Genomic DNA, 569,968 nt, shown 5'->3' on the forward strand with positions numbered 1-569,968 from the left:
TAGCAGCTGCTGGAGCCAAAGTCATCAGTCCTGCTAGGAAAAGCAGAAATTATTTTTTCCTACACAGCAGTTGCAGTTCAGTCCCTTAGCAGATGCTGCCGACAGGCCCCGCGGTAATTTTTGCATGAGGAATAATGTAAACTTTTTATACATCCTTCTGGTGCCACATAAAAACCTCCATGATAGATTGGTGTGATTTTTAAACAAGAGTGTTGCAGTTCTTCTGGAGAGCATACTAGTAGCTAAATAACTAATTTCTTATGCACATTGTTCTTAATCGTCTTAGCTTCTATCAGAATAGCTACTTCTGTTTATCTGTATTTTAATGACAGGATCAACTACTCTCTGGCCAGCAGGGAAGAAAGTTTTGATATTTTTAGCATGTTTAGCAATGCAAATTAGCTTGCTATAATCATGTTTGTGAGAAAACACACAGTACAATCAGGACCTTAATAATGACTGATATTAGCTATGCTCTATACATCAATGAGCTTGGCTCAGAGTTACAAACTCCTTTTTTTCTTGGTCATTTTTAATTGGGAAGGAGGAATATATCTAAGCAATTAAACCAATTTTTACAAAATAGCCAAACAGTCCTCATGAGTCCTCCCAGGGACTCAAAATCATAATGTAGGGCACAAAGCTTTGTTGTTCGGTGTTTGGGATTTTCCTTAAGTCCCTTATAAACGATAAAGTAAGCATATCAAAACCTCTGTTGCTTTCAATGCCCATTAAGAGAAATACAACTGAGAACAATCCTAAAATGCAAGTCCTTCTAAAATGTATGCCCATGAATACAGAATTATGTAAAATCAGTGTCCTTTGAATGGAATTAGATTTAGTCATAGACACTTTCATGGGCAAAAATATGTCAGAACTAGTGCTCTGGAGAATTTTTTGCATCTTACCTTTTCACTGTTTTGATGTATGCTATATTACATCCTTGGAATTTTCCCAAAGTGATTATTTTGTACTTGAAAAGTCCCCCTTGGAAGAGTACTATACAATTTAATTAGTAGTTATAATTTTTCTATACAATTCTATCGTGAGGATAATATTCTCCAGTCAATGTGCTAAGATATTGAGGCAATTTTGGTGTGGTTAATTAGTAATGAGAGAATGCTTTAAGTCTTGAGCCCTATCATGATAAATACTATATCCACACATTAAGGTAAGTAAGCCAGAGACTACCGCAAGGAATTTACAGTTTGAACTAGCTTTACAAGATATAACTTGAAGCCAGAGATAAACTGGAGAAAGTGTTCAGGGAAGCAGGTAATGGTGAAATCAGCTTATTAAATGTAATGAGCAACCATATAATACAGATTTATAGATTTTTTTCTGCATTAATTTATATGCAACATCTCCTTTAAGGCCATAAATTTCCCACTTATATTTGAAAGCTCAGGCTATATAATCTTGGAGAGTAGGGAAAGAGCCGAGGGAGTGGAGCGGCGGCAGAGCTGGCTGCAGTGGCACCGGTAGCTGTCATCGGTGCCTTGTCCTCTGCCCAGCTTAGGCCAGCTAGAGCACAAGAGTTTGCTAGTTTCACTGAGCAGGGGATCTCTGCAATTGCAGAATTAGGCCAAAGAGAGCTGGGAAGAGTTGAAATGGAGAAGTATGCAAAGAGGGTGAGAGCTGCCATCAGAGCCAGCTTGTTGCTTCTGCACCCCGTCATGAGAACCAGCACGGTTCCCTATAAATCCTGCCTTTCCCATGGTCTGGCAGGGACATTTGCTCCACCAGGCTGTGGAGTGCAAACATCCATGTGCAAACAGTGCAGCACAGATATCGATCCCTGCTGAACACGTTTCGATCAATCACTGCCCTCCCAAAGTCCTGCCGAACCCCACTCACAGACATACACCCCCACCGCCTTCTCTCACCAGCGGACCTGTCAGACAAAAGACCCAGTTTTCCACCTATACTCCTACTGTTAGACGAGTCACAAACTCCAGGAATCAAAGGTCTTGGAAATGCTCAGAGCCTACTGAAACCTCACCAAGTCCACTGGTCAGAGTGTTTCAGAGGGTTTTCTTGTAGACAGCATTCCTCTTCCTGCAGTACCAGGCTTAATTTTACATTTTTCAGAGAGGCACCCATTAATACTGAACAGCTAACAAAAAAGAAAAAAAACTAAATAGAGCAAGACAACCAGCAAAGCGAGATGTATTTTAAAGAGATTTCAGAAACTTGTTTTTGCCATTTTATAGGCAGTTATTTGAATAAGCAACATAGCTTTTTTTGCAAATGAGAGGCATAATCGCTCAATCTGGGTGGACAAATGCCCCTAAATGTACATAATAGATAGTGTGCTCTCATATTATAGCAGTAACTTTCATCACCTTCTTCCCATTATTTTCTTCAAGATAAAGTATCTACTAAAGCTTGTAGTAGTGACATTGAATCCTACAGGTCAAACTATGTGAACTGTATTTAAAAAAATAATACCATTTCATATTATCAGTCTTTTATTTTATTCCACTTCTTTTTTTTCTGTTTTGAAAATGAATAGGACCGCACAACTAGCCTTTTCTGGATCCTTCATTGCTTCATATTACCCTCACTGTTATTCATCTCCTTTTTAAATACACAAACATTTCCCTGGCAACACAAGACAAACACCCTCCTGTGTTTTCCCCTCACCGGGTTTTCAATCTTTCTACACAAATGGAGCTCTCTGTGTCTCTAAGACATCGTGCTGTCCTGCTCTGGAAAAACTTCTCTGTGAACTGCGCTGCTTGTTTACAATTGCCCCACCAGGACTGGAAGTTATTCATATGAGGCTGCATTATCATTTTTAAGATTCATGAACTTGCTAGTATTTCATACTATCATGTTTCATACTACTGTAGGGTCTTAGGAAAAGGTTTTTTTAAGGAGTTAAAGATTTTTTTTTTTTAATTTTTTTTTTTTTTTTGAGTATCGGTATGCCTTGAGCAGCTACGTACACAACAAAGCGCTGGGCTATTTTATTGCATAGTTTTAGCATATTTGTATTACAGCAATGCATACAACTCCCTGAGCTTGCCCCTTCCAACCTTGACTTGTGTCAATACTGATTTTCACTTTCCACCCTGTTGTACCGCCATCTCTCATTGATAGGACCAAGACAATTGGTTTACTGAGCCAGTATCTATACCAGGGATATACGCCTGCTTTTCTTGAAGAGCATACATATGTATGAACAGATTAATTGTATTTTTCTCCTTGATGAAAAAGGAGTACTTACTTTATTTGTACTAGCGGAGAATAACAAATTAAAGCTTTTCCATTTAGCACACTTCAAATAAAAACTTTTCTCACTTCCCATGAACTGTTTAAGTCAGTTCACAAATGAACATTATAAGATTTAAAATGTATTACCTGCTGAAAATACACTTGTATTTTTCTTGAAGATATTTATTCCAAAACTCTTTCCATAGAAATAATGCAGCCATCCCTGTGATCTTTTACACTGTGATATGCTCATTATGTGGCATATACATATTAATCTATAATTAAAAGGATTGGCTGCGAGAGATACTTCTTAGTTCAGCTGCCTCATGTTCACCAACAGCTTTGGAATGTACACCCCTTTACAAGTGACAAGTCAAAACATGGATAGGAAAACATGCATAGGAAAACATTTGTAGCATAAAAAGCAGTTTTTTCCTGTCAATGGGTGGCAGAAGCCTCAATCTGCAAGCTAAATAATGCTCTTAAATATAATGAGATATAGTGCAGCCACATCTGCAAGTGTGCTCAAAAATAAAATCTTTCTTGCTTTCTCTCCGGAGATTTGAGATCTGCAGATTTCCTGCCAGAAAAGACAGAAATGTATTTAGAATAGGCTGGAGAGAAGGGAGTGCTTCTAGCAGACGGAAAAACACTCTGGCCCAATATTTGGAACCTGATAGAGTTTTGTTTTTAAATCCCCTGTCTTCCTACAATAAGCCTTCCTGGGCCCAGGCTTAGCTGGATCTTCTGGATCCAGAGTTATGAGGTAGCTCTAATAAGGGACTTGAGTGGCTAAAATGTTCAAGTGTTGTAAATTTAGATGCCTGAACCACAGAGCCCAGGGGAATCCAGAACCATGTGCTTAGAGCCTACTCTTTTCTTTTACTTCACAGAGAGACCTCAGGGTACTTCAGAGGGAGACCTCACAAGCACCTCAGGGACCCGAGCAGCTGTGTCAGACATACAGAGCTCACCAGTAAAATGTCCTAAGCACTGACATATGTCTAAAAGTCATTACCTTTCTTGAGGCGATGGGGCCTCCATCTAGCTCAGACCTACAGCTGTCCTACAGATAATATACTCCTAGACCAGCAATACCTGTGACAACTTAACACTGAGAAAATTCATCCAGAAATGAATTTGTGTTTGAAACTTTCCAAAGCTTAAAATACGTCCTTCTAGGACAGCAGCCAGAAAGTAGAAATAAACACGGCTTTCTTTTTCCCCAGTCTCTGAACAATTCAAGATTAACATGACCATCTTACAAATCTTCAGCTGGGGGGGGAAGCTATGAAAGAAAACAAGATACCATTATATAGAGGACTGTAAAGTAGACCACAATGCAAGTAGTACACTCAACATAAAATTAAAAAAAGTTATAAATACATGCTGTTCAAGTTCCACATCTATGTTACTTGCTCTCAAGATCAGCTACAGGACAAAAAGTTATTGCTCTCTAATCAGTATTCATATGAAAGTGTTCAAACTGTAATTCAGGATCCTGAGAGACTGGAACACTTCTCAGTTCCATCTTTTTAAAATGAGAATGAATTCCATTTCAGTGTTAGCTTTGATGTATTTCTGGCATTTTTTTCCACATTCGTTGGAAGAAAATTATTTGCTCCAACAAATCTTAATGTCTGTATGTTTTGGTATTTGCCTTTCACTATACTGTTTCTTAGATGGCAAACATTTTCTATAGGAAAGTCCAACCATTTTATGAAAGCACATTTAAAAAAATCTATCTCCTGGTTTTAAGACATACCGGAAATGAAGCTTGCTTTTGAATTTACATTATTCAAAACACAGTTACATTGAATGATCCCTTTTGTTGCGTGAAGAATTTGGCATAGTGGGTGGGGTGAGAGGGGAAATGTTTTTTTTAACACAACATGCAATTGGCAAGAGCTCTTCACTAACACTCAGGCAGAATTTAACTTGCCAAAAGGACAGAAGTGTGTATCACAGGGGAAGATGAGGCACATAAGGCTAAGAAAATTCATTCCATTTGCTGCAAAACCAAACTGGCAAGTGAACACCATTCAGCCAGCCTGTAAGGTAGTGCATCAACAACAAAATGTAGGGGAAAGAGAGGAATGTGGAGGGGGCCCAAAGTAAGGAGCACTATGTCCCTGGTTCTTTTATCAAGAAATCATGTTACCTGAAAAGGTCTCTTCGATGTAAAGGATGCAAGGGAAGCTACTAGTGCTATTATAGATCCATTTCCATCAGAAAATCAAAGCAGCAACATAAAAGCAAGTGTCAGCTGAAGCATTTTCTCTTACTTTCAAGGTAAAAGGTAACAACTGCTGAACAGAAATCTGTCAAAATGTTTTCTTCTGACATGTTGATGGTAATTATCATGACTGATATTAACCTTGTTAAATAGCCATCAGTGCCTGCTAGAAAAGTGCAGAATGGAGTCCCTCCCAACAATACGTCTAAAGGAAAGACGGCCAATAATGAAAATCTCAAGTCTTTTGCTTATTACTGAACACAAACAGATGCATAGACAAACATCATTTATATTGGAAATCGGTTTTGGTCCCTTGCCTACCACTTCGTATTTTCCATAGCTTAATTCTTTCTCTAATTTTAACCACTCACTGATTAATATTCTTTCCAAGTCTGGTATATGGCTCAAGCTGATTAATTTTTTAAGAAAATTTTAGTTTTCTCCATTCCCCCCCTTTCTGAGAATGAAGATGGAGAACTATATTTTGCTTTACTCACCTTTAAAGAATTTGCCTTCACAGCTGCAAGCTGATGCAAGGAAATCATCAAAGCCCAAAGTCTGGGCTTCTCTGCAAAGGCACAGTCCAAACACACACGGCACCTGAGCATGATCCCAAGTTCACGGTGTCTAAAGTATCAGGTAAAATCAAAGCCAAGTGCTCTACAGCCTCAGCCACAAGCAGCTCTCAGGATCCCAGTTTAATCTATTCCTGTGATAGATTTTGTACCCAATTAAAACCGTTACTGCCCGTATCCTGGGCAGAATGGACACAGGTCGCAGAGTGCTTGGTCCTCTCTGTGGTAACAAGACCCATTAGTGTGTTGCATCAAATTCAGTAAAATGCTAAGAAACTTAAAACCAAAATGGTGTATGATATCAAAACCTTCTTTGGCATCTGGTTGACTCAATGCTGCCATGTTGTGTTTGTGAACCAAGAGAGCTGGACCAGTACCTGTGGAGGAGAAGGAGCAAAGGTAGTGGTGGTGAAGCAGAAGAAGGACTGAAAATGCCCGGGCAGAAAAGCTGTCTGGGAAAAAGAGAAAGAGAAAACCAAGGAAGCAGGCTACAGTCTGAGATTACACGAGGAGACTGAGCTGGAGATTCGGGTTGGGACACGGCCAAGAGACTGGCAAGACTGGGAGCCTGGGACTGCTGGCAGAGCTCAGGCAGGGAGAGGCAGCACAGATGAAGGAGCCCAGGGATGAGTAAGTGAGAAGTAGAGGAAATTCACAAGGAGCAAGGGCAGGGAGAGACCTGGGATGAAAGTGGGTCTGACAGGGCAGGGCAAAGCAGATTCTTGAGGAGTGGATGGAAGAGTTGGTGCCCAGTGGGTCATACTCCCTTTCAGAGACCAGACTTCTCAATGTCCCTCTGGTGTTAGAAATGCTGTGAATCCTCCAGCAAAGTACATCTCATCCCTCTCTAGTTCCCATGGAGAAATAAAGGGAAATAAGGAGAAATACAGCTACTGGGAACAGAGGTCTGTGCAACAGAACCAATGCTCCCAGGCTTGCTGAGGAAACATATGAATGCGAATGAGGTACTGTATGATTAGAGCTCACCAGCTCCCAGGAAGATATTTTTCCAAAAACATCATTTTGGGACCAGAAGGTGCATTTGTTCACTGCAAAGCAATCAAAGCACTCTCACAGCAGGGGCTTTTGGTGCCTCCAAAACAGGAGGGCAGGAATTCTGACACCTATGGACTGCCAGGACTCAGGGAGATGGGGAACAGGCTGGCAGGAAAGGGTCCCCTCGGCATCTCATGGAAACTGAGATATTCCCTTGGAAACTGCGGATTTCTGCTAATCTTCATTATCTGAGAGAACATGCTCTCTTGAAAAATTTCTACCAGCGCAAACCAAAAAGGAAATCCTGGATTTCTGGCTTCTTGACCAAGCTAGTGATTTACACACAAAAATATTATTGAGAGATGGTTCTGGAAAACCAGGGAAAAGTTAGAGAGTGCCAAAAAAAAAAAAGGAGGATTGGTACAAGAGCCCACAAAGCCCAAATTGAAAGTCCAAAGGCAATTTAGCAAACTCAGTGGAAAACTTCTGATTTTCTTTTTTTATTTAAAAACCAGCAGTATTTTTCAGAAAGTTTTTGTCCCTTCTACAGGGAATTGTTTAATAGCTAGCAATTACGGTCAGTGTTTCTATTACCCAAGTAATGAGAAAAGCAGCATACCAGATTTATAGCAGCAAAGATTTTCAGATCCTCGGTAAGATTTAGAGGGAAGCAGGATGTGGTAAAGTCCCTTTCCACTGTCAGCATCCTCTTTTCTCATTCGCTCAGCAGCATCGGGGCTTCAGTAAGAGTCCTATCAAATGCACCCACAGAGAAAACTTTCCTCTGTCTATGGTTAACGGCCTTTCCTTTAATCCTGGATTAGATTGTCCTCAGGCAGAGGAGAGCACCAAACAAATATTTCTGCCCACATTGTGCGAGTTCCCCAATCACTGAGTTGTTGAAAGGGAAGAACCACCTTTATCTTGGAAGAAAGGTTTTAAAAGGAAAGGTCTCACCTGCACGGTAGGAAGACCTGCCTTTGCCTACTTGCAGTCCACTGCTACAGACCCTGAATGAAAAGCACACATCCCTGGGGTCTTGAGGCAATCGAAGCCTGCAAGAAGCCTGTTGAGGGTACTCATTGCTCAGGTTACACATTGTGAATGGATTACTTCAGAAATCCCATGGGTGTGCATTAATTTTGAATTTAAAAAAGCAGAAAAGAAATGGGGCTTGCTCATCTTTGATTCCATTTTCTGTGAAGGCTGAATGTTCCCAGTTTTTCTTTTATTTGGTTAGAATCATCTATTCTTTCAATAGTCAGCATCTGGTCTCAAAAAGCCCAAGAGAAACCATTTACAAAAGCCAGCAATTCCCAGACAGCAAATGCCATGGGACTTGGGTACTCTGCAACAGAAAAACATTCCAGCTCATTAAAATATACTGATGGGAAAGGGAAACCGCAGGCAAGAGCAGAGCCCTGGGTCCCTCCCAAGGCAGAAGATGTAACAACAAAACCACACTTGCAAAACCCCACAAACGTACTGCGCGATGAGGTACGACAGTCCTGTGTCTTGTGAAAATGAACAGTTGATAGATAGCGATTTGGAACAATTTTCCTGTGAGTAATCGGCAGGTGCTTAACCATATGGCAGGGCTGCTGCTGTGCCTGCTGCTCAGGGAGAAGCGGCTGCTCAGGCAGCTCAGGGAAGGGACCAGGCACCCAGCTTTGGTCTAATGGGAAACGAGCACTGTGCTGGCTGATGCTATCAGGCCCCAAGTAAAGCAGGAGCGTGGGATTTTTCGGTCTCATACTCATTTAATCAATGTCTGGATTCAGCAGGAAGTAGTGAAGTGAAAGAAATCCCAATTTTCTAATCTTCCTTCATGGTGATTTCATGAGGTTTAATGGATAAGTATTGATAGCCTTTTAAGTATATCCATGTTAAGATTAACTTCCTACAGTCTTGTATTTTATGCAAGTATTCAGCACCCATCTTTCTCTAATTTTGATTCCTTTTCTGAAGAGCTATTGCACCTTTTCATCTTGCTTTATTATACAGTTTTATCAAAGCTGAGATATGCACACTGAAAGTAATCCACAAGGAGGAAAGATTCCTGGGCACTGCCCAGGGCCCCAGTGGACACTGAAGGTTCAAGCGCATGACCAGATCATTTTAATGTCTTATTTAGGATTCTGACTTGTGCTTCAGGAGCAAGCATTAAAGATCCTTGTTTCTGAACACAATACAGTAACAGGAATCCCACCAGCAAGCACCCAAACACGTCTAGCAGTATGCAGCAGACTTTGCACATAAATGTTTAGAGGCAGACGATAAGGAAAAGCTGAGGGTAGGAATAAAACCAAACCCCTTCACTTATAGCTGGAGAAATCACCAATTCCTTTTACGCAACAGCACTGTATGAAATGAGACGTGGAGCGTGCCCCCATTTTACCTCCTCCAGCAGTCTGGTGGTGAGAGCTCACTCTCCTGAGGCATGAAAATGCGTGTGCCTCAGCCTAAGGGAGGTGTTGAACTTAGCGGGTGAATGCTATTTAACGAAAGGTAAGACGCGTCTTCTTCTCAGGCTGTGGTTTGAAATAAAAACATGAGACGATTCTTCATAAAAAACAATGACAGTGCAAGGACCACAGCCCAGGAGAGCAAGGGAACCAAAGCCCAGAAGAGATAACAGGGTTTCCGAGCTCCTCCTCTCCCATGTGGGCTGATGCTGGTCCCCACCAACACACATGCTGGCTGGGCTGGAGGACACTCCTTCCCCAACCCCTGCTCCCCCACGCTGCCCAGGGAATCGGGGAGAATGCCTCTGCAAAGCCAGGCATCCTGGATCTGACCACTAATGTTTTATTCTGACATTACACTGTCACTGAAAGCCAATATTAAGAATACTTTCTTAACTGTGTGCCTGATAATGAATTGTTCTAATTTCCCGAGTTACCTTGCATTCATTCTTGTCCTGTGTTCAGTTACATTAAGTGTCACTTTGAAATTCAGCTGCGAAGAAATTTTGAAGCTCTTTGGAAAAAGGTTAATGACTGGGGAGTAGTTTTCTATTTTTAATATTCTGCTGGGATCAGCATTTAAGACAGCAAAAATTGCTTTGTCTGAATCGCACATTTCTGCTAAGCTCCACAAAGGAAACCGATGGAGTATTGAACTCTCAGATATATAGGCTTTTAGTGCACATGGACGCAACTCTCATGTCCTTCCATGTACTCTTAAGTCTGTCAGACTTGCCTAGATTAGACAGTATTTCCAGTCTTTGTCTTTCATCTAAGGTGCATAAATGGAAGCTGAAAACTAATGATGAAAAATATTTTATTCTCCTGTAGTGTTAATGTCAAGTCATTGTGCTTACTGCTTTTGAGTCTCCCTTTTAAAATCTTACCCTTTTCATATTATCGTTTTTGTTGTATATCCTCATGGTTTTTTACAGGTTTTTTATGTTTTTCTTCTCCTGCATGCTAGTTGTAGCCATATGTTGCAGTCATATGACAGTTCTCAGAAACACTAATATGGGGATTTTGACTCTGACATAAGCTAGGCATAATGGACAATTTTCTCTCTTGAATTACATTAGACAATGAGAACAGCTTTGCTCCTTGACTCCTTCCAAGCAATACAGCTGCGATGCTCTTGACTTCTTCTCCTAGCTTATTAGGGTCAACAGGAACCTGACAGGTTCTACTGGTACCGTACCTTTTAGGGAGAATTAAAATTCAGCTGTCATGGAAGATCTTTTGGTATTTACAGCAAAGAAGGTCTCATAAAGCTGTGGAGAAAACGGTAATCCTTTTGAAATCAATGCAAGTTTTACCACTGATTCCCCAGGGACCAGGATTTCATCCTCCCTATTGTAGAAATTGTATTCTGTCCTGGTAATCTTCCCCCTGGTGTTAAAAGCCTCGGGGGAGTTACGATATCCCCTAGGAACGTATGATCTACAGTGTCTAACTAGAAGTTGGAAATGGGTAAGGAAACAATACTAACCTGGAGATCTCACATATAAGAAGCGAGAGGCCGTGCAGAACTCAGTTCTAGCAGTACAAACTCCTTTGATGCTACAGGTCCAGCTACTGGTTGCCAAAGAGAAAGAGGCAACATACACAGGAGAGTCTTTAACAGAGTCTCCATTTGATCACACCACAAAAATCCAGTTTAAACACCACTTGTGAACTTCCATTGGATGTAATTTGAAATTACTCACTTCCAATGAGATAGATAAGGAGACTTTTTAATTTTATCAGCAATAACATTCCTCCTATAGTAGTCTAGTGTCTAGGTAATACTCACATTTTATTCATGTTCCATAAGAGTTCTGTGGTAGATGGGGAAAATACTGATGAGTCAGTTTATATACAGCATGAAACTCAAGCAGAACCAAGAGTCAATATCACCACTGGGCTAGTTTGTTCTGGGGGTGGACTCCCTCAGAGGGTAACTTTACTTTTTTAGTATTTCTCGCAGCTTCTATAAAGACTTCTTGGAACAGAGTTGTCTAGTTAGCACACTCGTTCTTGAAATTTAAATAAATGTGCCATATTCTAATAATATTCATCCTTACACAGGTTTTACTGGAATTAATTCTGTATTAATCTTTTATTTCCTAGAAATAAAATTAGCAATCTTTTTTTCACTATAAATAGAGATAAAAAGGTGGGGGTGAAAACCAGCTACAGAAATTTGCAGTAGCCTATGGCAGATATAATGGTCCTGAATTAAATCTCTGCATTTCGGTGGAAATTCTAAGTATACTACTGCTTAGAGTGTTTCTAGAAGAATACACAGGTTTAGAAACCAAACCTTCTCAGAAAATAAGTTAGATTACACTTTTTTTAAAAGACAACTTTCATATTTCTTTATTCTCTTTGACAAAGGAAAAATTTGTGTTTTGAAAAATCAATATTTTTTGCAAGGTATTTAGAAATTCAGGACAAAAAGTAATTGAAATACAAGAATATCCCATAGAATGTAAACTATGGTTAGAAAATTTTATAACTAGTTCCACTGTGTAATCTCAACAGTTACAAAACTCCAACTCTTTTAAAATTATTTTACCTATTTAGCATGCTGAGATTCAATTGCTTGGTTTATTGCTTAGCAATGTTAACAATGGTTCACAGGTTCCATAAGCACCTGCACTTTTGAAAAAATAGGCTCATTCTCTGCATTTCACTCCTTCTCAGCTAGCTGATTACTGTAATAACTTGGCGCCGTGTTATAGCAAATTTGCCCTCAGGCTAGTCCCATTAAATTACAATTTTGGGACCTGTGTTACACAAGAGCCTACAACAAACATGGGGAAAAGGTCTAGTATTAGATCGAGTCATCAGCTAAACAATTTATTTAGAATATGCATGGGAGTAGCTCAACAGCACTTCAAGTTTTTTTGGCATACCTTTTTTTTTTTCTTTTTTTTTTTTTTTTTAATCTGTGAAAGAAAACTAGAATGTAATAAAAGGAAGGTTAGAAATAGTGTTCTTATCCCCCAAAGCCTTATCAGTTATTTATACACCAAAAGCTGGTATTTGTATTGTGTTTTGTATTCTGCAAAGTATCTGCTCGAGACACCACCCAAATCTGCCGCTCTGTTGACCTTAGTTAGATGAATGTAGCCTCAGCCCAAGCTGACCTGACAGAGAACGGAACTCCTGTTATCAACATATTAAAGTGCTAAGGGGGAATATTTAGGATGCCAACATTTGCATTTGGGGGCCTGTTCATCTGCAAGTTTGTCACTGTTCGCATTTGATCCTCTGAGAATGGCTTGCTGTTAAACACCACTCCATTTCAGCCATGACCTATTTTATGGGGACCTTAGAATAAGAGAAGAAAAAGAATTAGCTTCTAGTGGCAGAGAAAATCAGAAAATTGCTTGATTGTTCAGCCCAGGAACCTAAGCCTATATGGAATAAACAGAAAGATAATGTGTGCATGACTTAATCTTAGTAGTCTATGTCAAAGCTAAATGAGACTTACAGCTAAGAGAAGTTTTGGATTTGGGGACCTGGAAGAAGTAAAGAATGACAGAAATAAAAAATATGGACCTGGAGATTCAGTCCTTGGATCAGTGTTTTGAAATAAGCCTAAACCCATTGCATTAGCCACTTAAATGGACTGAAATACTGAAATGAACTTCCTCCTGTAGTAGATTTTGTAATAGTTTCATCTGAACAATTTATTTGCTCTGTTTGAAGCTTTTATGCAGTTGATTGATTAGGGAACAGTTTTGCAGTTAATAGTAAATATCTGTAGTGGCCTACATGATTTAATGGCCAAAGAATCAAGCACTAATTTACTATGAGACCAAAAAAGACAGAAAACCATTGTGTCTCAGTTGTTGGCAGTTGCTATGGCTGAGTTCTATAAATACAGGGGCAAGCATCTCTCCCAGAACAGTGGCAGCAGTTAGGAGACCTAGCCGTGCCAGGCACTTCAGACTGGCTGACAAAATATGTTTCGAAAAGATAACTGATTCTCTAAATTGAATGAAAAGCATCCCAATGTCATTAGGAAATCCCGAATCACGGTCTTTGTCTCACTATTAAATTTCAGGCAGTGGTTGTGGTCTATCACATTTCAGAGGGCAGTAATTCTTGGTAAACATTGATTTTTCTCATTAGGGCCGTTTTTGTTCAGGATTCACTCTGGCTAGATTTTAGTGGAGCCAACTAGTAGTTGGCCAAAAATACAGTTCTGGTTAAATTAGTTCTGTCCTACTCTTCTACTTGTTTGCAAATACATGGGTAGTATAATCTAAATCTACAGTAACATTTAACAGCAAGGACTGCTCTACTGAGAATTATGATCTCTCTTTCTGTGATTGCTATTGTTGCTAGCAATTTCTGAGTATTTCTTATGATTGTTTTAGCAATATTCATCCAGGAATCCATCATCCTTGCTCATATCCCACATCATTTGCTCTCCTCTGGAACTGTTTCCAATTTTTAAAAGGAATTCAGAAAAGAGTCTGTGCTACTAAACATTTTTTCACTGAATATAAATACAGTAATGCAGTTATTCAATTGAATCAGGAAAAAAAAAAAATCACAGTAGTGTTGTAGGCTATTTTGGGGGAAAGTCATGACACTTTAAAACTGACACCTCATTCAGTATCCTAGAAAAAATAAATCGGTTGCCCTGCAGAGAAAATAAACCAAAAGAAGAGCTTTGAGAATATAGCTTTCTCTGTTGTTTGCAAAATCAAAGTAAGAGTTAAAATAAGAGTGAGACGACAACTACTATGTGACATTGCTTGGTCACATATAAAACTCAATTTTACACGGTCTGTTGCCAGAGAAAACAAATTATTAGAGGATTATTTATCACTGGAGAAAACCTTTAACAAACTTAGGATGTATAAGTGGTAGCAAAATACAGTAGCTTACCCTACTAGACCTACTTCAAGAAAAGAAATAAGAGTCTGAGGTTGCCAATGCTTTAGATCTCCAGAGAAAATTAAATTTCGTCAATATTCCTTTACTCACTGGTCTATCATTTTGGAAAGCATTAAGCAGAAAATACATGACAGGTGCCAAAATATTTTAATAATAAATCCTCTTAGAGACGCAGATGAATGAGTGAATTCTGACAAGTGAAAACACTCAATAAAATGGAAAGATAATAAAAAGAGGGAGAAAATGATCCAGAGGTTCAAGTACTGAGCTATTACTCTGTTCTCAGTTCTGCCACAGACTTCTGGATTGACCTTTTGCAAACAGGTTCATCACCAGCTTTCCTGGGTGCTAGACCAGACCTTGAATGCCTCAGCTCTCTCTCCATAAAAAAAAGATAATCCTTCTCTAGAGAGCAATTGTGATGATGCATTGTAAGAGCATTAGACACTGTGGTGATAAGCACCATACAAAAACAAACTACGGTGAGATAAAACTTGGACTCAGTCACCAAACTGCTAGGAGGTACTTTTCAAAGTGACATTTTTCATATTATTTATTATAAAGAAGGGAAATTTATACTTCTCTCTTCAAGTAGCCTAGACAGCTATAGTACAGTAAGCACAGACAGCTTAGAAATAAGACAGCTGAGAGTAAACCTGTAAACTCCGAGTGATGCCATGTGGTGCTAAGATTCATATTAGACCTCTTCCTTTGGCACCCACGTGTGCTGAGGAGGAACATGGCCCCAAGAGAGAAGCTCTTGCCAGAGCTGGAGATGAAGACGGACAGACTGCAGAGAAGACTTGCTTTGAAGGGACTTGGCACACTGTTATTTATGTTGTATGCCAACCCTTATTTACACAAAACAAACAAAATGATGTGCTGCTTAGCAAAAAGACCTGTGTTGCCAAAGGATACTGTGAGTGCTAAAGTTACATGGGTACAAGGGTGGAGAAATAAATGAAAGAGAAACCCACTGAAAACTTAGAAAACACATCCAAATGTCAGAGCGCTAAAACAGTTGCAAGCGGGGACAGGATGACACCTGCTTGCTCAGTTCTTGTTTTCCCCTTGGCCCCAACTTATGGTACCACTGGGGACACGGCACTAACTTTAGAAGACTTTTGGATGGAGCAGTTAAAGCCTTTCTTAAGGCATTTCAGAATAAACTTTCCAGGACACACACACTTTCTTGTTGCCAAGACCTAAACTACAGCTGGCTCCAAGGAAAGCATTCAAAGTGATATGCTTAGGCTGCACCACCAAGGCCAGGAGCTTCAGCAGAGACCTTCATTCCCACTTACTGATGTTCTACCCTTTCTCCTCTAATACAGCCAGCCCACACTTCTGCAGTCATCCTCTCCTTAGAAATAAGGACACTTTTTTCAATTTCTTTTTTTTATCAGCAGGAAGCAGACTTTGTTTTGGAACAACTATGATTATTCAGTGACAAAAATTTCCATGTCATAGAGAAAAATGCTGCCACATTAAATCAGAACAACTGCACATCTCTCACAATACCTGTTGAGTTGGAATTCTCCAGGGTATCAGATTTACCTAGGGAAGGATAACAAATATACAACCTAAACTCACTGATGGTACTTACTAAACAAATGACAGATACTGCCATCAGCTCACAAAGGGAGGAACAGTAGAGAACTAGAAGGAAAAAGATGTATAGTCATCACAAACACAAGCTCTTGCAGTTCACTGTGTGTGTGTTCACTCATCTATTAGTGTAGTCCGGCACATCCTACAGAAAAAATAGCACCCTTTGACCAGAAAAAGTAGCACCTTTGGACTGAAACGTGCTTCAACTCCAGGATGAATATTTTAATAGAAGTGCTACAGATAAATGATAGACTGCGGTTTAATTACAGAATATTTCATAGTGGACTTCTCTCTTTTAATTCCGCTAGAGGACGATAATGCTAATTCGAGCCCTGACCTGATGGTGTGTTCGGAAAAGCTATCAGTCTTATGTTATGTCTTTGGGAGAAGCTGAGCGCCATGGTGTGTGCGCAGGCAACTGGTGTGTGCAAGGGCAGGAGAGAGTTTGGACAGAGAGGCATCTCCAGGGGGAAAGGCCACCTGTGTCACCAACGGAGCTCAGCAGCACGGCCAGGTCCTCAGCGTAAAGGCTGGGCTTGGAGCTCAGCCTCTCGCCCCTGGTCGGGGCTTAGGTGCAAGGTGAGTGAAGGGCTGTGAACTCCTTAGACCTTCTCTGCTCTGTGTCCAGAGGAAGGACTGGAGACCATCTGATCTTTTAGACCTAAATGCCTGTGTGCAGACATCACAAAAAATTAAATCAGTGTTAAAAAAAATAGATGACCAGTAACATTAGAGCAGGGATCTATGGCACAGATCAGATTCACACTGTGTTAGTTTTTTCTTTTTTTTTTTTCCCCCTAAAAGGCTCCAGTGATGATGTCATTCAGGAACACCTCTTTGTGATGTCAGCTGGCAAGGACTACCCAATTGGTTGTAAAGTTTCATAAAGCTATTAAAAATACCAAAGTAATTTGTCCCCTGATTTGCAAACATTGACAGTATAGCATCTCTCATGTCTGTCTCTGCACATGCACATTCTGAGTCTATGAAAATACCTGAGAAGTGTTTAAAAAAAGGCCTGCAGATCTTTCTTTCACGTTGCATTTATTCTGCATCTTCTCAAAGCAAAACCAAGAACACATTCTTTACCAGGTGGGGTGCACTGTCTCAGTTTTGATAGAGCAAATAGATCCAGGCAGACAAAGCTGTAAACATGTACAAGCACTAACCAAGGTTCAGAGGAACGAATGCAGACACCTTGGTATGAGCACCATAGCAACAACCTCCATTAAGTGTTTTTAACCCTATCTTAGAGATATAAAGAAGGACAGGAAAACTGTTAAAGCATTTGAAAAGCAAAAGACAAAGTGAAATTCAGTTTAACAATGCTGTTTACCTCTTTCCCTGCTCCTGTAGAAAAGAATTCTGTTAAATGAAAAATACATTTATTTGTCAGTCTTTTTAATGGCATTAAAGTATTTAGCTGTCTCTTCAGGGAAAAAGAGGAACATGAATTGTTGCTGCCCTTTGAGGTTGTTTTTGCTTCCTAAGAGGCAAAATGGGAGCAGACAAAAGAATAACAGAGATGCTCAGTTCTTGTCCAGATCTGATAAATCTCAGACTAGGGGAGTACTACATACAAGAACTTCTCCCTTTGTTTTCCTTCTTCTCTTTTTATCTCCTATTTTTCCTTCTCCTTCCTTCCTGCCTCCTTCTCTTTCTCTTTCTTTTCTATTTCTCTTTCCTTCTCTTTCTCTCTCTCTTCCCCCCCCCCCCCCCCCGCGCCCTTTTCCCTAGCAGAAATCAAAAGGAGATGGATGCTGCACCCAGGGAACAGCACAGGGAAGGGACAGGACGTCAAAAAGAGGTGATACAGGTGAGCAGAGTCCTGGGGGGCCCAGGACACAGGCCATGGCAGGCACAGCGTCAGATGCCCTCTCCCCGATTCAATCTTCACAGAGGAGCAGAGTGACAATGTGGGGATGTAGCACAGTGGGGATCCCCAAACAGCCCCCAGAGATGGGCTCACTCCTGTCAGTCCACCTGCCTTCCTCACACCACCTGAAAAATTATGGATCAAGGGAAGGAACCGAGACAGGGAACAACCTGTTTTCTCAATTTGTCTGCCAGTGCAAATCAAAGCTTGATTTCTTTTTAATGTAGTCTTCCAGGTAACTTTTGATCTTGGTAGTAGCAGTAGGCCTTTTGTTTTGTTCAGAGTTCAGAATTTTATACTGCTTGCAAAAACATTTATATAAGGACTCATACTTTGGCCAGCTTGGGTTTTAAGCCTCTGTAATTCTCCTCAGTAATCCCTTGTACCTCCTTTTGGTAATATGCGCACCCTGAAAGTCATGGTCCGAAAGGCAATGGAAATAACTCAAGTACGCGCCTTCCCCTACTGCCTGGTTAGTGAGCCCTGCCCAAGGCACAGGACGAGGAATACAGCCCTGAATGGCAATCCCAGGGGAGCAAGGAGACCTATTTTTAAACAAAACACTTGAAGTTTGAGCAAAATGCTACTTTTGTGATCGTTGTGGAAACAAATACAAATTTTAGTCAAGAAAAAGCAGCCAGAATAGTTATGATTAATGTAATGTAAACATCATTATTTCACGCTATTAACAACATCAGCACCTCAGACAAAACACAAAGTGACTAATCCGAGACAATGTAAGCGATAGCTCTGAACCCAGTGTTTACTCCTGACTCTGCTAGACCAGGAAATTCATTGGTATTCGAGAACGGCCACCTGAAACAGAGCTTCAGGAGGGCTGTATCCAGACACGCCTTTTTAAAACTTTTATAGTCTCTGCATGCCGATTGCAACCCTTCCTGATGAGTCTGTCCATACTCATGAATTTTAGATCTGACGTTATATTCATTTAACTTCGTGACAGCGTGAACAGGTTTCTATTCTCTGAAAAGAACGAAACTTGCATCCTTTCCCTCTCTCTTTCTCCACACACATTTCTCTGAAATAGCAGTGGTAGAATTGGCTTGATAGCCCTTAATTCCACACTAACTTCTTTGCAATCACCTTTTTTTTTAAGTGATTAGCTTCACAATGGCATAGAAACTAAAGCACTTTTGAAATGTATGGTATTCTCATAGAATAGCTGAAATTATGTCAGTAATGATGATGTTCTTCTTAATGACCAGTCTGCATTATCTGAAGTGAAAGGCTTTCAGTCCTTCATTCAAATCATTGCATGCTCAAGAAGTGCTTCTCTTATTGACTTCTTTTTCCCTCAACTGCTCTCACAGGCCTTCGTGTTTAGGGCACTTGTGAAATAGCGTCAGCTTTCTTCACACCTCATTGGGAAGGGATGGCATCGTCTACTCATAACCAAGGCTCGTGGGATAAATGCTACATGACAGCATCTGCTGGAAAGACCGCTGCCTCTTTCCTTGAATCTGTTTATTCTGTGTTTCATTCTCCCCTCTGTTAAATGGTAGCGATACTTCTTTACCATGTTTATTCAAAACAAATACTGGAGGAATGGAAGTAATGTGAAGTCCATATTACTGGAACACAAAGAATTGCTTCTTAAAAGAATAAAAATCACTCAAAGTCAGTAAAAGGAAGAGATGTAAATTACGCTTTGACGTACATGCTCAGAGTGTGCAGTATCAAACAGGTAATTGTCATTTCATCTGCAACTGTCTATACCCTGCAAAGCTGCTCAGTATTACCACACAGTCTGAACGCAGAGTGGTTAGAATTATTAACTGTGCTGGGAATCAAACAAAATAAAAATTCCCTGGTCAATGGGAGGGTACACAAGGATGAATAGAGCAGAAGTGGATTTTGGGTCTAAGGATTTTTTTCCAGTTACAATACAGAAATTATGCACAGATGTATTTGTTTCTTGTGTTTATATGTTTATGCTAAAGCAAAAAGATATATTAAAAAAACCAAACAGTGGAGCAGAAACATGAATCATCAACAGAGCTTCAGCGAGTATCAATTAGGATACATCTGTTAACATCAATGGATCTGGGCTCAAGATTTGGCTCCAAGTGAAATTTTCAAAGACGTGTAATATAACACCACTGTTTCATAAAGTACATACACATACTTAGCTTGCTGGTTATTTAATTCAAGCCTCAGGAGGAACTAAGAGAAAAAAACAAACCATAAAATTTCCTCTTGGGACTGATGGAAAGATATGATCAACACTTTTAATTTCTACAACACAACTGCACGGCACATGAGTAATTGCTTGCGTTTCAGCCCACTGCAGCAGCCGTTCCTGGGCACAATGGCATCATCTTCAACAAGAATTAGCAGATTTCTTATGTCAGCAATACAGCCACGCACTCCCAGGCAAATATGTCTCCAAGATAGCCTTTTAGGCTCTGTAGATATTAACTGTCGTGAAAGGAGGCTAAAGATTTGTTGCTGTTCATTTTGATTAACACAATCTACAGTGATAAAACCAAGACTCTCTCCCACAGCACAGCGACTTACAGCTGAGCACAGCAACGTCCTGAGCATGCTGGCCTCATAATATCCTTTGGTCTCCTATAAAGGGTCCGTACTTAACTCCCCCCAAGGCTCAGTCCCAGTCCCTGCTCACAGAAGCTGGAAAAGGAGCAAGAGCTGTGGGCATGAAAACTGGCAGCAATTGCTCAATGCAGCAAGTGAATTGCTTTCAGCAAAGACGTATTCCTCAGTGTGATGGTGCCAGAATTTAACTGTTTGCCAGAAATCTTTCGTTCATTTAAAAATCTTATAATGTTAAAATCTTAAATAAAATCTTCAAGTGATAGTCTAACCCATTACTTAACATCAACAGGTAAAGAGCAAAGGGGTTACTCAGCTTCCCGTCAGACTGACTGCACCAAGGGTCCTGAACAAGGCAAGCGTGGAGCCCAGATGGCTTTGTTGCCACGATTCTTCACCCACTATTTCACGGTGGCACTTTTAGGCCCTGAAATTAAGACACTTGAATGACAGGATTTTCAGACTTCAGACAAGTATATTAAGGATTTTGGAGAATTCAGACTGTGTAAAGGCTACATCTACGGCAACAACAGTATCATAACTCAGCCTGGTTCGAGGGAATACCTCTGCTTTCAAGCTTATGGTGCCTCCATTCATACCGGCAGGGGAGGGCTCTCAAGTTGCATCTTCACGTGATTTCTAGGGCTGTTTTTTATACATTGGACTGTTTCCTGAGGATGAAACATTAAAACATCTTTTTTAAAAAACCACTCTTATCTTCTAAAGCCCTTCTGACTCATTAGGAAGGCATTAGAAAGAAAAAAAACCCTCTTAAATAAAAAAGCACCTATATGTCTTGATCCCGCTAGCAAGTGTGATCCATGTCAGTCAGCTGCCCCCACGTCAGCCCAGCCTCACAACTGACCACGTACGATATGCTGGTCTGGGAGCAGCACACAGCTGTAAAGCCTCAAATTTCAAGACGATAAACGTGTTTCAGGATAAATAAGACACCAAGATACGCAGTCCCATTGAGACAGGACTACTTCAGGACCATTGGCACATAATTACTAATAAAAATTTAGGTAACTGTGGAAAATAAAGGTTCAAGGCTTCTGCAGTGTAGGCCTCTTTACAGTTGGACTGCAGTGAAGAATTAATTGACAGTCACATTCTGGATCTTGGATACTTAAATACATACCCTTTAATTATCACTAATACAAGCTCCCAAGATTGTGGATTTCGACCTAAAGGACCAGTTTAAAATGACCAACTCTTTCATCCAAGTATTTTGTAATATGTTTTGCCTCTATTAAAAAAAGGCTTATTTTCATAAATTCAAGAAACAGGGAAAAAATAAGATTTTTCAGCCATTTAAAAGAATTCAGCAAAAGAGGAAAAAGGAAAGTGGAAACAAACCAGACTGTTTTTATTTCTAGTTTTGTTCAGTATGTGTTAAACAAGTTTGTTTCTGAAACAAAAGCCATTCCTTCACTAAAAATATTGACCAGCTCTAACGTAGTTGTTTGAAATTGCTCCCATGGCAACTGTAGCCAGGAGCTGAAAAGTTCTTCTGGTGTTGTTTGAAGAAAGACTTAAATGCTGAAAAACTCTTCTGCTTTGCCCAAGTATACTCATTAGTCTAATAAAATATAGTTCTTCTCCCTCCTAACCATCATGTCTGGTACTCAGTGCCTTTCCTGTAAAGAGGTTCTGAGACCCACAATGAAAATGTACCTCTGCTTTGCAGGAGTCACACACAGCAGAAAAGTCCAAGAGAAGGAGAAATAGCTTTTTATCTGAGTATTTCTTCCTGCTCGGTATATGGAGTCAATTTTCCCAGTTCCTCTTCTTCTCTACTTTCATTTAGTAACAAAGCAGTAAGAGAGAATTATTCAAAACACGAATTATACTGCCTGTTGTAGGTGTTAGATGAGCCATCCTAAGGTACTGCCTGTACCTGTCTCTCAGTTACAGGGAAAGCCACGACATTTAGCTTCTATTAGACACTGTGACATTTAGATGGTCAAAATAAAGCAAAACAAATTGCAGCACGTACCCTGTCCACAGAGCGTGCTTTGACAGCCAGAACACGCTAGCAGGAGTTTGTGCCACACTGAATTACTCTCTAGTCTGATATGACACTGAATCACAGTGTACAGGGTTGTATTAACCAAACCCTGACATCTTTATTCATGTAAATAGTATTATTGCATTTAAGGAACTATTCATATGCATAAAAACTGGAGGAGCCAGGAAGATGCTCAGTCATTTCTGCAGGGCTTTTTTCTCCCCAAATTTACAGAGCTTTTCTTATCATAATTTTCTTATCACATGTTCTTGGTAAATATTGTTCCTAAATGCTAGAAGTAGAAGTGCTCTCTTCATATGCTTCAGTTAGGAAGAAAACCTCTCAAACACACACACAAATGCAGCAATAAAATTATTCTCAGAATAAAGTTATTACTTAATTTCGTTTTATTCATTCCACAGTCTAGGCTTGGTATCAGAAATTAACTTCACTCTTGACAGCAACATGCGCAAGATGCATTTAAAGATCTTTGTCAGCATATAGCGGAGGTAGTGTTACAGCTTCCTGCTTTGCATCAAAAGCCTACAGGAAATTTGCTGAACCCACAGCTTTTTTGTGCCTGGTTTGGAGCGGACGGGCGGCTCATGAATCTTCTCTCCCCCACTGCACTGCTACTCAGGAGCCAATTCCCTCAAGAGACCATGTTGCATATTCAACAGTTGGCTGCAAACTGCCTTATTCCAGTGTTGGTATATTTTTCACTTGTTTTATTCACAAGTGAAATGCAGTCCACTGGGGCCTTGGTTCCCAGATCTTTATTCATCCACCACCGGGATTCACACAGGCTTCTTGGTTTAACTCACTCACAACAGAGCACCAAATCTGGATGAATGGAGTTGATAATAAAGCTCAGAGCTTTCCTTAGGTGTTTGGCTCCCAAGTGCCTGTGACAAATTGTCACATTTCTGTGCAACAAGGCAGAGACTGTGGAGGGTAAGGTAGGAGCAGACCTGTAAGGAATCAGTTCATCCCTGGTGCTTCCTGAGGGTGTTTAGCAGAGATGGAAGAAGAAAAGGGATCGGACAACTGACGTCCTCACTGGACACAGAATAATTATCTGGGCTTGGAGACTGAAGATACAGACCCAATGCTGTAAGCAGCTGCTTAGCGCTGATGTAATCGGGACTACATGCAGAAGGAAGAATGAGATTGTGAAGTAAGCCTATATTGATGTATTTAATAACTCTAGTAGACCTCATTTAAAAAAAACAAAAGTGACGTGCCCCAAGGATTATCTTCCTCAACTGGGAACACAAGGAGTTTCTAGGACACTGCAGCCATCACTAGCTGTTGCACAGAGGCACTCTGCAACACCAGGAGAGCCCCACAATTTCAGCTCTGCTGCCCCTGGCTGGGTGGAGTGGAGCTTTCTGAGATCAGCACCGTACTGTTGGTGTCGACAGGTTTTAACTGCAGAAACAGCTCTTCACCACCATCACTGACTGAGCTGGTCCTCCATGGAACCCAGGACCTCATTTGTTCCGGTATCTCTGCAACCAAGAACATTTTCTACAAAAAGTACTATATCCCTTCAAAGAGACAATCATGTTAACAGCATGCTGGCTTGTTATACAAATAAGGTCAAAAATTAGTAAACAGAATTGCGAATTTGATATTTATATCAATTGAATTGGTTAGATGTGGCTTTTCCTCTTCTCTACTATGAAAGGAAAAGTTGCATTATTCCAGAACTTGCCTGAAGGCTTGTAACTCTCTATAAAGCCACATAAGTTATACTGATAGTTTCTGTAGTAATCCTGGTTTGTTTAGGGTTTTTTTGTTGTTTTTTTTTTTTTTTAAACATGGCATACTAAGTATTTTATACAGTACTTGAAAGCAAAAAACACTTTTCCCTTCCCTCCTTGCCAAACACCATGACTTGATTTACACTTAGTATCCTTGCAACAAAACGCATCATCACATACTCTTTAGGACGAAGGTATGACAGCCTCTGCCTAGAACCTGCCCCTCTGCAGGTGTCAGCTGAAGATGTGAGTCCAGGTCTTGGATTACTTCTGACCTCCCTTCTACTTTATTATGATGGCTAACAACTATGATTCTTTTATTGAAACTTGGAAGATGTTCCATTTCTTTTTACTAATGACCTGAAAGATGAAATAAAGAGTATTCTTATTAAATTTGTGAACACTAACAAACTGGAAAGGCAACAAGCACACTGGAGGACAAGATCAAAATTTAAAGGGGTTTTAACCAGCCAAAGGAATGGTCTGAAGAGAACAGATCGTGATACCATTGAGAATACATGGAGAGCATGGTCCTGAGAATGGCACAGATGGTGAATCAGAGACATGGTTAGCAATGTCACCCTGCTGTAAAAAGCAATGGGCAAGGGGGAAATACTGTACATGATTTATATGAAGTTGATGAAATCTGTCAGTATAGGAAAGACTCTTCTGAACACCTCAAATCTCCTGTACTTCTCTACAGGTGGTTGGACTGTGCGTTAGCTGGCCAGGAGCATAAGGGGGGCTTGGGTGGTATTTTTCTTGAAAGGTGTGTGCAGAAAAGCAGTGTGCAGTATCCCACCAAGACAGACTCGGCCACTGGCAGCTCACCAGCTAACCACAAAGCTACTCAGTGTTCATCAAACCATCATCTAACCATACAACTAAAGGGAAAACAAAAATAATAATAATAATAAAAAGGTAGGTATTCACTGGGTTTGAGTCAGTCAGGGAGCATCACAATCTCTAACATATTCATTCTCCTGAAAAAAGAGAGAGGTTTAGGAAGGAAACCTGGAACAAAGCAAGGTCTTGAGCCCAATCTCCCAGCTTTCAGGATAGAAATACGGCTTTTTCTCTGTTCCTTGGTGAAAAGCAGACATCGGAGAGACAAATCTTTTCATAGGGAAACAAGTAAATTTTTCTGTGTGAAAAACATATACTGCTGGAAAAAAATACTGTGAAAAGAACTATTTTTACTAAAACTGTCATTGAATTTACTCTGTTCCTTCTCATTTGAGAAACTGAGAGCATGGGAGCATTTAATCATTATATAGGAGTTGTAAAAAATAAGATCTTGTATATTGCATATTTTGACAACTTTTGCTCATTAGCAGAGCAGTTAATTGGTTAAAAATATGACAAAATGAATATGGGGCACTCCTAGTATTTTAGACCTAAAATACTCAAGTCTCAAGACCTAAACCAGTAAACTTTCAAACACAGCTTCTAATTCCTGGTATCTCCTTGATATTCTCCAAGACATAAGGATGGGAAAGAAGAGATCCCTTTGAAAGACATCACTTTCAATAACACAACTCTAAATTACCCAGTTTTACAGTATACAAAGAGCAACGACAACGTACTCCTGTGTATGCAATATGCATAAAGGCCAATTCACAGATTCAGCCAAGATGGTAATTTTAGAACGATGAATTACAGTGATCAATACCAAATGAATAAAAATCTGCTGGCAGACATGACCAGATTTAATTACTAGTGATGGTCAAGCCATAAGCAGAACAAAAATACATCGGAAAGATCTGACAAACAATTATACATTTATTCAAATTAATTCAGACATTGCACATCTATCCACTCAAAATATTTTCTTATGGCCTTTCAATTTATACTCCTGGAAGTAATTTTTTACTCCTGAAACACTCTGCATAGGGATATTTTTGTTCAGCTGAGTAACTACAAAACCATTCACATATTATAACCACATGTCATTCTCAGTTACACAAAATGAAGGACGAAAGCCTAACACCAACGCTCAAACTTACCAAGTTCTGCCCTCATATTCTGAGTGCTATTTTGGCTTGGAACATTACCTGCCACTTCCAGGTTTTAATTTATTTTCTTATTCAGCTATCTCCCTTCAAACAAAAGTGGCTGAAAATACACAGTCTCTTTTCTGCAGGTAGCTTCTCTGGCATAATTGAAGAAGATGCTCCAAAGAAGTTGACGTTTTCAAAATATAACTCACGTCCCTGCATATATAACCAAATGTGTGTGCCCTGCTCTCCAGAGGAATGTCTGAACCTTGGGGAAACCAAATTGCTTTCAGTCAACACGGCTCTCAAGCTTCTTGATACAGCTGAGGTGGGAAAAATAACTAGTGGGTTTATATACCAACAAGCACAGACTGCTCAAATACAGAGATGGGCATTATCAGTTCTCGTTAAACAGACGATTTATATCACAGCTCGACTGCAACACAAAGGCAAACGGTGAGCACACTGTATAGTCTTTCACAGGTGTTGAGCCTGACCTTCCCTGCCTTGCTCCCTGTGAATGACAAGAAAACAAATGGCAAGAGAGCACTGAAGACCTGAGCTGGTGGCCGTTACCAGTCATTTTGCAGAAGAGGACTTGAGTGGAGAAGCAGAAGGTGGCAAAGGCTGGATCCTACCTGGAGCACTTGGCTAGGAGGATAATGTTCATCACTTGCACAATACTGCTTGGCTGCTATAAGTGGTCGTATGAACTCTCACACAGCTCTCAACAGCCTGTGACAATATAGCTTTCATAATTCAGTAAAGAAAAGAAACTTTTTGCTGGTACAACTATGTCTGCACCACTTACATCAGCACAGCAGCAAACCATTTTGGCATAGGGCAGAGGGGGAACTGGGTCAGCTGAGTGAGTGGACTTGGCGTTTGGTGCTTTGAAAATTCTGCTGTCAGTCTCTCGGGAAGCGAGAGCTGTTGATGAAAGGCAGTGCAATTATTGGCGCTGGATTGTATTAAGATAACAGCATAAAAACTTAACATTCCCCAGAAGAAATAAAGGTGTTAAAATAGCAACTGGGTAAATACAAGATAATGGAAGAAAGCAGCATGATTTCCCTAGCTTCAAACAAAGCAAACCAGTATTTTGCAGAATTGACCTTATTAAGGAGACAGTCACTTTAAAAATTAATCTGAAAACAGAACTACTCTAGCAATAAGTGAAGATAAAGTTATCTGTTAAACATAACAATTAATTCCACAAAAATGTCAATCTTTTTACTTCTGTTTTTACATTTTCCTGAAGTGCCAGGTCCATATATGTTTTTTCGCTTTTATTTACAATTGATTGACTTTTTGACACAATGTTGAAAGTCTCTACCAGAATATTCAGTCATCCATTCTTGGTATTAATTACTCTTCATTAGGTTTAGCATGTGTATCCTACTTTATAATAAATTAATACATAATACTGAGGACAGGGAAATGAAACAGAAACTTAGTGTCGGAAATCTCAACTCACTTGTTGCATGGAAACATTTTCAGCTCAATCGTCACAGAACAACATTTTGTGTACATCTTCCCCAAGACATTTTTCACCATGTGGGATCTTTTTTATTAAAAAAAACCTTTTAAATGAAATCTTTTAAATAAAAGCTTGATCTTAGCGTTAAACTAAATAACTGAGTGAGCAACATGTCTTGCATGCTAATCCACTATCTGTATCTCTGACATGCCAAGCCAGAAATATGGCAAGGAGAATAAACAATCTTTTGAAGCCTCATCCTTTCTCAAGGAGACTATGCAGGCTTCATGCTATTATCTATGACCCTGTGATTTTTGTTTCAACCTCGATTAAGAGATATAGCAAAGAACTTCATTACTCAAATTAATTAGACTTCAGTAAATGCATTCATGAGGAAACTACAGCACACAACATGAACAACAGGATCATAATATGACACAGCAGAAAATCTGGTGAATAATTACTTACCCCACTGCAAACAGTTGCACAGGTCCAAAAGCATGTGGATACCGATTCCGCTTAAATGTATGGACACTGAGGACCTTGACAATTTTAAATGTTCCAGTAAGTGTCAATTTAATCTTAAAAGGAGCAAAGGATCTTAACATCATTTTCTTTGAGTCTTTATATAGCGCTAGCATTTTGTCCCCTACCGATGCATACCTCTGCTTTGACAAACACTACGTGGTCCTTCATAAGGGATCACACCATGAGCAGAAAGCTGGGCTAATGATAATGCTCAGGAGCCTATGCACATCTAATAAGCCTCCTGAAAATCCTGAACTGGGAGCCAGGTTGTGCCCAGGCAGTGCCCTGGGCACAAGGCATGTGGTGTTGTCGTGGTTTAACCCCAGCCAGCAACCAAGCACCACGCAGCCACTCACTCACTTCCCCCCACCCAGTGGGATGGGGGAGAGAATCGGGAAAAGAAGTAAAACTCGTGGGTTGAGATAAGAACGGTTTAACAGAACAGAAAAGAAGAAACTAATAATGATAACACTAATGAAATGACAATAGTAACAATAAAAGGATTGGAATACACAAGTGATGCACAATGCAGTTGCTCACCACCTGCTGACCGATGCCCAGTTAGTCCCCGAGCAGCGATCTCCCACCCCCACTCCCCCCAGTTTATATACTGGGTGTGATGTCACATGGTATGGAATACCCCTTTGGCCAGTTTGGGTCAGGTGCCCTGGCTGTGTCCTGTGCCAACTTCTTGTGCCCCTCCAGCTCTCTCGCTGGCTGGGCATGAGAAGCTGAAAAATCCTTGACTTTAGTCTAAACACTACTGAGCAACAACTGAAAACATCAGCGTGTTATCAACATTCTTCTCATACTGAACTCAAAAACCATAGCACTGCACCAGCTACTAGGAAGACAGTTAACTCTATCCCAGCTGAAACCAGGACAGCTGTGCAGTGGGTGCAGACTGCAAGCTAACAGTACTTAAGTGCATGTTGAAGAAATGCTAACAAAAAGCTGCAGTTTACTAGTTCAGCGGGGAGAGTAATTTCTTCAATAATTATACCATTGACAGAAAGTCAGTTTGTACTGCATGGATTAAAGCATCACTGCCCAAGGACAGTTACTTTTGCCTGTTCTTTGCACGTTTTAGAATCATAGAATCATTTTGGCTCCTTGGTCAATGGCTTCAGGTTGAGGGGAGACAACAGCCACAATGGAGATGAGTATATCATCAACGGTCAGGGACAAGATGAGAACTAATGAACTTCCAGGGGAACACAATTAATAGTGGGATTAATTAGAGGGTCCTTCATTTCCAGTACTTTCAATCTCAGTAAAATGCATTATATAGCCAGGTAGAAACCAATGGGAAGAGTTGCTAAACAAGTGAGGCATTTCTTTAAGTCCCAATTCTACAATGAGCATGATATTAGCACCCTTACCAGATACTTTTATCCTTTTAATTTGCCTACATCTGTTTAAAGTAAGAGGTTCAGCCAGACTGTAAGGCATACCTTTCTGATGTTAATTTACTTAGAATGAAGAACAATTTGCCCCATGTGGATAATGTTCAAAATCCTGAAGACTTTGGCCTTTTATATTACTTATTTTACTGATGACTATGAAGCCACATGGATTTAATTTGAATGGCTTGTCCAGCACACATTCCTTGGAAGACTTCAGCTGTGAAATATGGATGCTAATACCTATGGTACACACACAGAACTGCACACACAACAGCTGGCCCTCCTCTGTCCTCCAAGTGACTCAAAGCTGAAAGTAAGTCAACTCTTTATTGAAGTGGGCTATTACCTGGGTAGTACTCTCATAAGGCACAAGAGATGTTAAGATCTGGTAATTTCATTGAATATGTATTGCATGAAATGAAACTGATTCATAGCAGGGATGACTTTCCCTGCTAGAATAGTTACAATCACTGAGCTGCTTCCAGTTTGTGATGAGATGTGTGAGAGTTACAAATCAGCTTTCTATTATTAGACATACAGGTTATCTGTTAAGGATAATAAATTGATATTGCAATCAATATTCAGATGTTGCATTGTATTATTATTTTAACTGATTAAAGCTATTGGCCCCACTGTCTTATCTGTGATCAGTACTGTCATTTTCCTTTTATATTATAACAGCCTAGAGACTGGGCTTGTGAAGAAACCTTGGAAAAGACTCACATTCAAGAGAGGGTACTTCAGCTTTCAAGTGCTCCTTGCAGCCCCAAGCACAGCTCAGGTTTTCCTATTGGCTTTTCTTGCATAGGGCCAAACCCCTTTCTGAAACACCTGAGCCTCCTCCCATACAGCTCTGACCTACCTCCAAGATAGGACAGACCCTACCTTTACCTACCCACGCCTTGGGGATGCATTAAAACATAGCGACTCTGAACTCCACAACCCTGATAGATTCCTCTTTCTGTGACAGCGATGACTTCTATGAAAAGACTGAAGAATGCAATCAAAAAATAATTAGGATTATCAGGCTAATTGCTGCATACATTTTCTAATGCTAATAGCGATATGAAACACTAATTGTTGTTTACTGTGGGATGAATATTTAAACTTGTCAAGCAAGAGAAGCAGAGAAAAAAAAATAATGTTTTTTTCCACTTGGAAGAGATGCCAACTGCAGACACACGTACATTGCAACATTTTAATTTTTAAAATTAAATTGGCACCCTATTAATACAAAGAAACAGAAACTCCATAAAATATATTGCAAAATATATGTTCACAGTACCCTCAGAGCATAGCATTCAAACACAGCTCAAACCCCCTCAAAACAGGCTTGAATACCATGAAATATTAACAAATACATGTGTTTCTTTTATTTAGCCTTTTCCTGTTCGTGTTTTTAGGGTTCATATTTACAGGCTTCTTTCTGTCAACTAGAAAGGTTTAAAAATTAACTCTTTTTCAAATGTAAAATGATATTCTCATCAATTTAGAGAAATCCAGGAATAAGAAATTCAAAAATACCAACCTAAAATTGTGAGAGTTGGCAGCACTGCAATCAAAAAAACTTCTGAAGGTATTACATGCCCATTCACATTTTTCCCTTTTCTACTGAGCAACGGTGATGATATTCGTTTACCAAAAAAATGATTGCAACAGGTTGCAACTATTTAACACAGTTTTGAGCTGTAGCCACATTCATAGTTCAGCTGAAGTAAGTTTAGAATCAATAGCAAAAAGCTGAAGTTACTCCAGGATGTAATGCTAAGTACATATGTATATGCTGAAGATCTGGACTACCAGCTATCACTGCAGAACACAGACTGCAGAAGTAACATTCAAAGCCTATTAAGAACATGACATTAAACAGTAAATTAGCTAGAGTAACAGAAAATCAGAGAACAGAGGACTTATGGGTTGTCCACTTCACCTCTTCATGCCATCTGCTATACTGCAGCTTATTACAAGAATATATAAATACAAGAAATGTAAATCAGTACTTACTTTATATAATAAATAACCTTTCTGCATAAATTATGAAAATACAGCTACAGTAAAATCAGTGCAAAAATTATCAAAATGTACTGAAGGAACACTGAATCCTGCCTGCCAGAATGTGCATCATAGAACACCCATATTTCATCTACTGCATCATATGCTTCCAAGAATTAAAAAATGCACAATGCACATTGCTAACTGCGCCATTCTGAAATTACAGCTATTTACAATGTCAGACAAATGAGATTAAAGCTATGCGCATGTTATTTAAACTGCACACTTCATTCTTTCTCATTATTTTACTGAATTTTAAAAAACTTCCTCTTCCCTAATTGATACTTTGAATGGAACTTGCCCTCACAAGTCCATATTTGCACGAGCAGTCTTTTTGGAATTAAGAAAGTTCTTTTTCTTTTTCCTTGGAGAATTATGCAAAGAAACTATTGGATCACTTGGCTCACGGAACAAAAATACCTTCTCCCCTGTGTCTAACAGCTCTATGGCTTCAGCAGTTGCAGTGTCCAAAGGAACAGGTAGATCAGACTGTTCCATAGGAGGATGTGTAGGCGAACATCCAAGATGGATGAATGATGCTTTTTCCAAGAGGGCAAGCTGCTTCTTCTTTATCAAGCTACATTAATGAAAAAAATTGAATTGAAACAAACAAAATTTGGGGAAAAAAAAGCATAGTTTCCTATATCATATCCTGACATAGAAGTGGTGACTTTGGAAGCTAAAGAAGATCATATTTCAAAAGACAGAATTGTAATTTCCATTCCAATCCCCAACAATTTACATATCATTTTATGAGATACAAAATTGCATAAGGAAAGATAACTTTATAATAAATAACCATAGGGAATATGGGCAATATCTATGAAAAATGGGTCAATTTTGTGGATATGTATGGAAAAGTCTTTTTAGGCATTTACTATTATTGCTTACTATGTGACAATATGTTGTAGGAAACACAAGCACTGAACAGCAGAACAGTGTCAGAAAAGGTGTATATATGAACTTATTTTCTGATTTCTAATGTATATAAGAGGAACCTTTGGAGATGAAATGAAGTATAAAAAAAAAATCATATGTTTCTTCCTGTTTTCTCCTCACCTGTCTTTTCTCTTGTTTAGAGAAGGCATCTTTTCCAAACTTCTGTTTATCAGATCTTGCCTTACTTTGTTCTCCAGTGCTTGCCACAACTCTTGGTTCTTCCTGAAGGAGCAGGAAAGAAAAAAATTCCCAGCAGCAAATCCCCAAATATACACACTTCCCTCCCCTTTCTGATTTTAGCTACCAAACCCATGACAGTAATACCATTAAGACAGTCAGTAAGAGCGGTCAAGTATTTTTGCTGCCCTGCCACAAATCATTTAAATCAGCTAAGATCACACCTCAGGGCATGGTCCCAAGGACACTTATCTGTTCCTTGACAACTCACATCTGACAACTAGAGGGCCCAGTGCCCAGCTGCTTTTCTCCCCTTCCCATGTCATGGCAGGGAGTTGGGAGCGAGGGTCCCAGAGCACCTCTCGGTATTAGGTGCACAGCTATTCAGCTGGTCTTAACAGGGATAAACTGGAGGGATGAAGGCTCTTGGGAGACTACCTGTCTCTGTGAGTGTAGGGAAAAAACAGTGGCCACTTGGGACTTTAGTAATGAACTACAAAGGGACAGGCATCTGCAGGTTGAAACTTCCACTATTAGAAAGGAGGACCTCCTTTATATCTTTAGGAGCTATAGACACCTGAAATCTGGTGTGCTATGAATATTACAAATACAAAAAGCTGGAATGAAAATAATTTGAGTAAGTTTCAATAAACTCCAATTAAATTCAATAGAAAGAAAATCATCAGAACAAGACTTATAAATCTAGAAAATAACAGTTTGATTCATAAAGTTATAAAATTTATTAACTTTTCATCAATCAATTTATTATAGTTAAAATATTTCACTTACCCCACAAAAATATTTCAAAAGGAAACTTATGCACCTGTGAATTTTTCTATTGCTGTCAGTTTGCTTGTCCAGCAAATAAATACATATACATGTAAAGCAATAATCTTCTCTTGCAATCGTCTACCAAAATGTATCACACTTACTTTTTCTTACAGCTGCCAGAGTCATCTGCATTACTGCCAACTTCAGCAACACCATCTGAATATTTACTGATGGAATTGAGGACAGAAAGAACCTCACTTTGTGAGCTGGAGGGCAGCAACAAGTTCAGGATCCTGTGCAACATCCCCATTGGTACCCTTGTCAGTTTAGCTAAATAACCTGCCAGTCGGAGCTCCTAGAGGATTAATGAGTAGAAAAGAGATAAATTTAGCATTGAAAATAAAAAAAGTGTTAGCAAATTTTAATTACTATCATTAAAGAATTATTCATTATAGAAACAAGAAGTATTACTGAAAATCATGTTAGTGGTGACAGTTTTGGTGTCAAGTGGTCATAGTCCCAGTCTCACTGCTTCTACCCAGACTGGCCCGTATCATATACTAGTTGAAATAGTTGTCTATTTCATTCTGGATACAGGCAATGTAAATCTTAAACAACCAGTTGACCTTGGCATATGTGCTTAGGGCATGCACTCGATGCCCTTCCGTTGGAAAAAATCACAATGCAACCATATTCTAGCATGTCAGGTTTAGTTACTTTATGGATTGTACTATTATAAATAAATGCTTTCAAGATAGTAATGAAGCAATATGGCATTTCTTGGTCTGTAAAATTAGGGGAAAACAAATAGCCTCTGAAACCTAATGACAACATTTACATGTTGCCATGGTTGAGCATTTCATTGTTCAGCCTCTCGTAACACCAGATTCTCAGAGAACAGCTTGTAACATTTGTTAAGAGGTGAAGGAAACATCTGGTTTTGTTTTGGTGGGGGTTTTTTCCCCCATACATCCTCTCTTTTCTGGCCCAAAAGTCAGTGGTAAAGCATACTCACATAGTGTTCAAATAGACTAAGTTCAAATTTAGTTGTTCCCTAGACAATCACCCAGCCCCATTTCCTGCCCCCCTCCAAACACCAAAACCCCGTTGTTATTTTCTGCTCTGCTGTCAAAACTACTGTGTCCCCAGGGCTGTTTCTGGGGATTTCTCATGCGTATCAAATATCAAAACTCTACAATATATTGAGAACTACATGGAAGGAAAAAAGTAGAGGAAATTAAAGCAAGTTAAATGCCTCAAAGAATGCCAGAAAAATGCTGTTGTAGTCTCTTCAAACAAAACACATATCTCAGGTAACCGAAGTTAGGTAAAATGTGCCAAACATTCAAGATGACTCCTGACAGCTGAGTCACCTCCACTCTGTAGACCCTCCTGTTAGTATTGATGGGGCAGAGGGCTACAAAGCCCATGTCACATAAAAACCCCACAAAGTCCCACCATGCAGGAAGACAGCTGATTTCTTTGTCCACAGTGGATTCAAAATGTCACAGCAAATATTCAACCTCTCCCTCTTTTTTGCATGACAAATTTTCAGAGAAGCGAATACACCTAGGAAATCCTTGTATTAAGTGAATCTTTGTCCTTGAAAGAAGCCATTTCACCAAAAGGATGCTCTGTAAAGGACAATTCTTTCTGCTACATCCATGTAAAACCAAACCAAGCAACCACCCCCAAAGCAGCCCTAACCCAAATTCAGCCAGCCACCCAAAATAAGGAAATCGATCAACCTCCTCTTCCCGTAACTTTTCTCCAAGCAGAGAACTCCCCTCCAAAAGGCAGGAAAACTAGCCACTTCCTAAAGTTTCCTGGGCTCTTCAGTGTTGTTACAGGATTTCCATGGAAACCACTGAGATACTAGAATGAACACGACAAAATCCTAAGATTGATGAGAAATTAGTAAGTTGACATGGCATCTAGAACATCCAATATTTTCACCCTAAACAGGCACCAAAGTTAGGCAAAAGAGATGTCTGTTCAGGCTACTTAGGGCAAGAAATTATTTGTTTCTTCTCTGGAGAGGAATGTAAATAAGAGCTTAAATCTTAATACGCACACTTTAATTTCTATAGTTGTATACAGACTGTATTGGACTTTTGGTCTTTAAAAACTGTTCTAGAAACTTACAAAAAACAACATTAAGTGAGAGTAAAAAGGACACATCTGTGATCTATTCTGCCCTTTTCAGATAAATTGTCTCAGGACCTTTAACTCAGTAATTTATATCTGGATGGTCAAAACATCATGACTTCAGTACTGCTTTCCTCTGTAATAGTTTCCTCTTTTACATGTTCTTTTCTCCTCTCTGACCCCTACCTTTCTGCATCAAGTATAAATTGGACTGAGAGGCAACCCTTAAAGCTTTTCTAACAGAGTAGAATTCACGATTAAGTAATCCTGCAAGGTGCCACAATGCTGTCAGCAGCACCAAAAGTGGCACAGGCACCCACCAGCCAGGTGCATTTCGGATATGTGTGGCAAAGGGAGTGCTGATGTGTGAACATGCACTTTCAGATGCTCACAGGTACCTAGACCAGCTTGCAGAAGCAGGAAGGAGAAGTGAATGTGCATGCAAACACAAGAATGGTCTCACTAGTCAGACCAAAAGCCCTCTGGCCTGGAATGAGTTTGATTCTTCACGTATATTATATGGTAAGGTACCACAAAGATTAGGAATTCACTTTTTTCATAACATCTAATGGATACAAATGCTACTTGCACCACCAATAACCTCATCTGTATTCTCTGAATTTGGTCAAAATAAAACCAGGAATTAATTGTAGTTTAGAAACAGCAGAATTACTTTTAAGCATTTGGACTGAGCGGTGTGTATTTAAACAACTAATGTAAGAATCAATGAACTCAATCCATGCTGTGTTTCAAACTTACTTTGCTGTTTCCACATGACAGTCTGCCTGCATCATCTGTTGTCTCTAAAATGCAACCAGTGTACCTGGGGCTATAGCTATGAGCTGATTTAAAAGTAACTTCTCAGCCAGAGGCTTATGATCCGGAACTCACTATCATTCAAGCAAATCTCTTACTGACTTAGATATGCCTCCATAAGGATGTAGGAAATAAAGGAAAGTAAAACTTAACTGGTTTTCCAGAGAGGGCTGCATCCACAGTTCTGGAAACTAGTCTGAAAGGGAAAATCTTCTTTAAAGTAAAGAATGAGTGTAAGCTACAGAGGTACAATAGCTATAGTTTGCTAATACTTGCCAATAGAATGTGTTCTCTAAAGTGTAAGAAAACAGAAGGAAAAAAGATTTAAAAAAATATTCCCATATCAGCTCACAGGATACGCACATCTGAAAGTAGGAACATGTTAGTTACACTGTGAGCCTTAATAAATTAATAAATTACTTTTCTACTAAGCACATCTTTACAGTTGAATTAAGAGTACTCAGGTTTGGAATTATAATTGGAGTTAAGTTATTATACTTGCTAAGAACAGAAATTTTGTTTTGTATTATCTGCAGGGTAAATATGTATAGGTTTTATGGAATTTCAATAAGGTATGTCCCAGAATATCTCTGGGCTACACTTTATATAAATAAATATAAACAGAAAAACCCCAATGGTATATCTAATGCATATTTACATAAATTAAGTATTTCTTCAGGGGATCTTATGAACTAAACATAGAGCACAGTCCCCCAAGTATACACTGAACAGTGTGTCCAGTTTTTCAAGTGCAGTGAGGTGACAGTGATGCTCTTGAATCTCTGTCTTCAAGATGTCAAAATCTGTAATTTTCAAGGGTCATTATTCACCTGCTAGTGTGCTAAGAGGACTGGGTACTGTGAAAATATGACATACTCTGTTTTCATGTATCTGTAATCTACAAAACATGATTTTAACCTCTCAACTTGCAGATTACATGCCATGCTTTTCAGATGCTCTTTCACAATATATCTGTGCCAAAAAAAGCCAACAACCATCACAGGAAGACAATTAAGTTGTCGACAAGTTGAGCAACATTTCTACCTATGCTGTAGAAAAGCAATCTGTAGCTTCCCCCCAGTTAAGTGGTATGATCTTTGGGAATGCAGGACAAGGAGTGTCAGTATTATCAAACTTGCTAGGACAGAAACAAGCTACAATAACATGCAAAACCAGCACTCTCCTGGTTAGTCCCATGCAGTCTGATGATAAATACGATTAACACTTCCAAACAAAAGAGAGCAATGCCTTTGAACTGAAACGCTAAGAAAAGAGCCAAGGTCTCTTGGGAAAGGGTTCCCTTCGAAATGATTCACAGCCAGCAGCAGCAGCACTCAGCCACCAGGTTTGACTCTTTTCGCTTCCACCAAGTCCTACACACCTGCTTCAGCATTCATCTTAACATGCCACACATCTTGAACTCATGCCTTCATGAAAGAGGTAGACGCTGAGGCTCTATCAGAGACAACCAAACTCAAGGGCAGCAGAAAAACAATTCACAACATCCTTTGCAAAGTAAGAACTCTTCTGCTGAGCAGCTGGCTTGTTACATGCACCTTCTTCCTACCCTTCTATGCCCAGGAGCATGGCAAGCTAAGAACCACAACATGAGATTAATGCACTATTCATGCTCTCTTTTAACAGTTCCCACTTAGTGATTGTTTTTGCCAGCTCATGAAATTGCTAAATAAACACTGAACAAGGTCCCAGCCATTCCTTCAATTAGTCCAAGTTTGCAAGGCTAGAGCAGATTTAAAAGCACTGAAATTAAACTATGAAAATAGTCTTGGTAGTGCTAATCTGGAGGAGTTGGTCTGTGCTGTCTCAAGCCTCTATACTGGCCAGCATTTCTGGATGCAGAATATTTTGTCAGATAAATATATAATGAACTAGGGGGTTAAAAAAAAAAGTATAAAAAGAATTCCCAAGATTATGGTCCACCAAGACTAATGACTTGAACCACAGTAGTACAGAGAAAGATCAGCAAAACCCGAAGGACCTTCAAAGCATTTTCAATTTTTACATCTGTTCTGATGTGTATTTACCACTGATGTTGAATGGAGTTTATTTTATGTAAGACTTATATTTATCATATTCAAAAGGTATCTGAAGCACTGTATGCTTCAGCAAAATAATTCACACAAGCCTGTTAACTCCTTACCTGTATTACAAAAAAAACCAGGAATGCTGAACAGGACAAAAAAATTATCTTTTCTCCTAGCAAAGTGTTCTGAAATCTTGAATTATTAGGCAAACTGCAACTACAAATGGGCAAATAAAGCATCAAATTTAATATCACCTGTGAAAAGAGTTATAGCTGTCACTGCTCATGTCACTGTTCCACAACTGACCGAATAACTGAAAATAGCAACTGCCTCATCAGCACTATGCAACTAATTTTAAAGGAGTATAAATGAATACATATAAAGTTTAAAGTTATAAAGAAATAATCAGATTAAAACTGGCCATCATCTCAATATTTATGTCATAAGTACCCTACAAAAGCCTGCAGCAGAAATTTTTAGCAGTGTCAGCAGGATGCTACTTCTGTGAAGTCCCCATAAAATGTTAGGAGCTCTATGTGCAGTAGGCCATGGGGGCAGAAAACACACTGAGAAGGAGGTGAAGGCTGGAACGGAATTCAGGAGTTCCTGATAGCCATATCCACTTACAATACACCAAACTGTCAAGGCCAACATGGTGGCAAGATGGTTTGAAAAAAAGCCGTTGCAACAGGAAAAAAACCTCCACCACCCCCACCAACAAACAAACAAAAAAAGCACAAAGAGGAAAATAACAACAACAACAACAATAACAATAACCAAAACTAAGGGAAAAAATAGCTTAGACTTAAAATGAGAAGGCTAGTAACAATGGTCATGACCTCCTCAGCCAACACCTTCAAATGTTACACTGCAAGACACACCAGAATGGGGTTTTGGTGTTCATATTATTATGCCCAGAGGATAGGATGCTCTTGGAAAGTGTAAGACAAGGTTTGAATTCCCACTCTTCCTGATTTAATTCAGTAGCACAAAGGGAGATCTTCCATTCCAGGACAGCAGCTCAGCTATCAGGCTGCCAGATATTCAGAAGCAAGTCTCTTCCAGCAAGCCTCGTGGAAGGACCCTGCTCTGAATGGAGCCCACGAGAGGCAGAAACTGAAGTGATTATCACAATCCTGTCAGCTGTAGCAGTTCCTGATGCAAATTCCTTACCCAAATCAGAGTAAGGAACTGAAAACATGTGCTACCTTTCAGGTGAATCTCCCAACACAGTTGTAATATACAGGAGTCTCACTCCAATTCTTCATGAGAGCAGCTGACCTCAAATAGCAATCTAACTCAGGAGAGGATAAAGAGTTCAGAAAACTGAGCAGAAACAAGCTGAGAGACATGAAGAGCTGAGACACCCTTAGTCTAAGTGGTCCCTCCTTGGCTTGCTGGCCTCTGAAGCTCCCAATTTATGCTACAGGTGACTGCAACAACTCCTGTCCCTGACAGGCAAGATACTTGGATGTGAAAAGCTGCAACAGCAAGTCTCTTTTCTGATGCTAGCTATATATCTCAACCAAGGGCTGCAGATAAAATTTGGGGACAACGGCGATTCATTTTTAATGCCTTTTGTGGCACTGACAGGCAGCCAACAGACAGCAAATTACCTGAAGAGGTGATACTCTTTTTGGAAACAATATGTGCAATGATACTAGAAAATTTAACTCGCAGTCCTTCTATCATCTAGTTTTGTAACACGATCAGTGCAAATTCTTTCTAACACTGATTAAAGCCTAAACAAAACTCTTGTCTCATTACATGGATATCAAACTGTAAATCTGTCTGTAAACCAGAAACTCAGGCAATTTAGTTTCCTCCACAGAATGAAATGCAACAGGACAACCCCTGGAAAGGATTTGTAAGTGAACAGAAAGAAGTATAACTCAATAAAATTCAATAGGCTCAAAGTAGGTCAGAATTAACTGAAGTGAATGATAATACACGCTACGAACACCAGAACTGGTAGTGACTATTAGCAGAACTGGATCCAAATACATCTGTAATAGTTCCCAAAAAAGCAAGAAAAGCTGATTTCCGGATACAGCTGTAATTTAAACTTGGAAGCTTTGTTCAATTTCATGCTTACCTGACTATAAAGTGCCAAAAATGCATCCATTTCTATATTTTCCAGGAGATCTTCAAGCACTGCACAATTCCATTGCTCATCTCTCAAGCTGAGGTGAAAGACAGAATTAACATTGAAATCTTCCCAGGCGCAATGACTGTATTATAGGAAACAATATCTGAAAGTCATCCATTCAGGAAACATATCTTTCTGTCAGCCAAGTTGGGTGAGCAGCGTAACTTCTAAAATAAGCCAACTTCTCCTTTTTCCCCATGAACCACCAAGCAAACATTAGAGCAGAATCTAAGGCTATGGTCTTGCACACAATTCAAATCTGGAATTGCTGCAAGGCAACATGATTCAACCTGTCCCCATCCTCTTCTTTAAATTTAATCACCACACTTTATGGCTAGTTGTGGATCTTTTTGTTTCTGGAATGTAACAGTAAACAGTTAACTTCCTCACTACTGGTGGTCTATTTTGTTTCTGGACCAAATCATGAAGCCATCCTTATGTCACCTGGGAGAAGTACAAAATTTGTTTCCTTCCATTATGTTTTCAGGTAAAGACTAGTTGCAGTGTCTTTGAAGGCTTCACTGATATATCTCTACAGTAGTATCCAGAAACCAGTAACCTACCTGCTCTTCTAGTGACTCTCTACTTCTGCAACAGGAGAGTCATTAATCTACATCGAGTAGAGCTCCAGCCCTTTCAGAATTAAAACAGACATAAGCCTGCAATAACTCCACTCAAACCCTATCAAAGCCTTTTTTAATATATCAGCTATTTCACAGAAAACCCTCTTTGTAATGGAAAGCACCCTCTCAGGATCTTACATGAACCTTGAAACGTAGTAGGCTTTTAATACTGTGCAATACACATGGAAATGTAATTTTTAACTCCTGTAACCCTAATGTAATACAATACTTTGCAATTTTGAAAATTATCACCCATTTTCGCTAGGCAACCTTCACGACAAGAAAGATATTTCTACATACCTCCCAAGAGGCTTTTTTTTTTGTCACTGATATCTTTACTTAAAAACTGTCCAGGGAAAAGTGAAATTGAGCCTGTCTCTGAGAAGAATTTATATATCCCATCAAAAATGATTGTGCGACAGGGAATTCAGTCTACAGTGTGACAGTGGAGATGGAAATTCAATTTAAATTGTCTCAGCTACTTTCTCTGACCCCAGCAGATCAGGTTTCATTGAAGTCCCTACCTATCTTCCTGGGAGACAAAGGAACAGGATTAAAACTCTTTTTCTCCTTGCTGCTAAGGAATATTGCTATTTTGCCACTGTCCCTGTCAAGAAATGGTGACTGCCTGCAACACATCGCAATCTGTATGTAACTACGTTGTTATTATTTCCTGTTTCTTATTTCAATATTCCAAAGACTCCTCAGGTATACTCTGGGCCACATCACAAAAATGCACTGTTCATAGATGTATAGTCCCTCCCCAACACAGCAGAACTGTGAATGGCTGCTGTTTCTCCATGATATCTTATGGTCTAAAAGGACCGCAGTAACTTAGTAAAACCGAAGATCAAAGCACTTACCTTTGCTGGTGCAGATTTATGAGTTGCCTACATTTATTCATGGCCTGTCTTAGCAGAACTGTCACCTGTCTGTCTGCATTCATTTCCACAGCTTCACTTGAAAGTCCCAATCCATCCGGAGTCCACCTCTGCCTACTCATTAGATGCTGCTGCTGCTGCTGCTGAGTTGACTCCTTATGAAACATCTCGTACTCCAGCTTCCTGTCAAGTTCTTCAATCTCCTAGAGGTTGAAAACACATAATGATGAAAAGTCATAATTTAACTTGGAAGAACAAATTTCATTTGGAGTGAAGAAAAAAGATGGTATCAGGATTTCTGATATTGGTTTATTCATTTCTCATTCTACTCAGCCACTTGCAGTCATTACCCTTTCCAATCCATTGCATGGCTTCACTAAACATGACTTGCACGCTATGAATATCAGAACAATGCTGAAAGATATGAGTCAATTTTCATTGTGTTAAAGGTTGATGCTCTCTGGAACCTTCCACTGTAGAGGACATCTAGAAAGTACACTACCAGCACGGCTGAGATCCAAACAAAAGAATGGCACCATTAGAATTCATCTATAAGCTGCATAAAGCCACTGAAACAGCTTGAGAAACTCTGACTAGTTTTAGTTATACTGAATCAACAGCTAATATCAAAGAGGTTTGAAGTTAAAAATAATTCACATTTAGTGTGATAAAATTAGGGTTAAAATACAATGCTCTAAAAATCAAAGGATTGAAACCTGAAGTCTTAAGTGGACTGGATCCCTCAATGCCAAAGATCTCTCTTTGGCCAAAGAGTCAAACTAGACATCACAAAGAAGGCTTCATATGCCAGTTTTCCAATGTCGTTGTCTGACCTCAAGTTTTAAGTTGCTTAGTATCTCAGTGCCCTACTTCCTCACCTGTACCTTGGAGAAAATGCTGAATTTCCATCTATTCCTCCACCTCATCAGCTGTATTCAGACTACAGATTCATTGGAGCATGGTGTCTCCAAGTAAGTGTCTGCTCCCTGGTCAGCAAGGTTTGACTTTGGAGCTTAGATTCACTTTCCTAACACCAAAACTGAGTATTAAGTTGTTATCTCTAAGGGGATGAAGCAAATTCACATATAGCCAGATATGTTTGTTTCACTGACTGGCAAAACTATCACTGATGTCATCAGCATTAAGGAATCCTGTGTAATCTGATACATTTGTTTTAACGTAACAGGTGTTAAAATTTGCCAGCTAGTGAGACAAAGGAGTTGGACAGAAACACAGCAAGAGAGAGAGGTTTGATCACCAGGAAACAGTCCCTGTAAACCAAGCCTAACAGGCACTTTAAACAATGCCTAAAATATTTTTTTTCCCCAAAATAGGGCTCAACTCAGTTCTTGCACATTGAATAAAGAATCCAGTGTTAGCTACTCTAGGTCTCTCTTCTGCCTCTCCTTCAATTCTTTTTCTTCATCTGTTCAAGGACAGAGAAGCTAAAAGCAATTTCTTTGCAGGGCCCCCTTACACTTAGCACCTAAAAGGCAATAATTCCAGATTAAATTAGTTTTAATACTCTATCTACATACAACTTTCACTACTTCCTACAGACCCAATACAGATTTAAGCAAAACTGGAAGCGTTTAAGCATTCTAACTGCCATTCTCAAAGAAACTGTAGAGATGACAGCATTAAAATTTAACCAGGAGTTTTCACAGCAATAGCTGTCTAATGATGCCCTCTAGCAAAGAGGTTTTGCTCTTAAAAACCCATTTTGTTTGTTCTACTCCAGTGCTCTCCCAAGCCTCACTTGGATAGTTCCAAATAGCAGATGTAACAAAAAATAATCCTTATGAATACAGAGCACTGAAGTATTAAAAAAGGATTAGAAAACTGGCACATACCAAGTATGTAATAAATATGATGAAGGGAAGAGGCCTTTCCAAAGTTTCTACTATTTAAACTGCATGAGTGTGCTTGGAGGGAGATAAGACAGGTAGGAGGCTGTATAAATATAATCTCTGATTGAAGTATATCATGTGGCTGTGTATTTTGCTATATGGATAGCACTATAACATGAACAGTTTTGTAACAGAGTCACGACTACTTACACACTATCCCAGTCGTGACTCACAATCACTTCCCAACTGTCTTCCTTGCAATCATTAAAAATTTAATATTAATTAGCCACAAAAAATACTGCTCTTTCTGCCTGTAGATCTCTGGATCCTACTATAATAAAAATAAATAATAATACACAATCTTCCCTGGCTCTAATACTTTCCTTCTCTTTACTTTTACTGAGTGCATTAAAGTGCACGTAACCACAGAAATTAAAGGCTGGACCACCAGGAACTGCAAACCAGCACAGCTAAATCAAAGTCAAATAAGCTACTGTGATAGTTGCTGTCTCCTAACATGAATTTTTCCTTTTCACAACTTCATTACTTACAGGATTATGTGCTTCTAAAATCTGAATACATTCCAATTTTGACAGGGTTTTTGACATGCTCAGTTGTTCAAAGAGCAAAGCTTGAATGCTTATGATAGCAGTATACAGTTCCAGCGTTTTGGACTTTTTAACAGCCTTCTGAAAGGCTAAAGAAGCAATATACTCTCCAAGTTTATTTTCCAGATCACGCAGCTGACACTCTTTCTCAAGCAGCAACTCATACTTAACCTAAAAAATACCAAAACACAAAAGATAACAAGATTAACAGAAAACGTGACATGCATGCTTATGATTTTACTACTCTGGAACTAACAAACAGGATTAAAGTAGCAAAGAAATCAATGCTGTTATGTTATAATGTAATACATTGTTTTAGAAAGTGCTTTTAACATTAAATTCCAAGCTTTTACTGTGTTTAACTAATCAAAAAAAATTACTACAGTAAGGTCAGATATTTCAAAGAGATCAGGCTTTGTTTTAGGGTAGTCATAACTAATATTAAATACTAACCTAAAATTGAGGGTCTATATAATTTTTAATATCAATAAAAACTAAAAATATAAATAAACCTATGCTTACCCATGTGATTGGAAAAATGGGAAGATAAAATACATCCTTCTGTTTAGCAAAAATACAAAATTTATAGAAAGACTGTATTTAGTTTCAAATCAGCAACTGACTGTTAATATTGACCAATGAAATTCAACCTACTATTCTTTAAGCAAATAACCAAAAATCTTCTTATATAAAACAAAGTTAAACTGTAAATCAAGAGTCTACTGGTAATGGATATCAAACAAGATTAAAACTGGATTGAATGGACATCAAACAGGATTAAATTAAAATGATTTAACTCAACAACTATGTTGCTGCCACACATCTGATGGAACATTCACAGAAAGTATCCAAGGGTGAAAGCCAAGCATGGCGCGTGCAAGCACATGACCAAATGCAACGTGACTGATGAGCTCTCCATGCTATACCACTGACATTCACTGCCGGTGATATTGCCACTGTGACCATTTTTCTGCAGGTCAGTGTGGATAGTAGCCAGCTGTAACTACCCTCCTTAGATGCTTCCATCTGAGCTTGTCACTCTACGCTCCCTTTATAGAGAAAGAAAAGGAAAAGGCACTTCTCGGTACGTTTTGTATCCTGACAAATGTTTCTCCACTGACGTGTAAGTGTGGATGTCTAGGTTAGACATTGATGGCTACGCTGCATATCTAACATTTGGATAGCTGAATCCTCAAAGACGCTAAATAATTATCAGTTTGGTTTTATTCTCTCTCCCTGTATTACCCACACGGGCCCAGAAGTTGGATTGTAAGAGAGAAAAGACAGAGAGAGAGAAAGTACATGCAACCACAAGAGCTCCAACTCCACTGCTTGGTGTTGGTATCAACTGCTGCCCTACACACTGGATTTAGAATAAAGCTAAGCACAGAAACAGCCCATCTCTACACTGCTGGGTATCAGAGTGCAGGGTTTTTCCTCACTCCATCTCTAATTTCTCTTTTGGTCCTGACAAATCTAATCTGATAGGTTTCACACCGTACCAAAAAAAAACGTTTTCAGAAATCAGCATTTTCAGATGTTTCCAGTATTACGTATTTTAACAGCAATGCTCAAGTAACTCCTGCCTGTGACAGAATGGAAGAACCACAGCCATCAAAGGAGGCATCTCAAAAACTTTTAAATAGCTTTGGTTGAGTTTACTATCACTGTGTCACCTGAGACCAAGTACTCACGTTTGCATTTTATGGAAAAGTATTCATCCCATCAAGTCTGGCCTCTACCTTAAAGAGCAGGAAGAGATGAACATCCCTATTTAATTGAGATGCGTACATAGTTAGTATCTTAGCACGGCAGGCATCCTGTGGTATGCCTTTATATATGCAGTCTTTATTTCTCTACAGTTTTACCAGTCTATAAAATAAGAATAATGAAGACCAACAGTTTTTGTCCTGCAAGTGTGAACTGCAACGCTATAAAGGTCAACTGTAGTTTTTAGACACTGTACGACTTCCCATTGGCACAACACCTGATTTTGCCCCTCAGATTACCTTTGCAAATAGAGATGGTATGTACTCAAGACATTAAAACCTTATGAGCTTTCTATTCATGCTTATCAGAATTACACATTATTGACTCTATTCAGGATTAGCTTTAAAGGAGCAGTTAAGGAGACTTCACCAAGTTTTTAGATCCCTGAGATGATAAATATTTAACATAATGCCCAGGAATTTTCTCTGGAAATTTTATTGATGAGGGACCTGCTAAGAGTGATTGTGTATCATCAAATTCTATTATCCAGTAGATAAAACTAAATTTAAAATGTGATTTGGAACCACATATGCTTGTGATATTCTCATTCATGCTCATGTGATATTCTCCAAAGTCTCCATTACATCATCTAGAATGTCCTTGAATGCAAGAGATGGAAAGTTACCTTCAGAAAGTATTTCCTACTAACATGAATTAAGCTAATTACAACACGAGTAAGAAATCATCCTACAGACACAAAGTAGAGGCAAGATTCTTTTCTTGATATCTTTAACAAATCTCCACCTTAAAAGACAGTGTCTCTCAACATTACTGTTAATCTAACAAATTGATCTTGAATAATGTAGGAGTGTGACACTACATAATAAGTAAGCATATAAGTTGCAAATAAACATAGAGGATATTTGAGTTAGGAGGAGAATTCAACTCAGATATTATACTCAAAATATGGTAACGAAAATGATAAAACCCAAGCTGTTATTTTTGAACATGGGAGGCAGAAATCTCCAGTGAAAAGCAAAAGAGACGGCCAAAATTGGAGTTTATGGAAAAAGAGCTGAGCTGCCTTCCAGTACCTGTTCAAAAAAAGCAGCTAACATTTACCTTAGGATAGATCCAGAAATACCCATTGCTTGTTTCTACGTTTCAGTTTTCAGTAGGAAAAAATTCAATAATAATAACAGTAATAGTTTTTTATACCTATCTTCTATGTTCCTTGCAGGCAGGCAAGAAACCTATTAAATTGAATTTGAGGCCTTTTGTTTTCTGTAGAATGCTTTTTACTGAAAAGCAAGTAACTTTAGCATCTCCCATTTAAGCTCACAGTCCAGCAATTCACAGGCATTCAAAGCTGTACACTGTACTCTAGCAGCACTGATCGGAAATCAGAGATAAAAACTTCCACAGAACATCCTGCCAATCATGACTTTGATACAGATTGCACAAAACAGCCAATCCCACCCTAATTCAGCTTTTTGGGGGAGTTTGTTTGTTTGTTTTGGTTTATTTATTTTGTCAAAGCAAATTTATTTTCAAAATCCAAAGTGTTACTTCAAGATATTCTTATGAGCCAGTGACATAAGACTAAGGCCTAGAAGCAAGACTATTCTACACTTCAATGCCAAGGCAAATATTTAAAACAAAAAAAAATTTAAAAAAAAATAAAAAATCTTTCTTCAAAAGCCTGTGCACAAGACTAATTTCTCAAATAAGACTCAAGGATTTTTTTCTGAATTGTTATACTACTGATCACTGTGACACAAGACAATGTTCTCAAAAGCAATTAGCAATTTTCAGAGCCATACTGTCTGACTGTCCAATTTTTTAAGGTCTCAGTTGTTAAGTTTCCATTGACTTGCCCTCACCCCTCTTTTTGGCAGTGAAAGTTGTTGCACTCTGAGGTGATTCTTAGAAAATGGAATGGAAGTGAGTCCTCAAAAGTAAAACACATGTGTTGACAAATACCAGAAGAGATAGCTTCTAAAGGAAGGCAATGAATTTATATCCGATTCAGCCAGCCACTTAATACTTCACCAACAACAGCTGCTATCTAGCAAGGTGTTCAGGGAGATGCATCACTACAGCAGACACCACTTTAAGGGGCAATTCATGTTAGAAATGAACCAGGTTGGACCACTAATGCCACAAGTCACCTTACAAAACTTTGGCAACGTTGAATTTTGAGTTTACTTAGAAGCAGGAAAATGGAGATGGATGAGAACGACCAATGTTTTTGTCGCAAAAGACTAAATTATTTATATTATGATTTTCATTACAACAGCACCCATTCAAGGAAGGGAAAAAAAAATTCAAGCAGACCTACCTGACTAGAAGCAAACAGGTCCATTTTCAAAAGAACTAATGCTTTAGAGTCTACATGATGCTCCCTATTCAAGGTAATAGGGCAGCTTCTTAACTAATAGAAATTATTACAACACTACAAGCTTGAATGAGTTATGACAACATACACACACTGAAGAGCTGGTCCTTCTTTTCTTCCATCTTTTATTTATATGTCTAAGATACTTCCTGCGAGAATACACATATTTTTACAATATCTCAAAAAAGGGGAAAATATATGCTTGAGGTATGATTTGTTTTTATATAACACAAAATGAATAAGTAAAATCTGAAGGCTGCCTTTGTGGTTGAGGAACAGGATGTGCTATAAATCTTTAAAAATGCAGATAAAAAAATTACACAGCAATGTTTTGACAGGTGTGTTCACACAACTGAATTTAAAGTTTGCTTCTTTCTTCACAGGAGGATCAGTTTCAGACACAAGGATTTTAAATGAATTATACATATATGAAATCTGGGGATAGATGAATGAATAATGAATAGATGAATGAGTAAATGAGTGATCACCTTTAGTGTAAGTTTGAACCCATTAAAATGAATAATGAATAAGGATGGAAAGGCAGTCTGACAACTCAAGTTCACTTATAAGGAGACACAAGAATGTATATTTTAATTTCTGACAACTCAAGTTCACTTATAAGGAGACACAAGAATGTATATTTTAATTTCAGCTGAATTCAAAGGCAAAAGACATGACATTGATGACCGAAACACTTACACTTTTGTCAACCAGTTCAAATAACAGGAGGTTTATAGGATATGTTCAGTATATTCCATGACTCATAAGATTTATGGTCCAAACTGCAAAACTAGATACTATTTGCATATTACTAAGTAAGAAGCCATATGTTAAGCATGCCCAAATACATGGGAATGATGTTCAGCTTTATCATTCATCATCTGTTCAACATCATACAGTAAATTAACTGCTGTTAAGCAAACAAAATGTTGCATTACCTAACTGGTACTAGTATCTACCCCTAGCCACCTTGAGTTTCTTTCTGCCTCTTGTCAGGTCTGAAATCACAGCTCTGCAAACAAAGAAACACACTTGTGAAAATCAAAGCTTGCAAGTAGATCTGACTTCAGTATGACATAGAAAGTGACTTCAGTAGAAGCCGGATCAAATATTGATTAGAAACTAAATTATAAACTAGTTATAAACTAATATAACCTGGCCATTCTTGAAGACTTTTCTCATACCAAACAGAAGACTGTAAAATAACGCTTGACATTGTACTGTTTGACACAATATTATTAGTGTCAAACTACTTTGGTTATGATGAATCAGCTCCCATCGGTCTGAACATTTGCTGCTGATTCCACCTGAAACATCCAAACTACACAAAAAATTGCCAATGCTGTAAATGCACTATGATTAGTCCATTGCTTGAAAGCACTGACTTCTAAATTCCACATTTAGTTCAGACTAATGGCTAACTAGTGTTGTCTCAGTCCTAAATATCACAAATAAAGGGAATAACCCGAAAATGTACTTGATTATCTGCAACCCCAAAGCCATTTCTCATTCAAGTCTTATTACTGGTTTTTTTAAGCCCAGCAAGGAAAATAGACTAAAGAATGCCAGTATTTTTACCACTGTGTTTCTTCCAAGATAGGTAACTGCTATTTCAGAAAGGAACAGCTACTTCCTCATGCACAAGACAGCTTAAAACAGCTATGAAACACAAAAGTAGAAGATACAGCCTGCTTTTGAAGATTTTCACAGCAAGATCAACGATACTCTCAGGTGCTCCAAGACTAGGCTTCAAACTTCTTCCCATGGCCTCCCACCCCACAGCCTCCTGTCTATGAGTTGTTCTTCTCTGTCATGCCTGTTTTACAGTACTGCAAAACACATCCTGCTGCTGCTTTCATAAGCGTTAGCTGGAAACCATTTTACAGCCATCCTGTAGTGAGACAGAACCCACAACACCATGAGAAGTCTGCAGGAGAATAGCAGCAGTGAAGGCAGAAATACAGCAGAGCTGTATTGCTCTATCATCCAATTGGTTGTGCCACTTCAGATGGTTAATTTTGAGTTAGATGATAAAAGTGTTCACATTAATGCAAAATTTAGAGGTGTAAGATTCTAAATGAGGAACAAGGTAACAGATTGCAACAGCCAAAAGAAAAAAACTCTACTTCTGTGATCAGCATAAGGCTAACGATAATATGACAACTAACATTTTTACTTAACAATAGTTTAGCTTCCTTATTGGGAAAAGCCCAAAGCATTGGCTTTTTATAACTAATGTGCAGCCATACAATTAGAACAACAACAGGTATGCCAGATGGTGCATATAAAACTGAAACAATGAGGCTAAGAGAAGCTAACTTTCCAATTTTAAAAAAAGATTCTAACAAAAATGGAAGGCAATATTCATACCAAACAAGTATTGAGTACTTTTTTGAACATAAGATCTTAGCCCATACTCCATTGTACTTTCAAGTTAACAGTACAAAAAAAAAAAAAAAAAAAAAAAAATCTAAATTTTCAAGGTCAGGGCATTAGGTATTGAAGCCAAAAGCTTAAATGCCCCCACAAAAGGATTAGGACATTCTTGGACCAGACTTATTAAAGCATTAAAGAGTGCTGCATTCTTGCCTAAGCACCTGTTCTCACTTTTGAAGACTGTGTGCTGGACTAGATAAACATCTGCTTTTATCATCTGCAACCAATACTAACAATGTGTTGCTCTCACATAAAAGTGAAATTATTTCTGAATAGACATGTTGACCCAGTATTTTTTATTCCTCAGGATACAAGTATAAAAAACACAGGAAAGAGGTGTAAAAATAGAATTTTGTCCAAATTGGTACTAAAATTGATATTGCAATCATCTGTGAAACTGTTTTTATCTACCAATGACACCTGCTTGTTCTGCATAGTTCTTACAGCTGTGCACCACCTATGTCTAACACAGTTATCACTGTAACATTCCTCTGATACCTAAAGTAATATTACCCACATTTTACAAGTGGGAAAGAGAAAGAGAGAAAGGTTAAGGAACATGAAAAAGACCTCATTGACCACTTGCTGGCAGAGAAGGAAAAAGCCTCCAATAACCTGTATTGGCATGGGCCCCACTCGTTCCTTAAGGATTAACTTTAGACTGGGGCTGTGAGACTTTTAAAAGATAGCCACCAGAATCAAGGCTCCCTTTCAATAAGCTCTGTATGAATAAACTCAGTCCCTACCCACAAAGTCTTCAGATCTAAGAACCCATTTCTGGGTTTTCAGTAGCGTTAGGAGAGGTCCAAGAAATAAATCTTGCTCAGCTGAAGTATGTAGTGAAGCACCTTCCAACAAGGTACACTCACAGCCCAGAAAGCCAACTGTGTCCTGGGCTGCACCAGAAGAAGTGTGGCCAGCAGGGCAAGGGAGGTGATTCTGCCCCTCTACTGTGCTCTCATGAGACCCCACCTGCAGTACTGCGTTCAGCTCTGGGGCCCCCAGCAGAAGAAGGACATGGGCCTGTTGGAGCGAGCTCAGAGGAGGGCCACGAAGATGATCAGAGGGCTGGAGCACCTCTCCTGTGAAGACAGGCTGAGAGAGTTGGGGTTGTTCAGCCTGGAGAAGAGAAGGCTCCGGGGAGACCTTAGTGTGGCCTTTCAATACTTAAAGGGGACTTCTAAGAAAGATGGGGACAGACTTTTTAGTAGAGCCTGTTATGAGAGGACAGGGGGTAATGGTTTTAAACTGAAAGAGGCTAGATCTAGATTGGACATAAGGAAGCAATTTTTTATGATGAGGATGGTGAAACACTGGAACAGGCTGCCCAGAGGGGTGGTGGATGCCCCGTCCCTGGAAACATTCAAGGTCAGGTTGGACGGGGCTCTGAGCAACCTGATCTAGTTGAAGATGTCCCTGCTTACTGCAGGGGGCTTGGACTAGATGACCTTTAAAGCTCCCTTCCAACCCAAACTGTTCTATGATTCTGTGTTTTGAAAGCCTTACTAAGAAAACCACAGGATCTAGGGGAGTCTTGCAATCATGCATAAGCCAAGCCCCAGAACCACGGGAAGAAAAAAGGGCAAGACATGAACTATTCTGTAACTAAATTCTGTAACTAGGGTGCAAAAATTAAAACAAAGCCAAAAATATTAAGCTTGAAATACAACATCTTGACAAAGGCAGGCAAGAATAGAGAGATGCATCATACCACTACACCATAGACCTTTTTTATCTGGTTCTTATTCACATAGATAGAAAACTGCCATTCCTTAATTACCGAAGACGTAGGTTTTGACTTCATGTCGTGGTTTGACCCCAGCCAGCAACTAAGCACCATGCAGCTGTTCACTCACTCCTCTCCCCTCCCAGTGGGATGGGGAGGAGAATCAGAAAAAAAAAAAAAAGTAAAACTCGTGGGTTGAGATAAGAACAATTTAATAACTAAAGTAAAATAAATTATAACAACAATAATAATAATGAAATATAATAATAATAATAACAACAACAGTAATGAAAAGGAATATAATAAAAAAAATAAAACCCAAGAAAAGACAAGTGATGTACAATGCAATTGCTCACCACCTGCTGATCAATGCCCGAGCAGCAATCCACCCCTCCCAGCCAGCTCCCCCCAGTTTATATACTGAGCATGACGTTCTATGCCATGGAAAACGCCTTTGGCTAGTTCGGGTCAGCTGTCCTGGCCGTGCTCCCTCCCAGCTTCTTGTGCATCTGCTTGCTGGCAGAGCGTGGGAAACTGAGAAATCCTTAACTTTGGATAAGCACTACTTAGCAACAACCAACATATCAGTGTGTTATCAACATTATTCTCACACTAAATCCAAAACACACTGTACCAGCTACTAAGAAGAAAATTAACACTATCCTAGCTGAAACCAGGACACCTCAGTACAGAAAAAGTTTGCACTTACCTTATTCAAATTTTCATCTTTCACCAAGTCTTCATAAATGAAAATTTTGTCCTGTAAAGATTTCTTCAGAATACCTATCTTATTTCTATTTCTGGATGCTGTTGTTTTCGTTTTAGAATGCTGCTGTAAGAAGATGAGCACAAAGTGCTTTATTTGTAAGAGGTATATGAGGATGCTAATATTAAGATTATTACTTTCTATTATTGGCAGATCCACCAATTAATGACACTTGGCAAGGATAACTTTCACTGAGAAAGTATTTCTGAAATGAAGGTGCTGCCTATTGATTCAGACATTCCTTTCAGACATTCAGAAAAAGCTGGAAATTTCATTTTTAATTTCTTTCAAGCAGAATTATATATTCACCCTTTCCATGACAACTGCTAGCACATAAATTTGATTTTCAACAACCTTTAGCAGTGATAATAATAGAAGATTTTAACTGGTAAGTTGTCCCCTCAGTATGGTTAAAAATGAACAAAGAATATTAATTTAAGAACTACATTGTTTTCAATACACAGTATATGAACCACAAAAGAACCATGATAGTATTAAGGGGCACCGTTCCATGTAATCAAATTATTCTTGACCTTTATATTTCTTTACAAGAATATCAACTAAGTATAATGTACTCTTGGGGAAATGATAACATCTGTTCCACTTTAAGGCTTTGCAAAGTCATTTTCCTTATTTAGTACTTTAGAAATTATTAAGGTTTTAAACTAGGTTAATTCCTAGTACAATTATCCCAAGTTAGTTTACATATTTAGAAAACATAACAGAACACAAACAAAGGAATGGAAAGTCATCCTTTTTACGATGGTATCAGATACAATTCATACAGGAAACACTTTTTTTCCTCCTATTTAAGAACTGAAAATAATTTATGATTCCACAGGTTTTACACTTTACTGAAGGAAGTAACACCCCTCACCCCTTTCCTACACAGACAAGACAGTGTAGGACATTCCCCTAAAAAACCTCCCTAAATCTTTCCTTGATTTAGTGACAAACTTAATACTGTGTAGGGGCTGCCAGAGAAACCTCAGTTTGGACTTTAAAGGACCCAACTTGTCCCTGACATTCAGAGCCAGGCTCAGCACTGCTCCAATTTTTGGCATTTCAGTTGACTCTCCTCAGAGGTGCAGCCCCTTTTGGCCACTCATCTGCTTCTTCATACATATGCCTTCTTCTTGGGAAAGCTGGAGGACATGCAAGCAGCAGAAATACACAGGTGTATGTGGAAAAAATATTTATCCAACTGCTACTCAACAATTATCTTTAAGGTCCACTGATCCACACAGACAGAAGTGGCATCGCTGTCACATCTATGGACAAGCTATGGAACCGTATCTGCAGCCGAGGCCAACAACATGTGGATACACCCATGATCCCCTTGCACATCCCCACGCTGCTCCCACATTGTTCCCACCTGTTTATTGGTCATGGCTAAATTCTGATCCACTTTCAGCAGTTCTGTGTCCCTCCACTCCACCTCAAAAGCCTGAAGCAAGGTTCTTGCTCTTATCTTGGGCCAAGCCAAGGTGCTGTCCACCTGACAGAAGCAGCAGTGCAGCTCTTGCCTCATTCTAAGCAATTCCTCTTCTGATAGTGAGAGGGGTAAACTTAGAAGGTGCCTGTTAAAAAAAACAAAAGCCATTTGCTCTTCAGGGATATAGGCATTTTTACATAAAATGTAAGAGACATGCACACAAATACTTTACATGACAATGATCATCCTTTTTTGTCTTATTCATACAGTTAATGATTCCACACATAGGACTGAGCTTTTCAGCATGTTCAAAATATCCTTGAGGATACTTCAAATTCTGCATACAGAACTTCCTGGACTGTAAAATTTCATTTGCAAGAGGAAACAGTTTTTGACTATTTAAAAAACAAATAAACAATTTTTAGCACATTTCCTATGCACAGAAACCTTCCATCTCTTAAGACAGTACAAACCCTGAACTTAGGGCTGAAATAGAGATAAAAGCTTCCTGTAAAGTCTCCCTGCGCTGTTTCCCAGCACTTAGCAGTCACAGCTACTGAGAGGGGAAAAAAATAAAATAAGTATCTCTTTATAATAAACTCATTTATGCCATCCCTCCCGTCACCAAGTCACAAGGGTTCCAGCTGTTCTTTGTAAAAAAGCCTTTAGTAGTCTGAACAACACGGAATGTATTTTAGCAGCAATTTGAATCACTCAAAGTTCCCGTTTTGTAGAAGGAAGGTTCTCAACACAGAAGTCTGGGGAGCTGATCCTCAGGTCAAGCTGAAGTTGACTTAAAAATAAAGCATGCTAAAGCCTAAATTAATCTTCCGGCTGTGACCAACCTTAGACTACATTTATCATCTTACCTTGTGACTGAAATATTTCCTTAGGAGTATTTCATAAAAAATAGCATAATGTTTTGTTTGGAAATTTTCTCTATTTCCCAAAAAATGTATGTATATTTAAAGCATGAACAGTATATATTTTAAAACATAGTTTTCTTTTAAAAACATATTATACTGTATGTTCCACTAGGACTGATGCTTTTATTCAGTATATCACAGGCCTATATCACCTCATTGTTTCACCAAAATATTTCTGAGTTTAGAAATTCTTATTTCCGTTTACTAATTCAGCAAAGTACAGCTAAATTAAAACAATTTTAACTTATGAAGTTTTTCTCTAGAAAAATTGCTTACTTTAAGGCAATATTACTCCAAGCAAGCATTTACAGTATACTTAACCATTTCTCATGTTGTCCTGGACTTTTAGAAGAAAATCACAGATATATAGACAGAGATATAAAAGAAAATACAGCAAATCACAGTTTTGTCATGCCCATGTTTAAAAAGGACTTCAAGCATAAATGATCTTCATAAATATTTTGGACTAACTCATGGTCTCTTTGATAAGCAACAAAAATGAAAAGCTATCATTCAAAATAATTATTTGTGAAAAGTAGATAGCAGATGAGAACATAAACATGAGAGCTGTCATCTGTCATCAAAATATCAAAATTGACAGACAGTGTACTGAACATAAAGACAGTGACAGATTTTAAGGGACTTTTGATAGAACAGTTGTGCAAATGCTGCATTTTTTGTATATATTTTCCAGCATTTTACCAGAAAAAACAAACAGCTTACTGTTGCTGTGAATAAAGATAGCATTTAACAAATACAACAGCCAACACTGCAGGCTGGAACACAATTATCATGGAATCGTAAGTTAGAAATAGGAAAGACCTGCTGGGTCATACAATCTACTTCCCTGCTCGTGCAGGTCTGCTTGCAGCAATATAAATAAGAGGTAATAAGACAAGCTAGAAAATACATTGAAATGGCTTATAGAAAAGTATTTAAAATTCTGAATAAAATACAAAAGTCTTGAAATTAGAATGAAAACAAGACAAATGGATTTATTTTTTTCTTTAACAAAGCAAGCACACATGGGCAAGGGTTTTTTCATATTTCTTTTAGATGCTTTGACACTATGCAGCAGGCAAACTTACAAAGATGCTGTCTGGACAAAACTGCCCAAGCTAATCTGTTTTGCTTCAAAGAAGAGGTATGAAGGAGAAACCTTAACTAATGCTTCACACACACACCCCACACCCACCCCCCCCGTTCAATTTCTCATGCTCAGTACATTTGCTCTAGGGGCAGACAGCCTAATATAGGTTTGCCTATTCCAGTGGCCTCCCCTCAAGCTGCAATTTTGACAGAAGACTATTTTTTCATGTTCCCAGGTCTCTGACAATGTCTGTTACTAAATGGACATTGTATAGGAAATGTAGTAGTGTAAATATTCAGGTAATACAACAACTAGTCATAAATGCACTTGAAGGCCAAGCAGAATTGCTAATGAACGGTGCAAATCTCTCAGGGACCCTGCTGCCCAGCCTGAGAGGCACCACGGACGCCGATACTCAGCTGCGGCTGCAGCCGCGGTCTCTCCCCGAGCAAGGTGTCCCAATGGTGGCAAGGCCACCACTCGCTTTCCCACCTCCCCGGAGTCACATCGTAGCAGACAGCAATGGCCAAAACGTGTGCCTGGGGCCAGCAAACCTCTTTGCAAAATCACCCGTCCCATGACACCTCTCTGGCTGGGGGTTCAGTGCCAGGGGCACTTTGTCAGCAGGCCAGATCGGCCAAGTCCAATGCGTGCAGCCCACCAGTTGGAGAGGTATGCTACTGTGCTGTGTATTTATGAAATATGGGAAAATACTGTGGCAGAGCTTAAAATGAGCACCCGATGAGTAAGGTTTGGCTTGTGGCTGGAAGGAATATATTGAAATTCAACGCAGGGCTAATTAGGCCTGACATACGAAATGACATTTCCAAAGTGCTGGACCTCTGAGAGCACACTGAGAATAATAATGAAAGATGCACAAGTGAAACCTGACATGGAGTGAACAGAAGTATAAAAATACTCCACCTTTTTGATTTCAAACCTGCCATTTTCTGAAATTTCTACTGCAGTGCTAGGAGTGCCAGCTCACCTGCCAGCGCCGCAGGGGATAAGCACTTGTGAAAAATCAATTCCCAGGTGTGCAACAGAGAACTTATCATTAGGAATTATACCAGACAGGTGTGAAAACTCCTAGTTCATGACTATTTGCAAGAATAACTAAGAAAAGGGTACAGAGAGATACTTGCATGAGGACTGATTGTTCCCAGCTCCTTAATTTTTTTTGTTCCGAAAGGCTTGTTTCCAGTTCTTGGCTCAGCTTCTGCCTGGTGAGCTGAAGCAGCTCCTCAGCGGCTGTGCTCTTGTCACGCTCTTCCCTTTCAAGCTGTTCATGTTTAACAACCATCTCTTTTTTATGCTCCTCCACAGCTTCCAGCAGGAACATCTTTGGCACACTGAGCTTCACCAGTTCCTGCACAAATACTCCATACTGAACACGTTTAAGCTCTTCAACAGTTTTCTCTGTTAGACTAAATAGAAGCTCTTTCAGCTCTTCACTGGCCTCATTGTCAAGCTTTTCAGTAAGCTCTTCAAATTCAGCGGTGTGATCACTCAGAAGATTTTTCCAGTGGCTCAGGTAGTGAGTGACCTCCTTAGTAGTTTTGAAGGGGTCTCCAAGTGACAGCTGCTCCTTCCAATGCTCTTTCTGCTGATTCGTTTGCCAAAATGAGGAACAAGGTTAAGAGAAGGAACTTCTCAAATTCTAGCTCTTTAAATATGTAATTCATAGCAACACAAAATTTCATACTGTTTTTCAGTGTTCTCAAAACTGCTTTTCAGAAACCTACCTAGCCCTCACCATGATGGCTGTGTGTGCAACTAGCAGGCCTGTGATAATTCAGATTATTGTTAGATAGAAGGGCTATCATGGGCCTGTGATAACTTGGATTGTTGCTAGAAAGAAGGGCTAACACCTAAAAAAATGCATGATCTTCTGGTTTGACATAATCTCAGCTGCCTGAACTGTAATGATCTGGCATCATTCCAGAAGTGAATCTGGATCAAATACCAAGGAAGAAAAAGAAGAAAAAACAAAGAGAGAGGAAAAAAAAGGCTGGGTTATTTTTTACTTTATTTTCCCCATCTTACAGCATGCAGCAATTTCACTGGAAAGCTAAACTAAAGCTACCTATACTGAGAGTAAATACAACAAATGAAGTCTCCATCATTATACCTGCCGTCTCTTCTTGCACTGATATCTGTTAAAGACCAGAAAACATTGAAACATATGTCCCACAAAAGGTAAAATTAATCTCACCTAACTTTGGTGACCTAAAGAAATATTAACTAATCCAAGACAGCTTTTTCTACATCCTTTAGGAAAAGAAAGATAGACACCTTTGGATAACAACTCCCTTCCATTTATCTCAAATCACCTGCAAGCCATCTTCCATTATGAGATGACTTGGAGCTCTTGGAGTTAGCCTTGATTTTTAGATGGCTGATGTTAGGTGACCCGAGTCCTACCAGAAGCAGCCACAGGTACAGCATCTTTTAAATAATTTTGTTTTGTAGTTGAACTTTAACTATGCTGTAGGAGTCATTCAAGAAAACAAAGAAAAACAACAACTGTCACATCTGTGACACCTCTCTCACCAACTTCAGAACTTCAGTTGGCTTTTGCCTGTCTACACATTACAGAGGCTTGTCATAACCCCCTTGGACAGGTTAGACTAAGTGGAGGGGCTTCACAAGTTTCTCCAGTTATATTACTTTCCTGCAGGTTTTTCTAAAAGAACAGCTATTAATTACTACGTAATTAATACAGCACATGGCGGTACACAGCTAAAAACAATGGACACTTATTTCCATCCATCCTCCTGGCTGTGTTGACCCCTGTCCTAAGCACTACACTTTATTTTTCAATTCATTCCATTTTTAATTCATGATAACCCCTGTGAAAATAAATATACTGAAAATAATTACCTTTTGTAGCATTTCCCGCCTTCGCTTGGTAATGAGTTTCTGGTGAAGCTTTTGCTTTTCTTGTTTCAAATCATGATCGAATTTCTGTTTAACAGAATTAATTTCAGCCTCAGCTCGGTCCAGCAGCACTCCCAAATGACTTTCAGGTAAATGACCTGCTCTGTAATAACAGTGTTTGAAACCTGTTATCCCAAATTCTTAGGAGTAAAAGGGTATTTGAGGCAATTAGTACCATAATAAGGCTCCACAAAGTAGACACACAGAATAATCTTTGTTTCTTTAGCAGTGATACCTGAGGGGATCAAACAAGCAAGTGGATAACAGAAAGATAATCTCAGGGATGAGTGTAGAATTGAGGCAGTTTGTGAAGGCAGAGTGAAGGTGTATGAAGACGGAATGGGAAGAAGGAAGGAAGGGAAGGCAAATGCAAAACCAATTACATATCAGTTAGTAATGCAAGCGATATTCAAATGAGACATTTCAAACCTTATATATTATTCATAATATTTACATTTTTCATTTAATGCCCCTGGAATGCAATTCTAGATGTCTTTTATAACTCCTTCTCCTCATTAGAAACAATTTTCTCTTTAAAGGATGTAATCTAATCAAGTAAAAACTATTAAAAATTATTTTAAAGATACAAAGCAATCATATCCATGAAAAGATTTATATTCAGATTTCCTATTACATTTACATCATCAGAAAAATTATAAAAGATTTCAAATTAATAGTGAAATACAATAATCTAACAGGGCAAATTCTCAGTCTTAAGCACACAGTGCTTTCAAACGGAAGTTTAAGACTATGGTTTACCTCCAGTTGCTACAGTATTTAATTTCAAAGAGTAAGCAAGATCCCAACCATGCCTGCAACAGTTAGAAAAATCTTCCTCTCCACAAACTCAAATTGAATTAAAAAAATTACCTGCTATTATGCTTACACCAGAAATTCCCCAAATATTTCTCAGACAACAGAAGAATTAATTCAGAACCAGCTGTTGGACATTTGTGAGTTATAATTTCTAATGCTAAACACAGAGGACTTCCAAAATGTGGGGTTGAAAAGGTCAACATGGAACTTTGAGTAGAAAGCACCAGTTCCTGACCTGAACCTGGATGTTGTCCAAACACTTTCTGGTTTATTTTTCAAATCCCCATTTTTCAGAAGACATGAACATTACACACAGAGCCTGGATTCAGATCAATCCAGGGCTTTCAAGTCTTTGTTCCAAGATGTTACCTGACCCAATTCATAAACTAGAGTAGCAGCTAAATGTCACAAGCCCTTCTCCAGAAAGGACAGTCTCTCATTCTGGTTTATTAGGATTTGTTGATACTGTAACAGCTTAATTCCAACTGAAATCCTCAAAATAAAAGCTGAAAGAAATAAAACAGAAGATTGATGTATTAGCTTGTTTGCAGCCACTGCACTGTAACCGTGGTGGCCAGATTCCACAGTTCACACCTCTCCATCTACTGCTCAAGCATCCACAAGTATATGAGCAAGCCATGAAACATCATCCCCTACATAATGAATGCGCTGGATAGAAACTCAGATCTGCTTTATCACACCGTTATGTCAACCAGAGAGCGCCTTCCTTTGCAGAGCTTTTCAAATGCCTATTTTGTATTTCTTTAATCTCCTGCAAAGAGGATTAAAATACCTCTCGGTATCTTAAAAGCAATTCAGGAAGCATCATTCTTGGATCTTTTGCCCAAATCATTTTTGCCTTGAAAGCAATCAATGTTAAATTTCAGTGTTATATTAACTGCCCCCCCCCGCACTAAATTTCCTACCCAGCACTAAATTTCCTACCCATATTTGGTAACTAAGTCTTGCCCCCCTTTCTGATAAAACCCAAGGCAAAAGATTAGTGAATGAAAGGCTGATTTATTACGGTGAGGAAGTGAGGCATGATAATAACCAAGATATTATTTTTAACACCTTCATCCTGTCTTGTAGTGAGGAAATAAACCCAGGCTTGCTGCATCCAATTAAAATCCCTGTCCAGAGCAGCGAAAAGGGGCTGCAATAGAGAAAGATAGATGTGCTGGAACCATCCAGCAAATGAAAGATACAGAAAAAGCCATACAACACAGAATGACTGGAAGATGATATATACCAACCTATTCTTAGGTAGGAAAAAGAAGAAAAAAAAAAGTCTACATTATTTCAGTTTCAGGTTGTTGATTTATTTAGAAATCCAGGTCCACAGCTCAAACTGAAGGTGATGCAGTACTGTAAACCCCATCTATTTATTTTTTTGGAATCTACTTATTTAGAAATCCCAAATAACAAAAATAACGGGCAAAATGCCTACCACCAGAGAAGGTTATGGGAGTTTATGTGGCAACTTACTTACATTAATCAGTATTATGGTAATTCCTAGAAGGCTCAATCCTGGCAAGAGACCTTAACAGTATAAAAACAATTACAGTATTAGAATTAAAAGATGTCCTGTTCCCAAAGGACTCCGAACTGAAACACAAAATAGAAGGAGAGGAGAAAGATAATGACAGTATAGACTGTATGATAAACTGCCTGGTCTCAGCATACCAGACATCTAATCACTGAAGAAATGTGCAGGCACATGTTTTATGTCTTTGAACAAGGAGAATTTTAATGAAGGAGAATACTGCAGTAATGACAAGGATGTTTACAGGGAGATCCTCCCGAACGCAACGAGTGCCATGGAAGGAACACAGATGAAGTGTGTGGCCAACAGCAGGAGTATCACAGGCCAATCAGAGGCAGACCTTGACTTCTCTGTACTGAAGTACTGAATGAAAAGCCAGGAAAATTAGGAGAAAATGTGAAGTGAGGGCACTAAAACTATAAAGTAGTAGTTTGTATCTGATGCTATGGAGAACTAAGTGATGCTGGACCCAGCAAAGGAAGATTTGTTTTATGAAAGGTCGAGAAGGCATGGGAGTGTCACTGAAAGATAAGGGAGATAGATAATGAAGCTGAAAAGTTGCACCAGCCTGAATGTACATGTAGGCTGAAATGCAACACTATACAGAGACTATACAGAAAGACGGTGCCGATGTTAGTCTGCTTCAGCTACTTCAGGATTTTACCTGCTGAACTGGCATCTTGCTGATACCCAGATCAAAATTGAGGTAAATAATTCAAAGCAGTAAATACTCTACATAGCAAAGTGCTATGAGCAGAAAAAGTTTTAAAAGATTATTAGAAAACTTTATACTAATGTATTACAGCTAGAGGCATTCACTTTCCAATACCAACTCACTGAAAGGTCCAGCAGGACACTGTTCAGAAAATTACTTTGCTTATAACAAGGTCCATATAAATAGACACTATTCAGAAGAGTAAGAGACCAATAAGAGATGTTTTGCTTTGAACTTTTATGTCAAAGATTATCAATTGCCTACTTTAAAAACACAGTTCACAAGAAATGCTTGAGGCCTTATAAAAACTAAAATTTGGGGAGAAATTTATAAAGGGACTCAAGTTGTTCATACCTAGAGAGTCAGCAGAACTGGATTCAGTTTTTAAGAGGCCAAAGAAGGAAGAAAACTTCTTATGAACAAGCAGATACTGGCAAAAGAACAATGCAACATATTACAGCTGCTGTAGTTCAAAAACATGAAGAATCTCGTGCCTCTGGGGATTGCCAGAACAACCCAGGATAAATACTGCTTCAAGAATCACCCTCCTGTCCATTTAGTCTTTAAAGGAAAACACAAAAAGCCTAGCTAGACACCCCTGAAATCTATTATTACGGGTTATATTTTAAACGTTGCTTTCCTGCCTTTTGGCACTGCAGTCCATGGACTTGATTTCCAAAGGCACTGAGTACCCATAGCCAGTCCTGACAAATGGAACATTTTATTTAAATACTATCTTTAGAAAGCCCAGCTTGAAAACTGGTTGCTCTGTTTCATTTAAAATGTTCACAACACTTCCTAGAATTGGTTTGGTTTTATTTTGCTTTTTATAACCTTTGTTTCTGACCACATAAGAAGATTTTTCATGTTAATTTGAAATTGCCTTGCTAGCTGATAAATTTTAAACATCCTATTAAGCTCCATTTTTAAAAGACGTCTCCCCTCATCATTTATCTGCTGGTTTATGTATCCCTGAATCTGTTTATCTGTGGTATATCTAGTCTACATATTTTCTCAGTTTCCCTTCTCCATACAAACCGTTCTGCATTTTAAAATTCCATTTATAACAGAAAGTTTAGGGCACGCTATTAAAGCTGGACACAATAGATTACGACAGACCTGCGTCTATATTTAGACAAGCAGATTCAATGCTAAAGTGAAAAATAAGAGGATATTATGGATGCAATTTAAAGTACCAGCCATTCAGACCAGAATTCTCTTGCTGCTCAAATTTTAATGTTCCAATTTGTAAATATCCCCCAAATCACTTTATAATTAGAAACTGAAATACAAGCCTCCCTAGCATGGATTATGATTTCCTCAAGGTTTATACTAGGATATTTCAACTTGCCTGTAGGGAAAAAAAGACTACCGAATAATCTGAAATACTACATTCTGGAGCTTTATAAATTCAACAGCTAAAGAATGAATAACAACATAACAGTTTGGCCAACATTTGCCTGAAAGGAATTCCTGCCACAGCAGGTGTGGGAAGTTACAGGAAAATAACTATTTCTTGTCCCAGAAAGCGAGATGGGATTGCTTCTCTACAATGCTGTCTCCAAGTAAGGACACGTTTCCTTTGTCCGCAGAGTATTACGACCACTGCATACTTTGAGAATTTTAATAGGGTACTGCTAGAAAAATTAATTTTTCATCTAGGTAATGATGCTTGTTGGTTTCAGAAGTTTTTGGGGTTTTGGGGGCTTTTTTTGGTACATTTTTGGGATGAGATCCACAGTCTTGGACTACTAACACTACACATTTCCTCTCTGTTTTGTAGTTGATCTGTTTCATGACTGTTAGGTGCAATAACAGGTAATAAAAAGTGAGTGGAACCTATTTTTCCAGCTTGAGAAACCACAGCGACTGCGTGGTGCTTAGTTGCTGGCTGGGGTTAAACCACAACAATGACTCTGGTTCTCACTGAAGTCAGAATTACAAACAGGTACTGTACATGTTCCCAGCAATTACCCTCTGTGTTGTACAGAGTGGACACAGACAACAAAGCCTCACTCTTGTGGTTTCACCCCAGCCAGCAACTAAGCATCATGCAGCTGCTCACTCGTTCCCTGCCACCCAGTGAGATGGGGGAGAGAATCAGGAAAAAAAGTGAAACTCGTGGGTTGAGATAAAGACAGTTTAACAGAACAGAATGAAAGAAAATACTACTGATAATAATAAAATGACAATAATAATAAAAGAATTGGAATATAGAAAACAAGTGATGCACAGTGCAGTTGCTCACCACTCAACGACTGATACCCAGTTAGTTCCCAAGCAGCGATCCCCCCAGGCCAACTCCCCCCAGTTTATATACTGGGCATGATGACACATGGTATGGAATACCCCTTTGGCCAGTTTGGGTCAGCTGTCCTGGCTGTGTCTCCTCCCAACTTCTTGTGCCCCTCCAGCCTTCTTGCTGGCTGGGCATGAGAAGCTGAAAAATCCTTGACTTAGTCTAAACACTACTTAGGAACAACTGAAACAGTCAGTGTGTTATCAACATTATTGTCATACTGAATCCAAGGCATAACACTGTATCAGTTACTAGAAAGAAAATTAACTCTAACCCAGCCAAAACCAGGACACTCACCTTAGTGTCTGCTGGGATATTAAGTAACAAAGTCATCAGTTACAAAATATTTTCTTAGAATTAACTTAAAAGATAACATTTTTGTGCACCTTTCCTGCTAGGCAACACAGACAAAAAGACTTTTGAAGACTATTCTATTGTCTTTGAGATAATGTAGTCAAATGGCTGCCAGCAAAACAATTGAGATATTTACCTTTCCATCTTATTAATGAGACTTGATATCTGGGCTGCTGCTGCATTTATAAGAGCACAGGCTTGAGAATCCCTTAACTGTGTCTTACTTATAAGATACTCTCTGTAAGCAAATCTTCTATTCAGATGATATTTCTTGCTAGCTTGCAAAAAATCCATTAGCTCTTCAATGTCTCCCTACAGGAAAGAATGTGAACAAATATACTTAATTAGATGTAATGTTAATTTCAGCTAACACCTGTGGGTATCAGACCAGATTTTTTCATTAACAGGTTAAAGTTAAAAAGCTCTTACAAGTGAAAGACAATTAGCTTCTATCAACTTAACTCAAATGTTCACATCAAATTATTACTGTTATTTCAACAAAACAAAACAAATGATGTGCTGAGCTTTAGGCCTGAATACCTCAATATTTTTTGTGTGTACTCTCCCAAATAGTTAGCGCACCTCCCTAGAGCCCTGAGTTAACAGGTCATTTGATCATGTACCCATGATGAAATACACATGCAACCCTACCAGTGTTTGTAGAACTGTTCCTGCTTAAAGCTATACACAGGCTGAAAGTTCTTCTTCAATTGGGAGCTGAAAACAGCATGTGTTCAGTAACAGCAGTAAGTGGCATCATGCCCTTCTTTCTTTTTTATTTTTTCCTTTCTTTTTTCTTTACAATGTATTGTATGATTAAATGGATAAAGGGTAACATTTTCAAATTGACTTCAAAGCCAAGGATAAGTCTTCCACGTGTGTCCAGTACAGCGTGGGGAAAGCCAAGCCCGCTGCACACAGGCTGGCTTAGAAGTTCCTGCTTCCAGCAGTGGGGAACAGGAGGGGTTTAGGTACCTACGAATGGGTCTGGTAGAGATCAGAGGCAGGTGCACAGTGGTCTATAGCAGACATTTTGCTAGCATCAGATAGCCAAGACAAGGTCTAATACTTAGGTGACCCATGTCTGAGCAGCCAAAACATTGTCAAAACTTCTTTCACTTGCTCTATCTTCTGCTAGCTGCTCAACTGCCTTTTGCACAAGTGCTTGCTGCATCTATATCTGACAGTGGCCCATGGCTGGCTTTTCTGTCGTGAGATCTGACAGTGCATCTGGTTTTAGGAGTGGGCCTTCCATGTTTTGACACCTACTTTCCAGATGCTGCTTTTTAACCTCCAGACCTTCAACCTCTAGGACCACAACAATCATATTCTTCTTCAAGAAGCAGCCAGAAGAACATTTCCCAGAATTTTTGGAATCTAGAACACTAACTTTCAACACAAATAGAGTAAAAAAAAACCCTTGAGGAAACAACTCAAGCTATTCTGTTGCAAGAGTCTTAAAATGTAACTGAAACCAAAACTGAAGTCCTGAACATAGTCTTCATCAGCATCCCCAACTGCGTAAGCTAGAGATATTCAACCTCTCAAAGTACAAAACCATAGCACTTCAGACATACCACAATTTCAGTAGTCTACATATTTGGACTGGGGGGATCAGAACATCTTCTCAAGTATAGGAAAGCATGTGTTGCCTAGGGGGTTTTGAAAATGCCTATACAGACAGGCCTCCAAACGTACTTACCATTCATCAGACAGCATCTGATTCTGTTTCAGAAAATGCCATTCATAAAATAGATTTAGGTACCTAAGTGTTCTCTTAGTTGCCTAAGTCCCTTTATTTGGGCTGAAATTACTTTTGAAAATGGCACTCTGGCATTTCTGTACTATGCTGAGGGCCCCATTAACACCAGCGAGGGTAGACCTGGAACGAGAAGTTTGCTGCACAAGCACAAATCTGCTCTTGGAACATCCTGTAGGGGCAGGCTTAGGGGCAGACCTGCACCAACAGAGCTTTCAGGAGCTAAGCAGAGCCCCAAGTTATGCAGATATATCAATATATTCACTGCAAAACTGGGGATTTATATTACACAATTTCCCACTGCATGGTGTAGACATGTTTTCAAACTTCTTTCTTCTGCATGATACAGGTAAGCTACTAGTCTTATTTTCCCTGAGCAGTAAAGACAAGCTTTCAGCACTTGGGTGCTTTGGAAATATTACACATGAAAACAAAAGTCAGCAGTCAGCACATAAAGCTATGGCAAATATATCTAACTCAGTATTGTAGAAAAAAGCTGTGCATATGCACCAATACACAGTTGTGTATATGTCTAGATGTACATAATGATTGCATTATACTTTTTTAAATTCCTGCTAAGAAAATGTTATAAAAGTGATAACATTTATCCTGAAACATTTCTCAAGAGTCACTGTGGATTTGTATTCTGTCATTAGGTTAGGAATGGAGTTATCATCCTATTACCTGTATTTTAGAGTAACCTTCCACTAATGTTTTAGCTGCTTCCAACTTCAGTTCTCCCTTGAAAGTAGCATTTGTTATCTGTGTAAAAAAGATATTATGGAGCTCCTTTCTCTGGGTAACAGCCAGCTGTCTATAAGCCTTTGCAAAATACTCCTCCTGCTTTACCAGAAGGAACCTCTTCAGGCGGTCCTGCTCCAGTCTGTGAAGTCTATCCAGAAGACTTTTGTATTCTACAGCAGGCTGCAGAGAAGAAAGAAATAAATAAATCTGAAGTGATTTTCGGTATTCAACATCTTTTAAAGTATCAGTGCTACTAGCTCATACATGTATTACGCATACTCTGATTACTCTCATTTCAGGTTTGAATGAAGGCTAATGCTAAATCAGTGCACACTTTCCATGGTTTTCACCTGTTTGGAATGACAGGGCTTGTACAGCTGTCAATCTCTAATCCAGATAACACTTCCAAGGCATAAAGTCTTTTTAGAATTTAGAAGCATTATTTAAGATAAATTATACAAAACAGCATGAAATTCAACACAAAAACTATACATGAAATCAATTTCTTAGGTTTCATCAATCCTGAAATCCTATTAAAATTTAATAGACTCATATAAGTCAGAACAATGAAATAACAATAAGCATACATTTTAAAAACAATATAAATTAGAAAACACTATTCTACTACAAATCTCTAAAAGTCTGTATTATTGGTGACCCACTTTATCGATTGGTTTCTACAAATTAATCCAAGAGCATCATTTTAGAGTTACAACAATGGAGTAGAATTAAATGGCAATTAATTTAAAAGCTTCTTTGTAAGAAATACTTTCTCATAGCTCTCCAGTTAAGACTTGCATATTCATAGCTTTAATCTCAGATGGCATAAACTCCTTAGAGAATCAAAACATACATGTCCAACAGAGCAAAGAATGCTTCTTACGCCAGCAAAGCTACCTAACAGTAGTTATGTTGACCTTGTCCTAAATTTCATACTATTTATCTGGGGAGAACTGTCCTCTGAACCTCACCCCTCATTCCCAAGTGACACGCTGCAGACAGCTAACAATCAAAAAGGCAGGGAATATACATTCTGTGTTTTGGCTGAGAAGGGGAGAAGGTTATTGCTCCACCTGTTTTTCACTGCCGCCTCTTGTATGTTAGTACACCTGCTGCCAGGAGCACAAATGTGGGCCAACCCTAGAGCTCCGGTATGTCCTTTTGGACCAGGTTCCATGGCAAGTACAAAAACAGGTCCTTTCACAAACAGCGAAGCGAACAGCAAGGCGTTAGTATATGATAAATGGGTCAGGACAAGTATTGGACTGGCCTTAATTCTTTGTTTGATTCCCACCATTCAGGATTTCCAATATAAACCAGATTGAACCAATACCAATGTATTTTGTGCAAAGAAAAGCTGCTTTGCTGAAAGCATATTTAGTGTGAGTTCGCATACTGAGTTTCAGTCAGGCCCCTCTTTCTGCAAAGGTAGGATTTATCCCAGTGAGGTCTATCTAAGTGGTAACGACATCTAGTCTAGGCTCCTTCTATAACCAACAGAAGGAAAAAGACTTCTGCAGAGTACAATTCACCTGATCCTTAAAAAGATGTTCACAAGTATCCCTTCCTTGCGGTCTCCTTTGACTTTCTAGCACCTCTAGTTCAGAGTGTTCATATCCTACAGATATCTGAAAGCTCCCTTGAGTCACAATTTAAAATTCACCTGGAAACATCAAAGAAATTCAACTGGCTCACTAGCTTTGTGCCATCCATTTTCTCCACACAACAGCCTGATAAACCTAAGTTCTTCCTGAGAGCCTCAACATACTGTAGTACCTTTGATGGGTCATGCTCAGCAAAAAACTTCTTTTGTTGAAACTGCAAATATGAATTGTCATAAAATTCCTTAACAATTATAGGTATACGATATACAAATAAAAATGCTCTCTTTAAAAAACAAAACAAAACAAAAACAAAACAGAAGGCCAAAAACTTAAGTATTGTCTAAAAAGACAACATACACAAGTAAGTAATATACTGGTCTAAGTGATTATACTTATAACATAACTTATTTTGTCTCTATAATCGAACAGACAGCTGGAAAATCATCAGCATCACATTCAATACCCATGTACCCATTTGTGCTCCAGAAGAAAAACCCCACTTGTAAGTAACGAACTGCACTATTCATTCCCACCAAGTCATCCTCTTAATGGGAGTTACATTAGACAAGCATGAATCAATAACTTGGGTATTTTAGCATTTTAAGCTTACAGAGGTGAAATACTCAAAACTTAACAGACTCCTCTCCAGACACATAAAGTAAAAAAAAAAAAAACGAAAAAAAGAAAAGGGGGGGGGGGGGCAGGGGGACTCAGTTTTATTGTAAACACTCAATATACTTGAAAAAAGACATGGAAGACTGCAGCATAATCTTGTACATGGGATGTTGGACTGGTGTTCAACATGTTGAACATGTTGATGTTGGACTGGGCTCTATTTCCAGCTAGTGACTACCTATGAAATCCTGGGTAATGATACTTACCCCCTTGCACAGAGATCTTTCAATGAAAGTGACACACATAAGCACTAAACTTTTACTTAAAAAAAGACTCTAAACTTGTAAAGCATCATACTCTGCATTAAATTATTTATCTCACTATTATCCACAGGCTATTTTGAAGAGAAGTCGACTCCCTGCTCTGCCTAAAATACAGATTGTTCCACTTGCCTTCACTGAGTTTAGAGGAACTCAGCCTTTGGTTGCATTTATATTCTCATTTTCTTCAAAATAAGAATATCAATATTGGAGGCTTTTTACCTAGATTGTAAGGTTTATGATGCAGAGTTTGCTCTGCTCTGAATGTGCAAAATACTCTACACAGTGTCTGACTGGAGTTCTTAGGAACTGCTGCAGTGAAATATAGTAAATAAAAATACACCACTTCGCAAGGTATTAAGTGAATATAAAAAAAAATCTGACAACCTTTTGTTTCCATGTGTGACAGAATCTCTTGAGATAAGTTCATTTTCTGGTGAAGTAAAACCCAGTTTCTTAATAACAACTACCCTAATTACAACATCTGAATTTTTTAATACACATATAAATTGTACAGCTTTTCTCTTTACTATTCTAAGAGGACAACTCGGCCATTCTAGTCTAAAAGAGAAACCATCTATATAAAACCACATATCATGCAAAATATCTTGATTTTATACCAGATTTACCTTTTCATTCATTTTCTTCATTAATTCCTCAGCCTCTTCATTTGAAGCTCTTGCTTTTTGGCATTGAGCCTCCATTTTCTTCCTAGTTTCCAGATTACACTCAGCTGTTAAAGCCACCATCTTCCTTTCATACTCCTCTTGAATCTCCTTCTCCATTGCAAGAAACTGCTTTTTGAAAATTGAATTCATCCTCTTCTCCACATGAGGAAAGAGGCTGTGACTTAAGACCATGTTCTTCATCATCATAGCAATCACTTCTTTACATATCTGCGTTCGATATGCCTCCAGATCAGCATCTGCCCGCGTCAGGCTGGCAACCTCCAAGCTGTAGAAAGGTCATCAGGACTGTTTGAAATTGCAGATTATAGGAAATTTCTATCAGAAAACAAGGATATCTAGATTCATTCAATACTGGGTAACCAAATGGCAGTCAGAGAAGTGCAGGAATATCACAGCGTATGAGTTTACTAAACATGATAGTAATCGTTCATTAAAAAGCAGGGTGAGTCAAATTCTACTACAGCAACTTCAATGAAGTATGTCCATTCTTGCATTTCCATTTCAGACAGAAAAAGGAAAAGCTTTTCTTTAAAATCCCAAACATTCCCTAAGCTTAAAAGCAAACAAAACCCTCCCACAAAAAAACCCAAAACCAACCACCTTTGTTGGGAAGCAGATGAAGTGAGTATCAGAATAGACTATAAATTTCACTGACTTTGTAAAATAGTTCTAAACTCACTGACCCATCTACATTGATACATCACTGCTTTGTGTTCTGTGCTGGTGTATTCCCTTCTCTGCAGGGAAGAGGGGACAGTGTTCCGATTACGTACCGATACAAGTAAATTAAAATAGCCATTATCTCTTTCTCATGAGCGTTAATAGAGTTCTAGAAAAGGGATTAAAACCAGAGGGAAATACCAGGTTTTTTACAAAATGCAATAAATACAATGATGCATGTGAATACATTCTCATTTATCTTTAATTAAATTTGAATTATAATTATTCTCATTTCATATACTATGTAACTGTAATTCTATAGCTTTGCCTATTCTGCACTAAACTCAGGATTGGAAAATTAGGTGGGTTTTGCCCCTGCATGTCAATTTACATGAACACACAGCACTGTATGTTTCTGTGTGTGGATTAAGTATATATTAATTTCTTTGTGACCTACAAAATACACTTTTAAGAGCTTAAATCCATTCTTTTTTCAGTTAGGCTAAATTATTGGCTTGATCTGTTCCATACTCAAATCTTAGAATAAATTTCAAACCCATAGCAAAGATCTTTGCAAGATTTGCAAGACAGCAGAATGATACTAATTCGGAATGGTATATATCAATGCATGCAAATCTATAAACACTTCACCTTTTTGTCAAACTTTCCTTATGTAAGCAAATAAAGTTTAACTAAAAGTAAACCAGTGGTATATTATTATCACTGCCCCTCTGTTAAACACAAGAGATGCATTTTCCCCATTTAGAAATCAATGGGATAGAATTAAGTTGTTTTCTAACAATGACTCAAATACCTGAAGTATTTAGGGGACATTAGCTTAAGCTATGATAAGCTATCACAAAGAGGCAGAGAGATTTTTCTGTTGCAGTCTCTCAAAACCCCAGGAATGCACTGGCAATGGTCATGGTCTTTGCAATCTGCTGCAGAGCTGGCTGGTTGCAGCTGCAAAACCTCCTCCATTTCCCCCCTCTTCCTCCCATACAGGAGCAGGAATCACTGCTGTGCAGGGCCAGATCCCTGCGATCGAAACATTGTGTGCCTGAAATGTTCTTCACGGTAATTTGAAGATTCTGGAAGAGCTAGTATTTTCTGTAATGTCCCCATGACAACACAACAATCCAGCTCCCCTGTGCTGTGTACAGACGGACACTTGGAGGATAGCACCTGCAGGTACACAGCCTTCTTGGGTGGCGTTCAGCTACATTCATGGTCAAGCCCCCCAGGGCGCCGATCTGCTCCCTCTGCCTGGGGAGAGTCCTTCTCCCCCCAAGGACAGCCCCCGTGGGGCAGCCACAAAGGATGGGTGACGGCAGGATCAGGGGAACAGGATGCTGAAGCAGCACAGCAAGCACTTCAAATGGGCAGCGCAGGTGCACGTTTGCTGACATAGCCAGCTGTTTACTTATGACAACTCAAAAAAAAAAAAAAAAAGTGTTTCAGTTAAGTGCAAATGCACTTAAATAAAAACAAGGATCCAGAAAATACGAGCTTTATGCTATAACATTTCCCTAGTGACTATCAGGCAGTGGTAGGAGGCTCCCCTTCATAGATTCACCAATTCATTATTAGCCTGTAAAATCCAAGCCACCAAATTTATTTTTCTGTTTTAATTCCTGCTTCAAGTCCAGTAGCTCTGATTTAATTGAAGTGAATCGGTCTTTTGTGAGAAACATCTCACCTTGGTTTTCAAGCATCCCCTAACAGAGAACTAAACAACATTTTAATTAATTGTTCCACTTGATAATTCCTTTAAGACCTAAAAATGGTCACCTTATCCTCAGTTTGAATTTGATTAGTTTCAACATCCAACTCTCTTTGTTTGCTGGAATAACAAGTTCCTTTGTCATTATTTTTCTGTTCTTCATGCCTGCACTGATAGATGATGGTCACAGCACCTACTAACCCTTTCTTACTGAGGTGTGAAACACTGAATTCCTTGTCTCTCTCCCTGGAAGGCAACACTTCACAGCTCCACCAGTCGGTACATAGCTCATAACACAACATTTGTTTCTCATCACAGATGCAGGATTTTTTTTCAGCATTCTTTGAAAAAAGATTAAGCCATTCCTCACCCAACTCTTTACTTGTTACTTTTCCAGCCTTCCTCAGCAGGGATCCCAACAATGAAAGCCAAAACCAAACACCATCAGACCATTTCTTATTGTTACCTTTCCCACAATCTTCCCACAGCATTTCTTCCTATTTACTGCAAGTCACTACAGAGTAGATCTGATTTCAATTTGAGCAAGATTCCCATGCTCCATCTTGCCCACAAAGAGAACTAGGGTACCCAATTAACTCCACTCCTCAAGATCATGATGCCAAATGCAGAAGAAGCAACAGGTGTACTTCACCTGACACTCCTGTGTCAGTCAGCGAGTGATGAGGCTGTTAAGATCTCAGGCTGTTAAGATCTCAGGGGTATTTAATCTGAAACTATCACCCTCCATTTTCCTGACAGCACATCTGTGAAGCAGGCAAAGAAACAGAAGAGCATGTGAACTGTTCCACCAGTCCAAAGGTAATAGCATGGAGAAAAAGTAATTACAAGCCACAGCCCTTCCAGGTCACATCCTGGAAGACAACAGCCACACCATTACCTTTTTTCAGTGGCAGCTGAAGAAAGGTTGCATTTGTAAAAATTTTAAATCTACCTTCCATGTGATGTGCTCTTCTTCTCGTCTGCCTCCTCCACCCAGCAGCCAGTGGGAGTGAGACAAGCTCATCACATGTACCAGAAACCTGACTTCAAGCTCTTACTCCAAATGAGAGGTTGAAGGCAGCCTTAATAAGCTGCATCAATATCGTCTTGATTGCACACCAACAGTCAGTACAGGACAGGAATCCCGTACATATAATAGACCAAATGCTTTCAGACACAAGTCCATCAGAAGAACAATGTTTACAATCATCCAGATTAAATATGCAATGTTTTGTGACACCCAGAAAAAAAAAATCCTAACCTGACACTGTGCCTCCTGGAACCAAGGTAGATTTAGTAAGTTGCTTTAAATGCTCTGCACTCTGCTTGTTACAGCAATTCATGTTTAAAAGGTCTCGCACCTCTTCCTGACCATATTCAGCACAATAGAAACATGAAAGCCAATGAAGTACAGGTAGCAGATGGCAACCTATTGATGTAAAAGATCAAAGCTTCTGTTGGACAAAGCATGCAGAGAAAGGATGAGGACAGTACAGAAGGCAGGTGGCACAAAAGTGTGGGGGGAGGAAAGCTGAACAGACATGTAGAAAATAAAACTGTAAACAGCAAGCGTAAAGATTTTTCACTCACTTGAAGAGGAAGAGGATTTAAAGATCTGTCAGAGAAGATCTGGGAGAGAAGAATCCTAGACGCCAAACATACAGAAGCAGAGAGAGTACCTGAGCATCTGATGTCCTCCACACACCTAATAAAAGAATAGAGGAAAGCAGCTAGGGTCAGGAAAGAAATAACTATAGTTAATTTTAAAAAAACAAAACCACAGCACACCACACCACAAAAAGGAAACCTCTCATTAACTATAAAATAATTGTGTCTTTAAGTCGTCTTATTCAAATTAGAGGCCCGCAGAGGGAATTTTTGAACAGGAGAATTAATAGCTGCTGACTTTAACAGTCCTAAAATGAACTAATGGCTTTCTGACACATTTTTTAAATTAATTCAGAGTTCCCAAAGATAAGAAACTACTGTGACACAACTTTCTGAAGTCTAAAGGGGAGAGAAACATCAAGCAAACTCCCCTTCGGTGACCTTTTCTCACCAAAACAGAAAACCCCATCATTTTCAGAAGACTCATCTCTCACCTGCAAATGGTAGCCAATTAGTAGCATACGTATTACAACAGCAACCAGAGGAGACTGGAGTCCTGTGGTAGCAGTTTCTGCAAAAGCATCCCTTTGTGATACACAACACTCCCGAAAAGCATGTAATTTAGAATCATAGAATCATTTAGGTTGGAAAAGACCTTCAAGATCATTTGAGTCCAACCATCATTGGGCCATTTGTGGACGGTTTGTCTCCACTGTCCTGGATGCCCCGCTGCAGCCGTGGAGCACCACGGCACAGCAGCTGCACCAACTCCTGCTGGAGAGAGGAACGCAGCCGGGGAAGGACAGACAGACACATGACCAGCCCCAGCCCGGTGGCACCCGCTGCTAGCGCCTGAGCCACAGCAGCATGTCTCCTGCGCCCACAGGCACAGTGCCAACGGGACAGCTCCAGTGACGAAGGGAAAAGGAGAACAAAAAAGTATTATGGTCCGTGTTGCCTTGTCACACTTCAGAGAAGTGAAGATGGGAGAGAGGGTCAGATGGGGAGAGTCACACAGACGGAAAACAGTACCTGCAGTGCTGGCTTTAGTAACAGTAAGCAAAGAAAGCCAATTCAAGTATAATGGGCATCAAAGGTCTTCAGCTGCAGATGTGGTCTGTCTCCTAAATCATCCATTTATTGAGGGGTTACTAATACAGTATCCGCAAGTTAGACCGTGTTTTGGTTTAGTTTTTTGGGTTTTTTTTGTCGTTGTTGGGTTTTCAGGGTTTTTTTTAAACTACCCTGTCAATGTGGACCCTGTGTGCAGTACCGTAGCTTCCTCCCTTCAGCATCTTGCTCCTTTTTTCCCTCCTCTGTTTCCCATGCTCTCCAGCTGGGTCGTCACAACAGAGACTTCAAACGCTTTGGGGCAGGGATTTACACAGGCTGCAGCACAACAAGGCACAAACCTTTGCAGGAGACCAAAACTGTACTAAAGTAGAAGCAGCGGTAATGGCATGAGGTCTGAAAGGCCACCAACAGCTACCAAACCCAAATTCTTCAGACCCCCTGTGCCGCAGTGGAGCACGTTGCCTTTCTGTGGTCTCTGCCCGCTGCCAGGCTGGGCACAGCCCACCTGTGTTAGAGAAGGTCTGATGATGCTCTGTGCTACACCAGTAGCTGTACTGGCCTACAGCCAGCTCTGAACTGGGGGAGTTCATCCATCAGTCCTATGACACACAGCTAAGTGTAAACTTGGCACAGCTCAAATACAAGCCTACAGAGAATACAGGACGTCTCGTCAGTAAATAAAATTGCTAAGAAAGGTACGTGACGATTATCTAAGGATGCTTTCACATGGATGAATCACAGGTTAAGTTTAGCTTTCCAGAAAAAGCCAGAATGCTGACAAAACCAGAAATAGGATTCTCATGATATATAGCCCCCCCTCCCCCAAAAAATCCCCAAATTGAGATAGATGATAAATTGAGCTAAGAGACCAGTAGCTCTTCAGAAAAAAAATGATTCATGAAAACCTGCCAAAAGTCTCAGCACTAGATTTGGCAACAGTTTCACTATCAAATTCCTTTAACTATCTACAGCAATATAAAGAGAGCGAAGGTACTTCAATTCTTAAGTTAACATGTTTAAAAAACATTTGAACAATCCTTCATTTAAGAGACTGAAAACCTCTGCTTTGATTGCAGAAAGTACGAAAACTGATAAATCAGTGATTTTCAGCAAACCAATTAAAAAAATACAGCTACAATACAGCTACAATACAGCTGTTGCAACAGAGCTCAGAAAATGGTCTTTCACTGAAAAACTACTATGCAAAAACAGCGTAAAAAAGACTCCAGTCCTGCTTCCAGTGAAGTCATCATGCATTTTACCATTGATTTTAAACACACCAACTTCAGCCTGGATACTAACAAAAGCATAAACAAATGTTATGGCTACATGCATTATGCATCAATGCCTAAGGAAGTTCCAACTTTGCTGTTATCTACACAGATTTTCCTGATCTACTCAGACAGGGTGAGTATTCAGATGACAGAAATAGTAGGAGATATCAATCTTTCAAGATGATATGGAATAAAGCATTACTAACAGCACTACTCTCAAAAGCAGACTGTTTTCTGGACGAGATAAATTGTTCTGAGTGGACAGCAGAAATGACCCATATAATTCTGAACACGATTTCATCATAGTTAGCCAACATCAAAGAAAAGTGCCATTTTTTAGATTAAAAAAGATATGTGTTCATTCATTTCAAATTACTTGTTTTCTTCAGTTCCCCTGTCTTATGGACTCCTCTCACCTATTAAGCATTTCAGCTTCTCTGATGGAAAAAAATGTATAGTTTACACAGTTGTCAAGTTTATAACAGCATTCATAACACAAAACTACAGATGCAGGGTTTGGGGTTCATTCCATGGGTATTCACTGTATCCTACCTTTATATCCATGTGGTTATTATTTACTGTTGTATTCCTGCATTGTACACACTGCACAAAAACAGAGCAATGAACATGCTTCCCTTCAAAAATTCTATAATTTTCATTACACTTTTAAAAAGTTACGAAATACAGAAATTGAGCACCTCAATTTTTTTTTGTACTAACAATGTAATTATTTCTCACCATTTTCTATGTAGGAATATTCAAGTCTAGCTGCTATGACAATGTGATCTTTTAGTCTTACTTTCAATTTGAATTCAGGATTAAAAAAAAACCCAACACATTTGCTACATAGCAAATTAAATAGAGATATACAGCAAGAAATTTACATTTAGAAAGAAAAAGTGAACTTCTAATATGGTAGTAAATTGTTTTTGACTTTTCTGTCCAGGCTCTCTGGAGCCAGTTTGATCCTGTTCTCTAGTACATTGGCCTCAATGCCCTCTACCATAAGAAAAAACAAAATCAGCTGCAATGCATACATATTACTTAGTGATTTCCCAAAATAATTGGCAGTACGTATTGTGTATCAGCAAGCAAGTTCAAGTTCAGCTAGAGCTTTGACAAATTCAGGGAAGCATAGCTGTACAAAATGAAGATGAAAAAGAGAAAGTTGTACTAGTGGAAAGCCATTTAAAGAAATTAAGTTGCCTTTAACATATTTGTATCTTCTGAGACTATGAGCACAGTCAGACTTCATCAAATTGGACACAACCCCAAACTGCTCAGTTCTCTTCATATTCTGTTCTAGACATACAGAAAAAGAGACCCACAGTGCTTTGGAACATGATCTTCTAGTGCACACATCAAATATTCAAATCATATAGCTTCTTCTCATTAGTATTCATTGCCAATGGGCCAGTATTCAGGAATATACACAGTAAGGAACCTACTGAGAATAAAAGCTAAGCTATTTTGCTGCATAATGTACGTCAAGGATATGACTTATTAAGACAAAACTCACAAAATAAGTAACTAAGAAGCTTCCTTATGAAATATTAAAATTATGTTTTGTTCTCTAGCCAATCCTCCTGACAATGCAAACTGTCTACACTACAAAGACGCCCCTGTCCATAAATATTGAACACATGCTCCTAATGTATTTGCTAAACAATTTGGCACTATCGCTTCCTAAAAGACATTAACTATTAACACAGCTTTACGTCATAAAGAGCAGAAAAAAAAAATCCTGTGGGTCTTCCTTTTCTGAGTAATCTTCTCATTTGTGTCTGGACAAAAGAACAAAGCACCAGAATAATTCCAACCACGTTTACTATCACAGTACAATTTAAAAAGAATATATCAATTATGTTGGCAAGCTTGTATGTATACCATGTAGAGAAAATGACACATAGCTGCACCAATACATGCAGAAGGAATTATCAAACCAGCATACAAGCAGTATGTCGTTGGTTGGTTGAAAATGTCTGAAGTATCAAAAGCTCTCTACAAAAGCTCCTACACTTTTGCCTCCCCAAATAATAAAACCCAAGATTATGATGCTAAAGTTCATACTGGTATACATATGACATGAAAAAATTGCACTCAAAATACAAGCCCAGTTCTTAACCTCAGCATACTGCCACTCCTGTAAGACAATACAAACCTCATTCCTCAGCTCCTTACAGAACACCCAACTATTCTACTGGGTGACACTAAATGTAATAAAACAAAATGCAATATTGTTGAAAAACTGATTGTGACCATGATTAGTAAAATTACATTTCATTCAAGCACACAGAATCCATTCAAATTGACTGCAATTATCCATTAATAAATTACAAATGCACAATCCTTCTTTTTCCCATTACGTTTTGGAAATTACTATCCTTAAAGCAGGTAATTCAGTAAAGAGAATGATTACTCCATTCTGGTTTCAGCCTAGATCACTGTCATAGAAGCTCCTAAGGCAATAGTACAGTATTTTATCTTTGTCTTTGGAATCAGCTAAAAACCTGGATAATGTAAAAGAGTTTATGAAGAACAAGACTAAAATGAAACCTTTAAGGAATATAGATCGGAAATTAAAGGACTGCTTTGGCCCAACTCGCCAAATAAGGAATCAACTTTAAGAGATGAGGAAGCATCCCAAGCTAAATAATCATATAAAAGTGTTAACAATGAGAGATAAAACCAGTGGTGTATTATACCTACTGAAGAAAGCAGAAAGAATATTGCATGTGTCTAACATACGTGTTAAAGTAATGCTGTAGCCTTTTTTACCAACCAGCCTGAAAGATTGGGGTTCATCTCACTCACCTCCAGACCCCTACAGCTAAACTAATCAGCCCAGGCTCCAGGGTCAGTGGGCACAGCAGCCACATGACTTTTTTTTTGTAGGTCTACTTTAGGATGAGAATAATTGTACCCTAGAAGTGCCCTTTTTCACAACGGAGTGAAAAAGCGAACTCAGGGAAACTTGGTGTAGGAGTTCACACTGCAGAGATCCTCACTCAGACAGAAAAACTGCGCCACCATTAAGAGAGAAGAGGAACAGGTATGTAGTAAGTGAATACACATATTCAGTTAAGTGCCAATAAAAAGAGGGAAAGAATAGAAAAAACTACTGTTAAGTGCATCTGTGTGTCACCTCCTAACAGTAAATGAATCAGAAGGTCCAGTTTAAAACTACTACAAGAAATGAGAATTGGGATAATCTAAATAGGGATTAGCAAGCACCCATTGCTAACAATTAGAGGCTGATTTGAGCCCTTCACAGTAACATCTATCACCCTTTCAATCATCATTTGTAGCAGGAATCACTGTAACTCTGGATGCCTTTGTGGTCCATCTACCATCCTCATCCCGGAAGATGGAAAAGATTAACTCAGAAGGTGAAGAAGGTTAATGACTGCTAATGGGCACCTATTTTATTCACCCCAATGCTCTACCTCCTTAGAGGTAGCGAAAACAGAAACTGTGAGGAAAGAAGTGGAAACATGAGAGACATTTGTGCTAACTGCCTAAGAATATTAAAAAACTTAAAGCCTTTGGATACATACTTAAACTAAGAAATGAATCCTGTTTTATGGGTTTAGAAATAATCCAGTTATAAATATAAACCTATCCACAGGTTTACCAGAATATTTACCTTTCTAAACCATAATGCATCTGAAAATAGCCCAGCTTTTTTTTTTTTTAAACTAGATAGATATTCACTATCCCTGAAATAAATTAATACTAAAGCGAGTTAAAAAGAATTTGATCATGTTCTTCTTAATATCCACGGAATAATTTTCATGGTAAGTGTTCTCAAAGCCTCAGTTGCTATATAGTTATAAAAGAAAGGACCAATGTGCAAATTACAGAGATAAGTATCCCAATTATCAAGGAAATGTGGGAGATAATAATGCTGTTAGTTACCCTTTAAGAAAGAACAGTACTTCCATGGTCCTGTAACTTTTCCTTTTCGGCTTCTACAGATTTTATAGTTGTGTTATACTGCCTGTAACCTGACTTGCCAGGAGCTAACGGTAAGACTGAACAAACAAAACCTGCTCTGTCCTCACATCAGATCTTTTTATCAAATTCAGCTGAAGAACAGATGACCTTTAACAACGGCATATTTCTGTCAAACAGCCCTCACTGGCCTTTCAACATCATCAGGAGAGTTTCTTTGCTCTACCCAGTGGTCCCTCCAATTACAGCTACGTGATATCTTTCTGGCAGCACTATGAATTGTCACCCCTTACACTCTGATCCAGGTGTTTTCAAAATATGCTGCTAAACAGCAATGCTGGCACACAGCAGGGGCTCTCTTTTCTAGGAGAAAAGCCACCCTTTTGAAAGCAGAATGTATTCAGCATTAGTAGAATATACCCTTTCAACATTTCCTTGTACGCAGAAGTGTTTCCCTTTACTAAGTGAACCTCAGAGTGGCAAAACTGATGTTCATTTGGATTGGAAAACTTGCAGGCCTAAATGGAGCTGTGACTTCTATGGGTGAAACAATATGAAATACAATTTTCAGTTCCCAAAGATGACTACTTAATACAGTTCAAAAACCTAAGGTAGTGCAGTCATATGTGTAAACAGACACTGTGAAAAAAAAAATTAAAGGGCAGATACTCAAAACATATTCAAAGGTTCAGTTGATGATAAATGTAATAAATGTGATGTAATAGCAGTGAATTCTTACTCTTCTAAAGCCTGAAGCATGTTTCCAGATTCTTCAAAGGACAGAATATCGATGATTTGGTCGTTCATAATTGTATCTTCACTAAAGAAATCACCTGAATTAAACTGAGAATGCTCCAGCTTGTGATTTTGGCTGAGTTCATGCCGTATCTCCTAAAAAGAAAAAAACCACAAAACCATAGAATTATAGTGTGGCTTAGGTTGGAAGGGACCTTAAAGATCATGTAGTTCCAACCCCCCTGCCATGGGCAGGGACACCTTCCACTAGACCAGGTTGCTCAAAGCCCCATCCAACCTGGCCCTGAACACTTCCAGGGATGGGGCTTCCACAACTTCTCTGGGCAACCTCTTCCAGTGCCTCACCACCCTCACAGTGAAGAACTTCTTCCTTCCATCTAATCTGAATCTGCCCTCTTTCAGTTTAAAGCCATTACTCCTTGTCCTATCACTACATGCCCTTGTGAAAAGTCCCTCCGCAGCTTTCCTGTAGGCCCCCTTTAAGTACTGAAAGGCCACACTAAGGTCTCCCCGGAGCCTTCTCTTCTCCAGGCTGAACAACCCCAACTCTCTCAGCCTGTCTTCACAGGAGAGGTGCTCCAGCCCTCTGATCATCTTCGTGACCCTCCTCTGGGCTCGCTCCAACAGGCCCATGTCCTTCTTCTGCTGGGGGCCCCAGAGCTGAACGCAGTACTGCAGGTGGGGTCTCATGAGAGCACAGTAGAGGGGCAGAATCACCTCCCTTGCCCTGCTGGCCACACTTCTTTTGGTGCAGCCCAGGACACGGTTGGCTTTGTGGGCTGCAAGCACACATTGCTGGGTCATGTTGAGCTTCTCGTCAACCAACATGCCCAAGTCCTTCTCTGCAGAGCTGCTCTCAATCCACTCATTGCCCAGCCTGTATTTATGCTTGGGATTGCCCCGACCCATGTGCAGGACCTTGCACTTGGCCTTCTTGAACTAAGTAAGCCTCAGATTATACAAAAAAACTTATTCGAGTGAGCATCTGATCTAATTCTATTGCAGGTAACTCTGGGTGAGAATGTTCCTACTTATCATAAAACTGTACAGCTGGAAAGGGTATAAAGAGATAGTGCAATTCAGGTGTGTACCTGAAATCAAATATACTACTTTTTTTTCAGGCTGAACTCTTTGTATATAACTGATCTGGAATACAAATGAAGAAATGAATGGAGAAGACAGAAGACTCTACATCGACTTCAGTAGGCTTGTGAAAGCCTTCTAGGAAGTTATCTTCCACTATAAACTTTCTAGGCCAATTTTTTAAAAATTACCATGGTATACAAATTATATATGGCAAGATTACAGTATTACATGGTGAACAACATGAAAAACTAATCCTATGTATGACGGAAATTACTATACAAAAACCCCACTATAAATATCTGATGCTAGGACGAAACTGGCCCTTTTTTATGATTTTATCACAGCTTTTTCAGTAAAAAGAAACAAGGCACGCCCTTTTCATTTAAAAGGATTAATTTTTCAGACCTAAAAGAAATAAAAATTGTTGATGGAGTAATTTTCAACTGGAGAAAATAAGTCTGGAAGTGATTTGTGAGCTCCTCTGGTCAGTCCAGAGGGATGGGAGATCCACCACCATCTGAGCAGAAGAGGGATTCAAACCTCTGAGCACATGACTCTTAAAGGACTGCTCCAATCACTGTAATATTCTGACTGAGGTCTCTAGCTCCCTCCTATTGAAGTTGCTCCACTTTACATAAATACATAAATAATTAATAGAAGCAAGGGCTGGAACTTGGGCCAACTTCATGAATATTTATCAGAGTCTGTATTTTCTCTCTCCATCCCAGCATGTACTGAAATACTTTCTCCAAAATAGCACAACTTGGATAAAGAACACTGAAAATGCTCCATCCCCAAACCCAACTGTTTTGCTTAATCACTCAAGAGATTAAGACACATCCAAGGAACTAAGAGACCTAAATTCAAATCCCCATTCCTAATAATCAGAAATACAATTTGCACCCAAGTCTGCTGTGCTGTAGGTGAGTGGTCTACTCCCTGGGCAACTGCTTATAACCCACAGACATCCTGCCTCTCATTTTGAGGGATGAAGAGGAGAGGAGGAAGGGAGGAATTTGAAAAGAAACTGATAGCCAAAGGGTGATCTTCCTCCAGTCCAAAGCTAACATCCAGGTACTGACAGCAGTTCTTCTGATCAGATTATCATTCTTACACTCCCCTCTGAATCTGATTGTGCTAAAGTTTAGAGGCTGTAGAGGTTACCTTACCTGCGAATCCAATCCATCACTTGGTGGCTTTTTATTTATCTTCAAAAACTCTTTAGACAATCTGTATTAGTCAGGAAGTTATATCATCAGATATGATCAATGAAAAAATTTAAATAAAGTACTGTTACAGACAGTCTGACTCACCTGGTTTTTACTAAGGAAACTCCATTTTAGTATTTGGGTTCGGTAAACAATGAAAAAAACAGCACACGTCAATACAAGAGAAACAAAAAAAGCAATGAAGAACCCTGAAGCATGGATGGCATGGCTGTACAAAATCTGAAATTAAAAGACCATGTTATTAGAAGTACATTTTAAATATATAAAACATCAGACTCAAAGATTATAACTGTAAACAATCTAGTAAATTATTTTTAAATGGCTTCACACAACTTCAGGGTTTCTCAGCATTAAGTTATAATTACTACATTTTTATTAATATTTTCAAAAAAGTGTCTATTTTCCATAGGTTTTCAAGTCAGCATGGTTCATTATGTTAATCTAGTCCAAATTCCTGTCTAACTCCAAGCAACAGAACTCACATAGACTGAATTTTAGGTGCTGTGACTTTTGCGTGTCCTATACTTAGTAGCATCGTTTCCAGTGTTGCCAAACTCTCCTAAGTCTCATTGATATTGGTGGCATTTGATGTTGCTCAAAGGCTCTGAAAAATCAGTCTAATGTTGGTTACCTTTAATTAATGGCCATTTCTCGATTCAATAAAACTGAGTAATCGCCATAGGGAAATAGCACCAATATGAGTTCAGAATAAACATGTAACTGACAGTTGACAAAACCACCCAATTTGTGTGCACCCTTGTGGTTTCTGCATGAGCCAGAGTCAGAAAAGAATAGCAGGAGCACCGGAACCATGAGCCAGCTAACAACTTTGTAAGCCTTTCACTTTAGCTCTTAATTTAATCTTTAAATTGAATTTCATTAAAATTTAATTTTTACTTCATGCTCCATGTAGCAAAACTTAATTCAGTGTTTGTTTAGTTCTTTGAGATCTTTGGAGGAAAAACATAGCACAGCTATTAGTATAATGTTTCACTACAAACTGATCACTCTGTTGGGGCTAGAAAGTGTAAATAATTAACATCCTGCTTGCAATCTGGGCTTGGTCATCTCTTGGAGCAGAAACCTGAGAGCATTCCATGGAGTCAACAGTAATTCTGCATAGGAAGCGATAATCAAGCATGGTCCACAATTTGAAAAGGATTTATTCCAATTTAACAGCACAACTGTATCCTTTTACTGCCTAGTTTTTTTCTCTCTGATACATTTTTGTACACTGAAAATCTGTCATATCTCTAACTGAAAGGAACTGTATCACATCAGACTTTGTTGTTTTGAAGGCTCAGCTCCTACAAAAGAAATTAGACAAATGTGAATTAGCTTTGGCTGCTGGAGATGCTCAGCACTCATTGATTTCAACATCATTTCAGTGGAATTGGGTAATGATGTCAGTATCAAGGATATCATCAAGACGTTAATACAGGCTACTATTGGCACTTGCACAGTTCCAGGAAGAAGATCCAAGGTTTACTTGGATCGTACACGTACACAGTACCGTACATGTAGAAACAACAATTGCTCTGATAGATGTATGCTTGGTGGTTTTTTTTTGTTTTGTTTTTTTTTAATGCGCTTAGTCTAAAGTAAAGAAACCCTTGAAGCACTTTGACGTTCACTAAAATTTTTTGGGACTAAGTACATATGCGAGTAAACCAGCCATGTGCTGAATTCCTTCTAATACCGTTCAATATCTTTAAGTTCTAAACAGAAATGAGAAAGAAAAGAAAAAGAGGAGCAACACATTAATTTCATGGTTCCATGTGTAATTACCAACACATTGTCTGAATGTTTTTTCTTGATGTAGCTTCCTACTACTTTGGGCAATTGCTTCCATTACGCTCTCCTCTACCAGGGCTGGCCACTAAGGACACCCAACACAGCTACATCAGTGTCAGTACCAGCTCTCTCCTACTCTGACTCTGCACTGCCCCCAGCTCCTTGCCATGAGCTTAGTTAAAGCTGCATCTCTTTGCATGAAAATATCTCCATCTTTAAATTTATCTGAAAGATGATTATGTGAATATTAACTCCCTTCCATAACCCAGTGTTTACTCCCTTCACAGATCAAACGGGTTTCGCCCATACCACTTAAACAGTCACTGAGCCAACAAACATCTGCGTGTGACTTGGAAAAAATGCAATTTCTCTTAAGACAATCTGCTGTCCCCGGGTTCTCCAATTGCACTAGGTGGCCAAGAGGGAATCACAGAAGGGTTCTCACTGGCCTCTGCCACACCACGGCTCTGCCTGAGGTCCCACCACTTTCAAGGAACAGGAGATGCTGTAGATAATACTTAGGAAAAAAATGCTGCTTTGGAACCACTTCATCCTTTGGCTGAATTCACTCACATTTGTCTAATTTCCAAGCACTCTGTGAAATTTAGGGGTCTCTCTAGGCTTCTGGGGAAAGCAGGAATCTGGTGAGGCTATGGGTTCAGTGAAGCTGAAATGAAGCTGGTTAAGTTTTGATGGAGAAAAAAGCACTGGCTTGGGAATGATCCTGTTGCTTTCTAAGTAAAAGGCGAGACCTATGGCAGGGCAATCAGTGTGCATCAGGGCAGGTCGTTCTGTCAGATGTTATGCTCCAATGGAGAAAAACAGACAGGGAATTACCTGTGCTTTTATACTAAAAAGAAAATGGGTTCTGGAATGACAGCCCATGTCATTGGGGGCTGTAAACCCAAGCAGGACGACACAGCGGGCACCTAATGGCATCTGAAAGGATCGCAGCGGATGGTGCAGGGCAGGTGCCAGAGCCCCTGCACAAGCCACAGCATAGGACCAGAGTTGGCACTGCAGGCCAACCTTCAAACTAATGACACAACAGTAACCCTCAAAAGCCGTATCCTAAGCTAACTGCTTAAGCCATCCCAAAAGTGAGAAGAAGCATCGCAGGCCAGAGTTTCTTTCAAAAACTGCTGTGCTCCCAAAGATTTGAAGGATGCCAAGGGAACAAGCCTGGTAAAAATCAGATCAAAATAATTATTATCATTCATCCCATGCAGTGTGCTTAGATGGGAGAATCTCCTTTTGTCCTTTTCACTACAGTTTCCCATTCAGCACCAAAACCACCCAAAGGCAGAGGCACATAGTAGTGACTGCCCCTGAAGTGCTGCGGGAAGACATCTGGCACGGACACTCAGATGAGCAACACTCATATTTTTTCATAACCCACAAAATTACCTTGTCAAATGGAACCAAGCACTTTCTTCCAGCAGCGCAGAAAAGAAAATCCACAGGGTTTGTAAAACTTTAAAGAACAGCACAGCAGCCAAGTGTGCAAGCAAACGATGTGCAAGCTGATGGGACCAATTTAGCATGGCACTGCCATGACTACATAATTAATTCTTCTCTTTTCTGTCCCCAAAGTCAACATTTAGTATCCATTTAGCCACATGTGTTAGCTTTATCACACCCATGAACAGGTATAAATAATGATTTTCAATAAATAAAATCTGAGATTGAGAGCATTTATGACAGCTGAAGATATGGATGGAATACATCGCACCTCTTTCAGCTGATCATAATTTCCTTGCACAAACTGGTTTCCTTCTGAAGCACCTTATGCTTGGTCACAGCCCAAAGGCCAATACTACGCATGTGAAACATGAAGGGTTCCACAATTTCTAAGCTTTATTTTTTAAAATTAACAGTAGTCTCCACACACCTTTACCACACATTTTAATTACAAACCTTGTTCATTTAGTAAGTTCAAATGCAGCTGAGCCAATTTTACCTAACTATGGAATAGTCCCCAAGAACTTGTTGAGGTCTAACTGTCAAGTTCAAGTTGGAAAAAACCCCACACTATAAAGGTTTTAACTATAGTAATAGACTGCAGGAATTTTCATGGTGGGCCAAGACCAATGTAGCTGACAGTCTTAGCTTAGACATCGCCAACTGCTGCAGATCAATTCACACTGAACTCTACAGAAAAGCAGCATTCATGAAGCTATTTTTCTAACCCAGTCAGCTACTGCATGTTTTACACATTCAAGAGTAAGAGTTTCCAAAAACTACATTTATGGTAATCCCAAGCATAATACTTAGCTATACAAATGTCCAATCCTTTTAAATTTTACTAATTGTTATCCAGGAACAATGACTTCTGTAGCTCATGTAGTTTTACTTTATATCACGTTTAATTTTGGCTTTCATTTTAACAGAATGGGCACTTGATCTTGAATTATGAGAAAGCCAAGTCTGGACCTACATCTGTTACACTAATAGAAGGTAAGAGGGCAAAAGATCCCCAGCAAAAGAGAATACAGGAACAAGAGGCCCCTGTGCCCAATCTCCAGATAGACTACTGATTTTAAAGGTGGAGAGGAGCTCATGGGACAGGCCCATAGAAGGAATGAGCAGCCTAGTCCTCAGGACCTCTTCAGGCAAGCCCCATCCACATGAACTTTAGATTTCAAATGATACAACCACGGCAAAAATGTTCTGGGGTGAAACAAACTATTTTCTTCTGCCTGAACACAAATAATCACATTGTTCTTGCCAACCAAGACACAGCTCCTTAAAAAAAGACCCCTTGCAACACAGCAGCCTGTCAAGGTAATGAGGGGTTAGGGGAGAAAAACTAGTTTGAAGAGATTACTCTAGCAATGAAACTGTATACAGTGGGGAGTTCTCTAATAAAAAATTATCTAGAAGAGAAACGCTGCTGCAATCAATGTAATTTTGAAGGTTTATCTGGCCTCTTAGAAACCATGTTAATTCAGAAGCCAAGAACAGAAAGTCATATTGGAAGGATGACTAGTTAAAAAATGAAAGGCAAACATAAACTACATCTCTTTTACTGCAGTTCTATTTCTCAGGCTCCCCACACAGCTATTTTCTGGTTTGTGTATCAGCATGATACACAAACCTTTTCTCAATAGCTGGAGATAACTCAACCCTTTTGGAAAGGCAAAAAGCTCTCTCATGGTGGCTAGGCACAGGAGCAGGTGAGCATTCCTCATTACAGTTCTCTGTGCCTGGACACTTCTTCAAATGAAAAAACATGGCTAGGAATATAATGGAAGTTTTATTTCCATACTAAATATTGCTGCTTTAAGACAACAAAGACCCCTTATCTTGACTCCTGCTTTCTTCCTCTTATAATCAGAGAACGCAGAACTTGTGTATGATTAACAGTCAGTAGCTGAGTGATGAGATATAAGTGCATAAGCACATCCTTAGCTTCTAAGATTTAGTTTAGATTGTCCATAAGTTTAAGCAGGAGAGTCAATAGCAAATCATAGAATTTACCTTGGTCTTTTCTTCTTCAGTTATGGTGAATGATGCCGTCAATGATACAAGATGTGTTTTATTCTGAGATATAAAAATATTACATGTATTAAAAAACAACGAGCAGAATCCACTGGCAAACAGCCCAGAGTCTCTAGGAAAGCCTCTCCTTGGAAGATAAGCTATACTTCTCATTAAGCTTAAAGCTGCAATAATTCTGATAGGAAAATGCAGTGTACTTGGTGGTAACAGACATGGAGGCAGCTGCTCTGTGGGATACTCTCCCCTTATAATCACACAGAGGCATAATCCAGTGCTCACAGAATTACATTATTCTGTGCCTATAAAATCTGGGTTGACTAAAAATGCACAGAACAGGAGCCACAGTCAGTGCATATGTCTTTACTCTTAGAATTCCCTGGTTTTTGAAGCCTTGATCTCTACCACTCTAGTACCACTCTCATGCACATTGTACATTTTTTCCTCTAAAATAAAGGAGATACAGCAGTTGAACTGAAAATACATCTGCACATTCTAATTACACACAATTATGAAAACCATAGAAAAAATACCAAGCCATATTTAAGGATTGAAAAATTTTACTTTGGAAGAAACCACTTGTCCTGCCTCCTAGTCAAAGCTGGGCCAACTCCAGCATTAGACCGGTTGTCTTAGAGCCTGGTGCAACCAAGTTCTCAAAAATCAGTAAGGATGGAGACTCCTCAGCTTCTCTGAAAAATCTCTTTCAGATCTTCACAACTCTCCTACTAAAAAAGTGACTTCCTTATGAGTAAGGAGGTTTTCCTTTGCTGCAACTTTTTTTTTGGTTAAAAGAAATTATTTTCTGATAAAAATATGGCAAAACTTCCACTTTTTCACACACTACAGGAATACACACATAAGTATGTGGAACACCGTTATTTCCAGGATACATAGATAAACTAGAGAGAAATACAAAAAGTAGAGAGAGAAGCTACAGGACAACACACAAACATACTTCACCTATTTATGGAGGTCTAGGACTTCCCAAGCTATGAAGAATACCTCATGTACTTATAAATTCATGGTAAACAATCAGAGAGCCTAAGAACCTCATTACATGCAGGCCTCATTGCTTAGGCAGACAAGAACCACCTTGGAGACTTTTTTTTTTTTTTTTTTACAAAAATTGTGAAGAGCAAAATAAAATTGTAAAGGACATACCTGTGATGAACTCCTGAAAGTTAGCTTTGCAGGCAGTGTCAAGACCCTGCCATCCCACATTTCTTTTGCATCAAGAAGTGCAGAGTAGTTGATTGCAAAGTGTTCTCCACCTGTTAAAACAGAGGAAAAAAAACCCAGGCTGTGTAGATTAAGCAGGTGAGGTACATCTGCCAGTGCAATAGCAGCCTCTAAGTAATCGTGTCTGCATTTTCTTAAACAGTAGCTACATAGGCTCAAAAACAACTCAGTACAGTTGCACATCTTTTTTTACACAAGAAGACTGAGTGTGAATCTCTTCACAGCTGAGCACCCAGCTAAGCTCAGCTGCAGTTACAGATGTTTGCAAAATTTGAAAAGCAAGTTCAATATGAAAAAAACATCCAAGGAGCTTTTTAGGTTCCCCTTTAGACTGTGCTTCCTCACCAGCAAAAATGCTCTCCTAGGAACCAAGCTGCAGTAAGCTCACAACACTGACTTCAAGCGAATTCAGCAGAAGAGGTAACCAGAGCCTACCAGCATAGTCCAGAGAGGAAGGATATGGACAGCTTTGCTCTGTCCCAGGAAAATTTCTCAAAGATCCCTGGGGAAGGCTTGGGACAGCACAGAAGCTTTTCCTTTCTGACACACAGATGCCTCACATCCAGGGTAGATAGTTCCTGGCCACATGAGTCCAGCAACATCCTTTGTATCTGCTGCCTCTAAGAACACAAGCAAATTTGGCCCAGGATCTGGAAACTGCATTAAATGATGTATCAAGCTACTGAAAAGCATCATGTTTTGACTGACAGTAAAACATCAACATGAGATATTTAAAAATAATTTATTTTTTTTTAATAAAATGGACAGCCTACATTATAACCACTAACTAGTTGGTTCTCCTCACGTTGAAACCAAAGAGAAATCTGACTGACATTGCAGCTGAATTTTGATTCACAGTGTACTCTAGCACTGAAAAATTATCATGGCTAACATGCAGCATGACAGTACATAGGCCAGTGTAGGTAGCAAGGTATGGGCTGAGTCCAGGACTTACATAGTAATGACACAATTTTAAACTATGCAGAAATTTGTTCTGCCGGATTTTCTTCCAGTTCAGTATTCTTCATGCTGATTCGTGCAGTGTATATGGGCTAGAAAAGCTAGCTTCAGTTCCAGATTCGGTAATGATAAATAAATAAAGTAACTGCTCCAACTCAGTTTACTAGATCAGCTCTGCAAACCATTTTTCTATTCTTTCTCAGGGATCATTCTTTCTTAAGAACCTCTGTTGACAGCCAGCAATTCCTTGACATTAAAAAAAACCCCACCCCTCTTATCAGTACCACTACTCACACTGCTGTTATTGGAAATGGAGTCTGGCTATGCATTTGCAATCAGACAGCAGTGCCAGGTCTACTTATTTCCCTTTCCTATTTGGAAAACTTTCACCAGTAAAACACTATCATAACCCTAAATACTTCAACCATAAACAGGTATCACTGAACACTTCTGAAGATCCAAGAGAAATATCATGACTCTCACATGCAAGCCACTAATCTTCTTTGTGCTTAGGAAAAAGGAGATGAAGAAATCAAGAAAGGTAAAATTTTATGAATGTGCAGTGATCCAACTGCTACCAAAGGAATAGACTCACTCCAAGAATGGATAGGTATCTCTTGATTACTTGGTTTTATAATTTGCTCAGTTTGGGGAAAACGGATACTGAGAGGAGCTGCCCTATTTCTGATGAATCTTCTTGCCTGCTTGCATGGCCTTTTGCAATTCCAACGCACCTCAATACCTGTCCTGGTTTCAGCTGGGATAGAGTTAACTCTCTTCCTAGTAGCTGGTGCAGTGCTATGTTTTGAGTTCAGTATGAGAAGAATGTTGATAACGCTGATGTTTTCAGTTGTTGCTCAGTAGTGTTTAGACTATAGTCAAGGATTTTTCAGCTTCTCATGCTCAGCCAGGGCACAAGAAGTTGGCACAGGACACAGCCAGGGCACCTGACCCAAACTGGCCAACGGTGTATTCCATACCATGGGACGTCCCATCTAGTATAGGAACCTGGAAGTGGGGGGGCAGGCAATCGCCGCTCAGGGACTGGTGGGGTGTCGGTCGGCGGGTGGTGAGCAATTGCCCTGCACATCATTTGTACATTCCAATCCTTTTATTACTACTGTTGTCATTTTATTAGTGTTACCATTATCATTGTTAGTTTCTTCTTTTCTGTTCTATTAAACCGTTCTTATCTCAACCCATGAGTTTTACTTCTTTTCCTGATTTTCTCCCCCATCCAACTGGGGGGAGGTGGAGTGAGTGAGCGGCTGCGTGGTGCTTAGTTGCTGGCTGGGGTTAAACCACAACAATACCTCAGCAAGCCAATCTGCCATGCTTTGCTAAAGAAGGAATACTCATCAGATATGATTAAAATGGCTTGTGCAGCAGCTTTTAAAAATACCCCAAATGAACAAATACTATCATGAAAGATTCTCTTTCATTTTAATGGCAGCGACCTTTACAGAGTACAGGGGCTCACTTCTGTGCCTGGGAGATCAGAAGCAGTTCAAAGGTGGGAGGGAAAATGTGCATTAGTAGAATTGTAAACTGCAGCATGAAACCCTTCCCAGAGTTCTTCACCTGTATTAACTGATAATCAGAGAATTTATACCAACAAAAATACATAAATAAATAAATATTGTGAACAGATGCTCTTCCACATGTGTTATCAGGGGTACTTCTTTGCAGATTTTGTTACCTTGCAAGAATCTTTTCCTGTAAATCTGTATGCCATCTGTGGTCTTATTAACGGTGTTCTTTTGAACATGTAGACCAGTGATATTGTCCAGGAGGATAAGATCTGTAATGTTTGCTGAGAGCAGCGTGTTAGTGTTATTAATCAGAAGTGTAATGTATGCAGTTTGAGGGTCATGTTCAACATCCACCTGAAAACAGAAATATTAGCATTAACGGTGCAAAATGGTTGTATGTGCATCTTACCAGCAAAATTCATAGTACTGATTACTAACAGAAGTTCATTATAAGTGTAAACTTATTTTCTGAAGGCATTCTGAGTGACCTCCAAATGGCACTACACTCAGTTTGATCTCAGACTCCCAAGAAGATTTTTATCTTTGGTATATCAAGCTGTTGTTTGGAGACAAAGGGACAGAAAGCCAGAAGTTGGAAACCCAGCTTGTGCAGAGCCAGAAGTGAAAATAAGAATCTGAATATCCCCACAATACCTCATACAACACAGAACTGGATCATAACTTTATAACCAGAGTCTGGAAAATTCTTAACTTTGAACTTCTGTACCAGGAGGATGTTTCTTTTGCAAGCTACCCTCATTGCAAGTTCATTCTCTCCATGCAGTTTTGGTCTCTACTTCCCTTTTTTCAGAGCAACCACACTCTCCGAAGGATGCCAGCTGCCTCGATGCGCCCTTCCCATGGGAGGGCTGATGGAGCCACCAGTGGACGTGGAGTTCACAGCTCTGCTTCCAGTTAGTGGTGAAGTTCATAAGCTAATCGCCAATCTCTAGCAACACACGCTCATGTGATTTTAGTTATTTATTCCATTAGGCCGTTAACTCTTACTGAGAAATTACACCCTCTAAATGAAATTACTCTGAGCACAGAGTTGCTTACTGACCTCTCACCTTCCAAACTGCCTTCCCCTATAACTCATATTAAACCAGAATTGTTGAAAACTTTATCAGGTCTATAATATGCCGGCCTATAGTATAGTGTGCTGGTTTTGGCTGTTTGTCTTAACAACAAAATTCATAGTGTTGATTACTAATAAACATAGCCCCATACTAGCTACTATGAAGAAAATTAACTCTACCCCAGCCAAAACGAGCACACATAGCCATGATGGTATATCAGGCTTCTAATAATGACACCAAATTAACACTTATTTAGCTGACCAAAGTATGATTCAGGCTGAGCCTCTCTCTTTTTTTTCTCCTCGTTTTTAGGAAATGTCTACTCTGTATCTGGACATCAGCAAATGTAAATAATAAAGCAGCCCCCACAGAAATGAGTTCTAAAAATATGAATTGTGATAGACTTCAGAAATCACACCAGAGCTCATGGCAGCCACAGGGTTTGACATATGTAGTTATGATTTCATTGTGCACCATTGAAACAGATTACAGTTTTAGCATATCTTATGAATCAAGGAGAAGAAACAGTTTATTGAAATTATTATTGGTTAGTTTGTATTTTTCTATTCAAGTGACAGTAATTAAAGTACCTTTGAATAAATCTGTTTACATAACAAACTCTCCTTGGTATACCACACTAAATTTTCCAAACTCATTACAGCAAGTTCAACCTCAACTGCATTAAACAAAACTTATGGAGGAAAAAACCCAACTATTTATTGCACTAGATTCTGCAAATAATTGTCAGCACATATAAAAACAGGCTTAATCATATTTGTGACGAAAGCATTATCAATTTCATATGAGAACATTTATGAGACTTAAAATCACCAAATATTAAAAATGTGATTATTTTGGGCAGATTTCCTCTCTTCTGGTTTCTGATCCAGCATGACGCAGTCAATATGCCCTTCAACCTTTCCTGTGCAGTCACAAAGGCTAGGAATTTGCTTTAAAAAGCACAAACAAAAAGAAACAGGAAAAAAGGCCTCAAAGCCACATAAAGAAAATTGAAAGCCACAAAGCAGAGACCCTGACCCAGTCACCAAAACAAGAAAATACACCTTGAAAGATTAAAGGTTCAAACTGCATGAGTTGTTAATACCGTATTATGCTCCACGGTAAATGTGGATGGGCCTGTGCAGACAAACATGTATGCATCAGCAAAAGAGGGAGCTGTGGAAACAGGGGGAAATAGCACAATTTTTTCCTCCCTTCATTTTCCCACACCTTTCCCTTGCTGTTCTGTGAGATGAAGACAAAAAATGAGGAATTCAAGGTCTCTTCCTGTGCTTCTAACCAGGCACAAATATATTCCTTTACATTTGGGGACAGGGGATATAAACAATAATTTAGATAAATTCCTATAATAAAATAGGCAGAGAAAGTAGCGTGTATAGTTCACAGGTACGTGGGGGAATATGGCAGCATTAGTCCTCTCCTTCCCCTAGACAAGTTTAATGCGCTCCCACACACTGTTCATTCTCTTTCTCCAACCAATTTTGCATTTTCTCTTCATTTTGTCTCATTTAATAAAATTCTTAATTCAGTGACTAAACAAAGCAACCCTTTAGAAGTATCCCAACTGTACTGCCTATCTGCTACCACAATCTTCCTCAGGTGGCCAAAAGGCCACATTTGTTACATTTCTGATTAATATTAAAAACATGTTTTGGATTCTTTAATTTTGACTCGCAGTCAGTTTTAACCTAAACTGCAAAGGGGTTGAAAGAATTTGGATTTTTTTTTTTCCTGATAGCACTGGAGAAAGCAGCAGATGAGAATCAAGCAGGAGGGAAGCTCTTGGGTTTGAACACTACTAGAAAGAAACTCGTCCATATGCTGCTGCCATTGGGATCAGCAGCCACTGGATATCTCCTTTAAGCTGCTCCTCTAATTTGCCTGAAGATGTTTTTTCTTGCTTTTGGAGCAGATGATTATGCTGCAAACCATCTACAGGAACTGAACCCAACGGCAGCCACTCATGATGCATAAGTGCACGCTCCGTTTTCTCTCTGCTGCTCAAGCACACTGTATGTGTCACCAACCCCTGCAAGCCATGTCACTTCGGGTACCTGGGAGAGTGGAGTGAAAGAACCATGGCAAGGAGAAAAGAAAGGAGTAAGGAATTGCCATGGAAGCAAAAGGAACAGAGGATCTTTTGGAATAAGTTAGAATAACTAGAAACAGGAAAGGTGGAAAAAAAATGAAGGATCATAGATTCATAGATGATCTGCAATGCAAGAATACTTAGGAGACTGAGAAACAAGACAGGTAAATGTGTTAAAAGCTAGTCAAATTTAAAGATTTACTTCAGCTCTGCTAAAGATTATTGTCAATATGAAGTACTATTACAGAAAAATTCATGTCATACTATGGAATGAAGCTCTTAAAGGAGCACATTTTTGGAAGGAAGGAAGGGAGTGGGTGCCGGAAGCATAGGTAAAATTTAAACACCCCAGTTTCAATAAGGGTATTTCTTCGACAAGGTGTTGGAAAAATCCTGACTCGAAGAAGTAAACATATGTCATCTCCATGCTCTGAAGAGCCACTCGTGGTAAGAGGAGGAAAATGTGCAAAATTCACTTTTTTTCCATTTAAACCAGCTAAAGACTACCATATGGCCAGTCCATCTCTTAGCAGGAAAGCATCTGCTCAGACAAATTAGGATTGAAGTAGATGACAAGGTAAACAAAGGAAAATAAAATGTGAACTGCATTTGAAGGTGGAAGATGATCACACACAATCGCGTAGTTTTGAATAATTTACAACTAATAGTACTACATACAACTGCAAAATTATTTTCTGATAATCCTAGCATCTACAACAGATTAACTTTGATCTTGTACAGCAGGATTTCACAATTTTAAATGAGAATGCATAAGGCTGTGCTATGAATAGCAGAAAAAACCCAACATGTAACTGTCTCAAACTCTCCTTCTGAGAGGCTCTGATATAAAAATTTGGAATCTACAGCTGGGAAAGGAGAATATTCTGTGTTACTGCTTCTTATGCCTGATATGCTCACTATTCAGCCTCATTAATTATGATATGCCACCATTTCAGTAACAACATTGTATGTAATTAGTGCCATGAGATGTGACGCATATTCATTTTTCTCTATGCAAATGATCTGGTGCAGGTTATAATATCACCTTTTCTGTACTGGTTACTGAACCCTCTATCCTCATACACAGAATTTCAGCAGCTGAATTCAGATTTGTCTTAAAGTTGGATGCACTTTCTCTCTCCAAGGGACAGGTAAAATGAACTATCTCTAATTATAAAAATTCAGACTTCACCAAGTGTGGAAAAAAAAAACGGGGGAAAAAAAAGAGAAAGGAAAAATAACAGTCTATGGAAGGTTTAAAATTTCCTTATAGTAGGGAGGTCTTTGCTCCTCATAAGCATTTTACACGAGTCAAATGAAACCTTTTTTTTTATTAAAGACTGTGCTGTAGCTGAGTCCCACTGAATATGCAGACTATGACACAGTGGCTCTTCCATGGCTGTATGATAGGATGCCCAAAGATACAATGGGCATCATGGGGCTCAGTGCCCCATCCTTCAAAAGGAGTCCATACTTGACACAGGTAGGGCATGCATGGTTGAGCCAGAAAAGTATCTCAGTAGGCTTATCTCATCCTCTAAAGAAGTCGATCTCTATCTCTACCCAGCCTTGTGGCTGATTTCTAGAGTTCACTGGGCTTTGCCCATTTATAGTTTTACAAATTCACGCCGAGGTATTTACTTTGACCACAATCTAAAATCCCCTGAAGTCTGAGAGGAGATTTCACTGATGTCCTTCAGTTTTAAATTGACACTGCAAAACTGTGCCTCTTACAGAGGGTGTTACTATCTTAACATCAAAATGGATGTTCTCCCAAATACTCAGCACGGGTACAATTCTGTTCCCACTTTTTAAAGGACATTTGGGTACAAACTTCCTACCAAATTAACAAGACAAATGTAAGAAAACTTACCACACCACATTTCTGAAGGGTTATTCCAAATCCAGAAGACACTGATATATTGGACACATCTTCAGGCTGTGGAGGAAGAGGAAAAGCCTACATAGTATATGAAGATATCACAATTCACAAACTGCAGCGCAAGTTAAATTATGTAAATAATGACATTAAAAAAAAAATTTAGAGGTATTAATCACTTTCAAATTTAAGAGCTTTGTTATCCCAATAGTTAAACTGTTTTTCTAGTCCAAATTTGCATGACCTACTTATTCCCACAAGTAATTACTAGTATCTTAATTGATATATTCATCTTTTGGCTATCACAATTCCCTAAGTGCACAAAGTTTATCAGACTATACAGATCTGTTTCATTACTAAGCATCTATCAGAATTTATGCAGCAATCACATAGCTGTATCTGTCACAATAATTCTTTGGAAGTCTCACAACTAGTTAGCGCTGCTGAAGCCATCTCAAGTGAACATAATCACCAGAGACAGAAGCATACTAATGGAGTAGTAAATTTCCAGCAATGTTTACTTTTGATATAATTGCTACAATCCTTACAAATATTAAAAGTGGCAAACCATCTTTTACTGACCAGCTGGTGGTTAACAGAAGACTCTCGTTTGAACAAAATCTTCTTTGTCCATGAGGGTATCAAAGCAAACAGCGAATGGCTCCACTGATCGTCCGAGGCTGCAGAACTCAAGAGCTGGTGAGGGGCTTCGCTTGCTTCAATGACCAGAGGCAAGGGCATTGCTGAAAACCAAGGCAAGACTCTGCATTAGAGCTAAAGCTGGCTCCTGTGCGGCAGCTGCTTGGTGCAGATGCCAGCAACCAGCACGCTCTCCCTCAAAGCACTTAAAATCAATATAGATAACATGAGGCCAGACAGAAAAGAGATGGGATTTGACCCACAAAACCCAGCAGGACTTAGAACAAAACTGTTCCCTACCTAGGGAACTCACATATAACCCACAGAAAACTTCTTGCCATTTAAATGTAAAGTGTCTAATGCATGAATTAAAAATTTGTTGCAGCCTTAAATCAACTGTTATTATTTTCAACACGAAGAAATTTTCAGCAAAGAATAAATAATGGAAACACTCCACAATGTGGGTGGTCTCAGTACTAATGGTGTTCTGCTTCAAAGATATAGTCTGCCAATTAACCATTAACCCTATCAATACATATTCAGAGCAAAAATACTCCTCAGTTAAGGGTCTTGGTTACATTTCAGCTGAACTGGAGTGCCATCAAACCAAATGCTCCTCAATTTAGTAATTAGCAACATAAATGCTAGCTTATACTATTACATTTTTGTGAAAGATTAGTCCATGATATCACACAAAATTACAAGAACAGTTTTGAAATGATATCACTTCCATCTACTAAAGTAAAACCACCTATGACATTAATAAAAGGACCTTATACTAAACATCAATAATTTAATATACTAAATTGTCAAAAGGTAAAGCTGCCAAATGAAGAGAAAAAAAAGTCATGAAAATTTCAAAATGATAGTTGGCTGTCTATGTTTAAAGATACTTTTTTTCATTCTTTGCATAATAGTTCTCATTTATTTCTTATTTTTAAATCCCATGTTTTAATCATTAGCAATATATATTCATATGAATAAAAACTCTCATTGAAAAGCAAAGATTTTTGGCAAATGACATTTTTCTATAAAGTTTTCATTTTTAAAAAACCTATTATATGTTAATGAAATATGAAAAGCTGAAGATACTAAAATCTCATTAATATGAGAAGCACCATTTTTTTTGAAAAGACACTGCTTTGTTGGAAGAACAGTATAAAGAAATACTGTTAGCGGTAAATAGAAAAGGCATACACAGGGCATTCAGAATTGGACCCTTAAAAGGAAGTCCTATAAAGGGCCTTGAAGCATTGATGCACATGAATCACCAAAAAGATTTCTGTTAACATAATGAATGAGATGCAGTCCTGCTGCTTCCAGAACCCAGATGGACACGTGCACCTTGGGAAGCTTCACTGTCTTTCCATGCTGGAATAGCATGCTTTTTATTTGGGAGGGAGTGGTTTATATTGGACAAAATTGTGGATATATGAGCCAGGAAAAGCTAGTTGTTTATATTTTATGATCAGTTTTAATTCACTTTTCTAAGTTTTACTTAAATACTTAAACCATTGTTAAACAATACAACAGACTCAGACTAATTTAGGGACTGTTAAAATATCAAGGTAAACTTGGAAAGAACAGTAATATGTATAATAACAATAACGGATGTCTGCGTATCTTTGGGATTGAATTTTTTCAGGGTAGTCATGCATGGTGCATTTCTGTTTCAAGACTAAGCAACAGCCCAAATCATTCAGAATGACACCAGTGCTAAACTCTGAGTGCAGTACAGACGTACTAGCTACCAGTCTGAGCCCACCTGGCCATGGCACTCCCCAGCAGATCCAAGTACCATACTACATACCACCTCCAATGGCTCTAAACCTATGTTCTGACTACTGAGCCAAGCCTCTTCGCAGTTTTGTATAGATATATCCAAACATTGAAAAAGATTCATTTTATATTTGCTATATGTGGTTTTGGCTGGAACAGAGTTAATTTTCTGTCTAGTAGCTATTATGGGTCTGTGTTTTGGATTTGTGCTGGAAACAGTGTTGATAATCCAGAGATGTTTTCGTTACTGCTGAGCTGTGCTTACCCAGAGCCAAGGGCTTTCCTGCTTCTCACCCCACCCCACCAGCGAGGAGGCTGGGGGAGCACAAGGAGTTGGGAGGTGACACAGCCGGGACAGCTGACCCCGACTGACCCAAGGGATATTCCAGACCATAGGACGTCATCCTCAGCATGTAAAGCTAGGGTAAGAAGAAGGAAGGGGGGGACATTCAGAGTAATGGCATTTGTCTTCCCAAGTCACTGTTAGGTGTGATGGAGCCCTGCTTTCCTGGAGATGGCTGGACACCTGCCTGCCCATGGGAAGCGGGGAATGAATTCCTTGGTTTGCTTTGCTTGTGCACATGGCTTTTGCTTTACCCATTAAACTCTCTTTATCTCAGCCCATGAGTTTTCTCACTTTTACCCTTCTGATTCTCTCCCCCATCCCACTGGGGGGGAGTGAGCGAGCGGCTGCGTGGTCCCTAGTTGCCGGCTTGGGTTAAACCATGATAATGCATCTCTCCTATATTAATGCAACTGTCACCGCATTCCTATGGAGGTGGAGCACCAATTCTTTTCATTTTCTTGACAGACTACAAGAGATATACTTTCCTTTATAGTAAGCAGAAACCGTGATTGAAGCCATGGAGCTTCTTTCTAGGGCTTCATAAGAATCAGAAGTTAAAATGGCAAAATGTACGGGCTGGGTTGAGCAACTACTGCCTTCAAAGTGCATCTTATTTAGCAGATAATTTCCTTCTGTATTTTGGATGAGGGAGGTCAGCCAACAAGAAGGGGGTTAATTTAATCTTAAAATATATTTTGTTATTGTGCCCTATGCAGCATGACATCTCCATCAGCACACCCAACTGCACTTCTCATGTGACAGCAAATCCTGATAGTCCCCTCTGGAGGGTATCAAGTCCACAGTAACCATTTAATTAACTGATCATGTTCTTTGACTCTGAATAAATCTCTGGATTACTAATTACACAGATGAGTCTGTTTTCGAGTTGTGCTTTGTCATCACTTACAATCCCAAGATAATGTGCCCAGCTCCAAGCAGAAGTCTCCAGGCATGTTATTTGGCTGCTCCATCATCAGTAATTGGAGGCTGGGGATTTTGCAGGCTCTTGACATTATGTTAAGCAGCCTCAATGCTGATGATGATTACAAGGATACTTCTACAAATTCACTTCTGTCTTCCCAGCACTCATTGGAAGGTTTTGCTTAAATAGATTCCATCAGTGTGACACATGTCCGTACAGCAACATGTGCCACTGCCTTCCTCCAAATTTTTTCTCATCCTTCCTACTAATTTTTAACAATATAGGCTGTTGTATAATACCCTGGTTTCCCTTGCCAGTAAAGCAGCACTTTTCTATCTCATTATTTTTTGTAGTATCAACTGTCAGTTAAATAACTTTTTCCTGATACACATATATTTAACTGTCACAAGAACATTACAAACTTCAGTCCAGATGACCTAGAAGAACATAACTGCTTTTCCACGTAACTTGCTGCATACTCTTAACATCAAGACAACATAATTGTATTTATCAATTCACCTGCTGCCTCTTTTCAGATAAGGTCCTAGATGGATTATAGATGGCTGATGATTGCTTGAAAAGCTGGACGTTGACTATCTGAGAAAGGATGGTATAGGCATAACATATTCTGTGGTTTTCACGTCTATTCTAGATTTTTGTTCTGAAATTGTTTTTGTTTTTTAACAAATAGATTCACCTGAGGTTGGAAAATACTAATACTTGACTCCTGAGGCCTTTCACTAACAAGCATCGAGTTTTCTTTTGGATACCCTGCTGCTCCGAAGTGCAAGCGCCCCACTGTCAGTGCCCCTTCAGAGATGCATCCCAATTCTGACACCGACTGCAGTCTCATTGTTCCTTCCAGTCTCTTTTCTTCTTACAGCTTCAATCTTTGCCATTTTTCTGGTTGTTTTCAGAAAAGCCATTATCAGAGCTCCATGGTCTTCACTTCCACTAGTTTCTAAATGGAAACCATTCCCACTCCTTTTCAAAAGGGAAACTGCAAAGCAGGGGAACAGTTTCAGCTTTATACACAGCCCAAACAGCCCCCTCTCATCTGGGCTTCCCAGGCTGCCACCAGGCACTCCTGAAGTACGGTGCCTCAGGCCAAAACATTTCCCAGTAAGCAAACTAGCAGAGCATGAGGCTTAATCTGGGGCTTTCCTGTAAATATGTCCAAAGATGCCAAGTGAAGCAGTTCATCAAAGAAAGGCTGTAATTTCACTTTGTTTGAGATGTGAGACAATATTGTAATAAACTTTGCATAACCAATTTGTTAATCAAACCTGTTGGTTGTTAAAATATATTGATCTCTACAACTTAGTAATTAAGCTGCTTTTAACCACACTAACTTATTAAACAATAAGCACAGCAACAATTGATGAAACTAGATATTGAGCTAAGTAAGCAGGATGTGCCTGTCTTGATTTCGTCGTAACTTATAACAATATCACGATCTTTAAGAGGAAATTTTGTTTTGTTTTCCTTAAACCTTCCACATTTTTACAATGTAGTATCAAGTTGTTAAATGTTATCTTACTTTTAATTAGCAAGTTACGAAAATGTTTTTCCATTATTTAATCCTCCATAAACCCAATATAAACAGATATGCCAGAACCCTGTCTTAAACTGCCTGTTCCTAGCTAATTACCAGTGCTGGTAGGTCGACTTTGTATTGAGTTACAAAATGAAAACATGAAAATAAATATTAATATAGCTGAAACAGCTCAAAGACTGGTGTAACATTTTACCACTCCTGTTACTATAGCATTCACTCAGTCCCACGTATGCGCAGTGCCACAACAATATTAAATGACAAATGCACAGTTGATCAGAACAGTCTCAGCTATTTAATACTGTTCAATTTTCTTTGCTATTCTCCCCAGGTAGTCATTCACCACTCCTCAGCTTTGTGCGCTATTGCTTTGGGTGGTGATCTTTTGCTCTTTTGGACCTCCAGCAGCCACACTTGAGGCACACACAATACACTGAGGAAGGAGAGCTCCCCACTCCCAGTTCTGACTGCATTCGCTTGCTGCTCAGGGTGTGCAAACACAGAGGATCCAACCTGGCACAAAATGCACCTATCATGTGGAGACTGTGGCAAGAGTGGGTCTGTGTTCACATGGGCTGGGGGTGGAAGGATGGGTATCTAAGAAAAGAAACTTCCATTTCTTTCTTGTCCTCTCTTTGTGCTCAGCATACTGTCCTTTGCTAAGATATTAGTTTTGTGTAACGACAGGGACCTTCAGTGCTAAAGCACAAGCCTTTACCACTGGACTAAACAGGCTGAGTCCTAAATATATTAGTGCACAGATGGACTACCATTAGAAGGGTAGGTATAACACTATAGTGCTCCACTTGTGCTTGATGGAAGTTAAGGTGAAGGTTATTCTTGGCCATGACAATTAAATAGGATGATACAAAATTAAAATAGTGTTAGAACAGGTTTGCAGCAAAGACTCCAGTATGTCCTTAAGGCTCCCGTACCTTTACAACACATCCTGACCTGCCAAATTACTGTAGGAAAGTGAAGACTGACAAGTTTGCGAAATGTCAAGTTCAGAATTAAAAATTACCTGACACTAAAAGGAAAAAAAAAGCAATTTAACTAAGACCGTCATTCTAATTCTTAGCTCTCGAGGGCTGCGTATTTCAAGTCCCACATCTGCAGTCTCATTTGCTTTCCCCCAGAATCTACCAGCAAAGCTTTGAATAATCTTGTGTTATTTCAGTGGGGAAAAAAAGAGTTAAATATACTTGCTTACTATATTTTTGTTATTGTTGTTCTGAACTATTCCCTGTCCTGAAAACCATCCAGGACACGAGATCCAATTTGAAGTCCTTTCAATTACACACAACAATGAACAGGCAAAGGTAGCAATTTACTGTATTTCAGTTTTGAACATTGCCATTAGCTCTTCTTGTTACTAAGTCAAAGAAACTATGGGCATCAACACGACAACACAAATCTACTTTCCAGGCCTGTTTTGAGTAAGTAAGAACAGACTCGAACATAACTCTCAAAAAAGCCATTGTGTTCTCCAATCACAGGGCTATTCTGAAATTGCCATTTCTCATCTAATCCAGAAACAACCAAAAAAAGCTTCCAACAGAAACCCTGAGATCAGTGCGCTGCCACAAACTGTTTCACTTCAGCACACTGCCATTTTCAATGACAAAAGTTTTATGCAGAATTTCCCATCTCGCTGCTTTCATTAAGAAATTCTTCAGTAAGAAATAAAGTCTAGTAACTTGATTAAGCAAAGCACTAAAAACTTAGCTTTAAATATGTTAAAAATTCATGTTTATTAGAATGGACAATGTTCAGTTATAGAATCATGCATACAATTCAGTAGCCCCTCACTTAACACATATATTTACCTACTAACAAAATGGCAGTTTCATAGAATCATAGAATCACGTAGGTTGGAAAAGACCTTTAAGATCATTGAGTCCAACCACTAACCTAACACTGCCAAGTCCACCACTAAACCATGTCCCTAAGTGCCAAGTCTACGTGTCTTTTAAATACCTCCAGGGATGGTGACTCAACCAATTCCCTGGGCAGCCTGGTCCAGTACCTGACAACCTTTTCAGTGAAGAAATTTTTCCTAATATCCAATCTAAATCTCCCCTGGCGCAACTTGAGGCAGTTTCCTCTGGTTCTATTGCTTGTTACTTGGGAAAAGAGATTGACGCCCATCTTGCTACAACCTCCTTTCAGGTAGTTGTAGAGAGCGATAAGGTCTCCCCTCAGCCTCCTTTTCTCCAGGCTAAACAACCCCAGTTCCCTCAGCCACTCCTTGTAAGACTCGTGCTCCAGGCCCTTGACCAGCTTTGTCACTCTTCTTTGGACATGCTCCAGCACCTCAATGTCTTTCTCTAGTGAGGGGCCCAAAACTGAACACAGTATTCACGGTGTCGTCTCACCAGTGCCAAGTTCAAAGGGACAATCACATCCTCAGTCCTGCTGGCCACACTATTTTTAACCACTAACAAAAAGATATTGCATGTCAAAATCCTCCAATTGCCCCACTTTTTCTAACGCTAGAAGGTTCTTCTGAACTACAAAATCACATGCATTTCCTCTCTCAGTGGATGGTACATTAATAATTTGCAACCCATCAGAAAGCAAGATGCGAGCAGCAAAGATGACATTGAATAAATACAGGAAAAAAACAAGGAAGCTCAGCAAATCTGAATTACTTGCTTTCATATTAAAATTAATAAACTCATTTGTGAATTAGCCATGCCACAGGGCAAAGAAATTAAGAGGCATCTCACTAGATGACTGCTTCAGAGTGTGTAATTTCTTGGCAAATGCATGTCACGAAATAATCTCTTGGGGAACTGCAGCCATGGCGGGGTCTATTTCAGGCATTCTACTGCCCCTGTTAATGCGCTGTATGAGGATGTCATAACCTTCCAGGGTACTCATCTCCACTACACTTAGGTGAGGTAGCACACTATTTGTTATACACATATGATGAAAATTAAGACCAGAGACTCAGAAAAACTAAGTGGTTTGTTCAAATGTATACAGAGAGCCTTGTGGCAGTCAGCCCTCAGATGCAGCTCCTCCAAGCTGTAAGGGACTTCTCTAAGTATCGGGGTACTCTATTTCGATCAGATTAGGCAACTATCACTGGATATACTCGGTGTATCTGAAAGCAGTGACAAGTATGCTTGATAACCGCTGTAAAGAGCATCAGCATCCCAGCAACACTTCCAGACACTATATGTCTATGAGTCTTTAACACCCTGGTCCAGGACAAAGTATACCAGTTATTGTAATTGCAGAGGTCTTTGAAAATAGCTTCAAGAGTAGGTATTGCAACAGTGTTAGTAAATGCAAGCTGTTAGTAAAGTTAACAGGTTAAGTTAGCCTCTGGAAAGGAACAAGGTCTTGATCAGGTGTAAGTAATACGGGTTTTCCACAACACTGGGAACGCTGGGCATCGGAGGGTATTCCCCTACGTCATTACGCTTAATGAGGAAGAAGAGCTCCTCCTGAAAATGATTCAGAGCAGGATATGAAATAAGGTCTTCTCACAGGGGCTCCATTCTAGATGAGCTGTTTAGGGAGCCTAGAGCACCCTTGTTCCTAATTTCTGAGCAAACACTCCCCTGCAGCCCAGGATCAAGAGTCCCACTGATGATAGTGGGTCACCAGGGCACGGCTCCAGTCCCCTGCCCACCTTCACACCCACGCCCTGGGAGTCCTGGGACTCCCACAGCACTGAAAAGAAAGAGAAGACAGTTACATACCTGTCATGCCCAGACACCCCATCTCTTTTTGAAGAAACAGATTATCTTCAATAACCTAAAGTTAACACAGAAGAGAGCAATTATAAAAAAGAACTTTTCATATTGAACTCTTACGCTGAATTTATGCTTCAGAATTAGAAAGAACCCTGTTCCACAAAGCCTCGAGTTTCCCAAAATTACCAGAAGAGACACAACACGGCTCTAGAGGTCTCCCACAGCTTGTTAAGCAGTGCGAGGCTCTGCTGTCTCCCAGTATGGCTATGCACACTTGGGGCTCAAACTGCACTTACGCTTCATATTATCAAGGTGAGCCTCTGTGCAATAGTGGAGCAGAAGGGTCTGCTATTAGTTTGATCTTACAAAATAATTTTTCTTTGCCATTTTCAAAGGCAAATTTGAGGACACAGGAAAATCCAATCCCTACAAGTCAGCAGGAATATGTCCATATTGGATGATCAAGTCTGCTGACATTATGCTCATTTTTCCTTTAGAGCATTACATGGACCCTTTCAAAGGGACCACAGGCTAAAAACTGCAGCTTACAAAGCAATCTGTGACAGCCTCCCGCCTGTGCCCAGACCACAGAGATTGCTACAAAAATCACAGCTCTAAAACGTCAGTAAAAAAAACCAGTGTTTTTAAGGATTGTTAATGCCCAGCATTTTGATCAAGATGTAGTAGTCATACAAGCAAGATTTCATTTAATAAAAATGCTTCCTTGCAGGAGATAATACAGAGTTAGGAATGTTGGCTGATTAACAGCAATCTTCTAAGACCACTGAGTGACGTGACCCGCACTTGCTGCTTCTGTTTGCTCCAAAGCACTGCATGTCAGTAATGTTAAGTACTGGCTTATGTCAACACCACTGTTACACTGGAGCAAGTTAGGGGCAATTTTCTTCTTTGGCTGCTCGGGGAAGCCATCACTTCAATTATTGCTAGAGCTGTAACTTCAAGCTTGTGTAAAAATAGTTCTCACTTCAGATAGGGCACTTGCGCTCAAAAAAACAGGAAATGCAAGACATCTCACAAATTTGGATGCACCAGGAGCCCTGGGTTTGAAGTGGACACTGCTCTGGAAAACAAGTATATATGGGATTGGAGGCAGCTCTTGTGGAGGAGAAAGGACAGAGAAACAGACACGAGTGGGAATATGCGGCACACTGAGCAGCCCTGGGACACAGCTCTGGGAGACCCCAGGCACCAAGCTCTTCACTAGGGGCTATCTGCACATCTCCCAATACCTTGCTATACAGCTCTCCCTGCTCTCCAGAATTCTTGTACACAAACTGAGTTATGCAAAAGTTATTTAATGCCATTGTTAATTTCTTCTCATTAATTAAACAATATGACCCTGAATTTTGAGAAGCCAAGCATCTCAATAACACAGAAAGATAGGAACAGGCAACTCCAGCGGCAAACTTAACCAAAAATTGGCTGGTGGATAGAGATATATATGTACTTATTTCTATACATGCCTATGCAGCAATAGAAATCACATGTTAAAAGGGAATTAACCATTGCCAGATATTTCTAGAGCAGTCTAGAGCCCTATCTGCATTAAGTAAAAGGGTGCCAGTACACTAAATGGATGTAATGACACCAGTGTAAAACACTGATTTTATATTTATATTTTTATATTTTATTTTATATTTTTTATATTTTATAAACTGCCAATACGACGGTCTATTACGTTAAATGTTAAAACAAATCTTGTCTGTAAATCCCCCAAATTATGCTCATGCATTATATCAGCATATATATGAATGTGAATGTTAAATGTCAACAGTTCCTTTGTAAATGAGACTGTAACAAAAGCAGACAGACAGTGGTCTATAAGGATGCATAAAGGTATGCAGAAAATGTGGCTTGCTAGCTAACAAGCTTTATTTCCTACATCCTAGGAAAACAGTGTATAAATGGCTCTGGATTTCCACAGGCTCCAGGCATTCATCCATTTGTGGTTTTACAACAGCTCGCGCACAAAACTCTATGTTTGTATGTCCACGTGCGTCAACTACAAATGACATTACAGCATTCCTCGTTTTTTCTTCAGCTTTACCTGACATTCAGTTCTCAGTAGTCTGCACTGGAAAATGTAGCCTGGATATTCAGCACAATTCTTCCACTCTGCTACAGTGCGTCCATATTACCAGAGGGCATCACAAGGGGCTCTGCATCAGCCAATAGTGCCAATTCTACGGGCCAGCACTCCCATCATGCTTCTAAAGTAATTAATTTCATGCAGTAATATTGCCAGCAGACATTTTCCCAAGTTTTACATTAATTTATTTTTCTGGTGGAAAAATAAGGTGTGCTGCCTTTTTTGGTTTTGGGGTTTTTTTTTCCCATTTTCTTGCAATACTGTTTCATGATGATTAGCTTTCTTGTCATCACACCACAAACTAATGGTCCGTATCCCACTCTATCCCCTACCGCAGTCCCAGGTATTCTCCACATGGGCAAGAGAAAACTACGTTGGCACACTTTGAGACAGCCTGACAGATAAAGAATGAAAAACAGAGGCTGCATCCTAAACCGCTGGCGGCATTCCCAACAGCAGGCTGACTCCAGCGGGCCTGGGTGCTGTGCCCAGACAAAAAAAAAAAAAAAAAAAGGCACCAAACGCCTCCGCCGAGGACGAACAGCCAAGCGGAGCCACCGTCGGCATGTGGCACGCCGCAGCGGCCCCACCGCGCCGACCCTCGGCAGCTCTTCGGGCGGCGCCCCCCAGCCCAAGGGCCCGGGAAGCCCCCGCAGCTCTGCCGGGCCACCGCTCCTCCGGCAAACCCCGCCGTGGGGGGCTCGCCGCGCCCTCAGTCAGGGCCTCTCCTCCGCCCGCCACCAGCCGCCCCGGGCCCACGGATCCGCCCGGCTGAGGGGGCTGACCCGCCACCCGCGCAGCGCCCCCCGGGCGCACCGCCTTACCCCAGCCGCCGTCCGACCGCGGGGCTCCCGGGGCGGGCCCGGCGCCCCGGACCCCTCCGCGGGGCTCGGCGGGGGACGGTCCCCGGCCCGGGCCCGCCAGGCGGCCGCTGCGAGGGGCTGGGCGGGCGCGGAGGACCGGGCGGGGAGCAGCGCCAGCAGCAGGCCGGCCAGCAGCCCCCGCATGGCGGCGGGCGGCCCCTCCGCGGGCGCGCAGGACGCCGCGGAGACTTTCCAGGCGCTGCCCCCGAGCCAGGCCGGGCCTCAGCCGCCGCATCCATCCGCCATGGGTCTCCTCCCACCGCGGCGAGGGCGGGGGGCGGGCGTTGGAGGGTCCCCAGGCGGCGGGACCTCCCTTCCCTTCCCTTCCCTTCCCTTCCCTTCCCCTCGCCTCTCCTCTCCTCACCGCGGGCCGGGCCCGATGGCGGCGGCGGGCTGCCTGCGGGCGGTGGGTCTGCAGTTCTGGGCCCGCTCGCTGCAGGCGCTGCCCGCCCTGCTGGCCCCCGCCGTCCTGCTGGGGCTGCTGCTGGGCGCCGCCGCCGCCGCCCTGCTCTGCCGCTGCGCGCTCGGGCCGCGCCGGCGGGGAGAGGTACGCGGGGCCGGCGGGCGGAGGGCTGGCAGCCGGCCTTCCGCCGCGGGGAAGCTCGGGCCTGGCTCGGAGGGGTCAGGGCTGGTTTGCGAGGGGCGGCGGGCCCGGGAGGTGCCGCCGGCTCGGATCGGCTGTGCCCGCGGCGTGGGACAGCCGGGGCTGCCCGAGCTGGGCCGGGACCCCCGGGCCGACCCCGGGGGCTCGGGGTGCTGCGCGGACGTCGGGGGGGGGGAAGCTCGGTGGCACTGTACACGCCTCTGCTGGAAAGGACTTTTCTGCTCTCTCCGTTTAAAAATGTACTGAAACGAACGGGCTGACTCCAAAAAGAGGCCGGTGTGAGTTTTTACGTGTTCCGAGTACTGCCCTGCTGGCCTGCATCTTTAACACAGGTGGCCCACCGGTTGCCCCTCGCAGCCATCACTTCTTGTGCGAGGCAGCGCTGCTTTTGGGGGATAACGGAAGATGTACCTGGCTTGCAGAAACATCGTGAGATAATTGGAAATAAACACCAATTTCCATCCTAAACCAGTAAGGACAATCCGATTTCCAAAGCGTTTTACGAACTTTTCCAAAGTTCGTTTTACAAACGGCCCAAGCAGAGTATTGGTACTAACCCACAGCAATAACTTTGCACTGAGAGTACACACATACATACCTGAGAAATAAAGGAGGCAGAACTCATCTGAGAGTTTGCTTGATGCAAAACTAACAGGGTTTTCTAAAGCGTGTGATTTTGTTAATAACCTACCTGCCTTGCTGTTTTAAGGACAGTGATGGATGGTTCGTATCTCTTGATTACGTAAAGTGTTTGTTTGAACTCGAGGACTGCAGAGGTAGCACATACCCACTACCGGGCAGATATATTTTCTGAGAATTGTTATTGACTTATGCTTCCTTCTCCCATCGCATTTAGTCCCGAGTCAAGCTGGATTGACTGGATGTAGCAATGCTTGGTGCTGGTGCAGCTGGGAAATTTGGAGCCCTGCGGAGCGTTCTGCCAGCCTGCAGTGGGGGGTCTGGTTTGGCTTGGTTTTCATCTGCACCTTTTTTCAGCTATAACAGCTCTGCTGCGTGTGCATATCTGCTAGCGTTGATCGTCATTAAACATGACATAAGAGAAGAATCCTCTTGCTCCCAACTGCTTTTAAGTAGGAGGTTTGAAACTCTGTTTGAAGCCATGCTTTAGCTTAGTAATGGAGGCACTTCAAATGCTGGATCAATGCATCCTGTGCGAGTGCAAGCCTCTCTGATTCAGTTGCTCATTTTCCCTGCCTTAATAGGTGGTATCTTTATTGTGCTGCCACTACCAACTCAAATATAGCCATGTACAATTTTATCCTTTATGTCATTTATGTCAATAGGGAGTAGAAGCTGTCAGTTCTCTCTGGCCCAGATCTTCAGATGCATTTAGGTGCTTAAATGCCATTGAAATCAATGCTGCTGCTGTGAAAGAGTTGTTTATTTTGAAAGAAAAATAAACTGCCTGCTGGCGCATATAGAGCACATTGCAGGATGGGCAGGTCTTATCCTATGGGTCTGATTTCCCAAATCGAACAGGGCTACCTTAGGCAGTCTGTGCCTGTTCCTTCTTCATACTGTCTGCCCCACTGATGCTATGGAGCAAGCCTGTTGTGTGCATAGCAGGTACTGAACTGCGCGTATTACGGCCTTCTGTATCCAAAGTGAAAGCAGGGATAGTTTACATAAGTATGCCATGTTCCTTCCCAAGCAGCTGAGTTATCCTTGCAACAGCAGCAGGGCAAGTACCTGGAGTCCGAAGCAGCCGTAGGCACCACAATAAGCTACCGGTGTTTGTCACTCAGCCCCAATTAATCACTATTCTATAGATCTTAGCGTGAATCTGTGGGACTCGGATGCATGCAGTTAAGTGCCTTATTGGTTTGATGATCTGTGCATAGGACACACTGGGATACTTTTAAGAAGAAACCTCCACCATAGTAACTTCAGACCATATAGCGTACTGTAATACATTTCTATCGATAATATTCTCCTGTTAGAGTACGGCATTGCCTGGAGGCTCTTGTGGCCCTTTGGGTTGGAGCTTGTCTCATTATGGTATTCTGGTAGATTAGCTTGGTGAAGCATTGCAGTAATTACAGTTAGACTTAGTTTTATTCAACTTCTTAATGCTCTAAAAGGGGAGCTCAGTAGCACTTCAGTTGCAAAAATAACAGGGCAGAAATGAATGGAGAGAAAGGCAAAGAGATCAGAAATGTTAGCAGGAAAGAAATGAATCCTGGAAAAATTCAGATAATTTTAAAATGATAGTGTTGGAGATATAAAGGAGTGAAAATGAATACTGGATGAATATGAACAATTGGAGAAGCAAGTTGAGAAAAGGAAATTCTTATTTTGGAGTGGCTGTGGTGTGAGGTACAGAGGTGAACGCAGTATGACTACTTCCACAAGTCCCAGTCACTCAACCTAAATTTTGTGAACTTCTGGCTTGGGACAAATAAGTGACAAGATGGCTGAGGGAGACTTGTAGCTGTTCTTTTGTCATAAGTAGATTTTTAGGAACCAGCATCTGCAATTCACCGCATCTTGGAGGCTAACCCGAGAATATGATCTGTATTATTGAGCATTTAAGTTCCAGAAAGGTGACAGAGGCAAGTCAAAAGGAATGAAATGTATTCAAAGGCTGGGCAATTCTCTATATTTTGGGAAAATGGACTATTTTATGTACCAAGTGGCCAAATAATTCAAGGAGAATCTTTCCATAAGACAATTACATGCATAGTGGCTGCAGCCATATCGTTAGACTACATCAAAAAGCAGTCAGTGGATTGAAAACCTGAAGAATAATTTAAAAACTAGTCAAGGTAGGGTGGCTGCCATCTTTTCCTTCACTAAAAAAATTCCTTGCAATGCTGTGTTTGGATGCATTGGCCAACATTAGCATTACTTTTTGGTCTATCTAGTGCACAGGGAAGAGTGTGTGCAGCAGGAGGTTTTACTCCTGCACAGTCTGGGTCTGTACCAGCATCTCTGTGTGTTTGTTAGGGAAGTAAAGGCCAATGGTATGGGCTGCTGTTGGGACGGAAGATAGTGAGCGTTTTCTGATGATTATTTCTTCCTGACAGGAACTTTCCCACACATAAAACTTCATTTTGGAAGTTTTTCTCGTAGCAAGGGAGCAAAAATACAGGGCATTCTCTTCATTGCAGGAAATTACAGACAACTTTAGTTAACTGGCTTTATATGAGAAGTTTGAACTCGGGCTGTGAGCTGGACTCCATAATTTGTAGTAAGAAGATTTGAGACCAGATGGAGTGATTTGACAAGTTTACAGCCTCTTACAACTTTTCAGATTAAAATTCTACTTCCGGACTGAAAAATCAAATTCATAAAGTTCATTAATTTTAATTATTCCTTCCTGAATATGTAAAATTCTCATTCATTTTCAGATTGTATTTTTCCAAACTTTTCAGTTGATACTGAAATAATTTTCAGGATGGAGACATGAATGTATCCAGGCTGCTGTCAAAGAGGTTTCCAGTGAATCTGCATGATCTCAGTGTTATATTTCATCTGCTTTCTCTCGGAATTTCAGAAGGATGATTCCCAGAGACTTCTGGAAAGCTTCAACTCTGATGAAAAAGAGCACACGCTCACGAAAAGTAAAGCAGAACCCTATACATCAAAAGAGGAAATGGTGCTGGAGGTAAAGCTCTGCTGTTGTTGTTGGACATCCATTTAGCTGCATGTAGCAATGAGCATGTTCAGGGCCTGGTCCAAACAGTCTTAATTTTACTGGGTTTGGTAACTGAGCCCTTGAAAAGTGTTCAGAAAAAGCTTAAGAAGGAAAGTGGGAGTTGATGGCTGCTTATGAATGCAACCATTTCAGGCATTAATTCCCCTTATGAATTCCATTTCCCTTGGGGGACTCTTTTTGGATATTTTAATCAAGATCCTGAGTTCTTTTCATTCAGGGGCTTCTTTGGTTTTGTCTCTACATTGTCCTTAATTTCAAAAGGCTGATGGGAAAAGTTAACACCATTGACAAGAAAAAGTTCTTAAGTGCTGAAATCAGTGCTGATAGTTCATAGTGGATTCTTTCCTGGAGAAGGAGATTTATTAGAAAAATTTTGACAGTAATAGAATTCCCTCATCAGGTCCAACCTGGGACAAATATTTTTTTTCTAGAGCCTCTTTAGAGCTCGCAACTCTCAGTTGGACTGAGCAGATCCACAGAGGGAGAAAGAATAAATGAAGAAAAATTATTATGTGTGTGAACAGCAGCATCTTCAGTGGTTTTCTCATATAGGAAGTTCTCCCATCGGGTGCCAGCTGAAGATACAGTGTAGAGTTCAAATGACCACAAGTACTAAAACACCACTGTGGTGAGCTGGGATTCAAGGACAATTAGAGAAACAATTTGGAAAGAAAAGTAGGAGAAGGTATAAACTTAACCCACTCTCAATCAAAAACTCACAGATAACTGTTTTTTGGTGGTAATCTCAAAATAACTTGAGAACCAGCCATACCATGTGGTTGTTAGATCGCTGCCTTTCACCCAAAGTTGATTTGACTACTCTTGGTGAAGCTAGAGGTTGTGAGTTAAACAGTACGTTTAAAACAATGTGCAGTTCAGCTAACTCATTCAGTCTATCATCCATAAATTAAATACATGCAGAAAGTGTAGGTTAAAGCCAGCCAGTCTGGTGCTTACCTTGTAATGAGAACTGGTTTCAAGACAAAGAGAAGATAGAGATTATTGTAAACATTTTACTGTTGGTTTAAATCCTGACAGGTAATTAATCTTCATTTCAGTTTTGCGATCAGGAATGGTGACAAAGCATGGTTGGTCATTTTGCTTGAGCTAAAGTACAGCATAATAAGTGAGCATGGATTAGATTCTCTTTTGGAGTGTAAATCCTGTGGGAGAATTTATGCAGTGATAGCACTTTATGCGTATTACCAGTCCTTTTGAAATGGGAACACGGTTTTTTAAAAGTGATCATTCACAACTATATCCATTTCCCAAACATTTTAGCTTATTTATAACACACTAAGCAATAACCTTGGTATTTGGAGGGACTTTCTCCCACCTATTTGTGTAACCACTGAAGTTTTTTTGCTTTTTTTTTTTTTTCTATTCATTTGTTCCAGTTCCCAGAGGCTTTTGCTGTTACTAGCATCAAATTGACAGTTCATGAAGAAGCATAGACGGAAAAACGCTTTTAGTTAGGTTAGAGCATTTCAGAAAAAACAGGTATTTTCATTCCGAGACCTTCCACATTGCAAGAATACCATAATTACTGTATTAATAATAACTGTGTATTACTCATGCCTGCTGAGAAGCAGGGTGTGTTAGTTCTAGCACACTGTGATATGGCTTTACAGCTTTGGACTGGAGCTGCTCTGCCTCCAAGCCATTGCAGAGCGATAGCTCTGTCAGCTTCTGTCCCTGAATATGTACTGCAGCAGTGGGACTGCTCAGTATGAGCAAGTGTTTTACACGCTGACCCTGTGCTTTTAACTTTTATCAGTAAATCAAAAAATGACTTCTGGAAATAAATGAAATGGAAATAAAAATGTGCAGTGATAAAAGAGTCTAATGAATGACGTAGTTTGCTTTTCTCTTCCCATTTCTATTTTTAGACTCTTATTAGTGCTTTGATATTTCCTAGAAAAATCTATTCAAAGAAAACTGTGTTTTGACAAATCAGATTCTTTGATTTCATATGACAAAACCAAAAAAGTTAGAATAGGAAATATCCTAAAGTTTGGACTTAAACGTTCTATCTGTTGATTATAGCCAACCTTTTATTAAGCCATACATAACCTCACAAAACAAAGCTGATTATCCCATTGTGCCAGTGCATAAAGCAGTGGCTAGAAAAGAGGAGGAGCAGAAAGTCAGATTACATGATACAGCAGATTGTATGAAAAGAATGCATTATCTATAAGAAGTTCTTTGGAAGAACACTGGTATTTTCTCTAGATTATAGGTAAGGGTTGTACTATAAAAGTTCTTTCTGGAAAAAATGATGACTAGTTTTGTTTAATCTATTGTTTCTTTATTTAAATTTAAAGACAGAATTTGTAGCCATGATGATACCTGTGGACCTTATCCTTTAGTAGTTTCTATTATTAAGATAATTTCAGGCTCTCATGTGAAATCTTCAGTTGCTGCTAAAGGAGAGAAGAAAAATGCGAAATGGAAATAACTTGTGAATACCAGCTTTTGCCTGTTTTCCCTTGCAGGAGTAAAAAACATTTTGGACCAGTGGTAATGACAGAGTTCCCTTTTCTGGGTTTCATACTCTGAACGAGTCTTGTGAGAAGACTTCTTGTGCCAAAGCAGAAATAGTCAATAAATAGTTACCAATAGGAATTTCTTAGCTGTGTAACCAAAAGAGGAATGTGATACTTACAGTGAACAACCATCAGATCTAGTGCTGTTCCCAAATGGTTTTCTGTTCTTTTCCATACAGGAAAGTGAGTCTCCTCTGAACAGTAACGTCACGGCATTTGCATTGAAGGCAAAAGTGATCTATCCCATCAACCAGAAATTTAGGGTAAGGTTTTAGATTCTGCTTGTAAAAATTAATGATAATCATTCCGTGTCAGAGTAAATTGCAGAGTCTAGTAATGGAAGAAAACTTACTGCCAATCAGCTTAACAGGTATCTTTCTTTGTTTGTAGTCCATTGATTCAGGGCTTATTCTGTAAGGCATCAGCTGCTTTCAGCTCCCCCTGAAACCTGCAGTGCTTTACATGGTATCTGGTCAATTTTCACTGTAGTCGAGAGATTTTCTCCCCATTAATGTTAATAGAAGTTGGGTCTGTCCAAGGAGCCATAAGAAAAACCCCACAAGGATCTGCCCTTCAGTAAGAAAACAGGTAGCAAGCAGATAACTACAACAGAAGAATGATTTTCTGGGCAATGCACAAACCTGTCAGTATGATGAATCTTAATTTATGTGGAAACACTTTTGCTGTGTCTATTGTTTCATTTTTGCTCGAAAGCAAACACTGCAAATTGATGAGATGTTTATGTCCTTACTGTGTTGTATTAATTGACCTTGTGAATTTTCTTTGACTAGCCTTTGGCAGATGGCTCATCCAATCCATCTTTGCATGAGAATCCAAAGCAGGCCGTTCTGCCTAATCAGGTCATGGAGACATCTACGTCAGGCAGCCTGGGATCCTTGAGCCAGGGAGACAAAGAGGACTGCAGTTCCTCCACAACAATACATTCCACAACAAGTGATGATAGATTTCAGGCTCGAGCCTTCCTTAAGGTGTCCAGCTTCCCTGAAGTGCTAATGTGTGAGAGGTAAGCAGTAAACCTGCCCCTGTGTTTGGTCATTTCCTAGCATGCCCCAGTGGTTTTCAGGACAATCAGTAGAGGTCTAGTATAAACCAGAAGCTGGCTTGAATGCATACAATCACCACAGCAAGACAGAGTTATCTGCTTATAACCCTAAAAAAGTGGTTGGAGAGATTGAAGTAATACATCATGCTGCATACTGGAAGTCAGTTTGTTCTTTATGAAATTCTGGGAATCAGAACTTCAGCAAAAGCTGTCTCGTAAAAGGTATGTCACTGTTAGAATAAGGAGATCCCTTTGTTTTGGCTTGTATGCTAAGTTTACGCATGCAGTGGTATGCTTGACTGGGGATGAAGTCCTCTGCACTGCACAAGGTAAAGACACAGCAGGTGCCTTGAGAACAGCAAGTGCCAGTGGTCTGTTCTGTCCGTTTTAATGAGAACTACTCATGTCTTATTGGGAAAACAGTTCCTTCGTCACATGCGCCACTGATGAGCAGGTAGAGCTAATCAAAATGGACTGTCAGCTCTGATTTTCTTTCAGCTGCACCGTGGCAAGGTACCCCTAGATGGATACATATGTCTCTGTATTGTCATTAGCAAGAATAAAGAAAATTATATTTATGTCACTATGGGGACTGGGGAAGGTACTAGCAATGAAGAATATTTTCAAAATATCCACTCTTAGAGCTGTTCTAATTTAAAGCCTTGTTTTCGCTTTGTTGTAGCCACTCGTGCCTATATTTACCTTGCCTTTTTTTAAAGGAAATAAAGGAAACTGAAACTCCAACTTTATTAAAAGCACTATTTGTTTTGCTTACTTCTGTGTAGAAATATTCTATCTGAAAGAGAAGGCAATGTGGAAATGAAGTGTCTTGACTGCTGCCTTTAGGAGAATTTAGTAGTTAAATGAGCCTATTATATGGTGTTGCCCTTTTGTGTAACCTTGACTTAGATTGATATTAACACTTTTTAAATCTTTGTTTTAGTTTTGATGTTAAGCTCTGCCTTTGCAGTCTTATTTTAAAAGATCTCATGCTTCTTGATAATGAACTCAGAAAAGAAAAACATGTGGTAGGTATTCATTCATGTCTTATTTATAGCTATTTGGTTTGAACATCTTAGTTGAGTATCAGTTTAGGAAATAACATAAACAACTGGCTAGCTGGGAAGTAGTGTAGCAGAGTTGCATTTCTACAGTATTGTCTTTATTTTTTCTCCCGTTCTGCATACATATGAGCTTCATAAAGTGATAAAATATAATGAAATATATTGGGCTATGAAATACAGGGGGTCAGACTAGATAATATAAAAATCGGGTTTTAAACATTACTCCAGAGAATAACATAGAGCACTTGAGGTTCATAAAAAGAGGGAAAAAAATATTTAATAGATGAGTTTATGTCTTAAGGACAGTGCTTATGCATTGCAACTCCAAGGACTCCAAGCTCTTTGAATAAAATTGAAAATTCAGTTCAGCTGAATCAGTACCATTGTGATAAATACAATAGTCATGATTTTGTAGGACAGAGGAATTGAAGTACCCATTTAAACCGCAGATAGCTACCTACATCAAGTCACAGCATCCAAAGCTGACAGGGAAAAAAAAAAAAACAACCAACAGAACAAAAGAAAAATGGATGTATACAATTAAAGAAACAGGATACTCAGTTAGGAGAATTGTTTATAGTGACTAGTTATGATCAAGTACAGAATCATTACCATTACTGAGTTTTAGATCAGTTAATATAAATCTGGACATAAAGTATATAGCTTTCTCCTTCCCTTCTTTCCCGACCTCTGTTTAAACACGTTGGTCATTTCTGATGTAATTTATTAAATGCACTGAGAATATTTCAAGGGGTGCGATTTTCTGAAAAAATTTCTACACAGCCCAAAGGAGGAAGCATGCAAGTAAACCTGGAAAGCAGCTTCTCTTCTGATGGGTTATTCCCGTCTAAGTAGATGAGAAAGGGAACTTGAGATCAGATTCCAGAAGGAAGTTTAGCTTGACTAGGGAAGGTTGAACTTGATCTCAAAGTTAATCATCAATTTGTAAGTGAAATTAACATAACAACATGGTGATGTAATCACAGAAACACTGAGAAAATGAGCATTTAACGTACTTTGTGGCCCACCAGAAATTACCACAAAAGGCAGATGACTGACCTTTAGCTGAAGCTTTAAATAGCTTTATATTTTTGCTGGCAGGGAAAAAGGGAAAAAAATTTCAGTCTAGAGAATAGTTTCTTCCTTTTCCACTCTGCTTTCTCTGATTTCAGTCAGTCTTTCTTAGCATCAGGTCTAGGAAAAGGAAACATACCCTCTTCCTTCAGGGTTTTCCTGAATTCTTTTTTTTCCTTGTTACAGTATGTGGTGTCTTGGTGGTGTATGTTCAAAACTTGCCAAACTTCTATCAAAAACATTAGCAAGTGAGATCCAAAATATGGCTGCTTTATGGTTTTCTCTTCTACTGAGCTCTAATTATAACATATTTTCCAGATTTTTCTCAGCTGAAATGTTGGCTTCGATAACTGTTTTTAATATGTAAATATGATTTTTTTTAATATGTTTAAAATAGGCAACTTCTGCATCATCTGTTTTCAAGTACATGAGTAACAGGCAGGTGGCTGTTAAATTTCTCATATTTTTATCTTCACATTGGAAAATGCTGCAGCAGTTAGTAATGAAGTGAATTCTCTTTATACTGACACTAACCGAGGCAAGAGGGGAGGAGGTTAAGCAAAAATTATCCCGGTGTTCAAAAAGATCTTTTTGAAGACATTAGTATTACAATCTTAAAAAAAAAAAAAAAAAAAAAAAAAGGCACACAACTGGAAAACAGGTGTAGTTTTTGTAAGAGAAGGTAGCTAGAACTTGAGATGGTTACTTTTGGGTTGTATATAAAAATTTTTGACGCTTCATTTGGCTGACTACAGTTGAAATCATAGTAATGAATATGTTGGTATCTTTCAGTTTAGAAGTTCATTAAACTTTAGAAAAATGGGCTTTATATTAGGGGATCTGCATTTTCTCCAGTAAAGGACAGTTTCAAATGTGTCAATCTGGTAACAAGGCTATAGGAGATTATGTCCTTGTCCTTGTTAGAATGTAACGCCGTCTTCCAGTATCTTACTGAAGCCAAAGCCAGAGAATTTTTCACAGTGGAAGTACTGCAGAGTTGCTGATGATGTTTCTGTTATTTTGCTTATGATTCACTATAGTCTCACTGACTGATTTAAATCAACAAAAGTTATCACAACGATGTCCTTACAATGTTGAACAGGCACTTACCCTGCATTTTGTTTCCTTCCTTTTAAATAGATGTTTAGTCAGGTTCTCAAAATACACCTCACAGACTTTTATCATAAAAAGAAGATTACTGACGATTTGTTCAAGAAGATCCTTTCAATTCAGGAAAATGTAAGTGGTTTTGTTGGTTAATATTTAAGACCATAGAAAATAAGAGTTAATCCCACCTGTTGGTGAAAGCTGCCACAGCAAGCTAGCTCACCTACTCCTTTTAAACAGCAATGTCATTTGTAATCTGTTTCAGAAGAAATGCAAATAAACACTCTTGTTAGTTGATTCTCTCCATTACCTTGTATGCATTTCCTCTTTGTTACTGTGTGAGGTGATTAGGACAGTGATGTGTGTAATCTGTTAAGGATAAAAGTATTTTGTAGTTGAATCCATTCAGGCAAACAAAATATTGTGAACCTTATTCACTCAGATGTAATAATTTCTAATGATCAGGTCTTTGTCTGGTCTCATGAATCATTACTAATAATAAAATAGCAGGAAATAAAGTAGCAGAAGGAAACTCAAGGCTTTCAACAAAGGAAAATATTTTCTTCATTGCCCTTTTTTCTTCCATATACTTGTATGAAAATCCATATGCTACTTCTGAACTGGAAGACATACATTGACAGTCAGTATGCATTTCAGGTGGAGTCACAGTACTATTTTTAAGATTATTAGAAGGAAAAAAGGCTTTACAAAACTAAACAATAGGAGAGCTACTAGTTCCACTTTCCGTTTTCCACATTAGAGTCATAGAAAAGTCTGGGTTGAGAGGCACATTTGGAGATCGTCTGGTCCAACATTCTGTAGGAAGCAGGGCCTCAAGTAAGGTTATCCAGTGCCCTGCCAATCCAAGTCCTGAATATTTGCACTGAGACTCCACCATCTGAGCAGCCTAGTCCAATATTTAATTTTCTCACAGTAATGATTATTGCTTGTCAGCTCTAGTTGTTGAGATTTATTTTGTTTGTGCAGTCTCACAATCTGTGAATTAATATCAGGAATCTCTGTAGCTGTACCCTATAATTTATATCAGAATGCATTTTGCCTTAAAAACAGTCTTCTGCCTTAAATCCTCAGGTTTAGTATTAAAGTTGATTGTATTTACTAAAAGAAAAGTGAGATTTGGTGTGCAAATCCCTTTTACTGATGGACTTCTGGTAATGACTTCAAATTATACACACAGAGGTAATATATATATGAGGCACGTTTCCCAGTATAGCCTAACCTGCAATGAGGCTTGACAGCATCGTTGTCTTCATACACCTAACTGAGCTGCTGCAAGACAAAGGCTAAATCTTGTTTATTAGATGCAGTAATTGCCGGAATAGTCCGGTTGTTTAAGTGTCAATATGGGATTCCTGTGTCCTATATTATGGAAAGAAAGGTCTTGGAAACGTGACAGCTGTAGAGTTGGGATATCCCGTAAGGGATGAGGCTGGTTATGAATACCATGTAAAACAGACATTGGTAAGCAGCAAAAGTATTAGCACTGGAAACTATTTACTGTAGTACTGCATTGGCAAGATGGAAGATTATATGATTTGTTGCAGAAAGCACTTTCCTCTTTTAATTCTGCATTGTAAGAAAAATCCATGGGATTTTGATGAAATTGTTGGTGAAGCTTGTCAAAATCTGGTTACATTCTTTAAGGCATAAGGGTATCAAGTTAATGCATTGATACCCAAAATTGGGTGGTATTATAAGTAAATGCTTGTTATGTAAGGCATGTTTCAGCAACTGAAGAGTCATCCATTTCAGTACCAACCTACTAAGTAACAGCAGAAGACTTGTATTTGTCGGTATCATTAGCTTTCAGAAAAAAACATCCTGGTTTCAAAGGATTGAAAAACTTAAAAAACCCGTATAATGACATAGCCTGTAATTTGTCCCTTATGAGCGTTACAGGTGTGTTCATCTGTGTGTGCTAGCACTCTGCAGGAAACACTATCTGATTGTCATATCTGGATACTTATATGTTTTTAAACAAGCTTGTACACTCATAGCTGCCATTTAAGATGGGGCACGTGCATTAAAATAAAAATATTTGTGGATAGATTCAAAGGATTATTACTATGAAAGCTCATGGAGCAGTGTTTACTAAAACTTGAATTCAGTGGAGATGGACAACAGTCTTGATTGTAGTCACACACTACTGGAAATATATGTATTTATATTAAGTGTAGTTCAGAGCTGCCACATACCTTTGAGTTTTCTTTGCTTGCTGCAGAAGGTACATTACTCACAGACAGAACTTTCTGAACGCTCTTGTTCAGCTTCCTTAGCCATGAGCCAGAACTGACATACAAATTCACTCCCAAATTTAGAAATTATGTCTTGTTTTCTGTTTAACAAATCCCTTGCTTTTTTTTCCCTAGGATTTTGAAGAATTACAGAAACAACTTGACTGTAGACTCCAGAATACTGAGATGTCAGGAGCCCATAATTCAGAGTACCAGACTCTAGAAGACTTAGAAAGGAAAGAAAGGGAATATTCTGAGCACGTAATTGATAATGTAACTTCTAATTTTTTCTAAAATTTTATTTTAATGTTATTCTTTTGATGGGGAATGCTTTTTTTTTTTTTTTTTTTTTTAACTGTTGTGTTGACTAGTCCACAGTCAGTAGTTTAGATGTGTATGAGTCCTGAAAACATTTTTATGTTGCTCCAGCAAAGTATTTCCAATTCCCTTTGGGAACCAACATGCTTTTTATACAAACACTGTCTTATCACACTGGGTTTAGAGCTGAGAAATGCCTGTTGCTTGTCAGATGGTAAGACTTATTTCAAGCCTATGAATAGCCTGACTTTTAGCAATTTTATCCTAGCGCCTTGTTGTCTTCAATCCTCCATAACTGAATAAAAGAGTAATAAGAAACTAAAAGTTTTTCAGCTGAAATAAGTACTAAGAAAATAATTACAGTACAATCTTTTAGTATGCTTTGCACATTTACTTTAGCAAAACATTTTTCTTTACCAACTTTCCACATTAGAATACATTTACATGGATTTTGATGCAAAAATTTAGTTTGATAGCAGGCGTTTGATTCTCACAGTAAAGTGGGGTTTTTTTCTCTTCAGTAGTGTCACTGTGTCCAAATAGCTTGCAGGCTAGAAAACTGGAGGTTAAGAATAGTCTGTATATTATTTTTCCAGTAAACTGAGTAATCTGGAAGATATTCTCCTTCCCAGTCCTGTTTTTGAGGTTTGAGCAAATTCACTGCTGATGAAAATGAGAGACTGACTAGTCAGACTGATGGCTCTGTGAGCTGCCTGCACTGATTGACCGTGGCACTTCAGCCCTGAACTAAGCAGCCCATCATCTCAGCCTTCAGCCTTTTTCATAGAGGAGTTAACATTTTTTAATGTCTGGTGGTTAAGTGCTTCACTGGGAGTTTTCGCAGCTTTCTCTTGATTCTCTGTGCCTTCCACTTTATAGCGGAAGCCCTGGTAACGATGGTACATCCGTATCAAGTTTCTTTTGCAATTTAACTTTGCTCGGTGAAAAATTGATTGTTTAGAGTTCTCCAGAGTTAGTCACATAAAAAAATCGCTGGCAGCCTCACTGAGCAACATGAGGCAGTTATTCACCAGCAGCAGTCATCCTTCAGTGGGTCTGTCACTCTTATGCCAACAGATGCTTTTCATCTATATTGAAAATTATTTCCCTGTACGCAGATTCGTACAGATCAGGACCCTGAACTAATCCAGTCTTCTCTCAGTAATATAAAGGGTTTTTTTGCTATACTCACAGATGCCATAGTCACAGTTTTTTTCAAAACTCACAGATACTTAATACAAATCTTGGCAATGGATACATTTTCTTACCTTTGTGGTACTAGTAATCCCATTGAAGACCACAGAATATTCACAGCTGTGCACAGTCATCCGTGTTTGTGGGGTCGGAGCCTAAAACTAGTGATTATGCATACGATGATTTATCAGAATGCACACATACACTGTGCTGATACTGCATAAAGTACTTAATTCCAACACAATTAATAAAGTGCTTATGTAGTATGTGGTTGTGAAAGGTTTGATGGTGAAAAACAGGGACAATTTTCAGTTTACCTTCTTTAGCAAAAATCTTGTTTGATTGGAATATCTGCTCCTACAGCTAAATAAACTTCCCAGAAAAAAGGGCTGCAGTTCGTTATCTCTTTTAGTTTTCCCATTAATGCTAACAACATAATAGGCTTTTATAAATGCAATATGTGGGGAACTAACAACAAATTCTTAGCAAGTTATACAGAACGACTGCGGTTTAAAAGGTCAGGATTGACCTACTGGTTATGTGCCACCAACACATATATCATCATATAGTAAACAGGCTCTTTAGTTTTGCAAAATGTTTACTAAAACTAATACTGAATGAAATATGTCTGTAATCTCAGTGACTTATATCTCAGTAGACTTATATGCCTCTCGTGGTAGTGAAATACTAGATGATTAATGAGGGAACATGGACTGTTTTTTGATTCTTATTCCACAGATGGAAGCTTTCTGGAAGCAGACTGACAAAGCCCAGCAGGCTTTTTTGGACCAATCAAAATGCTCAAGTGCCAAAGCAACAAAGATAATGATGGATCTGACCGAGAAGATGATTGCAGTAGAAAGCTTATTAAGTGAATCTCAAGATTTGCAGGCAATGGTAAAGTACAAAAAAAAAAAAAAAAAAATTTGAGAGAGATTTAGTCACTCTGAACACAAAGAATGACGCAAGTGTACAGAGTCTGTCAGTCCTGCCTCAGCAATGATGTAGACTGCTTACTCCAGTTGTCTCTTTCAGCTTTGTTGCAAAAAGCTCAACTTCCATTGCAGTTTATGAAGACTCACAGGAGGGTGAACTCTCTGCACTGGAGTTCTAATTCTCAAAATACCATTTAGGCAGACCTGTTAGGAAAAAGTGATATTAATGCAGCCAGTGAGCCAGGAGCAAGACCACTAGATCTAATGATGAAGGAGAATCGTTACCCTGGGCATTAGGACATTTCTTTTTCTTTCAGAGTATTTATTCCACTTTGACTGAGAAATCGTAATTTAAATTTGATGGTGATTCTGTGTGTCCAGTGACTTGAACTGGAATTGAAAACCCTTAACATCTCTTAGTGATATGATCTTAAGATGGAAAAATGTGTTTATAAATGCATCAGCACTATGCTTTATGTTGTGTTAAATCTAACAGATCCTTGTTTGCTTTGCACAGGACATACTTAAAGAATGACTTGGAATTCATAGATTAACAATACAATTAGAATCTGGCCCACTGCATTTATTAGTAATGTGGAGAATAAATAGATAGCTAGCTTTATTTGGCTTACTAGAAAACAGATACAGTAATTATTAGCTTGTTAGTTTTTCATTGGAGCAGCTAAGTAAACTGAGCTGGCCAGGTATGAAAATAGTCTTTGCAGCTGATCACACTTGACCCATACCAGCCTATTGTACAGCAAGTTCCTTCAGATGGGCAGACTTTGAATGAGGTGTTTGGATACAGATACAGGAAATATTCCTACCTGAAATCACTACTGTGATGCTTGCATCTCATTGCAAAGGTCATTGTCTGCGTGTCTCCATTAACTACGGTAGTTGTCACACTCACCTTGCAGAATTGTCGAAAGCAGTTGCAGTTTCACCCAGGAAATCTTGCTCCCTACTGTAATCCTGAGCTTCTTCTCTAATAGTGCAATGAAAACCACTAGGCCAAAGATAATTATACTAATTTTTATTTACTGTATATTTACTGAATTCCAGCTGATCACATATTTGAAGGAATCCCAGCAGTATCAAAATCAGATATGTGTCCTCATTTCAAAATGAAGGCCCATACTGGTGTGCCATATAGTATCTTGAAAAAAGGTCCAGGACTTCCACGTTGCCCTTCTGTCCATCATTCCCCCTTGACTATTTAAGTTTGTTCTGCAAGCTTCTTGTTGTCTTTTCCTGCCTTAATGTCTTCTTGACAGTTATAAATAATGAAAAACACTGGTGGTTTTACATTAGCTCTTGCAACTGAACATGCAATAAACTCACTGCTATCCTACACCAGTCAAGATTTTCAGAAGTATTTAAGTGTATGAACATTGTTATTCACATGGTCTTGAGAAGCCTCCTCGGTTTTCTCTGTAGTTTGGGAATGAGTAATTCAATGAAAGGACAAGCACAACCAAAGTCCTGTTCTTGGTTTCTAAACAGGACTTTTTTATGTTTGTTTTAGGACATTCAGGAAAGGTTATTCAATTGGGAGCTTGTGGTGAAAATGATCGATTCACTGAAGTCCTATATACCAGAAGAGTGCAAGTGTAGATTAAATATTGTATCAAATATTCTGGACAATTTAACTGTAAAGAATAATCTCTCAGTCCGACAAAAGGAAGAACTTTTAACAGATCTGCACAAGGCCTTCTGGGAACAACTGGCACACTTCAGTAATGGTGAGTACTTAGACCGGAGCTCATGACTTAACAAATGTGGGTATGCATTCTCATTATTGTATTAAATAGTAAAAAAATTATTGCTTTGGCCCTACACTGCTCTGTTTTAAAAAGGTATCGATGAATTGGCCAAGAACACTATTATTGTGAAGGGTGGACGCTTAATGTGGGAACTTTGGCTTTAAGCATTTTCCAGGCATTACTACGAACTTACTCTACAGTTAACATAATCTATACCTTCTTTCATTATTTGAAGATTGAAGAAGAGTCACATTTGTTACAAGTCTTTGTGTGATTTCTCCATTTACTGTTCACGCTTGACATTGTTGGTGATACTGGCTAATGTTAGGGACAGTAATAGCTGTATATGTGCAGAATACTGTCTTATGATCTCCTGCTAGCATGTGGAGCCAGAAGACACATGAAACGTAGTTGTGCTCTTGCTCTTGTGAAAAGATAATTTAAGGCTTATGATCTTTAGATAAACTTCTCTTTTATTATGTCAGACAAAAATACTTTAAAAACAAAGTTTTTGCCTCTTCCTCTTACCCTCCTTCATGTTGCCTATCTGTAAAGTACACAATTACAACAAAGTCTAAGCTGACTGACCCACTGATGTAAGGTTCTCCCTGTGTCACTTTGCATGTTACCTAATGCCCAACATGTTCGGAAACATACTCCCACCTTCTCTGATAGGTGCTGGATCAAGGTCTCAGTGATTCCCATCAGTATCTGTGGAAAATTATAGTACACATTCAGGCAAAAGGAAAACAGTGAGAAGTATTTTACTCTCACACATTTTGCAGAACCATTTCTGCTACTCATGGGCATATTTAAAGAAAATTGTGCTAGCAAAGTGGCATTAGGGTTAGAGTTCAGTGAACTGAATGGTCAGAATGAATGTAATCCTGTTGCAGTATATTCTTGCTGCAGTGCTGCTCATTCACTTTCAGGCTTTGTGTCGATAAATTGTGCCGTATCTCGTGGTCAGCAATTCACAGAATTACAGAACAGTTGAGGTTGGAAGGAACTTCTGGAGGTCATATGGTCCACCCCCCTGCTCAAGCAGGATCAGCTACAGTGGGTTGCCCAGGACCATGTCCAGATGGCTTTTGAGTAAATCCAAGGATGGAGACTCCACAATCTACCTGGGCCAACTGTGCTAGTGCTCAGTCACCCTCACAGTAAAAAATTGTTTCCTGATGTTCAGAGGGAACCTCCTGTGTTTCAGTTTGTGCCCCTCGCCTCTGGTCCTGTCTCTGCGCACCACAGAAAACAGCCTAGCTCTGTCTTTGGACCCTCCCTCCAGGTATTTATATACATTGATAAGATCCCCCTGAGCCTTCTCTTCTCCAGGCTTAACAGCCCCAGCTCTCTCAGCATTTCCTCATAGGAGAGATGTTCCCGTCCATCATTCCAGTTCCATCTTCATGGCCTTTCATTGGGCTGTCTCCAGTATCTCCATGTCTCTTGTACTGGGGAGCCCAGCACTGGACCCAGCACTCCAGATGAGGCCTCACCAGTGCTGACCAGAGGGGAAGGATCATCTCCCTCCAACTGCTGCCAATGCTTTGTCTAATGCAGCCCAGGATACCACTACCCTTCTTTGCAACAAGGGCACATTGCTGGGTCATGTTCAACCTGGTGTCTACCAGAACCCCCAGGTCCTTTTCTGCCAAGCTGCTTTCCAGCTGGGTGGCACCCAGCATGTGCTGGTGCTTGGGGTTGTTCCTCCCCAGGTGCAGGACTTTGCACTTCCTGATGTTGAATTTCATGAGATTTATGTCAGCCCATTTCTCTAGCTTGTCAAGGGCCCTACAGATGGCAGCATGACCCTCTGTTGTATCAGCCACTCCTCCCAGTTTTTGTGACCTCTGCAAACTTGCTGAAGGTGCACTCTGCCCCATCATCCAGGTTATTAATGAACATACTGAGCAAGATTGGACTCCTGGGGTATACCACTCATTACTGGCTTCCAGGTGGACTTTGTGAAAGTTTTCAATCCATCTCACTGTCTGCTCATCCAGCTTGTACTTCATCCTCTTCTCTATGAGGATCTGACGGGAGCCTGTGTCAAAAACCTTGTTGAAGTCAAGGTAGATAATAACCACTGCTCTCCCCTCATCTACCAAGCCAGTCATTTCATCATAGAAGGTGATCGGAATTCCCATGCTGCAGACTTGCTCCACTTTAAAATCCAATTAACCATATGAACAGTTTGCTGAATTCAAGAATTCATTTGTAGCGTGATACAGATTATTTCATGGATGTTTACTCCTTAAACTGGCATGCGTACTTCATAGTCTTTGCATAGGTTCAGGCACTAACATTCCTTAAGCATTAACATCCATCTGTGGGTGGTTTTTCCCCCCTTTTTTTCAAGTTTGTCTTGTTCCAAAACAAAAATACCTCTGTCAAGGCCTTGATTTTATGCAAAGTAGATGTTTATATATAGCTATATATGATAGTTAGTACAGCCTGTGCAGAAGGGCATTATCGACCTCCTAGTTTTAGATAGAAATGAAATGTGCTTCAAAAAAAATAAATCTGGAGTGCAGCATTTTCACAGGAGAGTCCATGTTGACCTTGCATATGAGCTCCTAAATACATAACTTAAACTGTACCTATAATTCAGAAGCAGAACACAAAGCCAGCAAGACTGTGCTCCCAGGAAACAAACAAGAAAATAGTAAAGAATTAAGTAGTGTTTAAAAATAACAGTTGCTACATTTGTTCAAATGACATTTTTATTACGGGCTTTCCTATACTTTCAGTGCACTTTCAAGTGTTTTGTCAGTGCATCATCAGCCTGTTGATAAGCACAGTAAATTAGCATGGAGAATAAGTAACATGCTCAGTGCTACAGTATTGTTCTTTATTTCTCCACAAAATAATTTCTCACAGTTAAAGCAGCTTGATGTAGTGGCAGAACAGCAGGCACAGATGTCTATTCCTTTGCATTCCCCTTTAGCTGCCTGTGTCAGGAGTGAAGTACTGGTCTGGGGCAGGGCAAGTTGGGGAAATGAATAGAGTGCTTAGGTGGACAGGCAATGAGACATGAAGTAGTCACAGAACACCGAAAGCACCAATTCCACTCTGCAGCACAGGGTCCAGATAGAATCATGAATTTATAAATCACTTACAGCTATAGGGGGGGGGGAGCGGATAAAGGGGGGAAGAACTCAGTCTCAAATATTTCACAGTACTAGCACAAAATCAGAGGGACCTTGACAACTTTTGCTGCAGGTTCCTGGATGTGTCACTTTGGAAGCCTGGTATGGCTGCATGCCAGTTCAAGCTAATCCGAACTAGCACTGCTCTAGACCTTTTCTCCCCACCGTATGTTACTGCACCTGTCCTTGCAGCAGCATTTGCTTATCTGCAATTAGGTAATGAGCCGCTTCTGGGCCTTCCAGAAGCAGAAGGGGGAGGTTTGGGGTGCTGCAGGTGGGAATCTTTCTTGAATTAACACACTGCCTTTGCATAAGCAGCAGCACCAGTGAACGGGAGGGTGCGGGATGGTAGTGATCCAAAAACCTGATAGATTTAAGTGCTATGTAACAACCCAAAAGTTCGTGTCCAAGACAACCATCAGGGTAAGAATCAAATTTGAAAATGCATGGCAATTGCTTGCCTATTTCACTCACTAACAGATTTCTGAAAGCTTATGTTGTGTGACAGTAGCAGATGCTACTTTCTCCCTGTGGAGTTATGGTATCTAATCGTGAGTGGTTTATGTTCCAGAATGTATCCAGCAAAGTAAAGATCTGATCTTGAAACAACTGGAGTGCCGTGCAAAGAAGAGAGAAGAGTTCAAACAAAGACAGAAAGCTGAACAAGGGAGTATCCTCAGTAAAACTTTTCATAATGAAGATGTTCATGATTTTCTTAAGGTGAGCATGTAAAAGCTTATTTTCAGTGTTCCATTAGTTTTTAAGGCAAAATATATTGCATATTTCTTCCAGTTCCCTAAAATTGGGATTTTTGAGTCCTCCTGAGAATCATGTACACTAGCACAGGTAGGATAGGATCAGACTCCCTATTGCCTAGGCTTGCCTAGAGACTTTTCCTGCAGCGTTGGTCTTGTCACATTGGAACAAAATGCCAAAGGGTGTTAATGTTAGATTATGCAGGTTTTGTAGAAAATACCTTTTACTTAGATATTATGTGTTTGGTTCAATATGGGGAATGTCTGGAGGAAAGTATCTGGCCTGCATTACAGAAGAATGCAGACTGCACTGATCTGATTGCCTTTCTGAGTGAGATTGCTGAGGCTCAGAAGACTATCAAATTCCATGTAAGCAGAGGCAAAACTCATTATGATCACTGGCAGGATACCTTAGAGAAAGTTTGCAATAGATAATTTAATGTGCTATACAATGGCCAGTGTAATGTTTTCTTGGCCATATATTCTGCAGAGCTTTATTGTTATTGTTCAGAATGTATATATGAAATCAGAGTTCTTAGCTGTAAATGCTGAGAGCTGCAGACCCAAGTTATTAAGAAATAAAAAAAAATAAAAAATCAATCCTCAATTTTCATGAAAAGAAATAATTTAAGACTAAAGTGGTTACATTCAGCAGCATTAAACTTCTGAAGAAATCTAATAACTTAGATAAATTACTGTATGAGAAGACCCAGATTCCAGCTGTAGCAAACTGTCAAAATTTACTGGTCTCAGCACTGCCATTTGGTACTGTAGGGCCAAGTTCTTTAATTATATTGTACGAACTGGATAATGCAGTTACTGTTCTTGTATGCAACACCTGTCTGGCAACACCTCACTTCTAAACAAAAGGTTTCAGGCACTTTAAAACAGTAGAGCACATTTGACCGTTTTGGCTTTTCGTAGCTTGAGACAAATAATTCTATCACATTCAAAACTCTTGGACACATCTCAAATTCATTAAACAAAGCTTAACAATTTTGTATTAAGACCTCTCCCCTATGAAGGTAGAGCCATGCAACTTTGTGCAAGAGATGCTCTATTCTGTGCACCTTAGAAAGCTAACAAATACACTTAGTTAAACTGTAGACTGACAATCTGCTTATGACAGGCTGAGCAAAAGTGAGCAACTTGCACTTCACGCTGCAGGACAGAACACAACTGAGTCTTAGTATTGAAATGCCTGTGTGCAAATACTAAAAAAAATATGAAATTTAAGCCTTTCTACTGCCTTTCTGTTTGTCCCGGAGCAGATGGGGTCTTGAGTCCAGCGACTCTTTGAAAAATAAGAAAAATACGTATATATCTGCAGCTCCCATGATTTGACTTAGATAGTTCAGTAATTATTTTGTGCAAACAATCCCCTCAGCGTTGAGGAGCTATTTTCACGTTGAGGAGCTGGTTTCACAGCCAGCCCAGCAGGGAAGGAGTTGGTCCTGAATCCTCATCAACCAAGAGTTGTAGCCATCAAAAGCACTTTTCTTCTGTGCCTTCCCCCCCCTCCACCTCATTGTGCCACCATGGTAACAGCCTTGGCAGTAACTGACCTTTCTGCTGAATTTTAAGTGGTTGCCAATTAAGAAGGTGGATTTTGCAATGAACTTTCTTCACATCAATTTCTTCTGAACACAAGTTGGATGGTAATGATTTAGTTGCTGCAGCTCTGATTTTTTTTATATGACAGAATGACTTAGATGTTAAAGGTTAGAGTCCCTGTATCATTCTGTTTCCTTCATCTATGTTTCCACTGCAAAAGGAGCTTTTTGTGGGGGTGGGTTGTTTTTTTTTGTTGTTGTTGCTGGCAGAGAATACAGGAATGATCAGGTGAAGCACACAAGCCAAAAAGTGCCAGTTACAGTAAGCCAGTCTTGCTCAGCCCTAGCCCCGGTGGACACGCAAGTTACAGCAATTAACTTGTCAAATTCTGTGGTAAACTACAGTTTCATCAGAAGTATAAATTTTAAAGCCCACCCCTGCAAGAGTGACCTGTACATGAAGAATTTATGAGCACTTTGGTGCTCTTTGGAAGAGCCCTATTGACATACCTAACAAAGAAAGCCATACTTACCATGGGAATGTAAGAGGGTACGTGGCAGTTTAAATCAAAATATGGAATATTTATGTATAAGACCACTCATTAGTCTATAGAATGAGATGGGTTTTGTCTGTGAAATTCAGTCTTCTATTACAGCACATGAGCCTGCCAACACATCACAGCCGTAGCTTGAAGAAAAAAAATTGCATCCCTCTTAAATCTGTTACCAAGGTCCAAATTGGGACGAAGACATAGATCAGCCTTTTAGGGACCACTGTGGGACATGGTGACCAACCTCAGTGGAAAAGCCCTATACAGTGTGATACATCTGATAATGATGTCTGATGGCTGTTCTGCACCTCATAGTACTGGCTACGAGGAAGTGGTATTCATACACAGGAAAGCAGTTTGCAACTCAGATCATTTCATGTGTTTTCCAGTATTGGGTACATATTATTTAACCCCAAATTGCTGAGGCTATGGTGTTTCATACTCAAGACTGGATATGCTCAAATTAAGGTGGTAAGGAAAGTTTCATTTCCATCTGAGTCATGGTTCCACATAAGTACTTACTGTTGTGATGGTAAATGGGAAGGGGATCAGGGAAGGGGAGGATCATAAGAAGCTATCAAAACCTTCTCATCTATTTAAATCTACCTATTATGTTTCTTTTAGGCTTACCATGAGCTGTTAGAGAAACATCGGCAAGCACAGTGGGAACTGGAGGAGGAGGATGACTGTGAGAGCACAGAGGCTGTTGCAGATCTCTACAAGGTGCCACCTCTAGTAATATATGTCATTTACTAAAATAATTCTGAAGATCCTCCAAACCCACTACACAATGTCAGGCCTCTGGGAGGATTGGGGAATTGCAGGACATATCATGGCAGCTCCAGGAAGCTAGACTGGCAAACCGGGAGATGGAGACAGGACAGTCTTCCATGTTAGCTTGCCTTTTCCATTACCTTCCCAACACATTATGTTTCCTAACCTTGTATTAGTCAGAAAATGCCTTTGTGGTCTGCCAAAATGTGCTGCCTGGGTGGCTGACAAGGCTGCAATAACATTGAGAACATACAACGTCTGACGTTACTATGAGGAGAGAGACTTCATTTATGTAGCATAATTATCTCCTCTGCACCATGGTAGGATGATACTATTCTTAGTTAACTTCACTACATCTCCAAAAATAGTTTTCTCATCTCTTTTCCTCTCAGAGAAATTGTTTTGACACTAGTTAGTTCCCTGAAATAAGTTCAGATCTTTGATGTAAGTAGTATTTTTACATTTCTTTATGTTACTGGTTTGGAAAATATGTAGATACTTCATGCTTTTGCATCATCTTTAATTATTTTCTGTCTGCACTGAAAAAATAAGATAACATGATCTACCTGATGAAGCCTAAAACTGTAGCCAGCAGTGACCTTTAATTAGGCTGGAACTAATCGCTTTCGGCTCAACAGGATCCTTGTCATGATTAATTATGACCAGATCAGGGTGTTACGGAAACTCGTAGTCCCTATCACATTAGGGTAAGATACCCACACAATCTTAATTAGCACTAGTCCACATGCACTTTTTCCAATTCAATTGATAAAGAAAATAAAGCCACTGTATTTAGAACGAATAGTTTTGCCATTGGTTTATGTAATAGTGCAAGCAACAGGATATTTGAGAAGAGCTACTGCTTTGGAGAAAGGAAGAGTTTCCTTGGAGGGCTGTGCCAGTGCATCAAAGTAGATTAATTGTACAAAGCTATTTAATTTAAGAAAAATCAATGTCTGCTGATATTATTGCGCACAGTCCATTCTCCAGAGCTACTATCTTCTCTACCCCCTTCCTCAATTCACATGAACTCTCTGGAGATCAAACAGTTTTTTTTACCCTGCATAGTTCCACCTCATTTGTGAAATTATATTGCTTTCCTTTATTGTGTACTTTGCTTTGGCGACACTAAGATCAGACTGAAAATCCTATTTCTTTCAGCACTGTTAGCTAAGTCTTCTTTTCCATTAAAGAAAAATTGGTTTGGGTGAATTAAGTGTTTCTAGAATTGCCAAGTTGCCAGGAGAGCTGCACAAACTTGAACTGTGCCAATTCACTCAGCTCTAAGCCATTATATTCCATATTACAGCTGCTGTCTTCTTCCTAGACCCAAACAAATGCTGCCAGACATGAAAAAGTGCAAGTACCATGATCCAACTGGCATCTGTTGCATGGGGATCCACAAATCTTAATTTCCACTTTCTTTCTATACTAAAACATTCTTATTGTGACATTTAACATAATGAACAACTGCACTTTCTCCCCTTAACCCTAAATACAGATATTACAGACTGTTTTAAGAGAGCAGACTGCTTCTGAATATACCTTGTAAGCAGCATAAGCTAGAAAGAAGAGAAAATACAAATGAGCATAGCCCCAATGTAGGTAAATGGAGACGTTCTGACTTCTACAGACGAGGGAAGTGCAGTAGTTACACGCTGTCCATTACCTGGTGCATAAAAGCAAAAGTAGCTTTGCCATTAAGGGAAGGAGTTGCATCTCACAACCACAATGCCTTTGCTTCTCTGTCTGCTCCACCATACTTTCAGAGCAGAAGTGCACCTTGGACAAGCAGAAGCCTTTCCCCTGGCAGCAGGGCCTTGCCCCTTCACTTAGTTTCTCTGGGTTTCTGCTAGGGAGAAGCTGCTGCTACCAGTGGGGAAGGCAAGATACCCATGGGAAGGCGACAGGGATTTGGGATACTCCACAATGGAGTGGTGTGATGGCAGCTCAGGTAGACCTAAGCAAGCAAACGTTAAACTAACCAGCTATGTACCAGCAACCCTCACGTGGCAATAGTCAGCGCTGCGCTACAAGACCTGTGTCCTACTCGGGTTTGAACCAGCTAGTTTGTAGAACCGGCTGGTTTGGGCACATCTGCGAACACTGTGAAGCTTCATGTTGTCATTCCAGAAGGTCTGTACTCCATGAAGCTTAACTGATACTCATTTGCCTTGCACTCATTTGGAAGGTTTGGACTCTGCTGTTTCTGTTCTACCATGAGCGAGGAAAAGGTTGAATTAAAGATTTGGTTAAACATTCTATTGTTCACTTAATCTCCATATTTCCATACCTACAGGCATGTGTTATTAAGTAGGTTAGAAGGCAAGAAAAGAAGTTCACCAGTGGAGAGTTCTGTTCTGTTGCTTTTTATCATTCCAGTAAAAATGGAAGCCTAGCAATTACTGAAAAAACTGAGTGAAACTCTCTAAAGTCAACCTGGCATGCTCCACAGATAGTTGGATGAATATTCCTCAGCCTGTGGTCCGCAAGACATCCGAAGATAGACAGCAAGACATTTAAAATAGATGCATTCATACATTTGTAAACACAGTCAGAGTGGAAAGAACTAGAAGTAATTAAATATTTAAGAATTCAGCCCAGTTTTTATTTTGTTGCAAGTGAAAATAAGCCTTGCAAAACTGCACAAAGTAGATATACTTTCCCACACACACAAGTTAAATAGGTGTTGCATTTAAGGGAAATAAAACTGAGATGTCTTACTACAAGCTAATTACCTAAATCCAAGAGGAGGCAAAGTGTTACCTAAATCACAATTTCTCCAGAACCAAGATTTAGCAATGGCATCCTATATGCCCCCTCTTCCAAGTAGCTCATACTCTCTACTGGCTCAGGATTAAAGAAATACCATGTATTTCTTCTGGGCTGAACAATCTAATGTCGTCCAGTACTCACAGGATTTAGGGTTCCAGACAAGTTCCTGCCTGTGTACCCATTGCCATCTTGACTTTGGTTGGAAACCCCCAGAATTGGAATTTCCAGATTAATGGCAGCAGAACCCAATCATGGTGGGATTTTTCTGCCACATCCAAGACCTCTATTTTCTTAAGTTGCTTTCAAGGTCTTTGGGGCATCATCAATATTGCAATTTATCAGATAAACACCAATATCCTGGTAAAGAACAGCCATGTTTCATACAAACGACCATTTGGAATAACATCCGTTAAGTTCATGTACTGTAACACCACCAGTGTTAGGTCCCATTCTCAGGCATACCTTCAGCTAAGAGCAGTTACTAGCAGCTTTCAAAGCAACTGTCTTAGAGCATACAGGTGCCTCTGTCTATATCAACTTTCTAAACCATCCACCCCCATTTAAGTACTGTATCAAAACTTCCACTGTGGATGACAAACCAGAATAAATCCTCAAAGAAGACAGCCAGTACAAAGTTCCCAGGGGTTGCACTCCGACAAATTCACTCAACCAAGCCCAGAAGTCCAAGTGCCCAGCTCTTGCCCTAAGTTCATGGTCCTTAGCTGCTATATTTGAAGGCCATTACACCTTTTTTTTCAAGGGAAAAGGACCTAGGAAGGTCTTTTATGTGATAAAGGCTTATATGTGATAAAAAGTTTAGGCCCTCTGTTCCTCCGTCTGTTGTGCTCTAGAATGACTTATTTCAACAGTTACCTTGGTTTCTCCTAGTATGAGCAAGCAGGGCAGCAAGCCTGACAGACTTAGTTTCATGAATAAGTAGAAATGTAACTTCAATGCAAGAGGTGATTTTAAAATAGAAGGAAAAGCTCACCATGTGACCAAATAGGGAACCAATGAATGTCCTGGGGACAGAAGAAAAGATGTCACTTACCTGTAAGTGCCACTCGGTTGTTGTTGAAGAGCCTTACCTTGTTCTCACAATATTCTTCTAAGCACTTCTCAAATTTCTATGCCTTTTTTATTTTTTCATTTTTTCCCCTTTTGAACAATTTGTGAGTTCATCAAGATAGATTTATATAACCCTCTAGCACTACTGTAGCCTGTAGTGCTATAGTACATCAAAGAATTATCCAAATTGGTGAATAAATATGTAAAAATGCAGTGATCTGGAAGCTGACTGTGTTTGCATAGAATAATTGAGTACGTTTGTTTTGTGTACACATGAATAAATCAATTAAAATGATTTAACCAAGGTCAATGGAATCTGTTGATGCCTGAAGTGAATGAAGGAGTTATATTTGGAGGATCGTGTAGGACTTTTCAGCCATACTAGTGGATTAAAATAGTGCGCTGTAAGTGAATAGTCTGTGTCTAGACACAGGCTCCATAACTAATTTTTGAAGTGCGAGTTGAGGAATGGGGGCAAGTGATTTTGGTTATCACATTATATCATAACTGAAGGAGGAATTGTGTCAGAGGTAATTGAGTGGCTCAGCCTAATATTTTCACGAACACAGTCTGCAGAGTTATCCCATACGCAAGGGATATTGTCCTGCAGTAACAGTTTTGTATTGGCTTAGGTAGCTTTTCAGTTGCAAAGTTCTTACAGTAATTTTCTCTTACATGGCAGCAAAAGCACACACACCCCACCCCAATATATCCTGTCCTGTTTCTTGTTTCTTTTGATTTCTTGAAAAGATTAATGGCTACCTCCTTGCAAGTTGGTCTCAAGTTCAGCATATCAGATGTTCACCAATCTTTAATCTTTTCTTTCTCCTTCTTTTTTGTGAACTACCTACTTTTTTCAGTAGGGAAATGAAAAGTGAAAAGAGGTTGGTGGTTAATAGTTCATTATTAAGAAAAGACATGCAGATTGCACAAAGGAAATCAATTAACAGCTAGGAATTACATAGTCCATGGTAAGATAATTTTTTTTTCCTCAGCCTTAACATCAAAACCATAAAAACACATAATTTACTGTCATTTATAATTCCCCTTTGCTGACAGCAGTTCACCAGAATGTTATTTCATTTGACTTGACAACATAGAAGTGCACAGGAATTTAGACTAAAAGCTATTAAGTAATGAGTATTATCAACAGGCAAGGCAATAAACATTTTACGAATGGGTAAATATGAATGTGAGATTGAAGCAAAGTGTTTGATTTTTTTTACTTTGTTAATAAAAGGGGAAAAATTATTTCTGTCAAAATAAAAAGTACAGACTCTCAGAGACCTACTCTTTTATTACTTTCCTTATGTAATTTCATTAATAGGAGATATGGTTAGGGGTGCTTTTCATGGAGAGGACTGTACTTTTGGATACCAAGAGCTAGCTTCTTTTCAAGGTGAATTACCCACAGTTTCTCTCTGATGGAAATCCATTTCAAGAGACATCCACTTCAAATGCTCACTTTGAAAATTTTGCCCTGTGATTTACCCCAAAAAGGCTGAAAGACAGTGTGATCTAATAGATTAAAACTGTAACTCTTACCATGTGAGCTCAGTCTAGTTCTGGGTTTGGGCACTGATTACATTTGATCTGGTAATTTCAGTCAAAGCTGATACAAGATGCCTCATATGGATAGCCTTCATTGTGAAGTTTGCTTCTTGCCTTACTGCATAAGAAATTGTATTTTACCTCTATATGGATTCACAATTTGTTAATAGTTAGATCTAGTAAAGGACATAACCTTATTTACAAAGGCACATTTCTAAAAAGGGAGTACAGAAAGAGAAGATTGAAACTGCCTCCTGAATAAATCAAGGACCAGTGAGGGAACAAGACTGAAATTTCAATGAACCTCCATTTTAAATGTGTGGATTTTTTTTTATTTTTTTTTATTAGCTTGTGCTAAGAAGCTAATGACTTCAATGTCATTGTGTTTTATTGGTGTTAGGATGCTTAAAAGCAGGGTACTGTTTTCATTTTCCAATTAGCATTCCAGATTTATTCACATGGAAGAGAGAAAGAAGTACATGCAATCAGCTTTTCCCCATTTAGTGTGAGTTTATAATGTGAAGTATCTTCTAGTGGCCAGTGGTGTCCAAGAACGTTTGGAGTATTTATGGGATGCATGATCCGAGTATTGGATCTCTGTCCTTAATAAGATACAATATGTGTTGGGAGATGAATCTCTTACTTCCTAAACAAGTGTCCTAACCATTCAGCTTCTAGAGATACGTGCAAGAGTGTTCTACAGCTTTGACCAGAAATTATAATTATTTTAATGAAATGCTGTTGTATCCTAAGTTAACAAATAGCTATCACAAGTTAACAAATAGCTGTGCAGTTGCCTCTTGGAGGTAATATATACTAGTCAGTGGCTGGCATGTAAAATACAGTACAACCTGCCTTTCTAAATACATTTTCCTGCTTTACAATTTCACTATTCACTTTATTCTCACCTGCATGTAGGAACCTTTTAATCATTTGGGTTTGGGAGTGAGCATTAATATTGTTCTTTGGTTTTGTAGTGAAATCTGATAAGCTGTGTATTTCCCCTGGCTTTTGACAAAATTATATATTTATTGCCTTGTTTGAAATTCAGATGCGCTCAGCATTTTAATCTGAGCCCCCATTTTATTTCTGCATATACCCCATGGTATTTCTTTATGCTTGATGAATTTCTCTGGAGGTTTTTTGAAAAGGTTTGAGATTGACTGCCAGGTACTACAAACAGGTTCATTCAACACTGCAATCAGCTATTCTATTAATGGAATCAATTTGAATAAGTTTCATTAAGTGAAAGTTCTAAAACCAAGAGGTGGCATATCAGGAAGCTTGTAAGAACTATTTTGTACGGGTTCTAGTCCAAAAATAAGATCCTGGAAGCAGTAGGATTTCTTAACAGTTTTCTTTTTTCCCTGTGGAAAATAAGCTTTGTAATATGTAGTACACCATCCCTGTTCACAGACAGACTTTATTGCCGTTTCAGATCAAGTACATTCCTTAGAGTACAAATAGTTTTGAACTATTTTGTTAGCTTGAGTCGCTTCGGTAGAATTCAATCACATCTGCAGTCTTTCCTAAATGTAGACTTCCCATTCCCCCTACCAAATTTTAAAAGGCCTTTCCACTGCGTTCTTTGAAGTGCTGCATTAAACACAGTGCCCGTCATATTGTACCTGCGGTATGTCTTCTGGGTAGAGCATGCTGTCATGGTAGGGTCTGGGCTGCAAGGACTGCCTGGGGTCTAATGGCCATACAGTCAAGTGTTCAGATTAAAGAAGCCAGCGGCTAGTGGTTCCTTGAACACTGCAGAGAAGTTAGTATTCCTGTGTATTTAACTAGTATTTAGTTAGATAGTCATTTAGTTAGTTAATAAACTAGTATTTAGTTAGATAGTCATCACTGACAGCGGTTTATTTTGTGATACTGGACCACAGATGAGACCACTAAGTGCTGGATTTGTATCCTGCACAGAGAATTTCTAACAGAACTTCAAGGGAAAGTCCTGTTAAAAATCACTGTCCGGGGACTTACAGCACCTGACGAGGCTTCCTGTTGCTTTGCGTGCCAGTTTGCACATTCATGGGATGTAAAGTACATACTGCTTAGTCCTGCTTCCCTTCCATGTATTCCCCCAGTGTTTTCATTTTTAAAGGGACTGTGGTTGTGAAAAACTGCTCCTGGAATTCTAATCCCACTTTCTTGTCCTTTCATACACCAGTATCAGCAGAGGGCCATGAATTATTTTGCAAAGAGTTAAGGACCTTTGATCTAAAGATAACTTGGCCCATCACATTAACGAGGTGATGTAGCTTTTTAATTTTGTGGGAACAGGACCTAGTCACATTTTTCCTGGGTAACTATGTACCCACTCTGGTAGTGCCAAAGGTAAGTATACAGTAAAATTTGAAGTGCAAGCAGAATTCTGTTCACTTGGTCTTTAAACAAAACGGCAGGAAAGCAAGTAACAAAATACCTTCTTTATGTTCTGTGCAAAAGATTTCCTAGTAAATAATAACACAAAGCTGTCAGTGTGCCGGGGAAATGCTATCAGTTCTGCAGCAAAATGTGTCGCAAAGTGATTTAGCTGCCATAGGTGGAACTCTGTTTGTTTAAGAGTAGAGTTCCTTAACACCCTGCCTGAGATCTTTTGAGGTTGCAGTAGAAGTGCCACAGTCTCCTCTGGACTGCGTCTGAACTATTTCAGACCCAGGAGAAATTCTTATATCCCTAAACTGAACTTGTCCTGAAAGGCTAGCAAAGCTCAGAGAAGAGATGGTATACAGAGATAGAGTGATTGTTCTTTAAATGTTGTATGGGATACAGAGCTTAGAAACATAGGATCTTTGAGCTTTTGTTAAACCCCAGAATTTGAGACTTGAATTTTAAAATAAATAGCAGAAGAAGAGAGAATTCAAACAAACCATTTTGCAATAGTGTTGGCAAGCTAAGCCAGGCCCACAACTACACAGATGATCAAGGTAGGAAAAATCCTGCCTCTTGTAACACAAACTAGTAACTATAATAATTAGGGAGTAGGGGAGATCCATCCTTCAGCGTAGGATGCACCTGTGTAGCAAATGTTACCCTAATGATACCATCATGTTCAGATTGAGAGCAATCACTAGAAATAGAAGAAGTGTTACAGAAATGAGGTATCCAATTGTTGGGTCTTTGACTACTAATTCTCATACTTATGCCCAGTACCCAGTTTCAGAAACCTGAAGCCTAATTTACATGAATTCAGAACACTTTGAGATTAAACAAAGATAGTGGGAGCTAGATTCTGAAAATCCTGCATGCTTTAAACATGGTTAAAAAAGGTAAGAGGGTGGAAAAAATCAAGACGGCTCATCTCAAAGGTGTAGTGAACACTTTTAATAGTGTTGTGCCTTGATTTTATCCATAAGAAGAGGTTACTGCAGGGACCTGTTAAGATAAGCTGTTTATTGTTTGTGAAACAGCTAATTAATATGGTGATTAGCATCCTAGAGAGATCCTAGGAGGAAAATAATAATTTAGTATTCGGTGCACAGTTTGGATACTTTACAGTAAATGAGAAATACAAAATAAAGATTTTTAAGAAATCTATCCATTCAATGGGTATTGATAAACCTAAACACGGAACAGATAAAGGTCCTGTGGAAACAGTACGTGAGCCCCAAATTTATCATTATGGTGGCACAGAATGAGATTTCACATGAAACCTAAGTTCTGGTCATTCTTTATTTCTGAGTTCTTGACTTTGTAATTTAACATCCTCTTTTGTTTTGGGGTTTTTTTGTGTGTTCTTACTTTCTTTTTTATGGTACCACATCTAGAAGATGGAATGGGTTCTTATACAATACTACATTATACCAGTGTATCTTCCCAAAAAAGACAAGTCAGCTACAACTTTTCATGTCTATGAGCTGCAGACAAATGTTTTTGACATATCTCTGTGTTTCTATTGAGAGGTTCTAGATTTTGATCACTTAAGAGCTTGTAATTATACCTATATTTAAATGAAGGCAACAGCTAGAAGACTTGACTTGCTCTTGCAACAGGAATGCTGAAAGGAGTTGTAAAAATATTAGCTGTATTTTAAGGAAAGAAATACAACTGTTTTCAAGAGTGCTAACACTGATTTACAATGAAAGCAAAACCAAGTAGGCGATAAAGCTTTTTGGACTGGTAAGATCATGTGGAACTCACACAAAAATAGCTCTTCATACTGCTGGTGTACCGCAGTGTCCCTGCGACCTTTCCAATTTGATTTTTTTTTTTCTCTTCCACTGGGGAAAGCTACCTGCCCTCACTCCTTCTCCTCAGGGGTTATCTCAAATTGTACCAAGTTTGCAAACACAGTTCGTATCATCACTGTGTAGTTGACATCACTGTGTAGTGAAATTATGTGTTTTGAACAGACTTTTTAGCTTGGATGCCATCTGACTAAATCACCCAAACTCTTCTTGTGAGTGAAACAGCCTTAGCAATTGAAAACCACTCATATGGGACTACTTTTAATAAAACTGCCGGAAGATGTTTGTTTACCTAGGCTTGAACCGCTTCTGCATCAGAAGGAATTTGAATTAATTCTGTCCTTCAGGCATTGAAGAGTATCATATTTTGGAGCACCAACTATTAACATAAGTAATGTCAATTTTGCCTAACTAAAAGCCATGCTGTCCCTTTTAACTCGTCCTTCTTTTTTGCCTTCATTCATTTCATATCAGCACCTTTGAAAATGTGCCTATGAGGTGTTGTGCTACACCGGATTGTTTCCACAGCAACTTTCAAAATAACTGGTTTTGTAACGCATTGCCATAGCCAGTAAAACAAGATATTCTTTGTACTGCAGTTGCATATGGGCAACAGTTAGCATTCAGGGTCTCGTGTGCTCATGCCACTATTGGTTTTAAATGCCCTTGTGTGCCTTGAACCAAAACATTTCAGTTGTTCCATGTAGAAAACCTGGTCTTTTTAACTCAAGCATTAGTGGCATTGGTTTTTAGCTGTAGGGGTCAGTCGCTGGCCCGGTGTCTTCACTGGGACATGGTTCCCTCACTGGCATCATGGAGACATGTAACGAAATAGCTCCAAAGGGCCGGGGGGTTCACCTTCTCACCGGGCTCTCCTTGTCCCTCTGTTAGGAGCTGTACTCCAAAGCTTCCCTTGCTTTAGCGGAGCTGGTGATGGAGCTGTTTCTTCAGACCCTGCCTGTTGTGACCGGCCTCTCTGTAAGAGAATGTGAGCTTCTGAAAGAGGAATGGCAGGAGAATTTGGTCCCTCAGCTGGAGAAATGGGAGGCCCACCGCCAGAGACGCTGGAAGCTTTTCCAGGAACAGCTATTGCAAGAAAAAAAAGTAAGACCCGTATTACATTCTGGGATGCCAGGGTCTAAAAACCAGGACATGGAAAAAAAATATCAAGATACTTGTCTGTGCAGAGTATTTTGTCTATAAATATACAGCCCAGGTCCAGACACAGGTCCAGACTCGGGGCGGGCTGTTTGACCTGAAGTATGGAGTGAATATATGCTGTGCATGTAGGCATAGAGGAGTCGGAGAATAATTACTGAACATCTGTCCTCAGTGTTTGACAGCTTTGTCAGCACATAAACATTTTTTGTCAAGGCTGCTGTGTGATGTCCTCAGCATTTACAGAAGCAGTTCAAAAAAACCTTCATCTGGTCTGTTTGGAGAGGGTACCTATGAGTACAGGAGGCCTTACAATAATAAGTATTTCTTAATAATTTTTATGTATTAATTCTGTAATAATTGGAAACATATGATACACACTTTATATAAAACTTATTTGTTATTCCGAGAAGGTGAAGAAACACGCATCCAGCTTTCCTGCTCTGTTTGTGCTCAACATAGGGGGCATTGACACCAGAGGAGAAAAGCAACAACAGTGAATGTGGAGGCAGGTATCTTCAGAATTAGGCTAGAACTCAAATAGACCTTCCATTTATTCATGCAATGCCATGTCTCTGTTAACACTGCTTTGAAATCTAACACAGTTTAGTCAAAGAAAGACCTTCTCTATACAAAGGTGTGCCCCTTCCCAAGTGTTAAGTGTGTGCTGCAACATATAGAGTAATTGGAGCTTCTTAAATAAAAGGTTGGCAGAGTTCTTTAACACGGGCAAAATCATACTTTTCCCTACCCTCATTCTTCAGAGTGCCTGGACAATCCAGTACATGGTTAATAACGTACTGACTGAGTCCCTAATTATTATACACTGCTATAAGGTGTTTAACTCTTCCACCCACTTGCATTTAGGGTTCTTCCATGAAACCCTGTGATTCAGGAAACTGGGCTTCCTACTAAATCTGGTAGAGTGGTTTGCTGACCAGTGGTCACTGGTCAGAACACACTTGGGAACACAAAAGTAAAATTACTCATTGGAAATTCTTAGCCATTTAGGTTTTTTCTTCTCTGTTTTCCTTAATCTGGAGTTACACAACATGCACCTCCCTGATCATTTTATATTTACTTTATTGTAACTCACCTGTTATGTCAACTAATTTGAAAAACAATTCTGCTTGCCTCTGCTGTTTCTGTGTCACAGGGATATCTAGCAAACTAAACTAGAATATGCTTGAGATGACCACTGATGCCAGTGAGTCTGCTCACATGCTTTAAATTAAGAGTGGGCATTTGTGTTTTCTAGGACTGCTGGCTCACATTTAGTGTTTGAATTTGGCATACCTATACCTTCAGTGTTTAATGAAACAATGTCTGACCTCAACGTTTTTTATTTTGCCTCTTTTTGTCAAGGATTAGATTCAATACCTGACGTGGCAAGCTTAAACCTCTAGGTTGCTGTTCGTTTTCACATTCACCGAGGGTTCACAAATTGCCTGTCCTTGTATGTGATTGACCTGAGCAGTCTGATCTAGTAGGTGAACTACAAGTACGTCCCGTAGTGCATGGAGCCCAGAGCACTGTGGTGGTACCTGCTGTCGTTAAGAAAGAACCACAGTCAGAGAAGGAGGAGGTACTGGTGTGCAATTTAGGATTAGTGCCAGAAGTCTGAGTGCATGTTAAGGCACCTCTGCTCTGGTCTTCCCACTGTCCCATTGAACCTCAGCCATTGTTCAGGGCTGGAAAGGATGGATTTTAACAGCCAGGAGGCTCTCCACAGAGGGGGAGATCTCAGGTCTGAAGTTTTGTTCCAAAAATGCTGTTTATGCATTCCTCTGTTACTATCACTGGGCGCAGTATTGAGTGGAGAAACCACTCCCTGGGATTTTTTCTCAAGGGATTAGTTCATCTCCAGCGCTCAGTTGCTGGATAATAGCTCTTCGGGCAGCACTGTATGATGGATTCATTGTATGTAAATTCAGATGCTGCAGTCATGCCCAAGCATAGGTTATTTAAATTAGAAAGTTAACTTTTCATCACTTTCAATGTACCATAGCATTCATAATATAAAGCAGATGACTTCCTAGCTGAAAAAAAAAAAAAAGAATAAAGCATTTGCTGACATCATTAACAGTAATTACTGAGCTATAGAGGAACTCACTTAGCAATGACAGAGCTCTCACATTGGTCTCTGGGTCACCAGCACTGCAGTTAGGCCTTATTCAATAGAAAAATTCCCTGCGCGGCAGACAGAGCTGTCCTAAGGACAGGTGATTCTGTGGGATAAATTGCTAGAAGAGACAAGGGTTTCTCCTAGTGGGAAAATGTGTGATTCCTCAAGACAATATTCTTTGCAGGAGCTTAAGTAGCTTTTTTAACTTAATGTGTGTGGCTTTTTGGAAGTGGTTTGAACTAAACTGGAAAAAAGTCTGCTATATCTCCCAAGAGAGCATGCACGGAGATAGCTATTCCACCAAAGCTAGGCTTGCAGATTTTCCTGTATAAACGAGTCTGAAAAAAATCACACAACTCACGATATTACGTTCAAATCCAAAGTGCATTTCTTGGCCCTTTCCAAGCATAAATGCAGCAGCATGCACATTTAAGCAATAACCTGACACTTGCATCCTACAAAAAGGAGCACTTCGTTTCTACCTTAAGAAAAGAAGAAGAGAGATCAGACACTTGTGGGAGGTGATTGTGTCATTTAGGGGGTCCCATAGATGTTACAGTGCTGAATATGACAGAAGATCCATAAATCAACATTCATATTGACAGGCCTTTTAATTTATCAGGCATTTTCCAGCAGGAGATAGGTCTTTTATTTGCCTCTTCTTAAATGTACTATACTAAGAGTTACGTAGTCACCTGCTTTAAAGAGTTACATAGTCACCTGCTTTACAGACTTGGGAAGTCTAACGCCAGAAGGCTTTTCACCGGGTGCTTTTCAAGGTGGCTCAAAAAGACATTTTTCCCATTTACTTGAACCATTTTTTTTTTTTTTTGTAATTCTCTTTCCTAGCATTTATACATATCTGGAATATGGCATCCTTTGGGGGAACAGAATCTCTTTTACAGATGAAAAGAAAAAGTCAGTTTCATATTTAACTTTGCCTTACAGACTTGAGGATGTAAGAGAGGCAAATGGGAATAAATGACTAATGAAAATAAATTTTGAGCATTTTCCCACATAGCCGCTACCTCCTGATTTCTGTAGACAAGCTCTCGTGTCTGGGCAGCAGTTATGGGGAAGAGACTGCTGCGCCAGGCTGAGGTACTTGCTTGGCATTCAGCGTGCATCGCACCCCATCTACAGGCTGTTAGGGAGAAATTGCTTTCCTTCTATTTCCTGAATAATCTGTGCTAAAAATGTCGAACTGAGAGCTGCAGCAAAAAGAGTGAGCTTACTTGGGTCTAATTTGCTGTTGTATCTGAGGTCTAACTCAAAATATTTTATGGGTTTCATTGCCTACAAAAGGCATATTCCTCACCTTTATTGCCGGAGAGTAATACTTAACCTTAGCAGTGCTCCAGAAGGTCTTGTAATGGACTTGTTGCCAGGAAGCAAAACACTGAGAAGCTTACAGAGTGACAATGGGGTGAGGAGATTTCTGTCCATTCCCACATCATTGCTGGACACCCAGAAAGCCGAAGCAGCATCCGCTTACCAGTTTGCACATGGTGTGCCTTTTATTGCTTTCTCTTTGGTTTATACTCATTTTTTCGTAGCGATTGCAATGAGCCTTCAAGAAGCCAGGCATTCCTCAGAGCTTTACTCCCCCATTTACCATGCTTTTGACAGTGGTTTTACTGGTTAAATACAGAAATCAGAGAGCCTGAGCTCTGTTCCAGCCACTGAATCTGTGAAGCAGCATGATTTTCTCCACTCTGTACTGACCTGTCTCTGAGCAAAGTAAGGCTATTCCCAAGAACAGGAAAGCTTGGAGAGACACCTGGCAACTTAACCCAGCACTGGAAAATCAGTGCAGCACAAAGTCTGACCTTTCCACCTGGCTTGATGAAATAGTTGTCTCTGTTTTGCTGGTTTTCAGCCATATGCCAGCAGCCTCAAATTAAGGTTCCTAGAGGATCTCTGCTGCTGCATTTGTGCCTGTATGTGTGAGTTCTTCTAGTATTTCAGAGATGGAAAATACCCATCCCATCCCAGTCAGCTGCTGAAGTGTTGCTTCCAATAAAACACACAATATTCTGTTTATTCCCAGCTGATCCATCCCTTCTTCATCATATTCCTAATGGCCTTTTTGAGACAAAACACTGGTTTAGTATTTGGTCCAAATCTCAATCTTCTTTATCATCCCATCTTAAACGTGTAGTAATCCCCCTCCTTTCCTCTTTGTTCTCTTACTACTTACGTGGCTGATGTACTTCTACTGTTCAGTTTAATAACTGTGCATCGGGGGCATTTTCTGCTGTATCTCAGCTTTCCATTGGTCTCAGGGAGGCGAAGAGACCTTTTATAAATTGTGCATACAGCTTACCTTAAATGCACTTGCAATGGAAAAGGTGACTCATTCTTTTGCTTTAAAAGAAGCTCAGATCACTACTACAGAACTAGGCTATTTCTTCATAAACAGCAGTAAACAACTACTACAATCCCTCTCTTTGTTTTAATTCTGAGTGCCTTTTTGGATAGGGTATACTGATAGCAGCAGAGGTGCTAGGTTTTGGGTTCTTGGCTGCAATATTATATCATTTACCATTGCAGTTCAGAAAAACATCTCCTGTCTTCTGTGTCATGGTGATCTATATGCCCTGATGCTGTTTGACAGTAAGTGTGCAGACAGGCCCTTCAAGAGCAACGTCTCAGTCAATAACCAGGTCTCCAAAAATGAAGGGAAGCCACATCTGAGCCACAGCCAGCATCTCGTTGAAAATGAAAATACTTCTGGAAAGTAAAAGGTAGTTTTCAGCCTTTCTTTTAACTGCTGAAAGAGACATTAAAATACACAATGCAATGGATCTACAAGGCGTATGCAGAGAGTTGTGAAACACTGGGAAGCCATATCCACAGAGCTGCTAAAGGGAAGTACTGATACCGGTATTACTGCAAGCTTTTGCCGTCTGTCATGATGATACCTGGAGGCCCGATAAACCTTAATTTGACACTTGCAGCATGCAGTCAGAGAAGGCACTGTGCTCAGCTGTGCTCTGTGATTTTGAGAATCGTCCAGACTCAAATCAGTTGAGGTCTGGCTACACAGGTACGTCTTGCGGCTCTTGCCGAGAGCAGCCTGGTGCCCTCCCCGGCACCACACAGACTTTTGGGCTGTGCTCCTCATGCTCCGCTGCACTCTTCCCATCTGTCACCTGTTGTTGACCGCCTGTCTGTCCTTCGCAAGCATCCTGCTCAAGAGCATATGTTTTGGTAAGGCTTTCTGCATGGAGAGGGGTCAACTAGGTGTGTTGCTGTGTATACTACAGAGAAGGCGCTATCCAAGAAAGAAATACACTTCTATTTTAAAGCCAGAGATGGTGTGGTTTCTTCTGTTCTGCACTTCCCAGCGGAGTTCATTCTGTGCTCACAGAGAAAGCCTCTCCTGCACAGATCGCTGCTTCCCAAGGAAAAGACTATCAAAGCCAGTAGGAAGGCCCAGTACCACTCCTAATTCCTAACACTAACAATTGTGCAATTACGCATCTAATGTTTTGCTAGACATACTGATCTAGTGAAACCTTGCTGTCTGCAGTAATAGAAAATTTAGTCGCTCATGTTCTGAATGAGGCTAGAACATGAAGTGAAGCTGACAGAGCACCTGAGTATTATATTTAATTTAGGGCTCTGCATACATCTGCGGGCAACCTGCATTTATCCAGCTGCCAGTGTTGCTTAAAATATACTCTTCATCTCACAGTAACAGAGTTTGGGCCTTGCGACCATTTCCTCTTATGGCTTATTATTCCTTAAATTCTGGCAGTACACTAAACAAAATCTTAAGTCCGTATCTCCAAAAGTTTACAGTCTAATGACAAATCCATCAAAACATTTAAAGATTAAATTCTTTGATCTAAATATCACATTGAAGGAACTGTAAACTTGCAGTCCATAAACCTAATCACGCAATCTCCATTTCTAACTATTAGCATTGGGTACTATACACAGAAGCGTGATGGAAGATGATAACTTCATTTTGTTCAGTGAAAATAAAAATTACATTTTCTACTAGTGAATAAAACCCAAAGAAAAAGCCCACTGCTACCTGCTGATAAGAGGTGATACAATATTTTGTGCCATATTGTTCTTTTTCTCTTGTTCCTCTGTTGCTGAAACCGGAAAATCTGTGGGACACACAGCTCAGGACTGATCCAAACCAGTGCAAAGCCTCCCTTTCTTTTCAGTGAGCTTTGTTTAAGACTTTGATCGTTGAGAAAAAAATATTCCTAAGTAGAATAATTTTAATTCAGCATGAGTTTCTTTCTTGAAAGAGGGGTATCATTGTTTTTAGCAAAATAACATCAAATAAACCCCTGTTTCTTAATGTGGTGACTAGCATGACTGAAATCAGATTATTTTACAACTGTAATTATTTTCCCCTGCTTTTAGCTATGGATAAAGGAATATGCTCTGTCTGCTGTGATGCAAATGCACCTGTCTGAGAAACAAGAGAAGATAATTCAAGGTGTCGTAAGCAGACTAGGATGCCTCAGTGATGAGTAAGCATGGTTGTATCAGTAAACGGGGGTGGAAGTACACTGCTGCATGCACAGATAAAATCTTATGTACATTATGTTATGGAAAGCAGTTTTGAGGGATTATGAGCATCTTCAAACAGAGAGGCAGTTACTCTAGTTTTTGGTCTGAGTATCAAAAACAAATTTAAAAAAACCCAGAGAATCTGTGACTCCTGGTAAGTAGAAAAAATAGTCTCTTCTGTGATTTGTCAAGTTGTGTGCTTTCTGTGTATCTGCTTCTGTGTTTGTGAGTGATTTCTAATCTTGAATCAGCCTGTCTTTGCACTCTGTATGTCACATTGGATTTGGGTGTTCTTCAAGATAAAATGTTCAGTCCAGCACCATCCAGCTCTACCTTTGCTTTCTGCTGTTTCAATACCACTGACCATCAGTTTGCATGACAATGACTCCTCTCTTGCATTCTGTCTGTATTGACCAAGGAAACTTTCAGTTTTATCTCATCTTTGTACAGCTAAACATCTCTTTGATAGAGATAATTCTCAAAACCCCCACAATTCTGTGTTATCTGCTTTGTTTAAGTTAAGATGAATGACTGCATTTACCATGGTCAAAGATCAAAGTATTTGAAGACTTGTCTATTTGGAATACTGGTATTATTGCCATTGCACTCCTTTATTTTGGCTCTACTTTTCAGTTCAATCTTCCCACATTCTCTGACTTCAGTGTTTCCCAAAATTTGGTATCTAGAGAGCTCATGATGCCTTACACATAACACACAAGTTAGATACAGGCACAAACAATGTCATCCCAAATGTGCATACAGATTTCACTCATGTGGTCCAGAATCAACTTCAAAATTTGCTCTCCCCTTTAAAATTCACCACAAACTTGCTTCAGCCGTGTCTGCCCTGCCAGCTAACACTAGCTTCTTCAATGCCTTTTCAGAGTGTACCTTCTTGTTAATCCACAATACGCTGTCCTGCATTTTCTTGAAATAACTTTCCTGCAGTTCTGATTACATTCTCTTTTCATCTTACTTCAAGTCTCCTGTTAAAGAAACTTTTATTATGTAATTAGATGATTATTTATTTGTTTTCTTCCTATTTGTGTTTTAATTTAACTTCAGTGTGACAGAACTAGACATCTATCACAGCAATACCTGTTCTATACACCTGAGCACCTTCCCAAGGCATGCTTTGTATGAGAAGACATTACATAGAGTTAATAGTAACTCTTGTCATCTTTGAGCAATGACTTTGCTGAACACAAGGGGTGCGAAATCAGCCAGCAGCTTAGCTGATTGATTTTTAATGGTCCTTTTTACAGGTCTGTAAACTATATATTGCAAAAACACCGACTTCTGCTGTGTTCAGTACTCAGAAGGTTAACCCTCCGAAGAGTTGGAATGGCAGTCCTGGCCCGCATGAGACTGTCCAGAAAGAAGAGCTTGCTTCAGGAACTGAGGGAGCAACATACCCTGCAGGAGGGGTCCTCCCCCTGCCAAGATGAGGACCAGTGGCAGTTACAGAAGGCAGTGGTAGGTACAGTGTCGGGGTCGTTTTTCTCCAGAGGTCTTATATGCTATGATGTCTGGCATTAGAAGTAGCTGTAGAAGATCTCAAAATATAAAAATGATCCAGTTCCAAATAGAAAGGAAAATATTCTCTGTCAAAAATGCACCCACTGCTGGCATAGGAGGTCCGAGTGTACCTGTTTTAGTTTGAGCAGACATTTTAAATTCCCTAATACGTTATCTACTGGCTAGATATCTATGATATGTGTTATCATAGCAAGCTTATTTAACTATTTATTTTATACAAAAATACTAATGAAAGAAGGCATGCCAACATGTATACAGGACTTCTACACAACGTACTGCTTCAGGGTAAGATAGACTCCTACTAATTCTGCTAGGGATCGTAATATGCACTTGAAAAGTTCTTACTTGAGCATCAGAAGAAATTCTTTCCTCCACCAGACCTAGAAAGTTCTTCTATACTGTCATTGTTTTTCATTCTTTCTCCTCTGTCCATGAGATGCTCAGCATCCATTCCCCTGACATCCTTCCAAATAATCTGGCTCCTGTAGGTCAAGGAGATGGGAGAAAGTTTAAGGGATTTTTAAACTTGGTATTCCCACAAGTCACTTGCAGATCTGTTTGTGACTGTGTTTTTTAGGGTTAATCCATTAAGTGTTGTTGGTTATTTACTTATCTGCATTGGATATTTACCTAGAACAACACTGAATTTCAGATTTCAACCTCAGAGGACCCTACTAGCAGGTGTCAGTGATAGCCCCTGCCCAACGCACGGCTGCTGTACATGTGGGTTGAACCCGTCCAACACTTTGCAGTTCTGTGCTCCATGCTGTCACTGTGTAATTAGCTGAGAGATAACATTTTGCACGCCTCTAATTCTGATTTGCATAATACAAACCCTAATTCTCCACTTGGAAGAGGAATAAGAAAATTCTGTCTACTGCCATTTCCATAGTTGATACTTCTGTTGAAGTAGTTCCTGTTAAGTGTGAAAATCTCAACATCTCATTAACCTTCAGAAGAAATAAAGTATAAAATAATAAAATACAAATGCATATGACTGCATTCCTCTTGTTACGTGCTTTCCACTGCTCCCTCTCACTTAGCTCCCACAGGGACATTAATTGATGCAATCACTGTGTTCCCTAACAAAAATGAAATATCCCCAGGTATTACTTTTCCTTTGGCCTCTCTCCATTACAGCCTCTTTCCAAGGCTAGCTAAAACCCATCTCACAAGGAAGTGCCTCAAATAACATATATAAGATCTGTGCTGCCAAAGAAGTAGGGCCTCGGTGTGGAATTCTGAAAAGTCAGAGAGAAAAAAATGTTACGAACAACCTCCAAAACTAGAACCAATGTATAAGAAGTTAAGGAAGAGGTTAATCTACAGACACTCAACCAGAATTTTAGACATACTGTGTTATTTGAACTAAACTTAACTTTATCTTGTGCCAGTTTTAGACTGGTAGACAGTGTCATGTCTATCTGTTGATTTCATATAAAATGTAAAACAACACTAACAAATCCTAGCTTGGACATGATAACATGACATTGGCTCTCTTAAATAAAAGAGAAACCGTTTAATGACATTCTGACTGTCTAAAAAAAACCATCAAAAACATATGCCTGAGCTATAAATAAAGACATGTCAGAATAACCCAGCATTAATAGGAAGATCATTATTTTCCACAGAAGAATGTGGGCAGAGCAGGTTCTTCTTGCATTTCGTATCTCCAAGAGGGCATCCAATATGTACTGTTGAATCCCCCAGAATTATTTAATGTCATTCAGCCTTAAATGAGAATATTAATATGAGTCACATCAGCAACTCAATAGAAGGCAATCTGTGGAAGACTAATACATGTAAGGAAGACAGAACAGGTCATGCTAGTAAGTATATATTGTTGTGTGCTAAAGAGAGTTTAGAGAGAAAGTGGATTTAAAAAGAAGCATAGAATATGGTGGCAAGGACAATCTAAAGACCTCAAGAGACTAGAACTCTTCAGCCTAAAAAAGAGGTGTCTTCCAGAATATCATAGGTTTTAAAACGGGCATAAAATATGTAAATAGGGAAAAAAATTTCACTTGTTTCTCGTAAAAGAAGAGAGCGCTGAGCAAAGCTATTAGATGGCAGGTTCAAAATTAAGAAATGTGTGGATAAGCTGTAGAACTCACCACCAACGGATGCTGTAGATGCCAAGACTTCAGATGTTTTCCAAGTGCTATTAAACATGTTCATGACCTCTCTTGAGGGCTGTAAGTACCAATATACCAACTTTTACTCAGGTAAACCCCACAAACTGTACAAGGATTCCAGGGGCATAACTGTATCCTTACCTTGTTCCTGTGCACTTTATTGAGGCATCCACAGTTATCCCTTACTGGAATCAGGTTATTTGGCCTAGGTTGTTCATATTTTTAATAGAAATAAGACCAAATTCAACAGTACAGAATACAAAATGGGAATACATCACTTGGAAATGACTAATGGGACAGGATGCAGCTGTTACTGTACATATCATGACAGATGCAATAGTTTTGTTGCAAAGACAGATGTGTTAAATGACTGTACATAAACTTCCGCTGGAAATTAGATTATTCTAAGGATTAAAACAGTAACATTCTGAATGGGTGTAAGACTTTCTTTTAGAGTGAAGCTGATCAAGTTTGTCAGCATATTTAAATGGCAGTGCTATCTTTTTGTCTGATAACCAGGAGTCCCACATTCTGGAAGAGGAGGAGAAGCTCAAGGAAGAAATGCAGCAAACCCATCTAGAATTTCACCAGCAGCTAGTCACAGAAATCCAAGAAGCTCTTCAGTTTCTTCAGCAGCACATGGAACAGGTGATTGGGCAGACATTGCTGCAGCACGCCCGACGGGAAGCTGGAAAAAAGAGTTCAGATGATGGACAGGACTTCAAGGTATGGAAATGTTCAATAGCAATTTTCCAAACAAAATGAGTGCTACTCTGCTAAAATGGAAGGCAATTTCATTTATGCATTACGCTATGCCTAGAAATATCAGCAGTAGACCATTACAACCTCTGTTAAAATTGAAGATACCTTGCCAAGTATTTAGAAACTAACAGATATGTAGAAGTACAGTATTTTCTGGTGACTTGCTATAGCAACCAAAACAGGTTTTATTAAGCCAAACCCTGGGACATAAAAAAAATTGGAAAGTGTTCTTCATGACAGAGCATAGCAAAAATGAGGAAGAAATGGAGATGGTTATTTACTGATGAACGTTTTATGGTTAACTAGTAGTATTTGTATATTAGCAGCTTAATATTAATTCATAGATAAGTAAGTAAATAAAAATAAAACTTGCTTCATAGGTTAATAAAATTGTTCCAAAGTAATTATTTGGATTTTCTGTATAATGGAAAGTTGTAGTAGACCTACACAAATATTTATTTACTTTGCTGACAGTCGAGTTGACAGGTAAAATGGGCTATAGAGATTGAACAGACAGGGGAATGGCCCCTTCCCAGATGGAGGTGAGGCACATTAGAAAGATTTTACTGTAATTTTTCATGTTGAAATGTTCATCGATGAATAGAAATACCTGTTCTCTAGCATCTCAGTCTGCCACAGTTTTAAAGCACAAAATTCACAATTTTATGTGCACACAGATTAGGTCTTCAGTTTTAGACAGATCAAAACACTTCAGTTTTTGACTTAGAAAATGAATTGTGACTTGTACTGTGTAATACAGGAGAGACTGGTAGAAGCTGCTGTAGAAAGTGTGTATGGGACCAGCAATAATATCAACAGACTGGTGCAAAACTACTATCAGCAATTGGGAAAAATCACAGAAGACTATGAAGGGAAAAAGCTTCAACAATTGAAATCCTTACAAGGTACATATGATCTTGACAACTATAAGACGGTTCTAGGGTTTTAACAGATAAATTAATTTTCTTATCACTGTAAAGATCGCTTTTAAAGATAACAGACATCTTTAAAGTAAGCAACAAAGCAAAATGAACATGTAGGTCCTTTTCCATCTTTGAAGGAGAAGTGGTAGAATTATTACTATTAATAATTACTTGAATTGCAGTCATAGATGCAGGACCCTGTTACTCAAAGTTTGGTACAGACAGACACAGAATGATGACCCAGTGTTGGAGATTATAGTTTAACCACGAACTCTGGTTCACCAAGCTAAGATCAGAGATACCACCATAGTCACAACCAGCAGCAGTTGATTTTCTGGTGCTCTAAACCTCAACACAAGGCAGAAGAATTTAGAAAGCAAAGAGCTGTACAAGTGTTAGGTTATACAGCCAAGGTCTACCATAAACATTGTTCAACTTTGCATATTAATATATGCGAATAAAAGGAATCAATGAATCGAATGTTCATAGGGGGAGAGAGAGGGTATATGACAGGTGCCTACAAGCTGAATCTTTTCCCTAGAAGGGAGAAGATTGGGGTTTGCAATCCCTGCTCCCAAACTAAAAAACATAAACATCATTGGCAGACAGTCTGCTTCCTCTGAGGTGACTGCCCTCAGCTTTGGGGAGCAGATTCTTATATTCATTCCTTTATTTTTGGCTCAGTGAAATGTTGTGTCTGAAGTTCAGGAAATGCATTAGAAGGAGACACCAAACAGCCAAGCGTGCCCATCCTGGAACGTTCTCTGAGCTACTGCATTGTTTCTTAGCTGTCAACCATGACACTCTCACAGGTTGTGAAACTGTTGAAGAGGTTTATGAACTGCTGAATCTCACATAAATACAGGCAGTTTCTCCTGGAATTATTTTTAATTGCTCAGTTCCTTCAGGACAGGAGAACAAAAGCAAGCTGTGATTATTCTTTTCTTTTTCAAATACTTTCCCCTCCCCTGGATGAAGGCTGTTGGCGTTAAATGAAGTTAGCAAGTTAGCAAAATGGCAGTAGCATCAGAGGCTAAGTATTTGAGACATGGGGAATGGATTTTTTTTCTAAAAATGGAGTTAGCAATTTTAAATAGAAAAGATTCTTTAATCACAGAAGAGAGTTTTTGAAGAGGAACGGGCGTATCCACCCAAGGCAGAGATCCAGAGATGAGTTGGTAGGAAAGGTTTGTGAGCCCCAGTAGTAGCTAGATATGCTCACTGGTTATAAGACAGAACCAATCTATTCCACACTGCCCTGTTGTGAACCCTGAAGACTTTAATATTGGAAGCTGAAGTGCAAAATCTGTGCGGGAAGTTTTGACAATCTGTATTTTAGACATTGGCAGCTAGCAAGGCGGTTACTTAAGTTCTCACAAAGTCCCTCTAAAGACCTCTTTGGCCCCAACTCAGCCAACTACAGTGTCTAAAATCCCTTTGATTTGAGTTTCTTTAAGCAGGAATTAAAACTGAGGCTTGTTCCAGAATACTTGTCTGATCTGGGCTGAGATGGATGTCATTACACACTTAAACATTCTGCTTCATCAGCATTTTGATACTGCTCTCAACTGGTCTCCCAGTTAGGTTGTGAGACCTAGAATACCAGTCACTAGAATCACAGTCAGCCTTCTGGTGGTTGCTCATTTAGATTATTTTTTCTCCTAGAGTTTTTGTGGGTATATTATTGTTTCAGTGCATTGGTGTTCCATGAACTACAAGGAAGAAAATTAAATGTGTAAGCAGAGCAGATCTTCCTCTCAACTGAAGAAAAAGAAAATCCTTCTGCTGCAGTGTAAGCCTACAGGCATGAGAGAGGATGAGAGTATGTTGCTAATAAAAGCAGGAGTGTTTTAGATTTGGGTTGCCAGAGAGAAACCTAGCTGAAATTCACAGATCAAATGAACTACTACAGTGAAAAAATACTGCAAACCTACATGTGCATGCTGCAGCCCAGCTGAGACTTTTGGTATCAACAGATAGCTACTTCAGCTTTGTTGGTGCTTTTTACATTAGGAGGGAGCACTACCATCTAATAAGGGACTTTGATGCTTCAGTACATGTAATTACTTCTTTAACCTAAGTCCAAATTTGTGATGCAGAACCCCACTGCCTTCTCGTTTCTGCTTCTGTATTGGCCCCAGAAGCACTTAAATTTCTCTCTGTGATTCTTAATAGCCTGAAGCTCTCCTGACACATCCAGGACACCCTAAGGCCTGCTAGCCAGCCAACTATTTTCCATCCAAGCTCAGCCAGGAGACAGACCATCCATGTTTCTTCCTTTTCAGAAGGGGCTGATCTGTTAGGTGATCTCCAAGCACGATTACCACACTGAGATGGTGATCCTGCTCACCAACCACTCTTATAACTTCTCTCTCTAAAGCACAAGGTGGAAAAAAAAGTGTTGGCAACAGAGCCACCTACTGTGTGATAGCCCTGGGGTTAGAATGGCCACATAGGAAATTTCTTATGTACTTCATTCAGTGATAGCTAAATGGGAGTAAGGACCATAACGCCGGGCTTCTCTCTCCCAGAGTCTGTGCCTAATGTCAGGCTAGAGGATTTTGCTTGTTTGGGCATCCCTTGGCCTAGTAAATCTGAATTTACAGTCTGTCTGGCACAGCCACAGGAAAAAAGGAGGAGAGTACCTCTACTCGCCCAGCCAGCCCAGCCCAGCCTAGAGTACAGCCAGTAACTGCTCCCCGACGGTGCCATTGGTAGGAGAGGTGCCTGTCAGCCTCTCCGAGCATTCGGAAAAGGTCGGATCCTACCCAATTGAATGTTACGTACCCTAGTCTGTTACAAACCCATCCATCTCCCTCTTTCCGCGTTTTATTTAAAAGCAGTGGTGCAAGGAAACCGGCCCTGTCTGTCAGACGTGCCCCAAGCCTTGCTGCCAGGCAGGACTTCAGGGGCAGGAGTGAGGAGCCTGATCAGCAGATAAACGTCAAGTCACCCGCAGAGTGTGAGCGTACACAAAAGTACCCACAATACTTCGCCATCGAGTGAGGGCATGTCTAGTGAAGTTAGGCATTCATTCCCAGGACTAAGTGGCCTCTGAGTGGAGGTTTTCTTTATATTGCATTTTTTGTTTAGGTATTACAGTTCTTGCTTAAGACATCAAGGTCTTTTCATAAAATTTCTGCACTGATTAACCCTGTTAATCAGTTAGCCAAGTGGGAAAAGTAGCTAAGAATAGGAATTCGGTGACATTACCATCTCAGCTAAATGATGTACAGGCTATTGTCTGTGCAATAGATCACAGCGGCAGAGCAAGAGTGTGTAAGGAGTACTGGATATCCCTAAGGAGCAGTAACTTTGGAAAGACTGCCTGGAAAAGGGATTAATTTGTGCTGATGCAAAACATAAATTGTAAGGTTGCCACAGCTCAGAGTTTGTTATTGTGAACAGAAGATTTTACAAAAACATTATTTCAGCAGAAAGAGGTGAAAGGAACAGACTTAGGAAGAAGCAAGAGAATGAACTGGCACTGAAAGAAAAACAGACCAAAGGCCTCCTGAACGTATCATCCGCAGTCCATCAAAGGTAAGAGCAGGCAGCAGCACTGGTGGCTCTATTTAAATGTTGTGTTTGCAGATCTAAATAAATGTCTAGCTGATGGAAAAGAAATATCTGTTGCCAAATTACATCTACCCTTTGATCTCAGAGAATTACTTTATTATTAAATAAACTTTTTGATGCTCATTAATTACAGACTGAAGAACTATACATAGACAGTTTGAAAAGAGATAATGAAAAACAATGCCAAAACATATGCCAAATTTTAAAAGAAATTTAACATAAGTGCAGGATGGGAACCAATGCTGTCTAATTCATTACATTCCGTGTTTTCTGCTTTGAACATCAAAAGTGTTTGTTAGTTTGCTGTTGAGTAAACATATATCATAATGAAGAGAGAATGTTTGAAGCGTAAATAGTACTCAAAATGGCAAGGAGATTTCAGTGAATGCCTTGGACAATCAAGATTACTTGCACTAAATTTAGAGCGGAATCCCTCAAATGTTAATTAAATAAAAATCATATTTAATTCATTACTGATTTTATTAAACTGAAGAGTCCAGAAAAAAAGCACTGCAATTTCAAAGGAGTAAGTTGTCATAAAAAGCTGTATGACTTGGCATGCACTTGGTACATTTTTGTAATCATTTTATTTCTTTACTTTTCGTTTATTATCCAGAACAATGGAGCATCTGCAGTTTTGAGATTGTAAAGAGGTTAATTATTTTTTTAGACCTTCTGTTACTTCTAAATTGAAAGAAATCATTGCCCACTTTGTGTTTTTCATCCTTGTTTGAATTAGTATAGAAATGGATTCATGTAATAAAGGGCTTCATAAAAGATCTGCTAGTTATTATCAAGTTTATCATTTATTCCGACATGTCTGTTTTTTCTCCCATAACCTATTCTAGTGTCTTAAAACAAAATACAATCAAATTCGCCTTCATGCAGGCAGAAATATGGTATTGAAGGATGTAACTATTCACTGTCTAAGCTGGTCTCATAACCATCAGTAATCAAAGCCTTTTTCCTATTGTCATTATGGTTTCTTTTACGGTCAAATCCCAGTCTTGTGTAAATTAATGACAGATTTTCCATTAATTTGTCTAACTCCTATAAAACTCAACATTGATTTTTTTATTTCCTTTTGCCCTGCATGAGTGTGAGTTCAAAAAGCAAATTTTGAAAGCTAACCTTCTGTAAGCAGTGACCATTACAATAGCAATTTCATTATGTGTAGATGTCGGAAACAATTTGTGTTATCTCCTTCCCTGAGGAATGTGATGGGTGATTGACAGCATTGCTTCAAGGTAGATCAGGCAAGAAAACAGAAGAAATAAAGATTCAGCAAAGTTGCAGCCATTCAGGTTCTACTGTATTGATATTAATCTTTAACCAGCAAAATAAAACAAGCAAAGAATATAGTTGTCAGTGCTCCCAATTGCCAAGTTTTGAATTACCATGTTTCTGGGTCAGTCTCAGCCTGGTATTGAAGAGCCCTGAATTAAAGGCCTAGTGCTTAATCCCTTATCCTCACACCTGATCTTCTAACAGCTTGTCTCTTTGGCAAGCAGACAGTAAAGCTGCCTTTAGAAACACACAGTGGTTTTGAAAGCAGACTTCATCCCAAAGTCCAGGCATGGACAACCCAAACTCCTGCTGCGATTCCTGCCTCCAAAAGGAGCTTGTATCCCATGGAAAGCCAAGGCAGGTTATTAAAACAACTAAATCTGTCTAAAGATCTACCGCAAAATTTTTTGTCCCAGCAGAAGCTGGATGGGCCAATACTGTTAATAAGCCTTTCTCTCTACAAAATCTTCTAAATACCCTTTGCCAGGATTGTATTCCTCCCTTGAACTGAACAACATTGGTGCTTTTAAATTTCTCTTGACCAGGATGGTGCTGCAGCAAAAGAAGGTTCTGGCTCAGTTTGAACTGCAGCAGCAAATTCGTCTGGAGTCTCTGAAACAGAAACTGCTGGGATTACATCACCTAGAAACTGAGTTGGAGAATCAGCTAAGGGTAAATTGGGGTAAAATGACTCACGGATCTGAAGCAGTCCATGGCAAAACATCGGACAGCTTGTAAGGGTCTCTTTGCTGTCCTCATTGAAATCCCTGCTAAGATTCACCACTGTCTTGTAGGAAATGTTTCCCTGATGCTAGCCATATTGTGTGCTCTGTTTCTGCAGTGACATACGCCTTTTCCATCACGCCACATGTAGAATAACATAACCCATAATTGAGCTGTGTTGTGTTAACTGACTTACGGTTTATCCTTGGGTGCAGGAAGCAGAGCAGGACTTTGTGAGCGAGTTGGCTGCACTGGCCCGAGTTCCAGTGGCTGTGAAGAAGCCTTCCAAAAGGAGCAAGCCAGCGGGTTGGTACAATCCTGTATTGTTTAAAAAAACCCACATATTTCCACATATCAGTGCATATTTTGCAATATAACACAATGGAGTTTTGGGAGAGATTTTTTGTCAGTGCCATTTCCCTAATCGAGATGCAGAAAAATAAGGCAACCTTCCAAGGTCACCCAGCTTGCCAGTAGCACAGCCACAAGTGTCACCATTCCTCACTCCAGAGCAGTCCTTTATCCAATAGATCATATTGTGTCCACTGAGATAAGGCTTTGCCTTGCTCAAACCAAAATTATTTGTCATATGTTTTTATCATGTTCTTTAGAAATTACTCTGTTCACCTCAATCACTAAGTCTTTGGGAGGACAGCAGAGCTGAATCACCCAGCTTTAAACCTCCTGGTAGAATGGAAGAATCACCTTCCCACAAACATGCTCAAAATAAAATCTTACTGAATCAGGAAACTTGAAATATTTACATGAATTTACTGCAGTTTTAACAAATTAAACTAATTCATTATTCAAGAGATACTTAGGGACAAATTGTCAGAATAGCAGTTGTGTTTCCTGATCCACATTTGGGGTGGAGCGTGCAAATCCTCATCCTTTGAGCCATGCAATCCTTCTGTCATTATCAGAATGAAACGTTTGGCATTACATTTGAAAGATGCTGAAAGGTGAGGTGGGTGCCCAAAAGGGAGAAGCAGCTCACTCACCTGGACAATTTTGAAGTCTCTCCCCAGCTGGTTGTTTCTCAAGTGTGCAGAGCTGTTTGCCCTGGTACGCACTGTGACCCCAGGGACACGTGTAAGCTTAGCTCAGGGCCCTAAACCCAGTGACCTTTTAACATCAGATTTTTCTGATTCAAATCACATAAAATTATAAATTGCCTTTTCTTCTGTTTGCTGGTAGTAAAAAGTCATTTTCAATTACTTGTTAAGAAAATTTATGGTGGGGCTTTCAACTTCTGTACCTCATGGAAGCTTACTTCAGTGTTCAGTAAGTATGAAGGTCCAAGGCCTGCTCTGTGAGAACTAACTGACAGTAAAAAACCCAATATTCTAGACTAATGTAAAGTGGAATGCTTTCCTTGGAATAATAATGTGTATGTATGAAGTGTTGGAGTGTATTTTTTTGCTTAGGTTAATCAAAACCAAACAAGCTCTACTATATGTGATTCTTTTTTTTTTAATCCACATGCATTTGGCAATTCAGGGGAAAAAACAAACTCAAAAAGAAAGACCTTTCAGTTACCAGAATCAGCAGACAAAGATGATTGTCAAGAAAATATTCACGAGCCCCCTGGACTGTCTTCTGGCTTATGCAGGTACCGTAGAGGCTAAAAAACTGGTATGTGAAAAACTATTTATAAAAAACAGTACAAAATCTACTTCATAAGCAGGTATGTCAATCAAACCCAAAATATCATGCCTATACTAGCTGAGTTTCTTCCTTAATAGTTACTTCTCATGTGTACTTGACCTTTTTTTTCCCCCATATTCTTTTTTAAATTTAGGGAAATAATCTGATTTTGTTTGTCTGTGCTGCTGTGTATTTTATAAATAACTTTGATTTTAGGTAGAGAAATGAGAATACTGTTTCCAAATTTCCTTTAATTAGGTTTTTTAAAACCTGAGTCACAGACAGCATAAATCAGCAGAGACAAGTGAATCCAATGGAACTAGGCTGACATGTAGCAACCAAAATATGGTCTGTGGTATTTAGGCTTTCAACTTCCACCTTTATTTCAGGAACAAAGGCAAGCGCCAGTCTTTGGCTGATGAGGGTAGCAGCTCTAACAATGATTTTCTTGATAGATGTTTCAGTTGGCTTATGCTGGAGTGCTAACTAGAGGAGAAGAAATGGCTACAAACCTGAAAGATGCCAGCTGATTACTACGGGCAGATCAAACCAGCCAGCTGGTTGCTGGGGCTTGATATATTGAGCAGAGAAAATCCTGTTGACAGGCAAAGCAAACAGTTGGTTCTCAGGAGCCACAAGCCTTTGGGGAAAAGTATTTATCCCCTGAGTGACCTCAGCCTGGGACTGACTTCAGGAGATGGCTCCTTTTCCTGATGGCATCAACCCTTTTCACACACTCCTTTCCCACAGCCAACAAGGGATACATGTGTAGGGAACAGGAACCCAACAAAGGAACATTTATCTTTATGCAACTTTGTTTTGGCAGCCTCAACAGAGGCAGCTGAAACCAGTGAGTGCAGAAGTTATAATTCTATAGCAAAGGTCTTTCTTCTCTTATCAAAATTAATTTAGTGTAAGAGAGGATTGTAGCATTTTAAAAACTCTGTCTACAATTTAATTTTTCTTGTTTATTTCTTTCAGAGAGAGGTTACAGAGTCCACAGGAAGGGGAGACTGAACCAAGGAAAAACTCAAAGTTGCTAAAAAAAAGAGGCAACAGGTAGTAAAAGCATTTATATGAGCTGTCTGAACAAAGGGTACCAAAGCATTCTTCTGGGAAATCTCAGCAGCAGTGAGTAAACACTTACTGAGCTGCTTTACCGAGGAACAACGAAGAGCATCAATAATAACCGAGAAATCTTCTTTAGCTACAGACCAAGAATCAATCCCGGCTTTCTTTAGCTGTTAATAAAACATTCCCACTTGGTTTTGGTAAGGGGGAACAAGGAATTCTTTAATATAAGCTCTTCCGGAACACTTGGGGAATGTGGAGGGGAGATAATTTTAGATTAGGAATATACCTGAGGGAAGTGTGCTTGTAGGAGAACAGATCCACACCAGGCTGGTTGCCCAGGTCGGTGTATCTCAATAAGGTTTCTTTTCAATAGTGACGTACCATTTGCTTTTGAGCCCTGAACGTGGTAGGTCAGGTCTTAATATTTTGTGGTTGCTGCTTTGGACTAACAAAAATAGATAGAAATGTAAAGAATACATAAACAGACTTCAGATGGTATTGGTACATCAAAGGATTACATTTGGTCTCTCTTTTGTTGTAACTTAGCGCTTCCAAGGCTAGGTGTGCTTTTTTAAATTTGTACAAAGATTTTTATAAATGTATTTCTCTGCATTTGTCTTAGATTTCCAATTATTGTTTTTAGGAAGAATGAGACAAAAACAGTTACTGTTTTGTTTTTTTACTTCAGTTTCTAGTCTTCTTCCTTCAGTACACTCTTTTGTTTCCAACATACTTTGTTAGGCTCATTATGTTTCCTGTGGGAATTCTTCTTGTTATGCAAAGCAGCTAGTTCTTACTGGCTGTACAGAGCACCTGTATTGTGTAATAAATCGCCCCCACTTAAGCAATCTTACAGCTTTCATGAAATGAACATTTTCTGCCTTTTTAAAATGAACATACATTTTGCAAACGAAAAGGCTGTCCTTTGGGGCACGACGGAAAATACCTACATCAGTTACGCAGTTTACCTCAGGCAAAGTGCCGCCACACCAATGACTTTACCAGGCGTGTTGCGCACAATTGTTTTAACAATTGGTTAATTTTCACCTCGATCGTTGTAAATTTTTTTTTTTCCTCTAAATTGTACCACTTCAAGCATTCGATTCTGGTGTTTCAGCAGTTGGGCTCTAGGGTGTCTCTGCTTTCCCGATCTGGCCATTTTAGTTGCTGCTTGTTGTGGTTGTTTTTGAGCGGATGCAGCCCATTTACCTCCGTTTGGACATCTTGGTTCTGCAGTGCGCTCTGTAGAGATGGCGAGGAGGAAGCTTTTACTATTAGACCTGATGATGTTTTAAACCACGCAGCGCAGCAGCGGCTCCCGTCACAGTTGGGATGCAGCATAATCACCCGAGCCGGGTCTCTAATCACCGAGCGGGGTCTCCTCTAATCACCCGAGCGGGGTCTCCCCGGATGCCCTGGGCCTCTGTGGCCGGGCAGGCCCGAGGTGGCTTTCCACCTCCGTCCGAAGGCGGCGGCGAGGGTCCGATTCCCCCAAAAGCAGGGCAGCAGTGCCCTCTGGCGGGCAGCGAGCGGGGTTGTGGCGTTCCCCGGCTGCCGGGGGACCCCCGCGGGTGCCGGCCCCATCCCGCTGCCCGCCGGCCCGGCCTCCCTGGGCTGGCGTTGGTACGCAGGGACGCGTGGTCTCTCCTCCCACAGCCCCATCAGCTCTTCCTTGGAAAGCCCCCGCGGCTCTTGACCCTGTTACGGACTCCTCGAGTTACCCCACGGATCGGCCGAGCCGTTGAGATTCAGGCACTCGCCACCGCTCCCCGGCAGCGATGCAGATGCGGAACACGACGGCGTGTCATTTAGACCAAGACACAAGCAAATGCCAAGCTGAGCTCGCGAGAGTTGCTCTTCAGCAAAGCGCTGTTCAACTTCTATGTTATAGAATCATGGACTCGTGTAGGTTGGAAAAGACCCTTAAGATCATCGAGTCCAACCGTAAACCTAACACTGCCAAGTCCACCCCTGAACCGTGTCCCTAAGCACCACGTCTACACGTCTTTTCAATGCCTCCAGGGATGGTGACTCCACCACTTCCCTGGGCAGCCTGTTCCAGTGCTTGACAGCCCTTTTGGTGAAGAAATTTTACCTAATATCCAATCTAAACCTCCCCTGGCATTATGTTATGTTACATTTTACGTTATGTTGCATTATGTTGTGTTACGTTATTCAACTTTAACCATAGTAACGGTATCCTGGTGCTGAAGATCTCCCTCCCATCTCCTGACATAGTCATTACAGAGGGATTTGTTGGGGGGTTTTTAACCTCTGCCCCCTCAGTTCCATTTAAATCCATGTGACTGCTTATTTCTGAGCCAACACAGAACAGTACAGAGACCGAGATTTCTTCTTCATCCTGTGAAATACTTTATCACCAGCCAAATGGGCACAGCTTATTGCAATAGTCACAAGTTGCAGCACAGACATTCCAGTTTCTCATCAGGAAGAAAAAATTATTTGCGATGAAATGGGTGAATCACTGGAACAGGTAATTCAGAGAGGGTGCAGAACATCTATCCCTGAAGACTTTCAACTCTCAGCTGGACAACATCCTGATCAATCTAACTCTGACGTTAGCCCTGCTTTGAGTAGGAGGCTGGACTCCAGCTGATACCTTTTCCAACCTAAATCTTTCCATGATTCTGATATTCCTTCCTACTGATGTGTTACCAAAACGTTTGGCACTTCCCTCCTACCCCCACTTTGTATCTTCTCTGTGCTTTAAGGGGTGGTTGCTTGCAAGCCAGGGATTGTGCCTAGAGAATCCCTGGGAGAGAAACTGCTGAGCAGTTTTGCCAGCTGAGAGCAGTCTCCAGCAGAGTAGCTGTCATATGGGGGGAAAAATAGGATACCTAGGTGCCAGTCACAGCTCAAAACACTTGCTTTATGGTGCAACTCTATAAACCACTCTCTCTTTAGTTTATTCTGGAGATGCTAACAAGGAGCTTTGATCATGCTTTAACACTTGCTGCAGAAATTTTGGGGAAAAATGTCGTGCCTTTTTTCTCCTTTTTTTAACATCAAGGGTAACAATTATTACAACAGTTTGGTTGTACTCAGCCTCATGCACAGCTTTATGACAAGGCTGCCTCTCAGACAAATTCTAGGCATGGTGCTAGAGTCGTTCAGTGCGTTGCATATCATGCAAGAATCAAAATAGCCCACAACAGTCCCTCTACTGTAGGAAAATACGGAAAGCCTCATCGTGCAGAATTCCTGCAGAAAGGCAGCCTGGACCACACTGAAGAGGTGTGCAACATAAAAAACTTGAACTTGGGACATTCAGTCTGGTGCCAGCTCCTGTGCAATGTGGGCAGTTTTATTTCTGACATAAACAAGCACTCCTAAGTCACATAAAGGTCCTTTGATCTTGCCTGTGCACACAGTAACCCAGCACCTTCACTCTCCCTCGTGGCATCTACAACAGTCTTTGGGAGCCTTTCTAACACCCAGAGATCATTACGTACAACAGGTTTTTTGGGTGTGTTTCCTCCATCTGAACAAATGCTACTTCCATGTGTTCAGCAGAGACTATGAAGGGCTTAGCATGCGGCCGCCCAGCCTGCGCCGCGCTGTCTGGGAACTGCCTCTGCGCTGCGAGGGCTCCCGTTCTCGGCACCTGCGGCCGCTGCTGCACTCCAGAGCGTCGGGAGAGGGGACAAGGGTGCGGACCCTGCCAGCCGAAGACTTTGAGAAGCAGCGTTGCGGTCACTGATGTCTTCACACGTTGGATTACTTCCAGTTGTGAGGAAGAAGCTGCTAAGCTTAAAGCTTTTTAAAGCAGTATATATGACTATATATTTAAAGGTAGCCTTGCACGTACAGTTCACTGTGCTAGAAAATTACAGAATGTGCAGTCAGGGAGGGGGGCTGAGACCTAACTACTTTATCCGTATCACTGCAAATACTTCATGAGTTACATGATGCTCATAGAACCGTATCCCAAACTCTGTATTTTTACTATATTGTAAGACACTATTCCCTCTCCCATACACAATTGATTTTCAGTTGAATACCCCTCACTGTCATCACTGAAATATATCTGGAAAGCTTGTGCAAAGTTCACCCCAATCAAGATGAAAAACTATCCTCAGATCAGTTTGTTTAGGTCACTGGGATTTAATACTGGCCCGGTCTAAATGGCAAGAATTAGCTGGTGCCAAGTAGACTAGCTTGACACTTTGTCATCGTGCAATTCCTTGTTCCAGGAAGCCATACATGCCAATATTTTACCTGGGTTTAAAAGCATCTTGGCAAATTCGTGGCAGAAAAATTCACCGACAGCTACAAAGATGCTGCTGCTTCTCAAGAAATGACAAGGCACTAGAAATGAGGAAAACACTCAGAGGAATATTAGCATTATATGTTTGCTCTTTTCTTCTGGCCTCCCTTAAGCTTATGTTGTTGGCTATTGGAACCCGGAGCAGATGGTCATCTGACCTGGTCCAGTCTGCGTTTTTAGTTTGTAAGGATGAAGGTCAGTGTATTGCTAAGAGAAGCATTTAATAGCTGGGACAGCTGTTGGTACAGTCTTAGCATGATAACTAACAGGCTTTGCTACAAACTCTAAAATTCAAACACGTAACTGCATTGCTCTGGTCGCAGACAAACTGTAACCCAAGACAAACTAGTCCAAACTATCACTCAGGAAACAACCCCATGCATCCAGCCTTCTCTTCCACATCCCTCGATTGACGAAGATAGTCCTCAGACTGGTCATAGGGACTAATTTCAAGGGGTCTCCAAACAGCAGTAGGGAAGAGCCAGTTTAACATCATTAGGACCATATCAGGTATTAAAAGGGCATAGCCCTGCTGCAAATTTTTAGAAGCTTGACGATTCAAAAAGTGTGAAAGCTTTGCACTGCTTTCTTCTTGCAGTTAACAGCAGCTCCCCACCCACAAGTTCACAAATTGAACATCTCCCAGCAAACTCAAGTACAGTTGCCTATTCTGCAGATGCGTTCAGGATCACCAGCTAAGCCACGTTTTATTTACTGTTTGTTTTTTTTTTTTAAGAACAGGTTAGTGATGTAGGGGCAGGGGCATTGCTGTGAAATAGGCCTCCGGGTGGTAGGAGAAGCACCACTTCCATTGCTTTGTTTAACCCCCGCCATGAGCAATTGCACGTGCCATCTCTCTGATGGTATATCACAGTAACCGTCCTTCACCTCACCTGGTGACCATGCAGTAAGGCACCTGTGCTCCACAAAAATGCTGCTTAAATCACATCCACGTAGTATTGCGTGTCCAGAATGGAGAGAACCAGGCACAGCACAGGATCCACGGGCTTCCCGCAGGCAGGCGGCGGCACGGCAGCAGCCATCAGGCTGCGGGGGCTTATGAACATCCTGGGCACGCTAGCGTACTTCTCCTGGGAGAATTCATAGGAGTTACATTGACCTGACAAGCACAGTCTTGTTCACACAGAAGCACTGAACCATGAAGTGCCTCACAAACACCCACTCCTGTATTTCTTCACAGACACTTCACTGTGAAAAAATAAATGCACGTTAACAACAGTGGATCTTGAGTATCTTGTAGGCAAAGGGTTCTTTGGTTTAGGATGCTGTTTAGCATGTAGGAAAAGTGTAATCTGTCAGCACTAGTTACATGATGATCATTTCTGTCACCTCAGGCGTGACAAGCGTCGTAGATCGAGTACAAGTTTTACTCACAGGTGAGCAACCATTGCTACTTGCACAAATACGTGCAAGAAAATCATTAAGGAAATTGTAACCAGCAGTTCCAAAATTTTCACACGATGTCAAATTTGCCGCATAGTTTCACAAACCAGCTTTGTTTCTGTTGTCAGGGTTAGTTTACCAGAACTGTTGCTGGCTCTGCCAACACTCATAGCAAATGGGTTGGAATAGGACAGTGGAGATGGAGACTTGGCATTTCAGGATTGCCTTATCTGCTAGGCTGTGGGTTATTCCAGGGCAGGTTGTCCTCAGGCTTCTCTGCTACAGTTATTTTACTTCACATAAAAAACCTGAACCACGAAGTGACCAGGTTATTTTACTTCCTATCATATAAAATAGCTGAACCACCAAGTGAGCAAGCAAGCCTAGGAATGAGGGCACTCTCCAGGCAATAAAACATGAATTTCAATCCTTACCAGAAGGGATCATTCATGAAAAGCTTCATTTTTCTCTTTATTTTAAGAGCAATCAATTCAGTGGAGGCTGAATTGCGGTGTTTCTTCACTGGTTCAGGTCAAAGCCAAAGCAAAAAGAAAAGCTAGCTATTCAGACCAGCTCTGCTGCAAGGTTTTCAGACCAAGCTGACCAAAATGGAATTTTCCAGGGGAGTGGTTCCTTTCCTGGGCAAGCTGGAGGTGATGACAGCACACTGGCTTCAGAATAAGATGACAGGCTTCAGGTAGGCTACTTTCCAAAACTTTTAGGTCCCACATGTACCTGGCGTGCACCACATGCCCTACGCCAACACAATTTATTGCTACATGGAATGGCTGGTCAAGCACCACAGCTAGATACAACCATTCCCCTGGTACCCCGCTGCTACAAGACTTTTCCTGGGGCAGCTTTGCAGTGTAGACAAGGGCAAAGTGGCACAGGGCCAAGGGGAGGTGTTTTGCTGACCTGTTTAATTTCATAGCAGCCCACCCTCCACCGTAGCCCACGCCTCCCACATCTGCAACACAGACAAGTAAAAAGCGATTGAAAAAGTTTCTTTACGTAGTCTGTGAGAGAGTCAGAAAGACAAGGAGAAAGCATTTCCTTTGCTCTTATTGAAAGAGAGAATTGAAATCCACTGTCTTCACCTTACCTGCAGCATGTCTTGTTCGCGTCATGCCTAAACACTGGCCCAGTTCAGTTAGCAGAGAAAACCAGTACTAAGTCAAATATAGCTTAGGTCAAACTGGAGCACTGCATACTGGTTCTGTACTACAGATGAAGATGACGGCAAGCAATTACCATGTCACGCAAATCAGATGCAGACCTGAAGGTCTTGGGAGAAAGTTCATTTAGGTCTCATTTGGCCAAAACTGAGGCAGCTGCAATGTCAACAGCAAGTACATTTTCACTCTGAGCTCTATTTAATTAAGACAGATTATGGCATGCTATAGTATGCATATGCAGACCTCTATACATTTAACATTCCTTGTGATCCAAGAAGGCTCCTTCTTTCACATGATGTCAACCTAAAAGACAATTTCTCTTGAGTTTCTCCCTTCTAAATTTGCAATCATTGAGCAACAGCACTGGAAAGCAGAGGAGGAAGACGCTTACCCATCAATTAATTTCCTTTATTTCACAAGCTTTGAATTCAGAAATTGAACCACGACTAGTAGATCTTGATACGGTAGAGTAAGTAAAAATGCATGTGATTACAAAGGAAAAACTTTATACAAAAAACTTTAAAAATCCGACGGCAACTTGGATTATCTGTAAGTACCAAAAATCTCATGCAGAAGGAGAGCACTACTGCCCAGGTGGAGAAATCCCTGCAGGGGTGGCAATGGCATTGGTATGTATAAATTATGGCTCTGTCTAAAATGGAAACAAGAAGGACACAGACTTGGAACGTACTGAGTGGGAACAGACAGGTGCTACAGAGACCATTTGTCATTACGTGTCCCAGTGATTTTCTGTGTCTGAGAAGTGCTTCTTGGGTTTATAATAAATTAAAGATGAAACAGAAGCTGCCTATACTACTCTACTCCATACTTTCAAGATGGCCATTTTCTTCCTTCATAAGTGTTTTTGGTGGTGTTTTTCAAATACGGACATTAATCTTGGCATTGTGTCTAGTCAATTGTTGGCAACGTGTTCTAAAGGGACTCACTCACAGAATGCAACTTGCATAAATAACTCAGTAACATGCATTAACTACTCTAATACAGCGAAAGGGTGCAAAGGAACCATCATTCAGTTACGAGACGAAGCTAAAACCTGTAGTCACTAAAGGGGCAATGGAAGCACCATGCTTTAAGGTGACTATGGCATGAAAGCACAATTGTGAGGCAAGTAGTTCCAAGCAAACACACCACACTATTATCACCTCTTCCTATACAAAAAAAAGAAAGACATTTCGGTTTTTATTTCCATTAGTACCAAATAAAACTGTGGGTTCGATAACACAGATATTGAAGGGAACAGGCATTATTCCCACGATCCTTCTTCATCCTCGTGTTTCTGTCCATCATGGTTTTTCAGCCAAGACTGGTAATATTAGAGCGACCACCAGGAGGGGCCACAATGCGGTGCCCAGTACGGCGGGGGTTGTTGTCATCTATCTGAGCTCCTGCAACAACAGAAAATCAGGAAACAAAGCTATAAAAAGGAATAAACCATCGGCAGGGAGACTTTACCTGCCTGGTTCCAGCTATGCTTCCCTCACACCACCATCAGCTGGTGGTTTCTCTTGAGCCTGGCCCCTGACTGAAGTGCTAAACAGACCTTCAAGGCACATTTCTGTGCCTAGCTCCAGTTGTCTTCTATGAGAGTTGTAGGATTAAATGTAGGATTAATCGGGTGATTGATGCTCCCCCTACATGGGGAATTGCTTTCCACTGACTTGAAGAAGAGCCCATGCAGGGATGACAGACTACAGAGTTCCCTTAGTGAGATCAGACCCTGACAGAAAATATTACTGTTATAATTAAAAAAACCCACAACCCAAACCATCTATGTGCGGAGTGGATTTTTCAAACCTGCCTCACTGTGTTTTACAATGTTGAAAGGTTAAGCTTAAGGTGACAGCAAGCTTCCTGCCAGGCTAAATATTGTCTGATCACACTCAGCTTCCTAATGGCAATGTGAGACCACCATAAAAGCGTAGGATCATTTTAAATGCTGTCATAGTCTCTGGTTCTGCCTAATTTCATAAGAACAGAGTAATGTGCGTTTGATTCAGATCAAATTCGTACCAGTAGATGCCTTGGTAGTACCCAGATCCAGGAGTGGACTGTGAAACCACAGCTTCAGATGCTTATGAAAATCCCACTTACTGGTTGTTATTATTATTATTATTATTATTAAAGTCAAATTTCTAAGCACTTTTTTTGCTTTATATAGCTTTACATATCTGTATATGCTCACCATGGCCCCAGGTATACAGGCAAAAATATACTTCAGCTCACTAGAAGGGTTTTTAAAATATTTGCTCTCTTTGGGCTTTCTTCCAGAAGTTTCATTTAGTTTCTAAAGACAGGATCTGTCAGGGAGGAAAACTCCACCATCGGCTGCCACAGGGGAGAAAAGCCAGTGACTTTTCTAAGATCATAAGGAGCCACTTATATACCAGTTGGGCTGTAGACATTTCAATAAGGATTTGACACACTTGTAATTGTCTTCAGATGACAAGAATTACTTCCAACAACCCCAAAGGATGATTTTTCCAGCCTGTTTCTTATGTACCATGTAAAATGTTTTAGGCACCAAGAGCAAAGAGGACAAGGAATACACTAATCTGCATATGAATTAGCTTCTGCACATGGTTTGCCAGCCATGGACAAGGACAGTTGAGGATTCCATGTCTAGCAGTTTCTGGTGATGCAGCAAGAAAGAAACCTGAAACGTCTGAGCCACGTTGGTTGCACCAAGTCCCATCAGCTGTACATACATACCACCAAGGGGCCTCAGTCACATCAACCAGAGACCTCAGCTAACTGTAATGAGCCAGGTAAATAATATTAGAAGACTGCATGCAGAGAAAAATTTTAGATTGCAAACATTTTGAATATTTGGCAATTTCTAAGATTTTCCTAGGGAAAGAATGTATAAAAACATACATATACATACATAAATACATACGTAAGCATATGCAGGTATGTGAGTATATATAATCCTTTCATATTTGATTAAAGAAGTAATTATAATTGTAATTTATCACCGATAATCCATACTCATTGCTTTAAAACATTTCTGATGAGTCAGGCTGACTTACCTGATAAGCTAAAATTGGATTGATGGAGGTTTCTGATTGGTGGGGGCTGGTTTTTGGCAGGAGAGGATTTAGTTGAGGGTGCAGGAGTTGCATATTTTGGCGTAGCTGGGATTTCATACACAGGCCCATCATACATTCCTCTGGAGACTCCTTGCAGTCCTCCCACCTAGACCAAGAGGAGAATAAAAATCCAGACATTGAATGCTCTGATAATGCTCCTTAATGATATCCTGTCCGTATGTAGAGACCACTGAGCACAGAGCTATATTCTGCACTAGCTGAATTAAAAACACATCTATAGTCTTATTAAAGCTACAGTCTCCTTTATATATAAAAGAAATTACAAAGCTTCCTCCCTCCTTTTATATATATATAAAAATTGTAAAAGAGAGATCCTTATTAGGCTTCCTTCACAGTCAATGGGGAGAAATGGGATTCAAAACAACAGGTCTGACCTAAGGTGTTTATTTTAGGTAAGATCAGTCACAATCACCTCTTCTCTCCCCATTCAGAGGCTGTTCAGCAGGGTTGGTTCAGCTGCTTAATCCCACTTGGGTTGTTTCAAGACTGATACCCACTATACTGATTGCAGCCATTTCACTCCTACCTGTGTTTTCTCTGTTCCTCCCCTTCAGATATCTCATTATCTTTATTAGAACTCATTGAAAAGTGATGGCAATTTTTAAATAAAATTTCAGAATTTTCCACTTCTTGTCATCAACTAGAAAAGCAATTATACATTAGACTGTGGCATGGGACCCATCTTTCATTATTTGTCAACAGAGTATCTGTCATTTGAGCTCTGATTCCAGTTTGAGGTCTCTAGATTTTATCCCTGTACAGTTCCTATAAGGAATATGAGAAAAGACAATCAAAACAGCCTCATTGGCCCTAAAATCACAGGAATCTAGGAAATCATATTTTTTAAAAAGGAGTTCCAATTTTCAGGAAGAGCCTGAAGCCATTGAATCACAGAATCCAAAGCTCGTCAAAAAGATCAGAAATCTGTGGCTTACAAGATTATTATTTCAGAGCCATTTCCCCAACAGGTTAACAGTGAAATTAAAATACCGTAGAGGAAGGGCACTATTCACAGGGGTTCGATCCAGCTCTTACAGAAATCAATGCATTTTCCTTGCTTTTAGTGACAGGGACATCATGCTCACAAGAGCCACCATCTCGCAAGCTGAGCCAAAACTAATGCCCAGAAGAGAGCAGCTGCCAATCACAACAACGAATCCATCTTCCAGGGAACCACAAAGGCAGGAATTGATACCACCATCCCTGCTCCAGGGATAAATTTATACTGCTATCCTGTGCCAGTTACAGCTTTGCAGGCCCTTGTTTGACATGTTTCTTCTAGACCGCTTTGTCGTGCACTGATATATTCATATGGTGGCTGATACCACGGGGTCTTTCTAAATATTTCCAATCGATAAAATTCAATAGTGGGAAAAGAAACACAGACATGAACCTGCTGTCCCTTCTCCTCAGTAGGCAGCAGAGGGAGCTGCAAGAGCAAAAATATCAGTCTCTTTCTTCGTCCTTTTGCAGACCTTTCCTAAGTATCAAAGGTCTTTCCCAAAATCCAGGCCTGCTTGCAAGACACAGGTTACTTAGCCCAGTTACTTTTGTGCCAACTCTTGGTATAAGACACCACTCTCTGATACGTCTTGTCTTCAGCATTTAAATGACATTGTCACTAATTTCTATATAAATCCCATTGCTAAACCCTTGAGAGGTGAGTGTGAAGAGAAGGCCCGTGTCATCTAAGTGGATAATGTAAAAAAAAAGTGCAATACTGATTGGTATTTTGCAAAACTTTTGCAGGTGCATTTGATTTTTACAGTGCCTTTTCTTATTAGAAGTGCAGGCCTTTTGTATCCCACAGCTTGACAGAATTTGTATAACAAATGATGAAAGATAAAAACTATCAACCTGCTTGTAGACTTGATTTCATCTGCCGTCCTCACAGGCTATGATATATGCTTGGTTGAAGAAAATATGAGCTTTAGCCAATTTGTCTTGTTACCTGTCCTCACACAGTGACTTTCTTGCTCAGTGGCAAGAAGCAATTTCCAAATAACCCCAAACTAGTGCCAAACCAATTGGTTTTCAACAGAGGAGCACTGATATAATTCAAAACCAGAAGTGACCCAGTCTTAATCTTGGTCATTTCCCAAGCTTTATATTAAACACAAGAGAAAAGTTTTCTGAGCTGTGAATGCTGCTAATACTCAGATCAGCAAATGCACCAACAGTTCAGAGACGCCAAATATAATGATCTGGCTTACATGGTTTTCTTCTCTGCAGTGTGGCAGTTCAGTATGCAAAGCTCAAATTTCAAATTCTGTTTTTCTTCTGGCTAACCCTCCTCCCAAAGAAGCTTTATCTTTTTCCTGAATTATAACTAAAAGTAAATTCTACCACTATTCCACCTCCCTTCAAAAGCCTGCACAGCTGGACATAAGGCAATTATGCCCACCTGGCAATTATATGCTTTACCCACTGAAGCTCATGGCGCTAATTAAGTTACATCAGTTCTCACTTGCAGAGGAACCAGTTTTGTGGCTGTTTTTTGAACAAGTAATATATAGTCCGTCTGATATGGACTCATTAGCACAATAATAATAAAAACCATGTGCTATCGTGGTTCCAAAAAGGTATGGCTAGAAAGAAGAATAAATAATATCTGACATTACCTTATTCCTGATTTTGATGCGCTGGTAAAGATATTCAGGGAAAGGTTTGCGAGGGATGAAGCGGCCCATTCCCTTATTTACGTGCAGATTTCCATCTTCAAACACAATCTTCCCTTGGCTTATGACCACGAGTGGGGCACCATGGCATTCCATTCCTTCAAAGATGTTGTACTCAACGGCCTGAGGATCAACCAACATATTCACTTCAAGTTCAGCACAAGATCTCTTTCACTTAGTAACTTACGATCTGTATTTGTAGTCATAGTTTTAGACAACTGCCATTAGGAGGTGTATAAAATTGTTTTGTCTGAAGGAAAGGCGATGCATTTTGATACGAAATGATTTTAAAGAATCTCTCTGATCCGAGTTTCCTTGATGAGACTTTTCCTTTCCATTTCTCACTTTTCATCAAGGCTTTCTTTCATTTGTTTTTGAGGACTTTCCATATTTATCCAGAGCCTCTAGAAGTACAATAGCCTTAATAAGAAGGAAAATTGTGACTCAGCTGCCGGATACCCAGAGGACATAGTCCCAACATGGATGTGCTGTGACTATGTAAGGGAATTTCAAAGGGGCCAGCACACATGTTTCTGTCTGAAAAAGCCCAGAAAGGACCAGGAAAGCCTGAATCTAAATGGGAATGCCTGTCAAAGGGCAGGTGATTATTACTTTCTTGAAAACACAGACAGATCCCAAGACAGAGAAATAGAAACTGAATCACCTAAGCTTACTTTCTAAAGTTTCTAAAGGTTTTTTGCCTTTTTAATATAAACCCCGTTACTGGATTTCCAGTAAAACTTTGGGAAGAATTCCCCAATATAAAAGACTAAAGCACTGAACAATAAGAAAATAACTCTGAGATAGACAACACATAAGATAAAACCTGCTACAATCAAAATCAAAGCAACTGTGAGTCAATGGTACTCTGCACTAAGGGCAGAGAAGCATGCGGCAAAGCTTTGGAATTAAATAGAAAATCCCAGCCATGAAGCTGATCAGAGCTGTATTATCAAAATATTTAACCATCTCTCATAGTTTAGAATATTGTTCTAATATGTGCAATTTATAATATCAGGTGCTTTTCAGGTAAGCAAAAACAAGTGAGCTGGTTTTAAATTTATCATCACAGCTCTACTAATGACAGCTGCAGAGCTGCTGATTCAAACCTACTTACACATCTGCCACAGGCATGCAAAAAGTAGTGCAATGGTATATGCAGAGAGAGAAGAAATCCCTCCTGATCTCAGTGCTTCCAATGCAAGATTTCAATACTTTCATCTCCTGAAACATTTACTCATTTCAGAACAGGAGTAGGCAGTTACCCCACTCCTCTATATCCTTTGCATTTACTGTTCACATGAATTAGCTCAACAGTTGAAAAGCAACAGTGACATTTCTTTTTTCTTATCTCCTTACCGATTTATGACTTTTAGCTGTTATAGTCTTCACCTTATCAGGGTCCCAAATAACAACATCAGCATCCGACCCTACAGCAATCCGGCCTTTTCTTGGATACAGATTAAAGATTTTGGCAGCATTGGTGCTGGTGACAGCTACAAACTGGCTCTCATCCATCTTGCCTGTGGCCTAAAAACAACGTGATTTGAGCAAAACACACTTATAAAATGGGGATTTACTGTTCAGAGTACTGAACGGTCAGGGAGATATTGGAAAGCATGTAGTTCACTGTTGCATGAAACATTTTACCAAGCAGGACTTCATAGAAGGCACATTACTTGAGAGTTTCAAATAAATTAATGTATTACTCCTGGTATCCCAAAGAACAGCCCATAAAACCTTAATGCAGATGATACTATCAAGTTACTCAGTTATCTACAGTCCCTTTCTCTACACACTGATGCCTAAGTGTGTTTTGTTGCTAGTCCTAGTAATTTCCATTTAAATGTTTTCATGATTTTAAAACAGAGAATCTTATACAGGTATTATGAGATTAAACAAAAGATCAAGATTCAGGCTCTTTTAGAAATATTTCTTGCAACTTAAGTCCGTTCTACTATTAGTATTACCAAACCTATACATCTAAGTAATACAACCCCAATTATAAAGTCCTTGCCTGGAGAAATGTCACCACCAATTGAACTTTTTATACAGTCAGTGATGGCTTAATAGGAGCCGTACACAACAGCTATTTGATTTCTCAGTAGAGTATTTTGGGGTCTTCCCTGGCAATAAGCAAGAACAATATTCCAAGGAAGAACAGTGCCAAACTTTTTAGTATTAAATAAACACTTATTTCCTGCTTGGTAACACTTGAGATTTGCAAAATCTAAGCTACTCAGTGGTGCAGGACTGAACGTTACCACCTGTAAATCCCATGTTGCAGCCCTTGCTGCAGCTCCTTCCCTTTGTGGGAGTAACAAAAGAGAAATATTACTGGCTGGCTGCACTTTGCTTGCTTCCCTGCTTTCCTCCTATATGGCAGGTATCTGAAGCTTCTTCTGTGCTTGGAATGTCAACAGCGGTCCCTGAAGAAAGTGGTTATTAAACACAGTCTGGGAGAAGTGCTCATGAGAGCATTGTAAAGACTACCACTTCCCAGTTTGCAATATGCATTCGAGCACAATGCAATGTAAGGTAATGAGTGTGTGTGTGAGTGTGTGTGCATGGGTGTGTATGTGAAGGCGGACAATGGAGGGAGAATATCGTTATATATTAGGATCCATGGAACCATCAAAAAATTGCTAACTTATACCAGCAACCCACCACAAAACATGCCAGTATGAATTACATGCAGCGTTCTCCTTCAAAGCATTTTATCGTCTAGCCTCAGGCTCAGCTGCCATCCATTTGTCATTTCTCAAAAATGACGAGACGCTTTCCAAATTCAAACAATCCATTCATCACATTTATATGGGGTCCACTTCAAAATCATTAAACTGCTCCAGATCCTACATCTCTGAGAAGCATCCACTCCGACACAACCAGAAAATTGAGCTCTGGAGTCTGTGAAGCCTCAGGTCTAATAAAACACAATGGTGTTGCAGTGTCAAAAGTGAAACACAGCCCTGAGTTTATAGAAATGGAGAAGGTTTTTGAAATAAACAAGTGACCTCGTAGTAGACCTCTCTCAGGGAGTTCTCAGAAATATATTAGAAAGTCACTTAAGTACTGGCCAAGAGTCTCTTGGCTTTCATTATTCAGCCAACGCTCAATTTCTTTTTAGTCCATAAAAGTAAGTAATTACTTACTACAGCCTTGTCCCAGACAACAGTCATTCTTTCCTCAATTCCGTTGACCCCTTCAGGAATCATAGTGAAGTTGTCCTTTCCAATGGCTTTCTGGGCAGTGCTATACGGGCAATGGCCACTTCCCGTCACCTGCAGGTCCCCGCTGTGGAGGCAACGCAGAGAAGCTTTGGACCAGCCATCACCAAGGTTACCTTCGTCTCAGACTAGCTGGTGAATGGACCTTTCAAGCCTACGCACCAGAGGCGTAGGCTGTAAATCATGTCAGCAGCCTTTACATGTTGGCTACAGATCACTGGAGAGTGACAATGTAATTGGAGATCTCCGCTTTCCCCCAGGAGCACCCTGAACTCCCAGATTACAGCCCCCTCGGGTTTCAGGCTGCTTATCGACAGAGATCAGGCACAAGCCCACTACCGGGGACAAAGGATTGCTCTAGGATTAAGGAAATGATCGGAAGTTTGTATGAGAAGTCTGCCACTCTTGAGATAAGTTAATTCACAACCATGTTGAAAAATAACGGCAGATTTTACAATGCAAAGTCATGAGCATCGAGCTTGTTTCCTTGCATTTCTCCCCTCCACATATATTTTTCTTGCAATACTTCCACAAGTATTTCCTGCCTGAACTTTCAAAACAGAACCATGAAAATAAAAAAAGGAAGGAAAGTTTTTGATCAGGTAGTCTTCTAATTAAACAAAGAAAGGCATAGGGCAAGTCAAACATGTACTCTGCGTTTATCTAACTTAAAGGTCTTACACAGAAAAAAGGCATGGAGTAAAATACAAAAATAGCTACCAAATAATAATGCTTTTCTTTGAGAAGTTGTTTTTTCAGCCTAGAGAAAATTTTTTTTGCGGAGGGCAGAACTGGATCACAGCTGCTCTCAGGAATAAGGAGGAAGAACATAACCAATATGCAGAATCTTGCAAAAACAGAAAGATAAAAAAGAAGATAGGTTCTTCAATATCCACAGGAAACAGGTGATATTTTTAGGTCTTGATGAAGCTTACAGGAGTCAAGCATTTTAAAACACACTATGATTTCTCTTCTGTCACTCCAGAAGGACGATGTCCCCAAGAGCCTGTCATCCTTTTCTTTAACTGATTATGTAAGTTCCAGCTCTGAAACATCTGAATTATTCTCATCCACAAATTTAGATTCCAGCAAGCTAACAAATAGCCAAGTACAGAGGAGAAAAGTGTCACACATCAGTAATTCTAATGTAATTTTCTGGGCTGCCAGCCCTGATGATTGCTGACAGCCAGAGAAGAACTTTTGGCATCTCTTCTGCTTCTTCACCATGCTCACATCCATCCATCCATTTTTTAGCTGAAGCCAAACCCACGTATTTAATAGTGAAAAGGCAGCTATGTTTTAGCTATTCCTGATTATTAATGACTGCCTGCTGTTACTCCATAGGATTAAACCATCAGTTAAACATTCATTTATTCTAACACAACAATAAAGTCAGAAGATTGCAACGCCATTTCTTCCTTTTTGTTGCTCTTCTGTCAGCTAAGCTTCTTGTGGCTTACCCCCTTCTCTCTTTTCTGCACTCCAATGAATACAACCGTGAAAACATGAATGCCACAGCCAGGCCCTGTATCACTGCCCACTCCCCCTGAGGTTATGCTGTGTTTCTTACACCATGCTATTAATTCCTGCACCTGAAAGATAAAAAGGAGCTGCTTTCTCTGAACTCCCACTTTCCCTCTCCTCTGACATCTAATGACATGCACAGCACTTCCCAGTCTAATCCGAAGAAGGTTTCTGAGGCTGAAGCATGTCACTTGAGAGCTGCCCAACACCTCCTGGTTAACCACACGGGCGCTCCTACAGTCTAGACGTACTCTACTGTCAAATGGGGGATGAGCATCAGATCAACTAAAAAACTGAGAAACAAGAAGGGATCACCACGGGAAATATCTCCAAAAGAGGGACTGGTGAGAATTAACAGTGGTCACGTGTGTATCTTTAAATGCCACATCAATACCTCGTCATCTTATTCTTCGCCGTAAACAAGGCTTCCATGGCAGGTTACACCTTCCATGAAGCACCAAGATCTCACATCTCTAGTTCAGAAGAGATGGCAGATCACGGCGGCAATAATGCAGCAGTACACCACGGAAGGTGAAGGCTACCTCAGGTGCATGGCCCACAGGTGAAACAAGGACCAAATCTCATGAGGCAAATCCAATGTGGAAACCCCATGAGACACGCTGGATTTTTACGCATTCAGCTTTTCAGTGAAAAATCAACACTTTCTGTGGAATAGAGCACAAGCTGTATGCTGCATGCTTGCAGAGGAAGAATGTTGTAAGGATTTTTTAATGAATGTAAAATATTGGTCTCCTAGTGAACAGTGCAATAGAAAAGTGAAATACTGTCTTTACCATCATCCTTGCATAAAATTCCCCACAAATGCATAGCAGACTGATAAAATATACAGTTCTTTTTTTAGTTTCAAAGTATAGATTTAAAGCATTAAAACTGAAAGCAGGCTAAGCTGCTGTCATTTAAGATCTAGGACTTTAAGCCACTAGGAAAAAAAAGCCGTTTTTGCATGCGTGGAGGATAATGAAAACTTCTGTGCCCCCTCAGTTTGTCTTTCTGATGTTAGTGTTAAAAAAAGTCATTATTTGGATTCCAGTTCTAAAAATTCTCTTGCTATTTTGGCTAATCTGTTTTGACCCACATACTATTATTTTGGGACTCTCTTCTAGAAGACATACAGCCGTGTCTGATAGAGTAAAGAGCCAAAGATTTTGTTACACATTTACATGTGCTAAGAGCCTTACCCTCACACAATGAGCTTCACTCTTTACAGTGCTGATAGAAACGGATCAGACCAGAAAAATCATTTTTCTTCCTTGTCCTTATTTTAAGGAACAGAAAGCTCAATTATGGAAAATCATTTCTGCCATAAGACTGTCACAACAGAACGAATTCCTGCATATTCTTACCAGAACTGCATGTAACTCAGAGCTCCACTGTGCATTCATTAACAGCGCTGCCCATGCAGCATCATTAGGGCAGCTGAGTTAAAACCTGAGTTTGGTGGACTGCACAGCCTGACCCAGCGTGTGCGAGGAGAGATGGGTGCATACTGCAGCAGTGGCATTGATTGACAGCAGCTTCCCATCACCCGTACGTGCCCATCCCCCTAAAGGGCAGCTCTGCCCAAGCCTGAATTACGCACGCGGGGGCCTTGTATTACCAGGCACGCTGGCACTGCCGGCCGCACAGCCCGCCAGCTAGTCATGTGGAAAACTAACCTCAGGGGGGAAATGTTTCCTGAAGACCAATGGGTCACTTGTAGCGTTCAAATTCCACTGCTCTGTCTAGAGCACTGGAAACCCTAGAAAGGGGAGGCGGCAGGTGAGATCAGTGCCACCACATGGCATTAAATAGCATTTTGAATGGTAAGTTGAGTTCCTCACTCCAGCACTAGCAATCTGTCCCGGTGGGACTTCAGCTGTGAATTTCCGTACCATTTCAAAGCAGATGGTCTTTTACTTAAGCTGAAGAAGACCCACAGTTGGCTACAGGCAGGAAATACTTTCAGGCATGAGTTTACGGTCTGGGCTGCTGGCAAGGCATTGCTGATGTCCTCTTTTCTATATGAGGAAGACACTTCTCCCTCTGCTGTCCACATTCCTTTCATCTCTCTAGGGATAACCCTCTCCCTGCCAACCTGAAGACAGTCAGCCCATACCCCTATCCTGTCAAGTGACGGTCTCCAGTCACTAGCCTGTCTACACCTAAGTCCCTACAAAGTCTCCTTTGTAATCCACTCTGGCCTCTTTCTCCTGCCTGACAAACCTTCTCTAGATAGGTAGATCTCTAGATCTCTTCTCTAGATACCACTTATCTTTGCTGGCTTCCAGCTTGAGGACCCTGGAACCTATAAAGACACAAGGCAACCTAAAAGTAAAAACAATGCTGCAAGAACTGAAAACAAGTAAACTTGCATGATTTTGGTCCTTCCCAGATGAAGACATACCAAGTCAGAAGTTTGCAATACACAGGAGCTAAAACCACTGAATTCTGTTACAAACACTTTAAAGTTAGTTTAGGACAGCCTAATTATCAAAAGTGCTTACAGTCCTGCACCAGCTTTGGCAAAAATTGAACCAGGCAAGTTTTCTCCATTCCAGAGATCTCTGCATTCAGGGAGAACGCTGATTTCAGGAGCTGTGCTTGCCAGATATGACCAGGGGCTTAAATTGAGTCTATTCTCACAGATGGGGACCTATCCACCAGGCTGTTGCTTAACGCTGGACGGTAAGGATGCCATCCGATCATATATTAGCAATTTGGCTGGACAAAACAGAGAACTAGGGAGAAAACCAGTTTGAAGTCCTGGGCTAAAGACAATCTAGCTGTACGACTAAGAATCACTTGAAAAGCAGAAAGAAAAAGAATTAATTCCTGAATAACTAGCAGTTACCTCTCTAACATGCTAACCAGGAGCTAGAAAGTCCATGTCTGCTCACCTGACCGACTGCCTAAACACAGGGATATATCAGCATCCCTAGTTTTCCATGCTCCCTTCTCTCCTGTTTTCAGGTATGAGACTGGTCTACACGAAACTGAGCGGATCGCTAGATGCTTCATCCCATGCGGCTCTTGCACTTGCCTGACCATCATCCTGCAAAAAAACGAAGGTCTTACCATGCTAAGAGCGAATTTAAGTGATCTGGAGTGGTAGGATCAGGGCTCAGAGGTGGCGAGGTCACAAAAGCTGCAGCCTTGGCCCAGTTTTTGCTCCAGTAATGTGTCCCATCTGTCCCCAAGCTGGCAGTGATCGGCTCTCCAAAAACAAGGGGACCTTGGGGAAAGCAAAGATATACAGGAACTGATTACAATCCACTCTCTCCTCAGCACATTATACTGCTTACAGCGTGCAGCCATGTATAATTTACGCATTGCTACAAGGCCAGTGTAGCTCCCAGAAAATTAAGCAGCCCTGGCTTTGTCTGTATGATAAAAAATTAATCAGGAGGCTCTCTGAGCTACACATGCTTTTGATCAGCATATTTACAAAGCTCCCTTTCTAATCCAGAAGGAGATGGTTCAGATCTGGTTTTAATTTGTACTGGTTTAATCACAGCCATGTTCTCTACGTTGCTCTGCTTCAGAGTGTGTTTAGGTGGAGGATGGGCTCCAGCAGACAAATGCCTTTTTACTACTCCCAGGTTGGGCACAGCACCAGCAGATAGCAGCATATGGTCCTCACTCAGCACCATACTCCAAGTCTCCAAGAATACAAATATCAAGACGCTATTTTGCTCTTTGGCTTTTCCATATTGCTCACGCACTTTGTAGCACCAACCAGGAGAACAGTCCTGACTCACAAACGCAGCTTCGAAAGCAGCTGCCTCCAGGCTCACAAGTCCCTTTTGGGTGCTTTGTAACCTGGATCCCTCCACAGCCTCAGCAAGCACTGTCGACCCGCAGATGTTCCCCGGATGCATCTGATGGCGTCAGCCTCCAGCAGCAAGCCCAGGAGCGAGCTCCAGGCATCTCCAACAGTAGGTTCACTGCCCAAACTGCTCCTGAGAGGGTAATAGCCTGAAAAACCCCCAAAAGGCACAGAGGATGTGCTAGGCCCTGATAGGAAGATAATATCTCCCTCCCACGAACAGAGATACTGCAGTCTAAGGGAAAAGTAAAAGGGAAGACAGGATAAAGAAGGGTTACAACACAATCTTCAAGGGGACAGTTTGTGGGGAGAGTTTCTCAACTGAAAAATGTAGAAGGATTTCCCTTCATCTTTCTCAGCTATAAATATTTAGGGTCTGCGATGGTTATTCTCCGATAACCTCTCCCTATATCTTGTGATTTGGGTCAAGATGTACAGGTTTTTCTACTGAGCTTCTATTCAACCAAGAAAAAACAAGTTTGGGGGAGAAAAGGAAGTCTCTTACCTTTCTTTCTGGCCAGGGCAATGATATCAGCCGCACTCTTGCTCATCACCTTGGTGATGTACACTGGGCAGTTTATTCGACTGGCAATGGTGATGGCACGGAAAACTGCTTCTGCTTCAAGCTGAGGAAAACAAGGAGGAAAAAGTTAACTGCAAAAGCAGACTGAAGAGAAAATGAACTGGAGGACTGACCCATGTTTCTCACTGTTTAGCAACAACTCTTCAGGGGTTGGTTCTGCTTTTTCCATAGAGAGAGATGCAGTGCTGGGAAAGAGGGCACTAACCCAACCTGAGACACTTTGTGTTAGGAGTAACCACAGCCAGGCTGTACTTGCTAATGGGGTGCAGCTGCCCCAGCACAAATACAGCTCCCTGGCTCCTTGCACCCCAGGAAAGGTCACATCCAAGCAGCTGATGGGGCTTCTCCTTACCTCCCTCCCAGCTTTCTGCTTCAGACTTCCACCCTGCAGTCGGAAGGAGAATGAAGCAAGGGAACATTGACCGAGGTCAGAGACAACCTCTGAGCTCTCCCTAGCAGCTTACCCTATGCAATCTGTACATAAGGATAAGATGACAATGAATGTAAAGTATTCTCAAACAGCAACTTCAGCACTATGGACTGAATTTAGCCCGTAATCCATAAAAGCCTTTGAAGCATCGCCCAGAAGTCCCCTCTGTCAGCAAGCATAAAGGCAATCTCCTCCGAGGGAACCATCTGGGACGTAGGCACACAAAGCAGTCATCTTCAAACAGAGAAGCAGTGTTTCCCAGCGGCTCTGGAGACTCCTTTCTCCACTCATGAGTTTTATACCTCCTTCCCCGAGGGACTCACAGTATTGGCATTTTAATACCTAAAACTCTGTTGTGACTGAAAATACTGACTCGACAGTACAGAAATTTCTCTCCAAGAATTGTGCTAGAAAAGTTGAGCAACTTAGCCCTTCCAAAACCACATGGCTTAATTCAGACTGTCACTTCAGGTTGTCCTAGGACTTTATCACAACACGTGCTCTGGAAGCCCCAAACACACCCACAGAAGACCAGGGAAGGAGGCAGGACCTCCATACCTCAGCCCTGGGGCTGAGGTGGTCAGACGCATGGTCAGAAAAATGCAAAATTCCTTTCTGGAAACTGCAAATGCAGATTTTCCTTAGGTCCTTGTTCTCATTAAAAGGAAACAACTCCCATTCTTTTAGAATTATTAAGGTGGAAAATGAAAAAGTACATGAACAGTTCAATAGAAGAATGCAACCAATTAAGCTCATTCTTTTTGCCTTGGGGAGAGGTTATATAAAGAGCTGCAAACCACAATAATCTCTTCAAATTTAACCTCAAATCCCCAGGACCTTGTCTCTTTAGTCTTCAAGGAAAGCAGTCACTTCCCACTACCGCCCTCCATCATCCCATTAACAGTCTGAACTGTGTACATTAAGGGACATCCACATGTCTCCACCTTTTCCTTCTCATTAAAGAAACCCTTTCCAGATGCCTGAGATGATCCATGCCAGAGCCTGGTTTTTATTATAAGAGAGTTGCATAAAATGAGCTGCCTTGCAGCATCTTTCCATTCTCACATATTTGCATTTCTACAGCCTGCATTTCTACTACATAGATTATTTGTAGGTGTATGCATATGCATGGTATATATGTACACATGCATCTTATAGGATGCTTTCAGCCAAAGCATTTTAATGAATGCAGTTACTCCAAAGCCTATCCCACAAGCTGCACTGATTTTTACCCTGATAAGCTCACTTTTTTGTCATCACAAATCAAATCACAAGGGTCATACTCAAAAAATACATGCATGACCATGCCTTGGGCAGCAGGAGCTCTGACTCCTGAGTGTACAAGGACACGCTCATCCCCAGACCGAGGGAACGCACATGCTGCACTAGCAAAAGGGCATTTCAGGCAAACAAAGAAGCTGAAGGGGACCTGGACTTTTCAAGGCTTTGAATAATACTGGAAGAGGCAGTGGGAGAAGCAGACTGTTGCCTTCCCCCCCACACCCATCTATCATCTGCCCATACAGAAGCCAAGCTCCAATACTACATGCTCCACAAAATATTTCCATGAACGACAAAATGAGTGAAGTCTCTCACCTCCTCGGGTCTGCTCAGGGCATGTCCCTCAGGTCCAGTGATTCCCATCTCCAGGATACGCTTTTGTTCCTGCAACATTAAGAGATAAATGCTGACAACTGCTCCAGGATGAGACGCTTGCACCAGGCCTCCCACGGCGGATTAATAGCCATATTGTCTGACTGCCCCTTTTTTCTCTGTGTAAATGCAGCTGCATAAGCCTGCTGCCGGGGAAGGAGGACTGAAAACACTGGCTCTAAACTGGCCTCATGCCACCCTGGTGTCTGCTCCATGCAGCCAGCACGGTTTCGGGGGAAGATTTGTCTCTGCAGTGCCTTGAGCCATTGGGCTGCACCATCGGAAATCTCCTCTTACCTCCAAGAAGTCTTATTTGGCACCAAGACACCAACCAGGGAACAGGCTTCAATCAACGTATTAAATAGCAATTACAGATATTTCCAGCCTGAGATTCTTTCTTTACTCGCACAAGTTCCTCTCCGGCTGCAATCCATGAAGCACTGCTACCTTCCTTAAAATTTTAGCATTGCTGACACTCCATCAAATAAAGTCTTGCCTTTGTCATCCAGTTTTCTGTAACGCATTTTTCCTACAGAGTGAATCACTATATATTTCCACGAAAACAAAACAGTGCCCTCTGGTTGTGAGGGCACTGTGTCCACACCAAAAAGCCCACTTTAGGACTAATGGGGGTTTGTCAGAAAAAATCTGTGCTATCCAGCTTCACAGCAGTGAGATAAATTTTTAAAATAGAGAAAAAGCTTCACCTATCTTTTAATTTAAGGTCAAGCAGTGGCATTGGAATAAATTTCCATTTTTTGCAGAAAATGGTGGTCAACGACTTCTGATCTGAGGTTGGTCCAGGAGAGCAGAAGTGGGACCAGAGCTGTTGGTGTGCCTCTGACCCTGGCCTGCCCTGCTCACAGGTCTCTAATGAGCCGAGTTCAACAAATGTAATGACTCTGTGACACAGACAAATGTCCCCTAGAGACCAGGATGAAGTTCCCAAGCATACTTTACTGTGTCATCTAATAAATATTTGATCCCAGGTCCCCGAGGGTGAAAAGTTCATACATTACCAGCATACTGCAGCAAAACCTGAGCAAGTTAATATTCACATATACTTTTGCCTTTGTTGTAATCAATCAAGGCTGAAGAGCCATTAATAGGAATGTATTAATCTGACGGTGTAATTAAGAATATTTTGGTTAGAAAATCATAATATTTCATAGGTATTCTTAAAAATAGCTGTTCTAAGTCATTAATGCAATAGCTCTGAACAGTGTCAGTTAAAGACTTCAGATAATTAAAATACAACAAAAGATAAAGTTACAAACATAAAAAATCCCTCCACCAAGATGGCAAAGAGTGGCTACACAAAGTAGGATAGATTTGCATCTTGAAGTCATAAAATACAATAAAATTACCCACTGTAAGAGGATTTGATAGTGCTAATAAGATAGAATATTTGTTTGATAAGATCAGATTTGTATTTTCACAGAGGATAGTCCTGAAAAACCTCCCTGCAGGCAGCTTTCTTTTCACTATCCAATTAATCCTTCTAAGTAAAAGCATAGGGAAAGACTGATTTTATGAGACATGGCAATGGTGAAGAAATATGTTTGATGTATAACATAATTCACGTTTCTTTACTACTTCCTCTTTTCCTCTGTTCTGTATGTTCATATTCCACGGCTGTATATTAAAGCTGATCAAAGAAAAATGTAACTGAAACAGATTTCTATCGGAAATGCAATTCCACAAGTGCGCCTTGATTTTAATGGGGAACATATCAAAACGTCATGGGTGCCATTTGATTTGTTTCATTTTGCATTCATACAGTAATATTGACTTACTATGTTTCTCCTTATTCATTTTCATTCTACTGGATATTTTAGGTTGTATTAAAACTATAAATTATACATTTTGGTAGTTTTAAATGATGCTAAACTTCATGGGAAATCAGCTTTTTTTTCCCCCCCCTTGAATCCAGGTAAGGGTTTTCACCTGGGTTCAGTGGGGAGAGCATACAACTGCGCTGTGTGTGCCTGTTGACTCCTCACTAGGAACTTTTGAGCCCAGTGGTTAACTTCAGCCAAACTTGAAGGGAAAAGGGAAAGAAGGCTCTCAAAGGGGGTAGATTCTTACCAGGCAGGTAAAGGACAGAATCCCACATGAGGGAAAAAACAAAATAAACCCATGTGGGCGAGAGCCCTTACACACTGCCCAGCCACTCAAACATTCACTTGAGGTTCTCCCTTAACCATGAGACAAGGTGGCTTCCCTAGTCCAGCTCTCAAAGACAACTTGTTTTTAGCCATCGTAATTTCCCTGTCAGCTCTGCTGCCTAGTCCTTAGCGGATAAGCCAGCAGATAAAGAGCTCAGCAGATAAATCAGTCCGCTCACTCGGAGCCTCGCGGACCTCAGAGGAGCTCTATGCACGTACAAGGGATCAAAGGAGGGAGGCGTCTCTGCAACAGCCTGTCGGGGGGTCGACTGCACCCATCGCGCAGCCTTGAAAGATTCATCTGCCACAGACGTAGAGAGTCATAACAACACCCACCCAAACCCACCCATTCCGTGTTATAGGGGAATCCTGGCCTCTGAAAGACCAGCGGAAGGTTTACTATCGCCTGCTGTCCTTGGGATACCTCTTTCGATGTGCTGTGGCACAGATCAGAGCTCCGGCACGCGCCAGTGTGAGGACAGTACCTGCGCAGGGGACCTGACCTCCACAGACCGCACTGGGCATCCGGGACATTTTCATGGAACACAGCGAATTTGAGCCCAGTTTCCTGGTTCTGAGAGGCATCTTCAAAGAGCATGACTTACACTTTCATGCACATTTTTTAAATGTTTAGAAGATCACAGTGGTTTCTTATTCTCAAGCTTTACTTATAAGAATATTCTCAAAAATAAATAAGTCTGAGAGCTTTACCACCCACTCCAAACTCACTATGCTGCTCATGCTGATAGCTGCAGCAAGAGGCATTACCATAAAGCTTCCCAGCTCCACGTTTTGTCCCCAAAATCTGTGAGCAAGGCTTTACACTGTTCTGCTTCGCTCGTCTCTGCTGGATTCAGAAGAGATCTTCTTGCTTCCTTCTGCCCCCCTCATCCATCCAGTCCTCATCTGCTGCCAAGGCGAGGACCTGTCTGGTAGCTGCTCTACCTCACGGATGCTCTGCCACGGCATGCAAAAGGGCCTCCATCCTCTCATGCCAGGCTTTATACCAGCAGTGTGTAGGGCATCAGGCTCAATTAAGGCACCTACCGGGTAGTTCCTTCCTTCCTACCCACACTCTGACTGGAGGGTTTTACTTCTCCTCTCTTGTGTCTACTCACAAAACCAAGCAAAAATGACAGTTCACTCACCTGAGCTATCAAGTCTCCATTTTCAGCATGGACCAGGATAACAGCCCCAAGACTTTTTAGAAAGGTAAAGGCTTCATAAAGCTGCAGATAGGACAAAGAAGGAAACACTGCTGAGTAAGGAAAACACATTACTTAACACTCAGACCTCTCTGCTCACCTCAGGTTTGCACCTTCTGTACTGGAAATTGTCTAGGTGAATAGCAAAAGATCTCCCTTTTCCACCGTCTGCTTTCTACACAGAGCCTGAGCTTCACTGCTTGGTGTTGACTTACCCACCAGTCAGCCCCAGGACAAGCTTCTGCCCTTCTGCACCAAGACAGGGTCAAAATTCTCAAGCGGGGTTGCATCTCCCTCGGACATAGTGCCTCCCCCAGCCCCTTGTACTGCAGGGCTACCTCTTCACACCCTTCCACACAGGCCTAAGTTTAGTGAGCTGTCTCTTTTCCATAGTTTTAGCAAATGTAAAATGGAATTATTCCCATGGACTACGGACACTTTTAATACAGCTAGAACACCTCTTTCCTGAAGTGCAAGCATTTTGCACCATCTTCTTAGAGCAGATAGTGTCAAGCTCTCACCAACTTCTTTAATTCTGCAATTAAAAGTTGCAATACTTTCTCTAGAGCATCCTTTTTTTTCTCCTTGCTTTCTAAGATTCAAAACCCACCCATACAGAAAGGAAGTAGATCCTATTGCTTTCACTGAGAATTTCTGAGCACAGATCTACTGAAATTCAGTTCCCTTTCCAAAAGTTATTCAGCTGATGTGTTCCCTGTTTAAACCAGACTTCAGTAATGTGGGAGCCCAGTTTTCAAACACAGATCAAATACTGAAGACATGGTTTCTTCCGTGTCCACTTTTGCACTAGGGCGCCTCAGCTAGCATTGAATGGGTTGGAATACACAGCTTGCATCATGCGCATTTAAACAAGGTAATAGGCATTAGTCTAGCCACACATTAAACTTTTTGATGTATTTCTCTTGGCAATTCCAACAGGGAGTTGAATTTAACAGGCACTGCCTCTCAGAGAATATTTATATATTACTATGTCTAAAATTCCAATTAAAACCACATGTATTGGAGGTGTAACAACAGTTATTTAAGAGACCGAGAGCTATAGCTCTGGGAATAAGTAAGAAAGAAACATTTTCTCAACTGAATAAGCAATCATTATTATTACTAACAGATGCCATTGTCCATTTACAATGACCTGATACTTATGAATGGGAAAGCTGAAGAGTCTGGAATCTGTAATGAGCTCTGGACAAACAAGCTCATTGTTATCTCCAGCCCTAATGAGAAAAGGCCACGTCTCCTAAAGAGCAACTTCATTTAGCTGTTTGCAGCAAACGAAAAACTCTTGAAACCTCAAAACTGCCACTGCCTCGAGTGCTTCATCTTTTCTTCCCTCTCTGACCTAGAGTTCTTGAAAGGTAACAGCAAAATAAAGTGAGGGCAAAATCCTGAGCAGTGCCGAGTGGTTGCAATGTTGGGATACACCAGAAAATCTTTGCAGAAAGTGAATGCCACATAATTGAAGGAACACATGCAGATGTTCAACACTGCTCGGCACTGACCCTCTGGAGAGAACTCCCCCAATGCACGTTTCCCCCAGTGCCACTCAGGTCAGTGGGAACGTTTCTCTGGGATTCAACCTTAGCAACTCCTCAAGTGTTGGGAGATCATAGAAGAGAGAACAGATCACAGCAGTGAAAAGCATTCAGAGCAATACCTGGCTGTCGGACATTTGGTAGAGATCTTTGTAGGCCATGTAGACTTGAAAAGAGTTCACACCTGTTCCAAGACAAAATTCAAAGGTGTTACCATGTAAGTGGATTCTTAAATAGTATTTTACTGAGAACTTCAGGAAAACAAGTCATAGAATATGTCTGGACTAGGCTTTTCACCAGTGATTGGCAGAAATAAAGCATGGCCCCACAGCTGTGTTACAACAGGACTAGAAGCCTCTAGAATTCTCTGGGGGAATTTGTTGGACTCTGTGGCTTGGCTGTGTTCAGCCCTGGAGCAACCCAGCCACCACCGCAAACGAGATTGCTTGTAACCAAACCACAGACAAGCAATGATGGCTAAAACAAGCATGTAAAGTTTGTGAAGTTTAAAAAAAACTTGTGTACGTTTCTGTGAATCGCTGGTTTTCTTTTTAGCTTTCTTTAGCTAATCAGGAAAACATTTCAGCTTGACCTGAAGCTGTGCTTTTTAATAGATAAATTTCTAGTTAAGTTTCCCCAAAGTGCTGACAAGCTCTAGGAACTGCGTATTTGAATTTGCATACAGACTTGCTTTTTTCTTGACCCTACTGCCCAAAGCGCCCAGCTTAGCTGATGGCAGACACTGGGAAGGAGTGGAAGCAAAGCCTGAACCCAATTACAAGGGCAGCTCGCCATACCTCTTCTTCCACCTTCCAAAGATGGAAGGATTTATGTTGGCAGTCATACAAAACCATGAGAGATGACAGCTCCAATATTAGAAATCAGTAAGAAAACCTAGTGTTGAGTGTCGGTTGCCAAGACCCAACTGTATTCAAACCCCTACAAGTTTTGCTACTGGTTTCAAAGATTTTATTATTTACACAGCTTCATATTCTAATGGAATGGGAATTCCAAACATCTTCTTTTCATATTTTCTGCACATATGAATTCGTATTAGTTTACAAATTTGCGTTACTCTTTAGTCTACTGACAATATCCCAAGTTTGGTACAGGGACTGATCTCAGAGTTTTCTGGCTTAAAAGAAAAGTAAATTCTAAGCTATCTAAGCTGCATATGCTGCATTTCAAAATAGCTGTCATGAAAACTGTGCCTCCTGGGGTGAAAGAACAAGAAAGAGATCTGTTCATGTTATTCTTGTTGGCTATACCGAATGAATAAGGGTTTCTGATGAAGATATAACTCCTTCATGAGACTGGAAAGCGCAGATATATCCTCAGGCAGAGGATATGGCTGTTCACACTCACACAGAGAATTTGTTTATTCACAATTACAAGACTCAAATACCCCGGGACACATGCAGGATAAAACCTTGAAATGACTCCTGGTATTATGTCTTTCTGCTAAGTCCAGGCAGCTCAGGGGGCGATACGAGGCAGGAGCCGGCCCCTCCTTGCTGACTTACACGCTGAGCAAATCCAGCGTGGACCACGGAGCCCCATCAGCCCGCGAGCCCATCCTTTCTTGCTCTTTTACTATTTCTCAGTTTCCTAGAAAACATGCATGGGCTTTACCAACTGTAATCCCTCAGCCTATTCCTCATTACACAGTTTCAAAGTACTTAGTACGTCCCTGCTTTAAAACGTTAAGCTTGACTACGCCTTTCCTTGGGCCAATGCTTCCAGTCTCATGCCTGCAGCATCATCTCCCCTCTGCCTGATCAGAGCTGCCCACCCTGCCTTGGAGAAAAGCTCTGTTTCTCTTCACACACACACCCCCCAGTGTCTCAGATGCCAGCTGCACCTGGGAGCCACCTTTCTGCATGGGTGACCATGCGCACATGAAGCAATGAGAGATGTGTCAAGGCTGGTCCAAGCCATGCCAACTAGCCTCAGTGATGGCACGTGACTGAATCCCCTTGTAGACATCTCTCTGTAAGCAAAATGCTCTCCCTATTGCTCTCCCTTACCCACTGGGATCTAGCCAAAGGTAATTCATTTAACCACAAACCTGCAGGAGGTAAGGCAGCTTTCTCTGGGTACTGTGGTTGGAAGACACACCTTGACCCAGGTGACATAAATTCTCTTCCTTTTTTCTTTTATTGCCTTTGTATCTTCTTAGGCCCTTTTCTGACATTCTAAAATGACTATGAGTTTTGCTCCCGCTCAGATTAATGTTCTCTCTGAAGTCAATGAGAGTAGAAGGGATCCCAGCAAGGATCCTGCCGTGGCATCTTGAGCCCTGTCCCTTACCGACAGCTCCCACAGCGCAGAAGCAGAGTTCTCCCATACAAATGCACATCTGTGCCGTCGGCTACCACAGCAGATACGCAAGAAGTGAAAGGGCATCTCCTGGGCTGCCTTTACAGCTAACAGGAGAGACTGTTTGAACCATCCTGCTTTGCAAAGAAGAGTACCTTTACAAGATACCAAGATAAAATAATGCCAATTTACATATACAGATATCCAAGATTAGACTTTTTGCCTAATGCCGTGGTCTGGTGTCTTGATCTACTCATTAGAAATATGTGGCTTTTCAAAAGACCTGGTCCGTGGTCTATCGACCTTAATGCTTAACATTTGTTACGTACTATGTTCTTCTTAATGTCCTGCTTGCTCTCGCAGCAGGAGTACCCAACAGGATCCTCTCCAAACTTCAGACAGTGCTGCAGCTTTTTTTGAACAGTGACAAAGTGCAGTAGTTAAAGGAACAAGCGAGGCGTCTGCCAACACATTTCAGGCTGTTGTTCCTTTGCATATACCGGAGAAGCCCAGTCCCAAATTAGCTGCTGAAACGCTACAAGCCTGAGCCTTTATAACCGACATTTGGTTCTACAAGATCTCCAGGCCCTTCCAAAGCCTATGCCTCCTTAAATTAGCTTTGATTTAAAACTGATTAATTATTCAATTATACCTCATGACAAGGCACCTCAACAGCAGCTCTGTGAGCTCCCCTGTTATTCCTGCCGAGATTGTGTTAGGCACGCACAGCACTGAAACGCGATTAGCTGAGCCCCGTTACTCAGCTAACTCACCCACCAGACGATCGGCCGAGAACAAATTCAAGCCAGATTTCCAGCTGATGAAAACCAGTGTCACCCCACTGACATCAAGTCTATTTGCACCAGCGGGCTCAAATGTTTCCAGTTATCAGCAGATATTACCCATTAATTTGAAAGCCCTTGCCACGCTGAAATATTTCCCCTTGTGCTTGTGCTTTCATACTCGCCCTTACCTTGTGTCTGCTAACACATGAGAGTAATTCACACTCACTGCCTGAGACGTAGTCCAGCATCGGTGAGAACACAGGTGACCTCCTAATGCTATCACCACCAAAGAGGCCACCGAGGGCCCCACCACACATCCCGGTTCAGGAACCGATGAACAGATTCCTGCTTCCCCTGAAGACTGAAAGGCAAGTCAGATTTATATTGAAAACTCACATTTCAATAGCTGGAGAAAACTATTAACCTAACTGTCTGCACGAGGCTTTTAATGTAAGCCCTCAGGCAAATTGGGAGTGCTGAGCCATCTGTGATCCGGGAGCTCTGGAAAATAGTATCTAACCTTCGGAACAAGGCACAGCATACTTGTCTGAGAGTACAGTCAGCTAACGCACAGCAGCATACCCACGTTAACGCTGACAGCAGGGAAACACCACAGATTTGGCACCATCAGTGTTGACAGATGTCATCACCTTGTAAAAATCACCTAGATTATAAAGACCTATGTAAGATCAGCTACAGTTTCTCTAAATTATGTGTAATCTTGGTGACTGAAAGGTTTTGTTGCCTAAAATCTGGCTACACAGCACATGTACTGCTAGCATGCTGTGATACAGAATAAATTCCCGTAGGTGACTGCACCTCCATAGCATTTCAGCGAACAACCGCTCACTCAAAAATAGTATTTTGCTTTGGTTTTCTACTTTGATAGTACATTTTTCTATACAGAGAATCTTTCAAATCTAAGTCATCACTAGCACTACACCTTACAAAGGATGCTGCGTACACATATCACTTAGACTTCCCAACACAAGGGTCATCCTGATTTACCCATGGTAACTAAACCATTTCAGAAAATATTTCCTAATTAATATCCATACATTTTCAAGAAAAGTATCTTGTGAAAAATATCTGAAAAAATATGTTTCTAGAAAGAAAATCCACGCTGTTAGGCAGAATTTTAAGGAACTAGATCTAAACTAGGATTTTCTGAAGGCTGGATTCAATTGCCCACTTGCCCTCCATATATGAGACTGCCACGCTGAGCTGGCGTGTATGGAAAAGGATTTATGAGAGGTTTTATCTGCGCTATTCTGGAGTCCAGGCAGGGTAACCTACAGCATCTCACATGATAGTCGACCTGTTAATTGAACTGAATCAAGCCCATAAGTGTCTTAAATAGATTCCTAAGTAAGTGACCTGGTTTTTCTAAGTCCTGAAACAAAGCATCTTCTAGTAACTTCAGGGAAAGCCACTGGAGACCAATCACTTGAGAAAATCAGGACATTTTTTCAATATTATGTACCTAACTTTAACATCTCTTTTTTCAAATAACTTGAACCTATTTTAAAAATACAGGCATGTTTTATAAAAAAAATCTAGGCTATGCAAGTAAATTATCCTAAGCCATTGCTGAGAAATAAGATCTAGCCTGCGATGGCGATTTCTCAGACACACGTGCCGTTCATATTTGGGCTTAATTTGAGGCAGCTAAATGGGCACATTCCAGTCTAGTTAAAATCTGAACCACTACCTTTAAATGTCTCATTCTCCCCATTCATGAAATAGAGGATCGAAGGTGACTGGGCTGATTACCCTAAATGCTGATTCTGAGTTTTACCTTAAAATAAAACCTGACCATGCAATGTCTGAGCCTATTTCCACATGTACAAGCAAGCATAAAGTGATACATTTGTACCTGACAACATACACATCTTAATTTTCCTTGCTTATATTGGGATAAACCTACTCCCTCCATTGCCCTTGCTGCTGACTAGCACTAGTGCACAAAGTTTTAGGTCCATTTTACACAGCAGCAAGTGAATGCAAAAGTCCAAAGTAGTGCAGAACCTTGGGCAGCACAACCAGCACCTGTGCATTTCTGTTCTGGATGATGCAGTCATTAAAATACTTCAAAATTTCACCTCCGTATGATATTTCAACAAAACCAAAGAATGCTACTAATTTTCACTCACTAACCTTTGTCTTGCACCAGTATTTCCAGCTCTTCTCGAATCCCATCATACCAGCTAGTGATGTCCACATGGAGAGAGTAATCACAACAGGATTTGGTGTCAGCTGCCTCATGCCACTTCTCAAAGGAGGTCAGTAAACTCGATCCAGGTTCTGGAAACACGTGGTCAACTGAAAAAGAGATTCAGTGTCTGTTATTCAGCCGGCACACTGTTCAGATTTCTTCAGTGCCTGTGAGTAAGTAGCCTTCCAGCATCTCGGCCAAAACAGCAGCCTTGGAGGCAGTTTGTGTGCAGACCGTAACTCTGGGATGTCAGCCAGGTCCTGCTGTCTCAGGTATAGCAGACTTTGTGTCTGGCAACCTGCTTGGTGCAGCATCAACAGACACACAGTGAGAGATCCAAACATCTCAAAGTTTAGGGAACATTTGGTTTTCCCTTTACTGTTTTGTAAGAGACCACAAGTTCTCGACTCACCTGTATTTATTGTCTGATGTGACCATTTCTACGTATTTCATAGTAAGCGTTATTATTAACCAGTGCCTCATAGTCACTGAATTGGCCTACTCTGCCTTACCAATACATCAATGGAGATGTCGAATGCTTTCTCAGCAGCCAGAATTGGGAATACAGCCAAAGGTCTGAACAGAGATGATGTAGAGCACAAACACTCAGCTACACTATATGGCAGATCAAGCGCGCTCCGACTATGCATCTTCACTGTCTCAAGGCTTTCTGCATCTGATGATGACACAATGTTTACTGACATAAAATAAAGGCATGACTACTTCTGCGTACATACTTATCTTTGCAGGGCTAGGTCAAAAGTAAGTATGGAAACAAAGCAAGATGGGCTTACCAGTGGCAGTTGCAAACCTAACGCTGCACAGGAAGCCTCAACTGAAGAGCATACACTGAAAAAAATTACTAACAAAAGTAATGAACAGCAGTGTATTTTGTGCTTATTGCCAGAGATCCTTTCAGCTGACACTTGCTGCTGAACATAGGTAACAGGTAACATCACTCAGCAAAAAAACCCACATTCCAATTCAGCAGGAGTAAAACCCCACTGGGCAGCTCCTCTGCCCAAGGAAGTTAAGATAATTTATGTCATACGAACAACTGCCTCACAAAGTCTAACGAAGGGCCAAGCCACTGCTAGTAGGAAAGAGCTAAATCTTGTCCTGCCACCTGGTAGACAGAAGAAGGGTCTTTAACAACTAGAAACACTTCTCCCTTCCACCAAGAGAGATTTTCCTCCAGGATATCTCTGGTAAGGACTTCCTCGATTCCTAGTGCCAAATCCAAGTTCATAAATAAGCATCTTGTTACTCCCAAAGCCCCTGAAATGTCACTAGGTGGGAACAGCAGATCTTTGTCAGATTTTTCTGTGCCATATATTTGCAGCACTAATTACATTGCTTTTCAAAAATCCCAAGAGTAGGTATATTATCCCTCAGTGCTTGTTCTGTATTTCAGAGGGAAAGCCAAGAGACAATTTCCCATGCCGCTATTTCTTTCTGAGGGTAGGTTCATTTTCAGGCCAGTCCTGGGTGACAATGATGAATGGATCTCCAACAGAGTGCCCAGAAATTTGAAGATTCATTGCAGAAGATCTCAGAAAATTGGTATGGAGCCTCCTGTAGCTATCCCCACCTATGGTACATGAGCTTCAGCCTGGGATGGGAAGAGTTAGTATTCCTAGTACTCACTGATCATGGTGGTGCCCCCTGCTAGTGCTGCTTTTGTGCCTTGATAGAAGTCATCGACAGCAGTCATTCCTTGGTAGGGCTTTTGTAGGTAAGTGTTGACATCTATTCCCCCAGGAATAACCATGCGCCCGTTAGCCTCTATGGTCTTGACTCCTCCAGGAACAATCAGATTCTCTCCTATTTGCCTAGGCAGCAAGGAAAGCCAATATTATTTTACTTAAACAAAGAAGCACAGGGGACAAAACAGGGGACAGAAGCTATCTGAGGCACATAGAGGAAAGGAACGTAGGGGTCATACAGAAAGAACTGGGACCCCAAAGGGAAGGCGAGGCTCAAGCACCTGCTCTGCACAGCACTGGCAGAACAAAGCATCGGCGAGCCTGCACAGCTGGGCCACGTGCTTGGGTTGCTTTGCCTTGCTCTAGTGGCCAATAAAGAAGCCTTAACGCACCAGCATTAAAAACTGATTATTTTTTTTAATAGGATTCAGGGTGAGACTTCAGTGTCCTATCTTTAAACAATTACAAATCTCTGGAGTTAATGCTCTCTTGGGGACTCTGGGTTTGTATATTAAGTTCTTCAATGAAAACAGAAAAACATAGATCAAATATGACAGCAAGCTGGAATTGTAAATAAATGGCAGAAGCACAAAGCACATCAGAAAGGAGTTATAATTACTCTGCAACTAAGCAATGCAAATTTATCCTTAAAAGAAATCTAAATATGCTGAGACCCAAACACCTCTAATCCAACATGTCACATATTCTTCATACCCCTCTTACAGTTAAAACTTAGTGAAACATTCTGCATAACTGTGTATAAAAAATGTTAATTAACTGTTGCCATCTTTTCCCCTTCAGTTCTTCAAAAAGAGATATTTTTTTTCACTATTGAAGATACTAATCTGTCCCCCATGCTGATATCAAATAACCTCCAGATACCTACAATCAAAATACTTTTCTTGTTCGTGGACACAACTATAAGTAAATTAACCTTTAACTTTTAAAGCCACATTACATTTTTATTGTCTATTTTGCATGGTGCCAAACAGGAAAAGGTATGCGTCTGCGTGGAAGCCATGTCTCTGCGTTGTTACACCACAATATATTTGGGCTTAGAGATATCTATAAGGTCTTTAAGTTCGCTTAGTTTATCTCCTATTACAGACACACAGTCCTTGTCTTAATTTCCTTTTGTCTGGGATAAAATAACATTTATCCACAGCTAAACAAATACCCCAGACATCTGAGCTGCTGAATCTGTTGCTCCTATATTAAAATGCAACTCCCACCTACGGAGCAAAACACAGCAACTGATTAGCAGCCAATCGCAACAAGCTAGAACAGAAAATGAATATAACCGTTAATTAAAACCAGTGAAAAAAACAGGGATAATTATTCACATTGGAAGTGGGCCAAACTGCCAGAGTTAATAAATAGCCCCAAGAGGTCAAGAATTTGTTTCATATGCTATGCAAAAATGTCACCTCCAGCAGCTTGGCTCCCCCGGTGCTCCGGGTTTTGGCCAGAGGGAAGCACAGCCATTCGGTTAGCAAACTCCCCGCCAGCATCCCGAGCTGGGGTCTCAGCTGCTCAGCACTGAACAAACCCAAAAGGGCTTACTTGGGAGAGCTGATAATATCACGGCTTCAAGCCGTACAACTCCATGTCTGGCATCTAATATTCATCTACACGTATAGCACCGGGAGCATGTCATAACCTGTTTACAGCTGTGAGAAGTGCTAATGATACCATGACAAACAGGGAATTGATACATCTGCCAAAGCCAGCAGCAGCCCAGCACATCCGATTGCGCAGACAAGTTGCAAGAAGCTCTTCTGCTGTTAAAATCTGACTCGCAAAGGCGTACCACAAGGCACTCCAACCCAAGAGCAGATCGAACGCTTGTATACAGTTAGGTAGCCCCACGTATAATAATGGTGTTGCACTAATTTTTGTTAGTTGAATCCAATCCCAAGATTTGAATCAGAACAATCCTAAACCTTTGTACAGCGTTTCTGTGGCTAAAAAACTGAGCTGGGGAAAAAAATTTTACTATGACCAATCTCCTCTAAATATCTCTAAGGTGGAATTGCACTCCAAAGACTACCACACCTTCTGAAAATAATATTAAAGAAAACTTACACAAAAATATAAAAGCAATTCATTTTTATTTTCTTCCACAATCAGTATCTACCAGTTCCCTATTCAAGAAGACCCATACCCTAATGAAGTGAAAGAGTCCTAATTATGTACTGAACTTTTTTGATAACTCACTGATCATTATTTGCAGTGTACTGTTGAGTAACAGCTTATTTGGCAACGGCTGAAGTCGTCCCTGCTGAAGTGACGTGGGACCAAATGGCCTTTGTGGATGCTGCTGCGCTATTACCTGTCAGGAGCCTGCCTCGTCTCTTGCCCTGGCATCAAGATTAAGGCTGGGAGAAGGCTGATCTTCACCGGCATTCAAGGTTATTTTTATTCTGACTGACTAGAACACGGAGTAAGAGATAATGTGACAGGATTCCTGAATTGCTCACTCATTAATGCTAGGTGTATGTTAATAAGAATGGGGTTCAGTTACCCGTGGGTGAAAAAACACAATAGCGCAGATAACTGTATTCTACACACTGTACACAAATGATTGGGCTGGTTTTCTGATGCACCAGCAACTAGAAAACTCAGACTCACAGAAAAGTTGACGCTGTCTACCGTCTTCAGTTGAACAATTTGGTAAATTCTATCATACTGATTAAAGCACAATGGAAACAGCAGGCTTCGACCCTTCGTAAGCTTAACCTGAGAAAGCTGAAAACCTCTCCAGAACTCCGTGGTGTTATTTCTGTCGTTATCAAGCCCAGATCTCTTTTAGGCATCTGAGGCTCCCTCTACCTTGGCTTGTCGCTTGCCCAGCTCTGAGACCCTGTCCCCCGCCACCCACCCTGCACACTCCTTAGTCCCCCGCAGCCCGGTGGGACCCAACCTTTCCCCTTGGCAGGGACGGAGCAGAGGACAGCAAGCACCAGACCGTGACCGGCCGCTTGGCACGGAGACCAGGGCTCGTTTCCTCGTGTGGATAACAGAGACAGGATAGATGCGGGCAAAAGATATTATTTACGTGCCAACGGCAATTTAAATTACTAAATATCTGAATTACTATTTAGATACCGGAGAACTGCCTCTCAGCTGCCATTTGAGTGTGCAGGGCTTAAGTTTCAGCTAGGAAAAATCCACATGCACCACTTCTCCCTTGTATCTAAGGAGCCAGTTTGAGCATTGACAGATAGGAAAAAGCATCTACCACCCTCCAAACAACAGCTAATCTTCAAACACATTCAAGGTTATATCTACATTCCTCTCCACTGGACAATCTGCAGGGACATAAGCATTAAAAGATCTTATTCATTTCATTAGTCTGCAAGAGAAACCCAACCTTCTATTTTCCAATCAGTTTCCACTGCAGAATAAGAAAATTAACCCAGATCTTTTATATCCTAGCAAAACCAGGACACTATTGCCTATTCTGGGCTGAGTGGTTTGGTGCCTGCTCCATTCTGTGAAAAGAATTCTGTATTATCAGCAGGATCTGCAGCTGGAGAGTTAGGGCATCAACTGAAACGCGGATGCCTGAGGTTCAAGGTCCAAAGGATCTTGAGCAACATTTAACAACGATGCTAAATATCCAGACACAATGGGCAGTTCCAGCTGGAGAAACTAAAAGAGACCAATATCAGAAAATATAGTGCTTTCCTAGCCTGCAGAATTTATCATCTGAACACAGTTAGGACCCAAGCCCACCTCACACCAGGCTGCCCTCACAAATTCCCTGCTTCTTCAGAGCAGGACTTCTTGCACAGTTTACAAAGAAAAATCTAAGGGCATCTAAATCCAGGAAACCAGGCACGACTCGGGCTTTTGAATAGTGAACTTGCCTCCTTAGGCAAAGATAAAGGCATTTTAAAAATTAAGATGTTGCCTGTCTACACATTATTAAACCTGGCTGTCTCAAGCAGCTGAGATACTTTCTGGAGGTATGGACTCACGCATGGATTTCAGAGAGAGTCTATGCACTTAACGAGGGCAGCTGAAAGCTTGGCATTGCTAACCTGCCTACTGAGTACCATTGCATTTCTGGAATCAAGGCCAAAAATGCACAGCAGTTTCAGATTCTCAGCATCTCATGCACTTAATTGTTAAATCAGTTCTGATGCTTTTACGTGTTACTACGAAATTTGCATCTGAACAAACAAAAGCACAGAAAAACTCAACTAAAATACCTATCAGAGAAAGCACAAGTTGGTTGATTGTTGCTATTTTTAAAAAGATAACATTTTCAAAATTTTGTGCCTTCTCCACTTAAAAAAATATGGTCCTTTTGCCACTTCTGCAATGCGAGTAACACTACAATTGGAAAGGCAGAGTGAAATATTAAAAAGAAAACCACACAGTCCATGGATAAAAGTGTTCAGAATTTTTTCTGTTATAATAACCTGAATTATGAATAATATAAGTAGCCACAGATATATAAAGAATCGGCCTTCTAATCTGATGATAGCTTCTCACAAAAAAGGAGCTCTGAAAACAAGTAGGCAATGAATTATTTACCAGATATCCATAATTATGTTTCTGTGCATTAAATTGTAGCCTCTGGAGACCAAATTTGTTAGGTCACTGGTGAAAATGTTTAGCAGTCAGGAAAAAGGCTTTGATCCTTGTGTATATCAGAGTGCTTGTACACACTACATAACTTTGCAAAACTAGAGACCCCCACCTCCACTAAGTCAAGGTAGGAGCTACGCAAATAGACATCTCTGTTACTGTTTCCCAGGCTATCAGTAACATGCATTTCACGTCTTTCACCCAAGGAATACTTTCCCAGCTGCTGTATTTTATATTCTGATAAATCAGTAGGATTCTCCTTCTAACTGTGTGAAGATTTAAGATCATATCCCTTTTCTAAGCAACAAAAGGGATATATGAGCAATGCATAACAATGTTGGCCAACAGAACATGCTATGCTTCAGCATTAACCAACAGGGCGACTGAGAAGGAGTAGGTCCACATTAGCACTGTGTACCACGGGGCGTATTTCTGTACCGTACAATCCTTTAGAGCACGGCTGCATTCACCCTGATTACATGTGGGGAAAAAGCTTTAATGAGCCTTCTGTCATACATGGACTCAAAAAATATCCATTGTCCTTACCATTACTTCTCGTGTTGAGAGAGCCTACTTGCCTTAACTATTTTGGAAGAAACTAGGATTGAACTGTTGGAAAAGCAAATACCTTCAACTTACAGTAAAGAAATTTTCTATTTATCTAATCTTAGTAAAGATAAAATGGCAGAATTTCATAATTAAACACTCTTCTACTATGGCCCCACATCTAGAGGTAACTGAGATTCTGGCTGCAAGATTTCAGGTCAGCACCATCAAGAAATCACAATAGTCTATACTAACAAGCATGCAAAAAAAAGTTCAGTATTTTAAAAAACCAACTTTATAAGTCCATCTTCAAGGTATATGTCTGCATAGAAGGAGTGGTCATCATTGATAATTCTTCCACCTTTAATGAGTAGTCGGTCACTCTGGGGGAAAAAAAAAGGAAGAAAAGTGTGTTTGTTGAAATAAATAAACATAATAACATATTGATGGTACCAAATAGGCTTGTATTATATAGAAAGCCATTAATATCAAAGACTTACTTACACTATATAACAGTCTATGCCATAGGTTCAGGCGGGTACATAGACAGTGGAGAGGAAAACCAGTTTCACCTAGTGTTTATTTCTGATTTTTGGGGCATAAGGCCTCATGGTCGTCAGACTCCTTTTTCCTTAAAGCAGAACTCCTTGCACATGGTAACACCTGAAATCCTGCTACATCCCTTCTTTACCACCACTTTACTGTACAAAGGCCGAAAAGGGAAGGGAAGCCACCAGAATAAACTGCCCAACATGGGAATGGCCAAGCTGAGCTCATCTGGGTCTCTCGGCACCCCTGGAAGAGTAAGAGTTTGAAATGGGAAGGGACCTGCCCAGGAAAGCTCCTTTAAGCAACATCAGCTCAGCATGGTCAACTGAGCCACAACACTGAGGCGGCCAAGGGACACGGCCCACAGCTTGCACCTCCCGTACTGTGTTACAGACCAACAGCAGAAAATCTAGTTTCCAGCGGGCGTGAAGAATGGATTGGTGTCTAATTTGTGATTCCTGCAGGTCAAAGGCTGCTGATTAGTCGGGGGCACTCCGTACTGAGGCTCCCCACGCCGTACTTCCCTCACTCTGAATGAGGACAGGAGTGCAGCCTCCAAAGTTCAGTTTACCTGAAATATCACACAAACGGCAGAGCGAGCTACTGCCTCCTGGTATTTTCTGAAGTGCCAGAAAGCAAACATTTTCTTCCCATGAAGAACTCTTCAGATACCATGTCTGCTGGGGCACTGTTCACAACAATCATCTGTTTCCATTTTTCTCTATTCAAATGGTTACACTCTGTTCTCAAAAAATACATTTTACAGAAACCAAATTTTACCACTACATACTCCTGAGAACCAGTATTTTAACCCCCTCATTGAAGAAGTCATACTGGAAATGCCGCCACCCTACCACCTACACAGAGACAAGGAAAGTCTGTAACTTTGGTACTGTGCTGGTTTTTGCTGGGATAGAGTTATTTTTCTTCATGTTAGCTACTATGGGGCTATGTTTTGGATTTGTGCTGAAAACAGTGTTGCCAATTCAGGGATGTTTTCATTATTGCCGAGCAGTGCTCACACAGAGTCCAGGCCTTTTCTGCTTCTCACAGCTCCCCACCGTGGAGCTGGCTGGGGGGGCACAAGAAGTTGGGAGGGGACACAGCCGGGACAGCTGACCCCGACTGACCAAAGGGATATTCCAGACTATAGGACATCATGCTCAGCAGATAAACTAGGGGGGAGGTTGGCCAGGGACTGCTGCTCGGGGACTGGCTGGGCATCGGTCAGTTGGTGGGGAGCAATTGTTTCCATTTGCATCACTTGCCTTTCTTGGGTTTTATTTCTCTTTGTTATTTTCCTTTTCCTTACAGTATATTTTTTTTTTTTCCAATTATTAAACCCACAAGTTTTCTTACTTTTACCCTTCCAATTCTCTCCCCATATCCAGCTGCAGGGGAGTGAGCGAGCGGCTGTGTGGTGCTTCATTGCTGGCTGGGGTTAAACCACGACAAGGACATAACGCTTTTGGAAAGACTTTTGCCAAGTAACTGTGAATGCTGGAAAACTGTAAAGCAGTCAGAACCTTCTTTACCCATTCATATATAAAAAAGCCATTTATTGTAAATTATTTCCTTGGCTCACTAAACAATAACTCAGACTCTCCATTTTGTCCATGTTCTATACTCCTCACTCCAGACTCAATTCTTTGTTTAATTACAGGGTGACTCACGCATATAAACCATGCATGTCCCAAGCTCCCAGTTTAGAAAACAATTAAACAAGTTGCTATGTTTCCTCATCTATAAAACCAGGATAACGATCCAGACCTTCTAAAAATGTATTGATTAAAAAGCACCGAGTCAGAGTTAAGGGTGTTACAACAACCTTTTTTCAATGTCACTTCTCAGTTATACCTAGCATATTTACCTTTTAGCTTGTATTTGAACATTTTGCGGGTTCAAAGAATCTATAGCCCTCTAAATCATTCTAGAAAAGCAAAAGGGAGAAACAGACATTTTAAGGGGAGAAAGAAGGGGGAAAAAGACATATTAAATACAGTCTGTGACAAAGAGTATGTGCATAGAAGAGTTGAAGCTTTTCTCCATGTGCTGCAGCAGCGAGATGACCTGGGCGGGGGGACCAAGGCACAGAACTACAACGAAATATGTCCCTGGGACCTGCCTCAGATGTCGGTACCCTCTCATTAAAGGACGGAGACGAATGCAAGTCCTCAGTCTGGAATTTGCCAGAACAGGCTCCTTGTTTTCTCCCCAGCCTCTCTACTGTCACTTGCAATTGCAGGACTTGTGAATCAGCAGCCTGAAGGGTAATAAGTTATTTTGCCAGGTGCTGGCAGTTGCATCTCCTCACCATGACGATTTATTATACTGCCTGCTGACCTGCAGAGACCACCATCTTGTGAGCTCTTTTTAAGCTCATTCAGTTGCCTTCCTAAACATTAATACAGTCCAATTACAAAAGGCAAGAGCTTATTGATAAGGGCAGGGAACGTTACCAGAGCACTGCATCTGTCACTGCAAATGAGTCAAAAAATCTGCACGCTCATCAAGATGTTCTACATTTTATTTCTTTTAAAACAGGAGAAGATGCATAATAAATAGAAACAAATGTAACCGGCTGGGAAAATAAGACAGACTAAAATAAAGCAGAACTACAACCCCAGAAAAATAACTGTAGACATAAGGTTTTCATACAGTTTTATATATAAATATACATATGTAAGTAGCAAAACTAGGTATTAGTATAATCTCCAACTAAAAAGAGGTATAAATGCAGTTTCAAGAAAGCACTCAGTTATGCGAGTCATCCATTAAATTAAGCCTCACTTACAGTTTATAAAGGATTACTGAATGTTTAGCTACAAAGTCTCGCCTTCATCAGAATTTTGGAGGGTTTAAGAAATTCCGGTGAAGAAAGAAAACTGCACTTTATGGAGACTTCCAACATTTTAATTCTTGACACCTTCCTGCTCAGAAGAAAATACGAACTGTTCAAAATTGTTGCAAAAGGGAGCAGGTGCTGCACCTGAGCTGGCCTGCGGCTAAGGTTGCCCCCAGCCAGGAATGGGAAGCCACGGGAGATGAGGCTGACAAAGAAAACGCAAACCTTGACGCTCCCCGCTGCTCCCCAGGTAGTCTGCCACGCCAGCGGGGAGGGTGCCATGGTGCCTTGCTCAGCTTTCATCAGGACCCGATAGATGCGGAAACATCTCTGACACACATTTCCATTCCAGCAAATGGGCAAATTCAGAAGAAAAAGGGGTTTGCTGGAACTTTTCCCAACCAGGTCGAGCTGTCGGCACGTCTGCAGGACACGCTACAGATTGCTGCAAGGCAGGAGCAGGAGCAAAGCGGGGTACCTTTACACGGGTGGTGCTGATGGCCACAAGGACCCCGGGGGGGTTCAGTGCTGTGTGGACACCCCAGCAGCACGCTGTGCCCAAGCAAACAGGCACGGCCTCCTACATACACCCTGCTCCGACCAGGGGAGGCTTGTCCTCAGCCAAAGCAGCGGCACCAAACGCCTGTGGGCACCTAACCGTATAGATGCATTTCCATGAACACGCTGGGAAAATTACACAAACTTAACTGACCAGCAGGGAGGCGTGGGTTAATGCTGACAAGCGATCTGCTATATTCTTCATGAAATAAACTTTCCTACAAACCCTTGGTCAGCCTGTGAGTATTCATTCCTCGCCACAGCCTAAGCACAGGCTTCAGGGACGGGCACAGCCCTGGCCTCGAGGCAAAGGGACGCTGCCACCCTGCAACCCTGCCACGGCCACCCGCGCCTGGGCACTCCTGCACTGCCTGAGGTCACCGGTACTTGCTGCAGTGAAACCCTGGCCAGAAATCAGGGCACACACACGGTCTGTGAAGTAGGTTAGTCTCCTCGGGCACGTAGCCCAGCTGGGCACGGTCAGGGGCCATTCCTTATTTACCAGGCAGGCTGCTTGAGGTTTTCTTACCAAGTGACAAATGTCCAGAAAAACTAGGGACCAAAGTCCTCTTCTACCTGGACAATGTTCCAGGCTGGAGGACAGCGCCACACTCTGTAGCACCCTGGGGAAAGTGGGGGGGGGGGGGGGGGGGGGGGGAGGTGTGGAGGGACAAGGGGCCCGAAGCTCATGAATTAATCACGCAGCAGCTCTAGCCCCTATTTCCCCTTGCCAGCTGCAAACCCCTGCAGGCAGGACACTTTTGTTTGCCTAGCTCTCAGATGGACCTCAGCCACTGGGTGACCTTCGGGTGCTGTCGCAATGCAAACAACAACTCGCTCATTACTCAGCTCAGGAGGTGACAATAATGTCAGCCTTTATAGGGTGGCTGCCACCTTTCTGTTCAGCTAACAGATGTCTCAGGCACTGGTGCCCTGCCTGCCGGGCCCTAAGGGCTCCATACCGAGTTTTCAGTGCACTGCCTGGCACAAGAAGATGCCAGCTCAGCTCTTCCCGGTGCAAACCAAGGGAAGCTGCCGGGACCCTCTCCTCCCTCCAGCTTGCCAAGGACAGACAGCGGGAACACGGCGAAACAGAGAGGGGGTATTTCATCGAACATATAAACTAAGCAATTCATTAGGTGCCAAGACTGAAGGGGGAAAAAAAACCCTGCTTTCATTGCCATGCGAGGTGCGGAAAGCACCACTGTAAATCCACCACTGTAAATCCACGCCATTGCTCAGCATTCCCTGCCGGGTGCGGGAGCCGAGGTGTTTCTCCTGCAGCCGTCGCTGCTGCAATGATGCGACCGCATCGATGCAATGCTCTTGGCTGCCGCGTTTTGTGCCTGGCTATGACACAGCAGCAGCACGGCGAGGATGCTTCTCTCCTGTCTCCCTGCAGCTCCATTTTACAAGCGCTCGCTGCTGAGGATGATACGTGTTATTCACAGCTCTTCACTTTCAAACCCTGCACACCGCTTTCCTGGTGATTTTTTGCTAATTGCGGTCCAGCTTCTCCCGCTTAATCCGGCAGCAAAGCCACGGAGCTTAGTCTGTGACATGACAGCAATTTTCGTGGCAGCAGACGGAGATGCCACAAACTCAGCATCGTTTGCTGCAGGAGGAGGGGCCGGCTGCTCAGACATGAGGCGTTGGCTTTCGCTCCCTTACAACTATTGTTTGCATTACGGTAAGAGCAACACGCAACATCTGTAAGCTGGTGACTGGCAGAATTTGTACAAATTGCCTGCTTTGCTGAGTTTTTTAAATCAGCTTGGCTCAGCTCTTGTGAAGCGTGTCCATATTTTCCTACGCTGCCAATGGTACAAGGCCAGCAGAGACAAGCAGCATCTGCATCAACCTGCCAGATGATGAGCCTGAGCCCTGCTGCGGTCCCGAAATCTGCAGCGGGCTCTGCAGAACTACAAGTTAAGTCAAATGCCTTTGGTCAGAAAATCACTCGACTCTGGGTTATTTGCAAATATTGTCCAAATGTTAGGCTCAAATGTTAGAGCAGGAACAATTGCAAAGAAATTTAAAATTAGCCTTTTTTCATTCGCCTACTCCACTCGGAGCTAGAGATATTTAAAAATATTACACACAACAAAATGCAAATACATTTTTTACACATGCCATTCTCAGTCTGCTTCTGGAACTACTGAAAAACATAGTAACAGAAACTGCCATCTTCTGACATCAGATTTACTAAATAAATATTATCTCAAATTGGTGCAGCATGTCAAAGTACAATGCGGCACAAGTTATAGCCAACCACCCATTTCTCTTCAGTATCAATACCCATGGTACTGCACCTGCAGGCACCTTTCACAGAAAACCACATCTCTGTCATACAAGATGAAGTATAAAAAAAAAGAAAAAGAATGAATCTGCCATTATGTATTTTAACCATACAAAAAGATTCAAAGAGATTTCAAGAGCAGTGTTTTCATCAAATAGCAGCATCTGTCCAGACAGCAATTCTGATATATGCTGTTACATTCTTGCTTTTCTTCCACAAATACAATGTCTACCTGTTACATCTTCATCTCTAAATCAAAAAAAAAAAAAAACCAAACCCATGTCTTTTTAACTATTTAGTTTGCTTTACAATTTAACTACAACGAACTTCATATAGCATACCCAGTATATGGGTCTAAGCACTGCTACATTCTTGCATTTAGACTTTTACCATTGCTGCATTGCAGCCATTGCCAGCTGAAAAAGTCTTTGCAACACTCTTAGCCCCAGACTTTCCAGGCCTAAAGGAGGAAACACTCAGCAGTGATTTCATGCTTTGCATAATTCTAACGACTTACTAGAATATACCATTGTCCTTAGATCTCCAGAGCAACAATGGCTGTATTCTCTAAAATCCAGATTAGTCAATGGCTCTGAAGATGACTAAAGAACCAATTGAAAACAGTTTAAATTTCAAATCCACCTGTATTTCCAGTTCTCTGCCTATAAATGCATGTGGTTTAAAAGGCATCAGATTAAAAGCAATAGACATAAGAAGGCATTAGGCTACGTTACCACACTTGCAGCCAAGACATTAATCTTCACTTTTTTAGCATTTGAGAGGCAAAATCCTTTGTTGCTAAGGCTTTAAAAAGGCCACTGAGAGTTGGAAAAGACACAACCCCAATTTAGAAGGCAGGTTCAAAAGTCACAGGCTGAAGTTTGTGTTTTTCTTGATTATCCAAATCTCCACAAGAAAACTATGTGCAAGGGAGTGGTCTCTCAAAGGCAAAAGTCCCACTGGCAGACAATGGAGGGAGACACTCGGAGCTCCTCTGTGCTTTCTTTCTTGCAGAGTTATTTCCCATAATATACAAGAGATTTAATGCTTCTTTTTTTTTTTTTTGTGGCTATACTTGGTTGTCTACTGTCAGAGCTGGTCAGATTCAGACCCAGTTGTGATACTATACTGTTAAGTTACCTTGCTTTTAGCTAAGTACTTACAAATAAGGAACATTTTTAAACTTAATGGCAAAGGAAGAAAGATATCCTCCCAACAGGAATGCTTGCTTAAAATCCTTTCATAAGGATCAAAGAGCTGTAAATGGGATTTCATGAAGTACTGTCTGCTTATAGAAGATCTGCCTTTAATCAGCACTATCCTTCCTTTTGAATTTCACGTCTAGGTTACCCTCCATAGGAAGCTAAGGTGATCCCTGAATCAAGTCAGGGAATTGCCTGTAAAACATTGTATCCTTGAGGCATCATTTCCGATAGGCCACTAATGGAGAATCCTACTTTTAAGGTCCTTTTCTTAACAAATGCACCCCAGTGTATGGCAATTCATTTAGGAAGGATTACGTTGATTGTAGTAACGCTGTATCTTGGTCTGTAGCCAATATATTCATTCATCTTTATTCATTTAAAAGATCTGATGTTCTTTTGTTTCCCCTTTGGAGACCTGACTTTCTATTCAGCTAGCAATTTCAGTCCTTAATCACACAGTCTAAAAGGGGTACTCCTATAGCTACTAACTCCATGGGGACTTCTTCACTGTAAATGTCATCTTTGCTTTGCTGTTAGAAAGGAAGCACAACAAACATCTTACTGATGACAATATTCATTGGCATCAGCAGGGGTTTCACCTAAGCATGCACTGTTGTTACAGCCATCTCTTGGGTTACACACAGGTTATGTCAATTAGAGCTGACCTTGAAATCTCAGCAAGCCATTCACAGGAAAGGTTAAACTCGGGAAAAAGTAACAGCAATTTACACACAACTGGCTGCTGTGTGCCACTGAACCGAAGATAAGTTTTATCGAAGTTCCAGTCAGAAACCTGCATCAGGTTACTGGGACACATCAGCCTTGGCACCACTCACAGTCAAAATCCAGCTAAGACTGTAAGGAATCCCTTCTCTAGACCCAGGAGGTGGATGCAAGGGAAGCAGAACAGTAGAAAAAGCACTTTAATATGATGTTAACAATAGTAAATCATGATTGACTAAATACAGTGGATATAGATGTGCGTTGTTTGCACTTACGACACTTTTTGCTGTCATGTTGCCTAATGTACCTACTTCCCCTGCCAGTCATCGCAATTTGCAACACTTGCTGCTCCACTCCCATGGTACCCACACCGGTCCACGAGCAACCTTTCCACAGTCTCTTAGCTGTGCGCACTGCATACTCCTTTAGCCAGCCACATGCAAAGGTGGGCAAGGGTGATCAGCTTTAGAGAGCTTTTACACAGAGTGTAGATTTTACTGAAATCAGTGGGGACATTTATTATTCACCTAAGCAAGAGCTGAGACCTTACACCTCATCAGGATATACACTACGGATCAAAACTTTGTCTTGTGACAAGTGCATCAAGCAAAAGTAATCCCAAAGTATCTCTGTCCCAAGGAACGATGCCATCATCTTTACATGTAGCAAGATTAGAAACCTGCAAACTGCTCATCTCTGTTCCATTTTTCTCATACCTACAAAAGCAGCAAGAAATTCATTCCAACTAACTCTCACAGTGCTCCAGAGCTTCACAAGCCAGTGGGCTCTCCTGGATCCCGCAAAGGAAAATGAAGCTTCCCCCTTTTACCGCCATGTATAAACTTGCTTAGGAAAGAAATGGCAGCAAAGCAGAAAACAGACCCTGACTCCTTGTCAGGAAAGTGGTTCATTGGCAGTGGTCGCTCTCGGCACTTGTAAGAAGGAGATTCAGACTTGCTGAACAACTACCTCACCGCGTCAGTTGTCTTCCCAGACAGCCACTTTCCTCTCCCCAAACCTGCCTGGCTTCCAGCAAAACGCAGCTCAGCTCCCCGCGGTGGCGGGAGCTATGATGCTGAGAACGCTGATGCGGGCACCGACTGACAAACTTGCTGTGGCAGTTAAAGGAATCGCCGCCCCAAACCCTTCCTTCTGTCCCTCTGCCAAAGGTTTCAATCTCCACAGCAACGTCCCCGGAAGGACCTACTCTGAATGTAATTTAAGACATCAGACGGAAGTAGCTTAAACACTATGGCCACTTCTTCTCCTGTAGAAAAAGGAAAGGAAAAGACTTAACACAGAATCATAGAAATGGTGTTTGGAAGTCCAACAACTTCTACTGAAGCAGCTGAAGCATCTCCAGAGCTGTCAAGTCCAAGTCCAGTGCAATATGGAATCTGATTTCACAAATGTTCATCAGCAGACAGGTAAACTGAGAGGGGCCAAGTCTATTCAACAGCCACAGATGGAAAAATGTAACTTTGAGTATTAAGCAAATACTCAAGAGTAAGAGGGGATTCAGAAGTCCCAGGCCTTGGTGTTTTAAAGCATGACAAAAAGTGCTGTCTACATCAGTCCAAATCTCGTGCCAAAAGCAGAATAATTATGTGAGACATTGTTCCCATGCCCAGCACTCAGTAGGCTTTTCAAACACTTTTGGCACATCACGCACCAACCTTTGGGTAGCTTCATGTTGTTAAGCAAAGGTGGGTAGAAAAAAAGCATGGCCAGGGGAGATGTGGAATAGATCCAACCTAGATGAGGACTTTGGTTCCCCGTTCCAGATACTCACCTCGCCTTGCTTCTGTAGGACATGTCCCGCCTGGTGTCCAAAGTGAATTAGCTGGTGGCTGGCAGCTCTCGCACTGCTGTCGTCTCACACCAGAACACCTCACGTTACCCCCGCACTTTGCTCAAGCCAAACAGAAAGTTCCTGTCTTGACCCTCAATAGTTAGCTTGAGACCAAAGGCTCACCCAGCAACAGTCCAGATGAATGCATTTTTTCTCTCTCAAAAGTATTCTGCCATGTTCAACTGAAGCCTACTTATTTCTCAGCTCTCTCCACGTCAATCAACTCAAAAGGCTACAACTAAAATTATTCTCTGTGCCCACTCTTCCGAATTCCTCCAGCCTCTCTTCATTTTTCCGCAACTGCTGCTTCTTCTCATCTTGTGCCAGTTCTTCTCTTTACTTGCTAAGCTCAGTGATGAGATCCTCCCTCTGTAACACCACATTTTTGAGCTCTCTGTCTCCCCGTGCCTTATATTCTGCCAGCTCAGGACCAGCAGCTCCTTCCCCCATTCATATGCCAACCCTTGAACTATTCCCAGGAGTATTATACCCTTTTCTGAGAGATTTGTGCACCATTCGCCTCTCCCATGTCCCTCCTTGCATTTGCTTTGGTGACTAGCTATTCTCCCTTCGCTCAGTACAGTTGTCTTCACACCTCCTCTTCATTGAGCTCACGCCGATTATGTTTTAATGGTTGCAATCGCTACTGCAACAAACAAGTCCTCTAACAAACATTTTACATGCCACATGCTTTTTTTTAAATTGTGCTCTGTATATACTGTAATGTTGAGTTCATCTGGGCTGAGGCTTTGCTTGAAAAGTGCCAAGCACTACCAAAACACACAAGTCAAAATAATTTGTAACAGATCTTTCAGTGCCATCATCCCCATTGATTCCCTGTAACATGCTGCACAAGAGGAGTAGAATAGCAACGTTAAAAGCAACGGGCGAGGGGGTGTATCCTGGAAAATCTGGTCTGCATAAGAGCATGCCTGCACAACTGAAGCACAAAAGATTGCCACCTCATGAAGAAAAACACCTCAGCAATGGATGTGGTGGCTGACTGTACTACACAGCCTGAGAAATATGCTCCTGCAGATGCATTCTTGGCCACCCTTACATCATGCACACCCTGCTCCATCCCCAGCTAATACTCCTGAACCAGGGGAGTGAGACGCCCCCAAGGACCTCAACACAGTGCAGAGGACGTGACCAAGGTGCTTACACTTACTGGTTTAGTGCATCTCTATTTTACGTCACCCAGAGACTGGTCTGGTGCTTTGAGTACAGAGGTCCTTCCCACAGCAGTTACAGTGAAAGGGGCCCAGTTTCTCCAGTCTGACACAACTAAACGGCACCTTACACTGGAGCAGTGCTGGTGGTGCTCATCTAACAAGAGCAAGCCTGAATGCTGCATGGGATGCATCAAGGGCAGCAGGAGAGTCACAAAGAGGATAAATTGCAAGAAGCATGAATTTTCGGGGGCCGAAATGAAAAAAACAAAAGGCAGGTGAAATGAAATGAAAAAAAGCAGGTGCAGACTTGGTAAATGAGAGCAGAGAGATGCTCAGTGCTAAAAGGGGGCCTGTCTGCAACACAATGTCTCTGCTGTCCTAGATACTTCCAGGAGAAAGAGGAGAAGGGAAGGCAGGAATAAAGCTGCTTCAGGGGAAAGGGGTGAGAACAAGGTATCAGTCAGACACTGCTAATAGTCTGAAGGAGTCAGGAGGCGAGGCACAGCCAGACAAAGCACAAGGAGGCAGTTATGCCCACGTGCACCAAGAGGAATAACCCAGAAAGGACACCACAGGGTTATCTTCCCAAGAGGGGTACCTGCTCCCACGCTGATCAGAGCTGAAACCAGCCTCTGCCTCTTCCTTCACAAAATTCCTGATGCGCAGACCTGACCCACAGCAAGGTCCCGGAGGGATGTTTTGGCCAGGCACTGATGGCAGGTAGCGCCTGTGGCTGGACGCTGTGGCAGGATTGTTCCTGTTCTTGTGCTCTCAGGACGGCTCCTGGCCCCATGCAAGGAACACAGGCTTGGTACAGGAAAATCCACAGCAAAGGATCAGCACACAGGACACTGTCAGAAATTAGTTTCTCACTATTCCAGTGAATCCAGGAGCTGGTGTAGCTCCAAAAAGCAGGAGTGTAGGGGGTAACAAATGACATTTTTTTATGATTTCATCATCGCTGATGTTGTTGCATAATTTTACAGAGCTATCACATTTCCTCAGAGCCCAGAAGGCTTGAAGTTCCAAGCTGTATTTCCTTAGCGCCAGGATGAAATATCTAATTTACCATACTGGCATGGGGCTTTCAGAAGATACACACAGACAAATCCGGTGGGCTCTTGTGGGATGGGCAGCACGTACAAGGTACAACACAGAGCGTCTGATTTGCTTTTGCTGGAGGAGAAGAAAGGCCAGAAGTGTAAAACATTAAAATAGAAAAAGGCAGTCCAAGTCTGATGCCTGCCAACTTGACTAATGTTAATTTATGCCTTTGATTTGGTCACAAAACTCACTAGTGTTAATGAATATTCATTTATAGCAGCTTCAACACATCCCATTTCAAAGAGACCAGGCTGAGGTTTGGGCTTTCTTCTTCCCAGCAATCCTCTCACCAGCGCAGAGAAGGAAATTTGTGAGAAGTGAAGAAATTAAAACTAACTGTTGATTCCAAGGCAAGCACTTGCAGTTCTTCCAGTGTCTTCTCTTACTCCGAATTGGAGAGCAAGCAACCAGCTATGGGTAGGAACCTGTTACGCTCCAGCTGCAAATGAAGGTCAAGCCGCTCACAAAGCACCCGCCACTCACCCAGAGGGCAGCCAGGGCCTCCCCGAGTCCAGAGGTGCCCTGACTGACCCCAAGTGACACGACGCGCTGAGGACCGAGGCGAGAGGAGCCAGCACCCAAAGAGCCGCCGCAACACCCAGGCTCAGCCTTGGCCACCAGGCACCGCTGCCTGTTGATAGGGGAAACCTGTATAAATGCAGCACTCCGATATCATAAAACTCTGCTTTTAGAAGGAGGCCCTTCCCCTCCCGACCAAATATTTCGGCTAAAGGATTTCTTTCTTTTCGACATTGAGAAAACCTCGAGGTGCTTACAAGCCTTGTAACACCGGCTCAGATAATGCCTTTAACCATCAGGTTTGCTCAGGAAGGTGCCACACCCACCAGTCAGCCCTCTCGTCAGCCACCGAAACTTGCCCCGACGGTGCCAGCTTTCCTGGGAAAGCTCCACGAACCCAAGCCCCTCTGAGCTCCCCCCGCTCACCTCTGCCCCGGGTGCCACAGCAGCAGTGACCCCCTCACCCACTGACCCAGCCCCCCAAGAGGAAAGCAGGCGCTCGCCTGGAGACCGACACGGGTGCCGGGGAAAATCTCTGCCTGACCAAACTCTGGGGGAGAGGCTCCCTGAAACCCTCTCCCCACCAGCTCTGCCTATTCTTTATCCCCAGCCCCCGTCGATCCGGTGTATCTATGGGAAACAATATGCGGAATCAAAGGACCCAGATCCTTTCTTTCTGGGACGGAAAGCATGCTCTATTGTAGTCCTGCTCGGGGATAAAAGCATCTAGCGGGAGACAGGCACAGCTAGCAAGAGGATGGTTACGATTAACTCTTTGACTTCTGATCCCCACCACGTCTGGTGTATTAATAGCGCGCAGAGGTGTCGGTGCCGGCATCATGGCGCTCTTTGATTTTCCACGCTTCCCCCCAGCCCACCCCCACCCCGTTTGCCCACCTCCCCGCACCCCCAGCCCACCCTGCCCCACCGCCCCCTGCCCCCGCCGGAGGGCTGCGCTGCCCCTGCCCGCTGCCGAGGAGGGGGGGGGGCGGCGGCGGGGGCACGTTGTGCTGCGGCTCGTCCCCTCCCTCTTTTGTTCTGCCTCGCCCGGCGGCCGAGCCTCCCCGGGCCCTGCTCCTCGGGAGGGCGGCACCGCCGCCCCCGGCCCCCCGACCCCCGGCCCCGCCAGCGCCGGGGCCAAGCTTCCCCCCCCCCCCCCCCCCCCCCCACCTCCGCCGGCCCTTCCCTTCCCTTCCCTTCCCCGCCCCGACCCACCGCCGCCGGCCCCAGGCTGGTGAGAGAGCCCGCAGCGCCGAGCCCCGGCTGCGCGGAGGGCGAGGAAAGGGGGAAAAAAAAAAAAAAAAATAAAAAAATGGGGAAAAAAAAATGTAAAATAGAAAATAAAATTCGGATTTAAAATGAAAGAATATCGCCGCCAGCCCGGAGCTCCGGCAGGAGGAGGGCAGGGCACCGGCGCCCGCACCCGCCCAGCCCCGGGGAAGCTCGGCCGCGGCCCCGCAGCCCGGCGGGCTCCCCGCCGCCATCCGCGGGGCACTGCGCGGCCGCGGCGCCCCCGCCTGCCGCCCTTCCCCGCCCCGCTAACAAAGGAGCGAGGGGATCCGCTTACCGTTATGTGGGGGATGCTCTTCTTGCCCTGGTAAGACATGTCGGCTCTCGCTAGCGCCGGGCGCACGCAACACACCCCGAGGAGCGAGCCGAGCCCGACGCAAAAATCTCGGCGGTAGTAAGAGGAATAATAATTCGGAGCCCGGTGGGGTGATGGGGCGGGGCGGGGGCGACCCGGCAGAGCTGCGTAATGGAGGCAAAGTTTCCTCGCCCAGAGGAAGGGGAGCCCGGCGAGCCCGGCACCTTTTTTTTTCCGGCTGCAATAAAACAGGGACGCGGCTCCCGGGGGGGTCGGCGAGCGCTGCCTCTCCCGGCGGCAGCAGCGCCCTCCCGGCTGCAGGTCGGAGCGGGATTCGCTCAGCTCAACCCAGGAAGCGTTTCCTTTCCTCCTGTCCCCCACCCCTACCCCCTCGGCCCCCCTTCCCAGCCCATCAATCCAGCCGGAGCCTCCCTCCCGCCCGCACCGGCGCTGGGAAACGCCGCCCTCCCGGCTCCGCCACCGCCCCGCTCGCAGGCTGAGGTCACCGGCGGGGTCCCACGCGTGGGCTCCCGCAGGGCGGGGACCGGGGCCGGGGTGGGGGGGTGACCCCCGGGCGGGGGTCCTACCGCGCAGCACGTGGCGATGGCGCTGCCCTGCTCTGTCCCCGATGGCGCTGCCCTGCTCTGTCCCCGTAGCTCTGCCCTGCTCTGTCCCCGTAGCTCTGCCCTGCTCTGTCCCCACGGCCCTGCCCCCGATGGCCCTGCCAGCTCTGTCCCACCGATGGCTCTGACCCCAACAGCTCTACCCTCCTTGTCACTGTCCCAGTGGCACTCCCCGCTCTGCCTAGTCCCCAGGGAGGGCCTGCGGGCTGGCACGGCACAGCACAGCACAGCCCAGCCCGGCCAGGCCAGGTAGGTGCTATGCCAGCAGCTGCTGGAGAGGAAAAGCGGCTAATTGAAACCTTTCCGTCTGTTTTTGACTCCCGGAGTGCCGCCCTCCACCCGCAGCGCTTGATCAAGGCTCCGTGAACAACTGCAGGAAGGGTAAAAGGCGCTGCAATGCTGCGCCCAAGTTAATCCCCCCCCCGAGGAGCAGCCAGGGGCTCTTAGCGCGCACACCCCTGCAACACACGCACAAATACAAGGCATTTCCCACCCAGGCCGCGTCCCTGACACATCTGCCCCGAAATCGCCATCTGGAGCTTGCAAAAAGCTCTGGCCACTGCTGCGCAGGGGTCAAGCACGTGGCTGCTGCGTACAGTGCACCTTCCTAAGCCAGTGACCAAATACTTTACCCCCAACCTCCTCCTCACCCCCCCAAGTCCAACCCAGAGCCGGACAACTTTGGAAGCACGGGGAGATGCGGGGAGGTAGCATGAAATGCGTTCACTACCCAAAGTCCCAGGCTGAACTGGGAAGCAGGGAAGATGGAGAGGAGGCACCAGGGATGTCCCAGAAGATGGGGGCTGTTCGGGGTGTGCCGTACCCTCCCGACCGCCCCGGGGTCCTGATGGAAAAGACATAGGGGTTCAGGTGAGCTGGGGAAGGGAAGACTGCACTGCAGCTGGCAGCCTCTGAAGGCAACCCCGAGGTCATTGCAGTGAAGCGGCACCGTCGCAGCCTCAGTGTCCCACCAAGCCCTGCCTGCTCGCTCCAGTGTCCCACTGCAGCGGGCACCCACCGGGCTGCACAGGAGCCTACGTGGCACCTGCGCGCAGCCCCCTGCCCGGAGAGGACCTGTGCCCCGTTCATGCTCGAATTGAAGAGAGGCAGAGAAGAGCGGAAACTCTCAGCTTAGCCTGTGGAAAGAGCGGAGAGCATGGACAGGCCATACAGCCTCCAGGCTGGGTGCTAAGGGACGGGGTGCATCTTATGCAGGGACGTGACTGCGAGGCCGCATTTCTTTCTACGAGGAAATCAGTGACAGCCCGGGTTCCCAGGAGAGCCAGCCCCCCCGGGTCTGCCTCCAGCCTGCGTGCCACACGCAGGGGTAGGATGGAGGAGCGCAGCTGGCAGCGGCTAGCCAGCCCCGCCGGCCTCACTTTTTTTCCCAAAGTCTAGAATATGAGTGCAGGTTGCAGCCCCAGAGGTGGAGGACCCCCCGGGCAAAGGTTCCGGCTGATCCTCCCGCCGTACGCGCTCCCTGCCGGGGAGACAATGAAGGCGCATGGGGAGCCCGGGGGGAGCCAGGGGCAGAGCCGGGGCCGGGGCAGAGCCGGGGGCTGGGCCCGGGACGGGCTCCCGGGAGTTTTTCCCGGCCAGCCCAGAAGTGCAGCGGGGGCTGCTTTGTTCCGGGGGGCGGCGGGGAGGCGCCGAGGGGGCCCGGGTCGCCCTCCAGCCCACCCGGCCCGGGCAGCGTTTTACCGGCAGGGAGGGAAACTCGTGGCCATCACTTACAAAGGGAAACGATTTCGGGGGTCGCCCCCCCGCCCCCGCTAAGCTCAGGCAAGTGAGATAGTTTTAGGGGCCAGCCGGGCTCTTCCGATAGCATCACCGTGCCGGGGAGGAGGGGTCCGCGCCTCCCCGACCTTCCGTGCCGAAACTCCCCCGCGTCCCCCCCGCGCCGGCGAGCGGGGCTCTGCGGCACGGCTCGGCACGGCACGGCTCGGCTGGGCTCGGCTCGGTTCGGCTCGGCACGGCACAGCTCGGCACGGCTCACCCCGGCACGGCTCACCCGGCGAGCGGGGGCGGCGGCTCCCGCCCCCCCCCCCCCCCCCCGGGCCCGGGGCCCCGCTCACCTGCCCATTGTCCTGGCCCTGCAGCAGCTCTTTCCCCACGGGGTATCTGATCTCCACGCCAGGGGTCTTGTCCTCCCGGTCTCCCGGGGAGCTGATGACGGAGCCGGAGACCTCGCTGATGTCGCTGGCGGTCTCGCTGTAGTTGTCCCCTCCGTCCAGCATGTCGTGCCGACTGCCGCTCCGCGGGGTCCGGGACCCCTTCTTCCCCACGCTGTAGGCGTCGAAGTCGATGGTTTTGTTCTCGTAGGCCCCCTCCACGGAGGCGAACATCCCCCCGTATTTCTGCCGCGGCGTCTGGGCTGTCGTACCCGGCCTAGCTAGATACACAGGCAGGTCATCTTCTTTATTCCAGTTCCTCTTTCTCTCGGCCATTCTCGCTGTCCGGATCTCTCCCTCCCTCCCTCTCTCTCTGCCTCCCACTTCTCTGCACCTTCTACTACCGGGATAGGCTGCTAGTGACCATAAAAATGAATGGATGGATGCAGCAGTGGCGGAGCTGGGTTGGCTGGTGGGATCTTTCCCTTAGGGAGATGCAAGCGTTAACTTCCCTCCCCCCACCCACCCCCCGGAAAAAAAAAAAAAAAAAAAAAAAAAAAAAAAAAAACGGGGGGAAAAAAAAAGAAAAATAAGAGAGAAAGAGAGAGAAAGAAATAAATCCAAGCGGGATTTAAAAATAGCCGTGTTAGTAAAGAGCACGTGAAAATAAAGTACAAAGAGCGGAGAGGAGAGGGTGGCAGAGGCAGGTGATTGGAAAGCCCTTGACGAATAGGAAGAGCAGCAGCAATTCCCAGAGCAAGGACCGCAGTGCACACGCTCCCCCGGTATAAAGAATGATCCGGAGGGCGGGAGGCAGGGGGAGGAGGGAGCCCGCTGCCTGCACACACAGCCGGGGCAAACGGGGTCCTTCCCGGCGGGCGGACGCCAGTCACCTGCTGCTACGTGGCTTCGAGAAGGAGGGGGGGGGGGGGGGAGGGGGGGGAAGAGGGGGAAAAAAAAAAAAAAAGCCCCAAATCTCTCCGAGCGAGCCGGAGGGAGTTTCTCCCACTTTGCACACTCGCATTCCCCCCGCCTCCCTCCGCAGGAGGAGGCTGCGGCGGTGCCCGGGCGGGGGGCGCGGCCGCGGCAGCCCGCGGTGCGGGGTGGGGGCGGGCCGGTTCCGCGCTGCCCCCCCCCCCCCCCCCCCCCGCCGCTCGGGGTAGGTCGGCGGCCGCAGGGGGAGGGGTGGTCGGGGTTGGGGTGGGGTGGGGGGGAAGGAAGCACAACCAGCCCCAGGCCCCCGGGGCTGGGGGGCGGGGGGGGGGGGGGGGCTGGGCTGGCGCTGCCCTCTCCCTGCCGCAGCAGCTGGTGGCCGGGGCGGGGGGGGCGGGGGGGGAATGTGCCTGCGGCCCCGCTCCGCCCCGCCCCGCCCCGCCGCCCCCGGCCGCCGCCCTCCCGCCCGAGAGGGCGTCCGACCCCGCGGCGCGCCGCGCAGGCAGCGGGCACGGCGGCGGCGGCCGGCCCTGACACGGAAGTGATCGCGCCGAGCGCTTGCCTGCGCCGCCGGCTCCGCCACCGGGGATGGGGCGCCGGGCGGGGGGACGGGGCCGGCGGGTCGGCGGGAGTCTGCAGCCGGCGGAGCAGGGGGTGCCCGGCCCGCCGAGCCCCGCGGAAGGCCGGCGGAACCCCCCGCGGAGCCGAGCGGAGCGCGGAGCGCGGCCCGCCCCCGCGGAGCTGTCCCTTCAGCACCCCGGGCCGCGTCCCCCGGCGGGCAGCCCCGGCCGGCTCTTGCCGGGCTTTCGCTTGGGCAGAGGAGAGGCGACCCGGAGCTACCCTGCGGCGGAGGGCTTCCGTTCGCGGGGAGGGATGCGGGGTCCCACAGTCGAGGAGGGTGTTTGCTTAAAGCCGGAGGGGTGCAGAACGCGTTACCCTCAACTCTCCACACAGCCCACTTCTGAAAGCCCGTCTTTACGCCTCCACCTGCCCTATAACGCCGGAGGAGATCCTCCACCGAAACCCCACTTGTGACCTTGGTCACTCCCCTCCCGCACACGCAGCCGGCCTCAGACAATTCTGACGGGCTCTGAATTACATAAGGGACATTTTCTATTGCTCTCAAGTAACACATTGGAACAAACTGGCCTGAGATTGATTAAATGACTAAGCGCATTTGAAGCAGTGGATCAATCACAAGACCCGTTTTCTTCTCACGTGCAACATGGTTATGGCATTTGAATACAAGCCCAGCCACACAGAACTATCCTCTATGGCCCACAGGCATGCCCGCTGGTCCCAGCACGAGAAAAATCACAAGCTATAAGTTAATCAGGAAAAGTGGGGGGTTGAAGACAGATGCCCCTGGGATCTCATCACAAGCAAGTCCAGATAACCGTCTTTCTCATTAACAACTACCCATGGACCAAAACCGTGTGAAAAAGCGGTGATGTAACATACCTGAGCATTGCCAAAACACATCAAAGGAAAACATCTTTCTTTTCTGCACTTGTTATCATGCGGCGGTACCTGCTGTCTTGAATGCCCTGTGTGTGCATTCAACGCTGTGTGTGTTGTTTGCACGAGGGCAGTTAGGAAATTAGTCAAAAGTTCACCGATCTTTGGTTACTAACACACTGATTTTAGTAGTTGCAGCATCCTGACTGACATTTCTGAGCATATATTGCCCAGGATTCCACAGCTCACTTAATGAACCGTGCTACCACATTAACACATTAATATCCTATGGAGGTTTCGGTGGTGTGTGAAAAAAATTAGGTATAGCTTGTAGGACAGTGCTCTGTTGCTTCCTTAAATTCTTCTCTTGTATGTGGGCAAATATTGATTTTTTGCTCCTGATGGTAACACTGAGATTTATTGATCATGTTGGGGGAAAAAAAAAAGTCAATTTGTTACTCCACAGGACACCAAACCTTGACAGTTAGTGAAATATGCAGGTGGTACATGGACCGTGACGTGTGACCTGCCTGTCTTCGTAAGTATTGGAAAAATTATTCATTTTATGAGATATTTCTTCGCAATCAAGAGATAATTTGAACCTCCAGAAAAAAATCTTCTGCTGGTCCCGTAGTAGGTCCAGCGTGTTGTACATAGTGCATGCGTCTGCTAAATGAAGAGCGTCTTTTATCTAACATCCATAAGGCTAAAAAAGATGGACTCTGTTTACACGTGGGATCTAGTTAGATAATATTGTTCAGGTTTCCAGAACTGCTCAGGTTTTTTTGAAATAACAAATATTAATGCTATTTGTTTCAGTATGAAGCTAGGACATTAATCTTAATGGTGATACATAAGGAGACCACAAGACTCAGACAACATGTCAAATCAGTGCTTTGGAAAACAGCATTAAACTTTCAAGTTAGAAATGAGCATAAAATCATATCAGAGTCTTTGCTTTAAAATGGATTTTTTTCATATTGTAACCCTCAGTTTATTAAAAACTGTGTTCTAAGTCAACAGATGCATACTGTTCTTCTGCTCACTAAGAGATAAAACTGCAGTTTTAGGTGCTAGAGAAGCAGACCCAGTTACAGCCTGGTACCCTGTCACTCTGCAACTTTACCTAAAAACATGTATGCAGCTTTGGAGGAAAGTATTGCTTTGGTATATTCTCTTGCAGACACTGCATCTCATCCTGTTTTGACATAGCTTGATGAAAAGAGGACAGAACTTGATTGAAAGTTCACCATCTTCCTACGGGACCTTTATTCCGAATAGACTAGACAGAGAGTGCAGAAAACCTAGAGACATGCTTCCTTCACACAATAAAAACCTTCAACAGAAGTCCAACAAGAAAGATATCGTTTACCAGCCTGGGTCCAGTTGTAGCTGGAACTCTTCTTGAAACAGTGTGAACATCATGAGCTAGAACAGGACTTTCCTGGTATAGGGGCTCAGAGAATAAGCAATGTACATTTTGCACCTACTTTTGCTATTGTGCATTTTACAACAGAATCATCAGACAAAAAAGGCACGAACAGCCCAAACGGAGTGAGTGTGAAAGAGACCCAAGTTTTCTTTCTCCCAGAGGAGTGACTTGAGTCGCTAAGTCACTGAGGCAGTCTCCCTCTCCCTGCTCTACATGGCTCTTGTTTCTCTGGCTGCAGTGTCCTCCTCCCCCCCCCCCGCAAAGCCCCATCCTATGGCCTGGTGATTTGGACGGTCTCCTGACACGTAGGAACCATGGATCCAAAACCCTACAAGCTGGGGAAGGCTCCAGTGTCCCGCTTCCTAAGCAGTGATCCAGCCCGCAGTATTCTGCTAATTCATATTAATTCTGCTAAATCAGCAAAAGCTGAATGGCAGCTCCTCCACGAAGAGGAGCGAGAGCTCAGGCCTAACACTTTCCTTACCCTGTTAGAAGACCAGGTGGCCCCTTCTTCAAAATGGAGACTGCCTGGGTTGCTATCCACGGGTACAGTTGTATTTACAACCATATTTCAGAAGCTCCGCTACTATTTTAGAGTTAAAATAATTGAAATTATAAAGGTTTTAATTTAAAATATGCATACATTTATTATACAAAATTATACAAATTATACATTTAACTAACATAGAAAAATACATCTTGTTAACAAGATAAAATGTCAACATATCTTACATAATTTAAGTGAGAGTTACAAATCTGTGATAATCATCAAGTAGACTTTGTGACTTCATTACAATTCTGTGTCCTCCTTAGTTACACTGAAAATTAATACATATATACAGTTGATATCCATGACAAATGTCTGAGAGTGGAAATCTTAGCTGAAAAAAAGTTATCCAGAAGGTTTTAATGGAACAGATTAAAACAAGAATGGCTTTTCTCATACTATTGAAGCTTCTCACTTAGCCGAGACCAATTTGACACCCAGTTACAGGGTGGTCATGGGTTGGAGTTTACATTTTTTTGCATTTATTTACAAACACCCCTCCCTCCCCAGTCTCACTGGTACATGTGCTTAATAAGTATCACACCATAAACCCCAGTCTTTTTGTGCATTCTTTGGCACCTCTTTAAATGGATCCCAATTTGTGGCCCTAAACAACTGCTCTTCACGACTGCTGGTCACCATCGCACTGTTGGCTGTGCAAAAGAGTTAAATAGCTGCACAGCGCTAGAACTCAAAAGGCAAGATCTCCATACATTGTTGATCCCAGATTACTCATTAATACCTCAGGAGGTGGGGAAATATCTTTGTTTCAGTCAAACAAATATGTGCAGTAAGTCTTTGCTCCTTATTTAATTTACACGTTTTCTTTTTCCAAGTTTCAAACAAAAGACAGAAGTGTAATTGATAAAGAAGCTATAAAAATCTGTTCCATGCTGGGTCTTGTCTTACATACTGCGAGCCATGTAATGATTTTAACTATTTACATATTCTTTAAAACTTGCTTGTCATCACGGGGAGCAAAACAGAAGACCACCACCACTCTGATTTTCAGGCCTTCATTTCCCCCCCACCCCTCCTTTTTTTTTTTTTTTTTTTTTTTTTTTTTTGTAGCTCTCTACCAACAAATTGCTCTTAATTCCTAAAAGATAAAATTTACTCATGAACTCAAACCTTATTCAACTTTTCCTAAGATCTGCTTAGGACCATCAGTGACTACATAAATTGCCTCACACAGGCCTTTTTTGCACAGGAGTGGTTTTCACCTGTTAACTACATTTTCCCTCTTTTTGAAAAAGACCGCAATTCAAAGTGTAGAGAAATGTAGGTTTTGGTCATCGGTTAGTGCACACTGTGCAGTAACCTCTCACATTGGAATTTACATTTGCATATTCATATTCCCATAGCAAGAGTCTATGTTACATAGAGAAACAATAGTGACCAGAGATTTATACCACAGATCCCATCAACTCCACATCAAGGCAGGTCTCCCCAACTACTAATCTCTCTTTTCCTCTTCTGTGTGCATAGACAATATTAAAGAGAGCACAGTACCTAAGTATCTATCATATGTGAGCATTTCTTAAGTAGAAGCAAGCATGAAATCTTGGTCCCAGGGAAGCCAGTGAAAATTTGCCAGTCACTTCAGTGGTACAAGCGTTTCATCCACTACATTTAAACTTTCTCCTTTTTACTTTTCTTTTTTTTTTTTTTTTTTTTTTGGCTTTACCTGCAACTTGCAACTTTCCTAGTATGCATGGATCCCAATGGTAGAACTTAAGTTAGCTATATTTTTAATTCACATCCTATATAAGAAACAGTATACTCTCTTTCCTAACATTTGTGCGGGGACAAAAATTCCTGTCCATAATCCCATGGCTACTGATTTCTAATGCAAGTATGTTTGGAGCCAAAGGCACAATATATTTTAAAGGAATTCTGCTAAAGCAGGAAAGAGGTTTGAACAAGTTTCTGTAATCCTAAGGTCTGTTCCCCCTCTGCCTCCTTAAGGCACTAAAGGATTTCCAAAGGATTAGTGGCAAAACCCAGCATGCACATGCCCCTCCCTCCCTCCCTCCCTCCACCCCACAACCACAGTAAATCCAAATAATAAAATCCTTCATCTGCAAGTGAGAAATACAGGTAGATTTATGAAACACAGATCAGGGTTTCCACTTGTTAAAAGGCCACGAGGACAAACATCAGCCATGCCTTAGCAGGAGGTTTATCCTGGGAACTCTGCTGTGTATGTGAAATATTTCCTGGCAATTGTATTATTCTGAATGTAACGTGATTATCATGCCGGAGTCAATCATTGTACTTCCAGCATCTGCCATCCGTAGTGGTGTGAAGAACAGAATTCAGGATTTAAAGGTTGCGTAAGGGGCTGTGGAAATACTGTAAGCTATATTTTCAAGATCCTGCGATGCTCTATACAGTAGAGTATACATAAATAAGTGAACTGTCAAAGAAATCGTATTTTCCATGTAACACTGCCCATTTTGTCTATTTAGGGTGACAGAAGAAGATTGTATTTACTTATGCAGAACTTAGCAGCATCTCAATTTTGACTGTAAGGAATTTGGTCAAAGCAATATTGTGCATATAAAGCAATCAGAACAAAGTGCCCTATTTTGCATTCTGAGAAAGTTTAACACAAAACAAAGATACATGTAAAGCATCCCCTGGCACATTTACCACAGATAGCACATTAAACAAGTTAACTTCTGCTTAGTGAAAGAAAGCCAAACAGACTCTGTAACGACTAGACAACACTTTTCTCTTCACCGTAAGGCAACTAGAAAATAATAGCTAGGCTCTCTGTCTCAGCTACTAATCTCACATTAAAAATTTTACTGCTTTCTTAAAATAATTTGAGGTAAAGTTGGGATTTTAATTCCCAATCCTCAGCCACATGAAATGCGCCCACTGATCTATCAATTTAATTAATAAACAGACTTTTCCAATATCAGTGAAACAATTTTCATATTAGGAGGTGGCAGAATTTAAAGGAGATCAATCTGGTACAAAACACAAAGAATGAAGCATGTCCTACATTCCTTATGCTAATTGTTTTAAAATGAAACCAAAAGACAGAAAGCCTAAGATGTTATAAAATGGACAGGTCCATTATCAACATTTATAATTTACGGTTGGAGATGATGCATAAAAACTGGGAAAGAGGGATGATGTTTTAGTTCAACACTTAATTCAAAAGTAAGAAGGAAGGTTAAATTGCCTGACTGTTGTGGAAATGATGTATGTTTTCAGGTGGAGAGTATGCAAATGGATAGAAACCTATACATATGTCTTTGCTTTATTTTAAGAACTTGCAGTTAAGCTTCAAGTGTTACCATGCCAACGTGTCATCTTGTTACTAATCATAATCTAGAAATGCACATTACATTAATCTGATCTGGGATTCCACAGTTTATTATCCTTCTGCATCTTTTCAAAGGATATCTGGAATTACTGGGCGAGTAAGCATTGTAAAGACAGTACGTTCTAGCAGTTAGTTCAATGTTAAAAAAAAAAAAAAAAAAATGCAAGTCATAAAACAGTTATCAAAACTGAAAGTGCATTACACTATAAGGGATAGTTTGAGAGAGCAGTACCCACGGCTGCTCTCGTTCAGGTCAACACAAGTATTGCCATTGACTTCAACAGTGCTGCGTGCTTTTAGTTAAAGAAGGAATGGATGGAACCATATGTTCCCTTATGCACAAATCTCATGCCTGCATTCATATCTCCCTGCCTTCACAAATGGGTACTCAGACATGAATAGTAGGGGTTATGGGTGGATAAATCTGTATTGTGCAGTGTGGTTGCAAAATGTGTTCGCGTCACGTGTACTGTTACTAACCAGTGTGCACAAAACCACCTATTTCAGGAAAAGCATGTATGCATGCGAATGCCTTATCTGAAAGTTAAATTCAGTGTGGCCTATTCATGTGGTTGAAATAATCCATCTAGAGTATTAGGACACGGCGCTTTGATGTGCCAAGTGCCTCTCAGTGCACATGAAGTACATTCCCAATTCCTACTTACCCCTGTAAAAATGCAGTTCTGTCTCATTTCCTAAACAGTTTGTACCCTCAAGTACCATGTCCTCAGAAATCCTAACCATCCTAACTCAGATCAAAGGATTTTTCAGGAATGCTCAAAGCCATATGAGGCTGAAGATATATTACATGCCCACACAAGCAGACCCATGAAGACTGAGATCTGTGCTTAACGTGGTAATTTCCTTAAAATGAAAACGCTGAGATCCCAAGAAAACAAAACAGAATGAAAACTCAAACCACACACTGGGTTGGTCCGCGTGGCCAGCTTCCACTAGAGGAGGTGGCTAAAACGTATTAGATGGTAACTCAGGACAACTTCTCAGTTTTTCCCATAATGAAGCAGCTGCAGTCACCACCAGGTCAAAGCACCTTTCATCATTCCTTCAGAGCAGTACTGCTTCTTCTGTGTGACTGATACATTCTTCCCTGGATAAGAGGAAGGAGGAAAAAAAAGGGGGGGGAGGAGAAAAAAAAAGGACAAAAACATAAGATAAATATCTGGATTTTCACAATTTAAGGAATCATTTGTTATTCATTCAAGGTCAAAATTAAACATTTGGGAAGCAGTGTGCCTAGGTGCTTCCACACAAAGATAACATAATGGCAGTGTTAAGTGAACACATTGTAGAAACTGAACTGTTCAAAACACATTGAGACATTCTCCCATGATTTACTGATTTTAAGATGAAAAGCACATCCCATAATCTTCCCTTTTGCTACTCCTTCTTGTAAACAAGTTCTTGTCATCTCTTTATATGGGAATAAGCACTCCCTGCCATCTTCCCAGCACCGTTTCATAATCCCCTTGGCAGGGATCTACAGAAGTAGTCTCATGGATAAAGTTCATCCCAGGGATGACAGCCATCACAAATCCGACCTTCCAAGTAAGTCCTATTTCTATGCCTCTTCTCAGAGCAATATTCATTATTTGAATTCTTCCTCAGATATTAAGTTTCAAAGCCTGAAAAATACTATATCTGGCTTTGCAATTTCCACTGAGGCTGTCATTATTACTGTTAAATATCACCAGTGATGCACTGCCTGCATACTTAACACTGGCTAAAACTTGATGCCTACTGGAGAAACATACATCTTAGTACATCAGGAATATAGGAAATGATAATAACACACAGAATTTTAAAAAATGATATATTGTAATTATTATTATGATAACTGACTGGTGAGAGTAATTAACTGTCATTAGTAACACACGTCCCATTCACCAACATGCCCTCCCAAAAGAGAAAAAGTAAAAACTGAGAAAGAAGAGGGCCTTTATGGCTTGTACTTTAGGATGGAAAGGTTCTTCCAAGTATGAAGAACAGCACAGAAAAAAATGCTGCAGAGTGAGGCAGAGCAATAAAGCAGAGGCCATTCTTTCTGGAGAAGCAGCTGGATGGGATATTGTAGGGCACAAAAGCAGTGAGGTATGCAAAAGTCAGTAACTGAGCCAGGAGAGTGCCAGGTGGACAGGAGCACATGTAGGAGTCCTAGCAATGAGAGGCTTTTAGAGCCCTTGCATACGCCGTAGCTCAGATCTCCATCTTGGATCAGAAGGTGGCAAATGTTCAGACTTGCTTCTGATTCAAAACAATGCCAGAAGCTTTCTGCAGCCTTCTTAAGACGTTATACATTATCTCTGTCTCTGCTGTAGGTGGATCCAAACAAAACCATTTTTTGGAATTTCTTCTCTTTCCATGGTCTAACAGAGCTCCAGACTGTGCTGCAAACAAAGAAGTCCGTTGCAGTTCACTCTTGTCTCCAGGCAAAGAAAGGGAACACTACTGGGGTCTCCATGGAGCATCTTCTCTTTTGATTAATGTCTCTGTAGTCTAAGTGCAATCAAAAGAAGACCCAGCAGAACACACTTAACAGCCTTTGCTATCCAGAGCTTCCAAGGATTTTTCAGGACATCAAGCACTTTCCCTTTTGTAATTAATGTTACAAAGAGAAATATGACTTGGTAACAGCAGAGTTGGTCTCATATTCAGGGATGGTCTGAAATACATTCCTGCCTCTCCCCTTCTACTCATACACAAAGTCTCTTCTCTGTGATCCCATCCCTGTGCACAGGAGTTGGGAAGGATCAGAAGGATGAGTCCCTAGGTCCTTCTAAAACTTAGCCTTATTTTATTCAATGATCATGTATTTTTTTTGCACTTTAGTGATCACATCTTTTGTTATTGTCCTGGTTTCAGCTGGGATAGAGTTAATTGAGAAGAATGTTGATAACACACTGATGTTTTCAGTTGTTGCTCAGTAGTGTTTAGTCTAAAGTCAAGGATTTTTCAGCTTCTCATGCCCAGTCAGTGAGAAAGCTGGAGGGACTCAAGAGGTTGGGAGGGAACACAGCCAGGACAGCTGATCCAAACTGGCCAACGTGGTATTCCATACCATGTGATGTCACATCTAGTATAGGAACTGGGGGGAGTGGGGGTGGGGGGAATCACCGCTCGGGGACTAGCTGGGTGTCGATCGGCGGGTGGTGAGCAATTGCCCTGTGCATCATTTGTATATTCCAACCCTTTTATTATTACTATTGTAATTTTATTAGTGTTATCATTATCATTATTAGTTTCTTCCATTCTACTCTATTAAACTGTCTTTATCTCAACCCACGAGTTTTCTTCTTTTCCTGATTTTCTCCCCCATCCCACTGGGTGGGGGGAAGTAAGTGAGTGGCTGCATGGTGCTTAGTTGCTGGCTGGGGTTAAACCACAACAGTTATCCACTGATTTAAATTTAAACCAAGTTCTCCAGTTTTCCAAAGTCAGAGATAAAGAATATTTGCCAAACATACACTGCTAGACTAGGGAGCATTTACAAATGTAAAAGTCATTATTTGCACAATATTTCCTTCCATATTTATTATTTTTTCTTGAAATGTTAACTGCCAGTTATATTTCTTTTCTTGTTTTTGTCACACTCTTCATTTTCTCTTTCACATTCCTTTCATCCTCTTTGTCCTTGCTCCTTCCTATGTGACGTTATTTATCTCTCCTTTTATTCTCTACTCCAAGTCTTTTTGAAACCTTGTGCTCCTTGCAGTCTTATTTCCTTGGCATATTTGTCCTTCACCCTTCTCTTATTCTTTTTCTTCATACCACTTTTCTAATTAAGCATTATGGCAACATAAACCACTATTGAACTAGTTTGTAATTACTCTGGTCAGGGAGGAAGTCTGTTTTGTGAAATGATTGAGGAAAATAAAAAAGGTCTTCATGATGTCACTTCACCAAAGAAAACTATCAACCAAGCATTTCCAGTGCTTAAGCCCAAACGTGCAGTTTCCAGCCATGCATCACAGTGATTAAAAACCAGCTGAGTCTTTATCAATAGTGGACCTAAGAGTTTCAGCAAGGGCATTTCTGGTTCTCAGAAATTTGCTGGCCTCCCATTCTTTGTTAGAGCTAAAGCACATGCTTGAGCAACGATGCAGAGGCTGGGCTCATGTTCCTTCACATCACAAGCAAAATCAATTTCAGCCACCAACGAAAAGAACTGCTAATGCAGAAGGTCATTAAACAAAACTGATTTCTTCATGACATTGGAGCCTTAAAGGCAACCTTGCAACATAGAAGTGGTAAGACTGTGCACTGTTCTCTAAGCCAGGACTGAATAATTTCCAACATAACAAAGATCAGCGATCCATTTTCATGCACTCACTTGATGTTCTCCAACCTTTTACCACCTCTGTGAGCTGCCGGCATTTTTTTATTCTAGCTGCTCCCAGTTCTCCTCATCTATTCTTGTTCATCACGTGCTAAGTATCAGGAAACTATAAATCATAGGAAGGAACCTCAGATGGTCATTTAGATCAACCTACTCAAAGCAGAGTCAGTTCCAAAGTCAGAGCAGTTTGCTCAGGGCTTACTTAGTCAAATCTTGAAAACCTCCCAGGATGGAGAATGCACAACCTTCCCAGGCAGCCTGTCCCACTGCTGGGTTGTCCTCATGAGGGAAACGCTTTTCCTATATCCAGTATGAACCCCTCTTGTTTCAACTTATGCCCACCGTCGTGTCTCATCCTCTCCAGAGGATGAAGAGCCCAGCTCCTTCTGCCATCTCAGTTACTTCCTCACAGGTTCAGGAAGGCTGTTGTGAGGTCCCTCCAAAGCTGCCTCTTCTCCGGGGTGAACAAGCCTAGATCCCTTGGCCTCTCCTCACAGAACAAGCGCGCTACTCCCTCAAGTATCTAAACTAACATACTTAAGGAAGCTCAGAGAGCACCAGTACTGCCAGCCAAGGCTGTTGCTGTCCTCTGGCCAGCTCAGCTTGTTCGGAGACAGACAATACAAAGAATACAATGATCTGGTCTGCGCAAGCTCATCCACCTCAGCTCATACTGGTGGAACAGAACTAGTGCTGACCAACCGCACCTCCTCCTAAAGAGGGCTGTCCTGTTTAACTCCTCCACTCCAACTAGTTCCTCGGAGAGAAGAGCTCTGTGTCCACTGGCAGGGTCCGAGGTCTCTGTCCCTTGCAAAGCACAGGGTGGAAGCCACCCTCCTCCCCTGAAGAAGGTAGTACAGCAGTAAAAGCTTTGCAAAAAGTTTCAGAGTGTGCATCGAAGTCGGAGAGCAACAAGCCAATATAAAGACTTTAAAAACAAACAGCAGCAGGGGTGGAAGGGAAAAAAACACCAAACCAAAAACAGCTGCAGGAGTGTATACAAATTCCTAAAACCCTTACGGCATCTTCAGAGAGTCCCTATTCTTTTTTTTAATTAATCAAAGAATCATTTAGTTTGGAAAAGACCTTTAAGATTATCAAGTCCAACCGTAATGAATGCACACACAAGATTTTAAGTTAAACAGTTCCTTCCGTTGAGAAGATGAAGACAGAAAAAGGTGGGTGCTATTTTATTCTGATCATCTGAAAGAAGACATGAAATATGGTGATACCAGCGTAAAAACACATCGAAATAATGTCTGCTAACCTTCCAGTTTTCTGAGGTGGGTTTAGGTGGTGGACCATCATGCAGTCCCAACTGCTTCAGTCTGGCTTCTGAATAATATCAGTCAATGCATACTGAGAACATTTCCTCAGTATATAACACAGAGCATCAAAGGTCTGAAGTCACCAGTACACAGTGGGTACTCTGTACCTCAGCCCTGATGTGCGGGGTGGGCACACCATATATCCATTGTTTCATATATAAAGTGAAGAAAGTGCAAAATTCAAGGAATTAATAAAATTTCTTTATAGCCAGCAAGGAAATACCTATTTTTTTTCTGTTATGAACAAATATTTGAAGAAGGTGCTATGCAACACGGGAAAAGAGTTTCTGCTGTAAAATATGAAAGAATCACTCTGCTGTGTCTCTGCCCTTATCAAGGGTCACATATTATCCTCTTGTTAGTATCACTGAAGCATCACTGGCTTCTACCACTGTTCTGGAGCTACAGTAGCATAAATGAAAGAAAATGCCAGGCATGAAAGCTCGTGCTGTTCTTTAATACTTGATAATGAAATTACAGATATTTTACTTGGTCTAACTAATATAATCATGAGCATCCAGAACAATCTAAGGGTCTTAATTAGGATTGGGTAACCACAGTGAACAGGAGTTGCAAATGTGAATCTTACAAATGTGCACGGACAGTTGAATTCACTGCTGTGCTGAGCACCATTCTGGAAGTTAATTTCTTCTGTTAAGGGCCTATCAATATATATAGAAATAATATACTTGCTTTCAAAAAATATCTCCTAGAATAATATCCTTGCAATCCTTTGCATCTTTGAGATGCAAATGCTTCCAGAAGAATCCCGATGTCTAACCTCCTGCTCATCAAATTTTCCACAACTTTGCAGGCAGGCAGCAGTAACATACACACTTATGAGCTCGATTGCTAACCCAAAATCTTGAAAATGCATCCAAAGCAAGCCAGCTTGCCAAGAAGCTTAGGGTGAAACACGTTGATGTGAAGCAGTCCAACAATTTAAAATGACAAACTAGGAAACCTCAAAGTCTGATCACAGATTGTTGAGAACACACAAAAAAAGGAAAAACCAGCTGGAATCTTTTTTTTTTTTTTTTTTTATGATAGAGTTCACCCAGTGCTAGTCCTAATTAAACAGTGGCCCTATTCCAATTTAAAATAAGAAACAAGTAAAACACCCTTGTATTCAAAGCATCTTCCACAGGACCCCCTTTATTTTACCGATTCAGTTTTCCTGTACAGGCACCACCTCATTAATATATCCCAGAGCTTTTACTAGCCTTGAAAATCTAACAGCATTTATTAAATATAGGCTCTTTTTTGTGCTAAGGTAAATTGAGGACATGAATTTAGCGTTATTTACATCTCTCCCATTAAGACAGTTATAATGGATTTAAAGGCTAATACAAATGAGTTAACCTCACACTATAGAGACAATAACAGCACGACATGTCCAAATACAACGGCAGAGTGGTACCTTAGCAAGCATATTGTTTTTGAGAAGCATCTCAAAACAATAATGCAACTCAGCACAATGAAAAAGCAAATCCCAGAAGGATTATCTTGTCAACTCAAAAATGGAGATAATCCCTATCATGTGCGTATTTTACTGAGGTTAGTTAAAGAAGTGAGCATTATCAATTAATTACCAAGAGTAACAGACAGTAGCAACAACCATAACAAATACTTCACATCTAATGTACTTCACTGTGTGCTTTAGCACTATAATACATCTGGTTACAACTGGGACATACAGTGTTTCTTCTGGCAACAGCCATGTTGACCCACAATAGTCCCGCAGTCCCCCCCAGCCTCCCACCCCCCTAAAATATGCAATAGAAGCACATTCAACTTCATGACTTCCAAATCTTTTGGGCTGCTGTGCCACTCCTTTCCCTTACAGTTTCTCAGAGAGGCATTCTTAATATCGAAATCTTACTGATAAGGTTCTGCTGGTAATGTGTAACACCAGTTTCACAGACCAGTTGCAGAACGTCACTGGAACAGATATATTTGCAACAGGTAACAGCCATGAATCTTGTGAAAACTTGCTTAATTTGCTGAGTTGGATTCAACCTCCTTGCAGCAAAGCATTGCAAACTGGATCAACACACTACGAGGGGAAAGCCTGTGCCTCAGAGCAGCACCCTGGTCTGTGGGGGATGCTGGGCAAGCCAAGGAGGTAAATAAAACCATGAAAGACCTGTTGGGATTGAAAAGCACAAATTGTGAGCAGGACGACACAAGGTCCTTGGAATTAGAGGCCATTTGAGCCCTTCAGTCTCTGGAGCATGCTATCTCTTTACCAGATGATCTTCCCAGGCAGTCCTATTCACATTTGCATGGGTAAAGGCTGGCCCAGAAGACTAAGGGTTGCATTCATCCAAGGCACAGCAACCTTTGGGCCAGAGGGGCTTTGTCCTGGGGACAGCAGTGATGCCTGCAAATGCAGACCTGCCCATTGTCTGTCAGGAATTTTAATGATCTGAAAAGCACTACAAATGTCCTACAGAAAACCATTCATTTAAATTATTTGATTTAGGGGGAGTCACAGTCTCTTTTTTTTTTTTAAGTCAAGGTCATTAAGAATGGCTCACTCAATAGAGACAAGATTTTATGACTCACGGGAGACTGGGAAAATCAGCAGCAACACTGCATATTTAGACTATAATGTTTAGTCACCAAAGACACTTTCAGAGTTATTGCCTCCTCCTTAGACACATTTTTTTTAATTGCTGCAACAGAGCTGCAGCAGTAACAAAGAAATTTCTTCCTCTAAAATGCACAGTCAGACAAGTAACTGATGAGCAGGTTTGCCTTGCTGCTGTCAGCCTAAGAAAAATGGGCAAGTGAATTCACATTTCAGCAAAGCATTTTTGTATCCCACTACCTCTCCAACCACACAGGGAAAAATGATGTATGCGCATCCAGAACAGATTAAGTAGCATCTGAGGAAGAGGATTGCTAGATGCTCTGCACCCCACAGCAAAAGCTTAGGAAGACACAAGCACACAAATATTTGAGTTTTTTTCTGTTCTGCTTTGTTTTCCTTGCCTGATCTTTAGAGAGGCGTGTTACAAGCCAGAATAACTGCTAGAGTAGGTTGGATTTTTTTTATTATTTTTTTTTTTTACAATGGCAATCAAAGCAGTGTCATTACAAGTCTGTGAGCAAATCGTAGACTCTCTGTGGTTACTTCCTCACCCTGTTCCCAGATCAACCTACAGCAGATTTGTGCGTCAGCCTTCACAGCCTTGTCTGCCAGAGACAGCGGATGCTCAGCTGTGGTTACAGGAGCACTGAGGCGATGGTACCTTTGAACACCCCATGGCAGAGCCAGGCAGCCCACTCGTCACCCGGAAAGCCTCCAGAGCAACAGTAGATTTTGCTCAGAGGCAGCATACTGAAGACTGCAGAATTTAATAACTGCAACACATTGTTACGTAGTTATTTAATGCACCACCACCAGTAAAAGTCTAAATGGTTTTATCCTAAATCTAACGAGTTGAAAATTATTAATAAAAGAAAAACATTTGCTATTCCCATCAATATTTACACAGGCAAAGGTCCAGCTTTACCCCTGTGGTGGAGGATTCAGCACGCAGCATGTGACCTACATAGCAGGAAGTCAAACTTTGATATAATCCTGTCCCCCTGAGCACTGAAAAATTTGGAAATCAGACAAGATGAACACAGTGGCCCAGATTCTCTCTGTCATTTGGGCAATTTTGCATTGCATCATTAGTCCTAATTCACCCTGCAGGGGCCATGGTCATCACAGTAAGCCACAAGGCCTGTTGTATTATCATCCTCCTGCTCTATGGCTAGAAAAAGCGAGAGCATGCTCACCTTCTAGGGCTGCCCAGCTGCTGAAACGTCACTCTGTAGCTGTAGATTACAAGTATAAATTACAATAACCTTTAGGCTGCTGTAACTTACATTGGAAATACCTGTATTGAATTTTAAGTACATGCTTGGGGCAAGTGTGCCCGGACAACTCTCCTGTCCCCACTGTTCGGACCGATATCTCTACTCAGACACGGACCTCAAGGTCAATCATAAAGCAAGCATGGGAAAAAGCGCAGGTGCCAACAAGTATTTCATCTGCCTTCCCAGTACAATTATATTAGCCACTACACCAGTCAAGAGTCTTCCTAGAATAACCGTGTCCTCCAATACCAGTAGGGACTTGTAGGCCACCTGACTACAGGCAGTCTAGTGCTGCGTGAAGAGCTGCAGCTGACTGGCATCCCAACTACAGAGGTACTAGGATGGTGTAAATATCTCCTCATCCTCCCTTCTGTCTCTTTGAGCTTTGCACCCATTATACCTAAAGCAAGGGGATGCAGGACCTGCAGGATCAGGTGCTGACATGTAGAGTTTCTGCACGGGGTTACTAAAAGTGGCCAGAAACATTTTGAATGGAACATTTGATTTTGATGAGGCTGCAGGAATCACGCCTGATTTCCTGCCAGGTCCCCTTCCCTGTTCTTCAACAGTGCTCCTGGCAGGTTGACAGAGAGTGGGAGTTTGAAAGAAGTTATTGCTCCAGGATTGTCTCAGAGATTGCAGAGCTCCTCAGCTGCTGGCTTCTCTACAGATCTCATTAGGCAGGATGCCAAGAAACTCAGAGCAGAGTATCCCTGCTCATAAACTCCAAGGCTGCCAGCTCTCTGTTAGCCCACCAGGCAGAAAGAAAAGAAGCAAAAGTCTGGAAGCTCTAGAAATGTGCAACTCCTTGGCATTCCAGGCAGCCAGAGGATCCCAACAGAATCCCTCGAGCTGGGGACCCCAGAGCTTCTGATGCCTCCAGTTCTAGGTGTCATTAACTTTGGACCCGGTGATCATTGTAGGTCCCTTCCAACTGAAAATATCCTATTCTATTCATTAAGAATTGAAAAAATACTCCTTCTCACTTCAAATCAGAATAAAATCAAATTAAACAAATTATCAAAATCCTCTGCAAAATGGCACGATCTTTTTCCATGTTACGCCACTTAAATAACGGGCTGTTACAGACAGTGTACAACGCATCTTGCAGTCCCATTCCCTAAACATACAGATTGTACCATTACTCAGCAGACTGAGCTTTTATCACACTCATTGCCTCCTCACCCTTCCTCTTTATCCCAGGTATTCATACTCTCCCAATTTTATTTTCAAAACCAAGCCCTTTAGGGAATAACATGTTTTGTGAGGTTTTCCCCTTTAAACATACCTGCATAGCCATACAACTCCAGAGAAAGCAAGTAGAAAGCAACAGAACTTAAAAGACACTAGTTTTGTATCTTCATGTTGGCTAAGTTGAACAGGATTTATTTTTCTGAAACTCTATTACCACAAAGCTCTATATGCAGGTCAGCAGGCTTATGTAACAACGATGCATCTGGCTCTCTGTCCCAAATAAGTAAAACAGAATACGCTGTGACTGCTACATAACCTTGTGCATTGTTCATCAAAGACTCATATCCATCTTTTTTTTCCTATTAAAGGAGAACCACTGAAATCTCAGTCTTCAATTTTCCAAAGGCCTGTAATTGTTACATGTTCTCAGCCTCGTGCTTACAATGAGACGCACTGGATCATTTTCATGAGGGGCTTTTTTTGGGGGGTTTGTTTTTTTGTTGTTGTTGTTTTTTTTAATTCATTAGTGCCCATCCATTCAAGTGCAGTTTTGTTCTGGAAAGAAAAGATTTTGAGTTAATTCATGTTAGTTTTATTTTAATATACTGTTTTAAGTTCAGTTGTTAACTTGTGAGTTCACTCCATCACATTTTCTTACTGCTGCTTCTTGCTCTGCCTTTTCACTTGACCTTTTCCATTTTGTCACACATCTACCAGTCACCCCTGTGAAATGGTCATGGCAATGGTCAGGGACTTCATGTATGTGCACAGGACACAGTGTGGAGGAGAGTCTATCCAGACTTGCATGTCATAAAAATCTTCTGTCCATTAAAACTAGCTCAAGGTATGGTGAAGGGAAGAGGACAAAAGTCAACAGCGGGTGCCCAGCTCTCACGCTGAAATGAAGTGTGCATAGATGCATCACACGTACTCAGACTTGAGAACAACAGATTTGACCTACTACAGTAGGCACCACGATGCGTTTAATTCCGGTATCAAATACATGTAGACATCTATGCAAAATCCCAGTTCTAGAGAAAGAAGGTAACTCTAACTTGTAACTCCAGCCTCCAGCTAGTGTGGAGATGAAATCACTGATTTTCTATAAATATTCTAATATGGTTAAATACAAGGTGATGCACTAGGAACAAGGCATGCAGTCCATGCCTGCAGAATGGTAGACCGTGTCCAGAACAACACCAAAGAAAGATCGGAGGCTGTTCTAGCAGACAAGTCAGCATGACCAACAAGCACAAACCAGAAAGACCAAACAGGACTTAGCATGTAAACTAGCAGGCTGATTGACAGACAAGCTTTTGACATCTCTCAGGGGTACCTACACTAAGTAGCCTATGTGAATAAGGATTTCCCTAGCATTACTCCTGAGTTTGAGATGTTTCAGAATAAACAGCCCATTCTGTAGGTATGGCTTCACATCTTATTTTTTTTTGCATTTGATTCCATTTTTACCACAAATTAAAATATTGACACTAGGTCAGGACAATAATTCGATAACAACTTTACCAAAACCAATGGTTTTATCTGCGGAAGTATAGCTCTAAAACTTCCTCAATTTGCATCTGTAATAACATCCAGAGCACGGCCTGTTAAGTTCATCCACAGAGCAGGCTCATCCACTGAGAAATTTTATGCTCAGTTAATATATGCAGTGCTATACTAAGCCCAGTTAATCAACACTGTCTATTCTGAAAGCAGGAAAAAAATTCTGTATGTCTATCACACTCTATCAGCTTTCCCCACTCACTTTAAGCAATTAGTTTCAAAGACTTCCTGACTAAATTTACATAAAATACATCCTTCCCTCCTACACCTTGTTAATGCATAGACTATAATTTTATAAGAAGTTCTTGGAGATCACTAGTGGCAGACAGGTATCAGAGACGACACTATGCCTTGAGCACACAGTCCCAGGAATTTATGAGGGCAGCAGTTTCCTGGATGACCTCATCACCTTCAACGGACTTACACGCCTGGGGAGCAAGGATGCTATTTACTGCCAGAGATCTTCTGGGTCTGTCTGCAGAGAGGCGGCTATGGATGCAGATAACCTCTGCATTTTTAGGCTCTGCTTTGAATATGTGGGTGAGAAAAGAACAGCTATCAGTGGACATAAGGCTGCAGTTGAAAGATCAGCGAGACTCACTGGATAACCTCTGGAAGAGGGAACTTCAATCATTTGCAAGGCGAGAAGCAGGTGGAATGATCTGTCTGGGTAAGATTGGAAGGGCTGGCTTCTTATGGCCAAAATGTTTGGTTCCTAGGGTTTTTTAGCCAGGACTTCAGCTGGCATAACTTCCTGAGCTAGCTCAGTTCTAGACTGATGGCTTAAGCAGGTGGTGATGTATTTGTGGCTTTCAGTTAACGACTTGGTCTTGCAAACCCTCCTCACGCAGATCTGTTCGAGTGTTGGAATGAGAACAGCGTATTCAGGAGACTCATAAGATTAAGCCCAAAGTACTAGGACACAACAGTTCTGTTGGCAATAAGCTACTGCAAACAGTTGCATAAGCTGAAGAAAAGCAACAGCAATAGTTCCAAGAGTCTGCTTTTAGCATTATATTTACAGCTTTTCCCTGACTGTGCATATATTAAGCAGATTGCAAACTTATAGTGAGTGGAGGGAACAATCTGGGTATTTATAAGGCAGTTAACCTTTAGGAATGACCTTTGTTTTAACATTAAACTGGCCTGCTTCATGTTCAGAGGACCAGCATTTTCATCACTTGGAAAAAAGAGAAAATATTCCATAACTGCCTGTGAAGACAGCCAGAAAGAAGATTTCAGCCTTGCGCTCTTAAAGATCTTGGCTGATACAGACTCTGTAAAGATGGAGTCAACGCAATCCTGAGACTGCGACGAAGCACAGACCGTGGCAGAGTGAAGCGACTCCAGAGCATGTGCCAGGCTGGGGAGAAAAACATTTTTTAGAAATGTTTTTCTGACATGATAACTTTTCACTGTGGATTAATCCCATTGACTTCCTTCTAATCAAAATAAACATACCACACCTACCTTTGTTCAGAAGTTGCCTGCCAGTATCAGCTAACAGTTGGACTGATACTATGGACTGATACAGCTGATACTATGGACTCCTTAGCCATATAATTTATCTAGTATTAAGCTGGGACCAGAAAACTAGAAACAATTGTTGGCATGACACCATTTTTCTGACCTTACTTCAGTGTTTTCTTGTTTCCAGGGCAACTCACAAAATCCCTGTAAGGAAATCCCTGTCATAATTGAAAAAAATAGATTTTTATTTTTAGATTTGGTTAATCCATCCATTAAGAAAATGAAATGAAATCAAATGAAATTGAGAGCTGCAGTAACACTGCCATAGGACAAATACAATGTTATCATTGGCTACCTCTGTGGAAACAATTAACTGAAAGTACAAGACACCTGTTTATGAAGGTCCTGGGCTGATTTACTCAGGTTACTATTATCTTAGCAAGCCGTTTCATAAAAATATTGCAAACATATTGTGAGTAGTATGTCCTTATTATGCCTTCTTTAATTTGCTTGGCTGATTCAAAATTAACTTTCTGATAAGGACTGTAGGACCCAGAACCTGCTTTCCATTTACTCTCAAAGACACAAAACCAGTGAAGCAACCTTTGGTTTTCTCCAGGGAGAATGTATGATGGTTCCAAATTGCAAACTAATACCATGAATTATGCAAAATCACAGCAGGTAACAACAAACATTTTGATAGACATAATGATACAGCTTAAACATGAAAAACCATAGGAGTATACTTAACAACTGGAAAAACAGAGTTAAATTAAATAGCAATTCCACTGTTGCTTATGCACTTCATTGGTGGATGGTTCATGACACTAACCCCAGTCTTCAGCAGTGCAGAACTGTTCTAGCCCCAGAAGACACAAAGCTTCACAGATTCCCTCTTGCTCCATGGGAAGACAAACCCAGAGGTTTATAAGGAGACCAACTACAACCAGTCCCACTTCACGTCAGAAAACAGGAGAGAGGAGACAAGTCTCCATCTGCCTCCAGTTTGCTTGTTCTAATTGGGAATATTTGGAGAGGAATTTGAGGCAGGCCACACTCCTCTCCCTCCAGCACATTTGTCCGGTAGAATCTTGCCCCAACTAACTAGGATTCACTACATTATGCACTATTACCATCAATAACTCCAGCCCTATTTTCTAAATGTGAAAAATGAGGTCTGCAGTTTAAGAAACATGCCCTCTGTCATTCAGCAAAGCACGAAGGATACTTCACGAGACTAATTAGTATCTCCTCTACACTGCTGTCTGACTCAGCACAATGTAAGTTGTAATGATGTATCTGGAAGAAACGAAAAAATTCAATTCCAACAAAGGAACATAGATTATTGGAACTGAGGCTTAAAGTTTTCATGGTCTGAATTGTTCACACAACAATTGTATAAAGGGAGATTTTTCAGAAAAGAAAGTAAAGGGAAAAATTACACATTTCCAGAAAACTGGTGAAGATCAGTCGTTCAGTGGAGATCCCCTGCTTCCTCTCTCTCATAACTGATATCACAAAATAATATAATTTAGGAAGTCTAAGAAGAAGTCATGGCACATGTCTCCTCAGAAAAGTGTTGCACTGTTTAAGAAGAGAAAATTCAATACCTGCTGCAGTACTGTTTAAAGATAACAGATGACCTTCTCTTTTGACTGAAGGCCTCAGGTTGGAGATAATGCATCTAACGTATTACCAGCTATATCTCATTCATTTCCAATTTACATTTTGTATCTCCCCAGGTAATCATTATTTAGTGATACTGAAAAGACAATTCAAATCTTCCTTACACCCAGAAGTCATTTTATTCTAAGTGATATGAATTAAGGGATGCTGGCAAGCTCACAGGGAAAAATAGATCTTCACTGAAAGCATGAACTAATTTTTAAATAAAATGGTTCATTCACCCTTATTTCTTTCCACCCTTCCTCACTCCATTAGAAGTAGATTTTCATGTGATGTCTTCAGAAGATTCATCAACAGCACTGGGATGAGCCAGTGCAACTGGCATGCTCCTCTGATGGAGAGCAGCTCCACAGACCGCAGCTTCTTCTCTGGCTCACATCTGTGTGCAGGCAGCTATGAGGAAGGGAATGGCTGTGCTTTCTCCCCATTCAAACCCCAAGCCAGCATTTAACGCGCAGTACCAAACACCAGAGACAAAGGTCAGTTCTCCAAGTCATTTTTAGCCAAAAAAGCTGGAAGGAGATTGTCACGGCTAATTACCCAGACATTCTGTATCCCATACTTTTTGCTTGAACATACAAAGCTGCTGAGGATTATGCGACTGACTTTCCCGCAAATTCCACAGCCTTGAGCCTGAGAAAGGGCACCAAACTCATAAAGAACGACACCAGACAACTTCGTTAACATTTCTTCTGGAGCCATTACATTTTCTTTCTTTGCTTCAAAATATATAAACCACTGTCTTTTGCAGAAGCAAAAGAAAATCCACACATTCCTCCAAACTCTCTCCATCACTGCCCAAGGGATTTAAGCACAGAGTTGGGCATTCAGTTATCTGTCTGATTTTGGTGCCCAACTGCCCTGGGTATATGGGCCATGCCTATCCTCTTATCACTGCAGTCTAAATCTTGAAATGCGCTCAGCAGTGCTTTACCTGTGGCTATCTTTTCATAAGACTCATACACACAAGAGACTCCCCTATATACAATATATCTACCTCATCTCTGACAGGAAGAAGAACAATGTGGATACTTCTCTGATCCTGCAAATCCTTGGTTACACAAAGAACAAGCAATATGAATAAGAGCTTTTCAGGGACAGAGCCTATTTTATTAGCAGAGACTACACACCAGTGAAAACTCTTGGGAGAATTTTATTTCAATGAGCGTAATATTATTCAGTCTGCTCAAGTAATGACCATCTTGAGATGCCTAGGTGGATGTTGGCTGCAAGGGTTAACTGCTCTACCTCTCTCCCACCTTTCTGACAGCACCAAAGATTCTGAACTGAAACAAATACCAATGTGAGCGCATTACAAATCCCCAACCGTATCCTGTGTCCCACCAATGAGGAGGAAGCACCTTTCCTTTCATTTATCTCCTATCTAATTACACCACAAAATTAGAATAGAATATTCCAATTTGCTAAATTACTTCTGTCAAAGATTCAAACCCAGCAAATGCTGTCTCATTAGCTGCTCTGCAGCTGTGTAAAACAACACAACAACGAGGTAATGCAAAAGCCAACTCTTGCCCGTGACCTGGAGGGGAGAGCGGGTAGAAATTTGTGTCTGGCAGTTGTATGCTACATCTTCTACCCCTTCCCTTTTCTCCAGAGGAGAGCTCATTTCACAGCCAAACTTTTTAGTTGGTTCTTGAGCACAAACAAAACCACCTTTGTGCTGGGAAGGAGGGAAGGAAAGCAATACGAATGGAATTGCTGATGCAGAATCTTTCTTTCCCTTTCCCCCCCTGCAGAAAGCTGCCGGGACAGCAGCAGCCTCTCGCAGGGAGCGGGCTGACAGTCTCAACAAAGCAAGTCACAAAACTGATCTGGCTTTTCAGGGTCAGACAAAAAGGAAAAGGGCTGGTAGCCTTCTAAAGCAATGAGAGGTTTCCTTTGTAGGACTGAAGGCTGAACGAAGGCCCATGAGAGACTACAGCTTTAGCTCTCTCTTTTATTTCCCTGGTTTAGGCTTGAGTGTTATTTCACAGGCTTAGCCAGCAACTTCAATTGGTAGCACAGCTGAGCTGTGGCTACAGGGGTATTTTTAGGCTTGGTTTCCAATGGAAACGGAGCATTCATCACTACTGTGCCTCTCTGTACCTGCATTCCTGCATTCCTTTTCAACCCAGTGGCCATATTTAACGAAAACCAACTTAGGGGAAGAGCCTCACACTTCCTACAAGTTTCCAAGAACCAGAGGCTTGATAAAAGAAAGCAACTTCCACAATAAGCTTCCTCACTATAGAAAAAACTACTCAATTTAGGATTTTTCCCCCTGAGAATTCACGTGGGTCCTCTGCTTACCAAAATACTACAAAGCTCCAGCTGGGGCTCAGGCCCCTGGCGTAACTGTCAGAAATATTCAACTCATGGGCAAATCCGATTCAGAAATTTGCTGCTTCCTCCCACTTACAACTTCTCATTCCTTTATCATCAGCACAGGTCCACATGAAAGGCTGGCACTAGCATTTAATGATGCCTGTTACTCAACTGCTGCGTAATCCAGCCTTTTCTTCCATAAGATGATGTGCCCAGTCCCCACTAGCACTGGGTCGTGTGGTTCAACAAGCATATTCAACAACATGGACTTACCTCAGCTTTACAGAAACCACGTTTTCTTGGTTTTCAAAATACCCAAACAATATCTGCATCCCTGAAAGCAGGTTCACACATGGGATCCATACTAGACTGTCTTTTGACAGTGTGATTGCAGACTGCAACGAATGAACATCATATATGGCATAATCCATGGGCTTTCCCAGTGAATAGCATCTCTCTTAACTGCTAACTTGTTCCACACAAAACTGGCTTCAAGTGCCAGCCTTTCTCATAATCCACAAGTCAAGGGCCTAATCCATGTGGAACTAAGCACTCTTTCAATAGACCTAGGCATTACATTAATCAGGGTGCTGGTTGCAAGCACTTCTCGATTATTTTATTTATCTAGATAGCCAGATCCTTCACTGTCTTTACATTGGTAATGCAAGGTTACTATAGCAACCTCTGTGACCTGCATAATCAAGATAGGAGAGAAGAGCTGATAGATGAATTAATGTATTTATAGCCTTGAATAGCAAACTTTAAAGATTAAAGATTAATGGTCTGTGAAATTCATATATACTCTACTCATGATGTTACATTTATACCATTTCATCTCCTTTACCAAAGACATTTATCTTTAAATGCTAAACTAGAGTATGTGATAACGATATATTAAGACGACACTATTTAAACTTGCTGTTTATTTTCTATTTTCAGTTTAGCACACAATTAAACTACTTTATAAACTCTGAAGACTAATGTACATTTTGCAGTAAGGTTGACCAATTTGTTAGCATCTTGTAGAAGCTAGAGTTCTTAACCAGATTACAGATTATATACTTTTCTGCAATATTTAAAGTAAGCAAATTCAGAACTGGTTAGCCAGCTTGTGGAATATTAAGCACAGAGATCACATTCTTCTTCAATTTGCTTTTCTTTTCCTGTACTCAACAGGTTCTTTTTAAGAAATTACTAACTTTCATTCAACTAGAGACTTGCTTGCCAGCAGTCTACAAGTTCATAACAGATCAACATAAATCTGAAAGTTTGCTTGGCAGCTCTTCAGCAGACAAAAGACAATATTGGTCCTGAAACCAGGGCTGCAGGAAAGTTGCTCACACAACTAGGATGGTGACATGGAGATGTATGTGGAGGGAGATACTGGGAAACTGAAGTAATTTTTTTTCTTTTCTTTTGCTGGACTGTCATTAAAATAGAGGTTTAGCTACTGTAAGAATGTCATGCAGCAAGCATAGTTTTAGCCTATGTTTCCTTCATTACTACTACACAAACTGCCTGAGTGTGCACACATGATCATATATCAGAAAGGCGTGGGTAGCTCTATCTGTCTTTTAACTACTTCAAGTCCAGGACAGGCAAGAAATTCTCATTCTGAGTAATCACTAAGCAAAAGAGATAAAACAGTGGGCCTTCAAGTGAGACTTAAGTAGCATATAAGTCATATGGTGACCTTCCATGCCATCACAAAATTCTGTCTCCACGAGACAATAAATAAAGGTTCATTATTCTCTCTCCGGCAAGTTCCTTTTTTTTTTTTTTTTTTTTTTTTTTTTTAATATAAGTCATGCTAATATAATTCTTCTCTGAGCCAACTCCTTCTCCCCAAAGCAACAGGATTATTTTTCTATTTGCAGGAAGGAGGGAAATTGAGCCTCAAAACGCAGTGCCTCAAAGCCTTACGCAATAAAAAAACCCACAACTATCAGTGGAGGAACTGATGGGGAGGAACTAAATCCACCGTAGGAATTTTCTATCACTGCAGTCATGACACAAAATGCAGAAGCTTTTTTGCCCTTCAAGTCTCATAAAGCAGACAGTGGCTTAAGGGATTCTTGGACTGAACAGTTCTGTCATCAGATGGACAGCTGGATTTGGGGGGGAGGGGTTGGTTGTTTTTTTACCTTTGATTTCTTACTGTGGGTGATTTAGCTAACGAAGAACTTTAGTATCTTCTGCATTTGGCTTTTTTTCTCATTACTTCTACTGCAATCTGCAGGCAGGAAGGATAGGACCTCACAAGTCCAGCAAAAATTTGATTTTTAGTCCACAGCCATTCTCCAACAAACCCACTAATTTCAAAGATATCCAGTTAAGACTGGAGAGGAAAGAAACTGATTAAATTGGGTCCATCCACCTGCCTTCCCAGTATTGATAGAGTTCTACTTAATTCCAGTCAACTTGCATTATTGACACCAACCCCAAAACCATCACACCATATGTCTAACTTCACGCTTGTAACATTTAGACTTCTTTCTCTTTGATATTTTAAGGTTTTTGGCTAAGATTTTTAAAACTTTCCTTCCTTAGCCTCCCAGCTATATTTAAATGGCCTGTTTTTTTAAAAGTGCTGAGTATGTCATACTGTCACAGAGGTCTGAATGGTGCTTAGCTTTTCTTGGTTGTGGTCTCACATGTCATGAGTTAATCTTCAGAAAGGCTTAGACCACACTTTTTACAACACTCCTATCAACCACCAAGGAAAAATCTTCCTATGCTCCTAGCATAACAGAAGGATGAGAAGAGGTTTTTTCAGCTCATCACCATTGCATTCACTTGTGCCTTTGAAAAAGAACATCACATCTCTCCAGCTAATATGACCGTACATCAGTTTTTATCACCTCTTTGCACCCTCCTGTGTTCTAAGCCTTTTATTTTAATTGACTTAAGAAAAGGTTTCATTAGAAAGGACAGCATGCTGGCTAGCAATTAAAATATATCAACATCATTTCTGCAACCCTCCTTTGAATCCTAGCCCATCTCTCTCATCTTTTACAGAAAAGGGTAAAATAGTCTCTAAAAACAACACAAAGACAAGGAAAAATATCCACAGATGTATCAAAGTGTTACCTAAAACTTTTATAAATTATTTTTGTGTCAAAAGTTTCGCTCACTTTTGTTGATAAAACTAGCCTAAAGTATCTTACCTAAAATATCTTTCTAAAAACATGTCTAGTAAAAGCCCCTAGTGGTGGAAAGACTGGGGTTTTTTCCACCCCACCAGGATTTGCATTGACAAATAGCAATGCTGACACCATCTGTATTTTAAGGGTGACTTTGTAGGTCACTCTTGAGTCTAACCTAAGCATCTAAAGCACAAGAAAATTCGGTTCAGCTTCTTTCTCCTCCCCAGACTTAGGAAATGTTGGGAAGTCACTCGGCCTCTCTGTGTCTTAATTGCCTCCTTGTAAAAATGACGATGTAAGAGCTGCTCCAATGTTCAAACACCTGCTTAACCCCTCAGTTTATCTATACCTTTAGTTCAGTGTCTTTTGCTATTGAAGTTCATGAAATTTCATTTTAAGTTTAAACATACACTTAAGCGGGTTTGCTCATATGGCACTGCAGTGTACAGAATATTTGCATCTCTGTGGTGATATTAAAAATACTTTAAGCTATATAAGAATGTATTTTAAGCTCATGAACCAAGTCAATATTTTCTTTCTTAAATCCCAGGTAAGCACGTCCATTCTGCCTTTGTTAAAGAAACAATGTGGTACTTGGCTGCATGTGTCCGAACTGAAGCCATTAATCTCTGCTGTTTGTCACCTCCAGAGTAAAGTGGTTTTGCAACCAGAGATAGTGTAGCATACTCCTGAGGTTGAAACAAAGCTCTCTCTCAGGAGGCTCTACTTATATGTAAAGGGTAAAAATTGAATGCTTTATGAAGAACACCACAAGTAAGAAGGAAATTATTTGTGTATTCATTCAAGCTTTGATCTTACCTTACTGAAGTGAACTGTATTTTAGTATTGACTTTAAAAGGAGCTATTTTATTGCTACTAAAAGCATGCAAGTAAGTATTTAATATACCATTAACAGCAAATAACCTTTCGGTCCCAAGTTACCAAACCTTTATCAAGACTGTATGATTATAAGAACAAAGACCATATGTTTGCAACTGTCTGAAAAGTACCTGGTTACAAAGGGGTTTTTTTGTTTGTTTTTTTAGCAAAGACCTGCTTGTAAAGGCATTTCCTATTTTGTGAAACATATTTAGGAGAAAGGAAATATATTTTTATTTAGACAGTTTTTTAATATTTTGGTACAGAGCACTGAAAACAAGTTTGTTGTCATAGAGCCTGACCTACTGAGGTGTTTGAAGGTACCTTTAGTGGTTCACAAAAACATCTAAAACACAGTTAAAATGTTAAATTCCCACGAATATTTTTGGCTTTGTCTAACTTAGCAAGTAATAAAGTGCAATAGGAGCAGATAGAGCAGAAATCTGGTGCTAAGGACCCAGTATTCATACTGTACAAATTCTGGGGGCTTGATTTTGGAATAGCTTTAGTCTGGTCCGATGGACTGAAAGCCATCAGCAGCTGGAGAGCATTTTCCAGTTTAGATCCACTTAGAAGAAATCCATTTTGCCTACTCCCCTATGTTATTTATAGCACAGCAAAGAGGGGAGGAACAGGAGATTTATTTCAAAAGTGCAGACTAAACACTGAGGCCAACACATCCAATGTGAATGCAAGTAAGAGATTTACACCAACTAGACATCTACCTCTGTATCTCTGCAAATTTGGCACTGCAGGCATTACTCCTCATGTAACTCCTGAAAATCAGTGAAGCCCAGTTTGGGAAGAAGGGAATCCCCAGCATATGGTGCACTGCACAAATGGTGCTATATAAATTAACATACAACTTAAGGAGACACCTTCACAAAAGAAAGTTACTTTTCCATCTGAAAAATATTCCATCTACTATAGTTAAAAGCAAAACCTATTTTGTAACAATTAATGTAAGTATATATTTCTTAGCTAAAGTTTAAATAACAATTTCCATCTTTTGCTGAGCATGAAGCTCAAGAAAGCTGACAGACTATCCCATGCAGCCCAAGAGAAGTGTTACTTCACTTCTTGCATTTTTCTCTCATTGCTCACTTTGCATCTCCCCCCAGATGAACTCTCTAAAGAACAGAAAAAGAGATTGGGGCAAAGATGATCAAAAGCATGCCTTTGAGTGTCCAGCTGGGGACACAGTGTACAGAACATTAGTTCTTCACTTCTGGAGACCCCTTCTACAACCCAACTCAATATGAATGTGCCAGATCAACTTGTCCCTGTTACAATGTAAGTCAATCATTCCTTATAAAAACTATGAAATAAAAAAAGTATTTCTCACCAGCACTCAGAATTTTTGCTTTTACCCAAGACAACTAGTTTTCTTCATCATTAGCTTTCTATTCACTTCCTCACTACAATCTGGTATGTTATTTGCCGAGACAGTTTTCAGTTTTATCTGGCATAGGTCAAATGAGATCTACATTAAAAAAAAAAAGAGGGGTCTTAAACTATATTAAAGAACTTTAAAAAAAAATTTAAATCTGCATCTGTTGAATAAGTTATTCAATATCAACAGAGACTTTAAAGATTTTGTGTGAAGGGTTTCAATTAAAGATTTACAAGCATTAATTACAAATAAACCACCGAACTTGCAGAATCTACTGTATGGCAATAAACACCTAAGAATCACTGCTTTCTCATTTAGATGGGTAAAATCATTTTGCCTTGACTACCATACAGCATAAACAAGGAAGATCTTTCTCTCATATTTGTCTGGATAAAGATAATGTCCTTTTATTTTTTCAGATTTGTCACCAAGACTAAAGCTGCCTGCAGTTGTGCGAAATTAATGGTTTTCCCATTTTGATTTCAAAGGTAAAACCAAAAAATAAAAAATCCCAAAGCAAACAAGATTCTGTTTCAAATTATTCAATTTGTGTTGTGTTTGTAATCTAACAGGCTGACTGATTTAATTTTTGTGGCAATGTACAGCATGGACTATGGACACGGACTATGCAAGGACACTTAACGTGGAAGGCTTGTCTAGGAGTCATGAATCGGAGGATCTCCTCTCTGGAGACAGAACAGCGGCAAGAAGGGAACATTACAAATCATGTTCACACCTGAACATTAGTGACTCTGATCTGGGTAAAAAAAAAATCACCTTTAGACCTAAGTACCTATTCATACATAAAAGTTACAATGTCATATATATTCTTTTAGGGTAAAGGGACCTGCCACAGCTCCCTGCTGGAGGGCTGGCTTGATGGCTTTTCAATAGCACTACAAAGCATTTCAAAACCTGAACCAATAAAACATTTAAACAACGACCTTTACTTACTGATGTCAGCCTGTGCATGCAGGGGCATGTCACAGCAGGCATATATTATTTCCATTTGCATTCTAGGATGTGTGTAATGCAGAATTACTCAGGTCAGGGGGAAATCTCTGGGTAGCCAGCCAGCACCGGGTAATGTTCTCCCAGCCAAACCCAAAGTCAAACTCAGATGTCACATCTTACAGACCAGGCATTCTTGGTGAGGAGATCTGACCTCCTCACTCTTTTCCTTCACGCACTGCAGGAACCTGACTTTTAAAGACATTTGAATAACCATGGAAGGACTTGACTAAAATCTTTTTACCGGAGACACTCTCTACCTAGCCGTTATTTTTCTCCACTCTTCACCAAGACATGCTGTCTGCCTCCTACTTTTTTCAGTAAAAGAAATCTAAACTTTCTAACCAAGCTTTAGAAGGTAGTCCAAACTTTCAACTCCCTGTATTTCTAACCCACAAGTCTTTACATGTTAATTTTCTTAAATTCTGAAAGCAAACTTTGCCATAGCTAAGTAGTCTTTTATTGTGCTCTTACTAACAGTTTTTCCACGTTACAGTGAATAAAACCAGGTCCTAATAAGGTGATCTGAGGTTGCTCTTTATCTCCCTGCTCTGGTTATCTCCTTATCAATCTGTATCAAATCCACATATCTCAGTGTTAACCAGGGCAGGAGGTTTGATTCTTAAAACTGAAACCAAACACCCTCAGCTCTCACTTCCCTTACAATTAATCCTAGCTCCAACTCCATCTGCTGTCACTTGGAACTTGCCTTTAATGAGGCACTGCTTCCCCCAGATACGTGATATCTAGTCAGGAATCACAAACAGATGCTTCAGTTAGTTCAAAAAAAAAAAAAAAAAAAAAAAAAAAAAAAGTAAAACTAAAGCACTTTGTGCATTTCTGCTGAATTACCTTAATGTACCACTGACCCTTTACAGGTTCTTTGGCGTAAAAGTGTCTCCTTATTAGAACAGGCCTATATTTAAATTAAAGACACTTTTGCAAAGAAGTCAATAGCATGGATTCGCAGAGATGCTCTGAGGGTAAACATTGGCATTAACTTTCACATGAAGAGTACAACTGCTACCTTACAAGAGCTGGCAACAGGCCGTTGCTTTTCCGAGCAAGGCTGAGCTTCAAATCATGAGACTTGTCTCCTACAACTGCACTGGACACTTGTCTTCTCAGAAACCAAGCCAAAAACACCAGCAGTTTGAACACTGATTTGAAATGTACACAGAGAACATGAGTTTTCTGAGACAGTCTGGAAAAAGAAGAAATATTAATTGCAAAATAAGTGAGTATCCTATAGCCTTTTTAGCAACACTTCTCACTAGGCAACGTTTTCTGACACAATAGTAGACCAAGCTAGTAAATGAGTACTAATCCTTTGACCTGAAAGGAGTTTTACCTGATTGCAGCAGCAGAGATTGCAGTACTTTGTGTACTACGTAATATGTATATGTAATATGGGGTGCATGAAAAGAGATACAGAGGAGAAATAACATTGAGTTTTATTTTATTCTAGAACACTTAGGTTACACAGGAATGTCAGACCACTTGTAAGTAATGCAGGTCTCCTTAAATCCTTACCATTTAAAGGCTTTATTCTCTACTTGTCATTCTTTAGAAATTTGTAAAATATATTTTTGGCAAAGTACTTCATGGCTTCACTGCTCTAGGTTTTAGCATCCGGACTGTTGCTGTAAACATATCGCCAAAGGTCATAAAATTGTTTATAAATTAAATTAGTTCTTTCATGCTAAAAATTATTATGGCTTCAAGTCTATGATCTCAATCTTTTAGGGAACTAAAAGTGTTAAATCACACTGAAAAAAAGTTCTCCCTTTCCTGTGGGAGAGAATGCAATAACATCCTGGACTTTAACAATTAATGTAAAAATGCTTGTATTTAACAGCCCTTGAGGGAGTCTTACCCCCTTCACAGGACCTGCAAAGGATCAGTTTGTATCTGTGAGAATTTCACAAGACATAGAAAAAAAATGGTCTTGCCTGTTGTATTTTTTAATGCCAGCTCCTAGCTCAGTGGCATGGAGTGCTGGAAGAGCCCCCTGGAGCAGAGATCAGGTGGAGGGGGCCAAAGGGACGAGATAAACTAATTTGTCATAGGGCCGTATGGTTTACGGCATTGCCATATTCGTTATCATACTCCTATCACCTGCACATACAGCTGACACATAGGTAGGAAGACAGGAAAAGGAACTACTACTACTGAATTTCTAAGGACAGATGCAGGGCATTGACATGAGAAACAAAGGGTCAAATGAGCATTTTCAGATCACAGACCAACTTAAATAATGACAGATGATTAAGACATCTTGGAAAAACGACATACAGGCAAAGCACCATGGATGATGATTTCACAGCATTTGTTTTGGATAATATTCAGGGTGAACTCTAAGTAGCTCAGAGAAAGAAACCCAATCTCAGTGTACTTACAGTAACAGCTGCAAATGATGCTGTTTAAAGAGCTGCCATAACAGAGTCAGAAGCTCCCTTGGCGGTCAGAGCCAACAACGAGCATGGAGAAGGCTAAGCAGGAGTAATGCTACCAAGAGCCAACTGACCTAGTCTCACCCTACTGCTTACAACGACTAACTTGATGTCTGCTGGGGCTCACTGGGGGAGGAACCACAAATCCCAAGAGAAACTAATGTGTGTCTGAGAAGACACATCACGTATTGCGTGCTGGGAACCAACCCCTGTGTGCCCATAAAACCCCTGAGCAACCAACTGGCTAAGAGACACTGCTGAGCCCCCAAGAGAGTTTCAGAAAAACTGCCAGGAAAATATACATGCAATACCAAGTACTATTAGCTTGTTTCACGCTTTTTTCCAGAACACACCATTTGGTGTTTATTCTCCTGCATTGCTTCTAAAAAGTGAAGCAAGCATGAGAGCATTAGAGGTATTCAGGGAACAGCACACCCTTGTCTATCAAATTATGCAGTTCAGTGGTTGCTCCGCATTAAATATTGATCGAATAAATAATGTCTTTCAACAAAGACTTGGGTTACCTTGGTACTTGCTGAACTCGTGGCAGACTTATGCAATTTCTCATCTGCGTATAACCATGGCAGAAAACAAAAATAGGTTAAAATGTTGACGTGAAAAGCACATATTTAAATGATTTAATATAGGATAGATATTTGCCTTTGCGGGTCATAAGTTTTAGGTGGATATTAAAGGGTGATCTATGTTTCATAGCATCTAGTTTATCATGATCTGATTAGATGGACTCAAATGGCAAGTAGATGCTTTGTCAGACTTGGACACAACGAACATAAAAGCCTCTCTGACCCTATCCCAGCTGTGGTACTCACATGGTTGACTAGAAATTGTCCTATTAAAGATTTCTAATATCTGGTTCCAAACCCATCTCCACATTCACACCCACCAATGACTGCAGAAAGGCAACCAGAGACAGTAATGTGTATGTAAAAATGTAAAGACCAGCTTAACTATATTAGGCCAAATCCTATAGTCACTACTCTTCCCCTCCTCCCCACATCCATATTTAGGTAACTGACTTGCTCAAGCATCTTTAAATAATTAAGCATCTTTAGCATTCAGGCAAATCTGATGCTATTTTCAAGCAAAAGGTACATTTCCAGGCTTTCATAGGAAGCTACCAGCTTGGTCTGCCTGTGCCTGTGTTACAGAAAGCTGTCAGAATGCCTCCAACTTGACCCAGTGTTTCTTGCATAAATGAAGTGGTACGTGTTCCTGCTCGGGGCTGCACAGATATATTCAAATTCTCTTTTAAGTCAGTGTCTACATCTTCAGTCCATTCAGTTCAATTTGGGCCATTTGGATTCAATTTCAGCTTTGCATGGCAAGGAGCAACTTAATCGTTAGGAAGCAATGGATTTTGAGAAGACTGCTCAAAGCATCAGCTCTTAGTGTAACGCTGAGCAAGGGCTTCAGCCGTGAAACTATAATTTCTGCTTGCAAAAAATTCTCCTGAGTACCACAGTATACACACTGACGGAAAAAACCAGACACAAACATACAGCAACCATGAGCAATAATAATTCTTCAACTACTGTCCTAGTATGATGAAACACAAATAATTTAAACAGCCTGAAGAGCTGTTCCTGAATGTGTGTGTATAGAGAGAGATCTTAAACCACAAGTTACAGAAGTTATTGTATTATGGAAATTGTACTTAATAAAGAAAAATAGGGCTACTATCGTCTTTAATAAGGCCGGATCAAGCCCTTAAGATGATGGAAACAACATCCCTTTGAAAGTTCATAAGTCATTTCAGATAATAACGTGCATAAAACCAAATGACAGGATGACTGGGAGTAGTGATGTTACACTCTTTGGGATTATGTTTAGACAACTGGAAAGGGCAGCAAAGACATCTATTTAAAATTAATTATGCATAGGAAGATGTGGAAGAATTGCAAAGAGTACATAATTTCAAGCTACAGATAACAGTGGCAGAATACCCTGTGTACATTTAATATTGCATCTATACCAAAGTAGTATAAAGAAGAGAATGTACTAAATTTATATGTTGATAATAGAACACATTTTCAATACTTAACTGGAAAGGGATTTCAGTTTCCACACGAAAAAAAGGGGCAAGTGATCCTGAATCAGTCGGCACATACGTGCTTGTTAAAATGAGCACATACCTAGACCCAGGTGAGCTGCAGCAAGCACTGCCTCCTGCCTAGCCAGTTGTCAGGAGCTATGAGAAATGGTTAACAGTATTGTAGAGCCTCTGGAGGGAATGACATGGGGAAAGGCCATAATGGGGCAGACAGAGGAAACATCGAATTTACTGTGAAAGTGCAGAAACTCTGATTTGTGATAGGGGAAGATGGAGCAGCGGGTAGCAAAGAAGTACTCAGCCTCTCATAACAAATCCAATAGCATGTGTCCTCCATTGATAGTAATGCAAGCATTCAGGCAACTGAAGGATCAAAGTACAGATCAAACTCTCATTTTTGTAGAAAAGTATTTCATTCAAGCCTATTGAAGTTTTCAATAGCTATATCAATGTAAATTATTATATCTATTGATGAATACAGGATTCCCACATCTGCTGGGTAATCAGTCTGGCCCCTTTCACAAGCATTAAATCTATTTAGAATCATTGAATTGTTTAGGTTGGAAAAGATCTTTAAGGTCATCAAGTCCAACCATTAACCTAGCACTGCTGTATTTTAAAGGCACGGTGAGAGTGGAACTAGGTTTAAGAGTGTGGGGATCTTGAATGTGATCAAAGCAAGCATTACATAGTTCATGAGAGGCAGAGAAATAGTTGATACAAATTGGACAACTCAGCAACAGCGTACAATCCAAGTCCTGTCAAAGTCCAAGTGATGGACCAGAACCAATGAAGAGTGAGAAATCTAACCTTCTAGTGTGAAGAGGAAATATAATTAAAGTTAGTATCTCAGCTAAAAATTCAATAATTATATTAAGACCAATTTAAAAGAGTTGATTGTAAAACTATCCTGATGACATATATTTCTATTTAGTTTGCTGGCTTAGGGTTGGGTTGGTTGGGGTTTTTTTTGGTAAGGCAACAGAATAGATTATATGTCAGTGACCATTGTGCAAAAACTGTCAGATCTGCATTTGTCATCAGAAATGGTTATATTGATTTTATTGAGTGTTTCAAGATCAATGTTCTGTATTTGAAAATTAACACTCCTAAAAATTAGCATACAGGGTTTTCTCTATCTAAATGAAAATATACAAAAAAACCAGTATCAAAATTAAATAAAACTAATTTAATGTCTTTTGAGATAAAACATGAAATAATCATTTATATTGAACCTACCTTGTATTCTGTGATGAAAGTCATATTGCAACATCTTAATTCATCACCATCTCTCTGAACCAACCATCAGGCTGCCTCTCCCCACTGTTTAACAATGTAGACCAAACCAACTGGCAAAATCATCCCTGGAGAGAAAACAAAAAAAATATATACAGCAAGGATACTATTTTCATTAGCTTTTCAAATCACTGACACAGCATAAATGCAGGCACTAAAGCTTTTATCTTTTGCAGTGAGGAAAGTCAATTTAACAGTGTCCCCTGTTCAGCACAACATTTCATCTGAGTTTTTACTATTAAGTCAATTGTTAACCCCCTGGCCAATATAGCATTCAAGTTACAATGCAATTTCAGCACATACTTTAAATGCTTTGGTTCAACAGGCACACAGCTTTCTATTATCAACACTTCTTTATCAATACTGTGAACTTCCCTTTTAATTTTATATTTTGGAGATTAACAAAACATTAACAGTTACTCATCTCTGTCACTACTAGGCTTAGGTAGGCAGTTTAATAAAATTTTCATTAAAATATTGGATCACATGGTAGTAAAATTACTTTAATGAAAGGGGACTTTTATTTAACAGGCAAAATAGTGAATGAAAAGAAGCAGGTGTAGCATGGAACAAAAGACAACATTTGAAAAAATAGCTGTGAAATTCTCAAGGCAGGAATCTGAGGAAAAACAGCACATCAAATAGAAAAGGCTGGAATAGAAGAGAAATGGTATTTATTTCCTAACTTAGTGTACCTTCCCACTACCTATCATTGCCTGATTTATCTTACAAGCTCTGATAAAGAACACAGCTTTCAATATTAGTTGTACCTCTGAAAATTTTGTCTGTGTGCTGGAATTGGCCCAGTGAGTATTTTCTCTCACTTAAAAAGAAAGAAAAAATAGTAAGTGGCCATTTACACTGAAGTCTACAATTTTGGAGAAGAACGATTTTAGGACTTATCAAAAATGTTTACTCTGTATATGGCCTGAAATGGCTTTGGAAATTTGAGTCCAAAAGCTAACACTACGTAAAGCTGCTGTTTGCTAGACAGATTCTTGTGCAAACCTTACACTCTGCAGTGAAGACTGATTCTCGGGTAAAAGTACATCTCAGTGGAGAAGGAAACCAGGAATGACAAGAGCCAGGCTGCACTAACTGGTAACAGGTTCATAACAAAGTGGTTCTTAACATGTAATTAAGTAGTGGACCCTGTTTCCATGGTATGCTACAAATACAAAAAGTTTATGTGGCTTCAAGGGAGACTTGACAACCTAATAGAAGAAAAATCCATTGAGGTTCAGTGAATGAATAGAAACCAGCTCTGCTTCAGGAAGTCCTTTAGCAGCAAATGATGGAAGCTCTGGAGAGCATCAAATCTGCCCTCTTCCCCAGGGTATCTGCCTTCAGCTGCTGGCTCATTTTTTTATGGATATTCCTTTTCTGTCCACAAGCACATTTCTATCCTTCTATCTACAAGCAGGTTTCCATTCTCTAAGCATGAGAAACAACAGAACAATTGGACAATTTGCCTTCACTAGGTGTGTTCTAGTATATGCCTGCAGAATACATGAGGATGTAACTTTACAAGTAAGAATAATGACACTTTTAAAGGAAATTATGCCTAACATAACTGCGTCAATAATTTGAATGCTATAACTTAATTGCTCAAAGGATGTCCACACCACAATGTCAACACATGTGGGTGTACCACACAGGCACAACTTGCACAATCCTTGTACTGCCATGACTCTGAAGCAGCAAAGACCCTTTTGCCAGCCGTAGCCACTGTTGCCTCATAACAAAAAGGTCTGAAAAAAGGCTTCAAGACAGAAAATAAATTCTTAATGATGCTGTCCACTTTAATAACTCATTAAGGGCATAAATATTAGCCAGATCCAACTGTCACATACCACCAGGATTGAAAAAGCCACGATCTGTCTGGATAAAATCTTAAAGAGCACAAAGAGAGCTCTAAGGGCTCTGGCAAAGGAAGGAAATCTCAGCTGGCTGTTTAATTTGTGTTAGCTAACCAGATACTACTTCTGTCTCATTTAAAGCTATTTTTAGAGGAAGAGAAAAAGAAAATCCACAACTGCAACTGAAGTGACACAGCAGTAACAAACATCAGCTCTCTCCATGGGAACATTTGTCACAGCTAATCTTATGAAAAGGCTGTCAGCTGAAAACATATGTTGTCACAGGGTTTCCTCAACAGCCAGGTGAATAAACAAAATGAATGGGAATTCCTGCCTAGACAACATCTGTTTCTTCATTTTGACCCATTCCCTCTCCCCCCCCCAAGAGGTCCTTCAGCACCTGGGCTCCATGCAACTGGGCACACGTGCTTCGCCATGTAGGTCAACCCACCTGAAGATTGCTAATCCTGGCCGTGTGCTGTGGAGGTACAAAGGCCTCCAGCACAGTAAGACTGAATTTCGCATGACAAATGTGTGCATTAACTGGCTTAGCCATGAGTTCTTGAAACTCTGGGGAACAGAAGGAGACTCCACGCATCCTCCTTTTTTTCCTATTTTAAAGAATAGCCTAATGCATCATATGACACTTGCTTCTTAAAATGCACCCATAAGAAAACTGATAAAAAAATGTTTTTTCTCTCTTTATAATCACTATGTAATCAACATACACATAAGGCAATACAGAATATTTCTGGTGCTTTGCTTCTTCAACAACCTGAAAATGCTCCATGGAAACACCAATGTGGAGAAAGACAAGTAATTAGACTACTTACATTATTTGTTTGCAATATGGGTAATTTAGCAGCATAAAAAGTCTTCCATCGCTGGAGGAAGCTGTTTGTACCCTCACCACAAATCATAATGTTTCTGGCTTTAACTATACTTTACTGAAGAATCAAATATGTGCTAAAGACTTAAGAATATATACGGATTTATAAAACATGATCATCAGAACTGAAAAGCAGGGATTCAAGTTCAAATCTTTGTCCTGCCTGACACACGTTTGCCTGTTTTCTTTCTAGTCCTTCCCCCTCAACACAACTTCATCTCTTCTTCCACCAGCCTCTGCTTCTGCTCCTGGACAGATTCTTGTTTCCACCATTTCTTCCCTTACATCTTTACCCTCTTCTTCCTCACCTCCTTTAAAGCGAGTATGAAAGAACACCTTTAGCCAAGTCACCTGCTAAGCTTAAATCCTTAGTAATTTCACTGTTGCTTCTCAACTTCACGAATAATGAGAACCCTTGTCACCAGAAACCTGCCCAACACTCTTTCTCATCACCACGAGAGTTTAGGAGCACTCCTGAAGGAGACAGCCAGCCAAGCCAGCCTGGAATTAAGGCTAAATCCTTTATTTCCCACCACAGAAAATCTCAGAGCTTCTCAGTAGAGAGAAGAACTGGTTCACTGTGCCAGGAAAACCTCTTGTTTGGGGAGCTGGCAGGTGAGGTCTCGTGGGAAACCCCTTCCCACGGGGGAGGCACAAAAAATGCGGGCTGCGAAAGAGCTGAGTGCCTTCTTACCAGCTGCCTGCAACATGGCTCTGTTCACCGGTGCAGATTGTTAAAGGTCAGAACAAGAAAACAAAAGTCCTTTCTGGAAGTTAGGAATTGTGCTTGTCTTTCGGATTGCACATCCCAAACAGGAGTGTTATGGCCTAGACTCACTTTAAACCCACCACGTAAGCAGTCAGAGCTTGCTCTCTCTCAGGTTATTTGTGTCCAGTCTGAACATTACCAACAAGTTGCAAGGACAATGGACAAAAAATTAAGCATTGAAATCCCAAATTCATAACTCACTGCTGAAATATGTGATTCCCAAGGCACTGACATCCTCTGAGAACCAGGCCCTAACTGAACTTCAACTGAATCAGTGTAAGCCTCCACTGAAATTGGAGTGTAATCATCCTTCACGGACTTCTTTAGATCATGCAAGTATTTGCAAGCTAGAGGTCTCAATTTACAGCTATTTGATAAATACGAAAATGAATAACAATTCCAGGTACAAAATGCTAAGGAGCAATTGCTGCTAAAATCACAGCTCTGGTGCTGAACTAGTACGTTTGGAAGCTGTCCATGCTCTCATGGATCTGATATAGTGGTGGCAACTTTTGCTGATAGAGCAAATGATGATCAGTAGCAGCAACAAAAGGCTGGTTTAAGTTGGAACTGTTCTGTGGATGAACTTCCAGTCGAGCTGCCTGGGCCCATCTACAACAGCAGCATCCACTGGGTTTGCTGGGTGTGGTAAAGCAAAACTCGAACTCACTGCTAAAAGAGCCCAGCAAGTCACACCAAACCAAGTAAGAGAGAACAAGCAGTATCTAAGGGCTATTAGTAAGAAGAGGATGAAGGAGGTGTGGCCCTAAACCACCAGGCACTGAGTCATATCCTTTTCTTAATTTTTGCCCCTTTCCTTGGCTCCATGCAGTCACACAGTACTCCATTTCTGCAGGACCACATCACATGGGTTTGCCAAAGGAAAAAATTCCAAGCTTGTTTTTCATAAAGAAAGTAGGGTTGTCGTCTTAAACTACAACCAGCAAAGCAGCAATTCCTACTGCTCCTTCCTGCTTTTATGCACAGGGGTATTAGGAAGAGATTTCAGTACTTTTTCAGAAGTTTTAGACACTAGCACTTCCAAAAAAATTATGACACAGAGGACAGAATTGCTTTTCAAATACAAGTATCCAAGGGCAAAGGACCAGTGCCTATGTACACTATTATTGCACTCAGGTACCTCAGGACATTTTGGGCAACAGGTATTCACACTGGAATGACTGGGCTCAGCAAGGGGAGCAGGGTCCAGACCTGGCTGCCCACCCAGGGTGCCAGTGGAGCAGCTCTGACATATCCCCCTCTGATACATGAGTCTTCTTGAAAACTAATCAAAGGGCCCAGGCTGCCACAGCCAATAAAACCCCACAAATAGGAAAACCCTGCTAACAATGCACAAGATCCAGAAGTCCCAGGGCAGTGGCAAAAATGCAGCATTAACCAGTGTCACCCCATTGTACTAAGAAAACATCGGTGTACTTGGGTTAGCCAAGACGACATTACAATTAGAATGATTCTTTTAATGTTTAGAATACTTTACTGTTCTACAAGGGGAATCCTGAGGTAGAACTTGCTTAATTTATGACAGAGATTGCATGACTTGGATCCCATGATAGCAGGGAGCCACTCTTGCAGACCTGTATTTGCTCCAGCATTGTCAGGCCCAGAGAAACAATGATTATTCTGATATCCTTACAGCCATCTTGCTTTCTGCTCCCTTAAGCAAAGTTTATTTTGTTTTAGTAAATTAACTAGCACATCTCTATACAGAATAATGGGGATCTTTCCTCTCCCTTATTGATTTCTGGAGCCGGGGGGAAGAGGATATTCAGTGCCCATCCCAACCCACCCAGGAATTAAGACTTCTTAGAGGGTCTAAATAAAATGAAAGATGAACAACATGTTTGTTAGATGTAGTAATGTATGCCCATATGGAAGGAATAGCTAAACTGTCCTTTTCCATGAAAGAAACTGAACAGATTGCCTAGAAATAGACAACTCCTGTTCCCTTTACCGAGGGAAGCAAATGCCATCCAGATGGAAATTATCAAATGGATCAAACAGCTACATTTTATTCCCAAATGATCTTTGTTCTACTTACGACTCATTATACCAGAAAAACTCGTTTTCTTATAGCCCAAATGGAGTCAAGAGAATATTATTTATCATATACTCATTGAAAACATTCTGTATTGAAGGTTTCCCTGATGAGATATTGATCTTGTCACACCAAATGGGGGAGAAGAAAAGTGTCCTTCCTAATGTGAAGTTCATTTAAGATCTCTGGAATCTGTTAATTCCCATTAAGTCCAACACGTGACTGAAGATTACACTGTCCTTGTAGTGCAGCAGTCAACTCTGCAGCTGCTTTCTGATGTCCAGGGTGACAAAAAGCCTTTTCAACAGTCCTATTGCTTGCCAGCTTTTACAAAGGTGAATGTTATCAAGTCCCAGTGAAAACACCTAGAGGTTCTTCAGCTACTTTTATTTGTTCTCTCCCATGGGTAAATATTTCAATTAGAAATTTGCACTGATTAAAAATGAAATTTAAAAATCACAAAGAATCCTCATCCTTAGCCCTGTATGATTATATATGGTGTGTATAATCAAATTCAATAATTTAGGGGACATTTTCAAAGACAAAAGAGAAGTTCATTACCAACTAAAAGGGAAAGGCAATGAAATCCAGATACCCAATTCTTTCTTCTGACTTCGAAAAATCTCCATAACATTTTATGTGGTAAAAAACATATTAGTTTAAGCATATCCTCCTATAAATCTCTGATTATGTGTATGGATGTTTATAACCTATCCTATTGAGTTATAAATGCTCTGGCTATATTTTTTGTTATAATATGATTTTCTTTTAGCCTGAAAACCTAGAGCAGCACAGGTACAGTCTTGTATGAGGACATAAAATTGTTAACAGCTGTGGCTGAATGACAGGATTAGATCAAGAGCATCTAATTTAACTGGGCCATGTAACACTACCTTTTATTTCATGACAGCTTGTGTCATAGGTCTATCAGATGGTCCTATATATTAAGCAATAAATTAGAAGTTGCTTTTTCAATTGTGTGGTCATTAACAGATAACACAGAGTTCAGCTGCAGCAATCCCAAAATACCAAGGATCCCACAGCTTCACGTGCACAAGGCAGCAGTGCAGCTCCCAGGGCCTGAGGTCTGTGTGACTGTTGTTTTATTTTGTTGGGTGTCGATGGATGGGTGTCAGTTTTGTGATGGCTGGGGATGTAATAACTTTTCTGCCAAGGGAAAACACACTGGGCGCACAGACCGTGGGAGCAGTATAAACTCTCCGCCAAGGGACAGAAGGGAGGCGAGACCCCCTAAGCATCGGGGTGCCAATGGAAAGCACTCAGATAGAAATGCAGTTCCTTCTACTGATAATCAATGAGGAGATTGATAAGCAGAATCAGACATTTTGTACAACACTGTGACTTGGTAATCAGTCCCAAAATAATCATTGCGGAGCAGGAAGGAGCCCCCGATGTTAAGCTTCCAGAGTATCCAGTTGAGATGCACAAACCAAATATATTGCTACGACCTCTGTTCAACTGAGAGCTCAAAAGTGGTAATTCACAGTAGGACATATATCATGACATTTCAAATAAGTCTTACAGACAGGACAACCTCTTCTGAGGGAAAAGGTAGGCTAGGAAATAAAATACGAATGTTTTTACATTCAAAAAGGGTCAGACTTATCCACAACAGAAGTTATTACTCCTAATAATACTGCTAAGGCAATTGTCTTATTCATACCCCATTTGTCTATAAAAGGCTTAATTATAATGTACCCCAGTACTGCAGAAGAATGTAGGTTTATTTCAAAATAGAAAAGGAGTGTTTATTTTCATGATAAAGTTTAGAATTTTTACTTCAAGGACTATTATTAAACTGAGGCAGAGCCTTCTTCTCAAAATGGTTTATTAAACTGAAAGATGTGTCTTGACAACCACATTATTCTCTCCCCAGCATCTGGTTTGCCAGTGCAAAGGGCAGCACTCATGCTTAGCAGACACATCATCTTCCGGAGACTTGCAGGAATTTTGAGCGATTGCTTTTAATTGAGGAGCAGCAGAAACTGCTTCCCACCTTTACACTCTGTAAAGCTCCCAAGGAAGCATACCAACAAGGATTTGTTTTAATATCACCTCACTTAGGACACAGAAATTAAGAACACAAAAGAGGTCAGAAGCCCTCTAAAGGAAACACATGTGCTTACGTGGTTTCCCATGAGAATGGCAGCACTGCAGGTACTAATCCACTGAAGAAAACTCTCCACAGCTCGGGCTGAATCCATGTGTTTGAAAACACTATTTTATAAGTTGTTGCCCTCTTCTGCATTGTCCTATTTTACACTATTCAAAGGGAAGCAGGCACAACTAAAGAGGAGCACACAGTTCACAGATAAAGAACAGTGAATCCAGCTTATTTTTATGCAAAAGCTCCAGAGTATTAGGACTAGACCCAGCATATGCTCAATGCCTCATTTGATGAATGCTGTCTCTGATCTCCCAGGGCCTCAGGAGAATTTGTCAGGTCAACAAGGCTTCAGATCTACACACACATTTTATTTCCTATTTAATGTATTTATGAACTGGTACCTAAACGTCTTACAGTGAATCCAACAGAGTTGGTGACTATAAATTAAGACAAAACTATACAGTTAAGGAAATGTCTTCAGGCAGAACTTTCAAGAAAGAGCTAGAACAACACAGAAGAGAGGTTCCCAAGTGTTAATGCCCGTTATCTCCTATGAGAAAGCTAGTCCAGTGTTCAGAGCAGTCATCTAGGACACAGGAGGAAGATTTCAAGTCTTTGTCCTATTGGCACTACCAGATCACCACAACCAGGTCCCATATGGCGTTGGTCACATTTACTGCTAAACTAATCTGAGTGAGAATCACCTTCTCTTTATTCTGCAGTGTAGACTTGACATCTGAGGCAGTCCCCCTCCACTCATCTTTATAGTCGGTGAGTTGAAAAGGCACCTCTAGAGTGCAGCTCATCTTGCCTGTTTTAGACCTACATTACGATGAGATGAATCCTGTCCTCTCGATCAAGTGCTGATTTCTCTTCATGACTGTCAGGGACCCCAGGAGACTAACTCAGACTTATACATGTTCCAAGGAATCTCACTCCCTAGAGCATGAATTAAGCTTAGTTCCTAAACACACAATAACAAATTCCCTGCCTGGGAGACAGACATCTGACAGTCACTGCTGTAAAGGTCTGCAGTGTTGGCTGAGCTGTAAGCAATAAAGAGCTTAATTCTGTAGCCTACTAAAGATGTCGTGTCACTCGAGAAGAGCCAGGAAACGTTGAGTCAATTGTCTGTCCATGTGCAAAAGTCAGTGCAAATCCCAGCCTTACAGAGACATCTAAAAGGGGGACTACAGGAATGTGCTGTTCTCGGAAAGATGCAGATGTCAGATATAACAAGCACTGATTTTTTCTGGCTCTCCTAAGCATCATCACACAATGTACTTTCTGTTCTGAACCTAATTCAGACCACCTAACACTGGAATACTTGTCCACACCAGTTGCAGCTTCATTTCTTAGGTTTCAAATACCTAAAGAGGTTATTTGTCCCCAATACCCTCTCCAACACTGTCCTGGTTTCAGCTGGGATAGAGTTAATTTTCTTCCTTGTAGCTGGGATAGTGTTATGTTTTGGATTTAGTATGAGAATAATGTTGGTAACACACTGATGTTTTAATTGTTGCTAAGTAGTGCTTACACTAAGTCAAGGATTTTTCAGCTTCTCATGCCCAGCCAGTGAGAAAGCTGGAGGGGCACAAGAAATTGGCACAGGACACAGCCATGACAGCTGACCCAAACTGGCCAAAGGGGTGTTCTATACCATGTGATGTCATGCCCAGTATATAAACTGGGGGGCAGTTGGCTGGGGGCAGCGATCACTGCTCGGGGATGGGATGGGCATCAGTCAGCAGATGGTAAGCAATTGGGTTGTGCATCCCTTGTTTTGTATATTCTTTTATCATTATTATTATTATTATTATTATTATTATTATTTTCTCTTCATTTGCTGTCCTATTAACTTGTCTTTATCTCAACCCACAAGTTTTCTCACTTTTACTCTCTTGATTGCCTCTTCCACCCCACTGTGGGAAGGGGACTGAGTGAGTGGCTGTGTGATGCTTAGTTGCCGGCTGGCGTTGAACCACAACAAACACTCAGGGCCATCCACCTGCCACGCACCACCAGAACTTTTTGCAGAGCTCCTTCTGTGGTCATCTGCTCTTTAGCAGGTTCATTTTGACAGAAATGATTTCAGGGATTTATCATTTGAGCAGCCACACTGACAGGTTTGAGGAGACGGCAATTTCTATCTGTGGACAGGAGGCAATGGGGCCATGATGAGCTACGAGAGGTAAATTAGGGGATGAAAACCTCTGCAGCCATCATAAAAAAATACATGACCAAGACCTCTACCTTGCAGCTCAGTCTTAGGAATTGTCCTCCATGAGACAATGCCTTAATTTACTGTTGATAATGCTCAGTGTGCTCTTAATTAAAGCTCTTTAGTTGGACCTCGGCTTCTCTACACTTCCGCTCACCAGCTATAGGGTACTCACAGTATATTTCTGCCTTGCAAAATGATGAGGTATCCAGACCATATAGGAGCCATATAAAGTCGATTTGTTATTTATTTCTGCCCGGCTCATGTACATCAGACAACCTGCCTGCTCATCCATAAACCGCCATTTGCAAAAGATCCATCATCCACAAAAGGTCTCTAATTAACTGTTCATTCAGAAGCCACATCATCTCGGTAATCACATCCAGCACAGAAAAGGCACGTAAAATTGTAAGGGTGGCAGAGATGAGCAGCCCCCAGCCCCCCCGCTATCCACACAGCAGCTACATGATGGAGTGCCGTTTCCCCCACAAACCAGCCCCTCTGAGAGACGAGAACAGCCTTGTGCCCCCCAAGCAAAGCTCCCTGCGCAAACAGGCACAAACCATCGGTACCCTCCGGCTAGGCAGCCTCACCCTTAGGTTTTAAAGCCCATTCACCAGAAGGGACTGTCTGCAGCCAGCTGGAAACAAAGATGTGGCTGCTGAGAGACAGTCCCCAGCCCACAGATGGGAAAGCAGAGAGGCAGCACCCAGCAGATGGTGGGGGCAAGGGAGGGCACTAAGAGGCGGCCATGTCCTCCTTTTCTAGCTGCGGCTTTCACTAAGGGTGAGAAAGAATCGCTCGTGACTTTTGGCCTCGGAGCCGCGTTACAAAAATCGACAATGTGCTCCAGGAGCTTCCCACTTAAAGAAGGCTTTGCCAGACAGCCATATGCTGAGGCCATGGCACTGCAAAGCTTCTCACTCTTGTCCAAATACAATTAATACAAGTCCAACCCAAGCGAACTCAAGGAATCCTTTACCGAAATTCCCCTTTACTCTGCTTCATGTTCTCACACCGTGACCAAAAATGCAGTGACTAGGCAGAACAGATAACATCTTAATTTCTGAGTAACTGTTGATTAAATGTTGCCGTAACCCACCAAAAAAAGAACTCTCCACCCTTAGATATTTGACCTGATTCGCTAATGGCTTGAACATAAACACAGTTTCAGTGCCTGAGAAACCAGGCTTACAGCTGCTCGGGATCACCAGACTGAAACCGAGCTGCTGTGGCACCCTGATGAACCTGACCCATCATCTGTAATAAGATCCTCTAGCTCTTTTCTTCCTTTTTATTTTTTCTCTTCTTTTTAAGAGCTGCTTACTTCACAAGTCATAACTTTTTTTCTCAAGAACTTGCCACACTACATTAAGCTTTCCACAGGCAGATATGTTATATTGCATCAAATATGACAGTGGCTACAGTTCAAGAGGTCTTTAACAAGGGTGCAAGTCAGTCTCACTTCCACTGTGGGAGCCTGATATTTTTCCCAGCGGTGCCTAACTCCTACCCAGTAAAAGTTCAGTAGTTCGTGCATATAAAACCAAGACAAAAATGAACAGAGAATATGTTATACAACCACTGATCTTTTTTCTTCCCCTTTTTCAGCAGCAAAAGAGACAACGGGGAACTAAACTGCTATAGGGCAAATGTCCCCCATTGGCCTGATCCCACTTACTAAGAAGATACTAGTGCTTTTGTAAATCAGAATTGCTACCCAAAAAATGTAATCGGGACTTATTAAGGACTACAGAAAATTTAATCATGGGCAACTTGGTTTTGTTCTGACTCGTACAAATAATCAGTCCTGAGCATGGAACTGAGTTACCACGGGCTGAGCATCAGATCTGATCCCCAAATCTCCTACCCGCACAAAAGCTGGTCATAGCACAAGATAAGCAATAGATGGGGAGTGGCAGGCTTCCAAAGTAATCCCTCTGCATTTTCTACAAATGTTTAATCTCCGGGAGAACCTAGAGTGGAGACTGGCGTAATTTACTTTAAAGACACTGAGTTTTGTCATCCATAGTTCCCAGTGCCTTCCAGGCCTTCTCCAGCAGACCAGTTGTCAAAAAGGGATGCAGGCCACGTTCCTTCCACTGATTCTGTCTAAACCATATCTGGTTTAGATGTTCCTAAAATGTAACTGGCAGCTGACCTTATCTTTTGAACTGGCATAATGAACTACTGGTAGTTAAGTGAGACTGCATGCACAGGTAAGTGTAGACAAAATACAGGGCAACTTATTATTTTTTTAAATATTATGAATGCTATTTTCCTGAAAAATAAGAGGAATAGAAGGAGTAGTCTAATACAAGAATTGCATTGACTAAAGAGAACTTTCTTAAAATATGCATGATCTGTCATTGCAGGTGTTCTGTTTCTTTTCATCTGAACGTAAAAACTGGCATTACATTTTATGTTTATGACCTCTCCTACCCGAGAAGAGCAAAACAGAGAAAGCACCAGTGCAGGAGAATTATTAGTTTTCTTTGATTACATAAACCTGCTTGTTTAGTGTTGGAAGAAAGTGATGGATTTTTTTTTTTCTTTTTTATTTACAGCTGACATAGAAGAATGGCTATTCCTTCCAGTGATTTTTGATTTTCCGATTCCAATTTGTCCCCCAGAGGGGCTACAGTGCATTTGTAGCCTCAGGTACACCATAAATTTCCTTTTTAAGTTTATCTTTCACATGGCCTTTAAAAAGCAGCATGCACCATTTCAGGTTACTACTTCCACGTATTGCATTTATATTCTATTTCTAAGTAATACTTCTGTTAAAACTAGAGAGTAAAGAGATGACTGCTGCTAAAATGAGATATTTTTACTTTAGTACTGGGGAGTTCAAGTCTAGGAAAAAAAAAAGAACTGGGCAAATATTACCTGAATATGTTAGTAAACACCCATTTGATGTGAACTACTGATCCAAGCAAATAGTTTTCTGTGCTGTTTCAAACAAGGTATTTGTAAGTGGAAGAGTCTGAATAGGAAGCAGGCTCAGTGAGTGTCTGCTGGTAGGAAGCACATTGTCCTCCAGCTTCCCTCCCAGTGTCCTGATCATCCATCAAGTACAGACAGTGCCATTTGACTCGGGAGGGTCCATGGATGACAAAAAGCAGATCACAGGTGATTCAACACAAGTCAACTGTTCAGATGTTTTCTGTAAGCACATTGCTACTGATCACTCTCAATTTTAAAAAATACCAAATCATTTACAGAATAAGGGGCAATATTAGTTATTCTGAATGAGTCACTCAGCAAGATCAGACTCCCAAAGGACCTCAGCTTGGCAGGACACCAATATACAAACCATCTGGCCTGCCACTGTACATCTTGGAGCTGGTTTCTATAAATGACTGTGTTTAAGGAATTTGAGGGACCTTGTCTGATGATGCAATACTTCATCTAATCTCCCTGTACATCAGTTAGTGCATAATTTTTTGGCATAATCTGACTATCACTTCTCATTTGTCCATTCAGTAGTGGAAAAAAATGGAGTGGGACAGAGGTTCAAAAAAGAAAACCTTTAGCTGGCCCACCTTTTCTAAGGCTGTTGCGCGCAACACTCCAAATGGATTGCTGTTAATGTGTTAGTATTCCTCCAGTGTAGTGTCTAAAATCTTGCATTTTTATTTAAGAGAACTGAAAAGCAGCTGAAACAGCTGGCCAAATAATAACTGTGGTATCTGCACATATTTAAACAAGGCTTTGTAGTAGGAAAAAAGGATGTCTTAAAAAAATTAAAAACACAAGGGGCTACAGGATTTTAACTGAAATCTGTGACTTGTGAAGCAAAGGTACAAAGTGCCAGTACAGAATCCATTTGCCTGAGGAATTGCTTGAGTCCATTTTGCATTACAGTACTTCAGTGCAGGTACTATGCTTGCAAGTGTCTGCTCCCCCATCTACACCTGTGTGTGTCTGCAACTCTTATTCAGAAAATTATTAATTCCAGCAGGAGGAAGAATGGGGCCAAATAACCTAATTAGCTTAAAGTGAAGCCTGATAGTTTAAAATAAACCACACCGGTCTTTGATAGAAAGGGACTGGACTGAGAAAGGCTTAATTTCTTGGTAAGTTACTATGGTCCCAATCACAAAGTAGATAGATACACTAGGATAACAAAGACTTATTATCTTATTATCACAGGGTATTATTATTAATACCCTTATTATTAGCACACTTCATGCATTACAATCTGGTCTCCAGCCTGAACTACCAGGCCCTGTATTTTACTGTCAGCAAGATAAAGCTCCAAAAAAGTTCTCACAAGTGCTAATAATTAAAGCATAATTTTAGCAATATAAATGTTACCATGTTAAATATTTACATGTTGTTTTGCACATCAAAATATCTTAACATTTGACAAGGCAGCTGGTGGCTGGATATCAGGTAGATATCTTCAGGTAGATGTCTTCAGAAGTGCTAGCCAGGCATTAGGAAGAAGAGAAAGACATGAAAGCAGAAGCCCAGATTTTGGAACCTCACTGGTGTCTCCTCTGCTTAGACAGCGCTCCAAGACATCTCTTCCAGAGGCTATTTCCCTTGGCATCTGGTGTGTATTTTCTAAAGATATGTTGGACAAAGACCAATTCAGTTACTGCTGTAAGCAATTGCACTGCTGTCTTACTGAGCAAATGAAGATTTTTTTTCCCCCACAATAAAGTGTGAGTGTGTGCATTAATATTTCTTCAAAACCAGTCAAACAAAGTAGTAACATACTGTGAACCAACTGGGGTAATCAGTGGAGGCAGAGGAAAAGCAGAGGAACGGTGCCACGTATTACTGTGTGCTAAAAATGCCCTTTTTCTGATAAAAGTGACTACAAATAAAGATCGCTGGGAGATGTGAATAATGGAGGTTTTCCAAAAGTATTAACTCTGGTGGGATGCCCATACAAATCAGCGTTTTGGGGAATTCACAACCACGATCAGTTAAACTGTCCAGAGTCAATCGGCATCAGTGCACACATGCACCTGCACAGACACACTTTTCCCTCCTCCCTCCCATAACCAGGATCCATCAATGGTTCACGCAGCCCAGACCACAACTATTTCTGAGCCAGACTACGAGGAAGCACTGTCACAGCTGTGCCAGCGCAGGTGGTCTGGCACCGCATCCACTTCTCCCTGTTGTAGGCGTAGGGGTTTGGCCGCACAGGGTGACGTCTGAATCATCCATCCCCGGAATGCAGATCTTACTGTACTGATGATGCCCAAGTGGTCACCTAAGGAAAGTGGTCGGGAACACGTCGAGTAAAACTACTCAAATTAAGCTGCAATTTGTTACTTAAAGGTAACAAGTGAAGGATGCTATTTTACTGATACTACCACCTGCAGGAATACATTGAGTATCCTGCTGTAGGTCAACTTATTAAAAAAAAAGATAGAAAAACAAAAAAATATAATCCCAGGACACTAAAGAAACACTAACAGCCAAAGTACCCCCAGTTTCTGTAAAATGGGTTTCTAGGAAGTCCATGACACCACATATACTTAAGTTCCAGAGGAAACAGTCATGCAAGGCAGACATTCTTTCAGAACTTGCCGCTGCATGCTGAAGAAATGGGTTATACATAAAAGTGATTTAACAGATTGTTTCACAGTCTCAGTTAAAAGAAAAGCATGTCATAAACAAATTGTGAAAAAAAAATGGGGAGGCAGCCTGGCTACTGAAAAATCCGTAGGTTTCAGTGACCTCAAATGTTCTAAGAAATTTTGATCATAAAAAGTATTACATCTCTTTTTCATGTAAATTTTCCAGTCAACCATGCTAACTAGTAAAATACCTTTGTTTTAAAAAATGATTAGTACTTTTGTAAAGATGGGAAAATCACATTCCTCAGATGCTTTACCTTGTTTTATTTTTGCAGGTTTTATTCTTTCCCGTGCAGCTGATTTCTCCCCACAGGATTTCGACCTTTATTACTTGCTGACAACACGTCTGACAAATGGCTTTTTGCTGTGGTAGCTGAGGTTGAGCCATCTGTTTTTTCTCTAGAGAGCCATGCCTTATTCATAATGGCATTTTTCTGTTTCATTCCCTGGGGAATAGCACCTGCATGCTGATTTCCTATTTGACCCCAAAATACATCATCACATTTCGACAACTGATCCCTCCCCTTCGTGGCCCAGAAAGCACTGCGCTCCGGGGGCACCACTGCATCCTTCACCCTTGACAGCAGAGGCCAAGGGGCTTCCTCGTGCATCATCGGCAGGTTGCAGTCAGCCTTTGGATTTGAGTCGGAGGAGACAACTGAAGGTATCTGAGGAGGAAAGAAGAAAAGAAAACATAACCTTGGATGTCCCGGTGTGTGATAGAGAAAATGACCGGGAAACTGCAATTGAAGTGTCACATATATCCCCTGGACTAAACAACATGTTGTCAGAATTCTGAGTCACCATTTCATTGTATAATAAATTTCTTAACTAAAGGGAGATTTCAGTATCTTGCGTGATTTTTTTCATCTATTAATGCCAAAAGCAGAAACTATGCTTTAATTTGTTTTATTACACTTATTTTAATCCAAGATTAGGAAGGAAATTCAGTAGAGTAATATTTGTCACTACTTTAGCTAACTGGCTCCAGTAATTGCATACTTGAATTTTGTTTCCATACAATTATGGAGAGGTTACGTTGTCTCAGAGAGGGTGAAATCTCCTGCGTGTTTAGTTTAGCAGCAGACTGTCACAAATGCAATTGCAATTGATCAGCTCTGTTCTTAACAGGATTCCTGCAGTTAATGGAAATTACTATAAAGAGCTTCAGGGCACAGGAATAATTGGATCACAAAAAAAAGAAAAAAAAAAAAAAAAGAATTGGAGGAAAAAAAAGGTAGGACAAGATCAACATAACAACTTTTTTTTTTTTTAAGCATCCAACAATTTTCAAAGATGGTCTTACCAGAGAGTACACCATGATGAAAACAAAACTTTTAATTATTTTTACAAGCCTCAAGCCATTCCTAAACAATTAGGAAGAAAATGCATAATGAAAAACATTAAGCACTTATTATCCTCAGCTTGTTTAAACTAACAATCAACTGTGCATCTCTGGAAGCAATCATTCAAATATCTATGTGATCTATAAAATGACTGCCAAGAATAATAGATCACTAAACTAAAACCGAGAAAATTTTTACTGACCTGGCGATTTTTACGATGGTCTTGCCTTAGTTCTCGATGCAAGGCTATGATCCTCTCTGGGCTTGTTAATTTTACAGGAGAACCAGCAAACACATTTGGAGTGATGCAAGAACTGTGGATGCTATCCACCTTTTGCTGAGAGTTTGCAGGTATTGACCCAGTCATCCCATTCACTTTGACATATATCTCATGATCCTCTGGCTGTCCATTGGCCTGTGAAATATCTGTGGAAGAAGGCAGCATCTGCAAGAGAAAATACCATTTTAAGACATTCAAGCTAGATCAAGTTTTCCTATTCTGTTTATTTTGGATTAGTGGAAGTCACTTGGATGAATTCATTATGATAAATGTTCACAGAAGTTAAATATAAATAAATGACATTCATCCAAATAAGAAAAAAGATAATATACCAGTTATTTTAAATGTGAAGTATTCCTGCATCTGGCTAAAAAAGAATCCTGTATTCATCAACTCTTTCCTGAAACAAAAAAAATCTCAAGCTTTAACTACACCCAAAATTTGCATCTGGATATTAAGAAAACCTGGATAAAAAGTAGAAAAAAGTACCATTTTTAAAAATTACCTATGTTAGGTCTCCTTTTGAAGAATCTCAAAATTTCCAACATGATTCTTTCACACACATATTCTCTCACTCCACACTACACAACAAATTCAGGTTTGTCTGCCTACGAATGCTCGAGAAAGTTAAGCTGAATGGACTTCAAAAGTGTATTAGTTCAACTGCATGAACTCTTATGCAGACCCTTCTATTCTGAATCAAAATAATATTAATTCAGTTGATCTTATTTCACCTCCACATCAACTTTAACACCACAACAAACATTATCCTTCTTGAATACCCTCACTGAACTGAAGCCAAATTTAGAGAGAAACGGCAGTTGTTTAATTATGCACCTTTTCATAACAGTTGCAAACAGGAGAAGATCTCCCTGAACAAAAATGACTATCACAGAGCAGTAGCATTTTATCATCCAAATACATATTGATTAAAGCTATGGGATCAATGTTACATTTTTTCTTGCAATTGCACAGAAAAACAAATTGAAGATTGTTAATGACATTTTCAGCCTTTGGGTTTTTAAGAAGAGTTATTTATTTGTTTCCAGAATTAATACATCTGATTACAAGTTATCACCTCATTGCCATTAGCCCTCTTGCAAAAGCTCCAGAAATGCAAATACTATAAATATGAGAGGTCAGGAATGGTTACATAATATAAAACACATTTTACTTAAAATAATATATTGGGTTTGGTCTGTACATCTTTAATGAATGTTAGGTACATCACTTGTGTCCATTAAAAAAAAATAAAAAAATCAAAGGATTCTGAAATGCCATAGTGGTGTAAGTTTGCTCTGGAGTGTCCCCCCAAAAAGATGAGCATTTATTGGCAAGCTCATGCATTAAAATTTAATTCTATTATGGCATGAAGAAGAATATACGGTGCGTAAGCTGTTGCCATTGCCAAGAGAAGTTTCACCGTCTTGCAGGAGTGATCACTGTGGTGCTTTATGAGAAACATGTTGCTTGCAAGCAGTTCAAGAGCAGCTCTGATGCCAGGGTTAAAGCACGGGGGTATCAGGGGTGCTGTACTGTCCCATAGCTTTTGAAGTGACACTGAATCCCAGCTGTTGATGTGTACAAGCTAGCCAGACGTGAAAAAGCTCATTGCTCTCATCTCCTGTTTGCAGTGACCCTCAAAGCTCATGGGCTCCCTGAAGCATGTGTCTTATGATTCTTAAGTGCACCAACACACTGGTATTCCGCTCGTAGGGCAGGAGGGTGGGCTGTGCCTGTCCACCTCTAGACCCCCTGTGCTGCAGGACAGACCCTTCCCCAGGATACACCCCGTAAGAAAACATGAGTGGTAAACACAAGCAATGAACCCTACCTTTGTTCCCATTTCACCTTCTGTTCTTGGCTCCCCACCATGAGAGGAGGGAACCAATGCTGCCGAGTTCTGGCCATTGGTCCCGTTAAAGTGCCAAACACAAGCGTGTTTGGCCAGCTGAGACACTCCCCAGGAGGAGCTACCACCTGGGTCATTTACTTTGGGCTGAACAAGAGGCCAGGGAACAAGAGGGTGACATCCAGGAACTGAAGGACCAGTCATATTGACCAACTTTGGGCACATAATTCAGATTGCTGCTCTTCCCTACAAGACTTACGTTCTCTACACCGATTACAGAGGGAGTCTGTGACACTATCTGGACACAGCATTTGTTTAGGTAGGGCGGCACAAATACCCCATCATATCCTAGCATCACAGGCATCGATCAGTTGGAAAGTGAAAGCCATACATTTGGATGTTCCCCTATAAACACAGAAGCCAAAGGCAGCTTCAGAAGTCCTTGGCTTCTAACCAAGGTTATGAGTGCAGTATCTCTCCCCAGCACTCACAAAAAATGCTGGCTGGCTGAAAGCGATGGAGGGGTTACAAAGGGCAGCCCAGAAATGTTTTGAGGCATGAAGAGACTGGATCTAAAATTATTTGATGAGAGTTTCCTCACTACAGGAAGCACAGTTAGAGGCATCCCTGGTGATGGATGAGAGTCAGCGGGAGCAGAACAAGTTGTGGAGCGCAATGACCCGTGCAAAGGCAAAGTGCTGTCACCCTCGTAGGCAGGAGAGCTGGCTCACACCAGGAAAAAACACTGCACCAAAAGCAAAACCGTGACACTGGCACATTTCATTTCTAGAAAAATAACCTCCTTGCAGGGTCCTTCCTTTCCTTCAACTGTTCAATGCACAAAGTCTCTTGCCTCTCGGGATTACCAAATTCTGCTGCAGACAAAGTAGTGAAACTCATTAGAAGGGTGGGTTAAAGCAAACCCTGATGAGTGAAGCTGCTACTACACTGACGAAGTTTTCACCATACGGACTGCGCTGTATTTGAAAGTTGGTATGATTCTCTCAAAAAGGCTCATCTTCAGTGTTTCATAAGACTCTGTGAAACACTAAAGATAATATTTTCTATAGCACTGTGGATGTATCGAAGAAAAATTCTGCATTTTGTCTAAATGCCCAGACATTAAGTTTGTTTGGGGTTTTGTTGGGTTTTTTTACAATATTGATTCTGTTTTTCTTTGATAGCTTTTGCTTTCCTCTCAAGTTTCCACAAACTACTCCACCTAGGAAGAAATGAAAATACTGTGATATTCCGCCAAACTTAAAAGAAGTGTAAACTTGCATAATGCCAAGTTCTAGACAGGATTGACATTAAAAACAAAACCCATCACTTTCCCCCAACATTACAAAACTAAAAAGACAATGGTGTCAGAGATAAGAATAAAATGTTTTAATTCATCGGGGTATTTTTAATTGCACATTTTATTTTAATCTAAATTCTAACATATATCAGAAAATAAAGGAAGGTTAGGTTTTAAAGCCTTTCTTTTTTTAAGCATGGCTGTTACTCGCATTTTCTGTTCTAGACAAATGCACGCTGTTGCCCATGAATTAGAGCAAAAAACACTGCTAAAATGTCTGTGTTATGTACGCAGTCAGGAAACAGATCTAAATCTTTGTCAATCAAACCCAATTTTACTTTAAAATGACACTAACCTTGAGTATGTACCATCTCCTCAGCCATCACAAATTCTTGAGATACCTTCTGCAGAAACAGCTGTTTACATAATTATTGAACAGCTTTATCAGTTATTTCACTGGAAAGGCCAGGCTGCCCTTAACTATTTTTAATCTGTATTTTATACCCTTCAGTTGTGCTGGTTTTGGCTGGGATAGAGTTAATTTTCTTCCTACTAGCTGGTACAGTGTTTTTTGGATTTAGTGTGAGAATAATGTTCATAACACGCTGAAGTTTTAATTGTTGCTAAGTAGTGCTTCTCCTAAGTTAAGGGTTTCTCAGTTTCCCACGCTCTGCCAGCAAGCAGATGCACAAGAAGCTGGGAGGGAGCACGGCCAGGACAGCTGACCTGAACTAGCCAAAGGCATATTCCATACTATAGAATGTCATGCTCAGTATATAAACTGGGGGGGAGCTGGCTGGGAGGGGCGGATCGCTGCTTAGGCATCGGTCAGCAGACAGTGAGCAATTGCATTGTGCATCACTTGACTATTCTTGGGTCTAATTTCTCTCTTTGTTATATTCCTTTTCATTGCAATTATTATTAATGTTATTATATTTTATTATTATTATTGCTATTATTATACTTTATTTTGTTTTAGTTATTAAACTGTTCTTATCTGAACTCATGAGTTTTCCTTTTTTTTTCTGATTTTCCTCCCTATCCCACTGGGAGGGGGGCGGAGGGAGTGAGCTTCTCCATGGTGCTTGGTTGCTGGCTGGGGTTTAACCATGACACAGTATTTTTGTCAATCTTTCTGAAGATCAAAAATAACATAACTTTCAGCAATGGATTTTACCCTTCTTTAAAAAAATTACTAAATAGGAACCACCATCTCCTCTCTATCATTCCCTTGTAATTCCAATGATCCAAGTCACATTTTCTGTAATGTCAGAAAAAGAAGCTTCTTCCTGCGAAAAACTTTGTCTTGAAAGGTCCCTTGGTCTTGATCAGCATTGTCCCCGAAAGACCGAAAGCCCAAAGTTAAATTCATTCTCCCCTCTGAGGGTAGGACTCATCTGACCGAAGCATATCTCCTCCTGGCCCCCTTCACAACCAATGAAATCCAACTTATATGATTCTTCCCACATTATCTAAAGCAGATATGTAAAATGGGCAGGATACCTCATTGTAAGTATCTCTTTTTCTCTACAAACTATGAAAAGAAATAGATAAACTACCATGGAAGTGATTGTCTGAATTACAGACATCAAACATGAAATGTATCTCACCCCCAGTGTCAGAAAAGCTTCTGATCTCACCAGCCATGCACAAATCAATTTAAGGAGAGTATCAGAGAATGTTATTTCAGGCCTGTTTCCTTCAAATATGATTCACAGGAAAGCAGTAAGTGGTTTCTTGCAAAGAAATGAGTTGAAATAGAAAAAAAGAAAAAGCATTGTTCTACCGAAAAGTATCTCAGACGAAATCCCCTGATATAAAGGAGGATTAAGCTATACTGTTCTGCACATTTATTCCCTATTCTGTAAAACAGATAATTCAGTACACTGGACACATTCTTTGCCTGAAGCTTTCCATCCATAAGGTTTAAGATGACTCCATGAAAAGCAATAAAAAGCACTACCATTTATCCCTATATTCCTTGCACAAATTCCCTCTCAGCCCTGAGAAATGAGGGCAAATAGCCACAATGGCTTCAGATCCACTATGGAAAGAATATATAAAATATATCATCAAGTCAAAGCCTTCCAGCGTGAGAGAAATTGAAGTGAATGGGTACAGCAGCATTATCCATTACAGCCATCAGTCCTCTGGACAGAGGCTGTTGGCTCAGTCATTTGAGGGAAAGAGTTGAACATACTCCTGTTTCTCCACACACATCCCAAAAGAGAGAGAAAAGGCTCCAAAACACTGCACAGCGGCACTGGCTGGGATGAGCCTATGTGAAAGGCAAGCCAAGCTCACTTGCTCCTCTCTGTGGTCTCTAACATATCAAAAGCAGATGGACATAGCTTCATGTGCAAGCTAGTCAAACTGGGTAAAGCCTGTTTCTTAAACTGCAAGTAGACACCAAAATTCAGAAAAACGTGGAGCCTCCTCTTTCACATTTCCTATTAGTTATCGGGAGCATTTTCTCTTGCTTCCCACTATTATCAACCCAAGTAGAGTAGCTGTTGCAAAGCCCAGTCCCAGTCCTTTTTGTTAGCTGGTTAGTGAACATGAATGTCTAGCATCAGTTGATGAATGCTGTCCTGTGTCCTTTCCACTGGGAAAGGCAGAAAAACAATAACTGTTAATAAAGTCTATGAATTAATTCTACAACAGCAAGAAAAGGAAGATGAGGCCAAGGCCTTTCCAATTAAAAAAACCACAAACAACATTTAAAAGAAGATGATGAAAATGGGACGTGACAAAAAGCCAAAAATGGCCCCATATTCTGTGTCTGACATTGGGTGTGTGAATCCCAGCTATGGCACTGTGCCGAGTGCCCCATGCACCCGCTGGAGGCAGCCCTTGTCCCTGGGCTGTGTCCTCTTCAAACACATGCTTTTCATTTTCCAAACACAAAATAAGAGAAGGGTTTAATTATTTCAGTTGCCCAAATTTATTATCGCACCACTACAAGGGACTCCAATGGTTTCTCAGTTTAGGTCTTTTAAAAGGAAAACTTATCACAAAGGCTTAGAAATTAAATTCGTTGTGCCTTCAAAAATTCCAAGTCCATATTAGACACACACTGTCATCCTTATGGCTCCCCAAAAGGCTATTCTTTTCAAAACTGAGAGGCAGTTTTTCTTCACTACCCTGCACACAATTTTTACTTTCACTCCAGTGACATAGGTGTTTCCTCTGGATGAAAAATGAATTTAAATAAACCCACTTCTGTGCAATTGTACATGTTTATTATGATAAAGCAAAGTAAAACTAAACTAAATTGCACTAAATTACTAAATCAAACTAAATTACAAATAAAGAGCTTCATGGTGTACAGTTTTATGGTGAGGAAAAGTCATTCAAAATCTAGTCCTCTTTACAGGGACTTGAAAAGAATATTAAGTGAAGGAAAATTTACTTTCTTTTTCTAAACATATTACTCTAGTGTATATCTGGCCTCAGTGAAAAGTACACTGCTGGAACCAAATCATGAGATACTACATGATTCAAGCAAATTTTATTTCTCACTCAAAAATCTTTGAATGTAACACTGGGTTGTGAACATAATCAAGAATGGCAAAATTTAAAATGCGTGCTGCTCTGCAGAACTGAACTGATTTGAAGTCTTGAGTTAGTGCAAATCAGCAAAATAAAGCCATTGGGACAACAGTGATTTATCATGTCTGAAAACAGTCTCGAATGCTGAACGTGAAGTTTGAAGAGAAGCTCCAAAATGATTGGTTTAGCATCACGCTGTCTTCGTGATTTAGTATTTTAATTGGGAATAGCATTAGGAAGAAAATACTTCTGGCAATCAGAAGGGAATGACCAACCATCCGTTGTGTCCTGAATAAGCAAAGAACTGAAGTTCACTTTTGTCTTTAAGCACGAGTAACTTGTTGATGCCTATAAGCCCTCCACTGAAGCCAGAGCTTCCTAGCACACAGCTAGGGCAGATCTATCTAATCTACATGTAATTCCATGTAGACATGGCAAAAAAAGAGTTCTTAAAAGAATTTTAAAACATATTTTCTTTGGAGAACCAGACACAAAGTTTTTTCCTAAACTACAAAAGGCCAGGCATTGAAATGAATACAGAACCCCTTTTCCCTTCAAAGGTCTCTGGATCAGCCCTTCATGCATCACTGCAAACTTTTGGTGGAAATACATCTGTAAGCTAAAGCAGGCAGGTCTGCTGCCATTGTGTGATAGGCTTCCATTTCTCACTGGGTCCAGAAATGAATAAAGCCAATTGCAAATCTTTAATTTAAGAAGGGAAAAAAAAAAAAAAAAAGAAAAAAAAAAATCCCCAACATCAATCCACCAGGCTTTCTCTAGAAGCGTTCAAATGTTAGGAATGATTTAGAAGTGAAAATCTGAGGGGAAAGAAAGGAATGAGCTTTCAAAGGAGTTTTATGTAAGTAAAAGCTGGGCATAGCCCTGGAATCTTAGTTGTGAATTGCAGTGAGAATGAGAGTTGAAATGCAAAAAAATGAATCCTCAAACATGAAAAGTCAGTTCAGTTTAACATATGTCTACAGAATTCAGTACAGGATTTTTTAAAACCAAAGGAATGTATCACATGAATATGAAACCATCTCTCTCCTTTTTGATTGTAACCATTATTTATTAAATTAGGAGTAGTGACACTTGGACATTTTCTCACTGAATTGTTTTCCATTGGAAAATTGATCCATAGAAACCTAAATTTTTCACAGGAACATACAGATCAGGAAAGGTTTCCCCTGTTACACATGGAATTACTTATCACAGTACTTATCACAGACCAGAATGGTCCGAAGATCAGTGTCAAGGTGCCCACCAAGAGCTAGTCAATTCTCTGCATGATCAAAAAAACTGGGCTTGAATCCCAGTGTGCCTGAGCCTAAGTGAGACCTTTGGCCACGACAGTGCTGGATCCTGTGGGAAGGGGTTTGTGCTCCACTTAGTATGAATAGCTAAATATCTATCGAAGCAGGGAATTGAATATGGGGCTCCTATGCTGCAAATGAACTCACTGGCCATTAGAATATAGATTCAATCTAATTCTCTCCTGTTGGAGCTGCTAAGTTTTGTGATAATTAGACATTCAGGGAGACAGTGTGAGCGTGCACAGTATTTTGGTATTTATTTTGTTGGGAAGCTTTACACTAATGCTCATTTATCACGACAATGTCTGAGCAAATGTCTGAAGGCAGTGAAGTATTACCTCCCTTCTGACAGATGAGTTACTAACTACTGTCACATAAAACATCCATTCTCAGTGTGAGCTTGAGCGAGACAGTGGTGGACCCAGACTTGACATACTCAAAAGAGCCATAGCCAGACATGGAATCCTGTCCTGTCCTGCAACCTGGAACCAATCTGCCTTTTCCGTAACATGCAGTTAAATTACTTTTTGCCACAGAAACAAGTATGACTGAGTGACAGCTTGCAACACTTAATAACACTAGAATAAGCTTCTTCAGGGTGATACAGAATACCACTCTGTGTGTAAAAATGTAAAATAATCAGAAAAATAATCCTGTGGATTTAGTATACTATATGCCCATTGTGAGCATCTTTACTTCTGTTGATGAAAAACAGATGTCAGTGCTATTAAAAAGTAAATTATTTATATGTACCCATTTTGCAGTGCATTGTGTTAGCTGAAGTACAAACCAGTATGAAACCATGTTCTGTGTCCTGCTGTGGTAGGCAGCTGCTTTCCCAATGTTTTACAAATGTGTAACACAAAATATCTCACCCTGCCCCTTTAACTAGCAAGATTCTAGTTGACTATACTGGACACAAACATTATCAAATATTGTTTAGGGGTTTTTTACCGGTTTTGCTTAAAATAATAAGAGAGAGAAAATCAAAGGGAAAAAAGGAGCTTGTTTGAAGGTTACTGAAGTACTGCAAGGGAATTCCTGTTTCTCCAGGCTGCCAGATTCAGACTCCTGTCTTTAAGAATGTCTTCAAGTAGGTGCCACTCCCAAAATACGAAGTATTCCCAGCATCCAAGCTATTAATGATAATGTTCAACAGAATCAGGTGTGAAGCAGAGTGTATCCTGCTGGAATCACTTTCATCTTGCCAGCAAAACACAAGTAACTAACCCCCTTTTGAATGCAAATGTCTACTGAGTTGACTTAAATCTTGAAATGATTCATTGCAGACCTTTTGTTTCTGATTTCTTCAGAAATCCGAGACGATGCATTGTGCAGGAAGAAAATGCAAAATTCATATTTAAAGTGAAATTGAATAATATGTGCTGCATTATCCACTAGGATACTTTGTCAAAATATCAGAGAAGTATTTTTTGCATGGAGCACTGATGTATTTTGTGATGAGCTCAAAAAGATTTAAACCCTGACCAAAACAGCAGTAAAACAGCCAACTCCACTGACTTGTCTGAAGCAATATTTATATTAAGTGCTGAAATATATTTTATAACTACACTTTGGGTCTCACTAAACACTTTAAAATAAAGAAATCACTGACAATACAATAGGAGAAATGGGAGGATCCTACAAAGAAGTACAAACACTTACCTCTTGATCACACATCGGTGTAAAAGTGACTGTGTACTCTGCCAGGACCAGGTCATTCACCAAGTTTTTCACCTCTTCATCAAATGCAGAGTTAACAATTCCTCGCCTGTGAAATTCACCATGCATCCTCATAATGAAGCTGTTCCTTTCCTGGCACTTTCGGGTAAGGCAAGCCAGCTTAGCCTATGTGGCATGAACACACATACATTGATTTCACTCCCCACTGAGACTGCAAGATTACAATTTGTGTCTGATGTAATTTCACATGTTTTGAACCAAAGCTATAGATTGCGTTCCCATGTTTCTAGGCCATTAGGTGCCTCTGCACCTTGCAACAGCAATACGTGCTAAACAGGATAAAATGGAGAGAGACATTCCCTTTCCATGTGTGAGGTCCCACTTTTGACAGGCCAAAGAGTACCCATGGCAATAATGTCAGCGAGCCCTTGCCTAAAGCCTAAAGCCCAGTAGCAAACAGCTAAGTCAGGGGCAGCGGCAGAAGGCAGGCACATGGACAGAAGCCCGTAAGCAAAAGGGTAGGTCCTGCTTCAGCTTTCAGGAAAATACAGTACCTTCAGAGGAGCTAGCAACAACTTCGCTTCAGACTTTCTCTTCTGAAGTTCTTTTTCCTGAGAGGTTGAAAAACATTCTGCATTAAGTTATTCATGACTCACTTGAAAATACTGTAGCAGTTTTTTGATATTTGTTTTAGACCTGACTTACAAGGCGTGCACTTGGCATATTTGTGTGACCCTGTATGACAAACAAGGTGAAGCAGTGTAAGGAGCTGGTTGTACGCGGATAGGCCCTGCCAGGCAAACACTGCCCTACTAGCATTAACGTTGGTCTTATGGATTACCAAAGGCTTTTGGATGTTTTTAGATGGAGCTTTATATCAGTGAGGTTATTTCATCAAAGCAGCATCACATTAAAGACTTGGTACCCTTCATTATGCACTCATGTTCCCATTTACTCTGTGAATCTTCCAAAAGACTCTTTTGGGGAAAGTTTTCCCTTTTCTTATCTACAATATGTTGTAGAATGAGAGAAACGGGAAGGGATTCTCTGGATGTGTATTCCACCGCAGGCTCTGAAAAGTGAACATCAACAACTTTCTGCTCTGACACAATCGATGCATCTCCTGTATTAGGAGGTGAGCCAGGGTGACCCAGATGATCTAGTCTGTACCTTATGATTAAAGTGTTTATTATTAATGGGAAACCTCCTTTCTGATTATGGAGAAAAAAACCCCCAATATCCTGCCAGGTAAAATCCATTTCTGTTATGAATCAGTACAGTATTATTTGGCAATAAAGTACAGATGCCTTCGCATTCATTTTGCTTGACAATTTGTATTTCTTAAAGCCCATAGTAAATACACTATATGCATCAGAAAAAGATTCCCTTTACAAGAATTCAGTTATGCTGAAAGAGGTCGTATGGTCCTCAGCTAATAAATTGTGGGCTTGGGAAGAAACAAAGTAGTTAGGACAGGAGAGACATCTTTACATTGTGCTATCACTGAGGGAACAAAGAAAAAGCTGGCAGTAGGTCCCTGCACTGGTGACATTCAATTCTTGATGAGGCATGGAGCAAAACATTTTGGTGATGCAATAGAACAATTAGGAGTTGTGCATTCATATGGATAGCACGTCTCACCCTTTATTCATCTACCATCTGATATGCACCATCCATCACTACAGACACCAGACACCACAAAACAATTTCATATTACCACCACTGTTCTGCTAAGAGGCATCCTAATCAATGCCTGAGAGAAGCCACTAACCCTCTGTACAGACTAGTTTAGAGCAAATCACAGCACATGACAAGGCTCAGACCCCCCCCCCCCCCCGACACAAAAACAAAACCAGCAAACAAACAAACAAACACCACCACCACCACCCCCAAAAAAAACCCCCAATGAACCCCAAACTGTAAAACAGGTGGATTTACTATGAAGGAAGTAGGATGAAACTTGCACCCAGTAGGGAGAAGAAAATAATCTCTTGTATTTCAGAGGAAAGACAGAGGAGAAGCATGTTCTACACATTGTAATAGGATATGAAGAATACTACTGAGAAAATGCCATTTACTAGTTGCTTCAGAGTATGATGGGCAATTCCAATTTGGCTCACATTGTAACTATCATTGCTTTTCAAAAAATAGTTTCCAAAGAAATAGGAAACAAAATGTAAGGGAAAAAAGCCCTAGCAGAAATTTGTTTCCACCTGAGTTCAGTAGTTGTAGTCACACTGACAGCAGTAGCTTTGCTGTTACACTATGAGGCAGTAGCTTTGCAAATGTTAATGTCTGTACTTGCTTTGGTTTGCCAGGTGAAATATAATGCACAAATGTAAAAACTGCTCATGTAAGTGTACTTTTGTGTACATGGGGTTTCTCACCAGAATAACTATGTCAATGAATAAAAATACAAACCACATGGCTAACTGAAAATGTGTTAATGAAACTCTTAATGTGTAACCCTAGCAGGTGGATCAAAAAAAGTTAGAAAAAACTCTATCAAAATTCTATCACTAGCTCACTGTGTTTCCTAATCTGATATAGTGCAACAAAAGAGTTGGGAATGTTAAAAATCCTGACAATTTAAGCCAAGGAGGTGGCTCTGTAAAGAATTCCAGCACCACTTTGCTTGCATTACACTATGGGGATTATAGCAGAGTCTGGCGGCAACTTTTATTATAGTCTATCATCTTTCCATAACATTGACCACCCAGGCAGTTTACACCTTTTCCTTATTTCTCTGAAGTCAGGTGTACTTTTATATGCCTGGAAACCATTTAATTATCCTCAGACTCATTCCCAGGAAACCAGACTATTTTGGTTCTCTCCTCTGAGAAGAAAGAAGTAGAATCTGAAGTAAATGTTCATATTTGTCCACCCACTTAAGCACACAGAAAACAGCTTTATTATACCTTTTCACATAGCTGAGCCTGAAGGACTTCCACTTCATTCTGCAAGTCATGCAACTGATTTTGCAATGCAGCCTGGTCCCTGAGCTGGGCTTTCAAGGTCAGCACGTGCTGCTGTAATCTCTTATTGTCTATTTTATTCTCCTCTATTTCCTGGGCATCTTTCACAGTGTACAGAGGCTAGAGAGAAAATACACATGATAATGAAAATATTCTCAATCATGGTTTAGAGCACAAAACTTCTCAATCAATATATGTACCTACCTTGCATATCAAAAAAAGATTAAGCTGATATAAAACATATGACTTCAAACCTTCATAAACATATTAGCACTAATATCTTGCACTAATCTTGAAATTGTTTATGAGCAAGAAGTTCTTGATCCCCTGTGACAGCAGGTATAGGACTGGGATTTCACAACACTCCTTCAAGGTAAGTATTGTATTATAATCATTTCATATCTGGGGAAACTGGGTCACAGTCAGATTAAGTGGCCAACCTATGGCCACTTAAGTAAGTGAGTAAGAACAGAACTCAAAAGTCCCCAGTGTCCTGCTCCAACTGCTATATAATATACCCCTTGTTCTTCTATGTATGTTTATCTCAGAGAGGAAATTCAACTCTCCCAGTTATATTTTTGTTTTGGAAGATTATTAATAAAACTAGTCAGATTTTAAGTATAAATTTAAAAAATATTTTAAAGGAAAATATTTATTACATTAAAATGTAGTAGTCATGGTACAGAACAAGTGGAAGGAAGAGCTTCTGAATTTAACTCCTCCTTCCCCCCTCTCTGATTTGGGTTTTTTTTTTTTTTTTTCAATTTCATGCACTTAGATTGAAAGGATTAGTGAGAGCTTTAGATTGATGGTCAGCATCATAAGGTCAGATGCTAGAAATGACACTGTCAGATTACACATATAGATTAAGACTGAGGAAAATCTGAGGGTGAAGAAAGACGTGAAAAACTTTTATGCTATTGTGAACTTATATTAGAAAAATATTCAGTTGATACACACAGCTGCTCGAGATTTGTGATAACATGTTACCTAAGCAAGTCTAAAATAGTAAGCATTTTAGTGATTAAGCTAAAAATCCTTGTCAGACCTATGTTATACTGTGGTAAAACCATATAACCTTCTGACAAAATATGCAGGAGGGTGGTTTGATTTTCATGGTTCTTCACAGTGATACAACCAAGACAAGAGCTAATATTCAGCCACGATGCACAACAGCACAGTTAAATTTTCCTTTGCTATCTGCCAGGCTTTCCAACTTTGACACCCTTGCTGAAGGCACAGTTTCATGGCAAACAGCAAGCTGAAGTGATAGATCACATCACTCTGCCTTCAACACATCATTGCAGCACGGATAAAAAGAGAAATATGACATTTTCATACTGTTCTTCCTAATGAAGCAAGTCCTCTATGCACAGCATTCAAGTCGTGCATGCTTTGTACCAAACTTTTTGGCTCCCTCTTGCGTTAAGAAAAAAGAACAATAGCAAATGTTGGACACATCAAGATTGATTAGACCAGGGCTGCAGTGACAGAAGTCTGAGGATGAGTCTGAGACATGGTATTTTCCTCATCTTCTTCTTTCCCACAAAAAAAAGTATGTTAAATAAAAAATGGAAACACTCCCTAACTAAAGATGCTTAATGGAAAAAGAGGTGGGGAACTAAAAAATTTGCTTGAAGGTAAAAGACAGAGAGAAGTACCCCCTTTCCTTTTGCATTTTGCTGACCTGCTAGCAGTTTTCTGCAGTTTCAAAGCACAAATGAGGCATACAAGGTTTGTTTATGATCAGTCTATCAGATGTCCCAGTTAACAGTAACCATGGATTGTGTGGTCAAGCTCCAGAAGGGTGTAGGACCCAGCAGCTGGAACTGGGAAATAGCCAAAGGATAACTAAGCCCAAAATGTAGCATTTAACACATTGCATTCCTGTAAAGCCTGGCAAGATCTCTCGTATTTGAAGTTGGTGCCTAAACATTGAAAATAAAAATAAAATCTTCCTCTTCTTGTCTGCGCAGTGCTTATCTGAAAACTCAGTGAGAAAATGAGAAGGAATATGACTTTTTTGGCTACAGGCCATGACAGGAATCGGGGGTTCACCAGGGAAGCCTGGCACTTTATTTACTGTGTGCACTTCATGCCAAATTCATGTATTCATTTTCAAAGCCGTAAATAGTACCCTGCTCCCTATATTTCTCCTAACTTCTACCACAGCACCACAGTTCAGAAGGCCACCTCAACATCCTAGAAAATTTCCCCAAATACTCTTATGCAAATGGTATTTCCTCTGCTAGCAACACCACTGAAACAAAGAGTCCTAGCAGTAAACTTGGAGTATATTATCTTTGCTCTCTTTTACTTGCAATGAAGAATATCATGACAGCCTTTTGAAGTCTCAGCGGAGAACTAGGATCCCTGGCCATACATAAGATATGTACAAAGTCCCAAAAGACATGCTCAAAACATGTCATTTCTCAAAGACCTCCCACCCTTGGGTTCTAGGTCCAGACTGCTCTTCTTTCTGCACTTCTTTCAAGTATCACAAACAGAGGTCTTCCAGAAAATTAAGTTTAGAACAGGAAAAAGCATATATTATTGAGATTTGCTGTATCAGAGTTTATTAATAACTTTGTGGGATGAAAAGCACTTTTGGACAAGGGTGGCAACTAACTGAAAATAAGAACAGGATCACCGGTCTACAAAACAGCCCTCAGGAAATAAAATTATGCTAGAAAGGTAGGTCATGATAATCATTGTGCCAAACAGTTTTTTTTTCTTTTATCTAGAAAAATTTAGGTCATATTTTAACAATTTCACAAAACCCTACTATTGACAGCTTGGTGTACATTAAAAAGTTTATTTTTAAAAGGCAATTATTGAAATAAAGTCACAACCTTTGTTAAAATATATCTAGTCTATCTTCTATCTGTACTATTTGCTTAATTGTGCCAATAAAATCAATACCCTTTGGTTCAGACATAATGGACTTGAGTCATGCAGATAATTAGTTGTGCCATCAAACAGTGTAACTAAAGGATAAACCCAGTTCTGTGATGTACATGTACTGCATCTTTGATCCTGGAATGAGACACGTATATTCAACAATTTGACATTAACCCTACAACAAATAATTAAATTGGATGAAGAAGTCAGATCCAAATCAAACAACTTCGCAGTATTGCATAAATATATACTACTGATTAATAAAGACTAACATGAAAAGTTTAGTTATTGGAGGGATTTAAAAGTGGGAGTTTTTTTGGTTGGGGTTTGTTGGGGTTTTTTCCAGAAGAAAGGCTGACCTGCACTTTTTCCAGTGTAAAAACATTCTATCAAGGTTGATGAATTTTATTCCCATGTGAGTCATAGAAATAATTAACATCTCAATTCAGTGACCAATAAAATAAGCAATAATTGCCCCAGACTGTCCCCAAACAAAACGGTTAAAGCTCCATTGCCCAAAAATGCCCCCAAAAGCTTAAGCGTTAGCTTAAACAAAACACCATGACACACTTCTGTTTATTCTCAAACAGTTTGGGAGTTTCTTATTACTTGAAATAGATTTCATTGTTTTAAAATGTTACATGCCAATACATCATAATGGTATGAAAAATCTGTGCTTCATTTTCAAGAGTCAGAATTCTATTGTCAAAACATCAGCGCATAGTGCCGTGTGGGGTGTACAAGCTAATATGAAATAACTGCATAGGACTTGCAGGTGGCCAACTACACCCTCAGCCCTGAACCCAGAATCTTTACATTTTCCAGCATTTGTTTTTATTTTCTCCCGAAGCCATATCTATCTAACCCCAGCCAGCAACTAACCACCACGCAGCTTCTCACTCACTACCCCCCCCACCTCAGTGGGATGGGGGAGAGAATCGGAAGGAAAAAGGTAAAACTCGTGGGCTGAGATAACAACAGGTTAATAGAACAGAAAAGAAGAAACTAATAATGATAATAATGATAATAATAACAATAATAAAATGGCAATAATAATAATAAAAGGATTGGAATATACAAAAGAAGTGATGCACAGTGTAGTTGCTCACCATTTGCTGACCAATGCCCAGTTAGTGCCCAAGCAGCGATCCCCCTCTGGCCAACTCCCCCCAGTTTATATACTGGGCATGACGTCACATGGTATGGAATACCCCTTTGGCCAGTCTGGGTCAGGTGCCCTGGCTGTGTCCCCTCCCAACTTCTTGTGCCCCTCCAGCCTTTTGCTGGCTGGGCATGAGAAGCTGAAAAATCCTTGACTTAGTCTAAACACTACTGAGCAACAACTGAAAACATCAGTGTGTTATCAACATTATTGTCATATGAAATCTGAAACATAACACTATACCAGCTACTAGAAAGAAAGTTAACTCTATCCCAGCTGAAACCAGGACACCTGTTCAAACTGAATTTGCAAATATCGTAGGTTGCTACAAAATTGCTGTTGCAGCTGATGAAAGGTGCATATTACTTCTTTGCAGTTTTCCTGTTAAGGAGCACAGAAATAATTTCAGAGCTAGCTGAAAAGTCTTTAAGAAAGCTGCTTCCAGGCCATTATTCAATAATTAAAAATCTTTCCATAAAACACTTAATTTTGGTGAAAAACTTAAAAACTTTATCAAGACACAGAACCACCTGAAAATTCAAAAAGGTTTCATTTACAGCAAAAACAGAATTCCTGTGATATAGATGCATTCCAATGAGACTTTCTCTCCCCCATGTGATAGAACAATTTCCCAGATTTTGGGGATACACACTTGGGCCACATGCATTAGTTACAGACTTTGACTCCCCATTAATCCACACCACCTGCTCACTGGCAGTGGAAGTTGCTCTACAAAGTGCCCGGCATCACAGCGTTGTTTTGCCTGTCCAAATCTAGTAATTGGGGCTAGAAGGCAAAAAGGCCAAATACTGGAAACACTGGAGACTCCTCCAACAGCTTTCATTAAGGCCACCTGAAAATCCATGCCTCAGAAAATGACTCTGCCTAAAGAGAGCAGGACAAGAGTCGTAAAAAATGGAGGTGCCTGTAAAGCCCACGCAGAGCCCGGAGTTTGGACTATCCTGTAGACAGACGGTCTACCTTGCATAATATCTGCTCACTTCCAAGTTTGTAGTTCCAGTGGCTCTAGGTGCTCTATACTCGCTTTAAATCTATTGCCAGTTACAACAATGGGTGTCTCTGCATTCAAAACACTCCCTCCCAAGGAATATGCTTTTCTCCATTCCATTTACATACTTACCATTAATTTGCAGTACTGCTTTCCAAGCATTTTGTCCCCAACTTCTTGTTTAAGATGGTCTAATTCTGAGAGAGCCTGTGTCAAACGAGTTTTGATTTCTTCGTATCTTGTTTCAGCAAAGCCAAGTTCTCTGTACCACTTCTGAGCCTAACAGGAAGAATAAAAAAGCAACATTACTGTGTATAATTAGTCTAGCAGTGGTATCACTTTTCAATAGCAGCTTACAACCACGGACTTGAGTCTGATCTCCACATCACAAATTTTAAACGGTTGTAAATTGATTAAAATAAATGGAATTACACAATACACTAGAATCTTCTTATAAGAAATGAGTAAGACTCTTACAGTAAGTCTTACAGAAACATATCTAACTAAACCTGTGCAGAAAAACAGATTAATTTTTAAATTGATTTCTAAATTTGAACTTACCTTGAGTATTCCAAATAAAGCTAAAAAAAGCAGTGGTGAAGGTACTCAGAATTTCAGAGATTATGTCTTTGAAAGCCCTCAGAGCAAACGGAAACTAAGATTTTATCAGTTAGGAGGAAAAAAATCTTCCTGAGAAATGTCAGAAATGAAAAATGCAAGGGAGGAAAAAAACCCCTCCATATGTTCACCTTTATATTTTTCTAGGATGCATTTTCTCCACTTACACACATTAAATGTAGTTTTGAAAAAAACCAACACCGAAACACAAACAAACCACTCAGCAGATCAGCTCGTTGCCTGACAGCAGACTCCTTCCCCCATATGATAGATCATTTCTTTTCCCTTCTGAAAGCAAAGGCTTCACATTCTTTAAAGTAAACTGAGGAAGGTGTTGTAACACACAATTTCCTTTTAACACACAAAAGTATTAGAAGGACTCCAGTTAAGCAGATTTAAAAAAAAAAAAAAAAATAATCAAATGATCTCTTCATATTCAAATTACAAGGTCAGAAGTCCTTACTTAACCATCCATCAGTCATCCAAACCCTCCCCTTCATTCCAGTTGCCTCACCTGAAATCTGGGAAGTCTTATAAAGCAGCTGTCAAAGGACAACCATTTTATACACCACCATGTCTAATCCTACTGCTCTTTTACATACTCCACACTTGTTACTACCAGTGGTTTTTCCGCAGGGAGTCTGAGCAATGCCTTTTACTGCATGAAACAGTCCCATAAATATACACTTGCCATAAAAGCAATACATTCTGCTTAGATAAGCATAGAGTGGAGATGGTTCAATAAAAAATAGGAATGTGAAAGCTAATGCATTCCGAAAGGCGCAGCACTGAAAGCTTCCTCTGTTGGTATTAAAACTGCAGATTTACTTTACACAAGCGCAGAACTACCCATCCAAACAAGCCTCCATGAAGGTGATGTTGGACTTTGTGTTTACGACATAGATGTTGAGAAAAGGGGCAGCGTGCATGCTTTGCGCCATCACTGGATGCAGTGAGACGCCCTGACACTGTCAGTTTTTAAATCACTTTGCCTCTCATTCAAAAATGACTTTGAATTCAGGTTTGCCATAATCCTCAGTGCTTCTACTGCCTTCTACTCCTCCTTACTCCTAGTGAGGGGAGGGAAGCAGCCTGCCCAGAGATGGCCACAGCAGATAGTTTGTTTTGTGTGTCTTTGTCAAGCACTCAGCTTCTGTCAAAGTGTGCTGGAGGAATGCAGCTTCTCTTGAAGATCTGGCCAACCACAAATGACTGTGGAATTCACCACTTAACTGAAAGATCAAAGGTACATTTTGGTTCTGCAGATCAGAGGCTTCCCTGTTTTGTAAAAGTGTTAAATCCTGGCAGAAAGAAGAACAGCCATGTAAGAAAAGAAGAAAGAAAACAAATTTGGTCCTCAGAATTACATCAGAGTAGGAGGTTACCTCTTTTTTTGTTTTTTCTAATTCCTTTTGCTGTATTTTTTGTTCCTCTTTTGCCTTTTCGACTTGCTCTTTCATCACACTGTAGCTTTCAGACGTGCTGCCCTGGATACACAACAGAAAGATGTAACTCCTCTCACCCATAAAAAATGGCACACAGGTTTTTACAGAACAATATCTGGTTTCCTTCTGAATCACTAAAAACACTTGCATAAAATCAAGATATTAGAGATAAATCTTTCCTGTTGATTATTCTCAACTGAAGTAATAATTCTGCTTTTACAAGAACATAGTAATCTCCACAGAAATTCGCTGTGGTGTAACTCATGATTACAGAGGAGAAACATGGGCAAGAAATACACTACAAGTAAAGATCCTTACTTTAGGCATATGTTTCATGAAAATCAAAACAGTAAAAAAAATAGACCCTATCAGAATAAAAGTTAGTAAGTGAACATGTGCATACATTTCAATAAGACACGATTGTTTCACAACCCTGAATACTTCACCATCGTAACAGAATTTTGTGGAAACTAATTTGCTCTACCAGAAGCTTTTATTCTTGCAATAAAATAAATACTTTTTTAAATGCCTGAACAATGCATTCTTATTTTTAACTTTGTAGCTTGCTCTATCACTTCAAAATTCTCTAATACAACATTCAGAAGAAAACTCTCTGGTATTTTGCCTTCTATTTCAAAGTTAACTTTAGCACCTCAGATCTCCAGCACATGGGAAATTACAGCATTTTCTATATTACAAAGTTCATATAGCTTTGTCCTCCAAGTGACATTTCTATGTCCCCCTTTCTGTAGAAGATCATGCTTGATAACATTCCTCATTCTTATTATTTACCTCTTTTCCAGGGAAACAGTTCGAGGGGTCTATAACCAGAGCTCCTTCTTCTTCAGTCTGAGTTACACTACATGCTGTTTCAACTTTCTTTGGCTTAAGACCATGTTGTTGACCTTTTTCTTTTAGTTTTACTACTATCTTTTCCTTTGTTCCCAAACTTTTATCTTTTGTCAACTCTTCATAGGTGAAACCCAAAGAAGACATTAATTCTTTTAATTTGTTATTTTCTAAAATAAACTTTGCATTTGCTTTCTGAAATTCGTCAAGCTGTTCTGAAGTTTCTTTCTTGATTCTCTCTATTTCTCTTTCCAGTGCACATTGTTCCTCCTGTAAATCAGAAATAATTTGATAACAGCTGGTTTTGCACTCTTGAAGTTCTGAAACCAAGGTCCTGTATTTGTCTTGTTCACACTTTACCTGTGCCAAACATCCCAATAAAGTTTCTTTTTCACCTTCTAAAAGAGATATTCTTTCTAAATTTCTCTCTCTCTCTTGTATTAATTCATTGTATTTCGCTACATAGTTCTCCTTGTCTTGTAATAATTTAGCTATTTCTTTGAAGCATCTGCTTCTTTCTTCTTTCAGGTCAGAAAGCAGCTGGAAATATTTCATTTTCCTTCCATCCAGGGATAAAACACTCCTGGGAAGTTTATTTGATGCAATTGTCAATGAGCCTTTTTCAGAATACCAATTTTTCTTTTCAACACATGAGAGGTTCTTAGAGAAGTTTTCAACAAAAAGTGTTCCTGGGCTCATGATGTTTTCTTCTGATAAGTTATTATAACATCCACCAGCAACTTCTTTCTCATTAAGTAAGTTTTGGAATGAAACAGCGTTAGCTTCATCTATCGCTAAAATGTATTGCAAATATGAATCCATCTCCTCTTCCAGTGCACACATCATCTGAGCATATCTCTCATTCTCCTGTTGTAACATACAGACTTTTTTTGAGTAATTCTCATTCTCTTGCATCAGTAGAAATATCTTCTGAGAACACACTGCCACCACTTTTTCCAGCGCATGTATCTTCACATTACATTCATTACCAGTTTCCAGTGGTGACAGATGACAGAAACTCTCATAAAAATTGCTACCTGGCAAGAACAGTTTGTTTAAGCACACAGCCCTCTCCTGCATAGGAGACAATATGTTTACCAGATACCTCTCTTCCTCTGACCAAAAAAATTTCTGAGAGTATGCATGTTGCATGTCTTCAGCAGCTATTTTTTGACATGAGAAATTCTTATTTGGTTCACATAGTCTCAGGGTCTGGTCTTTCCTTTCTTTCAGGCCAGCGTTGCTGGAAGGGTTTGTTTGGTGAGTTGGTTTCTGAGGTTGCTCTCCTTTCTCCTCCATTTTGATTATGTCTTCTCCATTGTATACCCTATTCACATCAGAGGTGCAGATTTCTGAGAGGTTTCCTTGTTTCTCCATTAGTTCAGGGCTCCCTTTAAAATGCTTCTTTAAGTCTTTAAAATCAACAGGTAATATTGGGACATCCTGTGGGCTACTGAGGCTGTCTTTTGCTTCCATTCCTTGCTTCCCAGGCCTGATCAATTCATGTTTAAATAAAACTTTAGAACTTTCCTCAGGAACACAGGTCACCTGTTGTGGTTGGACTTTCTCATTCTGTATTTCTTCTCCTTTAGCTCTCCCTCTACAGATTTTTTGATGATACTTTCCATCATCAACAGTTTTATCCAGACATTTGTTTTCATTTATGCTTTCTGGCAGAATTTGCTTGTTTTCCCAATGTTTTTCCATGTTGTATTTTTCCGGAGATAATGTGAAAATTTCAGTCACAGTGCAAGGCATCTTTCCATGAAGAAGTGCAGAAGCTTTGTCAGAAAATCCTCCTTCTGCAACAAGGCAGAGGGCATCAGAGCAAAGATTGATATTTGCCTCACAGAAATCAAAACCTCTCACTTTTTTCACAGTGGTGACAGCTGATATGTGGTAGCTTTCAGGTTCTAACAAGGTAAGTTGGAGCTTCTTCCTCATCACAGCTTCAACCACAGGAACAGGGAATATCTTTGCTGGTAGATTTATAGCTTGTTCCTTCAAGAGAGAAAAGTTTTCTTCATCTTTGGTTCCCTTACTTGTCCCATTGTTAGTTAACTTCTCAGAGCAAGGGGGAAGCAGTCTTGCTGCACGATAACTTGGGGTACATCTGAACAATGTGAAACTATCTTCTCGAGTCCCTGCTGTCTTTGTTCCAAGGGTAACCTGGTAACAGCAAAAAAGAAATGTTTCAAACTGAAAAATATAAGCTAAGAGATATCATTCTATGTTGCTAATCATAATTTATTTTTCACTTCTTCCATAAAATACTTGATTATAGACAGATGAGAAAAAATATTTCCATATAAAGGGTTTTCAAATTATTTAAAGATTTGCATTGACAGAAATGATACAAATAAGGTATAAATAAGTCAATCATTTTCTTAATGCACACCTATATTCATTTTGAATAACATCTTTAGTAGCTATGAATTAAAGCTACTTTTATATTCATCTTTAAATACACCAACTCTTCATTTTATCTCAAAATTCACAGACCCACTGTGCACAAAGACAGCAAGTATAGTGGTAACCTTTCTTCTCACCTGCTCAATCTCAGCTAGACCAGCAACTTTTTCAAAAGCACTGGAATTGTGTTCCAAAACTGGTAGAAGTTCTGCTTGCTCCTCCATCTGCTTTAGCCCGTCACAGCTACATCCCAGTGTTTCTGTTATGGTAAAGCACTGTACAAGTGTAATGCCGCTCCCAGACAGTTACATGAAAAACAACCCCCAAAACATCTGACCAGGTGTTTTTAACAGAAAAGTATTTTAGTGAGAGTATGCTCAAAACTACCTTCTCTACCAGAAAAATAGATCACCAATGAAGCAGAGACATTAAATGAAAACAAACTCCACCAGAAAAAGATTAAGCTCTAAAATAAGGTATATTTGGGGTTCCCCCCTAGTTCTCAAAGCATTTAAAAATGGAAAATATATCTCATTACAGTGGGTAGATTAAAACTTATGGGTTAAACTTGCAGGTTAAAATTACTCAGTGCAGATCTGCATTTGCATAACACTGAAATTTGCTACAAAATTTCCATTAATTTATGTTGGAAGAATTTACCTGATACAAATTGCCAAGATCAGAGCTTTCACATTATTTGGTCTGAAAAATGAATCTGACTGCTGCACAGCATTCCCAAACACGATACTTCAGCCAGGACATGGGAAGTATCTCCTAATTCCTCATCTCTGTAGCTTCTTGAAAGTTCTAGGATTTCTTCAGAAAGCTCATATCTAAACGCTAGTATCATACTGGCAAATAGTTGTTGTTTCACCTTCCCAAAATACGTTTTCCAGCTTAGGAGGTTTTTAGAAGGTCTTATACCTTCTAAGTCATGCACACCACATGAATAAATCATCTTCACTTTTATTGCACAGAAATGAAAGCAAAATTTCTCATTTATTTTCATACCAGACTCTTTAGCATGTAGCAGCACAACTGGAGTTTCAGTAGCTCTGTTTCTGAGTGAATCCAAGACTGCTCCCCATTTCAGATTTTGAACGTCTTCCTGGGTTAGATCTCCATTCTTAATGGGAAAAGGAGGAGGAAAAGAAAAAAAACCGGATTATAAATATACAGTGTTTGTGATATGAAAAACAGGCACATAAATTTCCTTTGCTATTTTACATTCAAAAGACCAATTATTTCATTATAATTGCTATTATTTCATACAATTTTCTCATGCCAACATTTTCCAGTAAATGTCATGGGTTTAAATTTTCCCCTAATGTTTCCTTCATACTTTACAATGAGTTAAGGAAGAAACGCTGTCAGAACAGAGACTAAATTGTATGCTCATGAACAAAGAGAAAAGAAAGTCTAATCAAGTAGGGAATGAGACTAATAGTTCATTGCCCAGCTACAAAGACAACTGTTCCTAGGTTGGAAGAACTCAAAGTAGCATAATTGTTCCAAACACAATTTTCTTTTCTATTGATAATTTAATTGTAAATTTCATATTCTGTTCTTGACATTTATCTTGACTCCCTGATTGAATTTGGAAATTGTGACAATTTCTGGTACAAAGCAGATACCCTCATTGCTTAATACAGAGCAAGTCACATTTCACATGCACTGTTCTTATTTTTAGTGAACAGAAGACTCAGGTTTGATTTTCTCAACAAAACACATATTGGAGGTGGTAGCCAACACAGCTACAGTGCAGAAAACAAGCCAACACAGTCACTTTTGTCTTCCTGCACTGCAGTGCATCAAATGCCAGCAGAAAACGAACTTGGTCCCTTTGGGCTGAGCTGCAGCTTTAAAATTACATACAGATGGGAAAGGCAATGACTTCAAAGTCTTCAGTCTATAGTGAGTCAGAAAAAGCCACTTTGATTTTCTACAGGATCACCAGTGAGAATAATATTGATTTCAACCCAAGTCAGCTGCCACATTATAGTGCTCTATTATGAGATCTTGACTGGGAGTCATGACTTAAGTGGAAACCACAACACTTCCAAGATTTCTTCCTTCATTTTCTCAGTAATATTGAAGCTAGTGTTAATTCCTTGAAACATGCTCATTCCTTTCCTGCAAGTTCGCCTTTATTTCTTCCCAGATACCATTTCTTTATTGATTTGTGGGTTCTGTCAAAGAAAGTTACACAAAATGATGTAAAAGATACAATGCTTGGATGCCAGGAGCAACATACTGTGAAATCAAGACCTCAGCTGTCACCTGAAAGCGGTAGAAAGGTGCATCGCTTGGTGTTTCATACTTTTCCATCACCAACACCTTCAACAGACCCCTAACAATCACATCTAGAAACTGTCTGATAAATCAAGACACAGCCACATGGAACCACCTGCTTTTCGTGCATTTTTCTTTCAGGCATAGGTTGCAATTGGAATATTGCAGACAGGATCCTGATACCAAGTTTGGAAATTCAAATTTCCGACAAGAATTATGTGACTACACCCCTCTGTGAGATGCAGTTCACCTCTACAATACCAAAACAAAACAGCTGATTAGATCCAATATTATTGCATGAAGATGCAATAACGACTAAGGCTAGTTTTCAAGAATAACTGATGTGCTTAGCATTTAAATGACATGATATTTACTGACGAATCTCATATCATGTGTATTTCATAGGAGTCTGATAAGCCTGTCTTCAGAAACTACTTTTTTCCTGGCTGTGAAATAGGCAAATGATCCCATTTGCCCTTTCACTGAAAAATTATATACAAGCAGCTTTCCAGAAAAGTAACAGCCTGAAAACCTTTCTTGTGCTGCACACAATTTCTCACTTTTATTTCTGTTGATGGAGTATAATGAGCTCAGGTAGGATTTTTCTTGTAACTAGTTTGGCTTGAGTACTACAAGATCAAGGTAATGAGATTAGGAAATTGTAATTTAACAGGTGCTAGTAAAACACAAGATAAGGGGGAAAAGCCGTCTTCAGTTTTACAGTACAACACCAGATGTCTCCCTCCTCCTTTTATCATAGATCTTGAATTATTTTACCTGCTATCTCAAGCCATTTTCTACTAGAAAAATCCAAGTGAATTAGTAGCAGTACCAAAAGAGGAGGAAAAGAAAACCAGAAATGCAGAAGGCACAAGATTTGATGCTGGTGATGCTATACACAGCATTTAAGGAACACAACCTACTGTGCAACAGACCAAAGTAAACCAGCTTAATGCAAATTATGGTGTGTTCATTTATACCAAAGACTGGGTAACTGACACTCAGTACCCTCCTACAACAACACAGCTGTAAATTAATACTTAGAAAAGAAATGGTTAGAAAACTTTGTGTAGAGGAAAAAATAACCTTTTATTAGGGTACAGCATAGAATGAAAGAGATTTAGCCCTGTTTCTTGAAGACTTTTTGGATTAGTCTCCGGCAATTAGTTGATATATCTTGCTTTCACACCTTCGAATAACTCAACATTTACTTTCTCCTTTTCTCAATTTTCTCAAACCAATAGTAATTCTCCAGTATTTCTTCCTTGGCTCTGAAAGCCCTCACTCCTCCTCATTTTAGCTGTGTGGTCTCCTCATAGTGCACTTGGTTGTTGTACCTCTTTACAAGACAGTGCAAGTCCCCCTAGAAATTTCTTAAAATATTTTCAAACCTTATTCTTCATTCCCAAGAAAAAGTGAACTCACTAGTTAAAGTACCGTAGCAGTGGCTCAGGTTAAGTATAAAAATAAGCAACAGCAGTCAGTCTTTCTGCCACCTCAGGGCAGCTATGGGGACACATGCTGTGAGGCACAGCTTCTGAGCTCTCCGCAGAAGTCACTCATGTGTGATGGTTACTGCAGGATGATCTTACCACTCTTTCTCTCTCACACAAAGACAACATCCTTGGAGTTCACTTCTTTGGGAGTGTAGAGTCACTAATGGTACAAAATAACCATGTCTGCAAAGGTGCATTCAACTACCAGGTTAAAAACTTTGTCTTTATTTCTTCTAGCTTTTACGGACAAAAGATCCTCTCTACCTTCTCCCAGTTCTGATTGCCCTCCTATACTACAGGGGTTTTGTTCATGCCCATTACCTCTTGGTTAACTGCAGTTAAAACCAGGAGAGTTCTTGGGATATCAGGTCACCATTTCAATGGAGTGGCCGAGTGTGAGGCTTAGCTGATTTCACTGTATTTAACAAATCCTCTACCCTCCACCTTAGTGCATAAAGAACAAAACTTTGTTTGAGTCCCCTCTGTGAAAAGAATTGTTCTTTGTCAGCAAAATGAATTGGCAGAAGCTGAATGCCATATTACAGCATATGCAGAGCTTTCCCATGCAATGCTGGAGTGAAGTGCTTGAAGCAAACAAGTCCTATTCAGTGTATTCAGGGCGTATCACAACGCTACAGAGCTGCAAACCATTGAATATCTCAACTCACTCCCAGTCATGAATACTATATCCATCTGCCCTTGTTTACCATTATCCAGAAAATCCATAGACAAGATTTATTGTCAGCTGTGCTTTTTTCTTCAGCATTTGGGCATGAATAACACGTGAAAACTCACCCAACCATATGTGTATTCCTCCACTGAATGGTGTCCACAAGACAGAGGTCTCCGAAGGTCTTCTAGGCTCTAGTTCTAGTGCCAACTGAGTGAGACCTTTTGCCTTGGGCACGTCACTTAAAAACTTAAGGAAAGAAGATTTGTGAAGTGCCCTCAATGTGCACCTAATAAAAGCACTGATGCAATGAAGCTCCAACTACTGATGCCAGTGAGTGTGAATTAGACACTGTGAAGTACTAACGCATCAACAGAAATAAAGGAAAGAAATGCAGGAAAGAAAAAGCCTCACACTTGCATCTTGATTGCACACCTAATGACAAGTGTAATCCAGGGTGATAGAAAGATAAAAGCTAATTATATTTTGCCTTATTTTTACTTACCAGGTCAACACTGTCATCTCCATTCTCCAATCCTGTAAGTTGTGAGTCCTTCTCTTTCTTATTTTTCAGTGTCACCCTACCTTGATCTTTTAAAGCCCTATTTTCATCCAAAAGCTCTTCCATTTTTTCCTGTAGTTTGATTTCAGATAATTTCAGACTATAAACTTGATGGCAAGATTCTTCCAATTTTCTTCTGAGAAAGTCTTCAGTGTCCTGAGAGCACTGGAGTTCAGTCAGCAGGTCTGCCTGTTCTCTTCTGTTGTCCTCCTCTTTTTCTCTTAAGAACTTCAGATTTTGCTGAAAGGCCTTGAGGTGGCTTTTCATGTCACACTCCACATTTTCAATGCAAGTTTTCAATTCCATTACTTCCACATCAGAGTGTTTATAGCCTTGAGTCCCAATGGATGCTGATTCCAGCTTCTGCTGGAAATACTGCACCATTCCCTCTTCTAACTTGGATGTCAAAAGAGCAATATGGGCACTAAGATCAAGGACTTGCTTTTCCAGCCGAGATACCTCAATCCGAAGGTAACATTCCCTTTCTCTCAGCACTGCTGTTTGTTGTCTCTGCCTTTGTTTGTAGTGCTCAAAATACCCTGACTGGCTTTTTATTTCATCTTCTTTTGTCTTTAGCTGCTCCTGAAGCCAATGCAATTTTTCCTTTTGCTTCTTCTCTGACTTTTCTTGGGTTTCAACCTGTAATTTCAGTGAGTTGTATGGTTAACATCTTAATACCAAATCTCTTCTTCCCTTATCATTTTTCTTAATTTTGCAATAATTTTGCCCTTGTTTTCTGAAAACTCAGGAATGACATAAGTATAAATTTTTTAAAGCCAGTAAAAACCTGCATTTAGAGCAAAACTGACCTACTGTTTTGTCATTTCAGCCATCACTGAAACATCTCAGTAGGAAACAAACAAACAAAACACAAACTCACCCACATCATCTACTACTATATAAAATACAGGAAGTTTTAAAACACTTTCTTTTGCACGTTCTACAGTACATATTAAATCAAAAGAAATCTTTGAACTGGAATTCATACAGCTGGCGCTGAACTACACAGTAACAGATCCTTAACACTGACAGTAGTGTAGCACTGAGATGTTACAGGCAGAGAAGCTGTGGTTCTACTATAGAAAACAGAACATGCACTTTCCAGGGACCAAGGTTTTGCCCTTTGCCTTCAGCATACCCATCATCTGTCAGCTCCTTGCAAGAACCCCCTGAAAAAGGAGAAAGGAACAGATGCCTTTTGAATCAGTTTGAGAAAGACTTTGGTATTTTCATTTGCACCAAAGTGTGTTTGAACACAGAGACACACAGAGGTGAAAGATGTCATTGAAAGCCAAAGGAGACTTTCATGCTGCCCATGCTGCCCTTGTTTTGAGCAGAGTAAGAGCCACCAGTATCACAGGGCCATTGTGGCAACTTTGAAGCAAGACTGAAGGCAGTGAGACATTACTGTATTTCTTCGAGGACTTCTTTAGGTTAGTCTTTTTGTTCTTCGGTACTTTCCCGTCTGAGGGGTTCACTGACAAGGACAGTACAGGAGGAACACTAGGCTGAAATGTTATGCAAAGTCAGGTGGGTGTGGGATAATACTTTGTTTGGTTAACTGTTGATGGGAATATATGTCTGTCTAAGCTTTCTGAGTCTTGAAAAATATATGTCACTTTTAATTAAAAAAGCGAAGACTATTGTTCATTCTTATGAGTCTTGCCGCATGGTACTAGTGTCCTGTCAGAGTATTCAACTTTGACCTAAAATGCTGAGAAAATGAAAGTGTGTCTTATGATAAATAGAATCAAAAGGCATTGTTTCACTGTAGACTGTCCCTGAAAAACTTTCCTTCTTTCTCCACTGCCATGGATCCATCCAATGAGCTGTGCAAACTAGGTAAAAATGCCTGTTGTATATGTGATCAGCCGACAGCTGACCTTCCTGATACAAAACATTTCTGTGAAGAAGTGCTAGCACTCGGGAGAACTGAAGGCTCTCCATGCAGAGCTGACAATTTCAGAACAGGCACGGGGGAGAGGGAGTTGCGAGGGCATATGCAATCAGCAGAGGGATGTTCTTGGCTATGAGGGAGCAGGTCAGCTTGCTCCAGCAAAGGGCACTCTGCGGAGGAGGCTCTCACCGGCGGGGGTTTGCAGAGTGGTGGCCCACATGACAATGCATGACAGGAAAGAAGGTAAGACCCAAACCAGTCTGGGAAAGCTGGAAGAGGACACAAAGCTAAGCAGGAAGCTTAGAGTGGATGCAACAGCAGGTGGGGCCCAGCTTGAAAATGCATGAGCAAATTCAAGACTCATCTGACGGGCTGAGCAGCTGCATTTTATACAGAAAACAGGCCGTGTTAGCCCTGTTGTGCTGTTTTATCACATGGGGTAGGGAATAAAAAAAAAAGCTTCATTATGGGGCTGCAAAGATAAAGTCTGACTTAGGGAGAAGGAGTACACTGAGTGGGTTCTGGGGAGAAAGAGGGAAGTGGGAGCATATATCAGAGATCAAGGGCCTGAGTGAGAGGAATAATGGTGATACTGTCAAAAGTATTAGAGAAATAGAAAGTGGGGCAAAAAAGACCAAAAAGTTCTTCTGATTCCTCTGGTTGCAGGAAAAGAGAAAGGCTGAGATGATTTACTGCTTAAAACCAGAGAGGTCACTGGATATGAGATGATTGACTTATAAATTATTACCACAAAGAGAAGCTAAACTAGGTCATTTGAAACAATATCCTCCTCACCAAGTTGATCAGGTCCTCCTGAATGTCTCGCAGTTTCCCTTTAACACGCACATTTGCATTTTCAACCCGGTGCAACTTCAAGTTTAGTTGATCAATCGTCACAAGAAGTGTTTTGTGTGACAGCTCCAGCTCTTTCATCCTGTGATAGTGAGAATGAAGATCTTTGCCAAGTAAATACCACACAGTACAGTTCTAGATGGATAAGCAGTCATCAGCAATCCATTAATTTATCTTTATTTTTCCGTTTTTCTCCCAACAATAAAATAGTAACAAATTGTTGATCACTAATAATAAACACTTAATTCTTAACAAGTCTACTGGGGTTTGCACATTACACTGGAGACTCTCAAAAATGTAAAAGACAACGTCTATGTTCATTCTCTCTCTGCTGGCTTAATATGAAAACCATAAGCAAACACATTTACAAGATTCATGTTCACTGAAGCTTGGCATGCTATATGACGTAACATCTTACCATAAACACAACCACAACACGTTGGTCTCTATGTATCTGATCATAGGATTTTGCTACGTTCACAGTTAGCAAATTCAAATTTTATGATGACAGTAAACGCTTCCCATCAAAATTACGATTACAGGTAACCCACAAGTAACTGTGTGTTTTACTGACTAAAGGGAAAACATCTTAATTGTAACATACCTCACAGTGGGTACTGAAACCTATAGTGCATAACTGTATTGACTTTGTCCACAAAGCTGGATTTTGATAAAATATAGGTTCACTTCGCCTGTTGCTATTAAAATGGTAGTGTAACATGATATGGTGTGATGTGATGGGATTCCTCTACACAGGAGGAATACCTAAGATAATTTTATGAGAGCAAGCTTCATGTTTTCCTTAAGGTTTTCTGTCCGTTTTCAGCCTACACATCAAAATTTTCTCAATGCTTTAAACAGTTGTTAATTCTAAAAGAACTTTTTCTTGTTCCTGAGAATTTTCTTCCAGCCTCTTATCTCCTGTGGCAGGTACTAGAGCCTCCTCTTCTCATCTCAGAGATGCACACATTACCCCCTATGCCCCTCAGGACTGTGCTGTACCATATCTTCTTCCTTGAATTTCTTCATTCAACCTTCAACAGTCTTCCACTCGGCTCCCCTGCTCATTTCTCTCTTCTACCTTTGTTTTACTGCCCCTACCTGCCAAGTTTCCAGCTGCCTCCGTCCCAGCATAACAACACTACCTTTATTCAAAAATCTCACATAAAAACATATTTCTGAAGCAACAGGATTCAGATAGAAAACGCATCATTAAATAAGTACCTATTCATGTATCAAAGTAAACCTGATAAGGTCCTCCCCACCACAGGCACTGCATAATCTAACACTGGTATCAAAGGAAACGGGGCCACATCAGCCCAAAACTCTGCCCTGGCTAGTTTCAACTACTGACTCTGCTTCTCTTTTTTTTTCCAACAGTTCTGCCTTCTACATCATTCCTTGTCTCATCTGTCTGTGCTTCAGCCACAAGAACTTCAGGCACAGGTTTTCTTTTCTTTCTACTGGCCACCCAAGATCCCTGAAAATGGGCTTCCTATACCCTGGGCAAGTTTCAGCTCGTCATTTGCTCTCCTTGAACTGTTCTCTCATACTTTCTTTGTTTTGGTATTAAAGAAGTTTCTTCCCATCTTCCCCTCCCCTAAATCTTTGTTAAAATAGGCCTATTCCTATGAAAGCTTCCATTTCAAAAAAGATTCATTATTATTTTGACAAAAGGCCATTATTAAAACACTTCTGGCCAAATCCCTTGATGAATCAAAGCAATTAAGAAATCATACAAGTAATTATTTTGAATGCAACTTATATTTTCTATCCTTTAAACTATTTGGCTTTGTTTAGAACAGTGCAGTTGCTGACTATTAAAACCTTGATCTTATTATTCTAGTCAACTACATAATTAATGCTTAATGGCACAGTTAGCTACTGTAATGATTAGCATCAACATACTAAACTAGATGAAGCTTTCTGAAACAACGGAATTTTTTGCAACACAAAATTCCAAATTAATTCTTAAAAGGAAAGGGATATATTTTACAAACAGAATTTACACTTTAGAAGTATTTAAGAATTAGACATCCTGAGAAAGCTGTCTGGTTATTTGCAACAAGATCTTAGATCATGCTGTAAATCCGATTAAAACAATAAAAACAAAAGATTGAATACTGCATTTCTATTCTGACAGCTACACAAAACACATACATGCATCTTATCAGGCACCCTAAAAACACATAAAGTCTTTCTTTTTGCTAGTTTTGCATGTATCATTTGACAGCCAGTATATGGGGCACAAAGGGAAGAGTACATTTGTCATATCACATTAATTTTGAGTGCAAAACCCCCTTTTATTTACCTATTTCTTAGGACAGAATCTGACTCCACGTAGTCCTCTAGAACACCTTTCAGTTTTTGCTCTGACTTTTCCAGCTGTTTTACTCTGAGGTTCAAATTCTCTTCTCCAGCACTGTTTACTTTTTCATCAGGTATGCTTGCATCTTCTAATTCCTGGAAAATCCATGAAGTATCAATTTTAACATTGAAATTCTGGATATCAAATCCTTCATTACTGGGCATTTTAATACAGTAATAAATTTCTTGTTCTCTTCCAGATGAAGGATCCATGATGAAAGAAACACAAATTATTAGGTTCTCAATGTACTGCAGTCTAAGCACGCAATAAGAGTCTAAGCCTCTAATGACAAAATGAACAGTCCTTCTTGAACAAATTTATTATTTATGAGAGAGTCTCATTTCATTAGCCCCAAAGTAATTCAGCATGTATGAAAGGAGTTGCAGTTCACAACATGAGATCCCCATAAAAGATTCAATTAGACTAATTCATGAAAGAATTAGGCATCAAAGTTTTGAAAAGAGGATGATTTTCTACTAAATAGAGGAGTTGATAAAATTGAGTATGTTTATCACCAAAAAAATCTTATTTATTTTGGATAAACGTTTGATGTTTTTATTGTTTCAAGACAGAAGATTAAAAAAAGATATTTCCCATTCAAAAGGCAATCTATGACCATTTCAGTATATTTAACCGGTATTTTGGAATTCTGCATTCAGTATTTTAATTAAAAGTCTACTTCACCTCTGAGAGGTTATGAAACCATGCCTAAAATGAGTTCTTACACTTGGGCTTGGGGAGGCAGCTAAGTTTGGGGTTTTTTTCTTTTCCCTCTTTTAGCAATAGCTGTAAAAGTCCTTCAGCCTGCAGTTCGCCTTCATTTACAGAACTCTCTTCATTAAGTTGTATTGTGTTTTTGTGGCAAGGTTTTGGTAGCAGGGGAGGGGGCTGCAGGGTTGGCTTCTGTAAGAAGCTTCTAGAAGCTTCCCCTGTGTCTGACAGAGCCAATGCCAACCAGCTCCAAGACGGACCCGCTGCCGGCCAAGGCCGAGTCCATCAGCAATGGTGGTAGTGCCTCTGGGGTAACAGATTTAAGAAGGAGAAACCTGCAGCAGAGAAGGGAGTGGAATGTGAGAGAAAACCTTCTGCAGATACTGAGATTGGTGAAGAAGGAGGGGAGGAGGAGCCGGGGAGGAGGGGCTGCCCCTACAGCCCGTGGTGAGACAGCAGGCTGTCCCCCCCCAGCCCATGGAGGGGAGCCGGGGACAAGATGCCCACCTGCAGCCTGGGGAGGACCCCACGGCGGAGCAGGGGGATGGATGCCCCCAAAGATGGCCAAGACTCCATGGGAAAGCCCGCGCTGGAGCAGTCTGTCCCTGAAGGACTGCAGCCCACAGAAAGGACTCACGCCAGGGAAGTTTGTGAAGAACTGCAGCCCGTGGGAAGGACTAACGTTGGAGAAGTTCGTGGAGGACTGTCTCCTGTGGGAGGGACCCCACGGTGGAGCAGGGGAAGAGTGAGGAGTCCTGCCCCTGAGGAGGAAGGAGCGGCAGAGACAACGTGTGATGAACTGACCCCAACACCCTTTCCCCATCGCCCTGCACCGCTGGTGGGGAGGAGTAGAGAAAATCAGGAGTGGAGTTGGGCCCGGGAAGAAGGGAGGGGTGGGGGAAAGTGTTTTAAGATTTGGTTTTATTTCTTGTTATCCTGCTCTGATTTGATTGGTTACAAATTAAATTGATTTTGCTTTTTTTCCCCGAGTTGAGTCTGGTTTTTGCCCGTGACCATAACTGCTGAGTGTCCTGTTCTTATCTCAACCCACAAGCCTTTCATTATATTTTCTCCTGCCCATCCCACTGAGGAGAAGGATTGAGCGAGTGGCCACGTGGTGCTTTGTTGCCGGCAGAGCTTAAACCATGGCATAAGTATAGTCCTATAACTCACATCTGTGAAATGCCTTTGCTTTTGCTACATTTGTATTGATTTGGAATTGGATCTGTAATTGGAATTCAACCACTGAGTTTGGGCCTATTCTCCAGAAAATAATGCAATTACTTTTTTCTTTTTTTTTCTAAACAGGTGCTGAATCTACAGAGCAAAGAAAAAGAAGAAAAAAAGTAACGTTTATTTTTGCCACTGAAGACCAGAAAATAGCACAAAATCAATGCAAAAAGAATAAACAAATAGTTCTTCTCTTATTGTCCCATGTTTTGATATGTGCTATTCACACATATAGTGAACTACATAGAATTTTATTCTTTTGGCCCATTATATCACTCACTGGCCTTATGTCAACCACACAAGGACCAAGAGCTGAAAAGATTCATCCACTCCTCGGTCCCTTGAGAAGCCATACTTAAAAGCTACAAGTGTGGAAAGACAAACGAAGTATAAATCCACATGGACAACACAGTTCAAACCACTTTGTGATCTTCTCTAGACTTAGCAAGCCTCGCTTCTCAGAGACCGTGCATTCCTGAGACCTGTAGACAAAATCATGGCTCTCCCCTGACCTGTATAATTTCCTAAATGGAACAGTATCTTTGATTTTGAGCTCCTTGAGACACTAATATTTTATCTGTATTTATTATTTGTAAAGTGAACAGACATCCTGCTCCCTGACAATGGGCATCCCTGAACACTAATGCAAAAGTGTTCAGTGAAAATAACAGTGAACATTGTTACTCTGCTCATTAGCAATTTACAATGGAAGCCAAATTAATGTAACTTTCATTAGGCTGTGCCCCAGCCAACTCATAAGCTGTAAACCCAAAAATTCTTTGTGGTATATTTTGCAGAAAATAGCCAACAGATAAAAGCAGTGAGGCTGGACCAGGCAGGAAATAAACTGACACTTAAAATCATTACACTGATTTCTACTCACATATTTCTAATACATGTTCTTGTTTGTAAGTGCACTTTTATTCACTGATATAATGAAAGTTAATACAACAATTTCTAAAGTAGATTGCAAACCTCATGAACCATTAAGCTCTACACTTCTGATGCTTCATCCTGAAAACTACTGAGTACTTCGTCATAAAACCAGGAAAGCTGTTATAACTCATATCAGAAATGAAAAACTTATTGTTTCCTTCTTCGCTTATACAGCTGGGACATGTGATTTAAAAGCTGTATCACAGAAAGTGAAAATCAGGCCCAGCATCTTGCATGGACTGAATCTAGTCAGTTAACACACCGACACAGTTAACACACATCATAGAGCTGTTCACAGCTCTATAATAAATACCAATGGATAGTAAGACTGGAATGATATACTTAGTTTTCCAAAACTACAAATCCTGCTAGCTCAGAGCAGAATAAAAACATCCTGAATGTCATGGAAAATGTCACCCAAATCAGCCAGTTCCTTTGAGAAAACTGCCACGTGTGAATTACAATGTAATAAAACACACACACACACACAAGAAAACAAAACTGCTCATACCTTTTCTACTTTGTGAGAAGACCATCTCCTGTCCCTGCAGTGCGCTTACCGTTGCAGCCACATGCTCTGACTATCCCATGTTTGTGCTTATAGTTTCATTTCCAAAGCAGTGATGACCAAAACTATGTCTATGAGAAGAAAGAGTGTTTCTTTGCCAAGTGAATCACACTTCCCAATTTCTGTTCCTTCACCAGCACCTGGTTTGGTTATCTCAAGCTCTGTGGTCCTTCTCTTCCGAGTAATGCCAAAACTCTTCCTTTTGCAGTGAAGACCTCATTTTTCCACATTCTGTCATCACACTGCTAAAAGCTTTAACTAAAACATGAAAAATCTCTATCTGAAAACACATTCGCTAAATGCTTGTTCCTTTCGAACAACGCATTGTGAGCAATACGTTCTTTTGGGGATCAAGTTTCCAAAGTCCTGCATGATCCTTGTTTCCAATTTGAATTGTGCTTTGTACCAGGAAACGGGGTTATCCAGTCCCTCACACAAGCCACAGTTTGCTGCATCTGACTGAATTAATCTTGTGGAGTGCCTCAGCTCCTTCAGCAGGTAAATGATCTTGTTTGGTGATTCTTTGTGAAGAGTACATCTCTGGTCTTACTTCAGAGCCTAAAAATTATCTGAGAAGACTGGCTTCTTTTGAGGCTGATTCCTGCACCTTCAACAGTGAGATATTCAGTTGCTATGAGAAATCTTTTCCTCAGTTTTCTTTGTGCTGCCTTGATTGTTCTTTGCATTACCTCATTTTTTTCAATCATGATTTCCACTTTATGTGATGTATTATCGTAACCATCTTATTCCACTCTATGTTCATGTTGGAGTTCAGTGTGTCCATGGGAGCAGACTTGTTTCTCTGTAGCTTTCTATGTAGCCCTTTTAAGGCAAAGATGATTTTCAAGAAAATGTGAGAGAGGAGAAAGTTATCTTTTAATATTGTGCTCTTAATATTTTCAGCGTGCCTCAACATTCCAGAAATAATTAAAATTATCTATTTCTTCATATTGCTTTTCCACCTCTGACACAATGATTTGCTTTTCCCTCTTTGAAAGAAAAGCCTAAACTTTCTGAGTTTTCTAACCATTCTCCATCTTAAATGACTCTTTTCAAGTTTCATTTTTTCACTCTGTGCTTCACCCAAAATTTTTCTTTCAGTTCAGGTGGTCAATGTCCTTGACTGTTTATCTACCTCTGCTGCTTGAGGTTGTGCCATTTTTGCTTCCTGGTAGCTAATGTCAACATTTTTTTATTTCACCTGGGAGGATGCTATGATTTCCAAATATTTATTTCCAACTATTTCTCTGCTTATCACATGTGTCTACACACCCTTTTCTTCAAGCCCCTCTTTCTTCTTGAAGAGATAACTGAGCACAGCGCATCATGGATTCTCTTTTCTTGACCTCTCAGGCCACCTCAGGATCTTCCATTCTTCTAGTGCTATCTATAGAAGTTATTGCCTTAATTTTCAAGAAACATTCAAAAAATCATTTCTCCTATGCAGTTTTTACCCACTTCAAAGTTTTCTTAGTTCAATCTACTATCTTGCCTTTCTCCAAACCCCATCTTTTCTCCATCTGTGGATTTCCAACTTATGAATTTAATATGAATTTTACCACTGCAGGGTTGTAAATCTCTATTTGTTTCCAACGTTGAACAGTTTTTTTCCTGTCAGCTATTTACTATAGAGAACTTATTGTCAAACACTTAGCTTTTTTATATAGATATTAAAAAGGAGATTCTGTGTTTCCTGGGTGAAATGCAAACCACGTTTGTTGAAAGCATGCAGTATGGAGACAAAGATCTCAGTACTGTAAGAAAACCATTTGGTAGATAACAGTTCACATAGCAGCCAGTAATTGCACTTGTATTTTTTCCAGTGTTTGATTGGTGTGAGAGTGTAAATTCTGTTTAGATTTTTTTCAGTGTTTATGATGTGCTGGTCCTTATTTGATTATCAAATCATTCCAGCTTGAAGCTATATCTTAAAAAAAATCTCTAATTTTAAATTCAAATATTTTGCAGCTTCAAGTATTATGCAAACTGTTTTATGAAAAAAAATGCACCAATTTAAAGCTGCTCGATAAATATTTTCTGTATTTTTGCACGTGGACTCAGCTGTTCACTCCATAGGTTCTTTTAATAGCCTGTATACAAAACAAAAACAAACAAACAAAAAAACCAGAAAACAAAAACAAGAAAAAAGTCTGTTGAGTTTTAGACAGATAACATTAATTTAGAAATAAGTGTTGGCATCCAGCCCTAAATACACAGACACCACAATCCCTTTCTGAGAGTTTTATATTAGCTTCAAAATAACAAGAACTACAATTACTACCAGTAAATCACCTGGTTTGTCTTGAAATAATGAACAATGTTCAAGAGTCCAACTGCAGTTAAGTCTCTTAAAATAGGTTTTGCTGTGTTACATTAATCAGAGACAGATTCACCTCTGGCAAGACAAATTAAAGGAAATTGCCCTCCACACTAGCACCACAATATGACATGCACTCCTAGAAATGTGAGTTGAGTAGCGATGTGTCTACACAGCCATTATCCCTGTGTTATCCCCTCAAAATACTTGTCACCAACCTTGAATTTAACTACTTAAATAGTTGCTGTTAACAGGAAGAATAGCAGGTTATATCAGCACAATGTATTTTCTGGAGATTATACTGGTAATTTTTTTTTCTCTTTTTTTCTTCTTTTTTTTTTTTTTTCCCCCAAAGGGGACCCATAATACTTTCAGCTGTGTCAACACAGAAGCGTATAGAACAGGCCTAAGCCTTGAACTCATAACAATTTTGGAAGCAACATTATCTCAAAATATTTTAAATGGAATTTTAAAAATGCTGGTGTCTCACTAAGTTTACAGAATATTTATAAAGTGTCTCTAAACGTGGCCAGTATACTTCTCACAGTATTTAAAAACAAATATGTATTAGATGGTACCTCTAAGCAGGACCAGAGCAAAAAACTGGATGAAACTCCAGACTATAGCTTGGTGACTTCCTTTAACATTGCTCTTTCAGACTTACATTAACCAAAGCAGTGTCTGTCATTTTCAATCTCCACAGAACAGAAAATTCAACTCAAACTGTGGTAAGGTGAATAGTGTACCACAAGGGTCCTCCTTTCTTCAAACACATCTTTATAAGCGTATGCTCAATTTTTGAAAAAATAAAGGAAATTTCAAAAAGAATGTTCAAAATGCTGTAAAAATATTGCTCAATTTCAACTAATTTTCAACACCCATCTAGCAACCAAAAGAAAGGTACTGCACTTGTAACAAATCAACAGTACCCTTGGATTACATTCCATCTATATCCATCTATCATCATTTTATTGCAAAATATAAAACATATGCAGCAACACTAGTAATGGAAGACCAGAGCCAGTTCGCAAGAGCATCAACAGAAAGATGATAATTGAATGTATTGGGAGCTGAATAAACCCCCAAAAGAACGCAGGATAATACAGGTCTGATTTCTCAAAAGTACTTGTGAACTGGGCAGAAGAAAATACTGTTTCAAGCTTAATATAAGGTAAATATAATAGCTTTTTTTCGTAACTATTGTCATCACATGCAGTTTCAAATGAGTTGATTAACTGCATTTCCTACTATAAGGAGATTCCATGAATATAATTCACAACAGATTCCAAAGAAGAAAAAACTTGGAAAAATTGTAAAGGTAAAAACATTGTGTATATTCTGTTAAAAACCCAAACAAACAAACAAAAACAAACAAACAAACAAAACAACAACAAAAATGCTGTCTAAATATTCAATAGTTTTAAACCATCGCTTAATCCTCCAACCATTAGGTTGTTGAGTTACCACCCTTCCTGAAAGGCAGGGTGCAACTTGCATTGCTCCAGGGAAGAGGGCTAAGACTCATTTTCTAAATTGTATTTCCCTCTTGTTCTATGTGAAAGGTGAGCACTGCCACTATAGCTCCTGCTATAGCTGAAGAAATTCACTCTGTCTTTTGCATTGAGCTGAACGGATCAGGACACTGTGGAAAGGATAGTGGGAATGATGGTAGTGTCTCAAGGGAGAGACATGGAGGTTTCTCATCCTCGCCCTCTCCATGTTGCATGAGCACATGGAGGGCCAGTCACATTGCAACTTTCACATCATTTCAGAAAAGGGAAATTAGGTTATTATTTCCTATGTATTTCATGGCTTCAAGGATCTTGAGGAAGTAAAATTAATGCCTTTTTTGCATGGGTGGTGATGCTTACAGGGCTTTGTAGAAAACAAAACTGAAAACCGAACAGTGTTTGCCACCTCTCCATCCGGCGTGACAGAAGGTAGGATCCTGCAGCAATAGCCGAAATTTTAGACAAAATGTACCTGCTCTGCAGAATTGAAAAGTACCCACTGCAGTTAGGGCAGTCAGTGTCTTAGAATGCAAATGCATTTCTCGTTGAACACCCAACGACTTTCTGCAGAAGTCTAGGAAGGTAACTGAAGGCATCCAAATCAGATTTTATAGGTGACTCTTCCTCTCTGTGCAAGCAAAACCAGTATACCCTCCCCCACAGTTTCAGGTTCTTACGAAGACAATTCTCAAAGCATGGCAAAATCTAAGAGTTAAAAACTGAGTACAAAGAAATATAAAGAATACCAACCACATGTCTTGGCTCAGTTGTGTCATCAAGGCCACAGAATGAATGCTAGTGAAAAAAACAAAAAAAGGAACAAAAACTATAACATAAGATCAAAAGAAAATGAGGAAAAAAGAAAAGAAAAAAGATGTAAGATATGTAATATGAAATCCAATGACATTATATCAGTTACTCTTACATCAATACTAATTGAGTTGATCTGAAAGAGAGATATAGTATACCAACCTTACTGTAAAAAGAGATAACAGGGTACAAAATTCAGTATTTGAGGGCAGCTTTACAAACGATAAAACTTGTAGATTATGTAACTTCAGAAATATTAGGCTTGGCTTTGTGACTCAGTTAAGCAAGTACTTACAATTACACACCTGAAAGCTTTCCTGAACCAAGACTTACCAAGCCAAGGGCACAAACTAAATGCAACTTAAATGGTAGAGAATCAGTTATGAGAAAAGCTTGATGTATTTGAACAGCACGTGTTCATCATGCATCAACTGAGATTTTACATTATTCTTTTGTATAGCCTTTAGAAGCAGGACAGTTTGCTGAAAAATCTATAGGGCAAAAATGCTGTCATCCTTATGTTCTGATTTGACAGAATTTTACGTAAAACTTAAAAACTGAATCCATTCTTAAAGGAAATTAAAAAGCCATACTCGTGACACAGTACATATAAGTGGTGCATTGCCTTTAGCTACAGCCAGCAACGAGGCTTAGCTATAAATACTGCTGTTCCTTCAAAAGCATAAGACTTCCCTCCACAAGCAATTATTGTGCTCAGTATCAGCAGCATGTAGGTGTCAGTCTGCACCCACTGACATATTAAACCCTCAGAAGAACAATGAAGTAGAAGTATATCATTCATTGATTCTCTGACAACACAATCTTCCTTCCAGCAGTCAAATTCAGAATGGGATTTAATCTCAAGGAAAAAAATCAAATGCAGGTAGAAGGAAGCCCTCCACCCATCCAGGAGTTGAAGGTTGTTAATAGAAAATGATGAAGCTTTTTTGAGATCTCCTGCTAATGTAACATTAAGGCAAAGAGAACATTAATCATTTTAACTCATTACCAGCTTTCTGCTAAGCTTGTGATTAAGCTGTTCCTTTTCCAATACTTTTCCCCATCCATTCAACTGATGAACTAGCACAAATAATGCTAACTTCCATTTTCAAAATTAGCAGTCTGTCTAATCCAATACGTACTCTGTAAACTGTAATGGCAATGCCTTACAGGCTTACATTTTGGCAATAGCAACATCTAGAGGTTTTGATGTTTTAGAATAGGTGGATAAACACTAATAGTTGCAATAATCAACATGTAGAGGTATCACCTTTTCTCCTGGTTTTGGCTGGGACAGAGTTAATTTTCTTCCTAGCAGCTGGTACAGTGCTGTATTTTGGATTTAGTATGAGAATAAAGTTGATAGCACATTGATGTTTTAGTTGTTGCTAAGTAGTGCTTATCTTAAGTCAAAGGTTGTTTTCAGCTTCCCATGCTCTGCCAGCAAGCAGGTGCACAAGAAGCTGGGAGGAGACACAGCCAGGAGAGCTGACCCGAACTATCCAAAGGGATATTCCATACCATAGGACGTCATGCTCAATATATACACTGGGTGGAGTTGCCTGGGAGGGGCTGATCACTGCTTGGGAACTGGCTGAGCGAGTGGTGAGCAATTGCATTGTGCATCACTTGTTTTTCTTCAGTTTTATTTCTCTCTCTTTTTGTTACCTTCCTTTTCATTACTATTATTATTAATTATTATTATTGTATTATTTTATTTCAATTATTAAACTGTTCTTATCCCAACCCATGAGTTTTACTTTTTTTTTTCCCAATTCTCCTCCCCATCCTACGGGGAGGGGAGGAGTGAGCGAGTGGCTGCGTGGTACTTAATTGCCAGCTGGGGTTAAACCATGACACATGGTTTTCTGTTTTGAGGAATTAACTGTAGCATCTTAGACATCACTGGCTGTTAGGCAGGAACAGCTTCAGGTATAGAAGTGGTCTGGGGCAGAAGAGGGCAAAGGCAGCAAAAGAGCCCTTTAAGAGGAGGATACTGCCTGTGTTTCTCTGCTAGTGGAAATGGGGACCACTGCCTTCCCGATGGATGCAGACAGACTAGCCCCTGATGAAGGGACAGTGACATTAGTGAATGGTGAGGAGGTGAAGAAGAAAGCTTCCCACATCCAGCAAGCTGTTCCCCAAAGCCTCTCTCAGTTCTGCAAACACCACTGACCCCTTCCAACTCCCATTCAGAGTCCTCCGAAAGCCTTCCTTTTGCTCTTTCACCCCATTCTGATCCCAAAAGAAGAAAACAATGACTGAAAACTCCACTAACTTCTCCATTCAGCCCAGCAGCAGGTCTATGTAGGATTAGGTACCCATATATACCAGAGAAAACAAACCTGAGATGATGTGACTCATCTTGGGATCTAGGCACTGGTTTAGCAAAAGCAACGTAACTAAAACACTTTGCTAGGGCTTAGAGAAAGCCCCGTTGTCAGCCCGTGCCCTGCAGAACAGCCTAAACTCCACAGACCTGGGAAACACTTGAGCCCACAGTCCAGGAACCTCGTGCCCTCTCTTGTTTGGGACCACAGTGATGCAAATATACTTGCTGTCTTAAGCCTCAATCAGAGCTTCCTCAAAAGAGGAGAAATTTTGGATCCAGGATATTGATTTGGAACTTGTTTCTATCTTAAAGCAAGAAATATTTGTTTGTAGTGTTTGTCCCATGCACATCATTAACTTTGTTTTAATTTTCAGTACTTGCAGGTTTTGCAAAGCAATGTTATCTGAAGAACAGGGCCGAGCTAACAAAGTCTGTCAGAGACAAATCTTTGTTTCTTGATATGAACCACAGCAAATCCTCCCCCTTCTGGTCTAGTGTCTTTCCAGACCCCTTGATTCATTTCTGTACTTGACAGAAAACCCAGATAGCAAATAATTTTGAGCAAACTAGGGACAGAGCTTCATTTCATGCAGTAATAGCTTGAATTCAAATTTTATCTAGTTTTAAAATAGATTTTGTGACATTAGGTTAAGTACTATTAACATCAATGCAACAGAGGAAAATAAATTAGTATGGAAAAAAAATCCATTGGCATTGTTCAGGCATTTATTTACCTTTTCCTCAATTTCTTTGAGTTGCCTCTTTTGAAGTTCTATTTTATCTTCTAGTTCTCGAATTCGCTGGAACAGAAAAAGCAAAGTAGACATTATTATATCTAATTTGAAAAGTATATGAATCAAAAAGATAAGAAATAGATTAAAAATTAAGAGAACAAATGCCCATTACTAATGTAACACTTCCTTTACGTTTATATTAGGCATGTCCATGGCAGGATTGCTCCCTGTTTCCATAAAACCATGGCATTTTAAACAAGCTGCACATTCAGAACATCATGTTTACTACCAGGAAGTCTACTCATCACCACTCATTAACCATAATTTTAACATATACACACAGACAATTCCAATTAGCACCAAAATTTTTAGAAGTACAACACTACTTTCTCTGCAACTGGCAGAAGTTTTTCTACTTACCTAGACAGTCAGCAGACTATACTATTACATTTAATTTTAACTCTCTATTTTACTTTCCTATAAAACATAACTGTGCTTCTGGCATAGTCACACTATACTGGAAAAACAGAGCACACAGTTTTTCAGTTCATCACCAAGACACCATCCAGAGATTCAGCTCCATCCTATTACCACAGCCACCTCCCACCAGTCAGAGGGAATGTCTCCTTCACCATAGCTCTCTGTATTTTTAAGGATTTTCCTTGTTCAGTTCCACAAAGGTTCTCCAAAAATACAACTGTTGTTGGGTCCACATATCCTATCTTACTTCTGTCCCCTTGTTTTCTTTCTATAAGTTATGCCTTTTTTTAATTATTATTATTTTTATTTTTCTGGGCTTCTACATTAAGAAGATGCATTTTATTACATGTCCAGTATATTGTGCTTGTTACAGATAAAGTAGATTCATAAATATTTTTTTATAGGCAAAAACCTGGAATCTCCTACTAACAGCCACAGGGAATCAAGGAGCAACTTTGTATTATCAGTTTTTTCTGGATTAAGTACCTGACCTCTGTCTGGCCTACAACAAGTAAAGTTATTAACAGTTCCTGAACTTCGAAAGAGAAATTATCATCTACTCTGATTTCTATGCATAGGCCAACAAAATTAATATAGCAGCTGCTGCACCACTCCCAAATTATTTTATTACTCCCAAATTGATTTGAACAAGAGTATCTCTTTCAAAACAACATCCAATCATTACTTATAAGCCTGTGTGATCAGCTGATGTTGACAGTTCATTACCTGCATTCAATTCAAAGACCTCAGATAGTGGGAAATGCTCCACACTCATGGTAGCCCAGGACATTTGCAGCAAGGCAGCACCTGATCCAGTGACCATGTTGATTTTGAGAACCACAGAGTTTGGCTTGAAAATTGCAAATCTAACCTGGAGCTACCCCAAAGATGAGGTACATCCAACCCTGCAGTTCACTTTGGCTAGGGCACACTACTCTCCACGCAAATATTGCAGACAGGTCACAAGCAATAGCTTTGTTATTGTTGCTGCTGTTTTAAAATAAAAGATTTTGCTTAAATGACTGTTTTGAATATTATACAGGCAGAATAAGTCAATTAAAACCTCCACTGTATCATGCTGCAATGCTCAGAGTTTTCCCCAGATAATATAAAAGCACAAACCAGATTACCCTCCTGTGACACAAGCGCCTGCAGCTTTGCTGACGGTAACAAATGCCCCAAGCACAGCTGTATTAATTTCACTTTTCCTCTATTACATTTGAATTGATTCATACTTCATCTACGCTGCTCAAGGCAAGTCTATCTCTCAGGCTATCATCTTCATATACTGTATGTACCAGGAATATTACAATCACTGTAAAAAGCCATGGGATGAGAAGCAGGCAGATGTAATCACCTCTGAGATCTCTGGTCCATCAGGTTACACTCCTGTTTCTCCCCCACTCATTTCAGTTTTGCTAATTCCTACTTACAACCACATCCCAGATCTGAGTGACAGACTTCAATTCTCTGGAGGTCCTGCTATACTCTGTGATAAAATTTGACCATGGTGAGGTAAGTGGAAAAAAAGCAATATTTTTAATTTTCACCTTCAAGATTTATCATGTGAGATATTTTTTTCAATATCTGCTGAGAACTTGTCTCCAGAAACAAAGGAAAATAAAAAAGCCCCCAAACATCTGGTGGCTTTCTCACCTCAGGGTTTACAGCAAGTGTTCTTTTATAAAAGAACATGTTAATTAGGATAAGGTGGCATTTTTCAGATTTGGGAATTCTGTTAATTAAGTAAAAATTGAGATGTTATTATTCCCTTATGAATTTGCAATCTTTTCAAAAGATTACAGCTATTCAGCTATTCTCTCTAGCTATTCAGAATAGTTCTAAAAAAAAAAAGGGCCGAGGCTTCTGTTTTCCAATTCCCACCCATAACTCATCATAACTGTTAAACTTTGTGAGATAAAAGATAATTTTAAGGTGAAGAAATACACTTTCCTAAAAATCAGTTTAAATACAAAGACAACGTAGCAATTGAAAGGGAATACAAATAAGGTTGAATTTCTTAGCAGTGAAATCTACAAAAAATCCTCAAAAGAACTAGATTTATGTCAGTAAGGCAGATATATACAGGGTGGATGTAATCAGTAGGGGAGATATTTACATGTATACATGTGTATATCCGGACTTGCCACCCAAGGATAATATGCTGAAGACAGGTGACTAGTGTTTAAATAGCTAGTATTCCCCTTATCTGAGTGGAAATCACAATGGCAGAAGACTTACGCTGCAAATGAGTAAGATTTCGTAACCAGCTTCTTTACTACAGAATTAAGAGTTCAGACCTGGACAGACCAGAATTTATTCTAAAACACAACCGTGGGCTGGAGTTTTCTATCAGGTATCAAAGCTTGGGGTTGTTTACTTCTAGTTGTTTACTTGCTTTCCCCTGGAGTATCGTAGGGAGGATTATCCAGCAGGATGAAGTGGGCGTAGCTATTCCCATTAATATCCTCTGATTGCACAGGGTCAGCACTGGAAGATAACCAGCCTAGCTCAGCTATTTATATATCCTGAAAAAACGGATTTAACTCATTTATTTCCATTTAACTGCAGAGCCGGCCTTAAAAACATATACAGGTATATGCGATATATTGGCTGGAAAAAACAGATTTACATCCGCATACAGTATTTAACACATAAAAATAATTGTTTTCCGCTATTGTACCTATCTGCGTTTACAGCATTATCTTGATCACACAAAGATAACAATTTCCAAAATATGACTTTAAAACATACATGTAAGCTACATGCAATAATCCTAGCTTTAACAAAAAAAGTATCTTCTAGAAGTAGCAAGAGATGTTCCTCAGTCAAAAGTTATATTGAACTACTGAGAAGGAAATTACACAAAAATCACACATACTACTTAAGACCAAAGGGAGGACTTCTTGAGATTCAGTATAAGCACTTACGTCTTTATCTACTGTTCCTTTTATTTGCAAGAATTAGCAATCAAGGAGCAGTGGACTCACTTTCATATTTTCAACACTTGATTAGGTGCTTTCAGTGAACTCTGATTTGTTTATGTTTGCAAAAGCATAACTGTGACAACAAATCACACAGAACTATTTTATTGTTATCAAGAAATTCTACCTGCTTTCATGCTTCAGGGCATAAATTGATCAGTAAGTCAAGTTTTTCCTACTATGTCATATACAGCTATAACAGTTGTACTATAGAGGATGCATTTGGCTCTATCCTTGACAAGGCTCACAGGAATCTTGCAGGGTAAATCCAGCGCATTTTCAACTGCACAAAAAACTACGCGAGGAAGCAACAAAATCTACTATATCTTGCCCTCAAAACATTGAGAAGTCTCGGTTGAAAAGAAAGCCACAGGCTGTTTTGTTTATTTTCTTTTTTAAAAAAAGGGAGGGATAGAAGATATGGACAGGCAACCTAAAACCAGCGCGGTGTTAGTTTTTCCTTTAAAGCCCCTGCAGTGGTCACAGCGCGAGCGAGGATTAGGGACACAGTGGAGTGGGGTTCTGCTGGGTTCTAGCAATGCCTGTGTTCCTGTGGTTAATAGCTGCCTCTCTGTCACATCAGTGCACCTTTTCGGGACTGACAGGATTCATGAGAATAACACTGTGTTGTCAAACCATGGGGCCATACAAAGGACTTACTACAGGCAAAGAAAGAGCTACAGTCAGGCAAAAATAGTGCAACGAGAAGGCGACCATGAGAAAGAAGAGCGCAAACGTTAGGGATGTGGATTCTTAACACTGCCCACCTCGCCCGCGTTCAAAACAAACCTGCCAAAATAAGGAATACTAATTAATCATTGATTTTATTACAATAGCAAATAAAACCTCACAAAACTTCCGGATGATGGATGGGTAGATTTGTGAATACTCCCTACCTTCACCCACACAGAGCTCTCCTGAGTTTTGGAAAGAGGGGTGGACGAGCACCCATTTCAGTAGGGCTGGCGCCTCCGTGAGAAATCATCCTTTCCCTAACGATGAAGTTTGCTGCCACTTCGAAGTGCCTGCAAGCAGCCAGAAAGCAGCCGGGGCCGAAAGGGCCGTACTGGTGTGTGGAGGGAACAGCAGATGGCTCTGCCGGCCGGGCTACGGCCCCAACACCCGCTCCAGCTCCGGCAGGAACGGGGCTCAGCTGTGAAACACATTTGCACTTCCAGACGGCCACAGAACAAAGATGCTAAAGATGCACGACATATGCCTTACTTGTTCCTTACCTGCAATTTGAACAGACTTTGAAGTTCCATTATAAAATTTTTCTTAATAGTTGTTCCATGTACATTATATGTACAAAGGTAGGTGGCACAACTATAACCCTGATGGACAGCCTAAAAATGCTAACAATTGGGTAAGAGAGAGAACATCCAGAAGGTTCAGACAGCTAAACCATACATTTCCCTTGGAAGTCTACGGTGCGAAGACAGGCATATGACTGAAAGTCTGCTAAAGCACCCCTAATGTGGCACCAAATATGACATTACTTTACTGAACAGAGTAAAAGGGAAGTTTACCATTAGTCATTTCCAATTGTATAAATTATATGTTCACTGACTGCAGTGATCGTATACTGTCCCTCTTCTTCAACTCAATGCTTGGAGAGGTCCCAAACACAAATGGCTGTCAAATTGCCCAAAAGCAGGAAATTAAACAGTTTTCTCAGCAGAAGATTCCTAATGTGCAGAAGATTCCTCCTAAATGCTCATAATCCTCATTTCCTTTCACCTCATGATGGGAAATTTGTCTTTCTGGGAAACAGGATACACTTCTTGAAGTGCAATTATTCACTTAAGCAATTACTTGTCTTTGGTAAACTTGGATGGCAAGTGCATTTAGTGTGTATTTTCTAATGCTGGTAGGGAAATTAAGACAATCAGCTCTTCCTTTCTGAAGTAACAGAGAGCTGAGACACCAAGATGGGACTACACATTATTACTCCCAGCACTTCTGACCTTCCTCCGGAAGGAGAGTCTCTAAATTTGCATGAAGGATTGCTTTATAGGTAGTATGCTGCCTGAGCTGGCCCATGCAGGACCAGTTCAGGTGTCTCTGCACCTACAGCTCAGTTTTCCTGACAGCTGGAAAATTTCCCTAGAGATTTTTGTTTTCAAAATACATCCAAACTCAGCAAAAAGCTAGATAAACCTAGATACAAATTAATTACTGTCATGCCTCCCTTGTACAAAGGTGCAAAAAAAGGGATAATACCCTTTTAAAAATTGAATTAAAGGCAATGGGTTCCTTGCAGACCATTCAAACCAGAGGTCAGGTCCAATGGAATGATATTAATGCATTGCCAGTGAAGAACCAGCTAGATGCTGATTTCAAAAGGGAAACTTCTGTAATTTTTAGCATGGTCTGGCTCCTGTGGCTATACTGCAACCTCAAGGTCACAAGGCACATCTCTGGGATGTCTGAGGAATCAAGGTTTAGGTGAAATGCAAGCAGCCTGATGCTGGATGTGTGCCTAGAAATATTACTCTACTTTCACTAACAGAGAAATTCCAATAACACAGGCTTAGAAAACTCAGCTTGCATTATGGAGCAAAGGAATACAAATAGTGAAGCTGACAGTGGAAACAGTAGTATTGCACTTCAATTACTTAACATCATTGAATGGTTTAGCCGAAACAAAAATATTGCTCCATTTAAAAAAAAAAAGTTAATTGCATTCCCACACAGTATACATGAAGTACGCATGCCAACTTGTGTTATAATAGCAATCCATCTACATTAAGTACTGTTTCCATTAATGTAGTGCCCATTGTAAAGGAGCACTGAAATAAATGGAAATCCTTCTGCTGAGCTCAGTGATCCCTGGATTGCAGTCTCAGAGCTATCATTTTTCTGCTGGAGGCAATAAATCAGCCCAATAATGATTTGTCATCATTTTGAGAGTTTGTCATGGGAGGAACTTCAGCATTACAAAGAAAGAAAATTAGTCTGAGATGTAATGAAGTGCCATACTACTCTAAGAAGCTAGGTCCAAATTTCCTCCACCAAGTAACCAAAATGTGTGTATTTCCTCATTTGTTTTAGTTTTTCTTTCACAATAACTCAAATTCTGATGAGAAATGGACTGTCTCTCTCTACAATTACATGGTCACGTACACACATGCTGGTTTTTGACCTGATCTCCCAACTACCTTTTTAGTAGCAAACACAGATTCTGACAATTTTGGTGTTTTCTGTTTATTGGATAGTGATGCAGGCTAGATGAAGCGGACTTCTTCATCCAAGCCTTTTGTCCTCTCCAATTCACTCATAGCCAGTCATTCACAGTCCTGAACCAACATCTTGGATAGCTTCAGATCCTCGGGGAGCTTTGCCAAATGGGGAAAATGCTACCAGGAAAGGAACTTCTGCGACAAACTTCATCTTCCAGACAACTATGACCACATCGTCCTTCACATAGGTGTCAAGATGCAGAACTGATGTTCTTGTTTCCTAGATAAATGTGTAAGTAAAGACCCCACCCAAACAAACATACTGTTTTACTGACAGCAACACTGAGAAGATCAATTTATCTGGCTGCAAAATATGCTCCTTGCCACGCTACTACAGTTGTGAAAACACAAGAACGTACTAATCAGGGGGTTTAGAAATCACCTTAATAGTTCCTGTGACACACTCTGATTGGATTTACATTCATCAGCAAATCCAAGAAAACAATTTGATAATTTTAGCACAAAGCAGACAAAGAAGGATTTGCTAAGCTGCTTAGAGCCTTGGCTCTGAAATGTTGGAAAGGTTCAGGTTGATGTACATTCACAGGATAGGCACCATGGATGGACTATATCAGACATGAATAGTGTTTTGAATCTTTGAAGCCAGCTTATGATCAAGAATGTATCTCATTCTGCAGCAAAATTTAGCAAGGGAAATATTTTCTCAATCTGACAAAGGGAAGCATCAATATTGTTTCATTATATCACCATTTTAAGCAGCTTCTCAACACTATTAAGACACAGGTATGTAAGATCTTTAATAATGTCAACAGCATGACTATGTTACGTGTATAAATTTAAACAAAGATGAATATAAACTGACTTGCCTTTAGCTATTATTCAAATCACTAAGCTGATGGATAAAATTCCTTAATGAAAATAAATATATTATTTTCTTGTTTTTTTAGAAAATCTAATGCATTTTAACAGATGTTTAAAAGCCTCTACTGTGTTTCAATACAATTTACATAGGTAATTGCCACATGCATTTACTCAAGCTGTTGGATCTGCTACTGTAAGGGGGGTGGATTCAAGAACCCAGATGTTCCCTTTAGTCCCATATTCCTAGAATGTGATTTTGCATAATGGTCATAGGGAAACAAGTGAGCACACTATAACAGCATTAGCTTAAGCTATTTTTGTTGCCATTTTGTTTTACTTTATGAATGAGAACTTAATATAAATTTCAGCCAGTTGAATATGATAATAATAGATCATTTTGGATATACTGTACCTCTCTGATTCTCACTAAGGTCTTTCTTTACATAGCAGGTAAAAAATTCATTCCTTTCTGTGCTCTGCAGTCTCAACCATGATAATCCAATTAATAGTCACTGAAGTAGGAGAATTGTTCTTGTTAATCTTTATTATGCATCTGTAGTTTCTTTATTTGCCTTCCTGAGGAGAATGAACCTTTTAGCAGCTGCACTGATGCATTTCTCAGCATAAGTATCCAATCACATTGGTCTTAGTAGTAAATCAGTTAATTTTATAAATGCATTTAGCTTAAAATAACTATTTGTTATAAGCTGACACTGAATGACTCTATGTACATGAAAATACAGTTTAATATTTCCTAGTAAACTTGATTAATTTTTTAACACTGAGAGGTTTTTCAATTTATGCTATAGTAAAACTATATTGTACATTGATATTTAACAGAAGAATATCAACAGTCCTATTGCTTTTCATTAGGGAAAAGCAATAGTTAAAGCCATATTAGACATATCTGCACAGAATGGCTATTCTAAGTCTATGTGAGGTCAGAAGACAAAACACATTCATCATCTTAAAACTGATTCCTTGAAGGCCTAGATTCATTATCAGGCAAGCAAAAAAAAAAGAAAAAAAAAAAAAGCATCATGAAATATTTATTTAGCATTACATTTAGATTATTTTACATTCTGATATTTAAATAGCAAATTTCCCTGTAAGTAATTATCATTATATATATATGAATTGTGCATATGAATACACATTTAATCTTCACTTCTATAACAAACTTCACAACAGTTTCTTTTTTGGACTTGCCTTTGCTCAGCTCCCACTGGCCTTTCCTAAGAAACACAGGGTATTCAGGATTTCAGATGAGAGGATTTCAGCATTCAAACTTCATGATTCTATCACCTTAAGGCATACAGTTGCTCTTAATAGTGTATGACCTCAATCACACCTTGTTTAGGACAAAGGGAGCAGACCTTTCAGATGTATTTTGTAGGTATTAAACCAGTCCTGCTATCAACACGTATTCAGACCAGTAGCATTACTAAGGCAGTTAGCAAAGCAGGCATGGTTTGATCTGAAGCCTAAATATGCAGAAAACATACATAAGGAAATGCTGTAAGATAAACGTATAGAAATGACTACAGTGAACTCTCATCTGCCATGCATGTCATCTGTGGGAAATTACAGAAGTTTATTGTGATTTTGTCATTATAGCAGCAACGATGCCTTGAAAGACTCAACATTCACTCCTGCATGACAAATCAATACCACAGGTCAACTATGATTAACCTAGTCATGATGGGCTTGATGAATACAGATGACAGACAGCTATGATATCAGATGCCTTTAAGAGCAATTCATGAATATAAAAATGCATTATCAACAGTAATGTATTATATGTTGAACAGCAAAGCACAGAACATTTCTCAATGGCAAGCATTAGTGACTGCAAAAAAAAATAAAATCACTGGTTGCCCTATGTATTTCTCTTCAAGTATAGTTGTACGCAAATAGCTGGGAATGAACTTTGCTAGCACCTTAATACTTCAGATTTAAAAACAAAACTTTAAAACAGGTCATATCTGTGTAGATTTGGATGTAAAATGATCTGAAATTTTCCCCAATTATTATTAAGTAACCTTAGTAGTAATACTTCTACCTACTTTCAAAACAGTGTGACAAAGCTGTGATTTTTTGACCAAGCCAGTCTCTCTGTCAGAAGGCAACATGCCAGAGCAAGTGTTGTCTTTAATGTGTCCTCTCTGACACAAGGCAATGTGCCAAAGAGGATGAATTTAAGACAACGCCTCCTCATGCCTATCAATGAAGTACGCTGAGCAAAGCATCCTCCCTCCCTCTCTCCCTCCCCCAGGAGCCTTCCCAGTCAAACATTAAACCTTAATAATTCTCCTTGGGTGAAAAACAGATAGTCTATCACCCGTAACAGATTACACAGCAAAGGGGAGCAGAACAACGGCTGGATTTATCCAACCTTTACCTGAACATCCATCGTATATCAAGTGGCAAATCTCAGGTTCCTATTTCACACTGGCAATTACTGTTTTAACAATATTTTTTTTTAATTAAGATTTTCAGAAAAAAACCCAAACAACAGAACCCCAAATATGTATTCCAAATGGCTGAGCCAATATGATCTTATAGAGATGGTGAAATCTAACCCTGTGGATCTGTAAACAAACTACTCTCCCAGTGTGAAAAAGGTGTGCTACCTACAAGAGAGCAGGGAGAACTCCTGGAGGAATGGCATCCACTATTGCTTTGTTTGACCTTTAAGCAGTAAGAACTTGGCTCTTCAGGTCAGAAAAAAAAGGAATGAAGAAACTTAGTGATGGAAATTAGTTTAGTGTTTCCCCATTTCAAGCTCTATTTATATTTGGACATTTCAGGATGAAAAAAGACATCACTGCTTCTGACTTTTCCTTGACGTCCATGAAAAAAAGTGCCTGAGGCACCGCATTTGCAGTGAATCCTTCTCTATGGCAGTGACATACAGAGGTTAGTTTTGAGTTATACCCATTTTGTCCTAAAGGATTGTCCTATGCCTTCTTCTAGTAAAACGTGCAAGTTAAGTGGTAATTTTTGCTTTTATTACTGATGAATAATCCAACCTGGTCATAGGATTAAATGCTATAGTTTAAAGAAAACATAGTTAAAATATTTACAACTATATTCCAAATATTTGCAGTTGGAATTTGGATGCCTTCAGCACTCCATAGATGTATTATACTCAGGTCTAGAACTGAAGCGATGGTTTCTTTTACTCTGTAAAACTGAGCTCCACCCAAGAATACTCTAACCCAAGTTAGAATAAAACACCCCCAACTTAATACTGTACTACACTGCAACTCAGAGAAAAAAAAAGTTTCACACTTTTTGATGACACAATGAAGTAACACATCTTTTGTATTTATTTTTTCTTACAATTTTATACAAAGATAAGACTGCTCTGGGAAATTATTGGAGTACATTAATAAAACCTGTCTCTTATACCCTTTCTGATTGGCAGCAACCATTTTTGGAACTGAGTGTGTGTCAATCTGCTGTCCTTCAAGGATTTTCTAGCTTCTCTTTGTATTTAAAATAACTTAAAGTGAAATCAGAATAAAATCTATTTCTATTATAAATTTTATTCATGTTTGAATACTGCCAACAGTGCAATTTGAATTAATCTATCCTAATTTAAAGCCTGCTTCTGATGACTTTCCACAGTTTCTTACTCCAGAAGCAGCCATAGTCAAATCAACAGGAATATATTTCAATTTAGATCCCATTTAATTTATATAAAGCATAATTTGTCCTTTAAATATTTTTTAATTTCAGCAGATAACACAATCACAATATATTTTTAAGGTGATCTAACCATGATGCTGTATGGAATTTTTGTGTTGGTTGGTTGGTTTGGGATTTTTTTGGTGGTGTTTGGTTTTGGTTTTTTTTAGTTTGCTTAGTTAAGAAGATGATATCACTACTTCAGAAACACATTGTATGGCTCTGTTTGAAATATTTTTTTCTCAGAGGTGGTTTTTATAGCTACACCAACACATTTTTCTCTCTCTAGAAATGGCTCAGCATATTGTATATATATGAAAAATTACCCTTCTTAACAGAATCTGCTAATAATGATCTTCATGTTTTCCAAAATGCAAAAAAAAGTCATGCCACTGCACTGACTAGAGCACAAATGTTACTTTTAAATGAAGTCCTGCTAAAAATAAACCAGACACTGATTTACAAAAGCTTGTAATAACAGTGTAGCACAATGAGACACTTAATGGCAATATATGCAGGAACAGCAGTTGAACTGCACATACCCTATGGCTAGAAGCAAATATCACAAGCTGCTCATGATGGATTTTTAATTAACATATTTTGCCTCCTCCAAATAGAGAGGATGGTGTAAATCAAAGCATCTTCTCTGATTTAAAGGGAGTACTGTCAATATGCTTCAGCTGAGGATCTGTCCCCCAGACCTGCATGTTGCACTTTGGGTTTAACAAAAGCATTGTATGCCTTAGCAAGCAGATCTAATCACAGAGTCTGTCTAATTTGGCTCCACAGAGGCCTGATTTCCTTAATACACCATGGGTATACATGAATGGTCCCATTTATACACTAATAAACAGTAATAATGTGGGGCTATATATGCCCAAGATGAACAGCCCTACCAATGTAAAACAGGGCCTAACAACCTAAAATATATTTATTTCACTGGAGCAAAGTCAATACTCAGTGGCTAAGAACTAAGGCTTTATACCTGGACAAAGAAGCACACATAAAGCAGCACAGGCTCACATCTGGACAACAGTTTACCCACTTTCTTATGCACATCCCTGTCCCTTTCAGACTGTATACTCCCCAGGAAGAACATTTACCAGCTCTGTAAAACCAGCTTCTCACAAGTTAAATCCTCAAAGTCCCTGCATGAAGCAGTTCACCTATAAGGAAGCCCTGCAGCCCTATCTGCAGTGTTCATCACATGGCTTGCCACTTCTACACCCTGCAGTATGGTCAAGGATCATTCCCATGCAGAAGGAGAGAACTCCTCCTTCTCCATCATCAGATCTCCTGGAACCCCCCACTCTCTACGTCTGACAGAAGCTCTGGCTCGGAGAAGGTTGTAGCCAGCCTGCCAGGATAAGCAGAGTTGGTCTTTCGAAGCTCTCGTATCCGGCAGACGAGAAGGTAATGGAAGCAAAGAAACCGGCCTTCTGGAAGTGATCAAACTTCCAGAGTTTCAGCGAATTTGGAGTCTTTAGTACATAGTTTCTGTTTCAGAGAAAGTTTGAGAGTGTTTGCAACAAGGACAGTCTGTATTAAGTCTTGCAGGTCCATCACGCTGTTGTATCATTCTCTGTAACCTCCACTTCAGCAGAGTAAGACGGGTGGTGCATGCTGTAAAGGCACGGCAGACTGTGCAAATATGACCAGGTCTAGACTACAGTTTTGCCAGAATGTTTGCTAGGGTGTTTGCTAATGTCACAATGTCAGCGAAACCTCTACTGGCCATAAATATATCAGGAAAAGAGGGGATTCATTTAATATAGCATCTAGGGATGTATCGGACTTAGAGCAACTTCATCCATACATAGGATTCTGCCAACACAAGTATGGCTTCATTTGTGTAGCATTCAACTTCTGTCATCTGTTAGCGTAGAAGAATGGAATCCTATGAGAATTAGCCCTATGACAATACTGATCCATGCTAGAGGGTTTTTTGTTTGCTAGTTTTTAAGCTGAGGATATTTGCATACAACTACTAGGTTGTAGTGTTGACCACTGGTCCCATAGGGACCCACAAATGCCACCTTCAGGAATTAACAACTGAGAAGAAACTGCACAAAGGATTTCAAATGCAATCTGTTAATCTCCCATACTCCAGGCAAATTAACTACCATATTTGCCTTTGTTTTTCCTTTTTGTCTACTATAGGGGGTTAAAAAATAGATGACTAAAATACTTAGCTCCTTATTAAGCAGTACAATTCAGTTTAACACGTCCTGCAGGGATGTAACATTAGCATGTCTAATGAGATGGGCACAACATGAAACTCTAATGACACACTATAAAATGGATCTGGAGACAGGTACATAAACATCCATGGCTAATGAGGCTATGTTTATGCTAGCATTTTTGTTCAGGAGCGAAGTTTTCTTCCGCACTCATCATATTTAACTTTATGTTGTGGAGCAATCTGTGAATACACGAACTGAAGATGTGCTCCAGATGTGCACCTAAAGTGCTGTGACTGATAGTGAGCAATCAGTGGGACCAAACAGAACATAGTCCAAATTAAACCCCTGATATGCACATAGTATGGATTTTGAGTTCTCAGGAGCAACTGTTTCACTCTACAAATCTACTCCTATTTTTCCTTCCTACTTGCCAATGTTATAAGAGCCTAACTTAGAAGCTCTGCCCAGGTGTCCCCCCAAAATACACTCCCAACAAGGGTCACAAAAAGGTCCTAGCCATTAGCAGTCCTTCAAATAGCATCAAACTACATGGCTGGTGGAAGCGAAGGACCAACCTATATCTAGTCTGATGTAAAAACCCAAAACTGTGTATGCTTTAGGTAGAGAGGCATCAGTCACCGCACACAGTCATTCACACCTGTTAAATGTCATTGATAAATAATATTTACCCAGCTGAAAAGCACTGCATTAGCGTTCTGGATAAAACACCAACAGTCTGGCTAGGAAATTGGACTGCCTAAGCGACTGGCAAAACCCCCTCGTTCTCACTAATTTTCAGCTACACTAATAACATTAAGCTAATAACTTCTGGCTCCACCCTTATTTACGAAATTTCATACATTTACCCTATTCTCTCTTTCTGGCAACTTTAGAGCCAGCTGGTGCCTACCTTCTCCAGCTTCCTGTACACCACTGCTGATCTGACATCCATTAAAAAAATTCATCTCCTGATCTCAGTGTCACTTGTTCCAAACCAAGGGAACACAGTGAAGGAGTAAGAGAAAGGAGACTTCTAGGGAGTCAGAGCTCAGCTCCAACACTGGCACCATGAGCACTTCTCATCGTTGCAGGATGACAGGAGATGATCACAACAGTGCTAGGTCAGTGCATTACATCAGTTGTGTTCTATATTTGTCTGCAAAGCCAACCTGAATAGAGAGAGGATTGAACTAAACTAAATGCAGTTCTTGCCCCAGAACCAGCATCTGAAATAGCAACAACACCCTGAACACATCTGTGTAGCACAGTTTGGCATTTACAATATGTGATTCCAAATTTGCACAGAAAGCAGCCAGAACAACTGGAGAGCAGTCCTCAAGATCTAAGACATCTGGCTGCAACTTCCAGAGGTTGCCATAAAGAGGAACCAAATTCCTTAGGCACTATTATTCCTGCTGGAATAATTAACACCCTGAGACATGCAGCTCTCTTCTTTCCCTGAATATTCACACAGAAAAACTAGCAATCCTACCAAGAGTAAATAATACCACGCTTCCGTAGGCCAGGACCTTGCCTGAATTCAAGTTGTCAGTATTTGTCCTTAAGGAAGTGGTTTAGACAGACAAAGCTTTTCTGAACTAATTTAAAGGCATGAAGGCTTGTAAATTGTCTCTTAAAAGATTTCCTGACTTCCCCCCTTTTTTAATTTTATTTAAAAGACTTCACAAATAGCTAAAAAAATAAAAGGGGAGGGAAGGGGGAGGATAAAAATCTTGGGATTCCTGTAGCTACTGCTTCTGCCTTTCCTCTTTTCATAGCGTTAACACTCTTACAACCTTCCATTCCGGCTTTTTCTAATTTAGGCCTTAAACTTGCAACAAGCTCCCCTTGGAGTCCTGTGGAAGACTGTGGGGTTGTACACACATGAGACAGATTGTGCGACAGGACCCGGTAGGGAGACAGTGACTTGTTTTGCGTGCGTACCATGCCCAGCGCAACGGGGTCCTAACGCTGCGCGTCTCCTTGACACGGGAGCAATCCAAGGAATAGACTAAGCGTAACTCCACGAGGTGAGGGTGAAGCGATACTGTTGTACGGGCAGTGGTGGCAACCACAGAGGTAACACCAACAAGGGGGAGGAGAGACAACCGGGATTACCTGCTGTGCCTGCTGCAGCAGCTCCATTCGCTCGTGCAAGATCTGGCTGTCAAACTCGCGGCTCTGCCTCAGGATCTGCCGCCGCACCTTCTCCACTGCAGCTCGCAAATCCTCCCTCTGGGCTTCGGTCAACGACTCGCTCGCCCGCCTTCCCGGATCCTGCTGCAGGGCATTATACAGCGTGGCTTCCAGCTCCTGGATTTTCTAGTGCAACCCAAATCACACACAGACAGGCTGCCGTTTGAATCCAGTAAGCAAACAACCCACCAACGGCTACAGGAGAAGGCTAGCAAGCGAAACCTTAGGCAGGAGGGAAGGACGGACACAGACAGGCAGACAGAAAGCGGCAGTCGTGAGCAGTGAGGAGCATTCCACGCAGAGTGCACGTAGCCTCCCGGCACTGATTTACACCCGGGAGATGCTTCCCATTCTAGTAAGAGATTGATTTCTTCTATTTAAGAAAGATTCGGATGATAGGTCCGCGTTCAATACATGATAAAACCCCACCTCCTGATGCTGACTGACTGTTACAAAATTAAGGCACCCTAACAGATTCCCTTCAACCGCAACGGAATTGTTAAGCCATCCTATAAAGTAAAAAGCCCACAGGGAGAACTGCGAACAGAAATCTTACTGTCTCCCTGTCTCTGGTCCTACTGTCCTGCCATCAATTTCTCGAAGTCTACGTCACTGGCTTGGTTCCAAGTTGCCATCAGCAATGAGGAAAGGAACACTTGTACACTTGTATCCCTCATCAGTCTCTTGCCGTTTGTCAGATTCCTAACCAGATTCTCATGCGCTGACCAAAACTGCAGCACTTTGGAAAGCAGAGCGCACAGAGGAACTTCACGTTCGCTTGGAGAACTGTATTCCCAGGAGCAAAGAAAGAAAGGAATCACGGCAGTGTTTCCCTGATTACTGGGGTTAGTATGATCCATCCAGACTGACAATATTTGGATCAAGAGCATAAGACAACATCCCTTTAGCCCTCATAACACCTTTGTGAGGTAGGTAATTCTATCCATATTAGTGATGCATAAACAGCTGCACAGAGAGGTTAAATGGCTTGCCCAAGGTCACAGTGCCAGAAATAGAGCCTTCTTGCTTTTGTCTCTGTTATCTGCTCTGAGCACAAGACCTTGCTTCTTTTTTGAAAAATATTTCCCCATAAATAATTCTTCAGGCCATTATATTTTGATTTCTTGAAGTCTCACTATTAACAAAGTTGGGTGTGCAGTTTTACCAGTTCCTAGATAATTCCTGCTTGTTGCTTAGCCTGAGAGGGGGCAAGGTTGCAGCTTCTCTTTTGAAAACTAGGAAGGGTAAGGTTGGATAGGACCTCACAGGAAGGAATCACATAGGAAGAACAGGCATACCCAACTTAAGATTGATTAGCAGCAGTAATATTTACACATGCTTAGGGAAAAGCAATATTGGAAAAGTTCTAAAGTAATTTCTGGTGTATTTTGTCAGTCATGGTTTTGTGCACACATAAACCAGCTCTTCCCATTCCAGATGTACTAACCAGATGTTCACATATTTTAGAATAAATAATGCAATGCAAAAATATTACACTTTTAAATGCTATAATCCATTTCCTAAGTCTCCATTTAAGTAATATTTGATTTCCTAGTCTGGCAGAAAAATAAATCAATTAAAAAATAACCCTATTTAAAATTAAAAGGAAAAAACCCCCTGTATTTTATCAAATCTGTTCAAACACGAAAATTTAATGACTGTTCTTTTCCTACCATGTATGCCTGGTCCAGAGCTTGTTTCCTGTAGTCGAGTTCTTCCTCTAAATAACCCTTCTGTTTACTGAACAGGTCCTGAGCAATAATAAAAACAAGGGAGTGTTTGTTCTTTATCCTAATTTGTGAAGAATCATAAATGCCATCACTTTTATGCGAGCTTTCTACTTGAAAGCAAAAGAAAATCTATAGCCAATGACCACATCCATCCTAAGGATATTTGGAATATCAAATTCACAATATTAGCACTTAAAGTATGTGTATTATATTAACAAGTTGTACCTAGAAAGCATAGACCTCTACGCCAGTGTACAAACCTGCCTTGACCTGACAGAAGTGCACACAGCAGCTGAAAGGTGAATGGGAATGTGCATGCATGTGGTCCAATAGCCATAACTCGCACAGGGCAGGCCAAGGAAGGGAAGAAAGGAAAAGTGAGGACATTTTACAGCTTTTCTAAAAGTACTCAGTGTGTACGCTTAAGGAAATCACGGGGCAAACCCTGATCTGTGTTGTCTAGCCTGTTCTTCTAGGGAGGAAACCAGAACATGCAGGGCTGCAGCTGCGTTCTGCAGCAGCATTCCCTGATGCATTACTGAAGCGGAAGTAAAAACTCAGTTCTCAACTTGTAAAGGCAGGAAGCCAATTTGAAATGGGTAAAGTGATGCCCAGAGAGGTTAAGTGACTAGCTGAAGAGCTGAAGAAGTTTTCAAGATACCTAGGATTTACGGGGATTTTTTCTTTTGTTTTTAAAAATCAAACTCACCAACTTTCACAGTTATATATACACACAGACGCACACTTATATATATGTGTGTATATAAATATATATTAAAAAAACACAGGCTGGGATTTCAGCGGAACTCAGTATCCAAAAGCATGATGTTACAAGAAAGCTGTGGACATTTGAATGGTTGCCTGAAGAGTCAAGCAAGAAGGGAATTGGCTGGTGACAGTGCTCTTGCAAAACATGCCTTTAGACTGTTTTGGATGATAGTAAGTAGAATGTAAAACAGTTACTTGATTTTATTAGCTTTTCTCTCAAGGCAGGTTTTCATGTTCAAAACAATTAGTAATGGAAAGGAGAGAAGCCCTTTGATTGAATTTAATATTTTCCATCATTCTTTTTTCTATTCAACATATTCTTTCATTTCCTCAATATATAGAATAAATGCCAAATTAAGTACATGGGGTTCTTAAGATGATTAATTGTAGCTTTTATTAACAGTATAAAAAAATCAAGTGTTGCTGGTCTGGTTAGTCCTGTAGGACATATTCCTCAGCTCCTTCTGGACATCTCCATAACTCTGAAGAGAGTAATATGACATTAGACACCATGTTTACGCAACTGAATCCCACCTTGACTACCCAGGTGGCATTATATTCTTATGTGGATTACAGCGAGAGCTACGTGGCTGTTGTACAAGATGCAATACCCCCACGCATTGGGTAACACATAGTAAAGGACAGGCCTGGTCCTAACGTGCTTACAAGCGTCTGACACCAGAGAAGTAGACTGACTTGCCCAAGACTATAGAGAGGGTCAGTGCTACCAACAGATCCCAGAATAGCAATGCAGCTGCCCTCATCATGTTGCTTCTCCAAAAGCTATTGTAAAAGCTGGCCACGAAAAGCAAGAGGGAAGGAAACACGAATAGGATCTCAAACTCTTAACATGGTTTCCAAGGACAACTAAATCAGTGCTCAGCCCTTCTGAAAGTGTCGTGCTAGAATATTATTTCTAAACTCATTTCACAGTTGAGTCAATCATTGGCAATGCAGACTTCTCAGATTGCTATGCTAAACAAACAGATACAGTTCTATGCAGAGTAAGACTTGAAAACATCACAGGTAGTAAGTGGGAAGATAATCAACCAAGTTAGAAACTACTGTTTTCCAGTTCCTTTTATAAAAGAATCCAGTATTTGTGGGCACGTTCCCTCTCCAAAACCTTTGCATTTTTCCATAACAAGTTAAAAATAAAGAAATACTAAATGTGGAAAGGATCATACCTATGTTCAAGTACAATCAGTATGATCGGCTACACTCAACAGAGAACACAGTCTGAGCACTTTTTTTTTTTTTTTTTTTTTTTTTGATTGTGGCCCAAATACACACTTCTTCAGTGGCCCTGGGCAAATCACTTAACCTCCCTGTCTCAGTTTCCCATTCTTTAAGATTAATGTAATGCTGATCACTCATCTACCTGTAAAAGGTGTGGCGAGGATTAATCAGTGTTTGTAAAGCATTTGAAGATGAGAAGCACAGCATGCATGGTAAATCAATAAAACCAAACACTTATTCCAAAACTCTTTGTTCAACGCATGGAAAAATAAGGTCAGTATAGCACTGCATAGTACTATAATAGTTTGTTATGCAAGGCAGAAGTTCTTTTGAGAAAACATTCTGTCTTTAAGCATGAAGACCTTCGGTCAAAAAAGGTCATCTGGAGTGAGAGGTCTTTACAACTTGTCCAGAAGCCAAATACCAGAGAGCAAAGAAATATCTTTGACAATTCTACTAACATGACCCCAGGATTAAAAAGATGATGCTGTTGCCAGACAAATTAATACACAGAGAAAGCACAAAGACAATTTCACACTGTTTGGTTAATAAGCTCTGTCAAGTTATGCCTTTGTATCCTAATTTGTATATGTTTTGCTATTTTTCTTCTGTATAGATTTGACAGTCCCCTCGCACCCCAAAGAATACAAGCAATAAATTGTTCTAGAAACCTCTTGGCTGTTTTACTATAAAGCAATCTCTGTTAAGCGGAGAAAGGCAGCATATAATCAACCTGTGATGAAGGTTATGCACGTTCCTTTGAGATGAGTTTTAGCTAAATTAATTATATTTTTAGTTATTGTTCCTTACCTTTTCATTCTCCAGATCTAACATCTTCTGGGTCAGTGCAGCTTCTGTCCCCTCTATCTGTTTTAACCACTACATGAACATAGCAGTGTGAAGAGGAAAAAATAAAAAATTAAAAAAACCAGAGCTTTTGAAAAATTTGCACTGAACATTTTGCAAGTTTGTCGCCAACACTCCCAGGCATATGCTTTCCCCTTTACTATCTATTCACTTTGAAGTTACACATGAATAAACAGGTTGTGAAAACATAGGCAGAATGGAGGACTGCAGAAACACACTAAAGACCAACAAGTGGAGGTTGATTTCCTACAATAAATTAAAGTTTTTTCCCCTGTAAAGTTCAAGATACAAAATAGACTTGGGTCAAGAATGCAAAATCAACCTGATTGTTTCCGACTTGATATACCCAATGCTTGTTGGCCTGATTTGCAAAACCATCATAAGACTTCAGGACACCAGTCCAGATGGCAATTTAAACAAAAGACAAGGTGGCAAACTCAATCCTTTATTTTGCACAGTTTGCTGCACCCTTCGTGGGAAGAGGGTCACTTCTAAAACATTGGTAATGTAGAGGGAACAATAAAACGGACAGGCGGATGGAAGTTCATGCAGCTGCTACCATGAATTCCTTACCATTCTGGTGATAAACAAAACAATCAGAATGAAGAATGGCCATTGCATTCCAAAGGTAAAATTACAAATAGTAATAACTAAATGCATGGATAGAAGGTTCTTGCTTAATTACTAACCGTCACCAGGATTATATTAATATTCAGCATTTAAGTTTATTGGAAGGGATGGGAATGCTCAGTTCTGCATTGTTTTATTTCATTTCCTTAATGGTCTACAATAAGGATCAATGACTAGCTTACAGAAAGTATAGTTTAGATCAATGCTTCTTTTTGTAGCGCCAGCTCCCATTAAGACCAACTGTAGCTTTGCCACTGATAATTATCACTTTCCTCAGATGCTGTGCTTACTAACACTAGATTACTCCTATTTACTTTAATTTTTTTGGTAAGCTTTACATATCAACTTTTTTGATTTAGGGTTTTGGTGAATTCATTGGGGTTCAGACTCAAAGGAATCAATTACATCCATTTATTTTCCCCAAAGATTTAGATAGGAAATCTGCAAACATAACTTTACAAATTAGCAAAATGTGAATTCATTACTTCATCCTTTTGGACCTTCCACTATTTAAGAGAGTGGTGGATAAAAATGGAAACTTGTTTTATTTACTTAATAGGTGTAGCTTTGTGTAGAGCTGAAAAAAGTGAACAGGAACACCATATTCCCCAGTGATTCTGTTTTCATCTTTGTTGTCTTCACTTTGAAGGTGACAGACTGAAGATATTCCTAAAGAAAGCCTCACCACTGATACAGGATTCAGCAGGACAGTGAACCCTTGAAATCAATAGAAGTGGGAAGTCCTCAGCATCTCTCACAGCTATTTGCAAATGAAGGGTTATTTGCAAAAACTGGAGGTCTAATTTTTCTGAAGGTATGAATGATATGCAAAACTGAATGTTGATTCTCATCCTCCTATGCCTGTAAGCCTTTCCAGAACCAAGGGGCACAGAAGAGAAAACCATGTATTTAGGAGTCGTAATAAGTTGTAGCATTCAAATAAACTTCTGGATTGTGCCAGCAGAAGCCAGAAACTTTCCTTGCCTGGCAGCCTGATTTCCAAAAGATCACTTCTAGTGGCTGAGTATAATAGATTTGATCTAAATAAACACTGAGTGTGACTAATTAGCACGTGACTATAATTAGCACGACACCTGTCCGTAGTACCATTTCTCTACCAAAAGATCCCATTATGAGATGATTATATATGATAGTTTCTTGTAATTAAGGAACTATAGGAATGCACATGGGAAGCTGTCTGGCCCTTATTTAGAGGGACATCTGAAATGGTTTCATTACACTGGAGAAGGCAGTGGAGTTGCTTTAAATTTTCTTTACTCTAAATTCAGTATAGGCACTCATTAGAACAATCACCTAGTCTTACTTATCAGATTTTGCCTGATTTTGTCTGTGCTGTAAACCACAGTATTATGAAACATGCTATCCCGTTTGTTTTGTTAAGGACAGCACAAGACTATTTTCTGTTATTCTTTGTCTTAGTAAACTTTGGACATGGATAGTGCCTTCTGTTATTGAGAAAATCAGAGCCACTTGATTAGCCTGTACCTCAAATGTGCACCATGAAAAAGAGGAAAAGGTTTCATGCTTCTCAGAGTACCCTCTTGATTCAATTTGCTGTCAGCTTGTACTTATTGGATTACTGGGAGGCACTTCACTAAACTGATATAAAATGGATAAAGTCCATAGATAACATGAACTATTTTCATCTCATTCTTTAAATGCAGTCTATTTACCTATACAAGATAAAACTAAAATCTCCATCTTTCTGATGAAGTGTTCAATTTTTTAATAAACAGATTATCTGATAAGACCACAAAAAAAAAAAAAAAAAAAAAAAAAAGAAGAAAAAATCCATTAAGGCAAACTAGGAACTTTTGTCAAAAAAAAAAAAAAAAGTGAAATGAAATTATAGACCAACTTTAACATATGAAAATAAATAAAGTCTCCATTGTAATCGTATGTTTCTATTCATTGAAGCAATTATTTCAGCTGACAAAGCTTCCAATCCCTTACTGCTGTGATCAGTTGCTAATGGAAACAATTTATAGATTGCAGTATGTTCTATTCTGCACTACTCTGACACAAATTAAACAAGCTCCCTAATTCCAGTGGCACTTTTTGCACAAACACTAATTTACTTGAGCACTAATAACCCAGTCCAGTCCCTAAAGTCCAGCCAGTTTTGGTCTCTGTCTTAGCCTTGTGTACTGGTGTTCTTCCACTTTCCTTATTCAATGTAAAGGGCTATGATCATCACCTCCTCTTTTTAATGCTTTAATGCAACGAAAAGCATAGAGATTTTAGCACTTTTTTTGCTTATGGCAATTACTTACTTAAATCAATGATTATTACAGTCCCTAATTTAGATTATCTACATGAAGATATTTAGATAAGTAGATTATCAAAATCATACTAATTAAAGCAATTATTACAAAATGCTCAGATTTTAATTTTTAAGTTCTGATTCTAAATTTCCAAAATGCATCTAGGAAAGATGTAATAGAAACCTATGAAAAGGATGCACAAAGCTTCTTCAGAGAAAAAGGCAACCCTTTCTTAGTTCTAAATGTCATCTTTATTCATATACAGATTATATTCTCTCTGTAATTGGAGAAGAACTAGTCATGCAGAACTGAGTGACCCAACTGATTACCTGTCCTGTACAAACTATTTTTTCTCTATCTATGCCCACTAATTTACAGAGGAAAGGGCCACAGACCACTTGGAGCCTTTTCAGTCACTCATAGAAATAAGCCCCAAATGGACCATGGTGGTACGACTTACAGAGGACTTCACAGCACCCTGTTCCCAGAGAGCTGAAGACATTGGCACTTCTGCGAATGAAGACTCTTTTCTTAAGTGGCTTTTTAATACTTTATTCTAAGGGAATATCTCTAAAACATGTTTTTATTTTTAAGTTGGGTTTATTTTGTAAATTTGATTTTACCTCAAGACATCACAATCTCAACAGTCATGTGAAGATGGATACATGCTCCAAATCCAGACAACCTGAACAAAAAAGCCATGCTTCCCTGGCAAAGTTATATGATATCTTAGAAGACATGGTCAGTCTTTAGGCAGAGAAAAATCTTTACTGAATTCTACCTTTTCACAGAGGGAAAGCACAGTCCCAGCTTGGATTATTGCAACCTGTTCTTCATTTCTCAGATTCTAAAATACAAAAAGATACATTTTAAATTGGATTGCAAATCCCTCCTTCAACACAGATGATAAATTTTAACTGTACCTTAAAGAATAAATCAGCAATAACATTTAGGATTTTATAAGCATGACCAGAAAGGATCCTATGATTGAAAGTATTAAAAGCTAAACCAAGGGTACTTAGTCTCCACTCTATTACAGTACACCACTCCCAGAACACTTTTGCAACAGTTCATTATTCAATGAAAATTAAGTGGTTTCTGTCAGGGATTTTGAATATATTTTTTTTTTCTAGGCAGAAAAATGCCTGTTCACTGGACTATAGCCCTGCAGCAAGTGAATCTCCATCTCATGCACTTCAGAGCTAGAATTCCTACTAATGAAAACAATGCAAAGAAAGAGCAAGTACCATAGAAACCTCCACAGAACTTTCAACATAAAAAGTAAATCTAGAGCTTAAAACTAGTATTATAAAGAACTCAAACTGTTAAAGCTACCTATAAACTGGACCCAACTCCATGGATGTTTTTGTCCCAACTGCATGACTATGATTTTATACTAGCCTGTTCTATATCTTTTCCCTCTGCCTACTACAGTGCCTTTTTTCCATGTCATTCAGCCAAGATCGGATCCTATCTTGAAAAAATACACTTTTCACTAGCATCAGTTTAACTGAAAGATTTTCTTTTAAGTTTGTAAAAGTAGTACTTAACCATTAATATTGTTCATACAGATACAGGCATATAAAAATTGCCCTGTGCATTTTCTAGAATGTTATTATCTGCTGGGGGCGGGAGGGGAAATCCTGCCTTAAATAACCATAAAACTAGAAGTATATTTGAAATTAAAAATTTGTTACCCCATTATCTCCAAGAATATCTAGCTTCTTCATAAGTTCAGATATATTCACGTCCTGAAAAAGATGTTCAACACTTATTTTTTATAAAGTAGGTGAGAAACAGTTTTTATATGCTACATTTTATGTACTCTTTATTCACTTCTGCATGCAAAAAGACTTGAAATGTAAATAAGTGAAATATTAGTTTTGCATCACAATTACAAGAGTGTTATTGATACTTCCAGAGACAAAACCAAATCTCACTCTTGATTATAGCAAGCAACCTTGATGTCTGTGTATGAGGGCAGAATGTTCCTGTACCATTCACATTTATCATCCTGCTGACGTATGTGGATGAAGGATCAAAACTGATAAACAGGAGTAAAGGACTGGGTTTTTCTGTTTGTTTGGAGCATCAAGCACATCAAGCTACAGAAGTTAAAAGGACGGAGAGCATGAACAAAATAATTGCTAAGAAGGTTTGTTGGGTGGTTTGGGGTTTATTTTCTTTGTTAAACAAAGGTGTGGACTTTCAAACCAGCCTTACAGTGGCAGAAGGGAATATGCATGGTGGGCTGAACACGCTCCTCCAAACGCTATCAGCTCACAACCTTTGTGAGTAGAAAGCCACGTTTCTCTGCCAGTCAGCCCCCAGACCCACAAAAAGCAGTGAAGAAACCATCCTTATTAAGGCCCAGTCACTGAAATCAAGAAAAACACTGCTCTGATCCAAAAAAGAGAGAAATAAATTCACATGATGTCTGTATTTTACACAGTGCCAGGATCCATTCCTGGGCCCGAGAGCTCTATTTTCTACTTTAAAAAATTGTTGGAAAGGTTCATGGAACTGTTTAACCTGTGATAATCACATTCTCCTGAACTATCCCAAGTATGGTCCACAAGTTAATGTGGACCAGGGATCATTCCCATTGACAGCTTGTATGCAGCCATGCTATTTGAAGGTAGTTAGGCTTGAGAGCATCGGCAAAGACCAGTTCATGTTAGTCCAAAATGCTTTATACACATGCATAAAGCAGGACAGCCTAATTAAATGCTGGCACCTTCAACTTCTACTCACATTCAGCACTTCTTAGAAGAGGCCAACATTTCACAGGGCTGTGTATTGGCTCACTAGTTTCGTTACTTACAGTACGTAACGCGCTGGTTTGCATCTATGTGTTGTGCAACTGTATTGTGTGGGTAGTCAGGATGATCCATCCTTAAAATTTTTTAAAGTTAAATTAGCTATGCTTGCAAAATACATAGCTACACCAGAATATATTTGCTCATGATTCTGTACCCAATAGACTCCAGTGAGGAAGTGAAAGATTTCCTGAAGATCAGACACAAATGTGGGAGGGAATCTACAAATTAGTCCATCCTGGCTCTACAAAAGGAGTAACGTCTGTGTTCAAGTTGGTCTATCCTGAGAATCCCCTCCCTCTCTTACCTCTCTCCCCAAACACTTCAGCAGTGTCTCAAATGTTATATTAGCTATTACACAGTGTACATCAGTAATTCTAGAATGGTGCGGACCTTAATACACACTTGTGTTTCGATCAGTGTTAAAACCAAAACTATTGATTATGATCAGCATTGACAACATTGAATAGAAACTTCTTTAGCTGATCAATTACACTAGTGAAGAATGGAATTCAGTAAGACATGCAAGTTCTTGCACCTATTGAGCCAGAAATACTTATTCTAATTCATTTATTTCCATGATGAAGCATACAGGAAGATTTAGAAACCAAATCATTCTAGAATCTAATTTGCTACTGATGGCTACCGATTTTGAAAGAAACTGAAAATATATAAAAAGTCAACAATTTCAGTATGCCCATATTAGGTGACTGCCCCTGCTTCCAGGTAAGTGAACTGAAAGGCAGATTGAAAAAAACACCTCTGTTTAGGAATGCAACAGAAGACAATAAAAAAAATATCAATTCTAGATCGTGGTAGGCTGTACCTGCTGCAGACAACAAGCAAATCAGAATAAGAGATAAGCTAAAAAGCATCCCATGGAGGCTCTATTTGAAAGGTAATATGCTAACTGAAGACTCTTGGTGTGGTTTGGGAAATGACTACCAAACCAAACCTGTAGGTAAGAATCAGATTTTAACTTTTTTTTCTGTTAGACTACTCAGTTCCCTAACAATATGCAGCCTACAATTTCAGTTTATTTCCACTGTGCTTACTAAGGCACTGAATAGAAACAAGCCTTCTGTAAGAGGACTTGTAAACACAATTACAAATACAAGCATAAATTACTAGCGAGTGCCATGGAGAATAACACACAGAGATATTCCACTTTAGTTACTCATGGAAGTGTTAGTCTGGCCTGTTGTGCAACATTACTCACAACATGAATCTGAATTCAGTCTTAAGTGAACCAGTATGCAAATCAATTTGTACAGCTAGCCTATTCAAGGGAGAACAGAAGTGAAAAGAGTAGTTCTTGCATCCTCATAGCAGAAGCTAATCACGTGAGATCCTGATGTTTATCTTGTGCTTGATCTAAAATTATATGAAGAGTCTCACCTATTTGAATAAGTTTTGGTTCAGGCACCTCATGCTTCAAGGCCTGGCCTAGGCAAAAAACTTAAGCATACTAACTCAACAAAGAAAATGCATAGGTGCTTCACTAAACTGGATGTAAAACAATACGTGAATGTCATATTTCTGACCTTAGATGAAAACATTTAATATCAAGAACAAAGTACTGTAGCAAGCCTGACAATTAATCACATCAACATCTACATTCTTCTCTGCCATGTTTTTACAGCAGTACGCTAGACTAAATGTAAATTATCTTGATTGACCAGCCTTCATTTTCATTGATAAACTCCTCACAGACTACCAGATCATATTCTTATGAAACCCTTTCCCCAGTTAAAAATATCTCTTATTACTATATTTATTTTTTTTCAGATTTTCTTCCCTATAGCAAGACGGCAAACCATTTGTTTGGATATTAGGTTGGTCATTCTGAAAACGTTCCTTGCCATCCAACTGTTACTAATGCTCTACATATACCTTTATTCCTTCTTGTTGACAGAACAGTTGAAGTGCACTTCCATTGTTTTCAGGGAAGGTGGTTATATGAAGGTTAAATGCCGGTGACCTTCGTTCTCTCTCCTGAGGAAAGATTTTGTTTAAAAACAACACGTGTGATTATATGTAAACAATTATTTACCACCTTTACAAAACATACTTGCACATTAAAAAGGCAGATTCCTATTCACATTCCAAATATATGGTATTTCCTCTTACTTTCACCATATTTGGAGGATTTGGGCTTTAGATAAGCACGAAAATGGTATTAGCTTCCAACTGATTCCATGCACACTCAGTTTCTGCAAAGTTAACCAACACTCTTCAGATGCAGGACTGCTTGCACACTGGCCAAAATCTGACTGGAGCCCTAAAAAACTCTGCAGTTTGTTATGTTGGTTATAACTTTATTTAACTATTGCTTTCTTTCATGGAACGAAGAAGAATTTAGGAAGAAGAAACTGCAGAAAAAAATTAAACTCCATCATGAAATAGTATTATCAATGAAAATTTTCTCAGTAGAATTAAAGATGTGTATCTGCTCCCTGTTTATTCTACGGTTAACCTTTCTATTAGAGTAAAATCCTCCGTCCAATTCACTGCACAACCCAGGATGTCAGAATATGTTGAAAGGCAGCACTACTCTATATTTACAAAGTTCTTTGTGCCAGAAGTAAAAATTATAAATTCTCATTTATCTAAAACTATAGTATTCCTAAAACTTATCCAGCCCATCTACTTGACTTTCACACATTTCTTCAAAATACCAACCTATTATTTCTTCAGAAGGCAGAAATACAGAAAAACAATAAATAAGCAATTTTACTTAAATTAAATTGTAACATGCTTGTGAAAATGACTGGACTGAAGGCTCTGGGCAACTAAGGCACTGGGTCTTACCCTGAATTCTCTATGGCTATGGGAACATGAGTGAGGAAAATCAGATTTCCTCTCCATATTACAAGAGGAGGCACTGGCAACAAGAGCTTCAGTTTCATACAGTACAATGAAAGAGAGCTACCGCAAATATTTTAGTTCCTATGACCATCCATGCGTTGCTCCTTTTTCTAAATCACAAAATGAGGTGCTTTAATTGATATGGCAAGTGGGCTGCATCCGTTCACTCAAGCAAGTTACAAAGCATGACAACTCTTGTTCATTAACTAACTAGTTTAAACCTAATTTGAAACTACAATGTAGAGGGAAAAAATCTCTGTACGCTATACATTTTTCCCCCTCATAGGCTCTATTTTAAATAATTTTTGCATTAACAGTCTAATTTTGAAATGGGCTTAAATGACCTACCTGTTGTAACCCAAAACCAGAAGCTTAATTCTTGTCCAAATTCAGTTAACATTTTAGATTTTTTTAACAAATTAATCAGTTGCTAGTGCATTAAACTCACCTGAATTTGCTTGCATTAATGATAAACAAATGGTTGTGTTTTCTACGCTAGCCTAATTTTCATCAAAATAATTTAAGTGCTCTCAAAAAATACTGTCCTGATTGCTAGAAGTGATCATGATTTTACTAAAGCATTCACATTGTCACATATGTGTCTACATGCTTGCCTACTAAGGAAAAAAATCTTTTCTTGCAATCACACAAAAATACTTCCATTGTTATTCTGTGAAACAAGTCCTTAAAGATTTGGCACATGACAAAACTTGACACATCACACTGAGCTATTTTTCATGTGATTCTTCCATGTGAAAAATACATTCAAGAAGAATGGGAAGCACTTTGGGAAGCAGTTTCTAGTGTAACTGCCAATTCAAATGCTAAATTGTTCAGTATTTTACTTTACAGTTGCTTAATAAAATATAAAGATCTGTATTAGAAAGCATGTTTATTTTCCTGAACATCTACTGAAATTCTAATAACCTAAATTCATAATTTTGAATATAATGGGCTATGACATAAAAATATATGGTCGATAAAGGATTAAAAAAAGATTAAGAAATGTCAAAGACAAAAAGTAGAATGTCCACATAACAGGAAGACATGACATTTTCATCTTTATCAGAGAAGTTACACATGCCAAGATTTTTGGTGAAACGTGCTGGGTGATGAAAATTATGGAGGAGTGACAATGACAGCTTTCTTCGAGAGTTTATTCTAAATGGTGTTAAGAATGCTGATGATCTTTGAAACCGAACAATGTGTTATCAGGCAGTACAATCGTGTGACAACTGTGCATCACGCACAACTAGTTTAGTGTTACTAAATTCGACATGGGCCCCATTTATGAGGTGATGAGGACCATTGCTTTCTACAGCAATCACAAGCTATATGTTTTAATTGTTATTAACAAATAATTTTGCTGTTATTTCATTTATGCAAAGTATAGAATTTATTTGCTATGGGCAACATACTACTTTCACACATAGAAGTTGTACTTGTGCTTCACCACTTTAACTTTGACATTCTCAGAGGGTTTTTTTTTCCTTTTTTCATTGACTGAGGCCAATTATTTCCAGTCCATGACCACTTTATACCACCAAAAAATGGATTTCAGGTAAGAGAAATTCTTTGAAAGCTGCTACCAAAATGTGTTCTTTTAAGATAATTTTACTTCATATTAATGTTGTCAATCTTAAATCAATGTAATTAAAAGCAATTGATGTGATGGATGTGTCAGATCTTTAGTCAGATCACTGCATGCAAGATGTGAGAAGGTGTGTTAATTTAAACGATGCCAACCAAGGCTGTAGTATACATACCAAGTGATTTTACATGCAGGAAAGGAGCAGTTATGGAAATGAAACAAATAAAAAAGGCAAAATATTGCAAAACAAAATATTTTATTAGATGAAAAACAAACTATATGCAATATATATTAGCTATATTACATCTTTATAAACATTAGTGAGCACTCTCTCCAAAACATATTAAGGCAGTGGCATCAATTTCATTATCCCAAGATACAACATTTAAAAAATAGATACCTAAGTGATTTCCCTTAAACATGCACCAGACATCAGTAATCTTTACAGGAATTTCAGCTTGGGTTCAAACATAATTTCTGCTCCATTTGAGAGTTTGCAACAGAGAGAATCTCTTACTTCAAGCTCTAGCACTCTGAATTCTAACAGCTCATTCTGGTCTTTTGCATCTTGCATCTCATTCTTCAGCTGATGCTCTTCTTGTTCCATTCTGTAAATCTGTGAGACAAACACAACATCATAACACCCCGTAAGCAGTGGAAAAGATACTGTACAGAGTTATGGGCCAGGGGTTTAGACAAAACTGTTAATTCAGTTTCTCATTAGATGTTGGGCCGTGTCTTGGACATAAAGAAGGAACGTAACATCAGAAAGTATTTGTGAGAACTGCCAGCAGAAAATGGTCGATGTTCTCTTAGAACAGTAATCTGGAAGTAGTATGAAGTGATACAAGCATTATATCTAAATAAGTTAGGCAATACAAGCTTTCTTTTAAAATCAAGTGAATGAAACTGGATTACATTAACATTTGGGTAGACTGTTCTCATTGTCTTTGCATAACTAGACATCTACTCTTTATGGTATATGAAAGACAATAATGGAGGGGTTTCAATGCCTACTTTTTAATTTCCCAGATTTGTGCTTTGGACCACTAACAATGACAAAATAGAAATTCAAAATTCACTATTCATTATGCCAACTAATAGTTTTGGTCTACTGTCTAGCTTAACTGGATGACCCTCTTATTTGTATGAAACTAAAGAGAAGTGTAACATCTGCCATAATGTACTAAATGCTTATAATACCCATTTAAGTGTCTGAATAAATTAAGTCCAGCTGTAGGTACTTTTAGTCATGAATTTTTCTTTGGTTACGTTATTCCTATTATATTAATATTGAGCTACTAATTAACCAAAATAATTCTTTGACTTCCTGAGTACTAGCTAACTTTCCCACCAATATCAATGAAGAACAATGAGGATGCTCAGCTCTGTGTATCTCAGATTGTAAAAAATGGAAGGCTAAAGGGAACAGGCAATTTTATTAGTGATCAGGACAATAATAATTGTTGTGTAACTGTATGGCAAAATACAAGATTTGACACTATGCCTAATATTTTAGATTGTATTTTGTTTGACACTAGAAGTATCAGCCAGCTTGGGTTCTACTGTTGGCTATACAATGTGTAACTCCACAATAAAAAGCAGCTTCCATTCCCAAAGAGTACAAAAGTATATTGGTACTTTAATCAGAGATTTTATCTGAATTTCTGTCTCTGGAGAAAAATAAAGTAAGCAATTTTCATGTTGATGTTCCAGTACTTAGTCTATTCATTTCCTTTTAACATTCTTTTATGATAAAGGGCAGCAATTGTGAAAATATTCCAAGATTCTGAACACGTACCTTCTCTAGCAACTCCTGATTTGTTCTGATTAACAGCTGCTTTTCTTCTACCCATTTTGAATCCTACGAGGAAGAAGAGGATTTAAAAGATTAAAATTATATATATTTTATTAAACAAGACAAATGAATGACCACAATAAGTAGAAGATTTCAGGCATCATTGTACATTCAAGTATAAAAATGGTCACAGATCAAAAAATAAAGCTGTCATAACTATTTCAAGGATAAATAGCATTTTAAACTACAGAGAAATAAAAGTTCCTTTCTTTTCCTGAAGCTGAGTCTCGTTTCCTAATATGTTCCAGCGAAGCATATACTTTAAAATCTTTACATATAGCAATTGTGGGTGAACACAGTTATATGATATTTCATGTAATTTTAAAAAAAACATTTATTTACTCAGCTTAACTCAAAACTATTTCTTTCCATTGCAAATTGTTGGGAACTTTCTTGCAAAATCATCCCATTTTGAGTGGTGAAATGGAAACCCCAATGGAGAAAGGGAAGAAAAATATTTAATTACCCCAAATGACTGAAAATGAACTTCAGCAGTGTGCAGTTAATTGCCCTCTGCTAAAAGTGTGAGAATCATGCTAATAAACAGTGTTTGTGATAAGGAATTCAAGGCTATGGAGGAAGGGAAGTGATATAAGATATTCCATACTCCATTTGAAAACTGTATTTCCGTTTGATCACTTGTTCCAAAGTTGATCTTTCCTTTCAGGTTTTTCCACGGCTTCAAAAGGCCTCATCAAATATCCCATTAAAGACCCAAGCTACAAAAACTCGCTGCCAGACATAGGTGGACATTCAGATTTAATGGATTATAACAGCCAAAAATGTTCTGTTCTCCCTGTAGAGAAACGTATTTACATAATCTAGCTCATACTGCTCTAATAAATTTAATAAAACAATATCCAACACTTAATATGCCATGCTAACTCTAGATCAAATTACTTTCTATGTAAAAAGCACAATTTATTTAAAATCTAAATGTCTTCAGTAAAGTATTAAGACTGACACATTCTTTGTCAGCAAGGTATTTGCACATTGATGCTGTATGAGAAATTAATGAAATCTGGATATCCCAGCCCATTAACCAGCCTTGAAATGTCAACCAAAAAAATCTAAAACATTCTGATATAGTATTTACTCCAATTAGCATTTTTTTTAAAAAAATTAAAGTTAGTTCTTCTACCTACTGTCCACTACAGTTTCATATTCTACTGTTCTTTCTCCTTTTTCCACTCATATACGAGAATGCACAAGTGCATTTTAACTTTCATGCAATAAACAAGCTCTTCAGGGTTATGATAAGTATCATACTAAGAATGATATACTAAAATGAATACTGTAAAGGCATGACATTTATCAAGAATTTTTGAAACAAATGAAAGAAATGCTTAAAATAAAATCCAACGTCTAGTTTAACATTTAACTAGCATTTTACTAAGGTCAAGGAATGAACAAAGAGTTGCAGACACAGACTTAGGGTGGATATCCCAATGCATGTATATGGTAAAAGGCACAACAGTTACATCAGACCTGCAGGTTCAACTACTCCAGTTCACACAAGTCGTAAAAGTAGACTAATTTGCCCTATTGATAATTAACTTTTGTGTCTTTCTTGATGAAGCTCAACTTGACTTTCCGAGAAGACCTTAACTCCAGTGGAATTGTATTTATGTACACACCAGGTCACCAAAAGAGCTGAGCATTCAAAAAAAGTCCATCTGGCACATTACATACTACAATATTTTGAGATTTATTATTTACAACTATTAATCTTCTGTAAGAATTTCTTCCCTTAATATAAAGTTTCTTATGCATGCACCTCAATCTACCTTGCAGAAATGGATTATTAGTCTTATTTTTACATATAGGGGAATTCTGACAGATGGAGCCAATGAGAGATTATCAAGAGCCATTGACACTTACTTTGAAATTACACATAAATTGTTATAAGCCAAGCTTCAAATAATTTTTTAATAATAAGATTCTAATCTCCTGCTCTGAATTTGACTTCAGGAAAATTGTGAACGTCTTTGCTGTTTCTGTTGCCTAAAGCTGTAAAGTAAGACTAAAAATTCCTGGGATAATACACTAGGATCTTTTGATCCATTGTTTCCTTTTCAAAACCACTTTAGGACTGGTTTTCCGAATGAACATTTCACAAGTATTATTAAATCGTCATCACTACCATGACCATCTCAATGACAAAGTCATAATAATTTAAAAAAAAATCACATAGTGCACAAAGAGGTCAGTTTATCATCACAACCATTTATTTTGTTGAATGTAAATACTAACAGGTCAGGAGAACCAAGCAGGTGCTAGAGCTCCCAGGAAGACACTGTGACCGCTTCCGTGGAAAGCTAATGCTCAGCATACAAACTAGGCGACTAGAGACAATATCATATTGCTCCTTGTCACATCCCTGTTGGCCTTCTCAGGATTACTAAGAGATACAAGGTTGAAAATGTGGTTATGAATCTCATAAACTTGTAACTAATTAAATTCTAATTTCCAGGCATACCTTTTTGACATACAATTCTGGAAGCAATAGTCACAGAAGTTAATTTCTTACATGTGTATCCATCTTCACTTATCTTAATTACATACACAGTACTTAAATTTTACAATGTAATAGTCAACTATTTTGTTTGTTAATGTTTTCATTTACACAGCAATTTGCCCACAACACCTTTATCATCAACACACTAAAATGTCAGCAGTAGATCCTTGAGAGGCCTTCAGTTCCATTTATTCTTCCAAACGCTCAGTAAGCCATCATTTTTAGATTGATAACATATTCTCTATTTTTAGTGATATTTTATTTACATGGAATTTACTAAGCAAAATCCAGTTTCTGTGGAAGCTAGCATAAACAATTTTTATCCTTAATTTGAATATGGTCCCAAAACCTTTGTATTTATACAGAATCTAACAGAGAGTTTTTTCTTACAAAGAAGAAACCATAAAAATACTAATATCATTAACTTGGCATTATTCGTAGGTTGTTTTTATTCAATGCTACAGGATCATTAGTCTTTGAAATGTATATCTATGGATAGCTATATCTTATTTTATTACCATATGCTACGTGCAATCTTAAAATTGCTATTTCAAACAATAAAGTGTAAAATAACATTGTCCCAATTTTCTCAGTCCATTCTAGAAGTTATGCAACTAACCATCTTTTAAATGCACTCTCATAACTCTTAATCAGCCTTCCTGAAGATCCTAGACATTATTAAATATGCATCAGTAAGCACATCTTCAAGTATTTACAAGATATACTGAAGCATTAGGCCTAATTTTACTCTGTGTGATGGTATGGGAATCTGAAAGCAGTTGGGTGCCCCAAGAATTTAAGCCCAGGACAGTAACACCGCAAGAACCTTCTGGTAACCAGACACACTAAGTGGCTCATTTCTCTAGCTGAAGCATGTGTGGAAGTGATTTGGTTTTTTGATTTTTTCTATGCTACACACCAAAAATATTCTCCAGTACAAATATAGAATATTTATTTTATTGGAACTTATAGCAAATATAACAAAATGGAAAACAGGAGAAAATCCTGCACCAAATGACAGTGGGACCAGAATTTACAATGCATGTAACAAGCAGTTATTTCAATATTATGCTTCAGTGTATTATGTGTTAGAAAATGAAACTTTAATGGCGTTTTCTTAGCCTATATAATACTTTATTTAAGTAAGCTATTGCTGGAGTAGCAATTAAGCTGCATCAGTCACACTAACACACCAGCAAGCAATGAAGATGGCAAGAGCACCACTGCATGCAATGGAGAAAATGATGTGGTAGAGGACATTAAGAGAGCCTTTTACCTGTCCTTTCTCGATTAGAGCTTTCTCCAAATCCTCAATTTTTGCCTGACACCTGAGAAGATCAGCTTGCAGTTGTTCACGAGTCTGGGGGAAAAAAAAGTATTAAAAAGTGTGTGTGTATGCGTGCACATCCAGGTAGACAGTTAGATTGAATTACACACAGAATCAAAGTAAAAATATCTTCTACCCACTTATGCGCTGTCCAGTCAGCTTTTAATGTTTTTCATTAAAATAACTGCTTTTGTGTTTATGTTACAAAATATTTAAAGCCATCAGTTTAACATCATTTTTCCTTCCTAGCCTTTGTCACGTATTCAGTGACAAAGCTCTTCCCAGGCAGAAAAAAAAAAGTTGGGAACTAAAATAGCTCTAAGAAGCTATTCATAATCTTTAGTAATTCAAGGTAATTAGGGAAAAAAGGCCAAGAGAGAAACAGAATTGCAATAAGCACTGAAAAAAGCCTACAGGTAAATAAAATATATTGACCAGAAATAATTTATTTATCCCATAAACAGCACATACCAGTCAGTTTTCCTCATTCTACATGATTATTATACTATCACACTACAGTAGGTATTACCCCCTGAGTCCAGTGATGCCCTGAAAGGGATTGGATCATACCAGGTACTAAACAAAAAGGATATAAACCAAAGGATATCTCTGGAGACCTTCAGCCACCGAGGGTCCTCAAGCTACTGCAAGTACTCTCCCCGCTCCACTTAAGGTACTCTCACCCCAGCAGTTCAAAAATTCCCACAGGGATTTCCTTCCGCATCTTTGCATCTTTGGGTCCTTGTTGTTTACCTTAAGCCTCATCTAAACGTAATAGGAAATGTTCATCCCACCAGAACATTGGGCCCTACAAAACTAACCATGCAAAAAACTACCTCCTGACTCACTCAAAAGATGGATTTGCATGGATGTGACAAAAGAGACCAAAATGCCATTAAAAAGAAAGAGCAACAATTCCAAAGAGTACTAAAGAGACAGTTTGCAAATGCCTGCAAAATAAAATTTTAAAAAGCTATTACAAAACATTCATACCAGTCTGCCTTCCAACGAAGGAAGAGGAAATGTATAATGGTCTCTCATAACTGTCAAATACATGAAAGCCTCTGAAATCTTACTTTAATAGAAGATGTAACTATGCCCCCTGCCCCAATTCTAGCTTGAGAAGTGATCTCCAAAGTCCTTATTGCTTTCCTTGGCTAAATGTCCTACTTAAAAAGAGAGTGTCAAACATGACTAGGCTTTTGTAAGATGCTGAGAACCCTAACAAATAAAGCCATAAAAGCAATAATTCTACCATTATAAAAGAACTGTATTTCACAGGAAAAAAAAAGTTAAGGTTGGTTGAGAGCCACTTCAAAGAACCTTGAAAAACACACCCAAAACAGAACATGACACATTTTAAAGTAAACCTTGAATCTTCTAAATACTGGTTCTGGGGATAATAGACTAACATTTTTAGCTGTAAATAACTCCAGATAATGTCAAGCAGTCTACATTCTTCTGTAACTTTTTATCTGGAAAGCTTTGCTTATTAACACACAGAAATTCTGCTCCCACACGCATACTGTTTCTGTACCTGAGAATATGCAATAAGTGGATTTTAAAATGCTTGCCAGAGAAAATGATGTGGGTGAAATCATGCACATGTATGCCTAATAACCATCAGCAATCAAGCAATATAGAATTTTGTGAGTATTTTATTGTCTCCTAAACAGTGGAAGCATTAAGCTAGTGGCAGCTCCCACCATTGGGATAAATTGAGTCCATCCCCACCAGTAATTTTTAAACCACAGTAAAATCTTTGTCCTTCTGCTTTACTAGCAACATGTTGCAGTGGCATGATACAATGAAGGCCACATGTAGTAAGGCAGTAATATGTAACAATTCACAGTATTTAACATGTTTCTCCATTTGGGGGGGGGGGGTCAGGTTTTTTTTGGGGGGGGGGAGGGAATACGTTAGGGGTTTTTTTATGCTTAAACACTTTTTAGAATCACAGTCTCATTGAGGTTGGAAGGGATCCCCTATCAAACTCCTGTACTCAAAGCAGGGGGGACACCTAGAGCAGGTTGTTCAAGACCTTGTCCAGTGGGGTTCTGAATATGTCCAGGGATGAAGACTCCACAGCTTCTCTGGGAAACCTGTTCCCATGTTTCCCTGCCCTCAGAGGAAGAAGGGTTTTTCTTATGTTTAAATGGCATTTCTTGTATTTGAATCTGTTCCTGTTGTATCTTGTCCTTTCACTGAATCCTGCTGAGAAAAGTCTGGTTCCATCTTCTTTATTTCCTCCCTCAGGTATTTACACAAATTGATAAGACACCCCTAAGCTTTCTCTTATCCAGGCTGAACAGTTCCAGCTCTCTCAGGCTCTCCTTGTGTATTAAGTTCTCCAAGCCCTTAATCATCTTCATGGCCCTTCGCTAGACTCTATCCCATATGTCCATGTTTTTCTTGTACTGGGGGAGACCAGAGGTGGACCCAGCACTCCAGATGTGGCCTCATCAATGCTGAGTAGAGGAAGGATCACCTTCATGGGTCTGCTGGGGACTTTCTTCCTAATGCAGCCCAGGAGGCTGTTGGCCTTCTTTGCTGCAAGGGCACATTGTTGGCTCATGTTCAAAGTGGTGTCCACCAGACCCCCCCCCCCCCCCCCCCCCCCCATCCTTTTGTGCAAAACTGCTTGCCAGCAAATCAGCCCCAAATCTATACTGGTGCCTGGAGTTATTATTCCCCACATGCAGGACTTTTTCTTCCCTTTGTTGAATTTAATGAGATTCCTCTTTACGCATTTCTTCAGGCAGTCAAATGGTCCCTCTGAATGGCAGCACAACCACCTCACGTATCAACCACTCCTCTCAATTTTTTATCATCTGCAAACTTGCTGCAGGTATACCCTTTTCAATCATCCAGGTCATTAAGGAAGAGTTTAAATAGCACTGTACCCAGTATCAACCCCTGCAGTATATCACTGGTGACACACCTCCAGCTGAACTTTCTGCCACTGATCACTACCCTTTAAGATATTTCAGCTGATTTTCAGTCCACCTCACTGTCCACTTGTCTAGTCTGCACTTCATCAGTTTGCCTATGAGAATCTTATGGGGGAGACTGTCAAAAGACTTACTAAAGTCAAGATACAACACCATCTACTGCCCTCAACTCATCTGCCAAGCTAGTCATCTCAACATAGAAGGCTATCAAGCTGGTTAAGCATGATTTCCCTATCAAAAATCCACGCTGATCAGTCCCAGTCACCTTCTTATCTTTCAGACAGTTGGAAATGGTTTCCGTGATTATTTGCTCTACCCCTTTCCCAGGGACTGAGGTGAGAACAACCAGCCTTCAGTTGCCCAGATCCTCCTTCTTGCCTTTCTGGAAGACAAGAGTGACATTTGCTTTCTTACAGTGCTGAAGGAACATCCTGCAATTGCCATGATCCTTCAAAGATAATTGAGAGTGGCCTCGCAAGGACATCAGTCAACTCTCTCCTTAGTCTATAATCTACAGGTTCAAGTTATATTTGATGCAGAATGAAGGGCAAGAGGTGAAGATGATGAAGTTTCCAGCCCTATGGCTATTGCTTGCCCATTTGGACATTAAATGTTCTTTGGTCATCAATCGCAATAGTCGTTCAAGTAGAGGGTGACTTGTATATATGCTACATTTCTAGGCATGTCCCTGTCTGCAAGGAGTTGGGATGAAGTAGAAGAAATATTCCCTCTAGTTAACACAGCTCTTTTTTTGATGCCACTGCTGTTCAGTGAGTAGATCAGAGGACTGAGTCAGAGCTCACCAATTCATTATGAAGTGATTTCGCTCCTCCCCGGTTTGGAAAAAAACAGAATGGAAGATGTTAGCATGACTTCTGCTGACCTTATGGTCAGCACTAAATGGTTAAACATAGTGGTGGCAGAAGGGTAAATGAAAACAGAATACATACTCCCTCACACCTCAAATACCTATAGTACAGAGAGTACTGTGAGGATAAAAACCCCATTTATTTCAGAGAGTGTAACCAATCACACATGTTGACCTAATAGGAACAACAGTGAGCTATGTACTTTTTAGTGGAAGAATACTCTCAAACTGAGATTTTTTTTAAAACAAACTATGAATTCATATATTCGACAAAACACTTGAAGAAAAACTTCCTTTGTCAGGTTTGGGTCAGGGTTTTAATATACTCCTACGATAAAAGTACCTAAATACTTATAACAACCTATTCTCTGATTCATTTTAAATTCATCATGTTGCTATCCAAATTGCAGGTTCAATTGCGATATCATTCTCAGTAACGCTGCCTTACTACTGAAATCTTTAATATATTATGCATGCTAGGATAAAGTACAATGGTATCTTTGTTCTGATCGCACCAGATGAATCTAAATTTTCACCTTACTTATAACATCCTCTAATCCTCAAAAACATTGTGCTTTGCATTTCACTGACCTCCTATTCCAAGTTTTTTCAGCCTTTTCAATGATTTCAGAGTTAAAAGAAATTTCAGTTAAAAAATTACCCTTGCTTCTCTCTCTGCATCCAGGGTTCCACCAACTTGTTCTTGAAGCAATGCATATGCCCTTTGCAAAGCTTGATACTCTCTTGTTAGCTGGCAGAACCTTAGTTCAGCTTCTTCTTTAGGTGTGCTCTTAATGAAGAGGGAGAAAAAAAGTGGGTTTGTGCATATAAAGATAAATATGGGTTTGTTTATATGAACAGATAGACTCACAAATGCAACAAGTAACACAACCCATACTGAGTCTCAAAGTTTAAGACAGCTTTAAAAAACCAAAACAAGTGGAAATGGAAGGAAGGATGATTTGAGGATGATGCAGAAATGCAGAGATCAGTAACTGTTTCAACCGCACAATTCCAGGACAATGTAAGTTACTATATAAGGCAGTAATGTATAGAAAGGGGAAGAAACTGACTGGGGAAAGATGAGAGGGAGCAGTTCTATGCACCACTGTCTTTCTTGAGCAACCCCACTGCCACAGGGGCTTCAGAAGGGCTTTGTTCTATTTGTCATGCAGTCCATCACTCCCTTACTCTTTTTCTCTACTATGCGAGGGTAAAGCATTTTACCAGCACAAGTACACTAACACAGAACTTACATTTCAAAAGCCATAAGGTGCTTTTTAAATTATTTTTTTAACATGAATTATTTTTAATGTCTTAATTTTCTTTGAATTTTGAGCAACTGACATCAACACTTTCAAGGTCTTCCCTATAATGCTGAGGGCAAGAAATGTCCTTCCCTTTAATTAATTTTTGCTCCAGGAACTCAGGCTCCAAGGAAAAGAGATTACAATATTATTCGATATTAAACCTAGAAAAATAGGAAGCTTCTTGTGACTGAGAAGTATTAGGCAGAAGTTAGTGAACAGGAAACAAAGATGAAAAAGAGCATCTAATTCATGCTTTGTCCTCAGCCCTGCAATCATTTAAAGTAGGCCAGCTGCACTGTATATCACAGAGCTGAGACAAAATGTGTCAGTGGGTATTTACTACCTATGATCATTTAAGCCTTAATGAATTTCAAAAGCCTCTCTCAGTATTGTAAGTACAGAAGAAAAATCCTGGTTGTATCAAAACAGACAAATAAATTATAAGGTTGAAAAGCAAACTATTGTCTAGTAACTATTGACTTTTGGTAAAGCAATGTGCCTATTCATTTTCTTTTCACTAATAAGAAAGAGTTTGAGAAAAACAATTTTATTTCTCAGCCCGATATCTGCCAAATCTGTTGGGCAGAATATTATTTTATTAATTCTATTGCAGTGACTGTGGATGTGTTACTGGACTTGAAACAAAACAAAGGAATTCGCTACCAAATCTTTGACAGTTCCTGTGGAAGAATAGCTGAAAAAAATGTTTGCATTTACACTCCACGTCAATTTTTATATAACTTAAGAACAAATCATCAACTACTTACATCTTCCAAATCTTCCTCTGGTGTTGCTGGTGTCCTGTCGGTTTTATCTGTGTTATATGAAGTTACAGATGACGTTTCTGAATCAACAGATTCTTCATCAAATCCAAAAAATGTCTCCACAACATGCCTCTGAAAAGTTAGTTTTTCTTAGTTACTAGCAAAACAGTTGGAAAACCCCAATGACCCAGTAAGCAGCAGCCAAGGTCTTCTTTGACCATTATTTTCGTATTTAGGAAGAAAAAAAGGTTCCTTTGTAAGCCCTTCCTTGTTCTCTGATTAAATTAGCTACCTTTTCAACACAATTTGTATAAGAACCTCCAAGAACTGAACTGCACATAGCATTGGGTAATGGCCAATAGAATAATGCTTTAGCAAAAGTTTAAAAGCTAATTACCAAAATCATACAGATCTTACAAGATTCACAGTAAAGGAATGCAATATCTATTAAGAAGAAAGTAACCCAATTCAATGTAACATATAAGATATGGAACCAAAAGGGAAAAAATATTCCAAAGAACAATGTGGAACAAATTTTGTCATTCGTACTAATTTAAAAAATAATATAATACATTTATAATATCTATTTTGCAAAATCCTACTTAAAAGTATAAACTGCCTCTTTCCATTTGTTTTTTTCCAACACCATCATTTTCAAAAGTTTGCTCCAATATTATGACTAACCAAAAAACTATGCTTAGGGAAAACCAGCGTTTCAATGCAGATTTTAAAAATTTTAGACAATGTAATCAATGAAATGCATGCTTAAAGAAAACTAGAGAAAATTAATAGACAATGGAAGTGAATGGTAAAATATTCATTGTGAAAGATGTGGTTTTATATAAAACATCACAACTGCAATAATTCCTTCACCATTTTAAGAGCCCCCTTTCCACCAGTTTCCTAACATATGCTCAGAAAGTAGAAATTTCAATAGAAAACTATGCTGTTTAAAAAAAGAAAAAAATGCTTAAACATTTAACTGGAAAAACAGTTTTTCAAGTATTTTTCCTTCCAAAATAACAATAACAAAAGTTAACTGTTATTAATGAATAGAAAGCGCAGCATTTTAAACCATCCAAGTATTCTAATAACCCAACACAAATTCAGAGGAGCAAGAAAAATTCAGAAAATTTAAAAAAAGGGTGTTGCTAGAAAAATAGAGTCAGGTTGTGAAGCATCCTAGACAGGGAGGCTAGTGGAAAGGTGTTGCTTTAAGAAGATAAAGGAAAATCTGTCTATCCATCTCTATATTTTTTGGCACAGCTTAATGCTGAATCACAGATCCCGATGTCACAGTTTGGTCGTTAGGGGTTTTTTTAGAACCATAAACCACAGGTTGTATGTGAGAAGATAATAGCCCTGTTCATTAAAAAGGCCTAAAGGATGAAAAAAATTACCAGTTGTTATTAACTCAGAACATCAGAATCTTACAAGTCAGCAAAGCCAAACTGGCGAAGCGAGTGGAACGGTGAACTATCAATTTCATTCAAGATACTGAAAGGTTTTCTTTTATCCATAATGCCCTATCTCATGATAAATTCCAAATATTTACCTTTCACCACAGCCTTATAGACTTGTCTATCTTTATACATTCTTCCAGTATGTCTACAAAGTACTGTCTTCACTTTCTCACAAAGCCCCATAATGCTTAATACGTTCTTTTGGCTCAGCATAGCTCTCATCAACGGCCAAAATACTCTCCCTTGAATTAAGTGGCATCACAAAATCAAGCTCGTAGGTGTGACTGACTTGGTGCCTGCATGCGTGACACCACGCACTCCATTTACAGCCTGCAGTCCTGGTCACCATGGTCCACCATGGCACAGTCTCATCGCTCGTTAGCTAAACTCCACCATAGTTTCGCAGTACAGCTAATCCCACTGAAACTACTGAAGACAGCTTTAAGATCCTCTTCTGAACCACTTAATTGCTTCACTTAAGATAAGCACCTCAAATAATCATTTAAAAATTCATTCACACTGCATTTTTAAACTAACTGGTTCTCCTAAAAACTCTTTCTAAAAGGATGATATGCACTCAAAACGAACAAACAAAAAAAAAGCCACATCTTTTCCAAATAGTCTGTGGTTACACATTTCCATACAGACAAATACGATGCAGCACAGAAGGCAAAGAGCTTTTGAACAATCCTTAGAAACAAACTTCCTTTTGCAAGCTACTAGACCACTAGAGTTACTATTTAGTGTATTCATAAGTAAATAAAAGGAGTGCAGTTGTAGTACTAAAACTCTGTAAAGACACATTACTCAGTTTAGGAAGCACTGTGATCCTTTCACTAGGCAGAACTGTGTCTAAGGTGCTTAAGACAAACACTTCCCTGGGATAATTTAATACTTCCCTCCAGCATTCACATGCTTCAATTTGTTCACTGTTCTCAGGTTTAGGTTCTATTCTAGAAATACAAAGACTTATCCAGAAAGCTGATTTGTTCTCTCACACTCAAATTACAAACGTTTCAGACTCCTCTCTCATAAGTACAAAGGTTTACCACAAAAACTGGGTGTAATTAGTCCTCGGGAGATGGCCCATCCAGCATTTCTCCCACACTGGATACTGGTTGCAGCCAGCAATCATCTAACAGTGATTCTGCACTGGGGTTGAAAATAGGGCTAAAGAAATGGTGCTACCTTCAAGCTGTAAGGAAGACAAACAAATTTACAATTTCGGTTGCCAGGTCAACTCAGCAGGAAGAACTCCTTTCTGAGTCCAAACCGATAAGCAGATACAGTTTCATAAAGACGGAGGTATTTTATATGGAGGTAAAGAAGATGATGGCAGGTAAGCAAAACCCAAGGGACTTTCATGAAAATGGCATCCCCATTTTGCAGCATGGATACTTTTTACTGAAAGATGCTGAGAGAGTAAACCCAAAATAAAGCTGCATGCAGACTCTTATGCCAATAGTTTTATATCCTGCCCTTCTGCCCATACCAGCTCGTCTGTGCACGGGGCTCAGAACATTTAGCCTGTGCTTTGGAGGAACGTAGGCAACTCTGAGGACTGCAGAACAGCTGACCCTGCTCGTGCCTCCTGCGTCAAGGGTGCTTGGGCTCAAAAATGACAAATGCACTTGAGCAAAGCTCAACCAAAACCTGCAATAAAGTATAGGCTTGAGGGCCGACAAAGTGAGAGTCAAGCCTTGACTTTGAAAAGGCTGGCAGAAGGGACTTCTGAAAGCTGGAGAGCAAAACTCCAGTGTATTATCATATATATGGCACAGAGAATACAGTACCAAGAAGGTCAGCAGCAGCTTAGTTAAAACTGACAATAAGGCTTATCATACCTACTGGGCTTTTTGCTAGACCTCAAACTACAGCGGCTTTTGTAGATAACTCAGCTTAAGTACGTGTCTTCCTTTAACCCTGCACGCACGCACACTGTTTCAAGGAGTGAAAAAGCAATCGTAAAACAACATGGGTTTGATTTTACATAAATGTATATAGGTTTGAGAAGATACTTAAAGCAATGGCATTATTTTGACAAAAGACAGTAGCTGCATTGAAACATTTCACTACTAGTAAAAGTAGGGGGAAATAATTTGCATATATTAATAAATAAATCACTTGATTATTAGATGGGAGGGAATTAAGCTAAAAAATTCGTATTTCCCATCGCACTAAAAAACCCCAACACTTCAAGGAGAGTTAAAAGTCAAAAACTGTTAAATGCTATACATACTGCTTATAATATTTGGAGTTATGAGTGAACCACTTATTTATTTTTAATGACTCCCTCCTCTTTAGGGAAGCTGTACATTTATCATTTTGTGAAGCAGATACTTTCCATAGAAATAGAGATAAGGTATTTAACCATTAATTGCACATGTATGAATTGCTTAATGACACAATTACAAAATAGCTGTTCTTATTGTTGATCATCTAGCATCTGAAGCAACTAGCTACAAGAAGTGATCCACAGCAAAACCAGAACAAATTAACTGGTAAGGGAACAGCTGTAGAGAGAAAAAAAAGACGTCTGAGTCACACAAAGTTTGTTGATAAACACTGTACTAAATAATAAGGCACTAATAAATACACCAACTCCCAGGGAGATTCCACATATAGCTCAAAAGCTGAATCACAATGGTTTTTGAAAAGTATATACAAACATGTACAATACTCACTGGATTTTTGTACCTATACACCATTTTCATTCAAGTTTCATTCAGACTTTCCTTAAAAATGGGAACATTCTCAATTATCAATTTAAAGATTCTTTTATATTGATTTGTACATTTGTTACTTCTAAATCATAATTTCATAACTGAGAAAACAGTCACATAAATTGCTGAAAATTTGTGATTTAAATTCAAATTACCACTGACTGCTGCCATGCATTTAATAGCAAGTATTTTTCATGTGGATTTATATCAATGTTTTCACATAATTTTAAATAAAATTATGCATTAGGTCTTTATAACTCAAGTATCAGTGCTTCTGCTGAAGTATTGTGCTCAGTAAACATCACATCAAAGTTTAGAATGTTATAAATCAATAGTGACATTATATGCAACTTTCAATATGCCCTCATATTTTAAATGGTTTCGATTAGATATACTTATATATAAATAATCTGATTTTTCTGTTGCTAAAGTAGTTTCACTTTACATTTAAGTATCTCATTTTCAAGTAATTATTTAACATGATGAAAATTATGCAAAATGAATTTCCTTGTAAAGCAATCAGGTGAGCTAATCAGTAATTTCTTACCTTTATGCTTATATGTCATTTCTTGGCAGCCAGAAAAATAGAGGCACACCAAAGCACAGAGGCAGATAAAAAAAGAAAAATATAGAACAAGAAATATGAACTCCATCACACCAGTTTGCAGGCTTTCCACTATCACGAATACCGTTTATTTAATAAAGTTTGAATATAGAAACAAATCCATAGAGTCCTGCAGTTTCCAAACAAACTGGGCAATTATGCCTCATTTTCAAATGCATGACTCCATCAATCATGGAATCACTGTAACTCCATTTTGCATGTCAAAAATAATAAAAAAAACCCCCAAAATACTGTTTCCAGAGTTTCTTGGTTATTTCACTACCAACACTGGGGGAAAAAAACACAACACAAAACCCAACCAAACAAAAAAAAAAAACACCTGGAAAAAAGCATGCTTTAAATAGCAGCAGAAGATTCACCTCTGGTACATCTTTTTCCTAACAAGTCCAATGACACATTAACATAAAAAAACCAAAACCCCAAAAAACCTCTATCAGCTTAGGCTGCTTCACTTCAGAAAAAACTATCCTACAGTACCTGACTATACAGAGTGACTATATTACTCTTCTAAACACCTTGCAACCACAGAGGTTATAAAGCCCCATCCCACCGTGCTGCTCCTTTCCCTGGGGAACCCGAGCCCGTTGCCAGCACTGTTCTATGGACTCCCATGCCCCTTGGTAATTAAAAGTGTGCGCAGTCAAAGCTACACTAGCAACAGTAACCTAGTGCAGCTACAGAGCTCCAGAAATAACACAGACATCTAACTGAAAAAAAAAAAAAAAATTAAAAAAAAAAAAAAATCTTTGGTATTTCCAAAAGCTTCTTAGCCAAACTAAAGTTAGTTAGACCCAACTGGGCTATAAAGGCTACTGGACTAGCCTGAGAGATCATTCACACAAGCTGTCTTAAAGATGGACAAAGGCATGCCATGGATTCTGTTCCAGCTAACAGGAACCACTGTCAGGAAAATACTCATATTAGAAACCAAACACAGATGCTGTCCAGTCAGAGTACCTTGAAAATCAAGGAATCTGGACCCCATTTAGGAAAAGCCGCAACAGTAGACGAGTGTAAGTATTCACCCTGTGCACCAAGTTTCTGTTTATTAGGACAAAAAAGGAACCTTTCTATACCTTCTAGTCTGAGCTTATCTGACCACATTCATGAAACCTAATTCTCATCTGTTAATTCTTTCTTCACTTTGTCAAGGGAAGTGGGACACAGCTGGAAATAGATCCAACTTCAACAGCCAAACTTGATGCTTCGCTGTGCTGATGGTAATTTTACATTTAACAAAACTTAGAAAAGCAAAGCCAAAGATTTGCATCAGCAATTTCTCCTTCTGACTGGTTGGTTAGGCCAGATACACCCGTAATTTCATCTACTATTATATATAGGTTAGCATCTGTATAATATAAAAATCTTGCACAGATCATAGACAGAAATACACTTGCAATGTACATATCTATATATAAAGCAACTCGTCTTAGACTTATAGTCCATGGAGAGAAATAGGCAATTTTAGGACAAAACTCATATGGCCTATTTAGATACCTACTTCCAGAGAACAATCGTCACTTAATGTTACGATTCTGTCCAGAGTGACATGTCTATACCTCACCTTCATTAATGACATCTAACCAAGCATTGCAAATGCATGGTTACATGAATTCTGCTGTTTTCATCTGGATTCCTGAGATAGGCTGTAAAAACAGAGAAGATGGAGATGGTACAATCCCAACAGGGGTAAGCAGCCCATTATATGTAGATTGTTTAAATAAAAAACTGCTGGAAAACTTTGGGAAACAGCTTCCTTTGAGGATTTTGATCCTCACAGGACCACACAGGTGACCTGGAAGGAAACCAGCCCATAAGCCAGGATTGGATTTTTTAGAAGCTAATATCAACAGTGTTTAAACTCGAAGTCAACAGGGCATATGCATGTGAATAGCCTTCAGGTTTATACGATGGCAGGTAATAGGACGCTAATAAATATATTATTGATGACTTCTTTCCTTCCTTAAGGAATTAGCACATTTAGAAACGATATAGATGTAGTTATATAATAACTAGTACAGTATACATAGTATAACTAGTATAGTATATATAATCCCATTCACTCTTCTCTCACAACTTTCTCTTTCACTTGTTTTTGTTTAATAGTCTTGCTTTTCCTTTGAGGAGATAGCATCAAATAAAAGTTCCAATGGCCAGTTTCGTATTGGCACCAAAGAGCTAACGGATAGGGAATGGAATAACCAGTGAGAGTCATGTCTGCTACTGATTAATTTGTTCTTTCTGGTGTATCTATCATATCATAAATAAGAAGCAAACCCCTACTAACTCTGCTGCTCATACGCACACAATTCTTGCAGTAATCTCTGCAGAATTCCCCCAATTATAGTACTTTTACCACATGAAGAATACCACTGCCACAAATTTTTTAATGCACATTCTCTCCAACCCTTATGTTCAGCTCTTGCTTCAGTCAATAAGGAAATGAAGAGACCACAAAAGCAGCGGCTTGCTCAAGAGAAAATAGGTGAAAGAAAAGGGTACAGACTCTAGTTCTATTAACACAGAACATTTTTTAAGACAAATGAATAATTATGGAAGTTTTCAGCCTACAGAAATTAATATCACTAATTATCAACTCCTAAAGAAATAAATTAACTAGTTTTGTTTTGTTTCATTAGGAACTTTACAATTTAGCGAAAGATCTTACACAATTAATTTAAAATCAGATAAGGGTTAATAATCAGAGAGGACTACAGAAATTACAGTATTAGTTACATATATATATTTAGGTTTATGTCCTGTTTTAAAAGTCGCCCTCAACACACAAAATTCTAGGTATATCACATCAAGAAAGAATGGTTCAGGGTTACCGTAAATATGTTTGGCATCTATCAGCCTCCCATTACATAACAGAAAAATGTATGCAAGATATATTGTTACTTCTGAATTTTTCTTTCTTCATACGTAAAAGACACGTCATTATTAGAAGCATAATTTGAAGGAATTACCGCTGAAACAGAGAACCCCAAAGGATAAATTTTACAGAATACAGACATTACAGAATGCAGAGCAATAAAAAAGCACCACCTGGAGGTCACCAGGAACATACTGCACAGAACACACTGACAACAAGCACCCATTTATGACAGAATGTATCTTCAGTTACCATATAGATGGTAATCATCTCTCCACTCTTCACTTCCATTTTTTCCCTTACCTCACTCTCCTCCCCTCACACACTCCAGGCTGCTAATGTTCAACTTCACAAAAAACATTATTCCGCAAAATTAATTACTTTAAGCATGTGTTACAATAAACACTAAAGGTACACTCTGAAGCAAAACTTTTCTGTTTCTACAATCTAACTTTTTCTCTTGCACTTTGCATTCAAGAGCAAAATAGTTACTAGAGGAAAAATAGTTCGAATCTTCTTACTGTTTATATATCACACACAGAAATATCATTTCAAAAACATCCCTAGCATGAGTTAAAGTTTTCAATTGCGATTAAGCAGTAACTTGGTACAAGTAGTTTAAAGGGTGCATTTTCTTTAAAAAAGACTGAGTATTTGTCCTTTGAAATGTTAGTTGTTTCAAGTCATTATATCACTTAGGCCTCAAGCCACTTGACTATTTGGGCCACAATGGCTTAAAGTGTAATTATATTGTTTACTTAAAACAAAACCCAAAACAACCACATGTGTACAGTACAAAACTTGCAGCTCCTGAATCATCCTGAGAAAAAGTTATTAAGCACTCACTAGAGAAAACAGGAGAATTATAGGAAATGTTACCATTAATTTAAGTAGAGCTTTAATTTCAGGCAGTATTTGAAACAAGCATTGTTCACAACAACAGAAATGCATGGAAAACCAAAGGTTTGCTCACCTTTGGAGGCTTCAGACTTTTCCTCTTCTGTTTTTTAGACCGCAATAATCGTTCCCTTTCCTAGAAGGAAAGAGAACATTTTGGTATGGGTTTCCTTTAAAACATATTTAGATATGTCTAACACAAAGAAATATCATTAAAATTTTGTTAAAGCCTGTGGAAAAGCTAACACAATGTCTTTATCCTTTTGAATAATGCCATGTTGATATAACACCACACTGTACTGCAGTTTTATCCCTTCAGCAAACAAACCTTCAGCCACAAACTTCACACACTTGATGGGAAGTTGGCAAGAAACGGCTTTGTTAAATACTGGCACAGATTTCTGATAGTTCTTTTGACTCTTTTACCAAGAAGCTCACTATGGAAACAGAATTCACATTCTCACTCCAGTGTTCAACCAACCTGAAGAAGCAGGTCGATAGCCAAAAATTAGTCCAGTCTTAGTAATTACAAGTCATTATATCAGGCATACTCTGGTATACAAGCATGCATATGCAGATATAGCATTACATGTGACTTATCCTTGTAGGGCAAAAGTCTCAAATCCAAAGGCACTCCCAGTCTGCGTTAACTTAGTCTGTGTCTTTTTTTCTACCACGGCTTTGGAACAAGATCACAATTAACTATATCATAACAGGAGGAGGTTATAACTGGAAAAAATGCTTGTTTATGAACATTCAAGCCCAAGAATACTGCCTTGAATTCCAAAGGAGAAGAGGAGGAAGAGAAGGTAAAAAATGCAAAGGAGGAAGCAAAAAAAAACCCCAACAACAGAGGAGGCAGGTATTCTGTCTCTTTGCCTTTTTCCTGATTCTTTCCTTAGCTCTGCATCTTTGTTTGCAGCACCTCTATTTTTAAAAGAATTATAGCAGTTCCAAGTGCTTCTGTAGCAGTTATTGTTCACTGCATGGTATTACTCTATTCAGAGTTATTTGCTTCATATTCAGTGCAGAAACTGGACAAATAGGAAGCTCCCAGTGGAAATAACAATAAAAACATTCATCTTTATCAGCACATTGTTCCAGGAACAAAGTTTTGGAAAACACGAAATAATTCAGAAAAGCATAACAACTTATATAGCACCTTTAATACATGTAGTTTTCAAAATAAGGAAAAGTAATGCCTGCCAAAGTAGAATGGAGCAGGTATTTCAAGCTGCAGAATAATACAATATATCAAGCTAAAGCTGAAACCACAAAGCTGAATTTTAGACAGTATTGGAGATAAATGCTCCCTTCTCCTCAGGTACCTGCTAAAGGCACAATCCCTGCTTTAACCTGGGTCTCCTGCAACCCAAGCAGGTGTCCAAATAATTGGACTTCCCTCTCTTTTCAGTGCAGAATGAACAAACACTTCCAAAATCCCCCACTCCTTCCTGTTTCTAATCTTGTTTGTAAGATGACTGCTTAATTTACTGTCTCAATAATACATCAAGCTACCAGAACAATAATAACACCAATTAAAAAACACCATTTGCTGAATCACTAGCATCTTTTGCAATCATCTGAGTGTATCTTGACAGCTTTCCTTTTAAGAACTGACCAGAAAACTACTGTTGTGGGATAACTCAAGTTTATACAGCTTCAACAGCATCAAAGATACCCTACAAATGACAACGTTAATCAATTCAGGCAACCCTATTGCCTAAGACTATCGTTCTTATGTCTGCGTCTCATATTGGTCTCAGCTGGAAGTAAGCTGATGACTTTTGTACTAATCAGGTATGTGACATGTGGGTCATTCTTGATAATTATGAAACATTTGTATTCTGTAGAGGTGTGGCTTAAGCCAGAAAAGGTAGCTGAAAAGCACAATGGAAGTGCAGAATTCTGCTGCATTCATATTGAAGGCAAAGCATCAATTAATTTGTACTGCCAACCAAAGCAGTATCCTAGTTAAAAATTTAACTTATTTCTGCGAGTGAAAAAGTATCTGTAAATAAGAAACAAAGCAAAAATGAAACCATATTTAAAAAATATTTATTTATTTTACTTTCACACTAAACACAGGTTAATATTAGTTGACCGAAGTCAGGATACAATATATTTCCTCAGATTACTGGCTGAGACAGTAAAAAGAGAGTCCTTCCATACCAACTTTACAGTGAAGTAGAAGTGAGGTTGTATCCGCCATATACTGAGAATTTAATATCACGTCATAGTCCCTGCCTGTACAGCTGTATTTGGAAAGTAAAGCAGCATTACCCTGTGAATCAGACCCTACATCATAGTGTCTGAGTAACATCCTACTTCCTGTAACACTGTGACACTAGAAAATGCATGCAGACATCAATCTTTGGCACTGATTACAGACAGAAATCCTGGGTCAAAATCTCAGAGGAACTGCCAAGAATAGAGACAATGTTCCAGACAGAGCAATAACATACCATCTTGTTTTATCTTTTTTGGATCTTCTATCTTTATTTTCAATGTTGTAGCAAATTGTTTAATTTTTTTATTTACACAGAATCATCTTAAATTCGTGTTGTCATTTTGTAGCAGTCAGTAGTATCATTTGAGATTCTCTACAACAGTCTGCCTGCGTTCCAGATGCTGCTGCAGAAGGGCAGGTGTCTCTCAGAGGTGATATGTCATTTCTGCCAGCACCAGAAGGGTGTATCATACATTGCACTAAATAGCACTAGACAACTCGTAATACAACTCAAAAGAGTCCTGATCAAACAGTGCAAACATCTATGAGCATCATCTAAAGTGGTCTTCACAGTCAGAGGGTAGCGGCTGGGCAGTTCTAATCTTGAACTATGCTGCTACCTTTGGTTAGATGAACCATGCGTATTTCTCTCCATTTGTTATAAAGACAGCTAGCGTGGCCAGCTCAGTTAGACATGCTTAGGTGAAATTAATGCCATCCTGGATGTTCCTTTCTTTTAGGAGAACTTCTACATCAGGGGAGTGGTTGGGTTTGCACCAGGGTCTACATCCAACACGTTTCAGTCATTAAGTTTTGGAACGTGTCCTTTCCTCAAGTTCCTCATTTGTTGACAGCCAATTATGTAAGTAAGGTGGATGGACAGCTCATAATAGGTAAATATTTTATAATACAGAGATTCATACACATTCCAAAGAAATTCATTCACTACCTGAGAAATCACAAGAACCCTTTGATACCAGAGAACTACTTCTGTATCACTACTACCACTGGAGTTAAAATATTGCTTTCAAATCTTTAGCTTGCCTATAGATGTGTTTGCATGCACGTGTGTATACCAGTCATAAGCATTACCACTGTGAGATCATCAATAACATGCTGCTGTTCTTTGACTTGCAGTCTAAGGAATTCAATTTCTTGTTCCTCTCGTGTGCTGCTGAGATCATTCAACGATGTGTGCCTCTTCAGCGCTGGTTGTGCAGATAACTTCTCTTTCTACAAAAATTAAATAAAATAGAAAAAAAAAAACAACAACCAAAACATAAAGAATGTTTTAAAGTGTCTTGCTGTAACAGGAGGAAATTTCTCATGTGTGATGTAGTGATCAAGAATCCTTTGGACTCACCAGTGCATACTCCACTATAACATAAGGCCTCTTTCAACAAAAAAAAAAGATTACACGTTCTGTATGCATCAGTGTTAATATCTCACATAAGATATTTTAAAACAGAATCAAAGAACATAGTCTGGGACAAAATTAGCAGACAAGTGAACTCAATGATCCAGCATAGTAGAGCCTTTGGCACACGCACTCAAATTCAGTTTTGACTTCTAATCACACAAGCAGCATTTATTAAAGCTGATTTTTAGTCATACATTTTCATAGCCTCCAAACACATTTTATCTATCTGTGATCCTTTCCCTTAATCGGTGTGAACTGATACAACACAAAGCACATGCCACTGAATTTAGAATACGAATATTCAGCTGTATTGGCTGAATTTGACACTTATACCATCCTGCTGTTGAGACTCTGAAATGTCTGTGTTAAGAGTAAGCGCCTCACAAGCACCTTCACCTCAAAGTAACTGTGTGCAATGTGTTCTTATAGCGTGATGTCAGAGATGATTACTTACCAATTCTACATTTTCCCTTGATAGATTTTTTATTTTCTCTTCCATTCGCTGGATACATTGTAACATATCATCATTTTTTTTGCTCATCCTCTTATTTTTTTCTACCAGAGGCTTCAGCTGACTTTCTGTCTCCCGAGAACGTTTCAGCTGCAAACGGCAAAAGTTAGCTGTGCTTTAGTTTATAGTTGTAGGAAAGAAGAAATATGAGTGGTTTCACTTGCCTTCTTTCTTCATTCAGAAAGTTTTGTTCTTTTGTTTCGTGGCATCTGATATAGACTACTGCTAAACTAAGAACTACAAGATTCCAAACAAATAAGACATAGCATTTTTGTACAGTCTACAACAATGCTAGATCTGGTCACTAGATTTTGCTCTTCAAAAACACTTACGACGATCTGTAAAAGTGATTTCTTGATAAACTAATCTCATTGTGTATATGCTTTTGACCAACGAGGTCTCTAGGGTAGCCATTTTCACTGATTTAGCTACTCCTTAGTAGGAGTTAACTCTTCCTCCTGTACTTTAAAAAAAAAGCTATACCTAATGTGTAATTAGAGCAATGAGAAAGTCAGCCAGAGGGCATGGATTCAATCCCAGCATTCTGCTGACATTTTCAAGCTGCTCAATTTTGTTCCTGTGGTTTTATGATGTTAGACAATTATGTAGAGCAAATTACTGCCCTTTCTTGCATTTGTGTGTATTTCACTCTTTTTATTTCATTAATCCCTGAGCTGTTTTGTTTGTAAAAAGTCTACTTTTTCCAATCAAAAGATTTTTAAATTTACTGAGTTTTAACTGGAAATGAGAAAAAATATAAACTTTCTCCTGTGATAATTTCACTGAGTGTTTGGTTTTCTGATTCATTCTCAGGAGAAAATTATTTTTCACAGTGCTTAAATACAGGACCCTACTGATATTACTGGTTTTATGTAATATTGTCTCACAATATGACAAAACCTTCTCTATGTCTTTTCCAAGATATGTTTCCTATGCCTCTAAGTCAAGCATCAAGAAGAGCACTTGACTGAGCCATACATGCCCTCCATCTAGAGGGACACTGAAGGACAGATGTTGCAGTACTTCAGCATTCTTCAGGGATGTTTTGAATGACTTATGTCCAGTGAAAGGATTAGGAGGCTGAATTATCTTGTCTTTATATAATGCAATCTCGAAAAAAGGCAAGATGGTTTTGATAGTATAGAGCAGAGAAAAGCAACTGTACCAGTAAAAACGCGGGGAAAAAAACACAACTAAACAACAAAACAACAAACGCTCAGCACATAGGCAAAGTAGGAAAAATGATGAACTATACCCAGGCTAAAACACATGTTCTTCTTACCCTAAGAATCTTAAATTGTTAATGAGCAATCAATTTTTGTGATACGAAAGGGCAGTTTAGACTATACGGCTATTTTAAGAGGAAAAGTTTTAAGAAAAAGACATGATTATGTTCTCAATTCACCTAATTTTAGTCTAGCATTGTTCAATTGACTTCCTAATCTAGAGCCAGCCAAGATGTTGGATGAGAAAATTCAAAAAATTAGCTCTTCCAATAATAATTGAGATGTTGTAATTAAATTAAGTCCTCTTATCATAAAGCAAAGCCTTCATATCTCAACATGAAGAGCTAAGTCTGACAAAGCAAGGAGGAAGATGTCAATGCTTCACTCATTTATAGGACTGACATGTGAGTGCCCTCCCCTTCTGTCCTGAGCATACATAATAGCATTATTATAGAATCAGATACATAGGTTGCATGAGGGAAAAATTCCATCTGATTAGAATGAAAAATCTTTTCTAGTGCCAGTAGAATTAGGGCATTATAAGAGGACGTGTGTAAAAATTCCTGTTGTTAAAACTCACCTTTCACTGCAGTCAATGGGAGTTCTACCATTAACCTCAGTACAAGCAATTAAGTAGCGATGCAGGCTAATAAAATTCATTCTTAAAATTCATGTCATATCCTTCCTTTTGTTAGTTACTATCACTCTCCTAGGATAATTTCACCTACTTAAGAGATTTCCCTTGAGAAATGACAGATTTTTCATCAGTAGCACAAGAAAGCTTTTTTTAACTCCTAGCTAGCATAAGTATGTCACAAAACCAATGTCAAATTTCAAAAAGATTAACACAGTAATTTAAGTGCATAGATTATGCATGTTTTACACAACAACATTACACAGTGCCACAGGCAAGCTACCAGTGAATTTTATTACGATGATCCCAAAATAAATTTATACATTTTTATTTTTCTGGAACAAGAGAGATTCCATCCATGTCTTTTATGGTTACAAAGCGAATTTCTATAGAAATCTCTGTTATATTTAGATATAATTGATTGAGGCCAACTAGGACTAATTTGTAAATTATTTATAACACTGACTTTCCAACATTAAGTCTTTTACCATAAAGATGCCCTCCCAGTCACCATCTGTGTTAATACTAATTAATTTACCAGTTCATTTCTTTCATCTGCTAAGAGAGTATTCCTGTCTTCCAGCTTCCTTATTACAGCATTCAGTTCAGCGATTTTTAACTGAAATCTCCGCACATCTCGTTCATCCAAATGCTGCTCCTTTACATCAAAAACATATAGATATATAAAATTACCTTTTAAAAAATAATTTAGTCTCCATAATTTTAATATCATGGTTTAGCAAGTGGATTGTGTAAATTTAAAATAGACTTTTTACATCAATGTCCAGAAAACTTATTTTAATCAACGGAAACACTGACCAGTAACATCCTGTGGAAATGCTACATGATATATTACATGAAAAGCGTTTACCTGTGAAATGTATGTAAACGTTTAACAATTTAAAACCAAAGCTAGATAAATAACATTTCACCTATTACTGGCTACTTCTCACCAGATTTCTTACTATCAGCTAAAAGTAAAAAAAATCTAGTGCATAGGACAGATTAATATCACATGGCACAGTTTTTGAAAAGTATGGTATCTATTTGCTATTGGTCAAAATAATTCCTAAAGTTACGAAATAAAGAGCTAAGAAAATAACGGCGTTCACAGCTGAAGGCCATAATGTAAATTCTGAAAGTTCTATATCCACATATTTTTCGACATTCTTTGAAATTCAAAAGATCCAAGGAGTTTCTAAAACACCAGTGAAACAGCACAGTGCAGTGCAGGGCCATTTATCATGAATTAGTCCCTCTACTACTTTAAAAGTAACCGCAAGACCAATGTGAACACCCAGGCAGCAATTATCCGGTGTCAAACATCTGAAGAAAACGCAATTTTCTTACCGGGCTTCCCATCAGTTCGGTGATATCCCCCACTCCCGCAGGAAGCTCTCTCTTAGGACTACTGTGGTATCGCTCTGCCTCCTTCACTTGGACAAGCTGCTCATCCAAAGCCTCTTTCTGAAGGAGCAGTTTCTGTGCATGGCCTGCCTGGACACCAAGGTCTTTCTCCAGAGCCAGAATCACTCTGTCTTTGCCTTTTATCTCATCCATCTGGAAAGAGAGAAAGAAAGCAAGAAGGAAGTTTCTGTAACATCTCCAAGCATTCACTGCATGCATATCCACAAACTTGCAAAAACAAAGTTCTGCTTCTCTCAGAATTATACCAGCACTCAAATTGTGGTTGCTAAAAAGAAGATATACCTCCTCTGAAGCCTTTTCCCCTCCCCTTAAAAAAGTGTCATCCTTCACTTGATCATGAGTTTGCTCAGTGCAGTCTCAACTCAAGAGACAAACAAAAACAGATGCAAACACACACTGAAACAGAATACATAGCCACTGAAATCAGCCACTTCATCTGAGGATACGTGCTTTATAAGCACAATAAAAATCTCCCTTCACTCTGTTTCAGAGAAGAAGCACAGGGCTAGTGCAAGATCAGACTAACACACACTGTAAAAACTCACCTAGGCTTTGTTTTAAAGCTTGAGCCATACACATTTGCCCCATGTCGACTCCCTCCTTATTAGTGAAAATCACACGTGGTGAATCTCTTCACAGACATTTAGAAATTAGTAGCATATACATGCACACACATTTAAACTTTAAATCTTAAGCCTACCTATGTATTTTATGTGCCCTTGTTATAAGATTCAAACAAGGACTAGTCTTTGTATAGAAGGAAAAAAAGCAAACGCACACAGAGCATTAGAATAAAGGGTTGGAAAAAATAGTTCTTAAACACCATCTATGGTTACTGAACTGTGTTGTTCATACATCTCCATACCAAATAAAGCATACTGCTAGCAGTGATCTATTGCAGCTCTCATAGGATTTGTCCCTCACAGCATCAATGTACTTTGGTACTATTCCAAATGCTGGAGGAAGTGACAATCTGCAGCAGTTACTATAGAAACAGACTTCTTAACAAGATTATTAACCATTAACAATATGTTTATTGGAACTCTGCTGTATCTCCTTCAGTTTACTAAATTGTTTTCTTGGCCAACGTCAACCCATGGAATTTTGGAAATAAGGCTATTATAATCTCATTTGAAAAAAATAAAATAAAATAATGAACTTGTTAAATCATACATTTGTAGTTTATTATAGTCCTGTTTCCATAGCAGTGCTTTATGTGAAGTTATGCCAAAAAAAAAAAAAAAAAAGGAAAAAAAAATGAAATGTTAGAAGTAACTTATAGATAAGTCTGAGTGATGTACAGGATTAACACAATCAGATTATACCATCAGATACAATTTGCTTCTTCAAAATTCTTGCCTTACTCCTTTCACAGTCTACAAAGCATGTGAAGTTAGTTTGTGTACAGAACTTGAGTGGCAGGAGATGGCCTGGCTGAACCAAGTCAGATCTCAGAGGTCGGATTTGGTCAGTTTTGAAGTGAATAAGCTGGTCTAGACCACTTTTAAGTTCCAGCTGGAGCTGATGAAGATTGGTTTTGATGGAGATTTCTTTCCTGATTTGGGCAGGTCGCTGGATCTCAATTCCTCAGCCAGTAAATAGGTATAATACTTCCCGGTACGTTAATGCAGATTTTTGAGACTTTCAAGTATGCCGAAAAGCACTTGCAGGAAAAGAATGCAGTTTTTATTAATGGAAGAATATGCAACATGCAGAGTTGCAGAGGGACTGTGCAGTGAACAGCAATGACAAAAATTAAGCAGCTGCCTCATTTACTGAATGCTATCTGTCATGCACACTGATCTATCAGGGACCCCTTGGGAGGAAAAAATGTCCTGTAACCAAATACTGTGGACAGTTTCGCTTTCAATTACACAGGTGTTCACACTGAACATCTATGTAATTGAGATAGGAATTTGTCCATGCAAGGCATACATTTAACAAGGAAGAACCAAGGCTGCATAGGCAGCACATTTCATACTCTTCATATGCTCACAACTTAAATGGTAAATGGAATGACATAGGTGTTTAAGTTGGAAGAAAAAAGAAAGCAACGGTCTCGGTATGGACTGCTACTTGCTGAATAGATTGTTTGCAGCAGATGTGACCAGTGAAATCATGCCCATGTCACCCTTCACACACACTTCCATAGATCAAACCATGCAAGGTCATACACGTTAGAAAGAAATGCCATGAAAGAACACAGCTTTGGGCTGGGAGTTAGGGGAAGGCAGGAAAGAAGGCAGAATTCCCCTCTGCTCTTCCTCCTACTGTTTTTTCTACCAGAAAATCTACCTGTGGTGAAAGTTTCAGAAAAAAGCAACACCCTGTGTTTCGGTCAAATCAAAAAAAACTTTGAGAGACTGATAATAACTGAAAATAGCAATATATTAGCAATGCCTGCACATCTTTTTTTATTTTGGGCTTATATGTTAAGTTACAGGTAGGCACTGGAGAATCCCTTACTCATGTAAACATATGCACATGTGCGCACACACACACACAAATACAGAGAGCATTGCAATAGCACTTATTTTTTTATAAGCATAAATTAGCAGAAGGAAGAATTTATAAGCAACTAACTTATTACAAACTGATAAAGAGGAACAGAACTGCAGCAGTAACGCCTCTACCTCAAGTTCTGTTTCAGAAGCCTGGGGCACAATACAATTCTCCTTTCCTCAAGGTGACAGTTACACCTTTGATTTCTCAAATGTAACTGCATCAACCCAGTCAATGCCTCAAATTTTTTAAAATATACCTCAATGCCCGACCCAAAGATTTACCACCTTTCTTCAGACTTGCACACCACAGATCAAACTTGTTCATCTTCCCTGTCTGATTTCTTAACAGAGAGCACAAATTACCCCAGAGAGGGGAAAAAAAGGAAGAGAAATATTTTACAGGGATGCAACAGCCCTCAGTTCCATGTGGGAGAGATGGCAGGTCAAGAGGCAGGCAGGCAAAGAAAGAGGAGGTACAAGACTAGGAAAAGGAGAGATATGTTTTAGGTTTAAAATGAACATAAGCTGACAGAGAAGAAATGTCAACCCCTCCCAAAAGACTTTAGCTTAGCTTAGTCTTACATATTCTAACAGTTGTAAAAGTTCGCACAAAGTCTCCATGCCGGTTCTGTACCACTGGAGAGCTACTCTTTTCTCAAATTCTTGCCACATTTGGTTACATGAAGAAAGAAAAGTTGGCAGCATAAAGGAAAACAGCCTTATGTAATTAGGCAATGTATTACGGTCTTTATTTTAGTGGGGAGAGGTGTACCTTCCATTTGGTAAATGAAAATCAAAATGGATTAATCTGGGTTCCCTGCTGCTTGCTATTATGATCAAATACATGTTGTGGAAGCAACACTGTCATAGCCAAGATTGTCTAGGAACCCACATGGTCTAAAAGAGAAGGAATATTTTTTGGTAGACCAAATGACAGAGTTGGAAAGAAAGCTTTCAGGTCCAGAAGCCCTTCAGCAGATTAAGAAGTTGCATGCTTAAAAGCTTGTCAACTTTTCCACCTATCTAAGTTTGCTTTTTCATAAATGTTTTTATGTTTCTCTCTATATATGATACGTATACTTATATGTGTATATACATACATACACAAACACACACAGTGCACATATACATGTATATATGCACACATACATATACACACTCACATTTTGAGGTATTTTACAGTTGTCATTTATGACTACTGTAGAGAGCTGAACATCATTGGCTTTTAGGATATTGAGTGAAATAACAATTAGTGGTGCCCTCCTGACCTCTCAGGTTTAAAGGTTTAACCGTGTATTCTATTACTAGAATGTGCATTCACCAAACAGCATCCAGAATTTGTTACTTTACCATGCATAGCATTCCTTTCTTTTTCATGTTTTTCAATGTTTGTTTTACATCACTAGGGAGCGATCCCCAAACTACTCATCACTTACATACATAAAATAGTTGTCATCTTTAATTCTGTTCTCTCCCACGTGCAAACTGATTACATCTAAAGACTTTTTTTTTGCCTTACAGGTCTAAAATCCATATACACAGGTAGACTTTTACCTGAGTTCTTATATCATGTTCTAGTCATTGCAACATTCTCCTTTCTGACCTTAAATGAAGTCCTGCCTGCTCACCATCCAATGTGAATGCTGCTGTTAGTGATGCTCTTTTCACAAAACTCTCATCTCTGGATTCTCCAAGCTGTTTTCCTTTTTACTACATTAAACAACAACAATAACAAAAATCACTCTCACTATCAAAGATTTTCACAACCTCACTGGAATCCATTCATCCCTCATCTAAGATTAGGGTGTTACGTCCCCTCCCCAATACCAGCTTGTCATACATGCAGTCCTGCATTTTCATGGTTTCTCCCATGCCACTGTTCTACTTGAAAGGACACGCCACAAATATCCATTTAGTCACCTGACTGACGTTCCTCAAATTCCTCTTATATCTCTCCTTTTCCATGACACCTCTAAAATACAACAGAAATGATGAAAAAACCTGTAAATACTTAACAGAGATCACAGTCTGTTGTCTAGCCATAAAATGGCTTACCTAAACTAGCAAATCCCTGAGAACCTAAGACATAGGAAGCACATTACAGAGATGCAGAAATTTTCCTACTGGAAGCGATGCAGGTATGTCAAGGCCAGTACTGAGCTGAAGCTGATAAACCTGGATGGATCAGTTCTCACCTGATGATTCATGACCTGATTCTGAACAAGCAGGTGCCTTTCCGTTGTGCTCCTCCACCCGTCGTGGTCCAGGGAGCACGGTGCAGGACCTGCCCTGCCAGGCGCCTGTAAGAGGTCTCTGCATCGGTGGCACAACATCGCCAAGACAAGCAACACGTGGCAACTGAAACCTGACTGCACTAATCTCCTACCACTGCTCTCATGTATTCCTCCCTGTACTACTACTCCAGACCTCTCACTAAGATACAAAGGGTAGAGACCGTCTTTTCTTCGAAGACATTTAGCACAATGAGATCCCAATCCATGCATTGGGCTCAGAGGTATTGTGTTAAATCACATATATTATCCCAGAAATTCCTTCCAGCTGGCTGCTTTGGTTTCAAATTTGTTCTCAGTCTAAAACAAATTTGCCCACTTTTTGCAGCTACACAATACAACAGGGTCACGTGAACTCTTACATTCTGTTTTGCATGGATTTTAAAGCATTTTAGAATAGCCACATTTTTCTTTCTGCAGTTAAGCATGGTGCAATTCAGTACAAAAGGTCTGTGATAGGAAGGCAGTGGAGCAACATGAGGTTAGAAGACATTTTCAATTACATGCTTTGAGAAGAAAAGTAGCAGAAATACCCTCCAAAAGAGGATTTTAAAGAAAATAAGATCATCCACAAGCAGCTGCAGAGGGAAATTACTGGAAAATCACCTTTGATGGCATAAGTAACTCTGGAGCTCTTGGTTAAAATTACAGCTTTCTAAAGTATCATTTCTTAATTAATGGGGTTTGTGCTGTCAAATGTTAGGTGCTGAACACAGCAATTACCTGCATTATATCAATGAAGAGCTAGCATTTATAGCCCGTGTCAAAATTACCCTGTTTCCTCAGAACAGGTATCTAACCGCCTAACAGCTAAGAGAAAAGAGCAGAAATAAGTGTTTTAATAATATTTATCAACCATGAAAGAGAACCAAGCCAGCCGTTGGAAAAAGTACCCCCTGCCAATTATCCCACACTTCAATAGCTACAGTGAAAGAAAGTCAGAGACCTTTGGGGGAACTTTAGCCTCTCACAAAGTTGAAAGAGAAATTCCCAGGGAATTAAAAGCTAGATCTATCAAGGCAGTGACATACTCAGTTTTCAAAGTGGAAAAAGCCAGCTGCTGCATTGCCAAGTGTAAGACCTTCCTCTTTACCCATCCTTATCAAAGTTATCTCCTAGCCAACTGCAGAACAAAATTCTACAGTGCTCTTCTCTAGAAGAAATCGAATTAATCTTTATACTAAATGCTTGACAGTGAAAATAGGTGTATCTTGACAGAAGGATTGCTAGTTACTAGGAAAACTAGAAGGAGATGATACTCAAATAAACAGTTAAAGATAGAACTAAATGGAATTAACACCTTTTACATTTGTAAAGGGACACTAAGACCTAACAACTATATCCCACGCTGCAAGCCCACCTGGAAGGAGGAATTGAAATATTCCTGTGTTGTGCATAGCATTCTCTGCACCAGACATGGCCACCTATTTAAATAAATGTTTGCTGCTTATTTAGGAACCCTAGGGGAAGAGAAAGAAAAGATGCCAGCCAACCAGTGGAGAAGTAAGGGTCATAGACACAGGTAGATGGGAGTTATTCTTAATTTCATGTGTAATATTTCTGAACCAACAGCCAATATGTTCTTCCAACAGCTTTTCCCACATGTTTTTTTTGAACTGTGTAAATCTCATAGGTAAGGCATATATTAAAGGTTTTGATAAATTATACACCAAACACCATATGGGCTGACAGTTCCAGAACTTACTGATAGGAGGTTTCTCATATCTTTCTCAAAAGCATTATTGTAGCTGCCCACAACCTCTGCTACTGGATCTCTCCTGTTACCTATTACAGGTGTTCATTGACAGAGCTATAATGAACAAGTAGTCAAAAAGATGGAAAATGTAGAAGGACCAAGTAATACAAACTTAAGGAGATTTTTGTCCAGGTGCCACACCGTACATAACTTCTGTGGGTTTTTAGTACTGTTCTGTATTTTGTAAAGAGATAGAAGTCAGATCTGTGACCTACCTACCATAATAGAGTCCTTAGAAAATACTAAAAATAAACACAAAATGCTCACCCTGCACTATAAAAAGGTTTCATTAGATCTGCTTGATTCAGGAAAAAACAAGGCCTGGGTGGAATGCTGCCCTGTTAGCTCCTGAGAAGACAAGCATAAATCTTCAGAGGATGGAAAGCAAAGTATTATTTGCAGTCCTAAAATGCAGGAGGTGGTGGACGGGTCTTTGTGGGAGATTAGCTCAGCCTTGGAATGCAGCAGAAACACGCGTCTCAAACAGATGGCAAAATCCAGAGAAGCAGCCTAGAATCTGATATCAGCAGCTGTGTGTGAAATACATGCGGGTTCAAGCGGCTAATAAGAAGCATTCTAGAGCAGGCTCTACCCAACCATGCACGACTGCACACACTTGGATGATTCAAAACTCAGCTTTCCAGTCTCAAAATTCAAGATTTTGGTTAGGAATCAAAACTCATGTGTATGTGCCACTGTACAAGTGAGGTGAGAAAAGCCAGGCTCCGTCCTTCTTCTCAGGGCAGCAGAGGATCACGGGGTGCCCCTGCCAAAAGCCAACTGTCCCTCTCCAACAGAATTTTCAGGGCGACAAAAGGTCTCCGCACCACCCCCACTGCTGAATGTAACCTAAAGATTCAAATTTCACTGCCTTAAAATGGCAAAATCCTAGTAATGGGAATGCAGGAGAAAGTGAATGTTATTAGAAAGTAGTTGCTACCGCTGTAAAGGGTGTAATTTTTGGTTTTGGTGGAGTGTTAAACTTTTGCTCCTACTATTTTTCCATGTTTTACTGAAAAATAATTGCTGAATCTCTTGGAAGGTAAAAGTATTTTATTTGGTCATGTAAATTTTATCCCTTAAAAACTGAAGGGAATAACACAGTTTAACAATTTCGTCAACTGCCTGGATGAAGAAATGGCATGCACCTTTCCCACATTTGTGGATGATACCAAATTTGTGGGAGCTGTTACTACACTAGAGGACAGGAACACCGTTCAGAGGGACTTAAACATGTTGGAGAAAGGAGCCAAAAAAACCCTCATAAAGTTTGCCTAAAACAGATACAACGTCCTGCCCCTGGGAAGGTTTAAATTCCTGCAACAGAAAAGGCTCGATGCCCATTAAAGTTGGCAGTTCTGCAAGGGGGAGAAAGAAAAAAAAAGAAAAAAAAAAAAAAAAAAAGAAAGACAAAAGGAAAGACTTTGGTATCCTGGAGGGCAATTTGGATATGGGTCAGTGGTGAGAGCTTGCAATGATTGAAGTTAACTTGATACTGGGCCAAATCAGGAGGACTGCAGCCAGAAGGATGGAGAAGTAATTTAGCCTTTCATTAAGCACTTGTGAAACCACACCAGGAACAGCGCAGCCACTTTTGGGCTCCCCAGCACAAAAAAAAAGGTATTGACAAACTGGCACAAGTGCCATAAAACTGGAGGAAGGCCAGCAAGACCACTACGGGGCTGCAGCACACGGCATTCAAGGAACGGGTGAGGCAGCCAGGCTGGCTCAGCCCACCAAGGAGAAGACCGCAGGACGCATTACAATCGCAGACACCCGTCCAACTGTCTGAAGGGGGACACAGCGATGAACAAGGCAGAGGCTTCTCAGAGATGCTCAGCAAAAGGACAAGGGTAACAACCAAAGGTCACGGAAAGAGGAAGAAGAAAGAAATTTCACAGTGACTAGGCATCGGGACAAGCTGTCACAGAGACTGTGGATCTCCATCTTTGGGGATTTTCAAATTGGACGGGAGGAGGCCCAGAGCAACCTGATCCAACATCCGAGGCAGCCCTGCTTCAAGCTGGATATTGGGCCAGATGGCCTCGAGAGGACCCTCACAGTCTAAATTCTTCCATGATTGTATGATGCTGCAGTTCACATGCGGAATGCCAATGCTAAGTGTTGCACTAAGGACTTAACAGCAAACACATTAAGAGCTGCGCAAGGTTAGAAAATACTAACTTGAGTTGTAATTTGGTTTCATCCTGAACTGGAATAATCTAATTCTTAGTTCCGAAAAGATGTTACCCTCAGTCTGTCAGAAGCCTTCGCTTAAATCATGAAATACAGTGTTACACACAGACACAAAACTGAAACAATAATGTTAAAAAAAATCACTATATAAATGGTACATAAACTTATTCCATAAGAGGGATTTCCCTTGAATGGAAGTTTCAGTGAAACTGCCTTGATTTTTACCTTTAAAAACTGCTTAATCTATTACTCTGAATTATATTCTTCCAGGTACTGCCTTACATGTATTTGGCAAACACCAAACAGAAGAAGAGTTCCACATTGGAAGGAGTTTTTAATTTATACAATTAAATAATTTGGATTAAGGAGATTAAAGACATCTAGTGCCTCTATCTTCATAAATTATGGCTGATCAGGAACTTCTGAAAATCACTCCTGAAAACAATTTCTTTTACTTTGATTCTATTAACAGCAAAAGGATTTTTTTCCTTGCAAGTATGAATCTGTGGTAATGTCACATTACTCTTTAGACGATTTTTATGAGGTTATTTGAGAATACAATTGAAATAAGCAAATTTAATTCATCTGGTCTACTGTGTGCCCTCTTAAACATGGATCTTATTGTGCACCTAATAAGATCAGTGGAACCTTCTACATCGATTTTGTGGTTAAGAAAACTGGGACTATTTTACATGAAAGTGAAATAAGTCTTTCAATTAATTTCAAATCCAAGCTGTTCAGGAATATTTAGGAAGACTATAAATGCAAAGATTTTAACAAGGTCAAATGGTATTTATCTGTAAAATAGGTGAAAGGTTTGATGTTCAAGACATTTCCAATAGAGGAAATAATATTTACTGAAACCATACCACAAAATACAGGATGCAAGTGTCATCTGTTTATTCCAAAGTTTAAATATTATGTTTACGTTAACAGTGTCTACCAAAATAAACATTCAATTTCCTTCTTATTCAAGAAATACTATAAATGAGCAAATCAGTGATGTCATAATACAATATACTTTTAATGATTGGTTTTTCACGTATATTTTCCAAGCCAAGCACTGTAAAGTGTCCATTGTTGTTATCTCTGCAAAAACAGTATCTAGAGAAATGTGCCTCACAAAGTTAGGGCCTTCTTAAAAACAGTGGCCAGGTAGTCCCAGAATGAACATAACCTCTAACTGATACAATATACTTAATATTCATGCCCTCCTTCACAGCTGTGCTGATAAGGGAATAAAGTTGGTCTGTTTCCAAAACTCACCAACAATTTGAACATGCTATTTCAGCAATTTCAAGCAAAAGAAAGAAACTTTACCTACCACTGAAAACTAACTTTACACCTGATTTTAAAACCACGTAAGTCAGTTCAATGGCAAGCTAAATTGAGGCCCAAGAAAAATTGACTGAAATACAGTGTTATTTTGTGTACTTTTTTATATTTAGATTAAAACATTAAATGCCTTCGTAGTACACTTCTGCTCTTCAAGCTAATTTATAAGTACAACCTAATAAACTCAACTTCTCTTCACCATTAATCAGATATGTATTAAATTTACCTTGTATCAGCCTAGACCTCAGAAGAAAAACAGGCATACTGCTTACAAGGATGCCATTAAAACAGAAGCCTGTTGACACAGTGTTATTTAGGTATGTACAGGCTTGCCTACGCAGCCCTGAGCTGAATGTGTGCTTTGGGACTGGTTAGACTGAAGCTCCGTGAATGAAAAAGTACAATTATGATTTTGTATATTCTTTTTTTAAAAAAACCACAACTGATCCATAAAAACAGGCTTTAACATTTTTCCTTCATGCAGATTATTTTTCAGTTTCCTATTTCTGATTTTTTTTTTTTCCTTTTTTTCTATTTGCTCTTTTTTAATGTTATTTCTGGTTTTAAGTATCTGAATCTGTATCGGCATAGTTTTCGTGCTACATTGACAGAACAATACAACTGTTCAGACTCAACGACTTAGAAAATATTGGCTGAAAAAATCAAGTAATAGCTGTTCTTGCTTCTGTATCTTATTCTCCAAGTTGTCTCTTAAAAGTGAAGACATCTGTTTCATTTGTCTCTCCAGTTTGTTACTAGCTATTTTTACTTCCAGTTTCTTAGCTGCCAGCACGCTGTGCCGACGCATATATACAACAAGAATATGGGGGGGGGGGGGGGGGGGGGGTTGGGGGGGCAGGGGGTGATCCATGTCAACAAGCACTCCTTAAATTAGTGAAAATATATATATCACTGTTATATAAAGTCAATTACAGGAACTGACAAATTCCAATATAATTTCATACTGCACAGAGAAGTGTGTTATATTTCTTGCCAAATAATAGCTATTTTACTTTCCCTTATTAGGCACTAGGATCTTCCCCATTCAATCTTGTTTGTATTGAGGCTTATTGGGTATTTTTCATGGCTCAATTCAAAACTGTGAAGACAATCTCAAAATTGATTAATCACATTTCTAAAATAGTGACATGTGTACAATACAAGCATGGCTGTTTATGTACTCAATGCAATTGTATCCATATATTCACAGACAATGGATTTCACTTTTTTCCTTTCTCTCTCTTTTTTTTTTTTTGATGACAAGCCAAAAAAATGCAAGATTTTACTCAAATTAGTAATGGGTATTATAATCAATGGTAAAAATATTATTTTCTTTTTTTTTTAACTGCAATATCCATATGAAATACATTTTTTAAACTAACCTGTGATCTAAAATGCAAAATAAATCAGCAAAGTCTGACAAACCAATGAGACACTGCATCCTGAAATACTCTATCTGAATTTGAATTACAGTATGGCCAGCCCATTTAGGCCATTAATACCAAAGATGCTAATTTCTTAATAGTGCCATAAAACACAACACACATACAAAAAAGCACATTAATTGAAGCTCAGTTACAGAACTGTGCTAATATTAATAACACTGCCTGCCGCATCCTTGCCATTTCATCCCACAAGTGTAGGAACTAAACCAATTGAGTACCCCAAATCCGCAGCTGATACAGTTAATCTGAAATTGAAGGCAAGCATCCCTTGCACTAATTAAAATGTGGGGGAGAGGAGGGAGGGAAATATCCTGATGATCTGGTTCTATAATCCCTCTGGCTCTCCCAGAGGAAGAGAGCAGCATCTAGGAACCCTGCAGTATTTTTTACCTCGCCCCAGATTTAAATAGTGCCCTATACAATAACAACTGTCTAAATTGCTACGAATTCCTAGAAGAAACCCTTCTCCTTCATAAAAACAAGCCATACAATTTAATGAAAAAAATGGAAATTCATTATATGAAAGGAGTCGAGACACCACAAGGCAAGATCAGGCTCCTGATATTTCTCCCCTGTACTTCTTTGAGGGGGAAGATACAAACATTTCCAGTGAAAACCTGTGAGGCTGATTCCTCTGTGGCTGGGAAACAAGAGTTATCTACACACTCTCCTGATATAGCCACCTTTTTAGATGTACTGAGTAATGGAGGCCCAGTAAGGCTCCAATTAAAGTTCTGAATGACTCAACAGGAATTTTTTTGTGCCAGACAGAAAACCCTGAGTGCCTTCCTTCATCACCTTCACACCACAGCAGGCTGCAAGCTTCTACTCTTGAAAGAGAAGAGTTAAGTGTTTCCTTCACAATAACACTCAAAGACATGCCATGGGTGTGCTTACTGGGACAATTTGGGATCACAGAATTTGGGGTGCACTGCTATGTGCCTCGCCTCACCATTTCTTGGTGAAGTAACCTTCTCTGAAAAGTTTAAACTTATTTAGAAACTGTTCTCTAGAAAAACACATGCCACAACGTAGCAACCTTCTCTCCTTTTTAACACTTTTTAAAATTACCTGTACTTTATAGTCATTATTCTAAAATTCTACATGTATAATATGGAACAAAATATGAAAGAAACTAAGCTTACAGAAACCCCATACTGTCAGTCTTTGCAGTGGTCTTTAATTAATCAAGAAAATGATACCCCTGAGACTTGATCAACGTCCAATTTGTTTAAAGCATAAATATTAACTGCCATATAAGCTTTCATTGCCTCAGACAGAAAATCACCACCATTAAACAGCTATTACATGTTTGTAGCTTGCTCTTACCATCATTTTTCCTAAGGAATACAAGAAATGAGGACATACCTGTGTAAACAGAAACTGATAAAATATTTTTCTTAAGAAAAATGGTGTTTCATTCCATTTAAAGTCTGTACTTCTTGATAGATGACAAATATTATGCTTATTATAATTCTAGATTTTATTTGCACAGCTATTGTACTGTTAGTTTAGGCAGATTAACAATCAGATATATACATATACATAGAAAATATGGTACCAAACAGAAGTGTCATTTGATGACAAACTCTCTAAACATACTACATGTGCAGCCCATCTTAGATTCTCTCCATTTGACAAAGCTGAATAATTTTAAATATTTGGGGCACCCGCTGTCAGGAAATATTGCCTGGGTTTTGATTTTATACAAACAGCATAGTCTGCCATCTGTGCTGATGTCCTAAGGTTTATGAAGCGTGAAAAAAGCCTGCTGTCCTAGGCCCTAACTTTTCTGCTGCAATAGAAAAAACACAGAAATTTTTTTTTTAAAAAAAGGGCAACAATGCTTAAAATCGAATGACCTGGATAATGATGCAGAAGCAGCAAATACATTGTCTTGTTTCAGCACAATTGTTTCCTCCAATACAAATACAAACGCTCTCTGAAAAGTTAATTTTGCCTTCTCACAAAGATGTTCTTGCATTGCCAAATGAGCAATGCCTGACTAGTTTGTTCAATGGGACCTTGTAAGGAAATACAGTTGAGCAAATGGGAAAGGGAAAGTCTATCTCTTTGATTTGTTGAGAAAATTCGTCCTGTAGAGCCTTGGTTCGCTCACATTCCATTTGGTGGGACATAAAGCTTTAGACTGGGTTGGGCTAGCCATGGAGCCAAGGTTCATCTTTGCTGTAAGGAGGAGAAAGTAGTGGAAATAGTGGCCTATTGATGAAAGATGTCACTGCAAAAGAGTGGTTTGGTATTTATGGGCACATACAGCAATATACTAATCCCTGATATAAACTGAAATAAGCACACATTACTTAACGAACTTACCAGCCTGCGGATCTCTCTCTCACATTCCCGCTTTATTCTATTAATCTCATCCTGATGGGACTGATAAGCCGTGCGCAGGTCAGCAGCCTTCATTTTATCCGCCTGCATAATGTTGTTCAAAGCTTCTTCAAGCTGCTTTTTGCCAGATTTCAGCTCCAAGATCTCCTGTTGCAACTTCATCCGTTCGCCGTCGAACGCCTTGCGAGCCTCCTCCTTTGCTTCGCTCAGCAGCGCCGTCTTCACTTTGTCAGCCGCCCCGTCCCGCAGGACGTTGACTGTTGACTGCAAACGCTGAATTTCACCGTCTTTGATTTTCACCATTCTTGCTACCTCCTGCTCGTGCTGCCGGATCAGTAGCTCTCTGACACTCTGAAGTTCCTTCATTTTCTCCTCGTGGAGCTTGGCTTTCAGTTCAGAAACATAGGCAGTGTGCTTGTGCTGCTCCTGCTCCCTTTCTTGCTTAACCTCTTGGAGTTTCTCTCTTAGTTTACCCACCTGGAACATCAATACAGAATATTGATTAACAAGTGCTGCCACACTTTCAAAAGTCACCAAGCGAGCTTTCTCTAAAACATTATTAAAAACTCATCCTGAATATTCAAAAACAAAGACTGCATACCTGACACCTCTCTCTCCAGTAAACAACTAGAGAACCAGGGCTGGAAAAAGGCCACGTGTGGGTGCAGGAATCTGCTACGGGGATGTGCAATTGGCAACGAGTTCTCACGGTTTTAGGGAATAAAAATAAAACTAAGCAGCATCCAATCTAATTCTCTCCTTATTTCCTTCACCAATCACCCCAGACTACTCTCATCCATAAACCCTCTACTGCACCCTACAAGCAGATGGAAATGGAATCAAACAGGGAGAAGAGAGTTTGTGTTTACGCTGGGAATATATTGATTTTGGATTTCTTAATTTCTTAGCTATTTTAACAGGAAAGTCTTTATTAGATAAGCCTAAAGAATTGGCCTTCTGAAAAATCATGTCTACTCAAGGGGCCTCAGACAGGACATGCCAAAACTGAGACTATTCACAGTCCCCAGATACTTCAGAAAATACAGGCCAGTGACTCTAAGGGTTGGGAATGGAGTAGGGAAAAGATCTTATAGCCTATTATATTAATACCCACTGTGATGAAACCTCATTATAAAATGATGCTCAGCAGGCTGCATGGAAGCAATGTTTTTTTCCAAGTGGGATTAGGTATTAATTTAGAAGAAAGGAAAAAAAAAAAGGAAAAAAAAAAAAAGAAAGAAAAAAATAAGGAGAAAGGCTTGCTTCTCTATTATAGTATACCAGAAAGGCTATAATGTATTTCATCATGCATAGTGTCAGTAACATCTTCCTACTATCCCTATCACAGTGACTGCCAAAATATGGGCTCCAGGCATGTACTTCTCATCTAAAGCAAAGTCAGAGGCAGATATTTCAGACTTGTGTTTTAACCTTGAGTGGCAATACAAACAGACATACCAAACAGTGCTCCACAGTAGGAGGCTACCGAGCAGTAAGATGTTCGTCACTGTCACAATATTGCTAGTCTGCTTGCATCTATGCTATACAAAGCTGGGATCTGCAGTCATACAATGCATTTAATTTATGCTAAACTAAGCCAGAATTGCAACTTGCCTCAGATTAGTGCAGAAAGGATGAGAGATCTCTATTAATATTCAGACTATCATTTACTATGAGGGTATAATTAAAACAAGGGGGTTTTGCATGGTTCTGGATTCTACAGTCAAAAAAAAAGTAAAGGGTTAATTAAAAGCAATAATACTAGTTCAGGAAAGGCCCAGCAACCTTCATTATTTTGTTTATTGAGGGCAGGTTAGATTTAAACAGGCACTTTTGTCTGTTTGCTTTAGGAAAAATGGGACATCTTAACTCAAAAGTCTCAGACAGAACTCATCCAATGAATCCAAGATTACTACTTAATTTAAGAGTGACCATAAAATGAGACCGACACGTCACTCATCAAACCCACAGCACTGACAGTATGATTTCCAGAGTCTGATCTTCACCTGAAGTCTTCAGGCAGCAAGGACAGCAGACTTTCCCTGTGCAGAAGGTCTTATGATCCTGTTATTTTCAACAGTAACTTTGAGAACGAACCAACTCAAACTTACCCTAGATTTTAAAAAAATAAAATAAAATAAAATGAAAACAGAAAGGAAACAGGCTGGAGCAGGAGAGGCAGGAAAGGTATCTACATTTTCATGAAAGTAATCTTCTAGACACACTGTGGACTAAACATGAGCTGGGAGAGCGCTATAATTACAGCTGTGGAAAAGGTAACAGCTCTGAATCAGACACCATCAGAAGCAGATTTTATTGCACGGATACTGTTACTCTATTCCAGGATGATTCAGCTAACGTATCTTTATGAAGAAAGATTTATTTATATATTCTTCTCCCCAAAGGGTAAGTCTAGCTATCGGAAATTATCTGTAGGAGATAGATACCCATGTTTTATTTCTTCTGGTGGGATGACATTTAGTTCCAAGCCTAGAGTGGCTAGCACTGATTTTCAGTGCTTGCGTTAGGGTACCCAATTCCATAGGAGAGTCTAAGTCTCTCTTGTCCCTGCTCATGGCATGGGAGTTGGACTAGATGGTCGTTAAAGGTCCCTTCCAACCCAAACCATTCTATGATCCTATAAAAAAGCAAAGTCACTTACTCACCTATTTACTATCATAAGTGGATGAGTTTATAGATAAATTTGCAAATGAACCAATACTCGTTATTTACTTAAATCTATTAGTTATCTACTGATGAGCAAAGAAAGTTGAAATGAAGCCAAGCAATGAAACCTAGTAACGATGACACAGGAAAACAAAATGTACAATGGCATATATAAACAAGGTTAATATACCTCCAGAACTACAGGAATTTAAAATTAGTCATATTGTACATAAAGCATGCAATTGAAAGGCAGTTTTCAATATAACACATTAATGAATGTGACTTCCTAAAAGCATTTCTAATATACAAGAAACAGATTCTGAAATTTTGGAGGGGTACTGAGTTACACAAAATGGTATACTTGCCCAAATTTTTCATCTTTCACTGAATTGAGGGAAGGCAACATCTATATGCATTGTTGCTGTCTGTGAGAACGCACATTAAACCATTCAGGGTAACTGAATATTATCATGTATCACTAGTCATTTTACTTAAAAGCTTTAGCAAGAGCAATGTAAAGAAGAACAAGAATCCTTCTAAAACACCTGGATTTTTACACTGCATCTTAAATGCCTACTGCTCCTCATGACCCACTAAAAAAGAGGCCTTTAAAAAGTCTTTTCTTGTCATTGCTTCTTGTCAGAGAAGATGGAAAGTTAGATCTGTCCGCTCAGTCTTCCCCGAAAGCCATAAGCTGTCCTTCCTGCACTCCCTCCATCCCTCTCTCCCGCACACTATGCAGATCTGCACACGTCTGGCTTCCAGAGCAACTGACTGAATGAAAATAGTAGTGTGGCATTTTCCCATATGCCTAAGTCTCAGTTTCAAAAGGAACTTTAAAGCAATTTGTCTTTTTTTTAATTTCCAGCACTCTATTTTTTTATTTTTTTTTAAATGGAGAAAGTTGTTCTGTTCATAGGCAGAATATGAAGCATAACCAAGAAATGAAGCCAATAGGGAAAGAAAATCAGGCAGGATATCAGGGCACCAATAAAACAGGTATTTTCTGCCTTTCTAAATTAAATATTTGATAATCGGTGCACATTGATACAACACTTGCAAAGCAGTAGCTATCTTCTTGGAATAATAATGCCAAACATCACTGCTTCTTCCCTTTCTTATGTCTGAACAGTGCCCAAAAGAAGGATTTTCTTTAAAACAATACGATTATATTATCACAGTGTAATTGCATCTGCTGTTGTTTTCTTTGACAAGATACTTTGCACACTCGAGACAGAAGTCTCACTTTTATGAACTGGAGTCAATGATACAAATTTAAAATCATGCATTTCCTAAAAGGCAATAACCTATTAATCCATATATGGTTCCAAGTGCTACTGAACCACCGCCCCAATAAAAATGTTATGGTAGCAACTTATTAAGGACTACCTCATGTTTTTTGTCTTGCATTTAAATGCAGATATTTTTTATTTGTGGCACAACAGTCAATCACTTGCGGGGCGGGGGGAATACTTTCCACACAGCTTTTTGCCAGGAACTCAGGTTATGGTAGGCAATTTATTGCCAACTGTGAAAAAAGGGAGGTTACTAGGGGTGAGGCCAACAAGCAAAGATGCTACTCTTTATTTTAAAAACCAAATGAAATAGCACCTTTCCTTCAAAAAGAACAAAAGAAGTCTGCATGTTTGGCTTTTTCTAAAAAATATGTCAACTCTACTCCTATTTAAGCACACTTATAGTGTAATCTATTGTCCAGCCAACAGCATCCTTCCTATTAAAATTTCAGTGTGCATTGGATCATGCCATTAAATATCATTCACTTAGGCAAGATTGCTGTAGACATAAGCAACCAAAGATGTGACTATGAAAAATGCAGCCCTAACATGGCCCCACTTTTAGCAACATAATAGTCAAATATTGAGGGGCGGGGAGACACACGACATATTTGTAAAAGCAACCCAAGATACAAGGCACTTGTCACGATTTGCGGAGTTCAGTCTAAATTTTAGCTTCTGCAACAACTACGAACAAACTTTTTAAGGTTTTTGTTTGTTTGTGTTAAGTAATGAGTTTCCTTTCCTGACAAGCTCTCTATTTGCCTACCTCTATTCAATCCCCCTTGCCCATTCCTCATGGATTCCAAGAAGGAAATAATTGGACAACGTTTAACACTTCCACAACGGTTTGCGCAATGCAATTCCAAATTCAAAAGCTCAGTTACACAGTAGATTGTACAGCACAATGAAAACCACATGCTGGGAAGAAAATCTTACATCTTTCTGTATGACCTTGGAAACTCTGCTATTTAAATTACACTAAAGAAATTTACCTTTTAAATATTTGCAAGCTTCAAGGGAAAGGAAAAAAAAAGGTAGATGTTTCTTGGTCTTCCATTTAAAAATATTACTGCATCTACACTAGCTTTCCAAAAATTAATTGAACTGTACTTAGATAACTTGTGCTTGGAGTTAGGGAATATAGAGTCATAAAATAGCTGAGGTTGGAAAGAATCTCCAGAGGTCATCTAGTCCAGCCCTGCTGTCAGCCAGAGCAAGATGCTCTAGACAATGTCCAGTTAGATTTTTAATATTTCCAAGGACATGGCCTTCACAACCTGCCTGAGCAACCTGTTGCAGTGTTCAACCATCTCACAGTAAAAAGCAAAACCAAAATCAAATAAACAAATAAACAACACCCCACCCCTAACTCTTACATTTAAATGGTATTTCTTGTGTTTCAGTTTATGCCCACTGCCTCCTCTCCTTTCACTGGGCACCACTGAGAGTGTCTGGCTCTGTCTTTATTCTTTATCAGGTATCTATACACATTGATAATGTCCTTCCAAGGTTTCTCTTCTCCAGCCTAAACAGTCCCAGCTCTCTCAGCCTTTCCTTGCACATTAGGTGCTCTAAGCCATTCACCATTTTCATAGCCCTTCACTGGATTTGATCCAGCCTGTCCATGTGTCTCTTGTACTGGGGAGCCCAGCACTGGACCCAGCACTCCAGAGGAGGCCTCACCAGTGCTGAGCAGAGGGGAAGGATCACCTCCCTCCAACTGCTGCCGATGCTTTGTCTAATGCAGCCCAGGATACCATCAGCCTTCCTTGCCTCTAGAGCACATTGTTGACTCACGTTTGTTTTCATATACGCTGAGCAGTTTCGTACACTCTAGTTTAACTCCACAGGGATACTTCCATTGCCAGAAAGTTTCCCCAATACTTTTGTACATTCAAAAGCAGGGCCACATAGTCTAATATGAACTGATATTTGGAAGAGAAAGAACATATTCACCAGCATTTTTTTACACTTCTCTTAAAAATCTGAGTTTTCCTTGCTTTTTTAAAAATTAAAGCAATCATCTAACTGTAAGTAAAAGGACAAGAAGTAAAAAAAAGTTGGCAAATTTATCTATCATACTGTGCGACTAAATATGGCTTCACTAATTGCAGCAACATCTACAGCAGTATCTTGAAAAATTTCTTCCCTGCAACAGAGTAGAGCAATCCGAATGTGTTATTCTGGAAAGTGTGTAGAAAAGAACCATTATTTAATACAGTGAAATGACAAGGGACAAAATAACAAAATCAGAAAAAGTAATAATTATCTCTTGTCTTCTCTTTTTGGTATGTTCCTGTACACACAAATTCAACAGTAACCGCAGCTTAAGACTGCTCCAATCATGATAATTTGAAGAATTTCAACAAATTTTAATAGATTATTCTGGGCCTGATGTTGAACATTCCTGAGTACCTTCTGCAAAGTGCTCTGAAACATCACTTCTCCAGGGTAACACAAGGTTTCATTGCTCCATATTCAGAGCCAACTCAATTTACTCTAAATTAGACAGGAAAACACTAGTATTACCAGGTTGTAACCAGACGTACCTAATCATCTTGCTATATCCTTCTGAAATTCCAGTTTGGCAGGTAAATCCTGAACAACTCTTACTTTTCTCCTTCCCTTGTGTTTCTCCAGGCAGCAAAGAAATGCTTCCTTTGAGTACACACCTTCCACCCCACAGCTGGCTAGAAAAGGAAGGTATTGTTGCCTTCCTAGCAATCTTCCTTCAGCAGCGCCAGGGTCAAGGTGTTTAACTGAGTATCTGAAGACTAATGAGCTGTTGCTAGGCCACTGGGAAAGCTCTTCATGAATAGGTATTTGGCACCCGCATCAATCACATCGAAACTGTAGGGGTCACCTCCAGTGAAGCAGCTTTGTTTGCCTGATCTTTTCCTGATTATAAGCTAAAAAGGGCTGATATTGAAATTGGAAAGGAAATCAGCTTTGCAGTCTCTGGTCATATCAGACATCCATTTGGGGGGGGTGGGGTGCAGGTCTAAAAGATTCATCGAGGAGATTTGTAGATCTGCCTGGATCAACTGTAATAGGTCTACACTGGTATGGTGTTCAGGGATGAGGACGGGAAGGAACCACAAAAGCTGAGTCTCTGAAAGGCACTCCAACCACTGCTCCAGTGGGGAGCCGAGCAGGAACAGCAGCAGTAATCAATGTTCCCCAAACACAGACTCACACTTTGGTCTCCATATCAGAGACTACTCAGTCAGTCTGAGGGCACTGGATGACTTATAACTGCTGGACGCCTGAAGCTCCTACTTGGAAGTGACATGGCATAGTGATATACCTTGTAGCTAGAGAAAATTTCTGTGCAACAGGCTAATGTCAGAACAAAAAGATGAAGACACTCAACATGAAAGGTTGATAATTATTTGAACTGATTGGCGTGTCAAGGAGAAATTATCCATCAACCAGATTGCAAGACCTCTGTGCTAAAATGAACAAAATTCTGCTTTCAGGCAACCACTTCGCCGAATCTCCTTCTCCTCTAATAGAGCTTAGAAATGGCAGAAGCAGCAGTCAGGCATGACTCCACCATATCAGACGTTGCTTTGATGGAACTTGTACTCGCTGCTCAGTTACATGGTTTAACCCCAGCCAGCAACTAAGCGCCACACAGCTGCTCACTCACTCCGCAGTGGGCTGGGGGAAGTATTGGAAGGGTAAATGTGAGAAGTAAACTCATAGGCTGAGATAAAAACAGTTTAATAATTAAAAAGAAATAATAATATTTTTAAAAAATTGTAAGGGGGGGGGGGGGGGGGGGGAGGAGAGAGAGGAAAATAAACCCCAAGAAAGACAAGTGATGCAAATGAAAACAATTGGTCACCACGAACAAAATGATGCCCAGCCAGTCCCTGAGCAGCGGTCCTCAGCCAACTTTCCCCCTAGTTTTATCTGCTGAGGATGACATCCTATGGTGTGGAATATCCCTTTGGTCAGTCGGGATCAGCTGTCCTGGCTGTGTCCCCTCCCAACTCCTTGCACCCCCCCAGCCTACTCACTAGTGGTGAGGTGTGAGAAGCAGAAAAGGCCTGGACTCTGTGTAAAAGACTGCTCATCAATAAGGAAAACATCTCTGTGTTATCAACACTGTTTTCAGCACAGACCCAAAACATAGCCCCATACTAACTACTATGAAGAAATTTAACTATCCCGGCCAAAACCAGTACACTCAGTCACTATTTTCCCAGTCCAGTAGCAAGCCTCTAATGCTTGCTTCATTTATCTATGATCTAACTCATTGTTCCTTCTCCACAGCAAAAAGCCTTCTGTGTTCCCTCTTTATTCAGACCACTTTCATAAATATCCTCTTCTTGCATGTCCATTTCCAGTAACAAATGAATTTTAAAAAGCTCTTTTAAAAGAATAAATTAAAAAATCAAGGCACCACATCTACTGCAATCTTTCTTGCCTCAAACATTTCCACTTCTGATAATCTTTTAACCTAAACTCTGAAGATTATGTGACAGTATCAAAGGATCACAGAAAATGTGTTTCTGCTCATATCTGCATATATGAAACTTATCTTTTCCCTGTGCTATATTTGAATCCCCTAAAAACTTCTGAAGACCCCAGTCATTGTCCTTTTATTCCAGATTTAAATAGCTTAGATACATCATTTTATAAGGTACATGAATTTTAAAGGCTCTACTACAGTTCTGAGCAGAATTTTCCCGCATATCACATTGTAACATCAGAGTTTTTTAAGAACTCTTCCACTGTGTTTTCTGTCGACCTCTTCCAACATGATACCATCTAAAAGGTTTAATTATCATACTTTCTTGTTGATTCTTCCAAATTAATCATCAGACAGATATTAAGCTATGATTATGTCTCACTCCTCTCCAGTATCTGTTTTACCCAGGTTAGAAACTGCATTATCATGTCTAGCATAGACACTCATTTAATAATTTTGAATTCTGTTTGAAGTAACACTGCTACGTTTATTCTTAGTAACTTTGTTATTTACTGTCCAATGCTTGACAGATGCCCAAAATTCTCTCGTTTCAGTGATTTTGTTAAGTAATGAAAATTTACATTTATATATCAAGCATAGAGAACAGCTGAATTCAAACACCCTTCAACTGCTGTCAGGAAACAACCTAGCGAAAGGGATGTGTTTCCTTTTAATCCCAGTTAGTAGTGGCAGGAGTAACTATACATGGTTTTACCAATACTTGATCCATTTCCCTGCTCCAAGACGGCTGCCATGTTTCATTCCCGATTACAATACCTAAGTGCCTCCTTGCTATTTAGAACACTCCATATAGTTCAGTAAGTTAACAGGCTCCTTTCTTATTCCATACATAGCAGGCAGGAATAACATTCATTTATATATATATTCAGTATGTCTGGATTCTCAAATCAACAGCTGTATTTAGAGTTCTTCCATACATACTGACCATAACTCTTTTCCATAAATAAAGCTGTTTTGACAGTATGACATGCTACCTCTTTTTTAAAAATTTATTTTCACATGGTGAAAACAAAGAACAAAATGTTACACTAAGTATTGGAAGACTATCTTCTAACATTTGCTAACCCTCTCAGTAGGAATAGGTACTTCGTAGTACTTGTTCCTAAATATTCACAGATCTCAGCACAGGCATTTATAAAACCACTGAGCTGATTCACATTTTTTTCACTCTGATTTCCAAGACCACGCTCATTCACTGCGCCTCCTTGTGCTTACTGCATCGGACTTTGAGGTTCAGTTAGAGCGAGTCCTGCCTCCATTCATGTTAAAAATAAGTATAATTTTTGTGCTTCGGTCAACTCTTTTTGTTACTTGATACCGAAATTTTGGACATCTTCCAACCAAACATTTCCACTAGCAGAGAGAGGGCCGTGTGTGAGCCCATGTTCAGTTCATGCATTTCCTTCTGCAGCCTCTCCATAGATGGCAGCAAACCTACAGTCCCAGGAGGACAAGCTACATATCAACAGGCTGCCCAAACACATCACACAAGTGTTCCCAAAACAAAAGGCAGTAAAAGGGAACTAAGACAGGGCCACAACTTTCGCTTCACCCCTTTGGCAACATAAATGAATCCTCTGCCAGAGACCACCAGCAAGATCCACAGCGATGCATACTCAAAGCACTGCAAACATACCAGTTTTGGATCAGGTATTGCATAAGCATGGAGGAGAACAATTTTACAGGAGAAATTACTTCAAATGGCTCAACAACAAATTAAACAAAGTGAACTGCGAAAATACGCACGAAGTTTTGGACGTCTCTTGCGTAAAACTTTATTTCAGAGAAAACAGTATTTTGCAGGCAGAAGTACATTAAGACTAATTTCCATTTGTGATGTCTCTCATCAGTTAGAAGGTTCTTCCTCAGATAAATCATTAATATAGGCATATACATAAGGGACAAAATAGTTTAGGAGAATTAAATTAAATTAATTGGCCCCACAAGAGTTTGTTACCTTTCCTAATACAGTTTAAGTCCCACAGGCCACAGAGCTGTCTTTCTAGCAGCTTCAATACATTCCCTCTTACCTCTGTGCCAATAAAGCCATCTAATTTATTTAGAATTCTCTAGGCACAGTGGTTTTACTTTTCTGATACAAAGCCATTATTTCTGTTGGTTTTGTTACTTATTTTTAAGCTACAGCCTAAAGAGGAAAAAATCTCTACGGCTTTAATTTACTTATCTTGTCAGTCAAGGCATCCCATATAACTGCTGCACAGACAGAGAGCAGGCTGTTGCCCTGATGGTGGGAAATAAACTACACGGCTCAATTCTAGTTAAATGACTTGGGGCAAACACCACAGTGAAGATGTGGGAAAGAGGCTGAAGACCTCTTCCCCCTCATCCTCCCAGAAATGAACTCCAACAAGCTGCAGGATTTACTATGGACTGCACTTTATATTTAGTAGGATTTTATTGCACTCTGGCTGTAATTTCCTCTTTGTTATTCACCTACGCATTACGTATGGGAGCCCACTCATTTCTCTGCACGTGTATTTTGCACAATACACAGATGTGCGTCCTATAACAACCTCAGTACTCCAGAAAATATGAACTTCTCAAATTGTAGAATGATGAATAGGCAACCAATCTGAAGCAACTCTTACCAGACTGCATATAGGTAAAACAGCAGACTAGTTATAGAACATGTTCCTACAGCTGTCATGATCTTGTAGCTACACTTTATTCTTAGCTGAATCGGAGTTAAACTTGACACTATTACAGCATCAAATTGGAAGCATATCAGGACTAAACTCTTCTTAGTGTTTGTGTAATCTTGTAGATTTTTTTAGAATCTGAGCAATTTAAACATTCAAAATTAATTCATTCTTCTGTCCAAGGTATAAGATAACTTTATAATTATGTGCTGCCTTTAATGCAGTTAAAAGATTATAATAAAATTCACATCTGTATATCTACATAAAAAGTGATACAGAACAAAATAGGAAATAAGATTAAATAATCAAAAAGAAAAATTTACTAATGTAAACGTAATGTACCATTAGCTCACAAGTCTCTTTCCAAACAGAAGCACTGAGACACTAAAAATGACAATGAAATAATACAATTTATCAGCTGGTAAAGTTCAATTTTAGAGGGTATCAGCCACTAGTAAGTTTCATAGTGTGTGGTTTTAAGAAGCAGAAGTAATTTGTGCCACTCTCATTTTGTAATTTATTCTCATTATATCAAAAAAGAGTGGGAGAAGTTGGATGAGGAAGCTAACAGCAAAAAAATCTGACTTTTCTGTTCACTCATCAATACTGCTGACCCTTAAGAAATATGACTTATTGCTTTAGTCTGTGAACAATAAAAATTTCCAAGGCAACACAAATTTAGTTGGCTGATATATACTGAACCTATTGTATCAGTCAAACAAGGATTAAGGCTTTCTTGGGTTTTTTTTCCTCTGCAAGAAATAAATTCTGAAGAGTACATTGGGGGGGGGGGTGTGTGTGTTTGCTTTTTAATTAAAATATGAAAAATAAGACCATTCAAAGCTGAGTATCACACAAGGCTGTTAAAGAAACTAGAACATACAGGAATATTATTATTCAGCTGTTCCAAATTTTACACCGTTATAAAGAAACAAGGCTAGAACAAAGCTATATTATATAAAGTGAACACGTTTTCAGTGCATACTTGTTCCACTGGGAAGTCCTTGAGACTCTTGCAACTACAATGTCACCAAACAAACACAGATATATCCGTCTCCATGTGGATTCATCTCCAGGACTGTCTTGTGCAAAGTCAAATGTACCAACTGAGATTAATAAACTAATAGAATAGAAATAACCTTATTGGCTTGTACATATTTTAAACTGCTACAGAGATATACAAAAGTAAATGCTAATCTTTATACATAGATATGTACTTCATGAATGAACAATTTCTCCTCAATACCTGTTGAACACGTGTGAGATGACAGACAAATATTGATGGATCTGTTTCATTAGCAATGATGCATCATTGAACAGCTCAGAGCAATGGCACACATAACCTCAGCAAATCAAAACAGGACTCCTACACAGATGATTTCCAGTTGATTTACATTCTCCATAGGTATTTAAAGTGACGTGCTTTGAATATGGTGCTGATGTTTGACTTTGAAGACATTTCTTTTTACAACGTGCAGTTTTCAGTGCTAAGATCAAACACAAACTTCTTTGTTGCCTTTAAGTTACACTAAACTAGTGCCATTTGTATTGCTGTGACTGCAGATTTCAGTGACTGGATATTTGGGGATATTTACTTCCTTTTGCACATTATTTAAAAAAGTTGGCACCAATTTCAGTTCATCAGCAGTTCTGATTTCACTTTGTCACATACTTTTCTTAAGTTTAATGCATTTTAGTAGTGAATTATTTTGAGATTCTGCTCGTTTCTAACAGTGCTACTGTTAAGAAGAATGATCACAAAATACAGACAGGCAAATACCTTGCTTTTTTCTTGCTGAAATTCTATCTGGATGTTGGTTAGTTTAGTGCGTAGCTCCTCATTAGCGGCTTGCAGGGCTTCAATCTCCATGTCGGACTTCTCTCCCTTGGCACGACTTTTCTTTGACATAATTATTTTTTAAGTTTAAAATAAATTTTTTGCTCCACACTGAGCTACTGGCTAGTGCCTTCTGCTTTTAGCATTTAAGAGTCATGTAGTATTCAACACAATTTTTCACACAGATCTCTGCCATCGTGGGAGCAGTCTCTCATGTCCTAGAAGAAACAAAGTAGTGGGAACAGAATTAGGCTACAGCATTGAGCAGAATCGAACATCAGACTTGACATCCAGTTTTAAAGCATGCTGAACTTCCTTGTGGTATATACCATATTACGTAGTGTACTAGACTCTGAAAGAAATAGATCAGAAAAGAAGAAGTTACACAATATTTCATCATCTTATCTAAACCCTATCCACTGTAATCTGATGTCCACAGAAATAAAACTCTTTACAGCTATGATAAATATAGCATATAAAAACAGAAATCATATCTTATTCAATGCCTGACTTGGACCGTGCTCAGGATTCCCAAAAGGCACAGAGAGAACCATAAACTATCTGAAGCTGGTGGTGTTTCAGTGGAAATGGCTTCTTTCCTGTAGTAAGAAGAAAGCACTTCTCAATGTATCAGTTATAATTCATAATTGTATTATTCATAATTATCATTGAGTCTCATAGAATCAGGATATATGAAAAGGTATCACAAAACTAGAAAAACATTTTAAAATTACTTCTTAAAAATATCATATATATGAACTGGTTATGCTCAGGGTTGATACTGTTTGAAATGCTCTAATCAAAACATGAAGGTATTCAATTTATTTGCCAGCAGGCCTCTAAGATAAAAGAGTATTCAAGTATTTAAATCAGCTTTATGTAATATTCAAGGAGAATATCAATAGCAGACAAAGAACCCTAATTCCAATAATTAGGAAATCCCACAATTAGTTTCCTTCATTAATTGTTATAAAAGCTTAATCTGTGGCTTTTTTTCCCTCTCTGCTCTCCTCTAAGAATGACCTGGTGCTCCACAAGAACAAACTGAGCAACAAGTGCTATCAATGCTTAGTTAGTTCCCAAACTGACATCCTCTGCTCATTTTAAAGATCCACATAATTTTCATCATTAAAATGCCAACAAAGCAGGGAGGTTCTTACTTTAATACTGAACTACATCCCTGGAGTATTGTATTTCCGAGAAAATTGCTACCAAATTGCCTTCAAACAGTAAATTGCCCTTTGCAACCTACCTCTGCCTGGGTGTTATTTTAGAAATTGTATTAGAATGAAAATCACATGCATTCTTTAGCACATACTTTCTAAGGGGTTAACAACTAATACCCCAGGTGTGTACATCATCTGATAAATTCAACTAAATACATAAGTTTTATTCTCCTCTTTAAGGACTGGTAAATAGAAACCAAGGAGTTGAATATCTTGCTCAAAATGACAGGTCAAATCAGACAAAATGTGACCAGAATTCAGGACACCGGGTCTCAATCTGTTTGACAATATTCCCATGCAGTTCCTTCATTTATAAAAAGCCATTGAAAAAAGACCAACTATACCAATTATTTGCTAAAGTAACTTAAGTAAAATCATTGTTTTCCTTTGTAATATCAGATGCCTTTCCTTCCAAACTTAATAACCTATCAATTTATCCTATGCAATATAATTTAATCTGTTCCTTAAATTCATTATAGTGAGCATTTTAAAAATATAATTTATGAAAAAACAGGAAATGTTGTTAAATTTGTATTTTATTTATGTTTCAAACCTACCTTATAAAACACATAAACACTGGTGCTACTCTGATTTTACCCATAATTGTTGATTCGAGAAAAATAAATTAGCAATATTCTTCCAGTAACTTGAAAAAAACCCTCTTCAGTGAGTAGAAGAAAAGAGGAATTATTGTTCTTAATAAAGGAATATCATGCTATTAATCTATGGAGTTTCTATGATGCTAACGACTAAAACTAAAAACTAATCAATATATTTCATCCAAAATCCTTAACTGTATGGAAAATTCAAATTCAAAATCAGTTGCTAGTGTTATTTCCCTGGTCAATTTGTAATGAAAATCTAACATAACGTAGATGTGCAAATCCAATCTATAATAATTCCACAACGTTTACAATGGTGGAAGGGGAAATGAATTGTTCTTTATCTCAAAGGCTATCTGGGGTATGCAGATACTATCGAGGAATTATTCTTGAAATCCTTACTAAAAAAAAGAAATTCCTGATTGTCGTGGTTTCAGCCCGGCCGGTAACAAAGGACCACGCAGCCGCTCGCTCACTCCTCCGCCCCCCTCCGGTGGGATGGGGAGGAGACGGAGGAGAGAAAAGGAAAAGAAACTGGAACCTCGAGGGTTGAGATAAAGGCAGTTTACTGGGACAAACACAAAAAAAGATTACAACAACAACAACGGCACTAATGAAAAAAAAAGGTATACAAAAAAGAGTGATGCACAGTGCAACTGCTCACCACCCGGGACCCGACGCTCCGCCACTTCCCCCACCGAAAAAAACAGAGACCACCCCCCGGCCCGCTCCCCATTTATATACTGGGCAGGATGTCACATGGTATGGAATAGCTCCTTGGCTAGTTCAGGTCAGCTGCCCCGGCTATGCCCCCACCTCCCAGGTTCCTGTAAAAATTAACTCTATCCCAGCTGAACCCAGGACATTATCCACCCCTTATTCTATACCATCTACATCATGCCCAGATCTTACTTTTTTTTATTTTTTTTCCAATCAACCACTACAACTTTCCTTGTCTTATATATAAGTATATGGACTCCACCCCCTGACCTCGCACACACACACACGGTGTTCCTTTAGCCTATGGGCTATCCCTCTAATGTGTCCATCAATTTTGGGGCTCTATCTGTTGTAACAGTTCTTCAGGATAAGAGAGAGATGGTGTGAGATGTTGGGTTGTTGTACGCTGCCTCTGGAACTTGTGGCTAGTACATTTGGTGCAACTCATGCCCCTGGTCTGCAGGTCGAAGATGTTGATCTTGAGGAAATTGGTGGGTGCCAGTTCAAGTTCTATCGCTGTTGTACTTGGCTCAGTTTCAAAAGTCCATCCTGTAGTCATTTGGATAATTCTCACAATAATACCCTTGATATGGCATATAGACACTATAGATACAATGACATGCATTGGCAGGTTATTTAGCAGTTAAATATCATACAGCCCAATTCACTGGCTATTCTCTCCCAAAATCAAATCTCCCTGAGGTACACATCGAACCTCCCCATCCTTCTGCATCACCCACCAGGTGTACCCAGGTCCTTGAGCAAAAACAACCCCTTGAATGGGTTTGCTTCTGCTTGAGGGAGGACTAACCCAGACTGTCTTTCCTAACATACTCCTCATGCGCACTACAGGGACTTTATCCCCTTCTACAGTATGTGGAACTCTTGGTTGGGCGGGGCCAGCCCGATTGGCGGATCCTCTAGTATTAACTAACCAGGTGGCTTTTGTTAAATGTGTATCCCAATGCTTGAAAGTTCCACCCCCCATCGCTCTCAATGTAGTTTTCAGCAGTCCATTGTACCGTTCAATTTTTCCGGAGGCTGGTGCGTGATAAGGGATGTGATACACCCACTCAATGCCATGTTCTTTGGCCCAGGTGTCTACGAGGTTGTTTCGGAAGTGAGTCCCGTTGTCCGACTCGATTCTTTCTGGGGTGCCGTGTTGCCATAAAATTTTCTCTTCAAGGCCCAGGATAGTGTTCTGGGCAGTGGCATGGGACACAGGGTATGTTTCCAGCCACCCAGTGGTTGCTTCCACCATTGTAAGCACATGGCACTTGCCTTGGCGTGTTCGTGGGAGTGTGATATAGTCAATCTGCCAGGCCTCCCACTGTTTATATTTCAGCCATCGTCCTCCATGTGACAGGGGTTTTTGCCGCTTGGCTTGCTTAATTGCAGCACATGTTTCACATTCATGGATGACCTGTGAGATAGTGTCCATGGTCAAGTCCACCCCTCGATCTCGAGCCCATCTATATGTTGCATCTCTTCCCTGATGGCCTGAGGTATCGTGGGCCCACTGAGCCATAAATAGCTCACCTCTACGTTGCCAGTCCAGGTCCACCTGAGACACTTCAATCTTGGCGGCCTGATCTGCCTGGTGGTTGTTTTGATGTTCTTCAGTGGCTCGACTCTTGGGTACATGAGCATCTACGTGACGTACTTTTACCACTAGCTTCTCTATCCGAACAGCGATATCTTGCCACAGTGCGGCAGCCCAGATGGGTTTACCTCTGCGCTGCCAGTTGCCCTTCTTCCATTGCTGTAGCCACCCCCATAGGGCATTTGCCACCATCCACGAGTCAGTATAGAGATAGAGCACTGGCCACTTTTCTCTTTCAGCAATGTCTAACGCTAGCTGGATGGCTTTCACCTCTGCAAACTGACTCGATTCACCTTCTCCTTCAGCAGTTTCTGCGACTAGTCGTGTAGGACTCCATACAGCAGCCTTCCACCTTCGATGTTTTCCCACAATGCGACAGGACCCATCAGTGAACAGGGCATATTGCCTCTCATTTTCTGGCAGTTTATTATACAGCGGGGCTTCTTCGGCCCGTGTCACCTCTTTCTCTGGCGACATTCCAAAATCTTTGCCTTCTGGCCAGTCCGTAATCACTTCTAACATTCCTGGGCGACCGGGGTTTCCTATGCGAGCTCGCTGTGTGATCAGTGCGATCCACTTACTCCACGTGGCGTCAGTCGCGTGATGCGTAGAGGAAACTTTCCCTTTGAACATCCAGCCCAGCACTGGCAGTCGAGGTGCTAAGAAGAGCTGTGTTTCAGTACCAACCACTTCTGAGGCGGCTCGAACTCCTTCATATGCTGCCAAGATCTCTTTTTCAGTTGGAGTATAGCGAGCCTCGGATCCTCGATATCCCCGACTCCAAAACCCCAGAGGTCGGCCACGGGTCTCCCCAGGTGCTTTCTGCCAAAGGCTCCAGGTAGGGCCATTCTCCCCAGCTGCAGTGTAGAGCATATTTTTAATATCTTGTCCTGTCCGGACTGGCCCAAGAGCTACTGCGTGAACAATCTCCTGCTTAATCTGTTCAAAGGCTTGTCGTTGCTCAGGCCCCCATTTAAAATCGTTCTTCTTCCGAGTAACTTGGTAGAGAGGGCTTACAATTTGACTGTAATTTGGAATATGCATTCTCCAAAAACCCACAACACCTAAGAAAGCCTGTGTTTCCTTTTTATTAGTCGGTGAGGACATAGCTGCTATTTTGTTGATGACGTCCACAGGGATCTGACGACGCCCATCTTGCCATTTTACTCCTAAGAACTGGATCTCCTGCGCAGGTCCCTTGACCTTACTTTCTTTTATGGCAAAACCAGCCTTCAAAAGGATTTGGATTATTTTCTTCCCTTTCTCAAAAACTTCTTCTGCCGTGTTGCCCCATACGATGATGTCATCAATATATTGCAGGTGCTCTGGAGCTTCACCTTTTTCTAGTGCAGCCTGGATCAGTCCATGACAAATGGTGGGGCTGTGTTTCCACCCCTGGGGCAGTCGATTCCAGGTGTACTGGACGCCCCTCCAAGTGAAAGCAAACTGAGGCCTGCACTCCGCTGCCAAGGGAATGGAGAAAAATGCATTAGCAATGTCAATTGTGGCATACCACTTAGCTGCCTTTGATTCCAGTTCATATTGAAGCTCTAACATATCTGGCACAGCAGCGCTTAGCGGTGGCGTGACTTCATTCAGCCCACGATAATCTACTGTTAGTCGCCATTCCCCATTGGATTTCTGCACGGGCCATATGGGACTATTAAAGGGTGAGTGAGTCTTGCTGATCACTCCTTGGCTCTCCAGTTGGCAAATCAGCTTATGGATTGGGATCAGGGAGTCTCGGTTGGTGCGATATTGTCGCCGGTGCACCGTCGTGGTAGCAATTGGCACCTGTTGTTCTTCAACCTTCAGCAACCCCACAACCGAAGGGTCTTGGGAGAGACCCGGCAGGGTAGACAGCTGTTCAATCTCCTCCGTCTCCAATGCAGCTATACCAAAGGCCCAACGGTACCCTTTTGGGTCCTTGAAATACCCCCTCCTGAGATAATCTATACCAAGGATGCACGGGGCCTCTGGGCCAGTCGCAATGGGGTGTTTATGCCACTCATTCCCGGTTAGACTCATTTCAGCTTCCAATACGGTTAGCTCTTGGGATCCCCCTGTCACACCAGAGATACAGATGGGTTCTGCCCCTTTATAACTAGATGGCATTAGGGTACATTGTGCACCAGTGTCCACTAGAGCCTTATATTCCTGTGGGTCTGATGTGCCAGGCCATCGAATCCACACTGTCCAGTAGACTCGGTTGTCCCTCTCCTCCACCTGGCTGGAGGCAGGGCCCCTCTAATCCTGGTTAGAACATCCGTTACTCACTTTCTGCACACGTAAATCGGAAGTCCCTTCAAGGGGATCGGAAATGAGATCAGCCCATCTACTGCGTCTGGGGGACTGCTCACGGGAAACTGGAGCAGCAGTTTTCCAAGAATTCTCTTTTCTGGTTGCTTTTTCTCGCAACTCCTGTACCCGTGCATCCAAGACTGAAGTGGGTTTTCCATCCCACTTCCTCATGTCCTCTCCATGGTCACGCAGGTAAAACCACAGGTTAGCCCGTCGAGTGTACTTTCTCTCTCCTCTCTCCTGGGCAGAGGAACGCTTACTCCCAATAACTGCGATGCGGGCCTGTACAGGTGAGGAGGAGGACAGATCCACTTTGAATTGCTGGAACTCTCGGGACAACTCCTCCACAGCTGAGACACAGGCCCGTAGGGAGGAAGAGAGACTCCCTTCGTATTGCCGGAGTTGGACAGCCAATTCATCCACCGTTTGTCCATAGCCTTCTCTCCAGGACATTACTGCCAATGAGTTGGCATAGGTTGGTGGTGCACTTCGTAGAAACTTCCGCCACATGGGTTGTGTGCATTGGACTTCATCTGGATCTGTGGGTGACTGCGCATTTTCTGGATCATTGTAAATCACCTCCAGCACGGCTAATTCTCTCAGGTACTGAATACCTCTCTCCATGGTGGTCCACTTGCCTTGGTGACATGTAACTTCATCCCTGAAGGGGTATCTTTCCTTTACACCTAACAAAAGTCGCCTCCAGAGGCTGAGGACTTGTGTTTTTCTCCCAATCGCCTTGTCGATGCCCCCTTCCCTAGACAGAGATCCCAGCTGCTTGGCTTCCTTACCCTCTAATTCCACACTACTAGCCCCGCTATCCCAGCATCGGAGCAGCCAGGTAACAATGTGCTCACCTGGGTGGCGGCTAAAATCTTTTCGCATGTCACGCAACTCACTCATGGATAGAGATCGGGTAATTATTTCAGGTTCTGCCTCTACCTCCTGTTCTCGCGATGACCCTGGTTCATCTTCATCTCTCGCTAAGCGAACTGATTTCTTTGTGTGTTTCTTTTTCTGTACAGGGGCGACTGATACTGGCACAGGCTGGTTCTCTGGTTCAGCTGCAGTGTCTGTCACCGGGGTAGGGGTAGTCATGGTACCTGTTGTCGTGGTAGGGGCAGCCACGGTGCTTGTTGTCGGGGTAGGGGCAGCCACGGTGTCTGTTGTCAGGGTTTGGGTAGCCACGGTACATGTTGTCCTGTTTTCCATCTTTTCCCCCTTTTCCCCCCGAGGGTGCTGCATAATATCAAGCAGTGTTTGGTAGATATTGGCCAGAGCCCAGCACAGTGCAGCGAGTTGTATGTCTTTGGAATAGCCACAGCATTTTTCTTTCAAATATTCTGTCACTTCATAAGGGTTCTGTAGTTGTTCGGGAGTGAACTTCCAAGTCACTGGCGGTGAGAAGTTCTCTAGATACTTGCCCATATGCTCCCACATGCCGTGCCACCCATGAGTCTCCAGCTTTGGGGGAGATCTCTGAGTGGTACTCTTAAAGAGCGTTTTTGTAGCCCTAAACAAGACCTGAAACATATTCAGGAGGCATAGCACTAACAGCACATTGGCTTGCGCATCCCAAGGATATTCAAAATTCTCAAAAGCTGTTGTAATTAGTCGGAAGGAGAAGAGGGAGGTGAACGGACGGGGGGAGGTATCCCCCCCTAATTTCCCCATGGATTGGGTGTAATTACCAATAAAATCCGACAGAAGGCGCCCAAAGTATGGAAATGATATCACTGCCTCATACAGATACCAGCTTAACCTCATGACCAGTGATGTAATCATTTCATAAGTCGACATTGCCCAGTACAGCAAAATGATAATCCCAATCACTCTCCCAGAGATGAGATACGCAACTACAGGCAATACATAGAGCATATAAGAGCTTACAAAACGCCACCATGTAAACAAATGAAACAACATTGTGACTAACATCTATATATCTAAGAAATGCGTTTGGCAAATTTGTTTCAACACGCTCTGGCCAGATCTGTCGTTATCTCAACCCTTCTGCCCCTGTTCAGGCGCCAAAAAGGACTGTCGTGGTTTCAGCCCGGCCGGTAACAAAGGACCACGCAGCCGCTCGCTCACTCCTCCGCCCCCCTCCGGTGGGATGGGGAGGAGACGGAGGAGAGAAAAGGAAAAGAAACTGGAACCTCGAGGGTTGAGATAAAGGCAGTTTACTGGGACAAACACAAAAAAAGATTACAACAACAACAACGGCACTAATGAAAAAAAAAGGTATACAAAAAAGAGTGATGCACAGTGCAACTGCTCACCACCCGGGACCCGACGCTCCGCCACTTCCCCCACCGAAAAAAACAGAGACCACCCCCCGGCCCGCTCCCCATTTATATACTGGGCAGGATGTCACATGGTATGGAATAGCTCCTTGGCTAGTTCAGGTCAGCTGCCCCGGCTATGCCCCCACCTCCCAGGTTCCTGTAAAAATTAACTCTATCCCAGCTGAACCCAGGACACTGATGCAGCCAGATTATATAGATTTAATTCAGTAGATGATTAACTAAAGTAAGGAAACCAAAAACATCCCTCACTGGCCTGGCTACATGAATTTTAACCTCATCAGATTCCCCCATCCCCACCCCCATCTCAATTACAGTTTGGAATAAAGAACATTTACGTGATAGACATGTTTGCTTTTCCATCAGTAAAAGAAGAAGGTGAGGCAACTGTGCTTGATGTGGATATACATGACATCCAGAGAACCAAAAAAGAGATTTGATATGTGGAGTGTTTTGAAATTACCACACATACTTTTTTCAGAAACAATAATCTCTCCTGACCGTACCATGTTCCCAAGCATATTATGAAGATACTAGACCATTCAATATGAACATCTAAACTTATATTTATGCACTTCAGGGGATGGCCTGTCTCTGAAGTCCTGGTCATGTATAACTCTCAATGACTGCAGATGTCATGTTCTATCCCAGAGTCACCATCACTCAAACCCTTTAATAAACCAGGTCCTACAGTAAGGTACCAGAATAATGCTGTTGTCTACCTTTGAAAATGTGGGGGTCTAAATATAATATGCATTATTTAAAGCTGTTCAAATTACCTGTAGCACTTAAATTAGCCTTAAAAATAAAGAATTCAGCACAACCCTTTGAAGTACTCTTTAGAATTTTAAAAAATGGGAATCTCAAAACCTTGTTCTCAATCTTTTTCCTGTAACTTCCAACAGTTTAGAATTGTACCTTTCAGGTAAAATAAAAGCTTAGACCCAGAACCTGAAGAAAATCACCCTCTTCTCTTACAGGCATTAAGAAAAAAACCCAAACCAACCAAAAAACCCCAAAACCCCAAACCAAAACAAAAAACAAACCCCACAACCCATCAACCTGCCTTGGTGGGCATAGAAACATTTCCATTTTTACTCTTCCCTAGATACATTTTCCAGCCTATCTATTTCAAAAGCAGGAACTATGGCAACACAAAGTCTCTCTATATACTCAGAGAGGCACAAAGCACAGACACACAAGGGCTACAGCAGAAGAGCACGCATCTTGATTCCAGAATGAAAGGGTTAGAACCAGCGAGTGCCTAGATTCCCTTCTAGTTGACTACCCACATTTACTGTTTGGATAAAGGTCAGGATTAAAAAAATAAAATAAAAAAATTAAACTTGTAAACACAATGAGAAAAAAGAAGGAAAAAATATTCTACTCTGACAGAATTTTACTTTACTGACTCAGAAGCTTCAACCAACAACCTATTTATTAACTCACCATATGTCAGTTGAGAGGCAAGTTCACAAAGCCACCACAATACAGTCCCACCATCCCTCCATGAATAAAAATAACCACTTCCTGCGCTGTGAGTTCTATGCACTTATTGCAAACCTTAAGATCGTTTGAATATATTTTATATTTCACCAAAAAAAAAGGATAGGAAAGAGTAATGGATTCTAAATCACAAGTCACCTTTTCAGCAGTCTCTGGAATGTACCAAATGTCTCACTTTACTTGCTAGGTATAGGGGCACTTGTAATTCAAGAAAAAGAACAACAACAAAAGAAATAAACTTGATTGGATTTGAAACAACTGTTCAACAGTTTGAGGGACTGGCATGTGAGAGATCAAAATATTTAACATGATTAACAAATTATTACTCTATTTGTGTTAGACATTTTGGGAAATCCATTAAATTTCTAAGGTATCTGGAAAATCAAACAGCTGAACAGTGTTCCAATCATAACTTCCAATTTCTGTTCTATTTGCTTTACAGATTTAAAGGATGTACTTTATCACTACCTCAGTCTCTTCCCCAGTTTTTGCAAGTAAGGCCTAGAACTAAGTCATGAATTGCTCTGTGATGCTTCTAGATATTAAATATCAATAAAACATAACAGTAAATAAAATTAATTACTGCAAAAAACATGGAAGTGTAGTATCAAAGATTTTTGATTACTTAAGAGTAAGAAAAGAAGGAACAATAGTTTCTGGTGAAAAACAATGCCTTTTAAAGAAATGCAAGTCTTTAAACATGATTCTGTACTGAACACACAAAAATAAGTGGAGGGTTAGATCTTCAGAGAGCGAGTCTTATGGTAATAAAAAGTAATTAAGAGGAATAGTAAGTACACCTATAAACTCAAGTAATAATTATGGATAAAAATAACATGGCAACAAGAAAAATTTACTAAGTGGTGTCACCCAAATTTCAGCATTCCAGTCTTCATTCAGACTTGAATGTTATTCACCTTCAACATGATTTTTGGAAGGTGAAGTTGTTAATGAGTCATCTCAGCTGAAACGCCAAGCAAAAACACAGGTATAGGGAATAAAAAAAGCACTTCTTCATCTAGACACTTTGCCTCCACATAGTGTTTTTTCATTTTACTTTAACCTTTCTCTTATACTACTGAAGAGCTCGCTATGGACTACCCATAACCCTCTTGTGAACGTGAGACATAAGTACGTTCTTAGTACAGCACAATTCTGAATATTCAAGAAGTTTAAAATAAATTTTATTACCTAGCACCTGACAATAGTAAATGCAGTGGACACAGGTACAATGTTAGCTTCAGAAGTAACTGCCAATTCACCTATGTTATAGCTTAAAAACCAGTCATCATCAACCAGTGACTGTATGGGAAAGACAACTTTCATAGCTCCTAATGCCCAAGGCACATTTCTCACAAGGTTCAGATGACCTACATTTCCTGCTTCAATTCTCAGTTCTATGTAATAAAACGTGGCTGAATGGATAAAAGCAAAAGCATCTCTACAGGATGTAAAATAATACTTTTCCCAGCCAAAAAAATACAAACACAAATTATTAGAATAATTTTCTGAGCATATTGTAGACTAGTCACATTTTAGATACCCATTCATTAGCTACCTACAGAGACAGATCTATTTCTGTAACAGTAGAGCTTTTGAGGGTTATTCTGAATCCTACCCCACTCAGGGAAATGCATAGTTTCCTTACAGTGGAACGCATTTGTAAGTAAGTGCCACTTCTGATTTTTTTGGTGGATAAAAACAAAACCAACAGCTCCACAGTCATTTTGCAGATTCACAGCCTAGTCTTCAAACATTCTTGCTTTAATAACAATATACCTATAGTCCAAACTATATAGAAAGCAATCACCAGGAAGGTCTAAGTATTTTTAACTGTTATTTTGCAGAAAGACCTCATAGTAACATAATCCTGTTGAGCACAGTTGAACAGAGGTAACTTCTTTGCTTGGTAGAGATTCCAATGTAGCATGAATTAGGCTTTTATGACACCTCACTCGGAAGGTTCATAGCTGGTGATACCCTCGGATGAGCATAGTATTTGTAAGTCAGTCAGCTCTTCTGCCAAGGACAGTAATTGCCTCTATTATTTTTTCAATGGCACCTAAGGAAAGGTGATCTGCTGAGATTCTCTATCTCCAGTCTTTCAGAAAATTCCCATTGCACCCAGGAATCAGTAGCCATGTTGTAATATCCCATCACAAATCACTGCCTTCCAGGTCCTCATGGAGCAGTTGACAGAACTAGAGTTTGGCAAGCTTTGGAATGAATTTCACCAATGTATTTATCTTCGCTTCAGTTAATTGGTTGCCTGTGTCATGTATGCATCTGTTAGAACACATGCAACTAAAATATGTTTCCAAGTCACTGCACACCACAAAAAAAAAAACAAATCAAATTATATCAAACTCCTTTAAACTGTATATACACACCCTCAAACATATGAATACCTACTACAGACAACCATATAACAGTGAATAATTATTTTTGATTGGTACTACTGCAGGCCGTTGGATAGCATCCAGTACATTAATGGCCTCATTCTAGTCATAGGACATAAGCAGCCCATCCAAAAAAAAGCTAGCTCTAAATTTACAAGAAATTATCACAAGTTAATCTGCAGTAAAAAAGGGAATGTTTGAGCTGAAGAGGACAAGGCAGAGGGAAGGAAAGGAATCTCAAATGCATTTAGTCACCAAGATGAATTTGACTTTATTATGTATACAATTTTAAAAAAATCTGTGTTAAAGCTATTTACGGAAGGGAGGGTATCTTCAATAATCCTTGCAAGCCATTTAGAACAGGAACCACAGAGCAGTTGCGTGATGGAAAAGGACTTAAAGGAACAACAGGTCTCTGACTTTATAGATTACTTTGGAGGGCAACTGAAGGACTGGTTCAAAAATGTGACTTCAGCTGGACTATTTACTGTGACTACAGGCAATTGTCACTGCGATTCCACTGCCAAGCAACAACAGAAATGCAGTCTTTTGGGTGCAAAAATGCTAACCTCTCATATGAGACCCCTGTCTGATATTCTGAAATCCATAATCTCCTCAAATTGCTACAATGACTGAGGTCAAAGGTACTGGAACAGCAGAGAACAATCAAAATAACAAATTTACATAGCGGGATGGGAACAAAAAGCAGAGGCAAATATGCACAACAAATGTGTTTGCCCAACACCACAGCTTGTTTGGAGAGATCTGTGTAGTGCCCAGTACAGCTGCCTTACAATACAGCATTACCCAGTCTTCGTGCAGAAAAGCGGTGGAAAAAATTGACTCCGCTACAGGCCCCCTAGGAGAGCAAGTGAACCAGATCTCCTCCGAACCACTGTTGCCACACACCTCCTCCAGCTCAGCTGGCCCCTTCAAGACCCTACACAGATGCAGTCTGCAACACCCCTTCTGCACTACACAACACTGTCATACACTAGGAGTTACGGAAACCTGGATTTGAATCTCTTCTGGAGAAGTGATGAGCTAGATCCCAGGCCCTTCCGGTAAATAAAAAAACATTCATGGGCTTCAATGAATGATCATTCTTTATCAATATTTACCTAATTTCACTTGTAGCACTGTTTTGTGGATTAACCATTAAAATCACCCTACTACCCCTGTTAAAAGACAAACTGCTACCAACAGCACTCCTGTGACACAAATAAAATAAAAAAGACATTAGCACAAAAAGGCAAAGTTCAAATGCAACTAAAATAATAAAACAAAGCCCTCACTCCACAACCTTTCCAAACAGCTCTGCCACGGAGTTAGAGCCCTTTAGGGTGCTGAGTTAACTGCAACCCCAGAGAGGCAGCTCTAGGCAGAGCTCTGCCTCTGGTCTCCGTGCCGATTCCTTCCTTTTGAGCCTGCACAGAAGACCTGACGAGATGCCTGCTGTCTAGTGCAACGTACGTCCAGCCTCCTACCCGTCTGATTGTACCGTGGTGTGATGCAGGGAGATCCCTGGGCCTTCCCTGAGGAGCAGCACTCCCTTTAAAGCTTAGTATTTAAGGGCAAAAACAGGAGCAGGAAGAAAGGGCAAGTTGTAGCATTTCCCAATTAGGGCTAGACAAATGGCAAATACAGAGACAGATTCTAATATCTTTATTCACTGTTGCCCCACAGATTAATCATCCTGTCAAATTTAGGCTTTTAGATTATACCGGACCACTTTTGTTTAGTTATTCACCTGATTTTTGCAGGAAGGTTCCTTTGGGTTTGTTTTTTTTTTTTTTTCCTAAAACCATCATTATTTTTTTATTTTTATTTTTATTTTTATTTTTATTTTTATTTTTATTGTAAAGGGAATAGCTAAAACCTGAAACTGGAAAAATGAAAAATTCTTGGATGACGGCTGTGTAGAAAATGTGCAAGACAATGGACAGGCTTGGGGTGAGGTGTTCAGATTCCAAATTGATGACTCAAGAGAGAGGTGGGACCTCTAAAACTAGGGTAGTCTAACACTTTACTGAATGTTGAATATTTACTTTATTATTTTGTAAATCAATAGGACAGACCTGAGAGGTCAAGTGGGTGTAAGGAAGAGAAAAGGCGTATCTGGATGTGACCTAGTTACCAGCTGAGCAGTGAGGCAAACAGAAGTGGCATGATTCGATTCCACTACCTCTGATCTCAATAATTATTGTGTGCAATTAATCACCTTTACTAAACCTGCAAGCTCCCTCATATTGTGCCAGCCAGCCCACGTTCCCACCTTACTGCTCCACTGCAGAAAAATTACACATCTATGTGCAGAGCAGCAGGAGCATATCAGTCAGCACAATCAAGTTATAACGCTGAGCAGGTTAGTGACAAAACTTCCTCAGCTACCAAGGGGAAGCTCAACTTCAACAAATCTTCTTACTAAAATCAGGACTTTTAGCCAAAAGGAAGATGTCAGCTTATTCCAGTAATATAGGAAGACTGATAAAAGAACATGCTTTATTTTTTCCAAAGATGCCAATATGCTCTACTTTTAAAGCCAAGTTCTTTGGTTCCTGAGATCAAAATAAATATATACAATACATAGCTGGCAGTGCTGTTGCTTAAATTTTGAAGACACAGAATCTCCCAAAAGGACTCCTGCTCAACTTCAGTGTTCTTGAAGTAAGACACCCCACATTCAAATCTAATTTCAAATCTAACTGGATAATAATAATAAAGATTGTTTTATGAGCAACACATGGTGTAAGGGTTGATGGATTTTGGTTCCATCTATGGTTCTGTCAAAGATTCCTTGTACAACCTTGAAGAAATCACTTAACCTCTCAGTAAAACAGGTATTACACTTGCCTACCTCAGAAATATATTCTGAGGACAATATTAAAATGTGAGAGACTGAATAGTGGTTATGAGAAATGCGGCTTATGAGAACCTAGCAAGAGTTTACAATTGTTAGTTGGCAGGAATCATCAAATTCAGTGTCCCACAAAATTGCAATTCCCTCACAAGATCTGTTAACTTTCTCGTAAGAGTGCTCTGATAATCAGCCAGCTAACGTTGGCATCTCAAGTATGGATATTTCAGTGAATGGTGATTGGAGTTAACAGAGCTTAAGTCACTCTGGTGACTGGCTGATGCAACTGAATCACCTGGGATAAAATATTTAAACTGGATATTTCAGCCAGACAATAGCTTCTTTCCTCTCTCAGCTGTCTAAATTTTGAAAGGGAGCAGTGCAGCAGCCAGTCAAATGCACAACTAGATACTAACACAGCAAGAGCCTGGAGACAAACTGTCATTTCTTTCTCAGCTTAAACAGGACAGAGACAAGCATGACAAAGCACAAGAAAAGCACAGAGGAGAAACTTTGTGAACTAAAGACTTTCTTTGTGTAACCCTCCTTCAATATCCACAAACTGAAAATGTTTCACCATCGTGAGAAGACTACCAATAAAATACCCTTCTGGTAACTGCCAGCAAATTTGATTCAAACCATGCCAGGCTTGTTGGAAGGGTTGTTGGCAAGTTGGCCACCAGAATTATGAATGTTCTTTCTGAAGATGCTTAGCGTTGAATGTGGTAGCCATGAAGACTTGCAGAAAATACTGTTATCCAGACACATGTAACAAAATTGTAACTTTAAGGATAGCATCCCTCAGAATGTTAAAAAACAAAGACACATTCAATCTTAATTCAGCTTAAAAAGAGAAACATGCTATTAGATATAAATACAAAACTCCAGAATAACTCTGTGACAAGCCACTATAGACTATGAGACTGACTGCTGCCCAATTAGTGTGATTAGACTGTCCTAAAGTATTTTGTAATTCAGAAATTAAACAATGCACACAAATACATATATATATATATATATATATGGAAATAAAGCTTCCTAAACTTGAAAGATTGGTTAGACACAGAACAGAGATTACTTGTACACGCAGTTTTGCGCTTTCTAGTAAGCAAGTTGTGCATCCAACTTATGGGGGTATCCAACTTATGGGGGCACAGCATTGCTAGCAGTGTATCTCAAACTGCTGAACACTCTCATAGGCAGGCTGTTTTGGTCATTTAGGGGAAATGTGATTTATTGTTCACTCTGAGGAAAACATCCTTATCCCTTTTACCTATACAACATTTTTCTTGCATTGGGAAATCAAGTTTTCATTTCAGTATACTGTTTCAGAGAGCAGACCGTGAAGACGGAACAGTGGTTTATGTAAAGTTGGGGCCAAGATGTGTCACCTAAAGGTTAAAGGAGTCCCTGTGGCTGAATGAAAGATATTTATGTTTCATTCCTCATGAACACAGCCTCCTTCTTCCCATGGTGCCTGTAAAGGAGGTCGTTCCCTGCAAGTTCTAAATGCTTCTGTAAATCATCTTTGACCACGAACAAAATCTTTATTCAAGTTGCATTATCATGTATATAGGATAAAGTAGCAATCCTAACTCTGCGTCCAGCTGTGTAAAAATATATACATATTCATGTAATTTCTGCTATGAATTGATCTTAGTATTCAGTTCTGTCCCTCTCCCCACCTCATCCCCTAAAAGATGTGGCAGAGGGAAGCCTCAAAAGTTAGGGTGCTGGCAGTGACTTTACAGGCACGCTTAGTCTTAATGAAGACTCAGTGGAAAACATGGAAATAGGCATTGCCAAAAGAACTATTCTTTCCACATCACACATTATCTCCTTAAACTTCAGGTGAATCTCTGAATAAGATTTTGCTTTAAGGTTAAGGTTAGCACAGCTATGGCAGTAACACTGCAATTTTTCACCTCTTAAATAGCAAAGCTATACTAGCAGAACTTTAATTAGCTGATTCCAAAACAGGAAGGGGAAAAAAAACATTAAAAAAAAAAAAAAAAGGTAGTGGGGGTGGCAGAATGCATATACCCTGGGGAATGGACTACCAGAACGGAGCCTGCTTAAGAAGGCTCTAATAAAAGAAGAGATCTAATTTTCTCGGTGATGTAGCTCACTTCTTATTACTAGCCTAAATAAGAGTCCTATCTGCTGTTTGTCTGCTCTTTCCTCACAACCACCGGTTCCCAAACACAGAAGAAAGGAAAGGAAGAGAAGTGCATATCAGAAGAGGAAGAGGAAAAAAATAAAGGTGAGATGAAAGCTGAGAGTTACACACAGATCAAGACTTAGTTGTTACCTGCATACCCTGCTCTTGTACAGAAACGGGAAAATGCTGAAATGCTGCCTGTTTCAGTGAACAATGTGAAAACTGGGAGCTCTTAAGCGTGACCATATTCTTCCCCCTCCCAGGGAATATAAATTCAAATGGCTATGCTACAAACACATACTATTTATTATTTTTTTAGCAGCAGAAATCCGGAAACATCAAATCATAAAGATCTTCACTAACACTTCCCAAATGTAAGGGATTAAGGATAGGAAGTAACTAGATGTTTCCTTTGAGATAATGCAGGTAAATAGTAAATAGCTAGGTAATGGGTTTCCTTTCACTGTCTCGACTAGAGGGTCCACTTTAAAATCTTAGATTGATCGTGCAAGTTAATTGAAATGCCCTTCTATTACGAAATTTCTCTGTTTTCTTGGGTTGTAATAACATCCAGCACACCTGGAAAGTGCTCTCCACCAGCAACATAACTCCTTTTCCCTGCTCCCCCTCTTTCATTGACTTCTATTAACTTTAAAAAAAATCATTCATATATAGATTACTATACGTAAGGCGGGGGAAATAGAAAATTATGCTTGTGCAGGAAACTGTTACAGCTGCACTCTTGCAAGCAGTTTAACACAAGTTCTTTTACTTGAGAAAGATGGGAAGTCAGCTTTCCACAGTTTCCTGAAAAGCACAGAAATACTAAACCACCACTGTTGAATAGATGGAATAAAGTCTAACTGATCCCAAAGGCAAAACAATACCAGGTTAAGGTTCAGAAGCATAGTAAAGTACTATAATTCTTTTGCAACCCTTTCCACCTCTTGTCTGTAACAACCAGAAGGCAATAAAGTCTTTCCTCAATACAGAAATGCAAGCTCCTCAATGAGGCAATAGAAATGTTTCTGCTACAGAGTGGACACTTGTCATTTACATCTCAGCATATTCCCTCACCTGGTTCCCCTTTGCTTTTCTTAATTTTAAACTAGATTTCACATAAGTCAACCAGAATTTATTTACCTCCCCCAAACTTTTACTTTGGTTTTAACAGCAAGAAGTAGCGCACAGGCTAGCAGGGTTGTGGCAAAGATGCTTATCAAGCCTGGAAAGCACTGTGTTCAGGGGTTTCCAACTAATCAAATTTAATTTTTTTCTCCTATTCAAACAATTTAATTAATTCTGATCCCCTCCACCCTTCAACATTTTCCATCTTGGTCATCTTCAGGACTAAATACAGATTTGCATCCCTGATGGTCCTGACTTCAGAGCACACCTACAAACCCCATCATTCTGTCTACACAGGAATCCCTCTCAGACATACTAGTCTGTCACACTCTAACAAACGTGAATTGTCAGCTTCTCTTACGCCCCTTTCCTAAAGTGTAAATAGAGAGAATTCCTCCTGGATCATGAACCAGTACTGTCCCCAGGGCAGGGCACTGTAAAGATAAACGTGATAAATTTTCAATAGCCAGTAAAACTTCTGGTTTTGATAATATGGTGTTTTTCCCAGAAAATAAATGCTTAATACATCTGTTTGTTAGTTTGGATACAATCTCTAAGCAGTCGCTCAACATCTAAAAATAATTCAGGTAAAGAGGATCACAGAGATTCAATCAGTGAAATAAATTTCAGACTTCACAGCTGACAAAATTTATTTCTTCAAGATCAAAATACTTACAGAAAGTGAATAAAACAGAACTTAGAAGAATACCTGAAAATGACACCATCTAGTACCCTATGCTAATACTGTATCTTCAAATTAACATCTCTGATGAGCAAGCAATTTTTCAACACAAATCAGAACTCTGTTGGTCGATTCTGCAGTCATGAAGTGTATTTATGCAACTCAACTCCACCCAGACCCAAGAGAGCGTATTCACTGGAAAGGGGTTTTTTTTCTTCATTGTGGTGGGTTGTAATTGCTAACTAGCATTGCCGGGCTGATGCTCTGTTTTATTCAATTCAGTTTCTATACTTACACATATGGTCCTATGAGACACTCTTTCTTCCCCATATTTTGCCTTCCTCATTTCTGTTTCCTGCTATTACCAGCACACACAAGAGCTACCAATATATTTTTTAATAGGAAATGTTAGTAAATGTGATTCTACTAAATATGTTCACAACTGAAGTAACTTTTCAAACAAACTTGAGGTAGACTTTCTAGTTTGTGCTAAAGTTTAGCTCTTGACACAAACACAGAACCCAGCCTCACTAAATAAAAAGTGAACTCAGCTGGGAGATGGAAGTGTTTTGGTACGTAACATTTTTCAGGCACACTGGCTGCAAATTTCATGTAAAATATAGGATGTGCAAAAAGATCACGCAAGGCAGAAAAGGAGTAGAAAGGTCTCAATGAATTAAACAAAAGTCTGATAGAAAGAAGTTTCCTCAAAATAATACATTACACCACCCTAGAGTACTTGATTGTAGAACTGCAGTATTGAGCTAGTGAAATTGATTGTTATTGTCCAAGCTGATTATAACATGGAGACACATAAAGGCACATTTTAAAATATGTTTTTGCTTAAGAATAGTTGTAATGCAAAGATCCTCATAATATACTTACCATAAATCATATATATGTATAAATATAGTATGTGTGTAAGTGCACAGAATGGGTTTCCTTCAGAATGGGTAAGTTTGAGATAATTAGTGTCCTTCAAAACTATACTCCTGAAAATCAACATTTATAGAATGCTATGCACAAAACATGCCTTTCCCCCCCACCCTGACATATATTGCCCTAATCAAATCACACTATCAAAAGTATTTAATATTTATAACACATCGTTCAGTGCTATTGAAGTTACATATTAATTGAATGGAAGAGCTGAGAAAAACAAACAAAAAGCTAGAAAGACAACCATAACCACGAGAGAGTCTATTTATCAAGAAAAAGCACCAGGTATTACAAGGACAGTATATCCTAAAGAATTGTCAAAACTGCCAACTTCATGGTCTCTCACTACTATTTATTGAATGCGTACCATGTAGGCTATAGGTTTCTCACGGTTCATACCTTCTTTTTCCATTCATGCTCATTTATGAATATACAAGGAGCTTCATAATAGACTGAAGATCTGTTATGCTTAATATTGGACAGCAGGTCATATACATGAGACACCTTTCCAAGGTGTCAGAAAAGTTTACTTCATTTTCTTCTTAACATCGCTTGCAAACATTCAACACATAGAGGAGTACTTTTAGATGACCAAGTGAAACATTACCTATCTTATCTCAACACGACCATTACCAGCCACAGACTTATCTAACAGTAAAATGCATGCGGGAATTCTGCCAGCAGCTGTACAGCTGTCAGCTACCCAAATGCACTACCTTGGTATATTTGCAAGTAAGAGAAACTATTCAGACACAAGCATGTTATACTACTTCTTTTCTCTGTTTGAAGAGTAATGGCTGTAATCACACGGCAGGGAACATAAGTAATATTTGTACAGAGGATTAGTCAGCACAGATGGATTGTTCAAAGTATGTTAAGAAACAAATGGAAATACAAGAGTAATACCAAAGTTTATCTAAATGTTTTTTCCATCAATTTAAAGAGAGGAGAAAAATATCAATTTTAGCAGATTTCACAATAAGTCAGCAAAACAAAGAACGAGCCATTCTAAAAATGTGCCCGGCCCTATACCGAATACATTGCAGAAATCCTAATTTTTCACAGAAGCAGCCAGTCTTTCTCTAAAGCAAAGTGCCCGCATATAGCTGCACAATGTAACAGCACTGCTCCTGCATGAATCTCTGTGTTTACACAGCCATTCTGAGGAGACAGTTTGGAGACATCAGAAACAGTCTAGCCAAATAAATAAGGCATTGATATGCAAGAAATATGACTAATCAGCTAAGACAAATAGGGACCACATAAGGAGGGAGTTTTTTTCCTGTAGCATTGGGAAATGTGCATAAGCAATCCAGAGGATGAAATCCCTCTGCTCAAATTTTCATAAGCTAGCTCCAAGTAATAGGAAGCCTTCTTATAGATAATTCGCACATGACAAAATCACTTTCCAAAATACATTAGTTGTTGAAAACTCTCTCATGTTTTGAGTGCTTCATTTTCATTATGCAGAGTCAGCTAAATAAAATATTAAGTCTAAATCAATTTGTTAATCTATGTTCAACTGTTTGGATGTACAGGAACAGGACAGGCTAAAGGACAATGGAGTGGGGGAAAATCTTTAAATAGCATTCCTTTGAGATTTAAAAATCAAAATGCATTCACCTTAGCAGAAAGCCAAGTTATAAGATTCAACAGCTGGTTTTAGAGGTCAGCATTTTAATGTTTTTCAAAATCAGTATCATCTACTTTCTGTTATTATTAAGTAGATATGAAGATGATTTTTCTAGATACATCTATGACTGAAGCTCCTTATGTATTTACCACAAAGAGTTAAACCCAGTCAGAAGTAAATGTTGAACTGCCCTCCCAGTTACAGAAGTGAGAACTTAGGGTCACATTAGTTTATCTGTTGCCCCCAAAACAATTTTAGTTACCAGAATTATTCTCTATAATGAACACCAAATTATTTTAGACATACTATTTCACTCTTTGTATGTTGCTTTATGACTACACTTAAATGAAATTTTCTGAAGCATTAGAATCAAAGATACTAATAAACTATTAGCTGTATTTGGGTGTCATAGAAGACAAGCAAATACTACTGAGAAAGGCCGTAAGGTATGTTTTCCATCCTACATTTTTTACTTTTCTCTTTACTTCTTCATGAATTTTTCAGTAATGATTATGCACTCCACAGCTGTCATTTCCCATAGCACTTGCCTTACTCAGGGCCATACTTTACCCCTCCATTCAGAAATGAAAAGTAAGTGTACACTATGCACGATACCAAATATAACAGCAAGGTTCATGAGCAGCAAAGAGGCAATAATTTCATTATGTGAACTGCAAAATATCCACTAGGAAAGGGCATTTCCTGCATTACTGCTGCTATCCTTTTCTTTCTGCATTACAGTTTTCTGACAAACCTCGATTATATTTGCAACATCTCTCTAAACAAAAATATCATTTCTAGGGGCTAGTGGCATTTTGCTGCAGTAAGGACAGCTACACAGAGTGGGAGTGGCCCAGTTCTCCTAATATTTCTGATCTTAGTAACTGCATCATCACTGCAGTTCCACTGCAGGTTTACCACAAGATGAAAAAGCCAGGAATTACACAGTGTTAAACTGTCATCAGCCTTACCGTACTTCTCCAATAGGAGGAGACTGCTACTCTTCCCCATACAGTAGAAGGTCCTTGAAGCAATCAAAATACTGTGGCGGTCTCTTATACATAGCATATATAGCTGCCTTCTGAATACCCAGACTTGTGCATATTATAAACACATAAAAGTCACCAGAAGTCTGGGAAAGTCTGTCAAAGAAGCTTAGCATCCAACTGAGACCAAAGCAATTAAAGCCCTTCTTCTTTATTAATGGTGACAGGTATAGCTGCAGTAAGACAGTGGTCAAGTTAGCAAGCATATGATCAACATAAGACACTGAGCAACATTCTGTACTGCACATTTTAGATGCCACGGGGGCAGGGGGAAAATGCCTTACGAAATTAATAAAGAAAAATCATGAGTAAGAAAATGTTTATATCATCAAGAAATTTATTCACTGAACACAGAAAGTCACTATGTAAATAGAACCGTATTCAAGCAAAGACAAAAACTTAGTACATATTTGGTTTACTTTACTGCCTGCAAATCTGGTTCAGTTTAAAGTCTATCTCAGTACAAAAAAAAAAAAATTCAAACTTGAAGCTTCAAATTATATTGTCTCTAATAAATTGATAACATCATATCTGTATTGTAGATTCATTCTCTTCCTACCCAACCAACAATCAACATGCTGGCAACACACAGTACCTTTCTTTTGCCCAGGTTTCTGAGGCAGTTGTGTTTGATTTTAACTTAAAGAGGTGAATGCTGAGCAGCACCAGCAGCTAAGTCACTAGGTATGTTTGTACTGGGACTTTCCACACCACAACTCCTAGTCTTGTTGGCACGTTCTCTTTTTCATCAGCAAGGAGGGATTTCTGAGCAGTATTAGTGACATCATCTGTTAAACAAAACCAAAAAAAGAAAGAGATTTAGTCCAAATCAGATTTGATTAACAGCTTTGATGGTAGCAATGAAATGAAAAAAATATTTACACAGTGTAACAAAATACAGCAGAATAAGGTATCATGCAAAATTACAAGTGTGGCATCTTTTTTCTGTTAAGAACAGATAAGCAGAGGCTAATTCATGGTCGTCTTTGCTAGATGATCCTCAATGAAAGCAGGATGAAAGCTGCTAAACTACTTCACAATTAGACCAGGTCAATCCAGACTGTTAACTCAGAGTAGCTAACACTAAACTTGTATTTCATTTCAACACGAGTTACTTGGGTTTGAGCTACAGGCTTAAATTGTCATGGTGGCCACCTATAAATTGTCACATACAGACTGGCCATTGCCATGGATCTTTATAAATACCAAAAATATACCAACATAAGGAAGTTATCATGTGTCCTGTTGAAAAGAGGACAAGACTGAATTTCAGAAAACCTGAACTGTGTTTTTTCTGTGTATAACTCTACTGTACAGAGAAGGTAATGATGACAATTCCTCTCTGAAAAAAAAACAGTTAAAAGAGGTGCATAAAGCCTTGATATTGTTTCACTTCACATTTCTTGATAATATTCAACATATTTTGATCACAAAAGAAAACAACAGAAGCATTCAAATTTTTGTTGATAAGTACTACCTGTTAGTTTGGATTGATATTTCTCATGCACAGAAAAATCTATTTGCAGAAATAAAATGATCTTTATAGAGATATCTTTATGGAAGATAGCACTCAAAGCTTAATGACTAGCAGAAAGTCAAGTTCCTTAATGAGTGTCATCTACCTCAGCTTTCCTAAAGTCTCTAAACACCTATGACAGCACCTTTATTTATGCTGTGGAGTACAGAAAAGAGAATAAAGTCTCCTCAGTAATAAATCTTCTCATAGTATGGCCTTTGTGTTAAAGTGTAAGTCAGGGATTGAGTAAAAGTTATTCAGACAAGGCAAACAAATTTCAGCAATGTCAAGTGCAGACATGGCCATACTGGGGACTCCAGCGCAGAGAGCTGGCAGACACACCACAGAATCCATCAAACTCCCTGTCTTTTGGGCAAAAGAACTAGAAGCCAGACAGGATACCCCATCTAAAGAGCACTGAAACTTGATGGATATGTCTATTACCATGTAGACGGTTCAAGTCTTCACAAAAAGCTGTACTTCACATAAAACACATCAGGCTTGCATCCAATGTTACCAGTCCCAAAAACGTAAGTCCTAAATGATTTCCTTTGCTGGGAAATATTGCACTCATGTCTAGTGGTTTGTTTAAGGTTCCTGAGTCAATTCTGTTAGTTGGCTTAAAAACTAAAACCTCAGGGAATAACTTCCCAGCTTATTTGTTCAATAAAGACAGCAATCTAGGCAGTATTTAATGGAGAAGGAAAAAAAAAATATCTGCATACTCATTTCCTTAGGGCCAAATTCACTGCTGTGAGAGAATACTTTTGAAGAGGATGAAAGTACAGCTAGGGCCAGATCATGGCAGGAGATCAAAGTGCTGAAACAGCTTAGTCAGCATCTTTAAGTAGCACAGAAGGTTGGCAAAGAGGACTTCAATTTACTTATACAGTAACAAACCTCCTCAGGGAGAGAGGGAGGCCAACAGCCTCTATTTTTTATGACGTCAGATACCCCCCTATCTTCATCATCCTTTTTGAGTTGCCCTGTTCATAAATATTCCAGTATTGTTATTCCATGTAAACCACCATTTTGTTGCTCTCTTCTGGCCTTCCAGAAGCAATCTGAATACATTTGAAGAAAAGGGAAAGAGAAGGCCTTCCCATGTTAACATGTTAACATAGAAACATCTAAGAGAAAGCAAGAATTTACTTGTAAAAGACAAGTAAAGACAGCGGTCAGGCCAGTAAGATGACAACAAAACAGAACTATACTCACAAAACTCAAAAGAAAAAAAGAAGAAAACCCACAACTTCAAATTCATAAGTTATCTGGGTAAGTTGTCTACATTTAAAAATGTACTTAAGTTTTAGCAGATCTATTCATTCCACAGTATCAATTCTTCTAAAGGAGAAGTTCTTAGATTCCAGAAAACTCGTCATTAAGATTAACAGTTGTATTTAAATTCTCTAGTAAATTTAGAAATAAAAAGTATCTTAATAATATTTTTGGCCAGGTGGCCTCCCTATATAAAGTGAACAGTGGTTACAAAAGCTCTGAGAGAAGGATGAAACATAGATCTAGAACCTCCAATTTCAACTTGCAGTAATAATAGCATATATAGTAAAAATAGTATAGTAATGTGACCATATCTACTTTTTAAAGTGGATGTTTCAGTGGCATACCATACCAGTGAGAGTAAAAAAGAAGAGTAATTGGCAGTAAGTCTTGCAGAAATTATGGCAAATTTGAAACATTTAATTATGCCAGTCATTAGAAATTGTTATGAGTGCTATTCACAACGAATTACCAGCCACCACTGGAAACCTACAACCCCATAATCCTTCAGTAATCTTCCTATAGCTTCTTAAAAGATATGGTAATACAAAAATAACTTAAAATAACTGGACACTTAATTTCTCATTTCCAGTAACTGTGACGCTAAATCTACTTCTAATTGCAGAGGGGGAAGGATAAAAAGGGGAAGCTGTTGCTGTGGAAATGTATCTTTTAATGTACAAACAAACAAAGCATAAACCACACTTGTTCAAATTCATTCAGAACATAAAATATACCATGCACACCAAAAACTGCTCAAAGAACCAAAACTATTAGAGAAATAGTTTGACAGATGAGTTGATGTTTAATAAATTACTGATTTCGCTCCATGTAATAAAGTCACCAACATACTCATACCCTGTAGTTATGGCAGTACATGCTAAACAAAGAAAGTTAATTCAGTTATGTTCTTTATTATATAATGGCTCTCTAGATAAAAGTTCAGTGTTATAAAAATGAAGGGTTTATTTCTGTTTACATGGCAATGACTTGCAACACTTGTTAACAATTCCCAAATAGTTAGGAAAGGCCAGAAAGTATCCAAGTTTGTTTGTTTGGGTTTTTTAATTACAAACTTAAATACATAGAATTTTTGGTGAAAATTCTGTTTCTCACACATTATTCTATGATGTCAGGCAGCACTGTCTCTTGACAGCAACATAAATTTAAAGGTAAGAGAGTAAACACTGATGCCAACCTCCACTCTTTCCTTTAGATTCCCAGAATAGACAAAGCACTCAGATTAGAGATTTTAGCCAGATCTGTTCATATGGGACATCTTAGCCCATTTTAACTCTTAAACAGATTTGCATTACTTGTAGAAGGTTTTAAAAAAAAATTACTAAGGTGGACAGATATTTTAGATTTCTTCTTGGAAAGTAGAAGAGCTGAGGACAATTCCTCTGACAACTGGGGTAATGTCATGTACAGCCCATACATGCAGGGTCTGTGGAGTACAGGGCCGGGGGTAAGAATCTCAAAATAACTCCTTTTTCCACATAAGAGAGGTACTAACCCTTCCTCCTGTCCTCCACACCTCAAACAGCAACAGGGAGGGTCCAACCCTAATATTCAGAGCAGACAAATAAGATAAACAATCACATCCTTAGCATGAGGTAACAGCAAAGTAGTTTCCCTGAATATTTCAGAAGCCCTCCCTATATCCTTGTACAGCTGATCTATATTCTGAAGACTTTTTGGAAACAAGGTTTTTTGGTGTTAAAATGACTATGCATAAAACATGGAAGACGGTGACAAAAATGACCCAAAATAAAAGGCAGTTCCTTTGGGAATACAATGCTGAGCACATCTGTGAGTTCCCTGCAGTAGTTGCTAGAAATTCTGCTCAGCAAATGCTTTCTAACAGGAATGTACATTACCATTGGCTCTTTGTCAGAAGTTATTCTAATTGACACTCGGAGGACAGAGGGAAGGGGTTCCTTCTTATTACCAAATGTTCAAGTATTAAAAAACTCCCTCTTTCCAAAAACCCATGACATTTTACTACAGTAACTTGTTTTCCAGCCTAAAGCTTTATATCCATAATATTCATTTAATTTCTAATTTGTCAGTAAGACATTTATTTGCCAGGCATACAAATTAAATGCAAGAAGATTGCATCTTCCCATTCTTGCCTCTACTCTTTGATTTCTAAGAATGTTATGTCTGCTTTGGTACCAGATTCCCTGGGATTTCCAGCAGAGCAAAGAATTTATTTACACATAAATAAAAGCATCACAGATGCAGCCCTTCATGAATGGGCCTTGACAAGTCAACAGCCAGAACATGTCAGCAACACACACTTGTATCCCACATACATCACTTGCTCTCTCTTTTACCCATTCAGTTTCCAACTAATACACCATATCACAACCAGAAAACGTGATGCCTTCTGCTGTGGCCACACCAAAAGCAGATAGAAAAACAATAGTATTTAAAAGAATCACCAGAAAGCAAAGACAATTTAAGTAGAAGCCTCAATGTAAAACATTGTAAATTCATCATAGCCCAAGGCAGAAAAAAGCACAGATCATGCCACAGAGGTATCCCTTTTCAACGCAGACTTACCAGCAAGTACAGTGATGTGACATTTATAGAACATTCTACATATCCTCAGTAACATACACTTAGCAAAATGCGCAACCACCATCTCCATCCTTTATGTAGTGAACACACCTAAAGAGGACAGCGCAGAATGAATTTGGGACTCTTTCCTACTTTTGCTTTTTATTTTTAATATCAACCTTGAAGTTGATGGAGCAGAAATCAAAGACAGGATAAGCAGCAAGTTCTTGCCTACAAATACTTCTTCAATGACTACCAGGAACATTGATGGAAACTTTCCTGATCTGTTTTAAGCTGTTGTTTTTATTGCAAAATATGTCTTTGGTGGATGAAACACAGAATTTTTATATGGATACTAGAAACAATGACATACATACAAATACTCACTCGCTTTCCTGCCTCCTCTATATTACAGCTTTCTGATTTGGGATCCCCATAACAAATCACTCCTTGGGATTCATTTAAATTTCTGCCAGCAATGGTGGACTACCAAAAACAGGTCAACATTTGAAGTTTGTTTCTGTGTTGTTCTATATTGCCTTACTGCAGATTACTATACCACAATTCCCAAATGGAGGGCCTACAAATGGCTGGTAGGCAGGGCATCGTGCAACAGTGCTTTCATAGGAATTGATATCGTTCCTGCCACCTTGTCGTTTTAATTGGATTGTCAATGCAAAGAAAAATCTTCCTATTCTTTTCCTTTTTTCTGAACTAGGAAGCAATAAGAAATCTTCAGCAGGTGTTCCACAAGAATGTGAGGGTGACTTGCTTGTACAGTCAATTTAACACCATAAAACACACTTGGAAAATAAGTTAATTACAGTATTTACTAGATTTTATGTGACAAATACAGTGTGCAAACTGCAGGACACAGTTGCTTCTGTGTGCAAAAGTAGGCAAATCTATATTCTCTACATTACAGAGTGCTTATGTGTAATAAAGATATACAAAGACTTTCTCGGTAACTAAGATGACTGGGATGAAGTAGTAATTGGGTGGGGGAGAGTTATCCATGTGACTCTATCACCTTAAAGACTACCAATAATCAACTAATAAAGTTGTGAATGACATTCTGTATTCATTAAATATCAAGCATGTTAATGTTTTTAAAAAAGATTCAATAAGCTTTCAGTGGCATGGCCAGAGACTAAACAGCCTCATTCACACTAAGAACCAGTCTTTTTATACATTTAAAAAACAAAATAAAAATAAAAAATAAACCACTCAGCATTAAATGTTTTCCCTGACTCAAATTTCCTTGCTGGAGGCTGAGACTGGTGACACTTCTCAGCCTGTTTACACAAGTTTGTGAGCTCTTTTTGTTCCCAAGTCTGCCAAAGGACCCAACCTACTCTCCTCTCCGAGACCCGTCTCTCACACCAAATTAGCAAATAGGTTCCATACAGCTAACAGGTCTTAGGCTTCTCAGACCTTACAAAAACAGACTATCCTTTTATGTGTATAACATTAAAGTTTATGTTACCATAGGATTTATATCAATGCAAAAGAGACAGGAATGTCAAAGTATTATACAACCATCCATACTACATCACCTACAGCAAAGGATAAAATCAGGGGGGGTTAGCACTTCAGTAGGAGCAGTGTTGAGTGCATTAAGAAACTTTCTGGAGTATTCTTTTCTTTATACAGTCTTAAACACCAGTGAGTTTCCTCAAGAACTTTTAGGAACAAATTAATGCACTTCAACACATTTTCTATACAGTCTTTTCTGCCTGATAAACAGACCCAGGGGGAGTTTCCAGACATGCACAGGCTTTGAAAACAGTTCTATGCAATTCTTATTCCTTGGCTTGATGCGTCTTGTCCTGTCTGCTTGGTGCTGCACCAGTAGGGAGTTCAACCCACACAGACTCTATGGGCTTACCCCTTGAATGGGGTAAGAATGAAGGGAGATGTTGTGCCATTGCTCTCTTTTGGCAGTAGTTTGCTTCCAGATCACATTCAAGCTCCTGAATATAATTTTTTGTGCCCTGGACTGATCCAGCAATTGAAACCATTCTGTCTTGCTTTTATACAGCTTACTAAAAGACATAGTCTGGAGCAATGAAGGTTTACAAGACTATTTTTCCTTCCTACTACCACACACAGTGTTCAGTACTGCATTATCAAAGTGACCAAGATTGCTGATATAAGATCAGCAATTAGATGGGCCCTCAGAGGGAACATAAGCTTATTCATGGACTAACTCTCTTCCTGACTATTTGAGATATTAGAGATTTTGCAGTTTTAAAGCCTGAAGAAGCATTCTTCATACATCCGTCACTGGTAAGGCAATTACACGTATTTGTATGTCTAAAGTCCTTCACACAATGGAAAACCAAAGATTTCGGCTTCCCAAAAGAACTCTTATTCTTCCACTGGTGCTCCTCAGGGCCTAGTATTTATTAAACTTAAGTCTAATGCAAGATTTATTAGGCTATTCAGGCCTTTTAGCTTCTCTCGCATGTGGCTTGCTTATTTATTATTTTACCCCAGCAGTTCATGCAGTATATAAATATGTATGACATTGACTTAGCACTTACATGGGTACAAGCAAATACTATATACGGGTGGCCCTGTACAGAAATTATTGGATTCCTAAGTCTGAACAACCTGAAGTCTGTTTCTTATATCTTAACCCTGAAAAACCCTTACACAAAGGCTAGAACATACTGATTTAGCTTAATTTACTTTGATATGATTAATTCAGAAGTAAGAAATTTTCACATCAGCATTTAGCATGAGTTTGGAAACTGCCACATGTGACTATTACTACAAATAATAGCATTTGCTTTAAATTCCACTGCGTACTCATAAGAAATCTGTATTGTGTCATAACAGTGATACTTCATGGTATGCATTTTATTTTTCAGAGGGTTTGACAAACTATTCACAAAACTTTTCTTGCAGCTCTATGGCAGTCCTTCCCTTTAAAAGCCCGATCCTTACATGTACCAGCGGTCTTAAAATATGTTGTTCAATAAGAGAAAATTTGAAATTCGTACGTTTAAAATTCCAACCAAAATTAGAGCCAAATGCTATGCCGAGGATCTTTGCCAGCTGGAAGCTGGTATGGTGTGAACAACTGGAAAAGTATAAGCTTCTGCTTTACAATGTTACAAAGATCTTGTAGGATCACATAGTACTTCCCTTAAACTTTTCCACTAATTTGAGACAAATCCCTGGCTTTAGGGGCTGCTCTTTTTACAAACCCTTGTAACTCAATAATTTTTTGGACGGTTCAAAAAAAAAGGAAGAATGGTAGCTATCTGAAACAGGTCAAAGATTTGGAAAGCTAGAATATATTCTGTCTGAGCAGGTGTATTGGTTTTGTTTGGCAAGGTTTTGGTAGCGGGGGGGGGGGGGGTTACAGGGGTGGCTTCTGTAAGAAACTGCTGGAAGCTTCCCCTGTGTTCGAGAGAGAGCGAGCCCATATTAGCCGGCTCTGAGACGGACCCGCCGCCGGCCAAGGCCGAGCCAATCAGTGATAATGGTAACGCCTCTGTGATAACATTTTTAAGAAGGAAAAAAAGTTGGGACGGAGAGAAACTGCCGCCGGAGTGAGGAGTGAGAACATGTAAGAGAAACAAGCCTGCGGACACCAAGGTCAGTGAAGAAGGAGGGGGAGGAGATGCTCCAGGCGCCGGAGCAAAGATTCCCCTGCAGCCCGTGGTGAAGACCCTGGTGAGGCAGGCTGTCCCCCTGCAGTCCAGGGAGGTCCACGGTGGAGCAGATATCCACCTGTAGCCCGTGGAGGACCCCACGCCGGAGCAGGTGGGTTCCCGAAGGAGGCTGTGACCCCGTGGGAACCCCGCGCTGGAGCAGGCTCCTGGCAGGACCTGCGGATCTGTGGAGAGAGGAGCCCACGGAGCAGGCTTTCTGGCAGGACTTGTGACCCCGTGGGGGACCCGCGCTGGAGCAGTGTGCTCCTGAAGGACTGCACACCGTGGAATGGACCCATGCTGGAGCAGTTCGTGAAGAACTGCAGCCCGTGGGAATGGCCCACGTTGGAGGAGTTCGTGGAGGACTGTCTCCCGTGGGTGGGACCCCACGCTGGAGCAGGGGAAGAGTGTGATCAGCCCTCGTCCTGAGGAGGTGAAGCGGCAGAAAATAACGTGTGATGACCATAAACCCCATCCCTGTCCCCTTTGTGCCGCTGGGGGGGCTTGGTGGTGAAATCCGGGAGGGTAGTTGTGCCCGGGAAGAACTGAGGGGTGGTGGGAAGGTGTTCTGAGATTTCATTTTACTTCTCATTACCATGCTCTGGTTGATTTGTAATAAATTGAGTTAATTTTGCAAATTGAGTCTGTTTTGCCCGTGACGGTAATAGTGAATGATCTCTCCTGTCCTTATCTCGACCCGCTAGCCTTTTGTTATATTTTCTCTCCCCTATCCAGCTGAGGATGGGGGAGTGATAGAACGGCTTTGGTGGGCACCTGGTGTTCAGCCAGGGTTAACCCATCACAGCAGGGTAAAATTATCTGTCAAGAGGGGATAGACAAGATGCCGAAGACCCATTACAGAGACAGTCCACCATAATGCTACTATCTCTAATTCTGCAAGATGTATATTCCTAAGCACAGACATGTATGCATACGAAAAGCCATACCTAGTCAAATTAGAAGTAACATTAAGTTGGGCGAAGTTTGATTTTTAAATTTCAGCACTAGCTTTTCTTATTATTATTTTTGCTTTTAAAAACACAGCCCTCTTAATAACTGAACCAGTGTTGCAGGAGAAGTTGGCATATGCTTTAAAATCAAGGAAGCCAGAGATAAAATGGTTCAACACCCCATCTGCAAACTAATTATCAACCCGCCCTTGCAGTTCCCTCCTCTCTGTCCCTCGACACATATACCCCATCTTCCTTTTTATTACCGACACACAGTGCCTATCGTAAGGCTAATAAAACATGAAACAAAACAAACCATTTACATCAAATCTGCAGTTTCACAGAATTCGTCATCCAAGACTAACTACACAGGTCATTGCTCGTACTTCTCCCTTGCAGGCAGCGTATGCCGAGGGAAGAGGTTTACTCAAGGTCACCCAGTGAGTCAGCAACAAATTGTGAAAAGGACTCAGGGCAGCCGAGTCATATGTGCTTGGACTGCAGTTCAGCAGTTAACCCTGCCTCGGAAGAAAACCTGCGCTTTCTACACCTAACGGCATCTATTAGCTCTGTTAAGACACGATGATAGGTTTGTAGTATATTCTTAGTAAACGCTTCAATTCTAATAGCAAAGTTACAAATACCTACTTTTCTCAGAGTGATGTAGCAGCTATGAAGCACACGGATCCCACGTGCTCCATAAAGACTTGATAATGATCATAAAAATGACACATGTACGTACATCTGCAAATTCTGTGTTTCTCAGTGCCCTCTTCCAGATTTCGACAAAGACTTAACTTCTAATAAATATCAGAATCCAGCTAGCAGATTATTCCACCTACTCATAAAAGGGATATTTTTCTGCTCAGAGACAGCATGTTAAAGGGATTAGCAGGAGGAGATGATAGAAGTTTCATTCTCTCAGAAACCTCAGCAAGTCCAATTAAACAAAGACAAGCGTAACAGTTTGAAACAGGCACTGTTTGATACAAAGACATCACTATCTTTCAGTAAAGGGCTTCACGCTAGTTTTACATGAACAAAGAGCAGCTTCCAATTAAAATCATAGTAATGGGGGATGGGAGGAAAAAAATCAATTCAAACACTCTTCAGGTACTTGCCTTTACAGAACAGCTACCCAGTGATGGAATGACAACCCTCTCCAGCCATTTTGCCAGTTTTCCCAAGAGCACTGTAAGGGAGTGCTGTAGAGAAGCAGTAACGTGTAGGCATGCTGGCTGTTAAATTCCAGTTCTTGGTTAATTCCAGTCCAGTTATTGAACAAACTGAATTTTTCAGACATCTCTACCATGAGGTTTTCATGTCTGACAGTGGCACGCTTCACAACGGATCATATAGAATTTTACAACTGTTCCTGAAAAGGCACCTACCAGTCAAAAGGTATTTAGGTATCCAGAGATGCAAAGAGCTAGTGTTATTTCTTAAAATAGGCAATCAATATATGTTGGTAATTACAATTTATCTACCACAGAATTTTCAGCCCCGAAGACTGAACACTACAAGCCCTGTTTCAGTTATTGCTATGCACAGAAGGAGCAAAGGTTTTTATATTTTTGGTTCTTCTTTAATTCAACAGCAGCAGCAAACCCACACCTTACACGTGTAAAAGAAAGTCTAAGAGTATTGGATACCAAAACTACAAACTCAGTACAGGGGGGGGTTTTAACATACTGGATTATATTCTCCCTCTGCCCCATCTCCTCTCCCATCTTCAAGTTCTACAGAGAATGAACTCTCTCTCTCTTTTCCATTGGAGACAAATACCTCATCACTTCTTTCCATCCTCCTCATCACATTAATATCCTTTGTACGCCATGAGCACTAAATACCTTTTCTTCCAGAGATGTTCTGGCTCATATATATATCTAATTAAAGTCAGAACAAGTCTTCTTAGCTCCGCATAAGCTGGCCTTTGAAGATGATTGCTTCTTGTGTTTCAGACCTCATTAAAAGACTGCATGCCCAAGAACTCGTCTAACTCTTCCACTGACATCAGCTGGATTTAACAAAAGCTAGGTAAGTGCCCCTGCCTGCAAACGTCGCCTCATCAGTATATAGAGTCCTGGTCCTTTCCTGAGGAGTAAACACCTACAAACAGGAATTGAGGAAAATATGTTGCAGTGATTTTGTTCATTAAGGAACAGAAAGGTAGGAATCCACCGAGTTATATTTTAACAGAGCTTTGCCTTCACTTTAATATCATGAAGTTCAGCTTCTAGCCTCCCTAGCAGGAGCTGAAATACCAGCTGTGAAAATCTGAGTGTCCTAAAAATATGGCTGCCACAGCCTTCTCAAGAAACTAATCTTGTTCCACTAAGTGAATAAATTAAAAGTAGAAACACACCTCCTAAAGCCTGGTGTCAGAAATCCTTTTTCCTTCCTCTCCTCACACATTTTTATCATATATATATATATATGAATATAAAAATTTACATACACACAGTAACATGTATGCTATACACCAAAGCAAGATGTTGTTCAGAAATGGCTACAGATTTGGCAGGAAAAGTCCGTTTCTGGGATGCCTAATGTCCTGCTCCCTCAGCCCCAGGCACAGAGACTGCACCGAAGCGTTCTGTTGGTGTTCACAAAGGCCTGGAGGAACTTGAGCTGGAACGTGCAATTTCCCCGTAAAACAGCCACGCTCCATATTGGTGACACAGGGAGGAGCCAGCCCGAGGGGCACAATCCACAGGGGACATACCCTGAGCGGGGCGGAGGGTCCTGCATTTGTTACACTCCCTTTGGCTCTTCAGAGGGTCCGTTCATATGAATGTGCAGAATATCCAAGTTTCAGGAACACGAGTGTGGGGACCAAGCACAGACACAAACCCGCTTCTAACATTTCCACAAAGGAGTTCCTCGCAGCTCTCATCATCGTGACATAAACTGAGCTTAAAAATCTTGCTGCCTGTCAGCAGTAAGGTAGCTCCGTTTATTTTACTTTGCCAGCTCATAAAGTTCAAGCTCAGCATCCCTAACAGCAGCTCAGTGCTGTTCTCTCATCTCCATACCTATGCAGAGTGAACCATCCCCTTTCTTTTACTGGTTTGTTCTCATCCCCACCACACCTCCCCCTTTTTTTTTAAATGTCCTGTTGCCCTACTAAATTTGCAAAAACAAAACAAAACAAAAAAGAGTAAACCCAGTTCCAAGAGAAGTGTGATCTTGCTTTAAATTTGTTCGCTCTATAACAAGTTAATTTTGCAATTAATATTCTTCTAACATTATGTCAGGAAATATCAAGTCAAATTCATTGCAATACCAAATACCTTGTATCAAATATTTTTTATTCACAATTCAGTTAAGATAGTCTATCTCGAATAAAATTATCTGCAATACTATGACTTGATCTGTTTTCCTGACAGAGTTAAAAGTATTAATTTATTTTTCACTTTCTTTATAACACCACCTTTAATACAAATCATAAAATAATAAGCTTTTTTTAAAAAAAATTGTGCATTGCATTACTATCTATAACTTGAATGCTGAACAGAAATGTTCTGATAAATTCCTTGTTTGGTTTCAGGTTGGTTTGCTGGGTTTTTTTCTTTTTTTTTTCCCATGTTTGATAGATCACTTGGCTTTATATCACCCTTTTTTTACTGTGTATTTATATAAACACCTCCCAGTAAATAAAGTTTCAGATGAAACAGACTACTGCTTGAGTCAGCAAAGATATACTAGGAAAAGAGAACTAACATATGCATGCTACTGCATCAAAGTATCCATATTTATTAGGGACAATGGAACAATAAAGTCAAGGAAAGCGCAACCATCAGCAGAAGTGCATATGTTGCTGATAAAATATATTGAAGAAGCCATGTGAAAGGGATGCGGTCCTTAGATACAATTCACCTGGCTTATACTTGTCCTTTTCTACACAGCAATAGCCTACATAAATAAAATATATAATTAAACAGATATAAAATGTACACATACACCCATCCAAGATAAAAATTTTTTTGACCAACATGGCAGTTCTTATGCATCTTCTCTCTAAACCAGGAAAACATAACATTTTTAATATCATGTCATTTAGAAGTCTTTAAAGGGGTTAAAATCAATAGATGTATACTTTGACCTTGTATTTCTGGCACAGAATTTCTTTGTCAAGAGAGTCCTATAGAGGACTAATGCTGTAGACATTACCATTTATGAGGTAGTGAGGGCATTAGAGTGCTAATTACCACCCTCTACCCTCTGTGCCTATCACCTAATAGATCAGGGTGTTGGATTTGTTCTTTTTGGTTCAGCAAGGCCCAAAGGCTTTTAAGTAAGCTGTTCACTAGGTTGCATGTATCCATTACAATTTAAAATCTAGCAGACGTTACAATGCTTCATTTCCACATGTATCACTTTAGGCAAACCTGCTCTAAATTCTGTCATCATACACCCAACGTTCACCTAGAAGCTTTTTAAAATCCTTGTGGGATTCTTCATAATATTCTTTAACTATGGCAATTTATTTGCTGAAAGCATAACAGCTGTTGTAAAACAAACAAAATTGTATTAAACTTTATACAGGAGCATTGCTAAGTGTGAAATGTTACTGTATTAAAAATTTGATGGGTTCAAAGTTAATTAATTTCAGACCACTGAACACTTAACACACAAAGGAGAAATTGTTTTTAAAATTTTAAAAAACAAATTCATTAAGGTTTACTGGATACATTACAACTTAGCCACCTAATTATCATCAATTTTTTAATACCAAGCCAAGCAGTAACATTTGGGGAGAAAATAAAATTTGCTTATAAGACAATTGATATTTATTGGTACTTTTTCACCCAGAAGGTAACAGAAAGTAAGTCAGCACTTTATCTGACAAGATCCTCTGGCTGCTGTGGTGCAATAGGACAAATTATCCCTTCTCTTTTGGTTTTGATGTTTATAAAATATGACAGTATTGCTACAAGGAAGTGATCAGCATGTTTGCAGAGGGAGGAGAAGATGATTTACACACACGGAACAAGATTCTCCTATGCATACACTATACGTTTACTCTAAACTCCATGAAACTTGATAATTGTATTTGGGAATTTTGGTGCAATCTGCTCTAATTCCAAAGGCTGGAGGCATGCAACAAAAGGGAAGCCCCCTTAAACTGCTCTTTGGAAATGTGTTGCAATCTGAAGAATATCTCCAAGAAATGGCCTCAAGTTGCGGCAGGGGAGGTTTAGATTGGATATTGGGAAAAATTTCTTTACTGAAAGGGTTTTCAGGCTTGGAACAGGCTGCCCAGGGCAGTGGTTGAGTCACCATCCCTTGAGGTATTCAGAAAGCGTGTAGACAAGGCACTTCAAGACATGGTTTACTGGGCATGGTTTATGGTTGGACTCGATGATCTTAAATGTCTTTTCCAACCTAAATGATTCCATGATTCTATGAATAATTCTTGTTAAGAAGCAGAGCTATTAAAAAATTTGTAAGGACTATTACATCAGCCCAATAAGAAATTGTTGAAATTGAGAAAACTGATGACTAAACTTTCAGAACTGAGGTCCTGATTCAAGAGCAGCACCACAAATTTCTAAGGTAGAAACAGACACTTAATAAATCAATAATATGAATGTGTTGATCAGTAGGAATCCAGGTAAAGAGTTGATACGTAATACTGTATTCTTATACAGCACTAAAAATGTATTTATGTAACATACTATATTTATAGCCCTTTTTTAAAAAAATAATTGATGGTCTCCAAAATGAGGCCAGGATTAAAACAACATGAACAAATAATTTTGTTTTGACAAAAACCATGAGCAGATACGAGAACTTTTATTCAACTCAGATCTTATCTAAACTACAAAGGCAAGATAACAAGTTAAAAACAGTTGTCCCCTGACCTGGCTCCTGCTAATTCCCATTTCTAGATTTATTGGATTTTAGCCTAATTAAGAAATTTAATTAAAGTCCAATCTATACTACAAATGATAACTGTATTAAGCATAGCAGCTTGCTGGCTTTGTTGGATCATTAGCGCCTCTCAGTGATGTCAAGTGCAGGACACCACTCTCTTGGGCAAACATCCTTCTGAGCCTCAGCTGGGTAGCCAAGGGAGCCATCCAGCTAAGTGAGCACTCCTCAATGCCCTTTGCCTAACCCAGAAATCGCAACCCATTACTCAGAGCATCACAGACATGAATAGCATTTCTTAGAGGATTCAGGTAGCTATAAACCAACAAAAACACTTAGTAAAGGCACATAAACATATCCTTCCTTACTCATAACACCAGCTTTCACATTTCTTAGCTGATTGCCAGTAAGGCATAAGACACCAGGTTGGAAATCCCTTTAAAGAAAGTTGAAATAAAACTATGCATCTGTTTACCTGGACTTTAGTAAAGCCTTTAACACCATTTCCCACAGCATTTGCCTGAAGAAACCTGCTGCCTATGGCTTGGACGGGCATACTCTTTGCTGGGCAAAAAAATGACTGGATGTCTTGGCCAAAAGAGTTGTGGTGAATGGAGTTAAATCCAGTTGGCGGCCGGTCACAAGTGGTGTTCCCCAGGGCTCAGTTTTGGGTCCAGTTCTCTTTAATAACTTTATCAATGAGTGCACCCTCAGTAAGCTTGCAGATGACACCAAGTTGGGCGGGAGTGTTGCTCTGCTTGCGGGTAGAAAGGCTCTACAGAGGGATCTGGACAGGCTGGATCGATGGGCCACAGCCAATTTTATGAGGTTCAATAAGGCCAAGTGCCAGGTCCTGCACTTGGGTCACAACAACCCCATGCAGCGCTACAGGCTTGGGGAACAGTAGCTGGAAGGCTGACTGGTGGAAAAGGACCTGGGGGTGTTGGTTGACAGCTGGCAGTGTGCCCAGGTGGCCAAGAAGACCAAGGGCATCCTGGCTTGTAACAGAAATAGTGTGGCCAGCAGAACTAGGGAAGTGATCATCCCCCTGTACTCAGCAGCACCTCGAGTACCGTGTTCAGTTTTGGGCCCCTCACGACAAGAAAGACATTGAGGTGCTGTAGCGTGTCCAGAGAAGGGCAATGAAGCTGGTGAAGGGTCTAGAGCACAAGTCTAATGAGGAGCGGCTGAGGGAGCTGGGGCTATTTAGTCTGGAGAAAAGGAGGCTGAGGGGAGACCTTATTGTTCTCTACAACTACCTGAAAGGAGGTTGTAGTGAGGTGGGTGTTGGTCTCTTTTCCCAAGAAACAAGTGATAGGACCAGAGGAAGCAGCCTCGAGTTGCGCCAGGGGAGGTTTAGATTGCGTATTAGGAAAAATTTCTTCACTGAAAGGGTTGTCAAGCACTGGAACAGACTGCCCAGGAAAGTGGTTGAGTCACCATCTTTGGAGGTATTTAAAAGACCTGTAGACATGGTGCTTAGGGACATGGTTTAGTGGTGGACTTGGCAGTGTTAGGTTTATGGTTGGACTCGGTGATCTTAAATGTCTTTCCCAACCTAAATGATTCTATGATTCTATCTGTATATAATAATCTATTTCACACCAAAACATAGTGTATTCTATGTAATAAACCACTTTTTATCTGAAAAACCTTTTCAATATTAAAAAAGGATTAGCTTGAAACACCAAAGCCTAGAATTATGTCTAAAGAAGTTTACCGCATGAGCTCCAAGAAGGGATTCTTATGTTACCACCCACAATTAACAAAAAGACATATATATTTAAGAAAATTTGATATGGACAAGTGAAAGCATAAATAAAGCAGATAAGTTATGACTTGCAACATCTTAACCAGACTATCCAGAAGGTCCCAAGTAGCACATAACCAGAAATGCCTTTAGGAACTTAACAACATACTGTGCATCCATCTCAAAAAGCAGACAAAGTAGTGTCTAAAATGTACCACATCTGCAAACAGGGAAAATACAGCTGGTATGTTCAAGAATAAGCCTCACATGTGAGGTGATTCCCTTCGTCACCTTCAGTCTAGAGTACTGCATCCAATTTTGTGTGGAAATAGGCCATTTAAGGAGTCTAGATGGGAGCCACAAGAAACAGCCTAAAAGGCATGGCTGAAAAGAATTAGGGTTGTTAACCTTGAATAAAAGAAGTTAGAGAAGTGGTAAGAGTCTTCATATTTGTGTAAGGTTGTTGCTAAGAGAAAGAGGAATAAAATCCTCACTGGGTTAACTGGGAAGCAGATGATAAAGGATTAAGACTTAGGATAGATACTGTGAGGGAGAGGAAGAATCCAGGGATCCAGGAAGACTGGCTAACCAGAGAGAGAGATAACCTAGAAAGAAGAAACCTAGAAAGATCTATCAAATCTTTCTGAGAAGTTATCATCTCCATCAGGCAGGCAATTAAGAAAAAGTTGAACAAATATGAGTCAGTAGTGCATTGTCTATCCATCCTACTCTTACGAGGGACAATGGACCAAATAATCTCCAAACACATTTTTTATTCCTTTACAGATTTTTTTTTGGGGGGGGGGGAAGGGTGTATGGATAGATAAATTTATCTCTGCATTGCATGTCAGTTCTGTAAGAGTATTTCTCAAATGTCTCTTCACTAATTTAGGGGTCACTTAAATGCCAGGCTAAGATAATTTGTTAAGAGGACTCTCAAGGCATTTTGAAATGGCAATGATCTAATGTTCACAGTACTTGCCTTATCAACCACCATACTTGCAGTATTTTTTGTGCATGCTTTAGACACAGCACTGCACAGCAGGGCTTCTCTCTTTTTAACGACAGAAATCAGCCAGGGTACCGAATTCCAATCTAAACCACACATTGTCTCCTCAAAGGTTTTAACAGACTAGTTTATAACTGAATGGCCTTAATCACCTGCTTTCATACAAGCAAAACATCACTTAAGCTCGCTCATCTACTCAAGAAATAAAATCTTAGTTCTATAAAACAAGCAATCCAGAAAATATTAATTGAATTCAGAGTGTTAAGAATCTCTCAAAAACCAAACGCCCCAACCAACTAAAAATCCTTATTTTTCCATGGGCTGTTTTTAATAATTTCTGATTAAAACCTCATATTCATCAAGAATTTCAAAGAAAATGGAAGTCATTATGCACCTCAGATCTACAGAACTAAATTTTAAGTCAGAATTTAAATTTACACCCTGAAGCGATGGTCAAATGAGGGGCAAAATCCACTATGTTTTCCTATCCTTGCATATGCTTTTATAAATTTTATTAACATATAAATGACAGAACTCCAGAACAATCAAGAACTACTTATTTATAGTTGGATGAGCCACAAATCAAGATGCAAACAGCATGGACAGAGCAACAGCACCAAGGATTTGTTAACTCAAAACATTCTGAAAACAGCTGTACACAAGATACAAAACACAAAACACATGCAAATAGATGTGTTTACAGATCCTGGCACATTTTTAAGGAATCACTGAGTGACAGTAACTAGTTGGGGGGGGGGGGGAGGGTGATTGCCTTTTTTTTTTCTCCTTCACAATTTTTTAATTCTAGTTTTTCTGGCAGTACACCTAGCTCTGATACAAGACGCCAACAGGTGCTAGGACTATTGCAAGCATTTTTCTTTTCCAGGATGACTCTGGCAAGACTGAGCTTTCCTAATGTGACAGGGAATCAACTCAAAGTTCATAGCCGGTGTCAAGCAGGTTGGTGTTGAATATCTCTAGTGGGAAGCTACTAAATGGAAACCAACATGTTGACAACGCTGACTCTAACAAATGCACTTTTACTTCTTAAGCCATTGCTCTTCACAGGAATGTCCATAAAAATACAGTTATTCCACTGAATTTAACAATGCAGTGGACATTATGTCAATGTTGTTAGCCTCTTTTTAGTATTTTTTGTTTGGATACCACTAGTCCTGCATGCCAAGACAGCTGCAGTGGGCAGATCAAGAAGAACACTCCTGGCATAAATGCTGGATTCTGTGGTGTGTTGACCCTGGCTGGATGCCAGGTGCCCACTAAAGCCGCTCTATCACTCCCCCTCCTCAAGTGGACAGAGGAGAGAAAATACAACAAAAAGCTCATAGGCCAAGATAAGGACAGTTTAAAAAAGCAAAAGCAAAGGTCGCACACAAAAGCAAAGGAAAACAAAAGATTTTATTCTCTACTTCCCATCAGCAGGCGATGTCTGGCCACTTCCCGGGAAGCAGGGCTGCAGTACTCATAGCGGTTGCTCCAGAAGACAAACATCAATAACAAATGTCCCCCCCTCCCACCCCGCTCCATCTCCCTTTACTTAGGTTTTATAGCTAAGCTGATGTCACATGGTATGGAATATCCCTTTGGTCCATTTGGGTCAGCTGTCCTGGCTATGTCCCCTCCCATGATCTTGCCCACCTCCAGCCTGCTGGGGAGGGCAGCGGGGGAGATGTTGGAGAGAGAGCCTTGACCCTGTGGGAGCGCTGCTCAGCAGTAGCCAAAACACTGGTGTGTCATCAAGACCTTTCCAGCTACCAATACACAGCACAGCACTATGACGGCTGCTATGGGGAGAATTAACTCCATCTCAGCCAGACCCAATACATACCCCCTTATCGTCTCCATCTGAATGAAACAGATCTTAGTCAACTGAGTATTTCAGTGTGAGGGTCTGGGTAGGAAGGAAGAAGGAAGAGTCTCAAGTTTGCTATTACAAGACCAGCTTAACAGTTAAAAATGGAAAAAAATTTATTTTTTTTTTTAGTATTACCAGTGTTCCCATGCTTGAATAGCAGTGATGGTTAACACTGCAGCGTTGTTGGAGAGAATTCCTGGTTATCCAGGTGATAGGATAGCAGGCTAGCGTGGCTTGGAAGGGACCTTGGGAGGTCTGTAGTTCAACCTCCTGCTCAGGAGGGGCAGCTCTGAGGTCTGACCAGATTGCCCACGGCTTTATTCAGCCTGTCTTGAAAACCTCCAAGGATGCATCCTTCAAACCTCTCCCAGCAGCCCATTCCAATTCATTTCTCACTAGTATAGGATCACTCCGCACAGCATATTCTAGGTTGCTCATGGTACACTGAAAATACACCCATAACTGAGGCTGTTCTGAGAAGAGGTTCTTCCACTAAGCATTACAGTTTTTCTTGAAACGCGCAGAACCCACTCTTTTCTTTAGGAACAGATAACAGGGATCCGTTATGCCTGACCTTCTATGAAGCATCCCTCAAGATAATTAAGACAGACTATTTTCCCTTCATGTATTCCTTATTAATCTACCAGGCACTAGAACCTGCAGTTCCAACAACTCAGCCCAAAGTAACACCGACAGACCAAAAAAAAAAAATCACTTTTTTTCACTAGTTGTTTTTTCTTCATTATACTTAATCACATTATCCTTCCATTTTAATTCACTTATTCACGTTATTTAAGTCAAATAAAGATAGAGGAGATGAGAAAACAAATAATACTGTTTGTATAAACACATAGGTGGTGAACAACTGTCAGACAGTGTTTTCACACACTTCTGAAATACACTGTAAACATTTTAACAAAACCAAATGTTACAAATTTTCTACAGCTTTATTGCTGGAAAAAACCCACTCTGTCATAGGTCTTTGGGGAGATGGGGCAGAAAGAGTTGCCCCATCCTCCATCTGAGCAGGAATAATCAAATACAAATGAAGTAGGAAAAGAAAAACTTGCTCCCTGCTCCAGTCTAGCATGTGAGAGATGCTCTTCTAAACACTTGCAGATTAGCATATACAATACAGCTCATGAGCATTTAATATTTGGGCATACTAACACATGGACACAGTTCAATGGGGAGGAGATAAACACCCAACTGAAATGATTGCCCCAAATTTATTCTATCATCTCAATATGCAGTTCAACACGGAAAGCATCTGCCTTATCACCTCAAATCTTAAATGATGGTGGACCTATTTGCACACGTACCAGCAGTGATTTTTCTCTATGTGCTCAAGGACAATACGGACAATCTTCTCTTTAAGCATCAGTTCATTACACAATAAATAATTGATCAGTAGTCTACTGACTCCTCTGTAATTATTCAAGCTTGTCAGCAGCATAGCTTCTGAGAAAAGAAAATACAAACAAGACACACAGACACACACAATGTGTTTTAATTTAACTGGCATTTCTCTGCAAATCGGAAACATACATTGGTTGAACACAAAACATAAATGCTGCATTTGTTCAACTAACTGCAAACTTTTACAGTCCTATTACAGCAGCTTTGAAACAGCAAAACACAGAACACAAACTCCTGTTTACTACAAAAGAGTTGAGAATACTCAAGACTTCCCAAACCCAAATCCTTCAGTGCCCATAACTGACTTGACATGTTGAGATACAGTATGTTTTTTTGACAGATCTGCCTTTATAAAATGCATTTTGAAAGTGGATTAAGGACTTGAAAACTGTAGTACTTTCATATGTCATGCATTTTATCATGACAAAAAATGCCAACAATATAAAGATGCCATTTTAAGATCTGATTTTGTACCTTACCTGCTTTGTAGAATAGCACAATAGACTGACATAATAAGATTAACATCAGCTTAGCACTTTCTATGCTTCCTGTATATCACTATTATTTACTGATATTAGAAGAAAATACTGAATTCCAAACAGTTGTTTGCACATTTTAATGACACGGCTTCACTACGATATATCAGTCAGGTCACCGTGCTGATTTCTTTACAAACTTTTATTATGCATTGCTCCTGTTTTATGGGAATATGTTATGACCACACTCCACTTCCACATGGATAAACAGATCCTTGTTAAGGAAGCCCATATTGTAAAATGTTACTCAGAGAACATGTTTCTCTCTATTAATATACATGAGGGAGAGAGGGAGATTTTGAGACACACTTGGGAATCAGACACCCAACTGAAAAGAACCAGGTAATTAACTCAGTCTTTAAAGCTATCTCCCTATTTACAAGAAACATTATACAAGTTAAGCTCTTGATCTTGTGTGCAACAGGAGTCTATCACATGCAAAAGAAATTTGAGTACTTAATACTGACATTAACACTTCCTCACTGCTCAGAGCTAAGATTCTGGTCAATAAAGTGTCTGCATTTGGATATTAAAATAACTTTGATATGGAGTAGTTGGACAAATACGATGTTGGCAGCACTTTGGTCTTCATTAGAGTCCCTAAACTGCAGAGACCAAAAATAAATAAATAAGCAAGCAAGCTCTGCTTCTTTCTTATGTGGAGAGAATGGTAGAAATCTGTATCACCCCTACAGAGACCACAGCAATCAAAACCATTTTGCACTAACAGAAAAGGTTAACAGAATAAATACATAAAAAAATAAAATGCCCACAATCAGGCATCCACAAAATATTCCTGAATCTGCAAGATAGTCACACATTAGTAGCAACTGTGGTACAGGCATCCAACAACCTACCAATTCCTTTATTTTCTCTCTCTTGCCACTGCACTTCTAACACAAGCAAGAGTAGTCTTTTAAAATATTTATCCCAAGAAATCCAAAATCAGACTCCTAAATCATCTGGAATATTGAATGAAATTCCAGCCATACCACTTGAAACATTAGGGAATGACTAGAAATGCCTCAAGGAAGTGAGATCTATCGCATGCATCCTGATACTCAGTTGTCAACAAATCATGGGCACATAAAGAATGGTGCTATCAAAACAGCAAGTATGACAGTCAAATGGCACAGCTGGATTTTCATACTAAATATTTAGACTATATAGTAATGATCTTTTGAAAATATGCAATAGATTTTAACAAACGGTGCACAGCATTGTTTTTTCATAGCTATAATGTCACCTAAGGAAGCTTTCTGACCTGAAGATTTAAGTTAAATTACAGTTTTCAAATTATAAGATAGAAATTAATTTGAAGAGATAAATGTTCATTAAGACATCCTAAAAATCAAGGATCACACATTAAAGCCTAGGGGCTGTGAACTTAAGGAAATTATCTCACATCAACTTCCACAGGAATGTTAATGAATGAAAAAAAGTGACACTACAGGATCTGCAATGCCTATCAAAAAAACCCCAAACCAAACAACCAAAACAAAAAAAATAATTTTGAAGTGCTTCAGAAAGCAAAGTACATAGTCTAAGGGATTCCTTTCCTTCCACTTCCCTTGGCCAAGCAAAACACCACATCTTCACTACAAAGACAAAAGCTAAAAATATACATAACAAGAATAAAAAATAATGATACAAAGGTAATCTTAAATTTTTTTTTCAGATACGAACAGTTTGTAAGTCTTTGCTGTCTGGATATAACCTGCCAGAATTCTTATTGCATTCCTTTCATTTAATTTTAAACAGAACAAAATGATCAACGTTCACTGACATTCATCACCGAAGTAAGAAACCCTAGCATTTCTCTGTCATAACAAATGAGTCAGATTAATTCAAGTTAAGGATACTATATCTAAAAAAGCCTAGCAAAATATGTGTAATATTTGAGTAGCAGTCTGGTCAAGCAAACTGTTGGCCCAAACATGAGCCATGTGAAGAATTCTTGTTAAATACAAAGCCTGGTAAACTTTACTGTAGGTGGGAGAACCATGTATTTTTCGAAATTATTCTCAGATTTACCATCTGTATTGTTTATACAATGTGCAATACTAGACAACAGCACAGGCTGTTGAAAAACTTAAGCATAACCATACTGGCTCAGACCAAAATCATCTAGCCTAGCATGCTGTCTCTGACACCAACTGGGTACTAATCCAACAGCAGATGTCTTGGGATAAACAAAAGAACAAACCAAACGAAGGGGAAAAAGGCAAGAAGTATGGAAGAGCTCCTGTGCAAGGAAAATTGAGTGTAGAGCTCTTCAGCTTAGAAGAGAGGCAGTTTGGAGGAAGATATTCATATAATGAAGAAGATCGTCAGGAATCAACTGGTCACTCTCTTCTAGAATAAAAATATAGTAGGATGCAGATTTATTAAAAAAACAGAAGGTGGCTCTTCAGGGAACAGGCAGCAAAGTAACGAAAATAATTGAAAGGACCTCTTACTCTAGAAATTTACGTGGGTTAAGGGGGAGAATGGACAAATTTCTGAGGAAAAATAATCCAGTGATCGTTGCTAAAGACAAAGAAACCACATTCAGCACAGAAAACCACTGAGCTGCAAACAGTGGGAGGATAGAAGAGTAAGTGGGAAGTGTCTCATATACTTGACCCGCTTTTACTCTTACCCCGAACTCAGCTTGCTGATGCTTAGGATACTAGATGCTATTAGATACTAGGTGTTAGATAAAATGCAGTATGACAGAATATAACTTCTCCTTAAATATTACAAAAACATATAAAAATGGGTCAGCTCAAGATTACAATGAGACCTGTACTTAAGGTTTCTTGACTCCTTCTCTGAAACATTATGGTACTGGTCATTCATTATCTGAGATCAAGTATTACACTAAGGATCCATGCATTAGAGCCAGTACTATGAGAGTAGGCTTCCAGTGGTTCAGCTGCTAACATTCAGTGTTTTACTTGAAAAAAAACAACCCAAAACTTAATTTATGTCTTGTTTTCCATAAATCTGATTATTTTAATTAGATACAAGTTATTGAACAATAGAGAGGTTAGCAGAAGACCATACTATGATTTTTTTCTTTAGAACATCTCTTACAAATATGATTTTTACCAGGTTAAGTTTTAATGGTTTCCTCTTAAAAGCAAGTACCACTTGAAAAAGACTATGCTGTTATTTTCTTTCTATTTCCAAGCAAAGTCTTTATACAGGTTTTTCATGGGATAAGAATAGAGAACAAGCATATTTCTAGTTTCAAAAATTAATAATGGACATTAAAGCACAGTTGGGAAAGAGAGATGAAATAACTACCTAAAGACTGGTTACAATCTTCAGGCTATATTATCATGTCAAGTTGTCATGTTGAAATGCATAGAAAAAATGAGAGAAAAGAGAAAAGAAAAAGCAATCTGACAGTAATTTATACAGCAGATTTCCTAAAGCTGTAGGAAAAACAAGTCTTGTTTGATACACCTTGGTTTTTTCACTCATATCTTGAGGGCTTTTCCTCAACATCACTGGAACTACTTCTTTATGAAGGCTTAGGAAAATTTGTAATGAAGGCATGACATGATTTTTCTCACTCCATGACATTTATCATGGCTGTTCAGCTTTCTGAAAATATCTAAAGGTTTAAAACTCACATTGCTAGAGCTGGTGGGGAAAAAAAAATGAAAACAGTTAGGTGAGTACCAATTCACATACCTCAATAATTCGAATCAGCAGAATTGCCATTGATCACATCACCTTTCATCCCAAAATACATTTTATACAGACCATTTTTATGCTACCTTACAATAAGCACAAATCCTCGAAAGGACACTGATAAAAAATGTGTGTGTTTATAGTTGTTACACTATCATCCGCAATTCTGCTTTACAAATCACTGAAAATAGTTTCCTCATTTACACTTACTTCCCCAGTTCAGCTGGCATCCAATACACTTTGGTTTAGAAGAACTACTGACTGGTGAAGATTTGTTCTTTTCATTTGGTTGCAGTAGCAAGTACACAGAACAAAGATTTATCACATGTACAGATGTCCACACACACACACTCTCTTGAAGCCACAAGACACAGCTCACACCACACTATTACCTTAATACATAGCTGATATTCATACTACATATGATATTCCCATTGCTATTGTTGATATTAATATTACAGTAACACGTGGTTGAAAAAAAGATCTGTAAATGCTTTTGCTTATTTTAAAGAGGAATCAACAAACTAGAAGATGTGGAAATTATATATGAATGACAAGACATACGTTCCAGAGTTTCCATTATTTCAGCAATGCTCCATGCATATCAGCAGTGCTCCTTGAAAGATATTCAAAGTTCTATATACCATTATCTACTGGCTGGCTAAATTCTGTCTATAAAATAATATCATGCAACTCCCTTAAAGCAGTTAAGTATTAGCAGAAATTCTATTTCAAATAATACGTACAGAACACAAAAACCAGGCTTTTGAAATAGAGTATTACATCTAGGGAAGTTTGTGTTTTAGATGCTAACCATACCTAAGCATCTTTAAGGAAAAAGAAAAAGAAAGTCCTCACAGAATTATTTCAGAAAGTTTTAGGAGATTATTATGACTAAATACATTCTGCATGATACAGTGACACTACGTAAGTCTTCTGCTCCACTCCCAGATTTATTAAAAGAACGGTTAATTGACATTCTATGCCACATTCTTTTTCCTTCCAAACATACTAAATTGATACCAATCACATCAAATCTATATTTAGAAACTAGTCTATAGGTTCTATTATGTGCAGGTTTACCTTATATAAAAGCCAACTCTCCATTATCAAAAAGGAAACATGGAAGTCTATATTTAAGACGGGTAGTTCATGCTCTTTTCATTGTTACCATCTACACAAGAATACTTGTGTCTTTTATCCACAGAGGAAAGTACCAGTACAGTGGCACAGATCAGCCCCTATCAACCAGGCTATAGCTTCCTCAGTCCACGTCAACCATGCTATAGTTTTGCATCAATAAGACTTAAAAGGGAGAAGGTCTAACAAAGCTAAATTCACCCTTGACAATGCTGAAGGTAAAAAGTGCTCTTTACCTCACTCCATAGCAAGACCAGGAGGAAGTCTAGCAGCACTTTCTACTGAAAACGGCTTCGAATATCTAACCCCCCCAACATGCAGTTGCATGTGTACATATGCTTTACAACAAGAAGGAATAAACTTAAGCATTTAGGCAGTTTGGCTAACAGTAATTTGTTTTGGAATTTTTCCCTTAAAATGAAATAAAAGGAATCCTGCAGAAAATTACTGTCTCATAGCTTCAGTCCCTCAATTTCTATTGCAATCCTGAGCCCTAACAGCTTGAAGCTTCCCTAGAAGAGAGAAAAGCTCTGAAAAGTTGTTGGTTTTTTTTCTAAATATATATATATATATATATATATGTACATATCTCTTCTCCTGAAAGCTTGAACAAAAAAAAAGAAAGAAGAAATTCCTTACATTTTCTATGAGGAATCCACAAAGCAGCAAACCGAGGCAAAAAGATTTTAAAACCTGCCCAAGATTACACAAGCAGTCTGTGAAAGAACAAACTAGGACAATCCCTTTAAATCTCATCATCAACAACTGCTACTAATCTTGTTATGGAAACTTTACTTTTGATTGAGGTAAGGCATGAATTTCTTGGTTGCCTCAACTTTCCTCTCTTAATATCCCATTAGACTTTACAGTAAAAACTATGTAAGAGTGTAAAGGTACTTAGAATCTTTTTCAGAAGTCAGTGTGTTGAGTTCTTTTGTCAAAAGGTATCAACATATTGTATTTCTAACTACTTTTTCACATTATGAATAAACTTATCCAATAACTATACATTCTTTCTTCAGGACCAAAGGAAAATCCTAAGGCATACGTTGGGATGAAGCAGTAAAACTCCCCCTCAAAAGTACACAAGAGTACTTTTAGCTCACAAATCATTTTCACAGCAAAACAATCCTAAACTCAGAGCCTGTCTTAGGCTTAGTCCATCCCATCCTCTCTAATTTATATCAATTAATTATAAAGATTTTATTTTCTTTACAGAGCAGGATTATAGGCTACTGATTACAGAACAAATTATTTGGATTTTCAACTCCCCACCTGCTGGCATATCATTAGGTCATACTATTTCTTTGTAAAACAGTCTAGCTTCATCTTCAGTAGCCTCACTGATCCTTGCTAACATTTTTGCTTGCTTGTTGCCTTTTGGGGTTTTTTGACCAAAAAAAAAAAAAAGAGAGAAGTCTTAACCTATCATTATTCATGCACAACTTCCATTGACATTAAATATGCCTGGAAGCAGAACAGAAATACAGCATCTTTGCTAAGTTGCCACTTTAGTTTCAGATACACTGATTTCCAGGACTCGTATCCTAGTACCTAAAAGAGTCCCGAACAGGCAGTGGTGCTCATAAGAGAACATAGGGCTGGTGAAATAGCTAAGAACATGAAGCATAGCATGGGAGAGAGCGGAGGCAAGGGAGTAAAAGTATCTACCTGTTAGAAAGGTGAGGAAGGAGAAGAGGAATGCATGCCTCTTCCTGGGCAATGCTGTGAGAGCCAGCATACTCACAGCCAGTATTTGCAGCTACTAGTGGTTTCCAGGAAAGTTAATGCACCAGCGTACATTCCCTACAGCACATTTAAGTTACTGGTTTCATCCATATCCGCCATAGTATATTAAACTTTCATCCTCACGTCCAGCAAAATTTAAAAGATCTCTCTGTTTTAGCTGCAAATGAATTTAGCTGGCTGCAGAGAGTTAGGAGCTTGCAGTATTCCCTACCAGACCATAGGTAGGACATAAAAAAGTCATAACATTGCTAAATAGCAAGGCAAGCACACTTTGAGAAATTATTTATTGATTATTTATTGCCAAGGATCTTACCAACTGAGCAACTGGCTTTTCTTCAATTCAAGATGTAACTGGAACCCTGGATTTCCACAGTATTTCCAATAGGTCTCCCTTTGAGGAACAAAGGGGCTTAGAGGGGACATTTTTTGTTGTTTGTTTGGAGGGAGACAGACAGCAGTGGTGAACATAAGGATTTTCCTAACTGGGAAGACTGATAGCCCGAAGGCAAAGAAACCACAAGAACCAACCAATCGGGTTAATTCTTTGCTTAAAAAAGTCGCTCAAATAGTGGCAGAATAGGTGCTGATGATTTTGATTAATGAGATAATTTTCAGCCTGCTTTTCCTTTGGCAGGCTGCCCCCTGACGTGGTTGGTTCAGTTTTAATTATCTTTAACTGTTTATTTAATAGTACCACCATAAAAATCAACCCACACTTTTAACCTTCTCCTGTAGTGTCTTGCCTGCATTCATATCAGAACTCTTCAGAAGCTCCACGTTACACCAGAACCTAATTTTCAATTACATTTTTGCATTACTGATCCTGATGCCGTATAATACGCTTGTGTTTGCAGTCTTACCTATTTTTAGCTTATTGCAAGGTATGAAAGGGGATTGTATTAAATATATTAGAATATTTTGTCTAAATATTACCTCCTTTTCATTAGCTGTGTAGATTTATTCCTACTTTTCCTGTAACCATCTATACATAGGGTTGTTGAGTTATGGGTGCCATTGATGAGAAATTGTTCTATGATAGTTTTCTGTATGTAAATCACCTCTGCTGGTAAGAATAGATAAATAACAAAATCCTGTCTCCCTAAATAAGTTACTGGGTTTCTAGTCACTTCTGACAACTTCATTTTGCTTGATTCAGTACACCATCTTCTTACTTGTTATTTTCCAACCTCATAAAGATGTTATTTTTCATTACATTAGCTCTTGCTGGGGAAACTACAGAAAATATATCTAAATGTTAATGAGCATAAAAGCTTTTCTAAATCTTTCTTACAATCTGTGAAGATGCAGGGAGTATTCTCAGCTCTGAAAAAAACCCTGTCCTGGTACTGAACACTTACATTTGCTAACCGGAGGTTAAAAAACCAAAAGCATCTAAGGGAAAAATAAGTGTTTCCAAAGGCGTGTAGATCAGTGGGGCTTCCTAACAAAAGCAACAAAACCACACTATTTTTAAGATGAATTTTTACATTATTGATGATGATTTATGGCAGTTATTTATTTTCAGTAGTGTTCTAGCTTTGCTATTGCCAAGTTTTCTTTCGATTTGATTGCATAATCAAACAGTTTATGTATGACAGGATAACTGGGAAGGCGTTTTAAGCTTCCTGTAACCATGCATTAATCTGATGAAATCCTGAGAAGCATCCTGGGTTATCATCAGACATCCTCTGTCCGAACAAATTAAGACTATTATGTATAGTGGAAACAGCAGTTCTCTCAGGCAAGGAGAGGCATGAGCAGTTCTGCAGTCTGGTATTTTTAGTGTGTCAATATGAAAGGTACACTTTACTGACCTTTACCAACACCATGTCCACCCAGCCTTTCTTCACCCTCTCAAAATTCAACTGAGACCGCCCGTGTAAAAATCTATCAATGCCTTAGTACTAAAAACCAACACACACTTTCATAGCAACCCATTCTTGAACAGCAGCATACAAATTGAGCTGCAGATAGGACTGCTGCCGCACCCTACAACCTTTCCCCCCCCATCCCCAAAAAGGCCTGCATCAATATTCCAATAGGACATAATTCATACTAGTGCTTTTAAAGTGCAGGAGGAATAAAAAAAAGTAAGTACTCCTGAGAAATATCTTGACTGTAAAAAATAAAACACTTAAATGGTAATAGGTTATAAAAGCAGAATTACAACAGAGCATTTCTGTAAAGTGATTTTTTTCTTATCAAATGTATCCTTTAAAAAGAAGTGCTTCCTAACTAAAAAGTTTCAGAGGGAAGTAAAAACAGCCCTTAGCCACATAAAATCATATTGGTAATTACAATTCCTACAGTAAATTATATTTAAAAACCAGACACTTGATTCACAATGTTTTTTATTTTAATTTAAAACTTTCTGACAGATACACATAATCCAGATAGGAGGAAGAGACTATTGAAGACACTATTTTCTAATCATGTTATGCTGCTGCCTTTGGGCAGCATATAGATCATGATTCGAATAATTTTATTAATTTCCTGGCTCCATCAAGAACATAAAAAACTTTGCTATTGACTTCTACAAGAGCATTTTGCCCTGTAAAGAACAAAATAAGTGTCATTGTAGAACCCTAATAATACACAGAGGAAATTCAGAGCAGCCGGGCTTTCCTGGGTTTTGCTATTTTTAAACAGAGCTAGACTTCATTTCGTCTGCAGCACTATTTAGGAAGGAGAGAGCAACCCTTCTGCGTTTCTAGAAAATAGCAACTTTAGATCTGGCTCTCCCATCTGCAAGGTGATTAACCAGCTTAGAAATCTGTCAGCAAAACATTGTGATGATAGCCAGATGATCAGGTTGTGAAGCTATCTGAACTATTAGGATACTTCAAGAACGATGTATTTGGAGAAGAAAACGCAACAATATTTTGAACAGGTGCTTTGCTTTGAATTATCTTTAAAACAAGGAGCACTTTCTGGCAGAAGAGTGAATTACATTTCATTCATTTATGGAACAGCCTGCGTTTCATTCTTGGTGAACAACAGTCAGCACTATAACACCATGAACACAAACTGAAACCCTGCTGCATCTTAGAGCACTCAGTGACTTACATGAACACTGAACCACTTTTGATTACTACTTTTTGACCGAGTATAAAGCATACCAGCACTACATTGTAAAGCTACACTATGCTTTTCAAGAATAGCAAAGTTCTTTTTAAAAAACAGTGATTCGAAGAAAATAAATCCAATCCAACCCTAGCAGAAGTAAATATGCCTGGAACCTTTCTCTATCTGGGACAATCTTTCCTGTTACACAATGCGAGAGAGACACAGCAGCTACTACAGAACCCAGGGCATTATGCAAAGGCATCTTCTGACGGTGTGCTCCCCTCCCTGCAACCTGACCTTTATTTCCCATAACCTTGCTCAAGTGATAACCACCAGTGGCAGTCGTTAATGGATGTGTCTGGTCGTGCGGATTCAGGGCAGACAGATAACAACACAGTAGCCAAGGGCTGATTTGAGCAATGCACCCACCTAACCACCGTGCTGGCCAATGTCCAACCCAAGCCAAATTTGGAAGAAACTAACAGCTGTAGTCGGTATGCAAATACGACTATAAGCCAACCATCTTACTCCATAACTAGTGGACAGCCCAGGGCCCGCTGAGCTCTCCTGCACGGCAGCGGGCTGCATGCCAGGATGTCCCCTTGAGTAGGGACGCCTCTCCAGGTTACTCTTCAAGGCTGAGAGAATCCTTATCGCGTCAGATACTCGGTAAGTGAATTGGGAAGAAGCACGCTGAAACTCTGAAATCTTAGCTAAGTGATATAAAGGACTGATTGCGTATATAGACATAAACTGTTGACCAAGTCTAGGACTACGTCTGGATCCAGCTGCACCTAGACTCCTCTCTGAGAAGGAGTTTAGAACGCAAGGCGGTCCTTTCTGAACCTCATGACTCAACAGGAGGGTCTCCCTGACAGTTTTGTCTGACCCTGTCCTCTATGCAGTAAATAATCAAGTGTACCTTGCCACCAAATCTTGTTAAACCACTGTCACATTTACTATTAAATTTTGTTAAATTGCTGTTTTATTGCTGCTTCTCTCTTGTGAGTGAAGTGCGTCACTCCATCCACAACACATCTACAACAGAGCCAAGACTAAGAATTAAATGGAATATCTGACTGAAGTTTTATCACAAGCAGCAGTTTATTTCTTAAAAAAACTGAGGAGGTCTGAAAAAATCTAACAGATGTAAAGACATCGCATAGTTAATTGGGAAACCTAAAAATACTAGGAGGAAATAGTGCAGTCAAATGAATAAAATATTGTTTTCCTTCTTTCATTTTGGTTATTGCTAGCTACTGTTGGGTACAGAGAGGAGTATACATGAGGGACTAACACTGCGCATCATCGAGTCATAGAATCATAGTTTGGGTTGGAAGGGACATTTAAGAGTGACTAAGTCCAACCCCACTGCAATGAGCGGGGACATCTTTAACTAGATCAGGTTGCTCGGAGCCCCATCCAACCTGACCTTGAATGTTTCCAGGGATGGGACATCTACCGCCTCTCGGGGCAATCTGTTCCAGTGTTTCACCACCCTCATCGTAAAAAAATCTCTTCCTTACATCTAGTCTGAATCTACTCTCTTTTAGTTTAAAACCATCACCCTCTCTATGAAATGGCTTAACAAATCCGAATGTATATTTATTTCTTATAACGAAAAAATGAAGAAAAGATTTCATTGGCCTTCTAAAGCCAACTTCTAAAATCACTATGAAATTTTCATGTTATGAAACAGATGTGCTACATGACTTACCTAAAATGCTTCATTACCACAAAAGATACTATCAGTTGGTATATTTGCATAAACTGTCCTTCAAACTCAAGTAAACTACAGAACAAAATACATTCTCATTTTTCTGCTTCTTCCTCATAAACTACAGTGTTCAACAATGTTCTAACAATTCACAAGAATAGTCAGAGTATGGTGTTCTTCAGTAATTTTTAAAAATGCTGAACTACATATCTGTTCATAAGGCTTGAGAGCTTACTACTCTGGCAGAATGTGATCACAGCAAAAGATATTCTCTCTTGCATGAATTTAGGTTTAGAAGGAGAGCAAAATTTACCACTATGGGATAAAGATTTATATATTCATGACCCACAGCCAAGAACCTACCCTTTGGCAAATGCTTCAAATCAAAATAACAGTGTTCCAAACAGATGAATGAGTTGTGTAAGAAGTAACATGATTTAATCTTTCATGTCTAAATGAAGTCCTGCTACATGGTAATGTACTTTTGAATAAAAAAAAATAAATTATTTTCATTCCTTCAGCAACAGAGTTAATGCAGCTGTGTCAAATACTATTAAAAATCTGTCATTTATCATCCTGCCGAAAGTCTGCCTTGCTGTGATACATTGTCAGAAAAAGAACAGCTTTTGCCTTCCTGACAACACAAAATATCAGGAGAGCCTTGCGTAACTAGATGTGCTAGTTTACAAGGGATGTCCTGACTTTGTAGGGCATTCCCAGCTACAGGCACAAACTTGCAGGTTCTGCCTTACTTTCCAATGGATCCTGAAGATACTCAGTTGCCTGCACCAGACTAGGAGTGAACTGCATCACAACATCGCTTCTACCTACCGCTACTCCACATGCTATCTGGCTACTAGAAGATACATTCAGGAGGAGGAAGAAGAAGAATTATTCTAATGACAGTAACTAAATAATGCAATTTAATTTTATATTGCATCAGACTAAGACAGGAAAAGTATGTAATGATACAATATTAACATGACACAGTAAAAAGAAAAATATTTTTGGAGTTCAAATTACAAAGTACAATAGTGATGCACTTACTCTACAAGAACAATTATTTAGGAGTCTACTTACACTGTTCCTCCTTATGGCAAAAGACAAAGTTTAATGTCAGCATCATCTTTAGCATACCTGGTGACTGTAAACCCTTACCATCTACAGTTGCATATTTAGGTACCTGGTATTTCTTCTTAATCTGCCTACTTTAAAAACAGATTAATGTACAAGCAGAATTTCTGACCAGTGATTATGAAATTGCTTCACTTGAGATAATGGAAATTGGGGGGAAAAAAAAAAATTCAATGTTTTTTCAGTATACAAATGCTCTCTGAAGAGATGACCTGTATTACGTACACACAACTGAAAATGAAAATTCACTCACCTCACCTGCCCTCTCCATCACTTCAGTAAGTTTATAATACTTGCAGAAGAGAAAGGCAATGAGAGAGTGATTACGGAAGGATAAAAGAAGTGAAGTGAGTACAGGGCTTCAAAACAGAAGAATGTTAGAATAACAAACAGCTACATTTACACACAAAGAATCTATTTTGGTGTCATTTTTTGGAGAGGTGGAAAGAATTACATTTACTGTTGTTTTCTGCATTTCAGAAAGCTAATTCAAATTAGTTACTCAATTTACTTGGGGCAAATAGCTTTCCAGGTAAAAAGGCGAGATGTTCCCAAGTAGAGGAAAAAATAAAGCCCTCCAAAACAATCCTAAAATAGATTGTTTCATGCACACAGAGAAGATATTTGATACTGGTGCACATAGGTATTACCTGCATAAATTTAAAATTAGGTACAAAAATATTACCTGCATAAATTTAAAATTAGGTACAAAAAAACCCCAAACATAATTGCTTCACTGTTCAGGGCTAATAAGAAAACTTTGCAATATATGATAGCATCAAGCCCTGTCTTAGTGACAGTCAGCATTACGCTGCTTTGTTTTACTTGCTGGCATTCTGCTGCAGTTGAGAACCATCACCAACTGCTGTCACTTAGCAGACTGTCTTTTTAAATACGGTTAATATGAAACACTTCAGTGGGAACAATGAAGTAGTGAATGAACTAAGAACACTTGATGAAGAAGCTGCCATTAAACTTTTCACCGTTCTTTGATATTACTCATTTTGTTATAATTGCGGCTCTGCTATTCCAGTTGCCCAGTGCATTAAGATGAGCCAAAAGTGAACACCTTAGGTCATCAATTTTCCCAGCATTCAAGTTACTGTCATTTAAGCTGCTTTCAGAGATAAATAGTGTTTCCAACTCTGTCCAGAAGCTGCTACTGAGAAGGAAAACAGACATGGCTTCTAAGTTTCAAGGTTATTCTGAATATTTGAGATGGCAGCATGCTGAACTGCTGGGAGCTGCACCATGTGTTAACGGTGATTGTGTTACATCATTTTTAGTTAATGATTTTTTGGTAGATCCACAGAGGGGTTTGGCAATTGCGGCATCACAAAATGCACAACTCTGATGCCAATCACTTAAGGGAAGTGGAATATCCAGCCTTCGGTCCTTCCCTTGCCTCTGCAATAAATGCGAAAGTTCCCTTTTCCCTCTCTACACAATTCTCAGCAGAAAACAGGCAATAAGCTGTATTTCTGTAACTAAGATTTCCTAAGATGGGCATCTCCACTTAACACAGCTCTAAACCCTCTTTTGTAGTTCAATTCCCCATGCCCTTTTCTTAAAAAATGAAGCGGGTGTCAATTTTATCTTTAGGATGCAACTGGAAGAGCATGTTGTAACAGCCCTTCCCACAATTATAATGACTGCAATGCTTGCCCAGCAAACGACTGATTCATTATCCTCCGCTGAGAGCCCCAAACACTAGTCTAGAGATCTAGGTGCTTCCCTAAGGACCAATAAATCTTTAATTATTTTATACAAAGTGACCTAGTTTCAATAGGGAACTGGCATCCTATAATATTTTGTATGAGGATTACTTCTGATTTGAACAAAAAGTCTTCTGCAGACACAGAAAAGGATACCTCAGCCACCTCTTCCTCTGATTGTATTTCTGAGCAAAAACTCCAGTAATTGCATTTCTTACGGCAGCCAATGTACCAGCATATGTTAGCATGACGCACCTACTGACTTGGTCCCGTTTGGGGACACAGGTTAGGTTAAATGTAGGTCAACAGTGACTGGTTTAGCAATGAAAAATCTGTATTAACTTGTAAAAATGTGAAACCAGAGCTACGGACACAGGCACTCAGACACTTGCAGAGTGGAAGTTACTATGCAGACATTTTAAGAATTACACCTTTAGATTCGGGCAATTCAATGCCTTTGTGAATACAGCCTTTCCTTATAGCGTAACTAGACCAGCACCTACTGATGATCACATTAGTACGACCTGATGCCGTTGCTGCAGCCTGCAGCCACCCAGTCGGTCCCAACACCCTAACGCTGATCGCAGCTTTGCAGAAGCACGTACCGCCAAAGGTGTGCAGAATTCAGCACAGAAGCCGTGAAAATGATTAAACTTCAGCAAAGGCTTCTGTGGAGCATCAGTGATTTAAGTCAGTTATCAACCTGTTGCTCTCGGGGAAGGTGGTCATGAGGGACACCAGAAACTTGCAGAGAAATAGGATACAAGACATGAGTGCTGAGGCATGTACCTGACGAAAATACCATCTTGGGAGAAGTTTCTAGTCAGTGATATCAGATGCAATTCCTAGAAGGATGCACACTGAGAGTGCTCATTCCCTCCCTGCAGCGTGCCACAATTAAGGCCGTAGTTTCCTGAACACTTTAAGCCAATGTAAACCTTAAAAAGAAATAATTGTGTCCCCACCTTGAGCCAGCACAGCTGTGGTAAGCCAAAAGAGAGAACCAATCCAAGCTGAAAGTGAGGCATTTTCCTGTCTCGATGTCTTTAACCTTTATCGCTCTCTCTGAGCCAATTCATCTCATAATCTGAAAAATGCTGGAGCCAGCACAAAGGAGAGGTTGGCAGACGAAAAAGCAGCTGGGCATGGCAGGGGAGTTGGAAAACCTCTTTCAATCGCAGTGTTGGCTTCCAAAACTTTTATAAAATTAAGGCCTAAACTGTATTGGAAGCCCACTTCCAGCTTTTTAATCCACTTCTGCCTACTAAACTACTAATGAGATTTGAATGTCCTGCAGCCCACCTGATTTTTTTTAATTTAAAAACAGTCAAATGGATATGATCATTTTTTCCAGCTATTTATAAATAGCCACAGTGATCTAGCTGACAATATAAAATTAGACATATTTGTAAAAAAATTATGAGAAATACAATGAATTGTACTTTACAACTTGTTGCAAACAGACCCAAGGACTGATGATGACATTATTTTGATTTTACATAGAGTTCCTGCCTAAAATGTAGTGGCATTTTCTATTCATCGTATTTGTTTGAAGACATTAAGACCATTTAACCTACTGCTTGTTTCAAAACACTGCCAACATGTGCATCCTCCTCCCTTTATTTTCACGGTAAATGTGTGCATTTGGCAAATAATGGATTTTTAAATCATGGAAAGTGGTACAGACAGTTCCAAGAATTCCCACTGTTACCAGACTTGGAACTCCTTATTAGAAATGCTGCAGGGATTTCTAGAAAGAGAAGAGATTGAAGAAAGAGGAACAATCTAATTTGCCTGGGCACCGGACAATATTCTGCACATAGCGTTGGATTTTCCAATACCCTCAAGACCTTTATAGAATAATGTAAAAGAAAACTAAAGGGATATTTGAAAAAGCTATGATATGACTTGGTATGATACAATAATGACAGAAATGGGCAGATGCAAGGGATAAGTAAGATAGGCCAGGGTCAGACAAGTTGTGTCTCAGAAATAGACCTTTACAAAATTAAACTTGGTTGATTTAATATCCTTCTGAAAAGATAAACTAAAAAAGATCCTAATCAGGACATTACTATGAGATGGTTTCTTTCCCTGGGAACAGCGAGCAAACGGGAAGCCGTCACCTGAGAGCACAGGACAGGGTACAGAAGCCAGCAGTTGAACCGATGAGATACTGCATGTAGTTTATGAGCAAAGTTTCAGTACTCCATAGGAAGAAGAAACTGGTTTAGTTAGAAAGAGTAAAAAACCTGCCCTGTAACAGTGCGCATGTGTTCAGATACTAAGTAAAATTTCTTGTGAATCGGGTTTTTTGTAGACCTCTCTCTTGCTGGGCACTATCAGGTAAAACTTTGTGAAGCAAAGGGGTATTATAAAAATAAGGCAGTGGTTGTTCCTAAAAAATGACTATTTATGTTAGTTCTTACTGAGAAATTTAATATAATTTCAATCAAAGAAATATGGCATCTATACAGTAATCTTTATTAAATTTACCTTCTGAAAATAGAACCATTCAAAGGTAAAGGACTCTTACCACCATCTCTCCATTTTCCCTTATTCAACATTAAGCAGTTTCCAAATTTTTATTCTTAAGCAAGCAACATTTATAGCAAGAAAGCTGAGAGAGCTAGACGTCAGATGCAAACTCCATCAGGTAGCAAAAACACCTCGGTCTTCACGGTTAAGCTAATATTTCACAGTCAAAGGATAGCTTAGTAAACAAAAAGCAAAACCAAATTATACAACAGTACCTGGGCTCTAAATATTAACATGTGGCTGTCTGCTATGCCAAGAGAAGGCAAAATTAAAAAGTCAAAATTATAACTCCTTATGTAAAATCCCAAAGTGTAAACATTCAGGTTCAGCTGCTTGGAAGTTACAGCATTATGCTGTCATTTCTATCATCTGTTCTGGTTAATTCAACAAAAATGCAATCATCTGCTTAGGCCAGCCCAGATCACATTAGTATTGCCAAGTGACTGTGTCATACGCAGAGACTATATTGCCATGCTCATTAAAGTGGATCTAATTCACTGTCATCCTTATGTGTATACAAAGAAAACTCTTTCATCTCATTGAATATGACTATTTCCTTATGGAAAAGATAAAAATCAGACTTCCTTTGTGCTCTTCCTATCTGTAGGACTTCCCACCCCCCTTTTTTTAAGTTTATTGTTATTATTATAGCATGGCCTGTTCTCTCCCTTTCCACTTTATAATTGCATTTTAATTGATCTCATTTTTTCCTGTAGTTACATGAGTCCACCAAAATCGACTATCTGGATAACAACTACACCCAGGATTTGGAGATGCCCTCTCCTAAGCACTACGATAAGACTAAAGAATTGCGTGCTGCTAAGACCCACCATACCGGTTCAGATGCACTTGGCCCCATCTAACACAGTGTCCTGCCTCCAACAGTGGCCACAGGTGCCAACTCAGAGACAGCTGAGAACAGAGCATGCATATGTAATAGCATTTCTCCTAACTTCGGGCTCAGAGGACTTTATGAGACTACATGGAAATTCAAAAAGTAACAGTAATCCAGAAAAGAAAGGATGTAATTTTTTTCAAAGTATCATAAGCAGAGGGAAGAGGGAATTCAGGATGATGATGGAGAAACCCACTGCACTGGTGCAAACCCATTAGTCAGTAGTTCAGCAAAAATGTCCTGGAAGTTACAGAATGATGACAGCATGCTACAAAGGTAGCATACACAATGCTAAGCCCACTACACTTTCAGTTGCTGCTTTTTTAGGTAAATCAAAGGTCTGTGTACATGCTAGAACATTGCTGGTTTTTTCTTCCCCTCTGGCCTGATAAAGTCACCGTGATCTGGGAATTTCAATAAAAAGAGTATCCTGCTAGGTTTCAGATGAGGGGAAAACAAACTGATATTCAGGCCATGATGCAGTCATGCCCACTGACCCAGTACATTTACAAATATTACATAACCTGACTTCAGAAAATCAAATGGAGCAACACCTTGAGATCTTTTGAGCAGCCTTCTTAGCAAAAGGCTTAGATAAACAGATGTACACAGGTGCTATTTAAATTCATATGATCTTGAAAGAGAGATAAACAGCTAAACAGATAAATAAAATTTATTTCACACTAATAAAGTGTTGTCAATAAGTGCTCTTTTTCAGTGGAATTCTAATTGTGGAATTACCACCAAGAGCAAGACACCCATATGAACATTCTGCACAAAGCATTAGAGAAGGGCTGTCTCACAGCAAGGACCATTCAGAACTAGAGATATAAAACACAATGCAAGGCACCAATGACCTGCATTTTACCTGAACATTTACTTTTCCTGCCTAGACAGAATTTGTATACTTGCCAATAATATAACAAAAAAATCTGGACTCAATCTCTATACATATGTGATGCATAGTGAGCAAGCCAAGACTTCTAAGAACATAGAAGTTACTGCCCACGAACAGTAAATCTGATGCATTTAGAAACCACCTAGGGCATGCGATAGCAATTCAACGCGGTACATCTGCACATTCTTCTGCCTGGGAAATTCCAGACAGAGATACAGCTGCCTTGTCACTGCTGGCCTTACAAACACTCTCTTAAACATGAAGCTTGTGAATTTGCATCCCTATTACTAAGCCATGCATCACATTTCTGGCAAATCTTGTACTGTAAATAATTTAAAACATAAATTAGATAAAGTGACTTCTGATAGAAGTTATTTTTATAGTAACACCTGCAAAATATCTTGTTAGCAAGAGAGATGCTGAATTCCTTACAGATTACAGAGGGCAACTGGAGTTCATTCATACACTCCAAAATACAAATTTGTGTGAAAATAATTTTGTTATTACGGTATTTATTTCTAGGGCATCTATCAAAGTATTAAACATATACCCAAATACACTAAAGGAACCATCAGTTACTGTATGAGTTGAAAAGCAATCAATTTCAAAGTTAATCTGGACAAAGTAGTTTATTAATAGCTTTGACGATTATTATTCTTGGAATTCCAGAAATGCTCAGAGAACCTAGCTGAAAATGGGACTGCTCATCACATAAACATGCAATCTTTATCTAGGGATAAAAACCACAGCTGTTAGAATACTGTAAGAGTCTCATCCAGATGAAAAAAAAACATCATCTATAAAATCACCTAAGCTGGTACAGATAAAAAGCTCAAGGAGACACAGACTCAAATTAGCAAAGCCACATCTTGTTAAAGCATATGTCGCCTGTCTGCAATACTTTTAACACATGCTAGAACATACTGGATGCATTATCACATCTATTGCCTTGACAACAAAGCTAGAATTAATAGTACAGGGTAGTGCTTGTTCCAAAGGACTAAAATTCATGAGGAAGCAAAGGAAGTATTAGCTGTATTTTCAGATGTTATCTGAGAATATGTTTTTCTGAGAAGCAAACAAAAAGCCCAGATTTTTTAAAATTTCCTAGTTAACTAGAAGGGTATGTAGTATTTCACAAGACCTTCCCAAATGCTGCTCTGTGCTTGGCAAATTAATTTAAAAACCGGAAAATTAAGAAAATCTCTTTTAAATAAAAAGTGTTTGTAAAAAAAGGTTTAAATAAAAAACCTTTCCATTTTTCAGGTTTCGTTTGCCTTACAGCTGGGGTTTGAAAAAAAAAAAAAGTTTAAAGTCAATGGAAATAGAATGTGTTGCAATAACCAAGTCTGTTTGTCCCCTACAAATTTTAAAAGAAACACTTCCTCCAGTTCTGATCTTGGATACTTTATTTAGGAAGGTTCTACTGAATACCAAGGTGCACTTGGTCTCAAGCACTAAATTTTCATTGTTATTTAGCAAAAAACCCATATTTTCTTATTATTGTTGCAAGGTATCTCAGCTTCCTTCCACCAGAAAAACCGTGAAGTACCCTGAAAACATTTATCAGTCAAAAATTTGTCCCACATGATGTGGGGAAGGGAGTGAAAAATGGCAACACTGACCAACATACAAGCAATGTTTAAGCTAACAAGAAGCAGTCTTACTATTGGCTTTTAATTGCATTACTTACATTTTGGGAACTGAGCCCTTGCTTTTTACATTTCTAATGCATGATGTCAGAACAACTTTATTTCTGTCTTTAGAATATTGTCATAAAAACAGTGAGGTGTTTCTAATGGAAATAGTCCAGTGAGAATTGGGTTTGTTCTATATATACCAAACATCACTTCCACAGCTCCTAGTCTTTGAAATTAAGACTTAAGGTCAATAAATAACTTCCTTTTCATTAGTAAAGTGAAGAGTGTGAAAGTATTTTAATGTCCTCACTAACTTGCTAATGTAAACCCGCTGCTTAGAATGCAAGAACATGTAAAAAACAGCCAATTTACTGCATGCAGTGAGTTAATAGAAGCACTGAGATTCCCAGCTACTGTCAGGGTCTTTTTTTTTAAAAAAAGAGGTTTACTACTATAACTTGAACTTATAACTGCACTGCACTTGGTGGCCATGGCATGACCTTATCAGACTTGTACAAGCTTATCTGAGAAAAAAAATTTTAACAGGCATTATGAATTATGCTCTTTATGTCTTCAGCTAAGCTCTCAGTCATGCCAAAGCATGCTCATTTCTAGATGCGCACATGCACCTCTAGCAGACGTGGCACTGACTTCATACTTGGAACTGAACATAACATGACCTCTGGTGTGTCCCCACATGTTCACAGATAAAAAGTAACGCTATACTAAGAAATGCAACTCATGGTATAACGGTCAGAAGTTGAAGACTTCAGCACTGTCAAATGCGGTGCTGCTTACCCAACAGCTCATCGATACTTGATGCCATCAGAATGAACTCACAGTGCCGACACCAGGCTTTTTAAGACCAGAAAGTTAAATCAAGGCACTGGCAAGAATATTTTCAGTCTATCTGACTGCTGTGTATAACCAGTAATAAATACAGGTCCATATGAACACATGCACACATGCACAATTATGCATCCTGCCAACTCCATGAAAAATTATGTCGTTTTTGACTGCAGGTCAAGGTGAGGCCCTACAGAGAAACTGATAAAGCTGTTTAAAACCTACCTGAACTCCCATGTTAGGAAAAGGGCATTTGTGGGTTTTGTTTTGTGAGGGGGTTTTTTTCAACCTTTTGAATGGAAACCAGAAGCTGATGAATAATGTCCCTGGAAAATAGTGCTTATAAATAATGATACAAGTAGTTAAGTATTTATAGAGTAGTAATATAAAATAAAATAATATTCAACATCTTACTAAGGAACACTGCTTCTAGAAGTCCATGACTCAGTTTATAATTTTAATGGAAATTTAGCAGTTCTAAAAAAAAGGCCAAGGGAATCTATTAATTCCTTTATCTTGAATACATTTACTTTACTCTCTTTGTGATCGTGATATATTGCAAAATCATATATTTTAATCAGTAGATTTTTATAGCTAGCATTATCTGTACTTTTGCTGAAGCACCCTTCAACATTATAGCCTAAAACAGAAAAGGAAAGAAATTATTTTTATACCTTGATTAAAGAAAAAATAGATTAATGAAAAGTATGCTGTATATATTTCAAGTTTATTCCAATCAGACTAGTTAATATTTCATTCAACCCCCCCTAAATAACAGCAATAAACTCACAATGAATTCCATGAAAGATTCACCTGTGATTTTTATTTATGTTTTCATTGTTTTGCTTTTAAGCATAGCACTGAAAAGATGAACAAGTCGGACAACTATTGTCAGTCAATACAGGGTGACTTTATGGTAGTCGCATATTAGATTAAACTACAGAACTATATTTAACCTGAGAAGATAGGGTCCTATTTATGTAATCCTGCTTTAGGAGCTTCTAATGAGTTACTGCAGCCTAACCCAGATATGCCTGCCAGCAAGTTCCCTGCTCTTTCACGTCAACACAATGATGAGAGTACAATTTCATTGTAAAAATTGCTGCACAGCACAAAGAACACTCTTGTTAAACATGTTGATCTTCAATATAATCAGTAACCTAAAAATAAACTTCTGCCTAACTCGTATTTATAACACAGAAGCTTTATTTTTATTTGCATTATATTTGCTATATAGCTAGAGTCAGTGTTACTAAGAAGAGATTCCTGAAGCAGGTGAATAAGTAGTCAATGGAATTAGCTAAGTAAAGAAATTGGTAAGTTCTTCAGCACCAGAGCATTCACAGAGAGAGCAGATGCCTACATTTACAAGTTAATGAACGCATGTGGAAATTACTGAAAGATGCTTTATACGTTAAGCAAGTTATTATCACCGTGGCCTCCTTTTGCTTTAAAACCTACCAAGAGGAATGCTCATCCATCCTAGAAATGTCTTCATCTTTTAGAGAGCATCCACCGGGAGTCGGGCTTCCCCGCCGGAGAGCCCTGCGTTCAGCCACCTGTCTCGCAGACACATATGGCACTTGGGGATCAGCAGGGGCCAGGGTGAGCGTCGGTCACTCCCTAACATCTGCCAACCGATCAAAAGTGGCATTAATGACATTCTAAAAGGAGTTTAGTTCACTCCTTCATGCTTAAAGAAAGCTATAGTGACAAAAGGTGTACGTAAAAAGCAGCGCGTTGAGACTATAGATGGTAAAACAGAGCAGGGAAAAGGATGAAGCTTTTCAGAACTTGCTTTTTGATTCAACTCACCTACTGTAAACACCTTGTCAAATACAATCATGGTACTGTTTGAACTCAAGCACAGCATGAAATGTAAAACAGCTATGTAAGAAACAAGGACAGGAATAACAAAAGGCCCAGCTGCAAACAGAAGGAAAAATTAAGAGTTCATCATTATGATTCGTCATTGCATCACACACTGCAGTACCTGTTGTTTCTAGATTTGGCTATATTAAAGATCATCTCAATAAATGATCATAATGCAAAAATTATACACGTATAAAAATAATTTGAATTTCAACGTCACTAATTGCTTTCCTTACACTGTGTCTACTGATGCTGTACATACAGGAATAGCACTAAAAATGCAGTTCAAAGATACATAGTTTCAGATCATCACATTTTCTCTGGGGCACTAGGATGCCCTTCTCTACATTCCAAAGCCAAACAAGGCCAACAGACCAAAACCATAGTATCTTGGCTTCAAATGCTAATTATTTCCCTGCAAAGCTAAGGCTATATTCCAGTGGAAAGTTCTTCCACTAAGTTAGCTCTTCACAAAGGAAACAATGAGTGCTTCAAAGAAAAAGTTTACATTTATTTTACTTAAATATTTTATCAAAAAACCACAATGACAGGAAAAAAACCAAATAATGGCCTCTTTTTAGCAAGAGAAGAAAAGAATTCAAAGCTTATGGGAAGAAGAGAACAGCAGATTTGAGGACTGGCAATCTGAACCCTTAGCTTGTTTAACTATTACATACAAATAGATCAGAGATTTTATTCTGTGATGGGAATGACACCGAAAGTGAATGCCATTATCTCTTCCACCATGTGGTGCCCCTATCAATTAAGGCACTGTTTCTGCACCATGAGAATGCAATGTAAACACTTCATGTAATGCAACCTGCCCAGCATCCAAGCTTTCTGTGAAGACTTTTGTTGCCAAGATTTTCTTGCCTTAAGCTACCATCTGAAACATGGAAAGCTGCCCTTTGCAAAACTGGAAAAGCAACATGAAAAGGAGGCAGAAGATAATTCTCTTCTGTTTCCCTCCGTATTCAGCAATTAACACGTTACTTTCAATCCATCAGACTTAAACCAGAAAAATAGTAGTTAAATATGACAAGCGTTTGAACGTATCTCAAAAGTTGCAATATTGTTCATTGTCTCCAATCCATCAGCAATTTCGGTATTGGCTTGGTTGTTCACAAGAAACACATTCATGTTAATGCAGCTCAGTCTGGGAGAGAGGGAGATATGAATCCTGTTCCATACCTGGTCATTGGGATGAATTGCACAACAAGGGCCAGACACTGAACCATCTCACAAGCACCATTCACCCAGGCTTTGTACGTATCATATATTGCACAATGAGGTGAGAGATTGAGAAGGGAAGTCTGAAGATAATTTTTTGTAAATGTTGCTTTGATAAACTCAATGGCTGATTTTTAGCATTCATCCCAAGCTCAAAAAAGCTAATCTGTATGTCCAAGAAGCAAACAATACAATCAGTGGAAAACCTGGCATTAAACAATGACTCAGCATGTGGACTGAGCCTCAAACTCTGAATAAAAAATTTATAATATATTTAAAATTTAGAAGGGTGGTTACACCCACTCAGGAAAAAAAAAAAAAAGTAGTAAGTACATTGGTGGCAAGCTAACTAAAAGAAAAATCAGAAATTAGAAAATAAGTAGCTTGCTATTAACAAGAAAGAAAAAATGGTCACTTTTCTTAGTGTTATGGTCAACTCAGAACAATTTCATTAAACAAAAACACTGGGAATGCTCTGTAAATTTAAAGTCATCTAACACAACACAGTCTTCAAGTAGAAAGCTGATGTTGAATTCAGAAAGATAAATCCCATGTTTAGCAGCAGTAAAGTTTATTATAAAATGCATTTCTTTGGCATTATACAGTTAGATTTGAATCTTATATTAACATTTATGATTAACATTACATAACATGAAGACATATTATGAATATTAATAAAAGTGTTACACAAAGGCACATACAGATGATCTGTGCAAACTGAAATGTACATTCCATCCTACAGAAACAGATAATCTCAATGGAAGAAAAGATGCAATTATGTGACAAGAAAATGTAGGATGAAACAGATATCAGAAAAAGCTGAAATTCAAGTTACACAGAAGGTTTAGGTGCTTTGTGAATGAAGAAGAAAACTTCAGTAACTGAGAAATCATGCTATGAAGGAAGAAGAGGAGGAGTATCAACTCAGTATGAAATAATATGCAGATTATGGTACGGAGCCACGAAACATCTGAATATAAATTCTACTTATCAAAAATAGAATGAGTTTTAGCCATGTTAGAAAAAGCAAAGCTGAGCTCCAACTTACATACAGATCAACATTATGAACGTAGCATTTTCCTGCTGGCTCAGTATCTCACATAGAAGGATGACAAGGGAATTTATTCCTTTCCTGCCATGTGGATAGGCAGAAGGTTAACTAAACAACCACCAGTTTTGAAAACTCTGCTTTCTGCATTATCAGGAATGGGATGATAGTCTTGTCTCCTTGACATACTTCCACAGCAAGCATTCCAAAGAAGAAGCAGCAGACCAAACTCCCCTGATATTAAAAGATGAAATAAATCTCTGTACAGAGACTATTATTGCCCACACATATACTCAGGAACGGAAGCAGAGAAAAATTCTGATCCAGCTTTCAGATTGTCTGTTAGTTGCAGTGATGCAGGCATCAGTTATGAAATGTATTGCACAGCTTCACTACAGGCATACCGTAGGCAAAATCATGCAAACATGCAAGTCTGGCCACATCTTGCAGGTTAAGGCCCCCATGCAACCCAATGTTATTAGAAATGCTATCTTTTTTTTTCTTGCAATAAAAAAAAATTGTTTACATGTTTTTGAACACAAATGCCACAGCATTTGCCCATCTACTCCAACGTTACAAAACCAGAGAAAAAAGTGCAAAATTTAATTGAGCTGCTTAAGTAATGAAGCTCTGATATTTAATTGATTTGCTTGAAACTGTAAATTGCTAAAAACAAAACATTATTTTAACTTGACAGTCCCATTGAGACCAATATTTCTCACTACACTGCAAGCTTATTCTAAGCTGTTTATTAGCACAAACACTACTAACAGCCTGCAGAAAAGAAATCTCAGCTCTAGAGCTGGCTTTGAACCTCAGCTTGCAATGGTTGTAGGTTAAAGCTTCATTTTCACATCTGCATAGGTACTACCCAATCCAGTTTGAAGCCCAGACAACAGAACCAAGGGCTGACAGTCTTCAGTGCCACTCCACAGTATAAGTCAGTATTTCCTGTAACTTGTTTCCCACTTTCCTCTTGGGCTCAGCTATTTATTAGTTTATGTAGATCTGAACAGAATTTAAGTCTTCAGCCACATGGTTTGCGCCGTTTCTCCAACATCCTGCTCATGTAAGTCAAACAACCCTAGATACTGCAATGCAGAATGATATTAGCTAACCAGGGAATCATAGTATATATTGCTCCAATGTGATCTATAAGCTTTGGTACAGCACAAAGGATGATGCTGGGATATGCTTTATAAATGTCTGACGAGATAAAAACTCCATAATAGATGGGATGAAGTCTCTCTAAAGGGATGTGTGCTAGTTTGGGCTGCCATAGAGTTAACCTTCTTCATAGTAGCTAGCATGGAGCTATTTTTTGGATTTGTGCTGAAAACAGTGTTGATAATACAGTTTTCCTTATTGCTGAGCAGTGCTTACACAGCATCAAGGCTGCCTCTCCTCACACCTCCCCACCATGGAGCAGGCTGGGGGGCACAAGGAGTTGGGAGGGGACACAGTGGGACAGCTGACCCCAAGTGATCCAAGGGATATTCCAGACCATAAGATGTCATCCTCAGCAGATAAAGCTGGGGTAAGAAGAAGGAAGGGGGGGACATTCAGAGTGATGGCATTTCTCTTCCCAAGTCACCGTTAGGTGTGATGGAGCCCTGCTTTCCTGGAGATGGCTGGACACCTGCCTGCCCATGGGAAGTGGGGAATGAATTCCTTGGTTTGCTTTGCTTGTGGGCACGGCTTTTGCTTTACCTATGAAACTGTCTTTATCTCAGCCCACGAGTTTTCTCACTTCTACCTTTCTGATTCTCTCCCCCACCCCACTGTAAGGAAGGTGAGCGAGCAGCTGTGTGGTCCTTAGCTGCCGGTTGGGGTTAAACGATGACAGGTTGTCAAGCTAGAAAGCATTTGGTCTTGTACAACTGGCTCTAATTCAAAGGGGACAGAAGCGGCTCTAGAAGGGACCTTGCTGGTAAGGGGAGAAGAAAAGCAGGAACAAACCAGGGGATCTGCAGTCAGAGAGTGTGAGTGGGTGTGCAGGACCATATTCCAAAGGGAACCAGTTTTGCTGTCAATGAGCCATAACATCTCAGCTGAGCATACTGAAAATATTTACCTGAAAAAAAAAGAGGAAAAAAAATCAGCAACTACTTGACCGTGTTCCATAGAAAGAAAATTAATAGTCACTGAAGGCTTGTCCAGGAATTTCAACACATGGGTTACAAGCCACCTCTCTGCTCTTGACATTTTGTTTAACCAGCCAGTAATACAATTTTGTGTGCTACCCCAGAAAAGTCACAAGACAGCCAACTCCAGCATATTACAGGTGCCTAAGTTGATATCAGGTTAGAGCGCATATGGAGAAGAGGCCTGGAGTTTGTTTCAACAGATTCATAACACAATCAGGTAGACTCTCACCTCCCCAAAATTTATTTTAAGAGTAAATGTTTATCATCAACAGTAGCTTGTATAAAGAAAAGAAGTGAGATTTTTTTTTGCCTGGAGTGGCATACATGCTATTTGCGTAGGAAGTTACAATGAGGGCAGCAATGGTCATGATCACATACCAATGGTGTTTGTATGCAGCACCTTCAGCCAGCTAAAGGTGGCATGCAGTATTTCCACCAAACACCTTGGAGCCAAGCACAGTTTCACAAGCCACAGCGAAAAAGAATAAGAAAGTTCTCAAAACATGAAGACAGACAATCTGATATGTTACTTGGAGAAAGTTAAATCCTATTTGTCAAAAACAGATAAGAAAGACCTCAGCACACAACATCTGAAGATTTCCACACTGATACTCTTAAAGACGACTCTGTGGTCAGCTGAGACCTATAGAAATATCAGCATTATTCTTTCTTGCTTATATGCTCCATGCAACACAAAAGCTGTAGGCACACACGTTACTGACAGAGTCATTCAGAAAGACCAGTCTCAGAGCCTGGTTTCTTTATCGGTACAGTAGCCAGGAGCACCACCTGTGCAACGGACTGCAGCCTTGCACCAGCCATGGGTTTCCCAATACCGAACTGGAAGCTCACAGACCTGTAGTGAACTGATAAACCAGCATTCACAGGAAAATAGTAACTGCCGCCTTTATTGCCTTAGCCATCTCAATGGCATATTCCAGCACTGCGAGAATAAGGGAAACTTTGCATGTATACGTGTGATGGGTTGACCCTGGCTGAACGCCAGGTGCCCACCAAAGCTGCTCTATCACTCCCCCATCCTCAGCTGGACAGGGGAGAGAAAAATATAACAAAAAACTTGCGGGTCGAGATAAGGACAGGAGAGATCATTCACTAATTACCGTCACGGGCAAAACAGACTCAGTTTAGGGAAAATTAACTCAATTTATTACAAATCAACCAGAGCAAGGTAATGAGAAATAAAACGAAATCTCAGAACACCTTCCCACCACCCCTCCCTTCTTCCCGGGCAAAACTTCACTCCCGGATTTCACCACCAAGCCCCCCCAGTGGCACAGGGGGACAGGGACGGGGTTTATGGTCATCACACGTTATTTTCTGCCGCTTCACCTCCTCAGGGTGAGGGCTCATCACACTCTTCCCCTGCTCCAGCGTGGGGTCCCTCCCACAGGAGACAGTCCTCCACAAACTTCTTCAACGTGGGTCCTTCCCACGGGCTGCAGTTCTTCATGAACTGCTCCAGCGTGGGTCCATTCCACAGTGTGCAGTCCTTCGGGAGCACACTGCTCCAGTGTGGGTCCCCCACGGGGTCACAAGTCCTGCCAGAAAACCTGCTCTGTGGGCTCCTCTCTCCGCAGATCCTGCCAGGAGCCTGCTCCAGAGCGGGCTTTCCATGGGGTCACAGCCTCCTTCGGGAACCCACCTGCTCCGGCGTGGGGTCCTCCATGGGCTGCAGGTGGAGATCTGCTCCACCGTGGACCTCCCTGGGCTGCAGGGGGACAGCCTGCCTCACCAGGGTCTTCCCCACGGGCTGCAGGGGAATCTCTGCTCCGGCGCCTGGAACATCTCCTCCCCCTCCTTCTGCACTGACCTTGGTGTCCGCAGGGTTGTTTCTCTTACATGTTCTCACTCCTCACTCTGGCGGCTGTTTCTCCCTGTCCCAACTGGTTTTTTTCCTTCTTAAAATGTTATCACAGAGGTGTTACCACTATCACTGATTGGCTCGGCCTTGGCCGGTGGCGGGTCCGTCTTAGAGCCGGCTGGTATGGGCTCGCTCTCGAACACAGGGGAAGCTTCCAGCAGCTTCTTACAGAAGCCACCCCTATAACCGCCCCCCCTGCTACCAAAACCTTGCCACACAAAACCAATACAATACGCTGTAAGAAGTCCCCCGCTTCAACTGCACAGCCATTTCTTGGCATCCAAAATCTACCAGGTACTGCGATGCAGTGCGTGTATGCTGCCTGTCCGGCACCCAAAGTGTCAGTCGAGCAAGAATCTATAGAAACTCTCAATACTGGCAAAATCACAGAGCCAGTAACTGTGTTCTGCCAGGTTAGTATACAGAAGTTCCCCCTGTGACCTGTGAACACCTCCGAGGTTCAGAAACAACCACAGAATTGCTTCTGCATCTCCAGTGCCTTCTACACATACAGTGCCCCTTCTGCAAAACTTCATCCAGGCCTGAGGTCTACCACCAAACAGAATAGACTCAAACAGAGAGCACATGGAAGTCAAACACATTAGTGGATTAAGAATACTGCTCCCCAGAAACACCGAAGATTTCTGATGAAATGCTAAGAAGTAAGTTCTAGAGGAGTTCAAATGAGAAGGGCTTAGCTCTTGAACTCACCTTGAACTGATGACAAAACTAAGCACAACCAACAAAGTCCTACTGACGCAGGCATGGATCACATGAAGCTTTGTGACATGGATGTTCCCAGGTAGGTTTAATGAGTTTCAGAACTACCATACAACTTGGTAGAATTTATTCACGTTCTGATTCACTCCCATACTGGGTTAGTTTTATATCAGGAAGAAGGCCTGTGCACCTCCAGTTGCTGAAGTTTTAGACTGTGGCCCCAAGCTCACATTTCTCTATCAAAACACAGAAACACCCACTTACAGTCCCACTTTTCAGGGCAGGTTTCACCAGTCAGAAACAGTTATGGCATGAGCTGCTATAAAAGCTGAAAAAAATCTGATTTTTAAACTTTACTGCAGATTGAAGAAGGATATATATGTATGCAAACCCCCCAAAACTGTAGCAGCTCTTCCCATGCACAGAGGTAATGCTGTTCGTCACACTCATGAATGTAAGCGCTACAGTCAACCTCTCCGCCTAGACTAGTTGTTCTTTACCTCCAGTGTAAATCCAGAACACATGCAATAAAGTTGATGCATGTAGGGATGATGAATCCATGTTACGCAGACTGGAGCTGAGATCTGAACCAAACCAGTCAGCAGCAAGACAGTTCTTATTTTTCTATTTTAAAAGCCACAACTGTTGCAGGAGAGAACCCACGGCAACATTTGTATCACCTGTGGGGTGTATCTCAGGCAATATAAAACAGGAAAAATAAAAAATTATCTGTGTAATTCAAGAACTCTCAAAAATATGACTTTCCCATTGTACAGTTCCATTACTTAAGAAGAGATCTAAGCCTTAAATTAATGATTCTTTCCCCATATGAAAAAAAAAAGTTATAGCCAAAAAAAGAATGACATGGCTTAAGCTGTGCAGAACATCCATTCCTCCATCAGGAAAAAGCACACAGCAAAATAAGAACATGTAGCATTTTGCCATCAACAAAGCTGCCTACACAGACGCCCACTTTTTCCTATTTTCTCTGTAGCATACTCTTAACTCACTCATCTCCTTCTGCATCCTTCTCACACTCATTGACTTACCTACGTTCCACACAGCTTCTTCAGACTTGTTTGCACGAGAAAACTGACCATGGAAATAGTTATTCTCTTACAGTCAGTTCAGAATACATCATCCATTTTATTTTTTCCCCTCTCCCAATATATTTATATACCAAAATAATTTTCTTGAGAAACAGAGAGGTTACTCCAGGGTGTCTAAAATCTGAAATAACGAGAGCAGGATAATTATGCCACAGACCTAAGCTTCACACTGTGATAGATTCATGCATTTGGTCCCACCTCCCAGTAAGGAGCTGGCAATTACTGCATTCCAGTGCAGGACCATGGATTTTTTCCAGCTCCCTTACTCTATGTGCCAGTTACAGCTAATTGTGGCAGCTGAACCACTAATGCATTTTTGCATCAGATGCAAAAGACCTAGATATACTAGATATGCAAGAGCAAACCTGCAGTATATTTTGCTTTTTCTGCAGATGAGAATTACCGTTCTTTGCAATCGTGATATTTAAAGCTCTGCTTTACTGACATCCAACAGGATTTTAGATTTAAAAGTCTCAATCTGTAAGAAATGCACACTATTTATTACCTACAGTAATATGGGGGCACCTCCCTCTAAAATTTTTAGATACCCCTCCTTTTCTAAGTTAGAAAGAGCAAATAATTAGAACCCTATGTTGCTTTTGTGCTCTTTTAAGGATTAGCCTTACTCAATTCCTGGACAAGTTATACATCAAGTACACTACGTACTCTGACTAGAGCTTTAAATCAGACTAGAGCTGTTTAAATCAGACACATCTCTAATACATCCCTTCTTAAAGCATAATCTGGTATTATTGTGCAATTATTTTTTAGTGCTAGTATGCAGGAATCTTCTGTTTCATCCAGTTCATCAGATACACCGTCTCCACAAAAACGTCTCTATTTATCTGTATGTTAATCTTTGAAGTATTTTCTGTGTGCACATTTGCAAACACACACAAAAGTTCTCTTCATCTACAGTTTTTACTCTTAGAAACCACTGTTTTGTTACCCAATAGCTAGATTCCTAATAGCTGGCTAAATAGATAGACTAAATCTAGCTCAGATATATCTAACCATTGCTGTGGTCATGGTTCCCCACTGTGGTACAGAATAGCCATCTATCTTCTAGACTAGAAGCAATCTAGGAGCGGTTAAGGTAAAAAGATGGGGAAAAGAAAAAGAAGAAAAAAAAATATTTCAGGCTTTCTTACACAGTAGACAATAGAAAAAAAATCTGCAAAAACCAATATATACAGAATATTTGTTATTAGCATAAAGGCAAGGTTGGTAAAATTAACAAATAGCTGACTGCAAGAAAGCTTTATTTTTTACTACAAGAGGTAGTAATAGCCCTGACTTCCTGGCTGGTAGAATGTAGAATCTAAAAATTCCTGAGAAATGGCAACATACAATGGCAATCCATTAAAAAAAAACAAACCAAACCAAAAACCAGAAAACATTAATGATGGGATAAAATGAGATGTCAGGGGAAAAAAGAAATAGCCCAAAAATATTCACTTTTCAAGGTAACTCATTGCAGAGAATAAAAGTTAATGCTATTCAACAGTGAAACTGGTTTAAAAATAAAAAAAGGCTCATCTAACCCTCCCAGTCATGTATATACATCTTGAGTTCTGGAGCAGGAGCATTATCTTTGATACTTCAACCTTACAAATGCTTACAAATGCACAAATACTTACAAACACAGTTACAAATGCAAATACTTACAAATACTTATAAGTGCAGTTTGAAATCGATCAACAAATACAAAAATTAGTCGTAGGGCACTCAGAGACAGCAGAACCATTTAAGCCTCATTTCCGTAGGAAGCCAGGCTACAGCAAATGTAATTAAAGTTTTTAGTAAGAATGTGCTATTTTACCAAAAGACTCAGAATTACCAGAACAGACACTAAGTCTTGGGGCACAGCATCCCGTCCTCTGTCCCCATCCTATTGTGGTAGTGGCCAAAGCCTCACGCAAAAGCTAATAAGATGATTATCTTCTACAAGGATTATGCTGCACAGAGAAGCTGAAGTCTGCCTTTGTGAGAATTAAGTCCATCGGCCTTATTGGTCTGCTGATTTTTTTTATTTTGCCATTGTGAAGATAGGTTTTCACTCTGATCTTTCTTGAAATGAGTAAATCTCATTGGTATAAGAAGCTGGGATAAAAGGCACTCGCAGATCATTCTTTTTTGTTTAAGAAATAAGGAGTCCGGAAAAGGATATGAGAGGGAAAATGACTGATTTCTTCTTTAAGAAATAAAGGTCTGCTACACTAAATTAGCAAGAGTATAATTAAAATATAGTCTATACCTAACAAGTTTAGCAATGAATGATTAAGACACGATCTGTTCTACAGAAAATGCCAAAACGTGACTCGAAGTAGATCAACATAAGGTAAAAACATTGTGAAAGCGGTGCTTTACACCTTGATAGGGAAAAAGCTGTGTTCTTGGGATTTCAGCTCTCATTTCCAAGCAATTTAGAGAAGCAACACATCACAACATGCACTCTCCATCCTGACAGGGATCACAGAGTGTTTACGTCCCGATAGTGCAGAAAGAACTACATGAAGGAGTTACTCCAAAATCATGGAAGTACTTGCAGCTTAGAGACTCAAACAGAAAGGGAATCACTGTCTCACAAAGTAAAACCTCCACCCCAGAAACGTGTCCTGATTAGACTCAGAATACAAGTCCATCACATTGCCACAAATATTTATAAACGTGGAGAACAAGCTTGTTCGGAGAATTAGTAGTTCACAAGAAAATAAGGCTTGTACCTTTGGACGGCAGTTCAAATGCAAGCTGGTGAGAAGAAATGCAAAATGTTTGACACTTTCTTAGCATAAACAGTAGCATTGCTGTGCAGTAAATAAACAGTTACCAGATGCTGGATACTGCTCTAGATAGAAAACAGAAAAAGAAGATGAAATCTCAGCCTCATAATCACTGACATTTTGGAAAGTCTTACGAAAATGGGTCTACTGTAGATAGATAAGATGTTCCTCATTCTGATCATTAAAGAAGAGAAATAAGGTAATTTTGGAAGAACCCAAGGAAGATTGCTCTCCAGTGGCTTACTCTTAGTCTCACCATACAAATAATAATAATACCAACAACAATAATAATACTTCAGTTTCAATTACACCAACATGCCACTTGGCTCACTTCATCTTAAAACAAATAGATAATGTTAGGACTAAACTTGAGTGCATTATACTCACGGGGGGGGGGGGGGAATATCACCTCCTCACCTGCACAGCGAAGTCAAAGCAACCAGATAAGCAGACAGTGCCCATAATGAAGGCTGACAACCATGTTTTCCTTGGCTAAAGGGACACCATTTATTGAGGTTACACCCAGGAAGCCATGCATTTCATCTGCAGCACATGCTTAACAGCAGCGCTAAATCAAAAGTGAAACTGCAAAATACAGCCGGGTGACACTAATAACACTTCCGCACTGAATGGAAAGCTAATCATAATCATAAAAGCAACTAAAAGTATTCAATGCTAATGTCTTGTCAAAGACAACTGAAATGGAGGACAACCGTCAGCTATCAACGAGGGTGCAAGTTAAGTCAAAATGGCCCTGAGAAATATGAAAAACATACTTTCTGAAACAGCTCCCATTTTTCTTACTTTCAAGGTAGGGTGCTAGAGAACTGGCAAAATACTGTTAAGGTGGACTGTAGACAAGAAAACAGAGCAGAAAACCTCAAAGAGGTGTGAGAGACATCTTGATCCTCCTATGGTTTGGGCTACGTCCAGCATTTAGTAGGGAACAAGTAAGCAACACATAAACAAATACACAAACAAAGCAAAACCAAAGCAAAGCAAACCTATGTGGACTGTGCTTTTAGAGGAGTAAATAACCAATATAAAAAAGTCTGTTCACTATTTCTAAACATCTCACCATTTAAGTGATGTTTGCTTACCTTTTAGACTTTCACCTCTAGAAAGTGGTTTCAGTTAATCAGGTTATTCATCATGTTACTAGGACAGCACTAAAACAACTACATGTGTGTGTATGCTTACAATTTTTTTATAATGTGTATTAGGCACACCTCTCTTAAAATCAGAGGGTAGAAAGATAAATGAGAAATTGCCACTGTACATCTTTCTCTTTATTGACATAATTTCCCAATGTGAACTGTTAACAAGATACATAGTGACTACAAGGTTTTGTGCCCAAAGAAACAACAAAAATAAAGAGGAAAAACAACCTTTCTTCACACTGTATTCCTCATTATATCAAGCACCTTAACCACTCCTGTCTAACTTAAAATAACAGCTGCAGGTGGGAGCTTCCCAAATACATTTGGCTCTTTATTTGCATTTATGCATGTCTTTGAGAGCCTATATGTTAAAGAAAGAATGTGTCAAATTCAAAGGTGGCTGTGGAAGGAAATGGCAGATCTATGAGTCTGGTGTTGTGCTGAGAGGAAATGGGGAAGACCTCACCTATCACAGCACATAGCAGAAGTTTCTTTTAAGCTGCCATTCTTATTAGACGAACGAAGAGATGGAATATTGCAAGTAAGGAAGTAACCAACTTAAAGTTTTAGTGATATCACAGAAACGCCTACAAAAGCATTACATATGCTAAAAAAAAGTTCTATGATTTATAATTACGCGCAAAGGATGGAAGTATCACTGAAAAAGAGTGAGTTAAAAATGAGTTTAAACTACTACTACTACAGTTCCATTTTGCCTCTTTGAGAATGAATCTATACCATTTTTATTGAACTACTATAGATATTTTCCCTATTACTGAAGTTAGGGCTAATAAAGTTTTATATTTTAAAAAAAATCTTAGCAAAAGTTCAACAGAAGTAAGTTACAAAATTTGCATATGGGGGAAGCATTCCCAGAATGGAAAAAAGCACTTTTTTAGATCATGAACTCAGGTTGGTTTACTGTAACGTGAATAAACTATGAAACAATGACTATGAAACTGATTTTCCTGAATACTGCAGAGTAGCATTGGAATGAGTACCATAAATCAGCAACTGTTCTAAATATGGAACTTTTTTTTAATGAAAAACAAAGGAGATGGAATGTGTTTGTGCGTATCAGTACACAAAGCTGCAATTAAGGCTGCATATTGTCCCTTCAAAATGAAGTAGAATAGAGTTAATGAAAGTTGAAAGGAAAAAAAAGTCAGGATTACAGACAAGAACATGCGGAAGGATTTAATGGTTTGTTTCATTGGTGGCAGAGCAACCTTAGTTCAAAATTAATAAATGAATTGATAAACTGAGATGCAGTGATCAGTGGTACGTGTCCATACATCCTCTTAGAGGGAGGCAGCATGCAACCAACCTTGCTTTTATACAGAGGCAATCCAACCTCACATTCTTCATTATTTTCTGCTCCCTGGCATGTATTTATGCCAGCTCCAGCTGGCCTTACACTGTCCAGAAATGTGGCCCAGGCCCATTTATTTCCTCAATATACTTGTTACTCCTACATCTCCTATTTTCTATCATAATCTAATCAAAATGTTCAACAGGAAAAAAAAATCTATACACGAAAGTAACTATAAACAATAAAATGCTGACAAATAATATTTAAAACTGACAGCAGAGCTGGGATAAACTGTAAATAGATGGTGCTGGGGACACAAATATACTAACTATGGAGAACAAAAAGAGGGCTTGAAGAAGATGGACCTCTGAGAGGAAAATCATGATGAGAAACCCCTCTTCTACCACTGTGTACTGAGATTAATATTTTAACAGAGCACATCTCTTCCAGTTCAAACTTCATTTTTACCTCGGGTTCAGCCCACGGCCTCTTTTGAGGATATTTCTAACTCTTGTGTTCCCATAACAACAATCTAAGACACTAAGGGACATACATTTAAGTGGAGAGTGAGCATTGCTCAGAACATTTCAAAAAAGAAAAAAAAAGCCTTTATCTGCATGCAGGAGAACTTAAGCAGGTTGGGCAAATCTCTGTACCAATGGCCTCTTACAGTACTAGTATCTCAGCCCATAGCAGACTGTCGCCCCAGTGCGTCAGTGAAGGAGTCCTACGGGGTGGCCTCCTTAAACTTCTAGAGCCACTCTCCAAACAGTGGTGTCTCCACCCATAAGGAGAATCACCTCTTCTAGAAGATCCAAGATTCTTGGCCCTTCTGTTCATAACTCCAATGTATCTATTCATTTCACATTAACATCCTCACTACCTGCACCCATCCAAACCCAAAAACCCCAAACCCAAAAAGACTCCACGCTACCTCAGGCTGCAAGAAACAAAGTCATCCCAATGGACCGAGAAATATAAACGGAGCACAGACCGAAAACCAATGTTCTAAGCCCTACAGAACATCACAGCTCCTGTATCACAATAACTAATTTTAGCATTATTAATAGTAAGGCATGCGTATTTTCAATACAGAACAAAAGCACCATCTCAAAAGATAATTAAGCAGAATTTAAAAGTCTCATAAATGCACCATGAATCAGCGTGTCTTACAATTGGAAAACATTTATTTTCAGCAAGCTTTGGAAAGCCAACACAAAGCGTATTCACCCCTAGCCATATAAAACCTGAAAGAGAAACTGGCATCTCATGGAGGTGAAACACAGCAGACCCTGATAAGCATTACAGAGCCCCATTCCTGCATAAATACATATGCACATCATGCTTACTGTCGGTGAGACCAATCATGTAAGAAAAGACATTACTGGGTGTACATGATGGGTGCTAAGCATAGGGAGGGATCTCAGGGAGAAAAAGGAATCTTGAAATGAAGTGGGACTCATTTTCTTCCCCCTTACAAAATTTGCTAGGATTTCCTTTTAATGAAATTTTTAAATAAATAATAAAAGCAAATGCCATCTGTTTAAATTAACATCATTATTTCTCAGGATTGTTTGCCTAGACGGTGTGGTACATGGAAGTCATCAGTCAGGCTAGTAACATACGACTGATAATCTGTTAGTACCTAACAAAAATAACTCCTGCTTGTTTGTTCAACCTGCGTCCACTCCATCCTCTCTCCAAACGGAGATCCCTCAAATCTGCGGTGACTCACGGGCCTAACAGCTGCCTTAAGGGCTGAGGTAAAGAACTTTCCTCCAAATCTCACCCATTCACTAGGACAAACCGGTCTTAGCGGGCAACTAATAAACAACAACTACGCTGTGCGCAGATACTCCTCTCATCCAGCCCCTCGGATACTCTGACACTCCTCTCATCCAACCCCCCGGAGCGACCTCTTCTATGGTGTTGCCATAGAAAACGGAAAGGAAGCCTCCAATTAGGGAAGAGGTCAGTCTAAAGCAGAGGTATTATGTAAATACCGGCCGGCCAGCCCCCTGCAAACAAAAAAATAAAAAAATAAAGGCCTCGTCCCGCAAGCCCTCCAAGGGCAGGCCTCAGGTTCGCCCTCCGAAAACCCACGCCGGCAGGGCTCGGCTTGCGAGCGCGGGTGCGGAGCCCCCGCAGCCTGCCCCAGGGACGCCGGCCTGGACCCCCGGTAGCGCCCGGCAGGAGGGGCGGGCGGCGGGGCCCCGGCCGGCACGGTCCGCGGGGCGCCGCGCCGGTATCCCACCCGCCGGCGGGGACCGGCGGCCGCGGGGAAGCCGGCAGGGATGGCTGAGCACGGCGGGGGGGGGGTCGGAGGGCCGGCAGCCGCCGCAGCCGCGGGGCCCGGGGCTCTCCCCCTGCCCGCCGCGGCCGCGCCCCGGCCCGCCGATGAGCTGCGGGGGAGTTGCGGGAGGGCCGGGGCGGGCGGCGAGCCCGGCCGGGCTGGCCCGCTGGGCGGGCGGCAGCCGCCTCTCGCCGCCCGCCCCGGGGACAGGCGGCGCCCAGCCCCGCCGAGGACCGGCCGCCCTTCCCGGGGGCTTCCTCGCCCGTCGGGTCACCGGCACGGCGGGGCGAGCGGAGCCGGGCACGGCCTCGCCACGCCCCGGGCTGCACTTTTTTCCTTCCCCTCGGGCACCTCGCACGGTCAAAGTCTCCGAGCGCGGCAGCATCCCTCCATCCATCCCTCCATCCCTCCATCCCTCTCTCCCTCCCCCCCCCCGCCCCCTCCTCCGCGCCGCCTCCGCATCCCCCACTCATGCCTCCCCGCCGCCGCTACTCACCCACGCCGCGGCCGGCACCGGCGGCAGGCCCTCCCCGCCCCGCCAAGCTCCTCGCCCCGCTTCTTCCCCGCAGGGACCCGCTAGGCGCTCCGCGGCCGGAGCGGCGAAGCTAAGCGGCGACGCTCTCCGCCCGGGCAGCCGCACCTCGCTGCCGGCGCCGGGCTCCCTCCCCAGCTGTCACCGGCGGCCCGCCCTCGGGAGGCGGCGGCCCCGCGCCGCTCCCCGCAGCCCCGCCTCCCGCGGGCGGGGGCGGGGGGGCCGCTGTCGCGGCCGCGGCCGCGGACGGGGCCGGGGCCGGGGCCGGGGTCGGTCGGGGCTCGGGGGTGCCGCCGCGGGTCGCGGAGCTCTCGGCCTCGGCGGGCTGCCCGGCGCCCCGCTCCCGCCCCGGGGAAACTCCGCCGGCCCCGCGCTGGCGTCCCTCCGGGCGGAGCGGGGTGCGGGCGGTGTCCCCCCCGTCCTGGGCTGGCCGCCTCGGCAGGTGCGGAGCCGTGCACCGCGAGAAGAGAGCGCTGAGAAGAAGGGTTTACCCTTCTGATTTTTTTTGGTGTCACACCCTACCGTAGCGCGCAAGAATTAGAGTTGTCGGATTAACTCATCCGCTCGCGCTCGCTGTCCTCGTGCCAGATGGCTGTAAACCCTAATACCATTTAAAACCCCATTATTTTGTTAGAATGGAACAGAATAGCTGCTTGAGGCTCCCGGGCCCAGGCTCTGCTTGCGGGTTTCTAACCAGACTGCCTCTTCTGCGCTGCCGAACGTTGGCTTTGAACGCGCCGTTACTAAAATGCTCTTTGCGAGTATGTTTCCGTCGATCCGGATTCAGCGATTGACCCGGTAAACGCAGCAGGAATGTACTTCTGTTAGCTAAATACTAAGGCCTCAGGGAGCGGGAACGGCCACGATAATTACCTCGATGTTATGTTGGTGGCTAACGCCGTATTTCCGTAAGCAGGCCCAGTATCGAGGAGAAAATAAGCAGTTTTACCATTCTGTTTGGGGGGTTTTGTGTTGTTGCCGCTGGGGTGCTAGGTCTATACTTACATAAGACAAGTTGGATATGGGAAAATAGACTGGAAAGAAGAACTGCAAATACAAGAAACGCATCAGTCTTGAAACACGCTCGAAGAAGGAGGTTGACGGGGTTCATCGGAACTGGGCTGCAACACAGCGACAGAAGTTTGATAAGGGGACACCAGTCTAGCGGATGAAACCGTAACGCTATTGATGGCCAAAGTGAAGGCTTCAAATCCAAATTTGAAGTGGAACACACGGTTTAACAGTAAGGGCAATTAAACAGTCAGAACCACCTTTTGAGACCAAAAGGGAACATGCGTTGCTGGGCAGTGTGAAGCAATTATTTAAATACGTCTCTTTCCAAAGGGAGGCGTTTCAAACAGGAGCTGAAGGAATTCTTGCAGCCAATATAACCCTGAAAGTTTCTCCTCTATAGAGAAAATGCTGCTTTTGATTTTTCAGTTAATAAGAATTGAATGTCCAAGCTGGCATTAATTACTTCATATAGTTGATTTGTTCCATTTTCCAAGACAATTTCAGGTATAAATGTTTGAGACATATGCTCTTAAAAAATGTCAACCCATTTATTAGTGGCTGTGTTCCAAGTCTGGATTAATGAAACCATAATGAGCAGCTTGTTATGCTTTAGCTGCTATCTAACTGTTCTTTATAGGAATAGGAATTTTGGGCCTTAGTCCTGGCCCTGGCCAGGGAGAGAGGAAATATGAGCTCTTAAATAATATATATGCATGGCCTTACACTATTGTTGCGTCTTGTGCAAGGATGCAGTGTTGTGGTCTGAAGAAAGGCGGGATGTTCTGCAAAGGATTTGCTTATAATGGGCTGGCGCATAGGGTTGTTACGTGCAAATCATTTTCTTACCCGATTAACTAATTTTTGCTTGAAAGTACTTACAAAGAAGTAAGAAGGTGAAATTTATAACTTAGCTAGCACTTTGTTTCTCAGTATTTTTCATTAATAAAGGTGTTTGAGCTTTTTTTTTTTCATTTACATAAATGGGGCTTCATTTAAAGTAAGATTAGGCGATCATCTTGTCTGCACAAAGTCAAAAAGATTAGCTTCCCGTCAGACGTGGCTCTATAACCTGCTGTTCCCTTCAGCTGGAGAGCAACCTTCACGTCAGGAACCCTGGAGCATCCTTTTGAGAGCCTGTGGTTTGATAGCCACTAATGTCTAGAAGCTGAGGGACCCGTTGCACTGTTCCCATCCCCAAAGAACTAATGCTATCAGTGGACGTGGAATATCCAAGAGACTGGAATATTGAGTGAAAGTAAAGATTTCAAATCTGACCTGTTTGTTTGTTTGTTTACATAGGTGTTGTATCTTACTGGAAGTAAACAACTGGGTCCTGCAAGATTTGCCCAAGTTCACACAGGAATTCTGTGGGTCAGCCAGAAATTAATTCTGATACCTCCTGGTAACTGTGGGGTCCCTGAAAACATTGGAGGCTTCTGAAAAACACTTGCAGTTGTGAAATACAGAATACTCTGTCTGCAACGGAAAAGAAACATTTTGCCCAGTTAGTGGCTAATATATTATTACTGTTTGTTTGGCTACTGTGTTACCAGCTTTCTAACTCTGCTTTTAGTGATTAGTAAAGCAGGTTGAAATATTGAGTCTGAAAAGTGCTGTGTGAGAGATCAGCAAGAAAATAGTGGGCTCTGTTCTGAATCCCTCAAAATCAATGCAAATTCTTCATTTACTTCAGGAGGAAAAGAACTGAGACTTAGAAGTAACGCTTTAAAAATGCATTAAAAACCTTTCGGTAACTTTACGGCTATGCAGTTTAGCATTAGAGGCACTTTGTCTTTATTGTACTCATGCTGAAGTAACTATATGAAGTAGAAAGCAAAATAAAACTTCAAGGACAGGCCATAATTGAAAAGTTAATCCATGTTTTATATTGATATACTCACTGTAAAGAGCTTTAGGCCTGCAGACTAGCAGAAGAATGTCAGAATCCTTGCTCTAAATTTGCTCTAACTTTTTAATCATAATAAAAATCTCTTGTAAACAGTGGTGGTCCTCCTGTTCAGTTAAAACTCTAAAGTGTGAGAAGTTTTTAAAACTTCAGCTCTGAATAATTGTTATGCTTTAAGCACTTACATTATTTTATGAAGAAAAATCTTAGAGCACTTTTGAAACTGATTTATGCACAGGGGACCAGATTCTCTGCTGCTGTAGATATAAAAGGATTGCATTGATTATTTTTTATTATTGTTGTTGTTGTTATTGTTAATATTATTATTTAGAAATCAGAAATACACAGCTAAGGACAGATTTTTTTTTTTTTTTTTTTTTTTTTTTACACAGTATGGTTTTTTCCCATTGAAATGCAGCCATCTGCAGGCAACTATATAACAGTGCGTAGCGACACTACAACAATTATGTATAATATATGGCCATATTTAAAACTTCTCACTGCTCGGCACTGCTTATTATTAATGTTAATGCTGCTCAGGACAGGAAAGGAAAAATGAACTACTCTTAGGGGTAACTTTAAGTAGACTGACTGTAATTATCCACTTTAAAGGACTTGAGTGTGATCTCTTATGGAAATGATTTTTCTAGAAAAGTTGAATTCAAGACATCCATTTCAGAAAGCCTGGGAGATTCAGAGTCATTGAAATGGAATGAGGTTCATTCTTCTAAGTTATTGCAGTATTTTGAAACTTGCAGAGGATTTTCATTTAAAACAATAATGTTTTCATATTAATTTATTTTTTTTAAAAAAAAAAACAAAAAACAATATTTATTCAGGTTCAGGATTGCTGGGAATACCTGACCTGGTTTTCTGTAGTGGTTGAGATGTGTTTCGCTCAGAGAGCTGGCCTGCTAAGTGTCTGCGTATGGGATGCCTCGCCTCCCTTTCTGCATCGTGGGTGAACCTCTGTCAAGGCTCCCTTGGCCCCAGAGCAGAGGTCCTGCTTAAATACCCCTAGAGAATCTGTCTTGCTGTGCAATAATGTATAAAACTGATAGTGTTGTTAACACACACACAAAAAATTACCGACCATGCTGTTGAATTTCAAAACACAAAATTTGTATCTGCTGAACCAAAAGGGAAACCGGTGCCGGTGTCTGCGGCTCATGAGGTGGTACCGTAACTGGTGGGGGACACCGCTCAGTTTGGCCAAGGGCAAAGGCTGCCTACACCTGCCTACAGCCTTGTGTGCGCCCAACAAATTCTTGCTGTAACACTGGTTTCGTCAGAATCAAATCCTCTTTTACAAATGGTAGAAACACTGATATGACAAGTTGCGATACATCTTCTTGGAGATGTTCTTCCCTCTCTCTCACCCTCTTGATGGGTTCTGCCATAGGTGGGTGTTGGTGGAATATCCAGAAATACCATGTGTTAACATGTGCTTCTAATAGGGAATACTTACCATGCACGAATATCAATAGCAGCCAAAGGAATCAGACTGCAATTAAGAGTTGAAATATGTAGTTTTGACAATCATAAGTTACATTTCTGTATTGCACTGAGTACTTTGTATAATATTCCTTTCTTTTATGTGTGAGCATGTGTCTCAGCAGATACCTATGCACTTTTAATATTTTCTTGCACCTGTTTTTGAGAAGTCACTTCTTCCTTAACAGAGGGGGAAGAGTCTTCTGGGAATATAAACCCTGAAATTAGGATTTAGTATAGGCTTTATGGACAGCTGACTTGTTTAAAAGCTGCCTTGCTGTGCAGTCACATATCAAATTAGAAATTATAATATAAATAGATTAAGTTAATAACTGTGCTGTGGAATATGGGAATAAAGCATTTGACTCGTGTTAAAACAAAGGGGAAAACTGAAGATTTACAACATATTAACCTATGTTTGGTCAAAGATTCTGCTATAGAAGTAAGCAATAGGGCTTTGGATGGCAATTGATTTCTAGTGTTACCTGCATAGCTCTCTTTAATGCATATGTTGAGATGATTAGCTGTAATAAGGAGAGGCTTGGGATTAAAAGGGTAAAAATAACAGCCATTATACTTCTTAGAAGGAATTCTCTGAGGATGTATGCCTGTGGTTCACTCACGCTTGCTTTAGTACATAGTGCACTGAGCTATTCAGAGCTCTGTTGGAAAAAGGCTGCTAAACATGGCTGTTCAAAGCATGAAATACTAGTGGGCCTGTTTTCATCTTCATGATTCTTATTCTTTCTTTTAAGGATGAGTTGTGTGATGGCCACCTCAACTTTCTAAAGACAAGATCTTATTATTATATTGTATATTGTATATATTGATAATATTATATACATTTGGCAACTCTGAGTTGTAGCATTCCTGTAATAGAAACTTGAAGTGCAAAGGAAAAAAAGAAAATAAAATATGCTTTATTAATCATAGAATCACAGAATGGTTTGGGTTGGAAGGGACCTTAAAGATCATGTAGTTCCAACCCCCTCCCCATGGGCAGGGACACCTGCCACTAGACCAGGTTGCTCAAAGCCCCATCCAACCTGGCCCTGAACACTTCCAGGGATGGGGCATCCACAACCTCTCTGGGCAACCTGGTCCAGTGCCTCACCACCCTCACAGTCAAGAACTTCTTCCTTCCATCTAATCTGAATCTGCCCTCTTTCAGTTTAATGCCATTACCCCTTGTCCTATCACTACATGCTCTTGTAAAAAGTCCCTCTCCAGCTTTCTTGTAGGCCCCTTTAGGTACTGGAAGGCTGCTATAAGGTCTCCCCGGAGCCTTCTCTTCTCCAGGCTGAACAACCCCAACTCTCTCAGCCTGTCTTCATAGGAGAGGTGCTCCAGCCCTCTGATCATCCAATTAATATCAGAATTTAATCATATTGAAGATTTTAGTACTTCTACAGCAGTTTATGTGTTTAGAAAATGGATGTACTTTTCTTGTATTTATGTAATCAAAACTGCAGGCTCAGGACATAGTACAAGGTTATGCATCATTTCAAAGGATAGCAGCTAGATGGAAATGCTCATTAAGAAATCCCACTGCTTCTGTTATGCACACTGATGTAAATCTTCAATCAGTATACAAAATTGAGAAATATTTTACTGCTCTTTTACAGAAAACTGCAAGGTCTTTGTTTTGGGGAATGCTGAGGGATTGCCCTGGATGTATCTTTCTTATGGAATGAAAAAAGGCTGCTGTCATGAAGTTCATCTTTGTGAGGAGAGAAAGGGTGACAGGGAAATGAACAGATAGCCTGATAAATTCCTTCTCTTTTCCCTATTAAAAAAGAGGATCCAAGTATTTGTATATGTTTGGAAACTAGGGTGTAATTGAGCATAGGAGTTCTGCAACGTCTGCTGTTTCTCACTAGAAAGCAGCTCTCTCTAAAGACGGAGTAGGACTTTGAATCTTGAATGCAGTCTTTTCTTTAGAGGTAGAAATTGGATAGGACCAGCTGCTAACCAACGGAGAAGATACTGGAATCAGTGAGTTATACCCTGTGCAGGATGAAAGAGGCACTTCATTACTCATCCCGGTGATGCGCTAGCATGATATTTGTTAGTGAAGATACCAAAATTGCTCCTGTATTATCATATTCTTTCAAATGCTCAAAGGCAAAATAACTGAACTTTTTCCTAGCTGTCTGTAGATTTCTGGTGGTGAAGAATTTGGATGCTTTTGTACTTAATAAAAGTATATTTAATCTCTGTTAAGTGACAGGCTAATGTGGAACAGAGGAAATTAAAAATATTTCTCACATTTAAAAACTAAATGTATCAGATATAATTAATCTTACAGTAAGAACAAAATTTTTTTGTTAATTGTCCATATACTTCTGCTCTCCTTATACTGTTTTACATACACCTACATTAAATAAAACAGGCTACAGTAAGTAGAAAGGTTAGACAAGGTTAATGACCTTAGCTCTATCTTTACAATGTTTGTCCTTAAGAAAAGGTAAAAAATCAATTAATGTCTTAAAGTACACTGCCCAGAGTTCAGTAACAACTTGAGTAATTAAGATTGTATAAACATAAACTTCTGTCCAAATAACATGGGGTGCTTTTATATTTTCTTATAGCCTTAGATGAGTTTTAGTGAGCTTTATCGGTAAGGTTTTTTTCCCCCTCTTTTCTTTAGATGGCTTCAGAACAATGCCTTCCAGAACTCAGGTATTTGACAGCTATCCTGTTAGTTCACTGTCCTGGGTGCTTCAACGTACTGTATTAGCAGCACAGCCAGAATTGAGAAAAATAAGACTGATCAAAAGGTATGTATTTGATATGACAAAAGAAGAATGGATATAGTGTATGCAGCTGAATAGAATAGAATAGAATAGAATAGTTCAGTTGGATGGGACCTACAACAATAATCTAGTCCAACTGAAATATAAGCTGGTGGAGATTTCCACTATCATTTTCTAGTGGAGGGGGGAATCACATTGCAAATATAGAATAAGAAACAACCTGGATGTATGTCAAACAAAATTTAATTAAACTGTGTAATTGCAGGCCCAGTTAAAGAGCAATAGTATGAAAATATGTGGGGAGGACTCCCATAAATTGATATGATACATACAACAGTTTGAAAAAGGTTCAGTCAGCCTTTGTCTAGCCATGGTACTGTAGTAATGGGATCAAACAGATCAAGCAGGAACACGATAGTAGAAGGTTGTCCTGGTTTCGGCTGGGATAAAGTTAATTTTCTTTCTAGTAGTTGGTACAGTGTTATGCCTTGGATTCAGTATAAGAATGTTGATAACACACTGATGTTTTCAGTTGTTGCTAAGCAGTGTTTAGACTAAGTCAAGGATTTTTCAGCTTCTCATGCCCAGCCAGCAAGAAGGCTGGAGGGGCACAAGAAGTCTGGAGGGGACACAGTCAGGGCAGCTGACCCAAACTGGCCAAAGGGGTATTCCATACCATGTGACATCACACCCAGTATATAAACTGGGGGGAGTGGGGGTGGGAGATCGCTGCTCGGGGACTAACTGGGCTTCGGTCAGCAGGTGGTGAGCAATTGCATTGTGCATCACTTGTATATTCCAATCCTTTTATTATTATTGTTGTCATTTTATTATTGTTATTTTTATCATTATTAGTTTCTTCCTTTCTGTTCTATTAAACTGTTCTTACCTCAGCCCATGCATTTTACTTGTTTTTCCGATTCTCTCCCGCATCCCACTGGGGAGTCAGTGAGCAGCTGCGTGGTGCTTAGCTGCTGGCTGGGGTTAAACCACGACAAAGTTATATATAAATTACGCTATGAGAAGATAAAAAGAATATATAATTGAGGAAAGAGTAGTCAGTGCTAGAGGTGACCAAACTGCTGAAATCCCTCAGCTAGCGCTGTTTATGAGCCGGTTAGTTCACAGCCTGGTGGGCTAATGGCTATGCTGCTTCTGAAGGCAGCTTGGTTAAGCTCCATCCGAGCACCTGAGGGCTGGCTCTGGCCACAGTCCTTCATAACATGGGCTTTTTCCTCTGTGGCTCTTCCTTTGGTTAAGTTTCATGATTTACTTCAAAAAGAGAGAGCTGCTGCGGTGACAAATTTATGCTGCAGGTATTGTGTGCAAATTGAGTCACTCTCTGTGCAGTCTTTCCGATTTCCCAAAGCCCATCTAAGGAGGTTGCAGGGAAGAAACCAAGCGAATACAGCACTGTTTGTCAATACCCCAGAGCTCAGCGTACAAAGTTAGTTTAATCTGGTAAAGCCAGGTAAGTCTGGCAAAGCACCCAGAAGGTGTTCAGAATTTCTGAATCATTTCCCTAACTTATCTTCTTTTGATTTAAGATGCCTGTACGACTGCATTTGGAATTTAGCCTGCCTATCTCCTACTCAAGCTCCTCTTGCTCAGATGGAATGAGTCAGGCACAGTGTATATAGAACGCTTTGTGGTGCCAGATGTGAAGCAGTGTAATGCAAAGTATTTCCCTGCTTCAGAAAAGAAATGGTCTCTGGCCTAAAGGGAAAATGAAATGAAACCGCCAAAGGAATTTTCAGTTCCTTGTGTACCTATCAAAAGGTATGACAGTACTGAATTATTTAGGTAACTTGCCCTATTAGATTGTGTTCTCTTATGAATCATTTCAAGTGGCTTGGGCCCTAACCATAAAAAATTTTAGCATATTCTAAAGACTTTGAGAATGGCCCAGAGGAAAGATTAGGTGAGTTAAAAATTTATAGCCTAGAAAATTTTGTGAACCTCAAACTGCATTTTAATGAAGCAATCTTTTTAGTCTTGACAGATACCTCAAAAAAAAATTTAAAAAATGGCTACACCCTTCCCTGCCCCCTCTCAGTGCACCAAAGAAGTTCAGGGTGAGACTAAGATAACTAAAGGGAGTCTAAATTAAGGATAAATTGGTTTGTCCTTTTTTTATCCTGTGCCCCAAGAGTTTCTTGAAGATTTGTTTCTTCTTCCCACTCTGCCATTGAAAGTTGTATCTTAAAACCAGATGTCCCCCTGAACATGCGTAAGCAGCAGATTTCTTATTACATGAAGATTAATTAGTGCAATAATTCACATATATATGTCAACAAAAGCACAAAAAATAAAAGACAAATATATGTCTGGCTTTTAAATTGCTAACTGTGAATATTGTCAACCATTGTGTTAGCTAAGCAATAGTTTGAGCAAGCAAAGCATTGTGCTGATCAGATACCCAAATTTGGCTCTCAGTAAAATAAACAAGAGTCTGCCTGATCAGTGATCTCAGCTATGTCTAGTAGAAAAACCTTTTTAGGTTAACTTAGTGAGATTAACAGAGGTAGCAAACAATAAGGGAATATTCTAAATATCATACCTTTTCAAAGTGATATATTGCAAAATTCTTATGGAATTGAACACATATCAACATTCTGAAGCTTCTCAAACCTTCTTTAAAAGAAGAGCAGTTCACAAAATGAATGTCCTTTGTGGTAAGATGAGAAACTATTTACATTTGAAGAATAAAGTAATGTAGATAAAAATCTCAGAGCTGGATGAAATTTTGACAGATTTCCTGATCTTGTTCTCCAAGGCATTATTCCTCATACCTGGATATTCCTTATAGAAGTTTGTATCGCCTCCTTTTAAAAAAAAAACTCTGATGATGGTTGTACAGATGGTCTGTTTCAGTGTTCTTGTAAAGTTTTAATGTCTAATCTAAATCGCCTTTGCTGCAAGATATTACTACCTGTTCTATCCCTCTTGAGCACTAAAAGCATTCTCTTTGCAGAAGATTTTGCATATTTTGAAGTATCTTCTTTGCTAAGGCTGAAAGACTAATTTTCTACCTTTTTACTAAATTCCATCTAGGTTTTTGATCACTCTCTGCTCTCCTCTAGACGTTGTCTATGTGATTCACCTCTTTTCAAAGTACGGACCTGGGTTTTGAAGTGTGGCAGCTGTGGCCTTAAAATCCCGAGTAGTGAAAGGATTACCTCCTGTATGCTTTACATGCCACAATGGCACTTGCCTTTATCTGAAATAGAATGGCATTCTTGATTTATCGGGTTTTAATCTAATGTAATCCCCAATGTACTGTTACCCAGCCAGTTATTCTTCATCCTGCGTTAGCTTTTTGATCCATCCTGTTATTGACCTATCCTAGATCACAGATTAGCTGTATAAAATGTAATATCCTGTATTTGTTCCTATTAAATTCCATCTTGTATTTTTTTGCAATCTATTGGAATCATTGTAATGGTAAAATAAGTGAAGAACTGTAGCAGATTGTCTTTGAAAGAGAGGAGTCATTTTGTTTAATCTTTCCTGGATGAATTCCAGCAGAGAAGTGGATCCTGCATTAGGACTGGGAAAGGAGAAGTACAGAACTGGTTTTGAATCTCTTCCAGTCCTGTGTTTTTGTAATCATACAGTGGGGTTTTTTCAATAGTTTCCTTTGCAATTAACAAAGTCAGCAGGAGGCTGACTGAAGACAATCCTTAGTAGTGAGCTGTGCAAAATGTTGTATTTTGGTTTAAGTTATGTTGATAAATTCTAATTCAATTGAGGGAGCTGGGTAATCTCCTTCAGTGAAAAGTACACCTGAATTCTGCATTCAGTACAGAATATAATGGTATCTTCTGATTAATATGTTGAGGAAAACCAGGGAAAAGCAAATAGGGAACTGAAGATTCTGATTTATTTGTTCATCAGGAGCAGTATTTCTAGGAAGCCTATCTCAGAAGTGTATCTCTTGCTATACCTGTGACTGATGCAAGTGCATTGTAATGGCATTTTAGCAGTGGAGAGGGGTAGATGGCATATGTTAAAAGCCAGATGGCTGATATTACCTTGATGGGTTTTTGTAAGCATTTGCTTAAATATACATGGACCTAAGATAAAGGATATTAGGAATACAAAGGTAAGAGGTACAATATTTAGGAGAGATGACAATTATACTTGCCTTTTGTCAGGATCCAGACTGGACAGACCAGGGAGTCATGTTTAATTCGAAATTCCCTCAGGCTAAATTAAGGTGAAACGACACCAAACAATCAGTTAAAGATTTTATTTATGACTGAAGCAAACTGAACTGGGGAGGCGTGGTAGAAGGTGGCAGGTTTTCTCACAACAGGAATTGGCATAAGACCACTTCTGTAAACTGTGTAACCATGTACATCAATTCAGGGAACAAGGAGATCCTCCCGTTGAGTCCCGAGGTTCAGAGCAGACCCCCTGGCTTTCCAGACTCCTCCTCAGAGAAGGCCCCAGGGGCAGCTGGATCCACTCTCAGTCTCAGACTTGGTCAACGGTTTATGTCTTGAAACGGATGAGGTGTAGGGATTGTGGAAAAGGAAAAGGAAAGAGAGACAGAGACAGAGAGAGAGAAAGGAAGAGAGAAAGATTTCACCGGTCCTGGGTCCAGCCTTGGTTCAGTCAGCCGAGGGGTCCAGTCCCGGTGGGCTTGCGCGCCCGGGGCTTCGGTTTGTGTCCTTTTATCATCCTTGCCCCTCCTTCGGGCAGGCACCCGAACTCGTCAGGCTAACGAGCAGTTTGTGAGCCTTTGGGCTTGGGGGTCGTTTGTGGAGTAACTTCTCCTTCCCTGCAGATGTGGCCATTGTTTGATCTTTGTATCAGAACAGCTTATCAGAGGAGGGAGCTGCGCACCCTCCAGCACGTCCTCCCCCTCCTGTTGCTGATGTCTGACCCGATGGGCTTTTCACCTGGGTTCCTTGCTGTGCAGCGTTTGTCTTTAAGCAGAACTTGCCCCACCACAAAGTTTGAGACATCAACTCTTTCAGTATCTCACACCTTTGCAACCTACTCCTCTCTTTTAGGTATATTTGCTGTGTTTTTTTGCCTTTACTTGCATCCTAATTTCTTTGTCTTTGGAGTTTTTATCTTATTAAGCTCTTTGTGAAGGAATCACTGTTCTGTATAGTTGTTTGGTTTGGGTTTTTTTTCAGGGGTGGGAGAGGTACAAAAGTCTAAAGTCACTACTGTAGCCTTTAATGTTAAATTCTGTATTCTTAGTATGAAAAATATAAATGGGGACAGATGTAAGTATGAGTAAGTGCTTAACTAAAAACATCAGGTTATTTTTTAGATGGGTTTTTGCTAGTGTTTAGTATCTTAAATTTTTTTTAATGTTTCACAATACCTGGAGTGGTTTTGTGTCCACAAGCTTGGGTGGCCTTTTCTCCAAGTATATCACTTTGCCTAATAAACAATAGTAACTTTCTCTAAATCTTTGCCTTATTTAACAATTCCTAAGGTCCTTCAGAAGGGCAGTTAAGTAGCTCTTGCAGATAGAGAAAGAGAGCTATAGAAAATGGCAAATGTGAGGCCTGAGGCAAGGCAGCAATTCAGTCCTGATACCAGTCTCTGCCAAGAAACTCAGTGCCTTTCGTGCATGAGATGCAGTTAATGTGGCTTACTGAGCTCATTGCTCTGTCCAGCTTCAGGGGAATATGGATTTCCTGGCTGCTCTTTATCGTGGTAGAATCATTTTTCGCTTGCATTGTTCTCTGTGTGTCTCAGCTATAAACCTGCACCATACATTCAGCTAACTGGCAGGGTTTCCTGCATCCTTGAGGAAGCATTTCATTCAAGATCTGTATGTCTTCTGATGACCCACCTTCTGTTCTTAGCTGATTCTAACCCTAGTTAGAGTGTGTTTGTGTTCAGTTTAGAGGTGTTATATGCAACTCTTGGCAGATAAGAAGACAACCCTGGTCCTCTCATTATGAAGAAAGAGACATTACTACAGAACAAAGCTGCCCAGACTGAAATTCTCAAGTAGCTCCCTTAAATATTGACATGGGGAACTCCAAAGAGAAAGTAGCGGGAGAATGGTGTATCTCTAGAAAGAAGTTCCTTTATAACAGAGCTATAGGGGCTAGAAGTTAACTATAGTTTGTCTTCTTTCACTCCCTGAGAGTGTTGGAGGCTGGAAAGTAAGAGCACAAAGGCGTTCAGTGTATACACATCTATGAAATGGACTTGCAATAGCAATAAGAGTTACCGAGCATATGCACCTGCATTAAATGCATTTGCAGAATTCCATCACATAAAAAATCCTTCTTATCTGTGGAATCAGGATTTGCTGAAAGTCTTAAAAGTAGTCTCTCTGTAATCCTTGGTGGCAATTTTCCCTTTTAAGCAAATAATGGGTCTGAATTACTGGTTATTTAGTGGATACTAGCTTCTAGCTTTACTAAATATTTTTGGTTTTCACCATTATGGCTTGGTGTTTTTTTCATCTAAGCAGTGGAATGAAACAATGACCTATTTTGTTGGACACATAAACGGTGGTGGGGTTTGGGGTTTGGTTTTTTTTTCAGGTCCCTTCATAGCAGAAGAGCACCTTATAGGAGAGCAGTACTTTACAGAACTTCTCTGATAACATTTAAGTGATTTTTAAATATTTTTTTTTACCTTATGCAGGCTAAGAAATCTACCTTGGCAGTGCATTTCATGCAATCCCATACATTGTATCTATCCTGTAGATCGCATCTGTCATGTACATCAAGTAGCTAGCATATAGACCCCATTGCTTTCAGTAGAATCAATGACTATTCATCAGCTAAATTCAGTAACTGAAAACAAAAGAGTTCAGAAACTTCCAGGGGGAACCTTCTGTGTTTCAGTTTGTGCCCATCACCTCTTGGACTCCACTGAGAAGAGTCTAGGTTCTTTACTCCCATCCTTCCATCAGATATTTATAAACATTGATAAGATCCCCCTGAACCTTCTCTTCTCCAGATTAAGCAGCTCCAGCTCTCTCAGCCTCTCCTCATATGAGAGATGCTCTGGTCCCGTCTTTGTGGCCATTCACTGGAGAGCCTAGAGTTGGACACAGACCTCCAGACGGGGCCTCACCAGTGCTGAGCAGAGGGGAAGGATCACCCCCCTCCAACTGCTGCCGATGCTTTGTCTAACGCAGCCCAGGATACCATTACCCTTCTTTGCTACAGTGGCACATTGCTGGGTCATGGTCTTGTCCATCACAACCCCCAGGCCTTCTTCAAAGCTGCTTTTCAGCTGGCAGGCCCCCAGCCTGGACTGGTTAGTGTGGTTATTCCTTGAGTTTTTCAGCTTTGCTTATTACCATCTTTTGTTTTAATGCTGGTATTTTTATAAAAACACCTAGGTACACTGACATGATTCATTTAAATCATGCAGATTTATTTTGGTTCAGTGTTAAAAGAACCCACGGCATTACAATACTGATTATTCTCCATCACTGCTGGATACATATCAAATCTTCAGTGTTGGTCTTTATCTCTTCAAAGCCAGAAAATTGTAACTGTATGAGTAGAAGTTTAACAAAGAAATTATTAAAGGAAGGATTTTAAAAACTGACATGCTTAAAGAAAAGAGAATTAAAATGGTAATGCATGCCTTTTCTAGATTCCAGGCTTCCTAAGTGTAGATAAGTGGTTTTGCAGGGTGTTTTTACAACTTTCGAGTGTGGGCTATCAAACCTGCTGTGTGACTTTCTATTCTGATGCTGAATCTATATTGGAAAGTATGATTAAAAAGCTTTTGGACATGCATATTAAAAACTATGTGAAAGGCAAATTATTGCTTATAAAAAGGAATGTGTAATCATGTATCTTTTGAGCTGTAGAGAGGAATTTGTAAGTGTGAAGATGCATTTGGTGCTTTAACTCAGTATATTAGAAACAGGTTGACTGAACATAGCACTCCTATTTGAGCGGGAAAGAAAACAAAGGCTTCGAAGATGAATAATAATGTTGAGGCGTACGGATTAAAGAGCATCTGTAGTACAGATCTAGGGAAGCTCACTAATTCAATAGGCAATTGTTCTTTCTATATCTTCAGTGGCAATTTGATGCCTTGAAATCCTGTGCCAGAACAGGAATATTCATGGACAGATCTCTGGCCTGGAGAATTTAAAACCACAAAAAAACTTACTTTTTGTGTTTAAACTTTGAGGCAATTTTAAAAAGAGCTTTCTGAGGATTGAAAGAGACATTCTCTGAAAAATACTATTCAGTGGAACACATTTTTCAAGGACAACTAAGTACATTAATTTGTTGGGAATTAGAGTAAAATACTTCCTCTGTCCCATGGCAGCAGGTCTAGAGAACACCCTGTGGCTGCAGAATTATTCTGCTGATGCTGTGCTTCACATGAAAATGCAAGGAATATTTCTTCCTCAGTTCTCATAGAAGATTGCTACACAAAATTGGACTGTATGGATGTTTTATTGATAGCTAGTTGGTATACCATGGTTGTGCAGTGCACTTTTCATGTTGTAGAACATCCTCCAGTTATGTCAACCTCAGCTCTGGCATAGGTAGTCACAGCTAAATTTAATGGCAAAAGTAGGACTGTAATGATTTATTTAACTCACAGATCAATCTTTGCTGTTGTGAACCTCACATTTTTGCTATTGCTAGTCTTTCTGCTTCTGTTTTCATGTTGATCTTGATGATTCTGTTTATACATTGAAGTAATTAATGAATGAAAAATGGAAGTCCTTTTTCCTTTAACTTCTGCTAACATTATCCAGAATTCACTCTTGCTCTGAAGAAGTTACCCAGTTACCGACATAAGACTTTTAATAGAAACAACGAACTAATAATGGTTTTTTTGCATTTACTGGACTGTTCGTTTTCAAGTTTGAACTACTGTGAAAGAATCAAATTAGGAGCCAAAAATTAAAGTATTATTAATTTTCTTGTACCATCATCTATCTTCTCAAGCTAAGCAATTTTAGAAATCAACATTTTGAGATGGAAACAGATTTTTGTGGCTCTCAAGTTACTTAGGAATTCTTTTTAAAGAGTCTGAAAATTCAGACATGATTCTTGTGCTCTTTCAGTTTCAACTGCAAATACTGAATGATAAGTCGTTTTTCTGTGATAAATCTTCTCTTTTACTATTACTAAATCATATTTAAGATTACAAAAGCTTTTAATACCTTTTAAGACTTCGGAGGGCCTCCCTTTAAATTAATGACAGGCTGTGCAGAACAAGGAGAAAAGAATCTTGAGGTCATTTAAAAGACTTCATATATCTAATGTAAGCTTATATCTGTTTAAAGTATTAGAAATCTTCTCTCATGTTGATTGGTTTTTCAAAGTCCACTTGTTCAGGACTGTGATCTCAAATAGCATATGTCAGTCAAGCTGATTTCTTTATCGTGCTTTCATAATTGAACCCAAGATGCAGTCTATAATGAATCAGGTATGATTTACCTCACCAAATCTACAGTTTTCTTTCTTCTGGGGCAATTAAATTGGCAAGCAGTTATAAAATATTCTCCTGTCCTGGTTTCAGCTGGGATAGAGTTAACTGTCTTCCTAGTAGCTGGTGCAGTGCTATGTTTTGAGTTCAGTATGAGAAGAATGTTGATGACACTGATGTTTTCAGTTGTTGCTCAGTATTGTTTAGACTATAGTCAAGGATTTTTCAGCTTCTCATGCCCAGCCAGCGAGAAAGCTGGAGGGGCACAAGAAGTTGGCACAGGACACAGTCAGGGCACCTGACCCAAACTGGCCAACGGTGTATTCCATACCATGGGACGTCCCATCTAGTATAGGAACCTGGAAGTGGGGGGGCAGGGAATTGCCGCTCGGGGACTGGTGGGGTGTCGGTCGGCGGGTGGTGAGTAATTGCCCTGCACATCATTTGTAAATTCCAATTCTTTCATTATTGCTGTTATCATTTTATTACTGTTATCATTGTCATTATTAGTTTCTTCTTTTCTCTTCTATTAAACCGTTCTTATCTCAACCCATGAGTTTTACTTTTTTTCCCAATTTTCTCCCCCATCCCACTGGATGGGGGGTAGTAAGTGAGCGGCTGCGTGGTGCTTAGTTGGTGGCTGGGGTTAAACCACAACATCTCCTAATCATAGAGCATTGTTAACTAAGAGATTGCAAGAAGTTGTGTTTTGAAACAATAAAACATAGCCATCTTTCTTGCCAGAAGTCTCTCCACCTTCAGTTCTAGAAGAGTCTACCTAGCTCCCTGCCAATTCTTCCTGCAGCCTTCTCTCTCTGGATTTTTCATCCCACCAAATATTGCTTGATCCGTAGCAACTTACTTTGATCAAGTACCATTTCTGAAGAAATCAAGTAATTTAAAAAATATTCATAGCTCTTTTATATGGTTTTGCCTTTTAACCATCTAAAAATAGCTCTATTTCTAAAATTACGCAGTTCTTTCCAACTCCCAACTATTAAAACAGGTGTTATTTGATCCTGCCGGCTGAAATCTGCATGTCATTTATTTGTTCATGATGTTTGTTTACAAGACTCCTGGTCTGAAACTATTACTGAATCCTTTTCTTTACACAGCCCTAACTTAAGCCAGCTCAACACATTAATACCGGAAAACCTTAACACCTTGACAAGGCCAGGACACGTAGCATCGATACAGAGCAGGATTCATAGCCAGCCATATGTCACACTGACTCCCTGTATGCACACTGCAATGAACACAGCAGCGGTGCACTGCCATCCTGAATATGCCACCTCTCAGGTTCGAGAGTGTTTTGCAGATGTATGACAGTATTTATCTCTTTCCCAAAGTCTTGCAATATTTTAAGGATTTTATTGCACAACATTTAGTTGTTAATTTCTAATCAAAATACATAGAAAACTAACATATGGGGGGGGGGGGAGAAATCATAAGCGTCTATGGCTGTCTTAGTCTCATCTAAGCCTTATGTAAGCTTTATTTAACAGAGACATTCAACCTAATACTAGGGATAAATCAGGAATACAGTCACATCAAGAGGAAAGAAGTGCATGAAACTCAAAGAGTATAAGTGCATGGACAAAAAGGTATGAAAAAGATTCATCTTGGAAATAAATACCAGTCCACCTGGGAAAAGATCAGTCTGAGTCATACATCCTTAATAAGAATCTGAGCAAACAGTAATGCTAGAATGACCTAGAGCATACAGCGGAACAAATATGACCTTACAAAACAGTGAGAAAAAAACCTATTTATTGTGTACAGTGTGCCAAACCAAAGAATTTGCTAGTATCTGACTCAGCACTAATGGTGAGAGCATTTACTTCATACTGGGCAGCCCAAAATCCTGGTAAACATGACTTTTAAAACAATGTATGTGGTAACTCAACTGTATTTTATCCCAAGTGTATTAGGTTTGCATGGCAAGGTTTTGGTAGCAGGAGGGCTACAGGCTTGGCTGCTGTGAGAAGCTGCTGGAAGCTTCCCCTATGTCCGACAGAACCAATGCCAACAGGCTCCAAGACGGACCCGCCGCCAGCCAAGGCCGAGCCCATCAGCGATAGTGGTAGCGCCTCTGGGATAACAGATTTAAGAAGGGCAAAAAAGTTGTTGCACAACAGCAGCCGGCAGAGTGAGTGAGAATATGAGAAAGAGCCCTGCAGCCCCCCAGGTCAGTGCAGAAGGAGGGGGAGGAGATGCTCCAGGCGCCGGAGCAGAGATTCCCCTGCAGCCCGTGGGGAAGACCCTGGTGAGGCAGGCTGTCCCCCTGCAGCCCAGGGAGGTCCACGGAGCAGCAGATCTCCACCTGCAGCCTGGGGAGGACCCCACGCCAGAGCAGGTGGGTTCCCGAAGGAGGCTGTGACCCCGTGGGAAGCCCGTGCTGGAGCAGGCTCCTGGCAGGATCTGCGGATGTGCGGAGAGAGGAGCCCACGGAGCAGGTTTTCTGGCAGGACTTTTGACCCCGTGGGGGACTCACGCTGGAGCAGTGTGCTCCTCAAGGACTGCAGCCCGTGGAAGGGACCCACGCTGGAGCAGTTCGTGAAGAACTGCAGCCCGTGGGAATGGCCCACGTTGGAGAAGTTCATGGAGGACTGTCTCCCGTGGGTAGGACCCCACGCTGGAGCAGGGGAAGAGTGAGGAGTCCTGCCCCTGAGGAGGAAGGAGCAGCAGAGACAACGTGTGATGAACTGACCCCAACCCACATTCCCCATCGGCCTGCGTCGCCGGGGGGGAGGAGGTAGAGAAAATCAGGAGTGGAGTTGAGCCCAAGAAGAAGGGAGGTGTGGGGGAAAAGTGTTTTAAGATTTGGGTTTATTTCTCGTTACCCTACTCTGGTTTGATTGGCAATAAATTAAGTTAATTTTCCCTACGTCGAGTCTGTTTTGCCCATGATGGTAATTGATTGAGTGATCTCTCCCTGTCCTCATCTCGACCCATGAACCTTTCGTGATATTTTCTCTCCCCCGTCCAGCTGAGAGGGGGAGTGATAGAGCAGCTTTGGTGGGCACCTGCCATCCAGCCAGGGTCAACCCACCACATGCAGGTAGTTAATCTGCATTGTAGATTAACTGTGACAAAAATACAAAGGAATTTTATCAGAAAGTGTGTAATTTCAGACACAAATTCTATCAGTGTGCTACTAGTCATATTAGAGTCTGCTTGGATCCAGAAATTATGTAGGCAGAGACATATTTCTACATGAGTGTGTTGGAAGAGGGACAGGTAAAGTCGAGGGTGTTGTTATACATAAAGTAGAAAATATCATTAGGAAATAAGGGGACAAGAGATTTTTGCAGGGAATTAGGATGAATGGGGCAAGAAATACATGAGCCAGAAGTTACTGAAGAAATGTATGAGGAACATCAGTGCATCTCCATGCAGTTTTAGCGACTGACACTTCACTTGTGACACTCGACTACGGGTGCCTCCTGCTTTTTGGGCACCATTCCTGAAGAAGGAGGGTGGTAGGAAAAATACTTCATTTGCATTGGAATAGGTGGCTGAATAGTGTGAAAAATGGACAAAATTCAAGTATGTATGTAGTATTTGACTATGCCCTCTATGTCTTGTAGACATGAAATATTAATATATTTCAACATAGACATACATAAGAGTGCAGGATGGCATGGTCTTGAGAGTGTAGTTGCATGGACCTTATTTTTCTCTTGTTTTTTTTTTTTTTCTACTGTGAAAAATAATTTAGAGTTCTTCATCACTTCTTCTTTCTGTTGTAGGATTTCATGCATAAAATTGTGCAGCTTTAGTGGAGAACAATTTTGTCACAATGAACAATGGTATCATTAAAAGGAACAGCAGCTGCTATTTATGACCTGTACTCTTTAATGGCTCTGGCATCCTGAGGGTTAAATGGACCCTGATCCAAAATTTGGCTGAATATATTTTTTCTATTTTTATTCTTAATTGTTTTGCATTGTAAATGGTATTTCCAAAAAGGGGGGTGGGGGGGTGGGGGGGGTGTAGAAAAAATATTCTGTGAGTAAGCAAAGTAAGAACATTAATGCAGTATTAGGTCTATGATAATATATACCCGACTTCAATAGTTTGAGGATATTTTTGATTTATTATTGCTATAAGCTCCATTTGAGTGAATTAGTTACATTATTATCAGGCACTCCTAGTGAAGCCTATTTAGGCATAGTCAAGAATGTGCCTTGGATATTTAACTTTGTTGTTGTATAGGATGGTTTACAGTTGCAGTGAACATCTGCAGATGGCATTTTTCTACACCTGAATTATTCCTTCCATTGAAACAGAATGTGTCTTAATATTACTAGACTATTCAAGAATACAGAAGGCAGTAAAGTTTTTAGTTCTGCATACAGCCCCTATACAAATAATGTTTTAGACTTGTGTTGTTTAAAGTGAACTGAAAAAGAAAGGAAAACCTAACTTCAGTTCTCTTTGAATAATAACTTCTGCAGCCTTAGCTATTTGTGTTCAAAGGCTTTTCATCCAATAACCTATTAGAAACACATGAAAACTAAAACTGCATATTAAATATATTTTTTCAGATTTATGGGTTCTTCATGATATACTCAGATAAAACCAGCAGTTATGTTTCATAAGCTGTTACATCAAAGTCAATAACTTGTGCAATCACCTTACATTTTCCTTAACCTGAACCAAATGCATTATCCCTATTTCTGCAGTTTGAAATTCTATGTAACTACAGCAGAAAAAATAATGCCTATGTCGGTATCATCTTTTTCTACAGCAGCTTGTTCTTTATGCCAGGTGTAAGCATTTGGGGAAAAAAATGAAAGTGGGCAGTTTATGTGATCACACAAGTTGCAATAGGTTAAAAATTGAGAATATACAAGAAGGGATTCTGACCAGTTCTGGTTTCTCAGGTTACAGTGAAAGGGTTTGGAAATACTGATGCAATTTTATGCATGTACAGCTCTGTGTGAGGGAGCAGGAAAAATTTTTTTTACTTATGTAGGATTTGGGAAATTTTTAAATGATGGGTATATTGCTGGAACATAGAGTTCTGCTGACAGAAAATGTACAAAAGAACTGCTTGTAAAGTATACAAGATGACCTCAGTTCTTAAAAACAACAGTAGGTTGCATTGTATGAGCAGAAACAGGCATTTGTTCTAAACTGTTTCCTCTGTGTGAGAAAGTTTGTAGTGTTTGTCTCCATCTCCTTCCTTAGGACTTTCTATTTGACCAATTAGATGATGTCCTCTTCGTTGCTTGTGAAGACCATTTTGGGCACTTACATCTTCTCACATACTGTCATGGGGAACTCGAGAACGTAACTGAGCACATTGCATGCTTGTGCATGACAAGACACTGATAAGCTAGACAACTATTGCGCAACGAGTTTTGAGATACCACAACTGTTACATCTTTCGGTTTCCTCAGACACCCCCTCTTTTTCTTCCTGGAAACTTTTTTAGGAGAAATTTGAGGGTTTTTCTTACTGGTCAAGGACTTTATGCGTGCTGTCAGACCAGTAACTCTAACTGGGCTGCAATAAATCTGGAAACCCTGAGTATGTGGAACTCGTACTGCTGGTCTAAGCAGGTGCACACTTCTGCAGGTAGAGCACGTTTGTAAGCTGTTGTATGAAGATTGCTGACCATGCGCAGAGCATCTGAAAAGTGAGTGCACAGCAAATCCACCACTTCTGGCAAATGGGAGTCTTACAGTGCATGTGTGCAGGTATTTTCTCCTCCAGAAATGCAGGATAGGAATATAGCAGTTGTACAGAACTTAGGAAATATATCTAGATTAGAAGTCTAAAAAGAGCATTTAATTTGTAGCTGAAGGTGTGAATTTGATCTGTCTAAATCTGAGCTAAAATTGTGAGACCTCTGTGAGGTTTAAGCCCCACTAGTAAATTAGCATTTCACACTGTCTGCTCTCTGCAGTCTCATCAAAAGGCAAATTTAAAGAAATTCAGTTTCTCAGGAACCAAGTGGAATATGATACTTGTATTTATATTGAAATAGATGTTAAGAACTTAACAATGGATACTGCCCAGCACTCTGCAGTCTGTTCCCACTAACAAATGATTTTTTGTAAGCACTTGTACCTTGAGAGTTTAGGAAAATAATTTTCTATCACCTTCACATTATTATAAATCACAATTTTTTCCTTCTAATTAGTGCATAACATACATTTCTACCATCTAAAATATAGCAAATGCTTTAAAGAATGAAGAGTGTTATTGCCACCTGGTGGGAGCAGTGTGTGTGTAATCTACTAATTACAGGATTGTGAAGATGTTGAAACGGCTCAGGTTGACCAACACGGTCCTGCAAGAATACAAACTGACTACATTTAGCATCATGAGAATAATTAGATAATTGCATTTGCTATGACAAAGACCATTATTAAAGAGCTGCAACCTGTCCCTACTCCTGTCAGGTAAGTCACTGTTAAAGTTAGTAAATTCCACTGCTTTTGATGTTAATCGACAGGATTGGAATACTGACAGGTATAAATAAAATCTGAACAAGCACATTGAAATATATACTAGAAAAATTATATGTAAAAGGTTTTAGGAAGATAAGAGCCTAATGGACAAAGAACAGAAGTTGAAATCTGCATTTCAAATTGACTGAACCCTTTCTCTGGATTATTTTATGTAACTGACAATGAATAATGTGAACTTTGCAGATAATAATTCTGAAATTCTCTATTTAATAATTCCTTAACACTTCACTTTCTCTTTACATTTTTATCAATGTCCTTGTATTCAAAGCTTTGACATAAGCGTCCAGTTTTTTAGGCAGGAAGCAGTGAGATTTAGCAATATTGACATAAATATGATTTGAAAGTTTAATGACCAATACGACTCTAAGAAGGCTTCCTGACTAAAACACTGAAAGTCACAACATGACAGAATTTGATCTGACATGTATAGGACTAATAGCATGCATTTTCTGTCAGAAATTTAATTTTCAATGTGACAGTTTTGCACATTTTTAAAACCTCAATTAAATTCTGCACAATCCCTGTTACAGAATCCTTTACATCAAACATGTCTGAAACAGAGATGAAGCAACTCAGTTTTTCAGACAGCAATTTATACATAATGTTTTGTGGATGGAGAACAACATGTCTATGTTTGCTGCTGCACAGCAGATGGAATCCTGGAAAGGACGGAAAGCTGTTTATAGAAAATGTTTTGTAGTATACTTTGCAAATTATTTACGCTTTGTATTTCAAGCCATGTGAACTTGTCTGTTTGACAAAGGAATGGTCATTTCTATTTGTCCAAAGTGAGCCAGAGATTATTTCCTCCTGAAATGTGAGAAGATGCTTACAGCTTTAGTTCTTAATGGTCAGGGATTGAACTAGCTAATTCCAGAGCTAAATTCCCTTTAACTGTCAAATTCCAGATTTAACACTTGCCAACCATCAGGAATATTGCTTGCTAACTTACTTTCTATAATGATCTGCTCCACTTTCTTCTTTTCTCCTGCAATTTGGGAGAAACCGAACAGAAAAATCTTTGCTTTAGAGCTTTTTTTTCCTAATTCTTTCAAACTGTTCTGCAAAAGAGAGGGAAGAAATGGTTACTCTGATATACTTGGGTGAAGAAAATGTATGTGATATACTGAGGTTAATTCATAACTATACTGGGGTCAGGGTTTGGAGAATCTGTATATTTTACAGCAGTCCTTGTAGAAATTCTTGCATCACTGCCTTCTGATTTGCGTCTCTCGTACAAAGTCCAGTACAAGGCTGTACTTCAGAAAGGAGAAGCAATGTCTTGCACTTGAGAACACTGGAAATTACCTGAATCATGCATGGGGTTTTTGATACAGAAAAATCTAAACAAAATTACACAGAAATAATGAAAAATCTTTAAATTCTTTATTTAGTATGGCTGAGGGAAGGGGTTTGGTTTTACAGTTTCCTGTTCATGTTTTGCATGCTTGTTTAATCCATAAAGCAGTCTGTCATATAGTCAAACAGATGGTACACATATGTGTCCCCTTAAACAGGTAACAGTATGAACGCATACAATGTTTTACATGCACTCCCTCGGATTGCACTGAATTGTTTCGTTCCTTCACACTAGAGGTCACTGTGAGCAAAAGATTATGCTCGACTTGCAAAGGAAAGAACACTAATGAATCGATTTACAGGACGAAATTTGTGGCATACATTCCAATTGGAAAGGTTGATGCAGATATGTTGTTTGAGAGGAACACGGTACTTCTTAATGCAACCCCATTTACTTACAAACTATTTACAAACCGTAGAGTAAGAAGTTACTCCTATAAAGAAATTCTCAGTGCTTAAATATGTCCGGTTTAATTTTAGACCAAATTTCATCTCTGGCAATGACTTCATTGATACTTGCTGGTTTTTCGTGTATAGGTATTTGAGGTAATATTCCTTCCCTCTGGGAAAACTGCCCCGTTTTCTCTAGACTGTAGCAGAGCAGAACAAGTACAACTTTGATTCAGGTGAGGCTTCAGGCGTTGGAGAGCCAAGTCCCATTTAGACTGTGAATTAGCAATGAAATCAGTAGCTGTCTCAGCGTGAAGTTGTGAAAAGAACAAATCAAGACCATTCAAGGAACTGAAAGAGGAGCACGCTGCCCTTCACCTGCTCCAGGGAATGCATCCAGCCCAGGACTTACCTCCCAACAGCTTCTGTGTCAGACCTTCAGAGCCTTCCTTAATTATCACCTGTGCGAATATGGTTTATCTGTGCCCGTGTTTAAAATCTTTTCCTCTTTCACAGTGTATGTCCATGATTAAAAAAGACAGCTGAGAAATAAGTGCAAAACTGAACATCTGATGCCACATAAGTCACCTATAGTGTAGGTATTCACGAAAAGGAAAATGTTGACCCTTTCCTCACAGCTGAGAGAGCTAATGCGAGACTGACAGCGTTGCTTTTTTACATAAAGCAATGATTATGAGTACTAGTTGTGTGCCGCCATCCAAAGAGTATTTGCCATAAGGACAGTGGAATAAAGAGAGGTTAAAAGAGCGATGGAGAGGGAAAGATGCTCACATTACCCTACATACTTTAGTGCATGAAAACAGGTACTTATGTAAAATCTACTCCAACCCTGAGGTGACAGAGGCGTATTTAGTATGCAGACCGGGAAGAAGAGTCTTCATTGCCATCTTCACAAAACTCCTCAATTCCTATTTTTACCTGCTTTTTGTGCCCAATTTCTTGTGGTTTTCTTTCCATTTCCTCCCACCCTTGCCTTTTATTAATTCTTTCTCCCATATGTCCATCCTAAATGGCACTGACATCTTAGTTGCTGATATCATATTGCTGATTCTCCAGATTCTATGCCTATCGTCCCAGTGTGCTTAATGTATTATGCTCTTTCTGGTCTTTTCTGAAAATACCTGCTGCTTTAGATTTACACACTGTCTTAAAAGAAAAAAATATTAAAAAAATAAAATAAAATCTGTTTTCAGTTTGGTCCTTAGTCTAATGAAACAATAGTAGCCAGATGCTCATGAGGTAGGCTGGAGCTTTTATTGCACTAATTTTATGCTGACGTAATGCTTCCATCAATTAAATTATACTGTTAAAATGGGTGTAACAGAGTAAACAACAAAACCTATTATTTTGAAATAACAACTCTTCTCTTAATTGGTAAGGTGGGGCAAAAGAAGAGATGATCTTTGAGATGGCTTTTAGTACATGCTATTTAGCATCACCCAGATATTTTCATTTCCATAATGTACTTCCTTTCATAACTACTGAAGATGCACATGGCATTTCTCCCTGAACTTTTCAGCTTTTCTTACTTTTACAAGAGCACTGCTGACAATATTTTTGCTAGGATTAACATATTCCAGAAACATCTAGAGTAATTACATGACATCTGTTTCTGAGTGCACCATGGACTAAAGAAATGGACTCTTATTCAGAGGTGGTGTGACCACAGAGTTGAAGGCTATTCATTGGAATGATTCATACTTCATGCAAGTCTATTTTCTTGGATGATCACTGCCTTCTCCCTTCATTTTAAGTATAGTCTGATTAGTTTTTCCTCTGGACTGTTGAGAAACTACTTTTATGCCAGCAATGCTACAAATGCAATTTCATTTCTGTAATGTGATAGGTAAATCAGTTTGAATTGATTAATAACAAAATGTTCTATTTAAATGTTGCTTAGCATGACCTTGTCTTTTGCTGTTACAAATTAAATTTTCTGAGACAGACTTTTCTTAAACATTTCAATACCACACACATGCCTAGACACTGAAATACAAATTTCACAACAGAATGTGAAAATGTCAGTTTGTATCACATGCAGTTAAACAGAGGTGACATATGAGTTGCTTAGATCAATGGATGTCCCTGTTCAAGTGTATTTCTAGAACTCATTGATGATTATACAGAAAAGCAGTTAATTTCAGCCTATATCTCAATACTGCACCTCAGATGTTCACGCAATCATTCTTACTACATTTTATAATCTCTTGAGTACACAATGTTTACAGAAATCAGCTGAAGTCAAAAAACATCACCTTTAAACTTACAAAATATTTATAAAAGGATTATTGATTCTCCAGTACAAAAAGATACTGGCTGAACTGCAACCTTTTTTATTTTGTTCTTGTTGCAATAGGATTTTTTTTTAATCTTGGCTGACAGGAAACTCACGCAGTTCAACAAGGGAAGTGCAAAGTCCTGCACCTGGGAAGGAACAACCCCAAGCACCAGCACATGCTGGGTGCCACCCAGCTGGAAAGCAGTTTCGCAGGAAAGGACCTGCGGGTCTTGGTGAACACCAAGTTGAACATGACCCAGCAATGTGCCCTTGTTGCAAAGGTTACTGGTATCCTGGGCTGCATTAGACAAAGCATCGGCAGCAGTTGGAGGGAGGTGATCCTTCCCCTCTGCTCAGCACTGGTGAGGCCTCCTCTGGAGTGCTGGGTCCAGTGCTGGGCTCCCCAGTACAAGAGAGACATGGACAGGCTGGCGAGAGTCCAACAAAGGGCCACAAAGATGATGAAGGGGCTGGAGCATCTCTCCTTGGAGGAAAGGCTGAAAGAGCTGGGACTGTTCTGCCTGGAGAAGAGAAGGCTCAGGGGGATCTTACCAATGTATATAAATACCTGAAAGGAGCGTGCAAAGACTATGGAGATGGGCCCTTTCCAGTGGTGCCCAGTGACAGGATCAGAGGCAATGGACACAAACTGGAACACAGGAGGTTCCCTCTGGACATCAGGAAACACTTTTTCACTGTGAGGGTGACCAAGCACTGGCACAGGTTGCCCAGAGAGGTTGTGGAGTCTCCATCCTTGGAGATACTCAAAAGCCATCTGGACGTGGTCCTGGGCAACCAGCTGTAGGTGGCCTGCATGAGCTGGGGGGTTGGACCATATGACCTCCAGAGGTTTCTTCCAACCTCAACTATCCTATTGATTCTATGAGTCGTAGTACATAACTGAAATTAAAAAAGGTGTTGCAATGAGTTATTACAGTACTTGCATGTTTATTCTCTGTAGCTGTAACAATTGGCGACTGTGATAATGCCAAATGGGAACTAATCATTTGTGATAAAGTGTAAGCCAAATTGAAATTAGCGGAGTTGATAATGGAAGCTGCCATCATGTTTGAGCTTGGTTTACTCTCAGTAATGTTATACATATTTACATAATGTGTACACCTTATATAAGGTGTGTGTGACAATTCATTACTGCAAAGTTTTAGTTGGTCTTTTCTTAAGTAAGGACCTGATCAAGTTCAGCAATGGCACTAATGTGCATCTCCAATGTAAGATTGGCCAGAAGCAACCGCAGTACGTATTTCATATCAAGTCTCAGTGTTAAGCAGGCTAGTAGTCAGCGCGGCAGTTTTATCCTCGAACTGAGCTCCTCTGGAATGGCTTATGGCATGTGTGACTGTGCCTTGTGTCAGAAAGGAGCGGGCACAAGGAGCAGGGGAGGCTTTATTTTACACTTCCTTTTTTGTTACTTTTCCAGCTACCACCCTCATTTCCACCTGTTCCCTGAGCAAGTTCCATCCGTTAAGCACACCCACTAAATATCAAATCAATTGTATAGAATAATATCTTGAAGCAAATGTGAATAGCAGGGGGAGCAGATTGCAGCAGTAGAAGTTTGTCATATCTGAGTTAAGTCACACTTCAGTCTAAAGAAACAACCAAACAGATAACACAAGACAGGCATTGTATGTCCCTGATAAAACTATTACACTCAGACTGCAAATGATCTTAAAAATAACCATTTTATTCCAAATTTTATTCTAATTTGAAGTAAGCAGAAGCTTAACTTCATGCTTGTTGAAACTTATTTTAGGTAAAAGAAAGAATTTTGTTATGACTTCCATGGCAAGGGAACAGTAAGGATGCTAGGGACCACATTTTTGTTTGGGGATTACAAAAACGAACACGCAGCAACATCAACAAGTAGGATCTAACTGACATTTTTGAAATGAAACATATCGTAGCTCCCCATGATCTGCTGCAAACCTGGAACTTGTGAAAATCAACGTAAGCAACTAAATTACTCACATGAATGGCTGAACTTTAAATTTAATTCCCTATTTTAAATTTGTGAGGTTGGGTGGGTTTGTTTTTTTTTTTCTTTAAGTAGAAGGTATTCACAGTACCGTGTAGGGACCTTGACTTATTTAAAGTAGCTCAAAAATAAAAAGTAGTGTATTATTTCTAAAAAGAAGTAAGTTTACTACCAATACAACAGCAACACTTGCAGGTAAGTTTACAGGTCACTACCAGCCCAGGAGCTTTCCATCTACGTGGCCAGAGTACAGGTGCACGTGGTAGTAACCGAGAGGACATTTAGGAATAACTAGTTTTTCTCGGTTACAGCCCCTTTTCCCCTTCTCTTCACTCCTTTTGCTCTCTACGGAGGAACACTGCGTTGGGGGCAAGGTGCCCCGTCTCAGGCTCGGGGGAAGCCGCCTTAGCCCACGGCGGCTGGCAGAGCGCCCGCCCCCACGTTCGCTAACACGAGTTACCTCAGCCGAGCGGGCCCGAGCCCTTCCTTCTGCCCGAGCAGAAGCTGCCAGGCACCCCCCGACTCTCGGCGGTCGCTCGGCGCGGCCTCCCCGCCTCAGTGCTGGCTGCCCGGCGGGGCCCGCGGCCCGGCTCCGCCACTTCCCGCCCCCCCCCCCCCCCCCCCCCTTCCTCTCCCCTCACGGCCCGCCAGAAGCCACCTCACAGCGGCCGCCCCACGGACCCTCTCCCGAGAGCGGGGACCGCCCCCGCTCCGCCGCGCTGCCATGTTGAAGCTGCCCCAGCCCGCCCCAGCCGCCTCCGTCAAGACACCCCCCTCGTCCCCCACCGGCGGGCAACAGCGCGGAAAGAAGCCGCACACGACGCGCTGCCCCCCCCAGCTCCCCCCACCGCCGCTACCCACCGGGCGGGCCCGCCTCCCGCTCCCGTTCCTCCTCCTCCGTCCGGCCCCGCCCGGCAGCAGCGGAGGCCTCCCCGGGGAGCGGCGGGCGGTGAGTGGCAGCGGCGCCGGCCCCTCGCACGGCTGGGCGGTGCGGGGAGGGGGCCGCGGCCGGTGGGCGGGCCGGGGCCGCCCCGTAGGGCTGCGGGCTCCCGGCGGGGCCCTACTTGGCGCCCAGCCGCCTCCGGAGCCGCAGAGAAACTTGTCGCCGGGAGTCCGCGCTGGTGACTTCGCCCCGCCGGGCTCGGTGAGCGTCTGGGGCGGGGACCCCGGGTAGGACGGCCCGAGCTGCCGGCCTCTCTTCCCCCCTCCCCGCCCCGTTCTCCGGCTGTTCGCCGGGACTCCCGGCCTTCCGGGGTGGCAGCCACTGCCCGGACACCCTCCGGCCTGGCGGGGAACGAGGCCGAGCCAACTCCGGCTCTCCCGTCCCGTCCCGCCCGCCGGCAGCGGCCGGGCGGCGGTAGTTGCCGAGTCACCGCCGGCAGCGAGGCTCGGGCGGGCGGGCGTCCCGGGGCGGCGGCCCGCCGGTGGCCCCCGGCTCCTCCTGTGGGCGCCGGCTGGCTTCTAAAGAAGCCCGGGCTCCCCGAAAGGCTTGCCCTGCTTTTCCCTAGGATTGTAGAGGAAATCCTAAAATCAAATCTGAGGGCTGGCTTCTGTTCGCGCCGGAGGCTGCAGTCGGGAAAGTTGTCGGGCGTAAACCTTTGTAGGACAAGCGCAGAGAGGGACTTTGGGGACGGGAGTAGTTTTGCTGGCTGACTAACAGCGAGGTAAGCGTTCTCCTGCTCATCGCTTGTGTCGCGGAGAGGTGCCTTGGCTGCCCGGCTCCCCTGCCCGGCCGGGGTCCGCCCGAAAGGGCTGGCGTCTCCCTGCGCAGCGCATCCTCGGCCGCTGCCGGCCGGGCGCGGGGCCCCAGCCTGTCCGCCCTGACTCGTCTCGCTTCCAGAGCGCTAAGGTCAAGTTCAAACCCAGGTGCAAAGTAGGTTTTGTGATGGTGTGGTGGTTAAAAATACTCAGGCGGGTTGACTGGGAAAGTATTTTGATCTCTGTGTTTTCCTAGGGCTGTCTGAAGGTTGAACTGAACTGTGTTGGTTTATTTATAACTTGATGTAGAAACATAATACAGAAATGCGTTTACTTATATCAGTAAAATATTTTCTGGTTTAGGGAAGCTTAATTCTGGCAAGCAAGTTGTCTAGATTACAAAGAATATGTTTGACAGCGGTAATATTGCTGGTACTTTTAGCATCCTGTTGTGATTTTAGTGTCCTTTAAGCGGAAGAAGTTGTTGGCTGAGTGAAGTAGTGTATCTTTGATTTTGGCTATACTACTTTCATCTGTACAAGGACATCTTTAGGTCAGTATTCTGAACATGCAGAATTAAAATGTATAGTTTGTACACAGACACTTCTACGATGTTCCTTGCAAATTGTTTAACTTCAGGGAAGTTGCTTTTAAGCAGCAAGAGTTACTGTGTGTTACCCTGGGGTGGTGTGCACATACTTTGCAACTTCTTGTCTTGTAAAAGCTAAGCATTCAGTAAGCACTTTTATGAAAGCTTACTGATTTAAGGAACTTTTTACTATAGAACAGAGATCCCTTCATCATTTAGGAGAGTGTTTACAGTGCAAGTTGAAAGGCCTTCTTTTGTAAGGAATTGTATGGCCTTTCCCTCCCTGCCTTAGTGGGGTTTTTGTATGAATATTATTTTTTATAGAATTGGATAGTAGTTTAGTAGTAATTGAAGTCATCTTATTTTGGATCATGTGTATCTCAACTGGAAATGTCTGCAAAGAGCATCTTTGGTGGTGTCCCTCTCCTCATTTCCAGTGGCAGAGTTCTACATCTTCTCCTTTGCCTTATCTTTCTTGTCTTTCTCTGTCGCCTGATTATGTGGTAGCTGTGAACCAGGCCCTTGATATGAGGTGAATTTTTCTATCATTATAGACATGTCAATACTGTTTATCTACACTTGAAAATCAATTCTTATTTAGTTAGGAAAAAAGGCAGTCGCTATTCTGGCACAATGCTATATGTGGTCAGTCTTATTCAACAATAGCTGCTCATGCTTGGAATTATTGAAGAATGTATAAATACATCTTGAAGTTGCTATCAGCCTTCTTGCCCTTTTCTAGGCTTTTTGTTCAACTAATTTTGCAAATATATTCAGATTTTAAATTTTTACTCTGGTTTTATGTTGTAACCCTACTATCTGATACTTAATCATTATTCCCCTCTTTTGCAGCTAAAATGAATTCAGATCCTGATCCCCCTTCAAGTCCCTCTCACCCCCAGCTGCATCTTGGAAGGTCACAGCTAAACGCTGCTGCTGTGGACCGTAGTGAGAACAATCAGAAATCTGGACCATCTTCAGGAGATACTGCAACTTTTTCTTCTTCAGTTCCTGGCTACTCCCATAGCAGGGAGAAAGCTGAAAAAAATGGTAAGTATGAAAGCAATTTTTATGTAAAATTGGCTTATGTTAAACACTGGGAGATTATTGTGTGTATCTGTATTCTAAACTCTGTTTAAAGAGACACGGTAAAGTAGGAAAATAAATTTCTCCAATTTCTTTTAACATGTTGTTGTGGAAGAGACTTTTCTTCTGCAGCTTGCTTTGTGCATATTTTTTAATTTCCCACCCAGTTTTTCTTAGGTGTATAAAGCAACAGGAAAGAAGTTTGTTTGAAAAAATGGCAGGAAGAATTAAATGTCATTTAGCATAATATTAAGGTTTCAATTTAATTTCTTTAGTTGGCTAGATCGCATGCTAACTATAGCTTTAATGTGAGTTCTAATGTGGATGAATATGTACTAGTGTAATGTAGACTGAGGGAATAATAAGCTGATATATGAAACCAGAGCAACAGAAATGAAGTTAAGATTAGCAGGCAGATAAGAAGTTGGATTAAGAATCATGATACACTTTGAAAGGCAGAATGATCCTTCTTTTTTTCCCCTCACTGTGAAACCGTTGAGTTTCAAGGACTGTGAAATCTGATGGAATGAGCAAAATGTCTCATGCAAAAGGTAGAAAGAAAAATATCTAGCTCCTGTATTCAGCTGCTGAGTTCCAGTTTTAAATTCAGTTTGTAATCTAACACTTATGCAAGAAGGTCTTGTGTTCAAGGTCTAGCAAACAATATTCACTGGGTAGGGGGGAAGTGAGTGAGCGGCTGCATGTTGCTTAGTTGCTGGCTGGGGTTAAACCACGACACATTCATAAATATGAGTCACTCTAATGAAGGTAATATGGCTAGAGTTTAAGATTATTAAATGTGTTAATATCTACATGGCATGTATCAGATGCAGCTGAGCTCTGCACATAGTTCAGGCCAATATTGCAGCTGTGTTAGCACATCTACTGTTCGCATCTAATTCAAAATTGACTGTTGGAACCTTCTGGGTTCTTTGTTACTAAAAGGCACATTCCAGATGGAGGAGAATTTTTTGGATACCTGAATTTCTAACATGCCTCAGTGTATCATTACCAACTTTGTCATGTCACCCACCTATAAAAGAATTCAGAGATGATGGAGAATTGACACTTCTAACATTAATTACATGATTATTAATTTAGGATCAGTGCTAACAGGTATGTTTTCTTCCTTCATTCTCCAGTTTCTTAGTATGCTTCAACAGAGAAATAATAGCAACAATATTAGGAATGTGGTATGGATTTATATTGGGCTTTGTTGTTATATGATTACATAGGTTATAATATGATTACATAATATGAAAACATAGGTTTCTGTTGTTCATGCCCACATTCAAATGAATACAAACTATGAATCTGGTGGTGTTTTACACAGAGATCCTGTCAGGTATTCTTCTCTAGCTAATTTGGAGATTTTCTTATTCTATATAAATACTAGACTTTTCAAATCATATCAAGTTTTGTCTTAGTTCTCTTTACAGGCCTGTGTATTTACTGATGATTGCTATACAGTTATGTATTATAGATGCTTTTGTTTGTGCCCCTATAAAAGAAGGCTTTTGAGCATTGAGGTGTTTCTCCATTTCAGTTGTGACTCATTCCTGATTACTTTAAATCTCTTACCATGAAAATCGTCTCAGTTCCTGGTGCCACTGTCATTGCCCTTTTCATCTTCATCTTAGTATAACAAAGTATTGAATGCTGCAGAATAAGTTACTGTTGCCATTGTGTCATGCTGAAGTCTCTAACAACCAGAATTTTAGTGGATTTAGATATTAAATATGTTTGATCATGTTTCTTCATCCAGTGTCATCTTCTATGGTTATTTTAGATTTATGTCATTTGTCATAACACTAACAGTTTCTAGAACTGAAAACTCATTTCAAAAAAGGAAGCAGAGAGGTTTTTTTCCACTCACAGCAGCATTGGTCATCAGAACTTAAAAACGGGAATTTTAGTAGGACTTCAGAAAGAAGTAAAAATAACAGTACAAATTCGGTCATGTATGTGCATATGGAAATGAATATGAAAAAAGTGATGTCTCGGAAAACTGGCACTTCAGCAATTTTCAAAATATTTGAAGTGAAAGAGAAGGTATTCCTGGCTATCAGTAGAGCCTTTCCCAATAAATAACATTCAAGTTGCTGATAGGTCTAGGAAGAGTGAAGGATCTGGTCTCTTAGCCATGGCGTGTTGTGGTCTGGTTGTATGAAAGGACATATGCACTAGACCAGATGTTCTGGAAACAGCTATTCCAACTTCTTTCTTGGAATATTAACAAGTCAGCTACTTTGAATAGTCACTATGTGTCACTGTGATGATGACTGTAATTCTGAATGATGTAAAAGAGGACAGAAAAGACCAGCACGTTGCTGTACAGAAAGCTATCTCAATAAATATTATTGAATATGTAGAACACTTTTCTTTACTGGTGACTTAAATATCTTGCACAAAATTCTACAAACTTAAACTTGTAATAGAAGTTATTTAATTCTTAAAAAATCAGCTATGATTTCTGTTGGAAAAGGGGAGATGTACAATGTCCATCTCAAATACTGTCTTGAAAGGCAGTTTTACCTCAAGTCTATCTACCACATGCCCATGTGCCCTTCCTGCAAAGAAAGTTACTGGTATCCTGGGCTGCATTAGACAAAGCATTGGCAGCAGTTGGAGGGAGGTGATCCTTCCCCTCTGCTCAGCACTGGTGAGGCCTCCTCTGGAGTGCTGGGTCCAGTGCTGGGCTCCCCAGTACAAGAGAGACATGGACTGACTGGCGAGAGTCCAACAAAGGGCCACAAAGATGATGAAGGGGCTGGAGCATCTCTCCTTGGAGGAAAGGCTGAAAGAGCTGGGACTGTTCTGCCTGGAGAAGAGAAGGCTCAGGGGGATCTTACCAATGTATATAAATACCTGAAAGACTATGGAGACGGGCCCTTTCCAGTGGTGCCCAGTGACAGGATCAGAGGCAATGGACACAAACTGGAACACAGGAGGTTCCCTCTAGACATCAGGAAACACGTGTGGTTTTTTTTTTACTATGAGAGTGACTAAGCACCAAGACAGATTGCCCACAGAGGTTGTGGAGTCTCCATCCTTGGAGATACTCAAAAGCCATCTGGGCATGGTCCTGGGCAACCCGCTCTAGGTGGCCTGCATGAGCCAGGGTTGGGGGGGGGGGGGTGGGGGGTTGCTGTTGGAGCAGATGACCCCCAGAGGTCCTAACCTCAGCCATTCAGTGATTCTTGAAATATTCTTGCCAACATATCTGTATTTCTGATCTGCGCTTTTTCTTCCAGTCTCTACTTACATATGCTGTGTTTAAGGCCATAGCATCAATGTGAACATTAAGTAATTTATTTCCTGGAAACGCGCATCTCCTGCGGCATTATCCATATCTTGCAGCATAATCGAGCAAATTGGTGAATGCCCTGGCTCTGACTCAGTAAAGCACTTAAACAAACACATAGCCTCAGCTGCACAGGTACTTCATTTGGATCGAACTCCTATACTATAGGTTTTTTTCTTAGCAGTTTTTCACTCTATCTTCTGCTAATGTATCATTAGTTAGTGTTTTTGTTATTCCTTGTATATTTCATTTTACAATGGGAGGTAACAGTGCTTTGAGAATTTATTCTGCAAATCAAATCTGGATTTAATGAAAAAAAACCCAATATTCAAGTGTTGATCTTGAGATGATTTGTAGATACTGGTTTTGTTGCTTTAAAAAAGAAGAGGAGGGTATTCTTATTTCTGCCCAAAGCTGTTGCGTTCTCTAGAAAACATGCTTATGTAAGTTATTGTCTTTTGTGTATGTGTTAGGAATGGAATTGGTATCAATACACCAACTCTCGTGTTTAAAAATTAATTAAAAAAAAAATTAAAAATTGTTACTCTTTCAAGGATGTTCCTGGACAGGAAGTTTATTAGTGAGCAAAGCATATGCACTACTAATTAGGGCTTCTGAAATTTTAAAACCATTGTGTCATCAGTATTCATGTAAGCAAATTACAGGAGTGTTGCCGGTTGCTGAAACAAAAAAGTTCTGCCATTATTTTAGTAGTCCGTGCCAAGAGGAACACGGGTGTATAGCAAGGCAGACCAGTGGCTGCTTGCTAATGAAGTCTGGTGAAGTTTGTTGAAACAGACTTAGACTCAAAGCTCCTAAAACACTTTTATGCTTCCCAGGTGCACAGGCCTCAGTTTCTGTCCAGCTGCTACAGACCCCTTTTTCGCATCTGTATTTCATCCACTGTATGCATCCTCCTTCCTTCAGATACAGCCCTAAAGCAACGTGAAAAGAAATAGCTCATATGAGAGCTCTGAAGGTCCCAACACTTGGTGTTACAAATAGTCTTAAAAGCATCATTCTTGCTAGTGGAACCATTTCTTCTATGTGTACACAGAGCAGAGCTAGGAAAGAAGCACCTTCAACATGTTCACTTAACATGTGAGTATCTGAATACCACTGCTATTAATGTAATGGGTTTGGAAGAGATGCATGAATGCACACTCCAGGTAAGTGGTCTGTATTGCTGAGCTAGAAAGTAGCTTTCTGTGGCCCAGTGGATGTTTCACTTTTGGTTCAGATGAAAAGAAAGTAGAGTTCAGAGAAACTTGTCAGAATATCATAGTGATTGGATACTCGCCTGGGAAGTCTGGATTCAAGTAACTGCTTTAAGTCAGCTGTAATGGTAACTTGAACTGGGCTGACTCTCACCCCAGGTGAATATTTAATTGTGCTGCAAGTTATCTGGAGGTGTTACCATTTCTTGTAATGCTTAAGTACTTTCAAGCATGTGAAGTATCTTTCTTAAAAATTGACTGTCTGCCAGCCAGCAGGTGGAAGAGGACATCCTAGGATAATAGAGAAACCTGGGAGGCAGTGTGAAGGTGATAATTTTTTATATGTGGGTGAAACAGAGTTGATTTGCTTTTTACATCATTCATGTACGTTTGCTAGCCAGTAAGGTTGGAAGGAGAAATCGGGTAGGAATTCAAAGGTGAGAGTTTGGGAAGTTCTGAGAGCATTTCAAAGCTAAGTTGCAGTGCTTGAAGAAACATCTCTTTGGTTAAGGAACTAATTTTTGTTTTGTCCATGTTTTTTGCTGTTAAGGAAATACGCACAAATCTCTTGCTCTAGAATAGAGAACATATGGGAAAGGTATTTGTACTGAGAGCTTTGCAGACAGAAATCAATTTCTTATGTTTGTTTATAGATGTGGGGAGTTCTGCTTGTACTTAGGAAGGTTATGAGGTTTTTTCTATCTCTTGGAAGAGAGTTATTTTATAAATTGCATGACTTAGAAGAATTTGTCTGTACTATTTATAAATTCTAAACGGTTTACAACACATTGTAACAATGTACAACAGTGTGTCTCCAACACATTGCTAAATGATAGCTAACGAATAGGGAACCTCTCTAATTTACAAATATTTTCCAAGTGTTAGCCTCTTCCACTTAAAGTTACAAAGAACCTTTGCTTCAAAGCTCTATTTTAGCACTTCTGCGTCTTTATTTTCTGGCAATTTGCTTGTACAGACTAACTCTTGAGGCAAAGTGAAATGTTTGTGCAAAGCTTGAAGAAATCTCAGAAAAATCTTTGATTGTTAGAAGGGGACGATTATGCCTTGAAGTATTAATTACTTAACAATTTATCTGTCAGTTTATTAATGCCCCTTCAAATTTTACCTGTAATTATTCAGGCTCCTGGAAAGCTCATTTGCCAGGCATTACTGTGGGGGAGAAAGGATTCTATCCAAACAAAGTTAATGACTGTATTTTCAGATAAAATTTTGGGACATAGTCATAGTTGGTGCAGAACAATGGGAATTGGCTTTTTCAGGTCTGCTGCTATTGTTGTCAATAACATGCTGGTGTTTTTACCATATGTGGGAATAGAATTGGACACCTGTTTATTTGAGGAAAGATTCTCCATCTTTTCCTCTTTCACCATTTGAAATACGTAAATGTTTTCTCTGGCTGGTAACAAATATATTGTTATTGATAACAATTTTTGCATTCACACAGTTAAGAACCAGATTAGAAAAGTGCCCTAACTCAATCTTCCTTCATTATTTTTCAGGTGAATTGATTTCCTAATCTGTGTTAGTTTATGATAAAAAAATGTTTTTCTAGCATAGTCCCAGGGTGTTAGAAGGATAGAAATGAGCAGCTGAAGAAGGGTGGAAGGGGAAGAGGTTAATTTACTATTGTGAATATTGTAATGACATAGGAGTGGCTCTCTGAATCGTTTGATGCTATGGTCTCAAGGTTCCTATTGTACACATTTAGAAATTTAATCTAGCGGTTGGAATACAATCTTTCAATTTAGTTTCCTCTAGAAGGAATCCAGTGTGTGTGTTCCACTGTGCAAACAAAATGCATTAAATGGGAACAGTTGGAAAGTTAAAAGCCCTTCCTCATCTGAACTAGTTCTCTAGTATAATGCATCTGCATTCATCAGCAGCAAGAACTGCTAACTTCTGGAGGTATTTCACAGTGGCTTTGGAAGAAAATATTTCGAAGTACCTAATACCTGTACATTCATTTTCAAATAAAACTGCGACAAATCCCTGTTACACGACAGTAATCAAGGAGACTTGAAACTGTTGTGCTGCTAGACGGCCACTTGCAGCAGCAGAAGGCCCACTTCACTGCGAAAGTTGGAAGGTGAGACTGGAAACAGTAAGCTGGGAAATAAAACCAATCCTTTGTAAAGTCAGTTAACTATTAGAAGTCCTTACTAAGCAAGGCAATAAAGCACTGTGGACTTGCAAAACAATTGGAGTGTGTCCTTTTTAAGGGCCGCTCTGTGAACTGCTAGTGTCTGTGTGGTGAAGAACCTAAACTGCAGAATTGCTGAGATTCCACTGAGCGTTGTGCAGGTTGTTATGATAGCTGTAGGTCTTCACCTACAAAAAATGTGGGCTTGGTGAGGTTTATGATCTCAATTCTTTCTCATATTGCTTTTCTGCAGGTTGCGTTCTTCTTTCTTTTTTTTCTTTTTTTTTTTTTTTTTTTTTTTTGGTAGGGAGGGTTAATTATGATGATTATCAACCAAGAAATGATAGAAAGCTTATTTATTTTTAACTTTCCAGCTTTGGAACATGTTAGATTTATCCCAGCTCATCCATAAAGGATTTAATCAGAGATGCCTGCATAGAAGAAGCAGCAGGGCCATCTCATTAGTTGTGTGTAAAATTAATTTAATGACTTTAAATGCTTATTGTGCAATAATAGCTATTTTAGGAAGTAAGACCTTTTAAGAATAGTTTTCCCTCCACTTAAAATTCGTAGTCTCTATAGTATCATCATTCTTAGTCTTCCACCTACATGCTTTTTGTTTTATTGCTCTCCTGACAATTTGCCTTCATTTTGTGGGGGTGCAGATGTTGTTCCCTTTTCAATTTAATGCTATTTGATGACTTGCAATTGTGATGTGACTAAGACTATTATCATATCTACAAATGCATTGCTGCTCCCGGAGAAAGCAGAGTTGAGTCCTAGACTTCAACATCTCTGTAAACAAATGTTATTCCCTTCTATCCCATCCCTGTTACCACCTTTAAAAATAGAATGCCTGGCAATGTATGCTAATATAAATATTTTTAACTGTTCTGGGGGCAAGTAGGACCATCTTAAGTTCTGATCATGGAAGTTGAAGTGCATAGAAGAAAAACATGCAGTGTACTCTTAATTGTACCAAGCCCTTACTTTGCAGTTAAGATAAGAATCCAGGATACTTCTGAATGGATGAAAGATTCAACACTCATAGATGAGCAAATAAGCATCTAAAGTTAGTAAAACCATTTATCAAAGCAACGATGTTTGTTGTACAAAATATTTCTCCCTTTCCAGTCAGTTCCTCTGTGTTTGTCATTATATTCTGTATGTACAAATCATGTTTATGACGTGATGCTTAATGCCTGCTTTTAAGTGGAATGTCAGTCTTCCCAGAAACTTCACTCCTACATTGGTACTGCACACAATACCACTGAACTTTTGAAGCTTGTGGAAGGTGAGTAGGATGGTTTCTCTAGGGACTCAAACTGGCTCTGCTGAACACTGAAAGCTCAACAGTACAATCCAGTAACACACAAAAGCTATTAGAACCTACCTTTCTGTTACAAAATGTACATACCAACTTCTTCTAAAAGCACATTGATAATAGACAATCTACCTGTAGATGAACAGTTTAAATCGGTTTTCCTGAAAGAAAGAAATTGGACACTTTTCACATTGGAGATATGCTTACATAGCATTTTCTAGTAAATGAAGGGATTTTTATTTTGTCATTAATGTGTATATGCATTTGCTTCTAAGTAAGTCTGAGATTCTAGAACACTTGTTTCATAGTGAAAACAAAATAAAAAGCTGTGTGCTCTTCCCTGAAAACTTTTAATTTGTTGGATTTTCATTAACTTACCAGATTTGTGCTTGCAGAAGGGACTTTTCCTGCAAAATATCCTGTGTAACACTGTATCAGAATTACTACCATACAATTCCAAGAGGGACTGGAGGTATTACATAGGACATGACTCAAAAAGGAATACTTTCTAGGGAGATTTTGCACAAAATGTGTTCTGCTGTATCTGCTTTGGTTGATATCCATGGGCAGGCATGCCCTTAAGCTTTCGTTTTCCTACCTTGGCTATTTATTGCTTGGGCAAATATGCCTGCATTATTTACTTTGTATGTTCATGCATTCTTGTTGCTTGCTTCCTACCTAATGTTATAAAATCTTCATATTTCAACATTGTAAAATTTTCTTCATTGGATTCCTGAGAATCTGCAAGAAAATTATTTTCTATAGCTATTATATTTAATTTGTGACCTTCTTAAAGCAAATTAATTCAGTGTTCTAACACAAATTAACTGCTTCATGTTCGTGACAGGCGGTTATTTCTGATCTTTCAATCATGCTTTGTTTCTTTTTTTTTTAGTAGTCCAAAAAGATCAGTTGATTACAATACAGTCCTATCATAGTTTTGAACTGTGTAGTCAGACCTCTACTGACTTCATAAGAAGCTATAGCAGCTTCTCTTTCTGACTGCACCCTAGCAGAGGTAAATATTGGAGGGATAGAGAACAAGACCGTTGAAAGATAAGGAGTAGGAGACAGAATTCCCTTATAACAATGGTTTGAGAATCCCATTCAGTTGGCCAGAGCTGAAAGATGCCAGTGCTTCAAAGCAGTCTGCAAATACAGAGTTTTTGCAGGTGGGTTATCTTTAGCAGCTGGATGCTTGGTTTTTAAGAAGCCAAATGATGCTTTTTCTCTTTTAGTTAATTGTAGCCTTATTCTACATAAGGCATTGACATCTAGAGGACAGAACACGTTTTGGGGCCCTTAAATGCAAACTGAGGATGAAAAATGATGTTAAAAAATTACTGGCTTCCAGTAAGCTGATTTTCTTTGTGGATGTTTATGGTAATAATTAAGGTGATATGCATCCTTTCTGTGCCCCACCCTAACTTTCTTTGGGAGAGGATTTATAGCATGTTTCTGAGCTGTTACCGGCTGTTTCTTTTTCAAGCTAATCCAGTGCTGGGTTAGATAGCTACAGTTTAATATAAACTCTAGTTTTCCTGATGAAACTTGCAGCACAGAGTGCATTTATAACTCTGAACTTAATGATAGTGAAAGAGTTAGACTCTTATCTGCAAGTACTACTTAGGCACTTTTATTATCTTAATATTAAATACGGGATAAGCTTTACGTGTTGCACTTCACAGGCATGTTTTCGTGGAAATCTCTAGACAGAAGATAAAATAAAAATCCAGCTTTGAGTTCATCATAATGAAAGTCATGGAAGAGGCTTTTTCAAATACAGTAACTAATCCTATATTTGTCTTTTCTGTGTCATGTCTGTCTCCACCTACCCATTTATTTGTTCAACTTTGTGGGAGGGGTGGAGTTGAGCAGCGAACATAGGTTATTCGTACTAGTATCCTCTCAAAGTAAAAGCACTTAATTTTCTTTGTAATTCAGATGCTACTCCCTTTCAGATTCAATTACAGTAAGGCCTTCTTGCTAAAGCAGTGAAGTAATGTATGCCTGAAGCTTCAAGTAAGTACAGTGCTGTGCAATGTGACAAAGATCAGTTCAGACCTCAGTACGCTTCATGGTATATGGAGAATTTGTTCACATGTAGGAGAAGATCTAATGTCAAACAAGACATTCTTTCCTCCCCACTCCCACCCCAGTGATTTAGCTGGTGGAAAGACCTGTGGATGAAAGCTTGTTCCATACTACTCTTCATCAAACGTGTAAATTACTCTTGTCAGTTAATAACATGGAGCTGGGGGAAATGCTTGACATCCTGCATTAAGTAGCAAGCTTACTGGATAAAGCTAATGGAAATACAAAGTGCAAGGTTTTTTCTTCTGGATGCCATCCAGCTTTTTCTTCTCTCCTACCTGAACTAACATTAGAGCATTACAGTTTGTGAACTCTGTGCGAAGGCTCGCAGAAGTTGCTATCAATGCTCAGTATTAATATTAGAGAACCCGAACGGTGACAGACTTTTTCTGGGTCAAGGTTCTTGTTATCTTTTTCATGGGAATCCTTTACATTATTATTTACAGCATGCCTATTAGAGCCAGGGACCTTTTTCTAAATGCAGTGCTAGTGCTGTCATTACTTGATTTTATTCATATTTTACAAAGATGTTAAAGGTGTTACATAGCAGTTCTTCTCAGAATGTTCCTTAGCACCTTGCAGCCTAGACACTTTCTTGCTCAGGGGTGAGATCTTTATATTTGATAGTGCTTTCTGGGCTTTTTCTTCTACCCTTGGTTTGTCCAGTTGCTTTTTAAACTCGTATAAATATTTGGCATTGGCCAAATACGTTTAACCTGTTGATGCCCTTTAGTTTTTGGATTTGGTAAGACATTGAGTAGTCTCTCTCTGTTTACCTTCTCTATTTTGCAAATTCTTCATATGTCTAGTATCATTCTCCTCAGTTTCTTCCCCAGGTTAAAAAGCCCTGATAATAGTGTCTTACTAGCACTGTGCTGTTTTTTTTCATAAAACAGTATGTTACAACTCCAAGGTTTTATTCTGAGTGGTAATAGTTCATAGCTTATCACTGTGTGTACAATGATAAGACGTCTTCCTGGTTTGCATTTTCATCTGGCCTTTTATCACTTAATCAGTCATTAAATACTTTTGCAGGTTGGGGTTTTTTTTGGGGGGGGGGGGGTGCAGTAATTGCTTCTGCAGTGGTTTTTTTGGCTTGAAAAACACAGAATCATCAACAGACTTTGTCACCTCCATGTTAGTGCCCCCCCCCCTTTTTTTTTTTCATTCACACATGAATGCATTGAATAATATAGGCCTTATCGTATATCCCTGTGTGTCTAAGCTGATAATCTTTCCCCTGGGAGAATGAGAGTAGTGTATTTCTATTTTTCGTTTTTCATTCCTTAATCTCTTACTTATCCATGTAACAGCCTACATTCTAATTTGTTTAGAGGATTTCTGTGAGAAGCCTTACTCTCTGCCTTTGGAGATAGGCGGATCCAGCTCATATTTCTGTCGTCGAACCTTTTGGCTCCTTCAGGGACATCTTATGTCAAGGCTTTTTACACAAGCTCTTCTGATTTTACGCAGTATCTTTTTTGCCTCTTCCATAGGCTTAAGTGTTTTGTTGTGTGTTTTTTTTTTTCTTTTACATATTCACCCTGTATGGATATCAGATTTAATGGTCTCTGTTACAGATCTCTCTGGTATCATACTTGCTGCTTTCCATTTCTCAGTTTTAGGTGAGAGGCTTCACGCTGCTATGTATAGTTCAATAGAACTCTTGGATAAACAATTAAGAGAAACTACAGTTATAAACACAGTTAAAAGAAACCATAGCTGCTTTGTTTGAGACTCCAGCACAGCAGCTTCTCAATGCTATTTTCTGGCAGAGGAAAAAAAAAAACAAACCAAAAACCAAACCAACAATCAAACATCTTTTAGTAGATCTTTTACTACAGCTTTGTCTTTTTCAAATATTCAATTGCCCTTGAATTGTCCATAGGCCCTATAGTTTACCTGCTAAGCTTGCTGCACCTTGTGAGCTGGAAAAAGCATAAAAAGGTAGTAACAGGTTCTGCATTGAGTTCTTCTCCAGATCTTTTTCTGTTGGTCTATCATGGTATATATTTTACATTTTTTGCCTTTTCTATTTTTCTTTGTTTTGTCATGACCTTAGCTTTACAATGATGCATTCTTATTTGTAAGAACTTTCCTTCTCTTCTTTTTTTCAGTCTGGCTTTGCTTTTAAATGTGACTCTGGCAAATTTTTTGTTTCTGACACTCCTGTCTGGGTACTAAATCTAACTTGCTGCTACAGGAGTGGCTCACTGTTGTGGTTTAACCCCAGCCGGCAACTAGGGACCACACAGCCGCTCGCTCGCTCGCTCCCCCCTGGTGGGATGGGGGAGAGAATCAGAAGGGTAAAAATGAGAAAACTCACAGGCCGAGATAAAGAGAGTTTAATGGGTAAAGCAAAAGCCACGTGCACAAGCAAAGCAAACCAAGGAATTCATTCCCTGATTCCCATGGGCAGGCAGGTGTCCAGCCATCTCCAGGAAAGCAGGGCTCCATCACACCTAACGGTGACTTGGGAAGACAAATGCCATTACTCTGAATGTCCCCCCCTTCCTTCTTCTTACCCCACTTTTATGTGCTGAGCACATATTCCTATGGTCTGGAATATCCCTTTGGTCAGTCGGGGTCAGCTGTCCCGGCTGTGTCACCTCCCAACTCCTTGTGCCCCCCAGCCTGCTCCATGGTGGGGAGGTCTGAGGAGCAGAAAAGGCCCGGACTCTGTGTAAGCACTGCTCGGCAGTAACGAAAACATCTCTAGGTTATCAACACTGTTCCCAGCACAAACCCAAAACATAGCCCCATACTAGCTACTATGAAGAAAATGAACTCTATCCTAGCCAAAACCAGCACAGTCACTGACCACTTAAACTAGGTTCTGCACATTGCTCAATTAGAAGCAAAAATTGTTTTCTGTCTTTTGGTTTCTCTGACTAGTTACCTCATGAAGTTATTTATTAAATGTATCTAAAAATCTTATCATTATATCATTCTTGAATGTGACAATTTCTGGGAGGTAGTTGAGGTCATTATTGCTGTTTTCTGGCCTTTTTGCTGCTCTGCTCTTTCTCAGTGTGTCTTAGTTGTGTTTATTCAAACAAAACAGCAAGGAAACTGCATTTGAAAACCTCTATTTTAAAACCACTCGAATTTGGAAGATTGTTTGCAAGATTGATTACTTATCATTGCTTGGTGTGCTTTGCTTGGCCGCCTTGATAGCAATTTTCATCTGCAGCAACTGGCAAATATGCTCATGAAATGGTAAAAATGTGTACGTACTTTTTTAGGTGCATATTCAATGAGCTTGGAAGTGTGTTGCCACTGGCCAGGACTGAACGTAGCAGATATACTGTGCATACACTTAACTCGTCCAGACTGTTTTCAGTCACTTCAGGAACACTTGCTGGACTAATAAAATGGAAAGGCCAATCCAGAAATCTTGTTTCGTATCTTGTCATCTCAGATCCTTATTCTCCCCAACCCATGGGTTTTTTCTTCCTCCTGCACGTCCCTGATACTTCTTTTTCTGAGCCCAAATTAATGCTTGTAGTCATGATTGTATAAAGTGTGTATGCCATACAGGTTTCCTTCGTACACTTAGTGTGGGTGTTGCTTAATGCATTAATCTCTTTTTCAGTAGAGTTTCCCTGCAGCTTTAATACTCACTTGTAAAACGTGTAATTTCTTTTAAACTAGCATATTTAAAATGAATACTTTGTCTTCATTATTGCTTCCTGTCTGAGAAACTGCTTTCAGTTTTCCTTTTACCCTGTTCTCACTGGGTTTCCACCATTCAAAGCACTTGGAAGTGCCCAGCTAGTGTTTGTGTAAAAAATGATTTATTATTCTATAACATAACCATCTTGGAGCTGGCCCCTAATAACTGCATGAACAAATAAGATCTTAAGCTCAAAAGGCTAAGAGATTGTGATCCTTTAAAATACCAGATTTTCACTGTGGTATTCATTGTTCATGGTCTTTCTCCTCTTGTTTTATCTGGAATTCAGGTGCTGTAGCTGTGACCTAGGAAGAAAGAGCTGTATGTACCTGGCCAGGGGGTGATAATAGCAGGCAAGGTGCTAAAACTCCCTTGGTCTGGGTAAATCCACTCTGCTGAGAGCTTTAATGTGTTGTCAACAAACACTTTTATTATTCAGCATGCACTCTATTGATTCTTTCTGCATGCAATAACTTTAATAGTTTTTTTTTGTTGTTGGGGGTTTTTTGGTTTTGTTGTTTGGTGGTTTTTTTTTGAAGGAAGGCAATGATTCCTAGTGGTTAGAAGAGCACTTAGAAAATTGAGGTTGTTTTATGTGATGGGGTGTGTGTATGGTCCACTCTGTATGTATATATACAACTAAAAATCTTTCCTTACATGAAAGTATTATTATTTATGTGTCTTTGTGTTTTACAATTCATGAATGGAAGTGTCATACACAGTGTCATTTAAAATGCTATTTTTTTGAAACAATGTTTGTCTAAAGTGTGTATAAAACATTTTGCTAAATATGTCATCAGACACTCTGCAACAAGTCAACCTAACTACAATGATGCACACATAATGTGTTTTAGTTGTATATGTTAATGCTATTAGAAAGATTGGGAATCTTTTGCATCCATCATTGATTTGTGCTAGAATACTGGGAAGAAAATCTTACGACAACCACAGTGTACTCTGGTTGTCTATTAAATCTTTTGCATTGTAAAGATTTCTTATCGAGATTGTTTAAGTCCATTCTTCAAAACTTTCTAGGAATGTTGAAGAGTTTGTTGTGTTTTAATCTTTGATGTAGTCCAAAGATGAGTCTTAATGTGTATATTTCATCAATGATGGCATCTCCCTTTTGTGACTTAAAAATTTTAAGCACTGATAATCTTGCAATCTCACTTGGACTAATCCACTACTATGGATTAACTGCCTTCTTGTCAATTTAATTGCTACATTTCAGAGGTAAGGTACAATAATTACATCCTAGCATAGTATTGCGTAGTATTCTTTGAAAAACTGAAATGTTTGGTTTTGCCACATTTGCTATTTCTGGTCAAAACCTGACAGAAACAGTAAAAATGCCTGCCTATGCTGAAATGAATGCTAAACTTCTGTTTAAGCCTAGAGCAGCGAAGCTGGAATCTCACTTTAGGTAGTTAGGGTGCCAAGTAATGTGTAAAGTTTCAAAAAGTAAATAGTAGTCTTTAGTTTTCATCAGCCTGTTTACAATCTACCTATATAAACAGCTGTGTTTAGACTTATATATGCTGAGTATTTTTCCTGGAGTTGTAAAACGTATTTTTTACTAGTAAACAGAAATGACTCTAGTAATGTTTTGACCGCACCTTTGAAGTCTATCAGTTAATAATATGCAGTTTCAGTTTAGTCTTCTAAATGCTGTGTATGACTGTGAAGTGCATGCAGGTCTTTATCAATTTCATTGTATGGAGTCTTTTTTAGTAAGTGCTTTAATAAAATAGGTTTTAAGTGACAGTTTTAACCTGTTAAATGAAAAGCCTGAATATCAAAAGTGGATATTTCTGTAGCCCTTCAGAGGTTTAAATGCTTCTGTAGCATGAGAACATAAACACAGCAGACTCAGAAATACATCTGCTTCACCCTTTGCAGATCACAAATTTTTTTTCTACTTTTTTTTTTTTTTGAGTGGAACTGAGAAAGTTAAAGGATACCATATAATTTCATTTAAGACTTAATCACATAGAATAATAAAATATTAAAATTTTATTAATAAAGTCATTGTTCAAATATCCACTGAATAATTTCTGTTAAGTGACCTGCCTCTGTGAAGGTAAAATTAACTAAATTGGGAACTGAACCACAGAGCAGCCTGATGATGAACTAAGGTTTACACGAGGTCTTGGTGGCAGAGTAGGAACTGCAGCCAAATATTAAGTACTAACCACACTTCCACATCCCTGTCCTGTCTTAATTTGTTTCCTATAGGAATGCCACGTGCCACCTAAAACTCTGTGCTTTCGCTTGCCTGCTTTCATTTGAATGACTGTGGTGCTTGTGAACCTTGAATAACTGATAGACTTCATTGGCTTATATAAATGCACCTGACACACAACAGCTAGTGAAGTCTATTTTAATTGTCATAAAAGATACATGAAGTATTGTAAGATGAATGTTCCTCTCTTCTGGAAAATTTTATATTCAAGACAGAGTAAAATTTGACATTAAAAAGACATGAGTTTTTAGCAAAGATGGAAAATAAAAGCTTCTACTGACAGCATTGCAGTACTCCTTATGTGGGAGGAATACACATCAAGACATCTTCTGACTAAAAACATGCTTAAGAACAAGGGTGATAAGTTATAGATCACCACTTTTCATGGTATTTTTATGGTGGGTGCATTTACTCCTGTGTAGTATGTGTTCTAATGTTGAGCTGAATTGAAGGAAAGTGCGTGTTGTCCATCCTTGTTCCAAAACGCATTTTGACTGTTTTGGACCTTCTACCTTCAGAAACTGACCTAAATACTTTATGAGAAAGTAAATTGATATGGTAGTCATGAAACTTGAGTTGTTCATGCTTTATCTTTTTACTTATCCTCTTGCTTATCCTTTAAGCAAAGGAAAAATATTGCTAGTTATGGGAACACTATGATACTAAGCTATTTTAAATTTGATCTCCAAAACACTCCGCAACCTGCTGTTCCACCCTTGCCCTACAACTACAGAACCAACCCACAGACATAAGTTTAATTAACTATCTTATATTTATAGGTCACATGTGAAAGTACATAGAAGTGATAACTGGGCGGGAGGGATTGGGCAGCAGGTTGAAAATAACAGCAGAAAGTGTTTCTTTCCTCTAGCAGTCAGCTCTCTTAAAGAAAACATTTCAACAATTTTGCTGCAGTACCAGCATGTTTTATTTTCTTTTCTCAGTGAAGGTGGTAGTTGGACCATAAGGCTGCACATGTATAATTTTTCTGTTTGTTTGGGGTTTTTTACTGTCTTCACAAAGAACATTATTTACATGTTAATCTGCAGTGCAATTACAATAAACTAACTGTATCCTGGTGTTGAAGAAATAAAATGGGAATGCTTTACAGCTTTCTATTGTAATAAGCTTTCTTATCTAACAAACATTCGTCCAAGCAAGAAGAGGTGTAAGGGGTCAGAGCCATGCTGTGCTCTTCCATGTGGCAAGTGGAGCAGGAGAGAAAGGAAGCCACTTTGCTTGTATAACTGCCAGAGAACTGCCTTTCTTATGAGGGCTTGTATCAGTTTAGCAAACGGCTTTCTATAGTTTGCTTTTTGTGTGTGTGTATGTAAATTCCACTTGATTAGCAAACACTAACTTCTGAATGGTGCCTCCTATATTGGTTTATCCAGAATATCACCAAAATGTTTGTCGTGTTCTCTTCTCAACATGTAGAAAACCTGAACAGAAAAAAAATGCATTGCCAAGACAGTTGCAGCTGAAATTTTGATGTAAAAGAAGTTAATGAATATGAAAGCACAGGGAGAAGCAGAAAAGTAGTGCCTTGCCCAGCTTCTTTCATTTGGGTGGGGTAGATGGATGAATATTATGTTTCTTTCAAACAATATACTCTTTCCTGTAACTTCTTGTTTATTGTTAGCAGAGCGCCCTTGAATGATGTCTGCTGGTGTGAGTGGTTCCATCTGGCAAACAGGCTTCTGACTTGTTTAGAGTTCAATCCTGTTGGTTATATATCAGGGCAAGGAGATGAAGTGGTTAATTTTGCTGGCATGTTTGCCTATTTTACAATAATATTTTTGCAGCTTTCTGAAAAGACCAAGTACTAAATGAAAATTATTTTTCATTATTCACCCTGTTTAGCCAGACATGTTATAATCTGGCATTACTATTTTTCCAAGAGGAGCTTGGCAGACAAAACTATGGCCTGGTGAAGGAGAAAACTTACTTCATGGTTTGCTCTTGTTAAAATACATCCATTTTAGTGAAAGCGTTGGCTTGTAGCCTGTTCTTGTTTGGAAATAGTCCCAGTACCAGGGATGTTAAAGAATGTAAGTAGCCCTGCTCTTCTGGAGATTATTTGGAATGGGGTTTATTTCTTCCTTCCTCCCACCTTTTGAAAAAGCTCTGATACTGAATGGCACCTCAGCTACTGGGGCTGCTTACCAGCTTCTTGTGTTATTGCTGTCCAAATTAGGTAGAGACTGAAATCTGTTCTGTGAGTGGATGCCAGAAAGCTTCTCTCAGTTGGTTTCCTATGTTTGGAAACTCTGCTTCCTAACCATACTTTTTCACGCTGTCTGTGCCCTCACAGGGCGTTCTGTGACCTTGCAGGGTAATGCAGTACGTACAGGTCAAGCTTTGGTGCTTACTGTTGAGTTTGGATCTTCCTTTCTAACTACAATTTTAGGTTGGCTGGTAAAGCTGTTATTCTGAATCAGTGGTCTGTTGTCCTTTCTTACATTTACCCAACTTAAAGCATACAAGTTGTATTGATTTTTCTCTTTAAAGTTCTCCCAAACTAATTTATGAGAAGTCATCTCAAAAAAAGTAGCAGTTCTGACATATGTCAGCTTTACCATTAAACATACTCTTCATTTATCAAGTAGCATGCATCATAATGTTGTTTACAAACACTGGATGTCAGCTAAAGCTCTCAAGATTTTTTTCTTTATTGTTGACTGGTGGAGCAATATGATGCTTTTGAAGAAAAAAATTGTGTAAGTCTGTATGTGTACAGTAGATAGGAGAAAAAATTAGGTGCGAGTGTGGAGCTAGACACAAAATAGCGAGGTTTATAAGGTGCAGTCATTGTTAGTTTCTGTGTGCTCCAGAGACTGAGGAGCTGAGCTTTCAAATATACTGGACACGTTTTAAAGGCTGGTTGATTTTTCAAAGCTCTTGAAAAGGCTGCACTACTAAATAAAGAGGCTGCCAGGGGAAAGACTGAAGTGCGAGCAAGAATAAGAATAGTAATAATACAAAAGCTGATCCATACTGCGTGTTCCACATGTACTTATATTTATCGTAATGAATATTCTGCTATTGAGAAATGAATTCTGTGGAAGTAAATGAGAAACTGTAAATTGTATGTGTCATCCTGTGGCAGGTACCAAATAACAAGTAATGGTAATTACGCTGAAGTACAACACTGAGATGGAGTGTAAATGTTGTAATGAGTTCATTTCCACTGTTCTTGCAAAATACTTGTGTTGGATTTTTTAGATACAATCCTTTAATTCTTCAACCACATATAGCAGTGATTTATAAAATACTTTCAAATATTGCTAGTAAACAGTTTTCTTTATCAAATTAATTTATAGAGGGCATGAAGGAAGAACCTGAAGTGCTCTTTGAGGAGCTGCTTGAGAGGGCCAAAGCTGGAGAGCCAAAAGCACAAACAGAGGTAATTTTATATACTCTTTGTCCACTCTTGTTTGCTCTTAATTCCAAAACCAGCACTGCCTGCTGTAGAACTATTAATCTCTTCTTTAGTTGAACTGCATCTGTTTTGATCTTAAACTGTTCAAAGAAAGGTGATGCCAGATGGTTTCTCCGCCTTAAGAAATGCTGCTTACTTGGGAGTGTTACTGATTTCAGGTCCAACTCTTGAGTAAGCCTTTAGGATGCATATGAAAACAGGGAGGGTAGGCTGAGAGCATGGAGAAGGTACAGAACTACTTTTGCTTTTTTTTCTACAAACACGTGCCAAAGGGTTACTTGTGGAGGTGTGCAGATAGGGACTATTAAATGCTGTTGGTTCAGCACTGCACTATGTACAAAGATACCAGGACTCTTAGGTTGGACTCTGTGGAAGAAACTGCCATTGAGGTGCTTTAGCAGGAGCAGAGATTGGTTGATGTTTTGCTCTTATACCATTCCTCTGTTGAATTGGCACATTTTAGAAAAGAAACCCCTCCTTGTTTATTGAAATTAGCTATGTTTAGTTGTGTAATGGCAGATAAAATTGAATTAATAATGGCAGTCCTGTCCCTGTATGTGGTAGCACTTTAGGTGTCCCTTAGGTTTTAGAAAAATTATACCAGTTTTCCGCTGCATTCCGTTGGCTGGTGTATTGGTCTAGTATAAACAGCTTAAAATTGTTTAGAAGGGGTTTAATTTGTGTTTAACTTGGCTAGTGTTTAACTTGAGCATTCTTTTCCAGCTTCAGTTTTGATAGCAGAAGGGAGTGGTTATGGTCTCCTACGTGCTCATTGGCGGTTTGGGTTTTTCCCCAAGGATCACCACTCTTTTTGCAAATAAAAATAAAAGGTGGGGATGGGAAAGAAATCCTTTTAAAGCTGGTTAAAAAAATATGGCAATGTCAGGCTCACTCCCCACTCCATCTCAACTTGTTTGAGGGGCAGGCTGTCCTTGGAGTTGTAACCCGAGACAGTAACAAATTCCTCACCTTTGGAGCAGCTGATGGCTTTGTGGTGGATGAAGCCTCAGCTTTGAGAGGAATTGCTGCTGTAAAATCCACGTTTTGGCTCTACTCCTCCACACAAAAGAAAGCAAAGCCCATAAATATTCTTTCAGGATATAACTTCCAGTTGAGTAAGAAATACCTTATGTAATCTAAGCCTATGATGTGTGCATATGTATGTATATAAATAATAATTTTTTAACCTTCTCTGTTCATTCCACCTTCACTCCCTTCCTTTAGCTCTTTAACTGTGTACACTTTCTATTCCCACACAATAATAGGATTCTTGTAAAGAGATCCAGCATACAATTTTGCTTCAGTATGCGTTCAGGATGAATTGACTGCCTGAAAAGGAGCCCCAAATACAGTAATTTCTTTTCTATGCAATCAAATTTCTTCTGTCTTGTGGAGAGAGAATTAACTTCTAGTTTTTAAAACCCTAAAAAGATATATTTCTTCTCTATTGTTGAATACACCCCTTTAGAATCAGTTAGAAAAATCTGGGTTTATTTTTTACATTTGTAGGAGTACAAATGAGAAGCTGAGATGGCACTGTTGTGCTGTTTGCTAATAATTATGAAGTCAAACACAAGAAATCACTCGGTTCACTTGCTTGTTGTTATTACTATGAGTTTATTCAAAAATAACCCTGCAATGACTATGGAAATAAATGCACTCTGAGTGGCTGTCAACCTGCATTACCGTATCTTTATGTAGTTTCTTTATTGAGAAATAACTGTACAGCAATTATGTAAATGAGACACCCACAGCTGGAATTCTGTAATGGAGAAAAGGCAACTCTGTCTTTAACCAGAGGATCTCTGCAAGGGCGCTGCTTGAGATAACTGCCTTGGTTAGCAAAGCCTACAGGTGAGAGCAACCTTTGGAGAAGTACACTATGAAGACTGGTGTTAAGCATACCAACTATGACTTCGTTTCACAGGTTTAGTTTGTGGGAAAGACGTAACCCCTGACTGCTTAAATGACAAATCTGAGGTTAACACCTTTTCCCATCAGTTCTGCCTCCTGTGATTGCTGCAGGCCAGAACTTTGCAGCCATCTTTAGGTAGGAGCTTTGCTATGACAGTGAAAGGTGCCTGTTACACAGGGCTTATTCAGAGAAAGCTGGTAGACCTTCCAGTAGTATTTTGTGGAAAACCTGGTTGTTATGGGACTTGGAGGTGGTTTGGTTTTATTTTTTTTGCTACCAAAACTTTTAACATACACAAAAGCTTGTAATTTTATAATCAAAATAAAGAGAAAATATTTTCTCATTGCTCAGTTTTTGGGGGTGGGCTCTGTGGGTTTTTTTGGAGGAGGTAGATGTTTAAATCTTAATGTTAAACCTAAAAAATAAAAAATAAAAAAAATCCACCCCCCAAAAAAACCCAAAACATCTCCCCCAAAAAAACCCAAACAACAAAACAGACAAACAAATGCCAAACAATAAAAAAAAAAAAAATAAACCCACAGGCAAGCCAAAACCCACTTTATCATAAAACAGGTGTTGCGCTATCGTTTTGCTTGTACAGTAGCCTTGTGCAATGTGACTAATTCCAAGATATGCTAGACTTTTGCAATATGAGTTTCTATGTCCAAGAGATCCTTATAAACTTAAAAGAGCTTCATCATTAAGTGCTACTCTTCTTGAAGCTTTGCTCAAAATCTCAATGGCTATAAATACAAACATGTTCAAGAAACAGCTGTTCTTGTCAGAGGATGTTATTTACCATGTGACTTGTTCAAGCAATTGTTTTCTGAAAGAAATAGCTGAAGGTACATCTGCAGTTGGGTGATAAATTACCAGGCAATTGCTGAAATTTTTCTTTTTTTTTTTTTTTTTTGTTTTTGTCTCAAATACTCTATATCTGTGCACTTTCTGTTAAACTTTGGCATGACTTTGTAATCAATGTTTAGTTCCGTCTTTTGGATTACTTAGTCCAATTTTTTTTCTTATTTCTGTATGGTTTTGGATCACTTCACTGTATGTGCTATGGGTTTAATCACTAGGATTTCTACCCAATAACTATCTATGTAGAAGTTGTTGGAACATTCAGTTCCAACTGTTGAAAGGCTGGAGACCTAACCTTTACTGGAAGAAAAAGATCTTTTATTATATCAGTGTGTTTAATCTACATGGGAATAATGTGAATTATTAATATTTCAGAGGTATTTCTTTAGTCACCTTTTAGTGGTAATACCAAAGGCAAAGTTTTGGAGAAACTGTCAGACAGGTTTTTTTTCAGCGGATAATACTATGGACTTGTGGAGCTATACTCTTAAGGTATTGCATTAATTACTCCCAGAACGCAACTGATGTAACAGCAGGGAGAGAGGGAGTGCAGTGAGCCAAGCAGAAGCATTTCCCAGATTCTCTAGGCATGCAGATAAAATCTCCAGTAGTTTTGGCTAATTTCTGCCATTTCATATTTGTTGCTTTGTGGTATGATAAGCAGAAGTGTTTCATGGTATTGCCTAAATATATTTACTAGTATATTATTATATATTTCAGTTTTATAGAAGGAAGAAAAAAGGTGATTTTTTTTTTTTTTTTTTTTTTAATCTGTAAAACAGTAATATAGGGAACTGCTTGATAATTTCTGTAATCCTGAATAAGGAGGAATTTTACAGGCTTTCACTGAATTTGCTTGATGCTTAAGCAGTATTAGTTTCATTCCATTCAGTAATTAATTGTGAGTTTGCTTTCACCTTCAGTGGCTCAACTGCTATGAGTCAGGGATTTCACTGCTGAAGCCTCCTTCCTTGTCAAGGCCCTTTGTCAATAATTTCATCTGAATTTCTGAATGTCACTGGCACCAGGTTATTACATTTAATTTTTGTGTTTCTAAAATGAGGGTAGCGGTGTTGTCTGACCATTCTTATAGGAGTAAAAGGATTCAAGAAAACTTTCAGAATTCAAGAAAGCTTTTAACACTAGGAGCTTTACCTGATCCTGCTAGGTGCTCAATGATCCACAGCAACTAATTCATTGACCTGGCAAAATGTGTTGGGATTCCTTCTTGGTTCCAGTTCTGGAAACTGATCTTGCCCTGCAGAAGATCGACTTACAGCTATGTTCTTTAGTGCTAGGAGCAAATGTTTTGACCTTTTGTTCAAAGAGAATTTATTCTAGCTGGGTTCCAGGGGGTGGGAGGAAAGAGACAGAGTAGAGTATATTTCAGTAACTGAAGGAATTCTGTTCCCTACTTATTCTAGGTGGGGAAACACTTCTTAAGATTAGCAGAAGAGGAGGATGAAGAACTTAACAATTGTAGTGCGGTTGACTGGTTCATCCTTGCTGCTAAGCAAGGTCGAAGAGAAGCTGTCAAACTATTGCGTAGATGCCTGGCAGACAGAAGAGGTATGGGTTCTCTGAGACTTTTTGCTTGCACTTCCCACTTTATCTGAAATAATACTATATTCATTTTAATGCTGAAGAGAGGGGTTAAAATACGATGGGAATGTCCATGGCAAAATTATGTGAGTAGTTGCTGACAGCCTGTTCAAATAGGTAATTTAAAAAGCATTAATTACTGATACTGCTCATAAAAGCATTTATATTAATTAGTTGCTTGAATTCGTCCATGGAATTCATGCTTGTTCTTCCCCTCCCCACCTTTCATTGAAGCTTCTTTTCTGTGACTGTGAAGGTCGTATATAACCACACACTACCTACATGTCTGCTGTTGTTTCATTCTTTTGCCCCTCTCCAGCCTCTCTCCTAACTTTTCACTGTCTTCTCCCACTTTGAGATTCATGTCTTCCTTCATGCTACGCCCCATGCTTGGAATGGTCTCCTCTCATCTGCCAACTACCTGAACTCTTGCTTACAAGAAATAAACCCAAACAACTTGGATTAAATTCTTGCTGCCTTTTACATGTCACCCATACTTATGCGCGCCACCTTTTGCCTGAACTGCTATACTTCAAAAATTGAAGCAAGACATAAGGGTAATGTGTGTCTTGCCCAGTCTCTGAAGTACAGTTTAAACTTAAGTAATGTGATTTAGATTTTGATAAGCAATGGGCACAGAAGGGCATTTCAGTAATTTACTTAGGTGGTCAAAATGTGAATGAGACTTGAGAAGTTTCAGACTAAACTGAGGAAAATAAATTGTGGGGAAATCTTTCATTTCTGCATGGGTGCGGGATAATAGTATGTAATGTATTTTTCTTTTTTTGAGGCATCACTTCTGAGAATGAGCAAGAAGTGAAAAAGTTATCATCTGAGACTGACTTGGAGAGAGCTGTGAGGAAAGCTGCCTTAGTCATGTATTGGAAATTAAACCCAAAAAAGAAGAAGCAATTAGCAGTTTCTGAACTACTGGAAAATGTTGGGCAAGTTGACAATGAAGGTTTGTTTATGAACTAATTTATGGTATTGATAAAATACAGACTTACAGGCAGAATACAGCTAGAAACCTAAAGGGCTTTACAAACAATCAGGCATGACAACAGTAAATGTATGATCTACTTAAGAAAATGTAACAGTGTTAACGACCCTAACTCTTTTTCAATACCTGTTCTCTCTGGACCAATAAAGTTAGTTCATAAAGGCCCACCAACTCTTCCTGTAGGTTACGATTCAGTTAAGGACTCATAAGTGACCAAATATTAACAGTATCTTCATTCAACACTCGCTGTCCTTGGCAAATAAATCTTTTATGGCTTTGCTGTGTTTGATTTTTCTCCCCTACCTGCCCACCTTCCCCCCCAGCCCCACCTTAACAGTCATCCTAATGATATCTTACTAGATATTTCAGTTTACAAACCCAGTCTTCAAGACACCTGGCTCACTCTGCCATTACAGCTGTGTTAATGCTGTTCCCTATTCCAATAGAGTAATAGGAGTATAGAAAGCTATATAGCTACTTCTTACCTGTTTATATGTATGTTTGTCTTGCCCTGACTTTGAGGAAATACTGTTCTCCAGATATTGCAGCTTGAAGAACATTCCAGTTATTGTTTGATCACTTTAATTGACTGCTTTGACTTTCCATAAACTTCTGTTGTTGAACCAGATGGTGAGAAGCTACCTGGCCCAGTCCCAAAGTCGGTGCAGAAGCAGAGGAGAATGCTGGAGCGATTAGTGAGCAGTGAATGTGAGTGCATGCTGCTGCTTTCAGTCTTTGCCTGTGGTTTTGGTTTCTATTTTGGCTTGCTAAGCAATTCTGTGCTGCCAGAGTAAGAATGTGTAGCAAGCTTGGATTGCTATAAACTGCTAGTGTTTATTTATTATATGTGCAAGGTAAATAACTGATCTGCATGTGAACTCACAGAAGACATCACCATTACAGTCAACTTGTCAGTGATTAGTATAGGAAGAGGAGTTTGCATGCCATTTTGTTATTTTTATATTCTTGCCCTTTCAGCGCTTATAAGTCTATTCAGCAAAAAAAATTTTTGCACTTTCAATAATTTTTTTTTTTAGTTCTAAACTGTAGGAAGCTTTCTGATTATAATAAGGGAATTAATTACACAACCATTTAATGCAGATAGATCCCTCATTCTATTTGCCTTGCTTCTGTTTGCCATCCCCTTATAATTAATGTTTGTCTTTTCATATTGGTTCAAGAATTTATATAGGAAAGATGCACCAAGATATTTCTTTCATAACTGAGGAGCAGCTTAGTTCATGTAGTGGGGAGAATTAAACCACTCAACACACACATGGTCAGATTTGTAGACCCAAATCTGTAAGTTTTCTAAGGTATGGTGGGGTAGGGGGTTGGAATTGAAATAAAGTTCTCCCTAGCCTTGCATACCTAAGAAATGCTGATATGCTGCTGGGCCTTCAGGAGCAAAGTCAAATTGTAAAATTGAGAAAATTAAACAATGCAGCATGTGTAGTTTTTCAAGAACATTATCTAACATAAGGTTCACTTAATCAATGTCAGGAAAATCTCACTTTCTTGAAATGCAGTAGGTCGTATGAAATAGTTCACGTGCAATCTAGATCAGTTCTTGAAGAGCGCTTTTAAATGTAACAAAGCATATTACTTACTAATATATCTATAGTTGAGAATACGTTTAACTAAAGTGTCCTATGTGGATTAGTGAGCCAAATCTGGGGGTTGCAGATTTAAATTCCTTGAAAGATTAGATTTACATTTCATTAGGTCAGTTTGGCCTTTACCTGCAAGGATTGTGTTCATTACGTGGGTGACTTCTGAAAAGAACATTCCTAAGAAGAGTGGAGTATTTCAGTTTTACGTTAACTTTCACAGAAGTAGAAGAGGAGGAGGGACATGTGCCTGTGCATAGGAGTAGGGGAGTAGGTGACAGGAGAAACAGTATTTTGGAGACTGAGCTTCCGGGCCTATCAAAACTTCTGTGAGAGTAGGTCAGCTGTTCTTGTGACTCGTTTGACACTTCTGGAAAGCTGGAAGTAGCCCTTGAAGGATAAGGCTGTTGTGTTTCATTGTCCTGTCATGGTATTATAATGCAGATGTATCTGGGTTCATTTGAGCTATGTTGTATTATTGGTGCTTACCGAACGGCACTAGCATTCTTTCCATCCCTGAGGTGAACTGGCACGTGCTGCTAGAGCGTGAGTGCAAAGCAAGTGATTTTGTTCTGGATTCTTCAGTAATTCAAAGAGTGTCAGAAAAGGAACTGGCAATTTTATTTTTTTTTTTTAAAGGCTTAAATGGCAGATAAAATAACAGGAGAGTAAATGAACCTACATGTAAGCGTAGGAAGAAATTGATGTGCGTATTTTTCTTTTTCTACGGTGGATGGGGGAGGCAGGAGAATTTGTCATAACCAAATTGAAGACAAAAAAATCTATGAATAATAAAGTAGAATCTACAACACAGGCTCTTTATATCAATTTAAGAGACACCTAGGTAACAAAATACTAACAACATTTAAAAACGAAAAGTTTTCATCAAACGCTTAAAGTAGGAGTTAAGCTGTTACCTCTTCTCTAGAGAGTTTCTGTCTCTTCATGGATGAACAAGACAGCTGTTACTCTCCAGCATTTACTTCTCTAATCCACTGAGTTTCTTCATTTATCTTGCCAGCAGAAGATTCTTTCTTCAGTTGTAATACATTGCCAATACTTGGAAGATCATTTTTAAGCCAGATCTGTGTTTGCAGATCTCTGATCTGGGCTATCCTTAGTGGAGGTATGAACAGAAAATTAGACCTGACGCTGTCAATGGACAGTTGTTGCGTGCCTGAGAGTATACATGTTGTTACATTTGATAGGCCATCTATACATACTAAGTTAATAAATCCTTCCCTCTGAGGATGTCCCATGGTCCTGTAAAAGTGCTGTTAAGGAATTTTCATAAGGTTCTAAGCATGTCTGCTTGCTGATCCCACGCCAAAAAGACTATCTTACTATGGTATATTTTGTCCCAGTAAGACAAGAAATTTAGATGACATGTTTGGTATTAGGCTTGATTTGAACCCCTGCCAAAGACAGCTAAGGAGTCTCACTGATTTCTTTGTGCAAGCAATGTCATCTTACAGTCTGTGAATGATAAGAATAGTTAGCAAAAATAAATCCTTTCTTGTTTCTTGGGAGGCATGCCAGATGGTATTTTGTGGGACATACGGGTTCATGCAATGGGGGAGGGGAGGAGAAGAAAGTCCAAGCAAAAGGCAGTATGCAAGTTGTGAGATCAAAGCAAAAGTCGAATTGTAAGCTGCTGTTTTTCTATTTAATTCTTTTAACACCCCTCTTCCTGTAGCAGGTATCTTCACACAAATACTTTATTTTGTTCTGTATCTACAGTGTTTTCAATATTAAATACTTAAATATATAAAAAACTTCTATAAATGTAGCATTTTTGTGAAATTAAAAAAATTAATAGGCTCAAACCCAGTAATCCTCTGATTTTAAATTTAGTGAAACAGTTCAGTTTTCTGTCTCTTTAAAACCTTACACTAGTATTAAGCAGGCAAGCTTTCATATCTTTGTATCAGCTGACTAGCTAAACTTACTGTGTAGGAGGCATGTTACAGATTTTTGTCATTCAACAGTCTTTCATATCTACAGCAATGTCATTTGCTTTAGTGTATGGAAAAAAGTTGCTGTTAATTATCCCCTTTACAAACAACATCAAGCTTGTCTACCATAGAAACTAGCTAATCCTTGCTAATGTAAGCAGCTAGCTATGAAAAGAGTTGAAGTGTATAAATCATCTTCTGTCTTACAGCATCCCTAGAGTTTTCAGAAGTAACCTCTTGCCTCCTTTCTACTCAGAGGAGCAGATAAAGATCTTCCAGGGCAGAGGGATAAATTTTGTCTCTGTGTACAACTGAGCAAAGTATATTTTGTTGCTGGCTCTTTGTTTTAGATCATAGTTGATTATAGTTTGGGGGAGGCCCTTTGTATAGCCATGTAGCTTTTAAATTAATACACTATACATAATCTATATTTAGTCTTGTAGATATGAATAATTGGGTGTTTCCCATAATTACATGTCTGTAACTTCCAAACTCAGAAAAGTGACTGCTAAAAGCCAAATTGGAGGTTAGTTTTTCAGTTGATAATGAACAGATAAATCATTACTGTTCCTATGCAATTCTTTCTTTTCAATGTGGCTGTTTAAAGATTTCTCTCAAGCAGTTACCAAAGATATAATAGAATATGATTCAAAACTGTGTGACCTAATCCAGTCATCTTTTTTTGCTTGGAATACTTGCAGATAAGCTACATTCACTCACTCTGTTCCCCTACTTACCCGTATAATAAATTTAACCTGCTGGTCTGACAAGTTTTAGAGTAGTCATATATTGCTGGCACAAGCAGCTTGTTTTCAGCACAGATCTCAGAACAAGTTACAAAGTAAGCCAGTGTTATTGGTAGTTCAGTTTTTGAAGCCCGGAGTAGATCTTCTTTAATACCAGGGAAAAAAAATTAATATTCCAACTCATAATCAGTATAGTGTTGTAGTGATACTATTTACTCAAAGCCTTCATTGTATCTTTTAGCCAAAAAATTTATTGCTTTGGATGACTTTGTTGAAATTACCAAGAAGTACGCGAAGGGAATCATCCCATCTAACCTGATTATGCAGGAAGAGGAAGATGATGAATTGGCAGGGAAGACTCCTGAAGAGTTACCCCTGCGACTGAAGGTAAAAAGGCAATACTGAACAGGTTATGTTGAAGGGCTTTTAACTTAGGCATTTCAGACAAGGCAGAGGTGACGCTTGCACTTGACTCTCAAAGCTCACGTTTAGCCTATATAGATCAGTACAAGAATTGATGCTATAATTTTTTTTGGACTTGACTTCATATACATGTTTACAGTTTCATATATATGAGTCATATATTTAAGAGAAAGGGATAATGGTTTTCTCTGGAAGAGGGCAATCCACCTTCATTACATCTCAGTGAGGATTTAAATGTCCCTATCCTAACTGCCATATTTTTATTATAGATGTTATTATATGCTTCATATCTTTCTTATTTTAACAGGAGCAAGCAGGTGGGAAAAATTATCCATAGCCTTGAGGTGTGAAAAGGTTCTATTACAAAGGAATTCAAGAACAGTGTTAGTTGCTGTCAATGGTTTTCTATACTGATACTTCCCTAGGTAGTGAAAGAAGGGAAAATTAAGTCAACACTGGTATAAATTTCAAGAAAGGTAGGGGCTTTCCAGCTGCTGACATGAGAATTTTTCTTATAATTGTTGTCATTTTGTTGTCCATTATCATATGGTAGGGGTGAGGAGAAAAAAAAAAAAAGGGAGGGGGTTGTCTTTTCCTAGTCTTTTGAAAAACTAACATTCTGGAAGAAATGCATTTAGAAAGAAGAACAGGGATACCTTCACTAATAAATAGGCTTATACCCAAGTCATTGTGTTTGTTGCCCCAGCTCATCAAAATGCATAGATCTTCACTAAAGCATTCTTGGCCTTTCCCTTGAAGTAATTAATATAAAAGCGTAAGTTCTGGGAAAAACAGAAAAACTGGCTTTATGGGGGAAGGAGGATTGTTTGCAGTATCTAATGTGCAGATGCTAATATTTGAATATTTGTTTGAAAAACCCCATCCCTTTTTATTGATGCTATGTAAAGTGTGTGGTTGGCCATAGGAAGAGGATTTGATGCAGCAGTTCCTCTATTGTCTGTTGACTGTGTGGGACATAAGATAGGCAGAATTTTCAGATCCTGTACAGTTGCTGTTGTGGAGTTAAAAGAATAACTATAATTACTGCATGTTTAGGGAAAGGTATTTCTGCTGCTTACAAACCAGATTTTGACAGCTGCATCCCTAGGTGCTTGGGAAGAATTGTTTTAAAGATAAACCACAGCTGTAAAGAATTCCTGTAAGCGCATATGAATCATATGCGCTACTTCCTGTAGTGTATATGCATATCAGAATGTATAGCATAATCCTGGCAGAACAGTGGCAGAGTTAAGTGCTTTAAAGCTCCAGTACTCACAGCTTAAGTAATGACTTAAGATAGTACAGGACTGCAGCCATGTAGTTTATCTTCGGTATGAAGTTAGCAGAGCAGAATATTTGACTAGGAAGCCATTTAATTATATGTGTCAAAGGTAATGAAATATATCTTTCCTGAAATCAAAATCGCCTCTGAGCTTCATCTGACTGAATTAATCAAAATAGAGCTGCTAATCTCAGACAAAGTAATCTCATTTTAGTGGCAACATTTGTCTGAAATATAAATCTTTTCATGTCAGCTGAGGTTAGACAACTGACTGCTACTGCTTCAGCTAAGAATATCTGTGATGTAAAGATACAAAACCGCTCATAAATAAAATGCTTCTTTCTCTCTTTCCAGGTTGTAAAATATCCGCTTCATGCCATTATGGAAATTAAAGAATACCTTATAGACATTGCATCAAAGGCAGGAATGCATTGGCTGTCTACCATTGTTCCAACACACCATATCAATGCTCTCATCTTTTTCTTCATCATAAGTAATCTGACAATTGATTTTTTTGCCTTCATTATTCCATTAGTCATATTCTATTTGTCCTTCATTTCTATGGTGATTTGCACACTGAAAGTTTTTCAGGACAGTAAGGCTTGGGAAAACTTCCGCGCTTTGACTGACTTACTGCTTCGTTTTGAACCAAACCTAGATGTTGAGCAAGCTGAGGTGAACTTTGGATGGAATCACTTAGAGCCATACATTTATTTTTTAATGTCGGTATTCTTTGTCATTTTTTCCTTCCCTATAGCAAGCAAAGACTGTATACCATGCTCAGAGTTAGCTACCATCTCAGTTTTCTTCACAGTGACAAGTTACATGAGTTTAAGCACGTGTGCAGAACCTTACACACGAAGAGCATTAATGACTGAGATAGCAGCAGGTTGCTTATCCCTGTTGCAGGTATTACCTGGGAATTTTGGCTACTTGAAATTCTTAGGTAAAACCTTCTTTACTGTTCCTGTAGGCCATTTCTTTGTGATAAATGTAAGCATCCCATGCCTTCTGTTTTTGTACTTGTTCTATCTTTTCTTTAGAATGGCACAGCTACGGAATTTTAAAGGCACCTACTGCTACCTGGTCCCATATCTGGTCTGCTTTATGTGGTGTGAACTCTCTGTGGTCATTCTGCGAGAGTCCTCTGGCATTGGGCTTGTTCGTGCATCAGTCGGTTATTTTTTGTTTCTCTTTGCACTCCCAGTGCTAGGTGTAGGCATTGCGCTGATGTGTCTTATTCATTTCATTAAGTGGTTTGTGTCTCTGGAGCTCATGAAAATTGTAGTGACTCTGGTTTTGTGTACTGTTCCTTTGCTCTTCCGATGGTGGACGAAAGTTAACTTCTCTGTAGTTGAAATGGTTAAATCCCTCACACGAAGCTCAATTGTGAAACTCATTCTGGTGTGGATTACAGCTGTAGTGTTGTTCTGTTGGTTCTATGTGTATCGATCGGAGGGAATGAAAGTTTACAACTCTACCTTGACATGGAATCAGTATGCTTTTCTCTGTGGACCCCGGTCATGGAAGGAGACTAACATGGCTCGTACTCAGATTTTATGTAGTCACCTGGAAGGACACAGGGTGACATGGACTGGGCGGTTCAAATATGTACGCGTGACAGAAATCGACAACAGTGCAGAATCTGCAATAAATATGCTTCCACTTTTTATTGGCGATTGGATGAGATGCTTGTATGGTGAAACCTACCCTCTTTGTGACCCCAAAAATGTTACACTGGAGGAAGAAGAATTGTGTCGTCTCAAGTATTTGACAAAGCATAACTGCCACATGAAAATGTTTGATCGGTACAAATTTGAAATAACGGTGGGCATGCCTTTCAGTAGCAAAAATGGAACCAAGTCTATGGAGGAGGATGATATAACCAAAGATATTGTGCTGAAGGCAAGCAATGAGTTTAAAAAAGTGTTGTTGAACTTGAGGCAAGGAAGTATAATTGAATTCAGCACAATTCTGGAGGGTCGTCTTGGCAGTAAATGGCCTGTCTTTGAACTGAAAGCAATCACTTGCTTGAATTGCATGTCTAAACTCTTACCTGCAGGTAAGCATGTGAAAATAGAGCATGACTGGAGGAGCACAGTGCATAAAGCCATTAAATTCGCTTTTGATTTTTTCTTCTTCCCATTCCTGTCAGCAGCATAATGAGCTCTCATATTGGTTCAGTGGTATCTTCAGTGTACGCTGCATTTACACTACCAAAGGTTTGGCTTCTTAAAAGGTTAATAAATAAATAAATAAATAAATAAAAAATCAACAAACCACCTTGCTGTAGCAATGCTGAAAATGTATGCTAATGTAGAGCATTGGTTGAGTTTTGTAAGTGTACACGCTCTATCCTGACTTTAAACCCCGTATGACTGAAGTAATATATAGTAGTTTAATGTTACAAATGAATGCAGGAGATTGCTGCTGACTAAATTGCATGGAGACTATTTTGTCCAAAATGGATATATATTTGCCTGTGGTACGACACTAGATGCATTCACTTGCTCAATGTTAAAAGCACTTTAAATATTCACAATGTGCCCATTTGTATTTTCACAGGTATGATTTAGAATAGGTAGCTGACAATAGCTTAGGTTGCATATATTGCTTGTATTTATTTGGTGTTTTTTAGAAAAAAGTGATCTTAGAGTCAGTACCTGGTGGTGATATCTGTGTACAGAACTCATTGTTCCACTATTTGTCCAGAAGATAGTGACCTTAATGTTTTTTGAAAGGGCACACCATTCACACCCCAGTAAGGTTGTAAAAAGTCCTCAAGCTTCCATTTTGCATTAAATAACCTGTACAAAATATGCTATTTGTCCTGATTGGTTATGATAGCTACATCTGTGACACTAAGGTATAATCTATGCTGGTGGGGGAAGGACAAACACCAGAGAGTAAGTCTGGTATTTGGATGGTACCAGTAACTGTCAAGCCAAAGCAACTGAAAATAGTACCTAAATGTCTACAGTGGAAACTGAAATAAAATGTTTGTTTAATGATTTGTATTGTGCAAATAAACATAAAATACAAACTTGAATTAAACATGTACAACATTTGTTTCTTATGCTTTGACCTTGTGAGCAATTGTTTATGTTGCACTGATAATAGCTTTCACTGAAAAATACAATTTAGGATGTTTAAAATGTTCTGGTGTGAGATACTTCACGTAATTTGAAGCTATCAGTAAAATCAGAGTATGCCAGGTGAAGTTTTTGTAGCTGTGAAATCTACACATACTACTTACCCCTGTTTTCATTGTGTCTTGCCACCTTTTTTGACCACTGGATGACTGTACTTCACAGATACATCACACTGTTTCCCTGACTACTTGTGGTGGGTTGACCCTGGCTGGGCGCCAGGTGCCCACCAAAGCCGTTCTATCACTCCCCTCCTCAGCTGGACAGGGGAGAGAAAATGCAACAAAGGGCTTGTCCTTATCTTGACGCACAAGAGAGATCACTCACCAATTGCCCTCACGGGCAAAACAGACTCAGCTTGGAGAAAATTAACTCAATTTATTACAAATCAACCAGAGTAGGGTAATGAGAAACAAAACCAAATCTCCGAACACCTTCCCTCCACCCCTCCCTTCTTCCCGGGCACAACTTCACTCCCAGATTCTCTACCTCCCCCTCCCCCCACCCCAGCGGCACAGGGGGATGGGGAATGGGGTTCATCCCACGTTATTTCTGCCACTTCATCATCCTCGGGGGCAGGACTCCTCACACTTTTCGCCTGCTCCAGCGTGGGGTCCCTTCCATGGGACAGTCCTCCACGAACTTCTCCAACGTGGGTCCTTCCCACGGGCTGCAGTTCTTCACAAACTGCTCCAGCGTGGGTCCCTTCCAAGGCTGCAGCCCTTCAGGAGCACACTGCTCCAGTGTGGGTCTCCCACAGGGTCACAAGTCCTGCCAGAAAACCTGCTCCAGCGTGGGCTCCTCTCTCCGCTGGTCTGCAGGTCCTGCCAGGATCCTGCTCCAGCGTGGGCTTCCCACAGGGTCACAGCCTCCTTTGGGCATCCACCTGCTCTGGTGTGGGGTCCTCCCCGGGCTGCAGGTGGAGATCTGCTCCCCCGTGGAGCTCCCTGGGCTGCAGGGGGACAGCCTGCCTCACCATGGTCTTCCCCACGGGCTGCAGGGGAATCTCTGCTCCGGCACCTGGAGCACCTCCTCCCCCTCCTTCTGCACTGACCTGGGGGTCTGCAGGGCTGTTCCTCTCTCCTGTTCTCACTCCTATCTCTGGCTGCTATTTCTGTCTGGCCAGCAACTTTTTTTTTACTTCTTAAATATGTTATCACAAAGGTGTTACCACTGTCACTGATGGGCTGGGCCTTGGCCAGCAGCGGGTCCGTCTTGGAGCCGGCTGGCATTGGCTCTGTTGGACACAGGGGAAGCTTCCAGCAGCTTCTCACAGAAGCCATCCCTGTACCCTGCCCCACTACCAAAACTTTGCCACACAAATCCAATATACTACTGCACTGATCCTGCATTAGATTCTTTTTTGTCTTTGCAGATCAGTCATCACCAGGGGCAGGGAGATGTGTTGTCAGTGAAAACTCTTGATAGAGAAGGGGAAACTTTTGGGGAAAACGAGGCATTTGGCTGCACTCCAACTAGGAGCACCCTCTTGAATATCACCCTGGGCTGCAATTGGGAAGAAGCCAACGGCACCGCCAGGCGTGCTGCCCGGTTCCCAGGCAGTGAGCCAAGCCTGATCTTGCAGAGCAGAAGCCTCCACCATCCAAAGCCACGTAGTCGCGTTTGTGCCCATTAAAATCTGTGAAGTAGAATCATGTCTTCCGGGTGCTTCTAGTTTTGAAAACTGTCAGCCATCTCTCTGGTTCCACCTGGGGAAAATAAATGGTGGCAGGTGAATGCAAATCTTGTCATAGTTTCTCTTACCTGATCCCATTCTGGCTGGAAATAAGCCAAACTTAGCCCTTTTTCCTCCTTCTGTTAGAACATCCATAGGCTCTGTTTAAATATCTAAACATTCTTCCTGGGTCTGAAATTTAAGCACAAATTATTTTTTTGAAAAAAACTTTTTTTTCCTTTATATACACATAATTGTGAAAGTTCTATTCATGTTTGTCAGGAGAAAAAAAGGCAACAGTCTTGATATTCAGAACTAGTGTTAAAAATTCTTCTGTTTTTAGCTTTTACTTTTTACAAGGATGTCAATTTACTGACTTACTGTGGTGCATTTTGAAGAAGTTATTACAGATCCTGAAAAGGACAAATTGACTGAAGTCAGATGTGGGAATTCTTGCAAGAAGAGGGAGAGTATTTTAATGATTTCTTTGGAAAGAGCTGCTTTTTAAGACCAGACAAAAGGGTTAATCCAGGTACTTCAGTTCCCATCTGTAACATGATTATAATGGTTAACTCCAACAAGTCTGACACTTCTATTTCAGCCTTTTCTGAGGACATTATTAGGGGATATTGGCATATAATTGTTATTACATTTGCAAACAGAATTATTAGGTAAATACTCTAGTTCCTTGGAGGAGGGGAGCTCCCTCAAGGATATTGATACCAATATTGGTCAGATTCCAAGTTATACAATTCCCCTTTATGGACTTATACAAAAAACAACCCCTGAATTAGCTAGATCCTGGGAAAGATAATTCATGTGCTCTGAAGTGACAGGTTGATGGGGACAGTTGGATTTGTCAGCTGTTTCTTTCCAACAGAGATGGAAAGTTTTGAACACCAGCAGAGGAGGTCATTTTCCATATATTTTTAGCTCTTCCGTGTATCTGAAAGGGAAAGAGGAGGTAAATTTGACTTCAAGACCTTTAAATAATGCCCTTTAATGCTTGTTCTCAAGTGTTCCTTCTTGATGCTTTTATATTTTTATGGAAAAAGAGGATACATTAACTGTAACATGATGGATAGGTACTCCATTTTCTTGTTGGTCTAATGTTCAGTGTTCTGAAACCTTTAGCAAATAATCTTTTCTCGCTAAATAGTACCTTAGCTGACAAGCACGAAGTTGCTAATACTTACTAAGCAATTGCAATTCCAGGCAAGGTGCTTTTGCAAAGGGTGCTTCTCTCTACTTCACATCTTGCAAGCAAACAGAGCACAAAATAACTTTGTTCCACTTGTGCTACAGCTCTATATTCCAAACCAGTCCATCTTCTGGATTGGAAAGGAGAGAGACAGAATGTAGCAGCTGCTGTTAATTACTCAATTAATCCTACATTTATTATTTTCTTACTCAGTTTTGAAGACATGATGAATTATAAACAGTTCCAAAGATAGGTGCCCTTTCTCTAGGCTGGTAATTCAGTCTTTTGAATTAGTATTAATTAACTGAAGAGGAGGAGGAGGATATTACATGGCTATTGACACATCTAAATTAGGTTCAGCTGTTCTTCTGTAAGCTCAGCTTTAACATTTTGAATATACAGGATTTAGAGTAAATATTCATTATTTGAATTTCATCCGCAAAGTAACACAAAAAAGTACTGCTTGTTCGCCAAACTGGTACATTCTTCTATAAGCAAAGAAAAACAACAAAACACATATAGAAATTCTGAATAATCTAAGAGCCCACTCTGCAATGACTAACAGCCTCTTGCAGTAGGCAAGAATGCAAAGAGATTATACTTTGCATCTTGCCCAGTTCTTCCAGAGAAGGAAGTCAGTAGATCTGTAGGAATTACATGTGGTTTTTATTTCCTAGAACTAACTGGTCTTAAGTGTCATAAAATAGCTATTATTAACTGTAAATTTGCTTGCAATTTTTTGTAATACAGGGTAATAAGAATGCTACTATTGGGGTAGCGCAGTACTTTCTTATATTCCTACACAGCTGGTGAACTTGAGCCTTTGACATAAAATGATAGGCCACCTTCCAGAGCACACCCATTTCTGTTGGCCTTTGGGCTTCTTTATTTCCACTGAAAAAGGCAAAAGAATGTTCAAGGTTATGAATACTTTCTTAATACATTTGAAATCCTTTGCAGCCTTTCAGGGTAAGGGTTGTGTTCGGTAACAACTGAAGGAGGTTAAAAGAGGCTGTGCTCTGATCTCAGCTTCACAGTTGCAATTGTTTGAATAGCAGATAGATAGGAAGGAAAACCGGCTACTCAATCATTAAGTTAGGAAAAATATTAATCCGTGCAGCAAAAATCAGGTGGAACCCATCAACTTGCAAAGAGAGATATATCTGCTCTAACAACTTCCTGCATGGATGCAAATGTTACTTAAATGCAAATAGGATGCCCAGAAACCCAACAACCAAATCACATTACTGTTTATATGAATTAAGATGGTTCATTTGTTTCCATATTATCACTCAAAAGATTTAATTAGCTTTTATTCCAGAAAAAACCACCGACAACATTAGCATCCTGCAAGTTCTTCTTACAAATTATAGCCTGATGTGGAAATCACCTTCCCATTAAGGAGGGATGTTCAGCACTGAGAAAACTTGCGTTTTCATCACCTCTAATAAACTTTGACTTCAGGTTTTGAACCAGAATGGGAACATAGAAACGCTGCTTGCAACCTTCCTTTACAAAATATTTTACATGAGTATAGAGGGAAACGTACAGGATATATATCTTCCCACTGACAGCTACAGAAAGCAGCTTCTGTGAGATTGTAGCTTCACAATACTCATTTCAGCATTTTCATCTGACAAAAATGTTCATTTAAATTTGTGCAATAAGTGATGTGGTTTACTGCTCATTCTGATTTAAGTACTTAGTTACTTGGGGTGTTTCCTCTGAGGGGCTGCGACTGTTGATGATGAAACTGAGAATGTTTGCAATCCTACTGAAAAAGTATGTGTGTGTGTGTGTGTGTATATACAATCACTCTTCCCAAAATACAGTAGGAAAAAAAGAGCAGGAGGTTATCGATAATCAGCTTTTTAGCCAAGAAGCAGTTGCGTGCCTAGTGCATGGGTAATGTGGGGAATATCCGTGTATGATATATACAGTGAGTACATATGTTGTTTTTGCAGCAAAGCCACCTGGCACTTTAGTTTGCCCACACCCACGTAAACAAGCCTTTAGAGCTTTCCTGCCAAAGCAGCATGTCCTTGGGTCTAGATGTTAGCTGTCCCTCCCTGACCTTTGCCATCTGGTAAACTCTTTTAGCCCCAACTCCCCTCTCCCTGTTTCCCAGATGACCCGTGGGTTGGGATGTGAATTCCTCCTTATCTGTCTCACTTTGCAACAAGGAAAATAAGGCAGTGAAATTCTGGTGTCTTCTGGTGCATTCCCACTACTCCCACTGAAGAACATGCAGTTTTCCTACAGTTGTCTCCAGACAGTAGGCCCCTACCTTCAAACTCACAAAAAAATGAAGATATGCTTCCAGGGCAGTGACAACACTAATAATTCAAGTAGGACTTGGCAGCCCAGATGTTCACAGCCTGACTTAGGTTGATAGGTGCAGTCCTGGAGACTGGTGCCACTACCTGGTTGAAGATGGTTCACCTCGCCTCATGCTAGCTGCAGCAGAAGCAATACCTGTCCTCCGTGGTGGATCTGGCTGGATCACCTGCCCCGACACATTTACAGCCTGCTGCATCCTCCTCCCTTCTACAGATCCCCATTACAAGGAGAGAAAAGAGGGCTCTACCCAAAGGTTTTTGACTGCTCCCGCGTGATGGGGGATAGATTTACCAAGGGAGGTAGCGTTCAATTAGGTTTGAACTTTCCCACCTGCCACCAGTAATAAAAATTGGGCCAGGTTACATGCAGAGATGCCTGCTCCAGTGCCACGGTGTGCTGAGGTCTCTGTTGTCCTGGGTCCAGTGCTGATAGAAGCTCTCTAGTGGGAGATGGTCTGTTGATGGCAACACCAGGGGGTCTTTGATCCTGGCCAGAAGCCCTGTTGCTCCTGCGTGCAGAAGGTGGGAGTTAGCATGGGCCTTTCCTGCTCCCAGGCGGTGCAGGGATGTCGCTCCTGGCAAAATTTTTCTGTTGCAACTTCTGTTCTAATCACGGCATGTTTTTAAGGTGCTGCTATCTTCCTTTTACTCTCTAGATAATGTGCATCAGGGTTGTGGGGGTTTTTTCAGGGGCCATTTGGAGAGGAAACTCTCAGATGGGTTGAGTTTCCCCAACGCAGCCTGTCTTGTTCTACAGACTGCATAGATGGAGTCTTAATTTAGGATGTTCTGCAGTGCCTGAAATTAGTCGGTGAGAATACTCCTCTCAGTACTTACCTTTATTGCTTGAGTGGCGTGAATGTTGTAGATTTGTGAAATAGAAGCATCACACCTCCAAAGCCACTTTAGTCCATGCACAACACAAGTTTGGGAGCTAGAAAGAGCATGGCTGAAAAACAAACAAATGAACACTTGGCAATAGGAGGAATATAATATAAAAGCAGAGCACGCGGTGCAGTGGGTTGCTCTTGGGAAACTCCTGTTTGACACAATGACATGTGACACTAATGTCATGTAATGGGGTTTTTTGCAGCTTTTAGCAGCATCCTCTGCTCGTGAGGTCAGACTGCAAAGTTCACTTGACTTGGAGAGGGAGGGGTTTTAAAAGATTACACTCTATGAAGAATAACTTGAAGTAGATTTGCACATAACTAGTTGCCTGGGTATATGGTGGTCAGAATGTTGTCGTCTTAAAATCTTCTATCCTGCGTCTTAATATAAGTGGAAAGCGGAGTTTTAGGCCTACGCAGTGAAATAATTCACCTATTTCTAGAACTGATGTTTCAGCATTAGCTTGCACATCTGTTGCTCTTCCATGGAGAAATATCAAGCAGCCTCTACCTCTAGACGGGTGCCATCTCAGACCCCGTGAGGCTCACAGCACCAAAGCTAGGGAGAAAAGCTTTTGTGTAAGGGCTGGCAATTTGCCCCAAGGGGAGACAGATCACACTGTGAGCTCTTGCTGCGCAGACTCTGGAGTCCTGGGGGTGCACCCTCGCTCCTGCCACAAAACGCTCCCCCTGCATCCTCCGTAGCTCCATCCGAGGCACAGGGCAGCCACGCCACAGCTTGTGCCACAGCTGCTGCATTTCCAGTTGAGTTTCTGTGGTGTTGCCAGTGCATCTGCTTTTATTCCTACTCTTATGACAGGTGATATTTCTCTTAACCCCGTTTGTGAATCTTATAATTACATGTCAGTGCACATTTTAGAAAAACAAACTAAGTTTTAAGAGAAAGTGCTCTTTGTGGGCTAAAAAGTAAACTTGACATAAAAATCCTTCATTTTATAGCAAAGCTTGTAGCTTTATTTTGGTTGGCATTTCATTTGATATGAGGCTGGATTAGTCAATGTTAGTGACATCTGCACTGGCTTTATGGAGACGTCAGTGAATGATGTACAAAGGTAATTAACAATTCACGTTTCCAGTCTTAATTATTGGCAGACATTTAGTTCTCATCTGCAGTTTGGTGTAGGATGACAAAAGCGTTGCAGTACAAGTCATCGCCCAACTGTTGATGAATTGTACTTCTTCAATATGTTCTTTAAAAAGTTAGGAAATACAGTCTAGCTAATCTTGTCCTCACTTAGGGGTACTGCCTAGCCATTATATATGGTTCATTAACCTCCAGAGCGAGCACATTTGTGTCTGGAGCCTCTGTGTGCTTGTTTGCTTTATCGATTCAGTACTTCTTGCAGGAAAAAGTTATTTTCCAGTTTGGCGCAGGGTACGTGCGTGTCCTTTCGGGGGTAAACGCATCACCTGTGTGGTTTGCCTTCGGTGCCATCAGATGGCACTCCAGGCTCACCCTGCATTTTCTCTCTGCTGCCGTCTCCAGAGGGCACCGCCAAGGAACAAAAGAATCAGGTTCTGGGTTTACTCCATTTCGGAAAGGAAATGCAATTAGAAGAAATCTTTTAGGAAAAATAGATAACCATTGGTAGAACCACTTCCCCGCCAGTTACAATGAACATTACACAAATGACTAGCAAAGTCATCGCTGCAGAGTGTGTCTGCAATCCAAGAATATGAAAATGGAGAAAAAAAATTTCTATTTTCCTTGTGATAAAATCCTCTGTAATGATAAACTAACGGTATATGAAACAGTGCACGGCAAACTTGTGAAATGTGCAGTCTGGCTGCTTTGCAGCTCAGCAGCATTTTGAGATGGTTCCTGTCTCTAGAATCTTTTAATATAAATCTGACAGCGTTGAGCTGCATTGTTTGCTTCTGTTGTAATGTGAGTAGTGACAACATGCAGTCCTGGTGTGCCTTCTGGTGGAAACTCTGTTTTCTCTTGGGTCTTCATGTGTTAGATGGGGGGAAAAAAATAAATAAAATCAGGGCTTATCAGAGCTTAAACCTTTTTATTAACTTTCTGTTACCCAAACAATAAGAAAGAGAGAAAGTCTGTGGCAGCTTTAATTAAAACTTAGGTAGAAGATGTGCTGCTTTTAAGGGAAATTCCAGCTGCAACTCTCACTTGAGATCTTCCTGCGATATAAATTAATGCAGAGATTTAGGGAAAGCAGAAAAGTTGTGTCAAGATCGCACACCAGGTAAAGGCTGATAGGAGAAGCCCTGAAAGACTGAATTTTCATCTTTTACAAATCAAATAGAGAGATGACAGCAGGTTGTTAGAGAGACTTTGTTCTGGTTTTGAAGGTGGCGGGATTTTTCCGCAATAATAGCAACTTTGGCATCAGAAAGGGCCTTGCAAATGTTACTGTTAACCACGGGAGACGGCAGTGCTTGACAGCAGGAGCTGTGTCATGCTAAATTAGAAAGGGCTTGAACCAAGCCCACAGACCCCGAAATATATCAGAAATCAGTGTGTGTTGATCTCAGTGTGGCCTGTCTTTATCTGAAATAATTTCTTCACTTTAAAGAGTGAGGCATTTCAATAAAGCACCTCTTCTGTAGTTCCCTCTCCCGTTCCTCCCTCCCTATTCAGTGCTGGTGACAGCAGAGATGTTTCCACGACAACAAGCCACGCTCTTGCCTCAGGTGACAAACTATAACTTCAATAAATAACCACTGAAAAGAGCTTCAAACAATTAATTAGGTAATGGAAATGTTATTTTAATAGGTCTTAGATGCTTGGAAGTAGTCTACAGACCGAATTCTGATCCAGAATCTGTCTACAATCAAAGCTGAAGCTACCGTCTGAAGGTCAGGATGGATATCACTGCCTGAATACTCCGAGAGCCCTCTATCTTTAAAAAACTTCAAGTTCAAAACATATTCAATCAAAAGGATTCAATGCAAAGCAAGCATATTTTCTTTTGGTGCTAGATTTGTTCAAAGCACATGCTGGCAGGAAATATGTTCAAGGAATTTACCACCTTAATCACCAAACGCAGTCCATGGCTAACACGCTGTTTGTGCATGTGCTCCTGCGCCAGCGTGACAGACAGATGATGAGCCCAGCAAATGGTTTTGCAATAAATGGATTTTTCAGTCTTCTCTTTACAGAAGATGCTTTCCTAGAGTTATAAAGGGATGATTCATAAATCTCTCCTAATGCTGCTTCTAGTAACAGTTCAATTGATCTTTAATCGTTGTTTAAAAAGTGAATCTCCATGGGAGTGTTTCAGTCCTATAGCCTGAAGTTTCTCTAGCCCACGGCAGCTCTTCTGTCTTGCAGCTTAGAAGTAACATAGTCTTTAAGTGCAGACAGATATACTGTACTGAGTACCTGCACGTGCCTTGCCTTATATCACAGTTCTCATTTAGCGTGGGTACTCTTTGGGCCTGGTAGCTGTCCTGGCAGATTTTTTTTTTGCTTTAATTTTGCTTTAATTATCATATTAAGTTTCTCCAAAATAGTGCATCTATGAAGCAAGAGCAAGAAAGACAATGGGTGCCACCTTTTACCATCCCATGAACTCTGTGGGTTATACAAACACCTGCCTTTGCAGTGCCAGACATGCTCCTACGCCCTTCAGGGGCTGGTTATGGATTATGGTTATGGGTTAAGCCCTACCATTCTGTGCAAAAAAATTTTCAATATCTGTGGATATGGGACTCTGCACCACTCCTACTGAGTGTCTTCTCAAGCAGCTCACTTTTGAAGGATTATTCACAGCCCTTTGTTTTCAAAAACTAAAGATGCCCTAGTAGCTCCCTTTGCAGTACGCGGGGGTTCATCCCACTGTTGCAGTGTGTCATTGCACAACACGGATCAGACAGTTGAGAGTAATGTAAAATGGAATATAATGTGCACTGATGCCAACAAGACTTCCTTTACAGAAAGTTTTTGAGGGAGAAAATGGTGATTTGTCAAAACTAACTTTTGCAGAAGCCTTGTTGGTTTTGTTATAACTTTGTCAGGTCA

General features: G+C 40.0%; 6 protein-coding genes and 2 long non-coding RNA genes across 17 annotated transcripts; 4 read left to right on the forward strand and 4 right to left on the reverse strand.

The window, feature by feature from the left end:
* Positions 1–30,865: 30,865 nt before the first annotated feature.
* On the reverse strand, positions 30,866–111,109 carry EVC2 (EvC ciliary complex subunit 2). The gene is made up of 24 exons (XM_049794863.1): positions 110,927–111,109; positions 107,999–108,053; positions 99,624–99,784; positions 99,036–99,101; positions 94,141–94,327; positions 91,404–91,513; positions 90,222–90,284; positions 85,032–85,166; positions 82,616–82,767; positions 75,557–75,671; positions 74,708–74,730; positions 71,524–71,848; positions 68,296–68,535; positions 65,989–66,164; positions 60,066–60,225; positions 58,328–58,788; positions 55,107–55,311; positions 53,675–53,797; positions 44,639–44,866; positions 42,220–42,440; positions 40,680–40,767; positions 33,737–33,930; positions 32,748–32,849; positions 30,866–32,265 (listed from the first exon to the last, which is right to left on the reverse strand). The coding sequence occupies exons 1-24, from the start codon at positions 111,107–111,109 to the stop codon at positions 31,992–31,994; spliced, it is 4,047 nt and encodes a 1,348-aa protein (XP_049650820.1). The 3' UTR covers positions 30,866–31,991.
* EVC (EvC ciliary complex subunit 1) lies at positions 111,108–167,256 on the forward strand. Of its 4 annotated transcripts, none has more exons than XM_049794606.1 (21): positions 111,108–111,512; positions 115,087–115,197; positions 117,974–118,057; positions 118,586–118,818; positions 119,801–119,885; positions 122,136–122,234; positions 124,493–124,630; positions 126,608–126,766; positions 128,333–128,549; positions 132,294–132,442; positions 135,206–135,304; positions 145,834–146,046; positions 152,615–152,724; positions 154,030–154,240; positions 156,958–157,164; positions 157,961–158,105; positions 161,558–161,666; positions 163,535–163,661; positions 163,928–164,018; positions 165,213–165,324; positions 166,341–167,256. In XM_049794606.1, the coding sequence occupies exons 1-21, from the start codon at positions 111,108–111,110 to the stop codon at positions 166,420–166,422; spliced, it is 3,186 nt and encodes a 1,061-aa protein (XP_049650563.1). In that variant the 3' UTR covers positions 166,423–167,256. The 4 variants fall into 4 exon arrangements, with proteins under 4 accessions (XP_049650563.1, XP_049650572.1, XP_049650580.1 ...); XM_049794615.1 differs by having other exon boundaries at positions 111,345–111,512; positions 161,561–161,666; XM_049794623.1 differs by having other exon boundaries at positions 111,345–111,512; positions 124,493–124,618.
* Positions 167,257–174,478: 7,222 nt separating this feature from the next.
* CRMP1 (collapsin response mediator protein 1) lies at positions 174,479–225,111 on the reverse strand. 2 transcript variants are annotated; one of them, XM_049794667.1, is made up of 14 exons: positions 224,564–225,111; positions 207,746–207,834; positions 202,248–202,432; positions 200,543–200,707; positions 195,404–195,465; positions 193,672–193,752; positions 190,299–190,367; positions 188,195–188,315; positions 186,939–187,095; positions 182,265–182,406; positions 180,472–180,642; positions 179,056–179,235; positions 176,354–176,519; positions 174,479–174,709 (listed from the first exon to the last, which is right to left on the reverse strand). In XM_049794667.1, exons 1-14 carry the CDS (start codon positions 224,933–224,935, stop codon positions 174,618–174,620), a joined length of 2,052 nt encoding a protein of 683 aa, XP_049650624.1. In that variant the 5' UTR covers positions 224,936–225,111; the 3' UTR covers positions 174,479–174,617. The 2 variants fall into 2 exon arrangements, with proteins under 2 accessions (XP_049650624.1, XP_049650633.1); XM_049794676.1 differs by lacking the exon at positions 224,564–225,111 and adding an exon at positions 221,848–222,222.
* Positions 225,112–231,019: 5,908 nt separating this feature from the next.
* Positions 231,020–312,922, reverse strand: C3H4orf50 (chromosome 3 C4orf50 homolog). The gene is made up of 15 exons (XM_049797209.1): positions 312,654–312,922; positions 310,286–310,424; positions 307,537–308,232; positions 303,585–303,699; positions 302,711–302,832; positions 300,105–302,330; positions 299,253–299,354; positions 297,382–297,528; positions 292,121–292,297; positions 289,757–289,813; positions 289,185–289,367; positions 279,425–279,667; positions 278,134–278,544; positions 262,295–262,419; positions 231,020–233,417 (listed from the first exon to the last, which is right to left on the reverse strand). The coding sequence occupies exons 1-13, from the start codon at positions 312,920–312,922 to the stop codon at positions 278,155–278,157; spliced, it is 4,866 nt and encodes a 1,621-aa protein (XP_049653166.1). The 3' UTR covers positions 231,020–233,417; positions 262,295–262,419; positions 278,134–278,154.
* A 5,275-nt stretch (positions 312,923–318,197) lies between these two features.
* Positions 318,198–493,545, reverse strand: JAKMIP1 (janus kinase and microtubule interacting protein 1). Of its 3 annotated transcripts, XM_049797894.1 has the most exons (23): positions 493,345–493,545; positions 432,428–432,620; positions 408,670–408,944; positions 395,746–396,240; positions 381,807–382,016; positions 380,995–381,114; positions 378,540–378,686; positions 377,758–377,898; positions 374,512–374,571; positions 365,856–365,984; positions 364,440–364,568; positions 359,909–359,992; positions 356,058–356,120; positions 354,774–354,872; positions 351,691–351,792; positions 348,676–348,729; positions 347,760–347,825; positions 344,007–344,075; positions 341,133–341,210; positions 339,382–339,585; positions 323,860–323,925; positions 320,734–320,778; positions 318,198–318,245 (listed from the first exon to the last, which is right to left on the reverse strand). In XM_049797894.1, exons 3-23 carry the CDS (start codon positions 408,796–408,798, stop codon positions 318,213–318,215), a joined length of 2,523 nt encoding a protein of 840 aa, XP_049653851.1. In that variant the 5' UTR covers positions 408,799–408,944; positions 432,428–432,620; positions 493,345–493,545; the 3' UTR covers positions 318,198–318,212. The 3 variants fall into 3 exon arrangements, with proteins under 3 accessions (XP_049653851.1, XP_049653853.1, XP_049653850.1); XM_049797896.1 differs by lacking the exon at positions 318,198–318,245 and having other exon boundaries at positions 320,744–320,809; XM_049797893.1 differs by lacking the exons at positions 318,198–318,245; positions 320,734–320,778; positions 323,860–323,925 and having other exon boundaries at positions 339,202–339,585; positions 493,345–493,544.
* On the forward strand, positions 331,127–339,154 carry LOC126037546 (uncharacterized). Its single transcript, XR_007505742.1, has 3 exons — positions 331,127–331,309; positions 334,198–336,493; positions 339,087–339,154. It is a non-coding gene; the product is annotated as an uncharacterized LOC126037546 (long non-coding RNA).
* On the forward strand, positions 339,580–347,703 carry LOC126037547 (uncharacterized). Of its 2 annotated transcripts, XR_007505744.1 has the most exons (4): positions 339,580–340,388; positions 344,522–344,691; positions 345,343–345,507; positions 347,244–347,703. It is a non-coding gene; the product is annotated as an uncharacterized LOC126037547 (long non-coding RNA). The 2 variants fall into 2 exon arrangements; XR_007505743.1 differs by lacking the exon at positions 347,244–347,703 and having other exon boundaries at positions 345,343–346,422.
* A 29,804-nt stretch (positions 493,546–523,349) lies between the features above and the next one.
* Positions 523,350–558,960, forward strand: WFS1 (wolframin ER transmembrane glycoprotein). Of its 3 annotated transcripts, XM_049797891.1 has the most exons (9): positions 523,465–523,625; positions 523,990–524,145; positions 525,621–525,818; positions 545,196–545,278; positions 549,515–549,659; positions 550,483–550,653; positions 551,320–551,400; positions 555,245–555,390; positions 557,063–558,960. In XM_049797891.1, exons 3-9 carry the CDS (start codon positions 525,626–525,628, stop codon positions 558,869–558,871), a joined length of 2,628 nt encoding a protein of 875 aa, XP_049653848.1. In that variant the 5' UTR covers positions 523,465–523,625; positions 523,990–524,145; positions 525,621–525,625; the 3' UTR covers positions 558,872–558,960. The 3 variants fall into 3 exon arrangements, with proteins under 3 accessions (XP_049653849.1, XP_049653848.1, XP_049653847.1); XM_049797892.1 differs by lacking the exons at positions 523,465–523,625; positions 523,990–524,145 and adding an exon at positions 523,350–523,430; XM_049797890.1 differs by lacking the exon at positions 523,990–524,145.
* The last annotated feature ends 11,008 nt before the right edge of the window (positions 558,961–569,968 follow it).

Source organism: Accipiter gentilis, chromosome 3 (assembly GCF_929443795.1).
Source record: "Accipiter gentilis chromosome 3, bAccGen1.1, whole genome shotgun sequence".
Classification (NCBI taxonomy): Eukaryota; Metazoa; Chordata; class Aves; order Accipitriformes; family Accipitridae; genus Astur; species Astur gentilis.

Bases quoted from the DNA above. Each gene is read 5' to 3' on its own strand.
- EVC (XM_049794606.1), top strand. From the start codon at position 111,108: ATGGCGGCGGGCGGCCCCTCCGCGGGCGCGCAGGACGCCGCGGAGACT. The intron at 115,198-117,973 runs GTAAAGCTCTGC...TTTTCCATACAG, and splicing joins AAGAGGAAATGGTGCTGGAG to GAAAGTGAGTCTCCTCTGAA. The intron at 118,819-119,800 runs GTAAGCAGTAAA...TCTTTGTTTTAG, and splicing joins GAAGTGCTAATGTGTGAGAG to TTTTGATGTTAAGCTCTGCC.
- EVC2 (XM_049794863.1), bottom strand. From the start codon at position 111,109: ATGCGGGGGCTGCTGGCCGGCCTGCTGCTGGCGCTGCTCCCCGCCCGG. The intron at 91,514-94,140 runs GTAACAAAATCT...CTGTTTTAACAG, and splicing joins CAGGAAAAGATTCTTGCAAG to GTGGAGAACACTTTGCAATC. The intron at 85,167-90,221 runs GTAAATTCTATG...TTTTAATTTCAG, and splicing joins CTGAAGAAGAAAAGACCAAG to ATTTTGTACAGCCATGCCAT.
- CRMP1 (XM_049794667.1), bottom strand. From the start codon at position 224,935: ATGGCCGAGAGAAAGAGGAACTGGAATAAAGAAGATGACCTGCCTGTG. The intron at 202,433-207,745 runs GTTGGTTTTTTA...CTTGCTGCCTAG, and splicing joins CTTGAAGATGGACTTATAAA to GCAAATAGGAGAGAATCTGA. The intron at 195,466-200,542 runs GTTAGTGAGTGA...GTCTTGGAACAG, and splicing joins AATACTGGTGCAAGACAAAG to GTGTGAACTCTTTTCAAGTC.
- C3H4orf50 (XM_049797209.1), bottom strand. From the start codon at position 312,922: ATGGATCCTTCATCTGGAAGAGAACAAGAAATTTATTACTGTATTAAA. The intron at 279,668-289,184 runs GTAAGTGTTTGT...TTTCTCTTGCAG, and splicing joins CACCGATGTGTGATCAAGAG to ATGCTGCCTTCTTCCACAGA. The intron at 278,545-279,424 runs GTCAGTAAAAAT...TTTCCTCCTCAG, and splicing joins ACCATCGTAAAAATCGCCAG to ATACCTTCAGTTGTCTCCTC.
- JAKMIP1 (XM_049797893.1), bottom strand. From the start codon at position 408,798: ATGTCAAAGAAAAGTCGTGCCAAGGGAGAGAAGTCCGACATGGAGATT. The intron at 359,993-364,439 runs GTAATTTTTTAA...TTTTTCCCCCAG, and splicing joins ATGCAGAGAGAGAAGCAAGG to ACTCGTGAACAACTGCAAGC. The intron at 356,121-359,908 runs GTAAAAGGCTCT...TCTTCCTCGTAG, and splicing joins CTCTAATCGAGAAAGGACAG to GATTCAAAATGGGTAGAAGA.
- WFS1 (XM_049797892.1), top strand. From the start codon at position 525,626: ATGAATTCAGATCCTGATCCCCCTTCAAGTCCCTCTCACCCCCAGCTG. The intron at 545,279-549,514 runs GTAATTTTATAT...TACTTATTCTAG, and splicing joins AGCCAAAAGCACAAACAGAG to GTGGGGAAACACTTCTTAAG. The intron at 551,401-555,244 runs GTGAGTGCATGC...TGTATCTTTTAG, and splicing joins GCGATTAGTGAGCAGTGAAT to CCAAAAAATTTATTGCTTTG.